The sequence below is a fragment of the Pomacea canaliculata genome, linkage group LG8 (genome assembly GCF_003073045.1).
Source record: "Pomacea canaliculata isolate SZHN2017 linkage group LG8, ASM307304v1, whole genome shotgun sequence".
In the NCBI taxonomy this organism is placed as follows: Eukaryota; Metazoa; Mollusca; class Gastropoda; order Architaenioglossa; family Ampullariidae; genus Pomacea; species Pomacea canaliculata.
In genome coordinates this window covers 8,777,217-9,296,011 of record NC_037597.1, presented here as the reverse complement: position 1 = coordinate 9,296,011, position 518,795 = coordinate 8,777,217, and the positions used below count along the sequence as shown (strand labels likewise).

Genomic DNA, 518,795 nt, shown 5'->3' with positions numbered 1-518,795 from the left:
GAGAGATGCCTATAAAGTATCGTTTACCACCCAGTGCACTGAAGAATAGCAAACCATATACCAATCAACACTGACAGCGTTCAGCGCGAAATGAAACAGTTTCTTTATAAATTATATCGGTCAAACCTTGCATGCCTGTGTGCGACATTCAACCTTTGTTAGCTTTGCACTAATAAAGAATGTGAAAGATGAGACAGAGAAACATTCATCAATTCCTTATAAGAAGCTTAACAGTGGCTCTGTCTTGCACATAGCTGTCAGACCCTCACCCTTACTACAAAATTAATTCCACATATGCGTAATAATTCCCCCAGGAAGATGGGCAACTAATGAAAGTTACAAGTCTGGATTTTTCAACAAAATGCTTCTTCCTGAAACAACCGAACTGAGGCACGTTCGTGTAAATGATTGTCGAACAATAAAAAAATGGACGTGGCACCCGACGATTTCTCTGGCTCTGTCAGTAGCTCGTCCTTATGCATACTTCCCATTCCCTACCCGAGCTTGTATTGCCAAGAGAATGGACGGAAGCTGTTGTGGCGCTCACTGGTTCCCACTACTATTGCTGATCGACCGATTCCTTCTTTAACCCCGCCACCACTATCACCTCTTCATCTCCTGGTGACGTGGGTCTCCCAATATTACAGCACGCGCGCCGCTACTTACCAGGACACTGGCAGCTCCGATTAACTTGACCTTGGAACTCAGGCTTCAGGTGGGATGTTGACTCCCCCCCTTTCCTTTGCAGAACCTGGCGGGCGGCGGGAGCTTGTCTGCTTTGCTCCTTTGCTGCAAATGGGATGTACTGGAGCCCGACAAGCGAGCTCGCGGCTAACAGCCTGCAACTTGCGTACGGGCGGCCGTCACTGACTGCGCATATGTCGTCAACAACTCTGGTCGGACGCTTCATCCACGTGTCACCCGGGTGGCTGCAGCGGTTCACCACACTTAGCTACAGGACCTCACCGCGTGACCACCTTCAACCATACTGTTTCATGGTAGACAAGTCCCCACCCGCTCCTCTTCCATCCACTGCAGTCAAGCAGTTTCATTACTGATTACTCTGCGCGCTCTTGACTACAAGCATGCAATAAACAAAGTGTGCGATTGTGTAGCCCAAAACATCCACGACTGTTAAAAAAAAAAGTTTTGAAGGGATAGTCTACGGGGCATTATTAGTGCATTTAAAAAATGTCTCGCTTTGGTGGCGGCCCTATCCTGTTATCAAGTGGGCACATGTTACAGTGGAAATGTCTGCCTGACAACGTAACTAATATGGTAAGACTCGGTGTAAGGCCAGGAAGTGTGCAGCCGGGATGCTCAATGATATAACGGCTTCACCTCAAGCGTATTGTTTTGTGCTGCTGGATTGAACTTGGATGGAGGGGGAGCAAGTTCGTCTGCACTTTATGCAAACACCGACACGGAAGTCACGTGTCGCGGTCCACTTGGTGTCTGTGTAGACAGGAACACAACTCACTACATAGGGAGAGATGCTCGGCTTTGAAGGTTGGGGAGGGAAGCCACACTCTATGCTGACACCCAAACACAAGTCGTATTTTTCACCAGCTGAAACGAACTTTCACGACGAGGCACGAAAATAACTTCTTGACCAAAGTGCTAAGGCGGCCATTCTCGCCTATGCCAAAGGTAAGCAGCGGGTCACTCAGCTAAACACTTACAATCGCACGCATGGCAGGGGCATCGGGCACAGGTTATGGAGCACGGGGATATCTAATCTGAAGATGACGGGTAGCTGTTAAGGCAGGTAAAGTAAGTACTAACGTCTAGCGGGTGCGCCACGTTTCAGGTATTTCAACTACCTGACGTGGGGGGGTTTTTTCCAGACATAGCAGATGTGTGTTCTGCCTTGAGTCGAAAGGTGCGATGACACGAAAGCGAACCACTAAGAGGAAATTAAATCTGCCTTACCTGCTTCGCTAGGTGTGGTCGAGCTCCATTATCTGGGTTGACGCCCGGCAGGCGATTGCTGGAAAATTACAAATGACAAAAGACTAATTAGTATTTAATACCAAATAACAGAGTGAAACAGATGCAGGAAAGAGTCTCTCATGGACACTGTACACACATTAAACAAAAGTTAATAGGAAAAATGAAACCGTCTCATGTGAACACTTTGTGCACGCAAGCGGCTTTGGTAAAATGTTATGCAGGCAGAACTAATCTTTAAACCAGTGTTTAAACTAAACTTGTCACATCCAGTCCTATATTCACTCTCACACTGACGCACAACAAACAACAACAACAACATAACAACCCAAATCCTAACACATCCGTTATAAATATTTATCATGCAAAGCTGTCGACCGAACAAGAAAACTCGACAGTTTCTTTGAACTGCAAGAAATTAATCCTTTATGATGATAAAACATTTTTGCTCTGGGTCTTCGTGTTCTCTAGGGATGCTTGCCTCACTGTCTACGAAAAATTGATTTTTCAAATCTTAGTTGGTCCAATATGACCCTCATTCCAAACTTCATCTCAGGTATAGTGGGACAGGATGCTCTGGGCTGGTCTCCATCTCCACACAAACAAAAACAAGCGATACTGTTGCCATGGCCACACCTACATTTCAGGGTATGCTATCATTCCGCCGGCCTCGGAGAACCAATCACTCAGTGTGACTGAGCCGACAAGCAGCTGTCGCACGTCACGTGACCGCAAAAAACTCGTTCACCTCACTGCAACACTCTCTCTCTCTCTCGCTCATCACACCCCCTTCCCCAAAGCGCAACCCTGTACTCACGCTGCATGGTTCAAATCTCCAAACTGTCACATTCAACACTAGGCAGTCGCACACTCTCCACTTCAGTCTAGGTAACGTAGCCCGACCCCCCATCACCACCACAGCCTCCCTTTCTCTTTCTTCGCAGCCGACACCTGTAGCGCATGTCGGCAGATTGACACAGTTACGCTATGTCCCACGAGATAACTGCAGATTGTAACCGATTTTATCTTCCATAGAGCCCTGTCCTCCCGGGCCGGCATCACGTAAACACAGTTCTGATCATTCCACCTCCACCACCAGCTCCATCGAGTGGCCTCCCTTTCAGTTTGAGTAACCAGCTTCTCCCGCCACCTTTACCCCCGAAAATAATCAGGAACCCACGCAAGCCCCAACTGCCTCCGTTTGTGACAGCTTTATATATATATAAAAATAAAATCTGTCCGTGTTGGTACCTGTCTTCTTTTCCACCGCAATTAATGTTTTCGCTAGATATCATACTGACTACTCTCCCTCGCGCGCCGTGAAGTGATGTAACGAAGTGAGGACTTTGCTGGAAGCGTGGTCACTGGATGCCAGGCCGTTTCGCCACACTGGCTACTAGGCTGGCCTCTACTTTGGACTCTCGCATGCACCGCGGCGGGTTGTGGCGTTGCTACAATAAACAGTGGCGCTCAAGGCGGCTTCCGAGCGGTGCGCGCTTTCCCACGGCCCGAAACTCACCTTTTAGCGAGCAAAGCTTGCCTCCCCCCCTCTCTCCTCTACCCCACCCCCCACCTGGCGCTACCTGCGGCTCCTTTGCTGTGCGCCGCATACTGGAGCACAAGGAGCGAGCGCGGACTGGGAGCGAGCTTCTGCGGCCAAGTGGCGCGAGGCGGTCGCGTGCAGGAGGCGCGGCGCCCGCGCGTGGCCCGTGGGGGTCGCGTGCTCGCCAGCTCAGGCAACACGGCGACTGGCGCGAGGGGCGGGGGACGCGTGTAATGGGTGTGTACAGTGTGAATGAACTCGCCTGCTTTTATACACACATATATACACAGATATATATATACACACACACGCGTCCTGACAACACTTGCATACGAACCAACAAAATGATTCTGATTTCTTCTCCAGGACAGCACATGACTCAGCAGGTCCAAAATGACATCTCAACAAAACATTTCGTTACACCAGAACACTGCTCTTCGACGGAACAAGCTACGAAATTCCTTCTACACCTTACTGTATAGGAGCGAAGTCTTTAGAGCACAAAAGAAACGCAGCCAGGTGTGCTTAGCTCAACACGGGTCTTGGCAGCTGTGAGGGTATAGTGAGAGGTATACGGTGGATGCTGCTGAAGATGACGGAAGAACTGATGACAGCTGGCAGGCACGTAGTGTGCACCAGAAGCCAGCTCCATGTCCAGACAGCAACATGGTCACCAAGCAAACCCACGACACCTTGGTAAACTGGTCAAGCTGACACGCAACACTACAGGTGCAGCAGAAGTGTGCCAGCTGCAGGTGGGACGTAGTAGAGCTATCAGCGATTTAATCAACAGCTCATCCTCGCCAGACACCGCACTTGCAGCTAATGTATCTGCTAAAACGAGCTCAAATGCCTGCTCCGTGAAATGTACCTAAATGACACCCATCACCATTCTGGACACACTCGCCCTCCCTCGACTGTACTGATCCTCACTCCGTCGTATCGTTTTTTTTGTTTTTGTTTTTTTTTTCATTTCTTCATCTCCAGGCCTCCTCTTCCCCCTTCCCCCACGATAGACTTATGCTCCTCCCATGGCCAGTTTCGGTTCCGACCACCCAGCTGTTCAGCTCCTTCATCCCACTTCTACGCACTCGTATCAGTGGAATGGCTGTCAGACAAAAGGCCGCTCACTCGCGTCTTCTCAACCCCACCCTACACCCTTCAACACCCTGGAAAACCTCCGCAGCCAGCCGTCCGAGTTTTACTTTTCTTCTGCGTAAGATAAAAGTAGGACTGTAAGTGTGCCAACGACTACGTTACAGCTGCGTTGCCGCCTGTCCTCTCCCCTGCCGTCGCCACGAGGCCTCAGGTACAAAGTCGGGGGCCAGCTGCACATTTATTTTAAGCCTTTGATCTCGTTTGATAGCCGGTCAGCACAAGGTGCACAACAATTTTAGAACTAAAAAAAAAAAAGTTTTCAATAAGCCAGCTTGTCGTTACTCTCAGCACGGTTTTAAATCGCACAGCAGCGAGTTTTTGAGAAAAGAATGCTTGTAGCTTTACTTCTTTACGTGTTGTATGTTTTATGTAAAAATAAAGTTGTGCAGCTAGCCCCGTGTGTCTAACCCCGCGACCGGTTCGTGTGCCGGGTAGGGAAGGGGGAGGAAACACGAACCTAGGTCAGGACAAATGGTTTCATGATACCTCCCTCCTCGAATGTCTGTCTGGGCAGTGCGGCTGTTGTTACTAACGAGCTGACGGAGTGCTCCCCCTGACACCCGATACAACGTTAACTCCGTTTTTCTTCTTCACACAATGAGCACCTGTCTGCGGCAGTTCTTTACAAAGGTGAGAACACCTTTCTGTGTCCTCTACCAACTTGTTCTCAGACCGCTACCTGTTTCTTAAGTGACCTACGATAAGCCGGCGTCATTTCCAAGCTCGTGCCTTTGTTTAACATAAGTAAACATTCAAGCTAGAAACACAGTAGGAAACATCAGGACAAGACACGAGTGTGCAGGCTAAGCAGCATGCTTTGTTGCTGTACTACTCACCTCTGTCGCAGTACTCTCCTTGCCAGCCGTCCTTGCAGATCTTGGTGCCGTTGTCGCTGCAGTAGTAGTGGCCAAACTGGTCGTCGCGCGGCCGACACAGATCCTCGCACCTGGCACCGTAGTAGTTGTCTTCGCACACGAAGCGGTACGAGTACCACAGCTCCGTGGACCGCGTGGCGTACCGCGAGTTGTACCAGTCCGCTCCCGCACTCGCCGACCTCTGCACTGCAAGCCTGCTGATCAGCTCCCGGGGGCTCCCTGCCAACAAAAAGCAAAGCCAAAGATGAGCTATTGTGTGCAGTACTCCCCCGTGTACACTCGGAGTTAACCGATAGACCTTGCGACCAAACTGATTGCATAAATGTTTGCGCTGCGTGTTTGTGTGCCCGTGTGACATACATGTTCGTGCTTGAGTACATAAATACATCTGAGGCACTTTGGTCGGCACAGTGATTGCGCTGATTATACTGAAACAGCAAGGAGGAAAATGTGTTGGACCAATTAGAAGCCGAACAAAGGGGGGTTTATCAGATGAGAAAATAGGGAGGGAGAAACCCAAAGTGTTAAACAGGGTCTGTCGTGAAATCTGCTGCGGCGAGTGAAGCGGACCGACACTGTCGTGTAGCGGTCGGAGCAAAGACTTTGATCTCTGCCACCATGTCCCAACGCACTCCACGCACGATTCCCTTAGTAATCCCCTCCCCCCATTAGTGTACGCTAACGTCACCTGCATCTGGACGTCACCTTAAGCGTTACATGTGTGTGACGTACAGTACATCAGGACTGAGGGTGCACAGCGGCTTCACGATCACTGATCAGTCAATAACGATTGGGCCAACAGGATGCTCTCACCACCCACACACACAAACGCACCTATGTAGACCTCCAGCGAGAAGGAGGAAGTCTGTTCTACATTCTGTCTCAGCGCCAAATGTGCGCCAGCGTTGGTGAACGACTGTCTTTGGCACAGCGCCTCGCTCTGCCGTTCCCTGACTTCCTGACTCGTGTTACCGTTCCATCCCAATACCCCAATGACGCCCTACCTGCCTTCGTACTGCGTACTTACGAGGCAATGAAAGGTTGGTCCGAATGATTGATAAACTAACCACACCGAGCAAGGCGCGAGCTGTCAAAAGATGTTATTGTCCAAAGGTGCCAACATTCTCTACCAGGGATGACAAGAAAACCGCCAAAGTGGATGGTGAGGCCAACACACAACGCCATCTCAAAATACGGCCAGCGGGGAAGCTGGCGGTTACTTTCCGCAGATCTGAACACAATGGAGGGGGTAAGGTAGTGGTGGTGCTAGGGGAGGGTAGCTGGTGGAATTATCGCCCTCAGGCTTTGTTTTCCTAAGGTCACGACACTTTATCCATTTGTAAGCATGTTGCAGCATAAGCGTGTATTCAACACAAGGGTGTGCGCGCGCATGTTTGTGGTTATAACATTTTTCTCACCTAAATAACAACACTGCCAAAATGTAACCCTAGGTTCCTCTCATTACTAGTCACGATACAATGCCACTCACGACGCTCACGTCCACCCACTGTGTAACAAGAGGAAGTGACTACGACTACTCGTACACAGTGGGATCAGCCTCTCACACCTTATGTATCACCACCTGCAGCTGACCGCCACATGGTCCAGGTAGTGGCTAACGAAGGTATACAGGTAGTAACGCGCTCGGAGGAGAGTGTGGCCTGCACCGCAAGCACTTGTTTGCCAGTGATGAGCAAGCACTTACAGGACCTGGTGCCAGTGCGACTGGCAAGCTGCCGACAATCTTTTAATGCCATTCCTGTTCCTCTCGCGTCACCATGGCTACTGCCAGAGCTTTTGGCAAAGTCTCGTCCGGGTTCACTTCGCTAATAACTAATTATAAACACGCTGAGGCACGGAAAGACAGGTCCGTGGGACAAATCACGTGTCCTCTTGCCTTCTTTGTGCATGACGGTCGCATCACAAGTTCTCTCGTGTTTGAGAGCCCCGCCTCATTATGAGGGTTGTGAAGAAATAGGCATGGTCCGTGGTGTGGTCAGTGATTCAGACACGTGTGTGCAGTCCAATCTTGTGCATTCTCACAGACTCGGCTCAACAGCGTGCGACAGCCCCCCTCACACCCTGAGACTCCCTACCCGCGCCCTCCATTTCGCGAACAAAGCCCAAGGCGAGGCGCGTGGCCTGACCTACCAGGTCAAGCGCACAAGCGTTGTGACCTGCGCGGGGGGTGAAAGACCGCCGAACATCAAAGCTAGCAGACAGCTGTACGAGTCGAGAGACTAGTTCTAGGCTCGATGTGTCATTCTGTAATACTGCTTACAGGTCCAGTGTACCATTCTGTACTAACTGAACACTCGAGCGAGGTGCCGGTAAGGGCGCACGAGAGAAGTAATGGGAGGAAAAAGCCCCAGCTCGCCCTCCGCTCCTATTGTTCAGCTCAGTATTAACCATCACGGCAGACGCCGCTAACACCGTTATTGCTACTTGACATTCAGTACGCCGCGGCCCATTGTGGCGGAAATCAGTTATCTCTATACACGGTCAGCCATGTCAAAGGTTGAGGTGGTGTGGGAGGTACAACACGGGAGGAGAAAAAGGGAGGAGGGTGGCAGGCACTGAGCGTGGACCCAGACAGGTGCGTGGAAAGCGAGGGGGACAAAAGAAGTTCCTCTACTGTCCTGCTACCAGGTAACATGCCCGCCCCGACCTTGACCCCAGCTACACAAGGACCTCGGTAGCCCCATCACCCTTCGGAAACGGTCCTCCGCTACTTTCCACTGCATCAGCCGTGTCGAAGTGAGTCATTAGCTGAGTTGTAATGAGTCATCAGCCATCGTCAATGAATAAGACTGGCAGGCGAGAGAGAGAGACGCGCGCGACTCTTCACCTAATCACATACCCTGAGTGCCGATTCCACCCAATTCCCGGCACAACACTAGAGACGTTTTTACCTGGTTTCTTTCTGGTTTTGTTGCGTGTTAACTACAAAGATTCAATTCCTGTTTTCGTCATTATTACTACACCCCTTCCCTCTACAACTGTCAGGTCCAAGAAATATCTTGGGAGGTAAAGGGCTGTCTGGGGTCATAGGAAAAGTCCCTACAGACGACGGTGGCGAGCAAGATGCGAGGGCTGAAGCACAAACGCAACAGCACTGCCTTGTGTTGTCGGCCCACTTCACCAGCACAGCCACAGGTCTCGGACGCCTTTGTGCTGATGAGCTTAAAACCGAGGGTCAGGAGGAGAGTGCAATGCCGACTAAGCACAGCATGCGTAGTATAGTTGTGACCTTCAGACGCTCAGTTTACCGACATGGCTGGCCCTCCACACACAAAAGGGTTTGCCCCACTTCTGAATTCCTATTGCTTTTTCTCTTAAGTTTCCACGTAACGGTTTCAGGTTTTGCTGGCGCGTACAAGGGACAAAAGGGTACGAGGTCCAATAATACTCTCCATTTCCATCCGGCACGTGCGCAATGTTTTCATCTCTGTATTGCGTAATGATCCGACCTCGATTATGTGTAATGCTCTCATCTATGTGTGTAACGTGTTCACTTCTGTACACGTGTAAATGCTAACCTCCTTCCACGATTTGCGATTGGATCTCCTGAAGAACTGTCTGATAAGGAAAGATAACCATGTCACTACTCTACGCATGTTCGCGCGGACTGAAGAAGGAACAGAAGGGTGAAAGAGGAAAAGTTCCCACGGTGCAAAGCGCGGATCCGTAAATGAAGCGAGTAGGAACTGCACAGGTAAGCTGACCCGTGACAGTACAGGTGACTGGCGATTCAATATTACGCACAATTGGCTCCGTGTTGCCTGTGGCGGCTGGCTCGGTGGTACAGGCGATACCCTCACACACGTGATGGCCGACGTGCAAATAACTGTCAATAACTTGTAGCCTGCACTTGCCGCTCAGCCTTCCACAATTCTACATCGCACGTTGTTTCAAGTAAACCTACTACACTCTCTTCCGCCTTCTCCTGTAGCCCCCCACCCCTTGTTCACCTTCCTTCTCGTTTGAAAACTGCGAACCTCTTTCGGAGGTAGCTGCTGCCGACCTCTCTATACTCAAGGTGAACACCCCCCTACCCCGAGCCCGAGTGGTCCGTGTCGAGGCACAACGACAGACAAAAGGCGTCCTGCGCCAGGAAAGGGAGGAAGGGGGAGAGGGATCGCCCAAGCGGCGGGGTCGGGGGTCGAAAATCAAGTTTCCTCGCCGGTCTTGTGCTGTCGGCGTCAGGCCGGTCGCGTGCCGTTTGGCGGAGGCGGGGGCGAGGGAATGGGAGAGAGGACGGCTAGCCGTGTGGTTTAAAAAACACTGGCGTCCCCAACCCTGCAAAAGCAAGTTCGATACCCGTATGTCGAAACCAAGCTTTCCTCACAGGTTAGTGATCCAGTTCTCGGGAATGGATACCCGACTCCACAGAGTGGTGGGAAAGACAAGGCAGCAAGAGGGAGAAGGTGAAGAGCATCGCCCTCACAAGCTGGCCCCATGGTCTCACACCCCCTCCTCACCACTTGAAAACGATTAAGGATGATCTTTTCTTTCAACGAGCCGTGCGGCGGTTTTCTGTCTTCTGCTGTAGCATGACATCACGATACCCAGGTCAGTCACATATTTCCCATCTCTCTACCCACCCAAACCTCCGACAATGTACCCAAGACCATTAGGCGCTGACAGATATAATGTCGTGCCTGTACACCGGCAATGTGCAGGCTACATACACGCAAACCTCCCGGTAGCACCGACAGCCGTGCTCCTCCTTGCACATACCACTCACTGGTAATTTCGACAGCCCAAGTTGTCGTTTCTAACAAGCTACTCGAGAAGTAGACTGGACAAAACAACATTCCAGACAAGTCTCCCTGACTGTACAGACAAGTCTTGACTGGGGTCTCCGTACTCGTGTTGCTGAAATCTTCACCTCTCCACCCTCTCCCAAGCACACGAGATACCCAGAGAAAGCTCGTCTGCCAGTCGACACGCTAACAGAACATACAGTAGTGGGCTAGCAGTTGCCGGAGAGGGGGGTTACAAGGGTGCAGGGCGTCATTTCGCTTTCAGGAGATACCCTGTCTCGGACAGCTGGCAAACTTGTCAGTGGATGGGGGTACAGCGGAGGAGAGATCAGGGTTCAAGGTCTCGCTCTGGCACTTTGATTAGGCCTGCGGCGCATGCCTGGAGTACAAGAGGCAGGGGAGGTAATTACACTTCGTGCTTTCTACCATCTACCCCCTTTCCTCCTTCCACCTACCCTCTCTCGTATTTACAGAGACGCGAGATGAAAAGAGTGAAAAAAATAACCCTCACCCCCACCCCTTGTTCTGACGACCACAAACATGTTTTACGGGACACAAACTATCCACGACTAACGGAAAGCAGCGAGTGTGCTTGTCGGCAATCGGGGGCTAGGAGAGGGAGAGGGGGGTTTAGAGAGAAGAAATGTCCAAACAGGCCACTTCAACTGCCGAAAGGTATCCGGCGGAAAAAAAAGACGAGCGGTAAAACATACTTCCGCCAGATGTGAGGAGACACCGCCAGCCAATCTCTTGCTAGCGAGGCTGAGAGCACTCCCTCTTGTAATTACCTACCGTACATCCTTTACTAACCTCCGCTTGAGTACAATATGCCCATGAGTTGAGGCGGGAGGTATCGTCCTAGAAGAAAGTCTAAAGTTATTTTGTGTAATATGTATTAGTAGCGCTAAAGGTTATACATACTGACAACGAGTACTGATTGACGGGGTGAATGCATCGTCACTATACAGAGGTGGCCCAACGAACTATTTTCTGACTCGAGGAGCGGAGGAGAATAAAAAGTCGTTGCAGACAACTCTCCTTGGACGCACCTCGTTCTCTACCCGTGTTTCCGGGTTCTCACTTTATGTGGGTGTTACAGCCTTTGGCAGCAGGTAAAGGGCCTTCAGGTGTAAAATCCTGTGTAAAACACACAAACACTCTGTAAGCGTAAATCACGTGCCCTGTAAAGCCACATAGCTGGCCCGTAAAATGTCGACACAAGACTGCCGCTTGTCTACTGCTCGTGAGTGGCTTAAAAAAAAACAAACAAAATACATAAACAGTCGCGAGCCATTGGCAGACCGCTCCTGTACCACGCCGTTACAAAGGTGGAGGGGAATTTAGAGAGGGGGAGGCAATTACGCCCATTAAACGCCTGAAACACGCGCAGGACGCCTGCGACAGATGGTCCGCTCGAGATGTGAGGCAGTGGGTGTGGGGAGAGAGAGAGGAGTGTAGGAAAGAAGTGCGGCCAGAGCGGTAGGGTGAAAGGTAACACACAGGGAGGGGTGGGCAAGTCGCACTCGGTACCCACAAGTCTCCCCTCACTCCTCACGTAGGCGCTGCTCAATGCTGTCAGCACTGGCCGGCCAGCTAGCCTCCCGCCAAGCAAGCGCACAAGCAAGCGTGCTGCCGGTGAAGACTCCGTTACGCAAGATGGCGCTCGTTTCTAAGCAACCTGTCAGGACACTTCCCGCTTCCGCCGGGACCGGCCTTAAGTGGACGGGAGAATCGACGTGCAGGGTGGGGCTAACGAGAGGCACCAACAGCACCGGGCACGGGTATCGCCTGCCCCTCCCTCTAACAGCTTTGTGTGGAGTGCATTCGCCTGCCGGACATACACAGGGTTGCTGCAGCTTGCGGCAAACCGTTTGACTTCGTCCACAACAAACTTCCGACTTTTAGCGTGCACTATCTTTTGTGGTAAACTTGCTTCATTGATATCATCTACTCATGGGCTCAAACACTAGCAGCCAACTCCGCAGCTGTGATGCAAAAGCTGACATTTGGTGTTGTGTAACCCGCTTATAGCCTGACATTCTTCATACAGCATGCGTTTCACCTGTGTCACTAATTTCCACCATCAGAATCTACACTTTACACTGACTTTTCCCCTGTTGCACACAGATGCCCGCTGTATGTAACCCTCTTGCACGTTGGCCTACTCTAACCCAATATTCGTTACTGGTTTGAACTGCAGCCTGTGTGCAGTTGGCAGATGTTGCCTGTGTGTCACTGAAGAAATGGACAAGGTGTTGCCAATCCCCCTCCCTCAAACCTCCGCTTATGAGCCAGCTGGACACTTTGGGTATTGGTCGCTATTATACAATTACACTAGTCGACTCACAGACAGGTATTTATCACTAAACCTATTACAGCAGTCTACTCACAGGTATTTATCGTATTACATCAGTCTACTCACAGACAGGTATTTTTCATTAAACCTACACTAGTCTACTCACAGGTCTTTGTTATACCCACAACACTAGTCTGCGAACAGAATGTAGCCTTAAGATTTGCTGCAACTTACTTTGTTATCTCCTTATCTGCATACATCACTCAGGGACCTACAGTGTGCTTCATGAACCACTCGCCACATGTCAGGACACTCTTGTGCCATGCACTCGCACAACATCTCTTCTAGCATCCTTTAAGGGAAGCCCTACCCCAAGCCCCCCAAGACTGTAATCTACCCTGAGCATACCCTGAACTCAACCATTTTTCGCTTGAAGTAGTTTTTTTCGTTTTTTTCAGATACTAGTGCTAAATGTGAATGAGGATGACTGTATCACTGCAATGATCCCAATACAGGGCAGTAACGATGGAATGTTTACTATTAAGATTAACACCATGAAGGTGTGATACTCCAGTGTGATGCCTGACCTGCCTCTAGACATATCAATCCACATAAAAATTAGATAATTTATGTAGTCTCTAATACCGAGGCACTACTGAAATGGGTAGTCTACATTGCCTTCACTGTATGAGCGTGTGAAAGATGAATGAAACTGTACTTACCAGTTGTAGGTCCTGTTAAAGTTGTGTCATGCCAGGCCTCAATGATCAGTGAAAAATCCCCCTGAGGAAACAGGAAACAATTTTAATTCCCTGAGGTAACCCCCCTTACAGCACCCCACTCCCAAAACCAAAAACATCTCAATGAAAAAGAGATGATGTGATAGACAGTAAATGTCAAAATCAATTTCTTCAACTGTAACAGTCATAAAATTTATCTTCTTAGAAATCTCTTTGCTGTTTTAACTATAGCACATCAGCACCCCACCAACTTCCCAAACAAGTAAAACTACCTACCTCATTCTATTTGCCTCAGTTTCTTTCTTTCTCACACAAATTAAAAAAAACCAAGCCTTCCCACTGCCATACATACTAACTCTGAACAAACATCATACACACCTCCATAATTAATTTTCAGCACTATTTTTATCGATATTACAGGCGCTGTACTGCCGTCCTGTGTATCAACAACAACTGCCTGTGGCCCAAGTAAGTCAGGCCGTCCCCAGCTCAGCACCATGATGCCCGGCAAGACCAGTGTTTACATCACCATGGAGACGCCGGCATGCAGTTAGCCATGTTTTCCGGTCATCGATTGGTTGCAACTTTCATCGGCTTCTCTCATTTCCACCCCTCTTCCTTTAAGACAGCCCTCCTCGTGTTTCTCTCTTACCCGCCTGCTAGTCTCCGCTCTAACTGGCGTGTATGTCAATGACTGAGTGTACAGACGTGTGTATGACTGTGTGCTTTTCCCCAATACTCAACGGTTCAACACTCCTGAACACAGGAGGAAAATAAATCTTCGGCGGCAAAACAGTCGCCGCTTATTGAAAAACAAACGTCCAACAGGCTCCACAACAGTCCCCCTCCCTACTCGTCTTTCCTTGTCTTCCTGGTCTGTACACAGGCGCGTGCATGTGTGCTCAATCTGCTCCATGACTAGCAGTTCACCTTGTGCTGATCGATGCCTAGGTTGGCTGCTGTTGGCTTACCTGTGTAACCCTTACACATCAACACAGACCGCCCCAACCTGTTGTCGCATCCAGCCTGGATTTTCTCTAATAACCTTACAGCGTCTCCTTCTCTGTAACGAAATCCGCCACCCACACATTATGCGTTCTTGCCCTGGTTTTTTCCCGCCAGGGTACGAAACCCACCCACCCCCCCCACCCTGGGCTTGCTGTGACACGACCTAGGGGCCATCACTCCGGCAACATGACCTTCATGGCTGTCTTCACCAGCGTTCACGCTCAGCAAGCCACGCGCGACATCAAGCAGTCAACACGTCCGACATCCTTCACACCCTTCTCTGGGAGCAGATACACAAAGGTCCCATAGCGGGTCCGTGTCCAGTTATCTCCATACCCATGTCCGGTGCTTGAGGACAGTGGAGTTGTCTTGCCTTTCCGCTTCTTCATCCCTCTTCATGGCAAGGAAACGCTCGGAGTAATCTGGGGTCAAAAAGTGCACAAGCGCAGAAACTAGCAGATCCTTAAAAATACTTTTTAAAATGTCAGGATTTCATCAGCAGTGTCATCCTCTTCGGTTCTTGGCTTCTGTACAATCCGGATACGGCCCGAGACTCCCTCTGTCACGTGACTCATTTGCTTTCAGACGATCTCACTCTCCGTATTCACAGAGCTGGATGGCAGGCGTCGCAACATTAGGAATGTATTGCCTGATGATTGCAGTTCCTTTCTTCTGAGCACAAGATTGTTCTATCATCCCCCCATCTCCACCCCCATACACTTCCAGCAACAAGTAATTCTACTCTGCATGTTTCTACTCTCAATTAATACTTCCACACCGTGTTGTCCAGAAAGCTGTAATTATATGCCGAAACACGTGTAGCAATACTCAAGGTTCAAGTGACCCGCGAAGAAGTGAATTCTTGGGCAAAGGCGAGGAAAAAATCCAACTGGAGCACAGAGTCCCGGGAAAATCAAAAAGGCTGCAAGAAATAGAGTTCCGAGTCCATGGCAGATAAGGCAGATCTACACCAGAGCTGTTCTTGCCAAGACCAGGTAAGCCCTCGCCAACGAAACCTGTAAACACATCGTACGATGGGCTGCAGTTGTTGTCCAAAAGATAGAGCAACGTAACGTAGCCGTTGTATAGCCGTGCCAACTGCTTCCAGCGTGCCAGCTCGTGTACACACTCTCAGACTCTCTCCCCTGGTGAGATGGCGGGTGAGGGCAGAGAGTTGTTTCTCGCTGTTTGTCCGCTGCCGCCACTGTTCCTTCTCCAAAAGCCCAGCATGCTCCACGACATGTCCGAGGGGAAAAAAAAGTCTACCATCTGTCTCTCTTTGCGGCCTATCTTGGCCTGTACCTCTCCGCACGTGTCAAGAACTTGTGGGATACGAAGAAGCAGCTGATGCATACACAGCTGTCGTGGGGCCTGTGGTTCTTCACACAAACACACTGCGACGTGCACTGCTTGGTACACACGCTCTCGTAAAGTAAAGCAGCTTCAGTCAATCGCAGAGCCCTCGGTCACATTCTCCTACATCAATGTCGACACAGGCTGTGGCTGCCACACCACACGCTGTCCTTCCATTGTCTTTTCTCTCCCAGTCCAGTAGGATGTACATCACACAGGTAACAATTCCGAAAGCGTTTTCAATCAAATTGACAACATTTTTCAATGTGGTCCTAAGCATAATGAAACTTCATGGATATCAGTTGCACACGGCAGGAAGCAGGTCTGTCTAAAGCAATGTTGTCACAACAAATCCCCAAGACCCTCTTCTTTCCCCTGTGGTGACATCTCACACATCCTCTGTACCTGCTTATTCCCAGACCACAACAGTATTGTAGTTTCACCAGCGTCTACTACACTACATGCAGTGTAATGTGCTGAAACAGGGACGCTTGAAGAACATGCAAGAGAATATCCGATAGTGCTGGGGGTAGGAGCTGGGAGAAGGAATGGGAGACAGGCTGACGGATATAGAAGATAATGACAGCGATGTGTGTGTGTAGGGTGGGGGGGATTTAATATATGCATTAGAGTTATGCATACCGGCACTGATGATTCATAAGGACACCTTCAGTACACGGCCGCGGATGGAAAAGCAACATGGCTCTAGTCTACCCGGCTGAAATTACACCCGAGTTCTCCACAGTGCAGTCAAACCACCGCACCCGTACCTACAGGAACAACGCTGCTGCCTTGACTGCGCTCCCCGTCCCGTTTCCTACGGCTCCCTTGGCAACCAGGAGGCAGGTGAGAGGCCAAAAATAACGCAGCTGAAGGTGCGTTTAAAAATAGGGCAAGGAAGACTACAGCGTGTAAGGGGTGTGTGCGTATGTCAGTGTGTGTGTGTGCGCGCGTGTAGACAGAATTTGCCTTTTTCACGATAACTACTAATAAAACATTAAGAACTCTCCACACGAGTGAACATCCACAAACTAAACAAGACCTCCTGCTGCTGCTGCTGTAGCTGCTGCTGCTGCTGCAAGAGCCTATGCCGTAATGGTGGCACCTACAAATAACATCAACTCACCGGCCAAGAATATTCCTCGATGCGAAAACGCATGGGGTTGCTCATTGGTAAATCCGTTCTCACAGAAAAATTTACGCTGTTCTCGGCCACAACAGGCGTCGTGTAGTCCGCAAAAGTACAAGTTGGGTTCGGCTCCGTAGCGATGGCGGCCTGATAGTGGGTCAGACACACCCGGAAAAACGTCCTGCAGGTAGCCGAACACACACCCTCCGAACGATAGCCGTTGCAACAGTTACCATCCACGTTGACGCCCTTCTCGTTGCGAAAGGACTGTAGGTTCAGTTCGAATACTCCACTTCCCCTCACCTGATGATGCATGGTCGAGTTGGCACAAGGCGGATGAGGGTGGTGGTGGTGGGTTGCAGCAGTCCACACAGACCCGGTAGGGAAGAAAAGACAAGTAGCCAAAGATTAATAACATGCACGTGCATTGCACCTAAGCTAAACACAAGATAACAACAAACGTTACGCCGGTCGCTTGCCATGAAGGCAAGCCGCTCTACAAGAATGAGGCAGAAAACAAAACAACACGTTATTTGTCCCCTACACCCCATCAAACTGGAGGCTAGCAGCTGCTAGCTTAGGAAATGCTAGTATATCCAAAGGTGTGGCGTGCAGGCGCATGCGATCACGTGACTCACCTGTGCTAATAACATGAAGGGCAGTGTCCAGCACGCGGCCAGCACCGCCACCCCTAGTCGCCTCATCCTGCTGTTTACCTCTCTCCTCGGCTCCACCACAGCTATCTGCCCGTCGCTTGCCTCGCTCGCTGCCTCGATCTGCGCCACGCTCCGCCCACTAGTTGACTGGCAGGCCGCTGAAAGAATGCACACCAACAAACCACGCCTTAGCTCGCGCACCACTGGTTATTGCCGGTCTCGTGACAGGTGCCACGTGCCAGCCAAAAAAACTAGACTAGGATGAAACGGCGAGGGCGGGAGGAGCAAGGGGGAGAAGGATTAATGGTGGCGGTGGAGGAGGGGGAGGGGGATTGTTGTGTGTGTGTGTGTGTGGGGGGGGGTGAGAGGTCAGGGGGATGTAAGAAGGTTACGAGAGGGAGCCGTGGAAGCTACGCTGTGTAAATAGGAAAAAGAAGAGTGGTTGGGTACGAGTGGGGTTACAGCTGTAGTAGTAGTAAAGTAGTAAAAAAAAAACCGCTGGCGAGGCACGCCGCCATATGAAGATCATAGGCATACTTGGAGGCACAGCATGCTCTCGTCTCTCGTGTGGAGGACCGTAGTAGCGAGATAGTACAATGCGTACAGTTGTATATAAATACAGCCGGCAACATGAAACACACAGTGCACGTCTTGTTTCGCACACACGGCAAATGATCGTCAAGACTACCCTGCATCTTGACAAGTAATTACCCTCGTTTGTGGACACGCATGCAAGTACCATCTACATTAAATCCCTTTCCTGAAATGTCAAAATAAACAAAAGGACACAAATGACGACACTACACATAGTATACAAGAGAAGGAGACATAAGAGGCGCTAGCCTAGTATGCTGACCAGTCTGACGATAGCCTCTTCATCTGGCGGTGTGGGTGGGAGGTATAAGGGGGACCCCACTCATCCCCGACTGATGTTAGTCAGCATCATGTTAGACAACACACGTCCCGGATGACAGTACTATGACACCGACATGACCCCAGTTAAGCCGACAGAGACTTGACCTTTGTTTCGTATCCATTAACATTCTCCTCTTCCTGTTCCTCTACCACGAAGAACCCTCATCTGGAAAGATGATAGAAAAGTCTGCCTGCCATTGCTTTTTTTTTTTTTTTTTTCTATGCCTTGCGATGCAAATGTGTTTCCAAATAAGTTTCACCTGTACAAGTGACCTCGAATTCTGGAGTGCTCTCCCCTTCCTCTTTTTTCTTCCACACCTCTCGTCTGCTCTTACAGATGCAGCTGATAGCGACAGGTAGGGGAGATGCAGCAGACAGGGATCCGACAGGCGCGGGCACATACACAATTACAAGCTGGCCGAGAAAGCCGACTAACACCAAGCGACTGTGCCATACTGGTATCAGTGATGCTAGCTGTAGCCACACCGCCCACCCAGGTCCACTAATAACAAGTAAACGATGGAATATCGGTAAGGCCTTTGCTGTTTTCAAATAGTAGTCACTTCAAAATATCAATATCTAACTAAAATATACTTTCAAAATCGATGCTTCAAAATCATTTATGCCAATGTGCAAAATGCGACCCCTCTGGATTAATGGGGTGCGCGTGAATCTCTCGCAGAGAAAGAGGAAGGAAGAAGACCAAGACGAATTAAGATAAAAGACCAAATGAATATCAAAGCAAGCGAGGGCGATGAAAGACAGAGAGAGAGAGATGAAGTGGGTGGGTTATGGAAGTCGTTCCCAACAAAACTCACCGAGCTGTAAATGTTCGAGTACCTACAGTTGTCATCCTCGCCGTTTCCATCTAACGATGGGCAGTCGGTGGAGCTACGATGTGGATGCTACTCTACATCACTATGACTGCTGTAACGGACCCCCCGTCCTGCTACGCTAGACAAGTGACAGCAGTCTGGACAAAGTCACGAGGTGTTATATGTAGTAGCCACGTGCAATGTGCCTGTGGTACCCACTGCTGAACAGTGTTCACTGCGGGGTGCTTTCTTGCTCCGCTCATGATCCGCCGTCAGCTACCACTCCGACGATGACGCCAATGGCGTGCAAGACGAGTGTTGCTGATGGTGGCACTGATGATGATGTTGGGAAAATACATACCCAAGCGAACGCAAGCGAACAGGAAGGGAGGAGGGAATAACAAGCAAACAGCACAGTTGACAATAATGTCTAGCATACCGTCTCTGTGCTGACCTCGGCAAAATATCGTGCCTATACATTGCGTCCATTCCCCTGCTGGAACCACACCTGCACAGTTCAGGTGAAGTCTGCAGGTCTCACTAAGTCTCACAACACAGACAAGTGTAATACAATAACAATGTGTACGTTAGGTAAACAAACAAACAAAACGTAAATACCGCCAGGGTCACTGGGTGTAAATACAGCCAGATCAGCGTGTGTGAAATCTAGTGACTGCATACCTACAATCGTCAGGGTGCGTTCTGTTCTACAAGGGGATGGGGAGTAGGGAGCTGCAAGAGAACTGCAAAGAAACCTACGTGAACTTTCTTGTCAAGCTGGTGCTCCTTTAACCCCTCCGTCCATCCAGGCCACGCCTCAAAGAGCTGACAAAGTAGATTGCAGGTAGACACAAACGTTTATCATCCAACATTTTCGCTCAAAGAAATCCTAGCACATACCATATGCAGCATCCAGAACAGGGGAAAACCCCACAGAATGACGTCAGAACCGGTTGCAGAAACAGAGCTGGCCGTTACACCATCACCACTTTAATTTCACACAAATATATTTGGCAGGGGGGTGAGCTTGTTCCGACAGTACTGTACGGGTTTTACCTCTCCTTCCAAAGGCAAACGGGTTTTTCACACTTTTTTCCTCCAGTTTAATCCCACAAGAAAGTCACCGTGGTTGTTTTTTTGATGCACCCTCGGTCAGTTTACTCCTCAAGAAAGTGGCTGCTTCCGACACACCTTCAGCCTATATTTTCCATTAGAACACTAGTCTGATTTTCCACCACACTTTTATTTTCTTGCCCCCTTGCACAAAAAAGTGCAACTTTTTTTCCAAACATCCGTCAGAAGGCCTATTTGGCGAGAAGGGAGCTTAATGAAGAGCTTGCCAAATGCACGCGCAGGGGTTGAGAGGTGAGGCTACAGTGAGGTGCTATAGCGGAATGCCTGGCTGCGTGCGATAAAGGCGGCGTGCGCGCCAAGGCTGCTGCGGTCAGGGCTGGCGGCGGCGCCCCTCGTCCGTCCCCCACCTCTCCACAGCCCACCCTTTTCATTTTCAGCGGGCGAACTGGTCCTATTGTTGGAAAAGAAAGGCCAGGTAGAAGTTCTTTGTCAATCTCCACCATCCCTTACACACCTGTCGTGCCACCTCGCACCTGCTCTATCTTGCACCCCCCTGCCCCGAACCCACGTGGGCTCGCTTCCTTATTTGGAGGAATGGCGCGTGGCAACTTGTAGCACCTGGTCAAAGAGCGCCGAGTGTAGACGAGACGGGAGGGGTGGACGGAATGGCGGGGGGAGGGGGGATGAATCAAAGGTGTGCAAAGCAGGACACGCGAGATCCTAATAAGCACATCCCACCATACATCTGTAGTACACACCTAGCTCCCAATCGACACTTGCGGAACACACAGCATACAGTCGACACCTGTAGTACACACCACCACCAATCATATAATCGAACAGTCAGTGGACACCTGTAGTATACACCTGGCGTACACACCTAGTATAAACCTTTAAAAACACCCTTTACTCTTCATTAAATCCTTTGAAATCTTTTTTCATTTGTTATGTCAGTTGCAGGGTGTTCCTGGCACAACGAACTTCAAGACCTGGCATCAAGCTGCAAGGACACATGTCCATCGCCCTTTGACCTTCTATAGTTCGCGGCGCGCCGTACAGTCCCAGCGCCAGAAGAGCTACGTACCGAAGTGACGTAGACGAGCACCACTCAGGAATGTATGAACTAGGTTTCTTAGTGTGCAGCTGTACGGGATACTATCCCCATCTACGCCTGCTAAAAACGTGTGGTCCCACCAGAAATGCACAAACATACACACAGACACGCACAAAGCACATTGATGTCGCCCATCTGTACCAGGTCATATCACGTGACCCCCTCGAACCTGGGCGCCAAGCCTCCTTCGACCCACCATCCACCTACCCCCACACCCACCATAAACACACACTTGAGTGTTTTTATCGGATGTCGGTGACACAGCAGGTGCAGGCGCGAGGACACCCGTGACGTCGGGCGAGGCTCCATCCACTCCGACCTACACACGCTCGGCCATTCAAAGAAAGAAAGAAAAAAAAGAGGTTACTGCCACGTTCTCGTCTTCAAAGTGATGTCTCTAGTTTCGCTGCCACCGCCGCCTCCCATTGAATGCAAGCGACTCCTCCCTGGGCCGCATGCGCGCGCTTCCCGCCGGCGCGTGGACGTGCAGACAGGTACTGCGTGCACATGGTTGCACACGTGTTTACTTGTCAGCATGGGCATTCCTTGCAGCTACCTGGCGGCACACGTCTTGCATGTCCCTGACACGGTGCCGCCACTGATGGCACTGATGCCGCCACTGATGCTCCTTGTGGCTGACCAGCGCCCTATCCCCTACCCGCCTTCCTGTCTCTCAAGGCCGGACTAACGGGACGACCCGTCATCGACATCCTGCTACACCCACAGCTTCCGGGACGTGTAAACATAGACGCATAAAAATATTGTAGTTGGGAAACTGTTAATAACAGGAGAAAATGGAAAAAAAAGAGAGGAGAATATATCCCTTCTCTCATGGTCGCCAACAGCCTCCACTGGGCTACAAGACCAGGTGTGTGTGTGAGAGAGAGTGCTTGCTGTGCTCTAATAGGGAGGGTTGGGAGGGGTGGGGGAGGATGGAAGACTCGCTGGATCTCAATTACGTGGACCAGACCTTGAGGTGACAGAAGAATGAATAATTAGGCGTGTTTCATCCCAAGTACAAACTAACACCGTGTAAACAGCACAAACATCTAGTTTGCACAATTGGAGATTTTCGAATGTGCCAAAGCGATGAGATCACGTGGCATGGTGTAGCCAACCCGGTAGTCTTGGAATGGGGCGGAGACCAAATTAAATTACATTATGCTGGCACCCGCCCTTTGCGGTCATTAACTGTATCAGGCGCGGCGGAAGAGAGCTGTGGTGCCTGCTAACTCTTGACCAGACTATAAATAAGGGTGGATAAATGGGTAGAAGCAGGTGTCGGTGTATAAGGGCCAACCTGTCGTCCCGCATCAAAGTACGGCGGAAGTGGAACCGGAAACCTCTCTCGTCTCGCTCTGTGTGTGTGTGTGTGCGCCCTTTTGATTGAATGGGCGACGGCTTGTACTGGCGAGAGGCTCCAGCTGAAGTTTGCTTTTGACGTGCATGCCAGTGAGTCTCTTACTTCTCACGCGCTTGCCTACACTTCCTCTTTATCCATCAACTTGCCTACGCTTCCGCTTTATTTGTCAACAGATTCAAACGGTACCAACCAACCCTCCCCCTTTTTTACACCTACATTTGTCAGAACGTTACTTACCTGCGCAAGTGTCCACCCTCTGTGTCTTACCCTAAGGCCCCCACCCACCAACTCCCTTGCAGGCAACTTTCTCTCTTACTCTCCTACGTTTTCCAATCAGCAATCGTTAATCTTGGCGACTACCGAAAGGTCAGCCAGCTCTGCCTAATGAAATATGTAAGTCACACAGGTAGGACGGGAGGATCAGCCCGTGCCCTCCGCAGCCTCCTCAGTGTGACGAGCGACAGGCAGTCGGGTGCAGAAGACGTCAAAAGCTCTTGATGCTCGCAAGCCTGTCGGGCGCCGGCTCCGGTGTGACACGTGATATTGTGTTACACTGCGCCACAACTAACGAGTGTGAGGACAGCAGACTCCAACAGGAGAAAGCCATGTTGGCGGTATAACAAGCTTTAGCCTGGTACATTTGTTACCTCACGTAATCGTCGGTACAAAATGGGTTTAGCCGGGATTAAGGCAGCGAACGTTAGGAGAGACGAGGATAGCAAGTGCATTAAGTGCACGCGAGACTATACTCAAATTAATAATGCAGCGTCCATCTACTCGGGGCCGCGTGACGACTGCTGCCTGCGCTGCAACTTCCTGGAGGCAGAATATTTTAGTAGCAGAAGCCTCGCGATGGTGCACAATTCCATTCATCAAACCTTCGCTTTCATCCGAGTTTTCTCTTGACCTGTGGGTGCTCAGGCGGAGTTGAAGTAATGTCAGCTATCGGGCATGCCTCTAGTCCTCTGCCGCTGCCGCCACCCACAACATTGCTCTGTCATCTGTTCACATTCTCTCTCTCACACACAGTGTTACCAAACCGCTGGAATCAATTATTGTGGGTTGCCATATGTCGTTCCCTATCTCTTACCTAGCCCCAGCCCAGGTGTTGTCTTTGACGTCTATAAACATGATGAAGACTTCCCGAGACACGGGGGTGTGGGGTGTGGTGAGGAACCATGCCGGTGGAGTTGGGTCTCGACCTCGGGTGCGAAGCTGTCAGTCGCGGTTGCCGGGTGAAAGCTAATGACAGTGGCGTCTGTTTGGGGCGCCATCGGGTGGATGACACTGGGGTCAAGATGTGATCGTTACGTCACCTACCTGCTTACTGTTAACGACCGGCGACATGGCGCTAGCTGACCCCGCCAGTCAAGCTTTCGTGGGAACGTGTTGGCGATGAGGATGACCACGTGACTTACAGGCATTTCCTTCAAGTAATCATGCCTTCGGGCAATTAGGCCTTCTTCCCTGCGCTTTCTCGTCACCAGTATCATCTTATTTCCTCTTTCCACCAACTCGCCGCCGGTCTTATCTAGAAAATGATGTCAATCGTGTTGTCTAAGGAACAGTGCGACTGCAAGCTCCAAAAGGAGGTCGGTGGCATAAATAATACATACTGACGAATTGTTTTTCCAAATAAGACAGGGGCGTGACGTCAAATACTCATCAAAACAAGATCCGCATAACGATAATAACAGCGAGGATCAACACGGAGACCAGCCACAGAAGTGGCACAGGTACGGGTGGTAAAACATTGAGTCAGCAGGTGTTTAGGTTCCCTCGCGCCTGACGTCCACCACCTCTTACTATGAACAGCAACGAGTGACGTGTGTGATGTTGCTTGCGATGTATTTGCTGTGGTCTGTTTGTTGATGTACGTCCAGATACCCGCGTGGTACTAGACATGCGCTGTCAGGTGGTAGGTGCTCAGTCCTGCCATGACTAGCGTTGACCTGCTCTTGTGGTGCCGGGTGTTTGAGGAACGCGCCGCGTCACCGGCACCATGGTTACCTGAGCGCCTGGGAGTGGCACGTCAGATGACGTCATGATCGCTACATTCACGCAACACCCTTGATGCACGCGCGTTCGATCGTTATTAACTGTTAACTTCATCCAAATCATTCAAGGTAACCATAACACAAACACGAGTAGCGAGAAGCCTAGCCAGCACAGGCAATACAGTAGTAGCGAGTAGAACGTAGAACATACACGTCTACGGCGTCGCCAGCCAGGACAGGGAATGGACAGTCAGTTCCAGACACCTGGCTTCAGACAGCAAACCTGACATCTTGTATCCTGCCTTTCATACCTGTACGATATGTATAACAGCTGTATATATAAAGTATATAGACAAATTCTGGGACCGAGCACGTCACGAGTCTGTGCCAAGCGGAGGTGGAGGTAGCCGGGGTGGTGGTTGGGGTTCGGCAATAAAAAGCTTGGGCCCGCCGCGGTGCAAAAAGACTGTTGGCTAGTTTCCCCTTACACCTGGCCACACGCACGATTGCCGCTGACCAGGCTTTTAAAAACTGCAGGAAGATAAGAGAGAGAGAGGGGGGACATGGGGGAGAGGCAGTGAGGAGGAGTGTAGCCGCTGACTTGCTCCCCGGCACGAGCCCAGCTCGTGTCCCCCCCTGACTGGCAGCGCCGCTTTTCCCGCCACAGCGGGCTGCGCCTCATTTGCATATAGGTGCGCGTGCGCGCCATGCCGGGCGCCCCCAACATCAATTGGCAGTTAAGCCTTGGAATTATTGCAAGTGGGACAGCTACTGCCGCACTGGCGTCGTAAACAGCATTTTACTTACCTTCTTCTTAGTCCGCCCGAACCTTGGCAAATCCTGTGTGCGTGTTTTGCGCGGGACGATAGATGAAAGCAGTGGATCATATTCTCACACACACTGGCAACACACGAGTACAAGCAAACTAATTCCCAATATTTATGCAATACTCAATATACCTATAGATTTCACTCCCTGTTCACACCTGACAAACTTACACCCTTTCTCTCCTTTCTGTTCATTGATGCGTGCGGTTGTCGAAACAACTGCAGGTGTGACCTTTCTGGAGGTCACGGCGATCTGGTCTGGCAGTCTGCCTTGATAACTGTGGGGACTGATGGGGTGGAGGTGGGGAGGTGAGGAGAGACAGCGAAACGCCAACACACGCGCACTCGGCGCCTTGAAGTTTCAGAAAAGACTAGGCTCAGTTACATACGGGACTTTCCTGACGAAAGTACATAACTACGAGTAACTGCCGGCCCTCTCACCATCCCTCCAGATCACTCCACCTGCTCTTTATCCGGCCTTTGTAGTCGGCCGCCCTACCTCCCTGAATAAATTGCCCACCCAGCCTTCTCCCGCTATTTCCTCTCTCCCGTGTCCTCCCTCCCCTCCCCCCCACCACTACCACTTTTTGTGTCGCCACGAGGCGCGTGGTGGGGGACAGGTAACCCTCGGCGAGGCTTTTTAGTGGCGCGACATCGGAGCAGGTGCAGACACCTTGCAGAACATTCCCTCACATCGTGTGTTTGTGTGTGCTTCTTAGTAATGAGCTAGCTCTAGACATTATGAACAATGGCAAGCACGGGGCAACTCTTTCACACGATTTATGGAAATATTTAGCCCTTTATTTGAAGACAATAGTGGACTGATGTCAGAGATTGCGATAGGACTACTGAATCAACTAAATACATCACATAAAGCATCAGTCAGACTTAGCTAAATTGCTGCCTTTAGAAAAAGGTGATTCTTACCAGTGAATGAATGGTGAATACATACATGTATAAGTATTTAGACCTTTATTTCTCCACTAGGATGTTTTCTCGTGCATCTGAATACCTAACTGCTAAGGCCAAGAAAGCAGGCTTTTTTTTTTGACATTAATACGTTATACAAGATAGGCAACCATTCTGTGAATGTGTTTACCAGGTTATTTGATAAGCAAGTCAGACCAGTCTTATGTTATGGAGCAGAAGTTTGGGGCCTTCATAGAAATGTTTGCCTAGAAATTGAAAAAGTGCACACATGCACTATAAAAAGATTTTTGGGTGTGGGTACATATAATCCTAACACGATGATATACTGTGATTTTGGATATGCCCACTTTTCATTAACATAAACATATGTTGTGCAAAATGCTGGATAAAAATAACAAAGGTAACAGAGACTTGCATGAAGAACTTACAAAATGTTAGAAAACTGGATAAGAATGGGAAGTAAAACTGGGTATCCAAGATTAGGCTAATTCTTTTTAGGTATGGTTGTGGACATGCTTAGCTAAATTGAGGAGTTTAAGCAGTTAGTAATTTGATTAAATGTTTTAAACAAAGGATTGTTGCCACTGGCAAGGATAGAATTATATCATCAAGAGAAGGGACAGTTTAGGATTGTATAAATAATGACATCTGGGACATACAGGAAGAGGTATCTCCATTAAGATATTAATAGACTCACTAGAAATGCATTGCACAATGCTTTAAGCTACTCTGACAATAATACAATAATTTGTCATATGTCTCACATTGATGAAGAGAATGAGTTTAATTTTATATTGTCTTATCCATGTCTGACTGATCTAAGAAAACGTTTCTGAAAATGTTTTATATTAAACCAAATAATTTTAAACTACTGATGCTGATGTCAACAAAAATATGAAATAATACCAACCTTGCCAATTTTTAAAACAAGCAACAAAGAAAACAAATGCTACGCTAAAGATATTCTTCATTTATTATGTATTATATATTTTCCCTTTCCATACTAATCTTTCTGAAATGGCTTAAGGACCTAAGAAAATAAACTAATCGTATTGTGTGTGTAAGAAAGAGCCTGACATTCAGTGCACACATTGCTTTCTTGCAGTTCTCTGTTATCATAAGTCATCATCGTTATCTTTTACTACACATAGCTACCGTTGACATACCCAGACCATACACGCATCCCCATTAAAAAAAAAAAAAAAAAACCTGGAATATTCCTGCTAAAGATCTGTAGACAACAAAGTATCTCCTTAGAAATCCTTGTAAATCATAGAAATCATAGTGGCTGTTGAGAAATGCCGTATGATATGGTGCCTCCTCTGACATCTCTGAGGGTCTTTGACATGTAAAGAGCTTTGAGACTTAAGTGCCACAGCTTCTGGCACCGCTCGTGAAACGACTGAGGCACTGGGGGCTGTGCCAGGTGTGTGTGGGGACGAATCCTGTGAGCCTGCCCCTACGATCACACCGTGCACGAGTGCATGTGTGTATATGTGTGTATATGTGTGTATGATGCACACGCATTTGCAGCTATCGCAGCTGAAAGTTTGCGACAACCAATCATCCCAAGAAACATGGTAGCCAAAAATCTTTCGTCCCACTTCCGCTTAACACAATTAAAATATCGAGCAGACAGCTGTTGCGCCCGGAGCCTGATTCAGCTGATGTCAACACATGCAACTTGCATCATCTACAATACGATGTTGTTCTAGTCAAGTACCCCTCTCATCCCTAAAGTACCTACCCCCACCCCACACTAGACCCGTCTCTGCGGTTGGAGAGCCAGACTAAAAGACTGAGCCAGCAAGTGCACACAGGGCGGGAATGCAGGGTTGGTAGCTCCATCAGTAGCTTGGTTGATAGCGTCTCGCGTCGTCAGCACCCCAGACTATACGAGGGTGTCAGAAGGTACTAGCAAAAGTAAGGTGTAGACTTGCAGGATGTACCCTGACTAGCGACCTTTCGCTTTCATGCAGTCTGTGTCAAGGGCAGTAATCGGAACATAGTTGAGGGGCGCGTGCACCACCCCTAACCCCCTCCCGCTTACCCTTCGTGTCGTCCCTACCAGCGTCAGTACTTTCCCTTGTTTGTGTGTTCGGGTGAATAAGTAAGTGGGTGGAGGACAAGGGTTTCTACCCACTGTGCAGTGATCTTCACGCTGGAGCCGAAGAAGGAGAAAGGCAAACATCATTCACACAGCACTGGCACGCGACTGTCGCGTGCGGGGGGTTCGTCCCTTACTCATCACTCGTCTGGCCACGCCCCCCTCGCGAAAGCCCGCAACACTTAGGCGGTGTGCAATACCCTGGGGTACTCCAAACCCACACCCGCTAGTGTCGCATACCAAAAGGGTAGACACGTCGACACCACCCGGTGACTTCGCTGCACTGTACCACGCAGCCACCCCGGGTAGTGCGACAGCGTCAACATGCATGTGGTGTCACAGCACCAGCCCCTCCAACCTCCGAGGCACCCTTACTTCCGGTGTAGCCCTGTAGTCTGTCCCGGTAGCCGCTAGTGCGGCAGGACGGAGGTCAGGCACACAAAAGATAGTTGTGCGCAGTTTGGCGCCGCAGCGCGTGGCCAGGTAGCTGCGCAATATGTCAGGTAACCTTAGTGCCGAGCACAAAGGAGGGTCTCGTGTTGCCGTAACAATAGGCACACGTCTGGCGGCCACACAGCCACGCGCCACTGCTGGCCTGGACCTCCGGTGTGTGCAGATCTCGTGACACCCTCAGTCGTCGTGTGCTGGATGGCCGGACCGCTCGCAGCTCCTCGGCCTCCCGGTCTGGAATTGTTCTCTCCCCGCAAAACATACACACACCCCATGGTGGGGCCTGCTACCAGTGTTTGTGGGACCGCTCTTTGTCCATGATGTCGGCCTTATCCGTGCTTTGTCAAAATGTCCATTTTCAGGGTGACGTATCAAAGAGACTGTTTGGGGGATGTCATTAGAGTGGTTTGTTGATCCGTCCGCTGACAGGCTCCCAGACCGACAGGACGAAAACATACGAGTCGGGTGGTCAGTGAGTATTGTTGTTAGTAACTGAGTAAACCCATGAGTGGGAAGTGTCCAGGTACGAAGATGTAAACGCGGTTCAAGTGAATATACAGAAGTATATGCACCTTGAAGCATTCAGAGCCAAATGTATTGTTTGGTGGCTAACTGAAAGAAACGCAATGCACCCACAGAAAAAAAAAAACCCTAAACTCCGTCGGCCAGACTGTAAGACTTCCAAAACACTATGAGACGATGGAAGCCTTGACTGAAACTGTAAGCCAGTCGGGTGACGATCATGTGTTTACATCATTTCAGACTCAGCCTCAGCCGATGTTCCCACACTCCGTTGACAGACGAGAACTTTCTTAGAGCTAGACAAACTCTTTTTGTAAGACCACACTTCATGTCAGTATTTTTTGTGTTCTTAGCGGAACTATCAGGGTGACTCCACTGGAACTGGAATTGGGTTTACGCAATGTTTGAAGCTGATGAGCCAGCGCCATCTCTCATCCCAAGAGAAAAACCAGAAAAGCCGAAAAGGCACAAAAACAAGTATCAACTAGTGTGTCCAAGTGCCTGGGAAATAATCAAGAACATCGCCTACAGACTGTCGACATGGTTGGTTCCAGAACTCCCTAACTCTTGTCTCGTGGACTGTGTGGCTTGGTGATAGAATGCTCGAGAAGCGGTCTGTGCACAGGTCAAGCAAGCAATCAAGCAATCGAGAAAGTGAGTGAGTAGAACTCTCTAAACAGCCCCACGTAGTCGCCGTTGTTGGAACTTTCCTCTTGCTGCTCTCACGAAATTGTCTTCAATTTCCTGTCTCCCTTACCGCACTTCTCGTCGAGTTATTCTGTGATAATATCAGCACATACATCAATATCATGTGTTATACAGCTAAAGGGTTTCAGTCTGATCACACAAGAATGAGTACTAGGTGGGTGGTTTGGTGCGGAGAGAGCTGAGAAAAAAAAACCCATGAACAAATGAGTGGATCGGGTAGAAAGAAAGTTCTTGGATGGCAAGCAGGGAAGAGGGAGAGCGGGGAAAAATAAAAGTTGCTGTCAGCGTCGTCTTGATTGAGCGACGGGCTGAGCCCTCCCCCGTGTCACCGCAGCCCCGCGAATCAGTCAAGTTTATCGCCAACAGTTAAAGCAGCGTGCGTGCGGTGCGGCCAGGCTAAAGTGGCTTTCCGTGTCTGCAAGCGGGGCTCTTAGGTCAAGTGTGCGTCGCTGACCTCCCACCCCACCTCTAGCGATAAGACCTCTACCTCATCTATGTTCAGTCTCGATAACGCCAGCGCCGACGCTAACCACAGAACGTTTGAACCCCCACCCCACCCTACCCTCCGCGTTCAGGCGCGTGGCGCGATGCTGCTGCAGCTGTGTAGGAACTGTCGTCATCACCGCCCCAACGGGTATGCAGACAGCAGACACTGGACCTCCTGGCACCCGTTGACAAGTGGTCAACAGAAGCCTGGCCCGCCCAACAAGCACGTACAGCGAACCATTCCCGACGTGCACCGAGACCGAGTGCCGTCCGCAAGGGCCTCCGCCATTCAAACCTTCAGCTTCAGCTTGCGATGCCCGAATCAGGGATACCGTGGCCTGAACTTCTTCACAAAACTCGCACTATAGTGTCCGGTCGAGGGTCAAACACAGGTCATATTCACCTCATCAGTTCTTCGAAATGCCGGGCATTCCTGTGCACAGTGCATGATGCTAGAACATGGTACACACTTCTACACACCAAGGCTCGTGCAAACGAATACAGTAGGAGGAAGGAGGAAGGCGTCGATGAGGAGGGATGAACAATTACTAAATTACAATTGACATTTTTCCCTCCCCCTCCTGGACCACCCCACTTCCCCACGTTCCCGCTCCTCGTGGAAAGCCACAGGTGGCCCGTCACTGACCAGCGGCCGCAGATGCGGGTTGAGCGCCATCTGCAACGTTCGCCGCCTGCTGAAAGGTAGAAAGTGGACACGGCACCACCCCCGCCCTCAACCAGCCCTCTCTAGTCGCCGTTATCGCTCGGTCCTGCTCCCATGGACGTTACAATCGTCACTGCTCCCCCGCTCCCCCCTGCCGCCGCCTCTCCGATGATGGCTGCTAACCTGTTGCCTCCAAAAACAGTGAGAGGTCTGTTCACCCGACTGCCAGTCCAGTCCAAATTTATAGAGGACCTCCGTCAGTGCTGTGATACTGGCCTCCCTTGTTCTGGGCCGGCAATACCAGAACCTTCTCATGAAGCAGAGTAGAGCAATAACAAAACTAAAGAGGTCGGAGAGAAGAGACAGACGATAAAACACTGACGCGGATCAATTGTAGGGGGCGCTAACTCCGTCTTCAAAAGCCGCGCTTCCTGGACGAATTACTTATTTAACATAATACTCGAGAGCTGACCTTTGCCCCCTTTTCTTCTTAACAATCGCTTAATGTTGTTTCAGTCGGGGATGTAAATCACTGGTGATTATCGCAATGCTCTTTACATCCGGCTACAAGCTCAGCAGGCTGAGTACACAACTAACATGATTCATGTATTCTCCTCAGTCCTTCGTTTGTACCATCCACCCCAACTGTCTACCCCACCCACTCAACAATACCCGAGTAGGGACTGTAAGGACAAACTCTACGCCAGTTGATTTGCTTTCTATGCATCTTATGTCTGAAGTATTTGACATGTCTTACACTTCATGTAAATGTAATATATTATAACACCTGTGTGCTATGACGTTTGCAGTACAGACAATACAACGCTCAGGCCTAGTCTTCCGTTGTCTTTCTTTTCTGAACACTCGTCTTTTCGTCAGTGACGACAGATGGCAGACAGCAAGGTGCTAAAGCAAGGTCAGAGAAACACATTTGATGGGGCTGGGGGGCTGGCAGTCTGAAGAAACGAGGAGGGGAAGATTCTGGGTAGATTAGCTGCACCCGGTCAAAGAACATCTAACAAAAAAAAAACAAAAAAAAACAAGAGATCACGTGACAGAATGACGTCATGTCCTACAGCAAATGAGATCCGCGCGCTCACCACTGAAACCGCCCAACGGAAGTGCTCCGGGGAAACATCTGTCTCCGCAAGTGGACTTGACCTTCTTTTCGTCCTCCTACTCTTTCCCACGGCCCTAGTCACCTCTTCATGTGGACGTCAGCTGCGACAGGTAAGGCTGACCGGGCCCGAGTAACCGGCCGCCGTGAACGTCACAGCCACTCGTTGTGACCGGGTGGGAAACCTTAGCACCCGCACGACACCTGTCAGCTTTCATTGGCCCGTTATCACTGTCATTCACTTGGAACAATTAATAGACCTGAGTGTTCAGTAACAAATACTGTTAGTTAAGGTAAGACAAATGTCGACATGTTGCTGTTACCATCCGTTTCACAAACTCAAATTATTATCATCATCTGACTGCGAAAATAAAAAAAAGTGCAGTCGGCTGCAATTGTTGTCAGCTTTGCTCCGCGACCTTCTAAATTATAGTGAGTGAATCGTGTAAGTCTAGTGTTTTACTTTAAATTCAAAAATGTCTTCTACACACCTGAAGCATAAACCTCTTTCGTACCCTCCCCCACCACGACAGTACCTAAAGGGTCCATAACGGTGTTTCAGGGAGACCTGTGAGCGGTCGGCGTGGCCTTTGAAGTGTCCGGCGAACACCTGTCGGTTGCGGAAGGAGGGAGGAACAGCGTGCGGACTGTCCACGCGCCTTCTGCAGGAGAGGATACAGAAGCGGTCGACAGATGGCGCCCTCCCACCACCACCGCCACCTTGCCCACGACCCGTTAGTCCGTGTTTCAACCTGTCAACAAAGGATCGCGATCCAGGGTGGCTGCATCGTCAGCCGCTGTGGCCTGTCAACGACAGGACGGAAAATGAACGTACTGATCACATACTGACAGTGACGTAAACCTGGACATTTGGTCACGTGTTTACCCGTTATCTCCTCTCCATGGGCTCGCTTGTTTTAGATGTAGTCTGACGTGGCTAGAGACTGAGTTCGCTTCCCAAAGACACTGATCCGTTTTCCCTGTCTGCCATTCACCCACAAACCCTTCCTTCCTCCTTTCCGTCGCTTTTTTTGTACGAATAAAAAAAAGAGGAAGAAACCTGAGACAAAATCAAACTGACATCATATAACTTCCGTGGCAAAAGACAGGATCACGTGACGGGAGACTTATCGACAAAACAAGGCATTCATTCTCTCTCTCTTTATGAAAATGCTTAGGTACCTACCCCTCTTGAAGTTACCACACTCTTCATTAAGAATATATTTTCAGAGCTTTCCTTAAAGTCCTATAGTCAGGTATCAGTGTATACAAGGTAAGAAGGTCTCTACGCTTACACCAGACGTGCTTTGCCCTGTGTTGCCAGGATGCAACGGGTAGACCTGTGGTGATTACAGTCCATGGCCAAAGACATTCGTTCGTGCGCGTGCAAGAGTGCGTGCCTTACCTCACACATCGACACTGTTTCTTTGCAAGCCTTTTATCGCCATCAATGCCCCCAATGCAGCATTAAAAACTTTAAATCACACCCTTTCCCTCCAAAACACAATCCACGTAATGCTAGTGACCCGTCCCCTGCCCCTCATCTCTGTCTGCTGATTACTGTGTCCTGCCGACAGTGGCCCTTGTTCATTACTATTTATCCTTGTGTCTTCATTGCCTTCTTTGCTTCATTCTCATCTCTGTCCGTCTTTTCTGTTCCTTCATGCATGACACATGAACCTAGCTTCAGGAACTGTGTACAATTGTCATACATTCGTGATTCTGTGGTGTGTAAATTATTGTTTATTATTGTTATTGCGTGGTGTACCAGACGACGCCCCCCTGATGGCCGTCACAGCCAGCAAAGTATTAGCAAACTTGGATCTCCTTGTCCTTTGACCTCACGTGCTGACTGCGCTGTCGACACTAACACCTTAACCCGGCAAGCGTGAGTTGCACTCACTGTGACGTTCCTGCGCCCACCCTGGGTGCTACGCCATCTCGTGCACATATTTCACGGTCTGGCTTCGTGATTAAGGAAGAAACCTTCCTGATAATCTCTGTGACCGACGGGCGAGAAAAACTGCCTGGGACGATGAGTAGATGACGGGCCTTCGTCTGATGGGAAGAGAGGGGAGGGGTGTGGCCCATGTTTCGTGCAATGTGTCGACGGGTAGCTCCAAGGATGGGGTTGGGGGTTGGTGGTGTACAGAAATGGATCTAGATGACTGGGGCAATCTTTTTAACTTCCTAGTGTTGATGCTTTCAGACGACTGACGCGGCGCCAAGACTTGGGCACAGACGGAGCAGAAGCCATGTCATGGTTGCAGATGTTGTTATCGTCAATTGGATTAGACGACGGCGGAGACGATTATTGCCTGGAGTAAAACTGTGCTGAAGGGTGCGGCTAGTGATAGACCTGTGCTAAAAGCTCCTACAGACATCACGTGACCAATAACATCGCGTTGACACCTTTCCCATTGTCTCTTTTGCATCGTGAGAAAAACGTCGATAGCAAAGTCGAGTGTGTGTTTGTGTGGGTGGGAGATGTCGCGGGTAGTAAAACACCATACAGCAAGGCTTACCTCTCGTCTGGACGCACAAGTATTATTTCTTTACATGGCGATTTTCTCTAGACATCTGGTTGTCTCCTCCATCAACACCCCCCAAACCATGAACAAGTCTCTAGTAAATCAATCAAGAAGCATGAGGGCCGGTAGAGAAAGAAACAGGCAGACAGACAGGCACGTATAAGACAGGGGAGGGGGAAGATCAAACCTTTTTCCTTAACTCTGGAACAAGGACGGATACGAACCGTTCAGTTGTTTGCCATCGGATGGTCCATCACCGGACGTCCCCAGCAAGAAACAGCCCAGACAGCAGGCGCGCGGCAGATGGGATTAGGTCCGTGGCACCTCCGAGCTTTTACGAGGAACTACGACGCTTGCCGCAATGACGCAACCACAGCCACCCCACGTCGCCTGGCCAGGCCTGCTGACCGCACTCAGGCTCTTCACTGCCACTCAGTACACTGGGCACCAAGTGTCCTGGTCTTGGGCCCTCAGACGAGCATCACACCCAGACGCGCTTGGAGTCACTCGAGGTTTGTGTACGCCAAGTCTTGTCGGCAACGGCGCCTGCGAGATTATGTAGGGGCCAGTCGTAATCAATCATGGCCTGCGGTCTTCTCGCGAGACTACCCTCGCAATGCGAGACCCGATCTTCTTTGCCCAGCCACCACATTCATCAAGCACCTCATACATCAGCCACACACATCCACACCCGTCACCGAGGTGGCTACTGCCGATCTCAGCCAGCTGCCTGCTGAACACAAATGTCCTTCAAGTTGTACAACCGTGAAGGTAACACAAAGGACAGATGTGAGCAACCTTTCTTGTGGATTATGCAAAAAGTATTCCATATAGATGTCTATATATATAGATCAACGTGTGTTTTAAAATAAAACTTCAATGCCTGCATCTAGAATATGCATTACATATGATGGACAATAACAGCCAATAACAATAACAGATCCGCGCCATTGCATACATCCCTCGGATACCGTGACTCGGACACCGAAATAACCTAGAGATGCGCTTTGGTGCTAATGGCTCCGATTAAAAAGTCATTAGCATGTGTGAACTCTTCACTCACGAGATCTTGCTGATTGGGTCAGGGTAAGAAGATCACCTGGTGATGCTCAGTGCACAATGGGCAAGAAGGAAGAAGCACTAAGACATTAGGCAAGGGAACAGAACAAGAAGCACATTAACTTGGATTTCAATGTTTACAGTCTTTGGCCTCCCATCTTCCAAAAATAAAGCTGTATGACTGTTATACATTCTAAATCTACCACCTTCCAAAAATAACGCTCTATTAATATTATCTGTTCTTCACCTTCCATATTCCAAAAATAAAGCTGTGATGTGGGGGGAAATGAGAGGGGACATCAAAGTTTACTTGAGAACCTTTTAAATGGACATGCATGAGGGAGCATGGTCATTATTAAGACTTCTGAGACCAGGCGCCATCTTTCCCCCAACTGCCATCACTGCCAGTTCCCCACACTTCCATTTTTGGTTTCTGAGTTGTTGTTTTTTTTTTTGTCCTTTTTTACTCTTCATGGTTACAAACGTGTCCTGCCTGTTAGAAAGGTATGAAGAAGTTCAAAGGTACGTGAGGTCTGTAAGGGAAGTAATGATGAGCAGCGAGTACCAAGAGCTAAGGAAACAAAATGCTTAGTACCACAGCCACTACAAGTAGCTCGCCTGAGAGAGGAGAGAGAATTGCAGAATGAATGAGAGTCAAATTTAAAGAAAGGTCGTGACACCCGTATTAATCTCAGTCGCAGTGATCCGGAGTTCAGTGTACTTTGTCAAAGTTGCCCTCAAGCTCTCGAAGACCACAGGAAACTTCCGCCAGATGCAGGGTCTGCCAGTGCCACCATCTGAAGCGCACAGAGCGTGTCGGCGATGTCCTCTGGCGCTCATCCTCGCGCTTCTGCTCGTCCCTGGCTCTCCCTTTCTCCCTCTCTCCCTGCGCGACGGCATATAACACCCGAAGCACGTGGCGGGTAGTGCCAGCCAACTGTAGCAGCACAATGGACCAGCTTCTGAAGCTGTTTGCATCGTTGCTTCCCACGGTACCTAAACATTGTGTTCGCGCTGCCATCTACTGTCACAGCTTCTGCGGCAAATGACAACTACCAGCGCGCGCTAACCTACACGGGCAGCAGCGCTCGTGCGATCTCATGATGAAGATTCCTCACTGTGGTGCTACGGCGGGACGCCTGTCGATGTTCACGGTCTGTTGGTTGCTTTGGTTTATTTAGTACTCAGTAGGAAAGTACTTCTACCTTGCTGCGATTTCGCACTACCTCTGTTCCACATGCCGATTCCAGCTGCTCCCTGCAAGCTGCCCGAGAGATCAACGTCAGGCAAGGAATCACGTGCGGAGTGGGGGGGGGGTGTTTGAAGGCTGTCCTCCTCCCACCACCACCCGTCCTCGCGTTGCCAGAAGGCATGGCGCGTGGTGAAGGACGTCAGGTACCGACTGGCACCAACACAAATCACGATCCATGTCAGCAGTTGTACATCAATGGTCAACCAATGATGTGGCGCATTGACATCAGCCAGCTGTTCACCGTCTGTTAATACGAAGCTCACGGCGCTTTACAACTAGAAGTACAAATACATAATGTACAAAGCATCCATGCCTACAGGCCAAAATGAATCGCCTACAAACTACGATTAACAGTAACAGGAAGACGATGTACAGATAATCTAGCTCAGTGATGTCCAACCTTTTATCGCCCGAGGGCCGCACTGGACACTCGCGGGCCAGAACATGGCGGTTTTGCCAGAATCACGACACAAAAAATGAAATTGTGTTGTGTCTGGTTAAAATAAGTGGGCCGGATGTGGCCCGCGGGCCGTAGGTTGGGCACCCCTGACTAGCTGTATGCTGTCTTGAGATTTCCCCCAAGTTGTACCCTGTCTATAAATCAAACAAGGGCGGTTTGCGGATGTGGGTGCTGTACACTGTTGCAGCTCAGTACCCAGTGTCCGCGGGAGATGTCAGGCGCGGTGGGCGATGAAAGAGCAAGGATGGGGGTGGGGGGGGGAGACAGAGTGGGAGGGTGCGTGCTAATCAAGCAGTGAGCGTAATGAGCGGTGACGGGGGCCGCTGTCTGTTCGCCTCGCGCCCAGCACGCGCCTGTCTGCCCTGCCTGGCCCCTCCCGCTCTCCTCCTGCTTGTCTGAGGTGCGAGGGTTCCGCTGTTTGTACAACCCTGCTGACTGAGGTTTTCTACTAATTATCTTTGATGCCCTCGGTACTAAAGAGTACCAGTACAAGACTGACAAACGTGCGTGGTTCTGTAGTACAGGTTGGGTAAGGTGGGAGAGGTGGTCAGCAGGACACTGCTGACGTTCGTTTGACGCCGAGACAGCAACTAGCGGCTTTTGGACATGGCGCTTATGGATTGGTCTCACTAATCGCACAATTCATCTCTGTCCTGCGAGTAGGGTTTGTGCCCCTACTTTGTGGGACCCTTGAAGGCGCACTCTGTCCCACGCCAGCTAACCGTTTATGGTGGGAATGGCGTTTATGGCGATTCTTTGCCAAGAGAAGGTGAGTGTGGTGAAGGAACTGCTCGTAAAATCAAAACATCGAACATGTGTATGCGTATGTGTGTGAGTGTGTGCGCGCGCGTGTGAAGAAAGAATGAATGTGGGTCAGAGACGGAGCGGGAGAAGATGAAAAAAAAGGTCAGTTTGGGAGGGAGAGTCGTCTGGCTTTTGTCGTCCTCCTGACTTCGCCATCGTTTCCTGGACTGGTGCACCTCACATCACATCAGCCCGACGCCCTGCAATTAACTTGGATCACTATCACCCGACCCTGCGGCTCGACTCCCTCGCAGGGACCAGTTTGGCCTTCTACCGCTGCGGCCCTGCCTCCCTCCTCCTCATCTTCCTCCCTTAGTGCATTGCTCCTTCCTCTTCGTCCAATACTCTCCCATACCTCCTTCCCTTGCACCCCCGCCCTCAGCGTACACCCCCACCCCGTGTACCAAGGCCTTTTGCCAGATGGCGAGTGCGTCCTTTGTATCGCTGGATTCTCAGCGGGGCAAAAAGACAGCACGTGCAACACAAGGGTGCCTCCGTGCGGGCCTGCGCTCGCCTGTCAATGGCTTTAACACGCGACACGCCTCGTTATACACTGGAGCCTGTTCCTCCCTCTCCCCCCAGCTCTTGCAGATTTACAGTTGTGGCAATGTGTTCAGGAGCTCAAGGGATGGAGGCGATTTCCTGAGAAGATCGCTTGACTTGGGTTGTCAAGGACGCTACACTATCGGGACTTGTTTTGTCTACCAGGTACCGTTACCGCGACTACGCCAGTCATGTGCTTTCCAAATGTCTTGTAGATGGGTGAAAAAAATATACTCACCACCATTGCATAAAGTTTCCCCATTTATTGGAAGTAAAATGAATGTATACGAACAGAACACATAAGAAAGATTAGCTAATTTGTTGTTCTTTCACAAAAATTAGGTAAACACACAGAGAGACAGCTTGCTAGCGACAAAGAAGTCAGACGACTGCAGCTTTGATCTTTGAGCTTTTAGTGTACCATACATGACACTAAACAAATCCTGATGGCTATACTGGTCACAAGACTGGTCATTAATGTCAACACCTGTTCATGATGGTCATCACTCTCTCCTTTACTACTTTCCCATCCCATTCCTCAAAAAAAATCTCCGCTAGGAGAAATATGAAAAGTTTAGGTTCAGTGCAGGCTGCAGGCTGGTGCCAAACCCAAGGCAAGATGTTTTGACCTAACGGTTCCGCTGATCAGTGCGACTGTGACTGACATGTAACGTGACATTGTGACAAACACGACGACCACAACCCCCCTCACCTCTTGCATCATGTGCTCGCGAGCAGCAAGCTGCTGACGGAGGGTAAAGGGGGTGGGGATATGTTAGGAGTTGGGGGGACTGAGGCTGCGGCAGGCTAGACGCTGGGTGGCGGGATGCTAGCGGGTGGGGGCGCATGCCTACAGTCCCGGGCGTGCGTGCGTGCGCGCGCCGTACGGAAGCCACGAGGCCCAAGCTCCTGCGGCTGAAGCGATTTCCTTTCGCTTAACGTGTCGACGCCATGACCGCCGAGACAAAACATTCTCGTCCCGCGTAACCGACTTTTCCACGTCGTCTGGCAGAAGTTGTTTGGTTCAGCAAGCCAAACACTAAGCCAGATAACAAACTGACAAAAACCGAGACACGTCACAAATGACCGGGACAGGCGCGTGCTAACCTCCACCACCACAACCCCCTCTCTCAAGCTAAACACGTTTTTTTCTGTGCGCCAGCGACACCACCCCACCTACACCCTCCCATCATCGAAGCTGATGTGCAGCACTGGTGTACGTAACTTCCCACAGTTCTCAGTGACATCACAATGGCCTGCTTTCTTTCAACTGCTGTGCGGGCAAAGAGCAGAGACTAAACCACTCATGTCCACCCAGCACACGGCGACCTGATTTGTCGGGTGGACAGGGCATGGAATCCAGGTACAGCCTCCAACATGAAACATCGGACGTCGAGAGCACAAACCACAATTCCCACCCACCCCCCATCCCAGGCTACTGTCTCACCTGTCTCACCTGTGCTCCCGTGAGACATTAGTCTCTCAGCACACATTGCATCCACCTCTTCGCAGCCTGCACTCACGACTCCGCTAGTGCGAGAGAAAGCCGACCAAGTCTGGTGCCTTGATTTATCGGCACAGAAGCGCAGGTTCTCGAGAAAAAGGAGCTTAATTAAAATTTATACTCGCAGGACCTACAAGACCAGGCGGGCGGAGCCAAGGCGTACAATAGCCCCAGCCCGATACAAGGTGAGGGTCAGTGTCTGACAAGGCTGCCAGGGTGAGAGTGGGGTGGGTGGGTAAGGCGCCCAGGAGGTGGAAAAGCAGAAAAAGGGATCAAGGAGGGAATCTCTAAGAAAAACAGAAGACAGAAGAATGAGAGGATTAATACGACCCACTGATAAGAGTAACGATCACATAAATACTGTAGGTAAACACTTGTATACTGTGAGAAGTGTAAGAGCATGAAGTCAGGCAGGACACACACAGCATGCAGAGAGAGAGAGAGCACGCAGAGTGAAAGTAGGAGGGGTCGGACCATCGCAAGGACCTCTTAGAAGAGTAAAACTGTCATAAAACAATGAGGAAATGACACCACGCTGTCAGATGGCAACTGAACACCGGCGCTATCCTATTTAAACTAGTTATATACTTATACACTACCTACATGGACATCGATATACACATACGCTACCTCAAGCTACATCACCTACAAGCAAAGGGCGCAAACTGATTGCGAAGAAAAAGTGACGCCATGCTCTGTGGTAACGATGTTCCATAACTCAAGCCAGGTGCATGCTTGTTCTAAGACAAAAAAGGGGGTAAGCTGGTAGGACCTGAACACTCCACCCATCCACTCATTACCCCCCCCCTATCCTCACACATACACAGTCTACCCATCATCGCTTTTTTTTTTTTTTTTTTTGGCCCCATTCCCCAACCCTCTCGTTTTTCCTGCTTGACTCGTAAAACGAGCGTTAAGCTCACACACACACATTGTTAGGTTTCTTCGTCAAATGCCAGCTGTGGTTCTAATTTCGTAAAAACTCTCTGCCCTTTGCTCTCTGACCTGTAAACAGATGACTCGAATCAGCGTCGTAAGTTACGCCGCATCCCAGGCAGCGGCAGAGAGAACGAAGGGAGACAACCGAGAGCTTAAGCCGTCGGCCACGCTACGTATTATCGCCCCATCGCCAGCATGCGCTTGCACGGCGCCGATTCCATGTCATCGTGCCACACGACAAGCTTTTCATCATGCGACTTATGTCCGCAGCAGCAGCTGGTGGAGCTAGCATCATTTTACAAACATGCCCCAAATATACGGGTACTTGTTTTTTCAAAACAAACTGTATCAATCGATAATAGGAGTAAACAAAAGAAAAAAAAAACAAAACCCACATCACCTATTATTATAATTTTGACTATTTTGTACGATGGCGATGAATGTCTAGCGGTAGTCGGTGAGTCACGCGGCAGGAGCAATGATAAGGAGCAGAGCCCCACTTCTGCCGATACGTAATGAGAGTATCACCGTAGTCCTCACGACCTCGACAACAACCCCACCCATACCCAGCATGGACATCGACAACTCCCGCACCAAGTTACCGGCGTTTTCCCACCCCTTTTACCCCTCCCCCTCCCACACACATCGCCAGTATTTTCTTGCCACTGAGTAGTGTCTGAAAGGCCACTTTTCGTCTCTGCGCCAAGCGGGTGAAGGGTGACCCACGTTGACAGCACCGGCGCCGAGGTAGCAGAAGCCGGACTACAGGCGGCGCCCTTCTCTGTCCATTACTTGCTCCTCCGACCACGGTTCACCTCAAGCGTGACCCAGCTCCTGGACGAAGTCGCGTTGAGTGGCAATCAGGTGGCCAGAGCCTAGGTGACAAGTGGCCATCGTCCATCGAGTGTCCAGCTGACCAAATGGTCCAGTAGTAAAGTCGACATCGTTCTCACGGGAAAGAAATACACAGGTCCTGTCCTGCGACCAGACCGACACCGCCGACAGACTTACACTACATTTGTAGGTGACAGACTGTCTGGAGGACTACAATCACTAACTGAAGGTTTTGTTTTGAGATTAAAATATTAAAAGCGAGAGTTTAGGTCGGAGGTCTCATCGCACGACATGTAGTAAATGTGAGAGATCAACTTTCCCCATTACTTATAGTCAGGTACATACTTTAAACAACTATTAAACAACTATGTGGCCACTTCTTTAAAAGTAAAATTTTTTTTTTAGATAACTGCCATAAGAACTCGCTGAATACTAAGGGTCGTATGTCTTGCATTCAAATCTCGTCACGGGCACGATGCTTTTTTTTTTTTTTGTGCACATGGCACTTGCTTACCGTCAAAGCCTATTATAACCATAATTGATGGCTCAGTGTAAAACAGCAGTTCCCTTCCCTTTCTGTTTACTTGTTTCGCATGCCTGCCTGTTAGTTGTTAACAGCTACAAGGCCACTATTAGCACATGAAATTTTCCTTCAAGTCTCTTTTGCGGTTAGTAGGTAATCAACTGAGCATTCCATCTGTCGCACGTTACCCGTCTTCAATCAACTGTACCCGGGCTCCCTGATGCTCCCGATCTGATAAAGAGCTGTGATAAGCGAGTGCTTTATGTCCTGTTTGTCCTTCCCTTTCGCTCTCGCCTTGCTGTGTGCCACAGCCTCAGCAAGATGGACGGACTTTGCCAAGACTTTCATACTGGCGGCCGTTGTCATGCGACTGTGAGAGTGGTCTCTGAAGTGCTCAAAGCAATATTACCATATGACTAAAACAAGTTGCCAGGCTATTGGGAGGTTTGTGGAGAATCGGCTATGTGTGTACCAGGGTGTTTAAATATTGTGTTTATTCCTTGTTACTCCTCGCAACAATGTAGGTAGTCCGCACTTTTCACACAGGTCTATCGACAAACATTTGGAAACACAAGATTCGTGACCCTGTTGACAAATGATCATAATTATGCGAAGCCAAATACTAGACTTCAGCTGTCCCTCCAGTATATTCCCAACAAAGTTGCTGATATCGGAGAAAACATGAATACAGCAAACGGCGGCCGCAGCGGAAGGCGTTTACGCGGTGCAAGGGAAGTAATTCCAACAATGTCTCAATGGAAGTCTATACGCAGTTCCTGTTCTTGGCACACAAGACAAACAGCTGAAGCATGCTGACTTGGCACTATCTGAGCAGTTCTCCGGTCCGCCGCTAGACCATCTTCAACTTCCCTCAGTTCGCAGTGGTTTACTGTTCTTCTGATAAACAAACTTTCTTGTACAGGCGAACATTTCTAGCCACAACCGAGCAAATTGTGGCCACCAGAAACACAACAGGTGACAGCTGTGACCGGCATTCCCTAACATCTCGCTTGACTTTAACCAAGCGTAAAGAAAAGCAAATTGCGACTGAGGAATTAGTCTCCTGTAATCTAGTTGGCAACTTAGGAAACATAACAAAGGTTTGATATTTGAGTATTTCCTGCTACAAGCACTTCACGATATCTCCAACAAATCAAACTGTTAAATATAATGTTGTCTTCACATTTTTATGTGAAACCAATGTTTCGGAGGCACTTTTGTGACAAATCGGAAATGTAACACCGTGAATATGTTTTGGTTAAGGTCCTCTGCAGACAGAACGACAGTCATCGAAAGTCTGATAAAAGGGACTGTGAAAATAAAGCCTCACTGCACAACGGGATTAAAAAAAAAAAAAAAAAAAAGCGGTGTTCATTTGCAGTCAAGGACCACAACACAACAGCACGTGCTGCACTGCCACCCCATCACAAGGCTCAACAGTTACAACAAGTGACTACAAGGTGGGAACAACCGCCGCCACTCGGCTCAAAACTGCTGAAAGTGACGTCGACTGTGTTTCAGTTGACATAAAACATTGGGATGGATTTGTGTGTGTGTGTGGTGGGTGCGTGGAGGGGTAAGAAATCTAGCGTGTCAATTCATATATACAAATAAAATGAATAGAAATTGAGAGAAAGTGGGCGGAACAAGATTATCGATCCTACCAAATAAAATGTGACAAGTATTGTTCTCCCACCCACCACTACAAGATTTAACAAAGAATACAAAATGCTCATCGTTTGTTTATTTCTTCGCTCTGTGGAAAGCTTCTCCTCTGATCCAACTTTCGCGCGTCGATCTGGAAGTACCGGGCTCTCTACCCACCAGACCTCCCACTGCAACGGACTAGAACACGGGTGGGCAAAGTACCGCCCGTCTGCCTAAATGAAGTGCACTTATTTTCATTTCTTTCTCATCCTGGGTTATTTGATTGAAATCCTATTTAGCAAGTACAACAGCGTTAGACATCGACAGCCCGTAACATTCTAACACAATGTACAAAGATGATAAACAACACAGTTAACATGTCTGGTGGAGTCGCTAGAGAGCATCAAGCGGCTGCCTTCAAAAGAAAGGTTAGTTTTAAAGTTTTATTTTGAGTGAATTTAAACAGCTTCACTTTACAAAATAAACTGGGTACATGAAGGCCATTGTGTACTCATTTGTTGTCTATTCCATTGTCTCTAGGTTTGCTGTGTAGTCACGTGGGATTTACCGCCCCGCAGCCTAGCTTAAAATACTGAGAAAAAAAGAAAACTTTGGCCACCCCTGGACTAGATGGAGGAGTGTATGAGGACACCAGCATCAAGGCCTTGCTATCATAATCTTCTGCTTACATGGCACTCTGCGGGAGCCATTACCACTGGTCGATGAGCATGTCGCGACCACACTGCGTGACGAGGGCGCTATTCACAGAGGCACACTAACAACTCACGGAGGTGGTTATCAAATGAGTGCTAGTCCAGTCAGCCCAGCAAACACCCTGTGTGAAGCAACCTCCCCTTCCCAGAAGCAGCGCTGGCAAGTTTATTTACGCTATAATATTGGGTAACACATAGAATACTTATATTACAGTATCTAGTCATGAACTTGCTAGAAGATTGTTAATGAAGGCGAACATACAACCAGCGCCCTCAGTAATTAAGTGATGGCGGTTGGCATTCCGCGCGTGATGATGGCGGCGGTTACTGGGGAACGATGTCAATGTTACCATATTCGCCAGCTGACAACCTCACAACCGGTTTCGTGTTCCCAAGAATGACTAAAATATTAACACAGAGTTGAAACTAAGACCTACTGTGGTTGGGGTTTGCTTTCAGCGGACTGTGAATAATTTCAAGAATGTTTTCTCTGCGATTTGCGAAGCTATAAGCTGTGCATTCCTATCGTGTTTTGGAGGTTTTTTTTTTTAAAAAAAGATTTGTTCCATTTCCTCAAGTCGAGAGTTGTATAAGAGTTACACAATACTGAAGTACCTGAATCCTCAACTAGAGACTTGTCATAAGAGAGTTAACACTACAGTAAAGGAATTGAAAGAGGGAATTGAGTGAATGTTTACCTGAGGCATCATAAGATTTTGTGCGTTATCACTATCTTCTGCTGAAATGGTGAACTACAAACTGAAACTGTTCTACCCCCCACCACCACCACTCACACAAACATGGACTTGCATCGAATGATGTTAAGAACGACTACATTCATTGCCTGGTTCATCTGGATTAAAGCATCTATGTCTCACAAATATTAAAGGTGCGGAAAGGTTACTGCTCTAATGATTTGGGGGGAAAGCTTTCCCATAAACACTTCATGTTCTACTCAGCTCACCTGAGAGACGGCAGCAGCGGCTTCTCCTCCCCCTCTTGCACCGAGATACGCAAGCCGACTGTTATATGGTGCAATGTGGCGGTACAGTCCGGATGTGCGGCGTTCCCAGAACAGAGCCTCCTGTCACAGTGTTATGTATCCAGCCTCCCTGGGTTCTTCTCATGGACACAATCCCCTGCACTGTCTCGCCCCCTTGTGTCCCTCCCGCTCCAACTTGGGCTGCAGGCGGGCAGTAGGAAATATCCACACAGACAACAAACAGGGCTGGTCAAAGGGGAGGGGTAAACACGCGCCACGCAAGGGAAACACTTCTCGTCTGCCCCCTCCCCTCTCCTGCCCGCATATGGAGGATGGAGTGCAGGAGAAAGAGAGAGAGAGCTGGCAGACACAACGAGTCACTGAGGTTTGTGCTTGTAGAAGACGTGTGCAAGGTGCACTCACATTCCACAGACGTCCCCTAATGGAACACCAGCATCACCCACGGAATCTGGTGGACGGGTGGGGTGGGGGCAGGAATGCTAGACGAAAGATTAAACAGACGACGACTGTGGCCTGCTGGTCCCTCAGCTGTGACCCGCCCGTTATAAGACTGGACATGGCTGATCGTTCTCTCCAAACCACGGACACATGGACACCTTCGCCATCGACGTTAGGTCCTAACGGCCCACGTCTTCATCCGTCACGTGCACGTCTTCCATTCTGCAGTTTGTTTCTCTGTCCTTGGTTCCTGCACACGGCGACTACAGGTAAGGTGACAACACAATCAGCCGATAACTACAGGTGAGAAGCACTTAAATCCTTATTACTTTGCCACAAAGGAAAAAAATGTTGGTGTCGAATTCTAGGATCAGGTCACGATTCCAGCCGAGTGTAAAGAAGATGCTAGAACCACCTTACTGCACATACCCGTGAGGCTTACCTGTCTCGCATGTCGGTGTGGCTTTCATCGGCGGAAACCGATCAAGTCACTGGTGTGGGTCCTGAAGACACAAGAAATGTTTACTCGACCCGAACGCGCGCGGGTGGAAAGAGCACAGCAAGTGGCAGTCTCAGATATCCCATCAGCCACCGGTGCTGGCCTCACATCTGCAGACACACTTCAGCACAGAACATGGCACGATATGCAGCGGCTGATATCGCACACCACCATCACAAAGCAGCCACACCCGCCGCACACGTCGAGTAAGCAGTTTGCAGCAAGGCCGCGGCACAACAAAAGCCGACTTACAACTGCAAGCTCGCGCCTGGCCTGGCCTCACCCCACCATCGCTCTCTGGTCCGGAAGGTCGTAGGTGTGTCTCGTGTCTCGTGCGTGAAATTCGATCTTCTGCTCAACCCCCTTAAAGAACAACAGCGACGATTCCTCATCGATATATATTTTTTTTAACCACCTCCGTTTCCACAATGTCATCGTAACATCATCCCACGAACGATAATGCGGCTGTGCCAATAGCCGCCAGGCTCCCCGCTGCTTCAGTATTGAACTACTTACGAGAGTTGTCTCGGCTACGGCACGAGAACACGCGAGGCTATCAACCAAAAGGATTTTTTTTTTCTTAAATCCACAACATTGAATCAACTCGGTCAGCGGTACACAAATTCTCGAATTAGTTTGACACGGCAGAATGCAGTATTGATGTAAAGACAGCGCTGAAGGCTACGAGCACGCATTTCCTCTTGTACCTCGGCGAGCAAATCCTTCCGACAGATGCAAGAAAAAAAAGCCCACGTGCCTGTGACATCCAGCAGGGAGTTTATGGGATCACTGAAGTAATTAAGTCTCGACTGCGTGGGCCTAACTGACTGACGCCTTCACGAAGTGTCAACGTCTGAGGAAAGTTCATCGGTGTGACAGTACTACACTGTATCCAACTGTCGTCTGCCGAGGAACTCCGTCTGGTGTCCCCAAACCTTCAGTTTCAAAAAGGCCGTCAGCAGAAATCGCTCTGATGACCAGAAATAATTTTCGCCTTGGTGGACAAGAAGCAGAAAGGCATCTGCACACGCCGGACTGGCATAAACTCCGGGAACCAACTGACGAGGGGGGAAAAAAAGTATTTCAAAAAAATCACGTGACTAAGAGTGCGCGAGCGTCAGGCCACGAGCGTCACGACTCCGCGAAGCTCGTCTTGTTTCATGGTGTGAAGCTTGTAGATGGCAACACTTGGCTACATGATCCTGACTTACCTACAACAACAACGGGCTCGGTGACAGCACAATTAACACACAGACGTGTCGACGAGCAGCAAGAGCCGCCAATCAAACGGCGAAAGGGTCTGTGTAGGAGATCATGGCGAGGTCTTCGTCAAACCAAGTTCTAGCCCCGCACCCGCGCACAAGAGATTGTTTATGCATGCGTGTGTGTGTTTGTGTGTGTGAGAGAGAGAGAAGGGATGTGTGGTGAATGTGTTCGTGTTCCTACGTGGCTATAGCTGCGAGTCTGACTCCACATCCTCATGACAGTAACGCCCATCTCTGGATGATGCACTCCATACTTCGCGTTTTTCTCGATTTTGTTTCTGATTCACGAAAATTTTGTTACACTCGCCTTTTGTCTCACTTTACCGATTCTCGACATAAAGAGAATTCTTTTTTTTTTTTTGCACTCCATTCCACCCAAGACATATACATGTGTATATATATAGATGATGACGCGACAAGTGTCATGAACTTTATGTTTGCGACGCTGAATAGCAAAGTCGTGGATCGAATTTCACATTGTCATAACAACAGCTAATATTACAGGACAAGTTCGCTTCATTAAGAGCGTGAATCGCCAGGACTGGAGAGCGGTGACCATAATGGAGAAAGCTGACAAACGGTTGGTGAGACGCTTCGTAGGTGCAGCGAAATATGTCAAACCTCGTCAAAGTCTTCTTGTTGGTGCCGTGATGGTGGCGGTGGTGGTTTGTCTCTGAGTCCTTTTATAAAGCCATCAGTTATGACTAAATCCACTATATGACTAATGCATGTTTAGGTCACGTTCAGGTCACCACCAGAGGGAGCTTGGCTTATGGAAAAAGGAACGAATGAGAAACGAAAAGAGCGGTTGCTGCAAAGCGGTGCCGTTTGCGACACATGACCCGACCATAAACTGGGCGGTACCCTGCTCCACTTTTTTTTTTGTAGTCTGAATAGCTGGTATAATTCGATACAAATACATTGTGCGAACAAAGAGACGTTAAAGATGGTTTCATCACTTACATCTTCATGTGCAATGTGACAGCTTCCAATCGAAGAACGTTTGCTTGCAGGATGTGAATCATCCAAATGGCTGCCCACCTAGCATGCCTCAATGTGGGAAAATGGAAATGTCAGCAAACGTGTTGATGTGATTAATTTCATAACTCCAATAAATAAATAAATAAACTTCCAACGCAATGATGCCTGACAGGACAGGACAAACACAGGACAGACACAAATGTGGGAGGTGAAGGAGACGGCGACCAATCGAGGAAGTTTGCGGGACAAAATCGCTCACTTAACAACTCCAACAACCAGCCATTGAGAGCCGGACATAAACAGCTTCTGGCTGCGACAACCTGGGGGAAGGTAACCTCGGGAGTCGTGTTACTGGGAGGGTAAAGCCGTCTGTCCCACCTAAATGAAGAGGTCTAATAGGTTACTGTTCTTGGCTCTAGTGGCGGTCCTATCTGTAACGGCAATTTTTATTTCGCTTTGTACCGTTTCCTCAGTCTTTTAAACACTTTGTGCGGCCGTTCCAGTCACCGACGGTTCTGCAAAGCGCCTACCTGTGATAGGGCACACCATTGCCAGTCACGACACCTCGTTGTTACCTGTCGCACGGAGGGACGGGCGCTAACAACTTGCAGGCACTTGCTGCTCACCACAAGGGGACTCTGTGTTCGTGTCTTTGTTCGGTCCAACTGAATCTTTGGCATAAGGTCACACGAACAGCTTATCTAGTTAATCTCACCCTGCAAGTCTGGCCAGCCATGCGAACACAATGTCAAAGGAGGCTCAGGAGGTCAGGAGCAGAAACAAGGGGAGGAGTACACTGTATGTGGAACTCTCCCGACACTGCAACGCTGTGCTGCACTGCTGCTGTACTGCTGTACTGCTCATTAGACAGGCCGCAGATTGCGCAGATAATGTCATGTGTGACGTGTACAGGTGAAGTCTGCCAAGACCAACGCTTAGCTTCTTGTCAAGTTCTCCGCTGTTAGTCTTGGCGAGCCTTAACCAAGAATGTGACTAAACCGGAAGCTTTGTAGTAGCATGCCTCGTTTTAGGACTTAATCTAAAATGTGAATAAATCGGTAGCTTTGTCTTCTCATGCCTCGGTTTAGATCAACAGGTCCTACGGGCATGCGCACTTGAGCGCGACTTACAAATACTGCCTGCTTGAGACATGACTGAGATTGGCGAAAGGGTATGCTGTTCAGACTTTGCATGCCTTGTGGATTCCTTTCTCTGAAATGTTCTTGTTGTGTTCTTTTATGATGATGATGATGATGATGATGATGATGAAAAAAAATCGCTGGTATAAAAAATCGCCTGCCAGCAATCCAGTAATACAAGTTCGTGTTCAAACGACAGAAATTACACGAGACGATTCTCTGTCTCTCACTCGCACTCGTTAGACGATACACGGCGCCGCTAAGGACGGCGAGGTCGGTGGGAGCACACGTAGGCCTCTGACTGCAGATGTTGGCTACAAGTTGCTGATATTTGCGACAACCAGAAAGTACTCAGCCTCAGCTTTGTGGAAGGAGACATAGAAGTGAAACAGTGCTGTGACATCATCAACTGTCCTTGGGCAACCGGCATCATGTACCATCATGTTATCATCTTGAGCCACGCAGACACCCGCTGGTGTCACATTGTCAACAGTGAGCACGTGTTGTCTGCTGCGAGTTCTGTTGGTGAACATCGTTTTTGCAAATAGTTCTCTCTCTTTTATATATACACGGGTACCTGGCGTTGTCCGGGTTCTTCTCTGCAAGGGAGGTCAGAGGGTCATGTTCAAGGTTTTTGTTTGGCTTGTTTTCTCGCTGGCAAAGGATGTTTTTTAATCATTGCGGAATTGACCCTTACCCTGACCCTTACCAAACTGTTTATGAATTTGTTCATACTAAAGTAGTTCTCCCGCAAAATTTGGTTGAAATTAGACAAATGGCGAGGATTTGAGTAGAAGACAAAGACACGTGACTACACTGGTTTATTGGATATATACACAGTCCATCTCTCTATGTATCTTGATATTTTGGTATCATGGTGTCAGTATGCAGCTTCCTGCTCCTATCACAAAAAGATATGACATGACGAATCATTGCACACACACCAGCAGTGGCGAGTTCCTCCGCCGGACAAGAAGACAATAAGGGATAAAAATTAAAATAAAATGAATAGGCATGCGGATGGATAAAAGAACGATTTTTCTCTGTGCCGCGAACACAATGGTTAAAAATTTAACACACGTGACTTCGCGATTGACAGATCCCTTGGCAACAGCCTCGTCTGAGAAGATAACAGAGACAGAAATTAATTGCTTATTAAGTTTTAATTACGCAACGTGTTTTTCATGAAGAGTTCATAGCTTTGGGATGAATGAAGTCTGTCCTGCTATCTATCTGTCTCAATTTTTTTTTCTCTCTAGCTCTCTTCGTGACTTCTTTCTCTGCCGGATGTGGATTGTTTCAATAACAGATTGCACGAATAACGGTACATTATACCTTTGCATGTTTTTTAATAAACGAAGCCCAGGAACTAGCAGCAGCTTAGTTCCGCTACGATGCACATGACTACACACCGCTAGTCTGTCGTCGATGACACGAAAGGTCAGTCAAGCTTTAGTAGCTTTCCGTTGAAACCAAGCGGCCTGCCAGCCTGTCCTCACCAGAGGGCGCCTTGAAGACAACAACTGCTCGCGAGACACAAACACACAACACTGAAACCAAAGCTGGAAATGCTCGGCTGGCCACTAGTGCTCCTTGCTGCTCCCCGGAGGTCGTCCACCATGAGCATGACAAAGGCATGTGAGGGGGACAGGGTCACGCCTGAGTGCACAGCCTCGGTGTGACGTCGATGTGTTATCGTCTTCATCGATACGGAGATGTATCGATTTTAAAAAAGTAACCAGAAAAAGTATTTTGTTCGCGCTATGTAACTCTACAAACAGTAACTTGTCCGACTTCAGACAATGGACATCAGAAACTTGAAGTACCGCTGTCACTGACAGTAAAAACTCACCTACATACATGTCATCAGCATTTACTGTCTTTACACGAATCTCATAAATTTTTTGGGGGGGAAATGGAACCCTGAAAGAAGGTAATAAACTGAAAAATTTCCCTTTTTCTTGCTCTGTCTCTCTCTCACTCTCTCAGAATTCAGTTTGCCACTACGAGCAGCAGATCAGAACTAAGCAAGTCCTCACACTTTACCACAATTTACAGGTCAGAGTTCAACATGTCCTCACAGTTCACCTCTGTATTGTCTGTATTTCGACACAAAAGGGTCGCACGAGTACCTCCAGCCACACGCTCGTACCCCGACACAGAAACCTGATTTCGGTCGTACCCGAAGTTCCATCCAGTCCTTGACACCATGAAGACGGGTCAAAAGACCAAGTGGCTCAACGGGTGTCACGTGCCCTGGCAGACTTCCTGGTGGTTTGTGTGGCGACAGAGAGATATTAATCATCGCCTTCATCGAAGTCTGCGTTGAACAGGTCGTCCATGTTCATTCTGTCTTGTTTCCGAGTCACTGCTTCCATTCTTGCTCTTTGATTGTGTGTAGCTCTTGTTCGTAAACTTTGTATTCTACGTCTCTCAACCCCTCTACGTCACATTGCCTACGTCCCAACCCCTCTACGTCACGTTGTCGCTAGTACGAGTCTGTTGCCTGCTTCTGTAGATAGTTTATCTCCTTCATCGTTTGTCTTTATTGTTTATTTGTTCAGGATTCAATGTCTACATTCTAAGACTCTAGTTGGCCCTTGTGTCCAGTCTGTGAGGTCTTCTTCAAGTCCTGCTTGCTGACAGCGAGTCCGATAAGGCTCGGCAGGCGCTGTCACGTGTTAGTGCTGGAGTCCACCAAGTGGACTGTTTCACGCTGTTTAAAGCCTGCGACCCCAGTTAGCCCCAGTCTGCGATAAGAAGAAACAACTCCACCGGCTGACCTCGGGTCAAGCTGATACTGTGCTGTCCAAGGCATTCGCTCTCAAATCACCGACACGGCAGCGGAGATAACCCGGGTATAGATGACTTTGATCCGAGGAAATTCCTTGCACCGAAAAGTTCCAACCGTCTCCTCGTGACGTGACAAGCGTTCACCAAGCGCCCTCGACAGGTCCGAACAGCATCACAGGACGTAACAGACCAAGTACTAACTGCCAGGACTGCCATCCCTCGCTCCTTTATTGCCCACAGTTGGTGTCTGTGCCACTCGTGTACCTGTGGAAAGTCTGCGCAATAAAAGGCGATCCGCTGGCTCGTGTGATCTGAGGTTCAAGACCCAGAGTGCTTCATGTAACCCAAGCCGGAAGTCACTAGTGAGCTTCTTCAGCATCTGGTTGGACGTCTACACCTCGGTGCATAAAAATCACGTGATCATGTTTGGCTACCTTCATAGTCGTTATATTTAATACTTGATGTTTTGGTTAAAGAGGTCAGGTAAGCTTTCAGTTTGCAGACTTCATAAAGATATTCGGGAAGACTTCAGTGGTCCTCCCTGACAATCTCTCTTTCGCTCGCGCAGTGAAGTCCTATTGTTCTTTATTCTTCCTTGGAACTCACACCCACGCATCTCAATATCCTACCTTACAGACACTAGATATGTACAGAGGTTCGCTTTAATTTTTTTTTTTTTTGAAGTCTATTTTGAGTCGTATATCTTTTGTTCTCTTTATCCATCATCCTCATCGACAACAAAAACATTTCCCAGCACGCACATTAAATTATTAAATTTATCTTCTCGTGATATTGCATTTTTTTCATTATTTTAGTTTTTTTAAAAAACTACTCAAAGCGAGCATCTTAAATTTGACAGCAACAACAGCTGGTACCCGGAAGTTGCTGGAGGGGATGAGAGTTGAGGGTCGCTGCATGTGTTCTGGCAACCATTAGCCAATTGTGGAAATAAGCAGTTACGGTTGTTTTTATTCCCCTCCTCGCGCGTGCTGCAGGTTTGCGGAGAGACGAAAATATGCCAACACCGTTTTCTTTGAAGGTTCGTATTAATTAACTCTTGCTCCCCTCCCCCACCTCCAGGTGTCCCGGGGGCTGTCTGCCCAGCATGGTGCGAAGCTGCGAGGCCTTGAGGAGTTCGCTCAGCGCCCTCGTGTGGTGATGCCACCAAACAAGTGCTCGAGCACTCCACGAGCCTCAGGCTCCGGGTGCAAAGGAATTTACCTGGGTACTGTACTCCATCTTAGCGGCCGGTAAAACACAATCCAGATTTACTCGTAAAGCCAAATGCTAATCTTTGCCAATGAAGTATGTACTCTGTTGCTACGTGTCTCCGATGGTTAAAGGCAACAGGAAGTTGCTGATGGTTGCTGTCCCTTTAGGAGCGAGTCCTGCTTTCAGACACGAGAAGCCAAAGCCCTCCAAAAACCTCATTAAGAGCGAGTTTCGCTCGGTACAATAGGTCCCTGTCGTTGTAGCATAAGTAATAAAGTAGCCGAAACTCTGGCCAAAGATAAATGATGGGAAGGAGCACGCGGTGAACACCAGGTGAGTGGCAACTGTCACTTCTCATTAGGACCCGAGGGCCATCACCTCGTTCTCGTGGTCCGTACCCTCTTCCTGTCCTACCTATCTCCCTCCAACCCTTCATCCTGCTCTACACAAGACTCATGCGGGAAAAGAAAATAAAAACCATACTCACAAGCCACAAGAACTGTGCCATCGGAAGATGACTGGCAGTGTCCTTGAAAGACAAGGGATGCGAGCACGCGCTGGAGGAGGTGTAAGTGTGAGCGAGGGCTCCAGACACAAGAGTGCCTGCAGCAGTGTCTGAGAGAACTTGGTTCCCTTAACTCCCAAGATGTATTGGAAGCATTACGCTGATGGATCACGAGTGGACCCTCATCATTCCCATCCACCCCAATCCACCCCGACCCCTCCTCCATCGCACGTGAGTCGTGCCACCTTCGTCTCGTTGTTGCCTGCATGCACCAGACGCTTCACGTCAGCTTGCAGCGGTCTGATGGTTGGTTGGTTGATGAGTGCCTCCATTTAATAATGTTATCGGAGAATTGGGAAATGATTGGGGTGGGGGAGTGGTAGAGAGGGAGTAAAGTGGAGCACATCACACCCACAAACATCCTTGCAATCACCAAGAGAGAAATGCTAGTCCACGTCCCATGGGCCAGGAGTTGGAAAATGTTAGTCTAAAGTTTTAATGTACTATTACCTAATAGGAGGGGATGACATTCTAGCTGATGAATATAATTAACGAAAAATTCCTGTTGAGGAGAGGAAGAAGGTAAGAGTCTAGGAACATTAGCACGTGACTTGTGTAGTCTACCTGCAGGACTGTAGCCATCGGACTAAACTCATCCACTGACAAGTGTCGGCCATAATTTACTTTGGAATGCCACAAGAAACAAAGGGTCGCCATTAACAATCTGATAAACACAGGTGTGAGAGATCACGATCAAAAAAGGAGGAGAATACAGAGTCCTGTCCCCCAACTGCCCACCCACAATTCCGCGGTCTTAAAAATAATTTTAAAAAAAGCTCGAGAGCTCATGGGATGCGAAACTGCAACTTCTCAAAACAAGGCAAGGGAGGGAGGTAGGAGCAACAAGGGGAAAGAATGTAGTGGTGGGAGGTATGGGGGTGGTAGGAGTACCAGACGACACTGTGGGGGTCGGTGCTGACGTTCCGTTGTGGGGTCCGTGGTGGGGTCCGCTGTGGGGCTGCGGAGGGGCTGCGGAGGGCAGTTTGCGGCTTGCGGACCGGAGTTTGCGGATCGTGTGGGGGAGCCCCAGCGCCGGGCCGTGGAGGTCCACTGCAAATTGTTGTCTTATTAAACTGGGCCGCCGCCCTCATGAAGAAGTGTTATTGTAGCGAGTGGCGCATAAGACAAACAGGGCGCCGGCGATGAACCAAAGTGGAATGCTAAACACGGGCCCCCCGACCCGGCTCTGTTCAGACCAAACACCGCACGCAGGAGCAAACACCAGGAGATAGCAGCGGGCAGGGGCACCACAGGGGCAGGGCAGGGGCAGGAGCGGGGAGGTCGTGTCAACAGTTCTCCAACAAACTTCTCAGAGCTTCACGTCGCAGCGGGAGCGGTACCCGTACCATGGAGACTACCGGGTAGATATAGGAGAAAAAGTCCCACGACTGTCTTCACAGGTAGAGGCGGGACTGTTATTAGTGCTCTAATCTGTTGTTCATTAGTTGTGGTTTTTTTTTTTTTTACTTGATTAATATTTGGGCATATTGCTAACTTAACAGCTGGAGTGCTATTTCTAGGTCTGTAAAATTTCACAGCACCAACCAATAATTTTTATATTTTGTGTATGTAACAGAACTGTGGCTGTTATTTTGACACTGGCGATGTCTTTACATACAATATTTTCTCGGTACAAGATGGTCGTCACACGAGTAGTGATCTTGCTGGATAAAGAGAGAAGGAAGAATGAAACGAAAAGGGTTAAGAGTGGAGAGAGGCCCCGCAATACTTATGTCGACATACCTGTCAAGGGAGTGCATTCCACTTTTCCCCACTAACAAGAAGTGTATGCAGTCCCCTTGCTCACCACTAACAAGGATCAAGAAGTTTATCATACCCTAATCTCCCGTGCGTCTGTGTGTGCGTGTATCGGGCACGTTTGTATTTTTTTATTATTTGAATACATGTAAAATAGAAAACACTCTTTTCTGTATAGTGTTCATTTTTCATCTATCCAGCTCTCCGAAGATGTACAAATCGTTCTCCCACCCACCTACCCCATTAGCTGATTGTCTGTTCATGAACATCTGTCTGTTAGTGTTTTTTCCTGTTTATGAACACCTGTCTGCTATTTATGTTTCTCTCTTGCCCATCCATCTTAACAAGTATGTATGACAGGTGGGAGGACTGACTGGGTGAGCGGCGTGCAGTCAGCTTCCCCTCATCACCGGACCTATCAGTCACACCCTGAGCCGCCAGCGACATCGCCTTCCGCCTTTAACCCCTGAAGCCCTCGATGTGATCAGATGCTGTGATCTGCATCACGAGGAAGTCGACACCAGGCGGCGCTAGTCGCCAGCACCTGGCCACAGGCTCCGAGGGCGAGTCGGTTCCGGCTGCTGCGTGAGAACGTGCGGCTCATCCCACCCCGACTCCCTCATCAAAGGATCAAAAGAAATCGTTGTTTTACCTGGAGCAATGGCATGCCCATCCGGCCGACGATGCACATCACGGGAATAGATTAAGTGATTGATTGACTGAGTGATTGATTGATTTCATGCTTAAATCGTTTGCAAGAAGCTCTGCGGTAATAAAGCATGGAGACGCTCAGACCAGAGGTTTAAAGTTTTAATGGCAACAACATGAGAGACACAAATGCTACAGGCACAACAAACCGCCTTTATCCCTCACCTGGGGCTGGAGGTCAAACAGCTCTGTGGCCAGGTGCAGCCGAGCAGACTAACAGAAAGGAAAACACGGGGTCGGGAGGTGGAGCAACAAGAGCAGGGGGGTGGAATGGCGTCATAAACAGACAACTGAGGAGCAGGTAGGTAGGGACACACAGATGGACAGGTAGCGAGGTAAATGAGAGAGCTAGGTAAATGCAGGCTCACAGGAAACACACTGGATAGGTATTATAATTATATAGTTTCATCCTAAACAGACCATTTGTGTCGAAGACAGTAATGTATATATGCGACACAAACACGATTTATAAAGGGCATCAACAGTAGACCACATTTATACTGTGTTAGCTATGGCACAGCGCCACCTAACAGGTCATACATAATTACATGTTTATTGATAGACTTCCGCAAAGCTTTTGATCTATTATCTCGACCAGAATGGTCTTCTTAGAAAAAGTAGTATTAGAGGTAGCTAGATGCTATGCAAAGTACTAAATTTAGTGAGAGCCGGGGTTGATGTGGCCAGGGTGTGACTATCTCTCTCTACTTTTAAGCAGGGGAGATAACAAGTCCTCTTCTTCTCTCGCTGCTAATAAATGAAACTGCTTCCAACATTATGGCAAACGGCAAGCATGGTGTCCAATTATTTCCACATTTAACAGACATCCGTTTGTTTGCTGACGACATAGCTCTCTGTCTGAAACTCCAAGAGGGTTGCAACATAAATTTAACCTTCTATCAAAAAGTAAGGGGAGCTCACTAATCCTATTGCTAGAGTCAAAGGTCAAATCATACAGAAACGTTGAATCTTCTCCGAGACTCAAAAGGTAACGACCCTGACATTGTCAGTCTTCAGGTCTGCGAGGCTCACAGAGTCCATCAAACCTTGTGGAGACATGCGTTATCAGCCCCTGGTCGCGAAAGAGTTAGCTCCCTGGCTGGCAGTTGGTGCTACAGGAAGCTTACTGTCTTCCTCACTCTGTCGATGACGAGCTGTTATCTCCCCCTACTCCCAAACCGTTCGGAAGTGTTCTTTGTTCTTTGTATCGTTTTATTTTCAGCTCCTGCCCGGAGGGATGCTGCCTGGGTCCGGCGCCAGTACAGGGGCTGGCATGGGTCACCGAGACTGCAGCTGCTGCCTGGCGATGAAAGGTTGACAGCCAGGTGTGTATGGGCCCCACCCGTTACAGTTGGCTCTTATCTCTTCTCGTAAACCAGCAATTTGAACTGCAATCTATTTCAATAATAATTGTATATATATATGCTGTAGTCTTGTGATTTCCGTTATGAGCAATTTTAAAGATTTAACAATAACAGTCTTCACTTGCGCAGTTGTAATGTTGGACCTTGGAGGCCATTCACACGATGAGTGAAGTAACGAAGATATCCATCTCTCTAAAGATGAAACAAGGGTTTATAAGTCGATGAGCCTCAGATTGGTTTATGCTCATTGCTGAGTACATTAAGTAATACAAGCAGGCCGGGTGGCAAGGGTCTAGCAAACATCAGCCAGAGCGCTCCCTTCCCCAAGTACCCTATTCACGATATAGTTGCCAAAAACAAGAATTTATGTTTGCAAGCCACCTGATTGCTCTCCCCTTCTCACGCACTCCCCACCCCCCACACACCCTTGACAATACGTAGCTTGCTTGCTTTCTCACGGCTACCTCGGGTGGCGCTCATTCTAAGTAAACCACTTTAGTAGTTGGAGATTGGAGATTAGGAAATGAGACTGTTGAGAGGGTTGAGTGTGCTCATTGCACGTTCTGAGACTGAGGTAGGGAAGAGGACGGTTGGCGAGGCGAGATATGGAAAAGAGAGAGAAACAAAAGAGAGAGGTGACAGAGGTGAAGCAGTGGAAACGGGTGGTGATGGAAAAATGGAGGGTGAGACAAGCGATAAGCCTCAGAGTTCGCGTGAAGATGTTTAGACGATCATGCGTGTGTGTGTGCATTCTAAAGTCACCTTGGTATGAACCCCGATTCCTCAACGATCAGTCTGATGTACGCCAGAGCCTGTCACGTGATATGCAGCAGAGTACGTCAACGTTGCTGCTACGTGATAATGGAGAGGCCAGGGTAGAATGGTCAGAGCTGCTCATTGTGCCAAGCTTGAGATCCTGTTCATTGAGTCCACCCTGACAATCCTGAAGGATGTGTAATGAAATGCGATTCTCTATCTGCATGAAGCAGTGCTTACACTTACCATTCTCCTCCCAAAGAAAGAGAGAAAATAAAACAAGAAAGGAAAGACAGCAAATGAGGTTTGAAGAGAACCACATGGACTAGCAAGAGTGATACAGAACTGAAGAAACACTCCTCGCACCCCGGGAGGACCTGCCTGCTGTGTCGTGACCGCTTGACTCTGTAATGAAACCGTATCTTACCATGCCAATAACCGAGACATATGTCATTCGCAGAGTATTGTGATAACAACCTCCAATCCTTGCTGTCGGTGTGATCTTCTCCTCCCAACATCAGCTTTTACCTGCAACACAACGTATCGTTTATTCTCGCCCACAGTACTTTGTTTTCAGGAGCGGCCACCCGGTGCAAACGAATGCCCCACCCGCCGGCTGATGCAGGGATCTTTCCAAAATTTCGGAGCAGGAATCTCGTCTTGAAGAAGAGGGTTCACGAGAACAGGTGACCCCATCCTCACACCTTGCCTTGTTCTCCCTGACTCATCCACCCACGTACCGAGTGCTGCGCCGTGCATCTCTCAGTGCACGCCCTCCTGTTCTCTTTCTCTCTTTTATTTTTCTTTTATTTTTGAGAAGAAGTAGATTACACTCGTTCATTCCCACTCGGGCGACAGCGTCCAGGATGACAAGTAATCGCGAAGTTTCGGCGAAGAACCAACCCCGGCAGCACTCGCGGTCAAAGAAAACAAACAGGTGGGAGAGGAGGAGGGGAAACGGGAGGTAGTGAGGGAGCAATGACAGGATGAGTAGTGCTCCACAGAGGATGATTTGTTGAGGAGGTACAGGATGTGTTGTAATTAATAATCAAAGCGGACAATCGTCAGACCAATGATAGTCACGGATAGTAACAGGAGCAGGTAGAGGTAGAGGCAGACTCAAGAAGAAGTAGACAACATCCCAACGGCAAATAGGTGTTAAGACTATTGACAATGACGATGATGATGACAAGGAGAGAGGAGGACTAAGGATCAGTCATCAGCCAGCCCTGTAAACAGAGGCTACACGTAGAGAAAGAACAGCGTGCCCGAGACGGAATCTGAACCCAGGACAGCCAACCCTTCACTGTATTGGTAACAGGCGCTAACCGTTGCGCCACCGGACATCCTAAATGATGAAAACAATGATGATGGCAATGAAGGCGATGACTATGATGATAATGATCAACGACGATCGATGATAACGATGTTGATGATCGCGTCGACAATGATGACGGAAACAACGCCGGCGATGATAATGGGTTGTTTGTCAAGCTTGTAAAGTATGTCCGAGTCCAGAGGTCGTCGCCGTTTCTGAGGTCAGGTTAGGTCAAAGGTGCGAGGTGAACTGTCTTGGAACGATAGAGAATCAGTCGGCAGTCGGCGCCAGGTTGGACCAACGACCAAACATTTCTCCTCAGATGTTGGTCTGTGGTACTGAGCTGTGAGCGCTCGCCACCAGGAATAAATTAAACAAGCTTTAGACTAAGGAAAGATAATACGTGGTTATATGTTAGAGAGAGGAGGGAGCTGTTGAGGTTTTGACTGCAGCCCAGCGAATGTGAGGCTGCGCGAGGTTGATGACTGACTCATCTGACTGGCTAGTCTGACGAGTTGACCCACTGCTCACTGAGGACAAAGAGCTGACATTCATGACCAGTGCGTTTCCATTGGCAACGAAGACAAGTTTTGCGTGTTACAGACTTTCACACTTTCACAAACAAGCTTGGAGTGAGTTGTCGAGACCTCAGTCCACTCTGACGACTGACTAAACCATCATTGACCTCAGAACCACGACCTCCGACAGCCACGTGAGTGCACACGTCCTCGGGGAGGCTGAGAGAAGACAACGCATGTCAGTGCCGACAGAGGGCGCTGGCAAGTAAGTGGCGGGGGGTTTGGAGTGGGGGGAGACAGATAAGAAGTTCATAAAGAATGGCAGTATTTTCACTCCGAGCTTTTTCTGGAGCCGAACCTCCTTCCCCTCAAGACTTGATCCCAAACTGGGGAGGATGGGGATGACTGACCAGGAGAGATGTCAAAACAAAATTCCTACCCGACAGATCCCAGAGCAGATAATCCACCACAATTAAACCACAACAACCCGCATGACCAACCGGAAAAAAAACTTTTTAAACACGATTTCCGAAGTCTTCCTTTCTCCTCTCTTCCTCACACATCATAAACAAATTTTCAATTAACTTTTTGTCTTAACTAGTGAAGAAAGAACAACTACCTTTGCTTTCGTTCCTACATTTCATCTCTCCATGTTTGGTCGAGGTCTGGCTATGAGAGAGAAAGAACAAGTATTCCATGTTCACTTAATTGCGGTGATTACAGAGGTTTATCTTATCTCATTCACTCATTTGTCTTCCTCTCAAAGAGTGGGATGAAGGGAAGGGAGGAAGAGATGCCGAGACGATGGATCGATCGCTAAGGTGAAGTGACGAAAGAATAAACGATGCCTGTGATGAAGGTGGTGTCTGACGACGCGCCAGTGCTCTCGAGAGCAGCCAAGCTCGACACAGCAACACAGGCTCCTGTGTGTTCTCCTCCACCCACCGTGGCACCTGTTGACGCAGCCGTCTGCTCGACGCCTCGTCTCCTGGTCGGAGGGACGCGAGTGGGAGGGACTCGGTGTGGGCGAGAGGGGGGGAGAGGATGAGAAGAAGGGCTTCCACAGTAAATCTTTGTCAAGCCAACTATTTGTGTTTCATGCTGATGATGCATGGCGGGAAGTTCTTCTCTCTCTCTCGCCAGCACTCGTCTGGGCTGCTGTATCGCTCGGAAGATAAGTTGAAACAAAACTGTGTTTTCCTCGCTAACTTCGTACAATACCCATCTTTGTCAACCCTAACGCGGAGATAAGAGAGCAGGAGTATACAGGAACCGAAATACCACCACAACAGCCAGGTTCTCACCGCGGGCGAGTTAAGCCCCTTTATGCGGTGCGAAGACCACGTGACTGTAACACTTCCGGTAGTGACACACATGAGAGGAGGATGGGGATGATAGGAGAATAATTTCCCCCCAGGTTATACCCAGCAATCGATCCCATCAATGAGTGAAGCGAGACAAATGTGCGAGCATCTTACCTCCTGACGGTCGACACTCGTGGCTGAGGAAGGGATTGGCTGGCGGGGACTACGGCGAGAGTAGCTTCCCCTGCTGCTACTCTAGTCTCTGCACCAGCAGCTGCCCCGTTCAAACCCTGTCACAGACGAGACAATATTGCATTACATTATCTGACTCAGACATCTCCAACAAACAAACAAAAAATCTGTCATCGTGCGATTCTCGCTACACAACTAAAATCTGGTCTTTCCCGATCAAACACACAAACCACGTGACTATGTCGCCGCTGGTCAGTCCTGGTCACAGACAAGAAAACGTTGTCAATATGGTATTAATCATGTCAGTGATAAACATCTTAAGTTTATTAAGTTATTCATTCATCATATTATTATTATTTATTATGTCAGTACACTTCCATGATCCACAGGGTCGTTGGACTGGCGTCAAGTTTGTCGCCAAGTATTGTGTCCACCCCCTCAATTTTTTTAAGAAGACGGATTTTCTCTGAACTTTTGTGGTGGACACGAGAAAGTGCAGGTTAAGGACACTAGTACATGTCAGGTGAGAAGGTAAACACCAACATGAGCACATCAATACCAACAAATGTTACAAGTAGATCAGTGACGTATCAGCATCTGACGACGACATTAAACACGTGAATGACAGCATTAGGCACTTGTGCAGCACGTGACCACACACGATGGCTAACTACGACGGATGTACTTAAACAGATATAAGATATAAGATATGCTCGTGCGTCACTACACGTAACGGTGAGACCAAACGTAACAGTGTCTGATCATTACACGAGTTCACCACGTGTCACCTGCACGGTAGGTGTTATTTACGGGTGACATCCAGACTTTGGTCACCACCAGGTTCGGCTCATGCTTCGAAGTTTGAAAGAATCTTTAATCCATTCTTCTCTTCTGCGACCGAAAAATCGCTGATAAGAACAGCGTTTAAAAGATTCCTAAATAAGAATTTTCCCAAAAGAAATGAGTTTTCAGGTTAAGTTAGCACATGGAGTCTTTGATTAGTTAATTAGAAATTACCAGTCACAGGTAAGAATCTCAGGCCGCTGGACACGGACCCGGAGTTATGACTGAGAGCGTTCACCTGGCTAACATACAGCAGGACATTACCAGAGCCACCCTACCCTCCTGACTCCGTGTCCGCTCACCCTTGTCTGTTGAAGCTACTCACCTTGCAGCCCATCTTGTCTACACGGTGCCAGACACGCTCCAGAAAACTCTAAGATGCACACACAGGTGTCCATGACAACCTGATGCAGCACAGAGAATCCGCCGAACACCAAAACCACAAGACACAGAAGGATGGAAGGAGTAAGAGCATCGAGTGACTGACTACAGACAGGTACCGTGATGCGTTACGTCCAGAAGACAAAGCCCTCGCCAACATCTGCCTGGGTCACGTGGTGGCCGTGAAATTGCGAGACAACGGTCGGTCGTTCAGTGACCGACATGCCTCGCCACGGGGAGGCTACACGCGAGGAAGCGGAGGGATGGGGTAGGAGGAGGTGCATTGTATGTTAATGTGTGAACCTCCCACGCTGGTATTTGAATGTTTGGAGTATTGTTTTTGGTGGTGACACATTTTAATATATTGTAGGAAGGCAAATTGAATTCGAGATTCGAATGTCGTTCACGGACTCGTTAGAAAACAGAAAGACAGAGGTCAGGAGGTGGGTATGCCGGCAAATCAACAAAGCATTATAACAGGTACATGCTTCCAGTCTCCACAGGTGATTTAGACAGGTAAATAAAAAAAAAGAAAAGTGTCTATTCATCATCTCTCCACGAAGTCACGGAACTTGTTAGCATGAAAGATAAAGACGAGGAGCAGCACCGGAGCCTGTTGCTAAAAGAAACCTGCTCGGCCCTGGACAGACTGACCATAGACTAGGAAGACAGACTCGGGGCCTCACACCTGCCCACGTGCTGGCATCAGCCGATAAGTGGGTGGTGATGGAAGATGATGCGAGTGAACAGAACTCCTTCAGAAAGCCGAGTTGTGTAAGTGATGAGCATTTCCACAGCAGCGTCGGCGGTAGCGACAAGGGGGGTAATTGCATGTTCGTATAAAGCTCGGCGTGTGGAGTTATCTGTTACTAACAATTCATTCTGCTTTTGGTAGAGATGATGACGGCTGAGAGATCAATAATTTGTTTGATGACGATAATGATAATGATGATGGTGGTGGTGGTGGTGGTGGTGGTGGTGGCAAGGGACAAGTTTACAAAGTTTGTAACTCAGGGTGATGACGTGTCAGCTCGTAGCCACATTTCTAAGCTGCTTGACTCGGTCCCATCACTGGAGCAGCCACCTGTACAACTTCACCTGCTGCGGCCACAGGAACAAAAAGCCAGGAGGTTGGGCCGAACCTTCACAAACACCGGCGATACGATCTACAGGTGCTGACAACTTCCAACAAAAACTATCTTACCGCCACAATTATCTTGGAACTAAATCCCATCATCAAATTATCGACTAAACCCCAATCCTGTCCTCCATCCTCACCCTATCCCCCGCACACTGCCCTCAGTCCAGCCGGGTTCTTCCCAAGCAGCTAAAAGAGTTTAGCTTTGTGTTTGCCGCCAGCTTTCCCAAGGGAAACAAAGCAAAAAACACTGTTTCTCCGCTGACGAGAAAACGTACAAAAAGCGTTACAGGTAAATAAAACTGTAAATATAACCGGGGGTGGAGGCCAAGCCTGCTAGCGTGGGAAAGGGGAAACTGGGTTCGGACGTGTCTACTCCATCATATTCACAAAAAGAGCAAATTAATGGTCGGCCTCACTGCGTCTCGCTTGGCGCACGGCTGTGTCTCGCGCTCGGCCATTCTGACGATCTCCTCGTCGCTACACCTCGCGCCGACAGAGGGCCGACAGGGCCCGCCTATCATACCGGAGTAGAGAGCCGACAGGGCCCCTGTTCTGATTTCAGTTCACTTGATTTCCTATACAAGGGAAGAGAATAGCGAAGCGGTTAGAGCATTGATGTTCAAACCGAAAGGCAGCAGGTTCGATACCCGAGTAGCGCTGCAAACTTTCCCCAGTCGACCCTGCTGTCGGGAATGGGTACCTGACTCCATGTAAGAGGGTTGGGGAAGGACAGGAGATGAACACCGCCCTCACTAACAGCTGGCCTCGAGAAAAAAAAAAACTCTCACATCAACCCCCAAACGACCTGAAAAGGTTAGGGAACGACCTTCACCTTATTTCCCAGGGAGGAAGAAATAGCGGGATAAGGAACAAAATAGAATCCACCAGATGACGAAAATAGACAAACCGTCAGCAACACCTGCAAAGACAGCAGCGATGTGTAGACGGTTGCAACTATTCACAACTGATTGAAAGCGTGTCTAATGTCGACTGGCCACGACTGACTGGATGTGGAGTCTGACTGGGAGGCCTTCACGGGTCTGTGGAAACAAGATATCACCGCTACCTGCTGCTGACACATGTAACTGTTGGTGACACAGCTCGTGCGAAGCGTTTTGACATTAACGGGAGGAAGGCGTGTAGACCCGCCATCACCTCGCGCGGGGCTCGTCCCCCGGGCACCGTCTGTAATCTCTCGCCTCCATCTCCCTTGTCGCAGGCAGTTGTTATCTGCATGACACACCGCAGCTCCAGCGGACGACCGCCACAATAAAACAAGGAGCGATCATCCTCAGTCAGATCCCCCCTCTGATAGCCCCTCCAATCCCCATAATCTCTCGTCGATTTGATGGCGTGCAGTGTGATTGCTCAGATAGACAAAGTCAAGGAAAAGTGGGAGGAAAGTCAAGTACCCGATGAACAAACAATTCTCAGAGCTTTTGTTTTTCTGATGATAAACATCACAGACACACACACACTCTTTCCCTCCTGCAGATAACGACTATAAAAGTGGGATAAAAAGATGCAATGTCTACCGTTCCACATCACTGGATTCACTTAGGTTACAGAAAAAAAATGAATGTCTGAATGGGGTCAGCATCTCGTGCGGGTTGAGTTATGGCTAATCAAGAGGTGTGCGGGAGGAGAATGTTGAAGCAGCACATCATTTGCACCGACTGGTTCCACCTGTCTGCAGGTGAGTCTGTGCTCTCACCTCGCCATCCGGAGTTCAGGTGAACCACCTCTTCTATCGCACCACGGGGCAAGGGTCTGCTAAAGGTTCCAGGTAAATCGAGCGAACGCACCTGCAGACAGGTATGGGTGGGACAAATACTGACACGTGTTTGTGTCTGGACACTCAGATGATATATTAAATTGAGCCAAAAGTTTTTTTTTAAACTTCCCAGCATCGTTTGTTCTACTACGTAGACAACTGGCATTACCCATGTCAACCATGTTTATTATTGTCGCAAGTCGTTAGTTCATCCATCGCTAAACATTAACACTTATCCCCAAACCGAGACAAGAAGCACTTCAAAAAAAAAAAAAAAAGGATGAATCATAATAACTGCCAGGAATCTGCTGGTACCTGTGAGCGGCGCGGGTTGCTGCTGATGCTGCTGCACGCTGGCTGCAACAAGGAGGAAGAGGAGGAGGCCCTGGGGGTGGTACTCCATGCAACACGTAATCCAACGGGGTGCACGTGCCCTGCACACAACACAAGGCGTCACACGGGGGCAGGGGGCGGGGCAGGGGTGGATACCCCCCTTCGTCCTGCAAACACTCTCTCCACAGATCAGGACACTTCCACCAGAATCCGGTTGCTTCTAAAAGCTGAGCGGGACGAAGAAGTGAACAGAAAAGCACAGGAAGTCCTTCTGTTTCTTCTTCTGTTTCTTCTTTCGTTGGCTGAGAGTGGCATCCACTTGTTTACAACCAGAAACACGCTGGCATCCCCCTACCCCCCTGTCTGTGTATCATTCAAACATCGTCATATACTATAGTGTTGAGGCGATGAAATCACAGTAGCTGTTCCCTCTTGTTCTTCCTCTCTTTCTTTCCCTCTCTCTCTCTCTGCCCGGTGTAGGGTTGGCGCGGAAGTTGCGAACATGCTCTCGACGCACTGTGGGTCTGTTGTGGTGGGGCCAGCCTCTCTACCTGAGCTCGCCGCCGCCGCTCGCCGCCGCAACCGCCGACAACAGACAAGATGTGACGCAAACCCCCCTCCTCCCGACTTCTCCTCGCCGCCTCTTGGGAGAGCTCGGTGCGCGAGAGCCGTGCACAGCTCTGTCATGTGACGAGAGGAAGAGCAAACAACTGGTCTTCTTTCCCACGGTACGGGGGACGCAAGGCCAGGATTACCTGTAGCCTCCCCCTCCCCAGCCCTGCGCTCCCCCTCCCCCTCCCTGCCGCCATTAGCTTCCCGTCATTCTGAGAGTGGAGGGGCTGGTGGGAGGAGTAAGCAGCTGTCTTCTCGCCAAGGTGCATGATGGTGGTGGTGGTAGGGAATATAAACTGCGGCTACAGGCTGACAGCGACATCATCAGCGCCCGGTAGTGGAGTGGTTAAATCGCTGGCTTGTCACCGCTGCAGTGAAAGGCTGTGGGTTCAGATCTCGTGTCAGGACACTCTCTGTATGACACCTGTTTGCAGTTGGGGTTTTGTCCGGTCACTCCAGGTTTCTCTCCCCTATAGTGCGAAATGACCTCAGGGTGGAAGTACTTTCCTACTTAACCAACCAACCGATCCAACAACTGGACAGCGACAACAAGTAAATATTCAAAAAAGCTTTGGCAAGGGGGCGGATTGTCTCCCTCCTCCTTGATAGCTTCAGAAATTTGAGAGGATGCGTGTGTATATATATGTGTGTGTGTGTACGTGGTGTATGGGGGTAGGTGTATGTGGTATATGTGTGTGGTGAGGACTGCAGTGAGGCAGTGTATGTGATGGAACATGTCAGTGTATGTCAGTTGAACACAGGTACCTTTGAGGTGAGGATTCCTTGCTCATAAATTGTTAACCTTTTTGAAGACGTTGGTGATGAGGTGCGCAGTGCGAAAATTATTAATAAAAGAGCAAAGAGAAAACAGAGATAATTCTGCAATTTCCTGTAAACATCAGATAATGAAAAAGTTTTCTGCTACATTATTGAAAAAATGTATGACACAGTTGAAAAAACTGTGAAACTCTCATGTTGACATCAGTAGAAGGCCTCAAGCTGTGTACAAGTACAAACAGCTAACGTCTCTATCAACCCCACCACAACAGCTGTGTCCACATCACATCACAGACTGTGGCCACTGTGGACACACACAGTGCTGGATACTTGATGGAGTGATTGAAAGGATATACCACTGCCACACTTTCTATCCGACCCTCCAAAAAAAAAAAAGAGAAAAGTCAATAAATCTGCCGACAATTCAAAATGCTTACTACTCTCACAAGTATTCAGATATGTACAGATTTCTTCCTTCTTTCTTGTTTGTTTGTTTAATTGATTGTTCGTTTCTTTGTTTTGTTCATTCTTTCATTTTTTTGTCACTCTCTCTGTTTTTATTTTTTCTTTCTTGATTATTTTGAACAGGTTAATTTTAATATATTTTAAAGACCGTTACAAATCAGTTTCCCACACTTTCCAATTTGGAGTCTTCAAAAAAAGGTGTTTCCATAATAATTATATTTATATACATATTCTTGCTTTGGAAAAAGTGTTCCATGGGAGAAAATGTAGAAACGAACATGGTCTCTGTGACAGGTAATGAGGATCACATGAGGAGGACATTAAAGATGACAGTGATGGTGACTACAATGATCCTAACAGTGTCCCTGTCCTCTGCCAGCGATGTCACTACTCGCCTTTCTGACCTTCTTCGTCCTTTCCGGATGTTGTTGTAGTCGCTGCGGTGTAGTAGTGTCCGTGGTGTGCAATAAAAACAATTTATTCCCTCGCCGCACAGTCATTTACACGTGGGCTGTGAAAGTTTGAAAGGAGCGGATACTGTAAGCTCCAGTTCCCTGCGGTTCCGAACCAATGATCAGGACACTGCGGGAGGCAACTGCGTGACGAGGTGCGTGCGCCTAGGGGCCTGCGATCATTTAACGCCCTTTAAGTGATTACGGCCCCTGTCATGGCGGCCTGCGATACATCATTGTGATCACCTCACCCAGCGAGCTGCCTGGAGAGCTCTCGTGTTGTGTAGTGCTCGCTGATGATGAACAAACCTCGGGAGAAGGACCCTCGCTTCCGTCCGTGGACGTCCGTTGGTCCCAGCAGCCGTTACTTTTTGTGACTTTTCCTTTTTTATGTTTGTAATAAGATGTTGTGTGGAAGTCCCTGTTTTGGGAACCTTGTTTGTACTGAATTTTACCTGCTGAAGGTGTGATGGGATGCTGGTCCACACAACACCACCTCAGCATTTTAAACACGTCTTTTGCGGATTTCAATATTAAGTTGAAGGGATTCTCTTGTAATACTGGTGGAGAATAATGCAGAGAGTCTTCCTTTGTTTGTTTGTTTGCTTGCTTGCTTGTTTGTTTGTTTGTTTGTTTGTTGGTTTGTTTGCTTGCTTGCTTGTTTGTTTGTTTGCTTGCTTGTTTGTTTGTTTTAACAGTTGTCGACAATCGAAAGAAAGAACGAGGCAAACACAATCGTTCAATCTTTAAAGAAAAAGTCTGGTTTAAACGAATTTCACAAAATCCAACTCAAATTGTAGAAAGGCAATTTAAGAAGTTCTGTCCTAAATTCTCGCTATACCAGCTCGTCAACCCACGTTCTAACAAAAACACAAAAATGCAGCAACAAACACTAATGACTTATCAGTTGGACTTCTATTCAATTTTGTCTGTCTGTCTGCTTCATGACCCCCGGTGTCCTCCCAGCTTACTTTCGAAATCACGGCGCAGTTGGCCTCACAGCCCGGAGCTGGTATCTGAAGGTTGGCCTGTTTATCTACAGTTCATCCTCACTGTAGGCCAGTCTAGGGCCATTCTCTTCCCAAGCTGAAATGTTTGTGTGTAGGAGCATCGAGCCGGTGGTGGAGGACCACAGCGCGGAAATGCAGTCAGTATGTGTACCTCCGGGGTAGGTTCACAAGTGTCAGAGTCCTATCTCTCCAATCAGGAAATAACTGTTCGTATTAACTGCATTAGTGCCTCTGCCGTGTTTCATGATGTCTGTGATCCCGAGGTCAGGCCGCCTTTCTCTGTATTCGTGATCGCTGTGATCACGTGATCAGGTCTCAGGTATTGCCAAAACCGAAAATCAACGTTCCTCGATGGACAATTTGCAGAATATGTGGCTATGCTTGGAAATTTTGTACCTGATAAAAGGGCTGATAACCGAGATCCATGGCTCGTCAACGGATTTAAAAACCATTGTCATATGATCCGTTGATCTTTACACAGTAATAACTCTAGTGCGCCTTTAACACGAGCCGCTGTTGCTGACTGCAATATGGGATCATAACAACTTGTCTGCCGACTCACAGAAATGGAAGTGAGTAGAAGAGATCCGTTGCAGGACTGTTGTATGTGTAGCAGCACGCGAATCCTCCCTCCCACGGAGAGAACGAATATTTGTTTTAAAGGGTGGCGCGACCAAACTGAGCGCGTTGAGGTGTAGGAACAATGGCGAGGGTACCAACGCCTGCTCCCTCCATCAGACTACAGCCACAACAAACCGTCTGGTGATCGGAGCTCGGTGTTGGTAGCAGATCGCCAAAAGCCGATACCCCGTGAAGACTCGGTGTGCCGGTGTCATGTCACACAGTCTGACACTTTAATGTCATAAACGTCCACCACATCGTCACAACCATCGAGAAGACAGTCAGTCGATGCCCTGTCCTCAAGAGTCCGCCAATGTAATATGAACAGTTTGATCAGTGAAACTGGGACAGACTGGGGTGTACTGTAGCATGTACCCTGAAGTGTCACGTCACTGCGCATGCCCACAAGCACACTGGCAGACGAGAGCACGTGTACGAGGAACAACAACAACGACAACAAATATTTCGCGTTGTCAGGTAGGAGTGGATTCCCACGATAGAGAAGTCTCGGCGCCGAGGGTTGCACGATCAGCCAAGAAATACAAGACAGGATCAAACCCTTTCCCAGTCCTTTGTCGTCTCATCGTCTGTTCCCACCCTTTTGGGGCACCCCTGTGTCACGTGGTGTCATGTCACTCAGTTTTTCGCCCTTCTAGTTTCCTCTATCGCTTGATGTCACACAAGACCTGCGAGTTCGCTAGTTCCGGTCGCATGGCAAAAGGTTCACAAGCAGTTCACAAGAGTTTTTTTGTGTGACGTCACTTAAAATGTGAGAAAATCCGCAGAAGGAAAGAGGAATGACTCACAAATGGGTAAACAGGTGAAGGAGGAAGAAAATAGCCATGTGTACATATCCCGAATAAAAATAGAAACATCTTAGTCTTCGTCAACCAGTCAAGGGGAGATTAAACTGATTACAACGACTATCCACGTGATCTCACGTTCTCACGCGCATATACCGAGAAAAAGGTAACAGAAATGGACAGGACACTGACGTCAGAAATGGACAGGACACTGACGTCAGAAAGGGACAGGGCACTGACGTCAGAAAGGGACAGGACACTGACGTCAGAAATGGAAAGGACACTGACGTCAAAAATGGACAGGACACTGACGTCAGAAAGGGACAGGGCAATGACGTCAGAAAGGGACAGGGCAATGACGTCAAAAAGAGACAGAAATCTCTCACCAAATAAAAAATAAAATACTTGACTCCATGAAGCTAATAGAGATTCTGACATTTGTATCAGAAATTTGTCTCCAGAAGGTGACAGTGACAGGTGACAGTAACAGGTGACAGTAACAGGTGACAGTGACAAGTGACAGTGACAAGTGACAGTAACAGGTGACAGTGACAAGTGACAGTGACAAGTGACAGTAACAGGTGACAGTAACAGGTGACAGTAACAGGTGACAGTGACAAGTGACAGTAACAGGTGACAGTAACAGGTGATAACTGCGCGGCAAACCTCGCTCAAAATTCAAAATAAAGAAATTAAAATACGGACACTGGTAGACAGCCCGACAATTCATTTGTGGTCAGTATGTTCAGTGTGATTCATTGTCTGCCGCCATTTCATCAGATTTCTGACGTTCAGTTTGTGTGTGGGGGGTTAGGAGTGACGATAACTTTCTTAAACAAGAATGCAGCTAGCGAATTATTTCAGCAGTGTTTACTGCTCGCCTAATATAAAACAAACAAACAAAAATCTTGTTTCGACGAAATCCAGGCAGCTGCAACGTCAGGGGCAACGGAAGCTCGTGGGAAAGGGTTGGAGTTGAAAGAGGAGAAATTGTCTCCCTTTCTGTGCAAAAAAAAAAAAGAATCGCTGAATGCTTCTGCGTTGGGCCTCGAGCTGGTTGTCCACGTTCTCAACACTGGTGCCATTGTTCTTGTCGGGCAAAGGGGCGAACATTCCAGCAGCTTTCCTATGTCTATGCACACACATGCGCTCGGCGTCCAGCCCTGGACATGGCTAAAGTCAGTATTTACCGAGGGGGACATTCTGGACCCCGAGCAGGCGCTGAAAATTTGATTTTCCGATTCAAATATGTGGAGGGCGCTGTGTTGCAAGCGAGTCCGCGGAAAAGCCCGGCTTATGCTCAACATGATTAATACACAAGTCATCTCTACATCAAGCGCTCACCTTCTCAATGCATCCCTTCATCAACTCCTCCATCCCTTCACCGACTGATCCTACGTTTATGAACGCTTTTACCAATTCATTTATCTATTCAAAAGCTCACACAATCAGCCATTCCCTGTTGTTTTCCATACAGTGCTTAGTGTTGATCACTAAGACAATGGGAAGGGGTTCAAATCTTGCCTGCACCACACGAAATTTCTCTCTGTTTACAGGGCTGCGGTGATTTCTCGATGCCAAGAGCACCATACAGATATTATTTTACCAATCAGGTGCTTTGATGCTCCATGTAAGACTTTTAAAATGCTGTTTTCATCGGGTGGGTAAGGTGGGGTCAGCGTGTAAAGGCGTGCAGACTTGCCGACAGGACGACAGTGGGCCTGACAAACAACAACAGTCGTGGTGCTGACCCCACACCCTGGGTGACCCTCATGTCGGCAAGTTTGTTGGTCCCTCCCACGCCCCTCCTGGGTCTCCAGGCCGCCAGACCACATTGTGGAGGTATTGTATTTCATTGTGGTTATTATAGGTTTGTAACCATGACAGGTCTAGTAAGTATTTACCAAAAAGTGAGCTCAGCACTCAATCACTCTCTCTCTCTCTCACGCCGTAAAAGATTTATGGGTATTAATTGTAACAATATGTTTTATCTTGAGTTTATATGTATCTATTCACGTGTATGTCTCTGTGCGTGTGAAGGGTGGGCGTGGATGTGAATGTAAAAAACAAAAAATGAAAACAGCTGTTGTATGTAAAAACAAAATCACAGATGGAAAGCTGTTATAGAGGAAGGAACGACGGAGCAAGACAAGTCTGGTGTGAAAGGCTGTAAACATCCGTGGAACAGATGCCTACAGAATACTCGTTTTGATGTTTAGAAAGAAAGAAACACCCTCCAGCAAACAACAGGAAAGATGAGACAAACAAAGAGAGACAGAGCGAGACTGAGTGGGCGCATTGACAAACGTGCAAACAAACAAACAACCGCACTCACCGACTCACCCTGACGATGTTAGAATGAAAAGCACTGACCGCAGCAGTCACTGGTGGAGCAGAAGGAGTCGGTGTGGTCGTGTGTTTGTTTATCCGACAGTCTAAGACCACATACTCAATACACAGGTATGATAGTCGCCCACGCACGCAGGCACACACACACACACAGATGTCTGTACACGCGATGTACATGTAGTCTCTACAACTAACAGCAGACAGGACGAGAAGAGACTTAGCTGACCACTGTATATACCACAAGACCTAGTATACACTTGATACTTCCACTGACACCAAATGCTTGCTAACGTCTGCTTACATCTCTTAAACCTTTTCCTCCGTCGCTCATTCTTTAACCCCTGACCCCTCCGCTTTACATGGCGATTAAACTCGCTCCCTCCCTGTCAAGGTTCGATGGTGCGATGGGAGTTGGGTAATAAATTATGTTCACACAGAGATCTAGTAAGGCCATTCATTCCCTCCTTCCATCGATGCTTCCCCCCCCCCCTCCGGTCATTACCGCAGCGATTTGAATTCCCCATTTCTATATTTAGTATCCTACGTCATCTGATCACTTTTCTCACGGTCCTGGCGGCGCTGCGGGTGACAAAGATCCCGCTATCCCAGGAATGTAGTTCACAGGACCGTCTGCAAGCCCTGGGCAGAAATGAGCTAACCTGTGAATTTATCGCCCGTCGAATTATTTTCTACACGTCAAAGCTCGGTGTCAGCGAAACTAAACTGTCTTTCGTGGTCAGCGACAACAACGAGCGAGGGCGGCGACCACAGGTAAATGACTCGTGACGTCAGCAAAGGTGTTGCCGCAATGTGCAACGTTGCACATCTGGAGTTGTAAAACAAACAAAACTTGTAAACATGACTGAGGAGGTTTTGTAAAACAAACAAAAACTGTAAACATGACTGAGGAGACGATGACAACAAGAAGAGATGAGGTAAGCAGTATTGTGGGAGACAGTTCTGTGAGTCACGGTGTCGGGTTCGAGGCCTGACGAGGGAGAGAAAGCGGACTGAGGTCTGACAAAGCCGCAGGAACCGGAGATGGGTGGGTTCGCCGTTTTATGGTCAGAGTAGGTATCTGTTGTCAGAGTTTGTTTACAGATAAACTTGTTTTGTTGGTGTGGTTGTTGTTCTGCGGGTGGTGAAGGAGGTGATGATAGTCATGTTTCATTCAGCTGGCGGTAACAGATATACTGGAGCTGCCGAATATTTTTAGAAGTGATGCAAGGAATCACTCAGAGCGAAGTCACAGTCATGGTGTGGTTGTGTGTGTTGGGGGAAGGTAGGGAGGGTCGTACAGCAGCGCACACACACTAGCATACACATGCAACAACATGCATGGTGTGTACATTCACCAATATTTGTATTCACCACACGTTGGAATGCAAAGTCAGTTCATGCTTACCTAGGGCTTCAACATGCACGTGCACAGGACCAAGTCAAAGTCAACCCTCATGTCCCCCTTACACACGTGACTTTCCTGAATAACGGAAAGTGTTCACATCTCACCTGCTCTTCATTTAAACATTACAGACTTTTGGTGTGAAGTAGTTATGTTCATTTCTTCTTACTGCTCCTTGTTTGTACATTTAGACACATTATTATTACATTAAAATAAATAACTGCATTCTGGAGTTTATATTTATTGCCATTTTCCTTCGTTCGTTCTTGTCATTTCTTACAGAGTAATAGAGAGGTCCGCGAGTTCTTGGCTGGTTGTTGTTGTTGACTACAGCACCAGCAGAATTGTCCATTCACCTGCCTGACAAGCTGACGACGATTCAGGAAGACAACATGCACAACATGCACCTTCAGTTCTTCCTAGTCATTGAGCCGCCACATGCATGATGCACAAATGAAAGACAGCGATGCTCTCATCGGTCCTGCAACTTCTGAACCTTCATTCATGGCCGAGGGGAACCGTCTTCTCTCGCCACCAGTCCGTGGAGCCGGTCTCTGATGGCGTCCTCCACTTCACAACAAGGTAACTCGAGCTGTGGGCAGCCATCCACATCCAAAATAAACTGAGAACAAAATCAAATACATCCTGTGGCACTGTGGTCAACATCCACAGTCATGAAACTGTTTCCTGGAGCTGTCCAGATAGAGCCGCGCATGTGCGAGCTAGACTTCCTGGAACCCGCGGCCTATCAGTCGGAATTCTTGTCAACAGATCTCTTGGAACAGGCCTGTGCGCTTGGCTTCCATTTCCCAGAGTGCAACTGTGGCTTGTTTATGAGAGTTCTTGTGAAATCACGGTGTGGAACACAGGGTAGAGGGTTTCATTGAGCCCTGGTAGACTGGCTGCTTTATCATCCCCAGGGTACAGTTTCTGGGCCTCGCTTGCCGCCGTCTGATTAGATAGCCTGACAGCTAGCCCCGGTCTGGCCTCCTCGGGCCACTTGCCAGCCTCAGACATGAAGACTGGCTTTGCCAGACAGACAGAAGGTGAAGAAAATGGTGAAGAAAATATATTCTAAACCAAACGGTAACTTACGAGAATTCCAGGATTTAAAACAAATTGTCAAAGGACCCGCCTACTCTGTCAAGCAATGGCGTTGATGGATCCAAAAATACTTGTAAAACATTTGCGACAGATGCTATTAAAGCATCCGCCTGAAATACTCACAGATATTCGCCACAAATACTCACAGACATTCGGCACAAATACTCAGACACTCGCTACAAATATTTACAAACCTTTTGCTACAAGTATTCCTACAAGAACTCAAAAGCCTTCTGTGCCTAAGGTTGAGGGGGAAGGGGAGAGAGGGACGAGCGTGTGGGACTGAGTTACAAACAGCAACAGGATTTGCCAAAGAAACCATTAAATAAATTATTTGTTTGTTTATTTTTTTTTGTGTGTTGGATCAATTCTGGTATGCCACAGAGAACGAAATAATGGCATCAAATGGTATATGCCTCAAACGGCAGGGAACCCAACGCCAGTCTGTTGACCACGTGACATACATGGCAGCAAACAGAGGTCGACATGGATGGTGTAGGTAGAGAGAAGTCATTTTGTCTAATTATTCCACTGGACTGGGTTTATGCTGCTACAGTCTGCCGGGTACCTAACGGTCCGCGGGCGTCTGGACTCCCCCGTGTGCAAAAATGTGGTGTACTTGTTTCATAATTCCTTTTTCATTTAACCTAAAGGTATTTTGATTGAAATTTAATTTATCAAATGCAAATTAGCTTTCGAAACCGGCAGTGTGTGACATTCTAACAGACAAAAGTAACAAATAAGTCGAGGACGGGTGTGATGAAGTCGGCGGCGGCTGCTTTCAAAGGAAAAATTCTCCGAATTGTCACCTCACAGCCAGAGTTTGAAAAGCTCGTGATCGAATTCACTTTTCACATAAAATTCCTGAAGTGAACAGCATTATGTACGCATTTTTCATCTCATTTTCTCTAGTTTTTTTGTGTAGTCAGTCGGCGTGGGAAGTTTGGTATGTTATCGGCTCGCCGCATAGTTTGCATTGCCCGCCAGAAAAAATACTTTGCTGAGCCCAAGTATTTATAACACAATCATTAGAAAACAAAACTTCACCGTCGCTTAATGTCAAATCAATTCACCTTTCACTGTGGGTGTGGCCGTGTGGGGGCGATGAAGTCTAGCAGGTCATGTCCTCCACTTCAGAACAGACGTCTGGCAATTCGAATCTCACCTGAGCAGTTGTGAGCCTCATTTTCACGGGATCAACAGCTTTTCCACTCGGCGAACTTTGTAACACTGAACCAGTGAACCACTTATCATTTCCACTGCAACTAAACCTTTCATCTTTACCTGCTCATTCCCTCCAGGTCTCCACCAGGTATCGATATTTTCCTTACTCACCACTTCGATAATGTCATGTCATGTCATGCCCTTTAACCTGTCCACGACTTTGAGGCTGTTACCCCACCCCTACCCCCATCACCCACCACCATACACATCCTTCCTTCTTCCTGCCCTCCATATGAAGCAGCAGACGAGGGAGGAGATGGAGGCGAGTGATGTCTGCCAGGTAATTAGCCGGGAGGATGAGTTTCTGTGCTCGGCACGTTCTGCGCTCGGACTGGGGCGAGCTGGCGATAAGGCCAACGTTTTATATTATCACTCCTCCTTTTATGACCCGCTGTTTTTACACCTCCAATGTCTAAAAACAGCCCAGAATTTTCATTATGAACCTGCATGCATCTCCTTCAGATAGAGAGAGAGAGAACTGGGAGATAGAGAGAGAACTGAGAAAGTGGGTGAAGAAGGGGACAAGAAAGGAAGACGGGAGATAATAAAGAGGAAGAGAGATGATAGAGAGAAAGGGTATTTTTTGTTTGTTTGGGTTTAACCCTGACGTCAGAGACTTAGTTCATTCCCAGACGACTTTTTGCGAGTTTGAAAAAGCAACTCAGCGGCTTGTGGAGGAGAAGAAGCAGATGATTGTGTGCTGAGTGGAGAAGACTGGACTGTGTGAACACAGGTAGGGACACACACACACACAGACAATCAATAATAACTCAACGTAGACAGCAATGACCTGATTGTTGGCCAGTACACTTTGATGGGGAGAAGATTTACTGACCATCTGCCAAATGAATTCGGTTTGGAACTTTTAATTTTTTTAACTTCAGTGGCAGCTTCTAAATAAAGTTCAAGTCCGTTGGGCTGTATTCTATTTTCTGGGGAAAAAATCGCTACTTGAACACGACAACCAGAGCGATGTTTCTTTATCTGACTAGAAGACATGCGAAGATTTGCTGAACTGAGCCACACTCACTGTTACAAACACTACTTACATGTCACACAACTCTCCAGTAAAGGAAAGTATTTTTCTTCTGCTTTCTTAGTGGCAGGTGAGAATGCCGATGTCTGAAGGCTGATATCTTGAAAATTAAGAGTAAATATGTTCTCATATTCTGGCAATTATTATTTTTATTATTATTTTTAAACGAATTCAACGAGATCTTAAAGAACAAATGTTTCACTCGTGTTGTCTTTTATTCGTTCTTGTTACCGATGATGCTTTCTAGATGCAAGCGGGAGATGTAAAGCTGTCGTCACCTACATATCTACTGGACAGGTGCCGAGGACATGGCTGTTCCTCCTTGCTGGCACCAAAGAATAATTTAATGGCCTTAGATAAAAAAGAAGAAAGACGTTAGTGCTATTTTTAACTACAGTAGCAGTACAGGTAGACGAACAGTGGTGACAGAACTGAAGTCTGATGACAAAGGTGTGGCAATGATCTGGTCCACAGCCTGCTGTCATTACACACACCTGTCAGAGAGTTGAGCTGAGAAAACATTTTCTTTAAACCTTTCACTTCATTTTACGAACACGAGAAAAACCGTCGGTGATGAGGCCTCCTGACTATGAATTATCTTCAATCCACTGCCTTGACCAGTCACGTGGTCAGTGGGGCTGTGATGACTTGCTATGTCACAATATGTCACAAACATCACAATGTGACAGTCATACTACACACCTGTACTTCACTCCCTGTGTGCAAACTTTCATCGTTCACCTTCACACGACTTTCCCAATTCACTTCTCACCTGCTTCCTAATGTGCACATGATAAAGATGCTCGTGTTTTTTTGTGGAATGGCTCCACAGCTCTCTCTCTCCCTCTCTCTCTCTGTAATTTCATACTTCAAACCACTCAATGGAGTTTTTATCTGCCAACTTGGCAAGGCGCTCATCTCAGGAACAGGCCAGGCCGTTATAGGTGTTGTATGTTTTGCAGATTTTTATAGCTAACTCGGGATTTCCAAACTAAAAAAGATGGTCTGCTGATCTGGACGGGTAATTTAAGCAATTTCCAAAAGAAAAAAAAAATGGAGTAGAAGGTTCATTCACAGGGTTCACGTATTTCGAGCTTATCACTCAAAATTCTTCAACCTCGACAAGCGTTCATAACAAGCTGTTTGTGAGAATCCTCTCTCTCTGTGAGAGATTGTTTGATACCCAATTACAATTTTATTATGTTTCTGAAATACAAATGGTGGAGACAAGTTCATCATGAAACGCTTTCTAAGTTTTACTCTATGGACGATTGGCTTAGTTCATGGTGAGTACGGACGATGCATCTTTATGTACATATGTACATATATATATATATGCAAGGTGTATCAGTAACTGGCTATGAAAAGCTGATCTCCTACTAAATCATTTACCTGCGAAGGCATTAGTGATGTAAGTTAATCTACAACAAAACAATAAAATAATCTGATTCCAACATAACTTTTTGCATCCTTCATGTTAATGTCCGAGCCAGTGAAATAAAGGAAAGCTTCATATCAAGTCAGAAGACACAACAAATACACATTGTTATATTCGAGTTACAAGCTAGGAAAGAAAGAAAAAGGAAGACATAAAGGGAGTGACGACAGAGCTACCAATGTCCCCCTGGTGTCGGGCGGTCTGCTGCTGAGGCCAAACAGAGTGAAGGAAAGGGCAAACAGCTGCCGCCAGGAGGCGCGTTCTTCGATTATTTCCGCCGATTAATCGGAACTCGCCTTTTGGCCCTCAGCGCAAGCAGACGACAGCCCAGGGGCAGCGTGCAGACCTCGGGCGCTGATCCTCCGACCAACACCACAAACTGATATGGTCAACACCAAGTGCAGGAGGGGGCCTCACCCGTCCGAGAAGGGAGGAATTCCGAGGCTGGCCGCCCTCCATCCTCCATCTCTCCCTCTCCCTCCACCCAGTGCAGGGCCAAACCCCGGGCCGCCATCGACTGTCAGTCCCACCCACTCCCAGCTCCGACGTGGCGATGCTTGCCTGCCAACATTTTCTGGTGGTCTGGTATTTGCGGCAGCATTTCGCCTTCAAAGCTCTTGCTGAGAGGAGTCCATGAAAGCCGCGATGTCAAAGAAAACACAGGCTGGAGACGCGCGCACACTTCAAGCTCCGGATTAACCCGGATGTTACAACGCTCTTCTGCCGTCGCTTGTTCCCCGGATGAAGACAAACATCTGAATTATGTGAACAAAGGTTAATTTTCCACTGAGCATCCTCTCGTATGTCAGTTTGGGTGTATCTATTGGTGTATGCATGGATGTTTGTGTAGAAAGGGAATATGTCTGGGGATATATATATGCATGCTTATAGCTTGTATCAGGGACCAAGTGGTTGTGTCTCATTGTGATAATGATGATGATGATAATAATAATAAACAGTGCATCATTTATATAGCGCATAATCATGATCAAATGACACGCACTACCACAGGTTAAAACTTCTCGCTCTCTCGTCCTCTCTCCCCCATCGCCTCACTCACTCGCCTGTGTTAAATTAAAAAGTCTAGCGGGATGCAAACTGTTTATTTTAATGCCTGAGTAAAGCTCTGTACAATTTCCCAAACCCTGGGTGAATATCCCACTTCCGTTCTCACACCTATAAACATCACCATGCACAGAAAGACAAGACTCGTGAGGTCACGTGTGTACTCAGGTACAGACACAGCCTCCCATTGGCTGTAACCTTTATACCGGAAACGTCGCCATGTCAAGCTTTGAGGCCTGTGATGTTGAGCTTTTTCTTATACCGGATGTTTGTACAAGAGGAGAGGGTTATTCACCCAGATTTGAATAAATAATATTTGGCTCTGTTTTGTCCTATCATTAAAACAAATCGCAGGCCAACAATCATTTACAGAACGGTGAAGCGGTTGGTTTGTTGGTAAAGTAAGTGTGTGTGTTTGTGTGTGTGTGAGAGAGAGAGAGAAATAGAGATTAAAAAGACTAAGATTGTGTGTGTGAGTGAGAGAGAGATTGAAAGGACTGAGTAAGCAGGCAAAGTATTATGTCTTTTCAGAAAGTTGGGGGTTGGGTTGGAAATGACTTCATTGGGGACAAGCAGGGCAGACCCAGTTCTCACGATTACCCGAGGCTTTCAACATGGCTGGCTACCCGTAAACACACACCAAAGGCATATTAACATGCACCCGTGTGACTTTGGTGGTGAAATATCCTCGTGCAATATCCACAGGCCACACAAAGACGCCGACACCAGGCAGGATTGGAATAGAACTCAAGAACACACGCACCATCTGTAGGAAGTGTGGGTAGAAGGCTCTAAAGTACACACACAAAAGCTTGTCGTAAGCTTTTCACTAAGATCTTTGCCACCTGACTTTGTTCCAGTTCTGTGTAGGGAATTAATCAGGGCGTGTGTTCATGCCTCTGTGTGTGTGTGTGTTTAAATGTATCCGTGTGAGTGCAGGAATATCAACTGTGTATGCGTGCATTGAATAACAAATGTCCAAATATTTTGTTCATGGCGCTCAATAAGACAATAAATAAATACACTCAATATTTGGAATTATGGTTCTTACTATCCCTACGAGCTTGGAAATCCACACAACATCTTGAGTTGTTTGTAAAGATGTTACAAGACTTCTTACAACCGACAACATACTTATGGTTGGTTCCCCGCTTGCGTGCATCAAATGATTTGGGATTGCGGGTGAGACTGTTAGACCAGCACCCATGAACTGCTCCAAGCTGACGTCACAGGTCAGGCTATGGGGTGACACCAACACCAAGTCTGTCCACCCGTTCTCTAGGCTCCCCATCACCTCATCAACACTCGGTCTCGTGAGATTTACGAGTCGCGGTCAGGACGTCATCGCCCCGATGCGGTGACAAACGACGCTTGTTATCAACCTCAACCCTCGCGTGCTCATTAGCATATTTCAGGGGTTTATGAATGACAGTTATTTCACACCTCACTCGCACGCTGAGCTGTGGCTGTCTCTGTCTCGCCTGTATCGAAATTCACCGTCAACGACCTGCCCCACCGACCATCATGCGTAGGGTCTGTCAATAATGTGTGAGAGAAAGAGAGAAAGAGGAAAGTAATGGTGGGGATGAAAAAGAATTACATAAAGAGAGAGGTAAGGGGCAGGTTGGCACCTGTGGAACACCAGGTGGTGCAGCAGTTTGGCTCCAGCGCCAAAAGCCAGGTATCCTTCATGCTTGGCTGACTTGCTCTTCGCGGCGAGTGTCGCCCAGAGTTCCCACGCTTCACGCGACGAGGGCACCAGAAGGTTTATGACCCTTGACAGTCACGTGGCGGTCAGAATAACTGGTCCTGCGTGAGGAAAGGTCAAAGTGTGAGGCGACTGTCGTGCTGGGGGGAGAACAAACCTCATCGACTATTCTCCGCCTGAGACCTCGTGTCCGCACGCCGTGCACACGCATGCACGCGCAAGCACACACCGTCACGGTACGTGCGTCACGCACACTGACCAACGTCACGCGCGTTTGGCAATGTATGCACGCACACATGTGCACGTGACGGAGACAGGCTGTCCTTTACAAACAAGACCGATCTTCCTCCACGCCTGTTTATTGTCTGGTAAGATGCTGAGGTCTGCGAACATGATGTTACGGAAAGTATATTAAAGCGCGTGCGAGATGTTAACAACAATAATAATTTGTACAGTACAATATCTCGACCAACAGGCAAGCTCGTTGCGATGAACACTATCCACGAAGCAGTGTTAATGATGTAAAAACGAAGAGTCGACGACACGCGGCTCACATCCCACTGTCGTCTGCACGGGGTCGGCGCTGTGGGTCACTGGGGTCGAAGCTCATCCATCATCAGCAACAGACTATCCCAGCATGCCCTGCTGCAGGCGCCGCGTGCTGCTATGGTGACATAAACGCGCGGGGGACGTGCTTATTGACGTTTATTAGATGATGACGGATCGCGAACCTCGCCAAAGGTAATTCATTCACGAGGACCTGAATGGACGGCTTGTAAAAATCTGCTTGGCTGTGAGCCACACAAAAGATGGCAACAACTACGTGCAGGTCTTCTCTCTGAGGAAGACAAAAGAAGAGTGAAGGAACGATCGTGGAAGACTAGCATGCACATTGCAAATATAGAAATATTCAGAAGATGACCACGGGCAGACGAGACCTAAACAAACAGCTTTCATCGGTTTTTCTCAAACAAAAATGTCTGATGTCCCCCAAAAGCAAGGTGGTGGAAGCAAAGAAGAAATATTTTTAAACCATAAAGGATCGTCATTGTCTTAAACAGGAAGCTGGCGAAAAAGTCGTGAGTTTAGGAAGTTTATTTCAGCGTCTGGAGTTCAACCAACTTCTGTTTGAGAAACCATGTCAAGGGGAAACAACTGATATCACACCGCAAGGAGTCGGGTGAATACCTGGCCGCAAGCGGGTATGGCTAAGTCGTGTTTGTGGTATTATTCTAGATTTTATGAGCATTTAAATTTACTGCTGTGGTATTGGCTGTCATAGCAGCCAGAAGTGCGACTGCCCGCAGGTGGCGGTGAGGCTGCGACTACAACATGGCGCCGACGGCGGCCACACGGAGTCCAGCATCATCCATCACTCGCGGAGCTTGCAGACGGTAGGAACTGTCACCGGCGCAGGCCGCCGGTCATCGTAACCGGTCTTTTGATGGTTTGTTGCCGCCAGGTAGGCTGGACACTGGTGTCGTGACGTCAACAAGATCAAGATCAAGACCCGGATGTGCCGCACTGTCCTCTCGAGGTCTGTCTTGTCCTGAAACCCGACTCATGTTGGTGAGTCATTAGCAGGGCTGCTTCTACAAAGAATTTTAACTAATCACCGCTTACTTCCTACCCGTTATCGAACTGTGGATCATGATGAACCCTCGTGGGACATCACTGATGGATGGAAGCCTTCGTGCACGGAGAAACAGGGATCCACCATTGTCTCGTTAGAGTGCTTAGATTGAATCCAGTTTGAGTTTGAATCCAGTCACTAACCTTTTGCATGCATTGTATGAGGGACAGTGTGAGTGTGGGTGTGTGTGCCCGCGCATCTGTTCGTGCATCTGTGTATAGGGTGTGCGAAACTGAGCCACAGACAAGTCCCTAGGGCAAAGTTAACCACTCTGTAACATGGGAACAAACCCAGTAAAGTCGACGCTGTTGAAACCCTTTTTATTTTTGGGGGAGCGTCTGGAACCTTCTAGAGAAGTGTCAACACTAGTGAACACAACGCCGTTGGTGAGCCTCAGTGTTTAGTGTTCGCACCTCCGACAGACGGCAAAGAAGTGTTCAGTGCTAAGAGTCAGCTACAGTCGCGAGGAACATTGTCTTTCGGAAGTTTAAAAAAAATGTTTTAACCCCACGTCCCGCCTGGAAAGCGTTCAGAGGTCAAAGGTGGCTGCTGTCTTCACCGGCTCCAGCCCATCGCAAGACCCTTCTCTTAACACCCCGTTTCGTCTGACCAGAGGCGGCGTTAGGGGGTGGCAAATGGGGCGGCCGCCCCAGGCCCCGCTCTCGAAGGGGCCCCGCGCTTCAGCCCCGAGGTCATCTTTATGACTTATTGCTAGCTGTGTTAAACAAGTTGTGACAAAAAAATTGACGTTCAGAAAACACTTCTAAGTTCTAATTAAGCAAATTATTGAAACCATGTCTTAACGTTAAACCCGACAATAATAACAAGCAGTTTATTCAGTTGTCGTCACCACATTATTTCGCTTTAAGAAAAAGCCGCTACTGTCACAAACGGTGGGAAAGGTTGCGAACAATTAAAACACTAAATTCGTGCGTTATTTCGCGAAATGGATCCAGCCTATCTAACTGTATATTAATCAGTGCTTCCGACATCATATCAATAGGGATATTGATACACGTACTCCATTACCCAGGCCCCGCGCGGATGGTCGGCCCCAGGCCCCGCGTGTTCTTAACGGTTCCTAACGCCGCCTCTGCGTCTGACCGAGCAGATGTTTAAGCCATGCAGTGGGCAGACCTGAGGTCCGTGCAGATGACTGATTGACCCAACGACTCCCGTGACGTGGAAACGCCAGGGTGGGCAGCTGTGCAGCACCCCGTGTACCCGCGTCCAGAGGCTTTCAGCACGACTTTGCCGGGTGGAGATGAGGTGACAATGTAAGGCAAGCGGGGAGTTACAAGTCTAGTAACGACCGTGGCGATGACAGAATAGCGATTTGAAGAAAAGAGGCGAGACAGGCCAAAAGGTCAGTGAGGGTGTGTGTGTGTTTGTGGAGGGGGCAGGGGGTAGATGTTTTGGTATAAGGGTGTATGGTTGTGGTGAGGTGCTAGGAATGTTGACCAGAGTCGATGGAAGGAATGAAGAATATATACCCCCCCCTCTCTCTCCCTCTTTCTTCCATCTTTCCCTCTAGCAGATGGTTAATGGCCAGACACACCGACTGTCAGCTGCACATCATCACAATCCACCTCCATCAGGTCGGATGATGTCAGACTCCAGCCATCCCTCGTCTGACGAGAACAAAGATAAGACCACACGACTTGACATGGCCGCTCACTTATTTGGACGATTTTCAAGTGTCTGATTAGACAAACACTGCTGGCACTGTCTGTGTCCTCCACATGACTGATTTCATAATAAAAGATAGATTGTAAAGGGAGGGCTGACTCATTATTTCTTTACCTTAACTCCTCGTCAACAATACATTCCCTCCTTACCTGTAGTCACCATCCCTTTACATGTCTAAGGATCGACTCCCAGCCTGACCCAAGAAAGCACAATGCCTATTAATATTTTTTAATTATTCAAAGTCTGAATGTTTTAGTTGCCGTCAGCAGGTGATGACAGCTGGTGATACTCAGCTGTTTGATCAAACAGTTGTAACAAACTTCAGTCGACCGGCGAGGTGAGCAGTGTTTCACCCAAAAGGTCTCGACGGCGGTCGTCAAAGAAAATAAGAAAGTAGCGAGGAGGTGAGAGACCCTCATGACTACCACATGTCCGCCGGATGTTTGTCGGATGTCTGTCGGACATCAGTGGATGGTTGTCGGGTATCTGCCGACTGCACACCACATGCAAGTCCAGATGTTTTGCTGGTCGACTGGCGAAATGTGTTCACGGGATACGAACCCTGCTTGGGTTTAGTGGACAGAGACTTTCACTACAGGTGTGCCCAGTGACGTCAGCACTAATCACCTTTACTACCTGTCTCCACAGTTATGCCCGCAGCCTCGTGCGAACAAATCCAGCGAACAAAGGGCAACTAGGAAATCTCGACCCCGAGAAAACGAGAACAGCTCTCAAAGCTGATTATGCGACCTTTAGAAGATACTCCGAAAACATTTCTTCTTGAAAGCACTTCCGCTTCAGCAAATGACAAACTTGACGATTCATCTATTTCGCTTATTCTGTGTAATTTTCGTGAATCAAAAAGAAATTTCGGGGAACTCAAAAATCTTTTTGAAGTTTGAAGACAGCTGGACATCTTCTGATGTGAAAGTCCGACACTCGTGCTAACTCGTTTGCTTTAAGGTCTTTAGTAGCTGGAGGTCACCAAGGTTGTGTGCTTTGATTTGCTTGCTGATGTGACTGACCTGTAGTTTGTGTGTTGGTGCGTGTGTGTGTGTTTGTTGTAATTTTCAGGCAGCGAGACACCGACGGCCACCTGTACAGCTGCAGTGCTCTCCCTTTGTTCGCCTTGAAGTGGGGCGGAAAGGTCGCGTGGGCACGAACAATGAAGGGTCAACGTGTTCTTCAAGCGTGCGAGCGATTACACGGATGTAAATCGGGAGGAGAGCTGCATCAGACTGTATAATGCAGACCTGGAAGTCTCTGAGTCACTACGTGGCGAGCCAGCGACCCTCCCTCCCCACGCACATCCTCCCCACATCCCCTCCCACACACCCTCCCACATATCTCCTTTTGATGCCGTGTTCACAAGGCAGGCACTCGACTGTATTACGACCTTCGCCTCGTTCATACCTGCAGTGGGAAACTAGGGCCGCCTAATGTATGTGAGAAACAGTCGTCCCGGATTAAAGTCCTGCGCACACACACACCCACAAACTCACCTCCCCTGTGCAGGTGACAAAAAAACACACAGACGGTTGGGATAGACAAGAAGATGAAAGGTAAAACAGCGAAGATGATGATGTGCCAACAGGTGACAGTGTAGACCTAGTGTAGGTGGCAGTCCTGAAGCAGTTTACAGACCTGAGTGCAAGCCTGGCCTGCCAGTCCACAGCCAAGTATGACACAGTGTATGACACACCAACACCAGCAACAAATCACAATCCACGTTTTTCTTCCAGATTTTTGCCGGAGATGAATGAATAGTCTGTCATGTCATGTCACGTGGTATTATCAGAAATGATGGATTTTGTGCTCGATCACCTGCAACTACCTCTCGAGATTATTTGGCAAGGGAGACTACTCTCCACTTCCCGTCGTCTCTTCGATTTGCTGCTATAAGAAAAATCTTACTAGGGGAGAAAATGCGAGGCGATATTCACTGGGGAAAAAACGTGAGAAAAGTTCAGAGTAGGTAAATGTAAAACATCGTCATTATTTTCATCAGCATTGAAGAGCTTTCGCTGATTTCTGATCAATTTGCCAACTGGAGGAAGTGCACGAGATGACCGATGGGATGTCACGTGACTCGCATCACATTCCCGAGATTTGTTTCCTCGACGAGAGGCTGACGTGGAACGAACGTGTTGACGACGTGCGACGAAGTCTCGGACTTTGCTTCAAAGACTGCGATTTGTCGCTCTTGTCTGTGCAGATGTTGCTCAGGTTCCCTCCGTCCTTTCATCCAGCTGGGGAGGCTGCTTTTTTCTTTTCAAGTTCCGCGCCATCCCCCCCAACCCCCTTCTCAACTTTTTGCAGTCATTAAAGTCACCCACACTCTGTCGTGCCCACGAATGGAGTTAAGATTCATGATGCACTTTGTCGCCTGCGAACTCGAGTCGAGTTCTGAGAGGACACCGAGCAGGAGGAGCCCCCACGAAATGCGACTTCTGATTGTCACAGGCGATGCCCGGCCATTGTTCTAACTCTGGACCTCAAGGTGGATGTCAATCGTAACGACCACGGGGTGGATCGGAGCCGTGCACGGGGAGGGAAGGTTGTGGGTGATGGGGTGGGGACAAGAGCATTGTGTGTTAATTTTCTGAGAGACTGAGGACAAGAAGTGACGATCGCCGCGGACGAACAGCAGTGACACCGAGTACAGGAGGGTTGGAGGAAGGGAAGCATGCTGTGAGCAAGAAGGAGGTCTTGAGAACCGCCGATGTCTTGATTTAAGGTGCGAAATTCTTGGCGCGGATGAGATACCTGTACAGGTAGATGGGTGTGACCAGGGAACTGTAGGGAGTTGGATGATGTTGTCGTTTACAGAAGCCTTACCATTAGTATCTAACTTCCTCCGTCTGACTCCACAAACTTCTTGTCGAGTTTACAAAACGATTGCTTTGTTCATCTGGTCATTTCTTGTTTTCTTATTGCTTGGCTTTTGCTGTTGTAGCTGAATAGCAGTTTAGCATACTCTTCCTCTGTGTGGTACGGTGACGATTGACTGACCTGCGTTCGGATCTCGTCTCGGGCATGCTGTTCTTTCTCTGCATGTGACATCTTTTAACAGGAACGGTTGCTTTTCCGTGATACAGCTTTAGTTGCTGGCTTGGTGTAAACCATCAATGTGGAGGACTAGATTTTTTTTTTAACGAAAAAGGAAGCCCACTGACTTGCTTATACTATTCGTCGAATAATAAACAGCTGTCCGTTGCCACTGTCCTGTCTCCGTTTATATTTTTCTGTCTGCTCGACAAGTAAGAGTGGCTGTAAAGTCAGATGCCAAGAATGTGCTTCCACCGGTGTTTACACGGGAACCAGCAGACAACAACAAACAAGGAAAGGAAGACAAGTAAAGACTTCTGCAGCCTAGTGCAAGTAGGGATGGTAAATGTAAGTGGCTCAGCGTGCCTATGGCAGCAAGACCAATGCTCTCTGACTGCTTCCTTTCCCCCAGCTTGCTAAATCAGGTACCGGTGTCTGCCGGTAGTGTAGTGGTTACAACACTCGCTTGTCATCACGCCAGACAGAGGCCCTGGGTTCAAATCACGGTTTGGGACACTCTGTATACGATACTTGTTCGTAGGTCCGGCCGTCGACATTTTTCTCCGGGAGCGAGGCTTACTTTCCTTATTTAAAAGATTGTATGTTCATTTCTTCTTCAATTTTTTTGCCATTGTCTATATTTTTCATATTTCTTATACGTCTAACGTAGGTGAGCGGTGGATACCGGCAGTGCCAGCAGCTTCACAATTACAATTAATTGTTAAGATTGCTGAACAAAGAAACGCGAGACAAAGCTTCGTCGATAACTAACCCGATGCCAAAGATGGATGTGAGATGGCAGGAAGCGTCCACAGAAAGGTCAACGGATATTGACCTCGGAGCTTCTGCGCCAACCCAAGCTCGGGTTTCTAAATGACTAAATAATCATTTTTCGTGTAGATAATTAAACCACTTTGGACGTGGCGGTTGTGTCCGCGATCTTGTGCTTCCTGTCTCACTCAATGTCTCCCTCGGCGTGACGTGTGCAGCTAATTGTTCTCGGGGATCTCACCTGCCAGCAGCTTTATTTGGTGGTGTTCCCTACTGAGACTCGAACACATTCCGTGCAAGTTTGTAGGTGGACGTCACGCACGAGCGGCGAGTCTTCATTGAGTTTTCAACCTGTCTGGTCGCTGTTGTTGTGATTGACTGGGCATCTGTCTTACACTACAGCGACTGTCGCCTGAACTCCCCCTCGCCCACCCATTCCCTTCCCCTCTTCTCATCCTTCTCGTCTGTCTTTGCCTCTACCTGTGTTTCGTCTGGTCCATCTCAGTTGCCCGCTGTCGTCTGCAACCCTCGACTACAAGGTATGGCGTTACCTGAAAGGGTGGGTGGATGACAAAGGGGACATACCTTGTTCTTGGACTAGAAACTCTCGCTAGCAGGTCCACCTGGTCACTCGTAGCCTGCCAAACAGTTTGCTGGAGTGGACAAGCCGGTTGGCGGACTGGACAAACCCGTTGGATGTCGTGGTGCGAATAGTGATGAATGTTGATCTTTGTCAAAGGTCTCAACCACTGACTTGCGCCTCTTCCACTGATTTAATAATTTATAGAAAAGATATACATCGCATTAGAGATTCCTTTTGTAAGGTCAGATCGGCTTAAAGAAAGGTCGCTGGACATGTTGCTAAGGGGGCTTTACTGGCTTAGAGCAAGAAACGCAACTCCAGGCTTTTCTTGAACTTTTTGGTTGTCCAGTGACCCAGGGACACGAATGACTACCTACCGCCCCCCTTTCTAAGCCACTTAAAAGGTCTAATTTAAAATAAATAATTTTACCTAAATTAATTAGATGAAACATTATTTCACCGCCCTCAAATCACGATGATCTGTTGCTGAAGAAACCTGTATTGTTGGGTTTTTTTGTGTTTGGTAGATTTTAATGAAATTTTTTTTAAGGCTGACTGTAATAAATTCCGTTGTCCCCCAGCTCCACCATTCTCCCACCCCAACACCCACACACACACACACATTGCCGCTATCGGCGGGGAAGCAGTCGTCTGCTGAGGATGTTCCTGGCTTGATCAAGCATGTCGGCGTGGCGCCTCATCTGTTGCAGTCAAGGGTGACAGAGCTGCAACAAGAGCAGCAGCTTGTATCCGGTGGACATGTGAGCCATCGTGACAGCCCATTCGTCTCCATGTCCTTTGACCCTCGCTGCCGGCCTCATCCCCGTTGTCATCATCGTCTGGCAACCGTCTGGAGCATCATCTCCCTCAGGTCGCTAGAGCCAGGGTCAAGCTGTGTATCGTAGAGTCCTCTCCCCGCCTCCTCCCCTCCCCATCCCCGCCCCCCTTCCCCACTTTCTACTTTGAGTGGGTTAGCATTCGCGTCTTTTCTATCCATAAAACTGGCCATGTGTTTATTACATAAAACTGCCCGTACGATCAGTACACAACACAACCCCTTCACGCTATTCACACTCCAAACTGTAATGCATGGAGGGGGAAATGGTTGTACTGTTTGACCCACAGAGTTACAGGTGCAAACCTTCGAACAGTCTTCTCACACAAAGATCACAACAGGTAAGTCAGGTCACGAAGCATGGTGCGCCGTGTAGCGGTCTACCTGGACAGTTCTCACGACAGGTATGAGTTAAGATTCTGCATTTAATTCCATCCTGTAGAAAGCTAAAATTATGTATGAGACTATTATAATATTGCTCTATGACTGTAATAATACAATAAAATAAAATCGCGAGAGTGTGATAAGTGCTATGAATATCAATCAGGGTTAGTGTTTCACTGACCACCTTGCCCTCTCTCCATGACCACCTCACGCCTGCAAATGGCCATCAGACCTGTAAACCTTTCGACCAGTTTGCACAACCACTTGCATCTCCTTTCAACGAGAAGAAAGGAACATTTCTGAGTACAAAGGTAAGCTGGCATCCCTGTGGCCGGCCCCTACTTCCAGTCGTGTGCAGACGAGACCTCAATCACCGTGGTCACGTGGTCGCTGGCCACCCACACTGCCGAGAGATGCTCTGCTCTCATTACCTGACCAGGTAGTTCAGCAAGCCAGGCCACCTACGGCAGGTGTATAATTTTTCACAGTAAACCAGTGAGACCTCATGCAGATGATTCCCTCCACTGTGTCACAGTGTCAAATTATCAACACAATGAAGCGTCACGTGAGGAAACATTCCCTGGGAAGTGATGTTCGTTACGATTGTGATTAGCAACTGAAAGAAAAGCTCGAGGTAGGGTGAGAAAAAAAAAAAAGAAAAGTCAAAGGGGTGAGGGGTGATTGATTACTGAAAATACTTAGAAACCCTAATGATCAGTTTCCGTTAAGCTTTTAAAGTTTGGCCGTTGACATATTCCCACGGCATGCTGTGAGGTCACGGGTCTCGGAGTGGGTAGAAGGAGAGACACACACACACACACGGACCACAGTCTGATGTTTGTCATAAAAAGTCGGCTTCGTGTGACTCGCCCAGCCCAGGAGCTGCTACAAAATTTAAAGACTTGTGTGAGCAACAAAAGACAAAGAGAACACTGTAACTTTCGTGTCAGTCCCCAGGTTTGATGGGAATGGAGTGGTGAGAAGTGTAGCGAACCCTCTGGGTTTGGGGGCCTCAGGAATACAGAAGCTTCTGCGCTCCTACCCCTCTCTCCTCCCCCAGTCTTTGACCCTGATCCCCAGAGGTCTGTCAACAAAAGCATCTTAAGATTACAGTGTTTAAGTTTCAAAACAAAACATAACTTTAACAAAAAGGTGCAGAGGAAATAATGAACTAGCAGACGTGGGATCCGAAATTTTAACGAGACACTTGGGAAGACAGAGGTATGAACCACAGAGGGGACGAAAAGTATCGGATCAACTAATACATTGCTAAGACAGTCGTGCATTGGGAGGGGGAGACATACAGTAGACTGTCAGCAACCGTGGACTTTTGTAGAGGCTGAATAAATGTAGGTTGTTTTTTGTTTGTTTGTTTGTTTGTTTGTTTGTTTGTTTTTTAGCGGTACTGTTAGAGGGAGAGGAGAATCGCTGATGTCGCCCGATGACCGAGGCGCCGGGTACAATGGCCAACTGGAGGTGGGCGACCTTTCCAGGGCTGGGAAAATGTCACAATGTAGGTGGCGACACTCTCTCGTACGGCGACACGAACAAATCCTTTGATCGCCAATGTCGATTTTATTGTTATGTAATTTATATATATATATATCACAAAGGACTCGGGCAATAGAGAAGGGAGTGTCAAATTAGCGGTAATGTGCAGTCAGGCGCTTCACCTCTCACCTATAAACAGTGAACAGGTGAGTTCATGGCTGACAGCTCAGTGAAAAGCTCAACATGCACAGTAGCCCTATCTCTGGCAGTGTTACTCTGTAGCTTCATTCCTCCCTGTGTTTATAGTTCACATGGTTGTATCAATGTTCAAACTATTCCTTGATAGTCTCTTCCCCAATATATAAATCTCATGGCCAGCGGATGGATGCTGCATTGACATCCCTCCCTCCTGACTCCTGCCCCACAGCAAAGACAATGAACATACATGTATGCTATTATTTGCTTTTGAACATTACACCACCAACAGGCAAAGATTCCGGCAACCTTGTGAAAATCTTATTTAGTCCAATTTCGATACTGTTCTAGCCTTTGAATATGCGCCAGTAAACATCAAGACGCTGAGAGTAAGAGAGATTAAAAATATGTTTTGACACCACTGATATAATGTTACCAGTGAGCTGGAACCATGCATCTCTCCAACTTTTGTGGTCATAATTTCCGCCATAGGTAACGTTTATAGGCTTGAACCTCATGAGAAAGACTTGCTGCCCAGTCCACCTTCAACATTCTATCTCCAAAGTTGTGTGTGTGTGCGCGCGAGACTTCATGAATACCTTCTATTCATAATTATAATTAAATGTGTCTTGGTTTGGTAATGTATTTTTAAAGGATTAAGACTTGAGTAGACAGTCAATAGCAAGGTGGCAATTTTTATACCGTAGAAAACCTTACTCACCCTAATTGTGGGTGTGGGTGCGTGCACGCGCATGAATGTGTGTGCGTGTCTGTACACACACAGGTATGACTAAGCGTCCGGCAGGTAGCAGTGCTGTGATTTCATGTTTGTGCTCCCAGGAGCGTGGGAATGACAGCGGCGGGCACGCAACTCCGGCACAAGGGAAGCAACTCTTGAGTTACACTTCACTGACAGAAGCGTCACGCCCTTTTGGCCCGACACTAAATCACTCGCTCCCCTCCATTGTCCGTTGCCTCCCTCGCAGGCCCAACATGCGCGCCTCTCACACCGACTGTTCCCACGTAGGGTGCACGTCGCTGTCGTACTTCCGCATGCCTCCCACCACCACCACCACCACCACCACCACCACCAACACCGACCCCCAACCCACCCACTCCCCCAGCGTTAAATAACAATAATAATTTTTAAAATATTCGCACCTGCGGAAACACCGGATATACGCGTGTCTCGCTGAATCTGTTTAAACTTCACGAGCCCTGGGCCAGACCACTGTTCAATGGGTGCACAAACTACGACTAAATTTAATTATATTAAAATATCATCTACGCAATGACTGTGCATTAATATGGATAATTAAATGCGTATTATCAGGTAAGTTATGTAACATTGTTATCCGACTCCAAACATCTGCAAGTGTCAGATTTTGTTAGAAACTAAGGGCTGTCACTTTATTGTTATTATAATAAGGATAAATTCGCGAGAAGATATATCATAAAGCTCAGAAAACATCGCATTACACCTACATGCAGGCATAATGATTTGTCTGCAAATGTCATGCCAACGGTTTCTTGTCATGTCTGCAACCACTTCACTGTATCCCGCAGTAGCTGCTGAGAGTATTCAAAGATGTACTTGACTCTGAGCATACTTCAGTATCCCCTGTAGATATATCTAACATCTATAATTACCCTGCCTGTACCTACTCAATCTCTAAACATATCTCCAGCAACTAGTTGTAACCTGTCAGCCTCTATTTTAAGCCTTGAGCCTCCAAGGGGTTTACCCACGGGTACATGAATGACGAATCCCAAACGTCTGTGTGCTCTACACAAGAACATGCTCTATCCTCACTATTAGTCCTGACAATATTTATTTAAATACTTATGTACATCACTCTCTATGTACCCACCCCGGCTTCTCCATCGTTAGTCTCGCTTCCACACCAACCACAAAATGATTTCTTGGGGAACATCGGACCTGAAGTCTGTCCGCTTGTCTTGTCTCAGTGTCCTCCTGTCTGTGTGGACTTGTTTAGTCCCAACATGTTGTGTAGGGGGCTGTTACAGTTAGTAGTGCCCATAAAAACTTTTCATTGAAAAATACAGTTTGCTTTAGCAACAGAGCTGAGAAAGTCTGTGTTAAAAAGACCTACGTTGTTAGGATTGGATATAGAGGCTTTGGAAAACAACTCTTAGCAACATGGAATCAACTGACCCCTATGTAATATCAACTGTGTTTCAATAAGCGAGTAATATATAAGCGACGGAAAAGGAGTTTTTTTTTAAGTTACGATATAATTAAAAAATGGAACAAAAAAAAAACACAATTAAATATCGTTTCAATGCAGAAAATGTTAGGCAAGTACATGTATGTTCTCACTTCCGATAACATTTCCAGATTTCACTAAATATCAGCAGGCAAATAGTCAAATGTCTGCTGTCTGTGGCATTTACAGCTGATCCAGAAAAAAAGCAATCAGATGAGGCGAATGCGAGCAATTAAATAATTTGATGAAACATCAGCAGCATTTAGCAAATGAATTTTAAAGTAGCCTTGTTTTGCCTCCTGAAATGTTAAAGGAATGTGTAGGTATAGTGAAACAACGACTAGAGATGAAAGTAGAGGAGGCATTGTGAATTCTGTAACAACTGTGGTCAACTTACACATGATGATGGTGACAAAAGTCAGCACTGGAACTGGCACTATCTAGATGATGGTGACACAGAGAAGCACTGGAACTGGCATTATCATGTTTGAAATGTCTTGACAACAGAAGCGTGGTGATGATGGTTTCGTTCATAACGAAGACTGTAATCAGCATCTGGACAGGAACCATTGAGACGAGGAGACACCCAGCGATTAACAGACAAAACTTTCGGTTAGATAAGGTCACAGATGCTGAGAAAACACTTTCACAACCAGAACACAGAAACTGTCCTCAAAGCAGCTACAGCATCAAACAACATGGAACATGAGAGTAGGTTTAGACATGAAACAATATCCTTGGTTGAGCAGTCCTACAGCTGGCTAGCCGGGGTTAGGGGTCAGGTGTCAGGCTGTTCTTTTGCCATGGGGTCATGATGCAGTGGACGGCAGACACGAACTGGTCAAACACAGAAATGTGGACGCTGCTCAATGATAGTCTTTGGGTGGGGATGGGGTAGGGAGGAAACCGCCATACACATGTAATTACCTGTGTCAGGGCACAGACCCCGAGATCATGCACACCCTGCGCAATTTTCAGAAAAATGTCCTCAGTCACATTCATCCCTGTATATCGCGAGAACACTTGGCATTTCCAGTGGACGAGGACGGCGAGAAAACATCTTCCCGCAGGTAAGACCACGTTCTATAGAAATAGTCAATAACTCCTGCCCCTCGTCAGGTCAACAGTCAATGTTTGGATGTGTGTGTAAAGTCATAATGGCTGAGTGACCTTCCTCATCACCGCTGATGTCTCCGTCACGGGGTCAAGTCGTTCGCAGAGCGCCACTGGTCATCGTGGACTCCTGTCACGTGACACCGCTAATGACGAACGCACCGCAGTGTGCATCAGGAGCATGCGCAAATAGGAGACAGCGGGAATTGACGGAGGGCGAACTTCTTGGCCTCAGCGTCCCCCACATCAGCCACATCACCCGAGGCCATGCCGCGTGATGATGCGAGGGCTGGGGTCATCAGTTGGTCAAGCCAGTCAAGCCGCTACCCCGGGTAGCTGTCAGCCTTTAGTCGACATCACTCGGAGAGAGTCGACTACACCAATTAATGATCCACAATTTGAAGACTGCACTTATAAAACAATGATGATCCAAAATTTTGTAACATTCATTCGTTATTGATATGTTTTTAGTTCTATTAGATATGTTAATGAAAGCATCAGTTCCGTCACTGTTTGTGTAAATCACCAACAAGCAATAATTCTATTTACACAACAGGGTAGTAACAGCTTCTCCACGGTCACCTGCTTTATTTCCGCTGTCTCGTGGCACTAATTCCAAGTTCCCCCTGAGCTCAATCAAAAGCTAATTACCTGATAGCGGGGAGGAAGTGCAGCGAACTAATGGCGACAGTGAGCGGGGGGAGAGCGGGGGGAGACCTGCGCGCCGTCAAGTGCAAAGCTTGAAGTTCACCGAGTCGAAGGAGGTCGAAGAAGCTGGTCGCAAGGCCCGTGTTTGGCCACAACTTTACTTTCAAAGCCATGGCAACACTGGAAACATCATTAGCAAACCAATGCCAAACTGAATGAAACCCGCGGCGCAGTCCTCCTGGTCAGCATTTACACTTAGCGAGGCCGTGTGTGTATCCACTGGCGGGTGCTTTTCAAACGGCCACAGCGCCTAATAGATGGGCAAATGTCAGCCGCAGCCAATTGCCAGAGCCACGGAAGTGGCAGACAAAGTGGGAGTCAATATGTGGCGACCCGGCCTCCTAGTTACTCCCACTATAGCCACGTCAGCAGTGGCACGAGTCGGGTACCGCCGGCCATCCGTTGTGTGGCGGAGATTCTCCAAGGTGCGAGTTTCCCGGCTCTTACTTGATTGGTTTTCTTTCTCTTGTACGACCTGCTGGCTTCTTAATGCTGTGAAGGAAGAGGGGATAGTCTCATCTTTTTTATTTAAAATTCACTGAAATTGTTTTCACCTATACCCAGATGACTAGCGTCGTCAAAACAGCGATGTAGAAGCACCCGGGAGTGCGTGCACCGAGTTTGTTTTGCACCCTGCTACGCCCACCCGCATATGGTAATACCGAAAAGCAAAAAACGTATGCATCTACAAAAAACAAAAAAACAAAACAAAAACAAAACAAAACAAAAAAAAAACAACCACATACTAACAAGAGAAAGAGCGGGAGTGGGATGGAGTCTTGTATAGTTCAGTGAAAGTCTGGCTGTCGTCTGATACCGCGCTCGCCTCTAACTTGTAAAATATATCAGGTTTAAATTATATCTGTTGGAAACAATGTCTGGCAGTTTGATGAGGGGAAAAGGCAGTTTATAGAAACATTTTATGACAAAACCAGCGAAGGCAGGAAAGTGTGAGGCCACTAGTTGACGGTCAGAGAGCTGAGTACAGGAAACGACAGACAACCGAAGCTTGGTGAAAGATGGAGTGGACGACTTACTTCCCTTTAATAGCTAGCGTCTGAGAGAGAGAGCCTCGTGTTGTGGACTGCTGGCTACTGGTGAATTCAGATTATTTTCTCGTCTTGGTGTTCTCACTGCATGCAACAATTCCCATATTACAAAGAAACGACAGAAATTATCGTTAATGCTATTTCTTGACCATCGCTGGGAGCTCAAAAGTGAATGAGAAAAAAGGATTCGCAAAGTGACTCTGGTGTACATCGTAAAAAAACTTGTTACTGATATAAAAGTACAAATATAATTACTGTAAGTACTGTTACTCTCTCACATAGCATCAAACCAAATTGTATAATTGAACATTGACTGTTAGAGCTCAGTGACCAGCTAACATGACGAGACAAAACTTTTCAGTCTGAGTTGATATGTCATGCAATCTTTGTTGTTGTTGTCTGTTTTGTATAGCGCGGAAGACGAGTTTCTCGCAGTTCTTTAGTCGCTTCTACTTCATCCTTTTCTTCTTTCTTTTGCTGTTATCACACTATCCGCCCCTTTCCCTCATGCTGTCAGCAAGACAGTAGCCGCACTTCACATTACGAGCGTCAGAGAGCCTCGACGAGGGTGGAAAATTTTACTAAAATCACGATCCAGTAGTTAAAAATTTTTGTTTTAAATCGATCTCATTGTTAATATTCCTGAATAACAAATCTAGCCAATCCTCCCCTCCCCAGTTCAGATGGATAACTATAAGACACAGACTTTGCTGAACTGCACAAGTATTTCTTTTTTTAAAAAAATCTCTAAAACTGTGAAATTCCATTTTGCGCTTGTTTTGCGTTCCCGGGGGGGCACTGCAAGGTGTTGTCAACAACCACAGGGTACTTTGGCATCCATTTGAATCGCCCTCGTCGTGTGTGGGAATAAAACTGTTTGGTGTAAACAGAAAACAATCATGAACCTGACACTATATGTTTACGGTCCATGAAAAGCAGTTCGGGCAAACACTGCTTTTACCTCCCGCGATTCCCTGGAAACCAGGCATCGATTGCTGCTGCTCAAAACTTGCCGGATATAGAAAAGGTCAGCCTCTCGTCCACGGCGAGATATTTCAGTCAGACCCCCTGTAGTGGCTCATGGTAACACCGGAACACAGCCACTGACAAGATTTACTGTCTGTGGTAAGAACCCTTACAGAGGCCTGTGGTAAGAACAGTTACAGTGGTCTGTGGCAAGATCATCTACAGAGGTTAGCTCCTAGAACCGGTTAAGCCTTCCGACATCGGTATTCTCACCTTCCACTAGGAGAGCAGAAGAAAATTACTTTCCTTTACTGGAGAGTTCTGTGACATGTAAGTAGTGTTTGTAACAGTGAGTGGGGCTCAGTTCAGCAAATATTTGCATGTCTTCTAGCAGACAAATGAGACAAAGTTTATGTCAGAGAGAGAGAACCAAAAAGAGAGCACCACACACCAATGTTATTATCTACAGACAGTGGAGGACTGCACAAAACCTTTGGACTGTGGATGACTAGCTGTGAGTATCCTGCACAAGTACTTCATGGCCCAACCACCCAAGAAACTGTTGACGATGCCTTCAGGAAGCTTATTTGCAGGACTCGTCCTTAGGAACCGAGGCTGAGTCCTGATGACAAGTGCCGCAGTCAGGGCGACCTGACTCCACAGAGAAATAAGAGCCACACGAGGGTTTATTTTCTGATCTATTCCTGTGAAAACATGTGAAGATACCCTGCGGTGTACGAAAACATGGAGATCGAGCCCCAGGAATCGGCTTGTCAGCGCCCAACCTGCGCCACACTGACGGATGGGAAACATCCAGGATTTTTTTGGGTGGGTGGTTGGGTGGGTGGTGAAGGAGAAGGGCTAAATTTTAAGCTACACCACAAAAGAATCAAAGAAGAAAAAAGTCCATCTAAATATTTTTAAAACAGAAAAACTTCACTTAAAACGAACTCAAACTCCAGGCAGAGAGAGCGGATGTTAACAAGTAACTCTTGGTTTTCTTCACACCAGCATGTAACATTCTGAAGTGTATACAACACCTTTTTAAAACCCTCGCCAGCCAAAACATAAGGAGGGGGGAGCTCTTTAAAGCCGCCAGGGAAATGATAATGACACAAACTGATGTTCTCCGGAGTATGAAGCCACAGACATATGCAAATATCCGTTTTGATAACTTCACTGCCCTAGTACAATATATTTATATAGTTCTTTAGAAATCTTTTTTACAGAATCTTCAAAAGCATATTTCCTGAAGATTTTGAAGCGTGTTAAAAAAGAAAAGCACAGGAAAAATTCACTCATCTTCTAAGATCTGATCGGACAGAATGAGTGGGGAACACGAGATATAAAGGGGTAGCGAGAAGGGCAGGCATGTGATAACGATAACAGCGATGACAGGACTGATGATCATTATTCAATTATTCATCATTATTCATTCATTTTTCTTTGAATTATCAATTCATTTATTCATTCATATTTTTTTAATTCACTTGTTCATTTACTTACTTTTTCATTTCAATCTGTACAAGTTCAAAGTGGGACTCCTACAACACCTTTTCCAAACCCTTTGACTACCTACAGAAGCTTCCTACCCAGCTTAATCATACCGACAAAGCAAACATTACTACATGTTACAAGTGTGTTAGTCTATAATAAAACAAATCCTATCAATTCATATTCAACCACCATGTTTGTACATATAATTTCTCTATGTTATTACCTTGTTCTGAATTAATGTAATGTTTTTATTTCTATTAATTAGTCCGAGGGGTAAATGTAAAAAAATGCATAACTTTTGCTTACACCGGTAAATAAAGATTTGTTCATTGCTCATTTATTTGTTCCTTTGCTCCTTCCTTTCTTAATTCCCCGTTTTGACATCAAGGTGTTGTATCGAAACGAGTGTCTTACACCAAAAAGATATGATTCAGAGACAGAGAAGTAGGGAGAACAAACAGATACAAAAGTTTTGCATGTCTTCATTTTGCTATCAGGAAAAGGAGGACAAAACCTAGCCCAAGACTTCAAATCGAGCAACCGTTGAAAGCCATCCTTGTCTTTTGTAAGACTGCAAATCACGCAGGCCGGAAGAGCATGGCTAGACAAGTCTGCGCCGAGACAGGAAAGTCGACCCTAGCCAGGGATGTGTAGCTTCATCAGCTGGTCAGCTGAGGACAACGAGGAATGGACATGGAAGGAGAGAAAGAGAGAAACCGAGTTCTGTAAATAATACGGAAATATCCCCCCCAACACCTCCTCCCACCACACACACACAAGCACACCTCCCATCATCACTCCATGTACCAAGGCGCTACCAGATTGATGGATGCACGGGAACCGCTACAGTGAACAAATAAAAGCAAAAAAAAAAAAAAGCAAGATTGTGGCAGGGTGTGGGGTGTGGGTTGAGTGGGGGGTGAGGTGGCCAGTGGCGGGGTGGCTAGTGGGCCCGCTGGATCACACCACTGGCTGTTTACGGCGGGGACTCAATCTACTCACAAAGGAGGGGCCAGACGCCGGTATTGACCCGTCTGGCGGTGAAGCGTCTGCGGACCCGCACCCTCTCCCTAATGGCCGTCTTCAAGGTGTCCCCGACAAATTCGCTCAGACCACATTATAGGGGGTAGGAGAGGGGTGCTGCAGCAGTTCCATGTACGTGCATCGTGCCCCCGAGCATGTGGACGGTTAAGGGGTGGCAGTGGGAGGGAGAGGAGAGTGTCGGCACCCTTCCTCGTGTCGTCTGCGAGGTCTTCACCAACGGTGTGTTCATTTTCAACACGACTGCGGTCACTACCACATGCCACAGTCTCGCACTTGACTTTGGGGTTCGAGTCTTCCATCGTGTGTTTGGATCATCATGGCCTGTGTGTTTCTGTCCCACTGGAAGATGGTTCAAAGCATCTGCGTCCATGCCTGGTGGTTAAATGTTGACTGTTTTCGTGGGGAATCCATTCCTTCAGGTAACTCGTGAGAGTGAAAGGAAGAGAGAAGGAGAATAATAAGAGAGGAGTTGCTTCCGTCAAACTTGAGACAAACATCAAAGTGACTAGCTTGTTGCTCTGTCATACAGAACACTACGACTGTACATTACTTTTGTATTATATATACAGTACCTTTGTACACTACTGTAATTGTAACTATGACTATCATTGTACACCAATGTAACAGCCTCTGTATACAGTCTTGTAAACACGACTGGGATGTGTTAGGTCGTGAATAATTAATCAACGAGTAAATGTCATCAAATCAATGTAATTAGTCATTAGTTAATTATATAATCGCTTTGGGACCGCTGCATACAAACCAAAAGACAGATGTCGGAGCAGAGAGCATGCAAACATCATCAAGTAGCAGTGGTGTTGAGGCAAATATCTACAGGAAGGAGATTCAGTGCTCAGACTGTACATCGGCTTTGTACAAACTAGATATGTAAGTGTATCTCTGAACCGACTTTTCTATCAACAGCGTATAAACTAGAACTGCAAATATATATGAATCGACAGAGTATAATAAGAATTGTAAATATCTTTGAACCAAAAGTGTATAAAATTGTAAATATGTATAAACCGACAGCTCAACTGAAAATGTGTAAGCTAACACTGTAAATACACGTATCTATGAACCGACAGGTCTTCCGGTGGTTGGTTGTTGTTTATGCCATGCCACTGACTATATCACGGCGAGAGATCGTTACAGGGCGAAAGGGTGAAAAACAAGACTACCAGGCGATACAATAAGAAAACTATCAATATAAGCCAACTAAAAGGGAAAATAAAAAAATTTAAAAAATGTAGTATTTAAAAGTGTGTAACTGGCCATCACTAAACTAGAGGGTGTAAATAAAATCAAAAACTTTAATCCAATGGTAAAGCCCTATCATCCATACCTTCGAAAAGGGGAGAACAAAAACCCAGCAGTCACTAGGGTGGACCTGAACAAGAATAACAAAGAACCATCTTTGATAATTCTGGATGCCATGACAAGTCATTAAAACAGGTGAAACAGTAAAAAGTCCCTGACGGTAGGAAGACACCTTTGCCGACAATGTGCATTCATCAATCTGGCAACAACAGCGATGGCGTCTTGGAGGGGGGGGGGATTGGTGTTTTACGCCGTGTCAGCAGCTAAGGCTATATTACGGCAAGCAGCCAGCCCTGTAAACAGATGCCACGTGCAAAGAAAGATCAGCGTGCCCGAGACGAGAAATGAACTCAGGGCAGCCAACCTTCACTGTATTGGTGACAGGCGCTAACAGCGCTAACCGTTGCGCCACCGGACCGCTCATGGCGTCTTGGAAACACCAGACAACACCCTACAGACATGTTCAAAACAAGGATGCTTGATAAGAGAGCGAAGAGGATTTAATTTAGCACCAAGCTTGGATCAATCCTCCCTTTTGATGCAGGTCAAGAACAGATGAGGAGTAGTCTCGCTAAGACAACAGAACATGGAGAACCAAAACTATCAGCTTCCTGTCTAAACTTAACACTACAAAAATCATCTGTATCCTGCTGTAAGTCTCTAAAAGCTGGACCCTGACAGCTGACCATGAAAGCCAGGGAAATGGTGCTCCCGGAGACTTCTCAAGTTCCCATGGACTGAACACAAGACTGCATTTAATGTCCGCAGCAAGATGGACATCCTAGCCGTCCCCAGGTACGAACATGATCCGCCATAACAGTCTTGCCAAGACTGTACTTCAAGAAAGACCAGCAACTGTAAAACTAGTCGGAAAATACAACCCGATGCGCCCTCTACACACTGCGATGCTGCTGCCATCTCCAGGTCACATCAAGATGGAGAGCTGCGCCTCTCAACTTCCTCTTCCCTCCCACGCCCACTCAAGTCGGAGCCAAACTGAATTTACATTGACGATGATGTTGATGATGACATGCTCCGAGACGACGTGTGCGCCCTGCAGCCTCCACCAGAATCGATGAGCGCAGTGGTAGGCGGCCACTTACAGGACAGATTGGCGATTAAACGGCTAACGGGCCTGGAGATGGCGAACAGATGACACACGGGGCTCGTCAATATTCTGCTGCGCTGCAGCGGCAGGACAGTAATGCAACAGACTGTAATCTATATTACAAAACTTACTGCTGTATGTACTCAAGACGGGCTTGCTCCCATGTCAAGCACACAGCCACCAATGGCGATGGGTAAACACAAATATTTTGTTATAATAAAACAAACGCTCATGGCAGAGTTCTTCTGACGGGTTATGGCGCTGCTGTGTCTTCTTCGCGAAGGTGAAAACCAACAATCTCTCTCTCCCTCCCTCTCTCTCACACTCATTCACTCTCTCACACACTCAGAATAACCAGAAAGTCACATGAAAAATGTCACGTGACTTCCGCTACGCCCCTGACGGCCATTGTACGTCTTCACGTAGACATGACATATTGCTAACTTCTCACATTTAGCCGCATTCATCAGTTTGTATCAAAATACATCGATAACATATTGTCCTCGTATTAATCAGTTTCTGACTGTTGAAATTATTTCGCTACCAAACTATTTGCTCTTTCTTGTCCTTTTGCAATGAAGGCGGACATGACATCATGCCATTTATAGGTTCTGGGAACAGACGATTCTAAGCGGTTTTTTGTGAAAACCATCCGTGCTTCACATTAATATAATATCGCTGGTATATTCCTCTCTTCCCGAGGGACATTCAGTTGTAATGCTGCCCTTACATCTAAACTTTCATGATGTGCAGAATAAAAAAAAAACATGGAGAATATCCACTAAAACCTCATTCAACGGGGCGATCAATAAGGCTCCATAGAAATTATTTCATAAACTCTTTTTTAAAAGTTTTACTTCAATATCTTAATTCACAATCAGTTTTTCGTTGTTGTTGTTGTTGTTTTTCCCTTCTCTATTAAATTGTCTTAAATAGCTTGTAACACACGCTAAAAAAAATATTGGCAGTATGAGAGGTGACAGGACAAATTTAAGCTAGGAACTATGGCTGTCTGTCCATTTGTATTACTTCGCTCTTACTTTAATAAAAGCTTTGATTGAATCCCAAGCCATCCCTTTCATGATATCATCAATATTCCCTAGTTGAAAGGACAGGATGCAGAACGCATGTAGAAGCAATGGAGGAAATAGAACATCAGAAACACCCAACCATCGTTTGCAAGTAGAAGACAAGAAAACGGTTAAACCTCCTTCACGCACTCACAGAGGACAGATAGTGTCAGACACACTATTGGCTCATACAGCTACAGTGTGTATGTGTGTGTGTTCGTTCTTAGCTGTCGAAACTAACAGTACAAATGCAAATATCAGAAACGAGCAAAATGAGGACTTATTGCATCACCGATGTAGAACTGCATCTCGAGCTTTAGTGTCACGAGATTTGGTCAGAGGAAATCAACCAATCAAAGATTCGTTCACTTCTGAGATTTCTCTGACAGAGAGACAGGGAGTGTGCGAGGGAGGGAAGAAAGCAGCAGCAGTCTTCAGTTCAAAGGAGGTCGAAGGAAGCCTGTCTGTGACGGCGCCCAGACCGAGGTGGTACACTGAGTGCACGCGGGCGTTACAGACAGGCTCCTCTGCCGTGGTCCGACAATGACGTCGGCAGGAAGGGTCGCGCGCCCTTCACCCTGTGGGGTAACCAGCCAATGGGATCGATTGGAGACGGTCATGAGACAGACAAGAACGACCATTCGCCGCAACTTTTTCATTTCCTGCACGCTCCCGTGTGAACTCAAACGACTGCGCAGACGACCCCAGGAGGCCGGCCGGCAAGTGCGGGAGTTGCAAGCCTCGCAAAATAAAAATGAAAAAAAAGTATTCCTGGGCTTTTCCGACACAAGACTTTTTTCTTTTCGTTCCTTCAAAGAAAAAAAAAAGGCTTTGCGAAACTGAGAGTAGAACGCAGTGGGCGATTCCATCGCCATGGATGTATTGTGTCGCTGTTATTCCATGGCAGATGACTGCTTGGAGGACATGACAATGAGTGTTGGTGTATTTGATAAATAAGACATTTCGACACAGGCAAGTTTTGCTCGCCAGTAGTTTTGTCGGTTGCTCGTCTAAGATTCGTGGAAACATTATTCTTTGTAATAAACAATCTAGAGTTCTATTTTTCAGAAATGCGTGTCCATTTGTAAGTCCAAACAAACTTAAATCAAACCAGCTACATTCATTTATATTTCATACATCATCCGTTTCCACAGAAGAATGTCAGTATAAAGAATACATGTTGCAGAATAATAGTGCTTAGGAAGGTTTTCGCAGTTTAAACACTAAGACTAGAAAGCAAAACTATTTATCACCTGTCTTATACTCAAAACAAAAACAAAAATGCAGTTTCAAGAATGGTCAAAGACACGTTTCCCTTTCTGGAACCATGAGTGGCTACTGATATATGCTTATGCACCTCTAGTACAAGTTAAACAGATACTTTGGAACGGTTACTGGAAAGCTACTAAGAAAATAAAACAGTTCTTAAGATTTTATTAATGGAACATGATGAGAGCCAAGCGTGATGAGCGTGCATCAGGTCCTGATGACAGTTGTAATTCTAAGCGACACTGGAGGGGTAGAGGGCTAACAGCAATACCAACAACAACAGCAACAACACCAACAAAGATGGGGTCAGTCTGATGGTCACTGACCTGAAGAGCAGACGATTCCGTCCGTGTCCTTCGAAACGCCTTCACTTCCAGTGACGCCTCAAAGTTACATCAGCCAGTCAGGGGCTGTCTGTCTGTCAGGCCAGCTGGACGGCTTGCAGGTGCAATAAGCCGACAGTTTGCGTCCGAGCTCGGGTGGGAGACTGACTAAAAGGTCCAGGCTGTGACGGCACGTGACCGGCAGCAAGATGGTCCAGCGGCACGCCGTCTCGCCGTCCTTCTGCTCCCGAGTCTGTTACTCCGGCACCGGCACCGGCACACCACACAGGCCTCCAGCGCCACGCCAGGGCGCGACAGCTCAATCAATGCAAGCGGCTGAGAGGAAGGAGTGGGAGGAAGGGAGGGAGGAGAGGATGGTCTACGCCGGCTCGCAGCAACGGTTACTGCAGCACCGCGTGCCGCGCCGCCGTCGCCGTCTTCCGCGCCGCTGTCTGCACGTGAAGCACGCCTCGGGTCAAGTGGGGCGACCCTGACACCATGTGCCCCAGCGTGTGTCAGGGTCAAGGTCGGGTGGGACAAGCATTCGTTGTTCCCTCATTTTTTTTTTTTTTTGGTGCGACGGGGGGAACTGCTTAAAAAATTTTTTTTTAAATGTACTTGAACTTTGAATTCATATTTTAACGCCTTTTTACGGCCAAGCACACCCGTGATAAAAGTATAAACTAATATATCAGTACTATACAGTGGTCCAATGGTGTACAAAAATCTCATTTTACAACAAAGTAGATGCAGCAGGTTGTTACAGCTTCCTTCCATCTTTTTTCTAGTCGTGGTGCTACCCGGGGTGAGAGGACAAGAGTCAGCACCCATCGCTGGGTAAATCTCACTCGGGACACTCCACTAATGAAGACATTTGTGAAATCCCTCTCAGAAAACTCAAGTCTTTCAACTCAAAAAGTCTTTGAGAAAACTTAGGTGTTTGTGCGGTAAAAAGTTGGTTGGGCGGTTAAGTTCAAATGTTATTTGTGAATCGACAAGAAATTTTATGCCACAAGTGCGAGGACAATAAATTTAAGAAATAAAGAATGATGAAAATGTTTAAAGGCATGGAGAGAGCAAAGTACTGTTGCTGTAAATTTCTCCTTTTGTTAGTTCATTTTGATGCATACTGTTCATATTTTTTTTAACTGTAGTTGTTCATTATCTTCATCGCTGTCACCATGTTCATACACCTCCTCATTCTAGGCCTCCCAGTGGCGCAGTGCTATCGAGCTTTTGCCTATTTGCACAAGTCAGCCCTGAGTAGAGTTGAGAGAAAAGTGTATAAACGATTCCGTTTTCAAACAAAGGAATGTCTTCGACTCAGACTGTACCGGGGTTAGTCTGGGAAGAAGACTTAGCCAGCTGTCCAGACGCCCACACTTCTTCAACAGCGCTTGTGAACAAGGTTGGGACTATTGTCGAAAGAATAAAAGAATTTCCTGAAAGTTTACATCGGGAATAAAACACACACGCAAACAAAAAAAAGCTCGAACGCACGAGAAGTTTTGAACACACACATCCAGTACACTGAACAATAATGTGAAAGATGGATTACAATGGATTTTCTTTGTTATGGTGTCTCGGCTAGTAAGTTTTAGAACAAAGTAAAAGTAAATAACTGAAAAAAATTTATACATAAAACGCGATTATAAATTCATAAATAAAAAAGAGAACAAAATTTAAATGACTTCCTTCTCGTAGAGTAATAAATATTTACTACAAGACGTATCGATCACGTCCATTGTAGCCTGGCTCTACACACCTGTATAGACTAGCGGCCATGTTGCTGAATCACAGCCATCAAGAGCTTGCCTCTCTCAGCACTTTCTTCTCAGGATTTTTTTTTTTTTTTGGCTTTGAGTGACTGACGAGCACCATGCCATCCAGGTAAATATTTTATTCGTGTTAAGCTGACACTAAGTGTAATCCAGTTTTTTTATCGGAAATTCGTCGACTGAGTCTGGGGTATCTTTGTTGTGATAAGCCTCCCGCTGAGGCAGATGACTGATTACTTTCCCCGTGCATAGAATTTTGATGACAACGAAAGGTGCAAGTCAGCAGTTCAAGTGGCCACAGACTCCTGCTAGGCTGCAATGAAATGCCAGCCATGTCTTCATGTCTTCAGAGAAAGAGAAAGGTTTGTTTGTTTGCTTGGTATTCGTATGTAACCTAATCAACACTATGTCAGCCAAAGGGACAGCAATAATTTATGCATACACGGGGTATTCAAGTACTTTTTTTTTATTGGAATCAGATCTGGTATCTTGTGATGAAAGGTGAAGGATGAGCAGCACTAACAACAGTGTGGGTCAACAGTAACAGTAACGACAGATAGAGGAAGGAGGTTGTAGGGAGGAGGGACGGCGACAAGAGAAAGGACATCCATAAGTCAACAGCTGCTGGTATCTGTTCAGAACTTTTAAAAAAATCGTATTTAAAAATATTGAAGGAGTGTAGCCATCAATAACTAGTTACTGCGTTGCCGGGAATAAAGACTGTAATTATTAATCAGAGTATCTCATTACATTCCTGCACCACACTGCCTGTAGGGGGCAGGGGGTGATGTGCGAGGGGAAGAACAACAATAAGCCTTGCAGCAAGATGGTATCGTGTTGTTGTTCTCATCAAAACCCGGGTGGGGACGCCATGCCTGTGTACCGCCTGACAGCACGTCAACATTCCTCGTCAAAACCCGGGTGGCGGCGATACGCCTGACGTGTACCGCGTGACAGCACCTCGGCATTCCTCCTGAAAACCCTCGTGATTCCTTGACAGCACGGAGACTGCAGATTGGTCTTGCTGCTGCAACCAGTCTGCACTTCATCCTATTTGACATGCTCAGGTAAAAAAAAAGACGAGATTATAGAGACGCTCCTATGTTCCACGCGGGCCGGAGTGGAGGCACCCTACCCACATCAACTTCTGAGCAGTTGTCGGTTCGAGGCTTGCCTTTCTACAGACCTTTTACAGTTCACTATTCTTAACACATGTACTTACAAATATAAGAAAATCAGATGTATTTGCATGTTGCAGGCTCAAGATATGAATGCCAGGACACATGGATGGACGGATTCCTTGAGTCTGTTTTAGCATCTAAACGCTTGCGTGTGTACGCGAGAAAGAAAACGAGGGCAAGAAGCAATTTATTACAAAAGGCACGGAAGTTGCAGCACTGACAATTATTTTAAAGAGGGGGGAATCTGAGAAAGACGTCTACCTATGCGAGCTATCGCAACCCCTGACCCCGCCATCTTTCCCGTGACCCTTGACAAACCTCTACTCCTCATTCCCCGCAACCCCTTTCCGTAGACTCTGCATTTAAACAAACCTGATGTTATACTACCTGTAGTATGTCTCTATACCAAATTCCACCAGGTGCAGCTCAGTTTGTTTCTGGAAAAGTGACAGCTTTCTCGACTAACGGCCTCCGATTGGACATTTTACACTCAGTAGGGGCCAGGAGATACCTCAGGACAAACGATCAGACACGTCGAGTAGGAGAGGACCACTCAGCTTGGACACAAGTCACAAAAGGGAAAGACTTGCATACGCTCGAAAGCCGGAAAACGAACCCTGATTAACGGCTTGTGACAAATACAGCAACTGGGGGCTGGGGGGAGTCCTTTATCGGATATTCCCAGAGGATCGCGCCAGCCTCTTGGACCTGGCATCAAATGAAAGCTTATCTGCACAAAGGAATATTGGCTTAAGGATTTGGCCGTCAAAGGTGAAGAGTGGGAGGCACGGGAAGAAAGGACAAGAGGCGGAGGGAAGAGAGAGAGGGAGAGGAATAGGAGGAGGAGTGAAGGACAGACTCGATATTTTCTTGGCAGTAAATGCAATCTGTCAACAAGATCTCTAGCAGATAGGTGCGAACATTTTACTGTAAGAGAGTAAGACTTTAAAGGGTTGTTAAAAAAAAGTGATAAAAGTATGCGAAGAGCCCAGACTTCATAAACAAATCAAAATTGTTCTAGTTATGTTTTTGTGAAATGTTTCAAGACGTTTAACACAAAAACATAAATGAGGCAGACTGACAAAAAAGAGAAAAACGATGGGGAGGAGACGGATGTTGCGAGATGGGGAGGTGGGGTGTGTGTGTGAGAGACAGAGAGAGAGACAGAGATGCTGTCCCTGCAGGCAGGCGGTTGACCAGGCGACCTACTGTGAGTGAGGTTGCTGTGTGCATTACGCAACCCACTGGTGGCCGCGCCGTGCTCGACATGCCGCACTGTACAGGGAGGTTGCCGCACGGCTGTGATGTGGTGACGGCGCTGTCCTCATGCCGCAGCTGCTTCTCACGCAGCGCCGCCTCTGATGTAACATCCTCCCACTCTCTGCCACCACCCACTCCTCCTGTTTAATCTTGCCGACCCTCACGACGGGCCAGCCAGCCGTCCACAAAGCGACGACCTGTCCGGACCCGCTCGCGTTTGGGTCTGTCATTTGCAGGCTCGGCCAGAACAAATGAAGTTGACAGGTTTCTGCGGCTGTCTGCACCAGCGGATGCCCTGCAGCCAGGGATTGGTGCTTCTGCGAAAAGACTTCGTCCTTCTTCATTCTGAGCGTTGTGAAAGAAAATAGTTTTTGCACATACCCCAGGTGCTGCTATCCTAACCTTCCCCTCCCACCTTAACCCGTCCAACACAAGGACAGCCATGTTCACAAGTATTACCATTTACCAGGAAATATTTTCACATTTGAGACCTAGATAGCATGGAAACATTTTAGAAATGTCATCTTAATGTTTTTATATCTTTATTCTATCAAGGGATTATCTTAAAATTTGAACTGAACGACTTTTGACTGATTCCATAGCCAAAAACCACGTTAGTGTATTTGTCTCCTAAAGAATATATATAAAAATTCAAACCAATAACTTATTTACAAAATAAGGTAGAAAACCTAATCGCTCCCCTCAAGTGTATGAACCATGACGGTTGACAAGGTTGGACAGATTGGACCAATCGTGACCAAACCCTTGCCCCTCACGTGCGTTTGAACTTTAGGTGTTATCACGTGACATGGATTGTTTCTGTCTTCAGTGAGAACTGTAACACGTGTTTAGGTACATCTAGCTACAAAGTGTGTATATTTTTTACATAGATACTTGTGTGTGTGTTTTGTTTTTGTTTGCTTTTTTTTTTTTAAAGTGGCTTAAGGTCATCGTTTTGTCAAACGTTGGCATTTCTGATTAATCACTTTCTTAAACTTCCGGTTTCCGACTTTCTGATGCCACCCTGTCATTATCTCACCTGGAATCTTCACGAACTGGTTGAAATCTACTTCTGTTAAAAGACCGGCGCAGTTTCATCATGATTATTTCTCTTTGGAAACCTCAGCATCTTGACATGTTAGCATAATAAAGAACGGAAAATCGCTTTAAAGAGGTCGGAGATCCAACTTAGAGAAATTAAGAGTTCGATCACATCATTCCGTTTTTTTGTGGTAACTTCCTTTTATTTATAATACGATACTTCAGCGCATACGAAACACTACTTATCGCTGTTTAATTTCAGTTTCAAAACATTTTGTAACGGACTTGAATGTGATACATTTACTTCTACAGGTTTATGTCTTGATGATGTATGGTCAAACATTTCTGATTTATCAATTGGGGATTCTGGAGGAGGAACTTCTATCATCATTACATCATCTGGTTAAGTAATGCACACGATGTGAGCAACATCTTTTATCCTATATCATCCGGCGATACAAGTCCACTCCACGAATGCCGCCATTTTCACACCAGACTTTTTGCGCGAACGCTCGCCGCGAGCTGAGAGCAGGTTGCACGGCGCACCTCTTGCCAGCCTCCGCAACACAGAAAAGATAAAAAGAGAGACTGGGGGCGCATGTTGCTGCACAAATACAAAGCATCTTGCCGCATTCACAGGAAACTTCGCAGGCTCTTGTTTACTTTATGAGCATCACAGCGTGAGAAACATGGGCTCGTACTCTGTACCAGACTAGGGGTCAGGCGCAGCTTTTTTTTTTCTTCTCTTTTCTTAATGCTCATTTTCCTCCACCAATTGGATGGCTGTCTTGTCTTCTTTCTCGTACTCTCTTTGCCAACTGTCAATCTTTAAAGGTGCTTTTAATGCAAAGTGTAATTAACTATTCAAGCTGTAACCTGAGGGTAAAATGTGTTCGTGCGACTGAAGACAAGAAAGGTTGGCAAACAGTTAATCGCTCAAGCTCGGCACAAGAAACCGAGGTCCTTGTGATATTTTTTGAACGATAATGTATCAGAATCGTTTATCTGGCATGTTTACCTAGCTGGCACTATATCGTTTATCCAGCAGATTGCAAGACACATGCATCACGAATTTCTTACATTGCGAAATCTTTTTCATCAAGCTTGATAAGTGGTGCAAAAAGAAAAGAAAAAAACTACCACCACCAAGAACATGACTTTTGCCTGGGAGTACAGTTCCTGATTAAAAAAGAAAAACTGACGACGACGAGGATGATGCTGATGACAATGAACGATGATGCTTCACGACATAAAATAGTGAAACAAAGAAGCGCGAAAAGAAAACCCTTTACCTGGAGAAGCATGAATGGTGATGTCCCACTTCCCTTGCTTTGTAAAGGTGATATGGTAAGTCTGGTCGCGAGGCCAACTGATTAAAAAAAAAACAACCTTCTCACTCAGGTGTCACTCACTGACCATTCACTGGACAGAGCAAGGTGAAAGGATGTGGAGACAATCGTCAACATAAACAAATCCCTTCCGTCACATATCTCCTCCAGCAGCAATCCTCGCATTAACATCTCCGCAGACGACACGCCCGTTTCTGACAATTCAACAGGTCAGAAAAAAAATGTCAGGTGACGTAATTTACAGAGACCCTTTATCTTTTCCTGGTCCTCGGCCTTCTCATCGGCAACGAAGCTTGAACTGTAACGGGAGGGGTCAGCTGATCACCGGAATCGTCTCGGAAGTGAAGGCAGCGATGAAGGTAAGTTTGTCAGTACTGAAGGTAAGTAAGCTGCCAAGAAAGTTTGCAGCCACTTAGAAAATCTCGAGGACGACTTTGCTACACTTGGAGAGTGGCTGTAGCTGCCTGACATACGCACGCATGCACGCACGTGCAACTCGCGTTGCGCGGGACTTTGCCAAGTGCGGCCGCAGCATGTTGCACAGATGCACACCGCGCCGGCGCAGCTGCCGTGTGAGGAGGATGCCTGGGCGGCATTTTTGGAAGTGGGGTGGGGATGGAGGAAGGGGCCACGCCATGGGAAAGTCACACAGCACTCACCAAGCAAATTTATCCCTTGTTACGTGCCTCATTGGCCCAATGCCTCTGTATTGATTAGGTGCACATTGTGTACCTCTCTTCTCCTCCCTCATCTTTCCACGTCTTGTGCAGTCTTCTCTCTCTCTCCCTTCACACGCACGCACACAGATAAGAAATATGCCACAACTTTTGTTTCAACACTGTATTTTGATACCTGTTAGCAAGTGCGTCTCTCAGCAATGTGCTGGGAAATCTTCACTGAATATGGCTGTGGAATTCTCACAGTAACCACCGAAACAAATAAACAAAAAAAGTCCCCCTTCACATTCTCAAAATTTAGCCTAGGCAACCAAAACTACAAGGTGAGACACGTATTTAAAACATCACGATCACCTCACATTTCACCAGCAACAGCATGCACATTCTTTCCACGTGCAACACTGACAGTTCACATATGATACTGCCCATAATTCAAATATCTTGACATTTCATACTGTCGATTCGTTGAACTGTTTGATTTTGTTAAAATTTCCCAATAAATAATAAATTGGTTTTAGTAATACCACTTATTCTTTATTTGTCATGTGCCTGGCAGACCATTCATAGCAGATACTGTATTTTCCACGGTACGTCAATCCAACGGATCGCATTTAACTTTTCTATATTGTACAGTGTCAGAGCCAAAACACTTTATTTTTTATAATTTCAATTTATGTTACACTGATCTTCATTTGCACTTTTTTAAAGCACAGAACTTGCATTAAACAAAAACACTAAATGCAAACTACACACAAATCAAACCATTTACCAACATCCAATCCAGTTTCATGGCAAATGCAGTTCACTCGTTTTCACGGACGGTCACACAAGTGTAGACACAAACACAAAGACAATATACAATTAAATTTCTTTCTTATGCATGACAGCTACAATGTTTTGTACAAAATCATTTTTTCCTTTCCTTCGACGCGTTACAACTGGCCATGGCATGTCTCGCAGAAGTCAACAGTGACAAAGAGAGAAAGTGGGACGCTTGTAGGACACGTAGATATAAGTGTGAAGCTAGCAGACCAAGCCAAGTGAGAGCATCACGCTGTGCAGCTACAGCCGACAACTCAGTCTCCCCATCATCACACACAACCACCAGTGGCCCGCAACACCAGCCGCACACCGGGCCTGACACAACCAGCCAGCCAGCCACACTGCTATCGGGCGCCTACAGGGAATTACTATAATTACCTCTTTCTAGCCATAAAACGCATTCTATATTTATACATTTCTGTAACTACACAACGCATTCTATGGCTATACGATTTATTCTATACTTGCAGAATAATTCTATATTTATACAATTCAGTTCTGTAGCTACAGAATGCATTCTGTAGATAGTGAGAGAAAAAAACCTCGATAAAAACCGACGTATTTATATTATACTGAGGAAGTGCTATCCAATTCATTTTATATATACAATTTCATTCAATCTCAAACTGTCTGTCACAGAGTTGGCTGACCTTTTTTGCGATTGTTCTAAGACGTTACAGCAGACGACTCTCCGGCAAGATGTCTGAACTTCTACTTAGCAAGTAAACACACACAAGAACGTAAGGCCATGTTACGAGAGCGCTGATTGGTTGATCTTTCTTTTCGCGGGCAACAAAAATAGAATGCAAATGAGCCAGCCTCGTTCCTAATTCAATTTGGTAGATACAGTAAGTACAGAATAGTATAGCTGCTAGAATGCATTGTGGCCATAGAATGGAATTGTACATATAAAATGAATTGGATAGCAGTTTGAGTATAATAAAAATAAAATACTTCGTATTTTACCGAGTTTTTCTCTCTCTAGCTATAGAATACATTCTGTAGTTACAGAACTATAAATATAAAATGTATTCAGCTGTAGTTACAGAACGCATTCTGTACTTATCACGGACGTGTACACAGATTCATGGTACTTATAAAATGTATTCTTTCATTGTAGAATACCTTCTTTAACTACAGAATTCAATTGTCTAAAGCATTTTGTAATGCATTTTGTAGGTATAAAATGAATTGACAGCTATAAAATCATTCTATAGCTAGAGAGAGATTTTTTTTTTAAATTCCTCTCGGCGCCCCATAGACTGCAGCAAGAGTTCGCGGCGTTGCTCGCCCGGGGTCAGGGGCCAAGTACACGAGATGTCGCTAGGCGTGAGCTGGACAGCTAGTGTAACCTGACCTGTGTCTGTTTTCTATGAGTTCTTAGTTGCATGCTATGTGTTAGCCGTGCAGCGTGCCGACCGCTACGGATCTGGCCTCATCTAGAAGCGAGTCCACCGGCAAAGATTGATGACCGTTTGTACGTCCACTCATAACGTAAAAGTGCTCGTAAAAAACTAGTGTATTTGTGGAAAGGAGATCCAAACATGACGCAGTCCAGGCCTGGGACCGACGGCTTTTAGCTTCAATGCAGACTCGGCTATTCCCAGGTGGAGCAGATGGGCCTTCACTGACATGTCTGTCACCCAATGTTCATTTATCATTACTGGACAGCGCATTACTGGTATGCAGGTCGTGATGCTTTGCGACACAAGTACACATTATTACATCCGCGACAACGCAGCAAGGGTTATCTGGCACTGAGACCAACAATTACGGAATGATACTAACTACGTGGTCTTCGCCGTAACAAATTTCAACATCAACATCCTTAAGACTAAACGAAAGTAGATTTACAAATTTGTTCTCATGGTTTATTTCCTGTTGTCCAATGAAGCGTAGCATCTAGCCCAGTGAAGTCACATACAAAGCCTGACCGATGTTCCTATCATGTCCCCTTTCCACATATACAGTACACACACATGAAAAGCAAAATGGCGATACGCCATGAAACTAGAAATACTTATGCGACCAAAAAATACTCTTCTACCTGGATACTTTGACGACTATACCACGTACCTACACTTTTCCTGCAGTCTTGCCAGAAATGTAGACCCTAAACGTCTGAATGAATGATAAACAACGTGTCCTGAAGGTGAGAACAAAACAATCAACACTTCCTTCCTGACACGCTCCATGTAGCGTGACACTTTAAGCATTACACCTGGCTTCTCTCTACCTAGCTGTGTATACATACCACAAAAGCTGTGTATACATTTTTCAAAATGCTGCAGATGGTTTTCCGAGATAAGTAGCACATTTCCACCATGCCGCCCTGTGCACCCTGACTTCACTAACTGTATGCTAAGCTTCGAAGATTTGGAAATTCGCTTTTACTGACTGAGACATGCGCAGGAATACTGGCTGCTGGAGAACGCTGCGGCATATCTGAACAATAAGTGTTCTTCCCACGTCATCGGCGCTTGAAAAGGCCCAGCCCACCCCATATGGACTTCTTCTCCTCCTTATCCTTGTATTCCTGAGCAAGGCGCTCCTGTTCTTCCTGTCAACACCCAAGATAATAAATCAGCATACTTGATACACACACATTATCTCTGTTCTACTCAAAGTAAACCGAAAATTAAGTACTAACTCCCAACTCCTAAAATAAAAACTAAACTATTTTTTGTTTACAAGTGAAGTGGTGGGTGGGATGCAAAGGGGGAAAAGAACTTGCTCGATACAGCAGTTTCTCTGCTCACAGTCAAAACAACCCGGAACAGCCTGCCATGTCTGCTGGAACCCAGGTCGTTCTGCAATGAAAGTGCAGTGAAGACGACTCACGGCTAATCTCGACTAAGCAAGCAAACTTGATAGCCTTGACAGCATACTTGCACGTTGTGGTCATGGTGCTGCAAGGTGTGAGGCGCGTGATAAGGCCTGCCACACGCCATCCGCAAAAAGATGTCTCTCATCCTCCCATCCCCACTCTCCCTTTCGTATATACACCTCTTCCCCCTATCCCCAATATCTTTGTCTGAGGGTACCTTGCACGAACCAGCACAACGCACTCACCTGCAATTTACGCTGATTTTCTCTGAAGGCAGCGATGGGGTCGTCGAACTGACTGTAGTACTCAATCACATTTCGGACGTCCTCCACACCACTGGATGCGATGGCTGCAACAGACATCTAGAATGACCATCATGATCACAGCTGCATTCATACCGAAAGTCAGCTTTCCTGGGTGACTGACTTGTAACTTTGCCGTTTATCTGTCCCTCTAACCAGTGCACAAAGCTACTAGCACACCCTGAAAAGAATGTTCACTCACTCATTCTCTCACACACACAGCACAAAGAGAGTCGTCCAATATCTGCTTGTACAATCTCATATTTGAAAACTTCTGTAAACAAACAAAACAGAATCAATGGGAACAAGAAAAATAATCCTAGTTGAGTATTAGCGAAGCTCATTAAGTTCTGAATTACACACTGGCAGAGACTTTCACACAAGAACAATATCACGGCTGTCAGAAGAAAGTTTACGATGGAGAGAAGGCCAAAATCATTTAGTCGCCATGGAGAAAGAATACACAGACCGCTGTTGACAGAAACCAATTATTCCGTTTCACTTCCTTTTTCGCTACTAGAATAAAACGGTGTTTGTGTTGCTCTGAAGTCCATTCTACAGATCAAACGCCTAAATACCTCGGAGGTATCTAAATACTTGGAGGTCAGTCGATTCCACCTCCTACTCTACATGCTTGTGTACACTTTAGTTTTGTACAAGCATTAACGAGTTCTATCGCTCCCAGCACCTCCCTTGCTTGTGAATGAAGTTAGCCGATGGTTGGTCATTCACGACCGCTTTTTCTTGCTTGGTCGGGTCTTAAAATTTAGCCTCATATCGACATCCGTCGCAAAACATAGGGTAATCCGTAATAATCCATCCAAAATCACTAAAGATGAAAAATTGCTGAAGTTACCCGAAAAACGAAGGCAAATAAAACATATCAACGTGAGATGCTGATAACTGCAATGAGAAAAACTCCTTTCTCTCTCCCACAAAAGTAACACTCCTTCACCAATGTGTTATTGATATCTTTTCATAACTTAACTGAAGATGATGAAAATCTTTTCAAACATTTTCATTTGAAACTGCTTTCTTCCACATGGTGTTTATTAAAATGTTTTTTGAGACAGCTAAAATAAATAAATAAAAAGCAAAGAAAGAATTCTCTATGAAAGAAATGAGGCAGATATCTTTAAAAGCTCCCAATAGTCGAGATAAACAAAAGTCTTTTATTTTTAAAGCAGATCGTGACAATATTTACCCCCAAAACTACTCCATCCCTTCCAAAATAATCAGCAACATTTGTTTTAGAAGGGGCGTGAGAATTATCTCCCGAGAGATTTGCTTAAAGTTGTTTTAAAGTTTCCAGACAAACGTTATTTATGCCTGTCTGGAGACACGCACCTGCCTCGGTCTACCTGCTACAAGACTCTATGGCTTCCCTCTCGTCAGACTCTTTCCACCGAGCGGTGTCGTGTTCACCGAATGATGATGATCTCTAGAGAGTGCCATCATGCAGGGCGACCCCGGCCATTTCGTAAATCTCAACTTGCGCCGATTTTATGGAAGAAGTATTGTTAGAAACAGAACACCAAAAACGAACACTATTTTTAGAACTATGACCAAACTGCGACCCCGCGATAAAACGATTGTTTTCGAATTCGATTCCCAAAGGAAAAGGAGACAGGAAAGGCGATGGATGGTGGCAAATGGGACAAGAGAACTAAAGCTTGAAACTGGGAAAGAAGTTTGGGTAAAAGCAGAGCTCAGAAAGTTCTTTTTTTTTTTTCTTACAGTAGCAAGTCTTGGACTGTAATGTAAAGCAATGAATAGCAAACAGGCCATATAAAGACAGTTAACAGGCGCATCACTTAGCAAACTTGTCAACGCCGCGTCGACGAGTGGCTGGAGACAAACTGTCTCCACACTTCATGATGAATCATCACAACCGTGACAACCACTAGCTTTGACCAAAGGTTATGAATCAAATCCCTAACAAAATTTTTTTTCTTAAGAAAACAAACAACTAAAAAACAACAACAAAACGAAGTCACACACACACACACACACACAGAACGTTCTTCCCACCCCTCATCCCCACCCCTTTCACCATTCTCGCTCTACCACCCTCTCTCTCGACAACTCCATTCACTGTAAATGTTCTGGAACTTTCTGAAAGAAAAAAGCCGCGCAGCAAGAAATGCGAAGCCGGTCATGTTGAAAGTGGACACACACAGCACGAGACGATGACAGCCGCCACATGATCAAGTGACGTAAATCTATACAATGACGGAAAGCGCGACGTCAAAGTCAGCAAAAAGACAAAGCACCTTGACGTGGGTGATGTCGTCATTTCCAGGCGCATGGATTCCGTGCCGACATGTCGCGGAGTCGGTTAGCATGCGGTAACCAAGCGATCGCACAACACCGAAACAACACCCGCCCCCGCACCGCAGTCACCTGTCATGCCACCGCGCGCCCTGCGTGAACGGAGTCTTTGGCATGTTGCACAATGCCACCCCCATCGTCATCCCCCAACCCTTGTGCTGTTTTGATCGAAAGAGCAAATAGGTGGGTCCTGAGGATGTAAGGACACTCGACAACAAAATAAGCAGCGTGGCTCTATCTCTGCTGCGGTGCACAGGTTAGGTTCCATCTGCAGACCATCGTCTTCAATGTCGCCTGCCTTGTCGCAGATGTCTGAGGGCGATCTATTTCACTCCCACGATGGCATCGGGGTAGGGGGGGGAGAGAGGATGGGGGCTAGGGAGAGATTGAGTTCTGCGCTGCCAGCCATGACCATGCCCTATGGTGGCGGTTGGAGCCTTCTTTGCTATGGCAAGTCTTGTCTCAGGCCCTCCCCAACTTCTTTCCCATCATGCGTGGCAGACTGCGAGGTACACGTCACGCAGCACGAGCCCACCAGACTTAGCGAGCTACGTCGATAATAAATGCGCTAAAGCCATGAGGACGAAAATAATGATGGGCAGAGGAAGATGTGATGGTTACAAACGCCCAGCCATATTTTCTGCTACCTCTCGACCTCTCATTCTGCTTGTCGTTGCGCTTGTCTTCGAGGGACGAAAAGAAGGAGGAGCGGAGGGCATGAAAACCGGGGTGGGTGGGGCAGGGCGAGCAATAACAGACATCAAACGACAAGTCATGACAAATAACAGTTTTAAAACGGAGGGGGGTGGGATTTGTATCAATAAAAGTCCCGTCATATCATAATCATTTCTGTGGAAAGCATCGACTCTTGCACTCTTCGCAGTCGCTTCCCAATACTGCATCAGAAAACACCAACAGCACGCCACTAGACAGCCAACCAACACCGTCCTCGTCCGCCATCCTGGCAGTAACTGGTCACGCTTTCTGCTGACTTATGATTCCCGCTCCAATTGGCATGTCAAACGAATATCTTCAGTTACATTTTAATAATACTTCTGTGACACGCTCTCTTAAACTAATTTCTTGTCGTTTTAAAGTGATGTCCGACCTTGGCAGTTCTACGAGTTTTTGTCGCCTTGGAAGCGGCCTGTTGGCGCCATCTGATCCGCAAATCTCCTTGAAGTGATTCATATCTTAACCTCTCCACTCACACTGCATGTCTTCAGCAATTTACTTGAAACCGGCGCAACCAAGAGCGTCCATCCGGTTTGCCTACAGTCCCACAGTACGCTCATCATCAATAAGTGATGCAGTTCCAGACATGATGTTGTTGTTCTTTGCTGACGAAGCACATTTTCATTGCTTCCAACATTTAACATTTTAATAATTTTAATCTAAAGAAAAAAAAAAGCAATAACTACTATGAAGTGCAAAGGCACTATCTAGTCAAGCGCAGCTGCCACCAAGCACACATCTCGCTTTCGTCGTCAAGTTTTATCGTCTACCACTCTGCGTCTTGGGCGTATATCTATCGCCACCCATATTCCAGCTCAATTATTGACAGGCTCTCTGCCTGAATATCTTTTATTTATTGTTTCGCGTCTGGTACCGATGGAGTCCTTCTAAAATATTTGTTTTGATGCAAGCTGGAACACGAAAACCAAACCGTAAGTCGGGTTCCCAGCGCAACCCACACCTTAATGCGTTTACCATGGCAACCACCAGCAGCATCTTTGTTATGTCCTTCAACGTCATCCTCTGCGTGACCATTCATCGTATCCTCTGTGACGACCGTGCTCGGCACAGGTTCAACTGAAATGCAACGATCGCTAAAGCAGATGATGCCGGCTCTGTGTAGACAGCTAATCAAATAAAGCAGCATCGAAGAAAGAAATATTTTCCAATCCCCACTTCGCGAATAATAAAAAAAGGGGTGGGGGGACAGAAACGAGGACTGGAATTTCCGAACGCTGACAACGGTGTGGGTGAGTGGTTTATCAAGAATCGGGTAGTCGCCACTCACCAACACGCACATACACAGCCTGCTGTTGAAATATCCGAAGTATCCTATTCCAGTCCCCCCTCGTCAGATACTTGAAACGAATGCACTACGGTGCCTTCCCTTCCCCATAACCATCTCTTCCCCCCTACTCTTGTTCTTGTTCTTGGACGCCATAGCTAGTAGTCAACAGCTTTTGTCTCCAGGAGCGCGCTTTCCTTCACTCGTTTGTTTGTGTGGTCCCATAGCTTCCACCCACACCTTAGTGATGATCATGCCTGAATCTCAACTACAACCTTCACTTTCTACTCGTCCATCACGTGACCCGATACCAAATTCTGCGCAAAAAGTGTAATAAAGACAGTGGCAATGAAAGCAACACCACCACCAACAAACCCCACCCCACCTCCCACTTCCTGACGGATGTAAATAACAATGAGAGAATTTGAATTTTCAATGGGTCGAAAACAAACATCTCTTAAAACGCACAACAATTTCCAGCAGACTCACCACTTGTTCAAACTTGACGAGTTTTATGAGACCGCCAAAGGTCTTATGATAAGAGAGTCAACTGTCAGACATCGTTGCTGACCTCTCTCTCTCCACCCCCCCACCCCCACAAACCTTCTGTCCGCTATTCTGAGTCTCTGGGCTTGAAGTCGCCGTTTTTCTGGACACTGGCCACGTGTGCTTACCACAGCAGTTCTCTGGCCGCGTGGCGTGATGCAGCGCCAGTTCGCGCCGACCTCTCCATGGTTTCCAATCAACACTGCAAGCTTGATCCGGCCTTCACGTGGTGTCAGTTCCTGGTCACAAATGGAACGGGGATGTGGGAGGGGAGACGGATGGAGGGGACAGAAATCGAAGGTCCAGGTTCTGAAATTTCGCAACTCTTGCGAAAAATACCGTTCGGGTGCTGTAGGCCATACCAGGCTGCACTAACTCGACGGAAAAGGCGGAATCTTTCCCTTCAAGACTAAATCGAAATCGCAAGATAAACTTCAGAGCATGAGACGACAAGAGAGAAGATAGTTATATGCACTCACAGGTTCTCCCCTTCATGCCTTTAATACCACCAGAACAGCGACCATCTAAAAAAAATTCATAAAATAAATAAATAAATAGCAAAATTCACCAGTCTAAACAAACACCTCAACTAAAATTGCGATGAGAAACGCAAAGGGAGAAGTGTTTTCTTTAGCTGCCGCTACAGAAGAGGAGGAAATCTCGTGGGTGTATCGCAGACACAGGAGGACCCTCCCTTCATTGACGCCAATGCTGTACCGTCTTGATTTTATCGGTTTCTTAAAGCGAGTTCAATGCAAGCTTAATGACAGGAAGCCATTATTTCCTCGCCATCATTTTGCCCATGCTTGACTCCCCATTCATCAACTCGACATGCGGTCCGGTGAAAAACAACCCAGATATAGGACTTGTAATACGGCTTTTAATGTAAGCGTGCAAAAGAAAGAGAACCTGTGCATGGCGGTGTGTGTGTGTGAGTTTGTCATTGCTGCTGTGTAATGGTGACGGTCATGGACGTAGAGCGCGCACCAAAGAAAGTAAAAGAGATAACTATTTTTTTTTAAATAAGACATAATCACATCAGCTGGGATTAACGAAAAGTCCTGACGTCGATCCCCTACAAAAAACGGTGTAGAGTTGACCCTCCGTGTTCACTGGTTCCACATTCGCGGCAAAATTTGAACTTGTGATGCGCCGAGCGTTGCACTACATCCATACTGCAAAGGAATACCCTCCAAACACTAAGCTATTTTATTTATATTAACAGAGCATGCGAGTAGGGTCTTGGAACCAATCCCCCGCGGGTACTGAGGGACGATTGTATCCACGCGCAGGTATCAGTCATTAGCATCAAGCAGAAAAATAGCAGAACGTGCAGACAAGCATTCTGTCAAAGCTGATGTTCTGCGAACCTGTCCCGAGTGTAGCTACTTTCTTCGCTTCTCGAGTTACAAACATTTTTTTTTTAAAGCTACAATACATAAAGGCTAATTTTCATATCTCCTTTCATATCTTTAAACTATGCGCGCAGAGTGAGAGAGGAGGAATGGGGTTAAAGAAGAAAAACGAGAGAAAATATAAAGACGACGAACAGTGATTAGTTTTCGGGAATAAGACAAGCTTTATATATATATCGCCTCCTCCTAGTCGTCTTCTTTCATTCTGCTTTTAATTGGTTTTCTCCGTGCGTCGCTCCTCCACGGTAAACAGGTCGCTTGTCCACCTCGTGGCCCAGGCTCAATGACTTGCTAAGTAATTCGATTTCTCGTTGATGACAGAACTACGCCATTACGCCGCGCTCATCAATATTGGATTAACACCATGATTGATCTCTCTTGCCAATCAGCAAACGTTGTGGAGGTACGCTACTGACTCAGGCTAATCCTCGCCTCGTCACTCCCTCAACCACTTCTTTTCCCCTCTCGTTCACCCACGACAACGAGGCTGCTCTGGGAAACCGTTCATAACACACACACACGCGCACACACACTCTCCCCTACACCACACACACACCCCTACACCACGCACGCACACACACCTACACGCACGCAATAAGCACTTCAGGTTTATAATGAAGTCGGCTCACCACCCTCAGGCCATTCTTCCTGCAATCTATAACGATGATAAAAGAATCAACCGGCGATTTCATTACACCTTATTTTCCTCTTCCTGAAATAAGTGTAGAACGGCCTGAAGGCGAGGAAAATGCAAGAAACTTGATGCGGTCAATACTGACAGCCTGTATGAAGCATTAACCCAGACTATTTTCGTACTTTGTTCCTCTCTGTCATCTCTTTTCTTCAATTTTCACATCATTAATAACAGTCTGGCATTTAAAGTTTTTTTCTTAATGCTTATTGTTTGCTAGTGCGTTCTATCCTTCAAACACCAGATATTCTCTGGGAATGAAAAAGGTTTTTTTTTTAAATAATTTTCTTCGCATTTGACCCACACACATGTGTTATTAGGAGGTAGCCCTACTGGTCCACACACAGAGAAGCCATACGTCTTTTGCCTGTGTCGTTGGGAGGATGACCATCGAAATGTCCAGTGATATAAGCAATATTGTCTCCTATCGCTGCCTGAGCTGGTCATGCTGACATAATGTTCACAAACTGGAACTCTCTCCGCGTGATTCCTCGCCACCCACCCATCTTCATCACCCCCACCATCTCTTCCTCTGTCCGTTCAATGGTCCAGACACATCCCGCTTCTTGTCTGTCTCCACTTGTCCCATCCTTACCGCAGGTTAAAAGGGCTTTTTATTACTTTTTCTTTTACCCATTGGTAAAATCTGCCAACAGAACTAAATATTTCAGTCTCCGTCCCTCACATCTCCTTACGATTGATTGAATCTTTGCGTGAGCTTTTAGCCGCAATTGACTTGCAGGACACGCGACGTTCTCTTGTCAACAGTGTGCAAATTCTCCTGTAAGCTCAAAGGTCAAATCGGTTGTCGGGAACACTGCAGAAGCACACGTCTTTCTCAACTAATTACAACTCTTATAAACTTCTACAGCGTCATACTCTCGCGTGCCTTTGTCAACTGTCAATCAGCACGCTTTGTCGGTAATGCCGCCAAATGTTTAAAAACACAGCAAGCAATGCTCAGTTACCATAGCAGCTATCTGCTCCTACCTGTCAAACAACTCCTCGAACATTGCTTGACTGAATTTTGCCATCATTTCAGACCAAGCAAAATTTTTGTTTACCGCTTGACTGCAAATGAAAACCGGTGCCTGAACTGTTTATAATAACAATGCTGCAGTTTATATAGTGCATTCCTCTATTGTCGACTCAATGCGCTTTACAATTTCTGAATAAAAAAAAAACATTGAAAGAACACATTCAACATACAAAATGTATATAACACGCATGCTAACTACACAAACCAAAACATAGCAAGAAACCTGATAGACACAACAACAGACATAAAAGACAGAAAATTCTGCGCATGACGAATGTCGGGTTCGGCACAGGAAAAGACTGGTCGATGGCGAGCGGGAAAAGATGAATTCGAGAAGAGATCTGTTCAGATATCTGACTTGAGGTAGCGCAGGAAACCCGGCAGAAATAGTGCGCACTATATCCACACCAGACATCAGCAGATCTCCGGACTCCGAGTAGTAACACGTGCCAAGGGTGACAGAGATGTCAGACTGCAGAGAACATGCCTGTTCACTCCGACTTACAATTATTGTCTCAGTGCAAATGTTATCAGAAACTGATCTTCTCTTGCAGTTATTAAATATAGAACTTTTGACATTAAAAAAAGGAAACATTTAGTTTTAAATTAAAAAACATGATTTTTGCATTTTGGGGCAGAAAAAGGGAGGTTTTCGCCTCATTGCAGATTGCTTTACATTTTTAAACTCAGCATAGCCCGTTGTACAAAACCTAAATATGCCTGTTGATCCGTTAGTTTATTGGATGACGCTACATCCTAGTATAAAGCCACCAATGAATACCCAGATACAGCACTTCAGAGGCAAAGGGAGCCGACTAACAGAGGGAGCGAAACGAGTGTACGGACAGACATGCGCGCCCCAACCTCAATCATTCTCTCGCTGGGATATGACAATGCATTAAGTGATTGAGTAGCGATACGAACTTAATTGGTCGCCATTAGAGCAAAGCGCCAGGCCACTGTAACCTTAAGGTCTTTCGGCCATCATCGTGCTAACAGGCTGACAGAACTGCTGGACCGCAGCCACTGCGTGACCTGTCTATACTTGCCGTGTGATTACAACAGTGCATGCAGCCACTGCCTGACCTGTCTATTTGTGTCTCCTTACAGAAGGCGACTTGTCATTGTTGTCTACTTTCAGCAATGTTACCAGCTTGTGACAGACCTCAACAGCCCAGCGTCCAGCTATACTCTAAAGGTATTCTGTGAAGTCAGCTCACCAGCAGCAAAATGCATAGGAACAAACTGAATGTCGTACTCTGCTGCAAAATAGTGAACTGTACTCATTTTAGACATGCATCACAGCATTGCGATGAGCTGGTTGCATAAGGTGGTTGCTGGTGGAAAGGACTGTCAGGTAAACAAATAATCTATTGATTCGCAACGCTTTGCTTCGAAGCCTTGAATCCCTTTCTGGTGTAAGGTCGCTTCAGTGCTGTGCTGGCAACACAAAAATTGATGTCTGCTGCGAATGTTCTTGCAGAAAACAGTCTTCACGTTTTTGTGGTTTTTTTTTAAAAATACTGATAAGATCGCTGATGCATATTACAGCATGCTTCTTTTCTTCCTGTACTTTTTTTCCAAAGTCAACCATGAGGATTGGGTGCTCTGTATGATTGATTGTCTGCGCGAGTGTAAGTGTTATCGATCCTTTAAAAAAAAAAAAAACCTACAAATTTCGAGCCTAGTCATGGTCTAATCTTAAAATAACCGCCATGAATGTTAAGACGTTCTCCCCCACCTCAAAAAAAGTACACAAAAATTGTTACGTGCCGGTGAATGAAAAGATCGGCTGTGGATTTCCCAGTCTTTTTTTTTTTCATTCAGGTCTGCCAAGGCTTAGATGCTTGAGTGACGGAACCATGAACTATTCAGGAGTCTGCAGGGAAGATGGCGCAACGACCTCCACGTGCTAAAGAACGCGCATCAATATGGTCTCCTAGCTCCCAGCGTCACTAATGACCATTATCTTCTGTCCAGTTTCTAGGGAGATTCCTTGTTTGTTCCTGCCTATTTACGTGCTTATAACTCTTCTAAACCCCATCACGTATGCGAACTTGTGTATATTAAAAAAGGTCATTACAGAGAGTAATGGATTATAAAATAATAAATATCTTCTCTATCACAAATAATGTGGCTTTCGACATTCATACACTAATGTAGAGTTAAAGGTCAAACCAGACGCCTATGGCCTTTGCGAATCCAGAGACAGAGGCCTCAGACTCCTTGAGTCTGAGCTCAGCCAGCGACTCACCTTAACTAACAACTTATATCCCTACAGGAATTCGAGGACGGCAACTTGGTACTAGCCAAAAGGAGTGGTCAGAACTATAGAATCAACCTTTATTGGCATCAGTCATGCTGAAAGTAATACAGAACCGCATCTCACTACTCTGACCAATGCTAGCAGAATAACAGGATGGCTTCAGACCAGATAGTAGCAAAGTTGAGAAGCTTTTTAACTGTCACATCATGATAGATAAGCACATTCAGCATCAGCAGGACCGCTATCACAACTTTATATATATAGACTTTAAAAAGGCTTTTGACAGAATCTGGCACAAGAGGCAATGGCATGTAATGCACACATTTAACACTGAAGAACGCCTTGTCCAAGTATTTGAAGCACTGTATAATAGCTCAACAACTGCAGTACTGCTGGATTAACTAATAGGAGTTTACTTCCACATGGAGGAATATGTCAAGGGCGCTCCCTATCACCTGCACTATTTAACATTCAAGACCTTCCAGCAATGGAAAAGGAAGTGTGGTGGGCATGGAAGGTTTCCCACATGATGTTCTCCAAGAAAATTCTCCATGCCCATCAGACAGTTCAAATGCATATGGAATGGAGACCAGCACTGATAACAGCAAACTACATGAACAGAGTATTGCATGAAGAGGCATTTACGAGCCACCTTCTCCAAGGATGGCAGCTTCACGACAGATATCTGCATCAGGGCATCTGCAGCAATGGACAGGATGGACAGGGTCTGGCACAGCCATAACATAAGGTTTGCTACAAAGTACAATCTGTAAAAGTCCTTCATATTTCTGATCCTGCTTTACAGATAGGAAATGTGGGCTCTTGCTTATGTAAATGGAGAGAGGGATTCAGGCATTTGAGAACAAGTACCTGAGAAGACTGTTTCCAACCTCATATGGAGAACATAAAAACTAATAACTTTGTATTAAGCACGGCTGCCACACTTGTAGGACACCAGGAACCTCTACAAGCGATGAAAGCTGTTTTGGTTTGTTCATGTAAACTCCATGGCAGCCAGAGAAAGAACTGAATTACAAACCTCAAAGACATTTTGGTCATGCTCTACAAGACCTGCTGACTATTACCCAAAAATAGTGCGAGAAGCAGGCCTTGTCAGCTGCCACATCTATCTATATGCTTCCCCAAAAGACAAATATCAGTCAAGGGAAAACCATGTGACATTCAATCATGCATTCCTGATAAGTTCTGAGAAAATTCACTGAAAAAAAAAACTTCTGAAGTTTCATCTCTGTGCATGGTAGTAGCTAGCCAAAATACAGTACACTCTTTGCCCATTCTACAGAACTAAAATCTCATGTGGACAGTAAGCCTTAATGATTTATGGCATGGTAACACTCAAAAGTGTGAAGATGAATACATTGAATGACCGATGAAATGTTCTCAATTCCCATCTGAAATCCTCCTCGCTCTCTACAAGAAATCAGCGATTATGAAGAGCCACCACTCTGTTCTACTACTATGAATTAGAATTATCTTATCAGCCCTAACTGCCAGTCTGTAGGGAGAACAATTTGAATGGGATTGACACAATATTTCTTTAAAGAAATAGGATTAATAAACAGCTTTGCAATAAGAAGTTGCTCCAATAAGACTTAAGAAACTGTCAACATTTTGATTTACATGCATAAACAAACACATTTACACACACAAACATGCACACATACCACAACTCACACAAGTGATAGATGTAAAGCTAAGGGAGGTAATTTGATTAAAGATAACAGAAGGTATTCAAAGAGTAGAGTTAAAATGGATAGCATCCCTTGCGTAAAATGAGGCAGGAAGATGCAAGAAACAGCACACCTGTCAGCTGCTTGATACCAAACAAAATATATTTTTAAAAGTTTAAATTAATTAGTAATGATCCGCGGTTTCTCAACAAAATTTTCCAAAACTAGGTAAGGTAAGGAAATACTATATAATCCAATTCTTGATGATACTGAGCACTCAGTGAAGATGCAAAGGCTTTTAAAAAAACAAAATATCCACACACATATAAAACAATTATGTCTGCATATGCCTGTACATTTATGCGGATTATGAATGCACACACATACACACACACATGCATGCATATTATCCCTCACACTTCAACCACACTATCCTTACAGATTACTTTCACGAACAGTGTGAACAGCACTCACTTTTGAGAAAATGTGCCAGATCAATCAATGTTCGATCATCATCACTTCCAGTCCACTTAGGAATCAACAGAGTATTGCGTGGATTAAGTTCCGTCGCATTTGGGTTCCACTCCACCATAATTACTTTTGACAAATCACGGTTAAGGCAAGCGAGGTCCTGAAACAAGCAAGGTAGCGAAGGTCTACTCAAATAATATGTAGACCATGAAGTCTTATAACTACAATTTTTCTTCCAAGCCAGCGATCTCAAATTCATGTTTGGAAAATGTTTCAATATACACAATAAATAATTTCTCCTAGGAAATGGTAAAGCAGAAGAGAAACAATGTTGGAACTTCATCAATCATAAATACCTTGATATGATGTCCATTCTGGTAGCGAGTTGCATCCCGGTATAGTCGATACATGATGTAGCCATTTGGGTCAAGGCTAGACACAAGGGGATCTGCAGTCTGTAACAGTAAAATGTTACAATGTAAATTTAACATGCAATGTAAAATGTAAAATTCAACATGCCTAAATTGATGTCTCTGTTATGCAGGCAAACACTTTAGACTTCAGGAGATCAGTGTTATATTAAAGACTAAATGCCAAAGGCACCCGACTAAGACAGCCAAAGTCTCAACAAATCGTAAATTCTGAATCCATGCATATAATAAGTAATGTCTATTTTTCATGTTTTAGTCTGAGAGTTGAATATTTAACCATTTCTACTGTGAGATAATGAAATTATTTAACATTGTTGTCTTGGTGAGGTATGCAAATGAATTCTTCTCCTGTTTAGTAATTATAGCTATATGCACAAAAACAGTGATAACTTTATAAGATCTCAATAGGTCAAAGAATTTCAACTAAAACTTTCCTTAGATCTTTTCTTTAACAAGGAAGACTGATTTTCTCATTTCTCTAATTTTAAACTTTAATTTTATATAGTTCAAAAATACTGAACAACTTTTTCGGATGGCAAGTGATCAGTTAAGATCAGACGTTAGTCCATACCATTCCTTGCTCCTGAGTGTAGATGACAATTTCAAACAGTGGAGGCCCCACCTGATGCAGGAAATAATCAATGCCTGGTCGCTTCTTAAATCGCCATCCTGTGCCATACTGAAAACACAAAAAAAGACATTTAGTATTTTTTTTAACAAATTTATCATAAGCAATATACAAGAAAATCAAAGGAAATCTTCAAACCTACACCTCTGTCTTTTAGAAACCAAGTGCAACCAAGGAAAGCATGAGTTACTTTCTTTTAAAATGTCAGCCTGAAGCTCATATTTCTAGACCATAATTTTAAAAAACCTCCACTCTAGACATCTAAATTATGGGGCAAAGCATTTTAATACTCTGATACAAAGACAATGTGGAAAGGTTTTCTATAACCACTAAACAGTTCTGGAGTACAAGAGGTGCATGCAAGCACATGGGTAACACTGAACATACTTTTTCAACCTCAATTTCAATTGTCGAACTTTTGCAAATCGATCTTCTATAAGTCAAAATTCTAAACATCAATTGGTTGGTTTCCATTACAGCAATGCATATTCAACTTCTGTAGCTCGAATCAGCCAAGCCAAAAACTTACACAACTTGAATAATTTTAAGCCAGTCACCATGTTGAAACTACTTGAAAATACCTCAGAAAGTGTAAAATCGTGTACTTCACCCCCACAGCCCTTAATTCAAACCTTCTGTAATTCAATTGTTTTCATCTGTCACTTGAAGCTTTGACTTATAGAAGTTCGATAGTAAGTGAAATGAATGTCAATTTATATAACAAAAAATAAGGGTTTGCAGAATTTCAAAAATGAACCAACATTTTAAATAGCTGCTATTGTAAATGAGTGGCATAGCACCTGCAATAGATTTTGAGCACTTCACACATGCTAATGCAACACACCAACAAGGCAATGTGTCCCACAGGAGAACAGTTCTGTGATATTCAAGCAACTTACTGTCCAATCTGGGTGTACCAAAACTCCTGTCATCTCCATAACAAGAGTATAAGGTGGCTGCAAATAAGGGTACTGAAGAGGATCTGGAAGTAGTTTATCTCTTGAAGGCTCCTTGATTTTCTGTTAATAACACTATAATGTTAGCTGGTCAAATTCTAGGAACCATATTAATATTTCAGCATTAATTATGTTAAAAGTTACCAGTTTTCTGTTAACTGTTGGGTTTGGCTATATAACTCAGATGCTCCAAGAAAACTTAGAGCATTGGTCAGATGTACATAAAAATTACTGCCAGAGATCTTTTTACCCTCAAGCACATAATTAAGTCAGTACTATAATAGTTCCCCTCCTTTGAAGCTATCAGGTGTTACTGGCTGTCTGTATATCTAATTTCTATGTGACATTACATGACAACTGGATGCATAAAAATAGTATCTTCAATTAAAGATTTAATTATAAATGCATGTTAAAGCTATAGATTTCTCTTGCATGAGTAATTATGGGCTGGCAACAAGGATGGCAATGACAATGATGCATACAGGACAATGAACATTTAAAACGCTGAAGGGTGTATCATTTACACTATAAATTATAGATGAATCTGGTGCGTAACATCTACCTGCTAAAAGAAAACAAGAGTGTGCAGGTATAACAAAGACGCATTAATGCTAATGGAAACTAAAAAGTAATTACAATCATATATTTTCCTTTCAACTACTGCCAAACCCTACTGTTATTTATACATTAAGCACTCAAAAGAAACCTTTTATTATCATTCTTACCTTTGTGAAGAGATTGAGCTCTTTAGAAGCCCTTTTAAACATAGCTAAGAATTTTGGCACTGGAAATAAAGAGGTATAAAAACAAAATGAAAACAACATAAATAATGCACATTCTATCATTCTAGTGAACAGTTATTCTCTAATTATGATTTTTTTTTAAAAACAGGAAAAATGGTTATAATAAAATAAAATTTAATTTGATTCTTTGTGCATGAAGACTTAGTTTTAAATTTATCTCTATCCCACCAACCCCTTGTGCAGTATGGCTTCATCGTTTAAATCAACTAATTCCCACTACCTTAGATTCCCTTTCTTAGTATTAAGTTTTTACTGCATAAAGATCTCTTTCTGAATCACCTTTTATAAATATAATAAAACTATTCTATAATATAGATAAGCCTACATTTTACAAATAATAGTGCTGATCAACTATGATTTCTAAATTAACATGACTTTATAAAAATACTTACTCTGGCTAAATTCATCTTCTACCTGGAAAGAAAAAACACACACACATATGAAAGCATGTGAAAGAAAGTCAATTATAAGGTCATAAGTAGCAGAAATTTTGATGTACATTTAACACACCCACACTTTAGTATCGTTACATTTTTATCTAAATGTAACAATAATAATAATAGTTTATTTAAAAGTGTGCCTTATCCTACCAAAAAAGATGGACTCAAAGCATTTATATGCATAAATAGACACTTATCAGTGGGCAACAAATGCATCTTACAAATTCATTCAACATCATTTTAATCATAACTTATCAGTCTCTCTCTCTCACGCACACACATACACACAGGGTGGAGGAAACCCGACTACCTAAATAAAACCACTAACAATCAGCCCTGAAACAGATGTCACATTCAGAGATAGGTAAGTTGGAGACAAGATAAAAACTCACAACACCCAATTCTCACTGTCGTGGCGACAGCCACCTAAGCCACTGTGCCTCAGCTGCCCACAAATGCTAGAAGTTCCATTTAATACATTAAAAAAAAAATAAAAATGTGAGAGTTCTGTCCTTTCACCTAACAGGCTGAGGGTATCAGCTCTCCTTGATTTTGTTTATGTTTTGTGGTCATGCTTTGATTTGAATAAAAGTGTTGAACCTTCATGTTAACATGCGCTTCTGCTGCATTTTTTCCCTCTTCTAGTTTGCAACAGGACTGTATATAATGTTATTATGAAGTGCAAACTGTTTGGATCTATTGGCTGGATTTAATTCTGCCGTGCATCACTTGCTTCGACAGCAACCTTGAGCTGCACTGAACAAACTGAAGTGATGATCATCTTTTTCCAGTTCTCATATGATATCACTATTACATATTCTCAAGATTATTCTCCTGATGTCACTAACCTTATTCTTTGAAGTCATTACCATTAAATCTACAAAGATCGCCCTGGAACGTAGCGATTCCTAGCATTGTTTTCCACTCTACATCTTTGTTACTATTTTGTGATCTTGTTCAGCACAATGAGTCCACCTTCGGCTGAGATATTGTGCTTTATAAATTTCCACTTATACTTCTTCTTATTCTTCTTATTATTTTTGAAAGAAAATGTTAACAATTAACAGTCATATATAAATATAAAACAAACACTTGCCTCTTTGCCATCTGGATCTAATGGTGGAGAACCTGAAATAATATCAAGCTCAAATTTAAAAATCGTGTAAGCCTTTAAAACAAAATGTTTAATTTTGCATTAGCAGTTTTTAAAATTCTCTATAAGGTGACTATCATCAGAAGTTTATCCTCAGTTTATAACACCAGGATAAAATAAAAAATTTTAATACTCTGATTAATTCCGATGTAGTCTAATAACACTTTCATCAGAACTAAAACAGCTTTGCAACATTATTATAACGATTGCATCTTTTTATTATCATGAATTATTTATCCTTGGTTAAATCAGTTGGAGAGCTGAGAATTTACTGTGGGTTGTGGTCATGGAAATACAATGACAACGTTCGCATTCAGTCCATCTAAGTGACAAATGTTCATATCATTTTTTTAAATTGTTTATCTGATAGTTTACAGCAACTGCGCATTTAAAACTGATGCTGGATTACTAGCGACAGTTAAAATACCTACCCCAGGCGTATATCAAGAAACCGCCACTTAGCAAACACCATCCGCCAAGGAAGGCAAGCCCAAGCTTCCACGCATTCTTTCCAGTCCATTTTCCACCTTTTTTATCTGAATCTTTTCCTGGCTCTTGACCCTTTCCGCTTGCATTTTCACTACCTTCTTTATTTTTGTCATCTGGTGGATTGTCATTGGAGGCTGCAGCTAGTTTCTCCTTGAGAAACTGGTCGGTTATTCTGGTGGTTCCTGTAGCCTGGGTAGTATATAAACAATTAATCTGTGCTGGAATTGTATGCTTCAATCGTCTTGTTACAAATGTATCTGAATACTCACAATGCCTCAAAAACCTCACAAAACTTCGAGAAATACGAAGATCTCTACACTGTCGTGCAAAACACATGCACACTGTGTAGGCTGCCATTTTGGTTTGAATACTTCCGCTCATATGAAGACTTACTTCCCTTGTGCAGACTGCATGTGAATCGCCGTTGGTGTTAATGTGCCTAAAACTATAACTTACCTAAAATAAGCGGTCTGCTAATATTAGTTTGCATAAGATTACTCAGATGATTTATATTTATACATGGGAAATGTTATATCAGATATGGATTGTTTTAACAAGTCTTCTGTAAGTTTAAAAAAAAAATTCAGTTTTTTTTTTTTTTCAGGGTATCTAAACCGTGAACGCTTTGAGTGTATTTACCTGTTATAAAGCACAAAAAAAAAAAATCAGCATATTAGTCTTTGTTTCCTCAATATTTTAGCTAGTAACTCAAAGGCTCCCAGTTAACAGGGCTGCCATCCACAGCCCCCAAAATTCCTATACCCACTAATTTGACTGCTAACCCAAACCCACCATTATAGTACTCCTAAACCAGCCCAAATTCTCACTCAACAACAAATGTCGCTAATTTACAGGCAATACATACACAAACAAAAAACATAATTGTTAAAAAAAAATGAACATGATTTCATATAAATTGGATGATGTTTATCATTTAATTTGTCATATTGTCAATTGTAATCATCACAGGGAGTGAAAGGCATTATTACACCTCTTTATAAACACATTTTACATCATCATAAATATTGCTATGCTGCCAAAAAAAAAAGTTACACAGCAAAATAGTCTCCACAATGATGGCTAATGTAACGAAGTGTCATCCATAACAAAGAGGTGGAAATTGACTCTACTTTTAAATACCTGGGGCACCATATTCAATAGGAGACTTCTCTGTTCTGAAGAAGGCTCAACAGCACCCATTTCTTCTCTGGATGTTGAAGTCTTTCTCTGTCTCCAAGCAATTTCTTTAGCTCTTTTATAGATAGCATATAGAGAGCATGCTGTCTTTCTCATTTATGTTTTAACAACAGTTTATCAGTGAAGGACAAGAGCAGCTGAAATGATGTTGTATCCACCTGCTCTAAAGTCACTGGGACAGCCCAGAGTGCTCTTCAAATTCTATATCACAGGCAGACACTTTCAGAAGGTCTGAAATCATTCGTGATGACAGACACGTCCTGTCAAGAGAATATTTTCATTGATTCTATGTACCTGCATGGAGGACCAACATACTGAGGTTGTTTTTTGTTGTTTCGGCCGTGCATCTTCTGAATGTTACTGTGTGCAAATAAATGGAGTTGTCCTAATCATGAATGCATGAGTCGATTTGGCAGATATGAGTATGTTGGGTTTGCAGGTATTTTTTGTTCTTTTGATTGTCTTGAATTGCCCTCTGGGATAATTAAAAATTAACTTCTGAATATCCTAAGCTCATATCTTACTAAAAACACTTTTCAAATAGTATAAATTGTTAAAGGTCATAAAGTTATTTTACACTGTAAACAAATCTTTTGAAATAAGTATAATCCGACCTTGACTTGTAAAAAGGATTACGTTTTAGCTGATAATGCTAGAATCAAGAAAAATACATGCACTTTCAAAAGACCCAGAACACATACATACTGCATATGCATCCTCTTTCTCATTTTGATGCTTCCATGAACATGCATAGATGAATATTAGCATTCATTTCATATTGGATGCATTTTACACAATTATATGCATTAATTTAAGATTTCAGAGAAACAAATTTTACATTATAGTTAATGAATATTGTCTTAAAAATAGCACAGGTAAATACTAATGAACTGGTTATTTAGTGGCAGTAGAATCAGCATATTCTACATTAAAAGAAACCTCTACATCTGGCATCAAATTAGCTGTCAATCAAAACTGCAATTCTATTGGTGACTAGCACTTACTAATACTATATCAGTGATATGAATGATTGTAAATGATGGCAAAATGAAGTTTATCATAAAAGACTGCAGCTTATTTCTCAGTATTCTTCACAAAGTCTTTACATAAAGCAAACAAAAAATAATCTACTGCCATATTCTTTACAGTCTCCAATTCTTCAGTTAGCAGAAAAAAGCATCCACACATTGTAAAAAAAAAAAAAAAAGATTTTAAAATCACAATCATGTTTTAAGTCTTGTTCATTTTTTTTTAGATTTACTCGCTAAAGCATCTACAGATCGTTGCAGCTCTCGTATCTGAGCTTCCTGAACCATGCAAATCAAGTCAAGGTCCTGAAAAAAAAAGAAGAAAATGTCAATATTCAAAATATATAAATTCTAATTTAAATAATAATAAATGAAATTCTTCCTACATAGACCAAATCCATCACACAAGTGATCACAAGATACACAATTTTATACCTTAGATCTCTGTTGAATGCCTGTTAAAGAGCACACCTCTTATCTTTTCATAGTCCAACCTAAAATTTTTGTTTTTCTAAATAAATAGGAGTTACTTCTAAATTTTCTAAAACTTTTCTCTACATAATTTTGCTGGAGTTATTACGAATGAAATTTCAAATGCTGCACTTGCAATCATAAAAAGTTTGAAAACAGTGTAACTGAACTTGCAGAAAAAGTTTGGAAACAAAACCAGCAGTGGAAACAGAAGGAAAATATAACTGACCTGCAGTTTCTGTTGAAGCATGAGAAAATCATGTTTCTGCTTTTCTTCCTTCAGAGCTTCTTTTTTAGATGAACGTTTGTATTCGAGCACAACTGTAACTGCCGCCATAGAGAAGATAACGAACTCCCCAAGCATTTCTGCACCCAATTCGATGGCCATTTCTTCACTTAATCTTTCCACGCTCTGTGCTTTCCCAAGACCCAGCATTCTCATACGAACATTAACTTCCATCCAATGGTAAACTGCATAAAAATAAAGTATTCTGTAATTACAACTTGCAAACATCAGGTAAATGTAAAGCAAGTCATTTCTACATTGTTGAATTGGAAGTTTATGAAAACACATTTGTACTATAAGTTTCAGTCTCAGCTTAAAAGAAAATTGTTATGTAATATTTCTGTATGACTGGGGTGTGCATACAATGTACGTTAAAGTGCATTTTTTTTAAAAGGGGAGGGAGGTGTACTATTCTGAATATATGGTTGCATCATGATTAATGAAAAAGAGAAAAGTATCTGGTAATCACAGGGTTTGACAAAATGTTAACACAAACAAGTGTTCACGTTCGCTTCAGTGTCAATAATTTTAATTTTATGCCATCTTTACTTTTCTAACACTTTTATTCTAGTTGATAACAAAGCTTCGATCAAACAACAGGCAAGGCAAAGTACATAATTGTGAACAGGAATGACCTTGTTCTTTATACGAAAGACATGGAATGGATAGTTACTTTGAGCAGGAGGCATGCAAACATATTTTCTGAAGAAAGGATGTTTCTTGGCTCGTAGCTTGATTACGTTTGCTAATGGCTTGCTTATTTGCTTGACGGCCAGATATCCGAGCTTCACGAGCGGAAAAGCCCCCGCCACCATTCTTGCATGGGCTTGACGAGAGTGATCTCCCTTGTGATATCGCAGTTATCGTCTGCAACGATTTCTGCTAGTTCCTGAATCGGTGGTCTCATTGACTCAAATCTTGCGAATTGCGCCTTTTTTGAGCTGAACTGAAAAACAACTTTTGTCAAGAACAACATGTGGTGATTATTGATAGGGAAGAAGCCGATGTTGATAAACGCCCAGCTGATTCCAGTTTCTGTAATCATTATGCGTGCATAATTTATGGAAACGGTAGAAAGTGCAGTCATGCGGTATCATTATTCACATTCACTGACTATGTGTTAGAAAATGTTTGTTATATCTTATCGATAGATCATCATAAAACTGCCTTGTACAAGACTTTTGTCGAGTTCGTTGGCAACTTTTGATCGACAACGCAATGATCAGTAAGTATAGGCCCTGTTATATGTACAGAGTGTGTGTGTGCTTTTTCTTATATTTTCAGTTGAAATCCAGCAGACACATACACACTAAGCCGAGCATATTCCCACGCCACTGATAGAGAATACATATTCTGGATAAAATACTCTGTTATGCATATTATGCTTTATAGTGAAATGAAAACGTCCCTGGTTGATAAAAACATAGTCTGGTGTAAAAGACAGGCAGACAGCTTTACCAATCTCTTCGAGCTAAAGACCATCAGAGAGCCCCAGTGAATATTATCACTGTTTTATATAACACCAGTAACAAGCTGTCTAAACCCTAAATTACATAGACTTTGTATCGTAGATGCAATATCTATACAGACGGAATCAAAGAGGGTAAAACTTGAACAAGGAAATTTTTACAGAAAATCAGTCCATGACTTCTGTCGACAATGAGCATGATGGTATGCCTGTAATGAGACAACTGATTTTTTTCTATTGTTATTTTTCCATTGGTTTTTTTCTTTTTAGCTTTCCAATTTGTATTCTATTAACATCTTTAGATTTTCTAGATTTTTTAAGTTAATTTAAGATGAATTTCAAGAGTAATCACTAATCAGTAAAGTTAGCTGTAATTTTAATGTAAGCTTGATTAAACCATGGAAACAAAAATTCCTTTACCTTGCAGTAACTGTGAGACAGATCCTAAGAAAGAGATTAAGCTGAACAGGCTAGTGCATAGTGAGCTGGAAATAAAAGCCACTTGGAAATAGGCATTACCCAACTGTTTATGAATACATAGCACAAAAATGGACATTAAAAGCCACATCTTATTTATTTATGCCATCCATCACTTTCTGTTTGTGCAAGATGTGTTTTATTGTGACCAGTTTTTAGTTGTCAGTCAGAGAACAATGCATTCCTTTGTTATTTGCAGTTACAGAATATTATGTATTTTATTTTAAATCTCTGTTTAAAAGGTCATTATTTGAAGGTACTTGTACAAGAGGTGAGACTTACATGTATAAGGACTTCTGATAATGATTGCTTGTAAAGACATTTTATGCATAACCACACACTATATTTATTCGGCTTATCCTCTTTTCTTGTTGTTAGATAATATAAACACTTGTGCATGCATGAGCACCGACACACACCTTTATATACCTCTGATTTTTGGGAGATTTTAAACATCATGCCTTATTAAGATGGCTATCAAACAAACTAAATCATCAAATAAAAGCTTATTATTATATAATCCAAAGGTAGTCAGACCGAAGCTTCAAGTCATCCTATTAAAATTATAGTAAGGCTAACAACCATTTGGAACTAGGAAATATGTAGATGATCTGCATTTTAACTCTCCATGTGGAATCTTATCTCTTATTAAAAAAAAAACAACAACAGGGCTTTAAAATACAGCACTACTGCTGCCAAATAATATTACTTGCATTTTAGCTTACAATCTCTATTAAATAGAGTACATAGATGTAATGATCTGTCTCCTTTATTGTATGTTACTTTTACTCATTAAAAAAATGTAGTTCCATAAGCATTGGTTCACTGGGGGGGGGCATGAAATGTTCAAGACCAGACTTATCTGAGGGCTATATTTGTGAGTATGGTGCCTTTCTTATCTCCCTGCTTGTTTTTTTTTCCCCCAACCTTTGGAAAGGTCAGGTCATTCAACACCAGGGTCAGCTGTTTGCTTCCTCTATCTTTATTATGGTCTGTGAAATCTATATCTGCATGGCATTGACTGTCTGCAACATCATTGTAGGATTAGTAGTTTGTATTAGTGTGGTCAGTCTTCTAGGAGGACATGTTCTGCTGCTCACTTCGATCTTTGTTTCCTAATGCTGTAGACATAAACAGATAAGCACAAATTGGTGGCTGTAGGGCAGTGAACTGCAAGTAACTTACCTGGAGTAAGGATGTGGAAGACCGAGCCCGTGTCACTAGCAAATAGTATACTTGCATGTTTGATGGGCAGGGAAAGTTTTCAAAGTCAAGCACGCTGACCACCAGATTACAGTGCCTACCACCATTTATAAATATGACATTAGCTTATTAACTTCATGATCCACTTACTGATATTCAGATATGTGGATCTGAATGTGTTAGAGGACTTTCTCAATTTCCACTCCCCATAAGGTGCACTGTCGTCACAAAGCCAACCACCACTAATTCAAGAGCAGGCAGATTATATGTAGCTTTCAATGCCGGTGGCGTTTCAATATATGTGTTAATGGCATGAACCTTTTTCAATACACTACCGGTAACACCTGCACATAAGTACTACAGCGGCGGTTTAGTTCGCCAGCATTTGCAACGAGTATGCTCACATCGCGTACCGTGTAAAAAAGAGTCAGGGCAGCAGTGGACCATGGACATGACATGCGCCAGTCCTTTGTGCTGATGCTACAGATAAACTAACAAAACAAAAGTCCAGCCTCTCATTGGTGACGATATTGTGTGCAGGGGCTGCCAAGTGAAGCCCGGCAACAGCTGTCAGTTCGCTGGCGTGCGTAGTTCTGTCGCGAAAAACATTTATTTTGTAGTAGGTGTGACAGGGAATTCTGTGTTCCGTGAGAGCGGAGGGTTGCTCGGTGCTGCCATTAGCAAGTGGCTTCGGGTCAGAAAAGGACGTTAATGCTCGGGCCACTAGTGCCGCAATTACTACAATCAGGGAAGAAACGGAAAGGGAAAATGACGACAGGACTACCGGTCTTTTGCTGTTTGTGATCGCAGTGCTACCCCATGCCCATGGCAGTCTCTGAGGGTGAGTGAACAAGGGACTTTGGACTTATGTGGATCATCATCATTATTATTATCTTCGTAGTTGTCGTTGTCGTCGTCTGTTCTTTGAGGGAAGTCGGTGATTTACGGGGGCGAATCATTTCGAGGAAGGTAGTTGAAGTTCATATCAACCCTTGCAGGATTGACTTGACAAGACTAGTTTGGATGCACCGCTGCAAGGCAGCCGTTAGGTGGCATTATCAGCATCCAATACTTCCGAATTCTCTTAATCTGGGTACGTTTCTGCCTGACATTTCTGGATGTAGAAGGTCCAGTGAAACACTTCCTGCCGGCTTGTGCTCATTGTCTGAAGCATATTAGTATGTCGCAATGCTTTGTTTTAACCTATTTCAGTTTTAGGCATCCCTTTGTCATATTTTCATCTTGATTGTCAAGGTTGAAAAATACTGGCGATTAAAAAGACCACAAATGTTACCGAAGGAAGCAATTTACTTCAAAAGACTGAATTAATAGGAGGAACAGAATAAAAAAATATTTAGCAGGCTACTTTTCCGAAGCTTACTTTTGGCGAGATTTTAAATTTAGCTGGCTAAATGAACTGAATCCTCGCGGATGTGTATTATAGAAGACTGCAAAATAGTAGTACATGTTCAACATTTTTCAGATTAACTAACCATTATACTGCCAGTTTAAAGAACAGTTTCTAACGTTTTATACGGTTACTGGGCACGCACATGAATGTATATGGTTGTGAGACATTTTGTGAGACTCGGTGTTTGCGAGAGATGGAAGGAAAAAAGTTCTGCTTCCTCAGCTTTTACTCACATCTGAAGCTCAGATTTGTTTGCATGCGCGTGTGTTACGAGGATGCTTTGACTGGTGTTTGGGTTATTTATTTCTGTGAGTTATTATTATTATTCGTTTGCTTGTTTCCTTATGTTTTAGTTTTCATTTGCAAAATACCTTCTTTAATGCACCATCTTTAAAATGCCTATTATGAATTTTTGAGTGCTTTAAAATAATCAGGCACGATGCATGTCATATTTGAAGAGGTTTTTTACTTGCCTATAATCTTTACGATCTAATTATAATTTCCATGCATTCATTATATATACAGATACCAGGATTGTTAAGTAAATGAAAGGAAAATAGTATTACCAATTACAAACCAGAAGATACATTTTTCAAAGACGAGCGCCACAAGAAGAATTATATCAATATTTCCAAGGTAATGTGAACAATCGAAAATCATAAAGTGGTCGCTGCTTTGTCTTAAAAGCATTGGTCAGACAAAGGAAAGTATAGTGTATTGATAATATTAATATTTACACACCGCTCTTACCTGGAGTAAGGAACAAAGGGATGATGTTGCTTTGATGTTATTGAAAGCTAAGGCCTCGACACATACAACGCCTTGGAACTATGTTAGAGCTTTGGTGTTGCAGTCCCGCTGGAGGCGGCGGCATTTCTGGGCGCTGTTGGGGTGTTCCTGATCCTTCTGGTAATTTTCTTCTTGTACTTGAACAAGATCCTTTGCTTTGCCGATTGCGGAGGATTCCCTTGCATCGACAAGCCGCCGAAGAGCAAGAGCAGTCTTGGTAAGTGTCATATAATTGTTGAGTTACTAATGGCGAAGCTATCACACAACAAAGCCGGCTTAAAAGACAAAAAGAAATATAAAGACAAACGAAATCTTAATATTAATAAATGATTAGAGACAGGATAGGAGAGAAAGAAAAGAAACTATCTTTAAACTTCTTGTTACCATCCGTTTTTCTTCTGCTTGATGTGGGTTTTTTGTGGGGGTTTTTTTCTGTAACAATGCAGTTCTATAGCACCACTATAGAGTGCTGCGGGACAGGTCTATTCTTGGAGACATTTTCTTGTTGCAGATAACTTGTTATTGATTTGGATATCTTTACACGTATACCGACGAGCTTTCGTGTTAACCTTTTGTTACAAACAGCACCACATCGTTTGGGTATGCCAAACTTCCACAGCACGTCACTGGCTTGAAATGCAATCTGCACTACGTCCTAATTAACTGAGGCACAATCACACTAAGTGGCTAATGATATTAGTACAGTTAGGCAATTAGGTCATTGTGATTTTTGGTGGTGGTAATATACAGAGTGGGTTTTCTTTTTTTTTTCGGTTTTTGTGTGTGTGTGTGGTTTTTTGTTTTTTGTTTTGTTTTTTGTTTTTTTTTTGTCCGATTGCTGTTGGTATTCTACTGCCAGAATGATCTCGCTTCCGTAATATAATTAATTTATTGGCTAGCCGAACATTCGTCGTCTGTTTCTATAATAACTTCAAAGACTATTATAGCACTGGACTGACATCAAATATGTGAGCAGTTGTGGGACACTGAAATAACACTAGGGATGGAGTCTTGAGGAATGTGCGTAAAGGTCATTCTCAACCAGGCAAACATGAGCGATAGTTTGACCATGTTTGCCAGTCTTTATATGGCAATCGTGTAAAAACGTGCACAAAACTTCGTCCATGTTTGTCCTTCACTAATATTTCGCCGATGTCGTCGCTTATCCGTGCCAGAGTCGCATGTAAACTGGGAAAAAACGAAGAAATAACGTCTTAGTGGAAATAGAGGTTTTTTGATATTGTGAGTCACCGTTTAATCGTGACCAAACAGGTTTGTTTTTTTTTAAATAAAGGCCCATTGTAGCGTAAAAGTCTTAGGTTTTGCAATAAAAAAAGAACCCACAGACTGCAAGAAAAGTAATAATCCTGTCTGAACCCACTTATTGAAAATTGTGTACTAGTCTTTTGTCAGCTTTCTGTATTTCTCTCTATATTTTGTCTTCTCCTTTCCTGTCCCTTTTTCTCTCCAAAACAACCAGACTGCAATCAGCGAATCAGCAGACCTACCAGTCCCGTGGGACGAAATCGACACAGCTGTTGTAGTCTAATGGGAGGGAAGTCATTGGTGGTGACAACATTCCAGGTGAACTGCTCGAGCAAAGTGGAGAAAGAAAGAGCGAAGACCTTTACCATTGCGTCAGACAATCTTGGAAAGTAAAGAGTGGACGAGTGAATGGACGCAATCACTGGACAACTCTTTCAAAGAAGAGAAACACCGAACAGTGCCAGAGCTACAGAACCATAAGCTTACTCAAACACTCAAGCAAGAATTTTTTCTCTGAGTGACAGAGAGAAGAGAGAAACAGAAAGGGTATATGGATACGTGCAACTGAGTGGCTCTGAAAATATATAGCTGTTAATGCTGTTGTATGATTAGGCCCACTATAGCAGTTGTTACCGATCCAGTTCCCCTATCATTTCGCACAGTGGGTATATCGCATAGAAATGCAAACATATTTCCGGAGGCCAGTGCAACCAGTTTTAATAAAAGAGAAGTAACTAATTAAAATTTATATTAGCTTCCATGATGTCGCCGGTGGCTGACGCCAGGTTAATGATGCAACTGCGGGTGTCGTGGTTATTAGCGTTGACCAAAACCGACAGTCGCTTGCCATTCTTGTCTGACGCAAGTCATAAGTATGCTTTGGTCAGTTTGGTGCATAAATAAAAACTTTTCTTAAAAGCTGATGTCATTTACAAGCATACGCATGTTGATCGGGCGATACGAAAAGAAGGGCTTAGCAGAAGATTATGCTAGACTAATTCGGAAATGAAAACCTTCGTTGCCATGTCAATTCCGATTTCGTTGGGCCTCTTATGAGCCAGCTAAATACATCCATAGCAATCAAGTGTTTTAGAACTTCATCCGTGAAGGACTTTAATAGTTTTAGACCATTATGTAGGCTTATATAAAGAACATCCGATGTCTAGTGTATAATGGTTGTTTTTCTATTGTGGCATACTCTGTCGGTGAGTTTGGTCAACAATTCATCTTTCTGTTCATTTGCAATCACGTTCTCAAGGGCTACAAACAAAAGTTGAGGAACTACGTTGAATCCCCTCCCCTCCCGCTGTCCCTTCCCCTATGTGTTTTTCGCTAACGGGCATGTTACGCTGAAGCTGTTCACTCGTGATCGTGGAGCCTCTTAACTAGGCAGTGGCGTGCCCTGGCTGGTGTGCGGGATCAGGTCTCGCCAAGGGGTTTAGCCCATCGCCTCCGGAGCTTACAGCACGCAGCAAAGGCGGCCGGGAGCGGGAGGGAGTGCTGTGCCGCGAGTGTCGCGCAGTGTCGTGCATCTACAGCCAAGCCTTACGGGTGGCAGCGCCGAAGCGACGCGTGCGTTCAGCGGTAAGTGGTGCGGCGAGGCCAGGCAATCAAGCGAACGCCAGGGTGCCTGCATCGTCGGGGCCTAACCACGTCATTCAGCCAGCGACATTGGTACAGAGGCGGCGCTACAAAACCGGGGAAAGCTCGCAATTGATTTCAGTCCCCCCTACCTCACGTTTTCCCCCTACCACCCAACTCCAACCAAGCTGCAACCGCCGAGTGTGTTTCAGGCGCCGGCGCAGCCTGGAAGACTAGCAGCACGGGAGACACGACACCAGCGCGTATCGAGAGGCCATACGTTTACGGGGTAGGCTGCAGGCGGGTGACACTACAGCAGTGTGTGACTGTGGTGCTGGCTTAAACAGAGCGGAACGGGGGAGAGAAGAATTAAATCGAGGCACGCCTGTTGATACTGTAGGTGTCAAAAAGTGCACGGCGCAGTTGAGACCAGCCCTGACATTTTTGAACCACATGTGCGCTGTGAGTTGTTGTGAATGGGAGAGAAGCGTGGAAAGATTTTCTCTCAGATTGTCGCGTCGAGTGAAGTTCCTGCAACACCACCACCGTGGAATATCTGCCTGTGGGTGTGATATGGCCGAAAATTATTGTTTGTGGGAGGCCGAGACGCCTCCGGTGGCTCCGTCAGTGCGGTCTCTGACGCCAAATTAAGCGTCACACGTCTAAGCCGAGTATCGATCTTTAAAGTTTCCCTCGCTTTTATTTCTCTCTCTCTTTTTTTTTGTCGGCTTTCGTGAACACGTTCCTTCACCTTACTTCACGCAGCCACCAGCACGTAAGACTGGACTCCTCACCCACAAGCTCGTGCCTCCCACCCCTCCTCTCACCCTCTCAAGATTTCCTTCCCGAGCGAGGCGCGCGTCTCCTGTCGCTAAAAACTGGAACCGCCAGTCGCTGTAGTTGACAGTTTCGGCACCACGCTCCTGCCGACGTGTCGGAGACTGACCCTGACCCATGTTCAGCAAGAAGTTCTGGAGCGATGACTACTCGCCGGGTCATCTGTTTACACTGTGCTGTGGCTTCTTCACGCGCTCCGAGCCGCAGGACTCGAGGACGACGGCGGCTTCGGACGCTGGTGGTGGTGCGGCCAAGAAAGCGGTTTCGGACAGTGGCACCTACGAGCAGATTGCAGGCACCGATCCCCTCGCCAAGGCCAAGTCGCCGGATTCGACGTATGGCACGACAGAACATATGGACACACCACCAGCGAATGGTCAGTGAATTTGAGCTATGATGACAAGGAAGCCCACATGTTTAAATACATAGATGTTAAACTATAACATTTAATCATACTGCCTGTATTACAGGACATAGTTCTGCTAGTTCGGAGAGCTTTGCACGAAGTGGTCTTATCTCAGGGTATTTTTATAATGTATGTTAATATTCATTTCTGTTGTATGGGCAGAAAAGCGATACAGTGTCCTATTCATCAAATGTTTACCAACCCCTCTTGCCGCCTTTAACTGTGGTTGCAGAAAGTGCGACTTAGTTCGGTTTTGAAAAGCGAAAACATTCTCTGTATGCTGAAATCCAAGGAGGCCAGGGTTGCTTTTACCTCAGCTTGTGTGAATCAAGGTCATTTCCTGTTTCGATCTGGTGGTTAGATCGATTAAGAACAGACAACAACGACCCCGACACGTGCCTCCCCATAACACATAAACAAGATGGATCTTTACCCATTTTAATGTTTGTAATGTTAATTTGAAACTTGTTGACTTGATCTCTTCTTCCTTTCTGTTCAGTGGGTGTTTTTTTCAGCGGACTTGTTTCTTTTTGGGGACAGAATAGCCGGTGGCAATATTAATATAAGCGTGCTTGCTAGGAAAAAATCTGAACCAGGTAGCTGTTACTTTAGTGAAGATAGCAGTGAATGCACTTTGCGAAGCATTGCCCTTAAATGCCATTGCAAAACTGTTTTGGGGGGCAACTTCCCGTACAGCTATGACTGCTCAGATAGAAAGTCTGTGTCATTTCCGTGTAATACGAAACAGCCAATTCATAAAAAATTCATTAGTTCAGTTTTCATGAAAATGACAGATGGACAGTAGAGATTCGTTTCGCCATCTTTGACATGATGTATACGTTTGCTTTGCAATCATATATATTTTCCAAACATGTAAAAACTCAGGAAACATATCTTGCTTTTTTCCTACCACCGCTCCTACCCCTAAATGTATTCACGACCAGTGCATACACACTTACACACTTGAAAATCATTTCAGTGTGGATAAAGACAGAATGGGAAGGGGAATCCTGGGTGAATATGAACGAACTCGGAGAACTAAGATTTTCATATGGGAGTAGAGAATAAGGTTAAACAATCCTTTCGTTATAATGAAGAATAAACTTTTAAACAGGACATCAAATTAAAACAACAGCACAGAAAACGCTATAACCGAGGATGAACACGTTAGAGAGAAAGGAGAATGAGTATAGTCTGCAGTACGAGAACTGTATTGGTGCTGTAAACTCTATAAACAGAAACACGAAGGAGCAAGGGTGGGTCGCTGCAAGAGAGAACCTGGTGGTCTTTTTCTACGGATGCCAGCATTTTAGCTAGATGTTGGTTCTGTTATTAGAAAGCAAATCGTGACTTCACCATTTTCTGTCCACCGCCTGTTCTTAAGACCAGATTCCAAATTAGGACGTGAAGAGGTATTGATACGTCTACGTCCCTGGTGTCATTATCCAGAGCTGAAAGTGGTCCTCCATCCTGCAGCCTGAAAGACAGACACCTAAACCGCCGCGCCTTCGCCATTGTATCGATTATTTTATATCCTACGCTACAGATGAAAATATTTTTCGGGATTGCGCTATTCATCTTCTCAGCAATAAGAACAAAGAGATGGATGTTGCTAGAGTAATGATGACCAAGTAAGTCCCTACGCACGGGACTTGCTGGCCGCCAGAAATACCCGGGGGAAGGTGGAGTTGGGGTAGGGAACACGGCGCTGTCCATAAACGAGGAAAATAAAAGGCAGTCAGGATGACGATTAGCTGGCCAGGCTCCTCCAGGTCCTATGTTACGATGAAGACCTGGACAGAAATACAGGAGCAAGATGCTGTGCCAGAACGGGCTGAGTGTCCTGTGGAGAATTGTGTCAACATCTGGTCCAACCCTTGCAAATGTCAGCGTCCTGACTTTGCCATCTGTCAGGTTTGGGCGACATCCTGCTGGTCTTTTTTTTTTCTTTTTTTTTTTTCCTTTTTTCTTTTTTTTTTTTTTTAAAAAGCGCACCCAAGAAAACAAAACAAACCGCGACCACTCGAGCTCTACATGCCGCAGGCAGACGGCTTTTACCACTACAACAATCTGCGCCTTGGTTTTCACTGCTCTCAGCTTCTGCACCTTGTCCACAGAGTCTTCTATACAAAAAACAGACCCCGTATTTTTTTAAGGGAAGAGAATTTTCGGAGTTGGTGTGACTTTTACCTCATAATGTGCTCAGACTGACAAATCGCATGCGAGTCAAGAGGAGATTGCTTTCACCTATTCAAAAGAGTAAAAAAGAAACCTCTTCGATCTCGTTAACCACGTTGCTGTCTGACTGTGACGATGATGTAAAAATAATGGTCGTAAGCTTAAAAAAATGTATCTCAGAAGGTGTGGCATCGTTTTTCCGCCAGAGGTTCCCGAAGACGTGTGCCAGAGCGAAGAATGCGTCAAGAAAAGTGAGCGGAGAGACGAGCTGATGGTTTTCTGGACTGTCTACAGCCACGGCACTAACCTCATTCCCTACATCTACCTCGACCTTTTTTCTTTTGTTCCACTCACCCCATTGCGAAAAAAAACCTGTTTCCAAAACCGCTCGTTAATATTTGCTGAGTCGATCATTACCGACCTGCGAAGTCAGTTTGGCCGATAATCAGCAGTCGATGTAATTACAGAGCTGAGGGGACTGATAGCTCAGTGTAGTTTGTAGTGTCGAGCAACATGCCCACGCCCTTCCTCGCGCCTGCACGTGCGTGAGTGCGTACTCAGAGAAACATATTCTGCTCTGTACGAGTATATTGTTTTCTTGTCTTAAATCATTGCTGTGGTCGATTTTAATTCGTTAGTTTTAGTTTTCCGTTTTTATGTTGGAGATCGTGTTGATTGTTAAATCTCTCCGTCTTACCAGTGATTAACATTGGTTTATTCTGATTTAATTTCCTGCGCATGAACCAGTAATGCAGTGTCTTGCGTCTTGAGGTGGAAGAGAGAATATCAGTAGGACCCTGCTAAATGAAGGCTAAAAGCTGGCATGATGTCCATGCTTTGTAGTCAGCTTACTGTCTGTTAGGACACAGTTGTCTGCCATGGTATCGTTTTACCATTTTGACACTAAGTGGTTACGTTAACTGAAAACAAACACTTTTAGATAATGTTCATCCATGACGAATCGATCATAAAATAACCTAACGACTTCACGGGCTGTTTGTTTTCTGCTTGTCTCAGGTGTGGAACTTGATCCTCAAAATTCACAGCATTTCTGTCGCAATATTTGTTTTTGGTATTTCACTGCTCATTGACGTGTGCTTGCTGCTGTCAGGCGGTCCAACAACAACCTTCTAGGTTTTCAGACATATTTGCTTGTCGTCTGGCCCCAGACCTGTCTCCATGCCCGAAAGGGGCGCCATTGAAGCGGAATTGTAGTGAATGGTTGATGCGTTCCTTACCAGAGTCAGCAGCATGTAGAGCTGGAGTTGGTTGCACAGCTGTCGAGAGGCATGGTCGATACGAGAGCGATAACAGAAATCTGTGGCTGTAGTCTGTGCGATGAATGTATGACTGTGGAAGGAGGAAGGAGGGGACGGGGCTCCCACAATGCATTACTCGCGTGCTTTGAAGGCATGGCAATATTTTTATTCACAAAGGATTATGAACATGTGGCTCTCCTGCATAAGAACGTTTGATGAGTCGATGCAAAGCCACCAGATGCAGTTTTATTACAAGGGCAGTGATTTCCATTTTAATTAGTGGCCGTACACCTGAAAGATTTTGCACGTGTTTGCGATATTTATCCCGGTTTACCTCCGAATTCATTGCGTTTCCTCTTACCGAGCATATCCTATAGCGCCCCTTGTTTGCTTTTATTTCTACATTTACCTTTCTCATTTCTGCGTATGTGGGCCATTACTTGTTCGGACATGCAAGGTTTATTAGGATAAAGTAAAATGTATGAAAATTTCGTGGCTCAGTTGACGGAGTAGACATTACCATTATCTGTCGGGCTTTGGTGAGGAAGAGAATCTTTTGTTTTACTCCATCCTTGGCAGGAAGTTCGGTTGTCGTTTGACAAAAATTCACTGTGGGTGGTCGTCAGTCCTAGTCTGTAATACACATTTAACTATATCTGCTAACTGCAGTCCTACAATCATCCACACGTTGCAAATTTCTGTCCTATCGTACAGTTAAATAGACCTTGTTGTCAGATTAAATGCAGCCGATGTAATGTGACTTGGTTTACCCAAAGGTATTTGAAGCGACTAATGTGTCGACCTGCCCAATGCGAGCAGGAGTGAATGGTACTCACTGTCACACCCGTGTTCACTGTGCCAGTACGCGCGTGTAGCCCCTAAACTACAGCAACGACGACAGTCGCTCAGAATGTAATTCGCGCGACACCCAGCTACATCCTTTACAAAAACAACACGTGCTCTGTGATCGACTTGATATGAAAAAAAAAAAACCCCAATGATCGACATCTTTCGCTTGGCATCAGCAGTCCCGACTGGTCTGTCCTGTTGTAACAGTTCATTTGTACGATGTGCTGTTCCTACCCGTATCCCTGATTTATTGGCTGCCACTGTATTAACGGCCGTCAGTGACAAGAGTGGCGCGAGAGAGCAGTCCGCGGGTACGTCTCGTGCACATTATCATGGTCCAATCATTTTTTCATGTACTTAGCGACCAGACCATCGCGTGGCTGTCACTCTGACATTTCCTTTCTCCGCAAAAGAAACAAGGATCCATTCCCTGGCGACAAGAATAACATAATCGCGGACGCGCCGTCTACCTTGATGAGATTACCAGCGGCACAGGGATGGCAGGGCGGATAGTTAGACAGACAGAAGCAGACGATAAATATGTATTTAGTTTGAGCGTTTGTTGGTGTTGTTCTTCTTGTTCATTTTACTCTTGTTCTTGGTCTTTTTTGTTGTTGTCTAGTATTACAACTATGTTTACACGGTTCCAACCTTTATGGTGTGACTGAACACATACAGTACTGGGAAAAGACAGTAAGTCTTCGGGAAACATCAGTCTCCGTGATCTTCAAGTCGATTGCTGGCTGCTTGACTCAAATAGATTTTCTTATTAAATAAATGCATTTTTATATTTATAATAAATAAATTAAAATAATTAATATACAGTTGCTTATTTATTTCACAAAGATTATTGTAGGTATGTTTTGCTCGTGTCGGTAAATATCTTTGTAACACTATGCCAGATATTTGCAATATTTGTTCCAGCTATTTTTAGTTAAAGTTTCCTCCCCTGTATCCGTCTCAGGTGCAGCGTTCCAGTATGAAGAGGACAGCGACTCATCAAACGACAGTGACGACGAAGTGCTCAAACGTTACCAAGGCCTGCGGTCGAGTGGCAGCGTCAGTGCCAAGAGCAGGCACAGCAAGAAGGGAAGTGTAGCGGGGAGGAGTAAGGGCAGCGCCAGACCCTCCCTTGGCAGTACGTTCTCTCACCTTCACTTTCTCTCCTCCGGCCTAGTCCACCTCCTAGTCACTCGCAGACCTACATTCCAGTCCTGTCTTTCGGTGCTGTCTCGCTGTTGTATCCCGATTTTTAAATATATTGAAAGGTCGATGATCAGTTTAAGCCCATTGTTTGGGGAATCATTTCTGTAGACCAGTTCTTTTACGAGTACTGCCCCCTCCCTTTCCCATCATATGTTACAAACCGCTTTCTGTGAATTGAAAACGCCAGGAATATTTTTTATGTCGACATTTTCCCATAGCCTACATTCATTTTAAAGTGTTACTAGCCTTCGTCAAAATCGTCAGCTTGATCGTTAGAGTTTAATGAAAATGCGACTTCTTACACTGTTTGTTGTTCTCTTCTTCATTAGCAGGAACCACTGATGCGGATAATGCCAAAACAGAGTTTCAAATCAAATCAAACTTTATTGTCTATCCGAGGAGGTCCAAGACAGAAGTTTTTCTTTTGCTCACCAGCCCAACCACGTATACAAACATAACATGAGCATGACACACAATATTTCGTAATAATAATTTGTCAACAACAACAACAATAATAATAATAGTAATAATAATTAAATGTGTAGAGTGCACTTCTCCTTGGGGAGGCGTGCTTAGTGCGCTGTTTACAAAAGACTATAAATAAACGACAGTCAACCGTGTAACAAAGAAATACGACATAGCGAACGGATGAGACCGTGGCAAGTATAATCGAAATGTATAGACAAAGACGAGGAATTTGCAGTTGTCAGGTGGCTTGTCATAGGTAAATACATTAGATAGGCAGATGTTTGTATTCACTTGGCCCGGACTGTTATCAACATTTTTCGTTTCTGTTGCCCTTGACGATGTTCGTATTTTGTACCTTCTTCCAAACCAAAAACATTTTTATTTTTTAACATGAGTCTTAAGCACGTGCTGGAGCTGCCTCGTGACATGAGCCTTAAGGATTAGCTAGAGCTGCACGGTGTTGTTGCTGACACACCGCTGTGTCTTTTGCAGCTGGACCAGAGGCGGTTCGTGCCTCGGACGCTGAGTGGAGTCAAGTGAGCAGAAAGACCAGGTCTGAGGAGGACGAACAGCATCAGGACGACATACCCAGCTATGAAGCGGAGCGCCCTCTGGTGAGTCCGTCAGTCGTTGGTGAGGTCGCCGTGCCGATAGACCACGTGTCGGAAGCTGCAGCGTCTGCCGGAGCGAGCGGCAGTGACGAGCGGCTGACCATGACGTTCGACAACGAGGCGTTCGCTGGCACAGAGGCCGCGTTTCGTGCGCCTACGTCCGGAAGCGAGCGCCACCAGTCCACAGAGATGCTGTCAAATGACGTATGTAACGGTTTTCTCCTTTGTTCCTTTTATTACCTCACGAATTTGAGACTTATATATGTTTGTCAGAATGTGGAAATGTCGATAGAGAAATACTTCATTTTTGTCGTCTCGTCTTCTCCTCCTCATCTTCATCATCGTCATCGTCGTTGTTGTAGAGTGATTTGGAAATAGCTTCAATTCATGCAGTATTTTATGACTAGGACATTATTTCCACTTATCAAGGCATATTATTTCTAGAAGAAACATGTTCTTTGGTGTTACGGGTAAGCCAGCTGAATTTGCAAGTAGCAGTCTGGAAGGTTAGCACTTCATACTAACCATAAAGAGAACGAGCATTAGACACTGGAGATGGCATCATGCCTTTGGTCTCCTCGTGTTCCAGCTCAAAGTGCTCTTTACAATTGTCCCCAGCACTTCAAGCAGAGTGTTTTGGGGTTGTTTTCTCTCGAATTGGCTGAACTTCGCAGAAAGGAAAATTGACCCGCACGAGCCCATGCAATTACCTCCGCGACCGCCTGGCAAAGTGCTGGACTAGCTCGCAGGGTTTTCAATTTTCTCAGTCAGAAAAATCGCACACTCGCACCTTGTGAAGAAGCCTTCAGCTTAAACGCTAGCCGAGAGATACACTGCTACTCATGGGTTCGCTAGTGAACTGTATATTCCTTGTCAATTCTGAAAGTTATGTAAGACTAGTCTTTTTTTCAAGACCGGCTGAATATAAAATTCTTTTACTCGTGATCGCTAATGCTGATCGCCAGAACTGTTCTTTGAGTGAGGCACACACGAAAGTGTCAGACCATCCGACATAGATACGATGTTCGCCAACGAACGACGAAAAACCTGGCATGGAAAAGAATTGCCTGTTCAAAGGGCATACAGGATATAATTTAAACATTTTTAAGTGCGTGTGTGGATGCGGTTTTAAGGCCATCTATTCCTTCAGCAGCCGACGTGAACGTTCAGCGTGAACCTACGAGATTTTGTATGATAAAGATTGTTTTTGACAATACATGCTACTTACTGCCTGTCAAGTCGGAGGCAGAGTCAAAAGAAGTAGGATTTTTTTTTTTATATAAAAAAGTTAATTGCTTGTCTACTTGTAGACAATATAACATTTTATTTGGCATATCACCACGACCTTAAAAGAATAAAATGTAAGCAGATAGTGTCCAAACCTGACGGAAAGTGGAAAGGCTTTGGTCGATACTCTTGGAGCACACAAAGAGACCATGTTTCCATGTTAACAACTGGGTGCAACCAGCTAGACACAGGAAAGACGGGAGAGACCAGTACTTACCGGTGACCTTTAAAAAAATCCGAGAGGAGAGTGGCTACCTCCAACAAGACATTTTCTTACCTTTAATCTGTGGATGTGCCACTGGTTGCAGTCCCCGTGTAGGCTGCTTATCAACATCAGTATTCCCTCACTGACATTAAATCAGTCGATCCCTCCCAGTCGCCACCTATTACACGCTTAATGGGGTTTTTCAGCCCCAGGAAAATTGATAAAGACTTTACATCCTTATCCACCTCTTCACTTCTGATAGAAAGAAGGTTTTCTCACACGTCACATGGAAAGTTCCGCGAATAGCGAACAAAAGGCTTAGGCATCAGATGTCGATGTAAGAGCTTCGCATTTCTCTTGACATCTAACATGTTCTGATATTGCACAAAAAGTCTGTGGTATGTTCTGTTGTGTGTGTACTTATCTAAAAGGCAATAAAGCATGTTTGAAAGTGTTCGGTGCTCTGTACAGGAGCATCTGTTCGACGTCAGTGACCTGCAACACGAGCCGCCGCTCATCTCCAAGTGCGGCAGCCTAGAGGCCACCTTCAACTACGACTCCACTCGCAACAAAATCACAGTCACCGTTCACCGAGCCCGCGAGATTCCCGCCAGAGACCGCGGTGGCTTCAGTAGCACGCAGGTAAGTAATTAATATCCGTTGTGGGCGTATTTCAGCCTTACTGTCCGCTGTTTTTTTTTTTTTTTCGGTTAATGTTGGCTGACAGCTGATACACTCTAGAGCTGTGTTGGGTTTTGTTAACCAGGTGCATCTCATGCTGCTACCTACAAAGAAACAGCGCTACAAAACAAAAGCGAAGCAAGGTCAAGATCCGGTCTTTGAAGAGACCTTCACCTTCTCCAAGATTTCCCCAGGTGAGTGATTAGCGGCCGGGAGTGAGTGGATGAGATAGAAGGTAGGTAGCTAGACCTATTTATGGGATGTGCAAAGGGAGAGAAGAAACACAAAGCTTAGCAAGTAAACAGTTTAGCATTCTGATGGCCTGCTAATGCGTTTTTTAAAATACTGCGCAATTCCTACCTGGAAGCATTCTGACAGACAGCGTTAAACAAGGCTGACAGCGCTTGAATGTCTTTTGCTGTACCTAGATGGGAGTACCCGGGAGTTCGTTCTCACTCTCAGAGAGTGTGACAATCCGTGGGGCAGTGTGGTTCAGGGTTAGCACGTCAGCAGTGTGAGCATCGTGCGGATGACTGTTGTGTGGACATTATTTATTGTCGTGACTGGGCTGCTGCAGAGGAGCTGCCAGGGATGGGGCTGCGGTTCCGCCTGTATGGCCTGGAGCGCATGCGGCGAGAGCAGATGATCGGCGAGAGCGTCGTGGGCTTCGCCTCCCTGAGACTGCACGAACCCGTCACACACTGGGTCACCCTGGAGCCCCGCACCAACCTGAGTGTAAGTGAGCTCCCATCTCCCAGAAACCGACGCTACTATAGGGTAGTGAACATTTCAAGTCACTTGACTCCGTAGAACCTATACCTCTCTCTCACAAATCCCATCGCCGCATTACTCTGGAACGACATTTATTTGTATATTAGAATTCCAACATTTTATTGTGATCGCAGTTTCCGTTGTCACTTTATCTGCTTGCAGTCCATATTCTAATTGCTGATATATTTCATTATGTTATGTATTGTCGATTGATATTTTGACACAGAAATAGTCTGGCATTTACAAGAACATACCAGCAAAAAGTAACAAGCACCCCTTAAACTGCTCCAGCAACAATACTTTCCAAACCGGATAAGAACAAAATAATCGATGGAAATTTTCGTCAGCTAAAGTCCACACATTCCGAATAATTTTTAACGACTAGAATATGGTATTTCTCGCATTTTAGAAGCGATAACACTTCGTTTAAGTGAGTTGATCATATCCTGACTACATATGTTGAGATGCTAGTGACCAGCTGTTCCTTGCCCACAGCATGCGGACTCTGGATTTGACGTGTCCAGTCTTTCGCGCAGCGACTCGGCCTCGTCCACACAGTCGCTACAGCATGGTGGGATGCCAGAGCTTCTGCTCGGACTAGCCTACAGCGCCACCACCGGGCGACTATCCGTCCACGTCATCAAGGGCAGCAACTTCCGCAATATGGCCATGAACCGGGCACCAGGTTAGATCAGCGTCGTTCATTTACAAATATATAACTAATTAATTTCCTTTTTCGAGAATGATCTTAGAATGACTCATATTTAATATAAGTTAATATTTCCAGAGAGTTTAAAAGTCTCCTCGAGTTTCTCCTCTCCAGGAAAGAACCTTTTTGTTTCCCTTAATGCTTTAATTTTTCTGTCGACGTTTCTCGTAGAGCGAGTGACTTGTTAGCCGGCCTTTAACCAACCTGTCACATAACAGTCCGACTCAGACCAACGCAGACCAACGCAGACTCTCACACCGTGGCAGTGTCCTCACCTAGTAGCAGTACTTATCTCTGCATAATTTTGACCTGACGTTCAAAGAATCGTTAAGCCCAACCATTCATGCAGCAACTCCTGTTCTCTGATAAACCCCTATGCACGAATGAAACTGCTTCTCGCTGTATTGACTACACTGGTGCAGCAGCCGGTGTTCAGTGGGCGAGGGGTGAATGGGGGAAGTTCTCCAGCCACAGACCCCAGCAGGCCTCAACCACCAGCCTTCCTCTCCGCCTACAAACGTCACCACGCACAGAAACATGTTAAACACGTGACGCCACCTTTGTCTACAGATACACTTAATAAACATATTAAAATAAAAGCTCTTCCATTGATTGTAACATTGACAACGTAATCGAGTTCACGTACAGATCTTCGTTGTTAACCTCTTTCTATGTGTGAGGATATTTGTAGACCTTTGTCTCAAGAACGAATAAGTTTGGCGATGTAGTATCTTGCACTAAGATTTGCCCAGTCGTGAGGAAAAGTGCAGTCCACTAGAAGTTTAACATATACAGTCAGAGATTGTAAGAAAAACTCAGAAAGGTATAAGGTATGGAAACCGTAGAGATGCTCGAAGTAGTAGTAGTGGTAAAGCTGGAAAAAGTGTTTCAGAAAACCTTAGGATGGTAAGTAGGGAAGTAAGAGCTAAGTACGAGGCAAGCCATTCAAGCCTAGTGTTGTTCTCTGTGAACAGACACCTACGTCAAGGTGACACTCATGTCTCCGACTGGACAGGAGCTGCAGCGTTGCAAGACGTCGACGAGGCGAGGCCAGCCCAACCCATTGTTCAAGGAAACATTCATGCTGCAGGTGGCGCTGTTTCAGTTGCCTGACGTCACACTCATGGTCTCGGTGTACAACAAGAAGAGTATGAAGAAGAAAGAGATGATCGGCTGGTTCTCTCTTGGTATGTTCTGTCTTTAAACGCAGAGTATGAATCTCTTTTTCCATGGTAAATTCTGTCTGCAAAAATATTTCAACTATTAAACTGTCGATCGATTAAAAAATATCAATACGTTAATTTTGAGTTGTGTTTAGTCTTTATTCATTAACAGCACTTTAGTCGTCGTTGACTGTTTATTTTGTTGGGACCTGGATAGTGGCGGGCGTGGTTCTGTGTCCTCCATATCTTGTCCTGTGTACACACATCGTGTTCATGCGTCATTTATAATGTACAAGTATGCATAACTGGAAGCTACAACAGTCTCGTGTGTTTCAGGTGCAAGTAGCAGTGGCGAAGAGGAAGCAGCTCACTGGACAGACATGCGGGAGAGCAAGGGCGAGGAGGTGTGCCGCTGGCACGTGCTGCTGGAGTCCTAGTGGGTTGGCCACTTGTCATCCTGCTGTCGTAGGCCGTCTGGGCCCAGCTGCAACGGGACAACACCAGGTGTGAGCTGGAAGGCTGACGCTAGTCAGCTAAGCTGCTTGAGCCTTGCTGTGCCCCTGGCTTCTGGACACGTGATGGTATAATATATTACTGATAACAGAAATAGTTGCTGGGACACCAATACTTACAGACTTGTTCCTAGTCTCATTCGACTGCTTTAATTAACTGCGACTGGTGTGTGTGCAGCTGCACACAAAATGGCATCGCACTGTGTTCCCGCATAATGGTGTGCTGAAGGTTATTTAGGAATGAAAGAATTAAAGTGATGTAGACCTTATTCCCTTAAATTTCTAAATATACAAAGATTATTAATACTGGCATAAGCTTAGGTAAGAGAAATGGCCCATTGTATTTTATTATTATCTGCAGTAGTGAAAGAAGCATATGGCAGTTTCTCATTTAAACTTTTGCTATTTTCATTGTTTTATGTGTTGAAAAATTTCCTAGTAGGTCCAAACTGGGACAGTAAATCAGTTTTTCAAAGGAGCAGTATTACATGGCCTTGATTATTTTTCTAAAAATTTCATTAAAATTAGACAAGTAGAAAATGAGTGAGGGGAAAAAAGTAGCAATTTTGACCAAGGAGAAAAATGTGGAGACAAAAATCTTCCTTGTAGATTGTACTAGAAACAAAAACTGCTTCTGGGTTCGTACATTACATAATTATTGTACAAAGCCTTTGCTGGGACCAAGATGTCTTTATGCCTGCCGTTTGTATATAAAGATACATTAACAGTATATCTTGCACGCTGTGGTTTAACATAACTCCGTGGTGATATTTATGGTTTAATGTGCTGTTGCATTCTTTAAATATCTTTTTAAAGTCTGTTTCATAAGAAGTCAGTTTTTATCAAACAAATGCATTGAATTTATCCCCCTATACAGAAAAAGTAGATATTAATGTAAAGTGTGTGTGTATATATATAGAGTAAATAAAACTGTACAATTTATTTTTTGTTTGCCTTGTGTAATGTCAGATTACTTACACAATGGTTTGGATCTGATCTGTTTTACAGAAAGTCTAAATTTCTTAAAGTTGCCTTTATACACCTGCATGTACAGTGTGGTTAACATGTGCTTATTGTGTTCTTCACCACAACTAGACAACATGTGGCTTCTGTTCTGTCCTTAGTTTCAGCAAAGTCATTGAGTGCGTGCAATTTTGTGGTGGTTAATGTATTATTATCTCTACCAACCAAACAATTGTTGTTATGTCTTTTACCCTGAAGTATGTATGCTTGCTTTCTCTGCATACTTGTTCTCTTTTGCATCTTTGTGTGCGCCCATACTTGTGCCTGATATTGTCCAATCACATAAAGTCCTGATATCTGGACATTTCCACAGTGACTTTCTTCCCCTATTTCATCAGCTGTTTCTTGATAAGTCATCATCAAGTTGTATTCTGTATTTGATAAATATGTGATATTGTTGAAACTATTTTAAAAGTGTATTAGTGTTGTTGAAACCTGTTGATAACTATAATGAACTGCCGAGCTTGCAGATCAAAGTGACTTTCTTTCAGCGAATGAAATAATATTCCATATGTTATTTTTTTTAATCTGTTGAGTTTAAGTAATTTTGTGATTTTGATTGTAATTGTCTTATTTTTACAGCACATTTTATCTGTTTTGGAAAAACTTAACCATCTTAATTTAGATAAACCTACAGCAGCAGAATACATGTACAATATATATATATCCTGAGCAGACAACTCCATTTTTTTCATGTTATGTCCTCTTGACTTCATTTTACTTATTTGACATAGGCCAGTTACATTGACAGAGAATGGTAGTTGTAGAAACATAAAGATTCAACCTCAGATCATTTGTTCACACATGAAAATGTGCTGCTGTCTTAAATATGTTCTTTAATATAAAACCATTGCAGGTTCTTTGCAACGACATTTTGGGAACAAAATTTGTTTATAGATTTCATATTATTTCCCATTTGCTTCACGTGATAACAAATGTATTAAAGCAGGCATAGTTGTAAGAATAGCCAGAAACATTTGAATGAATTGTTATAATAAATCATTACCTTTTTTTTCACCAGAAATGTATGTTGAGAATTGTTTTAGGTCTCCTTTCCCCATCCCATTTAATTTTTTTAGTAATGTATTATTTCAGCGACAGCATTAGTTCAATCCTAGCATATACCTAGGATTCAACAGCAAAAAGTAAATTTTAAAAATCTCAGAAGAACTATGGATATATTTATAAAGCTCTTTTAGAAGTGAAAGGACTTACATTCTCCTACCTAAATTGTCTCTGATTTGTAACTGTCATTTGATTTAGAAACAGCATCCCAATGTTTGATGCCACTGATGATTCGTTCCAGCAGAAAATGTACTACAATGGTCACAAATAGCCTTGTTAGAATGACGATCATCCATGATCAATAAAGTGTTAACATATGGTACTCAAACTGTACTTTGAAAAAGTGCACACATTTATATCCAGATAATTCTCTTAGTGATTGAAGTAAAATAAATGCTAGTGGTTTCATTGTTCCTGTCCCAACATTTTATATATTTAGTTCAATCAAACACTCCACTGATGATAAAAAAAAACCCAGACTGTTGCTGAAACTAGACCAGAAAATCTGACATATGTTCCAACCTTCTATTCCAAGAAAAATGTTTTTCTGTTCCTGGTAAATTGTAGCAGTATCATTACACAAACTGTTCATTATATATGTAATGTCCATTCTGCTGTTTCTGTTAGTTATTTATAAAAAGATTATGCTGTTTCTTATAAAGATGTACTGTTCTGAGGTCACAATGAAATTTGACAACATTGTGAAGAGACTTTAAAAGAATCCCCACAAAGAGGAAATATGATGGTGCTGTGAACACTTTTACTGTTGGAAGCATGGAGTGCAGATGTTATATGTCAGAGAAGTGACATATTTCTACTGTGCTGTTATTGAAAATGTAATAATGCGTACATGTACTATGGAACCATGTGCTCTGCATGCTGCCACTAAACCTTCATGTGACCTGTGTGCCACACAAAAATCATTATCGACATTCCATAATCGTATAGTACTTTAAATAAAAGTTTCTCACTTTACATTTACTAATTAATAAACATTTTAACTCTATGACCTGGCACGTTTTCTTTATAATTTCATTTGTGATATTGCTGTGAAGCAAGTCACAGGACTTCATTCCAGATAAACCATTGTGATTTGCCATCCGCAATGATGAAGATAACAAATGATCTACCACAATGAGGCAAACCTATGTTGACCTGTTATTACACAGCAAGCATACTGATAATAGACACAGGTTATTCATAAGGATTTCATATAAAAGGGCTCAGGGGCCCTCTCAATGGGAAAAAGGGAGAACATCAAAATAAACATTTTCACAGCTTGTTTTGATAAATATTTCATACACAAAATACTTTATTAATCATTATAAACTGAAGATTAATCCTACATTTCTTTTGTTAGTTAATCATCTTTCTTTGCCATTAGTTTAATCAGAGCATCCTCACAATCAAACCAATTCATCTTTGCATCAGTTTCATTGATGCTTTTAGCTAATGTTTACATCTGTCCCATCTGAGGCTGAATCTTATAATACTTATGTGGGTTACATAGTCTTTTTCTGTTCTTTTTTCACTAAAGTTGTTGTCAGCAAGTGATCCAGTTTCACATTTTTATGAGACCATTTAAATGTATTTTCAAGGTGACTTCTACAAGATGACTTCATTAGGTTCTGATGGCTGAAGTCCTTGTCACAGTCTGAACTGTGCTACGGCAATTGATTCCAAGAACCAGCAAAGTGGGAAATGAATTCCTGTGAAAGTAAAGTTGATAGGGGTTGAGGGTGTTTTGTTTTTTTTAAGAATGGTTGGGGGAGGGATTGAATCTCTGTTTTCAGAACTGCAACCTTTTCAAACAATTTTATGTCTAAGATACATGAATTCAAAGACAACTCGGGGTACCAGAAAGGGAGACCTCAAAATTACCCTAGATTGTGTCCTGAGGGTTTGGGTCCTAGGTAAATTATTCTTTTCAACCAATTTCAATTCACTTTGTTTGTGTAATCTTAAGTATGCAACAGGAATAAAGATTAAAGGTGATGGTTGCTCGCAGGACACAAAAATGCCCCACTAAAAACGAAAAAGAAAGTGAAATACACAGCAAAGCATCAACCAATGAAAATTATTAAACCACCAGCAAGCAAATGTCACTTGTTTTATTCAAAGTTTTTAATGGAAATGAAACAGACAATTCACCACAAACATCGTAAACCTTTGAATAAGTTCACCTGGGTTACCATTTTCCAAGTTACCAAAATCAAGTATAATTTGCTTTTATAAGTGAAGATTTTGATTAGAAGTGTCCTGCTTAATATAAATATAAAAAGTCTGTAGCTAATAAATGTGCCACAAGAGGTCCCTCTCTGATTTGCTTATAACCCATAATGTGTGACAGTCAAAATGATGTTAATTGTATGTCCCACAAAAGAATCAGAAATAAAGTTAACAGCAGAAATATTTAAATTAGTACTGTGATATAGTTTCAAAATGCACCCCTCTTTACCTGTACATATTTTGGGACGATGAAGACGGGTTGAAATGTTATTGCTTTTCACAGAATAACATCAGTATCTTTGTTTCTTTGTTTTGCTTTCTGCTGTAACCAATCACCTACCCCTCAATCAAAAAAATAATATTATCAATATTTTGAGAATTAAAGCAAGTCACTTAGCCTCCCAATTAAAAATAATAAAAACCATGAATAAATGTTTTCTGTATCCTTGTTTTAAAAACTTAATCTAATCATCTACCTAGTCTCAAAATCAAATTATATATAAAAAAAAAATGTGTTCAGTATCCTTGTGTTGAGAACAGTTTACAAAAACATGATATTATACTTTAAAAACATAGTGGTTGGGGAATATGATCACAGAATAACTGGCATGAGCTAAATGAAACAGTCATGCAAGTGTGGAAGAAGTAAATGGACAAGTGATATGTAATCTGCTACCAACCCTAATGGCATCATGTGCATCTGGTTCAAATCACCTCTCCATCTGGGCTGAAGTGGCATGATAAGGCAGTTTTAAGAATCCGGCATAAAAGTTGAAAGGATACGTTAATCCTCCCCACACAGTTTATATTGTGTAATTCTGTTCTGCATGACACACACTACTACTGATTTCTTTTGCACTGCATCAACATACTGATCTGTTCATTATACCAATCAGTTCACACAAAAAAATTGTGCATCATAAGGCATACTGTGTTACTTCTACCTGAGTAGACTGGTTTTGCTATAGTTTGTATTTTGGTTATGACAACACTGGTTTCTCACAGTTCTCTCAATAAAGCAGTCTACTTCAACACACTAATAAAACATACTTCTTGTTTATCTTTAGTACATAATACAATTCACAGCAGTCTTTGTAACATGGCAACAACAGCAGCTTAATTCTTTAATTCAGCAAAAACCACAGAAGTATCAAGAAAAATCAATGAGAAAATAAAACGCAGATTTCCAAGCAAGTTTTCTTGCATGGGGATAAAACTGTTCATGTCAGCCCTTTACATATTCTATCATCATAGTGTCACCACACTCCTAATAGCAATGTTCATACATGCCTCAAGTTCCTTCCATGCGTGTTTAATGACTGATGTGAAATGTATGGCCACAAGAGAAATACAAGGCAAATACACACCCTCACAAAAACCCCAGTATGAATGTGGAGTCTTATGCGTCCTTAGATATTTTAATTTAGAACCAAAATGAAACCTGTACTATGGTGAACAGTTATCAAAGAATTCATCAAAGACAGTACACAGACAGATCATATATTATTTGTAAACACAACACAAAAACTAATACATTTTAAAAATTGTGGGGGAAACTCAAACATCCACAAACCAAGCCCACCAAAGCCCACAACCAAATATGCAATACACAAGGCTCATACAAATTAAATGTCCAAATCTGAATAACAATTCACTGAGAATAAACAATATCAACAATATGCTTGCATGAAACAAAGACAAAAATTACAATGATAGAAAAATGATAAATCTTGGACAAAACCCAGTAGACAGTTTTTCACTACCAACTTTGTTTTTATTGCACTGACAGGTGTCACTGATAAAAGTAAATAATTATGTTCAGCTTTCAAGCACAACATAAATGACATGCAGCCACAAAAACATACTACTATTGAATGCTTTGTTCACTCAGCTGAAATTCAGACAATTCACCAACATAAAATACAATAGATATATGCAGGACATCTACAGCTGTTTCCAAAGGACAAAAATGAATATTAAAAATTGCCTTTTGACTTCATATCCTAAAAACCAAACACTACCAAAAACTCAAATTGTTCCTCTCGAGCATATTTATAAAATAATTTACTTATCCATAGGCATTCAAAAACAAGCTTTTATGACAAAACTGTGCATTAATAGAGGCTTAATTTTTGTAACAGCATTGCAGGTGTATTTAAAATGTGCAGGTGACCCATGGATAACAATAAATCTCTTCCCTTTTTCAGAAATGGTTTGACTGCTTATTCTTTTCTTATGGACAAAATCTACGAGTGCAAATGCTGTTTTTACTTTTCTAATTAAAACATATAAATATCCAAGCAATTACCTTTTACTAGAATGAAAAATAATGCCTTTTCCCTTCCCTTAACTCCTCCACACTGATGATGATTTGCATAATTATATTGCTTCCATTAACTACTGTTTTTGAAACAAATACTATTGCCTCGACAATTTTCAAAAACAGTAGTTAATGGAAACAATGTTTTAAAATGACAATGATTCTGTACCCTCTTTTAATGCTCTGTTGAAAGAAATAGGATAAGAAAGATAGGCTGATACCCTGGAATGTACCAGAATGAGCAATATCATTAAGATGTTACTGGCAAAAATGAAAATGAGAAAAAAATGAGAAAAAAGGTGCAGTTTTAGGATGGTATTTTATATTTTATGTCTTATTAGAGAGCATAAACATGTACAAGCTGTAGAATTTGAATGCCAAAGAGACCACAGCCACCGGCACCAACACAAAATGACTTCTGGTATGTCACAAGACACTAGTTTTTTTACTTCTTCCATAACTATAACCAAGATATAAGTCTTTATATGTTATTTAGGTATCAAGAAAGTGAAGTCTAGGTTATCCTGTGGCAAAGTTTTGTTCAAAACACCAAAAACAGCGGGTAGAAATGAGGCAAACAAACACAATGACAAAATACCCACTTTATGAACACGTTAAATATTTACATCTTTTGATACTTCAGCCAGTAAAACACAACCGTTACATTTTGAATATCATCAGTGACATTCTATAAGCATCAATAATCTCAAGAGATATAAACAAGTAAATGCAAACTCTTGTGTCTAGAAGTAGGACAAGATCTGAACACACCACACAGCAAAAACAACAGCATGCATGTTGGTTTCTTACATCTCTACACAAACTAAACAAACAGCGCTGCCTAGAAATAGCAAGATGAAAGACAAGCTGCCCTATTGCATTTTTAACTCATTGAGTCCTGGCCAGACATATTTGTCTGGCCCCTTCAGCAACTATCAAGTCATCAAGTCCAGGCTGCCCACCCATGTCCTTCATATTCAGTAACTTTTTCTATAGAGCAATGTTAACCAAAAGGGAAGAAATCCAAGCATTTTGCTAAGTGAAACATGTTTGAAAAAAGTCATATCATATCCCTTAACATTGAAACAGGAAGATGTTAATTTGAAGATTTGAGTTTTTCTAGAGGTACCCTTTTTTTTTTAAATGATGGCAACAGACAGCTAGCAATTTTTCACCATTATTGAGCTTATATCTGATGCTAAAGTTGTTCTTCATCATCATATGTTCATACATCTTGTAGGAACATTCAAGTCTACTAACTACACACCATAGTGATCATCAGCCTATAAAGACATTTTATTTTTCATGATAAAATTGGATATTCCTAACTTCTTTTGGATTTACAAGAAATGCTATTTCACAATGGAATAAGGTAGGAACAGCTTCTTTCTCCTAACTCTAAACTTTAATTGTAATTTTGATTTATATTCCTGACATTTGTAGTCTATTTTTTTATTATTATTTTTCAAAGTACATGTATTTCAATTTTAGACATACCTGGGTATAAGAATCAAAGGTTAAGGCCCAGACTCAAAGTATTGCTGTCCATTTATTTTTAAGAAAAAGCTGTAAAGCCATCCTTTATTACTGTAAACCTAGGAATTTTTTTCCCCACACACAGTACTGATAATGTTTAGCAGTTCTTGCTAGCAAAAGTGAAGCAGTTCTTAACATTTGATACAAGAGTTTGCCATTGTCTAGAATCTCCAAATCACAGATTTTCCAAATTTAATATCTTTAAAAATTTTCAGATCACCTTTCTTTTTTTTGTCTTAAGATACCAAGTTTTTAACACTTTTTGTGGTGTGCAATCATCAAACTTACCTAATGCCACAACTTTATTATTTATATTTGTCCTTTTTACATTTGCCTGTAGAATGACATGATCAAAAAACATTGTTCAAGGAATTTAGCCAACAAACACTTAACATTTAGACATTAAAAAATGTTTTATTTGCATACATGCTTGCATAGCTTCTTAGCACTTCGATGCTTACCCATTTATTGCTATATTATGATTATCTAATATTTATAACAGGCTTGCCTAGCCATTATATCAGTGCTAACACCTAGACACTCCCACCACAGCCAGTTCACAAACGAGTATTCATTCTGACTCACCACTATCATCCTTTTAACATAGTCACGTTCTAACAATCACCTTCAAAAAAAAAAAAAAATCACAGCTCACAACCTAGTTAACAAGAAACATTTCAGCTGTCCCTTTCAACATTTTCTCATCAGAAATCTTAGCTCACTAAGCAAAAGTCATCTCAACATCATTCGCTCAAAATTCTTATCATAATCAACACAGCAGCATACACTGTGCACACTTGAAAATAATATTATTAAATACAGTATTTAAAAAAACATAAAAAAGATGCATCATCATATCAAAAACTGAAGAAGGAATGGCTATTTTTGATAGTAATTTTATCTGCTTTACACACATTTTCCTCTCAGACATGGCTCTTACAATCTCCAAAGTGATTTTCAGATGACATAAGCACCATATATAGACTCTGTAAATGCCATGATCAAAAATTAAACACAATGCAATGTATTTATTGTTTACCATGCCTTATAAAGACAAGTTCTTGGCACTAAAGAAAAACATGCCTTTGAATGCAGTATTTTAACCACAAAGCATATAGGCCAGTATTTTAATGCTGATAGACAGACTAGCCCTCTGCTGTCCATCTTCCCTTCAGTGTGCCAAATCAGAGAACTACAATGGAATTAAACCACCAGTTTTTGTATACATTTGTAAGCCAGTGTGCAAAACTTACTGCAAAGTCTGAATCACCAGCATACTTCTACACACTCATGCCATTCATACAGTTTTGATCATGGAATGTATATAAATAGGCAAAAAAATAATGTGCCTATTACCGACAAAAAAAAATCTTCACAGATCTGGTCATATAAAAAAATAAAGCACTTATGGTTTGCACTTCTGCAGGACACTTTCAAGTCACATCAGTTGAATGTGCAACAGCTTTTTTCCCCATTTTCTCCTTAAAAGAAACCTTGCAAGTGAATCCATAATGATGAAAGGTCTCTGAATAAAATTTCTTTAATGCTGCTTAAGAAGGGTTTCTCTCCAGGCGTTCTTTGACTAGCTTGATCAGCTCATCCGACAGTTCCCTTGACAGTTGTGACACGAATGGCTGAAGCATATCCCGTGCTTTGTCTATGACTGCACCATCCCTTCTTCCAGATGCTTCTCCAACAAGAGGGCAGCTGAGTGGTTTTGAGCTGTCATCTGAGGAAGCAGGAGACTGCAGAGCTAGCTCAGCAAGTGCCAGATGAGTTTCATGAAAAGCTGCCGACATCATCAGCAGCATCTGGTTATGGCCACCTCCCACACTGGTGCTATGCTGCAGCTATGCAACATCAGTAACAAAGTAAAAATGAGTGGTGCATTATAGCCTAAAATATTAAAGTTCATATAAAAATCCTGTACTTGTTCAGAAAGCCAAACCCTGACTACAAAGACAAACTTCTCAAAATATTCAGATTAATAGCAGTCATTCAGGAAAATTTTAAAATACCCATACACATTTTTCAAGTCATTTAAGTCAAAATAATGATTATGTAGATATGGAGCACACTGAAACAAAAGGACGAAAGTTACCTGCATATGAAAATCCTTAGCTCTCTGTACAGCTGACTTTAAATCTTCCAGTATGCTAGCACATGTTTGCAATGACTCTGCGAACAAAAGAATGAACAACTCATTCAAAGCTTGAAAAAATATTCTATAAAAGAAATGCACTGTCAAAAATGTGTTCTTTTACAACCAGGACAGGGATTGAATGGATAGAAAAATCAATAATCCAATATCCATCTTGGGCTGGACTTTATATCATTATTCTCACAGCTTGGATCTCTCTCTCTCTCACACACAAATTATACCTTGACTTAATGCAGTGGCCACAGTGAGTGAAGAAACATCTGACTTTGGAAGCTGGAGGGACAGACGACTTCGATCAAGTCTTCCTTGTGATGAAATATTCTGCAGTGACAAATCATCTTCTGGTGTGGGGTGACCGTGCATGTCAGAGTCTGTATCAGTTTCTGACCCAAGCCCCGTGTCTGACTGACTGCGAGGAGAAATCTGATACTCTACTGATGCAGGTGACCCAACAGCAGCATTGGCATTTCGTGGAAATGGGATCGTAAGATTGCCAAGTTCACAAGCAAGATGACCTGATGTTTGATGATTCAAGCGTGCTATACGCTCACGCACTGATATGTCTGGCATTCCCATGTCATGTAACGCATCTATCCTTGATGTTACAGAGTCGGAAATCAAAGCATCCTCTTGTTCACCAATCTGAAAAGCACTGCAACTTGCAGAAGCTGGTACAATATTGGGAACCAACCTCTGCAACGAAGGCTGATCACGCTCTGGAGGATCAAACCTTTCTGCACTTAAGGCAGCTCCAGCTGCTCGTTCTCGCCGCTGCTGAGAAGCTGTAAGTTCTATTTCCTGAACCACTGCCAGTGTTCTTGCAGTGGAATATCTGTTCTCTAAAAACCCTGAGGCTTTGAAGTTTGTATTTTCTGCATCAAAAACTGTACACGAGGATGAGTTTGGATGAGAAGAGGCAGATGAAATATGGGGCAAAGGCTTCAGTGTGGAACTCAATGAGGCTGTGGTTTGGTCTGAGCTTAGGCAACTATCTGAATGACTGACAGACACTGGGGAGGCGGCAGTTGAGTCTTCTTCTAAACTATTTTGACGAGCTCCCAGTATACCGGAGTTTCCAAGTAAGATGCTTTTAGCTTGTTCTAATGTCAATTCTGATGAACGTTTGCGTAGCTGGGCTGCTCGCTGCAACAACCCTGAATGACCTGTTCGAGGAGGGGCAGATGGTGGTGGCATCAAACGAGCATCAGGAGTCTTGTCTGAAGAAACATCTTGAACCCCTTTTGCAAGGCTAAACTGCATTTTGGAAATAAAGCTACTAGGAGGTACTGAGTGTCTGGAATTCACAAGTGAGCTGCTGACCTTTACTGACTTTTGTTGAGGGCCAGACCTCTCCTTTTCAACGGTAAGGTGATCTGAGGAGGAACTGTCAGTTGAAGGAGGATCATCAACAGTGTTGATGTCAGGCACACTTAGAGACAAATCTGCCAATGCCCGTAGATTTGATGGTAATTCTGCACTTTTGGTAGTATTACCAACCATCTTGCTCTCCTCCTCCTCAAAGCAGGCAGCTAAGTTGGGTGTGGAAGCATGCATGGCCACTTTGGCAGCTGAAAGTCTTCCTCGACCTGGCCGTTTCTTAGCTCCACTTTCTCCTTTGATTCCACTAACAACATATCCAGACTTAGTGTTACTCAGAGCGTCAACCTGACAAGCCTGGCTGCTTGAGGAGGCTGACTTCAGGCGCGATGACTTCGTTGTTCTGAAGTACGAAGGAGCTTGTCGTACTTGTGAAGCAGCCCCAGAACTGATGACATTGGACTCCAATTTGGAAGTACCATTGCTGCGACGATTTTCTTTGGATGTTAGGGAGTTGGTCCCTTGAGTTGGTGAGCTGGTCAAGGTACGTTTGACTGAAGGAGGTAGGGTTCGGGATGGAGATGTAGGTACCTGATGAGGGGATGATGACACCACAGCTGCTGAAACATCACCTTCCTTCTTGCTGCCTGCAATGATTATAACATCTTAAGCTCAGATGACTGTATCTACTGCCAGATTATAATGACTGGAAGTCGAAAGAAATAAAACAATAATATCAAATGAATATTTTTATTGTAAGCTTTCTATGCTTCCACCTTGTAAGCTTTCTACAGACTTCTCTACTGTTCTGCAAGTTCTGTTGTATAAAGGTGAAAAAAAAAACTAAGCATGAAAAGCCAATATACTTGCCATGCATGCTAGAACAGAGCTGAAGTTGCAAATTTTTAAATAACTAATATTTTAGAACAATACTGCAAAATAAATAAAACACTTCATTTTATTTTGCCCATATAGGTCATATAACGAGACTTCTTATTAAAAGAAAATAATAAGCAATGGGCTACAAAAATTATGATCTGATTTCAACCCAACATTGCTAGAAATAACTTTAGATAAACAAAATCAAGGCGTGTAGTCCATGCAGATCTAGTTTCATGCTCCAATCAGAAAACTGTTGACATAGGCCTAGTAGTAGAATAGTATGGTGTGGAAATATAGCTGGCAAAAAGTGTTAAACAAAATGAACAAGGCAATGAAAAGTTGCAATGCATGGAAGAAGGCGCAGCCTAGCTACAATCAAAGCTGTCTCAGGATAGTCGTGCATATATCTCCTTGGAAATGTCTCTTTTGTTTACAGGCCTAACAAAAAAAACAAAACAAAAACCAACCTAAAATACTATACTAACATTGTTTACATTTTAACAGATTGTTTTTGCATATCATATTGTTAAATGCATATCAGAGACTTAAAAATGCATGTGTTTTAGAGAGAGAGAGTGTGTGTTGTGTGTTTGCGCATGCACTTCTTACGAAGGATAAGAGAATACAACACGAGTTGGAAAAGCAAGAGTTGAAATTGTGAGTAAACAATGGCCTGTTGGCAGAATGAATGATTTCTTCAATAGACAAATAGTAATTATTAGTAACAAGCTGCAGGGGATTGGTCCAGTATTTCAAGTTCAATGTTACTGTTAACTTCTCCACATGAACAAATTATAACTGCTTTACAATTTTATATACATACAAGTTAGATACAATTTTACACACAGTATGTTTAGAAATATGAAACACAAACATGATACCTGCTGAAGAATATGTGACTTGGTCTACATAGTAACTTGTGAAAAAGCTTAACTCCTTGTGTGTGTATATATATACACGTCTGCACGTACATATCAGTAGCCTCCACTCCCCAACCCTGCCCTCCTTCCTACGCAAGTAGAACTATTAATGAAGTATTACGCAAGACAATTATGGTGAAACAAAAACTGCAATGTGGCACTTTTTCCTTCCTTTGTTCCGCACCCAACACCAAATGGTATTTATCTAATTATCATGAGAATTATGAGGTGGAACATAAATCTAATTATCATGAGTATGAATTTCAAGCCCACAAAGTGAAAAACCTAGGACGCCTGAAGTGTAGGGCTGATGAAATGACGTGAAAAACATACACTATCATTTTTTATTATGTGCTTCGATAAACTATTTTTGCTATGCTTTAATGTTTTGACTGGTATCTACAAACTGCATGCATCTGTAAAAAGTGGTCTGCCAATATTTTGCATGTGCAGGTAAAAACATATTCATGCAGGTACTTGCATGCATGCACCTACACACACACACTCTCTCTCACATACACATTTACTAACTATGCTAGTTGATGCTCAGCTAAATAGGAACCATAATCTGTCCAAAGGGATATCAATAACACTTGCTTTTTATGGAATATCATCTAGACAATGACATGAATGCAGATGAACTTTCATGTTTCACTGGACCAGTCTATTTTCATGCTAATGATAAAAGCTATTTTTGGTCAACTGTTAGGAGTAATCGATTTTTAACTGCTCATAACTATTAGACGTTATTTTTATCTGCTCGTAATTGTTAGGAGTATATGTGCCCAAGATTAACTGGATGAAATACTTTGTCACAGCCTATCCTTCTTCAACTCCATAGTGTTTGGCAAAGTTCTCATCACAGTCTACAGATTAACTTCCAACATACAGCAGATGATTAACCATCAAAATCAGCTTATTTGAAATTTGCACAAATTGGGGTGATATAAATGCCAGTATATCAATGCCGAACAAGTGTAAAACATAGTGACTTTGTTATCAACATATACAGATAATGAAATACACAGAACTGTGAATAGAGATATATCTTCCTGTCATACACATATAAGTCTTTGTTATTGGCAAAGCAGACATAGTTCTAAGACAATCTGTAGAGGATACCACCAACAGTGGTTAAACTAGACTCTTGACATCAGCAGATCAAAAACATGGAGGAACAGTAGCTGGCGACAAGGACTGCAGTCCACACTGAGGCATGCAGTTACCAAGCAACACAGCTTTACCAGAAGATGCTGTGGACACTTCTGATCCTGCACTCTGGACCTGAGCTGTCTGGGCCTGCCGAGACTGTACCGACTCAAGACCCTTACTGCCATCTGCAGTAACTGGGGTGCTAGGTGATGCAGCCCGAATGGTGCTTGAAGACTGAGGGCTACTACTTCTAATCAAAGAGCTGCGAGGGGGCTTATTAGGAGGCACCTGTGCTGATTCAAGTCGACTGTTTGTACCCCTGTTTGGGCTGCTTGAAGGAGAGGATGTAGGGGTACCACTTCTAGACAAATGAGGACTTTTCAGAGGTGGTAAGTTCCGTGGAGGTTTTTTAGGGGGTTGTGGACTTCGTGAGGTCCTGAGATCTGGTGATCGAGGAGGCTTACAAGAAAGAGAAGCCCGAGGAAGTTTAGGTGATTGTGAAGATGAGACATCAGGGGAGTGAGCTTTCCTAGCTGCCCTAGATGACAAAGTTGATCTACTAGGCCGAGGTGATGATGGGCAGAGAGGTGGTTTAGGTGACAAAGGCGGGGTTTGGGGTGACTGCGGTGACCTGAAGTCTGGAGAACGACTGTTGCGAAGAGGTATGCTGTTAATAGGAGGCCTACTTTGCCGAGGTGATTGTGGAGGAGTTGTGTCTACTATGCCAATAGGTACAATCCCTATAGGTCTCATGTCATGGTTCCTGACTAACTTTGGTGACAGACAACCTCTGTGCTCAGGTGAAGGTGGGGCTCTTGGAGGCCTGGATGAGCCAACCAGATAAGGTGAGGGAAGATTACATTCTACACAATCAGTGCTCTGTTTAGTGTTTTGGACTGCAGGCAAAGGGATCTTACTACCATTCAAAGGTGGCACTGAAGTATTCAATCTATCTCCTCTGACATGAAGCAGTGATTCAGGGACTGGAATTCTGGGGAGGGGGTGCTCCTCCTTGATAGTCTGCTGAGGCAGGGACAAGTCAGCCCAGAAACGACGAAGAGTTCTCGGTGATGGGGTTCCACATGTGCCTGGTAAACAACATGAGGGGACAAGAAAGAAAAACAACATGCATCCTTCAATTACTCTGCAAAAGTTTACCCATGCTGTGCATTAAGTAAAACAAAGATAAATCTAAAAGAAAAACCTAAAAAAAATCCACAAAATTATCTTATTCTGCCAGACCACCCCTCCATAATATCCAAGAGTGCCATACATTGACGACGATGTAATCCTGAATAAGAATGCTTACATAAAATCCAAACTTCTGCCAGTTAAAGAATTAAAAAAAAAAAACCAGACTTAGTCTCAAAAAAATAAATGCCTTTTTCACATTAGATCAATAATAATTTGGGCCAGTCTTGGATTACAGCTTATATTGACACTGACAAACTACTGACTCTTCAAGTTAAAATCCCAGATTATGCTACACATGATCTTGGATCAGTTATGGAAACCACATGCTCCAATTAGGTTAAAAGGTCAACCACTGACCACAGCCTGCTAAAATCTAGGTCTGAACTTTCCAGATTGTCTTCCCTCATACTTTTCAGTTTTCGCCATACAAATCATTTCATCAGGAGAGAAAAATTATTCTCCAGATGATTGTTTTACTATCAATGACTTCTAAAATACAAACAGAACCTGCTGGTGTTGATGATGACAGAGATAGCACAGACAATAATGATAATATCAAACAAGAGTGAAGCATTTAAAGCTCCTTTTTACAATAACTGATAAATGCACATAAATAAACTTGACATGCAAAGAAAATGTATTATATGATGATTGCTTTAATATACAACATTTAATGCAAGAAATTTGTTTCTTATAAATACCTGCTCATGCTACTGAGTGCATCATAGCCAAAATCATTATATTCACATCAAGATATAGCATGTGCTTGATATAATGAAAGAAATGTGCAAGAAAACTCCTGGTGTGGTTTGCATATGCCCTGTGTTGGTTAACACAAGATGTGTACTGAACTACTTAGAAAGTGCCAAAATTATTTGGAAGGGGACAAAACAGGCATTCAAAAACTCACCTGGACTAGACAGGTTCTGTGAAGATCTGGGACTTGTAAAAATAGGCTCCTGCAATGAAAACAGAAACTGTCAACCATTCATACTGCATGAGGGCTCCAATACAGATGTAAGCATTTGTATCTGAGACTAAGTTGCCAAGATTAAAATTCTACAATTAACTTACTTTGTTCTCCAGCTTGGTAGGAGGTGAAGGTGGGTCATCTTTGTCTGGAGACTGATTTAGCAGCCCTCCTGATCGCCAATTCATCTAAATCACATATCACATTATTTGTGAACACAAGTGAAAAGTTATGATTAAAATCAAACTGAAAAAATGATATTGTCTTTGGTCAGCAGCTGTTAAAACTGATCCACATTTTAGCTTTGATTCAATAAATTTAATTCAATAGCAAAAACAATAACAAATGTAAGTGACATCTTTACATGGTAAAATAACCTTTTAAATACTTGAAAATGCTTAGTATAAAAATAAAAAAGTAGAGAAGGTAAAAAATGAATTTTATTAATAATCCTTTTATAAAGCATGGTACTTATATCATCATTTTACACAAACTTTTAAAAGGCATGCACATACCGTAAATTAAAAAAAAGTTCAAATGAATAAAAATGAAGCAAAAGAAAAGATGACCACCAAAAATACAAAAAGCAGAGAGATATCTTGAAGCTAAATAAGCTTATTGCTGCTTATAAGAGATTTCCAAACAAAGCAATACAGACAATCAACACAAAGGATAATAATACAACAGAACCTGTCCTCTTTTATCAACCTGTTGGCAAGCAATCCTGACCTAAAACATCAAATAATAGATCCCTGTAGGCTGCACCAAATATCAAGGGAAAAGGAAATGTCACTGCAAAGTGTTGTCTTGTATTGTGATTTCCTGTTATCAATACTATTTCCTTCACAAAATGTGTGATTATTTGTTCTTTGCTTTTTCAGAACTTTATGATTTGCAATATATTGTGACAGTGTAACAACACACTGTTAACACTAGCTCCTGTTAGTCCTCAATACAGGCATGATGTAAACTCATTTCCTACTGCAGTAACAATTAGTCAAGTAAAAATTATCAAAAAAAGATGTGTAACAGTTAGCAAGCAGGCTTCATGAATACTGGCAACAAAACACAAATTTCCTGTAAGTGCTGGTTCTGTCTTTGGTAGAAAGGTAGAATGCTCTCGCAAAAAGAGTACTTGAATTAATGCTTTGAAACTGGTTATCACCCTTATATCACACTGTTCAAACTTTGGGAGAGATTAAAGGTGTCAATTGTAGATTTTTGACGACAGTCTCTGCTGTTCTGATTGTTAATGAACAGGTTATTAGGTTATTGAAGCTCAGAGTCTACCATGATTTGTAAGCAGCACCAATACCACTGTCTACAAGCAATATTTCACATCACTGTCTCTACAATCACTCATTTTCGCCATCCCTCTCATACTGCATTGTTAACAAACAAGATTTGCCAAGTCTGATAAGAGGAAACAATGCCAGACAATTCTAAAGCCAGTTCAACACGTTCTGGGGAAGAGACGCAACTCACATCCACCAGACGTCTGCGTGTCTCATCCATAGCACGTGCCATTTCTGACTTGCTCTTCCGAAGAGGCTGTAAGGCAGTAGGTAGGCATCAAGATAGACAACAAAACCACAGTTACAACCTGAACCAATTATTAGAGCTTGACAAAAGGATAAAAGTGTTTAGGGAGACTTGAAGCAGCAATGGAAAATACTTAAAATCTAGCCTTCACTTTAACCAAAGGGTAATGCATGTAGGGTAACTGAGTTTGGAAGGGGGAGACCAAAAGTCATGCAATAATTGTTTTAAAACGTTTCTGAAAACAAAAAAGAAAGTAAATGACAGAATAAAAGCCATGCATATATATAATCTTTGAGTCCTTAATAAAGATCAGTCTGTCAAAGCAATAAAGCACAGGTGGTGTCAACAGCTGGCAGATGCTGATGAAGCCATCTAAATCCTGGCAAATGGTGAAAACTGGCGCTAACACTCAAGAGCATCTCTTCTCCCCAGCATGATTAGCAGCTAAGTCCCAGAGGCCCAAAACATTTATTCGCTATCAAACCAGTTCATCCAACTAATGTTCCAACAACCAGATTGACAGAAGGTGCTTTGAGTAATCAGAAACTATTCAACATTCAATCAACATTCAATTGTTCAATGTCTGATGCAAAATTATGTTTTCCAAATTATCAAATGCTAAAATAAGTCTTTTCTACAATTTGGTGATATCCTTATTTATAGAATTAAAATGTGTCCAACTTTGGCCAAAGGTTGACCGTACAATGAGTTTTAAAACTACCAGAAAATAAATATTAAAACATTTGACAGAGCCTGAGATCAGGCTTAGACAATTCAAGATGAATACTTTACTATTTTTTACATTTTCAGTACAATTAGGTAAAGGTATGGGTTACACAGCTTTGTGCCCTTGGAGGCAAGTGGTTCACCATGTCTTGTGAACATAATTCTTCTTACAATGCCTATAACTTCCCTGATAAATCAGGTTATCATAGACGACTCACAGGACTGAGGCAGTTTTCAATCACTGGCCCTAAACAGCTTTGAACCTTCTGCACTAAGATGCACTAGCCATACATTTGTAGGCCCTCTTTAGTCTTACACTACTATTGTAAACTAACAGAAAATAAGTAATAAATTTTATTTAAAGTTGTAAAAAAAAAATTTAATCTGGAAATAATGCCAAGTAAACATTTATGAAGGCAAGGGTTAGACAGATCGCTTTGCGGATGTTCTGTCACTGTGTGCTTTATCAATGACTGGTTGTAGGTTTCTAATACTCACATCAAGCCAGTTCTCCGGTCGTTGATTTGCCCCTGAAAGTCCAAGTCTGCAAGCATATGGACTTCATATGTGACTGACATGGTAAAGAATAGGAATAAAACTTCCTGGCAGATTTTTTTTTTTTTACTATGAAGATTTTATTATCGTATCTGCCTACAGCAGAATAGAATACTAAAGTAATCCTGATCTCAAACTTGTTAGAAAATAAAGTTGAACCACTAGTTTGGCCTTACTCTTAATTCAAACTATTTTATCTTGCACATCAAGTTTTATAATGACACAGGCGATTCATGTTGCAATAAACCCCACTTTGCAGGGCTTTGCAACTGTTAGGATAGAGCACTGTTCTCTTCATTGCAGGATCTTATTTGGCATGATCTAGATTGCATGAGCTGTGGCCAATCAGAATGCTGAAATATGATAGCATCTCTTTTACTCCAAATTACACATCAAAATGATACTATGGTCAGGGGAAATATGTTTTCCTCTTTTATCAATGTGGGAAAATTACCTGTTTATTTTTTATCATCTTCTTACTCTTTCTGCTTCTTCTCTTGTTTTGTTTTGTTTTTTTAATTTTTGTTTAGGTTTTTTTTGGAGGGGGGTGGTTGAGTAAAATGACTACAGTAGCCACAGTGGCTACCACAAGCACATTTTTATCGAGTTTGTCTGCTATATTGCCTTACACCTGTGATCCTCTTCATGGATGTTCTTGTAACCTTATAAGCCAGATGTGAATGGCGTTTGCTAAATGAGTAGAGAAGCAAGCACAATGTTTCATGTGCAGTCCTTGAAAATACTGAATCACCCTTTATCAAATACCATGTCAGCTTAAATCAAGTTTCAAGTGAAGTTACCAGACTTTAATTAAAATACAGGAATTCACATGCAAACAAAAAACATACCTTCCTGCACCAAAATGAGAACGTGAGAGGAAACGAGAGGAGAGGCTGAGACGTGGGGAGAAAGGCACATTAGAGGAGTTGCTATCTTCAGCTGCCTGTTCCACTGACGCCACATGCTGAGCAAACTTCTCAGCTGTTATTGGAGTGAAGCTCACACTCTCAAAATTCTCTTTCACAAACTGTTCCTGCAATTGATTAAAAACAAAGGCATTAACTGTTGCTGCCCATTAAGGAGAAGGCAAAGAATGGGAACAACAGACTCTGTTTCAAAAGTTCTGATTTTCAATTCTTGCTCTCTACAATGTTACAAACATATAAAGAAACTTTACATTATCATAACAAATCTTTGACTTTAGGAGGCACTCACCTTGTCAGGCGTGCGTGCCAGAATGTCATGATCAGGATCTGAAGGTGTGCTGGCTGAAGAAGAAACTTGCGTTTCATCAGGTGGATCATCATCATCTTGATCTTCTAGTGATATTGGCTCTGTAGTTTCCGAGTCAGCTGTCCAGCAAGGCCAAATGACAGTTAGAACATTAAATGCATTTGAAAATAGTATAAAACTGATTCAAATACTTTGTTAAATTGTTGCATTCAACTGCAAAATATTAAACATCAATGATTCATTTTCTTTTGTGAACTGCTCTTTCATACATATGTATATGAATGAAAACATCCATGGGTGTGCATATTAACATGCACTTTGCTTGCACACATCCACTCACACATCAATCCCCTCACCTTCATCCATATTTGACGATGATGCAGGAGTAACCTTCTTCTTGGAACACACCCTGCCTTCATCCACTGCAAACACCTGATAAGTGCTGCAAAACATATTGTAGAACATTTACATTGCACTATAGTTTGTCTAGTAATCTTATGCTTTAAATGGTGAAAAAAGTAATCTAACATTTATTTTACCTGTTAAGATGTGACTCCTACTTCAAAATAAAAAATAAACAAATAGAAAGACCCACTGTTTAGTGCATGTTAGACCATGGAGGCAGAACCCAACCCTCTTTCTCCACAGCATTTTACCTCCTGTGATAAATCAGGTACCTATTTCTGCTGCACAGCTGCAGGGTGGGCAAAGGGAATTTTCAAACAGGTCTTAAATAAGCCAACAACCTTCTTTCTCCAAAGTTGGGCACATTAAACACCAGGCAAAGCAGCCTCCCCTCAGAGATATAAAACTGTGTACAGGTTCAAGAGACACATATACATGCACACCCCTATATATACCCACACACACACGCATCCATGTACATCTGTGTACATTTGGGTTCCCCCACCCCCCATACTGAAATAAAATCCAAGATAATTTAGCTGCTACCATGGAGAAATATTTAAGAATGAAACAATTAATTGAACTTAGTATAAAGTTTCTTGTCAGAACATGTAGTTTATCTGTGTGACTGCAAGTCTGAGTTAATGTCTATATGAGTTCATGTGCATCTCATACACAGAAAGTGTTTAACCTTGCATAAGTGTCCACAGTCTCTGAATCACTGGGTGGGTAAATGACCTCTGTGGTGTCCGACCAGTTATCCAGTTCATCAGCATCATCTAAGTCAAAGCTTGCAACTCTGTCTGTATTGAGGGAAAGCCTACTTCCCCACTTTCGACCTGTCATTCCAGCATCTGACCGGCGACCTGTTGGTTCACTCTTGCGTTTACCTCGCCGATCATCATACTAGACATAAAAACATTACACCTTGCTAGCATGTACTTTCTAAATTGATACATCTAGGGTTTACTAGAGCAATCAAATTATTTTACACTAAACCAACAATTATTTCAAAAGACCAGCACAAACAAGTATGGTGATGTAGCACTAGAATCCACAAAATTCTTTGTATGTAGATTTACAACAACAAAATATTTGCAGAAGAGTGCCAGAAAAATAAGATGCATGTTTATGTACAGCTTACCTGTCCCTGATGTAACAGGCAAACAATGAAAAAAAAAAAAAACAAAACAACCAATTATCCAGTAAAGCATTTCATAAAATACAAATTTTAAGTTTAAAATCATACACTGTCTATAAATACTTGAAAATTTACATCAGAGGAGCTGCGATCACTCTCTGCCAAAGAATTTGCTTCTTTGCCATTGAGATATGCTGGAAAGAAGTCTTCATCGTCATCTATGTTGGTTTCATCATCATCATCAATTATTGGTATGTTCTGTAACATACAACCACCAAGTTACACAACAACAAAAAGGCATATACACAGGAAACGTGTTCTCATTATTTCTAAAGACAGTCTATACCACATTTCATGAGAAAATAGGAGACAGGAGGAGAGAGTGGTTAGAAGGTCTGTATAAGGGCCAGCAAAGTCACATACATGCTATTCAAATTTGTAAAAAAAACAAAAAAAAAAAAAAAAAAACCACTTGCGAGCTCATACCTTTAAGGGAACATGTTGCTTGAATACTACTGTCTCACGTCTTAAGTCTGGCATCGAGGTCTGCAAGCCCCCAGCACCATAGGTGAACCGCCTCTGATCTGTTGGGCACACAAAATAAACACCTTTGTTGTCATCCTCATTCCAACTCCAGCACACAGAATCACAGTTTGACATCAAACAATCGCTACCGGCTGGGTAGCGTTTCAAAGAAGGTGGCCGCGTTGAACTGACAGAGAGTTGACATAAAGGGGTCTTGTAGGTGGCGCCCTGCCTGTGTCCGTTGTTTTTGGAGGCTGTGGGGTATAGTGCTTTACTGTGAGAGGGACACTGCTTTGAAAGAACGCCCTCGGCAGGCGACCTGTCTTCTTTATGAAGCATGTGTTTACCTAGTGAGATACTGGACGAACATCTCCGAGTTGTATCATCTGTGGCGTTGCTGCTTACTGGCACACCCGGCCACACCACATCGTGTGCTACGCACCTGATGGGGAGCGAGCGAGCTCCGTCGTGCATCCTTTCATCGCTGCACATGCGGCTTACTTCAGCTCCTCCCACGTGGCTCGATAACGATTGTGACAGACACCTCCCTGAATTCCCTAACGAGTTCACATCTCTAGCCGCGACTTTGCTGAGAGTTGATGGGGAATACAGCGAGGAATCGGGCAGAAAGCGACGAGGATTGAGCTGATACATGGAGTAGTTCCCACGAAAGTTGTTGCCACCCAACACAAACAGCCCGCACGCCATGATTGCATGCGACAACAGCAGGACGCCGTGTTTGTCCAATATCAGTCTCGGAAGATAAACAGTCTTTCAAAAAAATTGTAAAGTTTATATTGCTGGATTTCTCTCCGACCTGTTAATGTCTATCCGACGATAAAATCACACGATTAACTCAGATGTCCTTAATGCCGGGTCAATAAAACATCCACGGACATGTGTTCCGGCTAACAGGATTTTCAATAATTTGATTAGATATAGTTTGATATTCCTCGTTGTGGGGGTCCATCTCACAGACTACACAATAATAGTGCGACAAAATACCTCGCCATCATAACACAACACTTCATCAAAGACTGGTTTGGACTTAACAAAATAACTGACGTCTGACGGAGCGTTCCGTGCAGGATTCCCCGAGACCTGTGGGTATGGTGCCGCTGCGTGATGACCAAACCTGTTGACACAACTCACACAGATTCTCCCAGCCGTTTCCTTTGTGGTTTACACACGAAGCGATAATCAGGTTCTGTAGCACCTGACGAGCGACTATTAGTGCAATCAGGCTCTGAAGCACCTGATGAGTGACCACTCGTGCTATCAGGCTCTGTAGCACCTGACGACCGACTTCTTAATGTAATCAGGCTGTAAGCACCTGACAAGAACTTAGCGGACCGTCCCACCGCCAGCCTGCTGACCACACTACTACGACTGCCTGTCGTGGCGCTAGAGCGGGACGCCTGTTCCGGGGTGGGGTGGAGGTGGGGTAAGTGGTATTTACAGGCCCCCTGAGCATTGCTACATAATCCTAATCAGTCTTTACGCGAATAGTGCAAGAACTCCGGTGTCCATTACATGGCTGCCATTAATTATCCTTTCTGTTCGGCGCTGCTCCTACTCGTTTACATAAAATTCCTTTCTACTCTATAATCGAGAGAGTATTTAGGTAATGGGGTACTTAGGACGATAAGATCGATAAATTAAAACGTCACTACAATGCAAAGATGTACGCTCCATGCACTACATAAATACCGAACGACCAATAAGACTGATACGACTCGAGAAGTGAATCCATTCATTCGCACAGAGGGGGAGAGAGAAAGAGAAAGGAAAGAACTACGAAGTGCGTCATTCTTGTGATTTTCCCCCTTCATAAACACGATGTTGAGAGCTGTGGGATTTTAAAAAAAAGTAAATGGCAAATGTTGAGCTGACCGAGCTCTTGCCGCAGACGTCAAATATCGTCGGCTTCTAGCAATGGGCAAAAAGTTGAAATCGTCTCTTATCGGCCTTGTGCAAACGTTTTATTATTATTATTGCGATAAACTTTGCAAAGACCTGTATGTCTGTCGTGACAGCAGCCAAACGGCTTGGTACATGACTGTCAGTAAAGTCCGAGAAGAAATAAAGTCGGCATTTCAGATTGTATTAGTGCAGAAGAAAACATCCTGTGTAATGTTCTCGTGAAAAGTTCGATGCAAATTTGAAGGGGAGCTGCTAGCTGAGTGTGTGTGGAGCTAGCTTATCTCTTGACATGAATCTACAGGTACAAAGGAAAGAATACATCATGCCCAAATCATTGCAAATCTTCATCCCATCTGGTCTTACATTTGGCCTAAAATACACACCTAACACATTAACTTTGAGTCTACACTTCTCTTCCTCAGCAAAATTATATACAGAATTCCTCTTTAAAGTATTAGTTTCCTGGCCTCCGACAACATAATAAATAATACCAACTATGGTGTTATCTGCTGACCAGATTGTTTCATCTGCACAATTTCTCCAAGAAACACAATCAGCCGAAGGACTACAATGTGCTGCGCCGTGGTAAGTGCTGCATTCCACGGATCAAGTGCTGTGGCTCAGCGATACAAGCCCTGGACCTGTTCGCTCACGTTGATTCTTTGTTTGCACCGAACTGAAGTCAACAACGCCGATTGTAGCCATTAATGTCCACCATAATAACAGCCAAAAGAACATTGTAATCCTTCACCGATTGATCTGTCGACAGGTGTTATCTGAACGGCCTAAAGACTGCAATGTGGACGTCTCAGATCCTTAACAAGTGACGGCAAACATGAGATCACAAAGCTATCCTAGGGGGAGTGCATTTCACTTGTGGTAACTTTGTAACAATTGTGTGGACAGATAGGAAATAGTGTGGTTGTGAGTGAATCATTGGAGTCAGAAGAAGAAATATTCGTGCCAAGCATGGTTTTATAACGTTTTGGGGGTTCCAGTCCATTTCTCTCCCATCTTCTCGTGTCTCCCATCATCTTCACGGTCGTTTCAGACTGTTTCTAAACATCGTTATTTGTCACCCTGGACGAAAGAAGCAGACGGAGGAACGTATGAAACATGGGTGAGCGCGTGTGTTCCCTTAGTCTCACAAACTGTCCACGATATGCTCAAGTCCACAAGGAAAATCTGGCAGCAACAAGATTTACCCAAAGATCGCATGCTTCAACTCTTCAGTTAGCCCCCTGCTGGCCATGTGATGATGAGATCAGTCTGCATGATGATGTTACCTGTGTCCGTGCTGTGGCTCTATTAAAGCGATACTGAGGGACCTAAAGGAGCCGCCGTCTGGGATTTTGTTCTGTTTGTGCCGCTCTCCGCGCGTCTAGCCACACACTTCACAGGAGTGGACAGCTTAATCCCGCGGCCGTCTTGTGACAGGTGGAGCTGAAGTAACCCTGGTAACTCTTTACCTCGTTATTATAGTTATTATTATATCACTTCAGACACTCTACAAGGCTGTGGGATATCCTGATCTCGCCAGCTTCTGACAACCAGCAGTGAGCACGCCCCAATCACTAGCTACACTCGAAATTGCGAGAGGCCAGTACCACCAACAGAAAAACGAACACGTTTTCGAGTCGCGGGTTATTACTTCAGTGTGCATGATACCGCAAAAAAATTAAATTAATAATTTTTAAAAATGCAATCGTGTTAACTTCACCACTCCCATTCGCCCTCAACACAAAGATGAAGTGCTACTGTATATGTGTCAGATTCGTCATAAAATAAACCTGTCTGTTGAACAGTCGCAAGCATTTGTTCATATGTACATAAATTCGTGCAATCATCTCGGAGTATCCCTCAGAAAATAACAAAGCCCTCTTTAATCATTTCTTTCATGTTTGGCACATGTTATCCGAGTATTCATTCACCAAGGAAAAAAAATTATTTTCTATCGGCATTATCCTCGTGAATAAACCTAAAAAAAATAAGCACAGATTGAGAAGCCTTTGTCCGAGTAAATATAACTATAAATGACTCGACTGAGTATTGTGTGAGCAGAATACACATTATGTTGGCATTGTACACAAGAACGCGTCTTCTTCACTTCCACCTGAAAGACATTCTAACAAATGGCTGCCGCTGCCCCGAGCCAGTGTCAAGACATCCTCGCGCCAAGTTCCAAACCTAATAGTAGATTTTAATAGGGGTGGGAATTTTCACAGCTGGTTACAAGAATGATTACACAAAATATCTTCGTGGGTGTTGAAGACGGCAAATGTCAAAAAAATAATTAGTGGGGACACACTGGCGACGCCCACAAGCCAGTCGAAGATAGGTAGGAGACAAGTCTACACAATGGCTTCGTGCTGCTCGCACATAATACAAAGTAACAGAGAAGATGGGATAGATGACCTATCTGAGACAAAACTGTCTGCCTTTTGTCGCGACAAGCAGCCAAAGCAACTCTACGGATTTCTGTACTGGTTTGTGTGACACCTTAAAACTCCAACGAAGGAACTGTTATTTTGCTACAATGAATGCGTTGAATGTAGGTTCCAGAAATGAAGCTCTCGGTACATTTAATCGCTTCTGGTTTGATCTTTCAGAAGATGACAATGATATCGGGATAAACTATAACTGTTGCACTGGAAGAAATGGGATAAAACCTTCTGAGTAAACACTTGGTAATACACTTCCACAACTCCTCAAGGATTCATAAATACTTGAGTTATTTGCTTAACACCAACGCATTAATACTTGTTTTTATCTCAGTTGCATGCAGTCAATTCCTATCAATTCCCACATTTACCTTCTACAAGAAAAGAATGGTACGCAAGAAAATAATGTTTATTTAGATTAACCTTTCCATTAGTATGTGCCCATCAACAAAAGAAGTGATACAGGCTCTACGGCTGCTTAATATGTAAGGAAAGGTGATCAAGCAAAGGGACGAAAATTAGCGAGTTACGAACCTGAGGAGTCATTATACCCTGGGTAAGGGGTGCGCGCTAAGGTAGCGGGCAGATAGCGACAGCAGTGGGGGGAGAGGGTGTGAATGAGGGTGTGAAATTAATAGTCTACATTGCTCCACTGCTGGCCCCGCGTCAACATGTCGGCGGTACCTTCATTACATTCGACACCTAGCATCTATTATCTTCTTTTACCCGGACAAGTTGTTATACACTTGACACCTCCACAAAAACAGAAGAAAAAAACGTTATGCTATCGGCTTGTGTTTATCAGTACTTATCTCAAAAACAATGTCAATACACCGTGATGACAACAACAACAACTACTAACAATGATAACGCCCCACATTTCCCGACAAATGGCTCGCTCAAACGACCGCCTGTAGACTAAGCGACTTGTGTGGGCTTGGAAGTGAGTTCGTTTATCGGCGACCGATAAAAAATGCCAGTTTTTGTGCATTGAAGCAATAACATAATTTCTCTACTTCTCAGACAACGCTACCGCCAGTGACCTCTACACATTTGTCTGTTTTCATCGTCAGACCTAGCGCAAGCATTCTAAGTGAGGTATCCCACTGACCTCCCTCCCCTCACCCCTGAAGCAATCCCGTTCACACTCGCATGTCAAGGAACCAATACCAAGGAACTTTTCAGAGAAAGACGCTACGATCGTTTTAATATGGTAAATACCATTACCTGATAAACATCTATTAATGAATAAAACATTAGTGAGTGAAGGACGAGGTTATAACTGCGTACACACTCTTTTCTCGTTTGCCTTGCCTTCATTTTGCGAAAAATAAAAAGAGACGATCTCCGTCTTCATTCAGTTATAGTTAAGACATTTTAACATACTTCCCAGATGTATTTGACAGATATTTAACGATGGAATAACAGTATGGGAAGCAGATAGCGAGTGGTTTGAGTATTAGCGTCCAAACTGAGAGGCGCACCGGTCGGATACTCATATAGAGCAGGAACCTTTCCCCAGTCGACAGGAAAAAAAAAGGCTGGCCTCAAGAAATGTGAGGTCTCTATCACCTCACTTCCCAACGACCTAACACTTAATATAAATTTCTGAGGTACCTCCCTATTTGAAAATAAAATTCTTGTGAACAAATAATCAGTTAGCCAGAACAAACCTGTGTAAGAATTTCCTATATCTCCTTATTTACATAACATTTTATTTCATTAAAATAATAACACTAATAGTCATGTTGATATAAGCAGCTAAGAGTGTAAAATTGGTCTATACATACTAACATAAAAAGAACTATAATCATAAGAGAAAATATGTGGGTGGTGGGTGTGGTCAAATGTATAGTCTTAACAAAAATATATTTCATGAGAGTTGCAAGGCAGAAGACAGACCAGGGTGGGACAATAATAGCTATCTGCATCTGTTACACTATGACACTCTTAGTACCAACAGCCATGCAGAATTGTTGTGACTAGAGTGGCGAGAGAGGTTAATTGTCACAAAGTCACTGATCCTAGAACTGGGAATACTCCTGAAGAGTAAATGAATAAGACAGATAGGATAACAGCTGATACAGTAATGCCTTAATCGGTTTACTATGCCTTTTTCTACCTGTCAGTTTACACACAAAGCAGGGATTATTGGCTTCTTAAGAGGCTATTAAATGTGGAGATACCATATCTACAAAAGGCTGAGCTGATTTTATAAACTAAATGCTGAATTACAAGGTCTTACTGAGATTTACTTAACAGGTAAGAATAAATAATATACAATAAAAATAATCATAAATAATAACCAACATGATCAAAAAAATATTATAACATCTTAAGATAAAAGAAACCCTACCCTCCAATCCACATGCATATAAACTTACTGGAGATCAATCAGGCATGAATTTTTGTTGAAAATTTAAATCTGATAGTGTTTAAGCTCTGCCTTTAGGATGCCTTTGAAATCTGCAGTTGCTCTAAAATTCTAAATGATGCCTCTATTTTTAATGCTTCGAATTATGTAACTGACAATGCTCAGATGAATAGAACTTGATGTGAATTTTGATGAGGACAACAAAATTTAATCCTGCATTTTGCACTTAAAAGAACTATTTTTTTAAAAGAAAAAATTCTCTAGGCATGTTCCAACATCACAGCAGACACATAAACAAGTGTTCTGCATGCACAAATAAACTCTAACTTTGTAACCCCACTCTCTCTTTCAGGTGTTCACACAGTGCACACACAGACACACACGACTGTACAACCAGCTGGAAATAAGCTGCAAGATAGGATTAGTGTTTACAAATTTTGATATAATTTTACTATAAGAGCAGGAAACTAATACACAGTTGGTAATAGGACTTTTGCTAATACCTGTGACTACTATGGAAAGTTTATTTAGATATTTCATTTCAGATTACACTATCAATGCCTAGATCAATAACACCTAATTTATCTCATGTTTCATTCCATGAGTTACAGAATTCTCTTTAGCATGCATCCGACAGTTATAACATGCACCTACCATGTTCATCATCAAGTTGAGTGAGATCTAGCTGGGACTTGAAGGCAATGTTCTGGTCAAAACGCTGAGCCCACCTGCCTTTCGGCTGCTGCGCATCAGGACCACCATCAGTTTCATTGCCAGACCCATCTCCAAACTGTTTGAAATGTGAAACAAGAGAAGAGTCTAAAACATCTATTCAGACAGCAGACTACACAGAAATAGGATCCTTGCAAAAACACAGTCACTACATTAAAGAAATGTTAAATTATAGCAGCAAAACTGTATTTATCCTGATGAATTCAAAGTACAACTTTAACGTGAACTACTTTAAATAAGTCTTTCCTGCAGAGATTTAGCAACACAAAATTCTTCACTTGAATATGGAATCTTAACTGATTTTGTTACCTTTGCTTTCGCCCAGTTTGGCAAAGAGCCAACAGAAAAGCGGTAATCCATTGGAGACTGCTGGGTGGAGTTAAGATCTATTCCTTTTCCAACAGGTGTGGATTGATTGTTAGGAGGGTGAGATGGAAGCTGATTGGGTAGATCCATAGCTGCCAGAATTCTAGAAGGCGAGATATTTTCCTTCTGGACAGGGAAATGATGAGGACTATGGAAAGTAGTGTCCAGGAACACAGGATTCGGTGTTAGGGTTGCCTCTCTCCTGGAAATCAATCAATATATCTAAATGTTTGATACTGTATATATATATATCCTGTAGATCTCTGATAACCTTTCAGCTTCACATATCTAAGTTAAAAAAAAAGATTGCTTTATGATGGACGCAGCAGAAATGAAGTGGTCTGATGCACTTTTAAAACATATCTGAAGTTTCACCTCATTCAGGCAGACAAAGGTAATGAAAGCAAACAATGTATGTAATACCTAAGATCAGAGAGGCTCTCTGTGTTTTGGGGCATCTGTCCAAGTTCTTCCATACGATGCCGCATCGTCTTTGTCATGCCAGAAGGCAATCGCCACACAAAAACACATCTGCAACATCAGCAAAGCAAAACAGTCAAACTCAATAAATCATGGGTGGCATGAGTTTGCTATAAGGAAAGAGGTTTTTTACAACACCCATTTCTTTGAGCTGTCTCCTACCTTTCCTCGAGTGTTTCAGCTGCAAGAAAATGAGTTGAGTAACATATTTGAGATTTTCAGCAAAACTACTTTTAAAACCAGCTATGTGTAAAGTAAAATAAGCTATTTATAATTCACTTACCCATCTGCAGACACAGAAATAAGATGCTTCAAGTCATTTGTAAACCGCAACCCTGTGACAATCTCAGAGTGTCCATAGACAGTTCCAACTAGTTCTCCAGTGTAGAATTCAAGAACACACAAATTTTTGTCAGAACAGCTTGTAGCTGCATATGTGCCAGATGGGTCTAGCTGCACACGAAGAAGAACTCCTTCATCACCTAAAGACCCCCTGTAGTTTTTCTTTTGCTTTGCTGTGGCCATATTGTATACCCTGTATATAATATAAAAAACCCAGATGATTTGACAGTGATAAGAAAAGACATAAAATCAATATTCATTTCTTATCATGTTTCATATTTTTATCATTTCATTTTTTATAATGAGAAACAGAACAGTTTACCTTATGTTCCTGTCCTGACATGCTGTGGCAACAAACTTCTGGGTTGGGTCAATGATCATATCATACATTGTAGCCTTGCTGACTAAGTGCTGGGCCAGACTAAACTCAAAGTTTGGATTCTGAAAGCACACAAACCTGGGTCTTAGCTCAAAGGTTTACACATATAAATTTACAACGAAAACATGCAAATCACACATCCATAACATATGGATCAGATTCTGGTTACACACTTTCATACCACAGAGCCAACACAAGAAAGCCCTTGCGTGTGCATACATACACTTATTACCAGTAGTCTGAATGAGTTATGGAACACCCCTGGTGGGTATACAATATGAACACAACCTGATACAAAATATTCGCAAATAATCGAAGTTTTATTGACAGTAATTCAAGTAACTGTACACACTCTTTAAGTACTTACAAGACAAGCATTACGAAACAGAAGGGACTTGTCTGAACCACAGCTAAGCATACGAAGTTTGTTGTCTGAATCTGTGAACCGAACAGACTGTATGGCAGCAGAGTGGTCATCTAGAGTCTGGAGTAGACCATACTTCTGTTCCACATCAAACACATGTATCAGTCGGTCTCTACTTCCAGTTGCCAAGATACGTGGGCCTGAAAAATAGTAGTATCAACTTTTGTTTTTTTCAAACAACATACAAATCATTTTAAAAATAAAAGTAGAAGTAAAATGCTCTTTTCTTTAAAAAAAAAATCACAGCAATAACAAGCAAATGAACATGCACACACGTGTGCATGCAATCTAGTATTCAGATTAATCCACTTACTAGAACTCACCTGCTTTAGAAAAGGAGTATTCTAAACAAACAACATCTGATTCATGTGCTTCAATACTTTTGATTTCTGCCATCTGACGTAGGTCATAAATTCTGGAAGAAAAGTAAAATGTTAAGTGTAATATGATTTCTTTACATCACTATAAAGAATACTTAGAGAATTCAACTGATTACAGATTGGTGGATGGCCCTATGCTCCTTGAGGAGTAACAAGGAATACTGGTGGCATGCTGTGAAGTTGCATTTGATTGAGGATGTTTGTTACGAATAATTCCTCCATTCATTACGTTGATCTGGACTGGCTGATCTATGTTAGAGTGGAGAGAAGGGAGGAGTTAAACAGCTGCTGACAAGGTTTGCCACAGAGGCCTTTCTTGAGTAAGGATGTCTGCATGTTGCAGTCAATCCACTCCATAGTCACCGGCCAGTTTTTCTTCTACCTACTTCTCTGTTAGTGGTGTACCAGATCACATGCCCAAAACAAGCTTGCACTTGAGTTTTTTGCAGCCCACCAGGCAAGTAATCACACCTTGCATGCCTACCGGTCTTGTTCCAAGCAGGAAAATTTTGAAACAGTTTCTTCAGGCATTTAATCTCAAATGTCTGTATTAAAAAAATGTTAAATAAAAACGTAGCCTATTTTTCACCTCCAAAGAGTAGGATGGGAACCACAAGGGATTTGTACAGTCAGTATCAGGAAGCACAAACCTTATGGTGTTGCTGTAACAAATCCTGTTCCTGTACAAATCCTGCATGGCCATTGCTCCTATTATTGTTGCAGTTACCATTTTGAACAGGGTGACTCATAGGTAATTAAGCTGCTGAGCTCAATTCAAGCAGATTGGGTTAACCATGATTTTGCTCTTGTTAGTATTGGTCTCTACTGCACCTATTTCATCAGTCTGTTAATAATATCTTTCAATTCACTGTTGTGGCTTGCCATCAGATCAATCAATGCCACCTTCCATGGGTCTCCCACCAATGAAGAAGGTGTGTCACAAACAGCTTCTTGCCTGACTTTCTCTACAAAGATGTTAACACTCACACGTGATAGGGCCTTGACAGACATCTTGATTGTTAAGGAGAACTTCTTTCTTTGAATTATTGTACGGTTCCCTGATAACTTGAATGAGACCCTCTTCAATAATAAAATTTTTCATGATATATTACAGCCTTTTGAATGCGAAATTGAAGATATTATGAAACAGATTTTTTTTTGTGTGTAAAAGGAGCAAAAGTTACTGCTATAAGCATAAGAATACCTGACATTGCCCTGACGATCACCAGAGGCAAGATGCTCTCCATCAGGGCTGACACGTATGGAGCGGACACCATTCTTTCCCTCCCATGTTGTGTCTGTTTTATCTGTTGCACCAGCTGACAGAAAGAACCACTTGATATGTGATTATCAAGAAAAACAGTAGAAGAAGGTAACCATACTGGCAAGGAAACACCAGCAACAGATTTAATTCATGTCAACAGGAAATATTAGACTGAGATGAACATTCACAGGTTTCCCTTCCCTCACGTGAAAAAAAAAACAACAAAAAACCCTCAGCTTAGCAAGTGTCACTTAAAAGAATTCTAGTCACCTGGATTATAGTTGACATCACAGAGAAAATTAAGGGCTGGATCTGTGTAAAGTATTTTCAGCAGCTCCTGAAAAATATGAAACTTCATTATGGTATAAGTGATAAGAAAATAAATATTTACACTTGTATCTTGAATCAATCAGGTGAAATAAGATACTCATCCACAATTATCTCAATTTTAAGGCACAATTCAGCCAAATTATGCAGTTTACTTTAAAATATTTTGTTGATTGTTGTACAAATGTAATTTCCAATTATTTGAAAAGTCTACATTATTCTCACTATGGAAAGAAAATGTAGAAAGCATACATTGCTATAGATGTTACGCTTGCAGTTTGGTGCTTCAGTCATCTGTGATTCTAAGTTCCACACTCTGATAGTGTCATCACTGGAGGCAGTAATAAAAGACCCAGGTGGCAGAGTGCCTTGTTGCTGACTATCAAGAACTGGATATACCTGAAAATGTTTGGTGATAATGACGTCATGTCAGAAATATCTTGCTTTAGATACTTACTCTAAGAATGAAGCATGATGTGAGCAAAGAGAAAATAGTGCTTTGCCTGCTGGATGATCAGTTAAACTGTGCAACAATAACACATCCAGCAGTGACCCCTAAATGGTTCAAGTTGTGCTTTGGATAGATATCATTGTTAAGCAATATGTCAGTGATTTACTCCATAAATAACTTTACGCCTACCTATGGTAGCCATTGTACGTAAACAATTCCTTTATCACTACATTTTTTGGAACATGTTGGATTGCAAAAAAATGGTGGTTTTCAATATTTAATATACTGTATACAAAATATTGAACGATATGTACAAAATAAATGAAATTTAAGTTTTTATAATACCTCTAATGCCCAGATACATCCACTGTGATAGAGAAAGGACCAAGCTTTTCCCACACGACGTATATTCAGCACATCCCACAAGTATAAACTATGATCATTATAAATACAAGCCACCTGTGGACAAATATTAACTTCATATTACCTTCATTTCAGTAACTGTTGTCTTAAGATTATTTTATATTTTTAATTAACCATCCAGAAAAAATAAGCAATTAGTTTAAATGACATGAAAGAATTACTTTAACAAGAAGCGGATGTTCCCTTCAGCCACCGAAAAAGACTAAATAAAAGTTACATGTTTCTCTAAATTCTTTCCATTTAGTATTATAATTAAAAAAGAACAAGAGATAAAGCTCACCTTTTTGTGATCATCATCTAAAGCAATGGCTATAGTATCTGGATACTTTGCATCTGAGCGAGTGCATATCATGTCACTAGAAAATCAAAATACTCAGAATTAAGTCATATGGTGAGATCATGAAAACAACAAAGCCCCTAAAAATATCAAAAACACTTTTATTTATTGAAAAAGTCAGCTGCAAGTGCAGTGAAGAGATAAAAGCTAATAATTTCCAAAGCGCACTTATCCTTGTTCATAATACATCAGTAGTTTTTTTTAAGAAATGTTAATTAATATGTAATAATATATCAGTAAATCAATACATGAATGTATTAATAAAATTAATATAAAAAAGTCAGTTGCAATTTCAACAAATATTAACACTAACACTACACTAATACTCTTGTAATACAAATTAAAGTAAATCTGATTGTTGGTATACAACAAATGTCACAGAGTGAAAACCTTCATCAAGAAAACCTAGTGTAGAATGCAAAGTACACAAGCAAGAATTTTGAGCCAAATGAGCAAGGGCAAATGAGTTAAAATCCAACAAATAAAATACCTTGAAGTTGTTGCAGTGGCCACTTCAACCCCCAAAAAATGAGGATGTGGAAGAGATGTCACAAAGCTGAGGGTGCCAGTGCTAAATACACGCACCACGCCTTCTGCACAACCTACATAGATGTGCTCTTCTCCTGCAGCAATGCAGCTCGCACTCTTTGTCTTAAAAAACACCAAAAATGTAAGTGAAAATTAACTGAACAATTAAAGAGCTTCATGTTACAAATTTCATTTTCATGTTAGGGTGGGAACGTCACTGTGGAATACTTTTAATGACATCTATTTTGGTAGGGTTTTTTATGCTACAAGCATTGTCTTTCAAAATCACTTCTATACTCATAAATGTAACAGGTTCTTTTCATCAAATGGTAAAGATTTAGCTTTATGATTTTTCAACCTACCTTATCCAAATTTACTCCATTTAAATGTTCTTCTATATAATACCCTTAACAATGTTGAAAATGTTTTCTCAGATTTAAAAGTTTTGCCATAGAGACAAACTAACCATGAGCTCCACCCATTTATCAAGAAGGCGCTTTTCATTGAATTCACACAAAAGACCTGATTGTGTGATGACGAAAGTGCTGCCAGACCAGCGACCACGCCCACATGCCACATCACAGAAAAAATTGTTCTTCTGCTCACCCAGAATGCCAGAGCGACCCAGAAGAGGCACAGTTTGATTAATCTAAGTGGAAAGAACATGTCACAGATGCACATTAACATCCATAGACACATACAAGATACAAAGAAATGGACCATAATTAGGCATATATTTGGATGCACACACACATGCATGCATATATAAGCATACATTTTAAAAATGCATACAGTATACTGTATAACATGAACTTTCAGCCATATACATATATAAATCTTTAACAGCAAAACACCTCAGCAATGTAATAAAAAGGTTTAAAAGGTAACATAAGCTACATACCTTTGATTTGCTGCTGTCCAGGTACCAAAATTTAACATGACGGTTGCCAACTGTTACGAAACACCCACTGTCAGCAGCAAATGCAACAGCACGCACCTGTCACCCAAGAAACTTAAAAAACTTAAGACAATTTTTTTCCCTAGAAAAACACTAATGATAGTTCCAAACATGACTGCTACTGGGCAAATGTGAGATACAACTTAGGTTACATACTATGTAAGAATCACATAATGATTTTTCATTCATAATCCACTGTAATCCTTTTTTACCAGTGGATACATTTAATCTACTGACACAGGAATTAACATCCACTGTAATAACTTTTCAAGGTGAAACAGCCAAATGGTCGTTTAACTGATGACAGTACCTTGCTTGAGACTTTATTTGAAGCAACCTTATTTCCTGTTCGCCAGTTCCACACATTGACCATCATGTCATGCTGGGATCCAATAGAAACAATGTACTTCAAGTTTGGCGAAAAGGCCTGCAAAAACATAACCCTTTCCTCATAAACTGAAAAAAATTGCTTGTAATAACTGCCTTCAAGATGGCAGATATGTGTGATCTGTACAATAACAACCAAAATAAATTGCAAAAATATCACCATGTCTTCTTCTTATTATCATACCTTAGAAAAAACTGTCAGCAGAAAAAGGCAAATTCATTTCAAAGCGTTGATCATTCAAGAAACTGAAACTAAATTTTCTAAGGGCAATGTGTACATTTAAAAAAGAGAGCAAGAAATGATGAATAGACATAAAAGGAAAGCTCTGAAATCAGAACTTACGCACATTTAAGTCACAAAGTCAGCAGCTTATCTTTTGTATTCGTTAACAGTGGGGCATATTGGAAAATGCAATAATTTCTACTGGTATAATATCATTACAATGCAGAATACTATAATACTTATGCAAATGCCATAATTTAATCCAACAGCATTACAAATATTACAGCACATGAAAATATTTGACCTGGTAATTGCATGCAAAGACATAAGTAAGGATCAGACAACAATAAACAACCTATGCAACAATAGACTCTGGTCATCAGTTGATGTCCTCTTTCAACTGCATCTGCCAGTTGCAATCAGTGCACAACCTACGTGGCTAGCATATGTTTAAGTTTAAAAGTCCTTAGATCAGTCTTTTTCTCTGAGAAAACTTTGTTGATTTCATGAAGGAAATAACTGTTCACACACAGGTAGAACCGAACATTGCCATAATCCTTGTGGTAAATTTCCTGAAGCTTTTAAACTTTTCAGAAAGGTATGAAAACTTGTATAACAGATTTTGTATACTGTGCAGGCCGAAGGTTGCTTGCAAAGGGTCGCATGCTGCCCATGGGCTGCCTGTTTGACATGCCTGCTGTAAAGTATTAAACAGTAAATGGTATGCCTTTCTTATTATTTCATTTATCTACTTACATATAGGGTGCTAGTATACGGCATTTACTTTCCAGAACTTTTTTGTGATTGTTAAAACACATAAAATAATTTAAGTCTGCAAATTTTGTGTAGCTCTTACACAGAAAAATGTATTTATGTGGGAAAGACAGTGATATGTATTTTTTTCTGCTGGGAAGAAACATCTCCAGAACAGATGGAAAATTATCCACATCATCTGGGAATGATTAAGCCAGCAGTCTTCTGTGACTCTACAAGATGACTAAAACATAGAAGTGCTTTTACATTGGGCCAATCTAGACCATTAGTCAGCACAGGCAGCTAAAACCTCTGCTATCCCTGGCACTGCAATAATTGCACCAGAGGATTTTTCTGGCTTCTCTTGCCAAACACAATTTTTCACCTGTTCACCTTTCAGTCATTCCATCTGAACTTTTTTTTCTCTAACCACAAGTGATCCAGTAAAAAAGAAATGGCAGCTGGCAGAGAAATTTGTGACTGTTGACTTTTCCCTTCCTTTTTCACCCTTTCTCTCCCTCCCTTCCATTTTTCTCCTCTTTCTCCTCAACCTCCTCTGCTTACTACCCCTCTCAAGTTCATGGACGTAAAAAAAAATTGTTTGAAAAAAGGAAAAACACAAGTCTTTACTGGAAGGTCTGATGCAGGACCTGAAAGCCCTAGTTTGAAACAATTTGAGATGAAAGAAACAGTGACTACATCAATACAAAACTGACAGCTGGAAACACATATCTGCAGTGACAGACATTACATCAAGTATTCTTTTCTGTGAGTATGTAAATTTATGAAAATCAAAGGAAGTAAATCAATTAGATAATAGGCACTATTAGCAATGTCTCCACGAATGGGTCCTTCAGTTAGAAAAATGAAACAACTTTGGAAGAGATTTGGAAAATTTTTGACAGCTAGCAATATTCAGGAAAGTGATTAAAATTATTATAAACATTAACTGCAATCATCAGCCTAAAAGCAAAACCTAAAATTCTGATTCTCTACTCTTTGCATGGAATAACATCTGATACTTTCATATCAGTCAACAAAATGAAAGAAAAGGAAAGTTTCATTGCATAAATGAATCGCCAGAAACAGAAATAGAATCTGAATTCTTTTATTGATTAATTATCTTGCTTAAAGCCCAGTCCACAAGCAGTGTTACATTTTATTAATATGTTAAATATATTAAACTTTAATAAGACGATATAATTTACTATGTAAATATGTTCACTGACTTCACTGAGTACAAAACATAAATCTACGGTAATATGTTAGACCATTACAGCAACCAGTATCAACTGAAGTTATTGAATGTATCAACAGTTTAACAACAGTTTTTTTTTTCAATCATACCTCAAATTTTGTTTTTAGACTCTAGCTTCAGTAGACAGCAATGTACTTACCACACAGTTGACACCAAACTTGTGACCATGAAACTCTGCCACCTGAGTCTTTTCAATAACATCCCATACTCGCACAGCTGGCTGGTGCCCACACTATACATTGATATAAATACACTAACATCACTCATAAACTCAAATCTTGTGACAGTCCTATAAAGTAAGAACACTGATAAAATGGAAGGAGACAATAAATTTCACATCTTGAATATGCAAGTACTCTGGCAATGGCCATAAATCACTTGCAATGTGAAAAGCTATTTTTATTTTTCAAACAAATCCAATAATGGCAACAGTTATAGTTGGTTTGATTTCTGAACACTCTTCTCACAAGTGTTTACAACTCCCTGCTCTTCCATGTTAAAGAAAACTATTCTCATTCAGATATAAAAAGACAAGAAAGAATAAAAAGAATCTTTTGCAAAGCAATGAAAGGGTAAACATAATCTAGGTCACCATGGTTCCTTCCCCCACAAGTGATTTTGGTTGCAACATAACAAAGCTTTTAACAGTTGGTACCTGCAAAATCCTGTTCCAGTCCCCCCCCCCACCCTCCAATGAGTAACAGATTAGTTGGTCAGTTAAGATATTTTAATGAAAAGTGACACTTTTTTTGCAACGTGTAACAAAATTTTCCTTCATCTCCTGGAACAGAATCCCCCCCTCATGTTTGTCTATCCTTTCAAAAGTTCATGCACCCATTCTACCCTTGTGCTGATGTTCAGGTGCTACCTGATTCTATCAGGAAACAGACAAAACAAGCGAATCAAGTACAACAATTCTTTATCACATATCTAGTTTGATCAGGCATGATGCCTTTAAGTCCTCACCTCTCCTGTAACAAGGTGCTTGCCATCACTGGAAAAAGCCACTGAGGTTATTGTTTTCTTGACAGAGTTAAAGATGTGGGTCTGACGGTTTCGGCGAGGATTAAAAAGTACCACCACACACCTGCCAACACATATCCGTACATAAATGTAAACTAGAGAACAGTGTCTCAAGATCTGCATGTAATTTTGGGAAGAGAGAAAAATTTGTTAGTGATAGAATTCAGATTAAAGAATGCACGTGTTCCTTCTAACACTTGGTTAATCTTTCTGATATCTATGTAGAACTTTTAAGTACATCTTCAGTGGTTAATATTGCACCCAGAATAAAACTTTCTACACCATGAGCTTTATGAAGTCTGGACTGAGCAAACAGTTAAAGACATAATGATTCTCAACAGTGCCAAGTACTTGCAATAAAGATAATTATCTGGTCAAACCTAAGATCTTACATCATTCATTCAAGAAGACAATTGATAACCTTTGCGCTCTCCCATCTTTTCCAGGTGTGTGATAACCACTGCTTCATGCATCCAATTTCTTTTACTGAGCATTATTAAAAGATAATCTGGCAATGTTTCTGGTTATATAAGTTTTCCAAAAGGGCAGTATTGCATGTGTATTATTGCTTCCTTTGATGCTTCTGCGAGTTATCTCATCACAGCAGGATGCTCTCTATGCTTTTAAATTTATTTTTTTTTTTTATGCCTAGGTTAATCTCAAGCTATGCCTGCTCTTACACAATTTCTAATTTAAGGTCTATTCTGTGTGATTAAATGGTTTCCTGCATGCCTTTAACATACCTTTGTCATTTTTTCCTTACTGGTGAATTGTAAGTGTGCTATGGCCTAAACATTTTCCCTTAAAGTAAAAAGATTACTGCCAGACTGCAAACATTCTGATTCTTCTGAGCATATGAGTAAATCAATGCATATCCAGTACGCAATAAAATGATTTTAGCATGACACTTTTACGAATACTGAACATGTGTGCATATGTGGATACATACAAAGGCATTTTCACACATTATTACAAAGCAGCATTATAATGGGCAGTGGGGAATCAGAATTCCAACATTGCTGAAGACCCAGGCAAGAAGTTACATGCTATCATTTATCCTCCATAGTCTTCAGCATTTCTACAAACCAGATATATGAATAACATTAGCCTATTAATGTAACATATTTTCAAACTGCCTTTAAATAGGCTGCCACCACAAAATGCTATCAAATCTCTTTCTTTCCTGTTTTTTTTTTTTTAGGGGAGTAGGGAGTATTGGTGTTGGTGGATGAACATCTTTACTTTTCACACTATTTGACCTTGTCTTAACTGGCAACCTTTCCCTGTGGAAAGCTGCTGACGTGAAGGCAATATATGGGGGTATGCTAAAGTGCTTGTGGAGTCAGACAAGTGCTCGGCACATTGCCATGGTCGCTGACTTGGAAGAACGCTTAAAAGAGCAGGGCAGGTAAAAACCCTGCATCTTCTGGCCATCTTGATGTAGTTCATCTTGCCGAGTTTGACAGCTAGTCATTTATGTGCCTTGTACATCGTTAAAAGGTAGTCTGCATTTCTCAAAAGCACTACCAACAGCTGTAAACGAGATATTCGCGGGTGTTTGTGTGTTAAACTGCGGTCCCCTAACACTGGCGATTTTTAAGTCTAATTGTTTCTGATTAATATACTGCTGAATCGACAATGTTCTGAGACGAAATATGTACATGTTCCATATAAAAATAATACATATGAAGAAAGTAGTTTCGCTGCGGTGAATCCCAAGCCGTCCGAGTGAAAGGCTGAGTGCCAAGAGTGAAGAAACTGCACGTAAGAACACGCTGGCATTTCGGTCTCTCAACCGCTCAGCACCAACCCCACGACCCCAACCCCGCTGTTATCTAGCAAAGGGCGCTAACACCAATAACAGTCACAGTGAGGACCGCTTTAGGCGCTCGTCGACACCTCTGTTTTGGGTTTCCCACGTCTGAAAATAAAAGGAAACAAATCTTCTGGTTTAAAAAAAAAACCAACGTTTTTTTCTTTCCATTTTCTGTTTTCTTTCTTTTGAGTTTCCCTAAGCCTCCGCATCCCTGCACGTGGTAATATGACACTGGGAGTTCGTTTAAATAATGCCAGCAGTCCGCCGCAAAGTCAGCTTTATGTGAATAGGCTGTTATGGCTTGAAACTGGACATGGAACACAGCAAACTAAGCCCGTTGATATGGTGGATATAGCTTGCTGAGGTCAAAATTAGCGACAAGTAGCTGCTGCTTCCATGCAAGCTGTTCCATCTTTTACAGCTTGTTTCAAGTCATAACCCCTCCTACCCGATCATTCTCTTCTTGGGAGGAGGGGCTGGATAGAAAGACCACGAGAATAAATCACACGAGCAGGTAACTACATTTCATCGGCACGGGGCAATCGATAAACTTTCCTAATTGCGTGAAAAAAAAAAAAAAACCGTCTCACTTAACATGTGGAAACCGAATGTGATGAGCAACGTATACTTGGCGCAATGTGCTTACTCATCAACATGTCTCATTTCTTTCTGCTAATACATATATCTTTAAACCCTCCATTCTTTATGTAATATAACTTTATTAATATTATTTTTAAATGCTTCATAATTTTAGATAATATTTATAGAGGTTTTCCTCTTCATGCGGGGAGATTTTTAAAAAAAAAGCATTAGAAACTGATGCATATCATTGCGGAATATTATTCGCCAATAAACAATAAACACACTTAAAACTGGTCATCTTTTACCCTATGCCTGTGAAAATGCGCATGTTACAAGAAAGTACAGAGGTCAGAAACGTCTTTGTGTCTACTATACCCTCACCACTATCAATTCCAGCTACATCTGTTTCTTAGCACTCTAGTTTTTTCGGTTCTTTTCGTCAACCTTTCTGCAGCGCTGTTTACATTTGTCCCCCTCTCCCCCACCTACCCCGCGCTTCTGCGAGTGCGAGAGCGTACGTTATTCACAATAGGCTCAAAACTCATTGCAAACATTTTTTTTTTCATTCGTTTCGTTTCATTTGTCAAACCCAAAATTGTGTATCGCTGCTCGGTGGCGTAACGCAGCCACAAGTAAACACTTTGGTCCCTCCCCTCTTATCTTCCTCTGTGTTTTCCGGTGTATAATAAACTATCGAATGCTAAAGCTTGAAAGAGCTAAATTCCGGCATCTAAAAATTAAACTCGCATTCCTTTCTTACTTATCTCAGGCTGGAAATGATAATAAGGGCCACTTAAATTACACACTTCAACACTGGCAAATGAGAATTGGGGGTAAGGAGAGACCGGGTGGGTGCAAAGAGAAGGCAGAGTAAGAACAAAAAAAAAAAAAAGCGCGCCAGCAGTGTCGGGTAAACTACAGGTAAATGCAGGGACGGGTAGGGAGGAGGAGATGCTGATGGTATGACTAGTTCCCTCTGATGCAGTTGAAGAAACTTTTGCGGTTCCTGGCGGTTCCAGATTAGCTGCAACTCGTGCCTTATGACCTCGTGACCTGCAAGTTAACTGCTTGTCGCGTGCAAAGCAGCTCCATTCGCACCAGCACTTCATTGGGACGATGTTCCCGACGTTAAAATTACTTCACATCGTCCAGAATGGATGACTAATATCATTTTACATTAGCTTCATTGCAATACGATCCTAGCTAAAACTTTACATGCCGTTATCCAAAGCAAGGTTCCACTTAAAGTTTGCAAAAATGAAGACAAAACACAAAAAAATAAGTCTGAATAAAATTAATAAAGTCCTTGTACTTTTCTTTTTATATTAAAAAAACAACAACACACTTTTCAGTAGCTTTTACCCTTTCGAACTATGACAGGTTACCTCTCGACTACTACTTAGTTGCGTTTTAGACAATTTCCTGTAATGTCACACAAACACTTTATTTCAAGAATGCGAAGAAAGAAATCGGTACCGCCTCTCAGTGAAGAAGTTGAACTTGTGACCAGCCCTCATTTACGTATCATTCATCAAATCTATGATAAAGTGAAGATTGGAGGGAACAAAGATATCTGGTGGTGAAGGTGTACGTTGAGTAAGAACAGCAAAGCGTTCTTTCTGTCAAGGGTGCGCATGTGCGCGCGACAGAGAGAACCTGTGAGAGAGGGAATGAGGATGCTGGAAAAAATAGTTGTGGATGGGGGTGAAAGCTGAAAATAAAAGGTGCTGCAGTAGTAGGGAAGCGTGGTATCGGCGTCTAGGGCAATCAAGTCAAGCAGCCAGACAATGGCACCAAACGCGTGGCTTGTAAGTTTTGTACAAACAGAAAACACACGTAGGTATCCACAGGCCCCTCATCCCCCACTCCGACCTTCCAGCGGAAAGCCGTGTGTCTCGGTGGAGAAATGCCGGAAAGTATACCCTTCACATAATGCCACAAAATCTAGTGCACATTACAAAAATAAATTTAAAAAAATCAAGAAAGGTCACTATGACTCATGTACATTTTTATCCAAGTTAGCAGTAAAACGTAAGTGTAATATCACTTCAGACAACGTGCGCGCGCTGATGTTTGTGCCTGCACATATGAAAGATTCGTTTTCTTGAAGGTTCAAGGCCAGCTCAGGTGAGTAAAAGCCCTGCGAATGCATGGAACAGTTTGGATAGCTCCAGAACGCTAGGCTGCCGCATCCACATTCCGACCGGCGAGGTCTCCATTAAGACGACATAACACTACATGAGTGACCCGGCATAGCGAGTAAGAAAACTTCGCTCAAGTTATGCAAGCAAACCCCAAACGTCCATGTTAATCAACTTTCACAGTTCTTTCTGCCCTACGGCCATGTTTTGTCCCTGAAGTATTGAGCCGGCTAATTAGTGAGAGGGAACTGATGTTTTACGCTGAGCCAGCAACTAAAGCTATATCACAGCAAAACCCTGTAAACAGATGCCACATGCAGAGAAAGAAAAGCGCGCACGAGATGAGATCGGAACCCAAGGCAGCCAATCTTCACTGTATTGGTGACTGGCGTTAGAAGGAGGTGGGACCTAGTAATTTGATCTGTATCAGGGTACATTAGGGCAATACGAAACGATTTCTGTCTTTGTTTCTACAAATGCCATCTGTAATAGTATTACTATTGTCACAATTTTTCTTCGCGATTTATCTTCTTATAGCTTCCTTCGATGATGCCTGAAGAGATTATACTCCGGAAATTTCTACTGATTTGGCGTTTTGCTGGGTTAGCTGACATTCTCCGACTCCTGCTTCTTAACACTTGTGTGTGTGTATATATATACTAGCAGAAATCGCTACATTAAGTGTGGAGTAAAGAAAGGCCTTTTTCCGATTGTATTTTTTCTTGTTGAGCAACAGTAGCGTGGCACATCATACGCCCTCCTTTGAGTTACAGGCCGCTACCACTTGACAAACTTGACAATGCTCGGGTATTAAGGTATGCAACATTCCTCTCTAAAACAATACTACCCGAGCTGCGAGAAGACGTCTGTTTAAACAGGGGAATTTCATTCCAAATGCTTGACTCTCTTTCCTCCTCCATCTCCTACACTACAAAGGCATACACACGCAGTCTTATCTTTTTTTTCAGCTACTGTATACCTAACACTTAACAGTTTACACATTCACACGCGATAAGATCTTTTTAAATCCCTGAATAGTAGCTCGCCAAGGCGTTTCATTTAAATCCTAAAGGCCTATTCCCACGCTGCAATGTTGGGCACTTTGCGGGGTTTGCAGCCCCCGCAAAGCCTTGTCGAGTTGTGCACACGGCACGCAGAGAGGCCTTGCCGCTGGATTGCAAGATATAGAACGCGTTTCTATTTTCCAGCAAGGACGACCTACTTTGTAGAGCTGTAGCCAATCGGAATGCTTGAACACAGTAGGCTCCCTTTCCACTCTTGAACACAGTAGGCTCCCTTTTCACATCAACAATAGCCATGTGGTCGGACGAGAACTGCCTGAAGATGATTGCGATGTGGGAAAATTATCCGTGTCTGTTCGACACTGGAGACCCAGACTACACGAACAGGTATAAGGCCAAAAATGCCTTCACAGACATTGCCCGTGCTATGGGCAACGGGATAACTGGTAACAAATTTTCTTATCTTTGCTTCGATGATTGTGTACTGTTTAGATCTAGTGATTAAAACATTGTTAAAGAATGATTTTGTACTGTTTAGCGATTCAGTGATTAAAACACTGTTAAAGAATGCATGAATCAAGATGTGTGCTGCTGATGCTAGTGATGGCTTATATGAAATAAATAAGTGTAATGATATGCCATACCAGAAATACTGAGAATTTCGCCATAGAAACATAAGAAAACAATTTTTCTCACGATGATAGAGTTGCTTCATCACAAAACACTCTACATGATAAATGAGCAGCTTTCATAATCTTGTTGATTAGCTTTTGTATTAATAAGATTTAGGATATTAAAGTCTAATGTTTGCCTAATTTCAGAAAACGATGTGAAGCAGAAAATGCGTTCACTAAGAACGTCTTTTCTGCAACAGCTGTGTGCATACAACGGCCGCTGTAAAAGCGGGGCGTCTGCACTTGATGTGGCAGAGCCTACATGGCGTTTTTGGAAAGCGCTAAATTTTCTGACACCCTTTATAAAAACAAAAAAGGGTCAAGACAACCTGGTAAGCACTTTGAGTTAACCGCTAATATCTATATTTTCAAACTGGCAATAGCCTCTGTGTGATAGTCTTAACATTTATTTTCAAATTATTTTTATCAAATCTGCAATATTTCAGCTCTAGTTGTTTAATTGTCAAATTGTTTTCACATTATTTTACAACACGAAAGTGTCAGTACAACTTTTTAAATGCTTTAAGATATCTACCAATATCCTTGTTTGATAAAATTTGATTATTTGTTTAACATAATGATAAGGACCAACTTTATTAGTCCCAATGGGTAATTTTAAGATGGGAAAGGTTACAGGTGAAAAATAATCAAGATAATATGTCGATCACAGATCAGACACACATGGTTATCTCAAAAGAATGCATTATGGTTTCTCGACACAGAATGCACACAAAGAAAAATAACAGAATGCTGCAGTATGCATCTCCATCATTCATTTAATAGTTAAATATTTTTTGATTTTCAATCAGAATCAGTTTACTGAATAGGCCATCAGCCCTTTTCAAGGGGGGTGCATAACCATCAAAGATATATATCAATAGTAATATAATTATAGGTAAGCACAACATGCTCATGTGCAAGTAAAGATATGCATTGTCATTTAACCATACATCATACAGTTGTATAAATATGCAAGTACAAATATATACTCATCAAATTATTTTAGTCACAAGACAACATATAACCAACTAACAGTAACATATCTTTGGTCTAAGTCACAGTTTTTCTTATTTCCAATGCATTATAAACAAAAGAGGCAAGATGTGCAGTTTTCAATCTATTATCTGAAATGGAAAAGGGAAGGGTGCTTGGAATATTTTTTAGAGATGAAAAGTTTACGAAGGTCCATATATTTAGGGCATGTAAGGAGAAAGTGCTGTTCAGTTTCAACTATGTCAGGGCAAAAGGGGCAGTTCAAACATTCTGATTGAGTTAAAAAATAACGCTGCTGATGGCATTTAAGTACAGTTATACCCATTCTAAATTTTATGAAGGTATCTTTTATGCCTCTGTGTTTCAACCAGACAAGATAGCTGCTTAAAATAATAGGAGTCTTGAATGTATTGTATGGGAAATATCTTGAAATGCTTTGAATAGCATTATGCCACTGTTGGTGGTGACAGTTTATCAGTCTCTGCTTCAGGATTTGTAGGAACAGTTTCAGTTTATAACCTTTTTGAAGGTGTGAACCTTCTCCATGCTATCATTACTGGTACACAGACCCCATATTTCAGAGCCATATAAAAGTATTGACTGGACCTGTGCATCAAAAAGTTTGAAAAACAGGTTAGGTGAAGTATCACCAATGTACCATAACAGTTTGAGAATACATATAACTCCCCTCTTTGCTTTTTCAGCAATATCTTCTAATGCATGTGTAAAAATACAACTTGTGGAGAAAACTATACTCAAGTATTTGTATACATTCACAATTTTAAAAAAAGAATTACCACATAACCATTTTTCTTAACCACATATAAAACCACCATTTCAAAAAATCAAGACATTTGATTTATCAAGATTAACAGTAAGATTTAAAGACTGTGAGCACTGAAAAAGAATGTTCAACTGGTTCTGCTGTCCAATGATTGTATCGGATACAAGGGCAACATTGAAATACTATACATTTATCAATTTCAAATCGTTCAAGCATCATGCTCATATACTTACTCAAATCTTAACCAAATACAATATGACTTTGCCATGGCACGGTGCCCTCCTCATTCACGTAATTTTTCACTTCCTCGCGCACAAGTCTGGCATCAGTGGAAGACCTGTTGACTGCCGCATTGTTAAGGGGCTGCAGCTGATGTGGATTCTGGCGCCAGTCTCCCTCAATTAATCTATGGCTTTCAGTGTCTTCCCTGTCAATGAAACAGGGTGGCACAAACTCTTGGTCCACTTTAGATCTTAAGAAGTTGTGGAGTGCAATACATGCTAGTGTTACTGTTGTGGCCCGTTCCGGGCTATGGGCCATTGGTTTCTGTAAAACACCAAAGCGTGCCGCCAGAATGCCAAACACGTTTTCTACAATTCTTCTCGCTCTCGACAATCTATAGTCAAAAATTCGCTGTCGCCTCCTCTCCATCTCCTCCTCAGCATCTTGTAGGTTCTGAATGACTCTTCTGAATGGGAATGGCTTTAGTAAATATGGTTTAAGGGGAAAGGCATCGTCCCCTACAATAAAATATGGGACAGGTGTAACACGGCCTGGGAGAGGCACTGGTGTTGGAATATTAAGAGTGTTGTTCTCAAGAGCAGCAGCTAGAGTACTGTCTCTGAAAACACCAGCATCACCTGCCCTGCCATTTGCTCCCACGTTAAAATACAGAAATCTATATTTTGCATCTACAACTGCCAGAAGAATGATGCTGTGGAACTTTAAATAATTATAGTGTGTTGACCCACCAGGGGACCGAATGGCAACATGCTTGCCATCTATGGCTCCAATGCAGTTTGGTAGATTCCATCGCTGTGCAAATTCTAGTGAAATTTGTTGCCATTCTGCCTCAGTACTTGGAACCTGCAACAACAAAACATCACATTTTAGCAGTATAATATACATGTGCATCTATCTATAGCATATTTGCATGTACAAAGCATAAACAAGATTTATTGAAATTTATTTCATGAGTATTTTATCTAATTTCCAGAGTTTGGCATCAACAAACTCCTCGGAATCCTCAGAAAAACCCCTTGTTCCAGAAGAGGAGACAGGAGATATCAGAGTTCTCCTCACTTCTGTGGGGGCCAGCTCAGGAGAAACAGCTGAAGCAACTGCTGCCCCAACCTCACCCAGTGTGTACGAGCAAACACCACCACCAAAGGTACCAGACTGTGCAAGAAAGAAGAGGAAGGTAGACAAATTAGACACCACCAAGCCAGCTTCACGGGCTGTGGAGCTTCTAGAACAACTGCATACGTCCAGGGAGAAGTTCATGGAGAAAGCAATGGCGGAGCCAAGACAGGCTACCCCGAATGAGTTGTTTTACCAAATGGTAGCTCGTACAACGGAAAACTTTCCTGACGACATTCGAGATCAAATGCAATCGGATGTATTTATAATGATGCATGAGATTAGAAAGAAATTACAGAATACCACTTCATTAGAAAAATAAACATCAAGTATCCCAACTTGTCTTCAGCCATTATGTATTGTTCCGCAACATACCAGCATGTCATTTATAATGGAAACTCATTTTTGTGTTTATTTACTGATAACTTGGAATTGAATAATATAATACTGATTGTCTACTTAGCCTGATGTCTGTGTCAAAGAGACACACACAGAGTCCCTGCCAAGCTACTCGGATGTTACCTGTAGCAACTGAGACTCTATTTTGGACTTGTGTTTCACCTTGAACCAACGGATAGCATCACGGACCTCTCTATGTACAAATTTTCTGTCGTGGGCAGAACCCGTGAAAAACACGTTTCTTTTTGTAAAGCACTGCTTTTAGGCCTTGGTCACCCAAGGTTTGTTGTTAGGATAAACATAAACTGCTTTGATGGACTGGTGCAATCTACACTTTTTTACTCCTAACTGTGTGTTAAATGTCTGTATGAGTATGTATGCCTGCCCTTGTGAGCGAAGACAAATTTCTGTCCTGGGTCTCCTCGACAGACAATAAAGTCTGTTTTGATTTGATTACACATTTATCAACAAATCTGACTGACAATGAGGTTCCAATATAATAACACCGCAATCATTCATCGACCCTAATGATGTACATCCATATTTTCTAAGCTTTATCAGCAGTGTACCTTTAAAAAATCCACTCGAAGAATCCTGTACAATGCTGCACACGTATCCATCACAATTTTGTGGATGGTGTTGCCTGGAATCCGGAAAAGGAATGCTAGGTCAGCAAATGAATTGCCTGAAAAAAAAAATCAGATCTTGTCTGTTCCTCTGTAATGCATTCACAAAAGTGTGATCCCACACAACATCTTGGCAGTTAAAACTGAACACTTGGCAATAACAAATTATATAGCAACTACTATAAACAATCAATAGTGATGAATTCTGCACTTTTGTTTCTTTATGATTTTATTCACTGAAGCATTTTGCCAAATTAAAATGCTATATCGATCAATCAAGATCACCACCACAAAGACAAGTTGTAAAAACAATGCACTAAAGTGGTATAATAAATGTGAATATTCACAGCAACTGCTATAATTGCCACCCCACCATTTCCCGTTTAAGCTTATCCTTTCTCGTCTCTTATATTTTCATTTCTTTGAACTGTTACTGCTAAGTGTGCTTCCTTCTAAGGTTCTTGTTACTGCTATATCTGAGATAAGCATTTAGTTTTCCACACTTTCTACCCTTCTGTACATAACTTATAACTAAACATTCTCGTCACCAACCAAGCAGCAAAAAAAAAAAAAAAAAAAAAAATGCATACCTGAACCAAGGTAACGCAGGGTCACTGCCAGTCTTTCTTCTGCTTGTATGCACTGTCTCATGACAGTGTCTTGTCTGCGAATTGCAGGCTCGATTAAATGAAGCAGTTCATAAAATGTGGCAGACGACATGCGCAAAAAGCGTCTGCACTCCCGTGAATCTTCTGACGATATTTCTTTAAGCAGACACGAATAAGCTCCGAATCGGCTCCTTCGAGCTACCCACTCCCTCACCCACATCTTTTTTTCTTTCTTCTTCTCTCTCTCCTCTTCATGTAAAATAACTAGAGTCGCCACAGTTGCTTCGAAAAGTATCTCGTCTTCGATGTAGCCTGCCATATTGTTAACTTCCCACAATGCAGTGTGCGGATGACGTCAGTTCGCAAGACACTTGTGTGGCCTTGCTACGTGGGAATAGGACGCATTGCGCAAAGCTGTCTATGCGCAAGTTCTTGTACAAGAAACATTGCAGCGTGGGAATAGGCCTTTACTCATTCCTGAAGCTCTCCAGGAAAATCATCGGACTAGGTAATCAATACATAAACGTTGTCGGTAGTACTGCGACCGCTTTTTTTTTAATCAGCTACTTTACCTGGCTTCGTAGGTCTTCCGAGACTGGACAAAAAATGATGAGGGGTTAAGAGGACACTGAATACAGGAGAGCAGATACTACAGTACTTCTAAGGCAGGGGTGGGGAACATTTTATCCTCCAAGGGCCATTTTGAGATTTATAGCTTCATTCGCGGGACACAAAATTCTCTACTTAACGTGTACAATCCCAGCCTGCCTCGCACTGCTGTCCTCTGAGTCATCACAATGCTCGGTCACTATGAAAAGCACAAACAACTGCATGGACTCTGTAAAATAAAAGTTTATAATAGGAAGTCCCTAAAGAAGATTATATAGTAATTATATAATAAAATTATAGCGAAAGTATAGTAATAATAATGACTATTTAGTACACACATACCTCTTCCTGATGGAGGAGTTCATGGCATTTACAGTGTCTACACTCATGTTACACACACAGATATGCTTGCATGTGCACAAACAAGCTCATAAAATCAAAAGAATTTTTACTAGCCAAATCTTGTTTAGTTGCTCATCCTTTGGAGATCCATAAAGGATAATGCTGAACATTTGTAGGCCTGAACTGTTTATAGGGTACGCAGAAATGTCGACGATCATTGTTGTTGTTGTTGCTGTTGTTGTTTTTTTTGTACGAGTCGACATGGTCGAAGAACGCTACGTTTATCAACAGCCGACATCAAAATGGACGTTCCCACTTATTTGTCCTTCAATGATTAATATGATTCATTTAATCTAAATAAATTTGTGGTTGTCTTGGCGGGCCGGATCAAATGATTTCGCGGACCGGACGTTCCCCACCCCTGTTGTAAAGGTGTAGACTGGCTTCTACACGATTCTTGCATGGTTCATAAAGCTCTTATCAAAATCATTTGTTACTCCAATTAGAGGAAAAACAGCTCAACGCTACAAAGAAAAGAGGTAGAGATGATAGGTAAGAAACATATACATGTACACAGACATCTGAGCTTCATCCGAATTCCTAAAACTGTCGCTAATGGAATTGTGAACAATGTATCTGTCTCCTTATTCGACAGTCGGCTCCATCAGCATAATAAATAAACTTTATAGCTATTATTCCCCCCAGTGCATTACCAGGTAATTTTAAACATGTATATTTTACATTTCAGTACAGCGATTTTGGTCATGTTGTCAGTGCTCATCACTAGCAAATGAAGCAATCTGAAAATCCAGCGCTACCTGGGACCGACGAAAACTTGATATGAAGGAGTTTAAACTCCAAACAACCTTTGTTGGGAGAGGGGGCTTTCTCATCATAAATTATTTTCCACAAAGTCTTTTCATCGTAACTTCATGATATCTCATGTATATTGCTAGTAAGAGCACTATCTGAAACTGCCCCTGTGGATTAATAAAGTTTTATCGTAAAATGACTTCAGTAAGAAGGTCTCGTGGTCCCGGTGCATAAACCAACAAACCACAGTTTCGCTGTAAAGAACACGTATGCCTTCATTTGCATGGCGGTACACGACCTATACTCACAGGAGCGTTGCGGCGCACACGTGCACGCGTAAAAACCAGTGTAAGGTTGTAAAGGTTGAACGATCATGGTTCTGAAGCTGAGAGGATGTGGGGCATCTAAGGTAACCTTTTTCTCAATTAACGGATGAAGGCAATGAGCAGTAAGACTATACTGCTGTGGTCTTCCCTTTCCCAAATAATGGGAATATTCCCCACCTCTACACTACCACTTCTTTCTTCCGCTCTCTCTCTCTCACACACACACAAAGCATGCACAAGTACCCACGTTATTCTGTTTGGTATTGTGTGTGCTTGTATAAGCAGGCGCCTGCATTAGCATGCACAATTACCAGACACATCAGCAACTGTTTGCTCACCTGGATGTGTTCTTTGCTCCAGTGGCACGTGCATTTTCTAATTACCTCTATGGAATTTCCTTTACTAATGTACTTTCTTTCTTAAACCCAGGAACCGATTAATATTAATTCCAAACATAAACTAAACGTATGATTTAACAGTGTACCTATAGTGTATTCATCAAGCGACACAAAATGAATAATGACTTTAAGGCATGCAGATTCGTTTTCACAATTTCTCACTCTACATTTCTATTTAAAAAAAACTGTGAATGCCTTCTGGCTCTTCAAATAATGGTCGTTCCCCTATGCATTTTGTGTAAGGTGAACAGTACTCTTTGTGGCAAATGCCTGAACTGCAAGTTTACTGATCTTATTGACGTTGTGACACACGCATGGCAAAGATGGTCCTAAACTGACAGATTCCAAACTAAATGAACCTCTGTTTACCTGTCAGGAAAATCTCATGTGCTTGTCCCTAAGTGAAAACGAATTAAGTGTTTGACCTGGCCAAAAGCCACTGCAAAGTTCCATGCCCTCGAGGCTCTCAAGACAACTTGAATTACTCATAATCATTCACTTGTTACTAAATGATCATGTCCAAACTCCTATGATTATATGTGATACACTTTCTTTACCTGTTACCTTGTAACTGCTTTAATCCATGCACTCATATCAGAGGTGAAACCCTGATACATCTAAGACTTATTTGATATCATCTGTTATTACAAACTTTTTTATAAACTAAAACAGCTGTCAGATAGGGAACATGTCAATGTGCAGATCCCTTCTGCCAATGCTGCAGCTGTCAGCAGACAGACTGCACACAAACCTGAGAGGAGGATCTCAGAATGAACTGACTTTACACTAAGCCCTTTCGTCTTAGTTCAGAGAATGAGTGACAGACAACAGAAGTTTAGGGTAAATAAGCAGACTTAAAAGAAAGCCTGTGGAAAAGTGCAGGTGGTTTGCTAAAGCTTTCGACTCAGGTAATCAGACATTTGATGGGAGCTAGCAGATCAAAAGGAAGGCTGCCAACAATTCTAAATTGCCTTCAGGGTGGAAAAGACCATGTGGCCTAGTGGACAATTATCAAATAGCTGTAATTGCTGTGTGATGCATAAAGCAACACTGACAACAAATTAAATTAATATCAGAATAAAGAGTCATATTAAATCTAGAAAAGAGTACAGCATGAGCTCTACCCATGACACAAAGATGCTTTAATAAATTTGTGAGCAGATTAAGAAACATAGTGCAACTGAAGTTTTCAATGTAATGCTTGTATATTACTGTTCGCTGATACCAAAGGGCTGAGAATAAAAGAGATGTCAAAGAAAAACAATGACAAACAGCATTCTAAGCACATACCCTGCAGGATATGCAATGGTGCCATTGACGGGATCATATGACAGTGCTGCATTTGAGGTGACTGTCAGGCCAAGGACTCGCTCCAATGTCAGCTGCAAGAAAATGAAAGTCACTGTAATGTTTACTCTATTATTCTCTCCTTGTCAACACTATCATGTGAATTATTCAACTGATGTGAGTTGTTCTGGAAAACTTAATTTACCATGCTATCCTACTTTATGAAACTGTGATGATAGCTAAGCCATCATCTGTTCTCTTTTACCATTATTATTTGCTTATGTAATGAATGTTGATACATTGAACACCTGTCATGATTGATCTACCACTGTTCACATCAAACTACTCAAATTTATCAAGAGATTTAAGGGGTAAGGTGGACCCTAAAACACCCCTCACCCCTCTTTTGCCCCTTCCTCAACAATTGCTATGTTCTTTTCATGGAGATCTGCATGATGTATTCATGCACAGGTAGACAATTATATAAAACCCGTTAAAAACACAGATGCATAAAACATTTTGAAATCCATCGTCTTCATGGCTGAAGGATCTTAAGGATCTTATAGTGAACACAATAAAGTTATTTTTGAACTTGAAATGGTTTATTATGCACTAAATGTATTAAAAAATTGGCAATGCAGATTATGTCTGTCACGTGTAAGGCAATAGTTTTCATCTAATAATGCATTATCCTTTGTAGAACTATTATTCTGTTTTGAAGCAAACAGGAAACACTCATGAACTTTCTAAAATAAAAATGTGGTCCATTCACATTTTTCAAGCAGTTGTTACACTCAAGAAGGAAACAGTGGTCATAACCCCGAGAACAAAACTGCACATCTGTATTCATACAAGACATGAACTGATAATCTGACAGATTTTACGGCGTTCTGCTCTGTTGAGCGTTTCGGAATCACAAAATGTGCCCAGGTCAGGGTGCGTGATGAGTGACCGCAAGTTTGTTTTTATCTATGCATATGCACGCAAGGTGTGTACACGACCTTGTATTATGCTCGTGATGTGTGATTGCGCGCGCGCTCACGTGTATGAAGCAAACCCAACCGGAAGAGAAAGAGATAGCTGTGCGTTATGACGCGAATACGCTGACGCCAGAGACATATTTATCTGCTTTACCTTGTTCGCAGCTGCAGTAGACGGGGTGTGCTTTGACATCTTCACCTGTTTGAAATACACACCGTGCAGTTTACTTTTCACTCGATAAGAAGCGATCCACACATCGAGACATTCATATTATTCCAGGCTTGAGGAGATCAAACTAACGCAGCTGTAGACATCTTTGTCGATGTTGACAAACAATGCACTGTCATCACACACTACTACCAGCAGGTTGAACAACACGGAAATCTTTGCGCGCGAATTATGGCAGGTTTCACTTCCCTAAACATCTAAATCTCAGTATTATTCAGAAATCCGCTGTCTCCTCATAGCTGGTAAATGTATTAACTTGATAGTTTTTAACGAAAAAAACTTTTTGAAACTTCAGACTACCAGTCAACACTTTCTCCTATCTGATGTGAGAGGCGAGAAAACTTGCCCGTTGTGATTACTGGTCACGAATTACCGGTTGTGAGCTGACTGCCTTGTCATTGCAGGCCTGCTTGCTCAAGGCGTGTGACTGTCGTGTTGTGTCATTCTAGCTTAGGATGCGTCTGCTGACGATCACACCGCCTTGTAAATGCCAAAGGTGCCGTGTAAAACTAATTGCACATGCCATGCATCAATTACTCTCCACGGCGATTTCGGTGTCCTTCCCTTGCACCCTCCACCCGTCCTAACCAAAATTGCACCAAACCCAAAATGTCACTACATGTACTATCAGTAATCAACTGATGGAAACAAGCAAAAAGTTACGTCCACGCAACAATGACTGGTCTATGTTTGTGTGTGTGTCTGCAAAATATTTGTAATCCATGAGCTTGTAACTCAAAGCATTTTTAAGCAGTAATGGTGTTTGTAAATGGTGATATTTAAGCATCTAGAATCTAGATCATCTCATAGTGATACTGTTACTATTATAAATCACCAAAAAGAACTGTAGGTAATATTGTGTACCATACTTCTAGAATGCAACACCTTTCACAAGCATATTGCACCTTTTCCCTTGAGTATATAGGTTAGAGGGGAAAAAAAAAAGGGAGTATGGGTCTAGAGTCTAGACTGATGCCCTCACACAGATGGTAGAGATGCCCATGCTTGTTTACTGACAACTCATCACGACCCCTGCTGCTACAAAACCCACAACTCAGGACTTCCATCTTTTAACCAGGAATAACTTTTCTTCTTACTCAACCCCTAATCTCTAAAGGAGCTAGAACAAGAAAAAAAAATGTAACAATTACCTCAAAATCCAGCAATCATCACTCTTCACTGGGGCATCCCAACTTAAGCTACCAAGTAAAATGTATGACACATAAAGACACAGCTGCACATGAAATTCTGTACAGCAGCACCAAAAATGGTTCATAGCTATAGCAGTTAAATGCCAGATTTTAGATGAGAACATCCACTGCCTATTTTTAGCAAATGTGTTAGCAACATCAATGTCACTAAATCTCTTTCTCTTTCTGCCTTCACACTGTTCTTCTCTGCTGTATTAAAAGAATTAGTACAAATGACAAAGTAACAAATGAGTAAAAACAAAAGTAAAAACATCAGCTGTCTGTCACAGAACAGTGGAACAAACTGATTAAAAACTGTCAATAAAACCAAACAGCAGTCTATTTAATAGAGCACACTATGGAGGAAAAGAACCATTGGTCTACAACAAATATCTTTACATTGCAACAACGCTTTCCCATTTCATTTTCTTAGGTCAGTCTCAAGTAGTTTTGAATATTTATAAATAAATATTTACATTTTCCAAACATTAACATATCTGAAAAAAGAATGTCCATTTTCAGCATTTCTAAAGAGCTCCTGTCTTTTATGAACTTTAAAGAATTGCATGAGATTTGGATCTAAATTACATGTTGTGATCAAATAAAATTTATGATGACTACACTGATCCAACTCTGATATAGGTTTTTGCTTAATTTGTCTATCATATGTAACATATAAAGTTTTCTTCATCTGATTAAGTGATGAACAACATTCAACAGCAATCAAATCTGTCTTTTTATCAATCTCTGCCATTTTTTTTTTATTTAGGCCAAGTTACTCTAGCATAATTAACAGATTAGCTCCACTCAAAATATCCATAATTTTAGCTCTCTTTTTCTTATAGCCCTCTACAGTTTACACCTTCTCAGCTATAATTGTTTCTCGACTAGCACGATGACTGTATATATTAATTTGGTTATTTCAGTCCCAATATATTTGATGGGTATGTTCCAATTTGTTCTGCTTCCTCTAAGTTTATCAATTATTTAGTTACATCTTTAAGCCTCATAATGTTACTGTATTAACCTTGTTTGACTCTAACAACCAGCCACAATAATTCAGTTTGCATTTTAAATCTTACTGGCCTAGTGATCTTATCTATAATATTCTAAGATTGATACAACATCAAATGAAAATTAGCAATATGCTTTAGCTCTCCAACCTCCCCACATACCCCAGAGACTATGGTATACAACGTGACATACATGGATGTAAGCTTACTGGACAGATGCTAATTCAGTACCATCAGTAACATCCTTTGTGTGTGTGTGTGCACTTAAGCAGAAAAACACCTGTGCAATATTCTTCTCTTTCGATACATTATTCTTTAACTTAACTTTTATCTGCAGAAAACAAGCTTAGGATGGCAGCAGCCTCATCCATACAATACCTTCCCATGTGATCTGAATGTACCCAATCTATGCAATTTTGATAATTCCCTTACCTAAGCATCTACTTTCGTTCACAGTCACTGTCATGGTTCGTAACAAGAACAAACGATGTGAGTTTGCGACAGGCAGACGACAGGTAGAAGTAGACTTACCCTCTGTCCGACTGGCTGAACCTTGCTTTTTCGTTTGACGGTTGGTGAACGAAGGATCTTCCTCTGGCCTTTATCCATTTTGACGTAATAGTCTAGCTTTACATCCTCACCCGAACATCTTCAAACCATGACTGTGTTTACTTCCCACAACTCTTTCAATTTCAAACTCAGTGTCTGGTACTATCTCGTGCAACGTGTGCCCCCGAGGTCAGTGCACTCCGCCTACGAAAAAGACAAGCATGAGGATTGGTTACTGATTCAGCAGCTCTATATATATATTTGCTCACTAATCATATACTGATTCCTCCTCAATATAGATTAAGACCCCCATGGAAACTGTCCGTCTCTTTTATAATTAAAATATACTTAGTACTAAGAAGTACATAAGCTTATCAGTTGGCGAAGTTCCACATTTACCCAATCAGAACAACTGTAACAAGAATATTACGATGGCAGTTCTCTTCAAACTGTTTAAGCACAGTAACCATAGACAATTGATTTGTAATTATTAAATTATTGCATTTAATTGTGTGCATCTCTTTAAAACCAGCTCTTTGATTAATTTTTCTTATATTTCTATTGAATGTGACAAGCCCGTTGACGGTGCAAACCGAAAATTAGTTATGATGAAGTGGAGAAAATTTCCGTAAAAGAGTCATTTCCCTTACATATGAATCTGTGAGTACTCATTGCTCTCCCCTACAATTGCAATTGTATTATAAGTTACCGATTTATTGACCATTTGATCACCATAATCTATGTTTCAGAGATCGAACTTAAATGAAGCATACATATTAACATGCATGTTACTATAAACCATTTTTATTCATACTTGCCTGTTTCTGTTTATTTTTTGACAAGACAATGTGTCATTCAGGGGACTTCACTCTTAGTCTTTGAAAAAGCAACTGTGAGAAATGGCGGAGTATGTATCTCAACAGTCTTATGACTACTTGGACTTTGGCGATGATAGCGAAGAAGAAAAGGCAGAAAGGTATTAAGCATTTATTTTTTGTTATAAAAATAATTACACAATACCTCTAAGGTTACCAAAGTTAAATATATGTTTTTGACAGTCGATAGATGCAGTGGGTGATAAAGGCCTATCGGCATCTTATAAACAAGTCGTCCAACTACATCTATGATTTTAAGTGTCGTTGGTATAGTAATCAGGTCGACTGACCTTTTGTTTTGCTTCTTTTGTGTTGCTTGGTCATTTGGAGCTGGCAAACATTTGAGTCAAAACACTGAATCTAGCCACACAGCTTTTTGGTTTACTACGCTTTACAATTCCATAACAAAATTCCTTTTCAGTTCCGAGGATGAGATCGACATTATTCTGAATGGTACCCCGGAACAACGCCGTCACCTGCATCACAACAGTCAAAGACTCAAGCATGGAAGGAGGCAGAATAAAAGACAACCATGTACAAACGACTTTTCCTCAAGCGAGGATGAATTTGAGAGAGAGATGAATGCTGAACTGGACAAAACAGTTCGCTTGCTAGAAAAAGCAAGAGGCAAGTGGTTAATTTATATTCCGTTTGAGGTAGACTTTTAGGTCACAGTGGTTGTAATTTTAGGCTACTCAATTATATATGACACTGTTTTAGAGTTTATACAAAATGAATATACATTTAGATTGCATTTTCATATGTATGTTTTTCATGAAGATGTAACTGAGGTTTTATGTAATTTGAAAGGTTTCTTTTTGTTTTAATGACTGGTATTTTTCTGTAACATACTTATTGTTAAAAACTGACAAGTTCATCATCTTCAACATTGGTTACAGATGTTAGTAGGAAAGAAAGTAAAGAACAGTCTGCTAATAGACACGGTGGTGGCAGCAGCAGTGTTGGGAATGATGCAGTGAAAACTGACCAGCATGATGGAAAACCTCATCATCAGTCCTCTGGATTATCTAATGATGATTTACTATATGATCCTGATATGGATGACGATGATCAACGTTGGGTTGATCATCAGCGCCAGATTCATCGTGGTATTGATTGTCAGAATACAAATAACAACAGTAAAAAATTGGGAAAGAAAACAGCCCCACAAAGTGATGCAGTCCTTGATTGCCCAGCCTGTTTGACTACATTATGCATAGATTGCCAGAGGTATTTAATGCATGAAAATAACATCAATACTTATGATGCAAAATATCCTATAATATCTAATGAATTTTATTTTACATATGGAAATTTGTTTCACAATCTTCACTGAATTTGTGTATGTACTATATATGTCAGGAATTTAAAAAACTGTACTTCATAACTATTTTTTATTTTGAAAAATTATATTTTGTATGAATGTTACCCAGATATTTGTTACATTTTTGGTTATAGTTAATATTGTGTTAAGGGATTAGATTTCACTTTAGACAAATATAAATCAGTATGAAGATACCATGTAACAAACTTTAAAAAGCTTTTTTGTTTCATTTATAATAAAAAAGATCATTTTTCCAACTTTGATTTACTGCAGGCATGAAGTGTATCACAACCAGTATCGAGCTATGTTTGTAATGAACTGCAAAATCGAGACAAGCGAGCTTTTGGAAGTTCCTGAACAAGCATCCAAGAAAAAGTCTAGATCAAAGAAATTAAAGCCCTCAGTAGAAGAGATAAAATCAGAAGAAACATCCACATCTGAAGACAAGGACAAATTTCATCCAGTAAAATGCGAAGAGTGTGATACTGTTGTTGGTGTGATTGATCTTGGTGAAGTCTATCATTTTTTTAATGTACTTGCTAGCTATGCTTAAATTATTTCAGTGTGTGAACTGGATGTTCCTGTACTGACGTTAAAAGGGCTGTTGACCAACCATCAGTAAACAGCATCCAACTCATTGTGTTAGGTTGTTCGTAATGATTTTTAGGTTATTCGTCTTTATTGTTGATGGTCATGATTAAAGTGATAGCCCATCTTGTGCTCATAACCCTGCAGCAGGAAGAGGAACCAACCTGACCATGTATTTTTACCTTTGATAATGGTGAAGTCATTTCGGAAGTTAGATTGTTTATCTTGGTGGCAATTGTCATCATAGAAATGACAACCAGCGTTAAAAATGTATTGAGAAGTTACTGAATTTTATATAATTTACTTTATATGTGGTGTGATTTTAATACAGATATTTGTGAAAGATGCAAGAGTTGCTTATTCATCATTTATGCATACTCCACTTTTATCACTTTTTTTTTTACATTTGCTTCTTACTAGAGATTTAAACTATGCATATCTGATTTCAGCTATAATCCATGCAACATACTGTTACTATAAATTGTAGTGTTTCAGCAAAAGATTTTCTAGCAATGGTTCATGTTTGGTAGTGCAATGGGGTGTTTTAATCTTTGACAATCTCCGTTCTGTTTTTATTTTCTCTAAGGAATTGACAGGTAGAAAGGGGTTTGGTGATGAGAGTGGAGAGATAAAATAGAAAAACATGCCTCAAGGTATGCATGTCATGTCAGTGATGGGCGGAATAGGAAGTGAGGAACTAGTAATAAAGACACAGAGCTGAATGTGTTAATCAAAATTATTGTAATATGTTTGATAATATTTTGGTAAGTAATCAATTTGATGAGTAAAAGAATGTCATTTTCTGCAATCTTACAATATAAAAAAAATGCAATAAAGAGATGTGCAATAAATAATGTCTCAGAGCTCAATAAAAGTAAAACATTGAATTTCAGAAAGGTCAAAGATAATTTAATGAGAGTTAACCTACAACAAATAGGCTGGCAAATCTACCTTTAGATACCAAGACTGCTAATGGAGATTAGAAATGAAATCTTCAAATTTTTTTTTTTAAAGATTGTTACATTATCTTTCATTCTATTCAGCTGTACAACGAAACTATCAATAGAAAACTTTACGAGCCTTTACTTTGTAGACCCCTGGTTCCCTTTTTTGAAATCCTAGAAAAATCTCTGAATTGTTTTAAGTTTATCTGAAAATGACACCAATAATAAATTCATTCACAGCAGCAGTCAAATATAAATGATAAAAAATATGTATTATTAACTAAGGAAATATAAATAATTCATCTTTCATGTTAAGTTTTATCTGCAACTAATAAAAACAATTCAAGGTTTTGGTTGGGGGCTGGGAGAATTGGTGGTTTACACAGAGGCAGCAACTATAAGGCTATATCACAGCAAGGCAACCAGCCCTGGAAACAGATACCACATACAGAGAAAGAACAGTATGCCCGGGGCAAGGGCTGAACCCAGGACAGCCAATCTTCATTGTATTGGTGACAGGCGCTGTTACGTCACCGGACCGCCTCAAGGTTTTGCGGGTTAGGGTTGGGGGAAGGACTACTGTAGTAGTAATAGTGTTTTGGAGCTTAGGCCTTTACTTCATGGCTTGCTAAACATCCTCTATTTATATATTTTTTATCTTTTCATCATAATGTGCATGCTAGAAGACTTGCAACAAATGACATTTGTATGTTTTAGATACAGTTAAACAAATCCTTTGTACAGCTTTAGAAATATACTTCTATCTAATTACTTAAATATTCTTCAAAATTTACTTATCTGATTCACTTTTCCTACTACCCCTTGAATTTAAGGGTCAAATAATAACTGAGTGTCTAGACACTCAAGTCTTTCTTACATATTTTGCTTACATAAGCTATCACTATTATAATACTCATCTTGTATTCCCTTTTTTTATTTTGTTTTACTAGCATGTAACATACAACATTTTGACACAAATGAAATTTCTACACAGCATTCCAGTTCTGTAGCTTGATCATTTCACTTTGTAGATGATTCTTTATCATGTCTATCACATTTTTCATTAAGAATATCATCAGCAAATAACTTACACACATTTGAAAGTTTCTTTATGTAAGTTAATTGTTGATGCACACCATTAATAAGATTGGGCCAAGGATATTGGCCAGAAAGATTCCTTCAACACAATTGTAATCTAACCATAATATATTGTTTTTTATCAGTTACAAATTAACAATCCATGTAAGTAAACTTAATAATCAGAGCACATATATATATAACACTGCTCCCCAATCTAAGTCAGATTCACAGTGCATTGCAAAACCTACTTAAACTTCTGCTCACCGACCAATCCCGTCCCTTCCCAATATACACACACATCACAGATACATATCATCTTGTACAAGTCCTACACAACCGCAATAAGTACATTGACTTTTTTTCGTGGTCTAATGGTGGTATGCACTTTCACAGAGAAACATCAAAACTGTCAGGGTCTGTTAGAGGATGCACAGCGTCAAATGCAATCCGTGATGCTGGTGTCATTTCAGTTTAAGCCATTGCTGTAGCCAAGACAGTTGACGCCATGCAATGGCAAATGAGAACGTCCAGAAGGTCAGGAAGTCGTGGAAGAAGAAGCGACAATATGATTCTCAATTCCATATAAGCTGCTATATATATATATAGTTTCTTCAATAGTCTTCCCTTCCCCAATTCCGTAACAAATACATTTTTTTTTAAATCTCTACTTTTTCGTTTGGCCTTTAGAACTTGTGCGATATATAACAGTGGATATGCACGTCGACGAGTGACCGAGATCAAACCTTTGTTTCATCAGCTCATTTCAGAAACTTCTTGGTTTTCTTTAACTATTAAGCAACATAGTACTACAGATGGCCAATCCCTTAAATAACTATACATAAACTATATATGCGGTCATCGGTCCTTGCGCCCTTCTCACTTGCTCCCATGTGACCTCGTCAAAGCTAAGAATGGTCAGTTATTAGAAGTTTTAAGTGAACCGACAATTCGAATCCGGCGAATAATAACAAAGACTTTTTATTAAATCACGGACGCATTCTGTGATTTATTGATACCAAATTCTTCTTCCGACACTGATTGAGTACGTAAGTACGCAAGCATACGCAGTCGTCTCCCTTGACATCGATACGCTCCAATAAAGCTATAGTCCATGTGTAGAAGGTGGATTAAGGTCCGGCTTTTTTAAAATCTCTTTGTTTACAATTATAGACTGTACTGGTTAGGACACAGGCCAGATAATACATTAAACATTATTGATGTACCCCATTTAGTAGCAGTATTGTTTCTGCTTCACTTATTTTGTGTCAAGCTCTTTGTTTTGCTAAATTGTTGTTCGTCAATCGAGAGCATGTCAAATGTGTAGTTGTTTATCTGTATAGTAATCTCTTAAGTTTTATTACCAGCTGTGAAAACTGCAATCGATACTGTGAAAGCATAACCTCATATATATATATTCCTAAAACGAAAACTCGTCACGATATTTCTCAATGAATTTAAAATAATTTTTAAAAAAATGTAGCTGCGCTTTTTAAATGATTTTTATTTCTTATTAAATCTTTATTAATTCGAAGAAGTCTTAACAGTGTTTCTGAAGAATATTTTGTATGCACTAATATGTGTACATACATGTATTTGTTTCCAGAATTATGACAAAGTTAGTAGCACTTACAATACTTGGTCGTTTCTACATCTACGCTATTCATGGCTATGCTACAGAAGTGATGTTCACAGCGGTATGGGAATTTGTGGTCAACTTCAACATGAAACTTCCAGGAGTGACCAGTATCTGGTCTTTTCCAATTTATGGTATATCAGTATTGGTAGTTGAACAGCTTTATCTTATTTTAGATGCTCACAAAATACCACTTATAGTGAGAGCACTTGTCTACACAATATGGACGTATTGTTGGGAATTTAGCACGGGATTTGTACTTCGCCAGTTTGATGCATGTCCATGGGATTACACACCATTCGAAGGAGACTTTATGGGTCTGGTCACCTTAGAGTACTTGCCTCTTTGGTACTTCGGTGCAATATTTGTGGAAAGGGTTATCATCTTCTATACACGACGCATTTATCTTGGACCACCTATTGAGAAAATGCCAGATGTGCAGCTTGTTATATCATCAGGAACTCTGGAGGCATCAAGAAAGAATATATAAGTGAAAATATTTTGCATAAAATACAAAATGTTGATGTTCTTTACTTGTGTTTTTCATTAAATTAGTGAAAACAGGTTCTCAGTAATTAATGTACCAGAGGTTGTAATATTGTCATCGATCCAAAACTGTTCTGAGAGACGTTTTTCAAAGAGGGATTACATTTCATCATGTATTTTTTTAAGATGTCATTTTTGTTGTTTTAGAACTACCTTAGCAAAATTCAGTCATGATCTCTAGATGAGTCAATGTTAACCATTATAAATTCTGCTATAGCAGATCTGTTTTTGCTGTTAGCTTTAACATCCTTTAGCTGTCACCTGTTTAAAAGACATTACAAGTTCTATACATGACAGTCTATTTCTTCATCATAGCTGTGTATTTCACTGACATAAAAATGATAAATATATCTAGCTGTTAAGTTTTTCACTAATAGGTTTTTATAAGTTGGTATTTTTAACATTGTTATTTTTTGTTTTAATATGTTCTAAAAAATTCCATGATTCTATGCTTTAATCTTAAAATCATGGGTCTTTATGTAGCATATATAAAGGAATATTCAGATTAACTCCACTAAGAAGACTTACAGAATGTGTTGGCTAGTAATTGTAGCTTGGTTATTGTAGTACTGACAATTTAAAAAAAAACTACCCATACCAGATGCCATTACTTTGCAAATGCCACTTAGGAGAACCTTGTAATTTTGTTGCAAATGTCAAGTCCTTAAAAGAGACAACTAGTACAGGTTGAACTGCTGATTTTTTTCACATGAAATGAAATTAGGAACTGTTTTTAAAAAGTTCTGGGTTTGAGAATGTCACCTTCCCATCTTTCATTCAAATATACACATATGGGACCACAGACCCCTAGTCACCGTTTTTTTTTTTTTTTTTTTTTTGTTTTTTACACACTAATGTTTACTTGTTTAAGAGGCAGATTTTTGCTTAAATGGAACAAGTATTTTTCATGGTTAAAGTTCAGAACTTCTGTCTCTTTTTGTTTTGTTTTGTTTTTTTCTTTTAAAATTATCTGATTAATTTTTGGCATTTTTTTCCCCAAGAACTGTTACAGGTTTATTCTTTAACAGTAATTTCTGTACAAGTTTTTTCTTTTACCTCCAAGTTTCTAGTGTCATTAGGCCATATTTGGCTAAACAATCATGTTATATATTTCTTTACAACCCATAGTCATGATTTTGTCCTATTTTCCCCTACTTCCACATAGGTTATTTAAAAGATTTGAAATATGTATTGTTTTATAGCATAGTTATGCAATATTAAGTACTTTATTACTAGTCAAGCATTTACCAATTCGACTATGACCCTGAGTCGATTTGGCCACAGCTATGTCAATTCAAGTGCATAAGTTACTATCCAGTGTAATGACACATTTGTTGTATGTGAACAAGACATTTTTTCTGCACAAATTAGTCATGTGATGTATGTGGGTCAGCTGCAGTTGTTATCAAATGAAAAGTATACACTGTTAGATGTGGCGCATGACTACTTATGTTTGAGAGAGAAAAAAAAACTGAATTCATTTAATTTATACAATAGCAGAACAATTGGCATAGCAGAACTGTATGGCTCAAGGCCATCCTTTTTTTTAAATACAAGCAAAAAAATGTGAAGATGTTTGAATATGTGGAAAACTCTGTACTGTCAAGGATCCATTCTCTCTCTCTCACACACACACACAGATGAACATGAGGCAAAGAAACACGAGAGAGTACATCAAAATTCACTTATTTTATGGCTAGATCATTGCATAGATTGCCATAGATGATGATTTGGTCAAATTGACTATAGGCTGTGGTCGTGGTGAGCAAATTGTTTACAGGCTGTGGTTGAATCAACCAGCCCCATGATTTTGGCTTTTAAACCTCTTGTTTTAATGCGCCCAGGTAGGGACTTGTGTAAACTATGTTTTTGGAGAAAAAAATTTCATAGTGTATGATCAATTTGTTGGAGATAAATGCAGCCTGCCGCTTAAACATTTGGTCATAGAAAGGTTGTTTCCACAAGGATATAATATTTTTCAGGATGACTTTTTTAATTTTGGAAAGTGATCATTCAGCAGCTGTGATAACTTGTTTCCTTCACATCTTGTCTTTTACATTGTCATCCTCTTTACATCAAATGTTTTTGATGTGCTAGATCTTTTGCTGAAATATTACTTTTGTAGTTTTGCATCTCAGCAATGAGTGTAGACAATTATGCAGTTGCATGGATTCAATACCTTCATCAACGTTTGTTTCAAACAGGATTTTTGTGTCATGTAACCATCTCCTCATTGACATGCATGCACTCACTTTAAATAAAAAAATCAACCTATTATTTACATTCAAGTAAAATTGTTTTGACAATGGCTTATTACTAAGGTGGGGTTATTTTACATAACTGTAACAGATTTTAGAGATCTGCGAATCACTTAAGTGAGACCATTGTCTCAAGCACTCAATGAAGTGAATGATAAAGAAGGCTGATACTATAGTGTTTAAGTCTTTTATTGTCATCCACCTATAAACACTGAATAATGAAAATATTTATTATTAAACATGTAAAAGTTCAAAGATCTAAAGACTTTATTAAAAAAAAAAAGCTGACAACAAAACCACAGCAAATTTTTTGTAACTTGAAAAACCTGGAGTAAAGTAGTTTCTTGAATTAAATGTGTAAAGTCTTATTTACCCCTCCCAACAATACACCTCACCCCCAGAAGAAATACAAAATTTTGCAATACAATTATAATAAGCTCATTAGATTCACCTGATTATATCTAGAACTTGATATTTTTCTATCCTGAAAGACTGTGCATTGTTATACATCAGATGACAAAACAATGGAAGTATAAAGCTGCACAATTAACCTCATATTCTTGATAAATTGCAACTATACTTCATAAAAAAAAATTTCTTAGTTGATAATTCTTAATGTTGAAATGAGTATGATGCATAGCAAAAGAACTAAGTCACAACTATAATTCAAATACAATAAACTTTTAATTCCTTTGGGATCTCAAAAGATTACTTGCAGTTGATGAAAAGAAAAACAATCATCACTATACTAGATAAAACCAATAACAAACAAAAAAACATAAACACAAATGTTAATTCAAAATGCAAAACTTCCAAAATATTCAAGAATTTAAAGCATCACTTAAACTGTGTACCTGACATATATTCATGTTTGCATGGACACATGCTGTGACCATTATAAAATACACAAAAAACATAAAATAAAAATATATACCACAGCTGATAATATAGTAAGATGGATGGATAAGTCAAATTTCTTCATGGCTCAATAAAGACCATGTAAGTTCTGAGGGAGATGTTGCTATCTTCTACTTGCCTAACTGCATCTCAGCCAAAATAATTTGTTAAAATTTTTGTAGAATTTACACTGATTTGTGTGACGTCTTAAATCTCATGTGCCTAAACTTAACTTGAATGTAAATTGAAGCTATTCTTATTCCTTCTTTTTTGCAACTAATCAAAAACATTTTGTATAATTAAAGTGAACAAATACTCTGCACCTTTAGAGGGTATGTGAAACATTTTTTCACTTTTGTACTTTGCCATACAGTTTGTTGTAAGCAAATCAGTATTAGTTAAAAAAAATTTTTAAAAATGCAACATGTCTGTAAACAAAAATGATGAGAAAGTGTTCCATTCATTCTTTCATTTGATATAAAGTGGGATCATTCAGTAGCTGCATTTAATTTATGACTAATCTTTAAACAAGTTCCTAAATATTTAACAAGTCTGATCATATATTGTTATTATCATAAAGTAAAAAAATAAACAATGAAATATTGACCAAAAAATGTAAATAGGAAAGAATTTCTTGCTGTCTTGTGATCTTTCACCTAATGTTTTAAAGTTGTTTTAAGCCAATTTAAAAACAACACAACTTTCCCCAATCCCAACAAAAAACAAAAGTATAAACACAAAAGAAAAATAACAAAACAAACATTAAGAGATCACCCAATCATTGATTTGCGAGTGGGATCCTGATAACAAATTAGTGACACAGAGCCAGATGGTCTTTTGGCTTTATACCTGCAAACAGTTCAATGCCAGTAATATATCATGTTATACAATTTTTGTTCTTATAATAGGTAAAAATACTTTTTATCACCTAGCATGTCCATGATAAATGTGGGTGTTATGTTTTTACTTGATCCACAGATATTTTAAAGAAACCCTGCAGGGTGTCAATATTCAATTAACACAGTACTGCTTTATTTCATCTTCTTCCAAATTGTCTCTAAGATTTGGTCATGGCTTTGACAACAAAATATTATTTCTTTATAGTTCCACGCCAACTTAAGAAGTTGTTGAAACGACAAAACATTTTACGTCTATAAACATGTAACTTAAAAAGTATATAAAGTGTTAACTTTTGAATTTTTTTAAATGAGTGTGCTAAAAATAATATTTCTTTCAATTTTGGTTTGCGCATAAGCATTTTCTTCTTTGCACTATGTACACTTTCTACATTAGGAGAATGAAAAACTCACTCTTTCCCAACACGAATCAGCAAAGTGTCATTTTTTTCCAGTGTAAATTCTTTTCCTTCCACAGTTACATTTGATGAACCCTCCTGTCATGATAAAACAGTTTATCAGTGTATTTCTCCTAGATTGTTAGTATAGTATGATTTAAATACTGAAAAAAAAAAAAAATTCTTTTTCCAAAAGATATCACTGGGCAATTATTGTTAAACACAAAATTTGCAAACATTAACGTGAATTTTGTGATATGAGATGCAATCTGGAGTGTCAAGTCAGACCTTTTTTAATACCTTAGTAGAAAAAATATAAGCAATTGTAATTTATTTTAATATAAAATATATAAAAATATTTTAAATGCATAAACTAAGACATAATGTTCTTATAATTCTTTGAAAATACAAGCTTAAGATACCCATAGATTGACTTCTATTTAAGTCTATTTTTACTCTAGATACAAGACAAATTAAAACCAATGCATAAATAAGAAATAATAGCAATATTTCTTAAAAAAATATTTTTGGAAAATATGCTGCATGGTCATGTCATAGTAGGTGTGCCTGAACAGCTTACGTACAATCTGCCAGATGAATGTCTCTGCTGTATCACACTTGCCAGTGTTTTTTCCTTTCCCATAGACTGTCACCTGCAATTAAAAGAAAACATTTTAATTCTCATCAAGAACCTGCAATAAATAATTAAAAATATTGGTCTTATAAATGCAGCATGTACAGGTACCCACCTACAAAAATACACAAATAAATGCACTAGCACTCTTATACTCCCTTTTTGAGACATTGAAAGAGGCACCAAAGGGGAAGGTAGAAGACTGACAATTAATAGTAACAACACAATATTACTGAATACCTTGGATGATTACCTGAAACTGATAAGGATCACCGTAGACAGGAATAAAACCATCCTCATCCAACTGAGAATGATTTTCAGCAATCCATGTCTTCAACTTGAAAGGATCCTCAAGAGCTATATCCACATTGAGTTCAACAGGTGGATTTTCTAGAATAGTGCCTGTAGAAAGGGTATTAAGTCATATGTCCCTATTTAATATTTGTCATGTCAGAAACATTATAAACAGCAATAATGTCAGTATAAAAAAGCATTAAGTATTGCAGCATTAACAATGATAAATTAAAAGACTTACCACATTCAAATGATCAAGGAACATAAATAGAAAAAAATGCAAAAAGCATACAGTATAAGTTTTTATTTTAAAGAAAGCAGATAACTAAGTATGCAATTTAGTTATCACAATTCTTAGCTTTGAAAATGAGATCTATACGATTTGAACTGTATCAGAAAAAGATAGCCAGTAATGACCACCAAGCAAGTGAAGAACAAGGAGCAAGCACACTGACCAGATGTCGTTACCTGGGATGGGTTTTCCTGTCTTGTACTGTTCTGAAGCAAAGAACCTGTCAACAGATAATAACTAATGACAGCTGACTTCTGAGGTTTAAAAAAACAATACACAAATAAATGAAAGACATGTGATTCAAACACTCCATTTAACATGCAAAATGATATGAAAAGACATTGCAAACATTTCAAAAAGTGAACATAAGAAGCTTTAAGTAAGGTGAAACAAAAATTGCAAGGACAGTAAAATAGTTTTGTGCTCACCACAGCAGAAAACTGGATGTGATCCGTTGATATAAATAGGGGGCTAAATTCTTCATGCCTAAAGCAGCATTTGGTTTTCTCATTCTATCACCTACTTCAACACCTTAATAACTGCAAGGCAAATTTCACATGCTTCTCTCCATTGAAAACCCAACCTCATTTCCAGATATATCTGGCAACAATATCACTAAATATAGTATCCCCAGAAGTCATCTGGATTAGTCTTCCCATGGAAATATACCAATACCAACTTTTTAATTGCTGGAGTTAGCTGAGAGCCCAGATCCTCACAGTGAAACCACTCTTCATACAGTACATCTGTGGTTAGCTTTCCATCTTTTTCTTGATAAAACCTGAAACAGTTCAGAAAACTGAATAACTTTAATAACATCCCTAACATTAAAAAATAAAACTCACTTCTATGTAACTTTCCGTGAAACAAATTTTTTTATGAAGATGAGTTTTCACCATATTTACAAACATGTACTAACTGGTTTGATACCTAAGTGGTGCAAGATACTTTCCAATCCTTGACCTAGTTGTAAAATGGGTACTTGACCTCTTAAAAAGGGTAGCAAAAGACAGCAAGGGAGAAGAGAAAAGCACTGCCCTCACTAAATAGGTGACCCCCAAGATAAATGCAATCTTTAGCATCTCACCTCTTGACTCCAATGAGAGGAAGCTAAACTGACTACCTTCAACATTACAAAAAAAAAATCAGTGAAGCTGGAGGACCTTTATTTTTACCAATGTTTATGGACTCCTAGATACCACAAATCTGAAGATGGTTGCAAAATTGCACCTGGAAGGATAGCAGCTAAGGAATGTACTAACTATTAAGTTCCGAAATGAGGATGGAAAGTAAAGTAACACAAAGAAAGAAAAGACAAAGTTGCAGAGCAAAAGCTAAATAAGCAGTAGTTATACAATAAGCAGCAACAAGAGTTATTAAGTAATAAAGACAATGGTAGCAAGTATATACAGAAATCTGTATATTCTTGTTTCTACAATAATGAATCAAAATAGTCTTCTCTTTTAGCTGCATTTGATGTCTTCTACATTGTGTTCTTTAAAACTACAAAGTCACTAACAACTGTCCCCATGAAAAAAAAACCACAGATTTTTCTGCATCTTTCCATGACTTAAGACTGTACTATAGCACAATATTTTAAAATGTGAGTTCTTGCCAAATGCTCTTGTAGCATTTAACCTTCCATGAACTTTTTTTAAAATAAACTTCTGCAAAAAGTCTTTACCTAAGACCATCTTTTTCATCTTCTGTTCTCTCCCGCTCAATAACAAGCCCGATGGTGTCTGCTTTACGCTGTGGTGAATGGGCTATACGAGCAGGTAACAAGAAAATCTGAGACAGAAAATATGTGATGGATTACCCCAAAGGACCCTATCTGCCAGTCTATAGTGGTTGGCTTATGGTATAGAATAAATGTTGTACAGAACAGATGCTAATTTTCAGTACAGCTTGATAGGCTGTGCTGTAAGTTAGCTCTTGCCTAAGTATTTCAATTTTGTTAAAATAATGCAAGAATGCAGACTCTGACAACAGTAGCAACCATAGTTAAACTTACATGAAATTATGTACGAATTATGTTTTCAATGGTCCAGTTCCTCTCTGGATTGTGTTACAATGACTAAATTAAGCTAAAGTATGTCTTAATTATAAAGTTTTCAAGAAATGAGCAATTTTATAGAGGTGAAAGAGGTCATAATAAAAATATAATAGTTCTTTTACACGTTAACAGCAAAAAAACAAGAATAGCAGAAAGTAGATAATTAATGCAATTTAATTACTCAAAATGTCCAAACATTTTAGAATAGGAAACAAATTTATCTAAATACTTAGCCATTACCTTACCTCACCCTCCTTGATAGAAACATCACGATGCTTTCCATTTTCCACTACCTTTAAAACCATATCCCCTTTCAGCATATAGAATAACTGCAATAAACAGAATAAAACAAAAAAAAATGCAACACTATATCACACCCCTCCCTTACAAAAGTGATGAATGTCTTTTAGTGCTCTAATATTATTACAGAATATTCATTATAACTCCATCATAGTGAAAATGGTGCAATCTCACGTACACCTGTAGAAACAGAAACTAATACATAGATTTTCCTAGGTGCTGTGTACTATTCATATCTAAATATCCTTTTTGCTCACCTCCTCCCCTGCTTCAATATGAAAATCTTTTCTTTGATTAGGGCCTCCAACATACATCACCTTCATCTGTCCATCATTGTGCCTGAAACAGAGTATTTCTTAGAAACGTAACTAACTCACTGAAGGTTATTTCTTTATAAAATGAAATAATGTCTTTGCTCTAGCGTAATAAAGGATGCACACTCTGCATATTAAAAACTGCACTGTCAACTGAGATACTGATGGGTAATGAAGAGTTTCATGTACTTTGGGCTTTCTCCCTTATACCATAATTTTGACTAAAGACTTCGGTAATATTAAGCGAATTTTAATATTATTCATAATGTTCTCAATATTCTTAGTCAACAAAATAGATAACTATCCCATCCTTCGACGAATGCCTTTGTTCTAACCAGTTTGGATGCAATAAAATCCTGCGACATAATGAAATTGGAACATTATAAAGTCGCGAAGGTTATTTGCAACTTTAATGAACCTGAAAGTTAAGCTGCTGGATGTGGTAATGAACAATGTCAACGAACAACGACGACAAACGATACCTTGACCGAGTACACAACCACAGGGGCAGCATGCAAGGCCAAAGAAATGCATTGAAAATTTTCAAAAGCATGACATAGCCTACATCATTTTGTTGCAGATTGGTGGCAGGAAGAAGTTTTTATTCTCCTCTATCCATTTGTCTGTATTGTACAGCACAGAGGTAGAGGAAGAGGTTCGTTTTTTGGGTTGCGGTTGAAGAGTTTCACTATCCGCCATGCTGCTTGTCTGCCAGGAAATAGGTCGGGTCATGGGGTCATGTCAGAGGTCAGAAGATACTCTACTCGGTCTACTGCATTGCATTTACGGTCAGGCTGCCGATAACCAAATAATCTGGAATCACAGGAAATACCGTTTCCATGTTTTCAGTTGTCTATATTTTTTGTAAAGTTGCTTGAATAAGCTTTTTGGAAGATTTAGCAGTAAAGTATTTCAAAAGTTATATATAAACCTGAAAATTCAAAGCAGAAGAAAATAATGTCCAATGCACTATCGCTATATAGCTATATCTGGAGCTGGTGAAATCAACTCTTTTCTATATTTTAAAGCAAAAAAGTCACAGTGCTTTATTCGGATCGAATATGAGCATAGCTGAATATATTGTTTGCCTGACGTCACCTAATCTTTTTGATAGCTAGACCACGGATCATTGATCGGCCTTTGTGAACTCCTTATATAATTTTCTCCTACTTCGATTACCTATTTGTACATTAATTTCTACTTTCGGTGCTATCTTCGTTTTACCACCTATACCCACCCCTCTCACTCTAAACTGATCCGTGAGAAATGTCATATTGTGTTTGTAGTTTAGGGAAGATATATATAGATAGATTTAAAGATTAATGCATGTATTCTGAAATAGTAATTATATTTGTGATCGACCATATATATGCGCTCAGGACGTACAGGATATAAGAAATTAATTGGTATTTTAAACTGAGCCAACAACTATATTTAATCGCTTACATAACGGCAAAGCAGCAATTAAGTACAGTGGAACCTCGGTTAACGAACTTAATCCGTTCTGGAAAGTTGTTCGTTATCCGAAATGTTCGTTATCCGAAACAATTTTTTCCATAAGAAATAAAGGAAATAGATTTAATTGGTTCCCAGCCCCTGTTGACTCGCTAATATTTGAAATTTACAGGCTATATAGGTATTTGTTTTAATGAGAACAGCTATAATGCGATATAAATGGAGTTAAATAAACATAAAAACATTAACGAAAGCATTTAAACATCAGAAAACTTATCGTTTTGACGGCGTGGTTGGAAGCAGGTGTGGGGAGGAAGGGGTGGAATTACTGCTTTGATTCCCCCTCCATGAGCACACGTGACATCATAAAATCGTGGGGTGACTTCCATTTTCTGTAGCTTTGAGGTTAAAGGTAAAACTTGTCCAGTGTCTGTTCCTTCTGCCTTTTTGTAAAACTCTTCGGTAATACGACATCACATATCCGACAGACGCATGCCACCTTCATACTTTGAAATCATTTTCTTTTTCAGTTCATTTGTTGCCCTCTTCCTTGTCATTACCTCACTACTATTAATTGCTCTTAATCTTCTTTGGAGCCATGATTGAGGATTATCTTATTAAAATAAAGCACAACAATCACTAAATAAGAAGAATGCGCACAGATAAGGAACGACCGATCGTAACTGTGTCTCGAGCGCGAATGATGACATGCTGGTCGGTCACGTGTGGTTCACGTGGCTGTTCGTTATCCGAAATTTTGTTCGCTATCCGAGACAAACTTTTAACGAAATTTTTGTTCGTTAACCGAAATATTCGTTATCCGAGGCGTTCGCTAACCGAGGTTCCACTGTATGTACATACATATACATGTCTTAATTGTACTTGGTCTTGGGAGGAAATTTAAGCTGCATTGTCAATCATTATTATCATCGTGTTAACGATCCATGACAGGCATATACATGTAGCTTTGTTGGTTATCGATATAAATGAGTGCATTCCACTTTTTCTGAATAGTATAAAAAAAAAAAGGAACCATCCACACACACTTCAGTTTCAGTGCAAAATCATGCAGTGCCGGTACCTCGATCAGCTACATATATAGTTCTGAGAAGCTACCCGAACACACGTTAGGCCTGACGAGAGGTGTGGGGGGATGGGACAGGTGGGTCTGGTGTACCCGGGCCCCCGGCTGTGAAGGGAGCTCGGCCCTGGTCGGTGATTTTTTTCCCTTCTTTTCTTTTAAAGAAAGGTTGACGTAAATTTCCTCACTCTATTGATCCTTTATCGTCATTTTTCCTCATATGCCTCATTTACTATATATTAAACCACTCAGGCGTAAACCTCTCTGTATGTTCAAGTAGTGATGTACATCCTACAGTGCACTTGTCCTGATATTTGCAGTCTATATTACGTTACTGAATGAAATATAGATATTGACCATTGAATTGTAAGTATATTATTATATACTTGGAAAATAATTTACGATTACATTTACAAGGGGCCTGGAGAGATCGTCAGATCGTCTGCTCCGGGGCCCGTGCTGGCTGTCGGCGGCCCTGCAAACACGTACTATACAGAGATCAAGAAAGTGGCTTCTTATGGCAGAAAACAAAGACTGAAAGGTCACTGCAGATCGTCTTCCCTGCATTAGGCTCCGAGGGCTGTTCTACACTTGACGTATACTTGTACTCGTTGCTTATAGCTCCTGATCCGCGGATGATCAAAGGACTATATATATATACGTACATTGCCCGAATGATTGCTCCCAACTGTTAATTTGGTGCTCAAAGGACATATACACAGTTTTCTGAGAAACTGTTACTCGAAGTGCTTAACCGCTATTTGGAGTTGGTTGCCGATCAAACGTCGGCCCATGATTTGTTAGTGAGATATGCAATTATTAAAGTGCCGTGAGCAGAGGTGATATAATGTTGTCATCCCTAACTGCAGTTCCAGATTAATGTGTAAGCAGCATGTCCATCTGTATGTAGTCATCATGCGGGGAAGTGTTTATATTATTTACATGCATATACTACCGCCACTTCCAAAAAAAAAAAAAGAAAAAAAAAAAGAAACCTGCCAAATATATTGTTATGGCGTACGTCCGTTTAAAGAACCATCAGTCGATCGATCCCGTATGGTTTTATTCGATTTCCGATCAACTCATGGAATGACATCCACTTACTGCACTTACACCAGTTTTAAGCTTTTTTTGGTCAGCATATGCTATATAGCACGTATACGTGTGTGGGTGTGCTCAATCGAGCGTACATATATCTATATATGTATCTATCACATTAACCTTCCCGTAAGGGTATGCTGACTGCACGCATGGTCAAAAGACCTGATCGATCGACATTGTCAGATATTGTCAATGCTGTACCTCTTAACATATAAATCCACTGTTCAGCGCGTAGTGCCGGAGATATGCCTATACTGCTATTGTAGAAATGAAGTATGTATATATACCGCTCACAACGGCGCCGGGCTCTTGAAATTCGATCTGGTAGTCTTTTTTTGTTAAATAAAGAAAATTGTAAACCCTGACCATATACATACATGACCATGGTATAACCAGCAACTTCTAAAAATAAAAATCACTTGAAAGGCATTACGTCTACAGTTTTTCATGGACATGACCAGAGTAGCAAATATATATATAGGCGCGTATACATAATGCGTTTACGCTTTTCCAACGCGAGCCTACCTCCCCTCCCCACTGGAATAAAATGGACTTGCCCGAGATCGGGCGCTCGCAGAAGGAAAGTGCCGTTAGGACGAGCGGTAGCAAGGGCGGAGAGAGTGTGACGAGAGTATGTAAAAGACGAAACGGAATCGTGTTTGAATTGTCTGCAAGGATACATCTGTAGGGGATATTAGCAGAATGGAAATACACATGGGTCCTAGCGACAACGGCTGACTGTCCTGCAGACGACAACGCGAATGGCCAATGTCCGCGTTGCCGTGCGCGTGCGGCCGCTTAACGACAAGTAAGTTCAAACTCTGGAAACTTTCTTCGGCAAGTTTCTGCCTATCGAGTGGTCGTCCCTGCGGCGGATTCTTTGTTCCAGTGATAATTCGCAAACCAAATTAGCTTAATTTTTTTTTACATAGTATTAAACTGTAAGTTTTCAGCGACGCCCCTCGATCTTTACTCAACACCTCCACATCTTTCGCACGTTGATCATCTATCATGCTCAGTCACACTTCTAGTCGATCAATGCTAGACACTCTCTTGGTTTACTGTTTTCTGTCGCTCCCCTTGCTGGCGGTGGGACGCAAAGAAAGCGGCACACACCATGATATATAAGTATGATACGATTAAGACTTTTGGATGCATGTAAAAGAAAACAGTTTTCATTTTAAATTAGGGAGTACGTGATACCGATTGCCATGTGTTTAAAATGACTGGCGATTAAAAAAAAGTGTGCGAGTGTGTTTCATGTTTATGAACAAGGGTGTAAAATTAAACATCATGCTTATACCATCACTTCTCCACGTAATTTTTTAAAATGTAAACCGATATATAATAATAATCAAATGTTGAAGCATTAAGAAAAACAAAGCAAGTTCAGGTGAGAAGGAAAGCAGAGAAAAAGAGAGAAAAAAAAGGCAGATAAAAAAAGTTACCAATGTATATATAAGCTGTAGTAGGTCCCCCATTTTTTGCTGTTGTTTAATGTACCATTACACTTGCGTTTTATAGGGAGGTGGACGCAGGAGCACACAGCATTATTACAACTCACGGCAATAGTCTCAGCATTAAAAATGTTAAGGTAAGTATGTCTGGGCTATTTCTTTAGTAAACTACTCCACTAATAGCCCCAGCATGACAAAATTTAATACTGGGCATACCATTTTCATTGTTGCAAATTGCAAGCTATAAATGATAATCAGAAAAATCATAGGTGACTAGCATATACCTCTTCTTGCTTTAAAAAATGAGCAGTTAATGTTAACAACAGAGTCTGTACGGTTGTCCACATGCTGCAAAACACAAGTGACTCATAAAGTTTTACAATACCTGTAAAATCAGTGTATGTATGCAGTAGCTTCTGCACCCTGTGGAATGTATGGCTTAACCACCCAATATGTATTAGCAAATGCATGTTTCTGATAAAACATACCTAATACCCTTTGCTTTTTTGATAGTCTAATCTTTCTAAAGCAAAGGCCTTAGCAAACTGATTCATTGAAAGATAGATTTCTTATGTATAGTAAGGAGAGACAGACTCATCTGAGAACTTGTGCCCAGTTAAAAGAAAATACACCTGCCTGAAGGCAGATATATGCAGAAAAAAGATTGCTAAATGCTTGTTTAAAGACTGCTGTGTACAGCCCAGCAAAGACATATGCCTAGGTAGAAGAAAGTTACTTTCAAGTGAGAAACTTGAAGTGTTTACTGAGTTTTAGGTGTAAAAAGTGTTTTATTAAAACCATATGGTTACATACAATAAAAGAGGGGAAAAAGTGTTAATGAGGAAAATAAATATGAAGAAGTCCATATATTTTTCAAAATAAAATAAGTGATAAATATAAATATCAGAAACCAATCAAATTTGAGGGTCAGTTGCAAGATTAATTTCTTATTTTAAACACTATTAGGCCTTCAACCTATTTAGATAATTGGTTACATAAAAACAAAACAAAACAAAACAAAAAACAAAACAGTACACAACTCAATTTTAGAATTTTCGGAAACCAAAAGTGTTAAAGCAAGATTTTCATTTTTGTCAGCACAACTTTTTGCATACACATGTACAATTACTATAAATGACAAGGAGCAGTTTTTGATAAATGTTTTACATTGCTTCTTTTGAACAGTTTTAAGTTTTAGAAATATGTTGTGCAACTAGCTCCAGGATTCTAAAAGAGATCCACTTATGATCTGGAAATAGAATTGTTTAGATTAAAAAAAAGGAGTCATTAATGTTTGTGTAGCACCATAAGTATTAGTGTGTAATGTACTCCTTGATGTGCTCAGCATCTGAAACGAGTGACAAGCAGGGAAATATTGGAGAATTTGCTGAAAGGAAGTTATGAATTGTCTTTTATACTGTGAGAACAGAGCTGTCTTTTCTATTGATTACTTCTGCAGATAGTTAAAATGTGATGAATTCACCTCCAAACCATGCTTTTTTAATATTTGCAATGTATTTCATAGTTCTTGATTCTTTCTTGCCTAGCCATAAGCAGAATCATAATTACAGGGAATTTACGTGTAATATCATGAAGAACAGACTCAAGAGAAAATAGTCTTGCTGGAATATTAGTTTTAATTTCCATACCTGTTGTAGCGGTTAGAAAACTTATTATACCAGGTAGTGTGAAATGAGGCAAGCGACAGCTACTGGAATGTTATCCACCTCAAGAAATGAGTGTATGCAAAGGTATTGAGTCACATTTAGATATATATATATATTTCCACTGATAATCTTGGAAATTATAAAAAAAATCAGTTATTTGACATACAAAATAGAAATATTTAGATTAATCACTAATACATAGGAGAATAAATTGGCAAGCTTTGCAAATAAGCTACTCTTGATGCAGGGCTATGCATATTGGCAAATGGTCTACATATGCACTAGCTGAGACCATGAAGAAGATTGATCTTCACCTGCAGGCTAGGACAAGGCCGACCAATGTTATTTCCGCCATCTGTTTTCACAGTACAATTGCATTGCTTGCCTTCTGTGAGCAGTGACATCTAGCAAGCAGCATTGACAGCAGCTGTGGAGAGTGAAGGGGAGCCTGTGTATTGTAGTTGGTGCAGGAGCTTGCCAGTATGGTGGTTTGACTGGCAGTAACATGTTAGGCTCAGGTGCCAAGAGTTATGCAGTGCAGTGGGAGCATGCATTTTCATTTTGCTATATGAAGGAGTGGTGGCAGCGTTTGCCTGGTATGCCGTAGAAAGTGGTGAAAAAAGCATCTTGTCTAGACTACCGGCTTACATCCAGCCTTGAGTTTATATCAAGCTGAAGGGCTGGTCTTGATGCAGTTCTGCTATTTATTTTTTTCAGTTTCAACCCGACAGATTGTGATTAAAAACTCTCTTACCACCCTTTGAATACTCCAGCACATGAAAACTTCACTAGTGAGATAACTTTGAATTAAAGTCATCATTAGAGCAAGTGTTTTGGTGACCTTTACAAGCCAACAATCTATCCAGTCATAACTGCAATACTGGCTTTTCTGTTTGCACCCTCTGTACAGTGAATGCATATTTCAACATATTAGCAAGATTGTGGGTTAGATGGAATTCTCAGAGTTGACACCTGTCCACTGTAGTAAGTTAGGAATAACATCAGCTTCAGATCTGAAAAGAAATGCATTATTGACATATACACAAAATAACTAGTTTTAAGATTTGTTATTTTATTTCATGGCCAGTGTCAAGAAGAGGATGTTAAAGTAGAAACTTTTACTTTCAGGTAATAGTGTTCACTGAAAGATGATGGATGATAATTATTTTAAAAATCGCTAACATACAAACACATTTGCTCAAACTTCAAAAAACACTTTTTTAGAGTAAGAATTATTGTTGTAGAATATATTTGAATAGTATCTAAAGCAATAGACCATAAAAGTTTGCAAAATTTAGTGTATTGTTAGAATCACCTTTTTTATCAGTGACCTTAAAAGTTATTAAGAAGCCTTCTATATAACTACAGATTTGTTGGGGGGAGGGGGTGAATATGGCCTAAAAGATGCAATATAAAGTCTAATTTCCTTCTTCACACAAAGTCCAGCAGTATGAAAAGAGCATTGGTCATTTATAACCATTTGTTTCCTAGATGAAAATTGTCAAAAGCTACTTTTTTTTGTGGCTTTTTAATTGACTGACACCCATTGAAAATGGGGTGGCTGGAGATAAACGGTTGTATTGACATAAAATATACCCATTTAACCAACGTATTGTGCGCGCATTAATCAGAACTTACACAGTCAAGAAAATGAAAGCGATCATTTTCATCAAGGCACCCAATTTTTGTTTAAAAAAAAATGAAGGAAACAATTTGCCATTCGTGTCTGATTAAGAAGGCCCTTTACGGACACGGACTGACGGACATATAAAGTTACGTGTACTTCTAGATATCGCAGCAATACATAAATAGCCTTAGAGTCTTTTTTATTATTATTTATTTCAGGTTGAAGGTTTATCGGAATATGGAGACAGCCGGGATCGCTTAAAACACTTCACATTTGACTACTGTTATGATTCAGCGTCAGAACGCAACACATCCAGTGATTATGCTTCTCAAGAACTGGTAGGTATTCCTTTTTATTAACACCCTCTCTCAGCCTTGTAGGTAAGTTGGGGGGAAGCGGACAGAGTGTGTGTGTGTCTTTAATTAAGACTACAAACTTGAGATCCCAGTTGAAACTGCTTTGAGAGTGACACAATGGGCACAATGTTAAATGCACTTGTCAGTGAACATTGCACCAGGCGAGTCTGCCCACTGACCGCGTGTTCTTAGCTGAGCACAGCTTAACAGATTTTCACTATCTTGTATAGAATGGGACTGATTTACAACGAAGCTGTAAGTTCCGTTAGTTTGAGGGACGTAAGGGTAGCAAGAACAGCGCGTGCACCTCGAGAGTTCTTGAGCGGGACTTTAGCTTTCTTGTGTGGACACATGCCTTCTTAAATAGACACTCCACCCGCCGACAGAGCGCGTGTTTGTATTAGTCTACGGAGGGTCTTGGTGCGCCTTTGGGTGAAATAAAGAGTGCCAGCTATGTTATGAATTAATGGTGCCGGTAAGAACTCGTGCGTGCGGCGCAGGTGCAAAGCAGGTTCTCATGCAAAGACTATGGTGAGATCAGTATTTCTAGTTTGAGTGGATTCCGTGCTCAGGTGTGACTCGCAGGACGTAGGACACATTCTTGAAAAAGATAATCCCTCTCTTTAATCCCTCTCTTTGTCACAGGAGGTGTCAGGAGCGTAGCGTGGCACCTAGCTGTTCCCTCTGAGTGCCTGACTTTTGGTGGCGAGGCTTGAATAAATTTACACACTATAGCATGGTGCTAGAACAAAATACTTATCAGGCACTCACGTTGAAAGAAAGCGTTTGTCTACATCATCGCAACTGGACATTCGCTATCATGAAAGTTGTGTTTAGAAGTTTCATATAGTTATTGGCTAAAGTAATTTTTTTTTCTCTCTAAGATGCAGCCTAATCTGTTGAGAATAACGACACAAAAGCACTCCAGAGAAGGAAATGTTCTTTTCCACAAGGGCGGGTAGCGTCTTGATTAGGAACAGCAACCTAGTATGTGGCAGCTAGTGCTCGGTTTGTGTTTAGTTCCATGCAGTACACTTTTGTTTTGGGCAATATCTAGCGCATACGACGACAGAGGTGCTAGTGTCCATGTTCGGTCACCATTGCGTTTCTAACCACTGAAAGTTAGCAGTAGCAGTGGCACACAGCAGTGTACAGAACAACCAGAAACCGCTCAGTTCTACATATACCTGCAGATAACAGCAGGGCCCGACGAGAAGTTAACAAGCTTTCAAGCTTACTTGATAAGTGGAAGCACCAAAGTGAAAGTGCGACCCCTTCCCCTGACATATCCGACAGAATCAACTCCAGAAAACGTGCGTCAAACGCTGGTCAAGTGTTTAGGCGAGCAGTGAGCCTGCTAGGAGTATCTTGACCCAGCTGAAAGTATAACGAGTTGCCTCATTGCTTCCCACATTCTCATTCTGATTTCTCACACCGATGATACAAACGCAGAATCAGCGCCACATATCACAGTCGCCGCAAACACTGCTTTACAAACTCATTCTGAAATATCTTCCATCGTTTCATGCTGATGATCTACATTATAACCTTTCTGGCAAAAAATACTAATTATCATAATCTAAGAGGAAACTGACTATTGTTATTTTTCTACTTATTCAAGCATGTTTTTGTCCTTTTCTGTCTCCTGGGGAGATGTTTGTACTGTACTGTGCATACAGATATGCTTATCTGATAGAAGGTGTGGGAGCGGAAGTAACGCTTAAATAAACGCAACCCTGCGGGTTCAGTGAACTGTTTAAAAAGAGGACAGGTATATGTAGGATAACTGCTTTAGCGGCATGATTCAAAGATTGTTGTCAACTGTCTAGCGTGTCGTTGTTAAAAGAATAAACATAATTTTGTCAAAATTATTTCTTTGCTTGTTTTGTCTTTAAAAAAATTCGAGCTATACATCTCAGAAAATGATAGCCGTTCACATCAGGCATCCATGGCCTTTGTCTCAGAGTGTCGGTCCGCTGACAAGAGAAATAATGTGCTGCTTACACCACCAGCATGCCAGAAACGAGGAATGCAAACGTCTTTTGCGCTTATTACGCAGTCTTGTCTACATTTAGAGAGATGGACAGTTTAACCCTGGCCCCGCCCTTTGGACAGAGCACAAGAACATTGTATAGGTTCTGCTGGAGAGAATTGGTGGCGTGCCAAAGCATTTCTAACGACCCAAAAAAAACCAATAGAGCGTGACTCAATGGCAGTTCTGGCCCATATACATTAGCAGTCAGACCCTGCCTTCTTTCATTGTTTGTTGTCCGTCTGTGGGTCGTGTTCAGACACGCGGCCTTTTGCCATTTCAAGAAGTCGTCATTCTATAAATATTTGTTCACCAACACCGTTAGATTGTGTTGATTGTTTACTGCTGTTTCCCACAAATGCTCTTCTTACGTGCAGACATTTCCAAGACATTGTTTCCGTGACATTTTTCTGACCTAAACCCAGAGTAGTGACCGGATCGTGACAGGCGTGCAATGATTTGGCAAAAAAAGACAAAACAACCAACCTCAATGATTTATGCTCTACTGATTCCTAGATAGTTGATTTCAGCATTCGCGCTTGCGTGCATGGACGGTTGTCGGGATGGGTTTGGGTTGGTGGAGGGTACCTGCGCTAATACGTTAGTAATGTGGAAAAAAATCTAAAGAAGACTAGAAAAATAGGCCTTTCTTTACAACTTATCAAAGTCTTTAGTTCCTTTTTTTTTTTGTCTCTGGTCGTCTGGTTTGTCTTGTACATGTTTACTAGTTTTGTCCTCTTTTCACTGCGTGTATTGTGAAAGTTGCCGGACACAAGCTGTTTTCGTGTTTACACCGTGCGTTCTTTGGGAGGATCAAAGTCAGGGTGATGGTGACTCCTTCATAAATAAAGAAAGCCCTTTCATGGTCGTTACCACAAATAGTACAAGCGTGCAGAAAGAAAAGTGAATGCAAGTGGAATTTGTGGGTGGATTATAAACCAGTTTCAGGTTTCAGATCCGGATCTTTGGTAGGAATGGTTGGTGATCAATAACACGCCATTAAAGGTGCAGTCACGAGCTCTGTTCACTTTTATTCACGCAGACACCAAGGTGTACAAATTCTAAAGTTTCTGTAGGTTGTGAGGTATTTAGGACACATATTAGTAAAAAGAGAAGAGACAGCAACCACAGGTTGGTTTAGATACAGGGACACCCATACCCTGACCACCCCTCATTCAACTTATCATGTCGGTCCTGGAACGTTATTAGTCGCTCACCTACTGTAGTGTTCGCGCGCGTGGATCGTGTGTATGTTGTGTGTGTGTGAGAGAGAGAGAGACAGTCGTATGTTGGAGATGTGTGTTTCTGTATGCAGCTAGGAGATCAACGTTGTCTTGACATTTAAGAGTTGAAGAAATACCAAAATCACCACGACCACTACCACCACCACACCACCACCAAAAACACCCTCAGCCCCGTTCCATTCAGTTTTCTGGTTGTTGTCACAGTCCATGCACACCTGTGTTCCCGTGTGTGTGTCGCGCCATGTACAGGACTGCTTAGAATGGCTGTCGTATACTCTTGTAACCATTAAACATTTCGTTAGCAGATGACTGGTACAAACAACGGGAAAGAACTAAAACATGCACGAGGGCAGATTAGATCGCGGACTGAATAGTTGACAAGTGGTATAGTTGGCAGGGTATAGATCGCGTGTGGTCACCCAGTCACACAAACCGTTGGCACTTCTGTAACGTCTGTCCGCGCTGCTCGGTGATCTTTTAACAGCGATGTCATCTCACTGCTTGCCGCGCGAAACAATAAGTCCTGTATTGAAATGAAAATTGGCAGTCAGCTATGAAATGATAACAGACTCGTCCTAAGTCTGGTACTGCAGTAACCCTAGTCTCTGTTTCCAGTTTAGGCGAACATATAATTATTATTTAAACATCTTCACTCCCAGTCCAGAGTAAATTGTCTGCTTTGAGAACATGCCAGAACAAGCGTGCAAGTGCACAGAAGGATACTATTCCAAAATGCTGAAGCTCTAGCTTTCAGCAGGCAGCACACGTGCATATTATTCATGAGTTGTTGGGCGAAGAATTTTTTTTTTTTGCAGGCGCCTAAGTTTTAGCCCCTTTTAGGCCGCATTACATGTTTCGTCGAGAAATAATTTAGCACACTGGAGACAGAATGTTTTGAAGACACTTTCTCCTACCCACCCACCAACCGTTCCCCACCTTTCTGTAATTTTGGTGTACTTTTACACCTTTTTCTAACTTTACAGTTCTTCAGCCAAGGTAATCAAGAGAAAGAGGGTTTAGTGTAGCCCTTAACTCAGGACCTTGTCCAATAACCCTATCACTACAGAGGACAGTATGTAGCTGCTTAAATCAAACCCTTACTATCACTATAGAGGACAGAATGTGGCAGCTGTAATACTCAAAGAAAAGTGAGTGGTACTTAATAGAAGTATGTACCTAAAGACAACCTCAAAGTCAATACTACAAGAGAGCATGTCAAGAGTAGTGTCAATAGTTGTACACTTTTTATCACTGGCCTTCGTGAATCACATTTCATTGCCTAAGACACAAGTATAAATATTTTTCTTGAAGAGTTTGTCACCTGGAGAAAGTATAAATACAATATTTAACTGAACTTTCATAGGTTTTTTTTCTTTTTTTTGTGTGTGTGTGTGTAGGACATTTACTGTAAGGGCCTTGTAAGCATCCTTGAAGAGAGCTGTGATTTAAAAAAACATAAGTTGTTTAAGTCTTTTCTATAAAATGACACTATTTTGGTTGGCAACAGGTATATCAGGATCTGGGAACAGAGATACTACAGGCAGCCTTTGATGGCTACAACACATGTCTGTTTGCTTATGGACAGACAGGCACCGGAAAGACCTATACAATGATGGGATATCCGGTAAGGCTTTCATTGTAATGGGACTCAGAAAGTGTCTGGTAAGACAGGTAGATCAACTCAGTGATTGATAAGCCTAAGACCAGCATCTCTGTGGGGTACCCAGTTATATTAAGTTATATTAAGATGGTCCACATTTTCATGAATTCAAGGTATGGTTTAAACCTTGCCATAATATTTGTACAAGATTGAAAGTGAAGGGAAAAGAGTTGTTTTGTTTGTGTGTGTGGTGGGGGGAGGAAGCAGAGGGGATTTGGGGGCAGTAAGGTGGAACAGCATTGTCCTTTTCTCCCTTCTGACTCAGTGTCTGAGGAATTTAATGTGATCACTTAAAAATGCCCGCTGCAGTAGTGGTAATTCCTTACACATGCACAAATGGGTGCACAGGACTGTGTCCTTGCTAATAAATTTCCTTCTTGAGAAAAAGAACACTGAAGGACAATTTAACGGAAATCTTTTTCAGAATTCATTGGTCAGTTGTTTCTAGGGTTTGTTCAGAGGAAATGCCTTATCAGATTTTTAACTGAATGCTTTAGTTTAATGGCTTCCTAATCTTTTGTTTTCTTTTGTAGGGTGAAGTTGGCTTGACACCAAGAATTTGTGAGGTATGCTAAAACTTTTTGCTGGTGGTGGTGATATGCTTGTTTTTACAGGTGTATATTCAGAGTGATGTTATTTGTACTTATTGTATTAATTGTATCTTCAGACTGTAAAATGCAAGATGGCTGATGCCAAGTAAAAAACTTAGCACTGCCTACTGATGTCTGGAAGTACTACATTCAAACATACCAAAATGGAAAGTGATGTTTTCATACAGAGCAGACTTGACAAGTGACTAGAGCACAGTAATCTTGCAATGAACAACACCTAGCCTGTCAAATTCTGCTTAACTTTCAATATTGTTGCTAATAGATGAAGTGCACATTTATTTCATAATCATTCAGGCAGTTAAGCTATAAGCATTCACTTCAGGGACTTGTCTATAGCATTATTTTTCATTGTTTATAGTTTACAGAGACATAAGTTGTGATGGGTTTTTCAAAACCATCCAGAAAATCAGTTAATGAGAACGATTATTATGTACATGACTGTTGCCATCTGATCATTGTCCAGTAGATCATTGAGAAGTAGTTATCACCAGAGGTCTTAAATGTGGCCTAAAAGAGATGAGGATTTTTCAAAACTTAAATGAATGTCAACAAGTTTACTTCCTTGTTGCAAACAGCTTTAATGTATACTTTGTTTTCCCCCGATTTTATGGATGCAAGTTCCATTAGGCTAGATTACTTCTTGTGAAGTGCATGTTTAATGTGCTGTTTAACCTTGCTTTGATTGAGCATGGTCCCTTGTTCAGACTTCGTACCTAAGTAGGTGACTACAGTTCAACAGGGAAGGCTTAGAGTTGTTTTTAGAAGTCATCGTCAGAACACCTTGTAATTTTAATAAATATATGGTCCCTTTCTCTACAATGCACACAAGTGCTTCCTTCCACACGGCCTGGGTTATGTAACTGTTGTTTAAAAGTTTACTTCTTCAGTTTTATCATAGTTTCATCTAAGCTGTAGTAAAAACTTTATTGCTGTGTGTTAAGGAGTACACACACGAGAACATTTCGTGTATTTTATCGTGCGCCTGCTAACACAACACTGGAGCACGCGCTCAGCCCTCGATCGCTGAGTAGAGATGATAGGGAGAAAAAAGAAAGGAAAAAAAAAGTGAGAAGACGTCGACCGTTATCGCTGCGGGGAAGTTTTGGCCACAGCTCTCACCTGGGCCCCCGGACTGGGCGAGGCTGATAAATGTTGCCGGTAGATGTTTTCTCACTTTCGCGGATTTGCCGGGCTTTACACAGCAAGCAACGGACTTGTGTAGTCACATTCCGTTGTCCTTTTCTGAGAACTGTTGTTGTTTTTGTTGTTGTTAAATGAGTTAATCCCCTGCGCTTAATACAATCGGAGAGAGGGGGGGGGGCGGTTAGTGGGGAGTTATTCGTTGCACGTGCGCGTGTGTGTGCGCTCGCGCGCGCATTTTTTCAAGGCCAGCAGAAAAAAAGATAAATGATCAAACAAGGTGAATTAATAACACTGACTGCTCGTAACGGCTTAATTTATTGGCTGGTGAGAGATCATTTGTGGTCCACGACTCAGCCTCAACAGCATAGGTGTATACTAGAAAAAGTGTAGTTATGTGTTGTGTCGATCAGGTTTGACAGACACAGGGAGAAGCTTCCAGATAAGAAACTACAAAAGAATAGACATTGAAAGAGATTAAGTGAAGGTTCTTGAGGGCAACTTCACTTTAAATTAAACATCGTTGGGAAAATAGGAGATAAGAAAGGAGAAATGGTGAATCAAAAAAAATTTTTTTTCAAAAAATAAAACCATGTTTATTAATTGATAAACGATTGCTTCGGGTGGACTTTTCTGTGACAGTATGACATAAATAACTTCAAGTCGGAATCAGAATAACAGCTTGTAAATTGGGCTGAAGCGGTCCCTTCTTGGTCCCGGCAAGAATTCGGTCTAACCTGTCACCTCATTGCCTTCTGTGATCACTAATCTGATGAGCGGAAGAGTCCAAATTTTTTGGACCAAAGAAAAAGAGACATTGAACCTATCCTGTGATTAATGCGAACAAAGAGACGCCTAAACTTCTCTGTATGAAAATCAAGAGCTAAGGTTAATAAATCCTCTTTTCTCATTTCACTTCCATTAATAGCAGTAGTCAGATTCCATTGATGTATTTATAAATCGAATCAGTGTGACAGTTCTTTTCTGTGCTGTCACAGTTAGAGTTATAAAACCACCGAGGCTGGGGATAGGTAGGAGTTGTTCGTGTGCTCAGTACGATAGTTTGCTTAGCGATTGATAAACTTTGACAGCAGCAAACCTGTCGGGTCAGGTGGGCTAACCTCTGTGGGAGTGCATTGCCAGGTTTTCTCTGTCCGAGCCCCTTCATGCTTGCCAGCTTGTGGCGACAGGTTGTTAACCACAGTCAAGGATGAACATTTACAAGTGGCAATTAAACTTTAACATGTGTATTGGTATAGAGACGTGTAAGGTGTTCATTTGGCGTATCCGGGGACAGTAACAACCTCACGTGTTTCAACTGGGCACGCTGATGTATCTAGGCAGGAGAGGGGTGGATATTTATATACTGTATTAGCAAAAGTCTTGGACTGGGCTTTGAATCCCTAGTTGATTGGGAAAAAAACCCTCTTGTAGACATTCAAGAATTAATGACATTTCTTAATTAACGTATAAGTTTATTATTATTGACAGATGGACCTCAGCCTTAAATATTTCTTACTTGCTTAGCTACATATTTTCAAGCGGAGTGTGTGTATCGTGAGAGTGAATGTGTGTCTGTTCTGTATTTCCGAGGCAAACCAGTATTTTGAGTTCATGAACGTTGCACCACCCAAAAGGTTTGCATTGTTCCCGGCATCACATTTAGCGGGATTCCACGAGTCATTTAGTTGGTGACCCAGGCTACCTTTGCCCTGCAGCTGAAGGATCAGTAGGCTTATCTTAATTATCTTGCCCAGATTCCTCGCCATGCTCTGTTTCTTCTGCCACCCAGCTTGCTTTGATACACTTTGCCATAGCGGGAGAACTTTGGTGCAAATATAATTTGTTGCTGTCAGCTTAGTGTGGATTTATTCATTTATTATGCATAATCCGTATCAAGCAAAGAACTAAGACAGCTAACGAGCATTAGCGAGAATTCTAATGGGTTGTTCTTTGCCAGACTAGCGAATCTGATACCGTCGTTTGCACATGAATACCTGATGGCCACAGCTCTCATATTAAAAAAGATTATGAACTCTAGATTAGCAAAGTTGATTTCAAAGCTCCGGTAAGAGCTCTGGTATTTACTTTGTTAGGCGACAAAGACATCATCTTGTATAAATGTCATTTTCGGTAAATGCTTTGCCTATTTTAATAGTTGATGTAAAGTCGATCGTCATCACGATTAAAATATTTTCTTTCAGGGACTCTTCAGCCATGTCGATGACAACCCAGAAGAGAATATTACCTTCAGAGTGGAGATCAGGTACAGTGTAATGACAAGATGTAACGATCTCGGTACCCTTCCTGGTGCCGGGGTAGATATATTCCCAATCTCACTTTATTGGAAAGGTAGTGCTATCAAAGACACGGCACATTAAATCTTTTAATTATTAAATATTAAATATTTTATAATTTTACCTCGGAAAGACAAATTGTTTGTTTATCGTTCTGATCAAAGAGATAGCTTGTACCTGTATATATTCTGATCGAACAGGTGGTTGTGTGTATACATATTTGTTGAGATCTTGTACACCTGTCCTCTTGTTGCCAGCTACATGGAGATTTACAACGAACGCGTGCGTGATTTGCTGCAACCGTCAGGCCCGCGTGAGAAGTACACGCTGCGGGTGCGGGAACACCCAAAGGAAGGGCCGTACGTGCATGGTAAGTTGCTGAGTGTTGTCAGGATGGAACATCTGCAATACATATGTGCTTTTCAGTCTTCAACTTCTCCCCCCTCCTTAAAACGGCTACATTTCCACCTCTCTTGATAGTCTTTACCGCTTTTTTTTTTTTTTTTTGAAGATAAGGTAGAGAGACATTTTAATTTTGAGTGCAGAAGGTGGTGAGAGTGAAAAGTTGCGATTTTTGAGTCTGCATAATGCAAACAAGTGTATATATATATATGTTGTTTTTTGTTTGTTTATTTGTTTGTTGTTCTTCCGTGTGTGTAGATCTTTCACGGCATGTAGTGCACGATTTTCACGAGATTCAAACTCTGCTGGACAGAGGAAACCAACTGAGGTATGTATATCTGAATTTCCTTGTTCGCTTTGTGTGCTCGTGTGCTGATGTGAGTGCGTGCCTGTTCACTCGTTCATCGATCGGATGAAATTATTGCCTTTGATATCTCTTTCTCTTTGTCTCTCTGAGCGTGCTTGTTTCCGTTTTCTTGTTGAAAGGTTTGAATTTGTCGAGGCAACTTAACAAGCGCTAATGTAGTCCGCTTTGTAAAATGTTGACAAATTGTTTGTAGGACAACAGCAGCCACTCACATGCATGAGCACAGTAGCCGCAGCCATGCCATTGTCACGGTCAACTTTACTCAGGTATGTCCACAATAGCCAGGTTTTTGTTTCACACTGTACTTTATCCCTCAAGGTGCCGCTTTTATTACCTGTTCTGGTTCAGAATTTAAAAAATGTGTTGACACTTGTATTTCGCTTTGTTAGCCCAATTTGTATGAGAATGAGTGACCACGTATTTTTAACCAGCAACCTCAGATGGAGAGTTTATTTAATTAAGCTGATGAATAAAATCACCCCAAATAATACATTTTGCTCTTTGATCTTTTTTGACAACAGGCGAAGATGGAAAGTGGTCTACCTAGTGAGATCGTCAGCAAAGTGCATCTTGTGGACTTAGCGGGCAGGTAAGTGTCTTCTTTGTTTGAGGATGATTGTGATTTTTTATTTTCTATTTTGTTGTTGGAACGTCTACAGCTTGGAGGAAGTTTTTTCATTGTTTTAATTTCAAGACACGCTGTTCATAAAAATTCATCATGCCTAATATATAAACAAAGAAGAGTAAGATCATCTTTCTCTGTGGCAGGAAGTTGGGGCATAAGGTTGAGAATTAAACTTGACATTTAATATAGATTTTTTTAAATTTTACATTTAATTGTACGAATGATACAGACTCGGAAATACGGAGTCTGGGGTTCTATTTCAAAATATTGTTACATTTCCATATTGCTGTATGTTTGTTCACTTATGCAGTTATAATACAACCGCGCACGAGGACTATAGTGTTCCTCAAACTGTTGCGTTTTCCTACACGCGCACGTAAATCTGTGCGATCGCACCCGGTGTACCCTGGCCCCGCACTTGCCGCGATTCGGGGGGTCACAGGGTCGAAGTGCTTCACTGATTCCAGAGCCGACCTCCATGATGTGTCTGCTGGCGCGCATTCTGCTATCGGGAAGGCTTTTGGGTTTATTTGTTGGAAGTGGGAAGAGCAGTGTGGTGTGTGGCTGCAGCAAATGTTTCACGGAGGGCTGCTGTAGAAGACATCGTGTATGGATAACATCCATCGATGATTCAGAAATAAGTCTTAACAATGTCACGAGAAACAAAGAGCTAAGAAGAGCGTGATGACTGTGTAAAGATTCTGACTGAACTCGTATTTTAAGTATTTAATGAGACACGTGAATTGTTTAATCCCTCCCCCACCAAAAAAAGCACAGTGTAGTGTAGTACTCCAGTAGGTAGTGAGCAGGGTTAGCACAGTGTAGTGTAGTACTTCAGTAGGTAGTGTAAGGCTCTATCATGGCAAGGCAGCCAGCCCTGTAAACAGATGCCACTTGCAGAGAAAGAACCATGCCCGAGACGAGGGCTTAACTCAGGACAGCCAATCTTCACTGTATTGGTGACAGGCGTTAACCGTTACTCCTCCGGACCGCCCAGTGAAGTGAGCAGCTTTGTGACATTACATATGACAAGGAGTATCATGCGTGTTATGTTTTTTTCCCATGTTGATCCATTTCTTGGTCTTGACTTCGCCGCGGGTCGTTTCCAAGCGCTTTTAAGAAATGGGTTCGACTATTCTTCTGTCCATACCTTGCAGCTCCACCCACTGTCATTTTCTTAGCTATAATGGTAAACACCTTTAGTGTTGAGGTCGTCGGGTCAGAATCTCTAAAACATGGTACAATCAAACAGCGACAAAATGTGTGTACAAAGCCAGCTAAGCTCTCGAGATAAATGGTGGGACCTTCAGTGAATGGAAAAAAAAAACATCCCGCGAAACTGTCGCCAGTTGCGAATAGGAATTAAAGGCTTACATATACATATGGTCTCGCCACACAGTTTGACCTTGATTACCTATGTTCTCACCGTACAGAGAGTTTACCACGAATATCTTGTGTTCTTGTCGCACACAGTTTTATCCCGATTACCGTATGCGTGGCAGTTTCAAACATAAATGCAGTCACGCCGAGCGTTCACAACGAGTTTTTAAATATTCTAGTGGGTTTATACTGAGAAAATACATGTTTTAAAAGGATATAGTTGCGTACAAACGAAAGATAATATAGGGAGATAAGTGAGATAGGTTGATATTCATAGACTCTGGCTGTTGACTTTCTGCGTGCCCTAAGAAAAAAAGTTGGTCTCTGAACTGGAGAGGGAGAGTAAGGGTGTAGTGAGACGTACTTCAGTAAGACAGATAAGTTTGGTAGGTACCCGTTAGTCTTTGGCCTTTTGTGACAGCGTGCGGCTTGTGAAAGCTCCATTGACAGAGTGCGAGAGATTTTGCTGTCGTCTTGGAGGTTGACTGCGAGATTGCCGATTTCTTTAAATGGAAATCTTTCTCTCTCACACACACAGCAGCGTAGGAAGATGATCGGCTTTGGGGAGGGGTGGGAACTTCACGTTGACAGTGAACGTTTACATTCTTGCCTCAATTTCCTTATTTTCTGGGGGGAAAGAGGGCAGCCGCCGGTTCCTACGCCACAGTCTCTCTCTTACACTCACACAGACAGACCTTTATGGTCGTATTTGGAACACTTCAAACAATTTTTTTAGCTCTTTAGTCTTTTGTGGGGTTGGGGGAGGGTTTGAGCAACCGCATTAATTTCGGTCAGCCGAACTGTAGAACCGGACTGCCGACTAGTCTTGAGGGGCGATCAGCGCCGTCTGACCGGAAATGTGATTACATGCCGACCAGCAGACGACACCTCTGTGAGAGATCAGTGTGGTGGTGACATGCGTTCTCTTTTGGTAACCGTGACATGTTTCATCCAACTTTTTATAAACCATTCTTTTCCATTTAAGTCCTCGGTAAGCTATTTTCCCGTTTCATTAAGATAGGCACTGCGGCCTTAACATAGGACATCAAAGATCACGATGTTCGAGTCTGTTTGCCAAGACGCGGAGATCAAGATATCAATGGCACCTGTTCGCACGCAACACTAGCGCCGCTGTTACGCAGCATTTGAGGTCCGTCTGACAGCAGACTCTGCCAAATGTGATAAACAAATGTGATAAACCTTACTTGTTCGTGAGATCCAGCCATCTATAGCCCTCACCACATGTCTAAAGCTAACTGATGTGTTTCTGGCGGTTGACTATATACTTGGCAGATCGTTGAGTCGTATGCCTTCCCACCCTGTTGAATTATAGTTGGAGAAGCTGTTAATAAAGTGTTAATTAAAACTCTCCATTGCTTCTTTAGTCTAGGGATGGTTATTGATTTATATCACAAAATGAAAATGTTTGAAAACTAAAAATGGAATTGCAAGTGATAAATGAATAACAAGACTGTATTTTTAAACTCTTAAATTATATGTCTTAATTATTAATGTGATCCTTTACATAATAAAATTTATACTTTTTAAGTTTCCCTTTGCCTTTAGTGTCTGGATAATGTACCCTGTGAAAGAAAAGGCAGGAATCTGATAAGAAAGATTTTACAAGGATCATCATGAACATTTTGGTTTCAAGCTGTTTATATCAGTCTCATTATTATTATTTTTTATTGCTGTTGCATGATGAAATGAAAAGGTAGCAAAAGTAAGATTGTTAAATAAAATGTTATTTGGCTTGATGATGGATATCTTCATGATAGTAGAGATAAATCTTGAAACTTTAATACTATGTTATGAAAATCCTTTAACTTTAGCAGCTGCCATTTTTCAGTTGACTTGTTCATAACCATTCCTGGTAAAAGAAATTATCAAAAGACAAATTTTGTTACAGTGAGCGTGCTGATCCCAGCTACCATGCTGAATACAAAGGGCGCATCACAGAGGGTGCAAACATCAATAAATCTCTTGTTACTCTTGGCAATGTCATCAAAGCTCTGGGTATGTTAGTGGAATGTGCATCTGTAAAGTGATTAGAATAAGCAAAGTTGTCTGAATAAATAATGAAACTGAGAAACCTTTCTAATCTCCATAGGTAATTGTATTTTAGAGTGTTTATTCTGTACTTAAAAGCCTGAGCAGCTGTGATTTTCTCTTTTGTTGCATATGATTTACATAGATTGATTTGCATGAGGACAAGCCCTAACTCCTGTTTGATTTATCCATCCATATTACTTTTTAAATAGTGACGTGTGTATATTGATTTTTATTAGGAAACTCTGTAGACTTAATTTTTCTATCAACATTACTGTTAAATTTAAGTTAATTAGCTCTTCATTTCTGGTTCAGCTGAAACCTCACTACTAACTTGGAGCAGTGAGACAATTTCATCAAATCAGACATTTGCTGGTTCTGCGGATGGTCAGCTAGGATCGCCACTGGCAGGACTGCGAAAGTCACGGCCACCCTACATACCCTACCGTGACTCTGTTCTCACCTGGCTCTTGAAAGATAGTCTAGGTGGAAACTCAAAGACACTGATGATTGCAAGTAAGGCATTTACACTTGCCCCTGTAACCTTCAGGACCTAGAAAATGCATACATGAAGAGAATTTTTTAAAATTCTGGTTAAAACTTTACATGTTTTTTGTAGAAAGCATGAGATATATGTATTCTGTGCTCATGATGCTCAAAATAACATTAGAAATATTTTTCAATTATTTAGATAGTTCTGTAATCATTATATACATTGTTCTGCTGCTTTTTTATTTTGTGCTTTTCCTTTTTTTTAGATAAGAAGTCATGTTTTTAAGATTTTCTTTTCAGCTGTAACACCAGCTGGTAATTACTACAATGAGACCATCAGCACATTGCGCTATGCACAACGAGCAAAGAGCATCATCAATAAGCCAAGAATCAACGAGGTCATTATTTTCAGCACTTATTACTCTATTAGGAATTATATTGATCTGTAGCAATACAATAATAGAAAACTACAAGCTTAGTAAAAGAAAAGTGAGTAAAAGTTAAAAAAAAAAAACAGAAAGAAACTAGCATTTTTTTTATTATACCAATGAGGGAGAATGAGTAAGAAGTCATTTTGCAGTCACGATTAATACTTAAGGATAGAAATTCCAGGGTTACAAGTATCAAGCTTCCATCTAGACAAAAATTTCAAAAGAAAACAGGAATCATTGAAACCTAATTAGGTGTAATCTATAACCCCAAATTATTGGTATGTCACATAAAAGATACATTTATTTTTATTTATTCTTTTTTTTTGCAGGACGCTAATGTAGCACTAATTCGCCAGTTGAGAGAGGAGATTGAAAAATTGAAGCAGATGTTGGCATCAGCAAGGATGGTAAGATAGCATTGGTTCAGTTATGTTATTTTTTGTTATGAGTATGGCCTTTGGCTGTTGATGCCTTGTGGTTCAGATAAAAGCAGCAGACATTTTTGGCATTTACCCTTACAGTGCCAGAACAGTGACTTAAATTTCCAAACTTTTTATAAAAAAGGTCTTAATTTGATTCTTTGATTACACATTTAAAACATAGAACATATATTCTTAGTCCCATTATAATGATTAACCATTTTATATTTTTGTTTTTTTATTTTAGTTAAATGTGTGCTTTTAAATGTGTTCATCTGCCAGAATTCAGATGCCTTTTGCATGTCTTGAATGTTGTTTGCGGTCTTTGTTGCATTTGTGCATGTTGTGTATGTATATACATGCAAGTGTATACATATGTATTTCCCATCATAAATTTCTTTTGTGTCATTATATAATATTTTAAGTGAGAATCTTCCATATACAAGCTCTCAAAACATATAAAAACGTGTCCCTTTATTTACATGAACAACAGAAGATATATGTATTGTAGAAACTTGGGAATGACTAGATTGCTTTTAGTATCACTCTAGCAATGGATTCTAGACACTAGCGTGTTCTGTTTTCATGTGTGAGAAAAGATGAAGCATGTCTTTGTTGTGACTTTGCATTCAGCATTTCAAAAATATTTAGCTTGGACATAGAAATGAAAAATAGTATCCAGGTGACAAGCAATTTTTTAAGCTGATGCTTTTAATGTTCTGCAATCCCCTCCCCAAGTTAGACTGAAACATGATTTTCAGCTGTGCTTTTGCTTCTTTTTGAATGATGTGTCTCAAAAAGCATGTGTGCAGTGTTAAGGTACATGCCCATACATGTGCACTGCATGGAGTTGGGGTGAATTTAGAAATTAGAAAACATGAGGAAAACATGCATGTGTTGCAGCATGGTCCTCAGCACGTTAGTGAGCTTCTCTGCCTGCTTCCCCATATGGAAAGGTTTTTGAATTATTCATCTGATGCTGAGGATGAGGTATGCATGAACGCAAGAAAGCTGCTTTCCTGTTTTGCATGTGTGTGTGTGTATATATATAATATACATCTTAACATGCATATATGAGGTTAACATTAAGAGTTCTTTTAATCTCTTAGTTATAATATGTGTAATTTAAAAAATTTTCTATCATAGAAAGTGAAAAGTACTCAGTATTTGGCGTTGTTCTATTTTCATTATTGATGTACCTTACAAAAATAATGCATCATTTAGATTTTTTGCATATACATACATTTTACCTAAGGGACAATTTTACAGCATGTAGAGAAAACAAAACAAATTCTTTGTCTCTTTTGTTAAAAGAGAATTTAATGTGACTGAAATTCATCTGTTTAAAAAAAGTGTTTTAATTTGTTGTATGATGAATAACTTTTAGATTGCTTCATGGCTTGCTCGAGAAACTTCATTTGATTGTTTTGTGGGTTTTTTTTATCGTTTTATCTGTTTGATGCATGACAGTTTAATACCAGATTTCTGAGAGCTTGGAAATATGAAAATCAGTATCAGACCAAGGACAGCTTGAATAATAAAACGGTGCTACAAAAGCATTATTTATATTAGTCTTTGATAGAACTTAAGAGGGAATATCAATTTGTTATACATCTGTTAAGCTTCAAAGTCTCTGGAAACTGAATTTTGTTAAAATTTTATATGCAGGCAGGAGCATCCCTTCCTGAACAAAATTCTGGTGATATTATTACAGAAAAATTAAAGGAAAATGAAGCTATGGTAAGTGAATTTTGCCAGAAGGTATATATATTGACTGGATATATACCTTTCTGTTTTCTAATGCGAAAAATAGATCATGGATGGTAAATTAAGATCTTTTTATGATTTTAAGATATTATGACCAGAAGATTTGTGATGTTGATAAGAGTAAATATTACTCCTAGGCTAACCATCTGACACAGACATGGCTGGATAAGTGGAGTGAGGCACACAGTTTGATAAAGGTTGGTACTTGTTTGACTATACTTTATAAACTGCAATAGCAGCAAAAGACTAGAATAGATGTTGATCATGTTTTGAATGATTTTGTCTTTATAACTTAGGACAGTGACCTGTCGATCCGAGGATTACAGGGTCGTCGATCGAGTTCCTATGGAATTATTATTGACTCGCAGCTCCCTCACCTGATTGGCATGGATGAAGATATTCTGAGTACTGGAGTCATCATTTTTCATTTAAAGGTGGGTAGGCCTTAATGCTTACAGTAATTTCTGTTCTGTTTTATAATTTGTCACTTGGAAAAAGTTCTGGAACCACAATTAATTTCTAATCCCTTCCTTGATGTAAATTTTATGGGGATCCATGAGGGCATTGGTAGAACACTTGCTGTCATAACTGCAGTGAGGTTTGTCAGCTTTTTGGTTCAGATCTCATCTCAGGGCACACTATTTCTTAAGGATGTGGCACCTGATCACAGAACTGGAAATAATGGGCTTCTTTGGTTTCTTTCCACTTCCATCATTCCTCTCTGATCCTGCCCTCCACTTCTTCCACAGGGTGAAATCTTGCCAAACCAACCAGTCAATGTAAATTTTTGTCACCTTGAAGTTAAAAGTTGGGGTGAAATTTCCTTAGATTTTTTTTCCTGAAACTCCTATCATAGGCACAACAGGTTATTTGGAGGGTAGAAGTTGAGAGTTTTCTCTGAGGAATTAAATGTTCATATAAGCATTGAGATACAATACTGAAACATTTCTGCCATTGCCAGGAGGGCAAGACGCTAATAGGTAGAGAAGATGCCAGGCAGGAACAAGATATTGGTAAGAACTTCTTTTTTATTGTTATTTTGAGCATAACAACACCAATATTGTGCATATTCATAACCCCATCTGTTCAAAGACTGCTTAGTCCCAGCATATTTAACTCTTCTAAGTTCAGAGTTTCTTGCTCAGCAGCCATATAAACATAGTTTTGTGATTATACATGTTTGAGCAAATCTGTTTAATAAAATTAAACTACTCGCTGGGAACTAACAGCAAGATAATAAGAGGCATTAGATATTGGTTGCTTTTCATAAACCCTAAGTGTATAAATTGAGCTACTCTAATTAACAGAAATTTCTTTAAGTGTGCAAATATTTGTTTAAGTTTGATTTAAAGGTGGTTCGTTGAAAAATAATAATTGTTAGGCAAGATTCGCCATTGGGCTAGTTTATTTGCATGTGTAGTTAATTTTTCATTTATAATATTCATTTTTTTAATTTTTTGAGTGACTTCATTTTTGTTTGTTTAAAGTTTTATATCAAACACACTGAATCTGTTTATGTATGTGGTTGACAGTACTGGATGGAACTGGCATACATGCTGAACATTGCTTCATCACCAATGAACATGGAGAAGTCACATTGCACCCTCGACATGGAGCACCTTGCAAAGTCAATGGGATTGTTGTCTTCAAGCCCACAATTCTCACTCAAGGTAAGGAAAAGAGAAAACAAACTTAACGCTGATGTTTCACAAAAAGTTGATGACTTTGCATTTTAAAAAGTTCATTACACAAAATAGGAAAGGAACAATAAGACAATTATCATTTATTATATATATATTTAATAAAGGGATTTTTTCAGAAATCTGTCTTTCTTTCAGTAGTTATTTCCAAGTTTCAGACATGAAAAATTCTTTCTTTAATATTACTTTAAGATAAATTTCCAACAAGAGTTTTCAATGAATTCATTTACAACAAAAGTTCCCTGTGAATGGTTTAATATTGTTGCATATACTGTAGGCTAGAATTTCTAGAGTCCTAAATAAAGCATTAAGTTGGTAAATCACTTATACCATTGTTAAATATATTTAATCACAAAGAATATATTACTCTCTGAAACTTGTGCAGGTGATGTGTTGATATTTGGGAATACAAATACCTACCGTTTTAACAATCCTGCACAAGCTGCAAAACTTAGGCAGCATCGTAAGGTTTGTGGGGTTTCTTTATGCATATTTTGCATTTGTCATATAATAATACTCAAATGCTGTAAAGTATAATTTAGATAATAGACCAACAAAATGGGGAGAGGGGAAAAGTAAATTTTGTGTGCTCACACACACACATGCACGCACAACAAAACATAGATTTTAAAAAATGGCTCCTCTTTTCTATTTACAAATGATTATTGCCATATATTGAGTCACCGTGTAATTTCATGTGGGTTTTTTTTTTTATGTAGGGGGGAGAGCTATAGATTAAAAGAAGAAGGCATTGGCTTCGTTTTATTTCTTTCCTGTTAAAAAAACTTTTCACCAAAATGTTTAATCATTGCATGTGGTTTTCACAAGCATTTAGAATACTACTTCCTTGTTAACAGCTTATATTAGTTATTTTGTTAATCTTACACATACTAAATGTATTTTAGAGCTGTTTAACTTTTTATGTGTAGGATTCTCTAATATGGAAAGAATTGTAAGGATGTTTTTAAAATATTTGTATTTCAGCATAAATGGGGTGGGGTAAGCATGAGTTATTAAATAAAGGCAGTTTTGACTAATTACTAATGCTTGCACAGGTGTTGGTATTTATTTATACAAGTTTTGTTAAAGACCTTGCCTCATGCAAAAATGATTTCAAACTACTGGGATTATTTCACTATAAGGTATAAATTCTCAGCCTGAACAAATCTCACTTGCATTCTGGAAAGAAGTCATTTGCTTATTTTCTCCAGCATCACAAAAGTAAACTCACTGTTACAGCAACAGCTATTCTAATCACTTTCATTATTTGCAGACAGAAGTTAGGAATTAGGTCATTCCACGTTACTGTTTGAAAAGGGTTTCAATAAAATATGTCAGTAGATTTTTCTGACCATCTAATAACATATTATTATGCTTTACTAACCTGTCTGCTAGTTTGAGCTTAATTTTGGGTTAGCCTCTGTTTGGCATCATTAGCTTTCACCAGCCCGAAGACATCATAGTTTGAAGAAAACTTTCTTGGCAGTCAGATGTCTGTGCACTGCATAACTCATTAGCAGAGGTCCTCACAGTAACAAACTGGTTTTGAAGCTTAATTTTTTTTGGCAGTGTGAAATTAACTGTTTGAAGATCTAACCAAGCAAACAATCGAACTAACCAAAAAATAAGTAAACCTTGTTGAATGTCAGATTATGCTCTTAATCAAATACATTGAGATTTATTTCTCTTGTTTAAAATTGTTCAGTGGAGGTAAGGAAAGGATTGTTTTATTTCATAGGCTGTGTTAGCATAGACATATATATCTCTTGTTAGCTGGCAGACAAATGTTCCACATTAACTAGCTGAATGCACTTCTGATTTCCCTATCAACACAAAAAGGAAGGGCAGATAATTTGAGCTTTCACGTTGATGGATGAACAAAAGCACTAAATGATCTGTATTGATCTGTATTGATCTGTTAGAATTGTCTTTTCAGTTTATTGGCTGTAAGCCATGAAAGTGGAGGTCAACAATTTTTGCCAAAAAGAAATAAATATATAACTAAACATCAAACTTGTATGCTGTTAACTTGAATTTCAGTGCATTCTGGATATTGGCTGACATAGGCTCTGAGGATGGAAGGGGGCCTTAAAAGCCAACATCCAAAGCCATTGCAGCTTGAAGATTTATTTACAAGAATTCTTAATATCAGTTATATACTTACCATGTGTAAATTGCTTTGTTAATATTTCTTTATAACAGCTCTTGGTCTCCACTCCCATTGCCTTCAGCAGACAATAAAACTTAGGATTTGATACCTCCTCCATCGACACAAGAGCTCACATCATCTGCTTTTCTTTTTCATGTTGATAGCAAAACTTAAAACTTATTTACTTGTTAACATTGGCCAGTCAAAATTCCTTACAATATATTTTCTGTGTAAAAACTAGACTTGACAAGGAAATCCATTTGATAAAAAAAAAATATATAATGCTGCCCAATTTATTTGCACAACTTCCCACTTTCAGTTAGACTGTGTGGTATAACTTAGCAGTTTCTGACTTATGTTCATTGCATATATTTCTGTTCTAGAGTTTACAAGATGGAGAACTTTCATCAGCAAGTAGCATGATCTCCCTTTCTGATACAGAAGTCACACGAGTTGCTCCACTACTGATGTTTAATCCAAAGTAGGTCCCTTTTTGGCCATAAGTTAGTTTTGTGCAAAATTCAAATGCCACGCCGCATTCATTTTATTTTTTTTTTCAGTTCCTTTTTTTTCCCCCAACTTGATACTGACATATAATATCTGCGTTAGCTTTTCTCCCTACTTGTTACTAAGGGTACATTGTGATGCATTTTTGAACATACAATTTTCAAAATCTGCAATATGCTTGCATGAAGGATGCATTGTGGCTATTTCCAAAAGAAAAAAATAGCATTTTTAATGCATGAAAAGCAGCATGCCTTCAGATAACTTTTTTTTTCAATTTTAATACTCATAGATATTTGCAGATACAAAATGTTATTAACTGGACTAATGAAGCCAACTGAAGTTAAAGTTTGCTTAGATTATCTGGTTAGTACAGTTAATGTGGATTCTATGCATTTTATTTGAAGTAAATTCTGTATAACGTGTTATATTATGACTGGAAATTCGCAAATTTTGTTTAATATGACCCATTAACTTATGATGCAAATTAAGTATGATAATGAAAAGTGTAGGAAAGTTTGAAGTGATTGTAGTGACATGGAAGAAGGACTGTTTTAGTTAAAAGTGTAGGTTTGTGAAGAACTCCTATAGTGTGGTTTAGTAGAATATGTTAGGTGGTGGTAGTTACGCACCTTGTAGTGTGTGATGCCCAGGAAGTCCTTGTAACTAACCACGTCCTTCTCCTCCTGTTTATCCCAACTTCAGGCTTGCCTCCGCCCAGATCTGGTGAGTTGCAGGCTTAATGCACAATCCTGGTCCGCCATTTAATAATTCACACACAGATGTTAACAGCACGTTTTTGTCTTTGCCTAGCTTGCATATTTTTTCCGTTATTTTTTATGGTGTTTGAGCTGGTAAACAATTTTTAGTTATTATAATTTCAGCTCTTAAGAGAGAGACTGAACATGAAATGTCAGTTTTTTTAGATGGCATCTGTATGTGATAAGCCATGAATTAGGTGTTTTGCTTAGTTTGCCTGGGTTTTCCATGTGTCTTGGGGTGAATGGAATAATATGTTGCTACATTAGAATAAGGTTCCACTAACTGTTAGTGATAGTATGCTTCTGGTTCAAAATTTCAGCTGGCATTTTCAGAATAACACTTTCATTTCTCTTAAGATCTGTCGTAAAATACTGCTTTCACTATTAGAGCTTATTAGGCCATTAATTTTAAAATTACATCTAGAATTTTAAAATATAAAATATAATTTAAAATATAGGGCATTAATTTTAAAATTACATCTAGAATTTAAAAATATAATGTTTAAATTGACTAGGTTACCTTTTTTGTTGTTTAATTTAAATACCTGTTTAAACCTTGTTGAAAAAAAACCAGTTATATTGCCCATCATATTTTTTTATCATGCTATTTTTTTTATGCAGAAACTTTTCTTTAGCACATAATGCTGAAATAGAGGCAAAGTACCCTGCCTTAGGCACAGTCTGTTTCTCTTCTTGTCAGTCAGACTGGATCTCTTTGATGGGGAAACTCCTCTGAAATAACTTAAAGAAGTTTTTAATGTGGATGCAATTGAGTTTGAATTTTAATGGTCATAGACAAATTTTGTTTGTCAAAGACTTTTTGAAAAGCTTTTTGCTATCAGCTAGTGTTAAAAGTAAAATTCTCACAGAATATTATCTTTAAGGTTAGTACTTTAATATCTAAATAGATTAAATGTAGACTTTAACTGTCATTAGTTTTTGAAACATGAACATAATCACTCTCCTCTCCTCATCTTACTCTTCTTCCCTCTCACCTTATTAAACCAAGATCATCCTGAAGGGATCACCGCTTGTCTGGACAAATGATAGCTAGTTTATCTCTGAAGTTGCGGCCCTATGCTCCTCAAAGGAGCAACAAGGAATAAACTAAACTTATCTCTGAAGTGCTACTGGGTGCCAGATATAGGTTTCTTTATTAGTTTCTGTTTGATGTGCAGTTTCTTTTATCACTCCTTGCTGAAGATGTTTTATTGGTATCTCTGTTTACAAAGGTTTACTATTGCCAGAACAATGTCACACATTAATGACTGTCAGAAATGACATTGAGCTGGTTGCACTGCAGTTATATTTTCACAACTCATGACTTGATAGTGATATATTGAAAGGTACCAAATAACTGAAGTTGTAATATTTTGATAACTGCATTGTAGGCATGCACCAAAGAATGAATATGCTTTAATCATCAGATTAAATAAATGAAGGAAAAAAAGAAACACATAGTTTAGATGTTAGTCATTTTTATCTAATAGTGGAATGTTCTTATCCATCTTTCAAATGAGATTATTTGCACATTTATTGTCTATTATTCTGATAATTCAAAGCTAATATCTGGATTTTTCTTTGCATAAATGCAGTATACACTGTTGCTTTGACATAAACATCTATGGTCTATGGTCAGAACATTCCACCTGAAAAGGAGTTTCTTTGCCAAAGCAGTAGCCTCCCTGAACTCCGCTGTGACATAGGGCTAAATGTTGAATGTGTCTCTTTAAAGTGGGTGATGTTCGTAGTGCAAGTGTTGCATATGTGTTGCATTGTGTCTACACACGCAACTGGTGGTGAATCTGAAATGTCAGTAGTGTTTAATGTATGTGAGAGAGAGAGAGTGTGTGCACACTTGTGCATGCACATGTAATTGCACCTCAAGGAGAGGAGTTTTCCTGTTCTTTTTCTTTTGTATTTCATTTCTGGGCTGTACAGGTAATAGTGTATTATAATCATATTTTTCATAATAGTATTCATGTAATAGTGTGTATATAATAGTGTACATATAATAGTGCAAGTAGTGGTGTCAGTGACTGTGGGTTTGTTTGTTTGGAATTTGTTGAGTAAGTGGCGGGCATTATCAAGACATGTCCCTTGTGCAATGTCACTTGGCAAATCAATGAATTATTCATTTTTTTCTATACTATGAAAGGAAGAAAGTAAAGTTTTTCTTTAAACAAGCATATGGCAAAAAATATTCTTTTTCTAGATTTTAAAATTCTTAATTCACATTATCTGGTATTTGAGTTTCTCAGAATTAAAGTATTCAGTCCACTAGCTACCACTAACAATTACTGTAAGTCCTTTAACAGAATGTCACTACTTCTGACCCTTAAGTGCATCTAGAATGAAAACAGTTGTGAAAAAAAAGAGAGAAAGTTGTATGGTTCATTACCTCACATTTGTGGCTGAGGTACTTCATGGTCTATAAATAAAACACCCATCAACAAAGCAGAAATACTTGAAATATATTTTTTGCTTTGTTTTGCAAAAAAATCCTTTTTTCATGATTTATGCTGGTTTAGTTAGTCTGGTGACATCGTATACAAGAGAATATGAAATTAATCCACCACAATAGACAGCAATTTTTGGACCATCACGTTTGCTTCGTTTAGTGCACAAAAAGTAAACCTCACTTCAGCAATCCATATTTTGCAGTACATCAATTAACTGAACAGTACAAAAATATTAACAAGACAGATCCAGGAAATCCTGGTTTTTACATTCAAAATGTGAATGATAGATGAGTTTTAAACACTATTTTTTCTGTTGTAAATTTAATGAACAATTTATTTTATTGACAGTCTGATAGAATAAAAACTGACTTTTAGTGTGACAACGAACAACAGGAGTTATCATATGCTTAATGTTTGTGCTTCCAAGTGCATTTTCAGCAATTTAATGCACAGTTTTCAATGTTTGTGGGTTAGCTGTTGGTTATTTGCATGTGAATTGTATTTGTAGATGTACTTCTTAATTGTTCCTGCTGTCAGAAAGGTGGGGGGTTGTTTTACCATGTGCATGCCATACTTTTCCAGTTTGGAACTGGAACATACCTATGCAACAGAGGCTGAACGTATTCGGCAGGCCAGGTGAGATGCCATGTCATCCATCTCTCCAATTTTTTATGATTTTTTAATGACTTCTTACCTGAGAGATTGAAGAATAGTTCAGCCAGCTTTTCTTATATTTATAATCAAGCATGCTTTGCATAGCATTACCAAGCTTACTGACTGGCTTTTATCTCCTGAAGTTTTTCCATGCTTTTTGTATGGTGATATTTTTTTTTTTTTTGCTACACAGTAACAATACCTGTTACATAACTTTAGTTTCATGCTTAATTTTTTGCTTGTTTGATGGTGTTTGTTTTACTTTGTGTCTTGTATATTTTATGAGGTGGGGTGGCTGCTTCTAACAACTTAAAATACAACTTCTTATGATTTATTATTTTAAATTAACAATTTTTAATACTGTGTTTTTTAATACTTTTTGATGATAAGATTAATATTTTATAAGACTGGGGGCTGTAGTAATAGATCCTTTGGCACCAAAAAAAAAAAAAAATCAGGTGTGTTTTCTCTCTAATCAGCATTTGTCAGAGACTTATGCAGGTGGAATTTCCAATCTTTTAGCAAACATTAAAGTAACATTTTTGTGTATAAGTTTGTTTGGAAGACTTGATATCTGTTGTGTGAAAGTTACTTTTCACAGACATGTTTTAAAGGAACCAGCAGAATGCATGCAGTTGCATTCTGCCAGTCTGCTGGTCTTAGCTGTGAGAGTATATTGATTTTGCACCCGCTCCAAGCTAGGAATTTCTGAACATCTAAGCAATAACCTCAGGTGTGTTAGGACTACCTAGCAGTTCAGGTTGTCAATAAACCTTTGGTCGTTCATAGGACAGCTTGTTTAGCATGCTCATGGTCTGTGTGACATAAAATTATTGAAGTGTTTCTGCTCCTGGATAATTTAATATATGCAGCTGAAACCATTTTCTGCAGTTGTTAATGGTCTTTCTCATGTTGCTCCAACAAAGCATTATTGATCTGGGCTGCTCAGCTTCAACTGTGTTCTGTGTGGCTTGGTCCCAAATACATTTTCGTACCTTCAGTGTACCTTGTTCTGGTGAGAGCTGAACGTTGACATTATCAGAAGTAAATGAGATAATCTACATTGGAATAATCTTTCATTGTTTATTTACTTTAGAATGCCTTGACATATATTTGCCTAGTTGGTTTCTAATGACTGGATAATAGTAAATGATCTTGCAAGATATTTACCATAAGTGAAGGGGTTGAGGGACTTATAGACAATGTCATTTTTACTGTTTGTGTCCCAGTTTCTCCCTTTTGAAAATAAATTATATATCTTTGTCATAATTATCAAATTTTAAGCTTAACTTACAGCCCAGATTTTAACTTAAAGGTTTTTTTGAAATAAATACATTAGCTATGAAAATAAAACTTACAAAATTTAGTTGAACTATGCTAGTGATTGTTTACTATAGAGAATGATAATGGTGTTCAACGGGGGGGGGGGAGTCTAAAATATCCTATTTTGACTAGTGTATGAGTGTTGTTTGACATATTATGTTTCTTGTGGTTACTAATCCTACCTATTGTTGATATCATGCTAGTGTAGGCTTCCTAGATTTTGATGATACATCTAATAATCCCTCATCAAGATCATTAAAGAAGAGATCAGTTACTATCAAATATTGTCATTGCCCCATCTAAGGAGTATTGATAAATAAAGGGTATTTCTCTATAACCATTTTTATGTCAACATATTTCACTCTCTGTTGATCAGAGCTTCATGTATGTTTGAACAGGCACATACAATTTACATTGGCATATAGTGCACAGTGTATTTATCGTTTGTATTTTATTGTTTGAAACTGTGTTAGTCAACATTCATAGTTTTTTACCCCTTCTCTTTTTCACAAACAAGATGGTTACATGAATGTTTTAAGGCTTTTTTATTTTTAAAAAAGTGTGAAGCAGAATTTGAGCTCGTTAGAAAGAGCTAGTGATCAATTTAATGCCTCTAAACAGACAGGAAAAATGTTATGGGATATGTGACTTTCATCTTATAGATGCTTTGAAAGGCAGGAACAGTTTGGAATACAAATATGATTTATAGTAACCAACACACACAACCTAAAATGAACAATCAGGGTAACTGGGGTATCATGATATTTACAATCAAGAAATGAGTAAGAAGCACTGTTAAAAAGAGCTTCTGTACTAAGTATATCAACTAAGAACATTTAAATCAATGTATTATGTATCTACAGACACAGAAATATGCAAACCTACATGTGTAAGCACTCATAGTGTCATATGCTTTGTGTATGCTTTGGTTTTTCTTTTTTAATTGATGACCATTTCTAAAAAAAGCTACATGTGGTCACTGCACTCATTTAAATAGAGAAGCTAAATGGTATTTCTGTGCTTATTGCACTCATTCAAGTAGAAAAACTAAATGTCACTAGTGTGTTAAATGCACTTATTTAAATACATAATCTTAATGGCATTTCTGTGGTCATTGTACTCATTTTCTCCTCCTTTTTGTCTTTACCTACTTTCATTAAAGAAACAATGCATGCATTATGAAATATGCACATAAAATATGAAAATATGACCATATGAAAATATAAATACATAAACATTAACTTCTGCTGATCATTTTGTGTAGAAAAGAACTTGCAAGACTGCATGCTGAGGTGACTGACAGGGACGAGGCCAGACAGGAAGAAGAGGAACAATTGTGGGCAGAACATGAACGTCACAGACAGGAACTGGAAGCAGAAAAAATTCGCCTTGAGTGTCTTGTCGAACGTCTTCATACACAAGAAAACGAGGCACAGGAGTCACTACAAAAACAACGGGAGCTGCTGGATCAGGAAGCTGCACTATGTAAGTTTTGCCTTGTGTTTGTGTTGGTAACATTTTGTATTTTTTCTTTGGGCATTTTTATTTTTAATTGTGAAACGATCTTTTCTAAAGTGTTTATGAAAGTTAACAATGAATCGTTAACAAGACAATTGTTACAAGTTACAGGACAATGCAGGTTTAATCAGCCAATGCCTTCATTGAAACAGATGTCGTGCAGCATCATTCAGCACACTTCAAAGAAATGCTTGTTTTATAGTTTGTCATTTTCATGTGAATGTTAAATAATTATCAAGATCATGGATTGAGAATATTTTTTTGAGTTAGATAAAGTTCAGGTAGAGATTTGCCAGTCCTTATTATATATATCAATCAAACTCTAAACTAGGAAAGGTGATGAAAAAGATTTTGAGTGTAAATGTTCCTTTGTACACATTCAGATAAAGAGCAGCTGAGATATGAGCTTGAGCAGGTGTCTAAGAGTCAGGGAACTCAATCTGAGGCTACATGTCAAACAGACACTCTTCATCATTCAGTGAAGGGCAGTCAGGCTGATGGTACTGCGTATGTAGTCAGTGCAGCAGAGTCTGGTGCCGTAGCTATTAGTGGTCCAGTGGGGCAGGAAATCAGAAAACGTAAGTTGTCTCTTGAAGGACGAGTGAAAGGCTTAGCTCATCAAGAGCTTCTTCACACACTGGGCTTCAAGCAAGCAGAGCGTGACTTGAAGATACAAGAAGAAGAAATGGAAAAAGAACTATTCCAGAAGCGCAATGAGATAGAGAGTCGCTGGGTCCAGATTTGTGAAAAAGAAGAAATGTATCATGATGTTGACACAACACGTTTAGCTCATATTCTTCAAGAGGTATGGCAAGCTATTACAATAATGAAGTAATAACTCACGGTTCAGTTTTTTAATTTTGGATAAGTGGACTTAATAAAGTGTTCTCACAAATATGTAATTTGGTAAGATTTGCATGGATATAAAGAGACTACTATCAACATATATATTACCTTAAAGTTTTTGTATATTCTTAAGGTTGTCAGCTTGATAAACTGTAAAATGGAAAAAGAATATTTTGCAAACATACTGATTGAGTAAAATGTCATAAGATCAAGTTACTTGTTTTATATTGGGCATGTTGTTTATGCAGAAGGACCAGCTGGAAGAGCTTCAGAGGCAGGAAGAACAGTTAGAATTGTATCTTGAAGAGAAACAAGATCTGATGGCAGTAGTTAAAGCCTGTCCTCAGCCTCTGCGAGGGGCAAGCAGTGAGCAGACTCTCACATTTGCAGATGATGATATGCAGAACTCCTTCCGTCCTACTCGAGCTGCCAGTGAGGCTGCCTTGGATGAAAAGTATACTGTATATGATGCTGGTGCTTCAGACTATGCTGTGTCAGACTCTAGGGAATCATTTTATAATGCTATTGGAATTCTTCATTCCTATGGACATGATTCCAACACACTTTCATACTCAACAGACTCTTTTGAAGCATTTCAGGTCTGTGAAGTTCTGTCTCAGTCTTGTGATTCAGAAATTGATAAAGTGGAGGTTTCCAGTCCTACTTCTGAAGTAGATGTAAACCTACCTTTAACGCAAGAAAGACATTCAGTGAGACCTCAGACTTTGGTAGAAGGTCGAGGCCGTGGAAGAAGTAGAGTTCCCAGGGGCAGAACACATCCAGTGCAGGGTCAAGGTCAAGAAAAACTTGAAAGTTCGCTGAAGAAACTTACATCAACAGCAGCAGAAGTTACTGCACGTCTGTACAAGAGTCGATCTCCAAGACCTGATCTTGAAGGTAATTATCTACGCAGCAAGCATGACAGAGGGGTAGAAGCATCATCATATTCTCCTCCATCTCGCAAGGCGGTGTCACCCCCAGTCTTTCACAAGTCACTTTCTCCTCAGCCCAAACAAAGCATGAGAAAGAGAACATCAAATGCTTTTGCCAGCTCCACTGTTAAGGAGACTAGATCTGGTGTTAGTCAATGTCCAGTGGAAGAACCAAACTCTAGGAGTGAACAGGATATTTATGGACCTTTAAATAAAGGCAGCTCTGATGGTGGGTCAATGAAACATTCACCAGGAGGCCAAAAGAAGCCTAGCACTGACACACTATTGAAAACAAATGTGAGGAAGAACACGAAGGGCCAGTCAGACCAATTGTCTCAGAGGGCAGTCAAGGGAAGAAGGAGTGATACAGTTATAGAGGCCACATCAGATTTAAGATTTCAAATCAAGACTTCACAGAAAAGGACTGATAAGGGCAGCAAGGATGGCAGCATTAAGTCCCAGATCTCACGTAGTGAAACACTTAGTTCCCAAACTGGAGATTCAAAAGCAAGGCATCAGGGGAGTGAACTCATTTTGAGAGGTCTCTCAGATAGAATGATAACAGGTGGTGCAAAGCAAAGTCCATGGTTTAGTGAAAGCAGCCAGCTGCAGAGGCGGCCGTACAGCAGATCAGACAGCAACTTGATACCTTCTCAGATGAACAGCCAGTCACATTTGCGACCACGTTCTCGACTGCGTCAAATCGTGAGTGCCTTGAGCTTGCCAAGTGTGCCAGAGGCAGCTGCTGAAGTGGAAGCTGAGCTTGACCAGGTGCCTCTCATCTCGGGACCAGAAATGGCAGCTTTAGTGGCTGCAGTTCCACGACGAAAACACCGTGGGCGATACATAATGGAAGACGAACGACGACACTCAGAGCCTGTGGGTGACAGACTTGCAGATGCATTTGAACAATACACAGCTGACATAGAGAATAGTAAGAGCCAGGAGGATGTGCATCAGGCAGACAGGATTTCTAACACATTTCTGAACTGGTCTACATATCTTGCACAACCGTCATTGACTGGGTCAGAGACCATTTCTAAGGAACCATCAGAAATAACCATTCCAAGTGTCATGCTTACTGAAGAATCATCTAGCAACATGGGCGTAATATCATCATCTGAACAGTTATTTAATCCTCTGAATCCTGAAGATGCAGCTTTTGCCTTGGAGCCTCATCCAACCTTCCCAGCGGATGTTATGATAGAGAGAGACCTTAGGGAAGACTTAAATGAGGCTCAAGAAGTCACTAATGTCTTCCAGGAAGAGCTTCATTATGATAGTTCTCCTAAGGCTGGAACTAAGCGAGAACATGGCTCTGGGCAAAAAGGTGAGGAACAAGTAGAAACAGCAGTTAAGAAGAAAAGAGATCAAAACCAATGGAGCCAATCAACAGAACATGAATTGCATTCTGTGGTGTATGGCACCCAGACAGCTGATCATCCTAATGTTCTTTGCACACCACAGACCCCTCCAAATGACAGTGGCATTAAAAGGATCACAAAGGGGAGCATTGGTGAGGAAATTCTTCCAGGGGCCTCAGGATTGAGTTCTATTGATGAAGGGACCAAAGACAAGAGCTGTGAGGGACACTTCGTGACAGACACCGTCAGTCTTGGTGACAGTAATGAGGAATTGAGAGACAGAGTGAAATCAGACCAAGTCCTGATTACAAAGATGTTAGAACATGATGACAGTGATCAGGGGCGAAGAAGTGACAGTTGTGAGCCAGAAGAAAACTTTTCGTCTGATTCATTGGATGAAGGAGACATGTCTGAGCTCCTGGAGTGTACAAACTCCTTGTTCACAGATACACCTAGTGGTTTGAGTGAAATAGAATCTGTAGGCAGTGTGCTTCCAGATAACCAAACATTTTTTTTCGCCATTTTGCCACAAGAGGATGCTTTGACATTTAGTACCAGTGGTGCCTCTAATGCACAGTGTTTCAGTAATGTGCATGACAGTTGTAAAAGATCTGATAATTGTGATTTACAGATTGAAAATTTTGTTGTGGTTCCTCAGGATCAGCTTGTGTCTTGTAGCATGATGCCTTCTCTGAAACTGTCTGAATCATTTCCCAGTGATCGTCAGCATCAGGAACAGCACAAAGTTGCTGATGTGAGGATAAGTGTCCCTCAGTCGCAACAATCAATTGGGGATTCTTTTTCTTCCACTACACCAAGCACTGACGAACTTCATGTTACTAAGATGCCAGACTGTGAAGATCATGCAATCCTAACGATCAATGCAGATACAGTAAATCTTATGACCTCCCAGATCCAGAATGAAGTTCCCATACAGCTATCCCAGTCCGCAGGTTTCCAGTGTGTCACAGGAAGCATGTTGTCAGATATGCCTGTTTTACAAGAAGATGAGGATAATGAAAGTGAACTTCATGTGACACGGGACATTACCTCAGGGACCTGTCCTTCTGGAATTGCAGTCAGCATGCTCACGCTTTCTGAGGATGAGGAAGGAAGCCAGCTATCAGATGAAACATCGGCTTCAAACATTGAAAAGCAGTTACATTTATGGCAAGAGGTGTTGCAGCAGCTTTCACCAAGGTGAGTAATTATATCTCATGTATTTGCTGCATTCTTTAACAAATGAACTAATTTTTAGGTCTTAGTGATGGTCCTTTTCTGGAGCACAGTGGACTCTGAATCATTGCAACCATTTTAAATTCCAAAAGACGGGTATTGGATTTTGCTGGTGTGTGTTAGTGTGTGTGTGCACAGTTTTTTTGTCTTTATTTTTTAAAGGAGGAGAGGGGTTGGGTTGGTTTCTTCAGTGAGAGATGACTTTCACTTGGCAGTGCAAGCACAAATAAATGCTTTTTTTGGCTTTCCCTTTTTTCTTTTGTGTCCCTGGGATCTGTCGCATTTGAAGGTTTTCTTTAGTGATAAAGAGGGCGCCCCCTTCCACATACTGTGTACCAGACATGATGAATCACTTTTAGATCACTGCCCCTACAGCCTATAAACTATAGGACATTCATCATGACCATACTTTTGCACAAGCATATCAATATATTTTTGTAACAATTATATCTGTATATACATCATTACAGAAGAGTAGATATTTTTATGTAAATAAACTAGTTTCGTCAATACCCTAGCCAGAGTAATGTCAAGATCTCAAATGCCAAAGTAATAAATTGTGACATCGTAAATTTTTTCAATCTTCTCTGTGGTAGAAATCTGAAATGCCTTTAAATGGCAGAAATTTGTCTTTCGAAGTTGCCTTTTTCTTCACTGCTGAAGTATGCAGCAAGAGTCCTTTGATACAGCTTTGGTTGACGTTTTTGTCAACAGAAGCTTTGTGACCTTAACTAGACACTCATTCTGGCCTATAAACCAGCAGAGTTGATCTTAAGGAGGACACAAAGATCAATGGGATGACAAAAAGTCTTACAGAGCAAAGCAGACTGGTAAATTCTTGCTGTTGAACAAGTGGTGGCCTGGGAGATTTTAATCCTTGTCTATGCTACATAGCAAACATGTCATGGTGAAAATGAGAAAAAGTTATCAAGCAAAACACCAAGAAAAGTCTGTCATATGCTTTGTAAATTAACATTCAAACACACCAGTCTCTCACCAGTGTGTTTGGTACGATACAGTCCTCCTATATGAGGGGCTTCTTAGCTACACAGATGTTGAATGTATTACCATGTTTGGCAGTTATGTGTGAAGGTAATTAAACCGCTGGTTTGGGGGCAAACACTGCGGACACCGGAAGCTCAGACTTGCATATACATTGCTTGCTTAAATCTTGCTTAAGCCTATACATTGCCAATACATTTGCCAATGCTATAGGACTTTGGAGCACTGTAGATGTGTGACACTTAACAGGTATTTTTTATTTGGTTAAGAACTGCCTTTAGATACCGTCAAACGACTATAGCAGCGTCTGCCTGATCAGAAAGACCACCATAAATTACAGCACAATAGTCTGTCAAGACGGTGACAGCCCGTAGAGATATCAACGATTTCTGCTAGGCTGTGCTTCACAGTCAAATCACAATTGGAAATGTTCGCGGGAGAAATCATCCCGGGAAAGTCGGGTACCTGCAGGTAAACGATTGACGTAAGCGTAACGGCCGTCGTGCGCAATTAAGTGTCTTTCATGTCCTCACCGTTCTCAGGTTACCACATTCTATAATTTTAAACTAGTTTCTTTAGTTGTGTATGTTTTAAATATAAACACTTGACATATAGGCGTGACATAGGAGATTCCGATGATCAAAAAAAAAAAAAAAAAAAAAGGACAGCGGCGGGCTTTTTAATACTTTTAATTTTTCAGTGATTTGTCACCGTTTGATGAATGGCGTGTTAGATTACAGAATCGTTAATCAGAGTATAGTGTTTCAAGTGGCAGGCATAGACCTGCAAGTACTAGAGGCTGGGGTGGGGGACTGTGTTGGGAGGTAGAGCACCTATAGCACCATATACAACGACGACCGACAAGGAAGGTTACCACAAAGTGGTGTTCGGACGCTTTGGCAAAGAATACTGTATTGATTAATCATTGTCCCAGCCATTCTTGGCATTCTGCCACAGTCCTACCCGAAGGAAATCAGCAGTGTTCTCTTTCCCTGTAATCTGTATATAACTTACCCCAGCGGTCAGGGTTTGTGCAAAGTTTTTCCGGAGCTGGACATTGCCGAGTGCAGTAATTATAGAGTAAGTCCATGTAAAGTGAGTTGTTGGTATGATAGAGGGCTTTCCTCATACTTTATATCATTAAAGTCTGACAGACTTTTCTTCGCCTCTGGTATATTGAGTTGCAACAAAAGTAAGAAAAAACTTTGTTATTATCTCCAGGGTATGTTTAATTGTAGACTGGATTAACAGAATTTCCTATAAACCTTTATGACCATGAAAATATATTTACCGCATTATACTTTATTTAAATTTACTAAATTTAATAAGTTTTCTGAGTGGCTTTGCAGAATTGTCTATTAATCAGAAAGCAGTATATAGTTGATCAAGCTCAGTGTGTGTATGAGAGAGGGAGGGTGAATTACCAGGCCACTGGCCTATACATATAGGGTTATACAATAAAAAAAGAGCTATATAGATAGTGCTATGTGTATATGCAGCCCATCCACACTAACATATCATTCACATCGTAACTTTCCATAATAAACATTGCCACTGAACTTTCAATAACAGTGTTGTGATTTTGCAGGAGTAAATAATAGTGCAAAATATGTTTTAAAAAGTTTCAATATATTTTTCTTATATAATTAAGTAAGATCAGTGCTCTAGGCAGTGGTACAAGAAACATAACTTACCTTCTTTGACTAAGCAGAATGGACAAGGTCCATTAAGAGTTATGCCTATTTTTACAATGATTAACAGAGTTTGATGAAAGCCTCTCAAAATTTATGTAGAGTTATAATTAATAAATAATCTGGAGTGTAATTGTGAAGGAAGAATATACTTTAAATTTATCACTCTTTCAACTTACTTGCCCAGGCCTAATCCTGTCTAAAATGACCATGTTGCTTATGGAAATAATAATCATCTATACACCTTTTAAAATCATATAGCAAATTTCTGGTATTAGACTGCAGCTTAACTTGATTCTGATGTTTTTTCCCCCTATTTCATAAACTTGTTTGTGGAGTTTGCATGGATTAGGTGTTGCAGCTTAAACCAGCAGTATCTGATAGCACAAACAGTATTTTCAATATATACTGCGTTATGACCATGTTCCCTATGTATCATAATATTTGAGGTTCTTGCTGAGACATGTAAAAAAATGTTTCTAAGCAAAATGATGCACAGATTTTTAAGTGTACAACAAAGTGATGCCTATACCTCACATGCACATAATACCATTGATTTAACCTGTTCATCAACAAGTTCAAAGAAAACACTGACATATGAGACACACAGAGATGCAGAGAAAGCTGAAAAAGATATATTAGATCAGAAACCTACAGACCAGAAAAAAAAATTTGTATGGCAGATTTTCCAATTATACACACTAACATTGATCGACCAGTGTCTGCTAATGCATGATGCTGCTGGTAAGAGTATACACATGACATTCAACTTATTGTTGAAAGTATGAACCCAACAGTTGCGATGCAAGACGAAACTAATTGGATGACTTACAGATACTGTAAATAGATGACAATTTACAAAATAGGCAAAGAAAAGCTAAAGAATTTAGAGAGAAAATAGGTACTTTAAATAAGGATCAAAATACTTTATTATATACTACTTTTCACACTTTCACAATCTACAGATTCATGTCTGGAAATGAAGTTACCTTAAATTTATAAATCTTAGAAAATTTGAAAATATCTCCCTTTCTTTAGGTATGTATTCATTTTATCTGACTATAAAATCTTAATTTGTGATTTGTTTATATTTAATACATAATTTGTTTATATAATATACAGTGTTTGGTAAACCTGGTATTTTATTCTTACTGCACATTTACTTTCAAAACATTAAAAAAACTGTTGACCTCTTCATAATTTCATCAGGCTTAATATTTCATTGTGTGGACCAAGATAGATTAGTGCTCACTGTAAAAGCATGCAGTACAGCCCTGCTGAGTGTGCATGAAAGAAACTGCCCTGGAGTCAGATTATCATTATTATGATTTGTGTGTCATCTGTGGCTTGAGTATGATCGGCACAATGCTAATGTTGGCTGGGGGAGGGGGAGAGACCAGGAAATTTGAAATTACTATTTTTTTCAAGAAACTAGAACAGCTTGAGACTATTGTTTGTGTGAATCTTTTGTTATTTCTTTCTTGTGATGTGTTTTCAAGTAAGGATATAAAAATATTCTGGTTGTCATCAATATATATATATAAAAAACACTTTTGTCTTGGAAGCTGGTGTGTTTGACTGTCATTCAGTCATATTTGGAAAGGTTGTGTTTTAAAGCTCCATAAAGCTGATGTAAAATTGTAATAACACTCTTTATAGATGTGATGCACAATGATGTAGTTGATTTTTGTTACCATTTTATTAAATGAGAGAAATTTTTTTTCTTGCGGATCCCGAATGGTGTTGATAGTTTTAGTTAAAAACTGTTTTTGATTTTACTTTAGGTTTACTTTTTAATTTTACTTTCTTTGGCCTAGTAGGCAACCAGATGGTGTCCATGGTACAAGATGTACGAATGGCCATAATGTACTACATGCATCCAACAGCCGCAGAAACAAAAGGCGTCAGCACTCAAGACAGCTGAAAGGATCGGACTCAGAAAATGCAGAATATTTTTCTGATGACTCACTGGTATCAGGTTTGTAATTTAAATCACATTCAATGGCGGATGATTCACTACCCTTGAAAATGAAAATGAATGCTTTTTTCTCTCTGAGAATGTTTCCAGTTTGTTATAAATTACTGTTACCTGTTACTGTGAATTTTGTGAAAAGTCTTAAGATTGATTCTCTTTTTTATTTCATTTTCAGGAGCAAATTCACGATCTTCCTCTCGACCAAGCTCTGGCTCACGGAGACGCCGTCGACCAGTGGTCAAGTCACTGGATGTAGCAGTTAAAAAGAGACGAGGTCAAAGTTCAGAAGAGTATGTGACCTCAGACAATGACAGCATCTTTTCAGATGATTCTTTGACTCAGTCCAGTGGGCATCAAGATGCATCTGTTAGCCATATTTCCTCTATCACATCCTGCATCCAACACCTGACAGAGGAGCTTACTGCTGATGATGAAGCAGCACTTCCCAAGAGCAGAACTAGAAATGACTATCTTTTCCAGACTGACCGGCTAACAGGTGCTGTGGTGGAAGGTCCATGCTTTGAAATAACATCCCTTGAAAACATTGCTACAATGGCAGAGCAGCAATTGAGTGTTCCAGAGTTAGTGTCCTATTTTGAATCAGAGGCTGCAGGGAAGTCATCAACAGACAAAGTATATTGCAAGAAGACCAAGAAAGGTAACTCATCATCTTCGAGCACAGATGAAGATGGAGGCGAGCTGACCTCGGAGGGAACACAGACCTGTGGCAGCAGTCTGTTGATGGGTCGAGGTCCTCTTAGTTTATGGAGTGGCGGAGACAAACATGCTGACACTTCTGATAGAGTCCATGATGCTATGCATGGTCAGCAGGCCATTGTTGAGTCATCCTTTGTATCCTCTCATGCACGACGGTCTTGGAACCTGTCAATAACTCCTACAATTATCTGGGACAGCAGCATTCAGCAAGGTGAAGACGAGACTGATACAGGATACAGGAAATCTAAATCGCAGAAATCTGAGACAGACCTTGAGAAACAGCTGCAGCAGAACAAGCTGACAGATTTACATTCTAAATATGGCTTGTTTGGAGAGGAAGAACAATTGTCAGATGAAGAGAATGATTTTAGCTTCAGTGAGTCATGGGATGCCCACTCTAAGCCCTTACATGCTGTTCAAGATTTTCAGAGTTCTTTACAGTGGAAGATGCATAAAGAGGTGACAGACCAGGAGGGCCGAGTTCGGTTTGAGGTGACTATTAACCAAGATGAGACCAATATTTTGTACAATGTTGAAAAGACTGAATACAAGACATACTGTCTTCGTGATTCCTTTGATGGAAGTGTAGATGAAACGGCTAGAGAAATTCCTAATACCATTAATGTCAACCTGACAGAAACAACAGTGCAGCGTCGTGAGAATCATTTTGAGACCATTACCAAAAGCCAAGTAGTTTTTGATGGTGCCTCAGGTGGTGCTAGTGATGTTGTTTACACTGAGAGTAAGCATGAAGAGTGTCACTCACTGGAATATGACCTAGAGAAAGAAAATGGAAACATCAGCAGGGAAAGTTCAGTAGAAAGACATCTCACAGATGAAGACTCTGACTCGTATTTGAAATTCAAAGACTCAGTGATGGATAGTCAAGCTGTTGTCCAAAATAAAGATAGTCTGGACAAAAACTCTGTCTCAGTTGGCAATGACTCAGATTCAAGTGCTTACCATCAAAAGCCTAACACTCACTTGTTCCAGAGTTCTGAGAAGAAAGAATATGTTACAGAGGTAGGTGATGTTTGTGATTCTCCATGGACTACAAGGTCTCCATTGGAGTGTGAGATGCACATTGATACTGCAAATGACCAGCAGCATGGGAAATCCTTGTTGGGAGTACAGCCCCTTGTTCAGTGTAGTGTGCCTGGCAAGGTCCACAAGTGTGACAGTGAAGTGCCAGTGGAGTCATTTGTACCCCAATCTTCTATTTCACAAACTGTGTCTTCTGTTAAAGATGGAGAATATGGAACAAGTTATGATGCTCTTTTGCAAGAAAATCAGAACTCCACAATCTCACCAGCACCAGCAGCAGATGTTGCCCAAAAGCTGCACTTGCAGAGAGAAGACATTGTGAATTCTCTTTACAGAGGCAGAGGTGGGGTGATGGCCACCCAGCTTCATCAGACAATAAGCATGCATCAAGACAGGCCAAAGCAGAACACCTCTTTTGGAATTTCATACCACTCACCACAACTCTGCGAATTACAAGAAAAACAAGATCCAGAAGAAATAGGCATCTCCTCGGAATCATCCCACAACAGATTAGCAAGCAGAGACACCATAATATCAGAAGGTATTCTTCAGACCAAAAGTGGTGTGATAATACCATTATCTGTGGTCCACTCCACTGAGACTAGGCACTCACCAGTGACAGTCTCCACCACAGATCATTCTGTTCAGGCAGAAAACAACATAGATAGCCTTTATGACAGCGATGATATGACAGGGAAGAGGACAGACCATTCTGATGACAGAGATGAAATTCAGGTAGAGATGGACACCCATCACTTTGACGACAATGACAATGACAGTTGCAAAATTGGGACAGGGAAACACACAGATCATTCTGAGGACAGCAGTAGAATGCCTAGCAGAAAGGGCAAAGAATACTCTGATGACTGTGCTAACTATCAGTCAGAGAAAAGCACAGATCATTCTGATGACAAGGGCAGTCCTGAAATTCATACAGAAAAGCATACAGATCATTCTGATAACAGTCTTCAATTTCAGACAGAGAATGGCACAGCCTATTGTAATGATAGTGGTGAAATTCATATTATGAAGAGCATGGACTTCTCTAATGACGGTTCTTATTCTCAGATGGAGAAATACAAAGATCTCCCTGATTGTAGTGGTGACTTTAAGGAAGAAATGAGCACAGACTATTTTGATAACAGTGGTAAACCTCAGCCAACAAAGAGCATTGATCATATTGATACTGATAAACTTCAGCCACAGGAGTACGGTTCTGGTGATTGTGGTGAAACACTAGCAGTAAAGAACAAAGACCATTCTGATGACAGTGATGAAATACTGGAAACAGAGAGCACAGACCATTTAGGTGAGCGTGGTGATCTTCAACCAGAGATGACTACAGACTGTTTCAATAACCGAGACCAATTTCAGCCTGAGAAGAATAGTCAACAACATAATGATAGTGATGAAAATGAGCCAGATAAGTACACAAGCTGTTCTTATGACGCTGGTGATTTTCAGGCAGAGAAAAATGTTGATCGTTTCAATTATGGTAGTAAATTTTGTACCATGAAAAGCAGAGATTTCTCTGTTGACTTTATTGAACACAAAAAAGAGAATAGCACAAATTATTTTGATGACAGTGAAAAGCTACAAACAGATAAGCCCACAAACTGTTCTGATGATGGTGATCAAGTTCAGACAGAAGAAGGCACATACCCATCTGATGACAGCAAAAGTCAGACAAGAAAGAACACAAACTCTTTTGATGATAACGGTCAACATTTGGCAGAGAAGGGGACAGATTCGTCTGATGATAGTGACAAACTTAAGCCAGAGAAATTCACAGATCATTTTGATGGCAGTTGTGAGATTCACAAAGAAAAGAGTACAGACCATTCTGATGACAGTGACAAACTTCAGTCAAAGAAGTGTAGTCACCATATTGATAGTGGAGAACATCAGCCAGAGATGAGCACAAATCATTGTGACGATGGTGAAATTCAGGCAAAGAATAACATTATTCATTCTGGTCACAGTAGTGAAATTCATACCACAAAGGGCAAAAATGTTTCCAATACCTCCGGTGAACACCATAAAGAGAACGGCACAGATCATTCAAATGACAATGACGAAATTCTGGCAGAGAATAGTGCAGATCACTATGATGACACTGATAAAATTCTTACAGAGAAGTGTGTAGATCATTCTGATGACAGCAGAAGGATTCTGTTGGAAAAGAGCCCTGATTATTCTGATGACAGTACCAAAAATCTTTCAGAGAATAGCACAGATAACTCTGGTGACAGTGGTCAAATTCCGGTAGAGAAGAGTGCATACAATTCTGATGACAGCGACAGACCTCAGGCAGAAAAGAGTGCAGATCATTCTGATGGCAGTGACAAAATTCTTACAGAGGAGAGTGCGCATTATTTTGACATCAGTGACAGAGTTTTGGCAGAGAAGATAACAGATCATTCTGATGACAGCAATAAAGCTTTTGCAGAGAATAATGCAGATCATTCTGATGAGAGTGATAAATTTCAGTCAAAGAAGAACAGTGACCATACTGACATGGGTAAATTTGACCCTGCAAAAACCATGTACCATTGTGAGGATGATGTTAAAATTCAGTCAGAGGAAATCATTGATAATGCTGATCACTTTGAGAATGTTGGTACCATGAAGAGTGCAGACTTTTCTGATGACAGTGACAGAATTCTGGCAGAGAAGAGCACAGATCATTGTGATTACAATGGCAAATTTCTGGCAGAGAAGAGCAAAGACCATGCTGATGACAGTGACAGAACTCTCGCAGAAAAAAGTGCAGATCATTCTGATGAAAGTGCCAGAATTCTGGAAGAGAAGATCACAGATCATTCTGATGAAAGTAATGCATTTCTCACAAAGACAAGTGCAGATCATTCTGATGACAGTGAGACAATTCTGAAAGAGAAGAGCACAGATCATGGTGATGACAGTGACAAAATTCTGGCAGAGAATAGTGCACATTATTCTGATGATAGTGACAGAATTCTACAAGGAAATATCATAGATCATTCTGATGACAGTGATAAACTTCAGGGTAAATTTGATCCTGACGTTAAAATTCAGTCAGAGAAGATCGTTGATAATGCTGATCACTTTGAGAATGTTGATACCATGAAGAGTGCAGACTTTTCTGATGACGGTGACAGAATTCTGGAAGAGAAGATAACAGATTATTCTGATGAAAGTAATGCAGTTCTCACAAAGACAAGTGCAGATCATTCTGATGACAGTGAGAGAATTCTGAAAGAGAAGAGCACACATCAATCTGATGGCAGTGACAAAATTCTTGCAGAGGATGGTGCACATTATTCTGATGATAGTGACAGAATTCTAGAAGGAAATATCACAGATCATTCTGATGACAGTGATAATCTTCAGCCAGAAAACAGCAGTGATCAATCAGACATGGGTAAATTTGACCCTGCAAAGACCATGTACCATTGTGAGGATGATGTTAAAATTCAGTCAGAGGAAATCGTCGATAATGCTGATCACTTTGAGAATGTTAATACCATGAAGAGTGCAGACTATTCTGATGACATTGACAGAATTCTGGCAGAGAAGATAACAGATCATTCTGATGAAAGTAATGCAATTCTCACAAAGACAAGTGCAGATCATTCTGATGACAGTGAGCGAATTCTGAAAGAGAAGACAACACATCAATCTGATGGCAGTGACAAAACTCTGGCAGAGAAGAGCGTAGACCATTCTGATGACAGTGAGAGAATTCTGCAAGAGAAGAGCAAAGATAATTCTGATGGCAGTGACAAAATTGTGGCAGAGAAGAGCATAGACCATGCTGATGACAGTGACAAAACTCTGGCAGAGGATAGTGCACATTATTCTGATGATAGTGACAGAATTCTAGAAGGAAACATCACAGATCATTCTGATGACAGTGATAAACTTCAGCCAGAAAACAGCAGTGATCAATCAGACATGGGTAAATTTGACCCTGCAAAGACCATGTACCATTGTGAGGATGATATTAAAATTCAGTCAGAGAAGATCATTGATAATGCTGATCACTTTGAGAATGTTAATACCATGAAGAGTGCAGACTATTCTGATGACATTGACAGAATTCTGGCAGAGAAGATAACAGATCATTCTGATGAAAGTAATGCAATTCTCACAAAGACAAGTGCAGATCATTCTGATGACAGTGAGAGAATTCTGCAAGAGAAGAGCACAGATAATTCTGATGGCAGTGACAAAATTGTGGCAGAGAAGAGCATAGACCATGCTGATGACAGTGACAAAACTCTGGCAGAGGATAGTGCACATTATTCTGATGATAGTGACAGAATTCTAGAAGGAAACATCACAGATCATTCTGATGACAGTGATAAACTTCAGCCAAAGAAGAGCAGTGAACACACAGACGTGGGTAAATTTGACCCTGCAGAGACCATGTACCATTGTGAGGATGATGTTAAAATTCAAGCAGAAAAGATCGTTGATAATGCTGATCACTTTGAGAATGTTGATACCATGAAGAGTGCAGACTTTTCTGATGACAGTGACAAAATTCTGGCAGATAAGAGCATAGACCATTCTGATGACAGTGATAAAACTTTGGCTGAAAAATGTGCAGATCCTTCTGATGGCAGTAACAGAATTCTGAAAGAGAAGATCACAGATCATTCTGATGAAAGTAATGCATTTCTCACAAAGCCAAGTGCAGATCATGGTGGTGACAGTGACAAAATTGTGGCAGAGAAGACCATAGACCATGCTGATGACAGTGACAGAACTCTGGCAGAGAAGAGTGCAGATCATTCTGATGACAGTGACAAAACTTTAGCAGAGGATAGTGCACATTATTCTGATGATAGTGACAGAATTCTAGAAGGAAATATCGCAGATCATTCTGATGACAGTGAGAGAATTCTGGCAGAGAAGAGCAAAGACCATGCTGATGACAAGGACAGAACTCTGAAAGAGAAGATCACAGATCATTCTGATGAAAGTAATGCAATTCTCGCAAAGACAGGAGCAGATCATGGTGATGACAGTGACAGAATTCTGAAAGAGAAGAGCACAGATCAATCTGATGCTAATGGCAAAATTCTTGAAGAGAATACTGCAGATCATTCTGATGACAGTAATGCAATTCGTGCAAAAACGAGCTTAGATTATTCTGAAGACAGTGAGAGAATTCTGGCAGAGAAGAGCATAGATCAGTCTGAGGGCAGTGACAAATTTCTGGCGGAGATGAGCGTGAATCATTCTGATGACAGTGACAAAATTCTGGCAGGAAAGAGCATAGATCATGCTGATGACAGTGACAGAGTTGTGGCAGAGAAGAGTGCAGATGATTCTAATGACGGTTACAACATTCTTGAAAAGAGTGCAGCTCCTTCTGATAATAGTGACAGAATTGTGAATGTTGAGACCATGAAGGGTACAGATGTTTCTAATGACAGTGACAGAGTTTTAGCAAGGATGAGTGCAGATTATTTTAATGACAGTGACAAAACTCTGGCAAAGGAGAGTGCACATTATTCTGATGATAGTGAAAGAGTTCTGAATGTTGATACCATGAAGGGTACAGATGTTTATGATGACAGTGACAGAGTTTTAGCAAAGATGAGTGCAGATCATTCTGATGACAGTGACAAAACTCTGGCAGACACGAGCATGGATTATTCTGACAGAATTCTTAGAGAGAAAAGCACAGACCATACTGATGATGGTAACAAAACTCTGGCAGAGAAGAGCATAGACCATGCTGATGACAGTGACAGAATTCTGGCAGAGAAGAGTCCAGATCATTTTAATGACTGTGACAAAACTCTGGCAGAGGATAGTGCCCATTATTCTGATGATAGTGACAGAATTCTAGAAGGAAACATCACAGATCATTCTGATGATAGTAATAAAGTGTTGGCAGAAAAGAGAGTGTATCATTCAAATGACAGTGACAAACTTGTTACAGAGAAGAGTGCATATCATTCAAATGACAGTGACAATCAACTTACAGAGAAGAGTGCAGATCATTCAAATGACAGTGACAATCAACTTACAGAGAAGAGTGCAGATCATTCTGATGGCAGTGACAAAATTCCTGCAGACATGAGCATGGATTATTCTGATGACATTGACAGACTTCTTACAGAGAAAAGCATAGACCATACTGATGATGGTAACAAGACTCTGGCAGATAATTCTGATGGCAGTGACAAAATTGTGGCAGAGAAGAGCATAGACCATACTGATGACCATGACAGAATTCTTGCAGAGAAGAGTGCAGATTATTCTCATGACAGTGATAGAATTCTTGCAGAGAAGAGTGCAGATTATTCTCATGACAGTGATAGAATTCTTGCAGAGAAGAGTGCACATTATTCTGATGATAGTGACAGCATTCTAGAAGGAAATATCACAGATCATTCTGATGATAGTAATAAAATGTTTGCTGAGAAGAGCACATATTCAAATGACAGTGACAAACTTCTTACAGAGAAGAGTGCAGACCATTCTGATGGCAGTGACAAAATTCCTGCAGACATGAGCGTGGATTATTCTGTTGACAGTGACATAATTCTTAGAGAGAAAAGCATAAACCATACTGATGGTGGTAACAAAACTCTGTCAGAGAAGAGCACAGATAATTCTGATGGCAGGGACAAAATTGTGGCAGAGAAGAGCATAGACCATGCTGATGACCATGACAGAATTCTTGCAGAGAAGACTGCAGATAATACTCATGACAGTGACAAAATTCTGGAAGAGAAGAGCACAGAAAATTCTGATGACAAAATTCTAGAAGGAAATGTTACAGATCATTCTGATGATAGTAATAAAATGTTGGCAGAGAAGAGTGCATATCATTCAAATGATAGTGACAAACAACTTCCAGAGAAGAATGCAGATCATTCTGATGAAGGTGAAAAATTTCTGGCAGTGACAAGCACGGATCTTTCTGATGGCATTGATAAACCTCTGGCAGAGAAGAGCATGAATGATTCTAATGACAGTGACAAAATTCTTGCAAAGATGAGTGCTGATCATTCTGATGGCAGTGACAAAATGTTTAAAGAAAAAAGTGCAGATTGTTCTGAAAACAGTGACCGAATTCTGTCAGAGACGAGCAGAGATCATTCTGATTACAGTGACAAAATTCTGGCAGAGAAAAGTGCAGATCATTTTGATGACAGTGATAGAATTCTGGTGGAGGAGAGCACAGATCATTCTGACAGTGACAAACTACAGCTAGAGAAGACCAATGACCAAGCAAACGTGGCTAAATTTCATTCTTTGAAGACCATGCACCTTTGGGATGATATTGGTGAAATTCAGTCAGAGATCATTGATAATTCTGATTACAATGAGAATGTTAATACCTTGAAGAGTACAGACTTTTCTTATGACAGTGATAGAATTCTTACAGAGAAGAGCACAGATCATTCTAATGACAGTGACAGAATTCTGGCAGACAAGAGTGCAGCTTATTCTTACAACAGGGACAGAATTCTGTTAGAGAAGAGCACAGATCATTCTGACGACATTGGAAAAATTCTGGGAGAGAAGAGTGCAGATCATTCTGATGACACCAGCACCATTCTTACAGAAAATAGTACAGATCACTTAAATGGAAAAATTATAGCAAATAAGAGCACAGATCATTGTGATGACAGTGACAAAATTCTAGCAGAGATGATTACAGATCATTCTGACGACGGTGACAGAACTCTGGCAGAAATGAGCGCAGATCGTTCCGAAGACAGGAGCAAAATTCTAGCAAAGAAGAGCACAGATCATTCTGATGACAGTGACAGAATTCTAGCAAAGAAGAGTGCAGATCATTCTGACGACAGTGACCAAATCCCGGCAAAAAAGAGCACGGACTATTATGAGGACAGTGTTCAATTACCAACAGAGAAGTGGACAGACCATTCTGATGACAATGACAATCTTCAGTTGGAGATGAGTAGTGACCATTTTGACAGTGGTAGAAATGAAATTCAGTTAGAGAACACAGACTATTTTGATGAAAGTGAAGTTCACACAGAGAAGGGCATAGACTATTCTGAGGACATAGGTAAGCCTCAGTTAGAAAAACACACAGAGCTTTTTGACCACAGTGGTGAAATGAAAGAAGAAAAGTATTCATGCCATTCTTATGAAGTTCAGGCAAAGAAGGACACTGAACATCCAAATGATACTGGCAAAATTGACAGAGAGAAAAGCTCAGGCTATTCTGAAGACATTAAGACAGAGATGACCTCCAACCTGTCTGATGACAGTTGTAAAATTCAAGAAGTAAAGAACACCGACTATTCCAATGACAGTGGTCAACTTCTGGCACAGATGCACATAGAGTATTCTGATGACAGGAGTGAAATTCAGGCAGCAAAGAGCAAAACTTTTTCTAATGACAATGGCGAAATTCAGGCAGAAAATATAGATCATTCTGAAGTCAGTTACAAATTTCCAGCACAGAGCATCAGTGACTATACTGATGATGGTGATGTTAGTAGTAACAGTAAGGCAGAGAAGAGTGCAGATCATTCTGATTACAGTGACAGAATTCTGGCAGAGAACAGTGCAGATTATTCTGATGATAGAGACAAAATTCAGGCAGAGAAAAGTGCAGGTCATTCTGATGACAGTGACAGAATTCTGGCAGAGAAAAGTGCAGGTCATTCTGATGACAGTGACAGAATTCTTACCAAGAACACCACAGATCATTCTGATGACAGTAACAGAATTCTGGTAGAAAAGAGCACAGATAGTTCTGATGACAGTGATAGCATTCCGGCAGAGAAAAGCACAGATCATTTTGACGACAGTGACAAAATTCAAGAAGAAAATATAATAGATCATTCTGAGGTCAGTTGCAAGTTTCCAGCACATTTTGACCATACCGAGGATGGTGATGTTAGCAGCAGTAAGGCAGAGAAGAGAACAGAATCTGGCATGCTTCAAATTTGTATCCGCAGTGAGAGTCTTGCTAAGGATAGAGCAGAAGTTCCTGCTCTGCAAACCTCAGGACAAGACTTTTCCTTTGAAGCTCATGGTCCCAACAAGCAGAGCACGGGAGAACAGACAACAGTCATTTCCATACCTAGTAGTTTTGATCTTTCTGGTGGAATTGAAAATTTGACAGAGCAGAATGTATTGATGTCTGACAGTTCTATACCAGCTCTCAGCAAAGATTCAGCCATTGGAAATACATCAATTGGCAAGTTGAGTGATGATGTGAGCATGCATTCACAGGAAGAAATGATCTCTCTTAAGGACTTGACTTTTGGTCAGAACCATGGTCAACAAAATGCTTTTGAGAACAGTATTAATGAATTCCAGTCAGGACAGATAAGTCCTTCAGCAGAAACAGAGAATGTCAAGCTCATTCCTACTGAGATTTGGACTGATTTCAGCCTTGCAGCCTCAGAAAGGAGCAGTGAAAGTCAGGACACACAGTTTCATATACTGTCTGCTGAGTTCTTGGAAGAAGCTCGTAAGCATCAAGCAGTTCTTGAAAGCATAGTGTCAGACACCTTCAAAACAACTGCACCAGCAGCTCAGGAGGGATCCTCCAGCAAAGTCTTGAATGTATTACCAAGTTTCAGAACAGAAATTGACCAAAAATGTATGGATTCGTTTGTGACCGAACATTCAGAAGAAAAAATTATGAGATTGGCGTATACAAGTGAGCAGCAGCCAGAGGGTACCATTAGGATGATCACAAAACAGAATGATAGTGAACCTGAAAGTTTGATGTCTTCTGAAGACCAGTCCAGACCAGTATGTGAGAGCCCATCCATTGAAAGGCATCCTGTGGAGAGTGTGGAACAACTGCCTCCTGTTCTAGTGGAAGATGGACCACAGTCTCCTCTAGTGTATCCTGTGTGTCATGATGGTTTGCTTATGAGCATGTCTAGTTCATGCAGTGAAGAAGCATACAGCTGGATTGAGTCTTTTATTCAGGAGGTACCCACTGCCTCTTCATCAACTTCTATGCTAAACAGAGGCAGGCTAACGTCTGAGGAGATTGCTGAGACATTGTTGGCAGAAGTGCAGGCCCAGAACAGACTATTACAAGGGCAGGATTTAGCGTACCCTATGGAACAAAAGGTTGCTCCTCAGCTGGAAGACCAAATAGACAGCAGTGATGTTTTTGCATATCATTCTGAGGCAATTGCAGGACAAGAAATTTTTGTGGCTCCTAGCTTAACTGACAAGGAAGAGAAAGAAGGTACCCAGCATGTTGAATCTGTGACTCCTGTTTCTCAGAAATCTGATAGTGCAGAGAGTATTGATGATAGCAATTTGCAGAGTCCCATTATCACAGGAAAGAGGATGGATGGATGGAAAGAGCAAGAGGATGACTTATTTTTATCTCCAGGAGACACATCTGTAGAGTTCTCTGAGAGGATTCCTTTGGGAGCTGATGGTTGCTTGGCATCTTCACCAATATTTGGTTCAACATTACCTAGTTACAGCCAGAGCTGGAGGCAGTCCATGCCAGTGTTTGACACTCAGTCAGGGATAGGACTTCTTAGAGAAGAGTTGTCTTTGCCGTCAGATGTTTCAGCAGACGACTCATTTTACGTTGCAAGAAACATCACAAACAATACTGGTGGCAGTTCAGAAGTATCTTTTTGCCATACACCACGTTCAAATGAGTCACTAGATATGTCAGCAGATGATTCATTTTACACTGCAAGTAACACAGCAAACAATACTGGTGACAGTTCAGAAACATCTGTTTACCGTACACCACAGCTTTCACCTGTGAATAGGTGTGACCCTGACTTAGTTGATGCACAGAAAACTAAGGACGTGCTCAAGCATGACATCTCAGTTGCTGCATTCTCCCATGCTTTATCAACAGTAGCTTCAAGCCTTGCTAGTACTGGTGGTCAGTTTTCACCTCATGGAAGCACACTTGAAGCAGTGACACAATGGCATATGTTTGAAGATGCTACTGAAGCAGGGGCCATGTTAGAAGCTTTGAAGCAGAAAGCAAAACGTGAAATTGCCAGACTGCAACAAAGAGTGCGTTCCCTCAGTGACTCTGCAATAAGTTCTGACTTTACTGAGCCAGAGTCAACGTCAGTGTCACCTTGCAGCTCTCGCATGCGTGAAGCCGATACTAGACGGGATGGCTTAGCATTAGATATTGCCTCCAGAAATATATTCTGTAACATGGAAACTGTTCAAAATGTGCACAATGTCTTTGTGACTGGGACAGACAGCCAGGTTTTTTCTCCTGACATTGTCTTACAAGCTCATTCTTTGTCAGTGGATGGAAGGAAGGAGAAAGCAGAGAAATCATTGCAGGACTCTGGTAATTTACACGACGATGAATGGGAAGACACATTAGAGGAGATTCAAGGACAGCAAAAAGAGTTAACAGCATCAGTAGATGTGATCAGCAGTGACCAGACAGAGGGGACTCATGCTTATTTTTCTGGGATAGGGGGAGTCAGCAGTGCCATCATGCAAGGCCAACAAGCCACCTCGCAGTCCATCAAACCAGATGCTCTTTCTTTGCTAGTTAAAACCACAGCACCCAAGTCTTCCATGACTCCTCAAGTGTCAAATTTGCCAGCTTCATTGGCTAAGGTAAACTTGTTGCAGTTACCTGGCCGATTTCCTGAACGAGTTGTCGATGCTGTCCTTGCTGTGAGGCTGTCAGAGGTAGCTGGAAATAAAATGAGACTATGTCAAAGAAAGCGCAAAAGACTTCTTGGGAGACAGACGCAGTCTGTGGGTGACATTGAGGATCTTTTAATAATTGAAGGGCACACAAAACCCCAAAAGGCTTTGCTGAAGCAAGATTGGGAGGAACTAAATACAAGTGATCCATCAAATAATGACACTTCAGTTTCACGAATAGTAGTAGACAAGGGTCCTGTTTACCATGGTCAAGACATTTGTGTAGGTGATAGGGATCAAGACTCAGATCTTCTTCCAAAGACAAGACAGGCAGCATTGGTGAACCATAGACCACAGCCTGTTTTGGAGGGGATATCTCATGCTTGGCTTGTTTCCGCTGAGAAGGCTGCTGAAGTTCCAGAGTTGAGCATTTACTGTGAAGAAAAATCAGAAAGTCCAGCTTTCACAAAGACTAGGACAGGTTCAGCACAAGAACACTCAGGACCTAATCTGAAGGAAACGCCTAGAGAGAGAGAGTTATCCCATGATCTTCAAGCGACAGGGCTAACCGAAGACATGGAGTCAGACTATGCCACTAGGAAGGCATTGGTCTGTAATACTACTGAACCCAAGTCATCCATGGATGTGTCACAGAACTGGTCCAGAAGTCACGATGGTGTGCTTGCCGGCGATCTCTCTGATGATAATCTTTTGTCATCTGGTGAGCTGGAGCTTTCTGAGATCAATGCAAGAGCAGTCTTTAGGGAGGGCAGCCCTCACAACAACACTGACTCAGACAGTAGATCACTGACTCCAGGAGAGCAGATCCTTGCAGATATTCTGGCAAGAGAAAGAATTCAAAATATTCTTGCACAGTCCAGTGATTCCAATGACTTGTGGGAAGGGCGGAGGAGAGGACACAGAAGGATTAGCACTGGCAGCTCTCAACAAAGCTGTGGTGGCCACTTTTCACCTAATGAACTACTTTTGTCAGGTGAGACGATACAGCAGCTGCAGCATGCTGGTATTGAGATGATCCCACAAGAAACTCTTTATGACTTAAAGTCACAGTCAAGGTTGATGGAGGTACTTGGTTCACAGGAGCTAACAGCAGGTCAACAAAAGATGCTTTTGAGGAAATCACTTTCATTGTCAAACATTGGGTGTGGCCAGTATAGAGAGGAGGATGAACTGGATGAGAACAATGAGTGGCAGGTAAGGAAATAGATCTAGTGTAATAGAATTTATTGACCAGAAATCAAAAATTGAAAGAGCAAAATGACATTTGAAAAAATTTATATTCTTGTACAGGCAGTCCTCGGGTTATGTCAGCCCCAAGTTACGATGTTTCGTGGTTACAACACATCTCACATTTACTGTATAAAGCCTTGTTTCGACTTCAGTGGTTTTGCATCGTAAATGTCATAACGCAAACTTCGTGGTTCATTTCATTATTAAACATATTTTATATGTGTTTTTTTTATAATTACTGTGTTGGGATAGGTGTTAGGATAAGATAAGTGCTTACAGTATGTTATTTACGTACAGTATGTACGTATGCTCTGACTTACAGCGAAATTCGGTTTACGACACGATTTAGGAACGGAAAGTTGTAAGTCGAGGACTGCCTGTAATTTAAAACAATGTCATATTTATTTGCATATAGAGTGTAGGCAGATGTGTGGTCTTTGTGTGTGGGTGTAAGTGAGAAAGAGAAATAGAAAAACATAAAAGCATTGACACATAAAAAAAAAATTAGCTAGGAACTCCGGCCTATGGAAATGTTTCTCCAAATCTTAGTGAGTAATATGTATAAGTTTACATTGTTAAGATCACAGCCAATGATGGGTGCGTGTATATATACTATTGCATGCTAATTATCCATGTCATCAAACACTTGTTATATACTAATTCTACCTCTTCTGTTCATTTTCACAAATCATTAATTTGTAACCCTGTTTATCATATACACATTAATAAGCTTAATAAATTAAAACAGTAGAATAACAAATTTACTTTAATTTTGCAGATGAAATCTTCGTTGTCTCTGACATGTCTGGAAGAGCTGATGCAAGAAATAAACAGCGAAGTTAATGAATCAGTTGACAGTATCTGCTTTGTTTTTGTGGGCCAGGAAAGCAGTGAAGGTGTTGATCAGCTGAGAAAAACAGACAGCTTTACAACTTCAGAGGGTTCTGAGCACATAATTATGCACCACAGATCCACCGAGAGCCTCCCATTCGAACGAGAAGAGCATGCTGGGTATTTCATCCCTCCTTTATTTGATCGCTCAGCATCTGCTGACAAAATCCATCTCTTAGTGAGCTCTAAGGCTCCCAGGAAAAGTTCACCCCACCGCTCAAGGTCCACCAGCCTGCTTGATGTCACATCTACCAGTGCAGCTTCTGACGAACTTGATGAAAACATCTTTCCACCACGTGTTTATGACATGTCAGAATCAAATGAAGAAGAGCACCCATCCTTTTTTAGAGAAAAATCATCCTTGGACATTATAAGAAACTCACTGGGTTACCAGAATGTTGAAGATGCTGAAGAATTGATCAGCCATCCTGTGCTTACTCAGGCAGCAGATTTTCCAGGAGGAAGTCAGGATTGGAATGTTAACTTTCAGTCTTTAAAACACCTACCAACTGATGAAATGTCACATAGGGGTTTGTATGTAGGGTCACCAAGTACCATTTACCCCTACCAGCTGGAGGAAGACAATAGGGTCAATCACAAAGAGTTTCTTAGTGACGGCAGCTTGATGGATGCAGCACAACCAGCTGTCTCACAAGTAGAATCAGGTACGCCTTACTTCAGATACTACCAGCCAGGCATCAGACCCCAGCAGGCAGAGAGTGCAGTGCAGACAGACCCAAATACTGTTTCCAGAAACTCCCAGTTTGGAATACCAGACCACAGGCATACTAAATCATGGAGCAGGGGAACAGAGAGCTTCCCATTTTTGAGACGGTCAAAGAGTGGAAGTAGTCTTGATGACCTCCTTGAGAGTCATGGAAAAGGGGATGACCTTCAGTTTCAGCAACAAGGAAGACAACTTCTGTCACCGGGAAGTGAGAGGTGGATGGAGTTGTCTCATCTTATGCTGGAGACCACCCACATTCTTCAGAACCTTCAGCAGAGTATGCCAGTTCCATTGTCGTCACTTCAATCCTCTGGGAGCTCCTCTGCCAGCATGATGAGCACCAGGGTCCGCCACATGTCCACACAGACTTGGCTTGATGCTAGCACCCAGACTGAGTCTCTCAGAAGATCCAGAAGTGTAGAAAACATCGGCTTTAATGGACAGACGCTGGAAACTGGTTCTCAGACAACATCCACTACTGAACTCTCAGGCTCAGCTGCTGTTACCATTTTGCCATCACTTTGCCATTCTGAAGAACATCAGAAAGTTGTGATAAAAATTAAGGATACTATGACACAGACTTCATCTTCATTAATGGATATGGCATCTGTAGAGATTCAAACAGATCATACATCTGACCTGTTTAGTCATGATAATGACATACAGCTTTCACACTCTTTGTGCCAGACAGATGACATGCCAACAGACAGTGAAATTGTCATACAGGATAAAAGAAAACCTTGCAAAAATGTGGATTTACCAAGTACAGACACTGCATCTCAAACAGAAGACACATCTTTTGATGACATTGTCAGTGTTCAAGTTTCTAAAGCAGGCTTGATTGACTCAAGCATTGGCACAGAGAGCAGGAGAAGAACTGAGAATGTACTTCAGATGAATGAAATACCCATAGATAATACTCTAGTAAATGGTGATGCTCTCTGGCCAGCTGTAAGGGATGCAATCTCTAACAGAGAGAAAATGGGGACTGTGAATGCTGCATATAAGACAGATGGAACAACCTTAAGTAACTCCAGTGACCTTGAAGAGTTTAAGACTCATGCCATGAAGGATGCAAGCACTTCAACAGATAGTTCTGCAGATAGTGATCAAATGTTTAGGCTGGAATTGACCAGCACTGTCAGTAACAGAGAGAGTATGCAACTAGTTGACAGCCCATCACTGAAAGATGACCTGTGTGTGGGTAATATTCTTGACTGTCACCAAAGCATCGAGTCTTTTGAAAAAGAAGCTGACAGTAATGGGGAAATACAAGACATCGACAAGATTTCTCAGACAGATCACACATCTCCAGATCATGTTTCTGAAGGTGAAGAAATGAGAACACTACCTGCAGCAGACGCATCGGGTACCATGGAAAACTTGCAGCAAGAAGACACTATGTATAAAGTGGAAGACACACCTCCAGATAATACCAATGAGATTTTCAGGCCAAACAAGATGGATTTGGGTAGCAGCATGGAGGACACTCAAAGTGAAAATGTGAAGTTTGACAAAGAACTGATCCTCAAGCAAGACTTAAGTAATACTGCAGGTGATGTGTCCTGTGCTTCTTGCTACCCTATTATTAGGGATGACATGAAGGTTGCTAGTGGTGGTGTAAACCTACAGTCTGAAGACATTTTATGCCAGGTTGATGGTCAGATTATAAAACAGAATACAGTGGGTGTAGAGAATATGCCAGAATATATTTCACGAAAGGACGATGCACCTACTGATAGTTCCTTCTGTGATGAAACACATATAAACCAAGAAATGAAAGATGCAGAACATGCAAAAATAGTATGTATTGACAGTCAGAATGACATGAATGCAGGTAGCCAGACCATTAAGTCAGACAGGACAGAGGATGGCAGTCAAAAGGGGATATTGCACTGGCCAGGGATTATATCTCAGACAGAGGAAATACTAAAGGATGACACTTCTGAAAGAGAACAGGTTATTGATCAAGGCAAAACAGATGAAAGCAGTAAAGCAAGAAATGTGCATATAGCAGAAAGTGTGTTTCAGGCAGACGTACCTACCGACACCATAGCTAGTACTGAAAGTGCTTGTAAAACAAGTGCACAAGATTCAAGGACAAAAGACATGCTTGCAATGGACATCTTATCTGAGGAGATTTCTGTGTGCTCAGATGACTTGCATGATGATCAGATTAACAAAGTTTCTAACAGTGAACAACTTGTCATGCCAGATCTGAGGGACAAACACAGTAGTGTAGAAGACTTGTCAATTATAAGGCCAGACGTGAAAGATGTAATCAGTATCGATATAGCTCCTCCTGCTGACAGAACAGATGTCATATCTTATGATACAGTTTCTGAGACAAACATTGAATCTGTAGCTGGTGCTCTTGCAGAGATAAGAGATACAGTTAGTGCCACCGCAAACATTCAGCCAGTGGACACAGTGTGTCAGACAAATGTCATGCCAGCAAATGATAGACAAATGCATGCGATGATAAAATCCATCAAGACCTCAAACACAGGAAGTCTGGTACAAGATATGCCTTTAGCTGATTCCTTTGCAGTGCCTGTAGCAGAGAGTGTTATAAATGAGGAAGAGCAGTTATGTGAGCAAAACCTCTTGCCAGACTCAGACCATGTTTGTGATTTCATTGTTCCCTTAGATGAGGCAGACAGCTCCATGTTAAATCATGCAGATCTTAGAATGAAAGGAAAAGTGCAGCCTTCTAGTGCCATGCAGAAAGAGGATGATTCTAAAGATTCTTGTGAACTGGAGTTAGCAAAGGTCAATGCCATGCCAGAAGAGTTGCGGCTGATTCAATTGAAGATTAAGTCTGATGGTTCCACTAGTTCCCAGGTAGCAGGTTCTAATGCAGCAGTCAGTCAGTGGCAACAAAAATTAGATGGACCCCAAGGTACTGGTGAACAAAATATTGAAAACACTGATTTCTGTTGGTCTAGGAGCGCTGATTTTGAACCTAAAATTGATAACAGTGAGAGTGTTGCCCTCCCAGAAGCCCAGACAAGGCTTTTACTTTCAGATGTTCAGCATGTAGTGGCAGTTACTGATTGGCCTATCAGTAAAGAGACTGAAGGAAAAGCAATATCCATAAACAGCATCTTCTGTGATTCAAGTCATGAAGATGCAGAGGATAGTGGTAAATCATATTTGATTTCAGAAAAACATCAAGAACAAAAAGAAAGCAATACATCAAGCATATCTCAACGCAAACTGGTTTCTGTGTCAACCCAGCAGTCCTTTGATGGCCACTACCAATTCACAGTTCCTCTAGAAGGTTCTTTCTCCAGTGTAATGTTTCCACAAGCAGGCCATAGAAGCATGGATTTCTATGACTCCTTTGACAGTGGGCACAGTGAAGAAGGCAGAGATATCAATGATGATGACAGCAGTACCATCAGGTGACTTTATTTTGTTCTTAACAGATGTTTTTCTTGTATAATTTTATTTATTTTCCTAACTTTTTTAATACAATGCTTAGAATCATTATTGTATATATTTATGTTTCCTCTACTACATGATCATAATTAACATTTCATTTCTGGCCACCAATGATGTTTATTCAGTGAAGGCTGAATATTTGTTCCATTTTTTTTGCAGTGAAAGAACTTCAGAAAAAGTGTCCGACATTGAGACATCTAAGAGAAAAGTAGGTGCTGAACATGCAGCCAGAGATAAAATACAGACTTTGATGAACTGGGGAGTTATATCTGAACATGACAAGAGGATAGCAAGAAAATGTCAAACTCCATCATCACAGACATCAGCAGACCAGGAAGAGCTATCTATGGAAGAAAATGTTGTGGGTGGGGGGGTGTTTTCACACTCCAAGGCAGCTGTGTCAGCAGAGACAGAATCAGTTGTCACCCAATATTTACACAGTACTGGCTCTTTCTATGGAAAAGAGGATCATTCCTTTGATTCAGACTCAAGCAACGCTTCAGCAATTTCAACGGACCTGCCATCATTGGTCACTGATGCCCACAGTTTAGTGCAGATCAGTGCAGAGGGACTGTTTGTTTCTCCTGAAACCCTTACACTTTCAAACAATGCTAATAACAGAATTATTTTCAATACTTTATCATCTTCTGATGTAACCTCATCACTAATTCCAGATAGTTTACAGATTTTGCCAGCAGACAATGTCTCAAGATTGCCAAGTGTAGCTGAAGATGCTACTGCTGCTTTTCATTATACAGAGTCTCCTTATGCACTAAAGAAAAATAGAGGTTATCAAATGGGAAGCTTTGATGAAAGTGAAGAACACAATTACAAACTTGTAGAAAGTGATGAGAAGAACTGTGAAAGAAGCCAACAAGTTGAGCAAGATACTTCAGCAAGTGAAATGATGACTGTAAGTCATTCTGAAGATTCAGCAACACATAGTCCAGCATCAGAATGCTTCCAGGAAGTTAGAGATGGAGTTGACATTTCATCAGCAGTAATAGAACAGCTGTCACAACTGAAACAGTCTCTAAAACTGACATATGCAGTTTCTCTTGATGCTGAGTATCTTTCATTATCGTCTGCTTCAAAGAAAGATGGGGAGTTTATTCATGAAGAGCCAGCAAGTCACAGTGTAAGTTTGTTGGACACTAGACCTGTAGAGTCCATCACCAGTGGTAATAAGTCATCATCAGCAGAACCTGTTGATGTTGGAGAGACAGAAGAGAGCTTAGATCATGTGACAGTCCATTCTGAAAGTGAGGTTGATCCAGGAGAGTTGGATGTGAGATTTCAAGGTCACATCGAAGATAATGAAGCAATATCAATTAAAACTGAGGGCAGTAGGAAAACAGACCAGGAGATATGTAACAATAAAACTCATATTGGACCAGGTTTAAGTCTCAGAAAGCAACAGGTGGTAGAGGAGAGCAAGAAAGCAGTGTCAAGAGAGACTGAGGGCAATGAGGAAAGAGAAGATGGGCAATGGAGCACTGCTGAACAGTTACCACAGGAAGTTACAGCTAAGAACATGAGTATTGAATTAAATGCCAATAAAGATGAAAGACAATGCCAAGAGAAAGTTGTTGAGATGCTACAAACTGATGCACAGAACACTGAAGAAAGGCTTGGTAGAATGGTACCAGAGACTGTTCATCCCAAGATCATGACTGAGATAGAAGATGTTAAGCATGTCAAAAATGAGTGTCCTGAAATGTTACAGACACATGTTGACAACATCGATGGAACAAAGCAAACTGTTGACAAAGAACCATCAACTGTTAGGAAGATTAATGTTGTGGCTACTGATTTCAATGCTTCAGAGTCCTTAAAGGACAGAAGACAGAACAAAATAACATCAGCCAATATTCTGGAGACTGAGAAATCAGCAGAGGGGATGTGGGTTCCAGGTCAATTGAAAACTGAGCATGCAGGCGATAACTCAGAAGATGCAAGGCACAGCAGGGTAATTCCTTATATTTGGGATGACACAGGTGGACATCTAGTTGCTGAAGAACTCCCAACACTGGTCAAAACTGAAACTGCTAAGCCAGACACTACTGGTAAACAGAGTTTCACCAAAGCAGAAAGTGCTGAACCATCACCTGAGAGTGAAGGATTGGGAGACAAGAAAGAGGTGAGGCAGGGCCCCGAGCAGAGCAATGATTCAGAAGGTGAGCTGAGTTTTAAGCGTGAGGAAACCCTTGATGAGTCTCCTGATGTAATTTTTATGCAGCAGGCTGTGACTATCATGTCTGGACCAAATGTTGTCATCCCCGTTGCTTCATGTACACCTAAAGATGTTGGGAATGAAAGGTACAGGGGAGAAATGACCAACCAGGGAAGAACAGGAGAAATTAGCTACAAATTGGAAGAAGTGGATAGTGAAAAAGCCCGTGCTCAGCTGCATGTACTTAGACAGCCAATGAAAGATTTGTCAGAACCAGCAAAGGAAACACCCGATGGCTTGCTTTCGTCTTCAAACCAGCAGACTAGTTGGATGTCAGAACCAGGTGATGCTGACTCAGATGCTGTAAGCCAATCTGTACATGAGCTCTATCCACCAGAACACAAACAGTTCACAGTACCTCAGAGGTTTGGGATCATGAATGAGTTAGAGAAATTAAGGCATGAACATTCACTGATGATGCAGCTGCTGGAGAAGTCTAGAAATACTACTCCTTTCCCTGATCAGTCTCTTCAGCAATCTCACAGTACCTGTCCATATGAGATGCAACCAGACTTAAACCTCCCTGGACAGGTTTCTCCAGTCACAAGTAGCATGGGCCAGATGCCTATTAAGAGATGTCATGAGGATGCATCAGGAAGTCTGATGCTTCCAGCAGTTTATTCTCAGGAAACTAAGATTCTCAATACAGATACTCTGCAAGATCAAGAGAGATTATTGTCAGATGAAGAGATTGAATCTCTGAGAGACAGAACAACAACAGCCATCAGGACATTAGAATCACCACTGCTATCTTCAGATAGGCCTCACAAACAAGGGATAGTTTCAGCATTTGGATTGTCTTCACAGGCTGGCTTTAGTGATGTCCCCGAAGTTTCAAAATCTCAGTCAACTGAAGCAAAAAAAGAAGACTCTAGAGATCACAGCATCATAGCTTGTGATGATGAGGACCATGTAACAGGCATTGTTGAACAAAATCTGAATACAGAATCTAGGCATGGACTTTTAACCAGCTCAGACCAGCAGAGAATTTCAGTTACTGATCAGCAGGATACCCTTAAGCCAGCAGACTCAGAAATCTTGGTGGGACATCAGGGAGGTCATCCACAGTTGTCAGGATTTGACACCATAGACAGCAAACATTCATGTAAGATGCCTGGTGCATCTGGCTTCATGCAGGAGAATTCCAGGCCACAGGGTGACATCAGTGTTGCATCGTCACACGTCCAGTGTCCCACTGATATTCCTTTTCAAAATGACTCACAAGCGAGTAAATTAAATAAAAGTTATTATATGACTGGGAATTCTTTGAGAAATGTCCCTGCAATAGATAATTTCATATCAAGTGATCTGAAGGCAGATCAGCAATGCTTTGGAAGATATGGTGTTCACCACCACCTTGACATGTCATTGTCACATGTCAGCACAGGCATAGAGGCAGCAGTGGATATTTCTGATGATTTTACACAAACTGCCACTGAGGACTTTGATCAAAGTGGCATCCTCCTAAACCCATTGGACAGATACAAGGACTCTCATGCTTCTGCTGAGGAGAGTGAGACCAGGAAAATACAAACAGAACTTGATCGTCTGCAGCAAGAACGTATAGAAATCATTGAGCTGTTATCCTTACAGTACTTGCCAGCATCTCTGACAGTTGAAATTCTTGAGGCAAAACTCAACTACTGCATTGGTCAGACTGATTTACTCCTAGCCTCCCTTGAGGATGCCTGGGCTCAAGAGGAAGCAGATCATTATTCAGGGCCTACTAGTGCAGATAATGATTACTTAATCCTTTACAAACATCAGTTTGAACAATCTCGTCATGACCTCCAAGTGTGCATGGAGGAGGCTCGTCGTTTCAACAATGGTTCCAGAGGACGTCGCATGGCTCGCACTCGGGATATTATTGCCAAGAAACGACAAGCAGAAATTGAAGCATTCAAGCTTGAGCGCTGCCGGGAACAGGCCTTATTGGAGCGGGCACGAAAGTTAACTTCGGAATCCAGTCCTGAACGATCCCCAGATCTCACATCTCAGAGTTCTGTTACATCCTCACAGATATTCACACCAACCTGCATGACACCTCGTCAACACCAAGAGCACCTGGTGCAGTTGCGACGTTCTCTTGTTGCAGCTTCTTCAGATGAGCTTCTCGAGCTGAGAAGAAGGTCCAGCCCTGGCAGAAGTTATTCTCCATCTCCTGATTATTCCACTTCATCGAGATTCACCTCGGTGGACCATTTTCCCCTTAATTCCAGCTCAAATTCTTTTTCCACTGGTCATTCTACTACACCTGTTCCTAAGCTAGTACACAGCTCTGTTACTCAGCGGATACCTAGGCTTTATGTGTCTGAAAGTGACATTGGTTATAGAAGGGGTGAGTCTTTGCCAAGAGTTAGCCATTCTCACCACCCCAAGACATTCCATAGATCAAGCAGCAGTGACCCACCTGGCTTCCCAAGAGAAACGTTTCATGAGGGAACACTTCTAAAGGAGTTCTACAGCAGCCATTACCCCAGCTCTGTTTATGATGATGAGGATCTGGATCCAGAAAGGCTTCTTGCTGAGAGCTATATTGCCCGCCAGCTGAACCAGGAGCAGATTACAAAAGCAAAGGAAGCACTAAGACTTCTGGATGCACACTGTAATAAACATCAATCACATATTCGTCAAACAAGGTAAGTGTCTTATTTAAAGTGACTTTAGAATGTAAAAGAAGAGTTTTATGTTATAATTTGTACAGAAAAAAAGTATTAATGGGCATTAGTGTGCACATTTCTCACCCTGACGGCAGAGCTTTTGTCATTTACAAATAAAAGAGGCGTCACTGTCGGGGCTGATGTAGATTAGAAAAGATAGGTTTTTAAAGATTTCTTGAAATGGTATGTACTATCTACTGTCTGAAATTAAAAGCTAAGTTGTTTCAGGCTATAGGTTGAAGACCAGGGAAATCTTGAATGTGAGAGAAACAGATGAAAAGTACATAAACCAGGAAGAAATATAGAGAAACTTTGACAAAGATAAAAAGGAATAGCCTGGTTGATAATGTATCTTATTGGTTGCAAAATGGAGAACCATTCTATTTTGCCTTTAGAGAAATGGCAAGTATCTTCTAGGGCGCACCAAAGACGTACTGAAGAGATTTGAATACTTTTGATATTTGAAAACTTTCAGCCTTTATCAGCATTAATCAAGTAATCATCTCCCAACACAGATTATATTATCTACTATGTTGACAAGTGATAAGTGTCAGGTTGAGACAGGATAATGGAATAATTATGTCCAAAAACCATTTCCAATTACATGTTGAATCTTGAGAAATGTTATGTCCTTTTTACAACTACTAATTAGTTTATGTTAATCATCTGTATGTTTTTTTATTTCTATTTTCTTCATATTACCTCATTTCCAATAAGATATTATTAGGGTCTTTATTCACAACAAATACAATGCTTACTGCACATAAGAATGATTGTGTATTCAAGCAAGATGCCCTTGCCATATTGTTTAATAGATTTTTAATTCAAGAACAGATTTGTAAGGTAAGCATACAACTTGCAAGACAGTCATTTCCTGTTGTTGTTGTTGTTTTTTTCAATTCACAATAAAACTATTGGTTTGAAGGAATATAATATTAAGTGGTTTTATTGTATATTGAAAACAGGAAAATACCATCTTGCAAGTTATTTGCTTACCTTAAAAATCAGATATGTTCAGTGGAAGTTTTGACTCCTACTTCAGGTCCTCCACAATGGATTTAAGCAGCTTGCGACCACCATCACATGAAACCAGCTGGCAAGAGCGAGTAAGAAAAAACATAACAAAATAATAAAAGCTTTAACTCTTAAATGATGGCTTGTCATCTTGATTAAGAACTCTTTCTATTTTATTCACATTCCATGCATTTTTAGAGTCACTGGTGTGTCTGTATTGGGTGGTGAACAGAGGAAATAAACCTAATAAAAATTACATTATATCAGAAATAAATACTTTTACAATAGATTATGGTCTTTTGTAAAACTTTTTTGTATGGTGGAGAGCTAAGTATGATACTTTAACTGTGATATGTAGATCATCATCCATATTAACTAAAGCTATCCAGATGCAGAAAGTGTACAGGAAATTTATATATTTGATTAAGTTTATGTTATTTTTCAGGATACATATGCATAAGAATCTATTTCTATTGGAAAGTTGAAAGCAGTAGCAAATTGTAGGCCTGAAATTTTACAATATGAAGTTGCCGCACTACTTGACCAATTGAAGAACCTACACAGCATGTACTCATGCACAGACATAGATCACAGGGATCCACTTCTAGGAAAAACTAGGAATAATAATAAGAAGAATATTTTGTTTATTTAACTAAAGCTGCATTTGTAGTAAAGAGGTTATATTCTTTTTTTTAAACTGCAGAGTATATAAAAGTGCAGTAGCAATTTTGATCTTTTTATCTCATGAAATAGGAAATTCAACGAGAGATAAGAAGTCTTCAACAACAGAACATGTTGCAGTCTTCTTGGGAGAGAACAGGCTATGGATCTAGGATAGTTTCACAAGGTCCACTAACAAGGTCAGCCTTTGCATACGTATGCATGCTAGAACTTTGACTGTTGCTTTTAGTTACATTAAAAATTGCTGCCACCTTAAAAAAGTTTTTTTTAAAAAAAAAGTCAAGACAATATTTAAACAAACTTAAGCAAGCACCACTTTTATTAACCTGTCACTGGCAGCATTTTGAACATTTTAACAAAGTTTAGGGAAGGGGGGGTATTTTGTATAGAAGTGATACATTATCAAACTTAAGACATTTTATTTTTACAGTGATGGAAGAAGCGTGCTGTCTGGTTTAGCATCCATGCCTAGTTCTGACACCTCGTTTGCTGCTTATGCCCGAGACATATTGCTACGTAGTGAACGTCACGTTCAGTCTATTACCTCCCCTTACGGCACATCTGCGTACCAGACTGCTGGTTGTGGTCGTGTCAGTGACTTTGGTGATGCATCACTTGCAGCTTCATCTGCAGACAATGAGTTGGTGATGCCATCATGGTCATCTTCCTTGCCCAGGAGAAGTACGGCTATGTCACAACCTATCTGTTCTCGGGATGCCAGGACTCAACGTTTACAAAAAAAATATAAGAATTGACACTGTTATTTGCAGAAATGAAAAAAACACCCCATGAAAACCATAAGACAGCTGCTCCATCACCCGTGATATAATGAATGTCCATACCTCAGTGTGTGTGCATATGTATATTTGATATGTTGTTTTTTGGCAATCCACTCAACACACACAAAAATAAATTAATGCCGTGCATCTGGATCAAGTATGCTCACTACTTTATCAAGTGGATTGAATGAATGGTGACTTTTTTCTGCTACTCCTTGAAATCTGTGATAATAGGCAACAATTATGGAGGTTTGTTTGATTATAATTTATTTTTCCTTTTTATATTTATGTCAAAAACTTGTAGCCCCTTGGAACTACATGTATCAGTGAAATTTGACAATATTTTTAATTTCCGCTATTGCACATGCCAAATCTTATATTTTAGCCTACATGATATTACAAAAAGTGAGCTGTTTTGAGAAAGGTTTTCGTTTTTTATGTAAATATTTTAAAATATATCTCCTTTATGTGTAAAAAATATATAAATGAATAATGGGGTTGTTCAAATTTGTTAGTTATTAACAAGTCTGTATGCACGGGCTTGAAAATATTTTTGATGTTAATGTGCCTTGTAATCATCGTCTTAGACTTAAATTGTTTGCAAGAGTAAAATGTCATCATTTTACCTTGTTAGCTGTTCACACAATAACATATGCATATGGCAGGACCATTTTAGAGTTGTCCAAATGTGTACATGCACACAATCGGACCAGGTGTAGATAAGCTTAAACAACTCCAATACAATCCTGTTTCAAAATATGGAAAAACGTGAGAATAAAGTGAGAGTATGTGTACTGTTCTTTGTGCTATATGCTAGAAATATTTTTTTACATTCTTATTTCAGTCATATACGTTTGCCTTACACATAACTATTTGTGCCACTCTGAATCATTTGAACAAGATTATTAAGTAAAATATTGTTACCATTTCTGCTACTCAATTATATTAAAAAAATTCCTGTTCATCCTTTAGTGTATGCATGTACTTGTATTTTTTAATCCAAGAATATATAAGATATAACTTGTAACAAATAATACCAAAGCATTTTTTTATAGTCTAGATACATTGGAAATTGTAGGTCTGTGTTTACCTGTGTCAATTAAAGTAAAAGGTGTCTTTTACTCAACCTCAAAAAAAGAATTTTTATTGCCACTGTCAATTAGCAGTTGTATCTTAGATCAGCTTAACCCTGTTTAAGAACCCCATCTCATTTTTGCCAACTTTTTGGTTTTTTCATTGCGAATGCTTCCTTTTGATTTAATTTTTCAAACTCCTGTTTGAAGTGTAGTGCCAAGTTTATCAGTCTTCAACTTCCGTCCATGGTTTGTACACAAGTTATTGTTTTCTTGTTATGTGGCTTACCATGTTGTGAAATTCATCTTGGAGGGTCTTTTTCAAGCTGTATTTATGTATAAATTATCATATGTAATCCTTTTTTTTTAGATATTGGTGACTTGTACATAAAGTATTATTTAAATTTTTTTTAAATTGTATGCTATCTGTGCATTCTTGTAGTTTTATTAACATGAGTCATATTTAACTCTGTTGATATAATTTATTTATGTTTTTGCCACTTCATGAGACTTGCACCAGTCTCTAAATTTGCATGTCCATGTGCAAAGCAATTACATTTACCCCCAGATATCCCTTTATTTGTGGGTATAGGCATTCAGATAAAAACAGCATCAAGAAGAAAACATTCACAGATATTTCCTTTGTTTGCCTGATCTTTTAGCTTTCTGCACTTATGTCTAGCACCACTTTTTTTATGCCTGAAACCAACAAGTACCTTTCTGAGGTTTAAGTGAAGCATGTTTCTGCCATGTTAGGCAAAATAGACAAAAATGTTTAACATTTGCTGAATACAGACAAGAACAAATATTGCTCACTTATGACAAAGCTTTTGCTGCGTTCTAAAAGTAGTTAAATGCAATGAACTTGCACATATAGTTCTTTGCTTAGTGTAGGGCAATTGCATATCACAAATTAGCCATGAATGGTCAATTTTCATTTTTTTTAATGATTTCCAGGTGGTACACTCTATTCCTTTTTGGTAATGAATTTTATTCATTTGAAGGTCTTTGCCTAAAATTATATTGAATCTGATTAAAGTTACAATAGTATAATTTTGAGATTGTCAGAGACACAAGAGACCTCAAGTTATCTTTCATTCATGATACAGTGGAACCTCGGTTAGCGAACGCCTCGGATAGCGAATATTTCGGTTAACGAACAAAACTTTCGTTAAAAGTTTGTCTCGGATAGCGAACAAAATTTCGGATAACGAACAGCCACGTGAACCACACGTGACCGACCAGCATGTCATCATTCGCGCTTGAGACACAGTTACGATCAGTCGTTCCTTATCTGTGAACATCCTTCTTATTTAGTGATTTTTGTGCTTTATTTTAGTAAGATAATCCCCAATAATGGCTCCAAAGAAGATTAAGAGCAATTAATAGCAGTGAGGTAATGACAAGGAAGCGGCCAACAAATGAATTGAAAAAGGAAATGATTTCAAAGTATGAAGGTGGCATGCGTCTGTCGGATATGTGATGTCGTATTACCGAAGAGTTTTACAAAAAAGGCAGAAGGAACAGACACTGGGCAAGTTAACCTCAAAGTTAAAGAAAAGGGAAGTCACCCCCGATTTTATAATGTCAAGTGTGCTCATGGAGGGGGAATCCAAGCAGTAATTCCACCCCTTGCTCTCCACCCTTGCTTCCACCTACGCCGTCAAAACGCAAGTTTTCTGATGTTTAAATGCTTTCGTTAATGTGTTTATGTTTATTTAACTCCATTAATATTGCATTATAAGTGTTGTCATTAAAACAAATACCTTTATATCCTGTAACTTTCAAATATTAGCGAGTCAACAGGGGCAAGGAACCAATTAAATCTATTTCCTTTATTTCTTATGGAAAAAATTGTTTCCGATAACGAACATTTCGGATAACGAACAGCTTTCCAGAACGGATTAAGTTCGTTAACCGAGGTTACACTGTACATTATTATGCTGTAATTTATCAAAAGATTTTGATAGATCATGTGTAAATGTGGTGGTCATGTAAATGTATTTAAACAAATATTGCAATGTTTACTGGTGTGCATGCAGTGTGATTAGAGGCATAAAATCCATAAGACAATTGACATATTTTCAGAAAAGGTAAATTCCACTTTCATTTATTCATCAAACAAAATCTGTACTAAGTGATCTTTTTGTAATAATGTTGAATAAATGTGAACAGACAGACAATTTTTTTCTTTCATAAATAAGGTTTTCATTTCCCCCCACCATGTTTTTAAGCGTCGTGGGCATCCAGCCTGTATTTCAATGAAACATAATTATGTAAAACATAAAAAACACAACGAAACACCATGTTCAGTCAACAATTAATACAAATGCAAGAGGCAGAGACCTCATCATTGTTTAATACACATAAATCAGACCTTATTTACATAAATTTTACAGGGGGTCTTTTTTTTCATTTTTTTAAGATTGTTGCAGCCCTATGCTCCTTGAGGAGTAACAAGGAATAAATTAAACCTTTTTTTTTAGACACTTTGAACAACATGTTCCAGAACTCCTTCACGCACAAGATGCTCACACTCAGAACGCAAGAGGAAATGCTGAAAAGGGGGGAAAAAAGCAGTGATAAAACATGATGTTCTCTCCAACACCTGAGATTTTTATTTAAATTACGAAACGGATAGAGACTCAACATTAAAGCAGTTTACAACGGCTTCAAAAATGAAATGCTTAAAACAATAGCGCATAAATGTATCTCAATACAGTCTGATATTTCTGCATAAGCAGGCATGACTCGAATATGATTACAGATTGCATGCAGACGAATTCAAGTTGTTCAATATGCTGACAAGTAAAATTACAAACAGCATTGCCAATAAATGCATAGAAAAAAAAAATAGGAAAAAAGTTAGTTAATTTGAACAAACAAACAAACAAAAAAAAAAGTTGGACTTGTACCTATTAATTATGCATCACAAAGATCCTCAGTATCTCTCAAATATCATGGCATATTATCTTTAATGTCTATAAGTGATGATCACGTAACTAGATAAGTAACCCTCACATTTAAACACCATTTTAGAAACAAATGCATTATGCAAAAATTACATGCTTAAAATATAATCCGCAGCTTAAAAGAGGTCTTGCCAATGTCTATGTTGAGCCTTACCTGACTATTTTTCTTCAGCACAATGATATCTCCATCCTGAGTCTCAAACTCCCCATGGTCAGCAAGGCATCGCACCTTTAAACCATTTTCAAAATTAATGTGAAATGATAAATGTTCCTACCCTTCTCATGGTGTTCTGAAAAATGTGTTTATGTGCCTCCCCCACATAAAATTCCACTTATTAAAAATGAGATAGATGCAAATCAATATTTACAACATTTCACTTCACTTACTTCTATATACAGAGTTTTGGGTGGCTTTCTATCCTGTGTCAGGTCTAGCCCTCCTTGTCCTCCAATGCATCTCATGTAATTTGCCAGTATACGATTATAACTATTGAACCATTGAACCTGAAATATTGCATAAAGATTAAAAAAAAGCCCTCTCAAAACTAGGACGTCAGTGAAACCAAATGCTTTCACATTGATTGTATTATTTTATTATGTTGTACTACTGTAAGCTGCTGAAGCTTAATATTATCGCAAGAGACAATTTTTATTTTTCAGTGACATCAGTACATAAGTCACAAAAAACAAGGGCTATTTTTCTTGTCAGATTTACATGTAGCACTACAAATAATAGAAGCTTAGGTCAAGATCAATAATGAACAAAAATATAATTATATACTACTATAACTTTCCATGTGCCTATTAACAGTTTAGTGTTAAAGCTTTTTAAATGTTCATCATAAACCTGTAGAAAATCTTCCATTTCAGTGTTAATAAATGCAAAAGCAGAGCAGCGTGCTGGGCCAGCACATATTTCAGAACACGTCACACATCTGTCAAGCCATAATAAAAATACAAAAATAATCATGCACAATAACCTCTGAAATAGTTTTGTGATATTGAAAAAGACTAACTTCTTGTTCACAAAAATTATACTTAAGGTCAGTAGGCAGGACACTGCCGAATTCCCAGCGCATATGACGTATGTGGTCAAGCCTGTTGAATCTGTTGAACAAAGGAAAAAATATAGCATATGGGTTATTTTCAAATGATAGAATCAGCCATATGCAATAGTATAGACAAAATTACATTTTGGTTATGGTAATGCATTATTTTCTGAACCCTAGTGCCAGCAGGTAGGAGTCATGGTGTCACATACCACTGAATTCTCATTTTTTCCAATTTATTATTTACACTTTATTAAGTAAATCACAGGCTATCAAATTATACATACCATAAATATTCTCTTACAGATTCTAATACTACATCTCTCACAGTCAATATACAATCAGTCTCTAACATTTATTATCGGAAATTCTGCGTTTGAAGACAACAAAAACATTACTTACAAATAAGCCAACACACATCGCTTGTTCCGCTCAAGAGCTGCATGACGCAACTGAATGCTTGATAGAAGTCCTCCATTACCACCTTTTACTGCTTCAGTCCTGGGTATTCATTTAAAAAAAATGTTAATCATAGCCTTCCAAAAGAAGAATTGTTAAGAATTATTAAGCATGGGTGTTTAATAAGGATTTTAAAAAATAATATGACAAAAAGTCACTAAAAGTAAAAACATACGTGTCGTGCTGGTTTTGTTCAAAGAGGGCTCGCATCTCTTCAAGAACTTGCCGAATGCCATCTTCCTACAAATTGTTGGAATTCTCTTTAGAACGTTACATTTTATTGTCACTAGGAATAATAATAATAATAAAATGCATGATTTGTATAGTGTGAGCGTTCGTAGGTATAGTGGCCGTGCTCTTAACGCTTGAGAAGAACAGAACATGGACAACACACTAACCTAGGATGAACAACGGTACTGATTACTAATAAAATACAAATATAGAAACACAGAGGAATCAGGTAACAAAAACTAACAATGTCATGATTCAGTGGAGGAAGACGAATATTGAAATAGCAATAAATCGAAATGGAAGGGGACTAGCATTCTGTGGACTGTTAGAGTAATGCTCAAGAAGTGTGTTTTCAGCGTACATTTAAAAGATTCAATGGTGGACTGGTGGCGGATATGAAAGAGGAGAGAGTTCCATTGCTTTGCTAACTAAAAATAGCTGTGACCGTATGTTATTCTAAAGACAGGAGGATACGATCATCAGACGATGAGCGTATATAAGTTGTCTGGCTGGGATGTAAGCGAGTAAGTTTAAATGCAAGCTATGGTGTAGGATCACGAACTAATATCCCATGAACTAAATACACGTCCATGGTAGGATGAAAGCTGATGCACAACGAAATACATAAGCTGCGACTGTAATAATGTCAATGGATTTGTAACGTGTTAATTAAAATCTGATTACACTAATAGGTTGCATTTTTCTTCTATCCTGGGCCTATATATGAATTAATTATAACTATGCTAAAAATTATCGAGGCACTTAAAATTACTTAGCTCACATTAAAAGGAGGTAAGGTACTATCTGTGCAGCGTTTCTGTTCACGAACAAGTTCCAGCGCCTTTTCTGCAAGCATTTCTCCTGCTGTTTTAGCTAACTTGCTAACTTGCCAGCTCCCGCCAAAACTGCCGGTGTATTAACTGTAATTGTATTGGATGACTTCATCATCGAATCACGAATGAGAGGAAGCTTTACAATGGGGGCTTGCTTTCTATTAATAACATCGTAGGGTTTGTTTTCCTTGTGTTGATGACATTGCTACAGGCATGGATGCGACTACTTGCTCGGATAAAGAGCCAAAAGGGAACATTTTAAGTCAGATTGTGGTCCCCGTGATGGTGAGGTGGACACAGAAATTAAAAGTATTATGGTAGGTACACAGATACTTTGTGTTTGTTTGTTGGGTTTTTTTGTGTCGATGTAGTGACTTTATTTGTTCAGGTTGAAATCATTGTTAAGCAGACGACAAGACGTGATCATGAACTTTGTACCCTTTCATGTCAACAAGTTTTGTACTATATTTAAAGTGCATTTCTCCGTGTTAAAAGTAAACACGAAAACTCTCCCATGACAAGAAAAGACATAAATACAGATTGTACACGTGTGTATTTACTATATATTTCAAGAGCATTTTCCTCATGTTTCGAAGTATAAGCATTAACTTCTTCTCATAACGACAAAATCTCCCTCACATATACATGCAAATGTTAGGTTATATCACATGGGCAGACATTACGTGTATTTATATATAAACTAAAATCAGTTTATCTGGTGTTATTCATAGTTCAGACACAATAGAGATATCGATCAGCAGTAAATGTTCAAAACGAAGGGAAGGAAGCATGTAAAGCAGTGGGCGACTAACTATAACTTTTAAAATAAATATAGGTAATACATTATTTTGCTATTGGATTGGGAACTTTAAGCCACAAATATTTTAAAGTTCAGTATGTATAGTTTTTTAAAACATATTAGAGAACAAATAAACAATAAATTACAATATAAATTTAAGTGTGTTAGATATATTTCCTTACCTAACATTTCAGACTGCTGTACTGGCTATTGGGTTTTCATTTTAGAAATATTCAGCACATGGATATATTGAGCTTATCTTCCTGTTGCCTATTCCTTCAGGCATGAACTTTCATGTGCAGACACACATACACACACATACATGTGTGCATATATGCATTTATAAATATAAATAACGTCTCAGTGTTAGATAAGACTATAACAGCTTGGTGTATCGACACATTTGTCTTTAGGGATGCTGCAGGCACAAATTTAATGTCTGCATACTCCATAAAAAAACTGACTAATGAGGTTTAAGTAGCTATGTGCAGTGTCATATTAATAATTCACCCAAGTTCAGATTGCTAGCATAAGACAGCTTCCTTTTGTTTCATGGTATATTTTCTCACAAGAGACTTGTATAAACAGTTGAACAACAGACCTATAGTCATGCAGATATTCCATTATTATATTAAAATATATGCAGTTTAGGGTGAGTGACTCTGATTAGAAAAAAATGATTTGTTGCTGTGTTTTCAAATTTCAGGGGCATGGTGGTTACCTGTTTTGGGCCTATCAGAATTGTAATTTTAGCTGTCTTTCTGGCCTACATAGCAATACCAATTTTCCTGAAAACCAATCCATGGATATTATCAAAAGTTGTATTTTCAAATATTAGTAAGTGATATTTACAAATTTATTTAATTTAAATTTTTTTTAAAGAACAATAATTTTACATGTGTTTGACACTCATTTTGCTTTTATTTGGGTTTTTTTTGCACATCTGCATGCTCATACTGCATGTTAGTATATGTGCATACCACATAAAAGGTTGGAAGTTGGGTGTATGTGCCTGCTTGTGTGTTTGCTTGAGTTTTCAACTGCTTTTCAAACATATACCATTTGTCCAGTCCTAACCAAATTTTGCAGGAGTACTCATTTCCTTTACAGGAGGGTTGCCGGCAGTATTTTGTTTATGTATTTTGCTCTGGACCATTTAAATTTTTTGTAGTATTTTGTAATATGTGTTGCCAGTAACTACAAATGAAAATCCAAACAGAGCATCCCTTGACAAAGATTTTGACTTCACTGACATTTTCATCAATGTCATACCGTTTGTATAGGAGCGAGATCACGCTGCATCACATTCTTGGAGCAAATATCACACCTTTATGTTTTATGCCATTTTGTTGTTCATACTGTGTGCTACACTGTTGCCACACATCATTTACTAAATTAACAATAAAGGAAGTCAGCTCAGTTAATGCTAGGTTCCCCTTCTGATATAAATATTTAATATTAATTTGTCTATTTTTAAAAAAAATTATATTATTTTCAGTTCGTTGGCCACCATTTGTCAACCTATCAAGTCCTGGTGATTTTGGACTTAATAACACACGGAATTTCTATATGGATACAGAAGAAGATGTCAGAATTGGAGCCTGGTATGGGTAACATGCAAAAGACTCAGTCATAGATGCAAATGACTGAGTTTTCTTCATTATTTAATATGATGACATTTGTAGTGTAGTGAGTTGGTTGGAGAGAACCAAAACATACATGATGGATTTCCCTGTTTGGCAGGATGTTCTGTGCTCTTAAACAGCAAAGCAGCATGAGCACAGTTTGCAAACTACAATAAAAAAAAAGTGGAGAGGAGAGGGAGGTAAACATGTAGAAAAAGGGGGGACCACTAGCTACAGGAGGTAGTTATGAAAGAAGTGAATCTAAAGGCTGCCCTTGAAAACTTTGATTCTCACTGTACGAAGCATATGTGCACATACATGGAGTGGCACTCATGCCTCTGTGTGTGTCTAGCTACATTTAATTGTAATTAAACATGTTTAGATGGCTAATTTTGGTTTGTCTTGGATTTTATGTTTTTTAAAACTTTGTGAAAGGCATAAGCTTCCGGTGAGCTTGTCAGAGAGTAAGGAAGTTGCCTGGGATAAGTATGAAGAATCTTTACGATCTGGAAAAACCATTTTCCTTTATCTCCATGGAAACAGTGGAACACGGTGAGTAATATCATTTTTTTTAAATGTGATAAAAATTTTAGAGTTTAGTAGCATTGGTGCCCAACCTATGGCCCACAAAGGTGCCTCATCCGGGCTGCTCATTTTAAGCAGACACAACATAATTTCATTTTTAACGTCACGATTCTTGAAAAAACTGCTTTGTTTTGGCCCACAAAATTTTATATCATGTCGATTGTGTCCCTCGGGCAAGAAAAGGTTGGGCACCATTCGTTTAGAGATTTTTGTTATTTTTCAGTAATTCTATATCATATTTAAAAATTGAATTGTTGGTAACTTAACTTTCAAATAGGCCTCTTGTATGATATTGTAGCAAATTATATGCTGTGTCTCTATTTTCTGTCTGCTTCAGGTAATCTAAGATTCTTACTGTCATTTGCTGTTGGGATTTGATTGCAGGGGAGGTTACCACAGAGTGCAAATATACAAATTTCTGTCACAACTGGATGCACATGTTCTGACTATTGATTACAGAGGTATGCTTTTAAGTTATTGATATACATACTGTCACAGTTTATCAAATTTTCAACATGTACTGAAGTATGCTGTTGTCTCTACTTTGAGAGTCCACGAGTTATATTTATTTTGTTTCACAAGATATATTCACTCATCATTATCTTGTAAATTAACAGGCTTTGGCGACTCAACAGGCACACCGTCAGAAGAAGGGGTTGTGCATGATGCTTACTTTGCCTACAAGTGGCTGAAAAGTAAAAGCAATAATGCCCCTATCTTTATCTGGGGACATTCTCTTGGAACGGGGTGTGTGTTTTTTTTAAAATTTGGTTTATATAATTTCACGAATTATTGTTTGATAACAAGGAAACTGACCTATTATTATCACTTACGAATGCTGTTTGTGCAAAGCATTTCTACGTGGGTAAAGACTGACTTAACTAGCGACTTCCACTATCACTTTTTGTCTCTTAGCAGTGATCAACTCAGCAGTAGTCTAGTGGTTTTTGTGTGGTCATGTGTTGCTACTGGCCCCATTTACAGCCTGTAAAAAATAATTTACTTTAGTTTTATATTTATATAACTGTATCATATGCAAGAAACTTGATGTTATCAATAGTTGGCTTTTTCTAGATTATAGAGGTCTATATTTGCACCCATTTTTCATTTATTGCAGAATAACAACTGCTCTTTCCAGGAGGCTATGTGAGGAAGGTATGCTAAAGTTTTAAAATGGTTTTCATGATGCATTGACACTTTCTACTGTTCCCTGTCACCATCTGAAAAGCATGTTTGGGTAGAGTCTATAAATAGGCCAAGGACGTGTATAGGTGGATTGCTGTCTGTCTGCCAAGACCAACACTTAGCCTCTTGTGAAGTGATCCACTGTTAGTGTCGGCGAGCCGTAACAAAGAATATGACTAAACCGGAAGCTTTGTTGTATCACACCTCGCTTTAGTAGTTAATCTGAAATGCGAATAAACCAGAAGCTTTCTTGTCTCATGCCTCATTTTAGCAGTTAACTGGAAAAAAATTGTCTTCCAGCAGTCCAGGGATATTAGTTCGTGGTTTGGCTGACCGGGAATATTTCCAGAGCTGCAGTGTCAACAGCAAGATAAGATCAAAGGATTCCATTGATGCAAAAAAAGGAGTGGATGGGAATGTGGTTTTGATGGAGTGGGATGGAGACTGATCAAAAAAAGCAAGAAAGCATAAAATGAGTCAGCTGTACAGAAAACAAGTAATAGATTCCTGCCTATATTGCCTGTTGGTTTTTTATTTAATTTTAAAAAGTGGAAAATTAATATGAGAGCATGAACAATCATGTTTTACATGTTTGTGGATGTTAACATTTAGTATTTTGTTTATAATTGCAGGGGACGATCCAGTTGGGGTTATTTTAGAAGCACCTTTTAACAATATTCTTGAAGCAGCAGAACATCATCCATTTTCCTTAGTAAGTTGCCAATGTTAAGATATTATTTAAAACTCTATCTCCTATTAAGTTCTTTTTTTAAGTCGATTGCTTGTTGAGTACCTTTTGAATAAGGGCAGAGAATATCAAATAATCTCTGTGCAAGGATTTCAATGGTTGATCCAGGTTTAAAATATTTACCAAATCACACAATACTGTTTTAAAACTTTTTATAACTTTTCTATAGCCAAAGAGAGACACAGTTTAATCTGTCATGTAAACAATAAAACTGGATTGCTAAAGCTATTGCTGACACTACTTTCATTGCATCCAAAAATGTTTTTAAATTTCCTTATGTCTATGTAGCCCTTCCGCCTGTTGCCATGGTTCAAATCCATTTTCATTGATAGCATCAAAGAGCATGGCATCCAATTCAGCAGTGATGAGAAGTAAGTTTTTGTTGACACAGGAACTATTTGCAGCTAACAGTCTTCTGGTGTATGCTTTTCACTACTTCCTGCACTTTGTAAGTCACTGAGGTCATGTGTAAACTCAAGGTGGCTGAATGAGTGTGAAAGGTGTTGGCCATATGATGGGGAATGATCACTGTGTTATGCTGTTAAAATACACCAGAAAAACTGTAGGAGAGCAACTGCTTCCTGTGACATGCATTCTCTTGTCTTTACACTTTCACGTCCATTTGTTTGAATCGTGCTAATCAGTCAGGGAAATAGTGGATCCATTAATACATCCTTCCGACCACTTCACTCTGAAGCACCTTCAGCAAGAAGACCTCATGTCTTATTTTGTCAAAAGCTTTTGTCATGTCAATAAAAGCAACAAAAAGTATTTTTGATCTCTTGACTAAGGAGAGCCAGAGCACCTCTGTTTAAAGTGAATAAAATTCAACTTCTTAATTGCTTATTTTTTTCATTTTACTTCTAGGCTTCACACTTGCAACTTTAACTACACCTACAGTGCATGTGCAATGCCACAAATTTTCATGAATTATTGTTATATTGGTTATATTATGACTTGGGCAATAGTTTCTTAGCTTTTACCTTGCTCTTCAAACTATAAAATTTGACCATGTGGATTAATGAAAACTGGTCATAATATGAGCCTTAGAATATTTGCATTCCTGAACAGTCACAAAAGATAGATGTATGCTATCCACATAATAATTTTTTTTCTTCTGCCTCAGCATCATGAAGGTCACACCACACATTCTGATTCTTCATGCTGAAGATGATGGCATTGTGCCATTTCACTTGGGACATAAGGTTTGTGTGGCAGGTTCTTTGTATGCTTATACTGTACTTGATTACCTTTTGCTTTTGACAGGGTTGGGCTTGCCTGTTCTCTTAGTCTTTGATGATTTTTGGCATACAGTGTCAACAGGAAAATTTTACCCTTTGCTTATTCTTGATTTATAACAAAATATATGGCACAGACTTAGAAATGTCCCTTTTTGATATTTTTATTATTTATTGTTATTGTGTGAGTCATTATTTTCTGTTGGATGAGAGGGAAGTAAATGAAAATGAAAAAAAAAATTAAAAAGGTTCCTTTTTTTTATCAGTTGTACCAGAAAGCCAAAGAAACTCGTACACCTGCTACAGGGGATGTTGAACTTGTGGTTTTCCAGGGTCACCATGGTTATGGCCACAAGCATATTTTTTTGGCTCCTGAACTGCCAGATATTATTAAGTATGTATCCTAAAATATAAAATAAATTGTAAGATAGGATAATTACTGTTACATTTCAGTACACTTATGCTGTGAATTGATATAGAGCTAGTTTCAACTGTGATGTTAGATCCTTATGCTCTGAATTTGTCTTGCACCCTATGAATGCTTCTTGCTAAACATAATAAGTTCATTGTGCTTGCTATATCTAATAAAACAAGTTTTGTAATAGCATATTTATAGTCTATAAAATATTTTATTTAGCTTTTCTTTTGGTAAATGTAGAAAAAGATGGTAGGCGAATAGAGATATATAGTAACAAATTTAATGTTTGTAGTTTCCAAGCATTGGATGATATTGTAAAAATTTATTGCATTATCTGAGAGTTAAACATACAGAATACTTCAAGATTCAGTAAAAGAAATAAAATAGCACACACACACACTGGTAAATCCATTTCTTAATTGGCAACTGAAAAGTCTGTTATCAACATTGTGCTCAGTTGCCTTATTTCCTACTAAAGGTACCTTCAACAAGTATGGAGATAAATGCCAAAAAGTAGTCTTAAGAGAAAGAAATTATGGAAAAGTCTCAGATGCTTTGTTGTGGTTGGAGAGGGGGGGGGGGGAATTGGTGTTTTACGCCGTGTCAGCAGCTAAGGCTATATTACGGCAAGCAGCCAGCCCTGTAAACAGATGCCACGTGCAGAGAAAGATCAGCGTGCCCGAGACGAGAAATGAACTCAGGGCAGCAAACCTTCACTGTATTGGTGACAGGCGCTAGCAGCGCTAACTGTTGCGCCACCGGACCGCTCTTGTGGTTGGAGACATAGATAAACAAGTGATTAGGCCACCAGAAGCACACACGCTGACTGCTTAGATACCTGAGCAGCACAACATAGTTCCCTTCAGTGACCCAGCTGCTGAATAAGTACTCATTAAAGGGTTGAGACAGCAAGAAAAAGGAGATAGACATCACCATCCCCTAAAAAAGCTGGCCACAAGAAAAGTGCGTTTTCTAACAAATCTCTCCCCAGAAACCAAAAGTTTACAGATTATTTCTTAATTTTATTAGTAGTATTTGTAATCTGTATAAGTGTTATAGTTAATGTCATGTAAGATTTAAGTATATTTTATAATTGCAGGAAGTTTATGGAAAAATCTTATGCTGATGCTAATGACTAAGATTGTCCAAAGACAAGGAAAACATCTGGTGCAGCAGCAACAATAGTTTTTGCTTTGTACTTGCCTTACTTATGATTTTATGTTACAAACTGGTTACATGTTGCTATCTTATCCTAATCTCAAGTACTATGTGGTCTGTATACAGTAAATGCAAGATTACGAACAGTTTTGATAACTAGATCTGGGTCCAATTTAGTCTCTACAAAATGAGGTTTTTTTAATTAAAAAATTTATTTCTACTTCTACAATTTTAGGTAACGGTTGAGCTTCTACCCTAGGGCAGGAAAGAATGGTTTAAGCCAGGGGAGGAAAGTATAGTTTGAACAGTATAGTTTGGCCTTAAAGTGATAGCATGTGGATAATTATTGCAGATCCTAAAACAAAAATGTATCGATTTTGTTGTTGAGCGTTAAAATACTTGAAGTTATGGGTGTTTTGCCTCCAATAATAGCTCACATTGTGTCATTTCTTTGACCTATTACTTTTAGAGATCCAGAAAATTTGTTGAGTTCAGATGAACTTTCATCCCTTCATAGTTTTAAGTATAAAATGAGCTTAAGACCCAATTGAGAGCAATCTATATATTATTTTGCTGGTAGTAGAGGATGCAGTACAGGACATATGGAGATTACATGAGTATAAATTTGGTTTTTTTTCCACATTTTTTTTAATTCACAAAATGCATGATCTCTTCAAACACATGATCACTTCAAACACACCTGTACGAAAGTACAGTTCACTTACAAAAGAAGCACTTCCATGACATCTAGAGATATTTACTACCTCATATAGTTCCTATGACTGAATTTTTTTAAAGCAAACTTTCAGTTTTTCTATTGACCTTTTTTTTTAACCTAAACATCATGCATACTTGATTTTTGTTGATTTCATCGAGGAAAACTAGATTTAAAAAAAAAATTAAGTGCTTATTGCTGCCTTATTTTTCAGACTGGCGAAATCCTATGCTTATTATGATTATGAAAATAAACCTTTTTCCCAGATGCAATAATATGTACTATAAATGCAGATTGTATATTTCCTTAATTCTTATAAACGGTCAAAAATTCATGTTTAAGTTTGCAATTCAACTGTGTAATATTTTATGTACTTTTTCTGTGATACTTCAACATTTTACCATTAATTCATTTTTAACAATAAATATTAATTCATTTTTTACTGGTGTGTGTTTTGATTGTACTTTTGAAATATATATGTTAATATATGCAACAAGCAATGCATAATTTACATACAAGTTCTATCACCTGTTCCACATTCTCATGCTTTGTCTATTGGAAGTTTATCAATAAAAGTCAGAACCTGATTTGTGTGGGTTTTTTTTTTTAATTATGGCCATACAATATTGTCAGGAATACTGCAGTATCCTTGTTTAAGCATGATGACAGATCAGACTGATCAAGATTTCTGTAGTACATTGGAATTTTGGATTCATGTGAGAAATGGAGTTTGCAACTGGCACCAACACCTTGCAAAAGTATGCTTTTTTCAAGTATATTTGAGCTACATGTGTGGCAGAGTAAGGAATACACTTTTCTGAAAATCATTTTTCCCCCCAACTTTGATCATGTTAGTAGAACAATGGATAATCATTAAAATATACTTCAACATGTTAATGTGTAGCTATATGGCCATTTTTCCCAATGGGATTCAATTTATGCACCATTTCTCAATACCAAATAACAAGAATACACAATGATATATAGAATTATTTATTTTTTCAATTTTTTTTTTACATTTAGTCATTACTTTTATCTTTAAAAAAGCTTAAAAATGAGCTCTTATCAATCCCAGAAAAAGACTGAGGGCCTTAATATAAATATCACAAACTTTGCGTGCTCACTTGGTCACGGTCAACACTGCAGCTGCTGTTACCTGTATTGTTCTTTCATGATTTTGCTCTGATATGTATGCAGGCATAAAATCCACGCTGATGCCTTGGCACACATGACTTGTTGCAAACCAAGCTGACAGTTGTTCAGAACTAGTACTCCAACATATTGAATCCATCTCCTTAGTCCCCAGTGGTGATTATTATTATTATGTTTGTCCTGCTTCATCAACTTCATCGTACTCACTTATAAACTGCCTGTAAAAATTTAAATTTTGCATCAAAACATATATATGACAGAGAGATTACAATAATTTTAAGTTAATTTCTTAATATGTAATAATATTTAAAAGCTGAATTCAACTTGGGATGATGAATACATTTTGCCAAATGTAATATATATCTATATTATTATAATGATGTTTTATAGTGAGACTGCAGCTAAGCCTAAGCAAGGATGATAAATCAAAGACCACTGACTCGCACGCATATGTGATATGGCTGCTTTCCTAAAAGATATTGCCGATTCATAACTTTCATGCTTTGTTTTTGGTTCTTATTAGAAGTAGAATGTTCAGTTTTGATTAATGTAAATAATAGTAAAAAATTATCAAGTGTTTAAAACAAAATGCTAATAAATTTCTATGAAAGAGAAATCCTTAAGTCTATATCAATACTGTCCAGACAAACCTGCAAGATCTTGGCCTAAGTGGAATATGGATAAAACAGAAAAGCATAAACATATCAGGTGATTGGTTTAAGACAAAAATAGATAGGTCCCTCCAGGACCAGTATATCTAGGGTTGGCTAGGAGAACTAGACTCAAATACGTTCAAACTACAGAATGTTCAAAAATACCTTTTTACTAAAATCCTCCTTAAAAATGTGTCCTCCCCATAGATATCCCCTTTTAATAAAATCTAGGACACTGAACAATTACTTTTCAGTGAATAAATATAGACAAAATGAGATCTCTAGAAATGAAAAGCTCTGTAGACTGTGCCATTGAGGATCTAGGGAATTAATTTTATTATCTTTTCAAATGTAAAAATTTGCTGACCAACACAGAAACAATTTATCATATTACTGTGCTCACCACCCTAATGCCGACCAGTTCCATCTGTATTAACATCAAGAATAAAAAGACCCTCACTAGATTCGCTTGGTTTATTAAGTTAATATTTAGAAGTGTGATCTACAGGAATTCATGGAATATGCATGTGTATGTGGGTAGGAATACATATCTATATATATAAGCAGGTATGTAATTTAGGTAAGAATGAGACAGAGGCAAACTGGAGAAAGGCAGAAATATTCCCTCAAAAGTTTATTCTGTCTTTGATTCTGACTATATATGTTATATATTTTGATTTACTTATACTGAGAAGTGTGATATGATTTAATGGTCTAGAAATGGCTGATCTAGATACCCGACTTTTCAAAATACTATTTATTTCAGTGATATTCCTGCTATGTGCTTGAGATACCAGACAATCAAGACTGGGAAAGAACTTATTCTAGTTCAAAACCAAGTTCAAGCTTCAACACAGTAGATGCATGGCTTGTCAGCACTACTCCACTATGTGCGGTGTTGGTGGTTCATCTGATTTATCGTCCTTGTCCTAAGATGCTAGCCCAGGTGCCACATACAGAGAAAAAAGCAGCCTGAGATGGGATCTGAAATCAAGATACTTGCTCTTGGTGAAAAGAACTTTAGAGCATCACATGTTTTCTTTGTTCTGTTGATCTCTATCGCTTTCTCATCAAAGCCACAAGTCAGATGGATCCCTTTGTTCTGCTCCTCACCTGACCACACCTCCGAAGTCTGGTGCATGGTGAAGGAAGTTGTGGCCATATCCTTTAGCAGGAAACTCATGAAGCAGTACCTTGGACCCATTTACAGATCTTGTTTCAGCAGCTATGCTATATAACTGCAATTAACATATGAGCAATTAAAAACAAGCTGTGCATGAACACATACATAAATATGCAGGTTTATCTGCATTTATTTAATCTATACTTAGTATGTGTTGATCGTTGTATCATATAATTCAAATTATCTGCTGTAATTCAGTCTAAAAATAATTTTTTAATTATTACCAACTGACTTTTGTCAACAAAAACCTGAACATTATCCACAGCAGTATACTTAGAAAAAGTGAAATATTAGTTGAATCTGATAATTTGCACACAAAAAATTTGGGAGTGAAGTCTTTTTCCCGTGATTCAGTTTTATTAAACAAGTGTTAAGCTTGCCATAATCGCAACATACCTTTCGTGCAAGACTAAGTGGGATAATCTCATCATCTTCAGCATGTAACATTAGAATTGGACATTCCACATGAATGATACTGCAAAACACTGTGTTGTTACTCATGTCTCTAAACCTGATGACTGACAATAGTTATCCATTGCTAAACTATAAGCATAACCACTTGAATACTAAAAATCATGCACACTTTTTCTGTTGGTAGCTTCTTTAGTTTTTATGATAAAAAAAAAAAAACGGTGTTAAATAGTCCCCGGTAACCTCTGCCCAATTAAAAGACTAATTTACTGAATTATCAGTTAACTGTCTTGAATGAATATGTTCTAATACAGCCAAATGCATCAAAATTTCCAATACAAACACTAAATTTTCTCTTATAAAATGTATCTAAACTTTCCTGCCATGTTTTCAACTAGGCTCAATATTCTGCCCTGGATGAAGACAAATCTACTTACTGTTGGTCAGAACTGAACTGGATATCGTTTCGCTTCAGGGCATGGTGAAAAATTTTCATTAGTAAAGGAAATGGGCGGTATGGCTGGAAAACAAAAAAACTATCAAAATTTTCATTCCTTTTAGCTGTTACACTTTCAGAAATACCATTCAAATCCAGCGAACTCTTCCACTCACTCCTTAACTTTCCTTCTTCATCCATGCACTCTTTTCATGTTTGCCAATATTGGTTTTTCTTCATCATATGATTAACAGATAACACTTCCAGAAAACAGTTTTTATAAAATTCCAAAGAGTAAAATAAATGTTAAAAATACCTACTGCTGTAAGGCGGTAATGATCCAGCACTTCATGAAGATTATTGAAGCTGCTTTCAAGAACAACTCCTGCTAGCGACTCTTCTGTAGAATCAAATTAATAAAAACTGTTATGGTGTCAGTTAATTCTCTGAATACAATTAACATTATATAATACTTCAATTAGCAAGTGGTTCTATTATTAGAGTGGACTGACCAAAATAAGTGTAGTCTGAAGCATGAGGAAATGCATATGGTAAACAGAAGAATTCAAGCAAATCTGACAATATGTACATTCTGTAACCAGAAGAGATGTGTCAATAAAGGCAGTAAGCAAATGTCTTTAGAAAAGTGTTACCTCAGTCAGATACCTGTATTTTCAGTAGGTTTCAAATAGATGTTTAAAGAAAGATTCGATTAGTATCAGCCATATAAAATGAAATATTTGAGATTCACTTCATGCCATATATATCTTGCAATTATCTTGTTAATAAAAACAGACAACATTCCAAGCAATTATTTGTACTTGCCATAAGGTGAAAGACATCTTGCAACTTGAACAGCAATTCTAGGTGCGAATGCATGTAGAGATGCAATTATGCAAATAAATAAACATACAGTATGCGATCTGTGATTAGCACTAGCACAAATATCCTCTTAAAATCGTCTTTAAAATCATGTGCTTATTCTTTGAAGACATGAGTTTGGTTAAATGTAATTTTAATTACAATTTAAATCATTTTTATCATCATATTAAAAAAATCTAAAATTATATAGCTCTGTTAAAACAGGTCCAAGATGAAACTGTATGCTTTTTGATATATGAAAGCACCTCTGACATTTCATGTGTTCAATTGATATTTGGGAAAAGAAATATCAAAGCTTATGCAAACAACCCATGACATGTTTAGTAACTAAAGATCTTACCCACTGCCCAGCGAGTGGCCCCAAAGAAAAATAGGGGATGATCCACTGTGCGCTTTAACCCAGTAAAACACAGCAACTGAGTCTTCAACCATGTTCTTTTCACTAGCTTCTCCTGTTGAGTCTGCATAACCTATGGAGACATCAGTCTCATTATTGCAGCAGTCCTGAATCTTTGTTAATAACCAATACATAAACAATCTATAATAATGAAAGTGTAATGATTTTCTACACTGCAAGGCACACATTCACATTCATAGTGCACCCAGATTAATTTACTGATAAAGACTACATCAACACAACAAGGAAATTTCATTCATTCAGCATAAAATTCAGTAAAATGCTATGAAGCAAAAATGAAACTATTGATATTTTAAGGCTGGAAACTTAAGTAATTAAGTTTAATAGGTGTGTACTGAAGAGCTTTAAAATTTTCAATCATTTAATTTTTGAAAGCACTTACTGGTCAATATGCATGACCTTGAATGAGCACAGCCCTGTACATCCCTAATTGAAACTCTTACTAATCAGCATAATAAACCTGTAAGTCAAATCACTCACCTCTATAGTCAAAAGTTATGATATGACAGTTCTGTCCCTGAATGACTACATACGTTGCCACTCGTGTCTTTTGGGCTCTGTCACAGGCAGAGAAGATTGCAAAGACTGCCTTCGATTTTTATGTTAAAAGCTATTGTAAAACAGCAACATGAAAATTGAAATGTGTGCACTACATAATTTAAAATAAAACATATCTAAACTTTTTTTAGTAGTCATATGATGCAATTATTTCTTCACACTATAGATCTTTTCCGGTTAGAAATTGAGTGAGTGTTGAAGACCTAGTGGCAAGAAAAAGGCAGTCTGCTGAATAAAGTGATGAAGAAATCTCACATAATAAAAGCATGCTGTAACAGTATGACAGCTGTACCAACAGTGTAAACTAGTAGTCAAGAAGTCATTTCTAAAGATTACAGAAAGACCATGCATATCACAGGATCAATTTGTTGATGCAGACACTTTCAAATTAATATCATAACACATTAAGCATCAAGGGAAATAGCACACATGATAATCTACACACCTTGTGCCACCTTTGCCATGGAGATAGATAAAAATTGGAAGGCCATCAGCCAGATAAGAGCTGAACTGATCTTCTATAACAGGCTTATCTGCTGCAGACTCTGGTAGAATATGCCTAGTTAAAAAAAAAAAGAGTTAAATTATAAATTTGCATGACAATTGAATTATCCAAATTAATATATAAGTAATGAATACCAATGTAAAAAGGTTCCAAACTGCTGAGTACTTCTGCTGTTTGTACAAGCTGAGCATGTGTAGCATCTACTTCAAACTGTTCACCATCAGACATTAGAAGGTCCACCAGCAGCACATGCTGTACTGTTTACAGAGGGAAATAAAGCTGAAGAATGCTTGCAACATTGAAATAGCAGCCCATCGTCACGATCCACTGGACCTATGCAATCTCTAAAAACTGGGGGGTAAAAAGCAACACAGGAATAAGTGAAGATCTTCCAACAATGATACTATAAGTAGCTTCTGTTCTATAAAATAAGTCAAATAAATCACATGAATCAAGTGACTATCTTCAACACATAAAATCCACTACAATAAGGGGCTAATGATTGGGATATTCTTTAGTCTTTTTATTTACAGGGCTGATTAAGGTGAAAGTAATTTAAATCCTATCACAGCATGCTGTGATCTTTGGATCTCACCAAAGGTGAAAACTAGACAGTGTAAGACAAATTGGTAAACATTTAACATTTATCAGATTATCACCAGACTGCAAGACATGAGAGATATGGTTTCTCGAGTACAAAGAAATGGAAATACTTGAAATCTGCTAAAAAATATGAATTGTATGCTTAAAATATAAGAAAAGATTACTAATAACCAGTAAACATTTATCGACTGCTCACCAGACTCCAAGAGTGTCCCCAGAGTCCACTCTGAGATCTATTTGTTTAGCTGCTCTCAGTCCTGCCTCACTAGGTTTCCTCAAGTTGAATGATGAGACTACAAAGTAATGTAGATGATAAATACATCAAAAAGAATTGTTAATTTTTATCTTATATACATTGTATATAAAACCTTTTCAGCTTTATCTAAAACAGATAAGTCTTCCCAGTCAAACCATGCATACACACATACTTGTGACTACTTAAACCTCAAAAACATTATATACTCTATCTTAAAAGGGTCAATATCCAGTTCAAAGTCTTGAAAGGATGATTTATTGATTTATATTATCTACTCTGTACATCTAAAATACTGAACACCCATTAAAATATGGACAATGCAGAACACTATACTTACAGGCATTTGCATAGACCATGAAGGCAACAATGCTAGGAAATATCAGTACCATAAGTGGAATGATGACATAAACCAAGAATAATATCCCAATTATGATATGCAGCATCTTTCTGAAGAGGAATAAACAGTAGAAAATAAAACTGCCATACCATTGTTGTCAAATGTAAGCAACTATGTTCTCTATGAACAGAATGAGCAATTGTTGAATTGATCGCCTGAAATATTGTCCTTATACATTAAACTTTTGGCTAGTGTTGTCTTCACAGTACTTCAGTAATCATTGTGGTAGCAGTAGTAGAGTCTGGCTATGATTTGCCTAGGCCTCCTGGCCTATTTATCTCACCCTCTTAATATCACTTGAATGTTACCTGGGTCTAAGCAGATTACAATTTTTTTAAAACTGTAAAATAGTTTTACAAATTATAGTTCTTAAAGCTCTTCAAATTTGTGTGCATTTCTAATATAGGCAATAATAATATAAACATGATGAGATGATGGGCTGAGACAAACCGTGTCAACTTCTTTCTTTGCCAAAGCATTTTAATTCTTGAACTCCGCCGTGCCGTTCGCTATACAGAATTCAGCAGTCAGCTTTTTAACGGAAACAACCGATGTGGGCAGCCAAAGATGATCCCTATCACTAGGATTATACATGATAGTTTTGCTGTGCTGTGAATTTATACTACAAAGTGCATCATGTACGTGGATAGTACTGTACTACCAAGCTGGTTACCAATAGGTGTAAATTGGTACAACGCAACGCTTTGGAATCATCCGCATTCCCAACTGCTAACGTCACGTTTAAGAGATCACATGGTAATGAGATAGGCGATTCCCCTTTTTACGATTGTTTTTACTAGCAAAGATTATTAGCTGGGTGGCACACACTACAATCTACGCAGACATTTGAAATGATCGTTGGCGCTTGACTGCGCGGGGAGGGGGGAGCAAGGGAAGTAACTCTGAAATAAAAATGGAGGGGTGTGGCATGAGACGTGAAACTCCACAATGCGAGTCTTAAACTGCGCTTAGCAAACCTTGTAACCGTAAAGTAGCCATAGGGGAAAAAATTTGTAACTTCGTGCTTATTTCATCTGAAATCACAAGACGATTTGCAATAACTGACAATTTGGCACTGGAATTAAATAGTGATAATCTGTCAAAATAGTCAAGTACAACTACATAAAATGAGGGTAAAGGAAATTTCAGTTCGTGTTACGGTTGTTTATCAATACTTAAGCATAGATTTAAGTCTCTGGTATTTGCATTTATCATGTTTCGTTTCTCAGTAGTGTTTTGTAAGTTACATATAATATATATATAACATATCTTCATAGATGAGCATATATGAGCAATATACAAATTATTTCTTAATTCTTGCTTTTATTATTATTAATATTAAACCTTTTAACAAGAAGGCAAAAGAGTGTTGGTTCGAATTGAAGTCTTTCTGATAATAATAATAATAATTATTGATGTAATTTTAAATATAATTAATGTAAATTTGAAATAAATTTGTAAATAATTTTGTATTCAGAGGTCTTTGTTGAAATTATGAAGTGCTGGTTGAAAACTTAATCTGTAAACAATATTGTTCAAAGTTTCATTGAGTTTTTTGTCATGAGAATAGGATTCAGATGATGCTGATGATATTTGGGAAAATGTAAAACCAACCACAAAGAAGAATGTCTTTGATGAGGATGTGAGTACTCATGCACTGGCAGATAGTATATTTAAAAAAAATGTTGTATGCATATGGGTATAGATATAATTGGTTTTATTAAACTACATGAACGTTAATGCTTTTATACAATTAATGGATGAAGGCATGTTTATATTTTTTGTTGTCTTTTTTAGTTTTATTATTTGTATTCTTAATCTGGAGGGCATACTCTTATATTTAATACTATATCCTGTCAAACCATTATTCTTTTTACAAAATACTTACATCCATTCTTAAATTTGTATTTGTCTGAATTCGAACACATTTTAAAACTAGATTGCTCTAGCTCTTTGAGCAAAATATTCAGAACAGGCTGTTAACTTCTAGGAGCTGCAGATAAGGTTTATACTATTTATACCATTGGTGTTGACGATGCGGGTCTTACTGCAGAAGGATAATGCTTGGGAGTTCCAGATGGGGCGTAGGCTGTTGAAAGCATGCCTGGCCTTGTTGATGCAGCTTTTGATGTCATTTTCCGCTCCACCGTCCTTGTTGACAATGATCCCAGATATGTGAATCGGTCTGTTTCCAAGATGTTCTTTCCTTGAAGTTGGATTGGTAGTTCCTGCTTGTTGTTGATCCTCATCACTTTGGTCTTCTTTCTGCTGACTTTTAAGCCAATCTTCTCTGCTTCCTCTGCTATCTTACTCAGTTTGGTTTGTGCATGTTATTGTTGCTGATAAGATAGGAGATTAATATCATCTGCAAAGTCCAGGTCCTCTAGCTGTTTGGTGAAGGTCCACTGGATGGTCCACTATGACCATCAGGAAGATTGTTGGTGATAATATGCAACCCTGTCTTACAATGGTCTTCATTACAAAAGATTTAGTGAGTTTGCCATAATAGTTATTGCAATCATTTGCCTATTTTTCTGACATGTTTTCATTTTTTAAAATTTCTTATAATTATTTAAATTTACATTTTCTTAATATGTTAAACAGGTGTCTGTTGAGGCATTAAAGAAAGGTATCAAAAACTTTAATGATGAAGACGATGCAGAAATCATTGGCATTGAAGGGAACTTTGTGCATTATGGTATGATTAGATATTTTTTAATCTTATGAAAACAAGTGTCTGTAAAAACATGCATGCAACCATGGCTGCTTGATTTCTCCAACCAGCTCCTTTTCTGCACTTTTGCACTATATCTTTAAGTTTTTCACTCCATTTGACTTGGCCTGTAGAATTTTTCAATTGAAATATCAGTTTTGCAAAGAATAAAATTGCAATGTATCCTAAGTGCAACAACAAACATATTTACTTATGTGTGTGTGTAACCTTCATCATGGTACAATCAAACCTTGTTTGTTCTGCCCTCTCCCTTATTCCAGTATCTCGCGAAACTATATTTCTTCTATACAAGTTAGTATTCTTTCTTATCCACATACTTTAAAGTACATCGTTAAACTACATTATATGTGCACTCATCTAGTGAAGATGTAACATGACACTATACATGTGTTAAATTAACATCACTGCATAAAGACTACACCAATTTGCAATCATCTTTGGAGAAGATCTTGGTAAAATATATGTATTTGTAAATTACAGAATCTTATGTGCAGCCCATTTGTAAAATATCTGGTTTGAAAGTATGTGTTTTGCACCTGTAATCAATGCAATATGCTACATCGCTTTAATTTTTTGCAGCCAGATGGTACTTTTGTTTGCGAGACATGGGATAAAGCATGAATTCCTTGCTTTTGTCCTACAAAGTGTAAATAGCGATAGTTTTAAGGACAAATTACAAAGTTTTTCTATAGCCTTGAAGCCATCAGACTCAATGCTTTTCTGTGTACTTTGGGAAACTAAAGCATTTCAATGGGCAGATAATGCAGACTCACCATAGTGAAATTCTGTCAGATATGTTGGATCTGATTAGGTGCTGGCAGATGAGTAAACATATAAGTCATTGAGTGATTGTTGTTCAAGCAGCATTCATTTTAGTGGGGCTATTTTTTCCTCCATTAAGTCTTAAATGATTTATTGCCAGAGTTAGATCTTCCAAGCTCATTCATTTTATATAGAAGCTCTTTTTTTAATCCCTGTTTTATCTTGTTTGCTGTGTGCCCTTCAGGCTTTCCTTCTGTGTGATAATTATTACACTGTGTATAATTATTCTGAATTGTATGCATAATTAATAGAGAACAAGGGAGTGGACTATACTTGTGCTCCAGATTTATCTTCCCTTGCTACTCCAGTTCTTGCCCCTGCTTCCTTACGTCTTACCCCTGCTGTACCAGAACCCAAGTACTCCTTTGGAAGTGCCTCTAAGGCTGCCAATCATGTTCGTTCTCAGAGTTTTACTTTCGGTAAGCATAATCAACTGATGAACATTCTTTGGCTTTTTTTGTGAATATTTTTGAGTGGACAATAAGCATACAAACCATTATAGAAGGACATATCTTTTATACCAGATTTTCTCAAATATAGCCTTCTGCTTGGTATTTACATATGCATGCACTCTGTTTAAGTCTTTTCCTTTTACCGCTCATAAGATTTGTAAAGTGATTGTCAAGTGCACTTGCATCTGAAAATAGGAGTCATTCAGAAATTATTAAATACAAACTGAGCAATATCCCACATTATAACATCTCTCCATTGAAGTAGCAGGTATAGATCATATTCAAAACTGATCACTGACACAGAAGTAATTGTCTTACATTAACATATCAAAAAGTAAAGATCTCTTTCCTTATACATAGATACAATAAGAATGTCAGACATATATATAGTTTAAGCCCTGTTACGTCAAAGTTTCTGCATGTTATTTCACAAATACTGATTAAAATTAAAGCTATTTAATAAATGCCAACCACTTTCAAGTTACTATGGGGTTACTGGATAGTTAATTAAGCTTATTGTGTGCATTTTGTATGTGGGTGCATATGTGCATGCACATGTGTGCAGACCAAACAGTGAAACAAGTCTGGGCAATGATGAGACAGTTATATCTGTTGATGCTGCTGTTTTTACAACTTTATCTTGCACACACAACACATATTTATGAGATGTAACATATTAATGAGGTTTTTAAAGAGAAGGTAAAACAATTTTGCTATAAACACGTATATTTTACTGAAATGTTAGAAGAATTATGTTAAAACCACCTGATTAGATATGAATTATCAGGATAATGTTGGTTTATTAAGTCCTGGCAGTGCAGCAGAGTGCCTTCATACAAGATCATTGTATCACACTGATTCCTAATTGTTGGCCAAGAAGACTCAATCTTTGATTGCAGCAGCACCAAAATCAACATCTGAAGCCTTTCCAAAAGTCAGTATGGTGCCTGAAAAAAATACCAGTTCAAGCAGCCTTAGCATGAGCATAGAAGAAGGTCAGATATGTGTTGACTTGTGCTTTGGTTTGGTACACATTTATTTATAACAGTGTCATGTTCTTTATTTCATTCCTGATAAAAATATCAGTTGATATAATTACAAAAAATAGTGCAGATACTGTTTCCCTGATGAAAACAATTGTTGACTGACTGATTCTTAAAAAAGAGAATCCTTTATAAACACCTTAAAAACAGAATATTTCACAGTTTAGCGGTTTTTGTAAAGCTTGTGTATATGTGTGCTTGTGCACCAGTGGTCAACAGTGGGAAGAAAGGGCCACAAGATGTTGAGAAAATGCAGCAGACTATTCAGATTCTCAAAAAACAGCTGCTGGTAAGTATAATTAATACATACTACATATTTTATACCATCAGTGGAGGTTTGTGTGAGTGTGGGTGTGGGTGCATGCATTACAGATGCACATGCTTACACATACATGGTTTCTAGATGCATTGATGAACAAATAATTGCAAAGATATTCTGATTCACTCTTCTTTTTTGTCACAATTTGTCATGATTATGGGTAACAATGCATTTTAGTAAGCCCAATTTTCTTTGTTCAGACAGCAAGGCGTGAGAGGTGGATAAAGTTGCCAGTTGAAGCCACACTTCGCAGGATTATGAAAGGAGAGGTAGTCATGTTTTCATAGGGTGTAGATTTTATTACTTGTGATGATGTAGGTTATATATATATATGTGTTTGTTCTTTTCTTTGTTGTTTTTTGGTGCTTTTCTTTCAACTGTTGATAATAATGGTCTTTCACATTACACATTTTTTTCTCTATAATCTGTAGGAATACATGAAATACATATATCTCTCTCACTCTTACTCATCAGATGTACTTGATTATTTTTATGATGCCTTTGTTTTATGCCAGATTATTTATATGTTTATTAGTTTGAATTATTATTCATGACTATATTCATTATTTTTAAATTACCACCCCCATCATTACTACAACACTTGAATGAAATTTATAATAAAAATTATAAGAAGTAAGGAAACTTTTTGGTTTTATCCCTTTTTCCCCCCCAAGGCATACTCTCTTGAAGCATATCGTGCGCTTGAAGACAAACTTGCTCTCCTAGACCAAGCAACAGCTCTGCAAGATGGCAATGCAATTACAGCTGTGAGTTCCCATGTACTTTTTTATATCTGTAAAAAAAAAACACTCAAAAAGCATGTTATGTATGTATGTCAGTTGAGCCCAAAATTTTGCATAGATGGATGAATTGTCATTTTGGAATTTCTTTCTCTTAAGAGCAGTAGAATTTGCCTATCGACATGATTAAATGTTATTGCTGCTGTCAAAGGAATAGGAAAACCAGAGAAAGCTTACTGTTTGTTTGACTGGAATAGTTGTGTGCTTCAGCTCATTAACATGATGGGCTCCTGATGTTTACAAACATTTGCTCAGTATACCTCGATTAGTCTTGTGATTTTTTGCTGGTCAAAATGATAGTGAATGAACAAATACTGAATGAAAAAAGAATGTCTAGTTAAAGGAAATTTTGTTAAATCAACAAGGTTTTAATAGCTGAAAAAAGCAACATAGTAGAAAAGGCCAACTGCAGGGCCTCCTTTTGCAGTTTACTGTCATTTTATCCAAATGGTAGTTCAAAATCAATGACTACACTTTTCTCTCTTAAATTTTTACAAAAACGTGAGAATCCTAACCACTATACAAGTTTGCTATTGAGATTTTTGTAGTACTTCTCAGTAGGAAATAGCAGTCAATAAACTGATGCCTGCACTGCTGAACTTTGTGAGTTTTGATCATAAAGAACTGTGAACAGTGCACAAAATATTTAACTGCTAAAACCAAGTATTTATGTCTTGTGCATCCTGTCCTTTTTGCTCATCTGCCCAATAATTTTAACAAACTTGTAAATAATGCTTTTTTTCTCAGGCTGTGCTGCATTTGCGCCACACAGTGAAGAAATCTATTTTCTCTATAGAACTAGCGAAACGGCCTGTGGCAGCTAATCATTATCTCAGTTATCTTCGGGCTCACTATGAACATGCTGAACTTGTTGATACATTGGTGTAAGTATGTTTATTAGTTAAGTTTATTATAGCTCTTATTACATGGATCATAATAATACTATTATATAATATTTTACTATTATTGCAATATTAATTAAAGTCTGAGTGAGGATGTCACTTAGCAAACAGATCAGAAAAAACTCCTGTTTAGTTGATGTGATCAGGAGATCATTATCATGACAAAATAATTTAATTATGGATGTTGTTTTTAACACACATAAAAGTGCAAGCAAATCAGTTAAAAGATAGCAACATTTTTCACAGATATCGTGTAGAGGATGGCATAGAAGCCGAAGGCCAATTGTGTGCTGTGTGGTAGGTTATCCGGTTACAGTCATATTAAAGAGTGTTAAAGTGCTCATTAATGTAGAAATAATAAATGTCTTATATACTTATTTAGAAAACTTTAATAAGCATGGGTTAGACTGAAAATAGAGGGAAGTTTAAACAAAGGGACTAGTGTGGCCGACATCTTCATCTTGATAGTCTTTTTTAGCTGGTAATTTTGTTTTCTTTTCCTTTACTTCTTCAACTTTTTTTCGTTATTTTCTTTTCAGATCTCTGAGAAGGACAGAGGAGGCATCAGTAAGTTATTTGTGTTTACAATTTGCATCGATGTATTTAGGTTTTGTAAATGGTGATTGTTCTTAAGGTATTTTCTGCTATATAACTGGAATATAATTATGAAATTCGGTCACAAAGTAATATACAACTTGGAGTTAAATTTTGTTGCAGATTGTAAAGTACAAAGTAATATGCAACTCTGGAGATGTCAGAAACAAGGTATCCATGCTGAAAACATGTCTCAGGTAAGAGTCTTAAGTCTCGAAATTAACAGTAACTGGACAAAACAAATGGGTTTCTCTTTAATGTAGATTCAATGCAGACTAGTCATGTTTATCTATGCTTACAGCTTGGGATGACTGTACAACGGCCATAAAAAAATAGTCAGCAGTCAGGGTGCCTATTCAAAACTCCCTGCAGTGCACATTGCAGTGGTTTGTTGCACATACTCCTCTCATAGATAACTGCAGTATTCACAGATACTTCGTCTGCCCTTCTGTTAATTTCTGCAAAGGTCTTAGATGTTGTCTGCATATTTTGGACATATCTTACCAAAACTGTTGGTGCATGATGTATGCCTTGCTTTCCTTACTGTTACAGAACTCACTTTGAAGCAGACTCTTCAATGGCAGGGGATGCAGCTTTAGTTAGGGAACATGTGGACCTGCTGGAGCGCCAGCTACCAATTGAAGTAAGACTTTGGTCAGACTATAGCAGACTGTTGCCTTCATTCACTCGTCCCACTATAGCAGCATGTTTGTCTACTGAAAAATATATTAATCATCTAACATAGAAAATAAAAATGAGAGAATTTTTTTTACAAGCACTCTGTTATCTGTGAAGTTGTCCTTTGCTCCTTAACAAATCTCTCTTCATAATTCATACAGTTTTGTGTGAAGGTCTTGTTTTGTTTTAAAGTCTAGAAAAGTATGGAAAAACAGGAAAGTTTTACAGAGCTGGAAAAATGTTAAGTTTTTGACAGTTTGTTAATAAAGTCTCATAAATGCAAAAATCACTTAATATGTTTATGGGTTACTACATATTGCTTAATTGGCATACGTACTAATAGGTTTGTATATTAATAGGTTTACTTATTTAAGTCTCCTGAGAAAAGAGATCTAAAGATCTGCTGTAAATCATTTGTTGTCACTTCTGTAGGATTCTGATGCCAGGCTGGAAGCAGAGGGTAGAACAAAAGTCTTCAGGGATTTTCCTCGGCGTCATTCATTGCTAGACATGCCTCTGACCACCACTCTTTTCTACTCATGCCTTTATCATCATCATGAGCTCGAGGTAGGGACAGTCCATTTATACAGTAATTATGAATGCCAGTAGTTTGTACTATGCTACATTACATCTTTACATTAGTTTTGGTCATTCCTAGCATTCTTTGTTTTTATTTCCTCTTTAGCTCGTTTTTCTAATTTTTCAGTATGTAGTACATGCTTGAGTGTACATTAAGTATTAATATAAAGCCTTCTGCAGAAATATAAATCCTATACTGCCTCTTTGGAAGGATATCCCATAGATGTTTCTGAAGAACATGATCATAATTTCAGCATTCACTTAAAATAGTTCCACTCAGCAATATCATATTTAATAATATTTATACAGCTTCTGTCACTGCCACTGAAGGCAGACTGAAAGTGCTTTTATATAATTTTATATGAACACGTGAAAATTTACATGCCATTAAAAGACATCAGGTCTATCTTAAAAAGTCTCCATCATTTGTGCCATTGTGTATGCACACACACAGAGGGTAGAAAACATGTAGAAAAACTACTAAATGTCATCCCTGTGAACAGAATTCCATGCACAAAGAGGTGTGTCAGAACTGAGATCCAAACCCACCCACATTAGCTTAAGCCTCTCCATGGTCAGACCAATCACCCCTTATTTATGATGTGTTATGTTAGCTCTAAAATAGTGGTAAATAAAATACTTTGAAAGGATCTCATTTCAAACTATTTGCATTGGCAGAGATTATTGCATGAAAATGGTAGCAATAACATTTGTTGCATATCAGCCATGTAAGACTTAAATTTATCTCAAAAAGTTATAATTGTTTCATGTCTGCATTTTTCACATCAATCATTTTTTTTTCGGCTTGCAGAATAGCTTATCCAGCCCTCTTTCTCTTAAGAAGAGACATGAGGTTGGTGCAACTGTTGATCATTTTGCCCACATTAACTTGTGATGTCTTGACTTGTGTGTACATTTATGATCTTGGTGTATTGACAATTTTTAAACTGTGTCTCTGTCTGTGAAAGAAAGGAAAACCGACATTACCAAAACACTGTGATCAGATTATTGAGATATTAGTGTATCAAAAGATCTGGAAAAATATCGTAGAAACTTAAAAAAATTGTAAGGGTCATGATGCTATGTTTCCAGATACCAGAGCGACAGTATATTTGGACTGCACTGAGTGCACGTGCCAAAGCCCATGCTTGGGCAGACATTGAAAATTTATTAACAGCAAAGGTAAATTTGTACTGATTGATATATTTGATTATAAATATATATATAGTCACTTTACAAATGAAAAAAAATACAATTACAAGCTGGGATCCAGATGTGCAACATCACAAACCACTATCCTGACTGTTAGGGCAAAGCAGCTGAAAGTATACATTTTCAGCAGTTAGAAAACTCTCCAGCTCACCCAGCTAGAATACATACCTGGCGTATGCATAGCTCATCACTTGACAAACTGCTAGTGGTGGTTGTGTAAACAGTTGATAGAGTTGACTCTTTGCCTGACCAGCTGAAGGGGATTAGCTCTCTGTATTTTTGTGATTGTTTCTATGGGCCTGTTGTTAGTTTTATGCCTATTATTTGACACATGCTTCACCATCCTTCTCTTCAACTATGTGCTCATCTGCAACCTTTTTGGTTCCAAGTATGGCCTTCTGGTGTCCCATTGACTATAAGCCTCCTTTATCTAAAGGTTTCTTTGTGCCATTCATTGGTGAGAAAGTCGCACAGTTGGGTTATCCCCTCTGCTTCACTATCATGTTGATCCTATTGATTGACAGATCATTTCATCAAACACAAGACTGAGTCTAAATTGATTTATTTTTTTATCAGAATCCTAATGGCTTTGTAGATGTGCGGTACCAAACAATAGTCGTGCCGAGGCACAATTTAGTTATCCAAGCATGCACAGCCCAGCGAAATGTCTTCAGCATCACTCTCTGACAGAGTTGTGCCTTGACTTAATCCACCATGTTTCACTTCATGACAGAATATCAGAAAAATGTCAAGCTGCGAGTGAAATCAGTTAAAATCACTTTTTAAGATTTAGCTTTCAAAAAGCATGAAACATAAAATGGACGTTTCATGGCTGTGTGACATCTGCTCTTTTATTTCTTTTGGTGACTGGAGACTTTGTATTATTGCCGCCTTGTGCTTCTCATTGTCTAATGTCAGCATCCACCAGAGTTTTAAATGCGATATCTTTATCTGACTGCAAGTATGTGACATCTTGTATTTTACTTTTGGTGCTGTGCTCAGTGGCGACATGATCTGCAGTGCAGACAAATAATAATTTCCTGAAAGGGATTTAATAGAGGCTTTGTATTTGTAGTGTAACATTTTGTCTTAATACAGTATTAGAGGGCAGTAACTATATAAATTTTAGTACCTCAGTGCATAAACATAAAAGACTATTCATGTTGCATTTAATTCATTAAAAAAAAAATTTCTTATAATTGCTATAGTAATAACATTGTATAATGATTTTTTTAAAGCAGAAATTAATATAATTGTACACAGGGATCTTGAATCTGAGGTTTACAGGATGGAATGAGAAAGGAAGGACAAAGAGTGTTATCTATAAGGTGTTCATCTTGACTTTTGCAGAGTTGGTTTGGTGGAAAGAAGATGAAGGCGCCAATAGGCTTTGATAAAGTGGTGGAAATCTTGAACAAGTTCAATGCTCCCACTGATGCAAGTTTAGCCATGTATATTCATGCAATCTAAAATTTATGCATTAGTGGATTTTTTAAAGATCAGCTGTAACAACAAATTATTTTCTCACACTTATTATTTTAAAGTTGTTTGAATAATATCAGCTTGAGACAGTAATCCTGGGCCCACTGAGGCCAGAGCTAGGAAGGGGAGGTGGCGCTAACTGCTTCTGCAATCCTCAATCAGGTTTAAAAACCTTATCTAGAACCGAAGTATGCACTTTTGTGTGTGTGTGTGTTTTGTGGGTGGGTGGGGTGGAGGGAGATAGGGCGCTATACCCATGTTCAAATGATTTGCTTATTATATTAGCTGCATGAAGCTTTTAGTTTGTATGTCCTGTTTCTAGTGAAATAGTTTCCTCACATTTGGTCATTTGATTTATAATCATACAACATAACTAAACTAATGATTTGCGTATATATAAAATGTGGTGATCAATATATTATATCTTCAGGAGTATGCTAGTGATATTTACACAGCAAGTAGTCAGTAGTAGTGTCTGTTGTTACAGATCCTGACCAAATATCTGGAGCTGGTGGAAGATCTTGACATAAGACTATCTCTAAGCAAGAAAATTAGTAACCACAAAGTCACTGTTGAGGTAAATAAACCACAACTGCTTTGTAGTTTCAGCTTTTTACATAGAAGAAACCTTCCTATATCAGCAGAAAGCATGTACAGCACCTAAGGCTGCCTCTCTTACTTTGTTCAAAAGGTTTGGCAAACTTTACATAACACTGTGCTTCTCATCAGAGTGAGTTGGAAGAACGGATATTATTCTGCTGCACATGCTACATTTTTATTGTTTTCTTTCATGACAACCTTAGACTCTTGTGAAGCTAAAAGATCGAGCAGGTGTGGAGGACTTTGCCCACAAGCATGGTGGTACCATTGAAGCAGATTATGCTCGTCGAATGCTGAAGGATGAAGTGAGTAAAATTTTCAGTAATTTTTTTTTTTTAGTGGGCATGTTTCTTGCTAATCTTAAACCTTTCTTTATCTTTGCTTAGAAGGAATATGATAAAAAAAAAAAGGTTCAGGGGAATAGGTGTACCATATCAAACAATTTCTTTGATTTACCAATGAATGCAAAGAGACTCTGGGTAAATGTCTTCAATTACTGCACTCTTAATCTCTTGCTGATGTTCCAGTTAGTTTCCTTATGTTAAGCTGGGAATGGTTGGGTTGCTAGAATTGAGCTTCTCAAATGCTAGAATAGATAAGAGAAACCAAAACAGTGGGGTTGTTTTACCATGACTTGTTCCCCATATATTAAAGCATATTAAGTAGTCATCTAAGTCCCTTGTTGGAAATCTGTTGCTCTTTTTAATTTTGATTTCCACCAACATATATATACGTATTTTGTATATTTTATTGGTTTATGAGACAATTTTTCAAAGTTTGAGATGACATATTTTTAATTTATTCACTCATGCTCTTTAACCAGGTTACAAAAAAGAAAAAAAATTTCATGCTGGAAAATAAAATGTTTAAGTTTAAGAAGTAAACTATAGTTATTGTAGATTTATTGATCATTGTCTTCAAAAAAGATAAACTTCTGATTAAATTTTGCCAAATATTTCTATACTGGAGTATGAATTCTGCATGATATAATAACACTGCAATGTATTGAAAACACTGTGCATCAAAAGGTCTTTTGTTTCAGGCAGTACGGTGGAAATGAAATGACACATCAAATATAGATTTTTCTTCAAGAAACAGGGTAATAAAATACAGTCCTTTTAAAATATGTCATACGAAAATGACCTTGTACGTATCTGTATATTGGACACCTGGAGTTTGAAAATGTCAGTAGCTGGAAGACAATATGAACTGACTGAAGCATGGCTCCATATGTGATGCTGCAGATATTGTTTCATGTCTAGCTGTTGAAAAGTTTTTTTTTTAAATATATATACATCTGCATGTGACTGAAACAACTGGTTAAAACTAGTAAGACCAGTTATCAACATGCAGCTGCAACAGGTACTAACAAAAATTTTTTAATAACAATTGTGCTGCTGACCTGTATAATGTGATACAATAGTTAACAGCTTTTCATCAAGGATCAGATGTCTCTGGAACACTGTTCTTTTGCTGCATATGGGGCACTTTTTAAAAAAACATGACTGCTTTTCTAGCATATAAACTGACAACTGCTCTGCATGAGTGACTGCTTTTTTTTTAATTACTGAACATCACCTCATAAAGATGAGCAAATGTATAATTCAACAAGTTGTGGTCACAAGCTGGCAGGGCATGTGTCATAGGATGTTACCTTGGATAAAAAAAAAACAAACTCCCAGATATTTGAGAAATGACTTAAAAACACTGATTTTTGTAGTTTTTACCTGCTACGAATAAAAATCAAAGAAAAGCTCTTGCATTGATGACATTGCAGAATTGTGGCATTTTTAAGAACATTTCTTACTCTTACACCTGTGCCACAGATGTGTATAACTTGCTGCCGATTTAAATCTTACTTTGCTCTGTTTTCAGGTTGTCTATTTTGTACTGCAACAGAAAATTGTAACATTTCAAAAAAATCATAATCAATATCTGTCTTGTGTATACTAGTTGTGTGGCTGTTTGTGTGTCGCTGGGTGTCATGAGGATTCTATTTCTTTTTTCCGAAACTGCCCTTGATGCTTAAACATCTTAAGTAAAGGTTTCATGTATGGAATCATACATACAGAACTTTATCCCGAAGCTATCTGCATACTATGCCATGTTTTTTGTGATACTTTGTAGTTGGTAACTTTGGGTAATCTGTTAGGATTTTTTATCCCCATAAGACTTTACAGTTAAATTCTTGCATTTACAGTAAATAATCTCAGCAGCATTATGCAGATGCATACTCATGGAGAAAGAATCAAGTTTTTAACAATAATACTTCCATCTCACCTCAATCCCCTTGTCTGCAGGTTTGAAGCCCAGAACTTTTCCAAAGAAATAAAACTCTCCATCAAGGGATGCCTGGATGTTTTCTGCTTTTCGGAAGCCATGCTGTTCACCTGAAAATTGGAAGAAAATATGTTGTCCAGCTAATACAGATATATTTTTAGAAAAAAGAAAATTGCCACTTATAATCTTCTTAAACTTACAGAATGACCTCAGAGACAAGCATCACATGCTCAATAAATGGAGATGATTAAATGTACAATTAGAGCTTGGAACATTTATGTCCAGTAGTTTCCATGTGTTTTTATGTTTCTATGTTGTGAAAGATGTATGTTTATATATTGATAAATAAACTGATAAGATTGCAGAACTGTCTGAAGTAATGCTTTTCGTCTCTTGTGAAGTAGAAAAATACATGCTTTAATTGATATTCACTTATCAACCATAATCACGAACAGTGTACTGAAAGCTGTCAGTATTTTTATAACCATGAATATCAGCACACATTTCATCTTCATCAATCTAAGGCACATTTCAAATAATCTGAGTATCTTGAGCATGCCAGCTACGTGTTTGCAGTGTGAATTATCTGTCACCATTTTATAGGCAGATGGTGGAATGCTGCTTTAGGGTTTACCAGCATGTGTTGCCAGCCATATTGAAGGTTCATTGGTGGAGCCTTTTAAGTGGCTAGTCAAGTAGCACACACCACAACTAAGGCCCAATTAGGGATTAAAATCTTGATGTCTGGTACAGCCAAAAAATAATTTGCTACAATAAGGCCATAATAAACTTTATACCAAATTTAATAAACATATAATAAATTTACCTTCAAACAAGATGTACATTGTGGGCAGTCCTTTGAGTTTCACTGCCTGGTACATCATCTCTGCTTGGTTAGGTGGCACAATCTGAAGGCAGCAAAATGCAATATGTAATAGCAAGATGAAATTATTACTATGTGTTAACTCTCCTTTGATCATCAATCACCAAGTTCTCAATTTTAACATGACATAAAATGGAAAGCTTCTTCACTTGTAGAAGTTGCTGTTTAGTTTCTGTACCTGTTGGCTTGTGAAGTAAACCCACATTCTGGGTTCATGTTCAATGCTTCAGACTATGATGGTGTCAACAAACTTCTATGTTTCCAACCTCTATAGTACATGCACTTCTGTACATAGGTGAATAATTTTCTGCATGCACCAAGTTAAGGTATACAGAAAAAAGACAATACTCAATTAAACAATGAAAGTCTGTTATTTAAGTGTTAATTTAAGGCGACTTGTAGAGCACACTGATCATAAGAAGCACATTGAAATATGAGCCCATTACCAGAACCTTCAGCCCAACTTCCATTTTAACTGTTTATCCTGTATGCCACTCATGCAAGCATTAGCAAAGAATTATATGTGATTCATGCAATCATAAGATCATATATGCTGCACTCAACAAACTCTCACCTTGTCTTGGTCTCCCTGGAAAAGAGCAATGGGGCAGTTGATTTGATTCACGTGATGAATTGGTGATCGCTCTTGGAATTTTTCAGGTGGACAAAGACGACCAATATACCGACTTTCAAACTTGTGAGTGTCCTTCATCAGTGCATGAAGGTCCCCAATGCCAAAATGACTTGCACCTGTGTAGTAATAGATAATATGCACATCACCAAAAAGGCAATATTGTGGTCACTTTTTTAACTTCCATTTAACAACCACCCTCCAAAAAGTGCATGCAGTTCTCAAATATTTAGCCAACATTAGTAAATACATGAAAAACATCCAAAAATATATATACCAGCATTAAAAGTGTTCCGAAAGGTTAAGCATGCAAGTGTTGTATACCCCCCAGCAGATCCCCCATCAATGCAGATTTTTTGGGAGTCAACCCTGTTAGTTTGGACCAGGTAATCCACAGCTGTACAGCAGTCCTCAACATCATATACTCCCCACCTGCAATTCATTATATAGTCTGTCTTCATAATGCTTAGATCAAGTGATAACCTAAAAAACACCTTTCTAATTTTGAAAACGAAGGGTTCTTGCAGAAAGAGTGCTTTTTATTTTCAATGCAACAGAGGAATTTTTGTCTTCATTTCTTTTTGTACATGCAAGCTGTGACTATCAAGAAATTGGTGGCAATCACTAAGACATGTTCTTTTTTGCAATGTAACTTGGCAAATAAATTCTTATTTTCATGATCAACATGCTTAGCAGTGACTTCCAACAGTGAAAAGGCTGCAGCAAATCAAACATATTTACTTGGAATCCTATAAATTAATATCAGGAATGGCAAAAGTTGTTTGTTTTTGCTGTAACCAAAGGTTGTAAGTAGATCTTAAACTTTAATTTAACATAGTATATTTGCAAGTCTTGATATAAAATCTCCATTTCAGGATAAAAATTTCTTATTTTTTGTTTGTTTGTTTACCAACTATCACTTACCAACTTGCAAAAATTTAACCTATTAATTACTTTATTGTCAAGATATTTTATTGGTATGCAAAATATATAAGCACACAAATTATTTTCTTTGTAAAAGAAGTCGACATTAAGGAGATTCTTCCTTGTGCTTCCACATCATACTATACCATACAAGACAATGTTGTAAACTGACATTTCACGCAGGCGATGGCGATAACTTCTTCCATAGCCAGTGCTGCCACGATAATTCACCAGAATCACCGCAAAGCCACGACTTGTGAAGTACTGAAGCTTTAAGTCCAAGTTGGCAAAAAAATGTGATGTGGGTCCACCATGAGCACGGACAAGTAAAGGTGGCTTTGTACCTTCTGGAGCCTTGAAATCTTTGTTGTAAGGTGGATAGAAAATGCCATGTGACGTTTCTTTATCTCCTGTAGGCCAGCTGACAAACTCAGGCATGCTCACATAGCCTTGTGCTTCTGGCACTGATTGCGACTCTTTGACAATATGAACCTATAAAAACCACAAGCCTTTAATGTTGTATTTCGTCTTGTTCTTTGTCAAAAGAGATATTTTAAGAGAAATGATCAAAATTATGTACAAATATGATCTTGACAAAATGTCAATATACCTCCTTTATGGTGTAACACATAATGCAAACACAAGATATAAAACACATTTTTATAAATGCTACCTTCCCACAATGTAGAAAACATATTTTATACTTTTAGTTTAAATTGTTTAAACTATTTTCCAAAGAATTAATCCAACATGAAAGGGGTACCAGGCACACTAAAACACAGGAAGAGGCAACTCGGCCTCCAAGTAGGAAAAGTTACCACTTTCCGAGGAAATGCGGAAAGAGGCAACTTGGCCTCTGCATAAGAGAAACCTACCACTTTACGACTTTGCAAACTAGTGAGTGGAAGTCTGTCTTGAGGAGATGTAAAAAGCTATTGTGTGCTGGACTGAGGGCCTGCATATTTGATGGGGAGCTTATACCAGCACTAGACTGGACTTACCGTTGTTGTATCAATCTCATAAAAAAGGAATTGTAAATGAATTCTGAACTGCACCTGAACTGTGGATTATATATGTGGACTGTGGATAGTTACGTTGGAGTAAAATTTGACTGAGACCAAAAAGAGAGGACACAAAAAGACTAATCCAACACCAGAGTTAAGTGCAAAGTTTTGTGATGACCTGGAAACCAAACTATCCCTCTGCCCCTCAACCTCTGCTGACAGGCTTACAGCCGTTCTCTGCACTGTGCTGGAAGCCCATACTCCTGCTGTTCGTACCCTAGTTCACCCCAATAAACACACACTGTGAAACCTCAGTATTCGCATTCAGCTGGGCAGAGTGTCAACAAACTGAGGGGTTGTGGTGTAGATCTGGGTTGACTGAAGATTCAAAAGTACTAAAAGGGAAATTTCTGTTGTTATATAACCTTAGAAATAAGGCATAGCTTAGAAATAAGACAAGCAGATAGCTAGCACCAAGAATGGAAAAATATATTTTGTTTATATGTATTAAAATGCAAAAACTACTAAAATGAGGCAACTCTTTTTTTTGCTCTATTGTATTTTTGCAATAATAATAAGAATAGAAAGATGGCAAAAGCAAAATTAAAAAATTCACATGAATCTATATGAAGTCTTCTTAGAGTCTTACCTTTTCTGAATTGATGTCATATCTGAGAAGGCATGGAAATAGATCTTCACTTGAGCCAATGCAATATGCATCTCCAGTTTTGGTAAGAGCAAGACACTTATTGTACCTGAATCCTGTCTCAAGAACTCTATAGGCCTTTGTCTCTGAGTCTAGCCAACCTAGTTCCTAAAAACAGAATGCAATGTTTGTCTATCAAAGTATATCTCATTAGGTGCTGATGTTAAATTCCAAACACTGGCTGAATGACCAAGTGCTCTGATTTCTTTCAGCAGGACAATTCTTAATCTAACTTAAGAGTATATTGTGATCTCTTCTGAACACCAGAATTACAAGCCATAACTCTAACACAGATTTCAAACTTCCTATTTTCACTCTGTATTTCAAAGAATTTCGACTACGCTGACTTTTCCAGTCACTGGAAATCATTTTTCAGATTTCCATGACTTTTCCCATTTTCCAACCCAATGGACCCTCCTCAGCCATCATTAATGTTGCAAGAAAAGAAGACTCAAAGACAACAATTTTTTTTCCTTTTCTCTGAGCTATTGTTTGAATTGAGGAGGGAGACAATGTCTGCTAAGATTATTTTATCTGGTAACAAAGAAGAATAGGAATTACACTCACACCGTTCTGAGCAGTAAGGATCTTTCTGGAACCACTGGGATCAGGAACATAAGCTGTCTTCCCAAAAGTCCACTGTGGACCAGCCATCTCTGAGTGATCAGGCCGAATGTTGACATGCTGCCCTGAGGGGCTGACCAAGTAAAGGTTCCACCACTCACTTTCATCACTCACATAGAGAAGCTGGTTGTCAGGTGTCCATCCTGGTTCTATGACACTGATGCCCTCACCACCAGCAGCTTGTTTCTGTGACCCTTCCACAAGGTGATCTCCTGAAGGGTCCAGTTTAGCTGTCCACACTTCAGTACTGTCCCATGGCTAAAATGGTTTTTGAAAATTAGAATGTGTAAATATGCATACCTATATATAGAAAGAGTTTTATATATTAATAGTGTGTGTATAGATGTGTGCACATCTGCATGAGAATGCATACGTGTGCAATAATTATAAATACCCATGAACATGCATTGCTTCATATCAATCCTACATGTGATCTATCTCCTATCAGAATGTTTGGTGAAAAAAAATAACGGGAGTTTCTCCCCACAACTTTGAAGCTAAAGGTTGAGGGTTAGTTCTTACCATGTTTGGATGATACCACTGACACCAGCAAATATTTCTGCCATCAGGTGACACACGTGGATGACTGTAGAAGTCAGCTCCACTTGCCTTTGAATCAGAGAATCACAGATGAAAATCACTTTAGGCATGGCACACAAAAAAACCCCAAACCAATCCTATTTTATAAGGTAAAGCCCACAAATTCACTCACAAACATATACATATGTGCAAAATCTCTCTTCTTTCATCCTTCCACACACTCCTGCACACACATGATTATATGTACACTTGCATGTGCGCACTCTCTCTCACATACATACACAAACACACAACTTTAATGTAAATGTACACAGAAAAATAAGCTAAGAGAAGCAAAGGGAAAAGTTATACCAGCACAGTTTGTGTTTTAGTGACTGGGTTGATGGCAACAATACTGTTAACAGGCTCCTTTTCTTCTGCCTCATGGTCTTCTCGCACACAGTATATTAGCTCTTTCTGTTTACAACATAATCCACAGATGACCACAATGACAAAGTTTTCTCTCAATTAGGAAAATTTAAATATAACACAAAGAAGAGCCACAACTAGTCCTTCCATTTCATTTGGAGAAGAAACCTTTGCTTCAGCTAGTTTTCAGACCAGTGGGATGCAAACTGCAGGATGAGCACTAATGTCCCATTTATTTTGAAAATATGTCACTGTAAGCTTTATACCTTGCCTTCTATCACCTGATGAAAAACAGTTCTTAATGCATCAGCAAATTAAAGTACTTCAGTAACTTCAACAGTTACAACTAGCTGCATATAGCAGATAACACATTCTGAGAACACTCAAAATATGATTCAAGAGATGAAGAAGTGTTTAAAGACTAAAATAATCAGTATGTCAAGGTAAGATAAAGGTAACATCATTCAAACACATGCAGTATTATATATTTACCCCAATAAATCTTGGTTGCTGAATCATGATAGCAAATGTCTTGTTTCAGTATAAACAAACAGAGGTAAATGGAGATGAGTTTCATATTTACAGTGATGTCTCTGAGAAGGAAACCAGACTCACAAACTTATTTTTTGTAAACTATTCTTGAATCAGTCTTTAATGGTATTCTTGTACTGGAAATGTAAGCTAATAAAGCAAAACGTTTTCACTGAAGTATCATTACTAATAATATTATCAGTATCAAGCCCACAACCACAAACATGATTCTTAACCTTAGAACAGAAGATGCCATCAGCATAGCGCCACTTCCTTGTGGTATCTGTCACTGGTTCTGGGGTGGAAGAATCAGAGGTTTGCTTGTAGAGAACTTGGTCATTGAAGTTTGAAAAGAAAACAGCTCCATCATAGACAAAGAAGTCTCCACCACCGTACTCATGGACAGTTGTTCGTGCACTGAAGTTTATTGGAGTCCACTGTTTCTGTTCTCCTGTCTCTCTGTTTGCTGAGCATATCACATACCGTCCTTTTTCCTCATAGTGGATCTCACTCCAGTACACATAGTCTGCAATAAAAGGGCTATTCCTCTGGATATGCATGCTGCATTATTTCATTATCTCCTTAATTAGGAGGGCACCCTAAGTAATTCTTCAATGTTTCAGGGGTGTCTTATATGGTTACACGGTATAAATACTAATATATTAGCTTGCACAAACATGCAAAAACCCAACAGAGTAAACTGTAGGGATATTAGTTTGTGATTCTCAACACTTCAGTCTTCTTTCTGTTGACCGTTAAGCCAGTCTTCTTTGCTTCCTCTGCTTGCTCAGTTTGGTTTGTACATGTCGTTGCCGATGAGAAAGACTCTTAAGTACTTCCAAATTCTTTCAGTTTCTATTTGTTACTAATAAAATTATTAATTGGAACAGAAAATGGGCATAAATGAACAGATTCATGGAAAAAACTTGTTTGGAATTTGGACCCTAAGTTCTTCATGTTTTCTATATAAAATGTTTCATTGTAAATCTTTGTGTAAATCTTTGTATGCTTTACCACAGAGAAGAAATTTAAAAATTTGTTAACATAATTATTTAACTTACCTGTTTTTTCAGGGTTGTCATCAACGTGCACTTCCAAAAGACCCACTCCACTAGTAGTCACAAGCTGACTAGAAATAGGTGATTTCCAGCTACCATATTCGCTTACTGACATTCTTACCAGTCTTGACCAGTGTAAATTAGAGCGACAAATCGTTATACAGGGCAGAGAAACACGGGTATCTAGACGGCGCAGCAAATTCGACGTCGACCTCAGCACAGATTTAAGTACAGCAAACGATGTCAAGTGATATCGCATTACACGCCTCCTGTTCCCACTAGCAGACAGCAAAAATAACACTGACTGAGTCATTCATAAAATTTTACGACACTCGCTGGAAAAAAAAATGGATAGTTACGACAGATAGATCATAACTCATATTTCTAAATAAAAGATGGAATAAATTTCTATTTTTTATAATTACAGATCAATAGTAAGTAATTTCTTTCTCGATTAGACAAATATTCGAAATCATGGCTGTCGGCCTTTTCATTACAGACAACTCTGTGGTTGTTTTTGCTTTAAAACAGTTGCCAACGATGAGACCCGACGAACATAAGAAGAAACGTAGCGCACAGTACCAAAAAAAGCACGGCAAAGCCAGAGGAAAAGATGAGAGCGAAGGAAAGCCATCACAAAAACCCTCAAAGGGTACTTTGACATCTTCAAAAAACGATTCGTCTTGTCACGTGTCTTCAGGCTCGACTCGAGGAAAGCCTAAGGATAAAACTAGTAAAGCTGCAGACCTACCCTCTTCAGATAGTGATGTATGTTTGTATTGCATTGATTGTTAAGTTTCTAGATGAAGATGATCTGCATGAATGTGGAGCATTTACATTTTCTAGTAACTCCAATTTTATTCCAGAGTATTAGACTCGCTGAATTATGCGATGTCTTTATAAATGTCATTAATAGGATCAAATAAATAAAATTGCAGGGAGAGGTAAAAGTTGATGGTGAACCTAAAAGAACATATCGAAAGCGTGAAGTTTTGAGCAATTGGGCCAAGTATGATCTGCCTTCAGCAGATGAAGCCAGCACTCAAGCTGAACCTAAAGGAGAAGATTTTAATAAGCTGTTAGCTTCTGCTGGTTCGTATTTTTAAATGAAGTTATTTTCCATATTACATTCAGAAGTATGAAGTATCCGAAAATCTTTCATAAAAAAGAAGTTTCCTGTTTGCTACAGATGATGCTTATTAAAGGTAGTATGTAATCTATTGTGTGACTATGAGTGTTCATGGAGGTTAACTGTTCCAGAACTCTTTGTACACTCAAATACTTGTAATGAAAGTCCATTGCAGTGGATAATTTAGAACAAACAACTTTTTAATAGTTTTTTTAGCAGCAGTCTTTGACAAAGACATTGTATTTATGGTTAAGCATCTCAAATTATTCAGTTTTTCTGATGAATTTTGAGTATCTTTCCCTATTATTTTGTGTTTGATCACAAGGAATTCTTGCATTTTTTAACAAATGAGGAATTTCAGGTATAGCTTTGATAGTTTTGAAGAATTTTGAAATTTTTATTTTTTCTTGTTGACCAGGTCATCCAGTTACTCATTTTCGATTTAAAGAGGAACAGGCATGGGAAGAAGACAGCGATGAGAGAGAGTGCACATCAGAATATGCAGTACAGCTACTCACCTTGGACTGTGCTCAGCTTGCATCTTCATTAGCTTGTATACCTTTGTACAGACAGCTGCACTTGGACACGCACATTTTTACGGTATTTTCATTCTGCTTTAGCTGATATATCAATCCGCTGGCATATCTGAGGTATTGAGTTTGTAGAATATTATGCTAGACGGAGGTTGCCTTTCACTGCTAAACATGCAAAGTGAAACCAATAAATAATTTATAAAATAGCACTCTTAACCTTGTTCTTTTATGCTGTTAAACTAAAGAGATTTGGCTTTTATCGAAATTTTCATAACAATTTTTTTCATTAAATTGCAGAGTTTTATCTCATCAAAGACATGCAAGATAATAAAACTCAGAACGAGATAACAAATTTTGAGTGTGTAGTCCAGTTTGTTTGCAAAATAGAAACTTTTAAACGTCCACATTATCACCAATGTAGAAAATCTCGCAGCTGTCACATCATGCTAGTTAAGTTTTTAGTTAGTTTATTCCTTGTTACTCCTTGAGGAGCATATAGGGCCACAGAGATCATTCTAAATCATTGATAATTTTCATCAAAAGCAATAGCTATCATGGACATTTTAAGAATATGATAATATGCAATTCACTTGAAAAGTAAAGTTTGAAATTAATATGAAAGTCACAGTCAAATAATTGTTACTAGGGATCATTCAGAATTTTCGCACCACTTGGTTAAGAAGCAAGACTTGGCTATCACACTCTGTGCAGGTTGATAGCATTGCTAATGAGATTTGTTTTCATCATATTCCAGGAAAAGCAGGTTCATTTGTATGTGCTTTGAGCACACAGATGTTGTGTCTTAAATGGCCTAACTTCTTTTTCAGCCCAGTCAGATTCTGTCAATGGACTCCTTAGCTGCAAAGCACAGAGAGACTTACATGAAAATCTGTTCTGCCAGCTCCTCTTCACAATCATTATGTTCCAAACCATCTTTGGAGCCAGATGAAGCTGCTTCAAACAGTAGTGCAAATGTAATAGAAAAAACAGATAGCCAGTATTTCAGAGGTGGATCAGTAGATATTTCAGTTAACATACTCCACAAAGAAGGGGTGGACCTGTCTAAAAACACAAATTCTGCATCCCTATTGGACAATGATGAAGGGAGAGAAGCAAACACTCCTAAAAATAAGCTTCTCACAGGTGCAAATGCCAAGAAAAATGTTGAAAAACAATCCATTGGTTGTAAGAGAACGTTAGATGAAGAGTTGGATGACCTTCTAGACAATGATTCAGTTCAGGCAACAAACCAAGGACAGTCTAAATTGGTTGAATCCGTAAAAGGTAAGTAACTTGAGATTTAGAAACTAAGTATTGGAGCCACAATTGCTTGTGAACATACATGTAATCTCTTCAGATTAAAAAAAAAATGTTAGATCCTCTCTCTGAAGCTTGAGTATTGGCTTAAAGGAAGCAGTTTCATCCCATAGTAAAAATTAATCTGTTTATAATCTGTAAAGCAAATTTATGGTTACACTGTGCGGGTGTTGAGCTGATTGGATCTTTAAGGATGTTGTATGTAATAAAGGTGACTTTTCTGGAAAGGGGTTTTGCCAATATGTTGTATATTGATGCCATTTATTTTAAGCATAGGTAAGTATTGCAGAATTATGTTCTTCAGTTTTCAGTAGTGTAAATATGAACACAAAGCTTTTGGGGATAAATCTGACTGTGAGTGCTTCCTTTTTATGCATTTCAGGAACCATCAAGGAGTCTGATGAGCTGGAGGACTGGCTAGACAGTGTATTAGATAGCTGACAGCATGACAGATAATTTTGTTGATAAACTGTTTTCATCTTTGACTTGTACCACAGATTTCAAAGGTGAAAGTAAATGGCATTTTCTCATGTTTTGTTAAATGGTTCATAACATGTATTACATTATGGGGATTCAACCTGATGAATGGGTTATACAAGTGCTTCAGAATACACAAATTGATTGTAAAACATTGCTTCACTTTTTTCAGTAGAAAGGTTGATCATTTTTTTGGTTGTTGGTTTGTATATATATATATGTGTGCGTGTGTATTTTTAATCAAACATTTGCAATAAGTAGTTGCATGTCTGTGCACATGAAGATGCCCCCATTTCCCAACATCTACAACCAAGGTAATCCACACACACATAAGCTGATTGTAAAAAGTTTACATACACTTTCATCACATTCTTACAAAAGTATTGTAATATTTTTACATGGCTTAAGAATGAACAACTAAAACAATTTCAGTGCAATCCACAGCAGAACAAATAAAATCTGTTATGTAAATATGGATGCTGTTTTGGCTACAGAGATTATCTTACAAATTTAATTTGATTAAATATTTTGCATGTCAGTAAATATTCATATTGCAATTTTTTTACTTTCCAAATATGACTACAAGATCTCATGTTAATATCTTCAAAGTTGTATTCAATAATAGTAATAGCCTTCCTAATCATCCCTTTTTGTAGGTCATAATGTCTAATGATAACCATGAAAAAATATAGATGAAACTTTTTCTTTATGAGAGAAAAAAAATCCTAAGGCTATTTTCAACTTGTAATATTCTTTTTCAAAATTGAACATGGATAAAATACAGTGGAAATGTAACAAAAGTGTCTTACGAAGTGCAATATTTGACATAAAAAGCATTGCAAGAACAAAATTTCATAATACATCTAATGCAAGTTTGATATAATAAAAAGTTAAGATCATGCTTTGTAAAAACATTGCATAACACAAGACTGTGATGGCAAAGTTTGCTTATTTATAAATCTAAACACTTTCCTATTATATATGTACTGATATATATATATGGGTAGTGTGTAGAGCAAAAAAGAGCTGTGCTTGCAATCAGTATTTTTTGGAAACCTTGTGATATAAAGCATGTGTATGCAATTTTTTTCTCTTGTCTGTGCATGAATGGGGTACACTTTAAGGAGACAAGAATGTTGTGCTTTTCCCTTCCCCATCCCATGACCTTTCCACATGTCTCCTGGAGCACCAAGATTCAGTTCACAATGAACCTTTGAGATTTACAACATGACTTTTATTACATGTGCTATAGCAAGCTCAGTCCTTTAGTGTGCTGCCATAAATATCTGAAGAACACTTTGTAACCAGCAGCTCAGAGAGCCATAAAGTGCAAGTTTTTAAAAAAGAACAAAGGTGTCTAGAAACAAAGAGCAAATCACTACGCTTTCCATTATATTTATAAATATGAGCATGGGAATTTTTTCCTTCATTTCTGCTTTTTTACGCAAGACAGCAGCACAAATAGTGTACTACTTCATGGATGGTTATGTGGGACTGTGCTTCTGCCTATACACCTTTATTCTGCTTGTTGCCTTCTGAAGTGTCAATGTTATAGAAGACTTTATACACCTTCATTTGTTGTTGTTCTCGTTGAGTACATGCTGTTGTTTAAGAGGACTGTACACTGAAATCCACACTTTATTCAGTAGCGCTCAGAAGTGAAAGTAGTTTCATTCCAGTCATAAAATGGACGGTAGAAGTGGCCTCTTAGGGCAAAACAGAAATCACGAGGCTGCCCACGTCGAAACCAAAATCTCACTGCAGATGCAATGAGTATGATGATGCCAAGGCCAATAAGGATTCCTAAGAGGACAGCTAAGAATGTGGCATCAATGCCATATCCACCAGGTAGTATAGCCACCTGAGGTTCCTGTGTAGTAAATGTGGTTACTGTTGTATTGTCCCCTGCAACATAAAATATCCATCAGTTTCCTAAGCAAACATTAACACTGAAAGATTCAAAAAAGAGTAAAATTCAATCTTCTATTTTCTCTTTAAAAATTGTGATTGTTTATAGTTTATTTCAAGTCACAAAGGCATAACAGAATTTGTCTGCAAGCTTCCACTTTTTTTTTTTGTAGGCTGCTAAATATTTTTCTTGTTTTCCTTTTTCATAAGTATAAACATAATCTTGATTACTTCCAATTATTTGGTAATGAAAATAAATGCAAAGGATTTAAAAAGCTGTGCACTTTTAGCTAGACTATAGAGACAGACACCCACCACAAGTTTTGCCATATGTTTTTGGAGGACAATGACAATAGAAGTCATCGATCCAGTCAGTGCATCGTGCACCAGCCTTGCACAACCCTGGCTTGCAGTCATCTATGTTCCTCTCACACTGTGTGCCTGTGAATCCTGCACATGTCAGCAATACTTTATAAAATAAAAAAACACAGGTGTAGAGATCTTTGAATGTTCATATTACAGATACATAGAGTGTTCCTCTCATTTTGTCTTTTTTAGACTTATCCTTCTTTCTGTCTGCACAGCCTTTAAATTAACGCTACAGCTGAATATATTTTAAGTACATACAAATAGGTACCACAGAATAACCTACTTTAAATCAGTAACAGTGGTTTTGGAAAGGTACATATTTGTGTTCTACAGTTTTGTATTTACAGGTTTCCCCATAATCCTCAGAATTACAGGAAGTATAGCCAAAGGTATTCAAGTTGACTGCTGCATGAATACAAAATTTGTTCTTCCTCACCCTTTGCACAGTCACAACGAGTAGTTCCATCTCTGTTTCGCCAACATGCACCACCATTCAAACAGGGGTTGTTGGTGCAGGATATGTACAATGTATCTGGTGATGACACATCTGTAACATTTCCATAGGCAGTTTTTTTCAGAAACACTTTATCTCTTTTTAACCAATTTCTTTTTCATCCATTTGCATTAAAACACAGATGTGCAAAAATACATTCCATTGCTGTTTAACTGTCGATAAAATGTTTGGTATTAGTACTTTTGCTAGTCTTTTTATACTTTAATGGTGATCAGAGAGTATCCGATAATGTCCTTTCAAAAGTTTCGTGTGGTAATATATGTAACAGATACATGTGATGTACTTGCACACTTACTTTTTAAGTGCGTTAAGAAAACAACTACACTTACTGCAGATTTTTCCAGCAGTACCATTAGGACACATGCAGTAGAAGTCGTCCGTCCAGTCAACACAGCGAACATTACCAATGCAAGGGTTAGGATTACAGTTGTCCACGTTCACTTCACAAAAAGATCCTGAAGTACCTGCAGATGACAAGAGACTTTGATGCCATGTGAATACTTGCTAAATATTACAACATTTCAAAAATAAAAAACCCAGGTGAGCATACCCACATTTGCGCCTGTCAGGTGTTGTGGGTTCTGATCTCACCTTTGATATTCCTCCTCTGGATGGTACACATGTTTGTGTATGTCTATGCTATATATGAGAGTGTATGCACATAATTGTAAGGTATAAATGATTCCTGCTTATTGTGTGTGTCCGTGTACAAACTTGATGTATGGGTGTTGTGAGCTCTGTGGGAAAAGACGCTATCAAATGTATCACATGTAAGCAGCAGATCACATGTATTTCTAAGCTGTTATCTTTTGTGACATTTTTGAAGGTAGTTTTTTGGATTGGTGCGTTTAGTTATAACCAAGGCAGTTTTAACTTAGTTATAAGAAAATCACTACTGCAATCTTTATTGCCACTGTTTTACTGTAAAACTGTGAAAAGGTACATTGATCAGCATTTCTAGTGAAAGATGATCATCCCTGATGTCAGAAAATGAGTCTTCACAGTTTCTAAATTTTAATGTTTGAGTATCATCATGTAATATGGTATAAAAAGATGAAGGTGGAGGAGTGGGGCAACACTTAAAGATCTTGTTGTGTACCTTTCATGCAAGCACAGGTGTAACTGTTGACTCCATCAATACACACTCCCAGCTGACGACAGGGGTTGCTGCTGCACTCGTCAATGTTGACCTCACAGTTGCGCCCAGTAAAGCCCAGAGGACACATGCAGATGTAATCCACACCAGACAGCTCCTGCATGCCATATTACTTGGCATGTTAGAATGTAGAAAGCATGTGTGCAAGGCACAGGAATTGAGCAACAGCCATTGCCTATGAGAATTTATGGCAGTTTCATCGATCCCTCTGTCTACAACAGGACAATGTTGGCTCAAGTGCACAGTTTGTCCAAGCTTTTTTTTCATGCTTTTTTCACCCTTTAGTTGTTTTTTGTTTTTTAATTTTTATTTGTCATAACATAGTATCTTTTCATAAAGTAGTCTATCCATGTTTCCACCCACACACCCAACGACAGGTGCCGGTCAAGGGACGACTGACTGAATATATGTTCAGACAAATAACCTCTCTGTGTGCTTATCACACATTTATTGGCATTTTGATAATACCATAAATATTAGTAAATAGTAAAGATATTATATAGGTTAATAGAACTAATTACTGGAATAACTTACTTGACATGTACCACCATTTTTGCATTTGTTGTGACAAAGTTTTTCTGCAATGAAAACATGGCTTTAGTTACAGACTGTACCTATTTATCCATTAACATTTTTTGCAACAGCTCGCTGACACTGCAGAGTAAAACTATTCAATTATTTGGTATTTGGAGTCGAACCTCAACCATCTATTGTCACTGGAAGACCGTCAGAGACATGTACTTCAGTGTAACCATGGAACGCACAATACTCGATAAAGCGACAAAAGAAGTCAAGCTTGCAGGCGAAATCGTGTGGACAATTCGCAGGGAAGAAGAGGACTTACCTTGCTGACATCTGTCTCCCAGAAAGCCCTCCAGACATGAACAGCTGAACACTGCGGGCTCTGGCTGCTCACAGGTGCCGCCATTCTGACAGGGTGACGACGCGCACTCGTCCACATCTACAAGTAAAGGGACAGACTTCATTTCCATTCGCTTTCCTCGGAAGTTTTGGAATGACAATAAATTGTGCCTTTATCCATTTATTGTTTGCATCGTCGCATGGTATCCATGATTGTCAACATTATCATTATCATCCTTCATTTAAGCAGACAGCTCAACTTTCACCCTTATTTTCTGTTACGTAGACTTTGTGCAAGTCCATGTTAAATTAAACTGGAAGCAGAGAGTGGCATCAGTAAAGTATAGCACTCGGTGGGGCAGTGAGGTGTGTGTGTGGGGGGGGACATTCAGTTTCTCTCTGTAGCCGTCAGGGTTTAGTTTATGTGATGAGCGACGTTTGACGTTTGACGCCTGCTAGCCACTCACCCTCTGTGCAGTTTAAGCCCTGCCAGCCCGGTGCGCATGTGCAAGAGTATGTAGCTGGAGGACCCTCGCGACAGGTACCGTTGTTGGCGCACGGTTGTGCAGCACACTCGTTGATATCTGCGACCCAGATCATGAAAACACTTGGCGCACGCAAATCTCAAGTATAGTGATAAAAAAAAAAAAAAATCAGGTACACACTATATCTGAAGCTATAACTGTGTTTTTACAAGAGAAAAATATCGAAGGATATCATTTTATATGTCTGCCTGTATGAACAATACTTTTAAACTCATCAGAAGTTGATTTATTATTGCATCGTCAACAGCTCCCTTGTAAAGAGTGAACAAATTACTTGTACAGAGTGGCGCGTGCCACTGCTCACACGGCTAACATGTCTCCATCATAGCAATCATAAAAATCTGGGTAAAGAATGTGTGTGTGAGAGAGAGAGAGAATGTGTGTGAGAGAGAGAATGTGTGGGTGGGTGTGAACGTGTGTATGTGCGCGCGATTTCATTTCGGCCTACCAAAAGATACACAATGGGATCTTCTAGTTCTAGTTGTTGATACTGCTGGTGATAAGAGCAAGTAACATAAAATCGCTCCCTCCTCTTGACCTTTATTAAAGTTTAAAAGTTATATTATTAAAGTTTGGGCTCATCGTATGTCTACCTACGTACGTACCCACACCGCATGTTGACCCAGTGTAGCCAGCTTCGCACGTGCAGCGGAAGGTCCCCAGGGCAGGCTGCGAACACTGGCCCCCGTTCTTGCATGGCCGGCTCTCGCACTCGTTAATATCCTCCTCACAGCGCAGGCCGGATGTCCCCAGGGGACAGGTGCAACTGTAGCTACCTCCGTCCAGCGTGTTGCACGTGCCACCGTTACGGCAAGGCTGAGAGAGGCAAGGGTCAACCACCGTCTCGCACACTCGGCCACGGAACCCTGCATCCGGGTATTTCATCCCCACCCGAATTTAAAAAAAAAATGTTAGACTGGGCAGCTTTTTGAGGATCAACAGGAAAACTTTAGGGGTGGAGGAAACAGACAAATAAAAACCTCAACCGTATGCGACAGGTGAGAAAAGGACACCAACAGGCTAAAAAACGACATAGACTTTCACCTTGGGTACAGTTGCACTGAAAGATTCCGGGGTACGGTTGGATGCAGATGCCTGCGTTGTGACACGGCCGGCTAGCGCACTCATCTATGTCCTGCTCGCACGTGCTGCCTGCGAAACCGTTTGCGCATGCGCAGGTGTAATTCCCGGGAGGTCCCTGTGAGCACGTGCCGCCGTTCCGACAAGGGTTACTCAAGCATTCATTGATGTCCTCGGCACACTGGGCGCCGGTGAAACTGCAACAGTCAACCAGTGACACTGGTCACACTTGGAAAGACTAGAACTTATCCCCTTAAGACTGATACAACCGACACAAACTGGATTTAAATGAAAAGCCTCATCTGAAGAAAGTCTAAAAACAACAATGCGACAAACCCAGTGCATCAACACCTGGCTTGTCACGGAGTAAATCCTGGGTTATAAAGGCTAACAATGAAGAGTGTTTTCTAACGAAAGACTAAAAATAACACACGACCGATGACACAGTAAATGTCATCCTTTTAAGTGGCTGTTATTGATGATATCGATGACAACGACCGCGATGCGCCTGAGATGTTTGTCGAGTTACCCCTTGAGACATGCGCAGGAGAAGGTGCCTGGGACAGGTTCACTGCACGTGCCTCCGTTTCTGCACGGCTGGGAGGCACACTCACTGATGTCTTCTTCGCAGTTCCGCCCTGGACAGCAAACACAACTTTGAGCGTGAAATGTTGTTGTTCATTTTCTCACAATATCGTTAGCATATTTATTCAACGTTAGTTTTCAATGTTTCCAACATTAATGTGACAAAAGATGCTATTCTTACTTAAGGTTAGTATTCCAATGGACTGTAGTTCATATAGACCAGGACTGTACCCAATGATTATTAGTCCAGTTTTTTGTTGTTGTTGTTGTTTTTTGTGGTTTTTTTTTTTTGACGTCACACACAAGGAAGAACTATACCTCTGAAGCCAGGTGGACAGACGCAGCTGTAGGTGCCTGGTAGCAGCTGGTTGCACTGACCCTTGTTCTGACACGGCGACCTCGCACACAGGTCCAACGCCCCATCGCAGGTGGGCCCGGTGAAGCCCGCGCGGCAGGCGCAGCTGAACGTACCCGCCACCCGACCCTGGGTGCAGGTGCCGCCGTTGGCGCAGGGCTGGGACAGACACTCGTCGATGTCCTCCTGGCAGCGCGGGCCAGTGTACCCCGTGGCGCAGATGCAGCGGTACTTGCCGGGTACGTCCTGCACGCACGTCGCGCGGTTGGCGCATGGGGTGAGGATGGCGCACTCGTCGATGTCCACGTCGCATCTGCCGCCCGAGAAACCTGCACCCACGTTATTTACTTATATATAAATACAACGAACTAGGTTTGATGTGACTGAAATGAAGTACGTCAGGTGAGAGTGCAATTGAGAGAGAATTAGGTGAAAGTGTATTAGTTGGTATGTATTACTGTACGTGAGTGTGTGTACAAGTATTTAGGTATGTGGACTAATAATTCCCATGTATATATTTATATATCCATCCTATACATATCTTTAGAATTTCCTTTCATGTTTTTGAGATAATAACTGAAATGAAGATATGACAGTCTGTGCTCATCTAAGAGAGAAAAAAAAAGAATTTTATATCTTGTCTTAAGATACCCGGTATATCAGTCATCTAACAGTTTGTCTTGATATGTATATTGTCTGCGACATTTAGCAGTTTGATCTTGAGACACGTGTCCAACATTTCATATGTTCTACTATTCTGGTTATCTTATCACCCAAACTCTAAATTAGTGCCCTCCACCCCATCCTCCTCATCTTTATACCTCACAGCAAGAAACTTAAAGCAACATTTTTTTTCTGACACTGAGCAGTGAAAACGGTTTGTGCACCACGTCACCCCTGCCCCCCCGCCGCACTCACCAACGGGGCACTGACAAATGTAAGAGCCCGGGGGGCCGTTGGAGCAAGAGCCTCCATTGAGACAAGGCTGCGACTGGCACTCATCGATGTCCACGTCGCAGTTTTTGCCGGTGTAGCCGGGTCTGCAGTTGCACCTGTAGGCTCCGCGACCCAGCTCTTGGCACGTGCCCCTGACGCAGGGGTTGATGGGTGCGCACGCCAGCACCTCGAACTGACACACGTTGCCCTCGTAGCCCTGAGGGCACTGGCAGGTGAAGCTGGCCGGCCCGTTCTCCTGACACAGTCCGCCATTCTGGCATGGGCGACTGGCGCACTCGTTGACATCAGTCTCGCAGTTCACACCTGGGCAGGTACACGAGCAGTACAACAGGAAGTGGATCATACAGTACTCATACTAACTTTATTGCTTTGTTTGTCACACAAGCACTCAATTTTTTTTTTAATGGTCAGAACTTGGTTGGGGTGGGTGGAAAGGGACGGAAGATGCCAAAGGTCTGTGTTTAATAAGCGACACAGAAAAGCAGTTGTTTAATAAGCTTATTACTTGCATCGTTTTTGTGTGAATCATTGTTTAATCATCATTACAGATTTTGTAATAGTTTATTTCATGTTATCTTATTGTTTACCATATACAGGACCAAGTAAACTTTCTGTTTACTGGCAGAATCGTAGAACAGACCCCGCTATGGTAACAGCGGGCAACGACCTTACATACACTCAGCTACGGAGACGCCGGGTAGAGGCGTACCTGTGAAGCCGGGTGGACAAATACAGATGTACTGTCCGGGTGGCCCTTGTTGACAGGTCCCTTCGTTCTGGCAGGGGCTGAGAGCCAAACACTCGTTGATGTCTGTCTCGCACTGCAGGCCGGCGAAGCCAACGGGACAGGTGCACTCGAAGGTTCCCGGGGGACCCTGACTGCACGTGCCACCGTTCTCACAGGGATTCACCGCGCATTCGTCGACATCTGCAAGTGGAAAACTATAGTCTCATAGATGAACTTCCGCAAGAGCGACGCATCTTTTCTCCATCTTATAACCTCATTAGACAGTTTAAACGCTTGAAATGATTATCTATGTATACTGTGTATAGCCCCATACACTCTGTGCTTAGTTTTTGTCAGTGACGTATTCGTTTAGCGAGTTAGCGACTTGCTTAGTGAGTGTGTGTTGTCTACATCATCATCATACCGATGCTGCAGTAGAGGCCAGTGAAGCCGAAGTCACAAGCACAACGGTAGAAGCCGATGTTGTCAATGCAACGACCGTTGCGACATGGCCCGCTTGCACACTCGTCAATGCCTGCCCACAACAATAATTATGTCTCAGAAGACTGCGACCCTGTGCTTTTCTTGAGCATCATAATTATAGGCATCTTGTATCATCGATCAGTTTTATACATACATAAAGTCACAGATTATGTGTTGTCAAGTAACAACAAAGTGTCAAGACCAACATACCTTTTTCGCAGAAGTCCCCAGTATACCCGGGGTTGCAGCTGCACTGGAATGTGGGTGGTTCTACTGTTAGTAGGAAGCACGTCCCGCCATTTTTACAAGGTGCATCGTTGCATGGATCTGTGAGAGCATGCACTTGAGTAAACTGATATCTCTAATTACAACAAGAGTGAGTGGGGTGGGGGAGGGTGGAAGAATTGGTGTTTTCCGCCGAGCCAGCAACTAAGGCCAGATTATGGTAATACAACTAGTCCTGCATAACAGCTCTGAGTACCTTTTCTAAGACATGAGAAATAGCATAATGTTGTTTATCTTATACAAACAATAACAGAATTTAAAAGTCGTCAGGTCTCTGTGCTGTCTTAACAGGTCACTCCTGGTTAGAATCATTGAAATTCGTTAAATTGTTTCTTTGGTCCTAGGATACCTTTACGTCATACCATTTTATTTGCTTGCTTGAAAAAATGTAAACAAATTATTGCACGAACTTAGCAAGGAAGAAAAAAAAAGCAGGACACCGTTTTATGATCTCTGGTATGTTGGACAGCCAATGAAAAATGGAGCTGTTGATATGAGTTATTACAGCTCCTCCATGTAAATGAAAAGCTTTTGTTAAACGGATTCCGTAGCTGTTCAAACATGCTGATGGACAGAAGGACAACTGTAGTAAGCGTCTTCGCCCAATCATGACTTGTTAAAGAAAGACAAGACTTTGAGTGTATGTGCGAAGACTTACTGACAAAAATGGCGCTTGTGTTAGTCTGTCGCTTCTCCCTGTCAATCCTTTCAAGCCTTCCTGGTTGTAGGGTGTCGTTAGCAACTTTGCCTGCAACCACATGGGTTTTCCACAGAAAATGTCATAATTATTTGTGTCTGAGCCGGGGCACGTGTGCCAAGAGAGGCAACATTGCGTCTGGATTATTGAGACCTTCAGTGATGATGTTAAATGACAGCAAACGACATCACAAGCTGAAAGCTCAAAGATAGGTATAGGGTTCAGAAATAGATTGACGATGTCAGAAAATGAGTGTAATGGTGGATATTTGATGTTTGATGATAATAGTGGACGTTAGCAATGAATGCAAAAGTTTGAAATCATCATGCAGAATAAAAAAAACGCAAGAACAAAAATGTGGTCAACTGAGTCAAAAGTATTGTATAAATAAAAAAAAATATAGTAATGATCGTAGGGTGTCACATTCAAATCCTCAACTTCTAGTCAAGCAATCACTTCTCCGTGTGTGTGTGAGAGAGAGTGAGAGACAGAGAGAAGAGACAAAAAGCAAAGTACCTGATGGTATGTCACACCTGTCCCCCAACCAGCCCTTGTGACACAGCCGGCGGCCTGTCCAGTCGCATGCGTACCTGTCTGTGTCAGTGCAGCGAGTTTCACACCGAGATCCGAAGAAGTCCGTCTGGCACAACACCTACAGACATGACACGTGCATGTGTTGTCTGTGACACTGCGCATGCGCCTCAACTACACACGCCATGAGCTCGTGCACGTAACACAAACTAACACGCGTAATAAACAGCACGTACAACAACGTGACAAACAGTATTTATCATAAAGTAGCAACGAACCTTGCACAATGAGAATTAATGCATCGTCAAAACTTATTCTGAAACACAGATTTCTATTACTGACGCAAATCCTGATTGCAAAAAAATTACTTTCCTATCTCTTTTTTTTCACGCGCGCGCTCATACACATACACACAACTTACACAAAATTACACAAATAGCTATAAAGACCTCTTTCTCCTATGAATTCTCAGGTGAGAACAAACCTAGCCTCCACCAACCTTCACACCGACAGCAGAGCCGTTGTTGCCATCACCTGGGACTGGCAGTTGCAGGGAAAGACGCTGATACCTGTCTCTGTTTCCTTTTACGTTTCCATCCAGTGATGAATGCACGGGCACTGATAAAGGAAAGGCCTTGGCTAGTTCGTCCCCCTTCCAGACGTTTACATCCAAATGTAGTTGCTTCACCTGTCACATTTGTCTTTTACTTAGCTCTCCTTGCGCCACATAAATACTTTTAAATGCTTATATGTTGTTAATGAGTCATTGTAATAGGATTCATTATGAAGTTTATCAGAAAGCAATATGCGGTGTAGTTAAAAGATAAAACCCACAAACCCCCCAAAAACAACAAAAATTATAACTCACTGGTACACGGTGTGGAAACAGAAAGGCAAACACAACATTTCGACTGTGTAAGCTCGAGGTCTCTGAGTGATTTGTTTCTGAAATCAGGAAAAATTGATGTTCTGTGAGCAAGTATTAGATTCAAGCTGCTTGCAACGAGCTAACTTCTTTTTACTCTTTTCAGAAAAAAATTTTGTTTGACCTTTTGGCTCGAACCTTTTACCCTGCTCTCGAAAAATTTCAGGGTGCAGCAGGAGCTAAGGTAAGAAGCTTCTACTTTTCCAATCACTGAATTTGTAGAAACAGACAACTAACAGTTTCGGCATTACTGTATGAAGAATTTTAATAATAATAATACTACTACTACTACTACTACTACTACTACTACTACTACTACTACTACTACTAATAATAATAATAATAATAATAATAATAATAATAAAAAATGCAAGATATGTATAGTGCATACTCACACAAGAAGCATGCTCTTAGCGCTTAAGAACAAGAACGAGACATGGACAACATACGAGGGACAGAAGAACAAGCAACATATGATCTACGGAAGGATAAACAACACTACCGATGATGAATAAGCACAAATACAGAAAACGCAAAGAGAAACCAAGTAACAAGGACTGAGAGTATCGTAATTTTGCAAAAGGAAGACGAGTAGGGAAGTAATAAGGAGGAAAAGGACTGGCATTGTGGGGACTGGTGGAGTAATACTTCAGGAAGAAGTGCGTTTTCAATGCACATTTAAAGAATTCAATAGTAGGTAGGTGGTGAATATGGAAAGGGAGAGAGTTCAGTTTAACCTGAAAAAAACTGAAACATTGAACTGGAAAGAATTGTTGATATTCAAAGGAATACAACTGCAAACTGAAAGTAGTTCAAGAATTCATGGTTAGCACTTCAATGTGCACAACCGTCGTAGTTGAAAAACTGGGGAGAGTGGGATCCAGAAAGATACCGAAGCTACCTGACCTGTGACACACACACACCGCCCTATCGTTCTTTCTCCATGACACTGTATCCTAGTCCCAAGGTCCAGTATGCTGGTCACATATCCTCGCCATTCGACCTTTCCCACGAGGGTCTTTCTTGGGCCACGAGCGGCGAACCCTGGAGCCATGCGTCGCGGGCTGTGTTTGGTCAGGCGTTAGAGTCGCACCTGCCAACTTCGCAGCTTGGCAAGTGAACAGAAACACCCTTAAAACATGTACCTGGCAGCGCGAACATCTCAATAGTCTTTCCTACTTCCGCTTTCCGCTGGGATGGGCAGACAGACAGACGGACAGATGAACAGAAGGACAGACGAACCAGCCGATTCTGTTACAAAATTATCTAAAAGGCACGCAAGTGGGTGTTTGGACGAGGTATAAAAATTATCTTGAAAAGGCAGAAAAAGTCGTTCCTTAACAAAATTGTAAGATAGAATCGTACTTAAATAAATAGGCAAACAGAATTCACCCATCCTCCATTTCTCTCGCACACACCATATTACTCCGATACTGGAATGCAACACCCTACTTTTTGGTGCCTCGATAATAATATTATATACACGACATATAGCCATACGACTCCATAGACTGAGATATGAACACTAACCTTGAAGTAGTGTTCCATTAACACAGACAAGGGATTCTCCACTGTCTCCAGCCTCAGTCGTGTAAGACCGATGCCTGAGTTCCAGGCAGGAGTTGACAGCGAGGTCGGTAATGCTGGTTCCATGTAATATTTGAGTAATGTCCAGCTGTACTATGTAATCCGCATAGATTACAGAAGCAATCTGCTCGAACAGCAAAAGTAGAACAGCTGTAAAATCTATTAGAGAATGCATTATTTGTTTTAAAAATTACAAAAGCAGATGGATTAGCATAAAAGAGTATAAGATAGTATAATTTGTCATCTCGGTGAAAGTAATTTTGCCAGACTTGGTTTTGTCATTGAAGATAGTAAATGCACAGCATCCTACAAATGTTGGATTTGAGGAGAACACTGAAAGCTGTGATTGATGGATTTTGAAATGTGTTGGTCTTGATTTATAGATGTTCAGGGTGGGCCAGTAGAAGATGGACACCTTTAAAGTGGTCCTCCCTTTCTTGTAAAATTGTCTGTATGCAGACATTTTAATATGAAGTTTAATGCGAAAAAATGTCTGAACAGAATTATGCCTTTTCGTTCTTTGTGTAGACATATATTCAGATTGACAGATCGAAAGATAGGCACAAAGTCAAACTTCATTAAGAACAAGGCGCCAAGGTAATCCTGGAAACGCGTTTATGCGCGAGATGAACAGCGCTCTTCTCTCTCTCTCATTCACACACACAGAGTTGCACACGAAAGAAATTGGTCATGTTCAAAGAGCAAAACTCTGTGCTATAATTTTTCTTTGAAAATATATATCAAAATATCCTAAAATCCCCCCACCTCATAAAAAAAGCCACGCCATTGTCACCAGTTGCAAATATCACCGAAAGTTATAACTTTAAATTGTTAAAATCGATTTAGAAATCATTAAACAGTCAATTATTTATCAGTGTCATCAATACAATTCCAAAGTTATGCGCTTATCGAAAGGTCAAAATAATTTTTAAAAATTTTTTTAAAAATAATAAAGTAATGAAATTGTAACACTTACCTGTAAAAGTATCAAAGTTATGTAACACATTTTATTCTAATAAGAGTAAATCACTTTTCGTCGCTCAGGTACTATACAAAGGAAAGCAAAAAGCCCCCCTCACATTGTCATACGTCTTCGCTCGCACCAGAACGCGTGCGGCGTGGTGCGACACGGCAAACAGACCCTTGACGCTATCCTACTTCATCAGCTTCTCACGCTGCAGCCCACAGTTAGGGCAGTAGTTGCTGGAGGTGTCTTGGTCAACAACGACCGCAGTTTGGAGACCTTACAGTGAGAAGGAGGGGAGGGAGATAGGGGGGAGCTGGGTGCGGATGACGGCCGGTGAGAGCAGCAGGACTGCACAGGGGAAACGCGCGGCGCAATTTTCGCTGGAATTTGCACGCGGCTTGTTTTAGGATCGCATCTAACCCTAGCCACCCTCAGAACAAACAAGCGGCGAAATTAAGCCCAGCCTGCTTTTCTCTTGCTGCAAGGCATATCCGTTTGCTCATGGGACAGGTAAGGGGGACAACATGTTCCACCAACGACCAACGCCGAAAAGGGCATGGCCAGGCACTCGATGACGTCACATTGCACGTGTCATCCGAGGGTTGCTGCTGAGGTGCCGGTGACTAGTGTCCGTTCGATGAAAGGGCTCCGCGAAACTTAGCAGGTAAATAGCACGATTTAGTTAGTTCCCAGCGTAGGTTCCGAAGGTTTTCAAGTCACGCGTAGGCACGCGCTAGCAACCACAAGTGCTTGTCCTCTGTCCTGGGCGATGCTCGACGGAAGGACAGGGTGTTGTGACCATGGAAACAGCACTGGACACCTGGTAGTCAACATCTGTCGCAACTTCTAAATAATACGAAGTAGTGCTCTTCGGTTTCTAGGGGGATAAAAATGCACGGGAAATATGTACACCTTGATGTGTGTTTCTATGTTGTCCAACGGGAACATTGTGTACTCGGAGTTTGTCAACCACTCTTGTCAACTCGAGTCTCAGAGGAGTCAAACACGGGACACTCATTCTCTTCAGATGTAACTGCTGGGTCTTTGGGTGATTAGCCCTACAGCGTCTTAGGCTGATATGACAGAGCTCTGAGACACAATTTAATTAGATTGCCTCCTTAATTGTTTAAAAAGCGTTCTGATGCACGATATCGAAAGACACTTTCAAATGTGTCTGCAATTCTATGTGATGATAGGCATATCTTGTAAGGAGAGTTCTGTCAACTTTCGTCGGGCCGCCGATTTCGTTTACCTGCATGCAGGACCAACAGACTGAGACTGCCTTTCATTATTTCGACCGTGCGACTTCTAAACGCTATTGTATGCGAATGAATGAAGATCGTATGGTAGTTTAACTCATGAATGTATGGTGGGTCTGTTTGGTGGATCACGTATGTGTTTGGTATTGTTCATTGTTGTGCTTCCGTATAGAGCTGCTTCTAACTGCCCTCTGGGATAAAAAAATAAACTCGTATCTATGTATCTGACCTTACTTTCAATGGACTGCTTCCTTAAATGTTTAAAAAAATTGTCGAGACTAAGGTTTCTGACAGATGTAGAAAGTCTATTTTGCAGACCTTTGTAATTTGTAATATTTGAGGGTTAAGGAATTCTTGCAGGGCGATTACGATTTTTTTTAATAACTGCAGGATATTTCGACCAATATCACGTACTGTTCGTGCTGGACACCGAGTATTATTGTAAATAAAATCGCCAGCTAATATTGTCTAGTTGTATTTTTTTAACAGAAAGACTGCATATGGACCCATTTCTGTGATCGTACAACGCAAACGCTGTAGTCTCACCACAACGATTACAAAAATTCGTCCATATATAAAGAATGTTAACATTATCATAGTGCTCACACTATACACAGCCATCACCCGTTATCATTTAACTGATGTTCACGACATCACAGAAGCTGTGATCTATACACTGGCAATCAGTGATCTGTGTCGCGTTTAAAGGAAAGATGATCGAGTGGGTTCCGGGTGTCACGTGCCATTGCGTGGTTTGTGTTCATGAACAGGTACAGAGAGAGAGAGATCAACTTCTAAAGAATGAATGTAGAGCTGTAGTTGGGCACACTCATTGGACGCATGTACAGTCAAGGACATGGGTATGATGTGAGATGAGCATGAATTCTTTTTTTTCTAGGGTAAGGGATCGAGGGACTGGTGCGAGGGGCATTTCCCTTTCTCTACAGCTACAAAAAAAAACCCATCAACGCACATAGCTTCGCACGTTTTAAGCATTGTACGACCGTACGTATGGTGTGGACACACACGCATCACAGAGTCCGACCGTACTAAATACTTCATCACTCATCAACCGTTGAGCCCAGTCAGCTACATCTCATATACTGTAGCAGCAACTTCGTGAGAACAATCATGATAGAGTGCTCAAGGGAAAATACTCGTGAGAACTGCAACGCATTATCTTCCCCCGACCAAACAACATGGCGTTCACTTTTGCGGCGTTTTGCTACATCGTTGCACTTGTCTTATCAGCTGTTCTTATTTTCTTTGCAATTTTTCACGTATGTCACCTATATATACTTGAATCTCAACTAGAAAATATTATATGTCTGCTTTGTCTTCTGCTTTCTTCTTGTATATTAATTTCAGAAAGAATGACACACCTGTCAATGATAAATAATTTTGTTCTCAGATCATTGCATTCGATGAGCTGAAAACAGACTATAAGAATCCTATTGATCAGTGCTCAAGCTTAAATCCGGTAAGTGTTAACGAGCAAAGAAATCTTGAATTATGTTACATTTGCTACTAATAGAATACAACTAAAAGTTTTAAAAAATACACCTAACTTGTAATATTTATTAGTTCTTGAAAAAGAATTGTCATTATCCAGCAGTCATTTATATTTTGTCAAATATATCATACCTTTCATGCCGTTCTAAGTCTTGGGGGAAATATGAAACTAAGGCAGTAAGACTAATAAATTTCAGTGTAATTATATTTTTTATGTGTCTGCGTGGGAATGAACATAGCTTTCAAGAGAATATGAAAAATATATTAATATGGTCAAAAGCATGAAATTCTAATAATTTCAGCTGGTGCTTCCTGAGTATGTACTCCACATATCCTTTACCTTGCTGTTCCTCTTCGCTCTTCAATTTGGCTCATTTCTTTGGAATTTGCCACTGGTTGTTTATCACATAAGAAGGTACTGACCAATCAAGAAATTATTTGTTTGTCAATAGCATGTTCACTTGCTCTGAACTAAATTTGCAGAAAATGAAAATTACACTGACCATTAAACAGTACTTTTTTTCAAAAGGATATATGTGTAACATTTGTAATAATTAATAAGTGTGAAATGCTTAAAGGAAGATAGCACTTAGTGTTAGTTTTTGCATACAGTGTACTTCTTATCCTGTGAGGATCTGCAGATGGTGACAAGTTTTTTTTTTCCTCAAATGGTCAGTATACCAACCAAGTTATACTTGTCTCTGTGACATTGAGAATTGTGGGTTTCAGATCTCACATCTGACAATCGGCATGCAAAAGTCATCTCTGTATGTGGTACTTTTTCTGTGAGCTGTGGATAAACTTTCTCTAGAAGATCAAAATGGGGATGGGATGCTGTGATTTGTTCACTTATAATTTCTACTAAGTTATTAGGAACATTCAAAATTAGTCTTAAGATTATTTTATTTCAAAACCGATTAATGCTTGTGATGATTATGAACAAGAAAGGGAGGAAATTTGACTTATGGGGGCCAGCAGAAGACTGCAAGACATGCTAGACAGAAATGATGGGGCAGGGGATAGAGTTATCATGTGCCATCACTTTATCTGCTTTGCCCAGTCAATACCCTAATCATAACCATAACCCTAATCCCATTGTCATTGACTTTCATAGCATTACCCAGTAATTTCCCCTAGGCTTTAAAGTCAGCTTTCACACAGGTTGAATGGACCCTCCATTGTTCTTCTTGATAAAATCAATTTGTTCCTAAGATGTTGACTCTATTACTGTTGTCTAGGTATATGCACAGGCCAGTCATGAGTTGCCCAGGTCTGTATGATCCAACCACCATAATGAATGCAGAAGAGCTAAACAGGGCTCAGAAAGAGGGATGGATCAAGCTTGGCTTCTATCTGATCTCTTTCTTTTATTATTTATACAGGTAGGCAGCAGTATTCATCAGTTTGCAGCATAAGTTGTTACTAGACAAATATAAATATTATTAATAGTATATAAAACTGTAAACGTTTAACTATATTGCTTCAGCAGATATAATTTTTTAGTAGCTACATATTTATCCTTTCTGTTTTCTGCAGCCTTAAAAGGATTTATTATTGCTGTAAATTTTTGAGGAATTTGCCTCTGTTACATACTCAGTGTAAGATTGTGTGTACCAGGCATTGTAAGAAGCTGTAGAGTAATTATGCTACATTTCTTCTCTCTCCAGTATGATATACGTGCTGGTGTCTTCATGAAGAGTATATGATGTCAGTATTGCATCTAACTCTGTACAAACACTGCATCAAATTTGCATAGAGTCGAGCATTGGGTGAGATGTGTCATCTGCTACAGCTGCCTTCTAGTTCCACATGCATTTCAGAACAAGCTGCTTTGAAATAGATGATCTCTACAATGATTGCTACAATTAACTGTGGTTCAAATGCATGGCCCTGACAGAAATATTACACATTTTCCCCTCACATGCAGATTTCATATGGCAGTCAAAGTTGTGTTATTACATTAATTCGAGCAACATATTTTAATTTTAGACTTTCAACATGTAGCAATAGCTTGACTGATTTTGTGTATGAATGAATTGTCCCTAATTGATGAAATCTTAAGTGTACTCGTTGGGAAAGAATGATTTTTGGATATTTTTTAATTATTATGTTTTTGAGTGAGAATTAGTCATGTTTCTGTGGTGCTTTCATATAATTACACAGTAATCATGTATATTTGTACCCTAGCCAAAATGGATCCAGTTTTCATTTAAGTTTATTATGGGTCACATTAGTTTAAGTTGGTGGTTCTCAAAGTGGGCCGCATGCATGAGTCAGGTGGTCTGCAGTTGACAGACATCATATGTCAGCAGTGATACGCTAATTAGTCCAGCATTGATTTCACAAGAGTTTTAGTTTTATCGATGCCCAACTGCTCGTTCACATAAAACACTTGCTTACCAACTAAGTCTTTATGTCGTGGCATGAGTATCATGTCATTTAATTGCATCATCCATTACCCCTTAGTAATGCAGTGCACTCACTTGTTTTTAATTTTTATGTGTTTTTTGTGAAGTAATTTTATGTAAACTTATTACTATACTACTGTCACAAAAGTACATTTAGTTTTGAATTGTAATCAAACAGTTTAAAATTTAAATTCACAGTACAGAGTGATTTTAAGCCTTGGTGGTCTATTTTTTACTTTAGTAAAGTGGTCCATGGTCCGAAGTACTTTGAGAACCACTGGTTTAATGATGAGAGAAAGATCACTATATCTTCAATCACAAATATTAGAGAAAATATTGTTACTATTTACTACTTAATATCTAGGGGAATGTAGTAAACAATGGTGGGTATTTTTTTTTGCTGTTTTAGAGAAAACACATGAGTACTACTATAAAGCCTCCAATCGCATGTGATACAATTATTCTGCAGTTTTTATTTCTTAAAAGGACTTTTTATGAGTTGTATTAGGAACATCCTTTGAATTTCTTCATTATTTATGAACTCTTTACTAAGTTTTATGCTCATCCACTGAGTAAATGTGGTTTTCCAACAATACCTGTTTCATTCAACTGTGAAGTCTGACCTGAGTAAACACAAGTTTAAGTTTAACGTTGCTGGCAAGTTAACAGAAAATAGTATTGTCCTTAATTGTTACAAAATGTGTAGTGAATTTTTTAATTTTCTTTTTTTAGAAAAGCGAGTTGATCAGAATTTGTACTTTGGTCAGCATTGAAGATCATGACCATTTGCAAACTCTTTGTAAATCTTCCATTGCATAATCAGTCTGCTGACATTGACCTTGAGATGCCACTGGACATTAGATCTTGACCTTTTTCCAAAGCCCAGTAAACTGGATACAAACCTAAGAACTGCTTAAGAAAGCATACAGCCTGCAGGAAAGATAGAAAAATAACATTTAAACCGAAGCAGTTTCTACTCCTTAACAGTTTTTCATACATATACAGATATGTAGCATGAGAGTCTACTAGTACTAAATGAAGTGTAAGACTAAATAGAGAGTGTGAAAATATATAAATAATAAATAAATGGCACATTTGTATAGCTGTCTCTTATGAATTCAAAGAATAATTGATTTTCCAGAAATGAATTAATATAATGGCACATAATAAATTAATATAATCAGCTTAGCCATAGGTCCATTGCATTAAGGGTTTATCAGAACTGAACCCAGAGCACAAACTCAAAGCAGTGAGTATATTCGTAAACCTTACTACTTATTGTTATTTTGGAAAACATGTATTGATTTCTTCAATAAATGTCTTTCTGAAAAGTGTACCTGTATTCAACAATACACTGGACATCGTGAAATTAAGTTGTCAAAGCCAACCATTCCCAAAAGGAGACCTATGAGAATATAGAGATTTGGTTTATTGTATTGATGTTTACTCCAGTGACTCCAGAGCTTTCATTTTTTTCCTGGGCGCAAATGAAACTAAAATTGGGTTGTTTTCTCATAATTTTGAAAATTAGTATCTTGCAATTGGCGAAAAGTACGTATTCAGGTTTTATAGCAATGAACAAGTTTTAATTTCTTATTTTGAAAGTCTGTTTATGTTGTGCATGACGTGAAAATAAAGGAAGTTAAACTTAACTGGAAATTTCGTTTGTTATTTTTCCCCCATAACATTAAAAGCGAAGATCGTAAATACAAAGGTCGTTCGTGGCCGAATTCCTATAAAGTTTATGAGTAGCGGGGAGCCCCAGCCCCCCTAGAGGTGCGTGTGACCGACGGCCTGTGCAAAGGAGATACTGCTGTACGTACAGCTGCCTGAAAAATAATCCAGGAGTCTATAATGTTTAACTGTGCGGGTAAAATAATATAAAAGTGGCTTGTCTAAAAAAATTACCCGAAATGTATTATTAACCGTAGTTTGAGGCTGGAAGGTTTAGGTGAAATTTGTCTCTTTTTTCCCACCCATCTAACCTTCTTGTTCATGCGCACGCACACACAGACTTACAGACAAATTGTGTGGGTTGCAAAAGGAGCTCTAACATTATATTTCATCGCAATAAACAAGCAAGCACGCAGAGAACAAAGGACAAAGTTCTTCAGCAGATCCACTTGAGCAAATCATTTTGTCTCAAAGCATATTTGATACATGTCCCACTGATACCACGCACTCTACAGTTAGTGTGTAGAGAAACTCAACTATTAGCTAAGTCCTTCTTTACTCACTGGACAGCTGTATAAAAGCCCCTGAATTGTTCTGTTTTTTGATAGCTAGTTGTTATAGTGATAATAACGTATATCTTGATGGTATCACTCTATCCCATAATTAATCTGCTCAAGCACCGCTTTTATCTGTTTTCGTGCATTATTACTTGATGGAGTGCTCTAGCATAAGCTTATTCAACATTCAACAAGACTAAACTAGCAGTTAAAGAAGGTCAAACCGTCTAAAGACAAAGGCATTACAGATATAACAATTCGTCTGTACCTATTCAGCTACCCGGGAGCTATTTTTGATTGCCAGCTCAAATGGAATTTAAATACCGAGCACATTGTTAAACGTGGCCAACAAAGAATGTACCTTCTGCGTAAGCTCAATAGTTTTTAAGTTAGTTAAGCGCTCGTAGGCCGCTTCTACCAGTTGTTTATTGAGAGTCGTTTATCTTTTTCATTTGTATGCTGATTTCGCAATCTCTCTGTCCATGATAGGAGCAGTCTGAACAGCATTGTCCACATCTGTTCTAAGATAATTGGTGTCGGACAGAGGGATTTAGTTTCTTTTTGTTATCAACAAACAGGAAAGCTTCACGCATTTTGTCTGTACACGAACATGTACTAATGAGAGAATTTATACTATTAAGCTCAGGTAAACGCTAGTCCATGCCAAAATGCAAAAGTAACAGACACCTGAAATCGTTTGTGCTATCTGTGGTCCAGCTGCTCAACCTCAGATGAAGTGTCAGTGCTGTGTGTGTGTGTGTGATGTAGATGCACACATGATTATTCTTGATGCAAGTTGTTTGTTTTATAGTATATATATAATTTGTATTCCTTTCACTGTAATCTTAACGCTACACCTTGCAGTGAACGTGTTCTACTTTAACTTACTGTAACTAGAGCACCTTTCTTATGTTTAAATTGCCCACTGGGACCAACAAAAAAAATTTTTCGTAATATTTTCACTATAGATGTATTTTTCAATTATTTCTTGTATTTTGAAGTCTGCCTAATTTTTTCGGATTCTAATTAATTTTAATTTTACTTTTTTGTGGCTCGATGGTTTTTTCCCACGTTCTTCTGTATTTTGTTGTTGTTGTTGTTGTTGTTGTTGTTGTTGTTGTTTCTTTCCTTGTGGTACTGCTAAAGAGTGCACATGCATGGTAACTGCACTCTTTTACATTTAATCGCTTTATACGAATTGTTATTAATTATTACAGTGGTACGTTCAGGGCAGTGGCGTTTCAGAATTGATGCTTGACTTTGGGGGAGCACTAAACGCGATCCATGCTGACAGCAAACGACGTTCACATTTTTGCTTCCTCAATATATCTATATATCTATTGAGGGGGCGTCTTCCCACACCCCTACCTGCAGTTGACTGCATGGGAAATTGATCGGTTGACAGAGCTACCGTGACGTTCGGGTGTGATGAATTCATTTATGTTTGTGTATGTGTGTTCTCAGGGTGTAGACATTTAAAAGATTTTTGTTTGTCTGTTTTTGAAAAGGCCATAAGCTCCCATTTCAGGGAGAAAGGTATGTCCGTCATAAACACGTCAGACGAGATCGAGATATGCAATTCATGCTGGAGTTGCAGACAGGGCATTATACAACGAAATACAGCCAGCCGCATACGTGTGCTGTTACAGGACTGTGTTAAAAAATTCTATCAGCAGAATATACCACATTAGTTTTCCTTACAACCTAAAAAAAAAAAAAATTGACAAATTTCATTGACGTCTAGAGAAAAAAAAATGTTTGCTTGGACTTGCTTAATGTTCTGCTGAACCAACGGATTTTAAGAACAGAGGATATTATTTACATTACTTTATGCTAACTGTTAAATCGCAGTCATGCTACACCGAAACTAAATACCAGTTTAGTCGCCAATACTCAAAGACAATCCTCTTCAAAGGGCTTTTTGTTTTTCAAATTAGAGTTTGCTTTATAGGCGCTTTTGAACAAGCGGGTGGCAGATGACGAGGTGGCCGAGTGGTTAAGGCGATGGACTGCTAATCCATTGGGGTCTCCCCGCGTGGGTTCGAATCCCATCCTCGTCGAGTGCATTTTTTGTTACATTTTTGTTTTAATCAGGTCAAGTGCGCAAACTGTTTTAGAGTTGTATACACCCACTTCACACTCCAACGTGACTCACCCAGTCGTCAGTGTTAATGTTTTCCCCAAAGTAATGAATCCAATTTCCCGACACTGCTATTGTTATCGGCTAGAAGATGTGCATTTTGAAGACCTGCTGCAGATAAGGCCAATGTCTCATTAGGTTTTTTTTCCCCTCAGGTACCCCTTAGTCACTATATTGTTATAAGATTTTGAACAAAGACCCTTCGGCAGTAACTGTCTTAGCAGTACGCGGGGCCCAAGGGGCAGACAGCCGCAATATTTCTAAGAGAATGCAATGTGTAGTAGATATGGCCAAAGTACCAAAATATATCACCAGTGCCGCTAATGTTTGATTATTTTGATTTTTACTCATTATTAGATAAACTGCTGACATTCAACTGTCGGACGACTGCACATTATATCGTGTGTTACTAACTTTAGCTTCAAGAATTCTTTACAAAGTATATAGCGATCACTCTCTGACCATTCGGGGAGAACGCGTTATGCATGTACCATACTCCGATCGAACTTATTATGGTAATGAGGATCTTGAAACAGCGAGGTCGCCTTCTGAAAACATATTTTCACTAGTAAACCAGTCACGCATAGTTCGCAGCCGGACTTTTTATGCTTCAGTGGTTTGTTTTCTGTGTATTGCACATTATTTCTGGCGTCTACCTGAGTGTTATGGACTGAATTGGAATGCATTGCTTTAACTTTCGGAAACCAGACGAGGGAAGTCGTGTCGGTTAAAAAACAACAACAACAAACAGCACAAAACAACAACAACAAAACAAACAAACAAGATAACATACCGAACAGAAAATAATTAACAGATACGGTAAAGGAACTGATGTTTTCTCCTCGGTGCTCAATGATTTTTTAGGAAATGTTCTGGTCTGTTTGCCCTCGCTAGATACAGATCATAAATACCGACACTGCGTTGTTTACGATGCACGCATATTAATCCATACTCCTGACCCAAATGTCTCTACCTGACCTGTCGCGCGATGAGAGAAATGACAGGTGACGGATCCACTGGCTGCTTTTCCATAGACAGCGCTGAAATCTACATCATGCAGCATAAGAGATAAAAAAAAAACAAACCCTCGAGGCACATACTTTTTAAACTTTAAATTGTTCATTAGCATCTACGCATTTTATAACAGGAAAACAAGCCAAGCAACATAGAAAAACACTTTTAGCTAGTCTGAATGGTAAATATTTACGAGAGAAATGCAAAAAGAGCATCCGCTTGTCAGTCTCCTCATTAGATTCTAGCTCTTTCCTTTCTTTCTATCCGTTTGTGTGTGTGGACCATTTCAAGCAAAAAAAAAAAAGGGGGGGGGATTGTAGAAAAGTTTACAACCCTTACTCTTCGTCAGTCTTTTCGCAAACATTGTCATTACAAGCATCAAGATGGACTTCACGGTCCTGAACTGGCTTTTTTCTTTTTTATCATAATTTCTGCTCGATGTTGAACTATATGTACTTTACCAAACTATGCAGCATCGAGCCTTCAAAGTTTTCACGCCCAGCAACACGATTGAAATTCCACGTTCGGGACATATAACTTTTACTACCTCGTGCTGGCTCTTTCGTGACAGTCCACAACATCAGTCGTTGCTGGTTACGTCAGAGCTGTGCATGGAACGTAGATGTCCACACGTGCTGGCGAGAAAGAAAGAAATGAAAAAAGTCGGAGAAAGAAATTTATTTACAGAGATGACCAGATGAGCTTGGGATAGCCATCTCCCAAATAAAAGAAAGTATACTAAACAATAAGATGACGAAACTAGCAAGAAAGTCAAATGTATACGTTTGTGCGTACATGTGTGTAAAAGTATTCTCGGGAATAGCTTTATTTCTCAGTAAGTGGGTGCCTGTGCGCTTTCACCACCGAGGTGGTACCAGCGTCATCAATACAAGCGTGCAAGGTCTCTGAGAGTTCAACTGCGATTAAATGCTCCTTTACAAAAAAATCAAAGCCTCAAGCAGTACTTTATCAGAAGCACTCTAAGCCGGCGGCGAGGCCAAGACTGATCCCCACCCCTCACGATCCTGAGCAGCCCTCGAGGTACACCAGAAATGAGCCCCGCGCTGAAGTCCTCGTAGATGCGGTTATGTTGGCCACATAGCCGCAGCTATAAAAATAAAATAAACGTCCTTTATGTGGGGAAACGTTTGTGGCAGAATTGACTACCTTAAACTGGCTTGAAATTGGGCCCTGTCACGTGTCAACAGTAACGACACGAGAGCTGCTGGCTCCTCCCTTCATGCTCGGCACAAACAGTCATGGGGAACTCTGGTGACGAATGATTAGAGCGTTAGGGCGGTGGTGTCAACAGGCAAAGCGGCTGCTGGGCGCAAAGCATGCAAGAGCCTTGAAGGTAGCACATCGGTGCCTGCGGCTTCAAGTCCCCAAGTGGACCCAAGGTCCCCCCATGACTCCCCCTCTCACCTAAGACCGATATCTGTAGGTGCGGGTCACCATTTCTCTAGAACTGAAAGCGCCTGCGAGCGGGCAGGTCACGGACATGCATGGATGAGCGACTCAAGATTCGAGTGTCTGTGCAGCAATGGCCGACAAAGAACCCTGTGTATTTTAAGCCTGATGGTCGACGGTTTTCTTACCCAGACACACTCAAACTTCGCGCCGATTCCGCTTACCTGGTTCAGACTTTGATCTCACCTGGCAGAACGCTCACGTGAGTAGTACTTGTTTGTAGCTAAAAATATGAGCTGGTCGCCCGAGGTTAGTGTGCATGTGTCTTTGAGAGTGGAAAAATGCTTTCAGAAATGTTAGACACTGAATGTATGTTTAGTTCTTTTATTCAGTCACTGCATGGTTCACACCAGTCACCCCCAGCTAGTCATGCGTTGTCATTGTAGTTCGTGCCTGTCATTGCTGCCAGTCATCACATGATGCACGACAGTAATGACTGTCATCACTACATGGTTCACGCGGTCATCACAGTCATTGCCTAGTTGACGCCACTCACCGCAGCCAGTCACTGAACTGGTGGCTTATTTGAGTGCTAGAGTGTTGATACACTTGTAGTCATCATGCTTTGCATGGGCAGTGACTAGTAAAAGTGTAAACATGTGAGTAAACGATGCTGCAATACATACAATAGCTGTCAACTTCATTGCTCCCCCCTCCTTAATAACTTAATAATTTTAACAAGGTCTTTCACCTTTTTAAAAGTTCTTTTTTTAATTTCAATCGGTAAGTTGCATGCTATTATTTGGTGTCTTAATTATATTTTAAATGTTATTTTTCCCTTTCAAGTGAGTTTTTCGAAGTATATCCACCCACTTCAATCGCTGATTGTAATCCTAGCTACATCTTCTTTTTCTTATCTGTCTCTGTCTGTTTTATATGTCTCTTTCCGTTTCTCTTTTCTAACCTTATTAATAATCAAAGGAAAGGAAAACACACACAGACACACTCTAGTATGTCACATGTTATGCTAAATCCAAAATTCTAAGCTATCTATAGAAGAAGATTGTTACATATCATCAAAACGGGGGAAATGTGTCATGGTCTACCGCAGGTCTTGTCCGCTTTTAACTTTTGCTTCTGAGTTTGCTGAGGGTTGGTGGGGGTGAGCGCATGTCCAATTAAACAAAGAAGCTTCCCTGCGTGCAGTAATAATACTTATTTTTGACAGAAACTCCTCGAGGCTGCTTCGATTCGATCTTTGCCACCAGCAAACAGCTTAAAAAGACAATAAATCATGCCAATATCGCTTACCTGCCCCTACTCTCCTTCCACCTCCCCAAGAAAAAAAATCTAGGATGAGATACGCCTAAAGAATCCTGCAAATGAAAAAGTTATTCACTAAAATGCAAAATTGAGAGATCACTTGCCAACTAGTTGATTTGATAATCCAGCTCACCAGTATTTATTTCACAAAGAAATCCGCAGCCATTTCACACACACACACACACGACCCCCCGAGAGCAAGCTCACAATCCGTGCACCGTAAGTCTGCATTACTTTGACAGACGAGATAGAAGGCCGCCGATAAGTCGTTAGTGCTCCTAGAATCTTCTCTTTGCTCAAACGCGCTCGGAAGAAGGTATCTGGGAAACAGACGGTCACGGCCGCAATTAAAAAGAATTAAAGTGTTCGAAGAATGTAGAAGCTGATGTGAAAGAGAGGAGTGTTTATGAGTGACCTGCGGGTCGCGATAAGTATGTGGATTGCAAAGCACAATCAAGAACTAGGCTACGTCTCACATTAGTGTAAGACCTCACCGCAAATGTTAAGTCCTAGATTAGTGGGGGAACTAACTACAAACGTTACAATGTTACTTCCTAGATTAGTGTAGGAACTAGCTACAAATGTCACATTGTAGAAGACGCAATTACGCAAACACGTGCTTGGCTGTACACCTCTCCAATTTTGCTTATTAGCGCGAGAAGGCAAATTTTGGTTCTGAAGTTTCCTCTGTGAAAGCTCAGGTAAACTTGGGGACAGGCACTTCTATAGGAGAATATATATATATAGTGAAATATATATTGAAACCTGTATTGGTAAACATATCCATAAAGGAAGCTGGTGTGGAGCAAATGTGACAGCAAGAGTTTTTACTGTTTTGGTTTTTACCATTATCGTGATGTTGCCACTTTGGGCTTGTCCAACTGATGTTATAAGGAGTTCTGTACCGACTCATCGAGGTCAGACATATTCATCCGAAGAACAGTTTCTCTGTTTTGGGGTTGTGGCTGTACCCGATGCATACGACAAAAGACATGTGTGTACAAGCTGTATTCTCTCTCTCTCTCTCTGCGTGTGTGGCGGTCATGGTTCTCATCGAAGAATGACTTTTTTCTGAATGGTAACTCAGCCGAATAAATTCATCGTAATCTTCAGATTCTTCCTTCTTTCAGGGCGATGCAAATTCGCGGGCAAACGTTGCTGCTGTCACGCTTAAAAGCCGGCCTACGACACGGCGACAGCGTGCAGTACAGCGCCATATGGACCACCACAGGCTACGAGGTCAACAAGAAAGGTACCAGGACACTGCTCCCTATAGTACTGGAGGTAAGCACACTATACAACAGTCTAGAAATGTGTAACCAAGGACATGTTGTTGCTAGCGAATCTTAAGGAAAGTATACTGTCAAAGCTATGTCATTTAACGCTTGATTAAGCTCCATTGCCTTAAACGGCAAAATATAATAGCTGTTTAGTTTTCATAAAACAGCTATAAACGATGACATGATCTCTCAATCAAAAATATAGGCTTTCTGTTCCTTCTAAACTAGTTCTTTAACTAGTATGAATACAGCTCTATGACCTGTATGTTTGTGCAGATTATTCCTTTAAAAAACTTGCCACTGAAGAAACTTTTTTTTTGCGTCTGGTGAACTTGTGAAATAGTTGTCAGGACATGGCAGCTTAATTTTGAGAAAATTAGTTTGCCTGGGTTGTGAACTTTATCAATTTCAACTCTCTCTTTCTCTCACACATCCTATGAGCGGTCATTTAAAGTCGCTTGATACTATTGCAGCTCAAGGGTGAGAACATAGTGCTGGCTATGGTGCAGTGCAAAATCTACCCTGGAGAAGGGAGCGGCGGCCATTGGCAGTGGGGCCAGCCCCTGCGCGCCATAGAACTAGAATGCTCTGCGGCATCAGATGGCTCGTACATTGACGTCCTCAGGCAAAGCCTCACTGGGCGCCGGATGTTCTGAAACATCTTCAGCAGCATGTTCCTCGCGTGATAATCTTTGGTTGCTTGAGAAAGTGGTGTAACCTATAAGGCGGACTCATCAATAACTCGTTCTGACTTCCGGGGAATGAGAAACAATAGATGGCATCACTGTCACGAACTATTGGTACTCGGCGACCCTAGTGTCTGTAACAAGCCAGCCACAGACTTTCAGCCATGTCTCAAAGTCACAGAATTGCTACTAAAGTTCTGAGCTGCTTGAAAGATTAGCTAAGCACACATTTTAAGAATTCCGTTTGGACATCAAAGACGTATGTTTGTTCCTGTAGTAAAAAATAAATAAATAAAAATAAATAAAATGAAAAGGGGGACGGTGCTTATAAATACTGAACTCACCTGTCTGCAGTCAGCAATCAGACAATTATGTGGTTGTAACGGCACTGTCTCAGTTTTGCATGGTCTTGTTGACATTCAATCAAATATGTTACATTTGAAATATGAAATTTTTTCAGCTTTTATTGTCTGCCTGAAGTAGCGTATTAAATAACGTCGTGGTCTTCTGTGATAAACGAAATATGCAGTCTTTTGTCGAGAAGGTCATCTCAGTCCCGCCAGGTCTGGCACCATTAACCAAAGAAAGGCTGAGGATTACATGAAACTGGACATCTTTCTTCGATCAGTCGCTGGTTGTGCTTCAGTGTGTCATTGACATATAAATATTCTTCTAAGCCATCTAGCCATGCACTTCGTATTGTTACATAAGGTAGAATCGATTGCTTTCACGAAGGCATGGATTTCGGTGAACAATTGAGATATGCAAGAACATATTTCTTTCTACCCTGTCTTCTCCCCCTCCCTTGTGTATGTATTTGCTTGTCTTTAATCGTAAAACCAGTTCTGCAACGTCTTTTTGGGTGCATTCCCTGTAGAAATAGTTAAACAGTAACCTTAGGAGGCTACTTTTGCCTCATAAAGATTGTCCATCCCTATAGCTATTCTCCCACACATGCACCCCTCACTTCATAAATGTTAAAAAAAATGCATTCCAAAAAAGTGATTAATTCAATGAAAAAGACATTTATTTGTTCCACTGGTGTAAGAGAATTTTTTTAAACCCACTGAGATTTAGATATCATAGGGATAAAGCCATGTTTAGTCAAAACATCACAAATAAGAAATCCCTGATCACATTTATCAAATCTAATAATGTATAAGCTTTTATAAACAGGCACTCTTACATAAAATAAATGAGTATTCAAAAGGCACAATTGTAGTATTAATATGTAAATAAAAAGTTTGCACAGGTATCAAGAAAAGTATTTCAATACACTGAAATACCATTATTTGATGTATTCACAAGCCTCAATGAAATTGCAACTGAAATTGATGAAATAAATGAAATAAAAAGAGTCAAGGACAAAGTGTCAATGAAGCTGACTGTTATGTCAATGTGATATGTCACAAACGTACATGTCTAATGTATCTCCATTGTCACTTTATGAAAGCAAGTAATTTTAAGACAGCGATGTAAGTTGCAGGGTACATCACAAAAAGTATTTTGACTAGATTGGTACATACATATCAAAATGACTAATAAAGTTACTGTCATCCATCTGCCTATAAGTATTGTAAAACATGTATAACAAAACATTGTAATATCAAAACATATGTACTTGCAGATCACAAAACATACTGAAATCATGTAGCATAAAATCTTAAATGAAAATGATCTTTGCTTTTTGAAAAAAAACCTATAGAATAATAGTTTATAACTAAGAAAACTATTTACCAGCAAAATATATGACACCCATGTGGGTAAAATCAACTTTACAAAGTGGTCTTTAGTCTCAAGGTTGAAGTGACTCTACTGTCATGAAATAAAACACGATAACATTTTAGACTGAGCAGACACCTCTTTCATGATACAAAGGTTCTCTCTCACTAGATGGTAATACTTATAATCTATTCATATACAAAAGAAAATAAAAACTCAAAAGAATTCTGAGGAAAAAAAATGCCAAGAATATCAAGTGATTTTTTTTTTAATTCCTGAGACAAGAGTAAGACGTACACATATACACACCAGGTAGTCCGGAAATACTTTTGAACTGTTTTTGGATTTCCTTTGGCATGACAAATACCAGATATTTAATGACCAGAGAAAAATAGGATCAGAAAATGAAAATTTTTCTATTGTCTAAGATGTGCAAACTCTATGTATTCTGACACATTTGTTTTTAACAAGACAATCGATGACCTCCCTTACACAGTTTAAAATAGATCTGAATATCACATAATGAAGGCACAAATGCATAATACTTGTTATCTATCATGAGAAAGTAAATTTAGTAAAACATAGAACCAATTAATAATTCAATAATTACATATGTACAAGTGAGTTTTTCCAGCTTTTGCAACTCCCCCCACCCCAACTAAAAGAAAAACAACAAAAGCCAGGTCTACAGCTGATAAATGATCACTTTTTCAAAGATTAAGGTTCTTTCATTTACAATTTTCACTTAAAAACAAAAAAAGAGGCAGTAGCTTTTCTATAAATTTAGTCAACCAATGTGTTTTGATTATTGAAGATGCTTTGTCATTTAAAAATGATCTTTTGAGACTTTATATACTTTATTTACAGGTAAGAGGCAAGGAGGACTAAGGAAATATGCATTTTAGAGAACTGACAAACAAATGGAAAGATAGTTAAATAAATAAATGAATAAATTAAAAAAATACAAATAAAATGGATCTGGTTGTTTAATGGGATGCAGTGCAATAGCTGCTGTTCCTATGCATGCATAGTGACTAGAAAAATGCAGTTCATTCCTGCAAACTTTAAACAGACTGGCCTCATGTCCAATACTTCATGTAAATGCTGCAGGAGTCGCTACTGAAAATAAAGAGTAGACTATGTCCCAGTTTTGTATCTAGCTCACCCTTTAACGTGCTGGCCATCAACTACTGACAATATCCTTTGGTTGCTGCTTACTCATGCAAGAGCAGCCAGTGTTAAACAGTAAAATCTCTAGGTTTGGTGTGTTTAAACTATTACATTTTTTTACATGAGATATGTAAAAAAATAAATTTGTCAATAATTTGAATTTACACCATTGCCAACATTCTGGTAATTGGTTGCATGATTTAGTCAGCATTGATAGCATGCACAGTGATAATGAACTATTTTGGTTGAAGTGTATCAAGAGTCATTTCCTAAGAGATGTCTGTACCTGGCTATGTCTCTGGAGCCAAGTCGCCACTCTGGTGTTCTGTTACCTTTGCTGCAGTCATACACATAGACACCAATAACTACAAGACAGAGAACTAAAAATATCCCAAGAAAGACAAGTCCAAAACCATACAAAACTGGAAATGGCACTCCAAGGCCCACTGTCTCTGAAATATTTATCAGCCATAAATCATTGAGATAACAATAATACTGTGTTCCATTATGTCCCATTCCACCAAACAAGTACACGGCATTATCATTTTTTTTCCATGCTGCAGCTTCAGTCCTACCTCCAATTAAAGCTGAATATGTCAGTTTCCCTTTTTGCCTAAAGATAGGAGGTTTGTTGCCTTCTTTACTGCCCCCAATCCATTCCCACCTTCCAATCAGAGTGTTGTAACACCAATAATCTGTAAGCAATACTGAAGAGCTTGTGTCAGAAGGTGTCAAGGTGTCACACCCCTCACCTCCAAACAACCACAAATAATTGTTAGCATCAGTCCATGTGACACCACCTTTGCGGCATCCTGGTACATTGTAATCAGTTGGCATGCCCAAATGTCCATAAACACCAGGTTGTCCTGGTTGTATATGACCTTTAAGAAACATCCATGTATCATTAATTATATTGTATTGCCAAAGATCTGATGTATAGCCAGCTGCAATATGTTGTTTACGAAAATATTGCCTAAGGACATTGCCACCAAAAAGATAGAGATTATCTGGTTCGACAGTCCATGCCATAGCTCCATTGCGTCCAGCAGGATAACTCAATGCATTTTGGTCTTTTAGGGAAGAAGGTGCCAAAGCAGAACTTGCTACCTCTTCCCAAATTAAATCTTGCAAACTGAGCTTCCACATGTCCGAAAATATATGATTAGAACCATTAACTCCACCAAATATAAATAAATGGGTAGACGTGCACCATTTTGCCATGTCACCTCGCGGTGCTGGCCTCACCAACAAAGGCTCACTCTTATTTCTTTGCACATTGTATGCCTGCTCCTGGCTTTGCCACTCCTTCGTCACAGTGTCAAACACCCACAGATCTCCCAGTGCCAAGTCCTCCTCAGCCAGTCCTCCAAAAACCACCATGATGTTGCCAGCACCACACACTGCTGATAGTTGTCTTGGGCGAGGTATCTGTGATGATCGATATTCAACCACTGTTGAATCGAAAACTGCCCCTTGATGCACTTGATGCCAAGTTTGACTGCTGCCATTGAAGTACCACAAGTCGTTAAGAAGCCTAGGGCTCTCAAAAGGATTGTCAGATATACCTAGGCCTCCAAATAGCCAGACATTATTAATACCTTCTTGCCAGATTCCAACACCACTTCGACCACCTGGGTAGATTTTAGAGGAAATGCTGACTGATGCTGGACTCCCTGCAATCCATGCCACCTCTGAAGCGGAACAAAAGTCTATAATAATTATAATTAGGAATAAAAAAAATTTAGTCTTGGTTAATTTTATATACATGGTAACTTACTGTGTAAAGCATTAAATGTTATTGTGGCAATTCTTTGTTACGATAACATAGGTAAGATCGATAACTCTTAGGTATTTCTTTTTCCTTAGACATACAAGCGAAAATAAGTATTTTAATTTACCTTGGGCCCACACGTCCAGAATTGCAAAGCACATAACCAGCATGGACTTCATACTGGCCAAAAATGCGGTGTCAAAATGATTTGATACACTATGTACCATGGATGTGTATTATAAGTTCGTGCTATGTACAATAAGGATTCCTGCAACATACAACAGGAAAGCAGAAAGAGAAACTTGAGAAGTTTTGAATCCGAAATGGTCAAATCAAAAAAACGTCACATTTCATTATTAATTTCTTCCATTTTACGTTTCCAAGTTACGTTTCTGCTTCAATCTCTTCTGTTCCTGTTTTTAAGTGTTTTGTATGTAACCGTAACTCGCGCCTGCCAGTATGGTCTTACAGTATATTAGTAGTTATAAATCGCATGATCATTTAAAATATGGTATACCGTAAGTTTCGTTTAAATATATGTCCCTATAAACAGTCAAACTACTTAAATTTTCACTTAATGTAGACAAAGTACTTTTATAATTATCTTTGGAGATCGCAGTCTTGCAGTAAAATGCAGAATTCAGTGACGTCAGTTTAAAAAAATATGGCGTCGAACACAGAGAAGAAGCTCGTCCGCTCCAAAAGTGGTCTCCGAATGGTGCCTGCTGATGAAAAAGTGCAAAGTCCATTTACACTTTCGGAACCAGAGTGGACACCTGACAATGTGGTAAACACACTATTATTTCTTAATTACTGTTTGTTCAACTTAATGCTTTGTATAAGCAGAGTTCTGCGAAAACTTTATCTCTTATCAGGATGCACGTATCTGTCGAACGTCACACCGCAGCGCAACGGAAAGCATCCATACTTTGCTGAGAGAGCATTGGAAGAACAGTAGGGGGATCTAAAGCAGAAGCGAAATCATTACTGACTTTACCACTTCAACACTAATTGTGATTTCTGTAAATATTTTGATTCAGTTCACTGGTCACGCCCCTATTTATGACAAACCATCACATCGTGACATTAACGAAGAAACTAGAAACCAGTTTATCAGTTTTGTCAACACCGTGAAAACGAAAATAAAAAACATAAACATCTAAATTAACGTTTATGGGGAGGAAAAGTGGGTACACCAGTATGGCTAATGTATCATTATCACCATTTTTCCCAAAAATTTCTTCTTGATTATTGATCCGAGCACAAGCCAGTCAGTCTAAGCAAACTTTAAAAAACTGTATTAGGCAAGTAATGCACCAAAAATAAAATATGCAGTGGTGTTTGAGCCATGCTTTTTGCTTAATGTTTATGGTTGTTGTCATGCTATCACTACTACATATTTGTCCTCAGTTGCATTGTGATCAGAGTGCATGAGATGTTAAAGCCACAAATAAATTTTTTTGTGAACTTCTTGATTATCAAAATAATTCACTCGCCCTCAACTCTTAAATGCAGTCACCATTCAGGCCAGTTTAAAGCACTTCTTTGTTTTACAATACAATGCATCTTTATTGTCTATATCTGGTCGTAACACAGATAGAAATTTTCCTTTGTTGCTGGGAGCTCCTACGATCAACTGAGAAAAAGATACATAATAAACTGAGTTTGCTGCAAACTTTATATAAAACTCATTTGATTCACTGAGTTTAAGTCTGCAATGAACATAATAGTACCCTCAACCAAGAGCCGAAAGTACTTTACCTATTAAAGAAAATACTTATAAAAGTCTCAAAATCACATTGTGATCTGCAGATTATTAGAAAGCTTCGTAGTAATTTATCTTCACCCTTTGAGCTCTCACACTTCTGTCACAGGTAGTGGTGTTGAGTTGTCCTTAACATGGCTAGTCATAGTGGTCACAATTTCCTTTCCAAAATTTTAAAAGCCAGCATTTTGACACTAATTTGACAAAAGCTAAAACCACACAATGTTTTTCTCACATTCCACAGGCATTCAATTCATGCTGTGCAGGGAAATAGCAATAATCACAAGACATAAACCTGTCAATTCCTGTAAGGCAAAAATTGATGTCAGTAAACAGTATTACTGACTTATATTTCAGATGTGTATACAAATACACATATATTTGCTTCTAATGCTATCTTTTATTAATATTTATACTTTTATTCATAAATAGAGACTGAAAATGAAATAAACCAAAAATTATTCTGCATTTCAGTGTCGAGTCTGTCAGAATTCAGAATGCCAACTCAAGTTTGACCTCTTTCACAGAAAGGTAAAATTTCCTGTTTGATAGCAGTGATGATCATGTTTGTGGTCCAGCATTTGGGGTTTAAAATCTTACTGTTTGTTAACAAAGTCTCGTTTTAGACAGTCATTTCTGAAGATCAAGGAGCTTCATACAGTCTGTTTTGATAGTAAAACTCACAATTGACATTAAAAACAAAAAAGATTTACATCCAAAGCCTTGATACCCAAAGCTAAAATATTCATTACCAAAAGCTATTAGTAGAAGAAAACACAGAAGTTGCAAAGATTAAGAAATACTATTTATAGCCTTGATTGTATTTAAAGTTATGTTGACCTATTGACTTTTAGTTATTCATTATAAACTGCTCCAAACTATGTTCAGTCACTTTGGTGTGCCATTAAGATGCTGATAAGGGTTAAAATCAGGCCATGTTCTGTTTTCGTATGCACATGCAAAACTGTGAGAGATATTTTCTAGTGTAAAAGGTTTTAAGCAAGAACTGTCTTGTGTCAGCGTTTGCCATTTGTGAGATATCCAGTGTCTTATGCAGTTTTAGTAGTTCATCTTTGTAAGACCTGTTTTGGAGTAAAGTATTCCATCAGATTTTTTTATTTTTTTTTTTAATATTCATTCAGCAGAAAATTACAAAAGGTTATGCTGGGATTGTTGATTTTGGAGTATAAAAATAATGGACATTCAATCATAATAGCTATCTGCACCAAATAAAGTTTTATCTTTTATCTTATATCTTATAATTTTTTGTTATTTGCAGCACCATTGTCGACGTTGTGGAAAGTGTTTCTGTGACAAATGTTGCTCAGTTCAGATTGCCTTACCTCGCATGTGTTTTGTTGATCCTGTGCGTCATTGTGAGATCTGCTTAAATGTCACCAAAAAGGAGAATGAGTTTTTTGATAAACATCTGAAAGTTCTCCTAAATGGTGAGTGTGCCTCCTTAAATTCTAGCAAAGATAATGCTTTTTAAAGAGTAAGACATAGAGAGCAATATTGGTCCTGTCCTGTTTATCTCAGACTGTTTTTATTTTTTCATTAAAAACTGCTCGAAATTGCACATAGATGCCTTAAAGTTTTCATTAGAAAAGATGCTGAAGAGACAGTGGCATTCAAAGAACGTCGTCTTACTGGAACAGCCTCCCCATTCACCTGATCTTGCTCCATGTGACATTTTTCTTTTCCCCAAGCTCAAGGGGATTATCAAGGGGACCTGTTTCAAAAGGAGGCCATCAAGAGGGCTGTAACAATGGAGCTGAGGGGCATCCCAGAAGAATCCTCTCAGTGCATAGAAGCACAGCAGAGAAGGATGGAAAAATGCAGTAGACTTGAGGGAGATTGATTTTAAGGGAAATTGTTTCGACTTGAAATAAATTGTTTGTGACACCAGTCCTATTACTTTTCAGACACACCTCATCTGTGTGTGTATGTGTTCGTACAGCAACCCCTACCCACACATACAAACAAAATGGTGCCTACACACATGCACACAGGGCCGGAAGATAATAAAATGAGAAGTCACCAACCACTAGTATTCCTGAAAAAGGTGGAAGGTCCGGTGGTGCATTGGTTAGTGCCTGTCACCAATACAGCGATGATTTCCTGTCCTGGATTCAGATCTTGTCTTGGGCATGCTTCTCTTTCAGCGTGAGACATATAGGAATACCTGCTTTGCCATGATATAGCCTTAGTTGCTGGCTCAGTGTAAAACACCAATTCCCTCCACCTTCCCCTGTAAAAGGTGACTCATAAGGCCAGACTTGTAAGCACCAAAGGGGCTATGTATGCAAAGAGGCGATGACTAGTCACATTTCATTTTTATGCATTTTTTAATTTGAACATTTCTTTCAACTATTTTATTATAATTTACATTTTCAAGGAATTGTTTTATGTCTCAGTTTGCTTGCTATTGATATATTTTGGATTGTCTTCATTGCATAGGAAGTCTTCTCAACATCCTGGATGATAACATTGACACCAGCCAGAGTGAAGGTTTTACATGCAGACTATCTCAAGACCACAGGTAAAGTCAGAATTTTAAACAAACCAGTGAGTAGAAAGCAAGATGATATAAACATTCAGAATTCAAAATTTTCACATCACAAATATTCATAGTCTAGTTTAATATGTCAAAAATACTGAAATGTTAAAAACTCAGTTGCAAGCAGTATTAGTGAGAGATTTTTTTTGTGTACTTGTGACATTTTTCAAAATAAAAATTTATGACAGCTTTATCTTTTGAAATTAAACATTGCCAAAATTTACTTCTTCTTTTCACTGAAATCATCTGATAGATTTCTTGATACCAGGCTGAAAATAGCTATGTCTATAATATTGTAAACCTTAGTAAAATAGGGAAAATTTGTTAACAACCCGACAGATGAGCAAGAATTTGGTTTATCCTTTTGTAAATGGTGTACCAAATTTCTTCTGCTTTATAGAGAATTAAGGAAAAATAAGTTGATACTTTTTTTAAATAATAAAAAAATTGTTTAAAACAAGCTTTCAAATTTTGAACTTTTTAACCAGCTTACTTTTATTAATACAAAAATACTGGATTCAAGCATACTGTTGTTTCCTTTATATATATATAAGTTGCTCAGAGATTTCATTTATTTTTTAATTAACCTGAATAGAATTGTTTGATGTTAAAGATTGTGATTTGTGACATGTTCTTTTTTTAGCAAAACCTTTTCTCTTAACTGCACTGGTATAAAAACAATATATAGTCCTTAAATTTTTATCTTCAACAGAAAACTGGAGTTTGTTGGTGAGAACTCCAAGAGAGAGCCTATTTCAATAGAAAAAATTGAGAGTATTCAAATCATGGCCTCGGATTGTGACATGCATGGTCAGTATATCTTGCTTAGGTTGCTTTTATTTATGCAATTCAGTTGTAAAAATATCTATGCCATTAAACATTTCATTCTTTATCAGGCTGCAAAATGGAATAAAAGCAATAATACAGAGAATGGAGAAAGGAAAGAAAGACTACCATACAGCAATTTTTCTATAGCAAGATTCATTGTTTTTTTTAAAAAAGCACCTGTTGATGACTTGCTATATAGTGACCCATCAGACTACATATACAAATGAAACCTGATTAACTCTAAATCCTGTATGCATTATTACTGTTTTTTTGGTATGGGGAAATGTGGAGCAGTTCTATTTTGGGTTATTTCATGTTAACTTTAAGTTTTGTTGCAACTTGGAAAAAACTCCAAGAATACATACATTCTGGTTACCTGGTCTGCTTCATCACTGCCACTGTTTATTGTATTGTCTCTAGTCTCAGTTTTCATACAGGAAAGAATTGTTAGTTGGCTGCCCATGTGTGTGTGAATGAGTGCATGAGAGTTTCCTTGAGTTGTAAATTTTCTTTAAATATTTGTTGCATCGCTTCCTAACTTTACAGCATATTTATTTTGTAGGATAAGTTAAGACTGGCAGCAGAACAAAGAGGATAAGTTAGCCCACTCAGCAAACAGTAATAAAGATCAAGCAAAATTGCATGGCACAAATGTCTTATCTTTGCATACTCACTTTACTTCATACTTGTATATATGGTGCAATCATAATACAGTATGCTTTATTTAGTAATTTCAAATATTCATGATTGTGGTAGTGTTTATTCCATTTGTCATAAAGAGTGATTTTTTTTTTATTTTACTGAAGGGATTACTGTGGGTGTGCAGCTTACATAAATGCGATGTTTATGTGTATTTTTAATAGTTTATATCTGTTTTTCTAGTCTTAATGGGAAACCATTCTTACCACCTCTGCAGCTTTGGAACTAGGTTTGTGCAAGTGTAATTCTGTGTGCTAGAATGAGTAAATGCTTATTTGTATTAAGTTTGTGTTGTCTTTTTCATTTGTCCCCAGGAATTTAAGTGATAAATATAGTCTATTATCTGCAGATGTTTTAGTCGTTGGTGGATTAGTGCTTTCTTTACATGCCTATCCATGTTTTGTTACATGGCTACATTGTTGAATTACTCAATTGATTGATTTTCACATTTATCACTACTTGCCTCTTGTTTGGTGTGGACTTCTTATGTTTGTTCTTACTTTATTTGTACACTTGATTACTTTTGTCAGTGTATTTTATCTCCACATATACATCATTCAGTTTATTAATTTTTCTGCTACATATACAAGATATCAGGATCAAAATGGGTTTTTTTTTGGGGGGGGAAGGGGGGATTGAAGAGGGGTGATGCTTACAAAATAACGCATTATGATACTTTTATAGTAACTATGAAAATAATTGTGTAAGTTTGATATATACTACAATGTTCTAGCCTGACAACAATATGAGTATAGTATTATAAAATGAAAAGCGAGAAAGATAAAAACACATAAAATGTGTATATACATAGACTAGGTATGTCAGATAGATCAGGCCTCATATAAAAAATGCTTCTAAATTGAAGTGTGTCTAGTTTCTCATCAGTTGCCATTAAAAAAAAACCTTCACAGACAATTGCATTGTAGAAACAAATATCTCTGTAATGATGATGGTAATTGCTTTAGTTTTTTAAACTTTTAAAAAAATTATGTGATTACCAGTAATGATTATATAAAAAGATGCATTTTTTTTAGCATCAGTGTTGTAAAGAAGTACTGACAACTATAATTGGACTATGCATTGTGGTGTTTATTGACACTTTATCTTTTTGTTGCAAAATATTGTGGATCTTTATATCATATGCTTTTGATCACCAGGTAATCGGCTTGGAACTGGGATTGCTATGCGTTATAAAGTAGGGGACAAGAGTAGCTCAGACATAGAGATCCTGAAGATGGCTGTTGACGAAGGAATGAACAAGAAGCAGGGGATATCTTGGATAGCTGCCATGCAGAAGGTATCATTCATTTTGTATACATTTATTTATTTTTGGCTATGCATCTTTCAGATTAGTAGGTTCTTGCCCTTTGTCTTAATATAAAACTTTTTTAGTTTTAAGAAATGTGGGTTTGTGTATCATTCACTCACATCATCTCGGCTTAAGTTACTGATAGGATTTAAAGAAACCAAGACATTGTTTTGCTGCACAATAACTGAAAATCCTGTGGCTATATGCTGTTGTTCTGGTGATAGAAAGAGTATACATGTATTTGAAAATGTGTAGAAATACATATAAACAGCAAATATGTGAATACTGATAATATATATGTAAAATATATTGTGCAGCTTTGCACACAAATTTCATTTAAAGGGAGACAAGAATGCCTGCAAATGTACATGTAAACATAAATCTCTCCTGCCCACCACCTCAGACTCATCTGTTTATAAACAAATATTGAACCCTACTGTTGTTTTTCTTACATATTCCATAACTTGGATATTTAGAAATGAGTTTCACCAGAAATACAGAAATATAACTTAGCAGTGTCCAGTATAATTTTTAGTATCATCTTTGGTTTATGCATTTAAATGAATTAATGAAAGTTATATTACTGTTTCAGGCTTTTAAAATGATATGTGAATCAAAGACAGGATGACAGCCTAACAGTAGATATGGACGGGAACTTGACCAAAGAACAGAAGTCGGCTACATCTGCTTCCAGATAATTGCTATAGTCAGATCATAAAATGGCATGAATCACTTATTCAATCAGTTTACTTTTACTGCTTTATTCATACTGGACAAGAACATAATTATATGTGGAAGAGTATGCTTTATGCAGAATATGTCACTGTGCCATTGTCTTGTGTATGTGGTACATTAATAAGGTATCAGATCTTTAAATGCTAATAACTGCTAATATCTTATTATTTTAAATGATTAATTTTCATATTATGGTATTTTGATGTGTTTGTGAAATATATAGTTTATGTTATGAAGCTATTATCTTAATGAGCATATTAGGTAATTACTCTTAATGGATTACTTAAAATTTGGAATATACCAAATTTGTTTTTTAAATAGTGGGATAATTTTTTTTTTGATGGAGCAGGTTGGGGAAGGGTGGATACGTTGTATATGAAGCTCATCTTCAAACTGACATTATTCCTAAAATTTTCTAAAATATTTGTGCACAAATTGTTAACATGTATTCTTTGCGTCACAAAGTATTAAACTTCCCATTTAGTTATCGGACGATTTTAAAACATATATATGTTTATCACTGAGGTATTTTATTGTCTTGCATGTTGGTCTGTGCCTTGATCAGTCTAATAAATGCCTTAGGTAGACTCTGTCCCTGCTTCTTCTGTAGTGGGACTAACTGCTGAAAGAGAGCTGTAGAGCATATCTACTTTTGAGAACAAGCTTCAATCAAACTTTTACATCTCCTGCATTGAACGTAATCTGATTCTCCTCATAACTCCCTGTGGTACCAGCTTATTTTAGAAGTGTTCTCAGCAAGTAACTAATCTTTATTTTAGATTGTCTGTTACCGATACGCATTTCCTTAGCATTGCTTAAGAGCGGTAAAACAGGTAATATTTTCAAGTTGATTTTAACGAGTATCAAGTAAAAATGTTGCTACACATTCCATTAGAATAGTTATCATTGGATTCCATCTACATGTATTTAATATTTCAAATTTGGCTGTTTTATGTTAAGACTAAATTTAGCATACACATAAAAGCATGCAAGAATGTCATTTTAAGTGATGGTGCAAGTTTTGCTTTAGCTGATTGTCCATGATGTTCCTTAACTACTTAAGGCAGCTGAATATGTGGCAAAGTTCTGAGTTTAAAAAATCAGGAAATCAGTCTGTGTATGTATATTGATCTGAAATCTGATATTGCATAGCTCCATATGCACAGATAAGTCCCATAAGTTAGATTTAGTGTGAAGTAATTCAGTATCTTGTTAAAAGCTTTAAAATTGTTACTTGTTTTTAGTTTCATTATCAAGCAACATGTTAAAACGGTTAGTTGATTTTGTTTTGCTGCCTTTTTGGGAAAGTACTTGTTTCCTCCCCTGAAGCTGCCATAAACCAGAGATGCAAATTTCTGCCTTGCTGGTTATGTTTGTTTTTTAGCTTGGTTGCATATCTCTTCCAATATTTTTGCTGAGGCCACCTCTGAAATACCTGAATTTTTTGTTTGATCAAATTTACTTATGCATATAAAACATAGAAGCTTCTCTCTTGTCGAGAGATTAATTGGCATTGTAACTTATTTGTACTAGGACTCTATTCAGCCTTCTAAAAAATACAGTGGCACTCACACTTTTTTTTTTTTTTAGTCTTGTGTGTTTCTCAAATCTCTGGTCTTAGTATATGAAAACTTGTTTGCTTTGTTATCTTGTTTCATGCTATTGTTAAGACAAAATGGCATTCCATGTATCTATTATAATATTTTGTACAGCTTATAATAAAAAGTACACCTATGCAATTTTATAACACATTAAAAAATGCAATGAAGCAGTACCAATTTATTAAAAAACTGCATGTTAATATTTGTTTTCCAACTTTTTCTTAAAAATCCATATCATATTTGTCTTGTAAGGTGATTTCAGGACAAAGTTAATACATCCATGGATTGGCATTTTTTTCTTTGTTGAGAAATAAGATAAAAAGAATGTTCATAGGCATCTGTAATAACCACATTTGTTAAGTGTAGGTAAATAGATACTGGTGCACACTGTTGTGGAATCTGCTTTCATGGAATACAGTGGTAATGTGTCAGAATACAGACATTTAGCCCTTTTTTGATGTATAAATAAGGAATACATCTTAGAGGATTAATGAATCAGAATCTTCTACAGTTAACTATATAAATGACCATAAAATAGTTATATGTATGCTTTAAAAAAAAGTAGTTGAACATTTAAACATTTAAGTAAAATTTTATTTGCCTAATGCATTTATATGTTCAGTCTAATACTCGATGCTTTCATGAATTATCTTACAAACACATAAAAAATAGTTTTAAAGAAATTTATGTGTATGTGTGTGCAAGGATGTGTGCCTGATTTTTATCTGATACTCAAAAGATATTTGGGTATATGACTTAATTGGGTTTCATGTACACTGGATTTCATTATATTTTGATGGATAATTTCACAAAGATTGTAGTGTGGACATTCAGATGGCTTGATCAAGTACAGCTTTCTAGTTAATTTTGAATTTGACTTGTGGTATAACACATTTGGTTAAATATTTTTTCAAACACCATTGGTGCTTGAGACGGTTGGATAGTGAGTGCATCAAAGGGGAATGAGGATGATACAAATATTTTGGGAATTACAAATGTGCCATAGCTATATTTAGAGTGTCATTTAAAATTACTGATGCATTACAGTCCTTGCTTATGATCTGTCTGAGAGAAATCAAGGTATTTATGAATTTTGCATTATTTGTTTTTGTTTATTTATTTTTTGCATCTTCATTTGATAAAGGTGCTATTCGCAAACTCTAGTCTTTGAAATCTCGAGGTTTGATTCATTGAAATTCTTGGAAAGGGAGAGCAATGTTACTTTATTATCCATGATTGTGATACAACCTTACATGCTAGGCCTCATCTCAAATCCTGAAAATGTTGTTTTCCTTCAGTTTGTAATGTACACACACCTTAATGTTTGAATCCCTTTACCCTGTGACAGGTATATGTAATATAGTGAAAAAAATGTCAACATTAACCCACCCCAACCTCTTTTTGTCCCATCTTTCTCAGAACGACGTTGCATACCCAGGTTTATACTCTCTCTCATAGTCTAAAAATGTGAGAGGTGAAATAAACACGCAATAGAGGGTAAAAAAAAAAACTGGCCGGTGATATGATACAATTTACTTTTAGGGATACCTGGCTTTGAGCTTCACTTGTTAATGCAATTTTTCTCTCTCTTTTATTTTTTGTTTTCTGAAAAGGATGAACTTTTTAAATATTTTACTGTGTATTGCATATTAAACAATTTCAAAAATATTGTGTTGTATTTCTGGAATACTTTTGCATTATTTGCATCAATACCATCTATGTTTATGCACTCCAGTTTTACGAGCAGGAAGCTGTGCAGCAGCTTACATCAGGCACCCATTGATTCAGTGTGACATGAGATATTGTTAGTCAAATCAGCTCCATATGAAGTTTGTGGAAATTTGATGAGTATAAGCTTTTTGTTAGGTAGAACAAAGCATGGTAGCATCTGTAAAATCAGAGAAAGCCGAAGTTATGAGCGGAATTTCTTGGGAGTCAAATTTGATTGTGAGCTATCTTACAACATATTCGCATATATAAAGAGTGATATGCAATGCAAGTGGTTGACATTAACAGGGGGGCAATTATGTCGAGGGTTTTAAAAGTTGTAGAAATCCCAATGGACGTGCTTCATTTTCAAAAAACTGTCAGTGCTGGTGGACCTTATTTTGCAGCAGACTCTTGCAGACGAGCTAATGACAGACAGTATTCGTGAAAACAGGAAAAGAAAGAACAGCTTATTTAGGTCCATGGGGAGCGCTGTATACCGGATAAAAATATGTTGACAGCAAGCGGCGTATGACCGTCAAAGCAGAATTGACCTGGTTGGATTGTTCGACATGGACCTATATAGATTTGCTAGAAAGTGTCCCTATACGCACTATAAGTTAGGAGTTGTCAACAGCCCCCAGTTCAGCGCTGGTTGCATGCCCACTAAACACGTGCAGGTATGCCCCAGGCTCTGGTCGCCAAGGTAACACTTGTGACCAGTACTTTAATGTAATATACAGGACCTACAGATGACTACTGCAGCTTTCTGGCGGAATCGTAGGTACACGTCTTGAGGAAAACAATTAGAAGATAAGGGGCCGAATCTGACATTGTTAGTCTCATCTATGAGTCGTCTTACCAATGCACGTCACACAAAGAATGCATGTTCATAAGTTCGTGTCGACTACTTGCCTAAACTGCGATGAACCCCTTATACATGCGTCCACAGGTCACCGTTTACTCACCAGTCATCACTCAAACAGGCGATGTTCTTTGATTCTCATTACCCAGCCTCAGAATTAAGGCAAGCAAAGTCTTCTTCGTGATCATCCACCTCAAAGTGATTGCAAGTCGTGCACGAGGATGAACTGTGGAGAGATGCAGTCGCGCGCATAACAACACTTTCTCCTACCGCGTTGGCTTATCTCCTGCGAATGCATAATATAAACCACAGCTCCAATAATCGTGTTTCATAAGATAATAGCTCTTCTGGCAGCTTCTGACAGGTTCATGCAGATGATCCCTTTGTCCAAGAAACTCAAATCTGAGTAAGTTTTATATGGTAAACACTGGAATATTACCAAGCATGATAAATGTCACATAAAAGCCGCGGACGTAATCTAAGCAAATTCGAAACTTAAAGACCAGCCTGAACTGCTTTCACTGCATGCTAATTGGGAAACCTAGTTGTTTTTATCTCGCAATTCGCCTGTAGAAGAGAAATTTGGTAACAGCACAACAGCTTCCATAAAAGATTTTGTTTTCTCGGCGACATTGTTGTAATTCCAAATTAACTACTTTTTCATTGGCATCTCAGATGATCGAGACAATTTTAAAGTTATATCATTTTTACATCTCTGGACTTTAAAAAAATGTATCTATATCAGTACACAATTTTACTCACTTTTTAGTTTCCAGATGCTTGTAAAGGTATGTCAGTGCTAGTGACAGTTTTTGCTTTTTAATGCAGTGCGTGCGATCAAGCATATCGAGTGAAAACGCTTATGAACACGAGGGTCCACATGTTATGTAATCGTGTGTGTAAGCTGTAAGCTTATTTCCCTTTCTATGCAATAATTTTATGCGGTGGCTCTCCACTCCCACCAGTTAATTCAATCGCCATTTTTTCCCCACCTGATGTGCTTGCGATATGCAGGATCAAGGGCTGCTATGCTGAACAAACAACAGCGGTGTAATCGATCATATTCTTTGAAGAGCCTAAATTATTTCCACTACTATACTGCACAAATACGTTTCGTGGCCATCAGAGAAACCACGACAGTCAACATCATTAGATTTTTTTTTTATTATTATTAAATCTTACAGAGTTTTAAAAAAGTGTAAATCACGTAAAGCAAACGTGTCTTTGGAGTCGGCGGTCGGAAAACGTGAAGGAATAGTTTCAATCGGAGGTCACACCGTGCAAGATACATTTCTAATAAACCCGAAGTAAAAGGTTTAATTTCGTAATTACTTATTACCAAACGTTAGTGATATGCTTTTATATTCATTAAAATATGACATCGGGGATAAAAATCAGGACAACATTAACAAATGTGCATTGCTGTGTGCTGTATCTGTAACAGATCGATGACCTCCAATATTTTACTCAGGGGTCTAAAAACACCTGACTTTTTATAAATGGAAAACCCTGATTAAATGACGCCCGAAACTGTAATGTCATACAAAAGTCATGACACACGAACTTCAACATTATCTTCATATCTCGAAGCTGTAAAATATACTAATCAATTTCTGGACAGCTTGTTTTGCTTGGTGGTGGTCGATAGACCGCTCGCACTCAGCTTGAGTGTAAGCAGCAAGTCTGTAGTGAAGATAAATACAATCAGGGGCAGCGCATCCTTCCCTAATATCGCGAGAACCGGACTATGCACTTTGCTCGTGCGGGAAACGAATTCTTGCTTTTAAGTGACAAAGAACTTAAACACCATCAGCTGGTAAAATTCTAATGTAAGCGATTTATGTGGATGAAATCTCTATGTCATCTGTCACCCTGGTTGAGAGGGGCGTGGGGCGGGAGAGAGAATAAAGGTCTGTGCTCATGCGCGTGTTGTTGCGTTCGTTAACGAGCGTTTTATGATACCACTTCAGCACCAACTGGAACATGCCGACTCCAGCAAAGGTAAATAGGTGTACAAGTAAAAAGGATGCTGAAGGGCAGTAACTAATTGTCAGGTCAGAGCACTGGCGGCGAGACTTCTCTGTACTCAACCGCTGGTTGCCGTCAAGCAATCAGCATCAAACGGCACGTGCAGGCGACAAGGGAGTTAATGACCAAACCGCCAAAACCTGACTGCGATAATCTGGAATAGAAGTTCATGGTCCCCTGCATGATAGCATATGATGACAGGATAACAACTCGCATTATATATATATATAAAAATGACCGAGATAGGAGGACGAGAAAGACTAGTATTTTGACCCCGAGAGGTCTTTGACATTTCATCAACAGTATTCCATCAGGTCCAGGACTCTTTAATTTCAAATGATTTATAGCTCGAACTGCTGCTTCTGGGCGGATAGTGTGGTGAAAACTCATTTTCTGGTTCAGATCTCGTCTCAAGGCACTTATGTGACACCTGTTCGCAGGGAAGGCCATCGGTAGTTTTCTCCGGTTTCCTCCCCTTACTCTTCCTTCAAAGCGCAAAACCACCTCTGGATGCACTTCCCAACAAAGCAAGCGACAAACCAAGCTGTCCCCCTACCTCCCTAAAACCAAAGAAGTCAACACAATTATAAAACCTTCAACAATTAACTTTTGCGTTCCGGTAATCAAATACAGTCGCGCTTAGAATTACGAATTTAATTCGTTCCATGATGTAGCTCGTATCGTGAAAAACTCGTATTTCAAAACTAATTTTCCCATTTAAAATAATGGAAATCTAATTAATCCCTTTCATATCGTAAAAAGTCAATATAAAAATCAATTAACATAATATTTTATGCAGAATAAAAGTAATTTTTCTAACAAAGAACAATGATTCTCTGATTCATAGTTTTTTTTTGTTGAAGGTTCATGGTGCAAGAGGGTAAACCTATCATTCACTGGCTTGTGACCAGACAAAGGCTTCTCCTCGGCCGTGATGTAGGTCCCCTCACCAGTAATGAGTTCATGGAACTCGGGCACAAATTTCTCTGCAGCAGCTGTAGAGTCCCCACTGTGTATACCGGTTGACGTTTTAAAATTTTTCGAACCATCCCCGGCTTGCCTTGCATGCCTCATCTTCAGACGATATGCCTGGTGTCAACACACAGCGCCTTTGCCACTGAGCTCTTAATACATTCAAACACAAAATCGCCTTCTGGCTGCTTCTCGTTGATCCACACCAACAACAGCTTCTCGACATCTAGGAGTTGTGGACGTTGCTTGGTAATCATGGTAACTCCTACGGCCACTTCAAGCTTCTAAATTGTTTCCTTCTTCTTCAGGATACTGCAGATTGTTGATGATGAACGGCTGTACAACTTGGCGAGAGCAGCCTCACGCAGATCACATTCGTGTTTTCCGAATATCTCAAAAGGATCGTAGAATAAAGAATTTGTTCGTTCTTTCCTGTTATCTCCGTCTTCGGTTCTATAGTAATTGTATCCTTCTTCCACGTTAGCAAGCACCTTCTTGGGCGACGTCGTGAGTTACAAAATTTCTGCACGTAAGTGAAAAACAAACAAACAAACAAACAAACAAACAAACAAACAAACAGGCGAAAAACAAACTGAGATGCTCCCGCTACGAGCAATTAAACGCACACTGAACGGGATATAGCAGCCGGAAACACGTGGCGTAACCACAGCTTCGCTCATACCCGAGCGAATGCTCGAATACCGAGGCGAATTTTCCGAGAATTTTTATCGTAACCTGAGTAGCGACTACAACTGGCTTAAAACCTTACTTTCCTAGGTTTTAGTTGAGTAAAAAGCGCTCTTTCCGTCTAGTGAAACTGCCAAGTCATGCTCAGTGGTTATGAGAGAAAATTTCGTACGAAAAATTACAATCGTAATCTGTGAAGTTCTCACGTCTGAAGATGCATACTTTATTGAAGAATGATTTTGAAGTTTGAACTAGATGCCGCGTTGGGGTCTCGAGAGCAAGACAGCCTATACGGTCTACTTAATCAGAATGCAGCATTGCAGGTGAATCGCTCCGCCGTCTGTTGTTGGGAGCTGTTGGCATGGAGATGTGGAGACTTTTTGCGTCGTCTTCTTAGTTCAAAGGAATTTAATTAAACGTTTTCATTGGAGGTCGAGGAAAAGCGTCGTTTCCAAAGATATAAATAGGTGTCCAAGCCCCGCAGAGGACGTTTTGCTCTTAATAGCCGTAGTTACAGCAAAGCACATCAATCATCTCTCGCCTCTTAATGTTTCTATTTCCTTTTTTTTTTCCACTAATGTAGTTTCGGTGATGGACTATTTTGTACAACAGGAAAAAAAAAACAACAAACAAAAATACTGAAATTCTCCCAAAAGCCTCTACAAGTCGTCCTAACCACCCTCCACTTTAAGAAATCCAAGCCTCATACACACTCAGTGTACTGACGGGCTCTTCTATACAAAGATTTTGTTTAAAAACTGTTTGTGTTATCCACGATGTGTTCAGATGACGTGTGTTCAGAGAGAAAGGTGTCTGCAACGAGTTGTGGTAGGTCTCGTATTGTTTGGTGTATAAATGGCGTCTTGTGTCTGACGTCTGGTGTCTGACGTCTTGTGTGCGTCATTTGTTCCACTCCGTTTGGAAAAGAAAAGACGTCACACAAAGAAAACACTTTTATGGCTGAGTCAGCTGCGAGAAGACCAACGTTATTCTGCGGCCATTTTCTTTATACATCTCTCAGTGACATTCCTCTAAACTTCTACTTCTCCGGATTCTCCATCAACTGCAGCTCTCTTCATCGTCATCTGCGGGGGCTCGTCGGGCGTTATGTGTTTGTATTTGTAACACGTCGTGTATACGCGGGGTAAGTGTACGTTGGACTTATTACAGTGTCTCGAACGGTAAGCTTCAGTTTGATGACCCTCACATATAAATTAATTAAATAATTTGTTATTATTTCTTGACATTTTTGTGGAATCTTGGAGGGTCTACAGTCTTTTTTTTTTTTTTTTTCCTAAGACGCAGCATAGTCTAGCACCGGCCCTACATGGAGTGGTTTTGCGTGCGTGGACCTCTTCCTTAAGCTTATGCTTACCTAATTTATACATTTGATTACATTTGATTTTATCTCCGTGTTTTATCTCCACCTACATCAACATCGTTTATTAATTTTTCTATTACACTTACAGGATATCCTGATCCAAATTGGGTTTTTTGCTGTTGTTGTTGAGTATGCATCATGTTGAGACAACTCCATGAGCCATAGTTATGAAGGTGCCCTTCTAGAACATTCTAAATAAAGTAACGCTCGATCTTTCACACATTCCTGCTTCACACGTGTGACTAGACCTGCATGTGAACAGAACGCAGGGAACGCTATACTTTCGCTCAAAAACAGAGTACCTTGTCCCACCTGTCTGTGACATGCTGCATGCTTGAATGGTGTTGCAATTAATTAGGTGATTATTAATGATGTTGGTAATAATGAGCAATAAACTCAGCCAAAGGAGAGACAGAAACCGAATTTGCATGACTGTTTGAGAGGATGGCCACGCGCCAGTCACACCGATGTGGACAAAAACAACAAACAAACAAAAAAAACCTGTCCTTTCCTCTTTTGTCTAAAACCTAAACATCTCAACTGATGTCGTCCAGGACACACACAGACTGGTCGGTGGGTGAAAGGGCGAAGTAACCAACCTGGCGCCAACAAAATCAAGCTGATATTTTATTATGTCTTTTCCTGGTCACGCCTGGCTCGTGGTCGCCCAAGAGCAATAAATTATGGTCTCCCTAACCAATCCGCCTGACCGCCAATTATGCCGAAAAACCCAACCCTCATTTGCGTTTAATGTGCTCACGAGCCCTTTTAAACAAATAAATAAAATCTAGTTTTTTGCCCCTGCTCAAGATTCCATTGTATTGTTTGCTTTGGTGATAAGGCATTCGTCTGTACAGGGCCGCCGAGAGCCAGCCCGGGCCCCGGGACAGACGACCTCTCCGGGCCCCTAGTACTTGTTATCGTAAATTATTTTCCCAGTATATAATGTATGTTTATTATATGAAACTCAACTTCTGCATGTGTAATGCTTGGGTGTTCTGTCCTTAGACCTTTCTTTAAAAGAAAAAGAAAAGGAGAAGAAGAAAAAAAAAATCCACTGACCAAGGCCGGAACCCCTTGACAGCCGCGGGCCCGGGTACACCAGACCCCCCTGTCCCCCCCCCCCTCTCGTCAGGCCTCCGTCTGTATCCTACTGTTTTGGTCACAGGGCTTGCTGTGTAGTTTTATGTTTGATGATGGAGAAATACGAGAACATCTGTCTTGTTGTCTATTTAGTATGTGTTGATACGGTACGTCTTCCTCTTTTAAATCATTTATTTAATTTTTTATTTTGCCTCCCGTGCAAACAGTGGGTATTGGCCAATGTGTGCTAGTGTTGACTGTGGTTTGATTGTAATTGTTTTGTGTGCATATACGCGCTATGCTTGATTAGAATGTATGGGTTGTAAAAGCCGCCATATTGGCTGTAACGTATTGATATAGAGTTAGTAAGCGGCATGTCACTGCGGCTATGATCTACGCTCAGACTAGTCCTTAAGAGTGCAGCAATATTATTATACACTATATACAATATTATTATACATTATACACGATATAATTATCGTCTATAAGAAAAAAGGCAAACATTTTTATACAGCTCCTTAGCAGCACTAGTGGAGACCTCTTTCCCACGATGTTCAGAGAGCGGCCAAACATCAGTCCCACACTAACCTCCCTCTCGTCTGTTTTCATCCGACTTCTACCGTGTCCGTCACCGTAGCTGCAGATTGATCCGATTGTCACGTGCACCATAAATAATCGAAATCCAGCGGCATTCCCACAACAAGTGCATCTAGCACAAGCTCCTCAGCGCCAATCCGAGCTTCATCGTGTTAAAAAAAAAAGGTCCTCCAATTTTTACTGTTGGTTGCCAGTGAGTCAGATCTTCCCCCCATCTTCTGCCTCAGCGACCAAATTCTCATAATTTGTTGTCTGAATAATCCTCTTGGTCAGTAAGGCCATCTGACCAGTGTGGGAGTCTGACAATATGGGGCCGTAGCTACGAAGCGAGAGTAGTGGGGAATTCCAGGAAAGGCTTCTTGTGTCCAAAGTTTTAAAGTGAGACCACGTGGACACTATGTTTCTTTTACCTTAAACATCGCTTTGTTGTCACGCATACAGGGGTTAAACAACATCTGCAAGGTCCGGACACAGTTTTAGAACTTTGTAACCAAGACGCTTGTCCTTGAGCTCTCCTATGGCCCCTGAGGTCGTAGTTTTTGGTGGGATCTTTGTCCTCAGTTTCTCGCCGTGAGTGCAAGCTGGAGTAATTCTAGTTGTTTTACTTATAATGTGCATCTTCCACCGCCATTATAAGTCACATTGAAAATTCTCACTTTACTGCTGAGCGGTCTTTGTTCTTGTTCATCAAGTTCCGCCTCCAGGTAACAATTCTTTCGATCGTTTCTTCTGTTAAGCCTATAAGAGCCTTTGTTTAGTTCTCTAGTCCAATTTAAGCTGCTTGTTTTGTTTAACTGGCATAAAATTACCATTCATAAGATCATTTGCTCTTTTGACCAGCTTATCAAAACGTGAACATGACTTTTAGTCTCGGAACATTGCACGGAGTGATTGCTGCTTTTCGAAACATCAGCACGCAAACAGGCAAACAGACCAGTTTTTACTCAGCGGGCTTAAGCATCTTGTTTTCAGCTGTTCCTGCCTTTCCTGGTGGTTAAGTGCCCTCGAGCTCAGAGCAGAAGGTCGCCAAATCGAGGACTACTCCACGCCCTACCTCAACGCCTTTGACTGCCTACGCAACACGCATGTAAGGTGGAGTGGGTTGCTTCCACTGTGTCCTAGATACGGTAAACCGCCTTCAGTTTATTGACCCTAGGACCTTAACTAAAGATGGACAATCTGGAATCGCATAATAATCAGCTTTCACAGCAACGGTGTACTTCTTCCTATATTAAAGATAAGTTAATAGACAAACCAATATCGGTTAGGGTCAAGGAACAAGAGGACAGCGTAGAGCTTTCCAAGCGATAACAGCGCGTACGCCAGTGCGTCCGTCTTATATGGTTGAAACTGTGAATAGCTTATCTACCCCTTTTAAATGGATGATGATGTCACCAAGGAAAATAATATAAATAGTAGTGGAGGCAGGAAGGGAGGATCCACATACAGAGAAAGAACAGTGTGCCCGAGACGAGATCTGAACCCAGGTCAGCCAGTCCTCACCTTTATTGGTAGCAGGCGCTAACCGTTACTCCACCAGACCTCACAAACCGCCTGTCGTGAACAATTCTAACCGTTGCGCCACCGGATCGCACAAACCTCCTGTCGTGAACAATTCATTCACGGGGGCAAAGGGAAGATCTGCTATTTCATCTGCTTGTCTGTCATAGCTTGCCTTGCGACACCATAGGTGCATGCGATCAGTCAACACTTCACTCAGATGACCAAGCAAGCTGTGAACACTTAGCCGACGTGCACATGCGTCTCGGCCCCTCCCCGATTTGCAGGGATGGGGGAAACCGCGCGTGAACGTAGTCCATCATCAGCAGCAGCAGAAGTAGAAGCAAAAAAAAAAAAAAAATTGCTACCCTCCCCTCCAACGCTGATAATTTTGTGGTGCAGCATCGCAGCCTGGCCCCAATTCTCGCTCACCAGCAGTCAACGCAACAGCGGAGCAGCTGGCAGAGGCGGACTTCTTCCCCACCCTTGTGGTAAATACGACTACTTATACTTAAAAGTAGGAAAAGGGAGGAACTGGGCACGGCATGTTTGTGCCAGCGAGCGAGGGTGTGATAACGGTTGTCTCCAGGCACGTAAGTCTCATTCTGTCACGTTAAGGGTCAGGAGCGTTGACATGAGAATATGGAGGCTTGATTTTTTGAGATTTTATTCTATTCTATTTTCTGTACGTGGAAACAAAATTTCATCCTGAATTTAAACGTGCATTAATAATTTTTAAGACATGCGCCTGACATGAAGCCAATAAGTTTCTGGGGAGCGGGAAAGGCTATCCGTTAGCTAGAGGGTGGAGATAGTTCTTGTGTGCATTGTTGTGACGTGGACAGTGTGTACGCCAGCGCGCCCACCTCTTGATGTTTGGGATGTTGTGCAGGTTGCGTTTTACTGCATTTGTTGACGACACGAAGCTTTGTTACCGCGCGCTCACACTGAGTTGTTCGGCGCTCGGTACCTCTGTTAGCCTTCTGTTTTTCACATGCTGCCCACCTATGTCATGTGTAGTATCGTGCTGTTTGTTTACCTGTGATGAAATGCGGCTTCAAAAGGGATGTTGTTGTTTTTCTAACCCTATCGCGTTATATGATTTTTTCCAGATGCTACATTATTGTTTTACCTTATGACTGCTTTAACATTTTACTGACGTAAACCGTCTTATTCAGCTTATTTTATATTTTTTGGGTGGGGTGGGGAAGGGACTACTTTGCATTCTTCTTGCATTTACCGGGGTAAACAGCGAGGGGTTAAAGAGCAGAAGTGGAAGGAGGTGAACGGACCAGAAAGAAAAAGCTTGTTAAATTTGATTTGTTACGAAATTGAAATCAAAATGAGAGCCTTTCTCCCTCTACGCTGCTTACGCTTACGTACGGCTATGTGATAATCCCGTCGAATGAGGCCGAAACGACTCTCACGACACCATAAATAAACCTGAAAAAACATGTAAATAAGCAATATCAGAGGAACATAATCCGCGCCTTGTGATGAGTTTACAAACGTTGTCATTAACGCTCATCGAAAATCTTTCATCTCTTCATGAAGCACAGAGTATTTGGCCAGGCAGCACTGCAGCACTCTAATGAGTGATGGCATCATTGCAACTGCAGTTGCTGAGAGTGGGGGGTTTCCTTGTCAGCAGACCCCATTGAAAAGCTGCGAAAATGGGAACCAACTTCCCCAGAGCTCTCCCTCGGAAAAACAAGTTATTTCAGCAGGTAGGACTACTCTAAACTAACGAATTACGCTTTAAAAAAAACTGAAATAGGTTAGCAAGGTTCAGCTATATAATAATAAAGGGAATTATATCGTGCATTTCTCCACACTGAGCCGAGTTCAGTGAGCTTTACATCACACAGGGGGCAGTATGAACTGAGACAGGAAATCACTACAGGATGTTTGTGAGGGCACAGCACCTGTGGATGCTCAGTAGCAGAGCGCGGGTTTAAAAAGACTTAAAGTACTTCATCAGAAGAATACTCGTGGTAAAACTCTTCGCTATGATGGGGAAATCTGGAGGGCTTATACAGGGTACTGAAATGTGTTAAAGATACAAGGTTTTTCAAAGAAAACAAACTAGCAAAACAAGAGATAACTTTGTCATCCGTTCTGTCTCTCTTAATCCCGATTCTCTCCCCCACACTCTCCTTTTTCAGTCTAAGCAAGTGAGGAGTGCATGTGTGCCGAGGATGGCAAGGCGTGAAAGACCGGAGCTCAAGCAGATGAGGAATCTTGTTTGTGTATGACTAGGGCGGGACCACTTTCATATTAAATTAATGAGACAAGCTCGAGATGCGTGCATGCATGCGTTTGTATATGTGTGTGTGTGTGGGGAAGAACCACCAACAGAAGATGGGGGGGGGGGGGGAGGTTGTGGGTGGGAGGAAGTGAGAGAAGGGTTGCATAAATTCACGATCGGTCACGCAAGTGCGCCTCAAGCTCAGAGCAAATGGTCTAGTCTGGAAAACAGCTTATATAGGAAACAGATTTTGTGAAAACAAACAGACCTGTCATGCTGGCTTTGGTTTTAGTTTCCACTTTCTTTGTTTAGGGAAGTAAAGAACTTTTGTTTCCGGTGCATTTATAAACACTTGGACGATTTGATTTCAGAAAAACAGATTTCTATATCAGACACAATTTTGATCAATGTCTCATTAGCCAAACCTGATTCTTTACAAATCTTTTCTGCAGGGTCCCGGTGTCTGTCACTGCTCAATCCAGTCGTGTGCGCGCACAAACACAAGCAGGCAAATTAATGCACATGTGCAGACAACTGTCGAGTGACTCAATTAATTCATTTAATTGTTCTCTCTTCCCAATCTTCCCAACCCAGTTCGCTACACAGTCGCGCGTATTCAGCTGTGCGTGGTTTATTCCTGTTCCAGACTGGATATGGGATGTTCATATAACGAATAGGCTCAAAGTACTTGTTCGTGCTGTATTCTTGGTCGTTAATTTGTTTGATGTCGGGCAGAACTTTTCAGCAGTTGTAAGAGTTGAATTCCCTTACTCGCAACATATGTGAACAATGCTATCCGCCCAATGCCCCACATTTGTCCGCAAAGCTTATTTTTAACCGATCCCTGACCCTTCATCTAGTACAAAGAACAATCCTCATCAAGGGCTGACACTGTTTTTGAGTCAGACATCATGACTGACAGGAGGTTTGTCACTTCCTGTGAATCTGAATGAATACGCCACGGTCCAAATAAGAGCGAAATGCCCAGAGTTGCTTATCGCCCTCACCGCTCAATTCCAGATACCAACGGGCTGGTACCTCACCGAAATCATCTCACATGCATACGAGCACTGCCCGCCTACACAGACCGAGTTCCACTGGCGACAAGAACCCGATAACATCCCGTTTCATTATACGACAGGATAACATCGGGTGAAGTGAGATCAAACGCAAGTGTGTAACAAGAGGACGAACCAACGATGATGCCACCTCTGTCAATCGAAAGGTAAGGACGGTTTTTTTTTTTGGAAAACAAGACGTTTGTGTGTCTGGCTCCGATAAACTCACCCGATGTCCTCAGCCCTGGGGCCTGGTGCACGTTTCGTTTGTCAACCTTTGCCCTGTGTTCGTCAGCTGTGCATGCACTGGGTTTCATAGTCTGCAATTCACCCACAGCTGTCATCTGGCTTTATGTGCTTCTCAACTTTCACGGTTCTGAAGAAATATAATAGAATCCACACAGATGGACTTGTAGAGGAAATTCGAATCGAACGGTCACAAAATATAAATCTTTCTGAAGGTACTGATAAGCAACTCATGTCGAAATTTTGTAAAGTTCACTTCCCAAGACGGTCAGAATTGGTGTCTACAATTTAGTCAATTTGTGTCAGGTAGTGGACACGGTTAACAATTTCTAGTAGGCACTTAACGTTTTGTTGTCAACAGTTGCTTACTCTCCTAAAACACTCGGCAGATTGGCTTTTTGTCTGGGTTTTCCATGTAAAAAGGAAAGGTCACGAGAAATATTCTAGTTTGTTTAAAACCTTGCTTTATCGCGGTTGAAAACAAAAAGAAAATTGCATCTACCTAATTCCTGTTTACTAGCTGTCTCTGTCATAGTTAAATTGTAATTCGGTTAAATAAAGTATACTGAAAGTTTTTTTTTTAAACTTGCAAAAGAAATATTGCGTAGTTTCTCGACATCCTTCACGAAAGAGGGCTTTTTTGCTTTTGCTTGAGTTTTCTGCTCTCTCTCTCTTGCTTTCACACACACATACACTGTGTCATAAAGATTTAATCGTGATTTTTGTCTCCTGTATGCATGTGTTAACCAAGGGCTTTGGATTTGCACAAATAAGATAGGAAGCATCAGTTACTAAAGAACAACCTGCGCAAAGAGACGGCAAGTGATGAAACGTCTGAGATTGTTTTCGTTCAGTCGGTATCAAAGAAAAAAACATGGACGAAGTCAAAAGGGTTGGAAAGGTTCAGTAACAGCCCCAACTCACGAACTCCTTCGTCAGCACCTTTTCACATAACGTCGGTTTTGTACGAGCCACAAGTTCTGTTTTCGCGCTCCGGCTGTGTGCTGATAAACGGTCAGTGGCTGCCATCAGATAGATGACTGATCTGATAATACTATACCAACGGTACGAATGTCGTGTTTAATCTTCAAGGCGCCGGGGCGAGCTCACGGTAATGTGTGTTGGTGAACGCTCAAAATGTCGTGAGTCTGCCAGCCGGAAATGCGAGACGACGAGTCACGTGAGCAGGCTGACCAATCAGGCTCAGATAGGGTTTCCCTATGATTTTCCTTTTGAGAAAAGAAAATTCTAATGTACTGTGGCTTGCAAACAAAAGTTGACCCTTCCCAGCAAGGTTTTACATGTGCCAACTTCTTTTGGCGTCAATAGGTTTAATTAATGAGGATACTAACTCTAATAGTGCATCGTTTTGAAAAGAGGTTTTGAATACAGGTCTAGCATCCCTTTCCACACGGTCAGGTTCTAGGATGGCACGACGGAGATTAGAATTAAGGGCCACCCTAGTATGAGCACGTCAAAACAAAAATATTAATATAATTCTAACTGAAAATAATTTATAAATAAGTATACACACATAAAGCGTAAGCTTAAAGCGCTTTTTCTAGCAGTGCTAGGTCTGATCTTTAAGTTTAATTTTGGTTTTTGGTTCAGGCTGCCTTTAGAATCTAAGATCCGCATCTTGAGGAGGATGCACATGGCCCACACACAGCCGTCTCCAACAAGCAAAACACACCCCCTCTCCACCCCCGCCAGCAGTGCACAGCCCAGACGAAAAGTTAGAGGGCACCAAACTGTGAAGATTATTTGTGGTTTGTGGCATTCAGAGATTGTAAATATCTGGCAAGTAGAAGGAGGAAAGGCATAGAAACAGCTAGAAAACTGTAAAAGTCTGTACAATAGAAAAATAAAAGGCATAGAAACATCCAGATAACTGTAAAAATCTGGCGAGTAGAAGGATGAAAGGCATAGAAAGAGAGAAGAGACTAATGTAGAATCTCTAGTGAAACTGTGACTACCAACATAATCTTCAAAGAATCATAAAGCACAAGAAAAATCATTAATTTAAAAAGAAAAAAAATTGTTGATATGTATCGTAATAAAGGTCCACAGACACAGTGCTCATAAGAGATGTGAAGTGTTAAGCTGGCTTCGTTAAGTTCAATAAGTTGGAACGACTTTTGGAAGGTGGGGATCGATCCTTTCCTTCCTCTGCCTTTTAAGTTCCTTGGTTTATTGGCAGTTGAGTGGGCAGTGTGCACTTCCACCATGCAAAGTCCTTTGCGACCTTCTGAGGTCAGGTGTACTGACACGCGACGGCGGAACCACTAGGCTCAAATCACGACTTAAATTAAAGCTAAAACTATGACCCAAACCTTACCTAAAACCAAGCAATAAGTCTGTACTAACACCACGCTATATTGTCTTCCCTTTCTCTCTCTCTCACTCACACATACACACATCGATAGGCGTTCGTGGACACTAAGGAACTGCAAACAATGCGTCAAAAAACACACTTTTTCTAGAAGAATGTGAAGCATCCGGTTTTGCTTAAATTCCAAGTCCCGTCTGGAAAAGAGTTAATGTTTGGAGGGCGTGGCACAAGCAAGAGCACTCACGGCTCACTGTATTAAAGTGTTAAAACTGGAAGGAAGCAGAACTGGCACCTCGTATGCTTGACATCAAGGCTGGAGAAAGAGAGAAAAGGATATAAGATCGAGGAGTTTTGACTGTCGGTCGCAAGATAAACATCGCTAGCATCCTGCTCACTTCACCCGCCTTTTTCCACCCCTTTGCTAATGCACCCGATGAAGGTTTGGATAACTCCACAGGGGGAGGCAGGAGTCTTTTGATTAATGATTGCTACCCTGTGAATCGTGTTGACTAACACTTGCTAAGGCCAGAATTAGTTTTCTTTTCCGTAGATTGTAGGGAAATGCAGCAAAGCAGACACAAAGTTGACACCCCAACCCTCCACCCTATCTTCCTTCTGTGTCTCTTCCTTGACCGCGACCACAGCAATGCTGCTGCAACGAGCTGTTCGTCATCCAATGTTTTGTTTCCGCAACAGGACTTAAAAGAAAGGGGAAAAAGAATTGACTTTTTGACTCTCCAAAGTTGTTTCTGTGTCGCTCTGCATCAATCATCCTAATGGTCTGCCACAGGATGAATCCCTAGAGACTAACAGCTTTTCACTTGCCACACAGAATAATCGAGCCGCATCCCTGACACTCAAAACTGTGTGAAGCTCAGCAATTCGTCCGCTCGCCATGTTGAATTTCCCACGAGGTCTCGTCATGGCAGACGACGACATGAAACTCGAGCAGGAAGATTTCATGCGATTAAGCCTGATTTGTGCCATTTTGGGGAATTTAACTCAGATTATCTGTGACATTTTTGTGCATTGATATCAATGATGTAGGTGGCCGGAGGAGAGAGAGAAAGAGCAGCTGATAAATGTGTTAGACAAACAAAAAAATAAGTACAGACAGGCAGCGATTATGAGGAGGCTGGGATTCAGAAGAGTTAGTTGACAGACTGTCATGAACTCTACTTCACACTCCACTCACTTGTTCAGAAAGGGAAGATGGAACCCGTGTTCTAGTACTCGTGCCCTTCTGTAAGTAGAATTAACTTTTGTAGATTCATAGAAGGTTCAGGCCCAGCCCTGACCTCTTGTTCCTCACTACAATTATCACTTTGACGGAAGGATTCTAAGGTCAGGGATTAGACTCTTATTCTCATGATATTTCCGTGAACGTAGACCAAAGTAGGAAGTGGAGAGGGGTAAAAGAATGGTGTCTAACTGTTGCTTTAATGTAAGTGTTCCTTGGACTGTTTGATTGAAGACAATTTTTGAAATTTGAAGCCTATAGTGTTTATAATTTTTTTATTCATCCCTGTGAGGGTAAGCGTTTTATTTTTGTTGGCAATGTATGGTGTATGATGTTTTGTTGTTGAAAGAATGCACATGTTCCGAATGAGTGCAGTTTATATAGCCAGGTTTGTGGCATACACTTGCATGCCATGAAATTATAGGTGAAATGGATTTTTTGTTTTCGTTTCTCTTCATGTAATCCAGTGGTCATAACCTCAAACAGTTTTTTATTTGAGATTGGGGGAAAAAAAAAGAGAAGAGGAGAAAGTATGGGGAAAGAAAGTACAGAAAATTAATGCCAAGTCAAGGGTTGTTTCGGGAAAATGAATACCAGACTGATTGTTCTTTCGCACACGAGGCTTCAGTTCCAGCATGAGGGTTTATAAGTGAATATAATGTGAAGGTTTTGCCAGCGCCTAAGATCTACATCACGGCAACTTCCACGGCAATACACTCTTGTTTCTTCGAAAACAGAAGCTCTTTTGTGTGAAAATGGTTCATTATCTTTCACATGACGCAATGTGTTTTTCAGATTCAGAAGACGGCGCCATCAGAACTCCATGATGACTCACCAAGCAGCTTGGACAGGGATGCTTGTCGTCTGCTCGCTGATGATGGTGGTCAAAGCGGCGCATCTGGGTGACAGCGCAGCGGACAACTCCCAGACAACGACTCCAGGAGACACTCCCTTCTACGGCGTGATGCTGGACGCCGGGAGCTCCAGTACCAAGGTGAAGATCTTCACTTACACAAAAGGGAAGCTACCCACTCTCATTCCATCCGTCCAGCTTCTAGTCACCAAAACAGTGCCACCAGGTCTAAGTGATTTCATATCGAAGTTGGACGAACTGCCGAACTACCTCAACGGGACCCTACAAATAGCCGCCCAATATGTCCCTGTGTCTCAGCAAGCTTCATCTCCAGTGTATCTCATGGCTACAGCTGGTGAGTGGTCTTATATATACAGCATTTGATTTATATTAGATAATCGTGCGATTGTGTCATATAAACTCGTAATTTCGTAAAAAAAAAAAAAAAAAAAAAAATCATACCAGTGCCATTTTCCATTATAACTGTAAACCCGGTTATTTGTAGAATTTCTCTTGAAAAACAAAATAGTTGAAAGCGAGATGCAGACATTGTTTTCTCTTTCTAGTGCACCGAAAGGAAATGCATTTATGTTCCTATGTTTCTAATTTGTGTTTATCTTACCGTCTTTCCAGTATTTCCAGTGCTTACAATGATCTCTCTGAAGACAAAACTTCACGTCGGTTTTAAAACTGCAGAATATTATCGTAATTAACTGAACTTGCTTCTAGACCACAAGGCGAAAATTACTTTGCTCGTGTGCATGTTTTGTAATACCCGCATTTGTTATGAAGGGCTCCGGAAACTGAACGAGGAGGATGCGAACCAGCTGTTGTCTGCGATTCGAGGGGTGCTGGCCGACAGCAGCATCAACCCGTTCAAATTCCTTCCCGAACACGTCAGCATTCTGTCGGGAGAGGAGGAGGCCGTCTACGCCTGGCTGTCCCTCAACTACCTCCTGGGCTTCTTCTCCTCAAACATGTGAGAAGCTTAGGGTTAAGGTTCTGAGTTGTTTGAACAATCATGTCACGTGTCTATACCCGGTTCTCAAGGATATGAAATAAGATAACATTCTTCGCTCAGCCAAGCCTCACAGACTAGGAACTCGCATCAGAAGTGATGTTTCCCTCCGAGACAGCCTATCGTGCGTGGAGGAGTATAATCCATCTCACTAATAGTTCTAAATGTTTGTATACGTAAGCGGATGCACGTTTCACAGTGATCCATTGAACCCTTGAGAATAAAATAGATTACTCTGCCAAATAAAATATTTTTCTGCAGTATATTATTCAAAGAACAGTTTTTATTTCTAGATTCTTCTCTAAGTTTTGAGAACAAAAAGCATTTGCAGCTATTCAGTGCATGAGTGTATGGGAGAGAGAGAGATGGTATTTGTTTGTGCTTGCTTCTTAGATTGTTTACTTTCCTTACGAAATAAATGCAACACATAATTTTGCCTATATATAGATATATTTTAGCCTCTACATATTTTTTTCTGTGTAAGAAGTATATTGCAAGGACCGTGTTAAAACGATTTTCCTTTCTTTCTTAAATGTCCAATATCCAACCTCTACCTCATACGACGAGAAAGGACGTCCAAGGATTCCGTTGGCATGATGGAAATGGGCGGGGGGTCCATGCAAGTGGCTTTCCTGCCCTCTGCGCCCCTCTACCAGGAGGAATTCCAGGTCTACGTCGGACGCGAACGCTTTGACCTCTACGCACAGTCCTATCTTGACTACGGCGCCAACTACATCAGAGACCGCGTGTACGAAGTGCTGATGGAGGAGAGTAACACGACGGGACAAGTGAAACGTCTGGAGAGCCCGTGCATGCTCAGAGGTAGCCGCTGTTGCTGATGTTAGAGCGCAGATGGTATTACATGTGGCAGTTCTGGGGGATGATATGCTGCAAAGCCAGACTACATTTGTCAGACTGGCGCTGGCAGTACCAGTGAAGACATTATCTTCCGGTCGTAGATCCTTTCGGCGTTAGCGACAAGGGATAGCTATCAAATTAAGAAGCTTCATTTTTAACTAAGCAAGAAGATCCAGCTAAAGTCAATTTCCTGATTTACCAGACTATCTAACAGATAAATTGAAAGCCATCGAAATAGTTCTGTTTCTGAGGGGAAAAAATAGAAGCTACATTCGTTAGTTCTTATGCACAGGTGTGCATGTGTCTGCTCCCAGCGGAAATCCTTAACAAGCTGGTGATGGGCATGTAAACACAGACATACATACTTACACAACACTTGGATTTCGCAATCTACTAACCCCAATGTTTAAGATTTGGAAGCTCTGGACTGGCGGTCATTATTTCTCTAAACCGAGAGTAAGTGTCGAAGCTTTGGCGTTTAGACATTCAAGTTAACTATGACCGATCTCAGTTTCATCCAAGTAAAAGTTATGTGGGTTGCGATGAAGGGAGTAACTTTGAAACTGGATTTTGTACCAGCACATATCTCTTGCAGGCGACAAGGGCAAATATGCAGGCAGCAGTGCGAGCTATATAGAAGTGACCGGCACCAGTGATCCCGAGAAATGCGAAGGGATGCTGATCAAGATACTGAAGCCGGCACGGGATGCCTTGTGCTCCCCCGCCCCTTGCGCCATCGGCAACAGGTACCAGCCTGACGTGGACCAAGTGCCTTTCTATGCCATCAGTGCCTTTGTATATTCATCCGAGGCACTTCATGCCATCGACAGCAACAAAAAGCTCAACATTTCCCTTCTCAGGGAAAACGCCTGGAAACACTGCACAAAGGTGAGTACAGTGGAACCTCGGTTAGCGAACGCCTCGGATAGCGAATATTTCGGTTAACGAACAAAAATTTCGTTAAAAGTTTGTCTTGGATAGCGAACAAAATTTCGGATAACGAACAGCCACGTGAACCACACGTGACCGACCAGCATGTCATCATTCGCGCTCGTTACACAGTTACGATCAGTCGTTCCTTATCTATGCGCATCCTTCTTATTTAGTGATTTTTGTGCTTTATTTTAATAAGATAATCCTCAATCATGGCTCCAAAGAAAAGTCTGTAGAAAAGTCTTTCCCTAACAGTGCAATAGGCAATAGGAGCCTAAACATGTTCAATGATAATGTGATGTCGTATTACCCAAGAGTGTTACAAAAAAGGCAGAAGCAACAGACAGTGGACAAGTTTTTTCCTTCAACCTCAAAGCGACAGAAAAAGGAAGTTACCCCCCGTTTTTACAATGTCACGTGCTCATGGAAGGGGAATCAAAGCAGTAATTCCATCCCTTCCTCCCCACACCTCCATCCACCCACGCCGTCAAAACGACAAGTGTTCTTATGTTTAAATGCTTTCGTTAATGTTTTTATGTTTATTTAACTCCATTTATGTTGTATTATAACTGTTCTCACACACACACACACACACACACACACACACACACACACACACACACACACACACACACACACACACACACGCACTACATAAACCATTGTGTGCACGTGCCACATACACTGCATTCATGTATGTACGACAACTATGACTATACACATGCAACACATATTCCATCTGTAAGTACTACAACTCAGCACTACCATGTATATGCCCTAATGTACTACTGTATATGGATTAATTACCATGTGTGTACTAATGTACTACAATATATTTATTAATTATTATGTATGGATACTAATAGACTATTATATATACACACACTAGTGTACTGCTGTGTATATGTAGTACACATACTTCTATGCATGTGTATACACCTTGTGTTTTACGGTATATACTGCTGTACTACTGTATGAAGTTCATGTACTATTTTGTATATGCATATATCTGGGATAGCTGGATTTTGAGCAAGAGTTTGGACAGCCAACAGCAAGAAAAATAAGAAAGTAATACAGATAGAACCCTGCTTACGAAGTCTATCTCAGTAAACTTTATGGGACCCTTGAATTTTCGGGAGAAGGAACAATGGAGAAGTGACCTCCTCTACATGATGATGATGAGGAGGAGGATACGTTCCGTGCACCCAGCAACACATTTTGACCGCCTGTTGCCTTCCAAGTGATGATAAGCATGGAGGGTTTCTTTGTGTGTGAGATGGCCGAGACCAGTAACACCTGTCGTTATGGAGCAGTTTACCTTCTGTCAAATTCTACTTGAGGGATTTTATTTTCGTTTTAAAAGGAGTCACAAAGCTTTCTTGCTGCATAGAAAACTCTGTGGCATTTAATGATGTTAATATAGAGGAGTGTGTGGAATTTAATGATTTCAGTATAGTTGTTGGCATTGCAGGTTCAGTTTATGTCTCTTGCACGTTGAGAAATATTTCATAGCCGGAGAGCTGTTTAATGTTTGAATGACTGTACGGGTCTTTCATACAGATTTCACATTAAAGTATATCATGGCGACGCAAATAACATTAACAGTAAAAATACTCAGACAGAAAATAAACACAGAGGCTACCGGAGTCGGAAGGTCTAACCCGTAAAAAGACTTTAATTTTTAAGATTTAGAAAAATTCCTTACGAAGATCTTCTGTAAATCCTTCAGTTATTTGTTTGTACGTTAACTTTGGAAATATTTACATGCCAGTAAAAAACTAATGATGGCATAATGTCTAATGATACCAGATAATGATACGTTCAAGATAAGACTTGCCGAATTCAAAGTAATCCATCCGTTCCATTCTCAAGATACACACCCACAAACATCAGCATGTACCGGTCAAGGCCACTCGCACAGACGTCAGAGTTGTACATAGCGAGTCAACAGGGCTGGGAGCCAATTAAACCTATTTCCTTTATTTCTTATGGGAAAAACTGTTTCGGATAACGAACATTTCGGATAACGAACAACTTTCCAGAACGGATTATGTTCGTTAACCGAGGTTCCACTGTATACTTGTTTATATCACCCCTAGCCAGACTCACAAGTAGTGTGTTATACCTGAGTGATAATAAAACCAGTTATACCTGGCATGTAAAACACATTGAAGCCCCAAATGAGTCAGGCAAAGAATACAAGGTGTTTTCAAAGATAATTTTGTACTTGCCATCACCAAAACAAACATGAGGAGACGAAACGCGAAACAATAATAAATGCAAAATTGTGTAAAGCGCATAGTCACACTCCGAAGGAGCATACTCTTAGCGCTTAAGAACAAGAACGAAACTTGGACAGCATACGAGGGACAGGAAAACAAACAAATAACATATGAGCTATAAAAGAATAAACAACAGTACTAAACGAAGAATAAAATCAAATACAGAAAACACAAAGAGGAACCAAACAAGAGCAAGAGCGTAGTAACATGATATTGCAAAAGGAAGGTTGTGAAAAAGGACTAGCATTATGGGAAAGATTGTTAGGAGTAACGTAAGAAGAAGAAAAAGAAAGAAAGAAGAAATGAGGGAAAGAAAGAAAGGAAAGAAAAGAGTGAGACTTTGTGTCACATGCCTCAGTTGGAGTGCTCAAGGTGATGTGTCAAGAAATACCTGGTGCTAGCTGTTCCACATGCTCTATCATCAAGAGGAAGGCAACAAAGAAATTTCGCAGGCAGGAACACTACTGCAAGCTGGAAGAAACATTTACATCAAAAACTTTCTCTTTCCTCTTTCTCTCTCTCGCTCACACACTCAACGAGAGAGAGAGAGCTTGTCATAAACATGCCCCCACCCCACCCAAAACACCCGCAGAGGGAGAGGACAAAAGAAATCAGGTGAGGGAAGAAGCAAACCGCACTCCTTTTCTTCTTTTTTTTTTTTTTTAAGACAAACTCCAGCAAACGATGGTAAGAAATTTAGCTCTGGCGATTGGCTGATTAAGATCTTGAATCTTCTCGGCAGGTGCGTTTTGAAGAACGTGCGAAGCCTACAGTAGAGATGTGTACACACTTCCCATGTAATTTCCTTTACTTGCGGACATGTCTACCGATGAAGTACAGCTTCTCGGAGGATATGAGGCAAATTTCAGCGTGAAGTCAATCGGTTATTCGCTATTATTTGCACGCATAAAAAAACACATTGTTTATGCAAATCTCAACCCACCCACCCACCCCCCAAAAAAAAAAACAAAACAAAACAAAAAAAACAACAAAAAACAAAACAAAAAAACAAACAAAAAACATACCAGAAAGCAAGAAAACAAAACAAAGAAACACAAACAGCGATGTGTGGCTAGGCAGCAGGTCTTTGTAAATAAGCGCACATATGCAGAGCATGCAGTATGCCGAGACGAGATCTGAACTTGGAATGCCCTCACTCTGTTGTTGACAAGCTCTTAGCCACATCGCGCCCTTTGACACCTGAATCGTCTGCTTCATGGTTTGTGCAGGTATTGATCTGCGCGACGGCAAAATATCAACCGTTGCCTGGAAACTGCATGGATACCAACTATTTGTTGTGTGCATGCGAGTGTGTTGTTGTTGTTTGTAATTATTTTCCTTTTTTTTTTAACTATACTTCTCCGACTGCTTCTTTTATCACGACGTTAAAACATTATGTATTATCATAATGTATTCTCATTATGTTTTGTGTGCCGCATGTTTACAAAGGTGAGACTCGTTCACTCCACACACACACGACTGGACGAACGCACGGTCGCTGATTAACCCTCATTCTCGTGTCAGCTCTCCGTTTGTCGAGAGCTGCGATCGAAGCACGTGCAACAGCATCCACAAGTACGCACAGACTGAGTTGTACTGATACCATCAGTACTCAGGGTTAACTCTCAGTCTCTTCTATAGTCTCTGTGCCAACGAATACTGTAGACTGTTTTTACTTGTGTTTCGGTTCAGCAATTGTAATCATTAAAATAAATAAAACTCTTCAGCCTCGTTTCACTGGGTTCCGCCAGTTCACAAATTATTATTGCATATTAGCAGTACAGATAATTCGTTGGTTGCCTGTTTCATTGATATCGTTGTCAACAAAAAAGGTAAGTCATCTGCTACACTGCTAACCGTACGTTCGTTGATCCTGTTGAACCATCACAAGACCACAAATATCTGTTCCACATTCTGTATTCGGCAGAGTAACCCATTTTCATATTTTTATACTTGTGGTCGTTAGTTTAGCTTATATCGAGGCGGGTGAGACCTCCCCACTGACTTACTGTGGCAGAGAAAAAAAAAACAACTGATAATTTTTTTTTAAAAGAAAAAGATGGGGAAACATTTGTTGCGGCACATTTTCTTCCCAGTCGACATCCATGGGGTTATGTACCCGAATTGTGCTCAGATGATTTATGGTACCTGCGTGCTTGGAGTGGGGGTTGGGGTTACAGGAGAGTGCGAAGGACAGTAAAATGATTTATTCCCAACCTTTTTCCGGAGGATCTCGGTCCTTCCATCATTCTCAGTCATCCCTCTCACGTTCTTTCTCTGTTTGCTTTGTGTGCAGGCCATGGGCGATCCAGGTGTAACGAAATACGGCTCCAGTAACTGTTTGATGGGACTGTACATTCCGCAGCTTCTTACTCGAGGTCTAGACTTCCCGATGAACACCAACCTCATAACTGCTACAACGAAGATCAGCAACACTAGCATAGGTGAGAGCTAGTCGAACAACGGAACATCAGTGTTTTTGCTCACCTTTTATTTCACATCATTTTCACTCCAAGCTTAATAGACATTTGATTTGTGGTTTATTGTGCACACATTTGCCGGTAAGTTCAATGAGTTGTCAGCTCGCCAAATATTTCACATTCCTTTGAGATGTGGTAAAGTGAAACCAGGCAATCTATCAACCCAAACAACATTACAGTCCTGGATAGTCACAGTGAATGCATGGCCATAATGAATATCCGCCGTTCAGGGCGATGCTATCATTTCCCTCAATTTACATATTGCAGACTGGGCCACAGGAGCCATGTTGCAGCAGCTGTCCATGGCGTTCATGGACGACCTCGACTCGTTGACTGTACGCTGCCAGTATGGAACCAAGCCATTCCCATTAACCACTTTACAGGTGACCTCTGGGTCACACTCTGTGACGCCATCCATTGCTGTGGCTGTAGCCTTACTTGCCGTTACCTTCGTGAGAAAACTCAGCGAGTACATTTCATTGTTCTAAAAGGAAGAACCTAGTTTTAAAGGCACGCTTGTCGGAAAGGAGCATCTTTGTCTTTTACGAATGTATCTCACTTGCAAGAACGTTACGCAAAATGCATTTCAGATAGCTTTCATCCCAAGGTTCCACGTCATAACAGTGCTTTAAAACATTCCTATGAGAGCAGACGACGAGTTGAGTGTCCACGCACATACTAATCCGAACAACATCAACAACAACAAAAAGGTATAAGGGTGACCTTCCTAGCGCCCTGATCACCTTTACCGTTTGACCCCTCATTGCAATGATCTGAAAGTCAAAAGCTAGACCCCACTGTAGCTTCAAGGGAGGTGCAGAAAACCCCAGAGACAGCAGGACTACGCGAGCTCCTCTGAACAGCATTATTTTTATTTTAAAATTGTTATATTTACTGAATGGTGCATGAAAACATTTTCTGTGATGGTGCTGGGTTACCGATGCAATAAGGTATTCACTGGTTTTGGCTGTGTGCACAATATATTATTGCTTTTAGAACATGAAATGACTCTAAATATTTTGGGTTACAATTTAATATGAATTAAGGGTGGTGGTGCTTGTGATACACTTTTTAAAAGCTGCATTTGGATATTTGGATGTTTATTTTGCCGGGTTTGTAGAGTCAGATGGCTTTCCTGAGTTCTATTTCCTCCTTTTCGCATTTTTAGAATGCTTATTTGAGATCGTTGCGACCTTTGGTATCTTCATCTCCGAGCTCTTCTTATCTGCAGCAGATTTCCCACACAGCCCTCTGTAAGCTTTGTGCAGTGTAAAGCCTCCTCAGGATGTACACGAAAAAAGACATGGTTGGGGAAAAAAGGGGTTGGCACTTACGATAACAGCTTCGATGAAGAACACGTAGCCTAGAAGCATAAATATAGTTGTCAATGATTTAAGCTACTCTTATCAACGAGTTTTTTTTTTTCTGGCAACAGTCGACGAAGCTCTCTCGTATCTAATCATGGACGCGGATGGAAAGACGGCAGAAAATGTAGTGGTTCCTCCTGCATTCGGCCTCTACAGACAACTTGTACGCGTACCTCCGATACATTAAAGGTAGTAATGTACCTGTACCCCCGGTACACAAAAGGTAGTAATGTACCTGTACCTCCGGTACACAAAAGGTAGTAATGTACCTGTACCTCTGGTCCGCAAAAGGTAGCAATGTACGTGTACCTCGCAGACGACGCAGAGGCGCGGCACCGTTGTACGGTCCAAATGTGTGCGTTCCGGAATGTGGTCATGATGATGGAGGACAAACGGTCCTGTGACATTGCAATATCGTTGCGCTTTCAGGTACAAATGGGCTTTTGGCTATGTGAACGCTAACTGCTGTTTTCTTTATCCAAAAGAGTTTGTTTTTGTTTTGTTTTTTTTCGCGAGGGCTTGAAGTGTGAGTCGTTGACTCTAAATTTCAATTTACTTATATCTGAGTATTTCTTTGGAGAAACTTAGGACGAGGCGATGTTCGCTCCATATGCAAAATATTTGCGCGGCATTCGTCGCTTGTATTGGAATTCCTTTTTCTTTGACTGCATCCTGATATGTAGGGATGTAACATCTTCCAGACAAGAGAGCGTACACACATAAGTAATTTACACAAATGCCGCTCGGACAAAGAACTGAAGTGTCAAACCTCCCAAGTGCTCAAAAGTCAGTCGCTAGTAGTACAGCCCTTAACAGGGCGAAATGCTAAAGCGTGAGACTTCCAATGCCCTAAAGTCTCATTGTGCTGGCAAATGGCAAATAAGTTCAGACTCCACTGGGAGTGAATAGGAAGGAGAACGTTGACCGAAGTTCTAATTGCCAAAGTTGGTCATAGGTTCAACTTTTGCCGAGTTCAGAAGGGTCTTTAAGAAAGACCTTTAGCATCTTGTCAAAACCTTGCAATTGTTCGCTCCCGTTGTTTTATGATGAATATTAGTTCATTCATTCAAGTTAAGCCGCATTGTTCGGGAAGCAGATGAATAACCAGATAACCATGTATTATTCGCTAACTGGTGGCCAGTTTGTCTATCTCGCCAGCTCCTGTTTCGCATGGTATTTTAACTGTTGGCACAGTACTGCCGTCCTATCGTTTGCCATGCAATGGCCGCCACCCCACTCCTGGCAGCCGTGTAGTCTCATCTGCTCTTAGTGCTGATTAACCATCAGTAACGTCATCCAGTCAGTTCTCGGAACAACTGATAGCTTTCCCCTCACACTTTTCCACCGGCTATTTTAGAAGCAAGAGCTACAACTTATAGGAAATGGTGCTTCGGGTTTTCTGGATGCAACCTAATCAATCAGCTTTATGCTGCATGGGACAAAGGTGTATACCGTTCTCATAACACATAATGTGACCATATCTGCATCATTTTATCTTCATAAATTATCTTGGACAGGTTTTACAGGCAACAGGAGACAAAACAATATATCCACTGCAACATCCTTCAAAAAATAAGCACTTTAAAAAAAATTAAAATGATAATGTGCTTTCTTTTTTTGAGTGAAAGTAAGCTTTTTGCTGCTTCTCATCATTTATTTCAAGATTGAAATTTGTCAGGATTTAAATTGATCACTATTTAAAAATCTTTGTTGAAATCTAGTGTTGAAATCTAATCTTGAAATCTAACCCTGACTTATTTCTTGAATCAGCTGTGCATGTCAAAAAGGCACCTCAAATCTAGATTTTTCTCAAACCTTTAATTTTATCACTGAGTGTATGTCCCTGTGTGTCTCCAAATTGTTATTAAAACTTTCTGGAAAAAAGACAGCTGTGCCTGTTATCTTTTTATGCAAATCCTTTGCTTTCACATAAATGCAAACACTCAAAACTTTAACCATAATAGCTGCAGGAAATGCAAAATCTTAACCATTTTCAAACCAAAGCTACCATAAAGTGTCATTTCAAAGCAATGAAAACGATTATTATTGCTGAAGAGAAGTGGTTTATACTCTATGTCTGCCATTCAAGAAGTAAATATTCATAAATGCACAGCACATGCTGCACATTTTCCGAATTTGTGTACACAAAACAAATGTACAATATTTTTTTTTTATTTGTATCAAAATAGCACATAAATACTGACAACAAAGAAAACATGGATGACAATGAAGTGTTTTGGTCCATAAAGAAATAAAAAGAATTCCAATCATGTGATGTAGTACTCATCATATAAGTATCATCATTTCTTTAACTTTTAAAAAAATTGTAACGTATAATCATGCAGAGAAAAGGATTATATACAACAAAACAGTAGCTTTACTCTTGAAAGTACTCATTTTCATACAACAGAAATTAAAATAAAAGAGGAGACAAACTTGTACATACATTCATCACCACATGCGACAGTACGATTATTTCATATTTTACAATGACCACAGTATCTACAAATATTTCTAATCACAAAAACATCTGAATGCAAAGATTCATCCTTTTCTGCTATCATGAACCACCCAAGGAAAAAGGCTGTGCATTGCGATGCACTGTTGCTGCATCTTTGTGTCTAATTTACATACTTATCAGGCACAACTAGGTTGTTTTGACACAAAGCACTTGCTAAAAGAAACTCTTCTGTACCTCACTTCTCTATGCAAATATCACACACACAGAACTAAAGCCATGCTTCTGCCAGGGTCATAATCTTCTGTCTGTCCAAAGAGCACTAACTAGCAGCAGGAGAAACCCTCTTCCCTCTAGAAATTTTGATGGTGTTGGTAGATTCATTTTTTAATGAAGGTTTATATTCTAGATGAAATGCAACAGAGATGCATGAAAATATTCCGAACTAACAACCTAGTTAAAATTGCAAATATTGTTCAGTTGTATTTTCCTTTACTAGATTTGTCCCTGGCACTTCTACCACATTAATGACAAAATAGCTCCTTATCTTCTATCATCCAAAACTGTTTGAGATAAAGGCTGGTAAGTCCAACAGGTTACAGCAGTGCTCAACCTTTCCTGAACAGTCAGGATACCCAGTGCTGGGTGGACAAAAGGACTTTTTCCCTCACATTGGAACTTCAGCTCAATGGCAAAATGCAAAAGTGAAAAGAGAATATGCAAGTCACATGCCTGTTTGCCAAAAAGAAGAAGAAAAAAGTGATGGGGACGGAGCAAAATTATTAATTTTGGATTCAGAAGTTCAGAGATGGTCTAAAGCAAAAGTCAATCTTATTTCTATCATCGTCTATTTATCCACTCAAAGTGCAGTGATCCCAATTATATTATTCAACAACTTAAGTTTTTTAAAAACTGAAAATAAAAAAGCAGGATAATTAACTTGTTTTAATGGAATGCCTTTACAATATTTTTTTGTCATTTTGTGCATTCAAACATCAGGAAATGGACAGATAGCACAGAAAGATTAAATGCTTAATTAGAAAACAAATAACAATGAAAGCAAAAGAAGCATCAAATGTAGACTTGTTCGCTTGCTAGTTTATCACAGAATGGGCGCACCAGAGAACTTGTGGCGAAATTGAAAATGAGCCCAAAGGTGATCGAGATTGGCAGTGCAGGTAAGGCCTTGCGAAATATGGCCAGCAGCAGCAAAGTGAAGCACAGACCCTGGATGACAATAATGACCTGATTTTAAGTGATTGACAGCAAAATCATATCCTATTCTCAGACATCTTTACGTGCACCAGTGACAGAATTAAGTCTAACAAGAGAAATATATAGATTCATGTGTACCATTTTCAAAACAATGTTGAATTCTTGAAAGACATGCCTAAAGGAATTATGATAAATACGGAATAACCAAATTAAAGTACCAAGAGCTTTCACCTGTAAGACTGTAAACAAATTTTTTTCAAATAATCATGGTAAAGTGAGGATTGAGGAATACAAGAAATATCAACAAAGAATAAAGAAAAATAAGAATTTAAGCGAAAACCATTCAATTTTAACCTCCTTGGCATTAGCCCTGAGGATTAATCAAGTATAATGATGTATCTGGTATCAAATAATGCTTGGGGTTAATCAGTTTTAGATAAAATTTGGACCCTAAATAAAGCTTCAGGGTTAATGTTTCTTTAGTTTGGTATACAACAAATTTTGCAATATGCTTACATTTGATCAGCAAGTTTTTCGACACAACCCAAAATAAAGTAGCGAAGAACCCAAATATTACACTATAGTAAGAGTTAAGCCATCCGCAACAAGTCAGACTTTTTAAAAATTCAATAAACATGTTTGCTTCAGCAGAAAGGATTTCTTCAAGCCAATACACTACCAAAGTCTGATCAAAAAAGGAATGTGGCAAAGGAAAACTTACAATAAGAATGGCGACAAAGCAGGCTAGGGTAGTGTTCCAGTCACCATTGGACGATGCCTTTCCCACCAACACTCCGTAGAAAATAAAGTCACCTAGTCCCAGTTTCACACCACCTGTAAATTACAAAGTGCAGTAAGTTGATAAGAAAACAAACAAAAACAGGCCTTTTAAATGCATACACCCACTGAAGAAAGGCATTTCCTCTGTCAATTAAAAGAATGTCAAAAAAAGCAGTGTGAAAAAGCATAAAATATGGTGATTCAACTTACGTTCCTCTTCCTCCTCCTCTCCTGCATGTCTGCTGTTATTTGGTGTTTGTCTTGCACTATTTCGTGAACTGTTGGGTGGCGAGTTCTGATCAGACGCAACTGCCACATCTGTAGTATTCAGTGCTTCCACTGCGCTTCGTGCTTGCTGTGTTTCAAAACTTGTTGTCAATGGTGGCCTATTCCTTCGATATTCTTCAAACCCTCCATCATCAGCACCATCAACATCTGAGCCAGGTGATGTCGCATCACCTCCAGCTTCTAAATTTAAATTTATGCACAAAAGAATGCCTTCTTGTAATGACAAGAGTCTATATTTTAACATATTTTAAGACTGATAAATAAAATCGTCTTTATGTTTCAAAGTTCAAGAACGAAGTATATCAGTATAAGCATATTAGAGAGAAATATCTGAACAAGCTATGAACCTACTGAGGAAACAAATTCAACAAAAATTCAATCCAGAGATATGATGTGAAAACACGAAAGTTGACAAAAATTGTACTGGTTATTTCAACAATGTAACAATGTTATTGCACCTGCTTCATTGGATGCATCTGTGCTTTTGCGACCCTTTGACTTCTTTTTGTTGTGGTCCTCATTATCAGCCATGTTTGCCACTTGCCACATCATGGTAGCTGCAACAGATTTAACATTTCTATATAAAAAATTAACAACAATTGTGAGACACTAAAAAAAGGAGGTGGGGAATTGGTGTTTTACGCCGAGCCAGCAAGTAAGGCTATATTAGAACATAATAGCTAGCTCTGTAAACAATTGCCACATACAGAAAGAACAGTGTGCCCGAGACAAGATCTGAACCCAGGACAGCCAATCTTCACTGTACTGGCGACAGGCAATAACCGTTGAGCCCCTGGGAATGAGACAGGGTGGGTGTGTAAAAAGGTGTGTGGTTGTGTGTGCATGATCGCATGCCTGAGTATGTATGTGGGTTCTAAGCAATAAAGGCTTGATTCAATGAATGAACATACACTATAAAAATTCATGTCTTTAATTATGGACAGTTATGACTAAATGTGTCAAGAACAACTATTGCTCACATGAATAGATCAGGCCTGGAAAGATGGGTTCATTGCGCTGTGAAGCTGTCTCAACAAGCATACGAAGTGGACCTTTTGGACACAGAACTGCTACAAGATCTGTAAATAAAAGCATAAAAACATTTATTCTGGTAAATCCACAAATCAATTGCTTTTAAAGAAATAGTCACTAAATTTGTATGTGGCTGTATGATGCAATGAATGACATGACTGTAAAACATTTTGACCTAAATATCACTTTGGACTCTCCCCTTCTATATATGCCACCTACCCACCATTGAATCCTTAAACACGCACTAAAGACATATCTGTTCCGCAAGCATTACTCCTTACATTAAACCACACATAATACTAGTCCTGTCTATTTCACTTTTTTGGTCTGTTGACTAGTTCACCTACTCGTTTTCCTCTGCAGATTTCCACAACTCTCAATCCTTACTGCTTCTTTAGGGATTCTTCTTTACCTATTCTTTAATTACTATATGCATGGTTGTTTCTCCTTTTGTCCTTTCTTTGTCAGTGTCCATGTCTCATTCTTTTCTGTAGCACTTCATAAGGGTGATCATATGCTATATATATATACACACACATATCACGTTTACAGTGATTCTTCACCTATAGTGGGGGTTACGTTCCAGAAAATCCACAAAATCCCATGATAAAGTGAAAACTCCGTGATACAGAATCAGTTTTTTTTTTAAACGCAATACAGTGAAGCTGCAATAATTGAGCCACGATACAACGAGGGATGACTGTATATTATTACATTCTTGTGCTACTTCTCAAGACCAGTCAGCTGATGTGGTCATACCTACCCCATACGACCATGACACCAAGAACAACCCAGGTGGTCCAGTCAGGGAGGTACTTGATAAAGATGAGAGCCATGAGAGCTGAGATCATAATCAGGTACATTTGCTGCAAGAGTAGTGGCCCCTTCCAGTGGATGCATATCATGCCCACTACACCAAAGTTCCACATCAGGATGGCTACAGTAATGTAGTCCATTGGTACATTATAAGCTTTCAGGACCTCACTGTTTCAACACCATAAAGTTGTTTCCATTGACTTAGTTAAAAAAAGAAGCGGTCATTATAATTAGACACCAAAGTTGTATAATTATATATATGGAGTTCTGTTTCTTGGATCTCTGTATAATATTTAGTTATCATTAAATAAATAACGACAAATCAAATGGGGCTTATAAAACCATTTCCAAAACTATCCAAAATTTTGTCCTGGAAAGAGAAACTTTCTTTAGAAATAAATTTCTTGATAAATTACAAATTTCTATTAAAAACTATAGTAAATCTTCTAATCTTTAATAAAGATGCAAACGCAAGTCACATTTTCAAAATGTCAATAAGGTGCTTACCCCAAGTAAATGTAAGCAAATAAAAATAGCAACATGACTGATGACCCGATCAGCCAGCCATGAATAATCTGAAACAAGAATCTGGAGTTGTATTATGGTATTTTCACCTAGACATGTTCATGTTAAAAATCAGTCTTTTTATTGCATGACTTTAATACATGATGGAATAGAATTGTGCATAAACCTTCACTATGCGTAATCTTCCAATCCAAGAAAATTTTTGGTACATTTAAGAATTACAAAAATGGGACTGAAGACAAACCTATATTTTACAAAGCAAACGAAAATTCCCCAAAGCTTTAAGTTACATAATTACAGGATTTGTTATATTTTATTTTTAATTAGTTCTGGAGAATAGGAAAATAATATTAATAAAGTAAGTGTACCTTATAACACTTGTATTTATACAGTAGAAGGAGCAAAATAGTCATGCCAATAATTACTCCCAGCAGTATGCCAGCATTTGCAAAAGACTGCCATAGTTTGGTCCCCGTGTCATCTGTTTCATCATGGAAAGGAGTGTACACCCTGAAAAATCAAAGTTGGTTTGGAAAATCAAAGCAGATGTTCTTTAAAGCAAACTTCCTCTTGATATTTCCATACTAGACCCTTCTACCTTTTTTAAAACTTTAAAATAAGAAACATGTCTACAAATATTTAAAACAACTTTTACTTTTTCCAAAACTATTGCCTAACAGTATTAGTTACAGCCTCAACATAACTTTATGAAACACCCATTAATAATGGTCTTAATTTCCCTACAGCGCTATGACTTCCATTAATGCTTTTTGAACATTGCACTAAAACTTGTAAAACTGCAACTAAGATGGGTTGGGGGTTGAGAGGTTCTCTTTTATATGCAAACAACAGGTTCATACTCTTAGCACTGAATAAAATTTAGATATATTTTCATCCATTTTTGTCTGGTACAGATATTCAACATTTTTGGAACTTTATTGTTACTGCCACTGAAAACCTCTGTCATAATTTAAGCTACAGCAGATTTTAGCCAATAAAGTCAATGCTGCTTGCACTCAGCTATGGGAAAGGCAAATAAAGAATAGCATTTGACAAAATAAAAACAGAAATGAGCATAGAATTCCCAACAGAAATGTGTTCAAAAGAAACAGAAATGTTAGTGAAAGATGCCAGAAAATACTATGGATAGTGCTACCACTAGATGCAAGACTTGAATTGCAAAAGTTACAATACTTAGTCTTTTTTTTTAATAGAAAACTGTTAAAAAATGTTTTTCTGGTTTTAGGAAACTTAAAAACCTTATTTCAATCACAAACCCAAAAATGGACAAACTCTAAGTCAATGAGATGAGATATAAATTTTTCAAATTCCAGTAACCGTTCATTGCACAAATAATGTAATTCCTTACACTGCACACAAGGACTTTTTTACATTTAACAGAATAATAGTAAGTGATCTCTTCAACTCACAAGTATTGTGTTGTTGTAGTATAAAATGTGACTGAACTGATGGTTGCTACCACTACAGCCATACACAAGGTAACAGGTATAAATAGCATGATAACATGCTTGGCACCATAAAGCAGAGTCTCCTCTTCCTCTTCTTCCTCCTCAGGCTGTCTTCTTTCCTGGGGTTTGCGACGCCGAGATCTTGTGCTACTTCTTGGCACCATGTCAAGTCGTTGATCTGGATCTCGAATTGTAACTTCAGGTTCTCCATTAGAATTAATGGGTACTCCAGAGTGACCTTCATTATTTCCATCCTGTCAAACAAAATCCAAGTTTGATGTTAAAGAATATTAAAGCTGAAGTGTGCAAGCTCTCAAAACATTATGAATAGTAGTAGTCAAAGTTTGAAGACTCATTATAAATTTCTTCAAATAAATAATTGTTATTTGTAATTGTAATTTGTTATTTGTAACAGAAAAATTATAGAACAACATTTTTGTTTAGCATAATGGTGATTGAAAAGGCCATCCACTGGCAAATTCGTTTAAAAATTATTTGGCATAACTTTATAATAAAGTTATCTATTATAGTATTCTATAATAGAGTAACAGTAGGATCCTATTAAATAGAAGGGTGAGGTACAGGTACAATTCATTGTTCACTGGGGAATGTAGAGTTGTGTGCCGTTAATAAACTGCCTTAAATAAACCAGATGATAAGCAACTCACAACTATAAGAGGAAAAGTATGAACCAAACTTTACACTTACCATACAGTTTTCATAAGCTGTGGCTGTTAAAGTTTCATTATCTGAAGTCATTCCATTAGGAAGAAGATGAGCAGGAGAAGCTGTGACTGAATCCATGCTTGGCGGCTGTCTGGACATCAGACAAGTCCGCTCGGTGGGCTCTTCTTCACTGCTATGGGAACAATTCTTGGCACTCATGCATGAAGTTAGATCATCCACATACTAACAAAACTTGATAAAAAGATATTGTTCCGCATGCACCACATGCACAGTTTGAACATGAAAAGGCAGCAGATAGAGCTACTGTACTGAGGCTGAAAGTTAAACAGCAAGCTAAACAAAACCCACTACTGAAAATTTTCTCTGTCGAATATCACTTCTCATGTTTCTGACATCGGAAAGGCAGATCACCAACACCATGAGGGCAAAATGTGTAAAAATAAAATGTGTGATACCATCGTTAAGAAAATCTTACATGAGGCAGAGACACTTCGCTAAAAAAATAATCGACTTCCTTATGACTAGAAGATAATTTCGTCGATCATCAGACGTAAGGAAACGGAAGAATAACAGATGGCGTCATCTGCTGCTTTTTTTTCTCTCCCCTAGTAAGGGAGTAACCATTATCGTCAAAAGTTCGTTGTTGTATTTATTTTTATTTAATGCTTACACAAATTTAATTATTGTTAAAAAATAATTTTGGAAAGTATTGAACCTGAGTAATATTCTTATGAGAAAATGGAGAAGATGACAGCATCCCACATTAAATGTTTGTTTCTCAGCCCTACACACGCCCTCGATCCGCTATGAAGTGGGTTGTCAGAACGCTGTCACACCATGGACGTGTATAAGTTCGTGATCACACTCTAGTCCTCCCACGTTCACCCTGGGGTCGATTAGAGGGGACTGTTTTTGTTTAGAAGATGGGGACTACTAAGGATTTCATTAAAAAGCTCTAGAAGAAGAAGTGTGGTTTTGGGATATATAGCATTTCCTGAAGCATTTTGTCTTTTAGCTATTAATATTAATGAATTTAAGGCCTGCTCAAGTCCTTCCATAGATATTCTAGCTGTTTATAAGTTTATAGGGATCTTAATTTTAAGTTTAGATGGGGTTACATTTTTTAATTCATCCAGTTCTGTGTATTTTACATTCTGTGTCGTTCTAGGAAGTTAAATGCTTTTTAAAACTTTGTTTCACATTTTTAGTCATCTTGAATTAAAAGTAATTATAAAGACGTAACATACTAGGTATGGTACTTAAAACTGGACCTAGGGCTGGTTATGTCTTTTAATCTTTTTCCAGCTATATCATTTAGCTTTGCATTTAAATCTATATAGTGATTCTGTGAACCTGTGCAGTCAAGAGACTATATAAGTAAATGGCGCTTCATAACATATGTACGCTGTCTTCATGCAGTCACATACAAATATTTCTCACCTTTTAGTAGAATGAATTCGAAGTTTTAACAGATCACACAAAAATCTTCAGCCACATGTGTAATACCTGGTGAACAAGATTATTCGTTTTACAAGCATGTCGCTGCTAAGCTATAAATACGTGCATCGGGTGCATGGTCGATTGTACTGTACGTGTCTATAGCGCCCAGCTGACATTTTAATTGTCGTTATAAAATATCGGGCTATGCTCCACGGTTTTCAAACTGTGTAATGCGTACCACGTACCACTGGTACGCAAAGGTATGACGGGTGGTATGCGAGCACCATGCATGCGCCAAATTAAAAAGAATGCGTATATATATACCGACTAAATCATATACTAAATATCGGCGAACCTATAAGTCCTAGACTAGTATATGTATATTCGTAGAATGTAGGGTTGGGAGGTGGTACTCGGTCAATTAAAATTTTCGAAAGTGTACGTATTCGTCAATAAAAGTTTGAAAACAGGAGAGGGGGGGTGGTCAGGGTGTAGAAGAAATGCAATCGGTGAGAGAGAATAAATACGATGCCGTAAAACCTGTTCGTTTATAAGAAATAAAAATGCTTGATCGGGCTAAAAAACAAAAAAAGAAATTCCGCCCGATAAGGGACTTGAACCCTTGACCCTCAGATTAAAAGTCTGATGCTCTACCGACTGAGCTAACCGGGCTTACGAAAATAGGTGTCACATCAGCGCTACAGGGGTTTAAACCCCTTCTCCGGTCGACATGCATACGGGGCCCGGTTAGTTTATGTGCTAGGAAAGCTTCACCTAGAGGTGATTTCGAAATAAAACAACGCATTTTTTATCTAGCACATATAGCCTTTGGGAGGTTAGGGTTAGAGACCGGATTACCGGGTTGGATTACTTGGTGGGAATTAAAGTGCTTCACCTCGACGAGATTTTGGTGGTTGGGTTGGGAGAGAAAAAACCACGGCAACCCTGCTTAGACAAGGAAAAAGCATGCGTCCCGAGGCAAAAAAAAAAAAAAAAAAAAAGAGCCTTTCGATGATCACCGGACTGGAGGCCGGTCATTTCGCGCCACAGCCTAAGTCTCAAAAACAAAAAGTCAAGTCTTCCCAGGCCCGATCAGCGACGTCTGTAATTCATCATGATAGGTGAAAAAGTCAAAATACAAGTTTACAATAAAATTATAACAAAATCTTTAATTCAAAACATTATTCGCCATAGAAAGATACGTTCTCTGCATGCGTATTTATAAGCGGCTATATATTTTGTTTAGTAAAAAGGTGGCAAACTTATTTGTAAACGCAGCTTGAGTTTGCCTATCTATATTATTCGAACAACGTATGGCTCTTTTGATAATATTTGATGGTAATAAATAGATATCTGTGTCATCGGTGATAGATTCTTCTTTTGGGCCTGGGACGATTTAATTGACTGTTCGTTGATGGGGCGAAATGGGCATAGCAGGGACGAATTGACTTAGGCTGTGGGGCGAAATGACCGGTGACCGTTTCACCTTGCTCGAAAACTCAACTATAGCTGCACCATGCACGTTCATTGGGGAAACAAAGTAATCTCCTCCAAAAGACAATAAAATATCGAACTGAATATTAGACTGAAATGAATAGATGAGTGCACCTGTCTGGGGCATAAAATGTGTTCACTCCAACACTTAAAACATTTCAACAGCTATTTGTTTTTTATTTTATTTTTGTGCATTCTTCACATTCTACATTTAATTCACACAGCAATTCAACAGGATACCTTAAACAATGGAATTCAATGTTACACACAATGAGAAGGTATAGAGGGTTCAATGATTTTAATTAAAGGGCAGAATATATAACTATTTTCTTTTTTGCTAGAAATTAATGTTATCAACACTTCACATAGAATGAAAGAACTGATATTTGACTTTTTCTGAAACACAAGGTATTCTACAGTTGAGAAAGACTAAACAAAAGAAAGCAAGAGACATAACTTCTACAAAATGATATAAACACATGGTGAAAGAGAACATTATGTCATCAAAAGAGACATATATACAGCCAAGTTATCCATGCATCAGTCCTGCTGACTTGATTTACTATAGCCCAGATATTGACTTGCATTCTCTGTCTCCTCTAAGGTCAGTCATAGCAAAATGTCTCATCACTTCATAAAAACTCACTAATAATCTAATACCTTATTTTGCCTAAGACCAATGGCTATAGATAAAAATTTCCCACTGGATATAAATGCATTTTAATTTTTAAAAAATCTTTAAAATGCATCTTACTTGGGTTATCTGGAAAACTAAACCTCAAATATGACATGCATCTTTAGACAGACAGTGTTGACATTAAAACACACAAATGACATTGTAAGTGCAAAGCAGATTTAAGAATTTGTCAACTCTGCAAAAAGTGCAAAGAGAAAAAGAAATAAAAAGGTCATCCATACTTTGCTGAAACATCAAATAAAGATATTTACTTAACTAGAAGCTAGTTCATGAACTGTGAGAACCATGATTCACACACACATGTACAGACAATCTCTCACACATTCACTCACTCAGCAGAAGAATGAGCCTGGAATGCATGCATCTCATATCTGAATTAACTCCACGATAGAACATTCACAATACTTGAAGAACAAATGATCACGATTTCATAACTCTTTAAAAGATTCATTATCTTTCAATAAATAGCATTATAAATTAGTCATTAAAATGTGGAAGGCAGTGCACCATCCATATTTTAAGAATTTTAAACATTAGTGAGTGTCCTTAAAGCAGCTCTTGAAATTGTTATGTGGGGTGCTGGACAAGGAACAATGGGGTAAACACCAATCAACATTTAATTGTTCTTTAGGTGGAAAATCATTTAACATCTCTTATACCAGGTTGGAGACTAACACAGACAAGTATGCAAATATACACATATTATGTACAAATACACCTTTTTAAGTGCATTCACAAAATAAATAGTATTAAATTATTTCTGTTTTTTAAAATTTAAGTAAACTGTGTAAGTTGGATAAACATTTGTCCATAAAAACAGACTCTGCCTTCTTTTGTTTAAAAGAGAACCTGATCTTTTCCATTAACCTGTTAGTGTGAATCTGAGTAGTTTAAAGAATTAATGCAATAAAGGCTTTTTGATAATTCCACAAAGATGGGTCATTCCTTTGTAAACCAAGTCTGGTGAGTAGTGGTCAGGGTTAAGCTTTCGATTTAATAAAGTATTGTATACCATTGACTCAAATCTTGTTTTTGGTTCTAATGTATTTTTTCTGAATGTGGCTCCTTTTCAAAGGACTGGCTGTGAGTGGTTGTCTCTTAACAAAACATCAGCATAAAAACTTATTTTCTCATGAATTGTAAAGTGTTACAGTGTTCAACAGCAGGGAGCTGCAGGGGGAGTTAACTGTAAGTGGTTTTGATTTCTTATGCCTAAAACATTTACAGGATGGAGTCCAATATATTCCTACCACAGCAATTTTCCTTTTCTGATAAATCAGGTGTCCACCTGCTGGGTAGTTTACCTGTCCATCAATCTTCTGGTTTGAAGTAAAGCACACTAACCTCCAGACCAAGTTGCTTCCAAAAACAAATAACAGCATTTAAGAAATTCTACCTAGGAGTAAACAGTAACCTTTCCATTATCTAGGGTCTGATCTAGAACTTCTTAATTTAGAAATTGGCAAATACTATGTCGCTTTATAATTCTTTTTTTAAAAAGTCTCTTTCCTTAAATTTTGGACATCAACCCTGTATCTTTGGTTTGCTTTGAAGAATGTTCTTTGCACAATATTTAAGGAAAGAAAATTATTTTAGTTTGTTAATACATTCTGCCATTTACAGCACATGTTCTTTTAACGGTGGTAGTATGAGCAAAATACAAAAGCATAACTGCTACTACCAATGATCCAACCCGCACTGGGCTAAGAACCATTGCTAGAGTACCATAATTTTTAGGGAACTCCGTCAGTGCCATATATCCCTGGAAGACCAGAAGAATGGAAAAAGGAAAAAGTGAAAAAACAAAGTAACGACCAGCCAGAGATTGTGCTGCTGCAGGAACATGTAGGGAGCTGACTTGCTGTCGTCTAATGTCCAGGGTTAAGCTCAGCAACAGTAATAAAGGAATGTTGAATGTAAGCACCTGCACGTGAGCAGCAGACATTGCTTTTACCAACAGAGAGCAAAGTCACTCATTAAAAACATTCAATTCTTGATTTATGTGAATAATACATTTCTAATGATCAAGCAATAAAGTACATAATCTGAATATATTCTTCCCATAATAAAGGCTAACACTAACAGGTAAGGAACTGAATAGTCACATTAAAAAATAATATTAAGAATTAACAATTTTTCTTTGGAAAAGACCAGTCTTCAGTGATACAAATAATCATGCTCAATGGTTAATCATTCACATCACACCTTAATAAACAAATGTCAGGGTTATTATTCTTACCTGGAATATTCCATAGAAAAATGTTAGACTACCAGGTAAGAATGCGCCTTTGACATAGATGCCCCACACACAGACCACACCAATATAGTCTGACATTATTTCACCAACAAACCATGGACCTAAACGGTGTGAAAAAGCACAAAAATAAGATCTGCTCATATACAGCATATGGTAACATCATGCAATTTGTAACATATTTTTTTGTCACAAAACTAACACAACCATCCCTTCCCCTCTGGGACAAAATGATGTAAAGTTATTTTGAATTAAAAGTCTACCACTACACCAGAATCTGATACAATGTGTCCTACTTACCAAATGTAATATACATGATAAAACCCTGAAGAACGTAGTAGATACTGTCTGTTTTGGCAACTAACCAGAGTCTGTATGTCCAACCATTGATGAAGCTCACAAAAAAAGTATCACCTGAAAATAAAGATAAACTCCAAGATAAAAACTCAAGAATGATATACATTTATTATTACCTTTTTCTTATTATTTATTTAACTTTAGTTATCTGCACAAAAACTAGATATCACAACCAATCAACTTCTACTTTTCTCCCTGATTATTAAAACAATGGGGTTACACTACAAGGTTAATTCATTCCCAAGCAGGTTTGATGTTATGGTATGCATTACTATCATGTGCTAAAAATGTAGTTTTTGGCAATATTAGAAAATAGAGAATCTCTGTTAGTGCACAGCATCTTAAAAAAGTGTTTTTTTTTCTTTGGTAATATCTAGAAAAGCAGGCTTGATGTTATAGCACTGTTTCAATAAAACTGCATTTAAATTTCTTGAACTAGTTGCATCCTTAAAGGACATCAAATGCTAGAAATAAGGAGATTTTTCTTAAATGGAAGCTTAAACAAGAGAAATCACATCCAAGAAACCACAATAACAGTATTAATATGTCTATAAATGTCAGCTTGATTTTCGAGTTGGGTTTGTTTTCAAGGGTTTCTTATTTCCATAACAACTGGAATATTAAGCAAAAATCAAACAAAACCTTTCAGAATAAGCAAACAAACAAACAAACAAGAAATGCTCTGGAAATTTGATATAATTAATAGTAAGACTGAAGTTTGCTGTATAAAACTGCATAAAAAAATTCCTATTATACTAATTTCTTGCTTTAAATATTCTATAATAGCAAAAAATGAAACATTTTATCAGATCTTATCTCTTTATCAGATCAAAGTTTCTCGATGCATAGAAATGTGTGTAAATCATATAAAAGAGCTCTAAATTATGAGAAAATTTGCAAATGTGTCTGGTAAAAATAAAAAGTGTTAAGGTCAGAGGTTCATCACATAAGATGTTTTCCAAACTGGACATAAAAGCTGATATTTCATTAATACTAGTTAATCAAATGTTAGAAACACAGCTTTTTGCAGTCATAAAAACACAGCACTAATAAAGCTGTTTCTAAATAAAAGAAAACAATATTAATTCAAGTACTCTAGTGTATTTTCTTTCTACAACTGATCAGAAAATGGAGCAAGAAGGTAGTGTTGGTAATTAAAACTCCCCATCAATTTTAACTGAAGGTTTGAAAACCCCAAACAATTTGAACCTGGGGTCTAAAAAATCCCTAGCCTTTTATAGACAGTAAGCTCTGCCAGATTCTTAGTAATTCTACAGCTGTATAGAAACTGTGCTATAAAGTGGCACACTGTTTAAGAATACACTCAGCATGGAATAAATGTCAGTTGCTTTTATATAAGACAGGTGATGTTTGTACCTGGCAGAAACAGGCTGTGCACTCTGCCACACTGGCGAAGTGATGCCAACACCAGCACATAAACAAACACCAGGACACCATATGCTACTTTGGCCTGTATCACATAGGTAAGTGGGTGTATTCAGTGAAATGATGGAAGACAATTATAAAGAAACTGTTATTGTGAACTATGACAAGGATATCTGAAGAGTAACTATTTATCAGTCATTCTATAATTATTTTTGTTAATCATGAAAACTAGTATAAAACCATGTAATAATTCTACCTTCTGTATGCAGATGCATGAATGCTGATCAAGAAAATTAGTCTTTGGTGTTTACTGAAGACCTTTTTCATTTGAAGAAGGGGTCACTATTTGCAAAATTATCAGCCCTCAAACATCTTACTTTTTACTCACAGTAGGTGAAAATCATAGCATCTTAAACTTGTAGAACATACATATGTCAAATATGCTGCATATTTATACAATATACCACAAATATACCACAGGGTATAGCTCTGAGAATATACTTTAATGACATCATAAATGATATAGTCTTTGCTTCACAAAGAAAACAAATCTAAGGAATGCAGTTCATCTGATATTTAAAATGTCCATATGTACCACTTTGACTACAAAGTAACCAATACAAATTTACAGCAAACTGAATAAGCTGTAAGCACACTTAAAGAAATACTGCAAACTGATCAACTGACCTTGAGGCCATGCATACACCAAAGCAGGGAATCATTCACAAGAACTGCCAAGAGTATAAACTGGTTCACCAACTCACCAAATTGAAAATGTTCACCATGAGAATAACTCTTGGCCAGAATGCAAAGTCAGGTTGTGATCCATCCACAGAAAATGGTTGCTGAACAGTCTTGATATGGTTTCTATTATCCTGCACAAGGAAGTTCCTATAAGAGTTAAAACATTCTCACAGGCTACTACATGATATAAAGACTGAATGCTTTGTATGATCTGAAAAAACAGATTTGAGAGAAAAAAGTGTATTACAAAAAGTCTTTACCTTCACTTTTACTCTCAGCATGTGAAGACCAGAACCAAAAGAATGTGGATTCCAAGGCAAAGTGTACAAAGGACCACCTTTAGACACTGCTTTTCCTGCAAAGACTGAGTCTAGGAAGATTTCAACACTGGCTATAGGCTTTGGGCTGAACACAAGAACTCTGGGGAGGTAAACAATAATAATACAAAAATGTCAGCCAGTGAAACAGTTGTTAAATGATCTACATTTTGCATAATAAGGTTAAATGCTATAACCAGAAGTTCATATCTATGTCCTAAATATGTAAGTACATATCTAAGCTAAGAAGCTCAACCACACCCACGAACACCACCCTCGACCATGCACCTAATTGAAAACAAAGGAGGATGAAAAAAGAGGAATAATCAGGAAGTAATTAAGATATAGATGGACAGACAAATGGAGATAAAACAAGACAAAGACAAAAGTGTGAGGACATTTCCATCATGCATCTATATGTGTAGTTCAGTGTAACTTAACAGAGTAGACTAAATTTCCTCACCTGATGTGAGTAGAGTAGGCAATTGTTTCTACTGGCTCACGCCCTGGTGCAAGGAAAAGACTATGCTTAGGGTTAGTGACCAGCACTATAGGCCACTCTCCAAGCCTCTCATCAGTAAATGACAGAATGTCATGATCCACTGCCAAAATACGAAATCTGGAAGCGTACATAAAAAAAAGTTTTTCAGATCAACTCCTTGCATACCTTTTAAACAAAGATTGTTTGAAGAGAATATAAAATGCAAAGACACATGGAAAGAAAAAGGGTCAAGGCTACTTCATGACTGTATCCAGGTTACATAGCCTTAGCCTGACAAAGAATTCACATTGAGTATTAGAAATAGGGGTACGGAATGTTCTGCTAGTTCTGTTCTCCAACCCAAATGGCATGAAGTTAAGATTAAGAAGTGCATCCTCATGACCATGCTACTGGGCTATTTATTCTCCACATCTACTTCCATATATGCTTCAATCAGTACTTCTTTAAGCATTCCTACCCACCAACAGATTCCTGTGTTCAGATGAATAAGCATCATCCAAATGTATAGTTTACTCAGCCTAGATTTGCTGCATGTCCTCTTTCCCATGGACAGATTATAATTATAATTAAAAAATATAGTTATAATTCATCAATGCAACCTTAAATGAGATTAACCTATTGTGATCCTCTCCTTTACTGATCAAGATAATTGAGCCAGTTAATTTACAACCAAGAACCTATAAAAAAAACTCCTGATAACAAATAATGGTTAAGCAAAATGTATGACTTTCATGTGTATGGTGGCACAGAAAACAAATGGATATCAATATTACTGACAAATCAGAATTTTTTTTTAAAGTAGATTATGTCAAAGAAGCCTGGATAAAGCAAAAGATCTTTAATGACAAGTTAAAACCTATAAAATCAAATCAAATCAAACTTTATTGTCTGTCTGGGGAAGTCCAAGACAGAAATTTTTCTTTTGCTCACAAACCCAGCCTCATATACAAACATAATATGAGCATAACAAACACAATATGAGCATAGCAAACATAGTATGAAAATAACACAACATAATTGCCAGACATACCCATTCAAAAACGTTTAACACACATGCACAACTACACCTTCTCTCATATATATGTGAAACCTCAAAAGGAGGATGCCAGGTAGTATGGCAACCCTACGAGTCTTTGTGCCTCTTATTCAGGATGGTGATGGCTGCTGGCAGTTTTTCATGCCTGTGGCACTTTGTAGTGCCTGCCCGAGGGCAACAGCTGAAATTTGGGATGGTGAGGGTGTGTTTGGTATGAAATAATGTTATGTGCCATCTGACTGCAATAAGATACAAGTCAGAAAGTGGCAATTATGGTGTACCAGTAATTTTATTTGCCAGGTGACCATACCAGGTGGCGATGTTAAATGTCATGTGCTCTCCCAAAGACCATCTCTTCCGTTTTCTCAACATTCAGTTCCAGGAAGCTGCGGTCCAACCCCTCCTCAAGTTCCCCCACACAGGTCAGGCACTGTGACAGGGCTCGTAGGAATCAAACAAGACAGGCTCGTAGGAATCAAACAAGACAGGCTCGTAGGAATCAAACAAGACAAAAAAACGCGACAGACAAAAGTGAGCTGGGGTCAAACCACAGAGTAGCGCCCCCTTAAAAAAAGGCTATTTCATTTGTCAGCATTGCTTGCAATCTGCATTTGCTAGGAGAATAAAAAAGAGCTGAGATATTTTGAACAAGTTAAACATTTCCATGCACCTACATTCTGTTTTCTTTCCAGTCACCAAGTTCCAGTTCCAGAGTGCCTGTTTTCTGCCGACTGTACATCTGTGGCATCAGTCCACCAAGTGTATGCAGATGACCACAGAGGTAGGCAACCCCATTTCTGTGAATGGTCACATAAATTAAAAACAGTAATCACTTGCTTTTCATACAGTAACAGATGCCCACACAAATTTCCTTCACTTTTCAGTGATACCACAAAACTGTGTTGCTAAAAATAAATTTAACTTTTACTTAGTCTAGACTATGTTTTTCAACAAACATCATCTACAAACTCGGCTATAACTCACTTCATTAAACCAAACTGCTCCTGATCTTATTTCTGGTATGAGAAAGCATCACATATACAGTTCCCATTAAAACATTTGACAGTGTTTACTTCCAAAGAATACACACCTCATGATATGCCGAATGCCGGGAGGATCCTGTAAAATGAGGGATGTTGGATAATGCCCAAACCAGACAGTCAAGTTACTACTCTGACTCTCAAGTGAAAAGTGCTCAAGTTGTTTTTCTCGCTCCTGCACATCACACAAATTATTTTACTGACATACAGGTAAGTGGAAAAACAGCATTAGCATACAATACCGAGACCACAGCTATGGTTGAGATAATGTGCTTCTTTGGGGGCAGCTAAGAGCCACAAGCAATGTAGGGATTGTTGACCAAACAGATACTGATCTTGGAGGTCAGTACAAATAATAGAGTCATGACTTTAATCTAATGATACTATATTATGTGGCTCCCTGAGGCTGCCTATAATGGAATGGAGGCAAAGGCACTCAGAGCCTGACATGGTGGGAGCCTGATACCTCTAGTCCACTGTTATAGCCCCCAGGATGTGTCTTCTATTTCTTCATATTTTTGTTCTAAGACTTTACAATAGATGCCAATGAGTGGCACAGAAATTTACTCCAAGCATTTTAAACATGATCTGATAACCCAATCAAATTTAAATCATGACAAGCAACAACACTGGTTAATTTATGGATTATTTCTTTGAAAGTCCACAAGCTACTTTCAACATTTGTACTCACATCATCCAGGTTTCCAAAGAAATTGAATGGTCTCTTAGGTCCTGGAATGGGACAGGCATCCACAGCTATAAAGGAATATTTTCCAAATTTGGTCACATGCTGGTAGTGGTAAGATAATTCATGAGATGGCCCCTGTTCTGAGTGTTTCCTTCACAAAATAGGAAGAAAGACTTGAACTGATTTATACTGACGCAGCTGTGCATGGTCTAGGTAGCTGGCAGTAATGTTGCAGTAACTGACATTTCTAACTTGATTGTAATTTATAAAGAGAAGAAAATTAAAGGAGAGAAGCATGAGATATTCATGATGATTCCTATGATAGCCAAATTGTAGGATAGTCAGATAAAAGGTAACATAGGAATCAGCATATGACTGGGCAAGCCAAATGACCTTTAAAACATCTGTTTTCCAAAAGTAGTCATCTTATATTTGGCAGCAGCATTGGAAGTCAAAATGATGGACATCAATAAGTAAATATTGCTCTTAAGTAAAGAAGCTACTAAACAAAGATCATCCTTCAGGTCAACAAAGGAAAAAAAATGATGCTCACCTATACAAATTTCCTTCACCATAGATGTCGGGAACATCAAATGCATCTGCACACATGCAAACATTTCACACCTCTAACAAAAATGCTATTAAAACTCTATACCTTTCATGTTCTAAATCTGTATTTACAAGGAATGAAATATTTTACAACAGCTTTTTTCTGAAATATGTTCCTGCTCACCATGATTGCCTCGTGTGTCCAGAAAGGTTGCATTGACCACAGACTTGCATTCCCAAATAGCTTGCTGATAAACTTGCCACTCCTCTGAGAACTGCCTTGACCTGTCATCTACTTCTTTTGCATCAGTAAGGTCTCCTAAAATGGATTAGACGCTTTGAGGGCATAGCCTATGATAAGTGCTGATTTTTAAAAAATATCTAAACAAATGGATGTGCAAGGTACATAAAATGTAATTTAAGGTAAATAAATTACATTCTTCAGCTTCAGTTTAAAATATTACATGCTTAACACACACACATATGTACAGAGAAAAATAGATCATAGAGCAGAGGTGGCCAAAGGTTATTAGCTGGTCTTTGTAATACTTATATTTTTATGCAGTGCTCAGAGAGTTAATCCTTGTGTTTGTTTCATTCTGCCTGATTAGCACGTTTTCCTTCAAAATTTGCATAAACACAAATATGAAAGATATTCTTCGAGCTACACCTGCTTCTATGTTACTTTGCATATGTAGAAGCATGATTTAAATCTGTCATTAGTTGCAGCCCTATGCTCCTCGAGAAGTAACAAGGAATAAACAGAAACACACAGTCATTACTCACAACCCAGCATGTATACACCAACATGACAGCAAGGCAATCCACAGCCAATAACTGTTCTTTTCTGATGGAGAAATCTAAAAATTCTAAGGACAAGACACAGCAAAACAAGCACTTTCACAACAAGACCAGAATGGAGTTCATCTTCATTCTTACCAGTTATTAGTATCACATGGGGTTGAATGACTGTGAGGTAATCTTTACAGAAATTAATAAAGTCTGGTCCTCGCTGCAGATCCCTAAACTTGCTAATATGTAAATCACTGAGCTGCCAAAAAGAAAAAGAAAATAAATGTCATATCTAAAGAGGAACTGTAACAGAATGTACAAAAAACTAACCCTGACTTTATTAACTTCAAAATTCCGAAATTAAACTATTTCAAAGGAAATTGTTATAAATCTAAAGTTCTGGCTCTATATATTTCTACGGAAGATTAAATCTAACATCAATAATCTCTTCCAGTACACAGTTCCAAATAATATGTAGTCCCATTCAATGCTAAACTGCATGAAAAGTTTAGTTATACCAGATAATGCAAATGTTGAAACTGACTTAATATCCCACTCATCGACAATATAAATGATATTCGTACCTAATTTCCAATTTTACATATAACCCACCTGAATTATCCAAAAAATGTTATCTGGTCTATCATCAATTCTTGGCCAGTTTCTTTCCTCCCTAAATGCACGATATTGAGAAAGAGTGTCGCCTGCTACATCATTAGGGTCAATAGTATCCTTCATTATCGCCAGAAAATTGGCAACAATTATGACAGATACTATAAGAAATATGAAAACCTTTGCCATATTAAAAAACTTCCAACTAAGGAATATAAACGTCATCTACAGTTATTAGACATAGTATTTTGTGATCGGAACATTTTCCAAAGCTGTCCGATGCAAACAGCTATACAGAACTCTATATCCGGTTATCAGAGTTATCCTTCGTAATTCACGAAGAGGTAGTAAACACTATGGCGGAATCGTCGAATTCTCAGGTAAATAAACTAAAATATGAGCGTGTACATGAAAGTCAACTTCATGTATCATTTTTTATTTAGCTGTTGATGAACAATGAAGACCTAAACGGTGACAGGACGAAAAATAACGCTGAAGAAGTCTTTAAATAAAAGGGAGCTTACTTTGGGTGTGTCATAACTGTGGCCCTCAGTTCCTGAAATGTTAGCTCAGAGAAACAGGGGTTTGTTTATCTTATTTTCTTTTTGATAAGGTTCATAGTGCTCGTGCTTACCTTCATTGAGTCCTCTATTTCCATTTGAAACTTGGGAAGTTATGGCTGAGGTTTACTACACTCGGGCAGTTCCAGTATAGCTTCTAAATACAAGTTAGAAAAGATTGAATCCTTTTGTCAGGTTGGCAGTTTAAAAGTTTAAAAGACAGGATTTGTCGTTTCCACAACAATATTCATTTTTCTGTTTTCCTATTCAGTAATTCCTTTCAAGCAATAACTGTGCCTAGAGGTCCTTTCTGAGATAAAGAAAAATACTTGATTGATAATAAATATTGCATCCCTCATGACATTTGTTATATCTTTGTGTAAAAACTTAATATAAGGTATCTGGCATGTATCGTTTTTAAGAAACTAGTATTATTTTTTGTTTAAATTGACTATGTAACTTACATTCCAGGTTTCTGTTGTGAGTGATAGCATTCCAGTTGATCAGTCTACATACATTAGTCTAGAAACACACAAGAAGAAGAAGAAGCCTCGCCGTGTTCTGCATTTTAGTGATGGTGTCCTCGAGGAGTACTCCACAGATGAAGAGGAAGTGGGAGAGGAAGAAAATAAACAGCTTCAGCCTCCAATTGATCCAGTTGGTAGCATAGAGTTAACTAAGAATTAATTCATGAATAAATTTAACTTCATAATGTTGATGTTGAGGCTTTGTACTTTGAATTTTCCATTAATTGACTGAGTGTTGGGGAGTGGGGGAGTCATATTTTTGGATGTGGGCAAAAAAGGAGAGAACAAGAGAATAGGGGCCAGTTAATTCGAACACAGCTCATAGTCAATTTGACCATGGCTACAGCTAATAGTCGATTCGATCTCAGCCCTAAGTTGGTTCCACCAATTCCCATATTCAGTTTGACCACAGTGTCATCTGATGCAATAATTCGAACACAAAATAATAATTCATAGATCATTCTCAGTCTTTCATTATTTGTTGTGGTTGAAGCTGTATTATAACACAATATATTTAAATGTTGCTTCCATTTCCACTTGCGTGTATAACTGCATTATGACCAAGACTTTTTTTTTAAAAAGGCTTGCACATATTGAAAGTATCACTGAAATAGTTTCTAATCCTTCAAAGCACATCTTTACAAACTTTATATCTGTCTTGTTTGACTAACAAATATGCTATGTAGTTTTACAAACTTATTCAAAGTTGCACTAAACATGCCTGCTTTGAACCCATGAGTTGTGCAGCTGTGCTTTGCTATTTGCTCTGCTGGGAATGTATTTTTTTTTTCTCATGCATAGATACGTATCCATGTGTCATTACTTTGAGCAGCATCCATTTTTCATTTGATAACAATAGCAAGTGGCCTATGCATATATGTGTGTGTAACTAATTTTGTATTGAAAAAATATATAGTTTCCTTTTGTTTACACATAACAGTCGATGAATATGCCATGGCTGTTAATAGTAATTTCTGTATTTGATGGTCGAATCGACTCTGTGTTGTGGACAAATCCATTTACACGTTTGTGACTTCTCTATATCAGCCAAAGGCTTTTGAATCTGTTTGGACTTGATATTATTTCATTTGATTAAACTATAAACTTAAAAAAAGATCATTTTCTTTCAGCATACTTTAACTTGGCTTCCATGGGTTTGGTTTCACTGTTACACAGCTGCTTACAAGGTCTGGACAGGTTGGTAAATGCTTTTATTTGTGTTCGGCATCATAATTGTTATTTTAAATCACCAGTGAGTACAAATATTTGCAAAAACCTCATAGAAGCTTATATGATTTCGATTTTAAAAATATTTACTTGCTTTATGGCAAGCCAAAAAAGCCTACAGATTTTATTTTATAGATAGTGTATCTCCAATAGTATTCAAATTCATTTTAATGAGAGTCTGCAGTGTCACATTTCTCACTATGAAAATACAACATACCAGAAGATATTTGGTGGGTTTGGGGAAAATAACAAGTGATTTACATGTATTATGTTTTTGTAGCTGCTGACTTCTGTGGGGAGAAACTTGCATGGTTCTTTGGAATCACCACACCAAAGTATCAAAGTGCAATAGATGAGTATCATAGGATGAAAGAAGAGGTGGGCCTTTAATATTATGCACTTCACATCAAATACATAGCTTATTACAGTGTAGGGCCATTAAGCTGCGGTCCAGTCATCCTCAAATCCGCTTAAGCTGCGCAAAATGCTTGGATCCCAATTTTTGACACCATGGATTGTACGGACCTGGATGTGGCCTCTCAAACAGTCGAGACAGGTGTAGAAAGCTGTGATTTTGGCATTTCGAATGTCCATGATTGACATGCTATGCTCTATCTTGGATTAAATATTTAAATGCTGGCTTATAACTCTCAAAGTTATTTATAGAAGATTAGTCGTTTAAAATCAATAAGCAATAAAATAACTTATGAGGAAATTCAAATATTAATCTGTTTTATCCACACTGAGTGTTGGCATTATGAAGGTTGCCATTGTAACCGATTGACACCTTACAATGCTACAAAGTTAAAGGATTGTGATAAAAAAAATATTTTTTCATCATTTATTGTAATTTACACATTATCAGAAAAGTATTTAAGCTGCGGTTAAGCAGTTTGGACCGCAGGTTAATAGCCCTACACTGTATTATTGGTGAACATGGCTGACTACATGCATGTATAGTACTTTTTTAACAGTTAACCCTGTTAACAATTGCCTGAACATTTTTTCTGTGATAAAGAAGGTGTACTATGTTAATGACAGCAGAAAAATAGTTTAAAAATATCTTAAAGATACTAGTTTTTTTTATGTTTAGAGAATAAATATTTTAACACACACCTAAAGATTAATGAGAAAATTTATGGAAGCTCTTTATATCTAGCAATGGATGCAAACTTACAACAGTGTTACTGATTTGCTACCTCTTGATTTTTTTTTTTTTTTCGTTTTTGTTTGTTTTGTTTTGCTCCACTAAGCGTATTCGAGCAAAATTCTTATCTACTAACCAACTAAAACATTTTTGAGACTCTGTTTTTACTTATGGTCATGCAGAGATCAGTTTATTACGTACCATATTTTTTAACTTTATTTAACATTTCATCATAATCATTTAACATTTTTACTTTGTTTTTTAAGTACTAAACCAGACTATCAAATGAAAAGATTAAACTATCTTTTCCCCAGGAAGAGAGAGAAAAGGCTGAGGAACAGAGAAAATATAATGTACATGGAGTCTCTGCAACTGATATCAAGTTGGTTGAAGGCACAACCATGACAGGAGAGAAGCTGGACAAATATTAAGGCTATTACTGCAGCATGGACCAATTATGCCTTTGTTAAAATGAAATTAAATGAGAGAGAGGTGTGTAAATGTCTTTAAATTTTTGACTGTGATATTGCATTATTTGATGGTTCATCCACGTATAGTTATCTAGCATTTCCTGGGGAAATATTTAAAATGGTTTTGATATTAACATATTCTAATACAGGGGGTCTTCGGGTTATGTCAGCCCCGTGTTACGTTGTTTCATGGTTATAACACATCTCCCATTTACTGTATAAAGCCTTGTTTTCACTTACGTGGTTTTGCGTCATAAACGTCATAACAAATTTTGTGGTTTTTTATTTCTGTTTATTATTCCTGTTTCATTTCATTATTAAACATATTTATTTGTGTTTTTTGTTAATTACTGTGTTATGATAGGTGTTAGGATAGGATTTACGTAGAGCATGTTCGCATGTTCCAACTTACAGCGAAAATGATTTGTGACACAATGTAGGAATGGAACATCATAAGTTGAGAACCGCCTGTAGTGTCAGAAAAGAGATGGGGAGCTGCTTCAGGTCGAACATACAATCTGGGTGATAAGCTGTAAGAGGATCACCTTTTTTTCTGTATACATATCTGCTTTTGTGATGCGATTAGTTAAAAAGCTCTGTCATTATTTTTTCTTTTGTATAAAAGCAGTTAACACTTTAAAAAACATTGCTCTTGCTATTTGTAAATTGGCTTGAAAGTATATCTGGGTAGCTGTTGGGTTTTTTGCTTATTTTTGGAGTATTGTTTTTGTGGTACTCAGATTGGGAGATAAGTTATTTAACATTTTGGGCTGGAATGGCTATTTAAGCATTATTTTTGAAAACATAATTTTAAATCAGCTAATATTTTTTGGTGCAATGCCTGTTGTAAAAGCTCATTTATAAACACCATTTAATTCAAAATTTGTGTACAAGCTTTTGTGTTAATACACTTTACATTATATGTCATGTTAAAGTGCTCAAAAACCTCCTCTTCAAAGTCATGCTGATCTATTTTAAGGAAATGAACCATACCTGCTTCTTAAGTCTTGAATGCTTTAAGATTTTACATGTTTTAAAATGGCTGATGTTAAAAAAAATAAAATATTGTGACAATACAGTAATCCACAGTGATGTGACCATGTCATAATACAAGTCGTTGGGTCACTTGTCCTAGTCATTATTTTGACAAACACTATAGGAAGCCTGTTGTATTTTGAAATCTCTGAGGTTGTGTCCTGTGTAGAGACATTTGTTAGCATGTGTTTTTATAACTGTTGTCATGCTTTTTAAAAATTATTTTATAAATGGTTCCCTTCTTCCTTGTCATGAATTATGTAGAGGGAATGTTACTTGTTGAAAACTTAAAAACACAAGTAAACTTATTTTTAATATTTGTGGTAAAATTGAAAAAAGTAAGTGCGATCATTATTCATCTGTCTTATTAAAATAATCAAACCCACAGAAATAATGGTTGTCATTAAAAGTGAGCAAACAAAGTTATTGATATGAGTTGCTGAAGAACTTGAACCGGATGATCTGCCAAGTCTAAACTTAGTTCAGCCATAAACTGGTTTTATGTTCATCAGTAATCTAGTTTCTGTTTCTTCAGTTGCCTAACCTATAGTCGATGGAGCAAAGATGGCTGCTCCCATGTGAGTGAGGATATTTGCAAATGACTTTGCACTGTTCTTTACTTTATTCTCACTTCCAAGAAGTGTTTCCAAGAGGAAAACTAAAACATTTTAAAAAGTGCCACTGCCATGCTCCACAGTTAATATACATGGTATGTTCGTTCATGGATTGGCATAGTAGATGCTTCTTATTATCAGATAGTGATTTAACCGTCTTTTTGCACTGAAGTGGTTTTATGTCATTTATATGTATTTGCATGTGTAATATTTATGTGTGTATTTTAACATTATTTTGTTACATTTGAAGTAACCATTACACATCGTGTGAAGGACCACTAAATGCTCCAGCACTGCTGTGACTATTTAGCACACTTTTTCATCTCTTTTAACAAGAGAGGATGGCTAACTGTAAGATTGACGAGGTTCCCATAGTGCATTGTGGAAAACCTTTTCCATCTTAAACTTTATTTGCTGCCTATGTTCAAACGAGTTCAGACCACCTGGTGCAAACCATTTCGCTGACCCAGTTTCCAAGTGCAAAAGTGCACAGGGAAGGAAGGGGGTTGTGCAACGAGCAATCTCGATGTCCATGTGAGAATGACCATGCACTACTGAGTGTAATTTGTTGGAAAAAGGTGTTGACTGCTGCGAGAGTGAAAGAGTGCAGTCTGTAAAATAGTAGTGTGTATGACAGCTGTCTCTGTCAGCTGCATGTGGGAATGGTGTGTGGAATTTATGTCTTTCGTGAAACAACAATTATTTTTTTTCTGCGCCTGTAAAGTTCATTAAAGAAGAGGACTGGTATGCTTAAGGAGTCAGCTTATTTTTGAACAGAATTTATTTCAACATTTTCCATTTCAGTGCTGTTTAGCAGAAGGAGTGCAAGCTTGATATAAGTCAAGAAAAACAGAAAGATAGTGGAGAAAGGTGTATTGGTTGGGACACTGTAAGGCAAAACTCACACACTATCCAATTGTAGGTACATTTGCATGCCTTTCAACAGCAGAGATGGCAAAAAATTAACTGGAGCATTTTTCAGGATATGAGTGACAGACTCTAGTCGGATTCAAGTCAGACAGTATTTGGTCATATCGGAGCTTTGACTGCTACAATTTTTGTGCGACGAACCCCCTTGCATACTATTACAAAAATCTGCATTTTTGGCAACCATGACAAGACTCGTAGTCCAGGTGTAGTTTTTTAAAATCTAGTGAGCTTACCATCCACTGAGACATTAACATTTTTTGACCACACCTTTCTATTAAAAAAAAAAAAAAACTGGGAATAAAAATAATTGTTAAGCCTCCTACACCAGATGAGAAGTGTGACTGAGTTAAGGTTGAAGATTGTTTGAATTCTTCCTTAAGTGTAACACCAAATTATGAGTTCTGCACAGATTAATTCAACATTAACATTATGTGCTGCATTGTAATAAAATTTTTAACTTCTGTTGCTTTTAATGGAAGCATTGTAAAGTGTGACAGTCGGCCGATTTCTTTAATTTCCAAAACACATCCAAGAATTATGATGATGATGATGATGATAAGCTTCTAGTTGAGGAATTAGTATTATCATGAAGACTATGAAAAAGCCCCATGAATTTAAAATAATATTTTTTATTCAGGTTAATCAGTAACAATGCTACCAATCTATTTCTCATTAATACTGCATTTCACTTGGTACCTATGACTTGTGGTGATGTCCCTTCGAAAAGCTGTTAGCATTCTGCTTGCTTACAGTATAGATCAAAAGAGGAATTGGGCTGTGCAAGTGACCATTTGTGGAATTCGAACGAAACATTGAATGCTGCCAGTCATGTATTTTTGTCATGTCATATGCTCTGTGTGTGAGAGACACACCGAAATACCAAACCAAAAGCAGTCTGGTGGACTGGACATTTGCACATTTCTAGGACTTACAAGGGAACAAATTTAACAGAGTTCTTTCATACCATGCAAAATCCTCCAGGATTTGTGGAGATCCTGGCTACCATTTGTTAGCTGAGTAGTGCAGAATATCCTGTGATGGCTACTTTCAGAGTTTAGATGTGTAGAACGTCTTGTGCACCACCAGATCATGAGGTATATTCTTGACATCTGTTACACCTGACACAAAAAGCACCTTTTTAAAATTTTAGTTTTAGTTACATGATGAAAATTTATCAGGATTTACTATAACATTTTATGCAAATTTTCAGGCTCTTTAGATACACTTCTTAACACCAAATTTTTCAACTGTGCTTATACTCCAAACAGAATGTTTCATTAAAAGTAGCAGCTAGTGTCTTTTGTGAATGTCCAACACTATATGTTTGTTGCCCAAAAGCAAGTAAATTCTTGTAGCCATATCAGGGTTTTCCTAAGCAGTCTGGATAAGCAACCACTTAAAAAAAAATAAAACAGAAACTTGACTGAACTTGGGAGTGGGAGGGAAAGAGGTTGTTCAAGGATGAATAGCTTGTGTGAGTTAAAGTGCTCTTCTTAAAATAGTTCCATTTACCTGCTAGTGCCATTCCCACACTGAGCTCATCCTGAAGAATATCAAGCACATGCTTTGCTCCTTCTGTACCCTGCACATAGATACAAGCAACATGATTCTAGGCTTTAATACAGTATTTAATTTGAGTTAGCAGCCACAGACAAAAGAGCAAGCTTAAAATCTATCAAGGAACAAAATAAGTGCAATTTTCTGACCCCGAATGTCCATGAATGTACATTTTATTACATCAAAACCAATAATCATCACCATCAAGAAACTTAACTTCTGCATTATTAATGGGATAGTGTTTATTTTTAGATGAATGTTAGTCTTAAAAACTGCACCAATTCCAGAATTGGGTGCTTACATTGTGTATAAACTGTGCACCTACCTTTTCCCATTTGTGAATGCATATGCTTACATTACTGCACCTTTACGCAGTTGTTTATGAATGAGTACTTACATTGTGTACAAGGCCCCATAAGGCTGGGCGTCCACAAAAGACTGCATGAGCACCTCGAGCCAAGGCCTTAAGAACATCCAATCCACTTCTTACTCCCCCATCCAAGTACACTTCCACTTGTCTATTGACAGCCTGCGACACCTCGTCTAAAGCATCAATCTTAAAAAAAACAACAAACAAACAAACAAACAGAACCATGAATGACATATATATTACATCAGCACATTAATATTACATGTATGTGACATGAAGTACATGACTACTGCGTTATACAGCAGAAGGCGCATCATTACTAAACAACTCAGTTGGAGTATGTGTAAATATATTTGATAGCAATTTTGTTTTTGTTTTTGATATTTAAAACATTTTTCTTTGATACTTGAAGTCAAACTAACATTTTTGTAACAGTGACAGTTGGTTGAAAAATGCCGAAAAGAGTATAAATACAGACATTTATCATGGACAAAGCTAACAATATTCACATGCCTCAGTCTGCAAGTGGCAGTAGCAGCTCTCATTTATTAAAGAAAAATTTGTAAGTCTTGAAATAAAGAAAAAAAACTCTCTTATTATGTTAAATGCGATAAAGTTCTTGTTCTTTGCTCAGCAGATGCCTAGAAAATCTCTTTCACTAGGAATTTTTAAATAACCAGTATTTGCTAATCTTTTCATGAGATCCTACTTAGTACTATTAATTTTTATTTACATTTATTAACCTATACATTTAAGTATGATAGATGTGTGCGCATGTCAAATGTTCGTATTTGTGAATTGACAAGAGTTAGTGGTATAAATCATTAAGTTTTAATGCCAAGAAAGCTTACTGAAGCAGGTAAGCAGTCAAGTTCTCGGCCTCCATGGTTTGAAACCCATACAGCATTAGCACCATGCTGAATAGCAGCTTCAGCATCTGCACCTGTGAAAAAAGAAATCGCAGCAAATATCTGGTAACTGATAAGAATGGTGGGAAGAGCCGAAGACCTGATATAAACAGTTCCTTACATAATGATGCACTCAAAATAATGAACAAATGGACAAAGAATACAATTTTGAAATTTTCTGAAAAAAATAAAATCAATCTATGGTAAAAGGCATCACTATCTGTCATGCTTGAAACAATTACTGAGTTAATTTGTGGAATAAAAACAACCTTGCTTACATACCTGTGAGCACACCTTTAGCTATGATAGGTAGAGATGTGACCCTCTTCAACCATGTAAGATCCTGCCAGGTGTGGGATGGACTAAATGCTTGGTTAACAAACTGACCCCATTCTAGAAGTGACTCTTCCATTTTTATTGAACTTTGAATGCGTTTTAACTCCTCCTCAAAATTAGCCAGCCTGTATTTTAACAAATGACGGTGTTATAGACATCTTTTGTGAATGACAACAGATGAGTGATATTAAAAATATTAGGATTTTAGTGTTACCATTTTACAGAAGGCAAGCTTCCTAAAAAATCAATTTAAATAAATTCATAATTTAATGTGTAAAATTTAAATAATATTTTCTTGGTATTCATAGGATAATGCAAGTATGACTAAAAGTGGTGGAAATGAATATATAACAGATTGAAACTCCATAATCCGATTACTGAATGTCAAAAGCCCCATGTTTTTTGATTCTTAGGAATATTCATAGAGCACAAAGTATGTGTGTTGACAGATATGCCAATGATTGATCACAAACTAAGACTATAAGATGGTGAAAGTCACCACACACTTGAAATGGGGAGGCAGAGCAAACTGATTGCGGAGATCCTTATACCGTTTTCCATGAACAGCACAGTCCACAGTCAATACCAAGGCTTTGAAGCCAGCTTGTTCTGCACGTTGGACCATGCGGTAAGTCATTTCACGATCACGGAGAATATGTACCTGGAACCATCTCAGACATCCAAGCACTTGAGATCCAATCTCCTCAACACTTGTTGTAGCTGTCATGGACAGAGTCATGCATGCACCAACTGCCTCACAAGCTGTAAAGACAGTAACAAACCAAATTATCATAGGAAAAAAGATTGTGTTTAATGCATTTTCAGCAGTGTAAGCTATATCAAAAGGAAACCTTTAGACAAAATGCTGTGACATGCATCACAAAGACTTGGAATTTATTTTGCTTGTAAATTCTCAAGCATACATTCTTGAAATTTAAAAATAATAATTGATAAAAATAATTATTTTGTTAGCTTTAGTAAGTATATTGCCCATTTCTGGAGCTGGGTGTGCATATAAGTATGCAAAAGTTTAGCAAAGACTTGAATCCATGTGAAGTGTGTTTTCAACTTTGGAGCAGAAGGTTCTGGATTTAAGCTTGCCAAGTAAAAATCCCTCTGTTGACCCAAAAATAATTAGATGCCTTATAATTATTCATCCAGGAAGGAAAAAGATGGAGACAATAGTGTGGGGCTTTCTTCCTCATGCTATAACCTTGACACAGTCAAGCACAAGATAGTTACTGTTATAGAACCAACAGGCTTTACGGGGTATTAACCTGTTTTTAAATGATTGTAGAATATCACAACAGCACTGTAATGAGACTACTATCTAGATAATGCTGTATAAAAGTACTTCCATCTAAAGTGATGCCTCACTATAGAGGGTGATGGGGGAGAAAACTGGAGTACCCCCACCGAAAAAAAACCAAAAACCAAGCCCTTCGGACAGCCTTGCAAACACATCCAATGTTTCCCTTAGAGGAGATCTGAACTCAGGAACTTATGATCCTCAGTGCAATGAGGGACAAGTACACCTTGTTTCTTTCATGCAGTATGCTATATCAGACCCTCCTTTAACTTATATATATATACTTATATACTGTATATATACTTACCTTTTGCCAACGCGATCTCTCCATCTGGATGGGCAAGGCGACACATTGACATGGGTGACACCCCTATGGGGCATGTAACATCATTTCCCAGCAGAGAAGTGCTCAAGTTATGGGTGGACACATTTTGCATATAACGTGGCCGAAATGTATACCTGATCACAGCAATAACAGATTATATTGTGCTGAGTACTGTCAACAGATGATATGGCAGGTCCACAGTAATAAATGAGATCATGTCACACGAAAACCCTGGCGCTTGAAGCTTTTTTCTTTTTTTGACAACCATTGCCAGCTATTATATTATTGTTTCTATTAATTTAATTAACTGCATGGTAACATAACTGTAGCTCTTTGGGTAGACCTGGATGATCTTGCTATCCTTCATATACTGGTGCAGATGAATAGACTCATCATGGTCATGGTTACAACAAAAGCCTATTTTCTTTTATTGGTTTCAATTGTAGGCTCCGGAGTGTTTGGACAACATTGCTATGCAGAAAACAGTGGGGGATGTATGTGAGTAAGAGAGAGATATTTCGTTGAGAGAAGCAGTCCTCTTTAAATGTTCCATTGCTTCCTCACCAGGGCCGCCAAGTACTTTGACTCCGTGCGGAATGAAGGGTAGAAATGCGTTACTCAGGAGGCACTTGCAACTGCGTATACCTACATATCAAAGACATGGTTGTGGGCTGTGGAGTTGTTTGCTGTAAATGATAGATTTAATTATTATTAATTTTTATTTTGATTCGGTCAAAATTAGGTCCGACAGGTAAGGCTCATGATAGAACGTGTACTCGACCGTGTACCTCCTCCATTCCAGTCTTCAGTTATTATCGTTAGTTTATCTGGAAGTATATCTTTATGTAAGTTGCGCCAGTCTGTCGCTGTTTTGCCTCATTTACTGGCGTGTAGGGTCCTATTGAAACTGAAAACGGCTTACCCGAGTCGACCCGACGCAGAAAAGGAATGGAAAGTCCTACACCGGCATGTCAAACCTTGTTGTTTGCAACGTTTTTATTTTTATTTTTGAATGCTCGTGCACGTCTGCTAATGACGGAAATATTTTCAAATCAACTATTTTTTTGTTTGTTTAAGATTTCCATATATGCTGTACACCTGAACATACTACCCAGACCATGTTACATGTATTTTTATTTTTGAGCCCACACCAGGATTGAACAACTCATAGTTGTTACCTTTGGAAGGCGAGCTCATTATCTCGGTATGTTTGCTCATAGTTGGCTCCACTGTTGAAATACTGAAGTATGGGTCTTGGCAGCGTTTCTTCGGCGTACAGTTGGTAGTCTGAGACACAAACGAGTTTAGCCATAGTTGTCCGCCGGGCAACGATGCTGTAACCCAAGCAACTAATCTGCTAGCAAGTCTGTAAAAGGCAATCGTCTAGGATCCTTTCGAAACTGAAAAACGGCTCAGCCGATGCAGAAAGAATGGAAAGCGCTTGTGGAACCGAGCGCCCCCAATGATGACGCCCCCACCACCACCCCGCAGTAAGACCTGCACACCATATGCCGCTTTGTACGAGCCTTGGAACTGCTTCTAAATCTCAGCATAGATGGACGGGAAAGCGTGCAAAAAGACCCATACAACCCCTTTCAACGCCACCAGAAAAAGTCTCACCGGTTTCGTGTCCGCCCCCCTCCCTACCACAACTCAACCCCCTCCCTCACAGTGTCGGCCCGTTGACTCGTGCTTGAAGGCATTTCCAGCCGTCTGGCAAACAGTGACGCATAAGTCAGCCAGTCGGTCGTTCGCAGCATCTCGACAGTGGGCAGGAATGCTGTCACAGACCCTGCTGCATCCTCCTGTTTTGTTTTTTTTTATTACTTGTGCTTTCAGTGTTGCTAGAAAATCTTGAAAAAAGCAAAATGTGATTGACTGCTACCGAGCTGGTGTAGGTGGAGCTTAAAATAGGCTGACAATTGACGTTAAATATCAACCAAATTAACCTTGCTCCTTCTTAGGCTTAACATTCTACTCCTTAAATTTTTGTAATTGTGTATACAATCATTGCTTGAATATCCACTGCCCGAACCTTATAAATAGCTTCCTGTTTACCCTGTGTACCATAAAACTAAAGTGCATGTATAGATTTAGAGATGCTTTCATGACTTAATAAGAAACCCAAACCTTATTTTTTTATGATCACTCAATGGTTAAAATCACCATCTCATTGTCTCAAAAATCTGAAAAAGTGCGGTCATCTAATACACACATATTTTAATGATGAATAGGTCAAGTACAAATACACTGTGGTATGAGCTGTTAAAACAATGTATGATGACAGGGAAAACCTTGTACATGGCAAATGGGGGCAAGGGAGCTTGCAGCGAAATCAATAGGTCAGAGAATGGGATATGGATAGCTACAGAAATGAATAAAAAATAGATTGAAGTGTTGCACAACGGAAGATGTAACAGTGTAGACAAAAACACATGATCAGTAACTAGGGGGTCAGATCAAGACAACTGCTGACAATATGAAAAAACAGGTAAAATTTAAATTTGTTCAATGTTAATTTTATATCGAGAGAACCATTACAGTACTAAATGTTAGTCATATGCACTTAAAAGAACAAATATTTGACACAAATGATGCCCCACCAAATCATAAAAAAACTGTATGGAAAATTACTTTGAAACAAGAAATTTATACATTTAGGGTAACTTACAATGCGTGGAAAAATTGTGTAAAATAAGACTAAACTGGTTTGATTTGTTAGCCAGATGAAATATTAGTGGTACATAATTGCACAGGAGAACTGGAGTATTTACAATATTCAACTGTTTTGTTCTCTCGTTAGTACATAATGTCAAATCTGTAGCAAAAGGCTCCTGCTGAACTATGTACAGTTAATACTTATGGATGGGTGGAAGGGTGTATCTGAGAATTTTGAAGCAGATTCTACCAAAATAAAAACTAAATTCTCCACCATCTTCAGCTACTGTTATGGTCTGATCAATGCACATTTAGTAATATAAACACATGTATTAAATGGATGGGAAAAACAACAAAAATCCACTAGAAGCTGCTTCATTTCTGTGCCACTCAAGTCATCAATCACTTTCTTCTTTCATGTGAATCTTGTGCATATACAAGGAAGTATCAACTATACAAATTGAATGATTGCTAACAGCATTTGTTTTATGGGCAAAAAATCGGCTTGCATGTAGCAAAAGGGAAAACACTTTTGTCATAAATGACTGAAACTGACTTTGAATGAAAGCAATTCACTAAAAATTAAACACGAGTAATACATTAAAAAAACCCAACTTGAGCAAAAAAAGAAGCAAAGCTATCTGCTTAATAATACAAAAGCAGTAATGTACTCAATGTAATCATAATCACATTTGTATGGCATGGCACACTGCACAATCTAGATGCTAAGAAATTGTGTTTGTGTGTGTGAGAGAATGGTTAGAGAATAGGAGAGAGAGAAAAAGAACTGAAGAAGCAAGGGATGTGGAGAAGAAGAAAGAAGACAAATCTGAAAGAACAAAGGTAAAGTTGCACTCACTCTGCATGCATGTGGCCATTAACCTTTTCATCTCAGTAAGGCTCAAGCTCTCTGACACTGAAGCAAAAAGCTGGCAGAGAGATAAAGCAATAAATACAGCTTGAAGCAACTCTTTCACTCATCAGCATCACACAGTAAAGAACCAGTTAAGACACTGAATTCTGATTACCACTTGACAGTGGCCAAGTCAGCTGACCAATCATTACAGAGTTACCTGACTGAGATCTGAAAAGCCCTACATCTGTTTACTATTGCAGTAAGAATGGCTTTCAGCTCGTCCAAAAAAAAAAGTTGTTCAAGTCGGTCGCTTAAAACAGAAGCTTCAATTATTAAAAGTCACACACAGGCACACTCTGTCATGTTCACATTATGGGTAACAAAAACAATGATTTTTGTATCAGATTTTACATATTTAAAGTTTTTTTTTTTGATCCCATCTGATTATGTGATACCACAAATACAATGTTGTATATTAGTCACCCCACACACAATGAAAAATTACTTTCACTTCCCAACATTAAAAAAAAAAAAAAAAATCTTGTTCTGAAACAAAATGCAGTATTTGTTCATCCATATTTGTTCTGTTCTTGAAGTGAGTAGTCACAGATATGCCAGTGTTATTAGGTTCTTAAAGAAAAAGGTGAGCATACTCCCTGGTTAATTCACTGTCAATCACTTCGGTTTACTGTTTTCTTTGCTTGCCAATGAGACAGGTAAGTGGCAGCTGAATACTATTAGTGCTATGGTCATGCAAGGGCACAAATCAGTACAAGAGATCTATGCAACTTCTCTGCTTATGCTTTGTTATGTCTGTGAGTGAGCACTCAAGACATACAGAAAGAAAATGAGAGAGAGGCCACACCTTATGTTACCATCCAGACAGTGCACTTTAAGGTTTTTTTTGAATCAGCGACTCACAAGACTCCACACAATGCATGAAAACTGATGATGACAGCAGCGGTTTTGAAATTAAAAAAAAAAAAGGACCTTTCTTTGAACCGCTGAGTGCAGCATGATAGAGAACACATGTCTATAGCATAAAGCTTCCAGAAACACAGCCATATGTTATCCCTCCTTCTGAAGACACAGCCTGATATTTATCCCTCTTTCTGAAGCTAGCTAGATGACACCAATTTAGCTGTTGTCTCATCCAGCTGCAGCTTGTCATAGTTCAGTTATCTTGTGTCCTAACATGGGTGGAAAGCCATCAGGTTATCTATGGCCCATCTCTTGCCGTATAGCTGAAAAACAAGCACCAAACAGATTAACTAGATCTGGTGAATGTCAAATAATTTCTTCAATGATTTGTAAGGATATCTATACCTTTTTAGAATTCATCCCTAAGTTAACATCCAAAACATTAATTTCTTTAAGCAATCTACAAAAAGTAATAGTAATCAGGAATCAGATCAATAAAACAATAGTAACCTTCTAGTGAACTTACCTTCAATTATTTCCTGCTTCATTCGCTGAAATTCACGACGCACTTCATTTATTATTTCTTGTTTTAAGGTGTCTAACTCACTGCCACCATTGACAGGTCCAACAGCTTCCTGGCCTGTCAGTGAAGGATTACGCCTACCACACAGACAAGTCAGAGATGTAAATCATCAATGTATCAACCTCAAAATAACATCTGTAGTAAAAGAGAGAAAAAAAAAAAACGGTGCAATTTCTGTTACTATTTTACAATTATAGTACATTCTGTCACTTTTGAAAGTGGAGTTGTTAGTTCTGATTTCTCTCTCTGTGTGCATTAGAATACAATTTTTTTAAAACTGACACTACTATCATAAAAGATTTGAATACTTGGTTCTTAGCTTTATTTAGTTCTATACATGTAACAATCTCTCTTACCGAAACATTGGTCTCATAGACTGATGGTAAATGTAGTAAGCTATTTATATGCACACAAACACAAATTTATTTATATTCAGATTCAAGACACTTCTTACTTTCTGACCAGTTTCGGTGACTGAGACTGAGAACCATTGACTTGTGATGCACTGCTTTGTGGCTGTTTTTCCCAAGGCCTCCTGACATCTGGAGAAGAACTTGGTGCTGGTGGTGTTGTTGTTGAGGATGGTGCTTCCGCATCCTGGCAGACAAAACAAACATGCCAAATGCATGGCAGCATTCTTTAAAGGACGCTGGCAGAGGAGGGTTAAGAACACACACAATGCAGCTGTTCAAAAATAAGAACCACTGCTTGATGAAAATAAAAAATATTCGTGTAAACAATGTTTTATTAAAAACACAAAAACGCACACACACATGGGGAAATGCAAGACATTAAACATGGACCCAAAAGAGTCATTTTCCTGACAAGAATTTTTTTAACAGTGAAAACAAATGGTGTTATGATGCACAAAAAGCAACAAAACATGTTTGTCTTTATTTGAATACATGAGAGTGTGCTGGACTTCCCAAATTTCAAAATTTTCCCAGAACCATTAAGCAAACTTCTTGTTATGTTATGAGTTTACTGCCCTGCAAAACTCTACGCTAATTTTTAACTTTTTTCCCAGACTTTCAAAATGATATGCAAACCTGTCAAAAGAAACAGCACCTCACGTACCTGTCCAGTATTTTCTGCCTTTGCACGTCGAGCAGCAAGTTTCTTCTGCATTTCATTCATCATGTCTCCAATGCCCCCACCACTGCTACCACCCCCACCCCCACTACTACTACTACTGCCACTAACACTCCCAGCCCCACTACTTGCACGCCCCAAAGTGCCAGAATCCATGACACTGCCACTGACAATGGGCTCCTCAGGCTGGAACACAAAAAAAGACATAAAGGTCCATAAGAAAACACATGCTAAACATTTCTTCAAATGCTTCCTCGGTGATAAGTACTAAGAATAGCAGAAATAACTTGCAGAAGTCATGTGTACACTGTCACTAAACTATTACAAAACATCCATGAAACTAATGTTGCCAACTTCATGTGTGTGAATGCACCCGAACCAACACAGATACATGCCACAATTGCTTCTGAATAATAGCCTGGATGTTATTTTCCATATGAAAGTGTTACTGAGGAAGTTCACAGAAAAATTACAACCAAAAAAAAAAAAAAAAAAAAAAACTATCTGGGGCCAGTCCAGCTTCACCATTCTAAACATATATCTAACACAGTAGCTGCTGGCCTAAGATTTACATTTAAAATAGCACACCAACCCTTTCCGTTCGCCTAAGTTTTGCAGCCTGTAGTGCTGCAGCAAGCCCTCCAGTGTTTGCTCCTCCTGAAGGTGGTGGAGGTGGTCCAGGGGGAGGTGGTGGCGGTGCTCCCCCTGGTGGTGGTGGTCCCCCTGGTGGTGGTAGTCCCCCACTTGGTGGCGGGGGAGGTGCAGGAGGGGCGGGCGGTGCTGCAGGAGCAGGAGGGGCTGGTGGTGCTGCAGGAGGTGCTGGTGGTGCTGGAGGTGGGGCAGCTGGTGCTTTAGGAGGACCTGCACTGCTTGGCATAGCTTCATATACTCCTGATTATTTTAAAAAAGACGTCTCAATTAAAATGTGCAGTCCCAGTCATGCCCCAAATTTCAGTATTGTGCAAAACCACAACTTCTTTTACAACAAGCATAAAATTTACAAAGGATGAAGTATGGTCTGTATAACTCCTAAATATAATAATAAATAAAAGATTTGTATAACGCATACTAACACTCATAAGGAGCATGCTCTCAGCGCTTAAAACAAGAATGAGACATGGACAACATGGACAGCATATGAGGGACAGAAGAATAAACAACAGTACTGACAACGAAGACAAACAGAGGAAACGTAAAGAGGAACCAAGTAACAAGAACTGAGAATATTGTGATTTTTACAGGAAGACAAGTAGGAAAGTAGTAATAAGCAGAAAAGGGGAGATGGGTAAATAAGGACTAGCACTGTGTGGACTGTGTTAGGAGTAATGCTCAAGGAAGATGTGCGTTTTCAGTGCAAAATTTGAAGGATTCAATTGTAGGCAGGTGGCAGATATGGAAAGAGAGAGTTTCATTGTTTTGCTACACAGTAACTAAAAATCCTGTGACCATATGTTGTCGTTCTGGTGACATGATAAAAGTGGTTTTGTGTACAAAATAAACAGAACTGGGCTAAATACTGAGCCTTGAGGAATGTGGAGCAGGGCGAGATGTTTGACCATCAACGAATGCAGTCTGGGTCTATCAGTGAGATAGGAATTGGACCATGCCAGTGCAGGTCCAGAAATTCCACAGAGAGTGTAGAGTCTTTACTACTTTCTCCATGATCTTAGAGAGACAAGAAAAATTGCAAACTGGGCAAGAGGTTCAAGACACTGATAAAAAGCATAGACTTCTAAAGTACTGGCCTCACTGGGGCATTTGTAAACAAAGATGGGAACACACCTGTTGACAAATTGACATTTATAATATTTGTGATGTAAAATAGCTAAGCACGTAGAAAAAGGTACATTTTTCTCACAGTCTGAAAACAAATTATTAAGAAAATGAGAATAAAAAGAGTTATAAAGAATAAAACAGTAGCCAAATCCTTATTCCCTTGCACCTCTCCACCCACCCACAGTGTGTAGAAAGTAAAAGTACATTTTACCTCCTCCACCTGACATTTGTCTCCTGTGAGTCTGGATATCTTCCCGGTACTGACTGTAACAACAATCCACCTCATATGTATGTCTCAATTTCGATGATCAGCAAGTTTTATCAGCAGTATAAAAAGGAAAAGGAAAAGGAAAATCCTACCACACCAGAAACAGGAAAAAAAAAAAGACTTTTATCTGCATAAGCTATACTTTTACCACAATGTGTTTCAAACAGAAATACCTTTTATTTCTACATATATATGATTACAATCTTTTTATTTCATTAGGCAAACATTATATGAGTACTATGGGTAGACTATGCAAGATTGTGCGAGTTTGAATGGGACCAAATAAAAAAAACCAAAACAAATCATTAAATGATTAAGAGCAGGCAAACTGGACAAGGAAGCACTTAATACATGGAAAGGTCATGAGAGTGTGTTCCACACAAATAGCAGGAAGCAGAATCAGCGAAATACAATCTGAATCATGCAATGCAAACTGCCATACTAATCATCTTCCTGTTCAAAGTGTGAGCTCTGGTATCTTACCAGCCACTCCACTGAATTACACGTCATGTCAAAGTGACTTTATCACAGATATCACTCTCTCAAACCTCAGTTTTCCTGCTGTGAACACGGATGTAACCACCAGCAATGCCAGCGTCTTCCCATTCTCCACATCTAAACTTTACTAAATCTAAATTTTCTCTGTACCGATTTTATTCCTATTTCTCTCTTTTAAATCAAACTAAAACCCAAACAAAGATTATCAAAGCAGTAAATTATTACAAATAACATTACTAAAAGCATATGACAATACTGATTTCTGGCTGTCAACAAATTTCCATGATTTAATGCTATAAAATATATTAACAGAATAGCACAGTTTCCTGTCCTTTTGTTTTTCCTTTTCCTCAAACTGCTGTTATCAAATTGGATACACTTGGTTAATAAAGATTATTATTATGGGGATTTATTCTTGGAAAAACTTTTGATTATATATTTCTCAGTTCATGGCTTTTTAGGGAATCTACTCAACTAAGCTAGTTCTTAAATATTACACATTTTAAATTACAGTACATGAATCTGTAACAAATATGTAATATTTAAGAACATATTTAAGCTTCTTAAGGGCCAAACACAGCACATACATTAATCTAAAGAAATAAAATCAAAGCATAATAATGTTAATAAATTAAAATGTATATGAAAACATCTGTACAAACATACTTATAAATAATTATTTCAAACTGTTAGATGCCAATACTTTGCCAATGTCAAAAACTTGAATCCATTTGTAAGGTAATTATAAGCGTTGATTTTTGTGTGTGTGCATGCCTGCCTGACTATGCAAATACATGTGAGTGAAGGACATGACATGCTAATAGGATAAGATATTATTATTTTTGGACATCATAAAATGAAAAATCAGCAATGTCATAAAACAGCTACAGGTTATACAAACAGCTCACCTTTCTACATCTCCCGAAGGGCCACTGTTCTGAACGTTGATCACTGACTGTGCATATTGTGGTGGCTGAGGCGGGGGTGGTGCAGGTGTTACCGGTGCTGGGGTTCGGTAGATAGCTAATGCATTGACAAAGAAATGGATGTTTAAAAAAGCAAAACAAAATGAAAGCCAGCATTTTCAAATAAAAATATAAATCTAAAGATTTTCTTGACATTGTTTCTTCATGTGTAATATGAAGGAAATACATTTTAAGTAGAACATGCATATAACCATACAATTATCATGTGGGAAGTCATTTTTAGGTCATTTACAATGGTATCACCTTCACTGCAACCCACTCACTTGTTAGTTCATTCAAAGCAGTCATCATGCCTTGAGAAAAACTTTCTGCATCCTCCCTGCTAGCAAAATTAAGCCCATACACTTGACGGTTGTCTCTCCACTGGTGGAAGGTAGGAGTAGCTTGGTTATATTTCAGGCCCTTCAAAATGGCACAGTTGATGACCACCTATGCATGACAGGAATCAAGTAATCAAGTCAGCAAAAATTTAACATGGGTTCCTTTTATCCATTTCAGTTAAATATTTCAAGTGCCTGATAAACCAAAACGTACATAAGCTTCAGATACTCTTTTTCTCTCATTTTATCTTCTGACATTTGTAAAAGCAAAAAAATCTTGAAATAGGCAAAGAGAAATTTGTATGTCACTCACAATTTCCTCTTAGTCTCTAAACATTTTTTTGAAAAAGTATGCTTCATGACATCAACTCATTAAGTGCCAAGATTCTCTCCAATAATATCCTTACAAATGAAAATAAAATGTACCTCATGGTCTTGTAGCTTACGCCCCACAACACGAAAAGTGTTATTGCCAGTGTGGTGATAAATTTGAACTTTAGACAATCCTTGTGTGTTGCCACTAGGCACCCACTTCTTGCTGACATCATCATAGATCATCACCGAAGCACGAGATGTAACTATTGCAACTTCACTTTTGCAGGTGAAAAAAAAAACAAAAGTACCAAAGTCAAATTAACAGAAATCTGAATATCTAATAGAAATGAATTATGCTGATAAATATTACTTCAAGCATTACATAATGTTCAGAAGACTCATACAGAACAGGAATCAAAAGTACATAACATGTAGTGTACTATGTAATATTCATAAAATGCATATATAATTAAATTCTATGCCAGTAGTTGATATGCTCACTGAGTGCTGTTTACACTTTTCTTTCATTTGCTCTTTTCATCACCACTTTATATTCTTCTGATGAGAAAAATAGGTCATTGGTCATTTCGCCCCAGTCATATTGCCCTACAGCCTAAGTCGATTCATCTCAGCTATGTCCATTTCATCCCAAGACCGAAACGTCAAATCATCCCAAGCCCTAAAGACAAATTGATCACCGATGACACAAGTAGCTATTAACATCAAATATTACCAAAAGAGCCATACATTGTTCAAACAATATATATAGACAACGCTTCTGCTAAGGCTAAATTCTTTGGGGTCCCAGGGACCCCTTCTTCAGATTTTTAAGGGGTCCCTGTTCTTTGCCCAAATTTGAAGGGGACCCCATTGACAAAAATTGAAGGGGTCCTCCGAACTTTTAATGCGTACTGTACGCAATTTTTTGCGTAAGCAGAAGCCCTGATAGATACTGAAGATCAACTGCCTATATTAAACAGAGCCATGTCAAATAATTTTAGCTACTAAACAAAAATGACTGCTTTGCGATATGCATGCAGAGAACATATTAAAATGGTAAATAAACACGATTTTTCTCTTTAGCCCTCTTAGCACAACATAAAAGCAAATGTATTACAAAGACTGGCTAATAACCAAAGATTGTGAAGATGACAGTGGGTGCTGTTTGCTTTTTATTACTGGCTGCTCTCAGATAAACAGACCAAGGAACCTATACATTTTTAGAAGGGAGAAAGCTTGAACTTTGCAATAAAAGTAAGGAAAATCACCTTCCCTGTGCTTCCCTGGCAAAGCCATGATCATTGCTCGTATTCTTAGGGTTTAACAATCTTTTTCAATTTAAGACTTTGTCATCATTTTATTGTGAACTTGTATTTTGACTTTTTTTGCCTATTACTATTGTATACAGAGACATCACTGACTGGGTCTGGGATGATTTGACTTTTTGATCTTAGACAAAATGTCTTATTTGGGACAAACTGACAGGTAATATTACTAGGGCGAAATGACTGGCCCCTGAAAAATAGGGACCCGAACAATGGCTTTGCTCCTAATAAACCAATTATGTTTTAAACATAATAACGTTTTTAATAATAAGAGTGAGATGTAACTGATTTAAACTTCTAGGACAGCAGTTCTCAACCTTTTACTTGTAACACCCCCTGACGAACAAAGGTACGTCCGCACACCCCACTTAGCCAGCAATGTAAGTTAATTTCACTAATAACGGTATAAGAAACTTTTCAAAAATGACCACCTTCGCACCCCCCTTGTAAGCACATCGTGCCACCCCAGGGGGGCGCTCCCCAGCATTTGAGAACCGCGGTTCTAGGGTGATGGAAAAGAAGCCATGAAACTGTCAATTCACACTGTAGTATACTAATATAAATCACCCAGCTATTTGAATTTACTTGATATTATTATTTATACTTGGCTTCCAACTTGATATATCTATAAAGTAAATAATACAATCTGTAGTACAAATATACTGACAACTTATTAAAAGTTTCTGCTAGGTTGAAAAGGAAACTCTGAATTAGTGTAGAATGAATAACATCTCTAGATTTAAAAGCCAATATTACTAATGCTCTGATTCAGGTAACGCCACATTAAAAGTCATCTGCTATTGTCTGCATCAAACTATTATAATGGATAAAATATAAACAATGCTGCAACATTTAAATAAGAAATTGCACTGACTACTAATGCTGACAACATTAGAATTTTAATGAAAACGGGATAAAATAACTATCATTCAAACATGTTACTCGAATTGCTGCATTATTGGATACCTTATGATATTTCCATCAACACCTAGAGACCTACCATTCCCTAATGTGTAATAATGAATTTATTGTGACCTTAAGACAAAATCGCAGAACACATTCGTCTAAAAAATCTAATATATCTTAATACTTCATTGATTAAGCTGGCCGAAAATTTACTGTTATATTTACAGAGATGTCCTGGAACTTTCAAACATACTTACTAGTACTTAGTAGATATTGAACATACCTCATGATTATTGTTTACAACACAGATGTTTTCCTGAAGATATTATTCCATCAGAAAAGCCTCATATGCGTTTGAAGTATAATGTCTCTTACGTAAAATCCTCCAGAAAGTGAATTTGAATGTGAGCAATCGTAACAATGCGAACCAAATCAGGAACTGAATGCAATTTTTTTTTTCCCTCTGCAGCAACTCTCCTTCCAAGGAAGTGAGAAAGATGATAAGTGCGTTCGTTTAATCAGGATAATAAAAACATAACATCCATCAAAAACGGTGCAACAGTTTTCATATATAAAATTAAACGTAGTGCGTTAGCCCAAACTGTATGATCTAAAACCTAAATTGCAACGAACTACATGATTGACGTGAATCAGACATTCGCTTCCTTCCTCGACGCCATGACTGGCTGTTCTGCGGAATCTGCATAATTAACACGAAAGAATTTATAAAATGAAATTATAAATACAGGTATGTTTTTTCTCTATTACCCAGGTTTTTATCTACAAGTTTAAGTTATGTAACCTTAGTTATAAAAAAATTGTATGTGCGTTGTTACCGGAAATGACGAACAGAGGCTAGCCCATCGAAGCGAAGCTCTAGAGTGCCATACGGTAGTCTCCAATTATGACATTCTTTGCAACTTGGGAAGAATTTGCTAAGGCAGCTGAAAGATTATATATGAACGACCCATCACGGGTAAGAAAGATTTTACTCCTTTTGAATAAAAGTTACTATGCACCTAGTAAGTTTTTGCAAGGCCAAAGAGACAAAAACCGAGGAACATGTTTGCGTGCCAAACACCATCTAATTTTTCAGGGCTCGAATAATATACGGTTTGTATTAACGCTTTAGGTTAGGGGTAAGGCCTTCCATTCACGAGATAAAGTGTCCGTCCAAAAAAAGAGGCCGTGCTTGGACTCCTATAAAGCAAGCTTGCACTTATATACGGTAAAAGTATCGGTCTATTATCTAAAGAGAGGCGCACTGTTAACGTGCAATATATATATAAAAGGCAAGCAGAATTTAAATCTTAAGAAGCCGTGAAAAAGTGAAGATATCATTTACTGCATAATTAACTTGACCCAAACACAACTGGCAAACAAATTTAAGAGGAGATTTTGAATTTGCACAAATGCGCATTCACACATCAACGATAAAAGACAGTCTACATAAGGTGTTAATATTACCAGAGAGTTAAAGAGAGAGAGATGGGGCACATAGACAACTCAAAGGCTTTTAAGGTCTACTTGAAATCAGAATCACTCCATATAGATGTCTCAGATTTTACTGTGATGTTTTAAGATATGCCTCAGGCTGTGCTTACTGTAAACACAAACTGCAGGGTAACATATTAGTGCTTTATGACAATAGCCAGAATATAAGAACATAGTCACCAACAGCTTTTTATAATGAATTTCATTGATGTGGTATTTTATATATTTTGTTAAAGATTCAATCCTTGTTTTTAATAAAGACCTCATTTATTAAGGATCATAACTGAAGTCACTGTATACAAATTTTTCTTTTCTTATATTGATGAGGCAGCTCTTTTGACAACACAGCACGGAGTTGATTTTCTTATTGCTAAATTAGAATTAGAAATAGTGCTTACATTTTTGTTTTTAAAAATCTATTTCAGTGCCGCTACGTCATTAAATATAGACATTGTGATGGAAAACTGGTGATGAAGATAACAGATAATAAGGTGGTATGTATCTCCTTTTTATATACAGTAGACTTTATTTATCATGCAGGTAATATCTGCTGCCTAAAGCAGTTGCCAGTTTTGCTACTTTTGCATTTTTTTACTTATATTTTATATTAATAGTTTTAATTTTACTTACTTTTTTTTTTAAGTGTAGGAGAAGGGTGAAAATATATGTCACAAATGGCCAAGGATAGACAAATGTCAATTCTCTTTTAATAGCTGTTTCAAAATTCTCTTTTTTTTGTCATGAATATTTCACTGTTGTATGTAGAAAAAATGTTGCGGTCCTATGCTCCTCAAAGGAGCAACAAGGAATAAACTATGTGTAGAAAACCAAAGCTGTTGCAGTGGGGTATAGGAAGCCAGTGAAATTTTACAAACATTGCCCCAGTCTGTTGAGCAACATGTAAGGTGTGACATCGAAATGCTGAATTTGATGTCAAAAACATTAAGCCAATGAGCTTAACATTTAAAATAAAAATTAATAATTTTTTTTGCTGCTAAATTACTAAGCTACTTTTAAACCTAAATTTCATGTTGAATAGTGTTTTATGCTTGCTTTTGTTTTTAATCTATTCTTTTTTGTTTTAGTGTCTTCAGTACAGAACAGAACATGCACAAGATATAAGAAAAGTAGAGAAACTGACCAGCCAACTTATGCGACATATGGCCTCTAAAGAAAAATGAGCTGAACGTTCATGTGCACTATGAGACAATGCATTGTTAAACTGTGGTATACAAGCTTAATCTGATCCTTCTGGGAAGAAACAGCTATTTCCTAAGTCATCTGAAAGAAGTAAAAGTCATGAACAGCCAATTGTCTTTGTCCCTACATTTATCATTTAATGTTTTTGCATTGGCACCAGATTAGGGGGCAAGACTAAAAGTGTCCAGCTTGTATATGGCAAAGGAGAGTTTTATTTCTTAAACACCAATGTTTTGGGCATATAAGATTGCTGAGATTGTATTTGTATGAAAAAAATTGCTTGACTGGATGTGAACACAGAGCATATGCCTCTTTATGATATTTATGAAAGCAAAGTATTTTAGCAGTGTCAACATTGTTGCTTGAAAGTTGGTTTTGAGAATGAATAAAATTGTTACCTTTCAGCTTATTGCCAAGTATGTTTCTCAAACTGATCAGAAACAAATTTGGTTAAATGGCAATTGAAGGCAGTGATAATGTGATTATTTGCTTTGTGGTTACTTTCATCTGTAGTGATTAAAGCTCTGATTGTCTTGCTTATGATTTGTTGGCATGACTGAAGATGCTTGAAACTGTAAAAATTCATCTGGAATGAATGATTTAGTCTTCATATTTATGGTTTTCATTATCATTATTTTTTTTTCCTTTTGAATTGTAAGTGGTTAATGGGATTAATGTAAAGATCTTTAATTTTATTGTCAGTATTGTTTTAAAGTTAAAATATCCATCACACTATCTCATGAAAAAATGGTCTCAAATTATACAACAGAAATATGCATTTTTCTTTCCTTTATTATTATTGTGTGACCCTAGTGCTTTGAATGCTTTTGTTGCACATGTGGTATGTTATAATTTATGACAAATATGAAAATATGGGGGCTGTCCATGCACACATACATGCTTATGTTTTTCCCCCAAGTTGCAAGCTTAAGATCACATCAGATGTTTGCTTCACCTTGTATGATCACATCTTTTAAAAAATGTTGAAGGAGAATGGTGATAATACCACACCAAATGCCATATTTTTTATATTCATCACTAATCTTTTAGCTTTGATAAACCTTGGCAGCCCCTCAATGATCTAATACTAATCAATTTCTCTTGGTTCTCAGCTGGTATCTGGAATCTTCTGACCACCATGAAAAGTCTTGCCTTTTTTTTTCTCTTTTATCCCAGAGAAACATCTTTGGCATTTATGATAGGCCCATACCACCTTAACCTTATGTCAGGTGGTGGTTCAAGGTCTTAATTATTTTTAAGATGTCTTTTTTCATGAGAGTAAAGTCTGCAGAGGATCTTATCTCAGTGTATCTGCATTTATTCTTTTCGCAGTTCTGATGTTGGGACCAAGTTTTCTATGCATTTGGAAAGGTGGAGAGAACTAGCCTGGTTTTGGAGTGGGCAGGAATGTCATTCTAAATAGGTTTCACATTTTGCCTGTGCTGTTTTCAAAGACCTTACATTATTATGTCTTTGATCTTTTGTAGTACTTCTGAGTTTGGTAGAGGTAGCTTTGGAGCCAAATTCTTGTTGAGCCTCAGGCTAAGCCAGTGAAGCTGCCAGGTGCATCAACTCTGTCAGTAGTTTGGGCCCATCCTACTAGCCAGACACTAACGTTTTGTGCAGGCTTGTCATTCTAGAAACAGGGCACACACTAAAAATATGTAATAATGTTAAGATTGGTAAAGGTAACTGACATTGCAAGAAAATTTGCGTTCCATGTTGAACATTAATGTGAATTATCAATATGTTGCCAAAACTTTTTATTCATTTTTTTCAAGAATGTGCAATAATAGTTTAATTCCCCCGAAGCCTATACTAATTTTTAAATGAAGGCGGTAGAACAGCATAAATGCTGGCATCTCTTCCTCCACAAAATAATTCTGTGTTCAAAGCAGAGATTAACCCAGTTGTCAAAGTGGCTAATATACTTGCAATCAAAAACTACTTTCCATGATGCTTTTTCTGACATAAATTTATTTTTTCACATTGTACTGATTTATGCGTATGTAGCATCTTATGTTTGCATGCAACCAGTTTTTGATCTACATCCAATCAGTGGGATTTTGATACTGGTGTATTCTACCTCTTTCAAATTCGTTAATCTACTCCTGCATGCATAGTCAGTGAGGACCAGTTAGATTATATGGCATCCTTCATAATTCACATGCATGTAAATTTTTTAGACTTTATTACAATCATGGTAATAATACATAATGTACATTTACTAGGATGAAACCTTATATATTATAGAGCTCAATAAAAAATTTTGAGTTGCTTTGCTGAAAAATAACCATAACGGCCAGCATGATGTTGACCTAAATACTATGCACATGCTGAAATTTTCTTAGTGGCATAACCCTGCCTTATATTCATTACTGCCAACATAACCACTACTAGCTTAATCTCTGTGATGTGTAATCACATGCTTGTCAGTGGAAATGCATACCCTGACTACCATTAGCTACAATCACCTGCAATGATTCAGCATGTTATCTTGAAAGATCTTTCCCCACCTTCATATATATGAGCCTTTTGCCATTAAATTAGTACGAGATTACAGACATTAATCAGACGCCAGAAATTGCATAGTACTTTGTACTGCATGAAATAAGAATGCTGTTATGCAAAACAAAAGTAAAAAAAAAAACACTTCTCTATGTCCTCATTGCTCTAAGATAATTTGGCATGAAAACTATCTCAAAGCTGAAAAAGAGCATACATATAAACAATGCTGAAATATGAAGCAATTAAAAAGCACATAAGAATTATGACTCTACAGAACATACCAAAAACATTTACTATAATAATGCTATAAAATGGCAAAAAATCTAGATTTGGAAGGACCAAAGTCAGTTGAATAAAATCAGTAATTTTACTGGCTGTGGATACAGACTGCATGATGTGACCTTGGGTCACTGCATGTTGATGCAACAGTGATCAATAGTGCACATTAAATTCTTTGGATGCAAATGTGTTAGATCTAACATCAAATGCAAACAGTTCCTTGCTGAAAATGTAATTTATTAACTTCTTATCAATCAGCTTTTAAAACCTAGATACATGTATTTATGACCGTATCAATCTTGAACAACGAGCACTGTGTGCATAAATTTTGACTGCAATGTATTGTAGTACTTTCTTCTCTCCAGTTATATTTTAATATCTGTATGCATTCATGTTCCGTTTTTTTCTCATCCTCACCCTCTAAGCCACAATGTCGGTAAAAAAATCCCCTTTGAGTTGGCAAGTAAAACGGCTATATATTTATGACCTACCTGATACTTATTAAGCGTAACATGATATCTTGTGAACTTGTAGACTGGTCTATACGGATATTTAATTATAGGCAATCAAAAATAGTGAATTTGATGTGTCAAATTATCTGAATGCCCAGTCCAACATTGAATTCACTGTACTTATAAGCATCATTCAAACACTGTTTTTTAACCCATGGCATGCAAGCTGTGCACATCAAGCACAGAGATGGGAAATAGGCCTGCAAAAAGGCTACAGTTTCTTTCCAAACATAATATGAGAAGTTAGCCACCACATAAGAACTGGCTGCAAAAGAGAGACAGACAAGATGAGGTAAAGACTGCGTTTGGTGCCATGTGCATATCCATCAGATGCTGCAGCATATGGCAGAACTTGCTGTCGCAATGTGCGAACCTGAGTCCAAGAAAATTTGTGTATTAAAAAAAGGGTTAGCAGCAACAGATTAAACAAAAACTTGGTTTGGCAAACATATACTGGACAAACTGAAAATAGGTAAAGTATTATTCTCTTTTAAGAAATCCAAGCAGACAATTTTAATTTCATGTCCTACTCAAATTAGTTGCTAACATCTATATAATGTTTAAGTCTGGATATGACTCAATTTTGTAAAATCCTGTGATTTATCAATGCATATACTTTTTTAATTTATATCATATTCTCATGGGGTATAAGGTCGAAATCATTAATGATACTTACCAAAAAGAATGTCAGAGATGCTCCAAACCACAATAATGCTACATAATAGCCAGTCCCATGGAAAGCAAGTCCACACAACAAACTGAAAATCATACTGAAGACAAGAGAAAAAGATTATTTGATGATAAGACACTCAGATGATCAATACTCTTATAATGTTAAAATATGTAACATGCAGTTGTGTGTGTATAGGTGATGAGGTTGTATGGACAGCTTACAAAGAAATGGTCACATTGCTTATTGCAAGAATACTTGTCTCATTAGGGTCATTATGGAAATACTTGTAGTTCAATTAGAAAGTTTATTTTCCACATCATCCAATCTCATTATGCTCAGAAATGACTAAATTTATATGAAAGAAACATTCTCCAGTCAATTTTTAATCAACCCTAACAACAGGACTGAAATCCACATAGTCAAACTAAAATTATGTCATTTTAACAATGGGAAAAAGACCACATGATAATTTAGGAAAAAAGTGAGAAGAATGTAAAGGAAGAATTATGAAGATCAACAATGCATGCTATCTCTAAAGACTATCTCACCCAACAAACTTGTATCCTGCATAGGCAATGATATCTGTATACTTGAGTTCTGTGTTGAGGTTTAACAAATAAAGACTGAGCATTGTAGCCAAAAGCTCGATGACTACCCACACTAAAGCTGTGCTTGCTTGAATCCCTAGTTGTTCTGGAGTAAACCTGTAAACAACAATGGTCAATATTTCTCTTTAGCTAGTTCATCTCTAGTTCTGATAATTTATCGAACTAAGAGAAAGAGAAAAAAAAAAAAAAAGAAAACTAAAATGCATAAGCATTTCTATCTCTTTTCCAATACCTGTAATAATACAACTTTATTTATCCACAAGAGCAATTCAGGATAGTGGTCGTGGGCATCTAAAGGCAATTTTATGAAATAAAAAAGGACCTACAAATGCATATGCAGCTTATTTGAATGTATCACAGAATTCAAGTAAGCATGCACACAACACTTGCCTTTCTTGGGTACCCATTACTACACCTGCCACTAGGATATAGGTGACAAACGCCATGACTGAAACAGACACATACACAACAACAGTATACAGTGTGAGTGCCAAAAATTTAATAAGACAACAACATTGTGGAAAAACATTTGCCCATCAAAACAGCTGCAGATCCTAACAGGATACAAAATATGTTATATTGTTAGTAATAAGCAAAATCACTGCTTTTAAATAATTAGTGCTTGAACATACGAACACTCTTTTAACCCCTGGGCAAAAGTGCAATTTTTCTAGGACCAGAATCCAAAAACCTTTAGTGCTGATGGTATCATCAATGTGATCAGACATGAATGCTATATACTGGATTGATATACTAGTCATTTGTAACTCACCAGGTATATATAGGTCTGGAGCATTTATTTCATATCTAGGGGCCACAGGTTCTTCTTGATTATAATGAATTGACCAATCCTGGAAAAATAAGTTTTCAGTCAGGGGCTTAACAACAATTGAATTAGTCAATTTTTTTCAAGTTCTATTTGCTATAGCACTAGAAAGGTGCTGCAAAGCAATTTGTTCCACAAACATTAGCCAGGGTAAGAAACAAAAAACTGCATCAATGACTTCTGCACAATCTTGGGCTATCTTGTGAAAGTGAAGAACTTTGTTTCTACTGTCTGCTGAGCAGAAATAAAAGTACCATGAAATACTTACAGCATGTGTGTAGGGGAAAAATAAAAGTCCAAGTTTCTTTCCCACATAAGCTGTATCCACTGCGAAATAATACTTAAGTTTTGATGTGGCTACATATTTTTCTATCTGCAAAGTAAAAAACAAATATTTATAAACAACGAAGCTTTAAAGCAACATATTATTTATAAATACTGCCCTTAAATTTCTATCCATTGATAGCAATTAAGGACTTCTTGCTATTTTGTCACTTTTATTATTCTGAGCACCTTTTCAAAAAGGAATCTTGCTCTATCATTCTTTCATGAGTAGTCTTAACAGTGGTACAGTGAGTCAGTCTGTAAACACAAAATAATCATGCATACCTATCTTTCAATTTCCCTTGCATTTAATCAATAATACCATCACTCATCTGTTTAAAAAGAAAAACAGTGACAGGGAGACCACTCACATTTTTGTGCACATATTCTCTACCCTGATCTGCAAGTGAGGTACCATACTGCATGGCCATTGAGGCCATTGGATCATTGAAAAATTGTTGCCCCATGAACTGTTGTTGTGAAGGATAGGCTGTAGTTTCAAAACCTGGGCCTATAAAAAAAATTTTTTTTTTTTAACAAATATACACCATACACATTTTCATAAACTCTGGACAAATTATTTCAAGTATTGTGACTGTAAGTAAAGATTAATTTCATGATCATCTGCACAAAGGTTGTTTAAAAAAAGTTAACCTGCTAGTAACGATTGATTTCATGGTCATCTGCACAAAGATTGTTAAAAGAAAAAAAAGAAGAAAATTTTAAGACCCCTTTAAATACACACAATGATGGGTCACATAAATGTCAGGGCTAGTTCTTTATACACCTGTTTATGTGTATGGGTAAGCACTAGCCTAAAAACTGAGGAATATATACACATATGTGTGCATTTACCATACTGAGCACCACCATAATTCATGTTATATGGTGGGGCTGTTGGCTGCGGGGGCATAGTGCTTGTATCTTCAAACAGCTGCGGCCGTGATCCCTGCCCACCAGCTTTCCCACCTCTACCGCGACGTTTCTGACCCGCTGGAACGAGACAACATCGATCACTATGCAATCTTCAGATGCCGTCATCAAAGAAGCAAAAAGAATTTCAAATAAACAGCTAATTCTATTGACGCTCAAATGTACTTAAATAAATATATTTTATCCTTTAAAAAGAAGTCATGTATCGTATTTGAAGACTGTTAAATTTTACGCACAATCGTTACTCTAAAAAGCCGAAAGTTAATTCTCTTCTGTAATAGTCATAGACTAGATTAGTCATACACAAATATTAAAAATTTTAATTATTGTAATTTCGCATGTCATAATATATTTATAGAGATAATATTAGAATAACGTGCAGTATAACAACATTAACATTTTGAAGAACGTACTAACAGATTTTAACATTTTTGGATTGTTTATGTCTTAACTGTCAAAGAAGAAAGCAGTATTGCGGCCGCGAGATACGGCAACGATTGCCACGTTTCTACAACAGTGAGAGAAGCAAGCAGTGTTGGTTCCATCGCGTGACATGACTGAAATCACAGCAAACAAAAACGAAAGCATCGTTAGCACGTCACAACAGCCACGTTTACCTGGCTGTACATACACTTACGCTGCCGAAATCCTGACGGCGCATCCATTATTGTGATTTGATCAGACGACTAGTAGCATTCGACCACAGGAATAACAATTTCCGGTAGTCTCGGCATTTAGTCTCGACTACTAGTTCCGAAATGTAAAATCGAAAGTTGCCAATGAGAGCTCATGTTATATTAAAATATTCTGTGATTATACAAGCTAAGAGTTGTTCGATCCAATAGAACTACTGACTGTTGCACCAAAGCCACCAGATACTTTAGCTATGATCCCATCTTTGAATACCCAAGGAACCACATGCATTAACTTCAGTCCTACATCTACTGTACGGAACGATGTGGAGTACAGATTTTCAAGTTAAAATAATGTTTATGAGTATCAATGATGAATATTTTGATTTCTGTAAAATTAATTAAAGTCATTTAAGTATTTTGACCAGCGTGGTAGAGATTAATCGAAAGGCGAGTCTTTTCAGCTTGTTCTTTGAATTAGAAGCGTTATCGTAAGGGGCAGAACTCTGGTATCAAACAGAGAGCGTTTCGTGTGCAAAGGGCGCTAAGAGGCCGCCTTTCGGTAATCACATTGAAAACACAATCTTCGCGGATCGAAATTCGCTGCAGCAAAAATGTCTGATCACACAGACTTGCCGTTCAAAGCCGAGTATGCAAAAAGTGGCCGATCATCCTGCAAGCAGTGTAAATCATCCATCGACCAAGACTCACTGAGATTGGCATTAATGGTGCAGGTAATTATTTTGATTTTTGTCTTTATGCCCACACATCAGTCCTACGTGTGTGTGTGTGAATGAGAAAATGTGTGTGAATGCCTAGTCAGTAGACATATATCACATTTTCTAAAATCTTCACATTTTTTAACATTTTACGCTTATGAAAAAATGCGTGGCCGTGAGCCATACGCTCTGCCATTCCGATTGCTCTTCTATTGAGCATTATGTATCTGTATATGCACTACATTACTTCTAACATGGTCTGTTTTTTCACTTAATAACAGTAGCAACTGACCTACGAATATCACAGTCAGGTGTAACACTTGAGTTGGTCTTTTAGGATTGCTTGTGTGCACCCCGCCACCTGTTCTCTGTGCCACACATCAGAGAGAAGAAATTTAACCCCACCGTTTGGAATTCTGTGCTCGTGCTGTGAAGCATTCAAGTCTTTCCTCAAAATATATTTTATGATCAAAATTAATACTTTACTCACACCTTAATTCTTCGTTCTCATCCATGCATTTCTTTCTTGTTTGTCATGGTATCATTCATTTGCAGACGCTCGTGGTTCGGTCATGGTTGTCTTTCAGTTTGTAGTCTTTTGTATAGCACATTGAACTCACCTCCACTTGAGGAAATGCACTCTTAAAAATAAGATTATTATTTTTCTTCTCTTTTTCAGTCACCACACTTTGATGGAAAGGTGAGATTTTTTTCAAAACTATCATGTCAGTTTAGATAATGTTTTCTGAGTAATAGTTTTTAAGATTTTTTATTTATAGTCTTCAGATAATTTAAACATATCTAAAACCCAGTGCCATCTTATCATTAGCATGTAATATGAATATATTACCGATTAGAAAATTTTCTTTGAAAAATAGAAGTGAATTGATCGAAATTTATAATTACTTTTGACATTGCTGTAGTGTATGATGGCTACAGCCATGGATGCAATAGTCTTGAAAATGGACTTATACTAGCAGTGTTATAAATCTTGTATCTTATGAATTAAACACATTTTTTTTTCTTCTAGGATCATTGGAGGATGATTTTGCAGGATGGTCTTTGAAAATTATCTTAATACCTGAAAGATTGTCATTCATTTACTTCCTTTGTTTTACTTCACTTTATGAAACAATAAAATCATGTTTATAATGGCATATAATACAACTCAGTAGGAATATTTTGGAATTAGACTATACCAATATTTATCAGTTTAATAACCCTAACAACTTCCTGACATTAACATCATGAAAACATCATTTACAGATTCCAAACTGGTATCATTTTTCCTGCTTCTGGAAGCGTGGACGACCTAAGAACACAGATGAAATTCATGGCTATCACTCACTGCGATGGGAAGACCAAGAAAAAATTAAAGAAAAGATTGGTGCTGGTAGTGTAGACACATTTTTTTTTTTTTGTCATTTGTGAACACAGCTATGCTGTTTCTTTGGTAAAAAAAAAATTCCCCAAGTTGCTTGTTACTAGTTTTGTAGCTCTGATTAGGTGATTTATGATTGTGTCACCTCCCATACTTTGCATTGGTGTCTGCATTGCTGTGAGCTTTTTAGTCTAGGATTTAAATCTGCTTGGTCATTTCCCCCATTGAGTGCATTTTCAGGGATATAATTACTAATGCTGTTTATAGATTATTTACTTCATTTGCTATCCAAAATTTAAACACAGAAAAACAGGCAAGAGGAGCTATGATGAGCAGCACATGAGAAGGTGCATGAAGAATGTAAATCAGACATACCACATAGCAATGACTGTACCATGGTATTTTTGTTTCTCATTGTGTTTGTGCAGTGGATGGCTATGGTATTTGCTTTCACAACCTTGATGTTTGCTTTGAACAGGTGGGTCAGTAGCTAGATCATCTGGTGCTGGAGAAGGAAACAAACTTGCAGACTACACAGTCGAATATGCCAAATCAAACCGCAGCACCTGCCGTGGATGTGATGAAAAAATTGCTAAGGTATGTGAACATCTTAGCAAACTTTCCTTTGCTTTGTATGACTCTGATGCATTGATGTTCATGCATATATATATATACATGTGTACATTGATAAAGATGTGCACCGCCAATGAACCCCTTACCCCTTATCAGCTGTTTAAAGAGAATAAATTGTTTTCTGCAATACTTCTTGAATTATTCATAAATAAAGATGCACTGAGTTAATTTATTAGTTTAGTTTAGTTTATTTCTTGTAGCTCCTTTAAGGAGCATAGCGCCGCAACAACACCTCACCAACAGACCCGGTTTTGGGCAGCCCCTTTGTTAATTTATTAAGTGAACATTATAATTATATAATACAATTAACTTCTTTGATGCTATTTATTTTAGGATGAAATTCGGGTGTCCAAGAAAGACTATGACGCGGAAAGGTCTAAGATATATGGACCACAAGATTTATGGCACCATGTAGATTGCTTTGTCAAGAAGCGTGAAGAGCTTGGCTTTACTACGGACATGAATCCAGACAAGTATGCCTAGAAAGAAGTATTCTTCTTCTTCTTGTTCCTATTTCCCCCCGGTAGAGCATAGGGCCGCAAGAAAGAAGCATATAATGATGAAATTTTGGGGCATTGGTGTAGATTATAAAGAACACTCTTAAAGACAGCATTTCAAACATACTTTTATATGTTGCTGATTGTAATGCAGTGATTGTTGTATGGTGTTAAATTTGAGACTTTATTTACTGCAGTTCATTCCGCATCAACAAAAATTTTTTTCCTAGAGCTTTTACTGAATTTTAAATAGCACTTAATTGGTCTTAATGTGTCATTATATGTGATTAAAGTTTTTTTGTGTGTGTGTGTTCAGAATTGTAGGTTTTGCCAAGCTAAAGGCAGAAGACAAAGATATGCTGACTGAAAAACTTGGAAAGGGTGAAGCGTGAGTTTTTGTTTGCATTTTATTGCACTTGCTGAGTGAGCTCTGCGTAAGGTTGTTCAGTTACAGTCTGGCTAGTTAAGTAACAATTTATTCATGGTAGATTTGGGATTTCAGCTGCAAGATTAAGTATGATGTATAAAATCCAAATTTTAGTTTTAGTTTAGAAGCTGCTGCTTATGTATTTCTTCTTTGATTGTACCTGCGGATATGACCATAGGAGATAAAAGGTTATGCTAGCTCTTTAACCATTGAAAAGTTATCTCCCTGACGGTAAGCTAGCATGTGCCTAGTGCGAAGTGCACTCCAGTAGTCAGGTGAGCAACTGCCCTGTACACACAGTAAAAGGCCAAATTCAAGGCTAATACACCAATTTTTTTCTCAACCAACACTTAGACAACTTTTCAGTAGTTAGAGTTAGTGTTACCTTTTATCTCCTATGTTTTCATGTCATCTGAAAAGTCAAAAAAAAAAGAGAATTTACCCTCAAAATTCATTTTAAAACATTTATTTAATGTTAGAGCCTCGTTCTCAACTAAGTTGTCCTCATGTTTATTCTTTACAATGCACACTTCCTGCAATAGTAAGAAAAGAAAAGGAGGAGAAGCTAAAGGTGCTGGAGGAAAGAAAGCAAAGAAAGAAGAAACAGAAGAAGAGAAACAGTTAAAGGCAAGGACTAATCAATTTAGATCCAATTAAAAGCATTGAAACCTCTGATATTACCTCAATTTATCAGAAGATATATAGGCTTTGTTGTTTGTAGTTTGAGACAACATCAAAGTATTGGGAGGGAAAAGGCATAGCATAGGAATGTGGATTTCTCAGTGTTTTTCCATGAAGCAAAATCCTGTGAATAAAACTTTAGTAATCAAGATGGCATTTGTCACTGTTTCAACATACTTTACCTGAGAGTGGTCTAACATGCTTGAAGGAGCCCACTATCGGCATTTTCATTTTCTTGGATTTGTTGTGCTTGTGCCTACTATACCGATCTGCACTTTTTTCTGACTTCATTGGCATTGTGTTTGACTGGTTACCTGCTTGTGGCTTTTCATTTGTTCCTTTGCCAGCATCAACTCTCTTATTGCCCTTAATCTTCTCTGGCCATCAGTTTCTTCCTTTTCAAAAGTTGTCCCTGAGGAAGACTTTATATCGTTTTATCATTGTATTGCAATTTCTATTTTGTTATATCTTGGTTATATCTCCACATTTTGATATTCTCTTGATGATTTAAGCTGTTAATGTGTTTGATTATTGGTCTATTCTGCTCCAGTCCAATGACTGTAGGACTGTCTTTTTGACATCTTAATCTATAAATGTCATCCGGCAAAAGAACGACCTAGTATTCCTATTAACTTTACAGAACCACAGGACTTTTGCCTGTCTTGTGTTTTGGTATTTGTAATGTGCGGAGAGCTTGGCTTTGGCTGGGATACTTCACTATAAAAGCTCGCATTACTATTATTATTTTTAATTGTAAAGCACTTTGAAGTGCTACAGATATTCTATATATAAGTCATATTTTAGTAAATCCTTTATCGTCTTTTCTTTGCAAATCTGCCACCAGAGTGGGTCTTTTTGCTAAACCTATGCTGATCTGCTTTGTATTTAAGAGTGCACAGACTTTGGTTTTGGTCTTCTTTTGCTCCTTCCTTATCATTTTTTGTGATTATTTTAACAAATAAGCTAGTCATGAAAAATTATTTCTTCCACCATTTTGTTATAAGGACAGATTTGCACCTTCTTCTCCAATCATAATCCTGCATACATTATGTTCTTAAGTTGTTCTTTCACTTTCATTGGCCTAGTTATTTTACTTTTTCCCTCCAGCCTTTTTTTCCACAGATATGCCTTCTTTCTTATTGTAATGCATTTGGTGCTTTCATAGTGACTGACATGCTGTTGTTTTTGTTGGTAGTACTTAAACTGTGGGTGCAGGAAGTGTTATTCTGCTTTGCTTATCAACAGGAGCAAAATCAGCTTATTTGGAGCTTCAGGGACAACTGCACAAAATTTGTATCTAACGAAGCAATTCGAGTTATGCTGCAGCTGAATAACCAGAAAATACCACCTGGAGAAAGCAAGGTGAGAGATTAACCCCATTTTAAAAGATTATGGTATTCTTGTAATTTTGAACCCCAAACTGCAAAACTTAAAATTTACATGTGTATGAAAAACTGTAGTTTAATTTTCTCTGATTCAAATTGCAGCTTTTGGATGCAATTGCTGACTGTCTAGCATTTGGTGCATTGGGCAAGTGTCCTGAGTGCGAAGAAGGCCAGCTTGTGTATACGTAAGTAATTTAATCATTAATCTCTGATTTTTGCTTCTAGCCAATGCTTAATTTTTGTGTTTATAGTTTAAATTTATTTTTATAATGCTTAATTTTTATCTTTATAAATTTTGTAATTTTTATGAATTGATAGTTTTGCAGTATTTTCTTTTTGATTGGCATCTTTGAATACAGCTTGTATTTGAAATGATTTTAGCAATTTTGTATGTTGGGTATGAAATGTTTACTGTGGTCATTTATTTTAGTTAATTTTGTATGTGTGTGTCTTTCAGGCCTGAGGGATACAAATGTACTGGAAATGTTACAGAATGGACAAAGTGCATGTTCCTCACAAAGGCACCAAAACGTAAAGCTTTCAAAGTGCCCAAAGAATTCCATGATGTAGAGTTTCTGTAAGTTCATTTTTGTGGGTTGTTTTTTTAATATATTTGTAAAAATTATTTAGCAAGGGAAAAGGCAAGCTCCACTGTGTGTGGTGAGTGCACGTCTTCAAAAGAGGCAAAAATGAAAGCCATAGTAAAGCAATATTTTTGTTCTCATAATCAACAGGAAGAAATACAAGTATGTAAAACGAGAGCGTGTTTTCCCAGCAGTGACAATATCTGCCACAGTTGGACCAGTGAGTTCTTCAGTTGATGCTGTTGATGGAGAGTATGTATTTTGCTTTATAATTTTATCAAAATAAGAGTAAAGATAATTTTATGCAGAAAAGTGCAGGGTAGTGGTTATCATTGGTTTTGTGCTTGAAGTTTGAAAGGTGTTTCTGTTTCTAGTAAGTCACATTTCTAGTTTTTATTTTGCAGTATAATAGACAAATCTAAAGGCAAATGATTGCTTTTCTTAAGTACATCAGAGACAGGACTGCATACTGACATTACTCATATTTTTTTTATTAAAGTAAAATAGATATTTTCAATTACTTCTCAGAATTATTCACATAGATTTTTTCCTTAAGAAATTTACTTGAAAAGTTTAAGATTGTATTTTTTTTAAACAAAATACAGAATTTATATCATGCAAGAAGACATTCTGGTGTGTGATCATAACATAATCTGTCTTTTTAGTTTGTGCTTCTGAAGTATTAGGGAAGAGTAAAGGTGATCAAAGAGTGTTTTATGGAGAAGAAAAAGTCGAGAGAGATTTATATGCACTTTTGTAGACCATACAGTAGAACTGGAACAAAATAAAGATAGGTAAAGTCTGTTGGAAGCAGAGGTAATCAAAGTAAAGCACTGATTGAATGTGGACAGGGTGAGTACAGGGCGACCGCTTGAAGACCTGAAGTTCATTATTATAGGCAAGACCTCAAAAAGCAAGACACAGCTTACAAAGGATATCCAGGGACTTGGGGGCATGGTGGTTACCAAAGCTGATGGTAAAGTGGCTGCAGCAATTAGCACCAAAGGTAATGCATGTACTGTAATGTTCCTTCCTTTGAAAAAAAAAGTAATGTGGCTTTTTTGAAGAAAGTAATGCATTTGTGAAAAATAGGCACTTGGAATACTAAGAGATTTTACTGGCTTAACCCTTTGACTGCAAGACGCTAATGAGGAACTTGCGCATGCCTGTGCTAGGGAATTTTGAGAATTTTTTTTTGGTCATTATTTTAAAAAAAATCTGGAGGTCTGTAGATGCATACAAAGCATATAAAGCCCATACAATTCATAGACAGAAGTGATTTTTCTAATGTGAGGCCAATAAAAACCCAAAATTAAGATTCTTTAGATTTTTCTTTTTTTTTTTTTAATAGAAAAACTAAATGCTCAAACAATGTCACACACAGTCAAGTACTCAAAGTACTTCTTGACTTCAAAACTCAGTAACTTTTGTGGATTTTATTCAGAAAGTGAAAAACACAACCTTGATAAATCTCAGGGTTTACTGTTAGTTAAAAACCTCAACTCATTTCTCACAAAAATGTTCCCGTCTTCACTAACATGTGTTACCTGCCATGAGAAACCTGTGGTAGGTTTATCTCAACAGTTCATGAAGTTCATTCACACAAGTCACAAGCACTGTCATTTCAAAAACAAACTCAACATTCATACAGAAAAGATTGTAATCCACATTCTGCTGCTCTGAATGCCCTTGCCGGGCCTGTGCATTGTACCATGCTTTGAAGTATTTTATTTCCAGTAGGCACGCTTGCTGTGATAAATTCCAAAGCAGGGTACCATACACAACCCCAGCTTGGAAGGACATTTAGAGTAGAAGAACTTAGAGATCCAACCCTGACCTTATTGCTGCATCGCGCGGATGTTTTCATTCCCAGTTTTTTTTTTATCAGGCACATTTGAGAAGTGTTTTTGAGTCAACCAAGCAATGTCTTATGCTATGCCCACTTCCGCCATCTGCTGCTCGACCCTCTTTGCAAAAACCCCAGCTTGAATCATTTCAATGTGAAAAATTATAAAACAGACTACATTTTTAGGCAGCATCATTAGAAAATACTTTGTTCTATAACTTTGCCAAATGCAGAAAATGTTAGCTATTCAGATGATATAGCTAAGCTTTTTCTTAGATTAAAACACATTGAAGACTGGAATTTTTTTCTCATGGATTCCTGTGTGAGATGGTTTTATTGGTGTAATCATATTTGTCAGGTGAGGTTGACAAACTTGGAAAGGCCATGCAGGAAGTAAAGAAGGCAGATGTTCAAGTTGTGACTGATGAATTCTTGGAAAAGGTCCAAGGGGGAGGAAATGTCATTGATCACATTCGCTCTTTGAACATAGCTCCGTGGGGAAGTGATGTAAGTAACATAAACAGGGTTTAAAAATGCATGGATATGTCAAACAGATTATTAACAGTAACTGTTAGGTGCTTCTTTATTATTGCATCCATTCTAATGGTATTTTATTTTTCAGCCTGAAAAACGCATTGGAAAAAGACCTATGAAGAGTGCTCCTAAGAGTAGTATGTCCAAGAAAGAGGGTGAGTACCAGTTAGTGCAGATCAACACAAATGAACAGTCAGCAATACCCAAAACACATTCATACCTGCCACATCAGACAGACTCCCATACTATCACAGTTCAGACATGCATATGACCACAGACCACAGACCAGGTTGTCATAAGTTACAATTTGTTGGTTTTGCATGCAGCCATACGGAATCGGCAGCCCAACAAAAAGCTGATGGAATTCTTTCATCACACAGAACTGCAGACACTTTTGAAAATGTTTGCAGTCTGAAGGTCACTCTGGGCTGTTCCAGTAACTTTTGATCAGAAATATGCAATGCAATTCAAGTCATTCTTGTCCTTAACTGGTAAATTGTTGTAATAACAAAGAAACAAGAAGGCAAACATTATTCTCTGTGATACCTTTAAAATAGCTGACTACGATTTTTGTACAAAATGTGGTGGTCATGGCTTTTCATTGAAATTTTATAGTCTTTGTTCTGACACCTTGTCAGTCAGTCAGCCTTGATTGGAACTTGTTGGTTAGAACACATGGAAAGATGTGCCAGTTGACGCTCCCACCTGTCTTGGCTGACAGTGAGCAGACCCTGTAAAGGATGATCAATCCACTCCTTTGTGTTTGTGAGCCAGTACTTTTTGGGGGCACTGCAGCATTGACCACCCTTCAAAGTAACTTGAAGTACAGTCTTAGGCAAAGTGTCATGCCAAACCAGACCAGCTTGATTATTTCAAGTAGGAGTTCCTGGTGCCCAATGAGTATAGCAACCACATCTTGTGCAAGTTAATGGTTTTATGTTCTCTGTACGACATCCAAAGCATTCTCATCAGGCACTTGTTCTTGAGTTACTGGATTCTCATCGCTGTATCAGCAAGTAAAGTTCACATTTCACATCCAGAAAGCAAGATCAAAGCTAAGAGGGACTTGTACATAGTAAACCTGATGTTATGGCTGCACCAGATCCAGCCTAGCCATTGCCACTGCTGCTGTTGCGATCATTTTGTGGAGCTGCTGTCTTTGGAGAGGGTGGCTCCCAAGTACTATTATCTGTCCAAGTATTCATCTCTTTGAGATTTACTCTGTTCGTGTAGATATCTACATTACCGTTGCTAATGATAATGACTTTTCTCTTGTCAGTGCTGGTCTCTATTCCATACGTGTTTGAAATGCCTGTCAGTCTCATGGTAAGGTCTTGCAGTTCTTTGTTAGTACCTGCCATCAAATCAATGTCATCTATGAAATGTAGATTGCAAATTGGCCTTCTACCATTGGAAATGGAAGTATGATAGTTAAGACAATAATTTCAAGGCAGAAGTAGAATAAAGATTTGCTTAAATTTTATTGATAACTTTGTGTTAAATTACTTCCTTTTAAGAAAATTTCAGAAAACAGTATATTTTTTATTTGGGTAAAAGTTTAAAAATGTTTCTTTTAAACTGGAAAACCACAGAGGAGAAATACACTAAGAGTGTTCCTGCCACAATGAAGATGACAGTGAAAGGTGGAGCAGCAATCGATCCTGACTCAGGTAATACATTAGGTGCACCCAACCATTTCCAGGAATGTTTACAGTTATTATTAAAAAGTATTACCTAACGTACAAACCATGCATATATGGCATAATGGATTTTGCAGAATAAAAAAGAATTGGTAATTAATCTCAAGCTTTATTACTATGCATGAAGAGCTCACTTGTGATCAGCATCAGTCTATTAAGGTCTGTACTAAAAATCTTGGTTTTAAACTTTCTATTAGTGTCATTTGACATGTTTCTAACATCTGTTGATATGCTTATAATTCATTCTATATGCTCCTGTTTGACTGTTTTGTTTCCCCACAGGTAATGAGATTTATATGTTGGCTATTGTCAGAATGGAAAAAAAAAGTTAATACAGTTTTACCCTTACATCCACTCCCTGGAAATCTTTTCCTCTTGCAACATTATAGTTAATGTTAATTTAGGTTTTTAAGATTGCAATTAAAATATATATCTTTTGTAAAAATTATTCCTTGTTTTAAATTCTGATACTTTATTACTTATTCCTTTGTTGACTGACTTAGTCAGATTTTTGCTCTGTCTGATTTTCTTCATTTCTGGAATTTGTTTTTTACAACCCTATTAGCATGAGCAGAACTGCTAAGAAATTTATTCTGTTGCTTAGCATGTTTATACTCAGTGTATTACAAGTCAGTATATGGCCCTTTTTGACATATATGCCCCAAATATTTTGTTCAGTTTGAGTCATTTACATATTTAATGTGTTGCCCCCCAAACCACTTCTTTAAAACCTTCCATTTGCAAACTTTTGAAAGCATCGATGATCTGTAGTAAGTTAGGCTTGAAGATATATACATATTTGTTTATATGTTATATAACAGGTCTAGCAGATATAGCCCATGTCATACAAAACAAAGGAGATTTATATACAGCTGTGCTGGGGCTTGTAGACATCACTCGTGGAACAAACTCATTTTATAAATTACAGGCATTAGAAAGTGATAAGGCATCCAGGTGAGATGAAATTTTTTTTCGGTTATGTACCAAAGTGCTTTGTCTTTGAGAAATTAAAAAAAAAAATTATACAAACCATTTCTAGTAATGTGCCTTTCATCTATTATTTGATATGGGTTCGCAGCTGGTGGCTCTTCCGCTCCTGGGGACGAGTTGGAACAACCATTGGAGGCAATAAAGTGGAGCGATGTGGTTCTCAGGCCATGGCCATTGAAAAGTTTAAAGAACTCTATCTAGAAAAAACAGGCAACCATTGGGAAGACCGTGACAACTTCCAGAAGCAGCCCAATAAGTTTTTCCCCTTGGAAATTGATTATGGACAAGTAAGCATTCATATTTATCTGCACTGTGTAAGATGTCAGGTAATGTCTTGAGATTTTTTCCCCTAGAAGAATTATATATCATATTTATAGATTTTCTTTTTTGCACAATTGATATTTGATTATCTCATTGTTTAATTTTAAAGTCATTCCATTTGCAGGTGAAAGTCATTATTAACATTTACTGTGGAAAGTACATAAATATTTATTTCTCTTTTGATACTTGTATATGTTTTGAGTAGACCAAGGTCTGTACACATGAAAGGTTGAAAAAGGAATAGAAACGAGTGCTCATTTTGTGATGGAAATAATATAAACACCAGAGAGTTGAGAGGTTTGACACAGTTTACAGTACATCAAAGTAATTGTTAGTCTTTTATTGAATGATATTGACATGAAATGACCTTTAATGAAAATACAGGGGGTTATTTCTTGGAAGTGGGAGCAACTTTATTTTTGTTTATTATCTACAGGAGGAAGAGAGCATTCAAAAACTGTCCATGGAAGGCTCAAAGTCTGTCCTGCCACCATCGGTTCAAGATCTTATTTGTATGATTTTTGATGTTGACAGAATGAAGAAAGCCATGATGGAGTTTGAGGTGAAGTTAATCGTGTTTTAGATTCAGTGCTAGCAGGAAGGGTAAGGGTATGCAAAGAGTAGCACCATGGAAACATGCACTCTGTGTCTTGGCTGAGTGAACTGATGTATTTAACATTCAAATTATCAGTCACCTTTATTACAGATCATATATTTTCTTGGACTACCAATCTGTCGAAAGTACATTAAAATATGAAACATTTTTAAAGAGTAACATTATGCTAATATTGTAAGCTTCAATTTTTTAGCCATTTTAGTTTTAATAGAATTTTAAAAAACCTTTACATTTATTTTTTTATTTCATTTTGAGTTGAATTACTTGAAAATTTAAGACCACATATATACTTCATTATATTTTTTATTCTACAAATTTTATAGGTTCAGATATTTTTGTTTCCTTTCTTTTTTGTCGCTTGATATTATTATATTCTTATAGTACAAATTGTCATTTTTATTTTCCTGTTGACTCATCAAAGCATCAGGCAGATCTTGGTCACTGCAGACTGACATGAATACTGAATGTTTAAAAATCGTATCAAGAAATATTTGGGTTTTTTTTTCAGATTGACATGAAAAAGATGCCACTAGGCAAACTCTCAAAAAGACAAATTGAGTCTGCCTACAAAATTCTCACAGAGCTACAGCAGGTAAAAATGTTTTTCCTGCAGATGTTGAAATTGATGACTGATTTCAAGAGTGGTCATGCCATCTTTCCATATCGCTGTACCCATTAAAGAGAGAAGATGAAAGGCCCTTGGGGTATACTATTACAGACTTAAGTTTTAACTGGTGTACTGGGGTTAAAATGCTTCTTTTAGCTGTCAAAGTCAACACAGCCATTGTTCACTGACCATTGATGCAGTCTTGGTCACTATTACACTGTTAAATCCTAGGGTTCTCTGGGTTTAGCACAGAGAGACTTGTCTTTTTGTTATATTGCACTTTGACTTTATAATAATAATAAAAAGGAGAGTGATAAACCTTACAAACGTTTCAATCTAGCTTGTGGAGAACAAGGGATCACAGACTCAGTTTGTGGACGCCACCAATCGTTTCTACACACTTATTCCTCATGACTTTGGTATGGGCAAAATTAAACTGCTGGATACAGCAGAGGCCATAAAAACCAAGACTGAGATGCTGGACAATCTGTTGGAGATTGAAGTGGCATACAACTTGCTCAAGGGTGCGGATGGAGGAGAAGATCCCATTGATGCTCACTACAAGAAACTCAAGTGTGCTATGGAGGTAAGAACTTTGGAGGGCATGAATATTTGATATCTCTCACTTATTTCTTTAACTGTGAAGTCTATGTTTGCTACATAACTAAATTTGGGAAACATTTATTTGACTAGATTTCTTGCATAAGGCATTTAAAATTTTCATTTTATTTTTGTTGTTGGTCATCTGTTGCATATGAATTATGTGCTCATATAGAATATGAGTAAATGAGTGAGTGAATATGTGTGTGTGTGGTGTTAAATATGTAAGTTATGGGTGTTTTATGATGTACTAGTTCACATCTGCTTTATTATTATTTTTCTTTTCAGCCTTTAGACAAGGAAAGCGAGTTGTTCAATCGACTGGTTACATATGTAAAGAACACACATGCTGCTACACATACACAATACAGCTTGGAAGTTCTGGATGTAAGTGAATATCACATATATCAGCAACATCCTAACCTCAGTAACAGCTTTACAGACTCAGTGATTGCCAATGTTTCAAATTACTTTGAAATGCAACTTTTAATACATTGTGTCTCTCTTTGTGTCTCTCAAAGTGATCAGCTTTGTCCCCAAATGGCCGCTAGTAGCAAATAATGTGACTATCATCACACTGTTCACATAGGTGATTTTGCTAAAAATAAGTAGCTTAAGAGAAGATATCAGTCTCTGACTGTTTATTGTCATTTAACAAAACGTTTCTTGCTATAAAATAGTTCTTTTCCCGAAATATGAGGCTTTGTGAATTTGTTGAGATTATTCAAGACTTAATGCAACTTTCTGACTGACAGATCTTCCAGGTAGCACGAGAAGGTGAAAGGGAACAGTTCCAGCCTTTTGAATCTCTGCATAATCGCCAGCTGCTTTGGCATGGTTCTCGCACCACAAATTTTGCTGGCATCCTCTCCCAAGGACTTCGTATTGCTCCACCAGAAGCACCTGTGGTATGAATGCACTGAGTTTTAATGTGTAACATGATAGTAAAGGACTTTCATACAAATAATTATCTGTGAGCTATGTTTATGTGTTTTACCTGTAAGTATGGAAAGTAGGGCATAGATTTTTTTTTATCTGAAACATTTATTTTGATCTATATTGTTTAGAACCCATTTTGTACCAAGTTATTTTTTTTGCTGTTTCATGGAAGATGAATTTTATGGGGATTTGGGAGAGGGGTGGGGGCAGTGTATGCATCTGTTTGCGTATTATCTGAGTGCTGGAAGCAAAAAAAGAATTTAACAAGAATCTGCCAATGCATTTATCTTTTTTCAGACTGGTTACATGTTCGGGAAAGGAATTTACTTTGCAGACATGGTGTCAAAGTCAGCAAACTACTGTGGTACATCTAAAACAAATCCAATTGGACTTCTTTTGCTGTGTGAAGTGGCTCTTGGCAACATGTCAGTTTGACTTTTTGTATTTTAGATAGTTTTAAATCAGATACATACATCTTTCAAACATAAAAATTAAGTTGCTTAAACATGAAAAATGAATGTAGTAATGTGAACGCTTTTGTGACTTAATAACTTTCGCTTGGTATGCTTCTAAATTTTTTAATGTTTTTTAACCCATTTTAAACAAATAAAGTGTGATGTCTCTTCACATATCAATTTAATTGATGCTTTTTAAGATTAGTTAAGATAAGACAAATGAAATGGAAATTTAAAATCTTGTTTTTAATGAAAATTATTGCAGGCATGAACTAACTACAGCAAACTTTGTTACAAAATTACCCAAAGGCAAACATAGTACAAAAGGTTAGTACTTTTTTTCTCCCTTTTAGTTTGGTATCTTGTGTCATCGCAATTCTCTAGGTCAACAGCAAGACCAGCAATGCTGTGTAGTTTTTTTTTTTACAAGAATTAAAAAAAATGAAATTCAGTTGTTGTACTCTATTCTTAAGGAAATATAATTTGGGGAAGTATTTTGGATCATGAATGCTGTCATATCATTTCTCAATTTTTGGCATGAATTTGTGCCTTGTAATATCAAAATAGCAAAACATAGAAAAATAGAAGGTAGATCAGCTTTTTCTTATCATCTTGAGGATGCAATAGTTGCTTCTCTTTGTCCTGAATCACATTAGCATGGTGGCATGTTAAAACTAGGTTTTACAGCATGTTGGTTGGTTTGCTTGACATCTACAGGTGTAGGGATGACAAAGCCTGATCCAGCCTTGTCATACACTACAGATGATGGAGTGATAATTCCACTGGGACCAGGCATTAAGGGTGATATTGCCCATTCCAGCTTGTTGTACAATGAGTATCCTTTGTGTTTTTGTGTCAGTGTGCGTGTGTATATATATATATACAGTAAATATATGGGCATGTGTGGTCTTGTATGTGTACTGGTGATGTGTGTGAGCAGCATATGAGGATGGCAAAGAGAGAGTGAAGTCTATGTAAGTAGCTAGTGATTAATTACTTTTACTTCTTTTTAGTGAAGTGAAGGAGTTTGCATGATTGTTGTATTTTTTTTCCTTATGAACGTCCAGATACATTGTATACGATGTGGCACAGGTCAACATCAAATACATGCTTAAAACCAAGTTCAACTACAAGTGGTAATGAACAGATTACCCTACGGACATTTGTGAATCCATTTTCTTCCCTCCCTCATACACAATTTTAGTGTTTTCTCACTTCACTCAACATGTCAGTGACAGTTGTGCATTGGTTTTGTGATTTATGTTGTAGCTGTTTGTTCTTTGCAGATTATTAAATAGTAATTAGTTCAGTACATTTGAAATTTTTAAATGTTCTATTGGGTTATTTTATAGTAAGTCTTGGGAGTTTTCGGTGGGGTGAAGATCACAAAGCTTGACCCAGTTTATGTGTCATCTTAATCATTTTATGTTAGAAAAAGCTTCACCTTTCTGCAGTAAGTGTGAAAAAACGAACTGTGTGAAGACGTCACTCATTTGCATTGTGTAAAAGAAATTTATATCAGTTTTTGATATCCATTTTTATAACTAAAACATTTGCATTTGTGGCTGTCCCTTCATTGTCAGTTTTAATTAAAAAAATATTTTGAAGAACAAATGTCGTCTATTAGATGTATAAAAGAAATGCTATCACATTTAGAGATTTTTTTTTATGTACGCATGAATGATTCCATCATATTTCTTTGGGAAGCGGCTGGGCATCAAGAGAGAGCAAGAATTTCAGGGTTGCACCCATCATCACAACTAATTCTTTTGACTGTATATGTGTTTGCAGAGATCGGAAGCAATTACAATAATTTTTAGTCAGAAATAAAACTTTTCTTGAATTTTTACATTACATGCTTTGTCTAAGATATGGAATGTGTTTTTTACTGCTTATTTATAGCTACCCAATCACATGCATTGAGCCGACGCTGGAAGATTATCATATTGTGCTCCATTAATTTAAAAGTCCAGTGAAAGTTATGTTGAACGTCAGTTGTTTGGTTCAAAAATAGACATCCAGTAAGGGAAGTAGCATTGTTGTAAGGAACATTTGCCTCTGGTTGTTTCCCTATAACCTGGAACATCACCGACAGTCCTGGTTGCAAGTTCCACTTTTTTGAGGTGATACAATGGTACTCGCTACAATTGATACCTCAAATTAGCACTTTTGTTACTAAACACCCAACAGCATTGTTGCTATATGTGGATGCTAACTAACGATCACATAACCATCGAAAAACAGCTTGGAAGTGAAGACCAGAATTAAAAATGTACCGTTCCTGTTTCACAACATGCTTACTTCCTCCGTCCGCAGTGTTTGGACGACACAGTGCAGATCAATGGTTCTTCCTAACCAGGCAAATGCCATCTTCTTTACATGACTGTTATATGAAAATGTTGTCAAACCTGGTCTGATGTTTGTCCAAATTAGTCCGATTAAGAAAGTCGAATCGTTGGCCATCACTGAATTCTGTTGACCAGGAGACATGAGCTCGGCACAGCGTCGATTTAATTCCTCCTTCAAAGACGATCGAGCTGTTTTCAGTCGTGATAAATGTTTGCCTAGACATAAAATTCGGATAATTGCTGTGTCTTCGTGTGAATGTTGAATGCTCCAACCCCGACATGACAAAACTCAATCCCTTTGGGTATGAGAATAGGACTTGAAAATGAGAATGAGCTAATAAGACAGAAGGGCTAAAGCCACGAACTTGTCATTGACAAGTGACAAGTAAATGTGATCCACTGAATTTTGTTCATTAAGTCCGGGACATTTTGTCTCCCGTCCTTGCACGTGGATTGTACTTGAGGAAAATGAATGTCTAAAAGTCACCAGAGAACAAAAGATCAAAAGTTATCTCTTCTCAGATAATGTTCCTTACCGGGGGGAAAAAAAAAGGTTAACAGAAGAATCGCTTGAAATCATCTGACATTTAAGATAGATAAGAAGCGCTTTAAAAAGTCAAAGCATGAGAAGAAAAAGGTAATTTGATTGTGTGAACGAATCATGTTGTACCCAGACACCTTTTGGTTAAAAAAAACTAGTTCGCATCTGTTCAAGTTATGTTGGTCAGATGTGATGACCAATACATTTGATTTCAAATTGTATCTCGGGTCTAGCGCCTTCTACCCCCAACCCACACACACAAGGAAAAATAAGTTATTTTCGTGCATCTTAAGAAGATGGATTTGTATATAGTGAACTCGTTTTTTCTGCCATTGTAAATGGCTGCTACCTGCAGTTCAGACCAAACGTTTAATTAAAGACCTCTGTGCAAACATTTCAGCCTTTCTTGACAAATTCCCTTCGATCTTCTTTCCGATAATTTATTTTGACGATTACAAATCGTTTACTTTGATGTCTCAGAAAGACCATTAATATTTTGTGTACATGTATTAATTTTGATAAAAAGCAGCTCGCATGTTGGACAAAGTTTTCGACACGATGATCTTTAACCGTCTAAACGTAACTGTCGCGTAACACCTCTCAACATTTATACATGAGTGAGCTGTTTTCACGGGTATTTACAGTCCATAAATATTGGATTGTTTGTGCATAATATTAACACTAAATTACGATAAATATTATCCACAATTATAGAGCAGCACAAACAAACCAGTCAAAAATAAACGAAGGTATAAGTGTCTAGACAAAACAAAAGTAGGTGTAAATTGTTTGAACATTCGTGCACGATTTTTCAAAATTTGTTTGATACATGCCACGTAACGGCCACGACTTGAGAGGTTTTTTTTTCTTTTTTTCTTTTTTTTTTACTCTCATGCGTGCGCGTGAGCACACTCCCATCCAGCTCGAGAGATTTCAAGAGTCAGGCTAAGCTCATTCCTTCCAGAACAGCCAAGCCCACTCAGAGTTAAATCGTCAACAAACATTTCCAGGCCCCTGTGGTCCAACAAATCTGGCATCGCGGGGGCAATGGCTGTGGCAACACGAAGGTAAATGTGCTGCACCTCCAATTTGCGAGTCCTGGTGAAGTGACAGAGCGCCGCGTTGCATGCCGGGCAGCAGGGGATGCGGAGGTAACAGGGCTCCCAGGGACCGCCGCTAACAAGTCGCACTTCGATCAGCGCCAAAGGCGATCATCGTCAGCGTGAAAACACGTTAGGGGTCAGATGTGAAGTGTCGTCTGGGGCTCAATTTGTTTCTCTTTTGTTGCTCTGGTGCACTGAGTTTGCGGCAAGAGGATGTCATCTGTGCCTTTTTGGTATCGTGGCTGCTTTCGTGGAGAGAGCCTGTGTCATGGCCCGCAGACATGTAAGATGTAAAGATATGTAAAGATCACGCCACTGATATAAACGATGTCTTGCAAGTACAGGAAATATTTATTGTTGTTTTATGTTGTTATTGTATCCATTCTGCTAGATCCCATCCTCAAGAAGGGCAAGAAGTGGGTTGTCCTTTCTGGAAGTCGCAGATGAGCAGGTTTCTGTATACACTTGTTGTTTTCTGGTGAGGTAGCAGGGGAGGTGCCCTAATCGTGCTTGAGTATTTTTTTTCTATTTAGGGCGGGGGACATGTAAACAAAGCAAATTTGTTAAAGGGATAATTGGGTGCAAATTGTTTTTCTTATGATTGAGTGAAGCGTATGTTACTAGTCTTTTAATAAAGAATTGTCATTGTCTCCCTCAACAATCAACATGCTGACCTCCGGATATTAAATTATTAAAAAGCAACAACTCGTTAAAGAGTTTTAGATGTGTCACGTTTAGGCAAGGTGTGTACGAGTATGATGTGTCTGACCACCTGACCACATTCTGTACAGGTACAGGGGACGGCCCACTCCAGATCGATGGAAATGCATAAACGAGAAAAGTAACTGCTGAAAAAAATTATCAGAAGGAAATGGTTTATGCAGTCAATCGCAATCTATTGGTTAATGGTGATTGATAGTGCTTCGAATTTGACCTTTGTTGGCATTACCTCCCGAGCTAGCATTATATGGGTCTGTTGTGCAGTAAGGGTTGGCGTCTGTCACCAATGCAGTGAAGGTTGGCTGTCCTGGGTTCAGCTCTCGTCTCGGGCACGCTATTTTTTTTTCTCTGCAAGTGGCATCTGTTTACAGGGCTGTCCCTGTTGTGCCTGTATCTTCACATCACGGCAACGTGGCATACTGTAACGGTATAAAACAGGTGTACTGTGTATTTTCTTGGATTTGAGACACTGGGTTTTCAAGAAAGTGATCAAATTTGACACTGCTCCATTCCGATCAAGCCTACCAATTAGAAATCCGCGAACAAAGAATTAGCATCTTTAGAGAGATTTTTTTAGGAGTATAACATGGCAAAGACTCAGCTAACAAAAGGCCTTATTTTCTCGCCTGTGAAAGTCTGATGGTGGCTTTATTGAAGTTGTTAGATAAACGGAGAGTACAAAGATTTTCTACTTCACGATTTGTGTAGACTGGGGAATGACCCGCTCACCTCCTGACTCGCAAGCAACCAAAGACCTATTAATCCATCGTGGCTTGCACATTTCTTCGTTAACTATAGCTTTCAAGTCATTTCAAGAGTAGGTGGTAACTTCCAAACATGATCAAAGCTATCGACAGACGAACCTCACGAAGTCGACGTGTAGTTACTGTCACCGGCATCCTCGGGGGAAGTGTTGGAGCGTGTCTAGTTCGAGTCTGTGAGGCGGGGTGGATCGTCTCACACCGCTTGGTGTCGGGTGTCCGTCCTCCTTAGCAAGAGTGTGAACCTCACAGCCGGGTATTGATGACAGGTCTTGACGATGAGACGCCGCAAAGCGGTAGTTTGTCGCGCAAAGTCACGAGGGCGTGAAACGCACGCGCCAAACGTCAGTCGTCCGTGAACCGGGACGAGAGCCGTTAGTCTCACTCGAGAGGAGGAGATTCTCTGGATCTGAAAGTGCATGCGATGTCTGTAATCATTTCAGACGTAGGTTGACAGGGTTGCCCATGCGGCACGGATGGACTGTGGGTTTCTGACTTTGAAATGGCGGCATTTGATCTCCCACATTTAAATGGTCTCCTGTCTCGTGAGGGGAGGAGGGAGGAGTAGACTGCTACAGGTTGTGCAGACTAACGATTGTATTTAGACATTCCCATCCCCTGCCTTTATTTTGCTTGTCATCAAACTTTCAGCTTTGGTAACCGCTGACAAAAGTCATTGTAGTCGTTCGATCAGATTTGGGGAAATGGGTTCTTTTAAGTAACAAAGCACATTGTTTTTTGAAAATAGTTTGCATACAGGTTAGTCTGACCCACTGTGGTCTGGGGTGAGGGCATTGGTAAGAAGAAAGTAGGTCTTGCAGACAAGAGGGAGGCCATGAAGAGCACACTCCATCATCCTACATGCTGGACGGCAAACCTTTGCGGCATGGCCAGTGTGTGTGTGCGCGTGCCTGCATTATTCCTCGGGAAGGGAAGCTAATTGCATAACCTTGCTGCCGAACGAAGAAGAAGCCTTTAAACTGGGTCTGGAAATTGTTGAACAGGTTTTAGAAAAGGTCTGGCTTTTTTATTTATTTATTTATTTATTTTAGGTGGTGGAAGGGGAGCGGAGAGGGAGGACCATACCTGTATTAATTTCTGGACAATAAATCTTGCTGGTTACAGCAAAACCGACGCAAAAGCCTTGCTGTTTATTTTTTCACTCAGCTGGCTTGAAACAATGTTTGAAAAAAGAACGAGATGTACAGTTAGTGCAGCATGCATCATGCATGCCAGCCTCCCTCTCTAACCACTAAACACCTCCCCTCTGGTTCTGATGGCATGCTTGTTGTGTCTTTGTTAGCATCATCAGATTCCATTTGTTCAAGCTCTTGCTTCTTCCATTTCCTTTTGTCTGATTCTGGCATCTCCATCGCTACTTTTCTACCTCCTCCGCAGAAAAGCGCGTGCAAATGTCCGTTTTTGGTTCCCCGTTGTTTTGCGCCGGTCTCATTTTACATTCCGTCGTTGGGTCTGCTGATGGAGGAGACTCACTTGAAAACAAAGTGTTAAAAAAGCGGTCTGTACATTTTACGTGAAGCTTTCACTTTGTCGTCAACAGTTTTTTTGTCGGGTCACGTGGTACAGGGAGGCATCATCGACGGTCTGCGGATCGATGATGCTTGTCTTTCAAGAGTCCACTTCCTCTGACACGTTTGCAAACAGGATGCAGAACTCTTCTTTCTTTCACTCACACTGTCGCCGACAACACACACACAACGCGACAAACAAAAGGAGCATTTTTTTTTTACACCTCAGTGAAGGCTGGAAGTGTTAAAATGAAATTTTCAAAGCAGTATTTTAGCTTAGATGGTGGCGACCACCTACAGCGCCGGATCGTAGGTTCCAAGTCTTCGCAAATTCTTCTCCCCATCCTCCTGTCAGACATTTTGCTTGTTACCCCTGGCATCAAATGTGTGTGTGTCTTCTGATGTCGGTACCGTTGGCGATGTAGGACTTTCAGTTTTGAATACAGTGTGAAAGTAGTACCGTGTTTCCACCCAAATTAGACCGGGTTTATATTAATTTTTGTTCCAAAAGAGATAGCAGGGATTATTTTCAGAGTATGTCTTATTTTTCATGTACAAACATCTATATTTATTCATGTAAAAAAAATCTGTATTTATTCTAATAAAATCATTTCATCTTCTGCTACTCTTCAAATTCTTAATTTTGGCTTGAATTTCTTGCGCCTGCATTTCCTGTTGAATCGTTATTCGTGATAATTTATATTATCATTTGTTTTAAGCATAAATGTAATAATACTTATTTATTTATCAATATCGATTTCTTGTAATTCAATACGTACGTCTGTCGTGTGTTTTAGCGGACGAAGGAAATCAGTCTGTCTGGCTGACGATCTTAACGAGGGCTTGTATTTAGGATAAGGCTTATTACAATCGTTATAAGGTTTATTTTTGGGTTAAGTATTATTTCCATGGAAACACGGTATCTGGTACCAGACTTTTAGAGATAATACTAATGCGGGGGTCGAAGTGGGATATAATCTGGAGGTGGAAGTAGCTGTGGACTGATGATGCAGGTCTGCGATGTCTTTAACTGACCACGTGACCACAGCGACGTATTTGTCATCGTTGCGATACGTATCGGTTGATTTAAGCCAAATGAAGATATACAGTATAAAAACAACCCATAAATAATAGTTTTAATCTTTCTAAAACACGCTAAATTATTAACTTTTTTAAAAGTAATAAACACGGAGCTAGTAGTCAAAGCGACAAGACCGATATTCTACAGACTGTAACGGGTGCAACGAGTTCTTGCAACATGCGGAAGGATGCGGACTGATGCTGCACGCCTCGCTCGCTGATGTAAGAGAAGACCGGTGACGGTTCACTGTGTCACGGACCCACACTATCGGCACCCGTGTACGAGCACCCGCACGACGGGGAAAAGGAGGAGTAGACTGGGGTGTGTGCACCCGGCTTCATCCCTCTCTCTCTCCAGCCATCGATCTCACACACAGGGAAGTCGGCGCCTCAGCCCGTTATTTCACAGAGCGCCAAACTCGGCGAATCTCCAAACCACGGCAAAAGCATCGGCTTTTTTTTTTCTTTTTTCTCTCTCTCTCTCTCTCTCTCTCTCTCTCTCTCTTCTTCCAGGAGTCGATTCGATTTCACTATTTCACATCAGACTTCAGTGCTGACACTGTTGTATCAAAGGGAGCTAGAACAGTGGTACCCGTGTTTATTTATTCGCAGTAAATACTGCAAAGGTTTGACAAAAGGTGACGATAGTTGTAATTCTCTCTTTTTTTCTCCAGGTCTCTTGTTACATGTATTTTTTTTTTAATTTTAATTTACTGCTATTTGTTTTTGGATTTAATTTGGTTGCAACAGTTTCCTTAATTCATTTTTTTTAAGAGCTTATTTAACCGACCTAATAAAATGAAAGGTTTTTAAGTACCAATAAACAGGCTCACAACAGTTACAGGCTTTCATTTTATTTATTTTTAACACACAAGGCGGCTCGAAAAGGAAATACGTTAATGACCGAGATGCTACGAGTCACGCGCTCATTAACATTTAATTAAAGATAGTTTCCGAGTTGCATCAATCATCCTTAGCAAAAGCGAAGGAGTTAACCATCGATTCCGCTGTCATTATTGCAGTATACTGCAGCTTGGAAGTTCTAGTGGATGAGGGACAGTAGCTAGTGTTACTCCAGGCCCCGCCATAGACTTTTGCTGCTTCACTTCCGCCTTCACCCTGGGCGAGAGTCACGTGACTGTGGATAGTGCATACCTCCTGAAAGTATAAGCCAGTGAAAAGTGTGTTAATGTCAAAGCTCAGTTTCTGGTTTTATCTACATTGCCACGCATACTATACAAGTATTAAGGATCTCTCACAAACATCTTGTCCACTGTATTTATCAAAAGACCGTTGTGTTTGTTTTTGAGGGGAGAAGGAGAGAAATGTTTGACAACACGACGACGTACGGATCGATTCCCAGCCTGAAGTTTCTTTCCGTAGAATGCAGGCTTCTGTTAAGGACAGAGAGTATACAAGTCTTGTGGATATATGGATTCACTGAGATTCCGTTAACATATTCTTTCGCCGACTGCTGCGCCATTCTAGCGTCCGTCACGTGGTACAACGGAGGTCAGGTCACGAAGCGTTCGACCAATCGCATTGCTTGCGTCCTCACGAGCTTCCGGGTGTGACCACTCAACTGTACCTGTCTTGTAACCATCCTCCCTGTTTGTTTGTTTATTTTATTGGGGTTTTTTTCTCCCTAAAGACCAGGGATGAGAAGACAGCGACAAGTCGAGAAGATGAAATGGTTTCTACAGGCTGGCTGATGAAGGCATTCAGCAGTAGGCAGACCAGCGAGAGGTCTTTGGTTTCTGGAGTTTGTGCCAGTCATCCTCCTTCTGGCTGGGGTGTTGGTACCAATAAATTTGATAAAAAGAAAGAATGTAATATTCACGGTGTCTGAGCATCATAATGTTATAACGAAAATAAGATATATATCCTTGAGTTCCCCATTTTGCCCTGGGAAAACGACCTACACTACAATCGTTTCATAACTACCGGCTCGTGAGGTCGAATCCTGCTGCCCGGCTTACAACCACGATAAACAGATCGCAACATACAGAAGCTCTTATCTCTGGATGCTGTCAACCATTGAACCGATGGCTGGTACTCATGGCAAGTATACTGCGACTGTAGAGATAACCACAATGCATTTCGGCGTCTATTCCACGTGATACACACGTTAGCAACGAGGCACTGTCCGCCATCTTCCTTCCCTAACGCTTCGCGTTTCTTCAGCAGCTCTATATCGGCTTGTGTCTCTCGAGCACACCAGCGGAGTCGGACAATTGCGTGCTCTTTCACTCAAATAAACAAAACGATTTTGCCTATACGAGTCTGCCTATGTTTATTGATAAAAATAAATAAATAAATAAAAAACCCTATGAAAACACAGTCACTCTAACAATGGCTCTTCCTTTCGTCAAACACATTTACCAAGTCCACCGAACTCCTTGCACACTATTAAAACTCACTGTCTTGGCAATGTCTCCTCTAACACAATCACACAAATCCCTGTATCTATTACTATTCAGACTCATTGTCTTGGCAATGGTTCTTCTAACACAATCACAAAAATCCACGGAATCTTCTACACATTATGAAGCACACTGTCTTGGCAATGGCTCTTCTAGCACAATCACAAAAATCCACGGAATCTACTATTAAAACTCACTGTCTTGGCAATCACACTTCGACTAACACAACCTCCAAACTAAAATGTAATCGATCTCTTACACACTAGTGAGACACACTGTCTAGCAAATGGCTCTCTACTCTTAAACAAGCGTCCACCTCTCTCCGAATCCTTTTCTCTTCTCCCTATTAAAACACACTGTCCCGGCAGTGGCTTCTCCCTTCAATAAGAAACACAATCCTCCTCCCCTTCATTAAGCGTCCAGTTTCACCTCCTCTCACTCATTGCTTGCTACCCCAATCTCCAGTCACACCTTTTCTTTCTTTCTTCTTTAACATCAAACAAGAACTTTTGCACATTCAAATGCATATTTATTAATTCTTTTCAGAAAATTTTTGTGTCTGCTGACAGAACATAATATAAAAAAATCATTACAGGGTAAGAAGGAACATATCAAAATCCCAATCTAAATAACATCACTGATATGGATTACTAAGAAGAACTATTGGTTAGGTAATCTAAAATCCACAAAGAAGCTCTGGCATCAATATTGCTCTGAATTAGCTTCTGAGGAAGCAAACGGCATTTGCATTCAAATGACAATAACATTTGATTCAATTATACATGTTTGAGTAGCCTGTTAATAAGCAAAAAATATTAACATTATTCTGTCAACAGCAAATATTTTGATCAACATCATACAAAGCATGACATCTCCAGCAAAGAACAAATTCTATATTGTTCACAGTTTCACATCAATTTACCAAGTAACTTATCTGATCAGTTGGATATCGTCATGCTATTATAAATAAAGTGCGAAAGAAAAAGAACTACAGTAAGGTAATTGTGCATTTTATATCTGAGAATAACTTCTCTGGTAATGTAAACATATACAGATTGCAAGCATGCATTCTGAAAATAAATGCTGATTTCAAACTAAAAAATTGCACTATAGCTACTCAATAGGCACTATGGATTTATGTAAATTTGCAATGCAGCAACAAAGCCGAACTATTTTGTCTATGACTGGATTATTTTGTTGTTGTTGTTTTTTTGTCGTTCGCCTCTTTTATCACACTTGGAGACCAGCTCTTGATATGAAATTGGTGGTCTTCTGTAGAGTCTCCACTGGCCCGTACAGCTTGTTGTGCAGGGTCTCCGACTGTGGCCACGTCTCTTTCCTCAGGGTACGGAGATTCCTACAGTCCTGTAGGATGTGTTCTACAGTCTGGTATGCCTCTCCACATGGGCATCTCGGGGACGGAACGAGGTGCAACTTCCTGTGTAAGTGGTGAAGCAGCCTGTTGTGCCCGGTCCTGAGGCGGAAGGTAGCGACCTGGTCCGGTCTGGACAGCTGATGGTAACTGTCCAGTGGTTGCTGTGGCCTGTACAGAGACTTAATGATGGTTTTCATCTCTGACATGTTGACTGCATTGTCTTCTTGCTCGTCCTCTGCACCCAACTTAGCCATCCTGTCAGCTTCCTCATTCCCATCTATCCCGCAGTGTGATGGGATCCACTGCAGAGCCGTTCTGAGGCACTTGATGTTTAGCAGCGCGGCTTCCAGGTCTGGCAGTTTGTTATTGTTTACTGCCTGCAGCACCGACAGAGCATCGGTCAGGAAGACGACCTGGCTGTCATGGTCTGCTCTGCTGCTGATGATGTTTGCTGCGTGGACCAGGGCTTCTACTTCTGCTCTATAGTTTGTACAGTGGAGGCCAGTTGGTATTGCTGCTGCCTGCCACTGTCCATTTGGGAACTGGATGTACACACCGGCCCCTCCCCTCTGGATAGCGTCTGTGGCTGACCCGTCTGTGTAGGCCCTTATCCATGATTCCTGGGGGTACCTTTCTTCTAGCATGGCTCTCTTGCTCACGTCGCTATGCTCATCCTTTGTTGTGAGGTGAGGAACTGTGGTGCAGATGGTAATGTTCCCTGTTCTGTCTTTCCAAGGAAGAGGATCGAGGGAGAGAGTCGGTACCTGGACCTGTGCAGGAAGCTTTGTTTGGTATTTTCTATGTAGTGCCTGCGTCTCTCGCACAAAGTTGGATCTTTTCAGCCTTCCCGAGGACAGTTGTTTCTGTCTGGCACTCATCAGGTGGTCTTCACTGTGCCTGTACTTGGTGGCCTGCACGAGTGCTTTGCATTCCCTTCTCTTGTTTAATGGGGGTATGCCTGTTATCTGCTCCATCTTGTCTATTGGCGTAGATCTCATGGCGCCTGTTATTACTGTCAGTGCTTGGTTCTGCACCTTGTCCAAAGTCTGAAGGTGCGACTTGGCTGCTGTCATCCAGGTGCTTGATCCGTACTCAAGGTGTGGTCTTACAGTACCTTGGTACACGGTCTTCAGGATCTTTTCGTTGGCGCCCCAGTGTGTTCCTGCCAGCTTTCTCATGATGTTCAGCTTTCTTCTGGCTTTTGCTTTTGCATATCGAGTTTCCAGAGAAGCGAGGATGACATGTGACAGAATGTTTGCATGTGAATCTCTACATCAGTATTTCGCATACATGTCCTCAAAATTGTCAGAGCCGGACATGAGGCAACTTAACTTTGAATTGCACGAATATATCAAAAACTTTGTCGATCGAAAACTTTCTACTTAAAGACAATGTAAGTTCCAGTTGTGCTTAATCATTTGCAAAGATTATGGTTGTCTGGGGTTGTTACATGGTCTGTGGGTTGGTTAGGTAGATGAATGACTACTCAGATAATTTGTTATGGGTTATTTATGGTAAATTTACAATGCAGCAACAAAGCCGAACTATTTTGTCTATGACTGGACTATCATCACCAGGCTTTGTTGCCATCAATCAGGTCAATAGGCACTTTAGACTGAAAAATTCCAAACTTTCCTAACAGACAGAACTGCAGTGATCTTTGATGAATTGATGGTGAGCATATGGGAGAAAGGTGAGTCATGTACGAATAAGACATGGTTAATGCTTATGCTTTCCAGCTTTTTACCATATTCTCATTGTGATGGTAGGAAGAGTGCAATGTATTGATGTTTAACATCTGATTCTGTGTGGTTGGTACAACAGTCAGAAGATGTTGACCGCAATTCAGAAATTCATGGCAACTGGACTCTAGACAATGCCAAAAGCAGACTGCACCAGTTTTTGCAGCAGAACAGAATACAGGAAGACTTTAGTCCAGTCAAATCTGTGTGTGTTCTTATCATTTGAACATGAATCTTCTATGTCACCATGTAAACTTTCTTCGCAAGCACTTGAGCAACCAAAATCACTTTCACATAATTTTTCTTCCTGGCTTGTCTCACTGCTGATTGATTTTCGCTTCTTGCTTGCAGTATGTAGAGTAGAGACGGATGCATTACTTCTTTTGCGAGACACAAGCCTCGAATACCTGTTTTTCGAAGTCTCAGCTTCTGAGCAAGTACTTGATCGCTCATGTCCCAAGTGTAGAGTGGGAAGCCAGGGAGGGCTGTTCCGGAAATTCACATATGCTGGCTTTCCTAGACACAAGAATAAAACAACCCATGAATTACATCTTTGTGATATTAACTACAAAAAAATAATAATAATAATCAGCACTGAAACAAAATAAACCAAATACACGTCTAAAAAGAAAAATAATGAAGTAGAAATAACATTTTTTATCCTCTCTCTCTATAGCTATAGTTTATTAGTCGTGGTCATGCATAATGCAAGTCTTGTTTTGATGTTCACTCAAATCACGTGAACGGTCACCAACCTACAATGAAGAAAATTTTTATCACAATGTGTACAACATGCAGAACAACGTTAAATACTTTAGCAATTTGGAAAGCGTCTGGTTTCTTACCGCCAACAAAGTGTTTCGAACAGATATAAGTATTTTGTTCCACTTCTCTTCTGTTGTAATATCCTTTCGGTAAACGGCTGCCTCCCACAGACGACGTCGTTCTTCTGTAAGTTTTCTTGTTTCGTCGCCTTGGTTCAAAATAATTTTGGGTATCTTATGAAAAGATACATCTAGAGGAACATTTCGTTTACTGCAGGGCTTGTTTCCGCATCCTTTTATACCGCAGACGACCATGATAGCCGATCAGTTGCCAGCAAGCTTCCGTAACCACTGCTTTAGTAGGGTAAGAAAAATGGCCGCTGAAGCAGCGCGCAAAAACTGATGACGTCACGTGAAAACCACCCATTCACGGGGGAAATGGGTGGGTGGCCACGTGATCTAGTGGCTAGCACGTGACCCTGTCAATAGCGCTCGGCCTGATGAAGAGCACGTGCAAACTGGACCACACCATGGCAACCTTTCCCTTCCACGTGTTTACTGACCGCGATTGAGGACCAACGTTACCGACTTCGACGACCACGCTGGGGATCCGTTGGTCACGTGCGTCAGTTTTGGTGACGTGCACGTTCTCGTCGCCGATGAATCTTCCCTATCTAGCATCGAAGAGCGGGTCGACTACGACTGGACGGGTTGGAACATCGGTGTTGGTAACGGAAGTCCTCGCAGCACGCCCAGCCCATGGCGCAAAGCACTCATCAGTAGAAAGTGAACTCAAGGATCGGAACGAGAATAAACTGTGCATGCAGCACGTGCAGGAGCATGACGTGCCGCGGTCATAAAACGGAAGAAATCGATGCCTCGAGGTCAGCGCGCATGCGCAAACAGCTGACTGGACGGCCGGGGAGCGTGTGACCTGATCAGCGGAGTGTTGGTTGGTGCAGTCGTTCACTCATACCTTGTCGTCAAAATAAATCATCAACATCCGGGTATTTTGAACACTATTTCAGTTACGACCGGTGTAAACATCACCTGGAGTGACTCTCTCCCTGAGACTCGGGAGGGGTGTGTGTGAGAGAGAGAGACCTGGAAAAATATTTTTATTGAGAACGGGCTGAACATGGGTGAGAAGTATTCAGTGGCATATTTCTGCACTCATTTTCCATTAATTAACACTACAGCGAAGCTGGGAGGAAAACAGTCACACGTACCTCCTGTCGACTATTTAAAATTTGAATTTTCGATGGGCGTAAAGATCGAGTCGAATACTATCAGCAATTATTGTTTCAGGGGAAGTGAACGATGCTCCTCCTGATTTAATTAAATCTCAAGCACCGGGTAGACGAGTCTGTTCTGAGCTCATCATTAGACAAATCGCCAACGACTCGATTAACACCGGCTCCTATCTCGCTGAACAGAGAAAAAGAAAGAAGCGACAGAGAAGAAGAAAAGACAATCACAGTAAATACATTTTACCCAAGATAAACGTGGGGGAGGCGAGGCGGGTTTTTGGAGGAGCAGTGTCAGACTAAATATGATTAGGTGGGCTAAACGGGTGCGTGCCTGGCTTGATATGATTAGGTGGGCTAAGCGGGTGCGGGTCTAGTGTGGCTTATCATACCAACCTGTCGCCGGGCGCGCCAAGATTTACTCGCCATTTTCAATCCCGCCTTGCCTCGCGGGACGACAGGTCGAAATGTAGCAGCTCGAGGCAAACAAGGAAGAGGAACCCCCAAGATTCTCACTTATCTTCCACTGTTTCCAGTCTTTCCATCGATCCTCCGATAGACAAAGCGAGAGTGGGAGGGGGAGCCCTGGGTCTCGGAGGGGTAAGACAAGGCCTGTGTTTTGCAGTCAACCTTTCGGTCAGTGTGTGTGTGTTTCCGTTAACTGGGGAGAAAAGAAGACCGGTTCCTCATTTTACCTCCATCTATCGCTATCTCCGAGGTAAATTAGTATGAGAGCAAAGGTTTAGTTCGATGCAGAGGATGGCGATTTCAGAGGATTTCCCGCGGGATCCCATTCATTCTTACGATGGTGTTCAATCCTGCAGGAAACCTTATTCGGTTCTCCGGGGACTTGAACTGGGATCTGGAATAGAGAGAATTCAGCAAGAGGAAGTATTGACACAAAGAACAATAAATAAATAAATGCAAAAGTTTTCTGAAGTTGGTTGTTTACGGATAGAAATCACATTTGATGTGTGGTCTTAGGTGGGGCAAGCTCCATGAGGCGACAGAACAGACGAGGTGGTGCCAATGTTTCGGAGGGGGCGGTGGACAGGAGGACACACCTTGGATGATTTAAATATTTTACTGTCGGCCAGGCTGTGTGATTACGATTTCAGCAGAACACTTCTCGTGGCTTACGGTGCGAAGCTTAATTCATTGATCACAGACGTGGGCAGGCCGGCGTGCCGGAGACATATTGGATTTAAGAGGGATGATTGCACATAAGTGCTGAGTGACTGGTTTTTGGTCATCCTCCTTATGATCTGATTATGGACTATGGTTAGACGAGAGTCGGCGGTGCATGTGGAAGTTAAGGGATGATCCGGAAGATTCGGCATATCCCCCTCCACCTCATTCCCTCCCCACCTCCCTCATGTCCCTCCCTCCCACAAAAACCTACTGTTCCTAGAGTTTCTTTGTTGGTCCTCCCCTCTCCTGCATACATGATCATTAGATGTACATTGTGAAGTATTGATATCCCCCACCATCCCTCAAAAGTTTCTGTTTCCATGGAGACGTTTTGTGGCATCAGTTTAGTGAATTTCAGGCAGCCATTTCCCGTCTGCGTTAGATGAAAATATTGATGATACACGGCAGCAGTGAGTCGGGTAATTATATCTTTAGCATCGATCATTGGATAAACACTGCATTTGCTGTTCCAGTAAACAGTTGTCAAATGGCGAGATGGAAGTAGCCGTTCCTACTTTGCCTTGACCTTTGAGCCAGCCTCAAGCCCCGCATGCTGAGAAGGAAAAGAAATGAGAAGAGATAAAAATAAGTCTTCCGGATAGAACAGAAAACCTGAATTTTACAAGAAGAAAGTCAACAAAATACAGTTCACAACCCCTGCCACAATCATGTTCATGAAATAACAAAAGCCGACACTGAGTAATATAGTAATAGTCATCAACAGACAATATCATTATTACAAAGTCGACTTGTGGCTCTTTACCAGGTAGTTTAAATTCTGCCACAGAGGTAACTATGGACTGGAGCAAAAGAAGGATCCTCTAGAAGTCAGGATATAACCTCGATGTACCTGTCTACCATCCCAATCCTATTGCTACCGCTTAGGGGTTCTGCGAGAGGAAGGAGGGATTCCAGAGGCTTAAGCCACAGATTTTGAGGCAAAGCCACCTCGGAGGCAGCTATTTGCCTCAGGTCCACAGCCACAGCCCCTGAAGGCAGAACGAGTCCAGGACGGCTGGAGCTAGCGTCCTCTGCCCTGGAGGTACTCATTAGCAGTTTGTGTTGGCGACAAATCAGACCAACACCTAGCATCCTCAGCAATCTTGCGGGTCTTGCAGGCTCCTGGTGGTGTCAGCTGACACAGAGGTGATCCGACCTCACATCTCTTACCCACCCGATCTCCTGAGGTCTCGTGCATGGGCTCCATATTGCAGGCTGGGAGTAAGCCAGGTCGCGTGAAAAGTCTTTTACTGTCAGGCTCGAGCCTTTTGTCGTGTCAGGAGGACGTGTGTCCAGACAGTGCTACGACAGCTACTTTATCTTTCTGAAGCGCATTTTCTTTCCAGAACGACTAGTAAAGACTTGAGAGGACCTCATACCTTTGGAGCTTATTTCAGCCCTGCATTCCATCATCATGATGTCCAAAGCAAACTGTCAGGAAAGGTTTTATTGTCTGCAGTTTGGGTGTGTGTGTGTTTGATAATTAGTCTATCTCATCAGCATAAATATTTTTTCGTACGGCAGAGGTAATTGTTAACTTAAGAGAATAAAAGCACACGAATAAAACAAATTAAAAAATCGTCTAATGGCATTGTCTTAACATTCTCATACTTTCTAGAGTCTAGCCATGGGACAAAGGGAAAATCATCCAAATACAGTTTGGGACAATACATAAACAAATGTGTTACTGAAGAAGATTAATTCCACAAGTAAATATGTCCAAGACATAAATATATGTGACACCATCAATGGCCTTTTCGAGGTCGACAGGCGACCGTTACCAATAGTAGTGCTTGAGCGACATTTGGGATCCAAACGAACCTTTATCCGCCTGTTACAGCGCCCTTTACTGGCATGCCCTGTGTCCTGGTGAGACACGTGACTAACGCGAGGAAAAGCTTTCTGAAACTAATCAACGTGGCTGGTGAGCGAGGTTAGACTCCTCAGGGCTCGACAAACGAACCGAGTGGTGTCTGGCTCCGGTGGGGAGAACTACTTTTACTGCTCGCTCCAACCGTCTTGATTTGTACACCATGA

The 518,795-nt window shown here is 40.3% G+C and overlaps 31 protein-coding genes, 1 long non-coding RNA gene and 2 other non-coding genes across 73 annotated transcripts in view; 17 read left to right on the top strand and 17 right to left on the bottom strand.

Moving 5' to 3' along the window:
- Nucleotides 1–26,146, top strand: part of LOC112570376 — a 69,937-nt gene extending 43,791 nt beyond the window's left edge. The window contains exons 2-3 of the long non-coding RNA XR_003100625.1: nucleotides 13,749–16,535; nucleotides 21,233–26,146. This is a non-coding gene — a long non-coding RNA (uncharacterized LOC112570376). The remainder of the gene's footprint in view (nucleotides 1–13,748; nucleotides 16,536–21,232) is intronic.
- LOC112570375 (delta-like protein 1) lies at nucleotides 5,465–75,001 on the bottom strand. 4 transcript variants are annotated; one of them, XM_025248791.1, is made up of 6 exons: nucleotides 74,733–75,001; nucleotides 63,168–63,283; nucleotides 17,457–17,632; nucleotides 16,816–17,121; nucleotides 13,311–13,371; nucleotides 5,465–5,745 (listed from the first exon to the last, which is right to left on the bottom strand). In XM_025248791.1, exons 3-6 carry the CDS (start codon nucleotides 17,520–17,522, stop codon nucleotides 5,480–5,482), a joined length of 699 nt encoding a protein of 232 aa, XP_025104576.1. In that variant the 5' UTR covers nucleotides 17,523–17,632; nucleotides 63,168–63,283; nucleotides 74,733–75,001; the 3' UTR covers nucleotides 5,465–5,479. The 4 variants fall into 4 exon arrangements, with proteins under 4 accessions (XP_025104576.1, XP_025104577.1, XP_025104575.1 ...); XM_025248792.1 differs by lacking the exon at nucleotides 74,733–75,001 and adding an exon at nucleotides 67,640–68,438; XM_025248790.1 differs by lacking the exons at nucleotides 63,168–63,283; nucleotides 74,733–75,001 and adding an exon at nucleotides 46,337–48,380.
- Nucleotides 75,002–115,481: 40,480 nt separating this feature from the next.
- Nucleotides 115,482–137,168, bottom strand: LOC112570775 (mitochondrial import inner membrane translocase subunit TIM50-like). The gene is made up of 10 exons (XM_025249394.1): nucleotides 136,597–137,168; nucleotides 136,109–136,140; nucleotides 134,965–134,986; nucleotides 134,495–134,553; nucleotides 133,713–133,832; nucleotides 132,757–132,864; nucleotides 132,111–132,209; nucleotides 131,758–131,914; nucleotides 119,228–119,331; nucleotides 115,482–118,715 (listed from the first exon to the last, which is right to left on the bottom strand). Exons 1-10 carry the CDS (start codon nucleotides 137,033–137,035, stop codon nucleotides 118,626–118,628), a joined length of 1,230 nt encoding a protein of 409 aa, XP_025105179.1. The 5' UTR covers nucleotides 137,036–137,168; the 3' UTR covers nucleotides 115,482–118,625.
- Nucleotides 137,169–137,564: 396 nt separating this feature from the next.
- LOC112570777 (putative OPA3-like protein CG13603) lies at nucleotides 137,565–140,481 on the bottom strand. Its single transcript, XM_025249397.1, has 3 exons — nucleotides 140,310–140,481; nucleotides 139,580–139,821; nucleotides 137,565–139,185 (listed from the first exon to the last, which is right to left on the bottom strand). The coding sequence occupies exons 1-3, from the start codon at nucleotides 140,449–140,451 to the stop codon at nucleotides 139,093–139,095; spliced, it is 477 nt and encodes a 158-aa protein (XP_025105182.1). The 5' UTR covers nucleotides 140,452–140,481; the 3' UTR covers nucleotides 137,565–139,092.
- A 241-nt stretch (nucleotides 140,482–140,722) lies between these two features.
- Nucleotides 140,723–164,067, top strand: LOC112570772 (synaptotagmin-14-like). 4 transcript variants are annotated; one of them, XM_025249390.1, is made up of 11 exons: nucleotides 140,723–140,861; nucleotides 141,269–141,307; nucleotides 145,049–145,201; nucleotides 154,325–154,498; nucleotides 155,527–155,849; nucleotides 157,609–157,779; nucleotides 157,904–158,012; nucleotides 158,396–158,553; nucleotides 159,085–159,274; nucleotides 160,273–160,485; nucleotides 160,798–164,067. In XM_025249390.1, exons 1-11 carry the CDS (start codon nucleotides 140,855–140,857, stop codon nucleotides 160,896–160,898), a joined length of 1,638 nt encoding a protein of 545 aa, XP_025105175.1. In that variant the 5' UTR covers nucleotides 140,723–140,854; the 3' UTR covers nucleotides 160,899–164,067. The 4 variants fall into 4 exon arrangements, with proteins under 4 accessions (XP_025105175.1, XP_025105177.1, XP_025105176.1 ...); XM_025249392.1 differs by lacking the exon at nucleotides 141,269–141,307; XM_025249391.1 differs by lacking the exons at nucleotides 140,723–140,861; nucleotides 141,269–141,307 and adding an exon at nucleotides 143,462–143,625.
- Nucleotides 164,068–165,157: 1,090 nt separating this feature from the next.
- On the bottom strand, nucleotides 165,158–220,743 carry LOC112570771 (mitogen-activated protein kinase-binding protein 1-like). Of its 6 annotated transcripts, none has more exons than XM_025249383.1 (34): nucleotides 220,365–220,743; nucleotides 216,425–216,516; nucleotides 201,586–201,706; nucleotides 200,759–200,851; nucleotides 198,309–198,425; nucleotides 197,942–198,037; nucleotides 197,507–197,689; nucleotides 197,003–197,163; nucleotides 196,456–196,531; nucleotides 196,098–196,211; nucleotides 195,554–195,700; nucleotides 195,245–195,311; nucleotides 194,915–195,029; nucleotides 193,654–193,745; nucleotides 193,274–193,470; nucleotides 192,850–192,968; nucleotides 192,469–192,720; nucleotides 192,129–192,236; nucleotides 191,649–191,907; nucleotides 191,262–191,397; nucleotides 183,831–183,928; nucleotides 183,480–183,602; nucleotides 182,895–183,109; nucleotides 182,155–182,240; nucleotides 181,781–181,917; nucleotides 181,414–181,598; nucleotides 180,509–180,554; nucleotides 179,228–179,293; nucleotides 177,847–177,930; nucleotides 177,683–177,731; nucleotides 175,671–176,666; nucleotides 171,529–173,271; nucleotides 171,248–171,324; nucleotides 165,158–170,996 (listed from the first exon to the last, which is right to left on the bottom strand). In XM_025249383.1, the coding sequence occupies exons 1-34, from the start codon at nucleotides 220,440–220,442 to the stop codon at nucleotides 170,697–170,699; spliced, it is 6,828 nt and encodes a 2,275-aa protein (XP_025105168.1). In that variant the 5' UTR covers nucleotides 220,443–220,743; the 3' UTR covers nucleotides 165,158–170,696. The 6 variants fall into 6 exon arrangements, with proteins under 6 accessions (XP_025105168.1, XP_025105171.1, XP_025105172.1 ...); XM_025249386.1 differs by having other exon boundaries at nucleotides 176,496–176,666; nucleotides 220,365–220,739; XM_025249387.1 differs by having other exon boundaries at nucleotides 176,499–176,666; nucleotides 220,365–220,739.
- Nucleotides 207,257–211,700, top strand: LOC112570776. The gene is made up of 3 exons (XM_025249396.1): nucleotides 207,257–207,649; nucleotides 208,025–208,209; nucleotides 210,871–211,700. Exons 1-3 carry the CDS (start codon nucleotides 207,499–207,501, stop codon nucleotides 211,333–211,335), a joined length of 801 nt encoding a protein of 266 aa, XP_025105181.1. The 5' UTR covers nucleotides 207,257–207,498; the 3' UTR covers nucleotides 211,336–211,700.
- On the bottom strand, nucleotides 208,884–215,941 carry LOC112570774 (protein ANTAGONIST OF LIKE HETEROCHROMATIN PROTEIN 1-like). The gene is made up of 3 exons (XM_025249393.1): nucleotides 212,629–215,941; nucleotides 211,982–212,097; nucleotides 208,884–210,740 (listed from the first exon to the last, which is right to left on the bottom strand). The coding sequence occupies exons 1-3, from the start codon at nucleotides 212,963–212,965 to the stop codon at nucleotides 209,895–209,897; spliced, it is 1,299 nt and encodes a 432-aa protein (XP_025105178.1). The 5' UTR covers nucleotides 212,966–215,941; the 3' UTR covers nucleotides 208,884–209,894.
- A 482-nt stretch (nucleotides 220,744–221,225) lies between the features above and the next one.
- LOC112570398 (E2F-associated phosphoprotein-like) lies at nucleotides 221,226–224,023 on the top strand. The gene is made up of 4 exons (XM_025248815.1): nucleotides 221,226–221,358; nucleotides 221,679–221,884; nucleotides 222,157–222,487; nucleotides 222,855–224,023. Exons 1-4 carry the CDS (start codon nucleotides 221,282–221,284, stop codon nucleotides 223,132–223,134), a joined length of 894 nt encoding a protein of 297 aa, XP_025104600.1. The 5' UTR covers nucleotides 221,226–221,281; the 3' UTR covers nucleotides 223,135–224,023.
- Nucleotides 224,024–226,800: 2,777 nt separating this feature from the next.
- On the top strand, nucleotides 226,801–227,316 carry LOC112570356 (transmembrane protein 229B-like). The gene has a single exon (XM_025248756.1). It carries the CDS (start codon nucleotides 226,801–226,803, stop codon nucleotides 227,314–227,316), a length of 516 nt encoding a protein of 171 aa, XP_025104541.1.
- A 907-nt stretch (nucleotides 227,317–228,223) lies between these two features.
- LOC112570397 (3-hydroxyanthranilate 3,4-dioxygenase-like) lies at nucleotides 228,224–236,446 on the bottom strand. The gene is made up of 10 exons (XM_025248813.1): nucleotides 236,277–236,446; nucleotides 235,655–235,736; nucleotides 235,343–235,426; nucleotides 234,726–234,832; nucleotides 233,721–233,822; nucleotides 233,218–233,261; nucleotides 232,709–232,857; nucleotides 232,406–232,474; nucleotides 231,838–231,920; nucleotides 228,224–231,376 (listed from the first exon to the last, which is right to left on the bottom strand). The coding sequence occupies exons 1-10, from the start codon at nucleotides 236,441–236,443 to the stop codon at nucleotides 231,298–231,300; spliced, it is 966 nt and encodes a 321-aa protein (XP_025104598.1). The 5' UTR covers nucleotides 236,444–236,446; the 3' UTR covers nucleotides 228,224–231,297.
- Nucleotides 236,447–239,893: 3,447 nt separating this feature from the next.
- LOC112570365 lies at nucleotides 239,894–308,542 on the top strand. 9 transcript variants are annotated; one of them, XM_025248775.1, is made up of 36 exons: nucleotides 239,894–240,156; nucleotides 240,873–240,942; nucleotides 244,318–244,437; nucleotides 249,239–249,355; nucleotides 249,925–249,957; nucleotides 253,347–253,408; nucleotides 253,697–253,809; nucleotides 254,100–254,169; nucleotides 254,402–254,474; nucleotides 254,730–254,797; nucleotides 258,123–258,229; nucleotides 258,578–258,778; nucleotides 259,055–259,152; nucleotides 259,515–259,592; nucleotides 260,508–260,594; nucleotides 261,273–261,344; nucleotides 261,509–261,568; nucleotides 261,668–261,805; nucleotides 262,333–262,384; nucleotides 262,904–263,041; nucleotides 263,457–263,539; nucleotides 264,056–264,070; nucleotides 265,604–265,701; nucleotides 266,430–266,450; nucleotides 269,530–269,583; nucleotides 272,189–272,409; nucleotides 272,826–273,247; nucleotides 273,537–276,784; nucleotides 281,331–281,491; nucleotides 281,664–286,527; nucleotides 286,930–296,071; nucleotides 296,886–301,132; nucleotides 301,332–306,044; nucleotides 307,108–307,171; nucleotides 307,833–307,939; nucleotides 308,191–308,542. In XM_025248775.1, exons 1-36 carry the CDS (start codon nucleotides 240,110–240,112, stop codon nucleotides 308,513–308,515), a joined length of 29,589 nt encoding a protein of 9,862 aa, XP_025104560.1. In that variant the 5' UTR covers nucleotides 239,894–240,109; the 3' UTR covers nucleotides 308,516–308,542. The 9 variants fall into 9 exon arrangements, with proteins under 9 accessions (XP_025104560.1, XP_025104552.1, XP_025104551.1 ...); XM_025248767.1 differs by having other exon boundaries at nucleotides 281,334–281,491; nucleotides 281,664–296,071; XM_025248766.1 differs by having other exon boundaries at nucleotides 281,664–296,071.
- Nucleotides 308,543–311,954: 3,412 nt separating this feature from the next.
- Nucleotides 311,955–315,240, bottom strand: LOC112570370 (DNA replication complex GINS protein PSF1-like). Its single transcript, XM_025248785.1, has 7 exons — nucleotides 315,105–315,240; nucleotides 314,268–314,332; nucleotides 314,036–314,134; nucleotides 313,601–313,691; nucleotides 312,972–313,088; nucleotides 312,739–312,813; nucleotides 311,955–312,169 (listed from the first exon to the last, which is right to left on the bottom strand). Exons 1-7 carry the CDS (start codon nucleotides 315,177–315,179, stop codon nucleotides 312,095–312,097), a joined length of 597 nt encoding a protein of 198 aa, XP_025104570.1. The 5' UTR covers nucleotides 315,180–315,240; the 3' UTR covers nucleotides 311,955–312,094.
- Nucleotides 315,241–315,314: 74 nt separating this feature from the next.
- On the top strand, nucleotides 315,315–324,214 carry LOC112570368 (monoacylglycerol lipase ABHD12-like). The gene is made up of 12 exons (XM_025248782.1): nucleotides 315,315–315,473; nucleotides 316,662–316,792; nucleotides 317,454–317,559; nucleotides 318,016–318,132; nucleotides 318,550–318,626; nucleotides 318,783–318,912; nucleotides 319,283–319,320; nucleotides 319,983–320,062; nucleotides 320,387–320,469; nucleotides 321,225–321,303; nucleotides 321,603–321,730; nucleotides 322,854–324,214. Exons 1-12 carry the CDS (start codon nucleotides 315,370–315,372, stop codon nucleotides 322,891–322,893), a joined length of 1,113 nt encoding a protein of 370 aa, XP_025104567.1. The 5' UTR covers nucleotides 315,315–315,369; the 3' UTR covers nucleotides 322,894–324,214.
- A 393-nt stretch (nucleotides 324,215–324,607) lies between these two features.
- LOC112570369 (monoacylglycerol lipase ABHD12-like) lies at nucleotides 324,608–331,970 on the bottom strand. Of its 3 annotated transcripts, none has more exons than XR_003100624.1 (12): nucleotides 331,532–331,970; nucleotides 331,022–331,131; nucleotides 330,625–330,721; nucleotides 329,766–329,879; nucleotides 329,243–329,319; nucleotides 328,685–328,814; nucleotides 328,288–328,325; nucleotides 327,783–327,862; nucleotides 327,464–327,546; nucleotides 327,012–327,126; nucleotides 326,436–326,670; nucleotides 324,608–324,997 (listed from the first exon to the last, which is right to left on the bottom strand). XR_003100624.1 is itself a non-coding variant. In XM_025248783.1 (12 exons), the coding sequence occupies exons 1-12, from the start codon at nucleotides 331,558–331,560 to the stop codon at nucleotides 324,949–324,951; spliced, it is 1,047 nt and encodes a 348-aa protein (XP_025104568.1). In that variant the 5' UTR covers nucleotides 331,561–331,970; the 3' UTR covers nucleotides 324,608–324,948. The 3 variants fall into 3 exon arrangements, 2 of the variants coding, with proteins under 2 accessions (XP_025104568.1, XP_025104569.1); XM_025248783.1 differs by having other exon boundaries at nucleotides 326,546–326,670; XM_025248784.1 differs by having other exon boundaries at nucleotides 326,546–326,670; nucleotides 327,012–327,090.
- A 6-nt stretch (nucleotides 331,971–331,976) lies between these two features.
- LOC112570367 (spermatogenesis-defective protein 39 homolog) lies at nucleotides 331,977–345,945 on the top strand. Of its 5 annotated transcripts, none has more exons than XM_025248779.1 (20): nucleotides 331,977–332,214; nucleotides 332,652–332,723; nucleotides 333,686–333,779; nucleotides 334,946–335,056; nucleotides 335,989–336,084; nucleotides 336,342–336,421; nucleotides 336,652–336,720; nucleotides 337,126–337,218; nucleotides 337,999–338,135; nucleotides 338,693–338,720; nucleotides 338,871–338,944; nucleotides 339,300–339,390; nucleotides 339,858–339,992; nucleotides 340,816–340,857; nucleotides 341,097–341,186; nucleotides 342,567–342,653; nucleotides 343,186–343,275; nucleotides 343,502–343,603; nucleotides 344,341–344,397; nucleotides 345,599–345,945. In XM_025248779.1, the coding sequence occupies exons 1-19, from the start codon at nucleotides 332,209–332,211 to the stop codon at nucleotides 344,356–344,358; spliced, it is 1,515 nt and encodes a 504-aa protein (XP_025104564.1). In that variant the 5' UTR covers nucleotides 331,977–332,208; the 3' UTR covers nucleotides 344,359–344,397; nucleotides 345,599–345,945. The 5 variants fall into 5 exon arrangements, 4 of the variants coding, with proteins under 4 accessions (XP_025104564.1, XP_025104563.1, XP_025104562.1 ...); XM_025248778.1 differs by having other exon boundaries at nucleotides 334,922–335,056; XM_025248777.1 differs by having other exon boundaries at nucleotides 334,889–335,056.
- LOC112570366 lies at nucleotides 344,662–353,184 on the bottom strand. Its single transcript, XM_025248776.1, has 13 exons — nucleotides 352,891–353,184; nucleotides 352,066–352,355; nucleotides 351,242–351,346; nucleotides 350,873–350,959; nucleotides 350,294–350,608; nucleotides 349,670–349,834; nucleotides 348,189–348,508; nucleotides 347,370–347,524; nucleotides 347,036–347,211; nucleotides 346,405–346,486; nucleotides 345,579–345,688; nucleotides 345,158–345,188; nucleotides 344,662–344,952 (listed from the first exon to the last, which is right to left on the bottom strand). The coding sequence occupies exons 1-13, from the start codon at nucleotides 353,144–353,146 to the stop codon at nucleotides 344,939–344,941; spliced, it is 2,106 nt and encodes a 701-aa protein (XP_025104561.1). The 5' UTR covers nucleotides 353,147–353,184; the 3' UTR covers nucleotides 344,662–344,938.
- Nucleotides 353,185–353,395: 211 nt separating this feature from the next.
- On the top strand, nucleotides 353,396–357,426 carry LOC112570890 (cell death regulator Aven-like). The gene is made up of 5 exons (XM_025249594.1): nucleotides 353,396–353,655; nucleotides 353,826–353,979; nucleotides 354,435–354,616; nucleotides 355,377–355,833; nucleotides 356,249–357,426. Exons 1-5 carry the CDS (start codon nucleotides 353,428–353,430, stop codon nucleotides 356,305–356,307), a joined length of 1,080 nt encoding a protein of 359 aa, XP_025105379.1. The 5' UTR covers nucleotides 353,396–353,427; the 3' UTR covers nucleotides 356,308–357,426.
- A 143-nt stretch (nucleotides 357,427–357,569) lies between these two features.
- LOC112570889 (fibropellin-1-like) lies at nucleotides 357,570–372,134 on the bottom strand. Its single transcript, XM_025249593.1, has 22 exons — nucleotides 370,885–372,134; nucleotides 369,852–370,032; nucleotides 368,265–368,341; nucleotides 367,896–368,084; nucleotides 367,382–367,517; nucleotides 366,827–366,916; nucleotides 366,094–366,210; nucleotides 365,825–365,935; nucleotides 365,383–365,601; nucleotides 364,635–364,976; nucleotides 363,680–364,045; nucleotides 363,306–363,414; nucleotides 362,741–362,973; nucleotides 362,302–362,562; nucleotides 361,619–361,735; nucleotides 361,135–361,251; nucleotides 360,825–360,868; nucleotides 360,234–360,387; nucleotides 359,464–359,598; nucleotides 359,057–359,167; nucleotides 358,567–358,701; nucleotides 357,570–358,248 (listed from the first exon to the last, which is right to left on the bottom strand). Exons 1-22 carry the CDS (start codon nucleotides 370,912–370,914, stop codon nucleotides 357,986–357,988), a joined length of 3,537 nt encoding a protein of 1,178 aa, XP_025105378.1. The 5' UTR covers nucleotides 370,915–372,134; the 3' UTR covers nucleotides 357,570–357,985.
- A 1,161-nt stretch (nucleotides 372,135–373,295) lies between these two features.
- LOC112570853 (protein cornichon homolog 1-like) lies at nucleotides 373,296–377,706 on the top strand. Its single transcript, XM_025249519.1, has 5 exons — nucleotides 373,296–373,414; nucleotides 373,546–373,614; nucleotides 373,949–374,061; nucleotides 374,885–375,028; nucleotides 375,314–377,706. Exons 1-5 carry the CDS (start codon nucleotides 373,334–373,336, stop codon nucleotides 375,339–375,341), a joined length of 435 nt encoding a protein of 144 aa, XP_025105304.1. The 5' UTR covers nucleotides 373,296–373,333; the 3' UTR covers nucleotides 375,342–377,706.
- A 2,557-nt stretch (nucleotides 377,707–380,263) lies between these two features.
- On the top strand, nucleotides 380,264–380,345 carry Trnas-gcu. The gene has a single exon. It is a non-coding gene; the product is annotated as a tRNA-Ser (tRNA).
- Nucleotides 380,346–382,521: 2,176 nt separating this feature from the next.
- LOC112570087 (CB1 cannabinoid receptor-interacting protein 1-like) lies at nucleotides 382,522–388,828 on the top strand. The gene is made up of 3 exons (XM_025248308.1): nucleotides 382,522–383,111; nucleotides 385,303–385,456; nucleotides 385,926–388,828. Exons 1-3 carry the CDS (start codon nucleotides 382,945–382,947, stop codon nucleotides 386,106–386,108), a joined length of 504 nt encoding a protein of 167 aa, XP_025104093.1. The 5' UTR covers nucleotides 382,522–382,944; the 3' UTR covers nucleotides 386,109–388,828.
- Nucleotides 387,144–391,528, bottom strand: LOC112570085. Of its 2 annotated transcripts, XM_025248305.1 has the most exons (3): nucleotides 391,394–391,528; nucleotides 390,929–391,069; nucleotides 387,144–390,721 (listed from the first exon to the last, which is right to left on the bottom strand). In XM_025248305.1, exons 2-3 carry the CDS (start codon nucleotides 391,026–391,028, stop codon nucleotides 389,286–389,288), a joined length of 1,536 nt encoding a protein of 511 aa, XP_025104090.1. In that variant the 5' UTR covers nucleotides 391,029–391,069; nucleotides 391,394–391,528; the 3' UTR covers nucleotides 387,144–389,285. The 2 variants fall into 2 exon arrangements, with proteins under 2 accessions (XP_025104090.1, XP_025104089.1); XM_025248304.1 differs by lacking the exon at nucleotides 391,394–391,528 and having other exon boundaries at nucleotides 390,929–391,380.
- LOC112570086 (zinc finger FYVE domain-containing protein 21-like) lies at nucleotides 391,446–401,966 on the top strand. Of its 2 annotated transcripts, XM_025248306.1 has the most exons (7): nucleotides 391,446–391,588; nucleotides 393,041–393,097; nucleotides 393,846–394,014; nucleotides 395,027–395,108; nucleotides 395,839–395,936; nucleotides 397,811–397,950; nucleotides 398,555–401,966. In XM_025248306.1, exons 1-7 carry the CDS (start codon nucleotides 391,466–391,468, stop codon nucleotides 398,588–398,590), a joined length of 705 nt encoding a protein of 234 aa, XP_025104091.1. In that variant the 5' UTR covers nucleotides 391,446–391,465; the 3' UTR covers nucleotides 398,591–401,966. The 2 variants fall into 2 exon arrangements, with proteins under 2 accessions (XP_025104091.1, XP_025104092.1); XM_025248307.1 differs by lacking the exons at nucleotides 397,811–397,950; nucleotides 398,555–401,966 and adding an exon at nucleotides 396,837–397,800.
- Nucleotides 401,967–411,049: 9,083 nt separating this feature from the next.
- LOC112570211 (ectonucleoside triphosphate diphosphohydrolase 5-like) lies at nucleotides 411,050–429,919 on the top strand. Of its 6 annotated transcripts, XM_025248540.1 has the most exons (8): nucleotides 411,050–411,609; nucleotides 414,387–414,591; nucleotides 419,038–419,450; nucleotides 419,888–420,074; nucleotides 420,685–420,935; nucleotides 421,567–421,859; nucleotides 426,483–426,630; nucleotides 426,934–429,919. In XM_025248540.1, exons 2-8 carry the CDS (start codon nucleotides 414,566–414,568, stop codon nucleotides 427,152–427,154), a joined length of 1,539 nt encoding a protein of 512 aa, XP_025104325.1. In that variant the 5' UTR covers nucleotides 411,050–411,609; nucleotides 414,387–414,565; the 3' UTR covers nucleotides 427,155–429,919. The 6 variants fall into 6 exon arrangements, with proteins under 6 accessions (XP_025104325.1, XP_025104326.1, XP_025104327.1 ...); XM_025248541.1 differs by lacking the exon at nucleotides 414,387–414,591 and having other exon boundaries at nucleotides 411,051–411,609; XM_025248542.1 differs by lacking the exon at nucleotides 414,387–414,591 and having other exon boundaries at nucleotides 411,051–411,711.
- Nucleotides 429,920–430,189: 270 nt separating this feature from the next.
- Nucleotides 430,190–438,900, bottom strand: LOC112570210 (presenilin-2-like). 5 transcript variants are annotated; one of them, XM_025248536.1, is made up of 11 exons: nucleotides 438,744–438,900; nucleotides 437,325–437,475; nucleotides 436,578–436,870; nucleotides 435,516–435,657; nucleotides 435,130–435,197; nucleotides 434,570–434,790; nucleotides 433,755–433,853; nucleotides 433,233–433,331; nucleotides 432,697–432,954; nucleotides 432,428–432,540; nucleotides 430,190–431,718 (listed from the first exon to the last, which is right to left on the bottom strand). In XM_025248536.1, exons 2-11 carry the CDS (start codon nucleotides 437,439–437,441, stop codon nucleotides 431,563–431,565), a joined length of 1,566 nt encoding a protein of 521 aa, XP_025104321.1. In that variant the 5' UTR covers nucleotides 437,442–437,475; nucleotides 438,744–438,900; the 3' UTR covers nucleotides 430,190–431,562. The 5 variants fall into 5 exon arrangements, with proteins under 5 accessions (XP_025104321.1, XP_025104322.1, XP_025104320.1 ...); XM_025248537.1 differs by having other exon boundaries at nucleotides 437,325–437,472; nucleotides 438,744–438,895; XM_025248535.1 differs by lacking the exon at nucleotides 438,744–438,900 and adding an exon at nucleotides 437,779–437,926 and having other exon boundaries at nucleotides 437,325–437,472.
- A 442-nt stretch (nucleotides 438,901–439,342) lies between these two features.
- Nucleotides 439,343–439,415, bottom strand: Trnak-uuu. The gene has a single exon. It is a non-coding gene; the product is annotated as a tRNA-Lys (tRNA).
- Nucleotides 439,416–440,403: 988 nt separating this feature from the next.
- LOC112570209 (transmembrane protein 62-like) lies at nucleotides 440,404–451,515 on the bottom strand. Its single transcript, XM_025248532.1, has 14 exons — nucleotides 451,212–451,515; nucleotides 450,747–450,858; nucleotides 449,992–450,126; nucleotides 449,812–449,857; nucleotides 449,262–449,409; nucleotides 448,621–448,745; nucleotides 448,205–448,327; nucleotides 446,456–446,611; nucleotides 445,936–446,095; nucleotides 445,696–445,806; nucleotides 444,923–445,016; nucleotides 443,489–443,602; nucleotides 443,174–443,292; nucleotides 440,404–442,858 (listed from the first exon to the last, which is right to left on the bottom strand). The coding sequence occupies exons 1-14, from the start codon at nucleotides 451,434–451,436 to the stop codon at nucleotides 442,535–442,537; spliced, it is 1,992 nt and encodes a 663-aa protein (XP_025104317.1). The 5' UTR covers nucleotides 451,437–451,515; the 3' UTR covers nucleotides 440,404–442,534.
- An 11-nt stretch (nucleotides 451,516–451,526) lies between these two features.
- LOC112570214 (protein FAM177A1-like) lies at nucleotides 451,527–457,538 on the top strand. The gene is made up of 5 exons (XM_025248546.1): nucleotides 451,527–451,591; nucleotides 452,243–452,428; nucleotides 453,429–453,495; nucleotides 453,806–453,903; nucleotides 454,987–457,538. The coding sequence occupies exons 1-5, from the start codon at nucleotides 451,568–451,570 to the stop codon at nucleotides 455,101–455,103; spliced, it is 492 nt and encodes a 163-aa protein (XP_025104331.1). The 5' UTR covers nucleotides 451,527–451,567; the 3' UTR covers nucleotides 455,104–457,538.
- LOC112570213 (hydroxyacid oxidase 1-like) lies at nucleotides 455,975–464,007 on the bottom strand. Its single transcript, XM_025248545.1, has 8 exons — nucleotides 463,705–464,007; nucleotides 462,509–462,660; nucleotides 461,399–461,654; nucleotides 460,839–461,017; nucleotides 460,500–460,591; nucleotides 459,676–459,834; nucleotides 459,234–459,303; nucleotides 455,975–458,839 (listed from the first exon to the last, which is right to left on the bottom strand). Exons 1-8 carry the CDS (start codon nucleotides 463,836–463,838, stop codon nucleotides 458,769–458,771), a joined length of 1,113 nt encoding a protein of 370 aa, XP_025104330.1. The 5' UTR covers nucleotides 463,839–464,007; the 3' UTR covers nucleotides 455,975–458,768.
- A 722-nt stretch (nucleotides 464,008–464,729) lies between these two features.
- LOC112570206 (vasodilator-stimulated phosphoprotein-like) lies at nucleotides 464,730–475,719 on the bottom strand. Its single transcript, XM_025248525.1, has 10 exons — nucleotides 475,314–475,719; nucleotides 472,911–473,076; nucleotides 472,428–472,593; nucleotides 472,087–472,201; nucleotides 470,624–470,676; nucleotides 469,229–469,527; nucleotides 468,622–468,822; nucleotides 467,999–468,141; nucleotides 467,488–467,621; nucleotides 464,730–467,284 (listed from the first exon to the last, which is right to left on the bottom strand). Exons 1-10 carry the CDS (start codon nucleotides 475,316–475,318, stop codon nucleotides 467,256–467,258), a joined length of 1,311 nt encoding a protein of 436 aa, XP_025104310.1. The 5' UTR covers nucleotides 475,319–475,719; the 3' UTR covers nucleotides 464,730–467,255.
- Nucleotides 475,720–475,848: 129 nt separating this feature from the next.
- Nucleotides 475,849–478,500, top strand: LOC112570208 (signal recognition particle 9 kDa protein-like). The gene is made up of 3 exons (XM_025248531.1): nucleotides 475,849–476,006; nucleotides 476,950–477,018; nucleotides 477,610–478,500. Exons 1-3 carry the CDS (start codon nucleotides 475,935–475,937, stop codon nucleotides 477,703–477,705), a joined length of 237 nt encoding a protein of 78 aa, XP_025104316.1. The 5' UTR covers nucleotides 475,849–475,934; the 3' UTR covers nucleotides 477,706–478,500.
- Nucleotides 478,501–479,681: 1,181 nt separating this feature from the next.
- On the bottom strand, nucleotides 479,682–485,291 carry LOC112570207 (protein YIF1B-like). 4 transcript variants are annotated; one of them, XM_025248527.1, is made up of 9 exons: nucleotides 485,019–485,291; nucleotides 484,310–484,447; nucleotides 483,826–483,965; nucleotides 483,399–483,503; nucleotides 483,077–483,155; nucleotides 482,695–482,752; nucleotides 482,245–482,400; nucleotides 481,700–481,793; nucleotides 479,682–481,396 (listed from the first exon to the last, which is right to left on the bottom strand). In XM_025248527.1, exons 1-9 carry the CDS (start codon nucleotides 485,050–485,052, stop codon nucleotides 481,235–481,237), a joined length of 966 nt encoding a protein of 321 aa, XP_025104312.1. In that variant the 5' UTR covers nucleotides 485,053–485,291; the 3' UTR covers nucleotides 479,682–481,234. The 4 variants fall into 4 exon arrangements, with proteins under 4 accessions (XP_025104312.1, XP_025104313.1, XP_025104315.1 ...); XM_025248528.1 differs by having other exon boundaries at nucleotides 485,025–485,289; XM_025248530.1 differs by having other exon boundaries at nucleotides 485,005–485,023.
- A 222-nt stretch (nucleotides 485,292–485,513) lies between these two features.
- Nucleotides 485,514–501,783, top strand: LOC112570205 (poly [ADP-ribose] polymerase 1-like). The gene is made up of 26 exons (XM_025248524.1): nucleotides 485,514–485,753; nucleotides 486,418–486,438; nucleotides 487,005–487,131; nucleotides 487,598–487,716; nucleotides 488,086–488,225; nucleotides 488,566–488,637; nucleotides 489,219–489,303; nucleotides 490,603–490,719; nucleotides 490,845–490,927; nucleotides 491,200–491,319; nucleotides 491,477–491,578; nucleotides 492,178–492,332; nucleotides 493,531–493,679; nucleotides 493,795–493,861; nucleotides 495,299–495,376; nucleotides 496,228–496,360; nucleotides 496,485–496,683; nucleotides 497,154–497,279; nucleotides 497,842–497,925; nucleotides 498,281–498,526; nucleotides 498,829–498,927; nucleotides 499,296–499,448; nucleotides 499,777–499,904; nucleotides 500,200–500,261; nucleotides 500,652–500,769; nucleotides 501,002–501,783. The coding sequence occupies exons 1-26, from the start codon at nucleotides 485,634–485,636 to the stop codon at nucleotides 501,072–501,074; spliced, it is 2,976 nt and encodes a 991-aa protein (XP_025104309.1). The 5' UTR covers nucleotides 485,514–485,633; the 3' UTR covers nucleotides 501,075–501,783.
- Nucleotides 501,784–518,795: the final 17,012 nt, after the last annotated feature.

Bases quoted from the DNA above. Each gene is read 5' to 3' on its own strand.
- LOC112570375 (XM_025248791.1), bottom strand. From the start codon at position 17,522: ATGAGGCGACTAGGGGTGGCGGTGCTGGCCGCGTGCTGGACACTGCCC. The intron at 17,122-17,456 runs GTGAGTCACGTG...ATGCATCATCAG, and splicing joins CCTTCATGTTATTAGCACAG to GTGAGGGGAAGTGGAGTATT. The intron at 5,746-13,310 runs GTAAGTACAGTT...TTTTGTTGGCAG, and splicing joins TTTAACAGGACCTACAACTG to GGAGCCCCCGGGAGCTGATC.
- LOC112570775 (XM_025249394.1), bottom strand. From the start codon at position 137,035: ATGAGCGGAAGTATTCAAACCAAAATGGCAGCCTACACAGTGTGCATG. The intron at 134,987-136,108 runs GCAAGTGTTTGT...TTTTCTTTCCAG, and splicing joins TAGATCCAGATGGCAAAGAG to GTAGAAGATGAATTTAGCCA. The intron at 131,915-132,110 runs GTATTTATGATT...TGCTTGTTTCAG, and splicing joins AGAATGGACATCATATCAAG to GACCTCGCTTGCCTTAACCG.
- LOC112570777 (XM_025249397.1), bottom strand. From the start codon at position 140,451: ATGGTGGCGGGGGCTTTTCCGCTCGTGAAGCTCGGATATCTGGCCGTC. The intron at 139,822-140,309 runs GTAACTATCCAT...ATTTTTATGCAG, and splicing joins TTGCATGCCTCCTGCTCAAA to TTTACCATTGGATGGAAGTT. The intron at 139,186-139,579 runs GTCAGTTATATT...TTTTTTTTTCAG, and splicing joins TGCTTCAACAGAAACTGCAG to GACCTTGACTTGATTTGCAT.
- LOC112570772 (XM_025249389.1), top strand. From the start codon at position 148,786: ATGTTCAGCAAGAAGTTCTGGAGCGATGACTACTCGCCGGGTCATCTG. The intron at 158,013-158,395 runs GTGAGTGATTAG...GGGCTGCTGCAG, and splicing joins CTTCTCCAAGATTTCCCCAG to AGGAGCTGCCAGGGATGGGG. The intron at 158,554-159,084 runs GTAAGTGAGCTC...CCTTGCCCACAG, and splicing joins AGCCCCGCACCAACCTGAGT to CATGCGGACTCTGGATTTGA.
- LOC112570776 (XM_025249396.1), top strand. From the start codon at position 207,499: ATGTGGTCGGACGAGAACTGCCTGAAGATGATTGCGATGTGGGAAAAT. The intron at 207,650-208,024 runs GTAACAAATTTT...GCCTAATTTCAG, and splicing joins TATGGGCAACGGGATAACTG to AAAACGATGTGAAGCAGAAA. The intron at 208,210-210,870 runs GTAAGCACTTTG...TCTAATTTCCAG, and splicing joins AAAAGGGTCAAGACAACCTG to AGTTTGGCATCAACAAACTC.
- LOC112570774 (XM_025249393.1), bottom strand. From the start codon at position 212,965: ATGGCAGGCTACATCGAAGACGAGATACTTTTCGAAGCAACTGTGGCG. The intron at 212,098-212,628 runs GTATGCATTTTT...TTTTTTTTTCAG, and splicing joins CCTGCGTTACCTTGGTTCAG to GCAATTCATTTGCTGACCTA. The intron at 210,741-211,981 runs GTACACTGCTGA...TTGTTGTTGCAG, and splicing joins TTCGAGTGGATTTTTTAAAG to GTTCCAAGTACTGAGGCAGA.
- LOC112570771 (XM_025249383.1), bottom strand. From the start codon at position 220,442: ATGGATAAAGGCCAGAGGAAGATCCTTCGTTCACCAACCGTCAAACGA. The intron at 195,312-195,553 runs GTATGCTTTCTA...CATATTTTTCAG, and splicing joins AGCGTAACATCTATAGCAAT to GAGCTGCTGAAAATACTTTA. The intron at 195,030-195,244 runs GTGACTAGAATT...TCTTTCTGTCAG, and splicing joins TGATGTCAACTATAATCCAG to CTGGTGCAACAGATAAAACA.
- LOC112570398 (XM_025248815.1), top strand. From the start codon at position 221,282: ATGGCGGAGTATGTATCTCAACAGTCTTATGACTACTTGGACTTTGGC. The intron at 221,359-221,678 runs GTATTAAGCATT...ATTCCTTTTCAG, and splicing joins GAAGAAGAAAAGGCAGAAAG to TTCCGAGGATGAGATCGACA. The intron at 222,488-222,854 runs GTATTTAATGCA...GATTTACTGCAG, and splicing joins TTATGCATAGATTGCCAGAG to GCATGAAGTGTATCACAACC.
- LOC112570356 (XM_025248756.1), top strand. From the start codon at position 226,801: ATGACAAAGTTAGTAGCACTTACAATACTTGGTCGTTTCTACATCTAC.
- LOC112570397 (XM_025248813.1), bottom strand. From the start codon at position 236,443: ATGACCCGACCTATTTCCTGGCAGACAAGCAGCATGGCGGATAGTGAA. The intron at 232,475-232,708 runs GTAATCATCCAA...TTTTAATTGCAG, and splicing joins GTGATCCTTATCAGTTTCAG to GTGACAGTCTATGGGAAAGG. The intron at 231,377-231,837 runs GTGAGTTTTTCA...AACTGTTTGCAG, and splicing joins CTGATTCGTGTTGGGAAAGA to GTATAAAGCCAAAAGACCAT.
- LOC112570365 (XM_025248766.1), top strand. From the start codon at position 240,110: ATGGCCAATGTCCGCGTTGCCGTGCGCGTGCGGCCGCTTAACGACAA. The intron at 273,248-273,536 runs GTATGGCAAGCT...TTGTTTATGCAG, and splicing joins TAGCTCATATTCTTCAAGAG to AAGGACCAGCTGGAAGAGCT. The intron at 301,133-301,331 runs GTGACTTTATTT...TTTTTTTTGCAG, and splicing joins GATGACAGCAGTACCATCAG to TGAAAGAACTTCAGAAAAAG.
- LOC112570370 (XM_025248785.1), bottom strand. From the start codon at position 315,179: ATGCTTGCAGAAAAGGCGCTGGAACTTGTTCGTGAACAGAAACGCTGC. The intron at 314,135-314,267 runs GTATGTTTTTAC...ATGAATACCCAG, and splicing joins GAACAAAACCAGCACGACAC to GACTGAAGCAGTAAAAGGTG. The intron at 313,692-314,035 runs GTAAGTAATGTT...TTTGTTCAACAG, and splicing joins CGATGTGTGTTGGCTTATTT to ATTCAACAGGCTTGACCACA.
- LOC112570368 (XM_025248782.1), top strand. From the start codon at position 315,370: ATGGATGCGACTACTTGCTCGGATAAAGAGCCAAAAGGGAACATTTTA. The intron at 318,627-318,782 runs GTATGCTTTTAA...GTAAATTAACAG, and splicing joins TCTGACTATTGATTACAGAG to GCTTTGGCGACTCAACAGGC. The intron at 320,470-321,224 runs GTAAGTTTTTGT...CTTCTGCCTCAG, and splicing joins CAATTCAGCAGTGATGAGAA to CATCATGAAGGTCACACCAC.
- LOC112570369 (XM_025248783.1), bottom strand. From the start codon at position 331,560: ATGCTTTGGCAAAGAAAGAAGTTGACACG. The intron at 329,320-329,765 runs GTGTGTAGATTA...TGCCTGTGACAG, and splicing joins CATGGCAAAGGTGGCACAAG to AGCCCAAAAGACACGAGTGG. The intron at 326,671-327,011 runs GTATGTTGCGAT...TGTTAATTGCAG, and splicing joins CACTTAGTCTTGCACGAAAG to TTATATAGCATAGCTGCTGA.
- LOC112570367 (XM_025248777.1), top strand. The intron at 338,136-338,692 runs GTAAGTATGTTT...TTTTCTTTTCAG, and splicing joins GAACTTGTTGATACATTGGT to ATCTCTGAGAAGGACAGAGG. The intron at 338,721-338,870 runs GTAAGTTATTTG...ATTTTGTTGCAG, and splicing joins GAAGGACAGAGGAGGCATCA to ATTGTAAAGTACAAAGTAAT.
- LOC112570366 (XM_025248776.1), bottom strand. From the start codon at position 353,146: ATGCGATATCACTTGACATCGTTTGCTGTACTTAAATCTGTGCTGAGG. The intron at 352,356-352,890 runs GTAAGTTAAATA...CTTTTATTGCAG, and splicing joins TGACAACCCTGAAAAAACAG to ACTATGTGTACTGGAGTGAG. The intron at 350,960-351,241 runs GTATAACTTTTC...TCTGATTCAAAG, and splicing joins CTAAAACACAAACTGTGCTG to GCAAGTGGAGCTGACTTCTA.
- LOC112570890 (XM_025249594.1), top strand. From the start codon at position 353,428: ATGAGACCCGACGAACATAAGAAGAAACGTAGCGCACAGTACCAAAAA. The intron at 353,980-354,434 runs GTTCGTATTTTT...CTTGTTGACCAG, and splicing joins TAAGCTGTTAGCTTCTGCTG to GTCATCCAGTTACTCATTTT. The intron at 355,834-356,248 runs GTAAGTAACTTG...TATGCATTTCAG, and splicing joins ATTGGTTGAATCCGTAAAAG to GAACCATCAAGGAGTCTGAT.
- LOC112570889 (XM_025249593.1), bottom strand. From the start codon at position 370,914: ATGTGTTACATAACTTTGATACTTTTACAG. The intron at 368,085-368,264 runs GTGAGTTATAAT...CAAATGTGACAG, and splicing joins TGTTTCCACACCGTGTACCA to GTGAAGCAACTACATTTGGA. The intron at 366,211-366,826 runs GTAAGTCTTCGC...ATGCTCTCACAG, and splicing joins CACAAGCGCCATTTTTGTCA to ATCCATGCAACGATGCACCT.
- LOC112570853 (XM_025249519.1), top strand. From the start codon at position 373,334: ATGGCGTTCACTTTTGCGGCGTTTTGCTACATCGTTGCACTTGTCTTA. The intron at 373,615-373,948 runs GTAAGTGTTAAC...TAATAATTTCAG, and splicing joins AGTGCTCAAGCTTAAATCCG to CTGGTGCTTCCTGAGTATGT. The intron at 374,062-374,884 runs GTACTGACCAAT...ACTGTTGTCTAG, and splicing joins GTTGTTTATCACATAAGAAG to GTATATGCACAGGCCAGTCA.
- LOC112570087 (XM_025248308.1), top strand. From the start codon at position 382,945: ATGGATGAGCGACTCAAGATTCGAGTGTCTGTGCAGCAATGGCCGACA. The intron at 383,112-385,302 runs GTGAGTAGTACT...TCCTTCTTTCAG, and splicing joins TCACCTGGCAGAACGCTCAC to GGCGATGCAAATTCGCGGGC. The intron at 385,457-385,925 runs GTAAGCACACTA...ATACTATTGCAG, and splicing joins TGCTCCCTATAGTACTGGAG to CTCAAGGGTGAGAACATAGT.
- LOC112570085 (XM_025248305.1), bottom strand. From the start codon at position 391,028: ATGGTACATAGTGTATCAAATCATTTTGACACCGCATTTTTGGCCAGT. The intron at 390,722-390,928 runs GTAAATTAAAAT...GTTCCGCTTCAG, and splicing joins TCTGGACGTGTGGGCCCAAG to AGGTGGCATGGATTGCAGGG.
- LOC112570086 (XM_025248306.1), top strand. From the start codon at position 391,466: ATGGCGTCGAACACAGAGAAGAAGCTCGTCCGCTCCAAAAGTGGTCTC. The intron at 391,589-393,040 runs GTAAACACACTA...TCTGCATTTCAG, and splicing joins AGTGGACACCTGACAATGTG to TGTCGAGTCTGTCAGAATTC. The intron at 395,109-395,838 runs GTAAAGTCAGAA...TATCTTCAACAG, and splicing joins AGACTATCTCAAGACCACAG to AAAACTGGAGTTTGTTGGTG.
- LOC112570211 (XM_025248538.1), top strand. From the start codon at position 418,171: ATGAACTCTACTTCACACTCCACTCACTTGTTCAGAAAGGGAAGATGG. The intron at 419,451-419,887 runs GTGAGTGGTCTT...TTTGTTATGAAG, and splicing joins GTATCTCATGGCTACAGCTG to GGCTCCGGAAACTGAACGAG. The intron at 420,075-420,684 runs GTGAGAAGCTTA...ACGACGAGAAAG, and splicing joins GGCTTCTTCTCCTCAAACAT to GACGTCCAAGGATTCCGTTG.
- LOC112570210 (XM_025248533.1), bottom strand. From the start codon at position 437,501: ATGAGTGCCAAGAATTGTTCCCATAGCAGTGAAGAAGAGCCCACCGAG. The intron at 433,332-433,754 runs GTGAGCAATAGT...AATCTGTTGCAG, and splicing joins TCCAGGCCTGATCTATTCAT to CTACCATGATGTGGCAAGTG. The intron at 432,541-432,696 runs GTAAGTTGAATC...TGTAATTTACAG, and splicing joins AGAGGAGGAGGAAGAGGAAC to GTGGTGTGAAACTGGGACTA.
- LOC112570209 (XM_025248532.1), bottom strand. From the start codon at position 451,436: ATGACGTTTATATTCCTTAGTTGGAAGTTTTTTAATATGGCAAAGGTT. The intron at 446,612-448,204 runs GTAGGTGCATGG...GTACGCTTCCAG, and splicing joins GACTGGAAAGAAAACAGAAT to ATTTCGTATTTTGGCAGTGG. The intron at 443,603-444,922 runs GTACAAACATCA...CTTTATTTTCAG, and splicing joins GCACAGCCTGTTTCTGCCAG to GTGATACTTTTTTTGTGAGC.
- LOC112570214 (XM_025248546.1), top strand. From the start codon at position 451,568: ATGGCGGAATCGTCGAATTCTCAG. The intron at 453,496-453,805 runs GTTGGTAAATGC...ATGTTTTTGTAG, and splicing joins TGCTTACAAGGTCTGGACAG to CTGCTGACTTCTGTGGGGAG. The intron at 453,904-454,986 runs GTGGGCCTTTAA...TCTTTTCCCCAG, and splicing joins ATCATAGGATGAAAGAAGAG to GAAGAGAGAGAAAAGGCTGA.
- LOC112570213 (XM_025248545.1), bottom strand. From the start codon at position 463,838: ATGGCTAAACTCGTTTGTGTCTCAGACTACCAACTGTACGCCGAAGAA. The intron at 461,018-461,398 runs GTGTGTGGTGAC...GTTAAAATACAG, and splicing joins GCTCTGCCTCCCCATTTCAA to GCTGGCTAATTTTGAGGAGG. The intron at 459,835-460,499 runs GTAAGCTTTCTT...GTTTTTTTTAAG, and splicing joins TTGACTGCTTACCTGCTTCA to ATTGATGCTTTAGACGAGGT.
- LOC112570206 (XM_025248525.1), bottom strand. The intron at 470,677-472,086 runs GTGAGCTGTTTG...TTGTTGTTACAG, and splicing joins CCTTCGGGAGATGTAGAAAG to TCAGTACCGGGAAGATATCC. The intron at 467,622-467,998 runs GTAAGAAGTGTC...TCTGTGTGGTAG, and splicing joins TCACCGAAACTGGTCAGAAA to GCGTAATCCTTCACTGACAG.
- LOC112570208 (XM_025248531.1), top strand. From the start codon at position 475,935: ATGACATTCTTTGCAACTTGGGAAGAATTTGCTAAGGCAGCTGAAAGA. The intron at 476,007-476,949 runs GTAAGAAAGATT...AATCTATTTCAG, and splicing joins ATATGAACGACCCATCACGG to TGCCGCTACGTCATTAAATA. The intron at 477,019-477,609 runs GTATGTATCTCC...TTTTTGTTTTAG, and splicing joins AGATAACAGATAATAAGGTG to TGTCTTCAGTACAGAACAGA.
- LOC112570207 (XM_025248526.1), bottom strand. From the start codon at position 484,975: ATGCTTTCGTTTTTGTTTGCTGTGATTTCAGTCATGTCACGCGATGGA. The intron at 484,448-484,839 runs GTTAAGACATAA...GTCTCGTTCCAG, and splicing joins TACTGCTTTCTTCTTTGACA to CGGGTCAGAAACGTCGCGGT. The intron at 483,966-484,309 runs GTAAATGCACAC...TTTTTTTTATAG, and splicing joins TTATGGTGGTGCTCAGTATG to GCCCAGGTTTTGAAACTACA.
- LOC112570205 (XM_025248524.1), top strand. From the start codon at position 485,634: ATGTCTGATCACACAGACTTGCCGTTCAAAGCCGAGTATGCAAAAAGT. The intron at 487,132-487,597 runs GTAGTGTAGACA...TGCTTTGAACAG, and splicing joins TAAAGAAAAGATTGGTGCTG to GTGGGTCAGTAGCTAGATCA. The intron at 491,320-491,476 runs GTAAGTTCATTT...CATAATCAACAG, and splicing joins TTCCATGATGTAGAGTTTCT to GAAGAAATACAAGTATGTAA.